This window comes from Micromys minutus (assembly GCF_963924665.1).
Source record: "Micromys minutus genome assembly, chromosome: 9".
Taxonomy (NCBI): domain Eukaryota; kingdom Metazoa; phylum Chordata; class Mammalia; order Rodentia; family Muridae; genus Micromys; species Micromys minutus.
Window position 1 is genome coordinate 5524570 of NC_137978.1, and position 527084 is coordinate 6051653.

Here is a 527084-nt window from a genome sequence, read left to right on the forward strand (position 1 = left end):
TGAGCACTTCCTTAGATGCTTCTCAGCCATTCGATATTCCTCAATTGAGAACATTTTGTTTAGCTCTGTACCCCATTTTTTAATAGGGTTGTTTGATTCTCTGGTTTCTAGCTTTTTGAGTTCTTTGTATACCTTGGATATTAGGCCTCTATCTGATGTGGAGTTGGTAAAGATCTTTTCCCATTCTGTTGGCTGCTGTTTTGTTTTCTTGACAATGTCCTTAGCCTTACAAAAACTTTGCAATCTCATTAAGTCCCACTTGTTGATCTTTGACCTTAGAGCTTGAGCATTGGTGTTTTGTTCAGAAAATTTTCTCCTGTGCCTATGTGTTCTAAGGTTTTCCCTAATTTCTCATCTATTAGTTTCAGTGTACCTGGTTTAATGTGGAGATCTTTGATTCATTTACACCTGAGCTTAGTACAAGGAGATAAAAATGGGTCTACTTTCATTCTTCTTTCTGCATGCTGAGTGCCAGTTGAGCCAACACCATTTGTTGAAGAGGCTGTCCTTTTTCCAATGAATGTTTTCAGCTCCTTTGTCAAAGATCAAGTGACCATATGTGTGAGAGTTCATTTCTGGATCTTCTGTTCTGTTCCATTGATCTACCTGCCAGTATCTTTAATAGTACCATGCAGTTTTAAACAAATTTGCCTTGTAATATAGCTTGAGGTCAGAGATGGTGATTCCCACAGATTCTTTTTTTGCTGTTGAGAATAGATTTTTATATTCTAGGTTTTTTGTTATTCCAGATAAATTTGCAAATTGCTCTTTCTACCTCTATAAAGAATTGAGTTGGAATTTTGATGGGGATTGCATTGAATCTGTAGAATGTTTTTGGTAAGATGGCCATTTTCACAATGTTGATCCTTCCAATCCATGAGCATGGGAGAGTTTTCCATCTTTGAGATATTCTTCAATTTCCTTATTTAGAGATTTGAAGTTCTTGTCATACAGGTCCTTTACTTGCTTAGAGTCACACCAAGATATTTCATATCGTTTGTGACTATTGTGAAGGGTATCTTTTCCCTAATTAATTTCTCAGCATTTTTTTCTTTTGAGTAGAGGAAGGCTACTGATTTGTTTGAGTTAATTTTATATCCAGCCACTTTGCTGAAGATGTATATCAGCTATAAAAGTTCACTGGTGGAATTTTTGGGGTTACAAGTATACTATCATGTCATCTGCAAATAGTGATATTTTTTACTTCTTCCTTAATGATTTGTATCCCTTTGATTTCCTTTTGCTGTCTAATTGCTCTCGCCAGGACTTCCAGTACTATGTTGAATATGTAGGGGGAGAGGGGGCAGCCTTGTATAGTCCCTGATATTAGTGGGATTGCTTCAAGTTTCTCACCATTTAGTTTGATGTTGGCTGTTGGTTTGCTATATATTGCTTTTATTATGTTTAGGTATGGGCCTTGGATTCCTGCTCTTTCCATGACTTTTAACATGGAAGGGTTTTGAATTTTGTCAAATGCTTTCTCAGCATCTAGTGAGATGATCATGTTTTTTTTTCCTTGAGTTTGTTTATATGTTAGATTATGTTGATGGATTTCTGTATATTAAACCATCCCTGCATCTCAGAGATGAAACCTACTTGATCTTGGTGAATGATCGTTTTGATATGTTCTTAAATTCGGTTTGCAAGAATTTTGTTGAATATTTTTGCATCAATGTTCATAAGTGAGATTGGTCTGAAGTTCTCTTTCCTTGTAGGGTATTTGTGTGGGTTAGGAATGAGAGTTATTGTGGCTTCAAAGAATGAGTTGGGTAGTGTTACCTCTGACTCTATTTTGTGGAATAGTTTGGAGAGTATTGGTATTAGGTCGTCAATAAATGTCTGATAGAATTCTGCTCTGAACCTATCTGGTCCTGGCCTTTTTTTTTTTTTTTTTTTTTTTTTTTTTTTTTTTTTTTTGGTTGGGAGGCTTTTGATGACTGCTTCTATTTCTTTAGGTGTTCTGTAGATGGTTTATCTGGTCCTTGTTTAACTTTGGTGTGGTTTCTGTCTAGGAATTCATCCATTTCTTCCAGATTTTCCAGTTTTGTTGAGTATAGGCTTTTGTAGTAGGATTTGATGATTTCTTGAGTTTCCTCAGTTTCAGTTGTTATGTCTTCACTTTCATTTCTGATTTTGTTAATTTGGATACTTTCTCTTTGCCCTCTAGTTAGTCTGGCTAAGGGTTTATTAATCTTGTTAATTTTCTCAAAGAGCCAGGTCTTGATTTTGTTGATTCCTTGAATGGTTTTTTGTTTCTTTTTTGTTAATTTCTGCTCTGAGTTTGATTATTTCTTGCTGTCTACTCCTCTTGGGTGTATCTGCTTCTTTTTGTGTTAGAGCTTTCAACTGTGCTGTCAAGTTGCTAATGTATGCTCTCTCCAGTTTCTTTTTGGAGCCACTCAGAGCTATGAGTTTTCCTCTTAGTACTGCTTTCATTGCATCCCATAGGTTTGGGTATGTTGTGCTTTCATTTTCACTAAATTCTAGAAAATCCTTAATTTCTTTTTTTTTCTTCGACCATGCTATCATTGAGTAGAGCATTGCTTAGCTTCCATGTGTATATGGTTTTTTGTTTTCTTTGTTGTTATTAAAGATCAGCCTTGGCCCATGGTTATCTGATAGGATGCATGGAAGTATATCAATCTTCTTATATCTTTTGAGGCTTGTTTTGTGACTGACTATATGGTCAATTTTTGAGAAGGTGCTGAGAAGAAGGTGTATTCTTTCCTTTTAGGATGAAATGTTGTGTAGATGTCTGTTAATTCCAATTGGTTCATAACCTCTGCTAGTTTCATTGCATCTTTGTTCAGTTTCTACTTCTGTGGTCTGTCCATTGATGAGAGTGGGGTGTTGCGGTCTCCCACTATTATTGTGTGTGGTGCAATGTATATTTGACCTTTAGTAGGGTTTCTTTTATGAATATGGTTGCTCTTGTATTTACAGCATATATGTTAAGAATTGAGAATTCATCCTAATAAATTTTCCCTGAAATGAGTAAAAAGTGTTCTTCTTTATTTTTTTTTTTTGATAACTTTTGGTTGAAAGTATACTTTATTCGATATTAGAATGGCTACTCCAGCTTGTTTCTTGGGGTGATTTGCTTGGAAGGTTTTTGTTTTTATCAGCCTTTTACTCTAACTTAGTGTCTGTCTTTGTCTCTGAGATGAGTTTCCTGTATGCAGCAAAATGCTGGATTCTGTTTATGTATCCAGTCTGATAGCCTATGTCTCTTTATTGGGGAATTGAGTCCATTTATGTTAACAGATATTAAGGAATAGTATTTGCTGTTTCCTGCTATTTTTGCTTTTAGAGGTAGAATTATGTCTGTGTGTCTTTTTCTTTTGGTTATCTTAGTTATTTATTTTCTTTTTCTAGGATGTAGTTTTGCTCCTTTTATTGGGTTTTCCTTCATTTATTCTTTGTAGGGCTGGATCTGTGTTCAGATATTGTATAAATTTAGTTTTGTCCTGGAATATCTTGGTCTCTCCATCTATTGTGATTGAGAGTTTTTCTGGATATAGGAACCTGGGCTGGGATTTGTGTTCTATCAGAGTCTGTATGATGTCTGTCCAGGATCTTCTATTCTAGCTCATATAGTCTCTGTTGAGAAGTTGGGTCCAATTCTGATTGATCTGCCTTTATATGTTACATGTCCTTTTTTTCTTACTGCTTTTAGTATTCTTTCTTTGTTTTGAACACTTGTTTTGATTATTATGTGTCGGGAAGAGTTTCTTTTCTGCTTCAATCTGTTTAGGATTCTGTAGGCTTCTTTTATGCTCGTGGTCATCTCCTTAAGGGTAGGGAAGTTTTCTTTCACAATTTTCTTGAAGATATTTATTGTGCCTTTTAGTTGATATTCCTTGCTCTCTTCTATTCCTATTATTCTCAGGTTTGGTCTTCTCATTGTGTTCTGGATCTCCTGTACATTTTGGGTTAGGAGCTTTTTGGTTTTTGTATCTTCTCTGACTGTTTTGTCTATGTTTTCTATATTGTCTTCGGCCCCTGAGACTCTTCTCTCCTCCATCTCTTGTAGTCTGTTGGTGATGCTTGCATCTGTGACTCCTGATTTATTTTTTAGGATTTCCATCTCCAGGGTTGTCTCTTCTTGTGTTTTCTTTATTGTTTCTATTTCCATTTTCAATTCCTTCATCTGTTTGGTTGTGCTTTCCTGTATTTTTTTTGAGTGATTTTTGTGTTTCCTCTTTAAAAGCTTCTATTTGTTCATGTGTGTCTTTCTGTTATTGTTTAAAGGAGTTATTCATGTGCTTCTGGAAGATCTCTATCATCATTGTGAGGTATGATTTCAAGTCTGAGTCTTGTTTTTCTGGAGTGTTTGGCTTGGTGTGGTGGGAGAGCTAGGTTCTTATGTTGCCAGATTGTCTTGGTTTTCTTTGCTTAAGTTCTTTTGTTTTCCTCTTGCCATCTTGTTATCTGTGATTATACGAGGTCTTATTGTCAGTGACTGGCACTTGTCTCTCTTGTGGATCTGAGGGCCCGTGGGCTAAGGAAGTAAATTGCTTCTGAGTGTTCGGCTTTTAGTGGGCAAGCAGTGAGTTCTGGTAGCAGTGACTCAGCTCTGTCTTTGTGGGCTTGGGTGTGTGAGGTTTTGTGAGGCTGTTCTTGAAACTCAGCCCTCTGCCCAAAGATCCTGAGTACTACTGGCAGGCACCTGACTCTTTCTCTAGGCCAAACGGACCCTTTCCCAGATAGCACAGTACTTTCTGCTCTCTAAGAACTCCCAGTGTGCTCTCCCTGGGCCTATGTGCCAGGCTCTACTCTGGTCCAGGTGTAAGAAGGCCTGTAGAGCTGAACTTCAAGCACTGCCTTTCCCGGGTAGACCCCGGTTCTCACTGGTAAAGTCTGTGCTTTACTGTGGGCCTGTGCATTTAGTCTGCAAGCAAGGGCTTTCTGGGCGGATCTCGAGTCCCTCTACCAGAGGCCCGGCACTTACTCTGGGTCGCAGGGGCACATTTTCCAAAAGCCCTGCTTAGGCCTCTCTGTGCTTTGGTTCCTTACAGTGCAATCTCACCAGGCCTGTGTCCCCGGGTGACACAGACACTCTTAAAGCTGAAAAGAAAGCCTTTATTGCCACGAATTCCTGCACAGGTAATTTTCACAAATCATGCAGCCCTTAGTCTCATAGTTCTTTATATTTTATTCATAAAAACCACATCCTGATTGACACACTTCAGTTAAGAAGAACAGTTTGCAAAAAGAAAAAATATAGAAGCTCCAAAAGCAAAGTTACATTTAGGGACTTTTCTGTATCCTGGAACTACGGACCAAGTCTCTAATGGATTTGGTCTCTGCTTCACTTTGGCAGGTACTGGGTTTTAAGTTGAGACTGGTGTCTCCAATATGGTGTCAGTTGTACTAAGGTCTGCCCACTGGCTACAACATCAAAGAAGATCAAATTTTTTAAAAAAGGAGAACAGCTAAAATTTTGGCCCCAGGAGAAAAATAAGATCTATTTGGAAGTCACCTGTCCTCTTAGTCAGAGAGTCTGTACAATGTCTAGAGTTTGGACTCTCTAACTGGTACACATACTGTATAGCAGTGGATCTTAACCTTTCTACTGTTGGGACTTTTTGTATTTGTTACAGTTCCTCATGCTGTGGTGATGCACGATAAAATAATTTTTCACTGCTGCTTCATAATTGCAATGTCTCTACTGTTATGAATCATAATATAAATATCGGATATGCAGGGTATCTGATACGTGTCCTCTGAAAGGGTTGTAGACCTACAGGTTGAGACCTGCTGCTATAGAGGAAACAGAGGGATTCCATCTCATAATAATAAGCATGGGGGACTCTAAACAGCTAAAGTGAGGCATTTTCTTTTATGGTCTTGTAAGGTCTGGTGCCAGCCCAGAGAAATGGCAGGTGGGTCAGTTCCACGAGAGAATGGGATTAATGAATGACTCTAAACACAAACTCCCTCTTCCTTTTTTTTTCTTGGCTAAGTACTCAGAGAGTCCAGTCTTCTGTCATAGGCTTTTCTCTTCAACAGAGAGATTAAAAACTGTTTCCCACCAAGAAGACTAGAATGGGTGTTGTTAATAGTCTGGAGATTTTTGCTATTCTTCAGAGCTAGGCTTCATGCCAATTCTGCAGACTCCTGAGCATTAATTATTAGTCAGTAGAATTCATTCTTATGAGAGAGGTCCCATGTACTTTTCAAAAATAGTTTACAATCATGGTCTCTTGAATATGCTTGGGTCATGGGGATTGGCAATATTAGAAAGTGAAGCCTTGTATCACTGTGGAGATAGGACTTTGAGGTCTCATAAACACACACACACACAAACATTTAAGTCTGGCCAATGTGATCCAGACCTGTCTTCTCCTGCTGACTTTGAATGAAGATGTAGAGCTCTCAGCTCCTCCTGCACCGTGCTCCTGCCTTGTTAATGGACCGAACTTCTGAACTTGTAAGCCAGTCCCAATTAAATGTTCTTCTTTCTAAGAGTTACAGTTGGTCATGGTGTCTTTTCACAGCAACAGAAATCCAAAATAAAACAATTATGCTTATTATAAACCCTTCCTCCCCAGATCCATATCTTGAACATTGTTTCTCAAACATTAGAACTCATCCTTATGAAAGAGCTCACAGGTGCTCTGCAAAAGAGATGTACTTTGCAAAAAGTTTCCGTGCTTTATTGTGATAACTGTTAGGAGAAAACCTTTTCCCAAAGTTGTGTTTTTAGTTAAATAGAAAGTAATCTACTCTGGATCAGACTCTAGAAGTTTGAATCAGCTCAGCTAACCAAGTTATGTTGAACCCGATTTCCTACTTGCATCTTGTGGATCATTTCTCTAGGGGTAGTAGAGTTTGCAGGGACTCTCACAGCTTCTACCTTGATGTTCTCTGTCTAGTCACATCTTTCATCTTAAAGGACAAGTGTCCCCCCTTGAACTCTAAATCCAATGCCTTTCAATTTAAGCGAGACCGAAAGAAGTTCAGAGTAGAATTTAAGAGGTTGATTGGATTATCAATATGGATCACATTAATGTAAAATGAGCTAGAGAGAAAAGAGAATAATTCTAAAACAAGAACTTTACAAATAAAATTATGATAGAAGTTGGGAAAATAATTATTGAATTTTCATTTGAAATATTGCTTTAAAACATACTTTTAAAAGAGCTCTATATACATATGAGCAAGGAAAACTGTAAACTAAAAACAAAACTAAAAAATTGCACTGTTTACAATAAAATAAAAATATTCAGAAGAAATATCTGGGACACAGGCCTGGTGAGATTGCACTGTGTGTAACCAAAGCACAGAGAGGGCTAGGCAGAGCTCGTGGAAAACATGCCCCTGCTGCCCACAGTAAAGGTCAGGCCTCTGGCAGAGGGACTTGGAAACCGCTCGGAAAGCCCATTCACACAGACCAAACCCACAGGCTCTTTGCCGCCTGGAACAGCAAAGATCTGGGGACACAGACCTGGTGACATTGTGCTGTGAGTAACCAAAGTATAATTAAATGACTCCAAAAATTCCACCAGAGAACTTTTACAGCTGATAAACAATTTCAGCAAAGTGGCTGGATATAAAATTAACTCAAACAAATCAGTAGCCTTCCTCTACTCAAAAGACAAACATGCTGAGAAAGAAATTAGGGAAAAGATACCCTTCATAATAGTCACAAATGATATGAAATACCTTGAAGTGACTCTAACTAAGCAAGTGAAGGACCTGTATGACAAGAACTTCAAATCTCTAAATAAGGAAATTGAAGAATATCTCAAAGATTGAAAGATCTCCCATGCTCATGGATTAGAAAGATCAACATTGTAAAAATGGCCATCTTACCAAAAGCAATCTACAGATTCAATGCAATCCCCATCAAAAATTCCAACTCAATTCTTTATAGAGTTGGAAAGAGCAATTTTCAAATTTATCTGGAATAACAAATACCTAGAATATCAAAATCTATTCTCAACAACAAGAAAACATCTGCGGGAATCACCATCTCTGACTTCAAGCTATATTACAGAGCAATTGAATTAAAAACTGCATGGTACTGGTACAGATACTGGCAGGTAGATCAATGAAACATAATAGGAGATCCAGAAATGAACTCTCACACAAATGGTCACTTGATCTTTGACAAAGGAGCTGAAAACATTCATTGGAAAAATGACAGCCTCTTCAACAAATGGTGTTGTCTCAACTGGCACTCAGCATGCAGAAAGAATGAAAATAGACCCATTTTTATCTCCTTGTACTAAGCTCAGGTGCAAATGAATCAAAGATCTCCACATTAAACCAGGTACACTGAAATTATTAGATAAGAAAGTAGGGAAAACCTTAGAACTTATAGGCACAGGGGAAATTTTTCTGAACAGAACACCAATGGCTCATGGTCTAAGGTCAAATATTGACTAATGGGACTTAATGAGATTGCAAAATTTCTGTAAGGCTAAGGATACTGTCAAGAAAACAAAATGGCAGCCAACAGATTGGGAAAAGATCTTTACCAATCCCACATCTGATAGAGGTCTAATATCCAGTATATACAAAGAACTCAAAAGTTAGATGCCAGAGAATCACACAATCCTATTAAAAAAAAAAGGGTACAGAGCTAAACAAAGAATTTTCAATTGAGGAAGATCGAATGGCTGAGAAGCATCTAAGGAAGTGCTCAACATCCCTAGTCATCAGGGAAATGCAAATCAAAACAACCCTGAGATTCCACCTCATACCAGTCAGAATGGCTAAGATCAAAAACTCAGATGACAGCAGATGCTGGCAAGGATAAGAAGAAAGAGGAACACTTCTCCACTGTTGGTGGAGTTGTAAGCTGGTACAACCACTCTGAAAATCACTCTGGAAATCAGTTTAGTTGTTCCTCAGAAAACTGGACATAGTCCTACCTGAAGACCCAGTTATTCCACTTCTGGGCATATACCCCAGAGATGCTCCAGCATACAATAAGGACACATGCTCTACCATATTCATAGCAGCCCTATTTATAATAGCCAGAAGCTGGAAAGAACCCAGATGTCTTTCAGTAGATGAATGGATACAAAAATTGTGGTACATTTACACAATGGTTTACTACTCAGGTATTAGAAATAATGACTTTATGAAGTTCCTAGGAAAATGGGTTTATCTAGAGAATATCATCCTGAGTGAGGTAACCCAGTCACAAAAGAACAGACATAATATGCAGTCACTGATAATTGGATACTAGCCCCAGAAAGCCCTGAATAACACAGAAACAACTCACAGGCCATATAAAGCTCAAAAAAAAAAAAAAAAAAAAAAAAAAAAAAAAAAAAAAACCCAACAAAGGCCAAAATGTGAAAGCCTCAGTCCTTCTTAGAGAAAGAAATAATTGTATAGCACCCTCTCAGAGTGTGGTATACCTACATTTTAAATCATTAATAATTCAAGAGCTAACAATATAACCTTATGTCAATTTTTGGTATTCAAAAATCATTATGTTTAATCTATACACACAAAGAAAACTTTGTTTCCATGTTACGTTCTGTTCTACATGTACTTTATGCTTATGGTAACTAGTAAGATTTCAATATATACTATCAAACCTTTAAAAGAATCAAGTACTGACAAAAATATATTCATATAGTTTTATGCCAAAATGCTTTTAAAAATCTGTACATGTATCTCACTTTTTAAAAATAAAGTTGTAAAAAATTTTTAAAAAAAATCTGGCAAAAGATATACAAGCAAACAATAGAAAAATTACAAAGCATTGGTAAGAGATATTAGGTCTTAGGGAAAAAAATGAAAGTTCAGTTGAAAGTTCAATTTTGTCAACCTTCCACCAATTAACCTATGCAGTCAATATATTCCAAACCAAAGCCCTGAGATAATTTTTATTTAGGCAATGATGTGCTTATATTAATTCATTTGGAAATGCAAAGGACCTAGAAGAGCCATAATACGTTTGAAAAAGATAGAAGTGAAGGCTCTCTTCATTCTAGGGTCCATAGAAGAGGGATAATGGAAACAACATTGTGCTGGTCTAAAGTGGGATAGCCCAGGGAGCCCAGGATCAAACCACACCCACAACTGCCAACAAAGGGATAAGGAAACTCATTAGAGGTAGAAGTGTCGTTGGTACAGGGAGATATGCATCCTTAAGAGGGAAGGAGAGAGGGAGAAAGAAAGAAAGGAGGGTCTACAGATTTTGATCCATTTCTTTGTGATCATACACTAAAATTAGCTTTTAATACCTACCGATATAGTACAAATCATACAATTGTAAAATTTGTACAAGAAACAAAAAAAAAATCTTGTTTACTGGGTTAAATAAGCAGTTACAATAAATGACACCGAGATCAAAATTTATAAGAGAAAAAAAATTAGATTTTATCAAATTTTTAAATGAGGTGGTAGGACTGAGGTCTCTTATTTTGTTGACTGTCAGCCACGACCTACCCTCAGCTCCTAGAAGCAGCTGTCAGTCCCTTGCCTCGTGCTTTCCCAACATCATAGCTCTCTTCAAAGCCTTCAGGAGACCCTCTCAAAGATGGAATCTTCCATAAGCCAACATAGTGACAGGAGTGGCAATTCCAGCATCCTCAATACACAGCAAGGCACAGGCTCCGTCTACCGGAAGGGATCAAAGGGTGAGTGACTGCTCACAGGAGGGTTTTGCCACCGTGGCTTTTACAGTCAAACTGGAAAAGACTCAAAAGTCCATCTGTAGTCTTAACTGCAGATTTCATAGATTCTAACAAACATTCAAAGGCAGCATAACGATTCAACATTTACTGTTAAGGCCTCGGTAAAATGACCTGGCTAGCCTGCTGTTTTGTGCTGTTACTGATACCATAAAGAAACTTTCTCATAAGCTGTTTCTCTTGTTATTAGGAAATGTTGTTGTGCCAAATTTGGTTACATATTGTTATGTTCTGGGTTCTTGGAAACCAATCATGATAGCACTCGGTTGAACTGCTTTGTGTAGTTACCCACAGTAAGCTTGGACCCAAACCAACCGCCCAGCGGCACTTCCTGTACTTGAACGTAAGCCTTTATGGTATTTGCTTTCATAAGTTGCCCCTGGGATGGAACCCAACATGAGAGACCCCTGCACCAATATAAAAAACTATTTGGAATAAGACTTCCATTTTGAGTAGTAGTCAGTAAAGTTTAAGTTCCCAAGACCTCTCTGGGAACTGGCATCCTACTTGGCAGAAAGAGACATGTATGCGGGTGACTGACATCCTGGTTGGCAAGTTAAGATATGAATGTTAGACAAGTCTCATCCTGGTTAATAAGTTAAGACATGAATCTTAGACAAGGCAAGTCCCCTGCCACAGTTGAATATGGAAACTAGTGGGAGCAGGATAACTGTACAACAGAGACACATTTCTAAGGAAATTACCTATCCCTATTACTAAATCCTGACTGATAGAAACACATGGCATAAATGTTTGTGGATTTTGGGCTTAAAAGCCCTGTAGGATTTTAACTTAATGTCATGGTTCAGCTCCCAAGCCTGTATCATGGCCCTGTTTGATAAATTATCCCTGTCTGACTGAGATCAATGTTTAAGGTTCCGAGGAAACTCCTGGACCTCAACACTTACCTGCCTCTAAAGCTGAGATGAATGAATTTCCACTGTTTCTAACTCACTTAAGTTTGTGGCATTTGCAAAGCAGTCCAAACGGACCAAGACACAAAGGGGGAGGGGAGCCTTAGTGTAGATGATACATGACTCATGAAGGGCATTCAGAAAGGAGACAGATGCCATAAAAGGAGTTTCGTCAGCCAGATAGGACCCACAAAGCCTTCTTTCTGAGGAGTATTTTTCATAGCCCTGGAAGGCGCTAGGCAGGCTGCAAAGGGAGGGAAGCGATCTACCCAGACGTGATGCCTAAGAACTACACCAAGGTGCAGGAATGGCCCTGTTGGAGCAGGTGTGGCAACGCACAGCAAGACGTCCTTAAGGTACAATAGTGACACCAATTTCTTCACAGTAACCAACAACCAGACACAGGCCTAGTTTAGAAACATAGCCAGCTACCTTTTGACTCATGGGGCTTGGAGAAGAACATATTACCACTGTGATGCCCTAACTGCATATAAACACTTACCTTTATTCTCAAAGAGAAGTGCAGCTTTCATCTCTCATTAAAATAGCTCTTTGCAGTTGACAGAGGCCATTACAGAAAGCCATAAATAGCCCAAATGAAAAGAACTGATGGTACAGTACCCAGCCCAAACGGATGTATTTACAGTGTTGCAGGATATTTGCTTATGCTGTGAACCCCAAGACTGTGTTATTTACTGACAAACAAATTTCTAGTTGTGGTGTGGCTCAGCCTTAGAACATACTGTTAATCCCTCTGGCTGGAATGCAGCCATACCATTAGTACACATCCTTAATCCCAAACAATGAGGGTAAAGTTTTTGTAGAAATAAAGGAGACTGCCTTGTAGTTAGACTCAGAGTTGGACTTACACGCATGTGTTGGTAGATAGGCACCAGATAAGTCTCCGTGAAGATGTGGTAATAGTGTTTTGAAGTTATAGCCCAGGGACTGGAGAGATGCTTGGTGGTTAAGAGCATGCACTGTTCTTCCAAAGCACATGGAAACAGTTCCTAGAACCCATAACAGCCAGCGTCTCACTCCTGATCCGGGAGACCAGCTCTCTCCTCTGGCCTCCCTGGGAGCTGCACAACTTGTATATAACATATACAAACATTTACACAGATGAGTCATGGCCTGTGTACAAGCCGAGGCAGTAAACAGAGAACAAAGGAGGCTGTTAGATCTGTGGTGTCTCTTTCCTTGATTGCAGAAGACACAAGAACCTAGGGCAGGTACAGGCAAAGTCACAGATCCCTCTGTTTGGATTCTATCCAGTCTCTGAAATATTTGTCTTTTCTTTCTTCTTTTAGCATTTTTCCTGTTCCATTTGTTGCTGGTAAGAACTCAGTTCCAGGGCTGGAGAGATGACTCACTGCTTAAGAGGTCCTGAGTTCAATTCCCAGCAACCACATGGTGGCTCACAACTATCTGTAATGTAATCTGATGCCCTCTTCTGGTGTGTCTGAAGACAGCTACAGTGTACTCATAGACATTAAAAAGAAGAAAAAGGAGAGAAAGAAGAAAGAGAAGAAAAAAGAGAAAAAGAAGAAAAGGGAGAGAAAGAAAACTTAGTTCCAGTGCCCAGTGGATTGTGGGCAATGGATTGTGTGTCAAAAGTATTGTCAGAACATTACAGTAGCACTCACTTTTGACTAACCCAGTTCCAAACGGGAATAGAGTTTGAAAAACCCAGAGCAAAAACACATTTATTGACTGATACTTATATTTTGTGATTCCAGAACAATGAGATCAGCTTGGATAGAGAGCAGAAGCCAGGTTCTGAGCACCTCCCAACATTGTTCCGTGAGGCTGCACTGTACTTGGCAGTGCATGAAACCCTTGTGTATCAGCTGCTATAGTTCTCATAGTTCTCATAGTTCAAAGATTCTTCATCAAGACCACCGGTCCAGGCGACCAGGTTGTCCACTTCTTCTTCCCAGGATTCTTTTGAGTCATGTTCTTCTGGAAAGCTGTCCTCTGGCCACTGCTGAGGTAGTTTATAAAACCCTGACTCATCTTCTATATCAGGTTCAAAAGAAAGTTCAGCTATGGTGGGAAACATAAAAAAAAAAAAAAAAAAAAAAAAAAAAAAAAAAAAAAAAAACAAAACAAAACAAAACAAAACAGAAATTTATGGGACTTAGTGGGCAAAACGAATGCTCTAATGCTAGCAGTCATCTCAATGATGGCATGCAACCTTTTAAACATTCCTTAATTTGTGCATGTGCATGCATGTGTTGTGAGCCACTCCACATGTGTGCTGGTAACAACTTCTGTAGTAAGAATGGTGATATCTCTTCACTGCAGAGCCCTCTCTCCAGCCCTCCTCCCATAAAAAACCTTTGTAAATGACACATTTAACAGTGGTCTTTGTCACACTCGCTTTCCCTCTCTCTCAACCTTTTTGTTACTCGTTAGTCAGATATCAGGAAAGGGATTCTGCCAGCAACCTTGCTGAGACTGAAGGCGCGTTCTTTCCCATTTCCAGTCAACTTTATCACACACCCCGTGACACTGTGAGCAGGGGATTAGCTAAGATATTCTAAGGTTCCCGGCACACAGAAACTGTGAAGGGTAAGTGTGTGTTTGGGAATTTGTTATACAGCAACAGAAACCCTAGGACCAAGAGAGAAGTGCTGTGAGAGCTCTTGGGAACTTCCAGGGAGGCTGGTGTGGGCTGAGTAGCCTTATGAGAAATATAGAAAACCAGAGGTATTTGAATTTTTGGAATATCTTGTGATGTCCAAGCTTAAACACAAAACTTACTTGTAACTGGAGAGGATGAATACCTGAGGGTAATTTCATACAATACTTTATACATGGAACAGGCATGGTGATATATTGACACTCAAAGGTTCTGGAACATTTCCGGAATTATGGACGCTCATCCTATATCTGAATTGTATGGAAAAGGATGCCTTGGTGCTGGAATGTTAAGAGGAGGAAATTGTGTTTGGAGTGGAATGTGAAGAAACGGTGTGCTTTTCTAAACATTAAAATAATGCAGAGAACAAAGAGATGTGACCCACTAGATGGAGGGAGAAGGGTAAGAGGAGTCACTAAAAAATTGACAGGTGTGAGGAAACCAAAGAGCTTCAGTTTCACTGCAAAGAAAATGGAAAGGTGATAAAAGGATTTGAAATCTGCTCACAATAGCAGATGGAGCTGTGGGGGCCAGTCTGACAAGGCATGGACAGACGTTATGTGGACAGGCAGACACCATAGGACAGACACTGTACCTACTGACTTAGTAAGTGAACTCATCTCCATCTGAAAATGGTGGCACTGCTGGAAGGCAGAGACTGAGAGAAAGATATAGACTTCATGAAAAAAGCAGAGAAGGCTGGAGGAAATGCGTCTTACCAGCCCTTATGAGTCCTTTAGTATGTAGGCAGTCATAAGAGGAGGTGACAAGACAGATGGTCACTCAAAGGAGGAACTCTAAGTGTACCAAGAGGGGAACGAAGAGAAGGTACTGCTGAGGCAAGAAAAAGGAAGTCAGGGCAGACACTGAGAGACAGTGGGGGTGGTGTGGGGTCCTTGGAGAGCTGTGGAGTGACGCCTACTGCTGTGTCTGGGCATTCACATACTAAGTCTATTGAACAAACACTTGGCAGCAGCAACTTTGGTAGAGCTTTCTCGTACCTTCCAGTCCACATGCAATCTCGACATACATTGTCGTCAAGATGCTCCTGTAAGATGGAGCAGCTAATAGAAGGGACACTTACAGCCCTGGCTGACAGTGAAGGAGCTGACTCCCGAGCACACAACGTGGACACTAGTTCTAAGTCCTGTGACCCACATGTCCAGCTGTCCCCTGCTTCCTAGGTGACTTCTGTCTTAGTTGTCAGCTCTCTGACCTCTCATGACCTACATATCACTATCCTAACCACACACACTATCACTGAAAGACATTGATTTGTGAACACCTAAACCTATATCTAGCACTATCTTTTCCTTTCAACAATGTTGCCTGTATCTCTGCATCTGTAATGAATACCAGGAGTCAGTATCCAAGCAATTTTGGTTCTGGCTACTTTTCTCACAGTTTGAAACTTTAGCCTTAACTTTCCAAGTTGTGTTATTAACATATCAAGAAACATAGTAAGCTTGAAAATATAAAATGTCCATTTTTAAAACCTTCAGTTCCTATGTAATTTGGTTTATTGAACTGTTTGGGTAGAGTTGAAGCATTCTTTTTAAGCCTCATGTACTCAAACTTAACTGAGCTGAGCACTAATTTATTATCATAAATAACTGTTTAGATATAAAAGGAGAAAAAGATGGATCCAGCTTACTGGGAGATGGGTAGACACCTGGACCTTTGCTGTAGAGACTGCTTCTGTCCTGAGCCAATACTTTCTTTCTTGCAGTCTGGCACTTTGAGAGCACAAACCTGCAAAATAGGAAAAGAGAGGCATCTCTGAGCTATGGGAAGTGCATTACATGTGAGGGTGATGAACCCAATAGATAGAACATGGGCTGGGAATGACAGGCTTGGGACGTGGTACCACTCTGAGCGTTGACCAGCAATGACATTATTTCAATGTGTGCTTTCTAGAGGAGTGGTAGTGAATAAATGTAACATGGCAAATGCTGTCTTATTATAAAGGTAAAAACAGCATGCTGCTCAGCATAGCAAGGGCCACTATGAGAAATTAACACAAACTTGATGTCTTGAGATGTCTCCTTTACCCTGGTCCTACACCTGTCCTGGACCCGTGGTGGAAGCCTGGGACCAAGGCAAGTGCCAAACTCTACATGTACAGCTTCTTCATTTGATACATTTATGTCTTGACTTGTCACCCTGACTTGTGCAATGACACTAAGACACATTTCTTTTTCTCTCTTCACAAATAGAAGATTCATCCCTTGTAACCTCCACACAGTTTTCCTTTGCTAATTATGTCAGAAATTGTCCTTACAGGAAGTAGTCTATTGCTTTTTTGGCATGTCCAAATTACCATATCATTACCTGTGTGCTTTGGAGGCTACTAGTAAGGAAAGCAAGGGCTTCCTGAGATACTCGAACAGTGACATGGTAGATTGTGTGTGAGGTTGGTGGACTGAGGGCCAGGTCCCACTCTGAATGGGAAGGCAGGCTATCAGACTCTATCATGTTACTCAGGATAGCTGAACCATGGGTAAAGGACTACTACAGCAGACTTGCTCATACAGCTTGAAAGGATGAAGGTTCCAGGCAAGAATCCAAAAGAATCCTCTCACTTCCGGTCAGCTTCTACTGGCTCCCAGCAACCCTCCGTATTCTTTGGCTCATCCATCCGTCCAACCTCTATGTCCACTCTATTACACAACCACTTTCCCTGCCATGTCTCTGTACCACCCCCCAGCCTCTCTCTTCTCTTCTCGCCTTCTCTTCCTCCCCCCCCCCCCCCCAGCAAGGTTCAGGCATGCCTCAAATTCCATCCATTCCTACCTCGGTCTCCTGAATTTGGGGATTTCAGATGTATGCCACTGTGTCCAACTCCCTTCTCATGAGACCAGAGTATTGGACCACACCCCTCAGTTTGGTTGTACTAAGAGACGCCCTAAGGGATCTCCTGCACTCCAGATATAATCCTTCTTACCTCCATTGTGGCGAGGCAATCTAATTTCTCCATGGTAATCTGGATCTATTATCCCTCCTAACACTGTTATGCCTTTCTTAGCCTGTTGCTTTAAGGACATTAGATGCCCAAAATGATTTGGGGGAAGCCTTTTCTCCAGCCCCAGACAACACTTTTTAATTCTTGTCTCGCTTTCATTGTCAGAGGAAATGCCTTTTGTTTTCTCCCACTTAGTGTAAGGGTGACTTTAGGTAGGATGAGTTTGGTAGATTTCACTAACATTTGATACTATGAAAATTTTAAAAGTTTCCTTGCTGATTATTTTAAATGACTCACCTGTCAGGCAATAGTGCATTGTCTCACCTCCAGCTATTTGTGTGGTTTTCTTTCTTGGAACTGAGATCTATTTTTATGGCCCTGTGACCTGATTAGGTATAAGACATTGTTTTGATCTCTTTTATGTTTGATAAAACTTGCTTTATGGCCCAGAATATGGTCTATTTTCATGAAGTGTCTATGGAATTCTAGGATGAATGTTTATTCTGTTATCTGTAGGGTGGAATGTTCTGTGATTATCTGTTAAACCATTTGATGTATAGTAGAGTTTAACTCTCACACTATTTTGTCTTTATTTTGCATGTCCCTTCTAAATTTTGGGCTATTGAGGTTTAATCATGATTACTGTGTTAGGGCCCATGTCACTTTTTTTTTTGTTGTTGTTCTGCTTTTTTAGCATTTAAAAATGTAGACTTTAATAAATGTCTGGGTCAGCTTGTGGGGAAACTGTAGGAGATACATGTGACCACCTGGAGTTTCTATACTTTATTCTGCTTACAGAATATTTATTAAGGTTGCTTAATATATGACTTTTCATTTGACATTGTAGAAGTCTTTTACTGTGAAGCTAATCTTCCTGTCTGGTGACAAGCAGCAGCAACAGCGGTCACTCTGGACCCCCACACTGGATACATTCCATTTCCTCTTGAGACATAGGTTTCCTCCTGTACTTCTGAGGTAATTATTATTTCTGCAGTGTTTGGTGGCCTCTGATGCATCAGTAAATCTGGAGACATATTTCCTTTAGAATGCTGTGAAATAGGAGTTGGGGGGGGGGGTTGCAGAAGGTCCCAAAGCTTCTGAGGCACTGAGTTTAGGTTTGTCTCTTCTGTTAGGGAACTTTATTAACGAGGCAAGTTGTTTCACTACCTGCATGACCCTGGTGGCAGAAGCCATCTTGCTGCCCATCTTGACCCCCGAGCAGGGGCTTTTTTTTTTTTTTTTTTAAGATTTATTTATTGTACATAAGTACACTGTAGCTGTCTTCAGACACACCAGAAGAGAGCATCAGATCTCATTACAGATGGTTGTGAGCCACCATGTGGTTGCTGGGATTTGAACTCAGGACCTCTGGAAGAGCAGTCAGTGCCCTTAACCTCTGAGCCATCTCTCCAGCCCCCTGCCATGTGACTCAATAATGTTTGGTTTATGAAACTGAGCATCTTAATACTGGCTGTGCATGGATTTGTAATTGCTATAGCTTAATATTTGTTCATTTTTTAAAACCAACATTTAGTGGCCCCTATCTCCTCTGTTTCTTAGAAGTGGATTTCACAGGTATCAGCATAGTTACACAGCTTGAGAATCCTTCTTTCTCAGTTTGTATTGTCTTTGCCAGTGAGGTGCTTCATTTCAGAAAATGGATGGATTGGTGGATTTTATTTTTTTAAGACATTTATTTGATCTGTGTCTGTTGCTGAGCTGAGGCTGTTTACCTTTAAGATTATTATTACACATGCCTCTTAATACCCATATTTTTGATAATGTCAGCTGTTTTTACTGTTTTCTGGGATCATGGGGTGTGTGAGCTATGCATGCTGGATATAATGAGGCCCTACACTGCTTTCCTTCATCCATCCACTTCTGTCATTCCACTTGTTCTCTCCTGGGCGGTCCTGCTTCTATCCCTCTGTTCTCAGTTCCTTCAAGTCCCTTTTGCAGTGCGTGGGGGGAGGTCGCAGACTGCCTTATTTTGTGCTTATCTGGAAATGTCCTTCCTTCCTCCTCGGTTTTAAGAGATGGCCTTAATGGATAGCAGTTATTTCCAGAGCTTGAGATAAAGTTGCTCCATGCTGTACTGGCTTTGTGGGTTGCGGATGAGGCTTCGACAGGCTTCTGGTGGGTGGATCATCTGGTACCTCCCATTTCACCTCTCTCCACTGTGCGTATGCGCGTAGGCCAGTGTACAATCTTGGGGGCCGTTCTCAGGAATGCAGTCTACATCTTTTGAGACAGGGACTTTTCTTGACCTATAGCTCATCAATTAGGCCGTGTAATTGATACAATACTCGCAGGCCAGTGCACACCTTGGGGGCCGTTCACAGGAATGCAGTCTACGTCTTTTGAGACAGGGACTTTTATATTGATACAATACTCGCAGGCTAGCGAGTATTAAGCATTCTCCTGTCTCTACCCCTAGCTCTCGGTTACAATGTGCTACCATGCCTAGCATTTTTTACGTGGGTTCTGAGGATCAAACTCAAGTTGTCTTGCTTGGAAAGTAAACATTTTACCAACTTAGCCATGCCCACTACTTCCTCCCTGTCAGCCTTTAATGTTGTTCCTTCTCTGCTATTTATTTTTGACATCTTGACTAAGTCACGGAGAGGTGTTCTCCCACCCTGCCTCTGGTCATGTCTCTGCGGTTTAAGTGCCCCTCAGTCTTAAATGTCCACTTCTTTTTCCAGATTTAGAAGCTTTTCTACTCTAATTTCATTTAACAGATGAAAAGCTTCTTGGTTAGGCTTTTGACCATATCCCAGAGTTCCTGGGTACCATGGATGTGTCCTTTTTTCCTTTATGAATATTTGAGGACAGAGTTGTCATCTCTGATAGTCCTTCTCTTCTTGGCTGAGTGTATCAGTGATAACTTCCATTCTGTTTTTACCTGGCTCTTTATGTTTTTTATTTCCAATGTCGTCTGTCTTTTTATTTAGTGCACTTTGAAGTCCACTAAAGATTTTCTCTGCAGTGATTTTCTAGTCTTCCCTTAGAAGAGTATGTGTATAAAATATAAATTTAATGAAATTTCAAGTCATAAATACACAACTATATATAAACTTTAATGTATCAATAAAGTTTAATATATACATGTAAATTCTGGAGACAAGATCTATTTAATCCATCTCAATTTTAAACTCCTAATCCCCTGCCTCGGCCTCCCAATTGCTGGGATTCAAATATATGCAGCACACAGTATGCATTTTTACCATATTGACTTATGTTTATCTATAGGTAATCTCTGTTCTTTTTTCCATCTTCTATTTATTTCTTCTTCATTTTCATGGTTTTATTTTAATTGAAAATAAAATTTCCTCCATACAACTTACTTTTTATGGTTTTCCCTTCCTCATATCTTCTTAGATCCTCCCCACTTTCCCACCTATTCAGTTTCAGTTCTCTCTCTCTCCCTCTCCTTCCCTCCCTCCCTCCTTCCCCTCCCTCTCTCCTTTTCTCCCTCCCCCTCCCTTCCTTCCTCTCCCTCCGTCCTTCCTTCCCTCTCTTCGTCCCTCTAGAAAACAAACAGGCAAATAAGAAAACAAACTAGAATAAAACAAAACAGAGGGGAAGAAAACAAAACAAAGAAAACTCATGAGATGTTACACATACACACACACACACACACACACACACACACACACACACACAGAAAACTGGTAAAACTTCAATACCAGAAACCATGATATGTAAGCGACAGCTCAGTAAAGTTAAAAAGAAAAATGCCCAGGCAAAGCATTATGAGATAAATTATAGCCTCTAAAAGGACTATTGAGTCTGTTTTGAGCTGGCCATCTGTGACTAGGAGTGGACTTTGCCGCTCACCCCTGTTAACTCCATCAGCGATGTCAGTGGCAGCTGCTCTGGGTTCAAGTCTCCTGCCCATGACCAGAACAAGTCCTTTTGTATGGGAGGAGTTTTCTGACCTTTCTTTTCTTCCTTTAGATGTGCTGTGCTTTGCTACGACACACAATCTGGTACCTTTGACTCAGCCGAAACCTTCCATGGCTTGTTTTAGGTTCTCATGGTTCCAAAATAGCTGTTTCTCGGGGATTAGACATGACCTTCCTTAAATGTAGCCAATGTTCATTCTCTCTCTCTTTTTGACGGGGTCTGATTTGAACTTTCTGTAGCTGTGAATGACCTTGAACTCCTGATCTCTGTGCCTTCTCAAATTCGGGGATTATAGGCATGCGGTAATGGACCCAGCCATCTAGAGCTTCTTGTATCATGAGGCCTCTCCACTCAAGGGCGGGTGAACTAAGACCACAGGCAGCTCTGTGCTGACCAAGAGTTACAGAAAACCATTAGGGTTTCACTTTCTTTAGGGTAAATATGACTTCAGAAAACCCTAAAAATAGATGTATACCTTTTCTTCCTGCTGATAAGCTTCTGTCTTATAGAAAGTCTGATTTAAAACAATTGATCACGCATGCACGTATGTGTGCATGAGGTATATAGAGCACACAGAGCATGGCTGCAGGTCAGAGGACTTCTGAGCAGTGGTTCTACCTTGTTGATTCAGGGCTCATCTTGTTTCTGCTGCACTAGATTAGCTGTTCTAAAGCCTGGGCAGGGCACTGAAGGAGTGCTAGCATTACAGATGTGCACCCCTGTGGAGTGCTGGCATTACAGATGTGCACCAGGCTGTTCTCATGGAATCCTGGGATGGAACTGAGGTTGACAGGCTTATGCAGTGAGTGCTTTTTTCCATTGGCTGTCATTGCTCTTTGATTTGACCATCTGCAGCTGTATCGTGGGGCAGCACATGGGAAGCAGAGGCAGTAGAGGCAAAGGGGCAAGGTCAGACCCCGATAGATCAAGGGCAGTCTACACCAGTGACAGTGTTTCCAAGCCAAATTATAGAAATGAAATGTTTGCTATTACGAAATAAATGCAAATTAGATCACAATGACACAAAATAGCATAAAAGAAAAAACCCTTTGTACTTGCTTACTTAAGAATTCTTACATAATTTCAGGATCACATAAATCACAATAAGCTCCTGAGAAGTAGGTTTATGTACATAGTGAGAATCGTGGAATTGCTTTGTCCTTCCATGAAAACCCCAACTTTTGGTAACATGCTTTAATAAGATTTCTTGTCTTCTTTGTCATTCTCCTAATAAAATATAGTTTAATACGCCTAAGGGAACAGAATCCTTCTTCCTTGACTCTCAAGAAGTAGGATGGAGAAAAGGAAGATGCAAGGGAGGGGGAGAGAAAAGAAGAGAGAGCAGAGCAGGTCAGAGCCCTTCAGACTGGGAGCTGAATCAATCAGAAACAGAAGAGCCGCGTATGTGGCTCTAAGAGGAGCTGTGCTGTTTAGGTCAGGGTCACCAAATCCTCTGCCACAGCCACAGAGCCACGGGAAATTATTGAAACCAGTTACCTCCACAAGAAGACCAGAAGGAAATTAACCTATTAAAAGATCTTTATGTTTATCATCAAAGGAAACACGGGGCACAGAGGAGAGAGCAGTAGCCGTCTTCTGAGATGGAGCACTTTCATGTCCCAGAAAAAGTCTGCTCTAAGAAGTTAGAGAACAAGCAACCCTCCACTTCTGCCTCCACCTTTTTGGAGTCACACCTCCCAGCTCCAGTGCTGCCCGGGGCCCTCAGAGTCTGCTCCCGTGCCTGGCTGTGGCCCTGCAGGCCAAGATTCAAATCGGCCATTATGAAACGTGTAACCTTAGAGAGCTTAAGTTTTATTACTTTTTAATCCTTTTCCACAGTTTTATAACACGCCGATACTTCCCAGTTTCCTGGACAGGGATGGCTGAGCACCATCAGGTAACAGAAGTAAACGGGGGAGAGAGGATTACAGTTGAGCGGGTACGTTCTGGCCTGGAGGAGAGGTTTTTCTCCTCGCCCCTCTTCTTGGTTCTCTTTGCCTCTGTTTTGTGGACTACAGGTCACACCCAGAGCCTTGGGGATGCTAGACAAGTGTCCTGATACTTAGATTTTGCAGCACACAACTCCAGCTCATGAAGAAGCTGACATTGGCCTTGAATCCTTGACTCCCCTGTCCCCATATCTCAAGGGGCAGGAACTGTGTGTGTGACACTATGCCTAGAAGAACTCATTTTTAAAAAGTTTTTCTTTTTCCTTTCTTGGTTCTATTTTTTTCTGTATCTACATTTTAGAACATGGGCAGTTGTCTACACTGATGCCAATTCTCTCTTTAAACACTAGATGGCACTCGAGGTCTAATCTTTGGGGAATAAAAAGGCTGGATTTCCTTAAAAATACATCGCCCTGTAATTATGGAAAACCGTAACAATGATATGTAAACCAAATCACTCAGAAAGGACAGCACAAACATACACGAAGTGTTAGATAAATGTGTTTCTATGTAACTGGAGGAAAAGGGATCAGCTATTCCTAGGGAAAGATGATTTGTGGTTTATATGTTTAAATACACACAACCAAATAAATAAACAAACAAATAAATAATTTAAGTCTTCAGGAAGTACAAACCGGTAGGCAAGTAGGAGCTACATGTTTTAATTTTCAAATAAGGTTTGTGCTTATCAACGCAATTTGGTTGATCTGTGTCTTTTTTTTTTTTTTTTTTTTAAACTGGTAAATTAGAAAAGAAAACCTCTTGTATAGAATTTTCTAGATGGAAGTGTCAGAGGTGGTAACGCAGGTGAAAGTGGAGGCAGGGAGCGTAGGCGGGGTGCTGTGACCTGGGCAGCATGGCTGATGACGTGGAGGAGTTAGCTGTGTACGATGCCTGCCTACTCCGACTCCGGCACATCGGGGATGTGAGTGATACTAATCCTCCACGCTACTTCCTGCTCCTTCTATACCTTGTCCTTAGCTTCTGCCAGCAACAAAATACCTCAGATAAGCAACTTAAAAAGAAAAAAAGGCTTCTTTGTGGGTCGCAGTTTCAGTCTATGGCTGTTTGGTTCTATCACTTTGAGTCTTTGATGAGGCAGGACATTATAGTCGTAAAACAAAGCTCTGTACTTCATGGTGGTTACGGAACAAAAAGGAGAACGGACTGGGGTCTCAGGGTTCCCTCCAAAATGCCCCAGTGATGTAACTTCCTTTTCTGAGGCCCCACCTCCTGAAGACTCCACCAACTCCTGGTCACACCACGGACCAAGCCCTTAGCAAGCCCTACCGTTCTGCCTTCCTGCGGCTGTAATAAACACCATGACCAAAGGCAGCATGCAGAGGAGAGGGTTTATCTGGCTAACAAGTTATGGTCCAGAGGAATTGAGAGCAGGGGCGCAGGGCAGGAAACTGCAGACAGGAACTGAACTGGAAGCCAGGAGGAACACTGCTTGCTGGCTCGCTCCTCATGGTTTGCTAAGCTGCTTTCTTTTTTCACCCAGGGCCACCTGCTCAGAGTTGGTACCACCCCTGCAGGCCCTCCTCTAACAATTAGCTATCAAGAAGATGTCCCACAGACATACCAACAGACAATCTGATGGGGACATTTTTCCCAGTGAAGGTTCTCTTCCCAGATAACTCATGTTTACTGAAAACCAGGTGGGACACATGATCTTTGGAGAACAGGTAAGATTCAGACAGTAGAAATCTGCTGTGTGTGCACAGAGCAACATAGTTTTAAGGGACTATTTACTGAAGGTAAAACTCTACCAGAATTAATAACTTAGATAACTTGCTGGCTGTCGGAGCTTAGACTCTGGATAGAGATTGTTTCTGTTGCTAAGTATGTAAGCATTCATTGTAGTGTATAGTAGTTTTTTGTGTGCATAATTAGAGCACTCTAAAGAATAGTCTTTGTTACTTTTGATTTTGGGTGTTCACTATTTCTCTTAAGAAAGTAAGTACAAACCACAGATTGGATGTTAGATTTGTTTTCTTTCCCATGTCTTAGAAATAAGGCATTTATAAATATTCAGGTGAACAGTCAAGGTAGTATTAAAAAAGGCTTTAGAAATGAATAGCAAATCACATGATTAATTAGTGAATATTTATGAGCTGATTATGAGTATATATTAACGGTAACCACATACATGTAAATGTTTAGGATTTGCATAAAATATTTATGACAGTCATATTTTTAGTTTTAAATCCCTAGTTTTAAATCTAGACTATATCCTAGAACTCCCAAACAGAGTCATGGTCTCTATTTACACAATAGACCTTTAATTTTTTTTCTAAAATTAATTTTATTTAATTCTAATATTAAACAGCAAGACAAGATATATAAGCATTTTTCAACAAAATTAACTGAGTACCTACTATGTGCTGTGCACTACACTAAGCATGAGGGATGCCTGTCCCAGTGCCCCTAGCCTGGGTTCTTCTCCATGACCAGATAAATCTGAACAGCAGAATCAACCCACTGTAAGACACATGACAAGGAGCGGGGACGTCTGAACACAGAAGGGACAGTTTCATATGGAAAGATGGCCACCCTTGTGGGATGCTGTGCCAGGCTGAAGAGAGGCAGAGAGGGCAAATTGCAGATATGATGGTGCTAGGTACACACACACCCACACCCACACCCACACACACACACACACACACACACATCAGCTATGTGTTATTTTCCAACCTGAGATAAATTTACATTTTGTACATATTCCTGCCAGATATTATTTTCATTCTGTGGAAAGCTGGGTGGGGCATATTTCCCACTCTTCAGAAACTAATGATTTTTGAATATTCGTATGCTAAACTTTTAAATCTGTGGTATCGTTCAAGAAACTCAGTGGAAAGCAGCAGCTTTTCGAGGAAGGTCGTGTTCTGAGAGGGTGAGGCTGCACCGAGGTCGTCCTGACCCCTTCCCCTGCTGCTGGAAGGAAAGTTTCCATCTGTGAAAGGAACACAGCCAGTGGAGAAGCAGAAAGAGCAATGCCAAGTCTTAGGGCAGCCTGTGTGCCAGGTGGCAGTAGAAGCATTTACATTGGTTGAAGTCATGTCTTTGGGAGGCAGCTGCTACTGAACGCATACAACTGAGGCACAAGGGAGTCAAAGGTGCTGCTGAAGGCTCCAGAGGTGCTCTGCAGACAGGTCGGGACTCTGCTCCAGGGACAGGAGCTTAAGTAGCTACCAAGCAGGCATCCTTTTGACTTAGGCCAAGTACTGGTAAAGACTGGGGGAGAGATACTCCAGGAAGAAGGCATCAATGGAGAAGAAATCTTAGGTCTCCATGTAATGAGAAACATAATTGAATATGGATTGAATTGGATTGGGCTGGATGCGGGCTGTGAGCCAGGGAACAACAGGAGAAGGCAGAGGTCGGAGGAAGACAGTCTTTAACATTATGCAAATAAGCATCTCAATTTGCATTTTTCTTTCTAATGAACTAATAAATGGACAATTATTAAGGATAAAGCCATTGTCCTGACATGTGGTAAAGGCTCTACAACTGAGTCACATCTCCAACTGTTTTTTTTTTTTTTTTTTAAACCAGGAAATATCAGTGTAAGGAAGACATTTTCAAATATTGATTTAAAACAGAAAGGCACAGTGACACACATTTGTAATCCCTGCACTCAAGAGGTTGAGGCAGGGGGATAGTGAGTTTAAGGTCAGACTGAGTTACAAAGTTAGTTCAAAGCCAGCCTTTTCTCAAGAAATCAGGGGCTGGGTATTCAGCTCAGTGAAGGAGGGCTTGTCTAACATGCTCTTTATTGAGTATTCTGCGTTTTGGTGAGTATTAAGGATGGTTGATTATGTGGATAGGAGCTGAATTTCACTGTTCCTTAGGCTTCTACCTTACGCACGTACAAATATTTATGGCCCTATGTAATGCATATAAATGTGATATCTTTTCAAAACTTTTATTCAAAGAGCTGCCCCCCTCTCCAATCTCACAATTAATAAGATGCAAATAGCTGATCTGTATATGTTCTCATCAGCCACCAGATGGCGGAAGGTGTGTGGGCATTTTATTCTGACAGGGTCATAGCACATTAACTTGGCCCTATAAACTCAAAATAATGTATTTTGAAGTATTCTAGCATTCAAAGAGCTCAGCTGTTTTAGCCACCTGTAGACATGGGAAACTATGTTGAAATTGACCTGGTCCTCATTTGTCTAAATCTTGGTTCTGTGAGAAGCCAGTACTCTGGAAGAATGCAATGCCAAAAGGGAGAGGGAAAAAAAAAAAAAAAAACGGCTCTGTTACAGGAAATCAGAGAGGAAGTCATGTCAAAGCAATGATCATCTTAGATTCTGTGTAAGTTTCTCAGCTGCAAGAGAACCTGAAACAGGCCTTCAAGAAAAAAACACCTTTGTCCTCCTTCAAACTCAGCAAAACACATCTTTTTCTCCTGCCCATAATTTTGTTGAAGAGTCAAAAAGTAATACAGAAACTTTTCTTCACTTTGGCCCAAAGAGAAGTTGTTGCTGATGTTTGGGGAACAATGGGCTAGAAGAACCTATTTGACTTTTACTCAAATTAATAATATAGAACATTGTTTAATGATTGTGTATCCCCATCAGAAAACTACACACACACACACACACACACACACACACACACAGACACACAGACACACGCACACACGGGAAAAGTAGAAAGGAGACTGGGAGGAGGAAGGGACTTAGCAGAGAGATGGGCAGGGAGAAAATATAAGTATTTGTTTAATATGGTCTGAGTGTATATTATATTTGAGTAAAAAATCGTCATAAAACCATCACTTTGTACAGTACATGCACATTTACTTTGATGTGTGTCGGGGGGGTTTACACATGTGGGGGTACACAGGTGTATGAAGATTGATTTTTGTTATCTTTCTTGATTGCTCTATTAAGGTAAGGTGCCTTGCTTAACCTGGACCTCTCCAATTGGGTTAATAGAGAAAGTAATCCAGCTTGACAGTGCCTCTATCTCTCTGTCTCCTGAGTCCAGGATACAGGAGGGCCACTGGCTCTCCCTGGTATCCACATGGTGCTGGGGATCTGGACTCTAGTCTTTGTATTGAAAGACAAGCACTTCATTCCCAGATCCTCCTCCAATAAAACATTGAAATCACACAAGAGTATGTATACACACACGCATGCGCACACACAATTCCTGAATGAGAATTCTTTGGGAAAACAAAGCCAGAGCTATGAGAAAGATGCAGAGGTAGCTGGTGATAACTCACTTGGAAGAGGATAGGCTGGACTCTTCACTGTGGCACATGCCCTATCTCCATGTTTGCCAACCTTCCTACCTGAGTTCCTCTGGAAGGAAATGCTTTTCTTATCATTGTTCTCATGCTTAGAAAAGGCTGCTCTTCCCAGGATACCTGCTAATGGCTCCCAAGCAGTTGGAATGTCTTACTTCTTCTCCCATTGCGCTCGGTGCTGCCGATCCTGCTGCTTCCATTTGTAATACTTTCCCATGAAATGTGGATCTCCAACAACTGAAACAGAATGATTAAAGAAAGAAGTATTCATACACACCCTTCACATCGTTTGGACTTGAGAGTAGCTCACTTCTCATTAAGTTGATATGTGGCAATCACACATTGTATGGTTCAAATTACAATGCTCAGGGACTTTGCGAATGTTTTCTTTTTATTGGAACTGTGTAATACTCAGTATTGTTTGAAATAAGTAGATTGTGACTTGGAAATTGTTTTTATTATAATGACATTCGTTTATATATCACTTATGCAGTTAAATCTATGAGAGACCATTGCTTTAGACAGAAGTCATGCACTAGGCCCCAATGTAAGATGAAGTCCCTCAGCCAGGCAGTGGTGGAGGCAGAGAAGGCACATCTTGGAGTCTGAGGCTAGCCTGATCTACAGAGCCAGTTCTGGAACAGCCAGGGCTGCAGAGACACCCTGGATGTATAAGAAGTAAAAGTGGAGCTTTATGTTCACGATGCATCCTTGGAGCAAGCGAAAGACTCCCCAAACAAACCCAACCTATGGTAGGCCGCTGCAATAGCCAATAAGTTCCTCCTCCTAAGAGAACTGTTCTGGTTGTTTCCTGGTTCCCACTCCTTAGTTAAAATGCTACTAACTCATGGTTCACTAATAAAAGCCAATTCTGTCTTTAAACTTGAGGAAACTGTGTATCACAGTAATGGTAATAAGTATTAAGATAGCTCATTGGGAAGCACACCTTTAATAATTTAACAAATTCTCTAATTTAGCTATTCAGGTGAAAAATCTTGGGGTTGGAAGTATCAGTCTTTCTGTGTTACCTTACTGGCTCACAAGTTTGTGGTCAGTTACAAGTTCACACTGTCAACTCACATGAAATGTACTGAAAAGTACACACTGAACCTTCATCACATATTCTCTCCTCCCCCACTTCCCTTTCCTTCTTTTCTCCTTCTTAAGTCTGAATTTATAGATGGGCCACTTAACTAGCTACATGCTTTCTGTTGGTCTCATTATTTGGAGTCTTTTACTCTTTCTTACTCTTTCTTTGTAATGCAGTGCCATTTGCTTTTGATAGATAAATTGCATAATTCTCACCCACAGTATTCCTATACTCTAGCTTTTCCTCTTTCTCAGATCCACATGAGTACTCACGACTACACTGTCATTATTAGACCCTTTGTGCTGGCATTTGGGGAAAACATCTTTTCCATTAAAGAAGCGAATCTCAGCTCTAAGAATTCTTGGTGAAGAATTATCTTTCTTTTAGGTGATTGTAACATTACTGGATTTTTCCCCCCAAGACAGTTTATCTTTCTCTGTATAGCTCTGGCTATCCTGGAACTCACTTCATAGTTAAGAATGGCCTCGAACTCGCAGAGATCTACCTGCCTCTGCCTCTGGAGTGCTGGGATTAAAGGCATTCACCACCACCACTTGGCTTGGAATTCTTACTACAGGCACATGTATGTAAAGTGTGTGTGGAAGGAGCCCTTATACTGTCCAGACAAACAGACTATAAGCATTCAAGAGTGTCTTCTTATCAACCATCTTCAACTTAACAAGGACAAAATTTAAAAGTTTGCTAAGGTTCCATTTAAAGATAACTCATATTGTTCCATACATTTTTTGAAATGGATTTTTTCCTGCATTGTGTATGTGAGTCTGTTGTGGCAGGCAGTCTCTGCCTTACATCTTACAAACCCAGAGTGACCATGTTACCTCTCCAGGAAGTCCACTCATGTTGTATTGACTGTGACTTCTCTGTTTTACCTCAGAGGTGAGGATTCCACAGTTCTTTTCTACAGACCTTTATGATTCTCACCTCTATTTTGTTGTTTCTTTTGCTCAGCTGTCTTGCACTACCTGCCTTCAATCTCCTTAGAAAGCTTACCCACAATGCCTATCTTCCTGTCTCCAGGACACCGGACAGATGAGGAAGGTTGGCCTTGAGATTTGCCCCTTAAGTTCTAGAGGGTGAAATTGCTGCTTCACGGTACTTGTGGGACAGTTTTGTAAGCAATGGCAGAAAAGCATCGTGGCTTTCATTACATAAGACTTTCTCTTCCATAATGTACCTGATTCTCTTGAAAATTACAGTGTTGCTTCCATTCTGGGGCTTGTTTGTTTTTGCAGTAGTGGGGATAAAACCCAGGACCTGGTGCCTCCCTACACTTCTTCTCTTTCACAATGAGGTGGGATAGAGAAGCAGAGAAAGTGCGTGTGCGCGCGTGCATGTGCGAATGTGTGTGTATGCGTGAGTGCGCGTACTCGTGTAGAGATATAGTAGGGGGTGAGAAGAGAGAAATACTCTTCTTAGAAGCCAGCTGAAGCCCCTTGCCAGCAGGAAGCCAAGAATGCCCAATTAACAACAGCTTAAATCCTTTCTCCCTCCCCCGCTGGAAACCTGTAATTTTCTAGGACTCTCACCAGGCTTTTCCCACTTACAGGGAAAGAACGTATGTGCACTAAACTCCTTGTACAACCCCAGAGACTCTGGTTTCCCTTTATCAGATTATAATTCCATCCAGTCTTCCTCCTGAACCACTTGACAATCTCACTTACCGAACAAGAACAAAAGGGGGCCAGGACTCTCAGAGCAATCTTTTGAGGTGTTACTTGACAGTCACCCAAATGGAACACATGGATAACACTGAGACGATGGCCATGCTCCTTGGAGAAGCCCATGCCTCCTCCTTATTTTTTCTGCTTTCTCTAGAGAAACATGTAGCCCACTCACAGGCATCTACCTCTCATGCTTTAATCTGTTAAAATGTCTTTAACAAACTTTCCACTGTTGCCTTGCCCTGGGCATTGAAGCCAGGCATCCTGCTTTGGCCTGATTTAGGTCTCTAAAGATCCAGGAAAGTTCAGGTTGTCATGTGTCAATTTGTCCCTTACCACTGACAATGTACCCCCCACTTGTCCTACTGTACCTCTGCAGAAGTTGTCCATCTTCTCTGCGTGACTGCCAGACACGGGAGGCACGGCTCCCACTAGCGTGTTTTGTTTACATACAATACTATCTCATTCGACCACAGAGCGCCTAAAAGTCGGGTAAATGTGCTTTGCTCATTGAAGGAATGAAGCTGACCTTCCATTAGTAAGCCTCTCACTTCAATTGACTTACCTGTGCGTGGTGAAACTAGCATGGGGCTAAGGAGTTGCTAACTTCTGACGTCATAATGATCCCACCTGTGGCTGCGAGTTACGGTCACCCGGGGAGCTTTCAGAAACGACTACTACCCAGTTCTACTGCCAACCCTGGTGGAATTGGTTTAGGTGTGCCCTTCGGAATTTTTACAAGTTCTTCAGGTGGCTCTAATGAGCAGTTATAGCCGAGGAGGCTCAGCCTCTTGCCTGGAAGGAAGGGCCTTTGGAAGACTCAAAGAATGAAAGTCTCCTGGGGTGAAAGCAAGCACCCCCCTGATGCCAGAGGCTGTTTGGTTTGCCTGCTGACAGCAACAAGTACCAGGAAGCCTCCACTCAGCGCTGCGCAGCACGCAGCTCACAGGAATTCCTTTCCTGGAACGTAAGCATTTCCGTATGGGGATCATATTCTGTCGTTAAAGAGCTGTTCCTACAACCATATGCATGGATTTTCTCTCTGCCAAACCCTTTATTGGACATTTTATAGTGATGGGCAGAGAACAGTGGGTCACTGGTATGTTTCTCTATGTGATTTCCTGTGACTGTGAATGAAAGTCACATGCATTTCAGAAATTCTGCTTATCCTTCGATGTTCGGATGTGAATCTCACACTGCTGTGATAGTATGTTGTCCTATTATAAAGGCAGAATAGTATCATAGGAAGGAAATGTAGAGCCAGCGGCCTAGTCCAAGTCTCTGGAGCAGAGTGCTAGTAATTGAGAGTAGGCATATGAGGCACACTCAACATGCTTCAGCCCTATGATGTACGTGACTTTCTCATGAACGAGGCAGAGACTTACCAGTGCCTCACAGTTAATGATACAAAGAGAAGCCATGAGAATTTGCCTCCAGAATTTACCTTCTTTATCAGTTTGTGGTCTTATCTCCTATGGAGATGACCTTAGCTAAATTACCTGGTTTCTCCTAGTCTTATTTTCTTATCTGAATAAAAAAGGGAGTTAGAAGAATGTCTAACCCCTCAGGGCCATTTTGTACGGCTATTTGGGACATATATTAAGGTGTTCAGTAAATATTATTTGAATAAGTCAAACAATGATGAACTGGGGTGGTTAAATGCATACTATACACAGACACACTCTAAGACTGTGTTGTGAAAGAATACTCCCATGACTGCCATGAAATTGGTATCTAGACATAGCTTTTGTGGCTTAAAAATATGAAAAAGCATTAACACCTAAATTAAAAGTCAGCAACCTCTTGCCCATAAAATACAAAGCTCTTTAAAAAGCCACATGATATTTTAATAATCTCAGCATAGATAATAATATAAATCTATAAATGAAGTTTAAAAGAGGTTTCTTTTGTATTTCTGAGTCATTGAAGAAGCATCCTACAATCTAAAAGCTTTATCTTCATTACTGCCAGGAAATTAGGCCATTAAAAAAAGAGTGTGTTGGCTCTCATCCAGCTGAACTATCAAAAGACAACAGGACCAGCAGAGTCTGTCAGGCTTACATTTACGTTTTTAAATTAGGTGCTGGTTCTTTTTGAAGGAAGACTCTTGGAGCATTTTTATGATTCCATGAGAAGAGGCAGTGGGCTTGTGAAATCTGCCATCCAGGGTTAGATTCAATGTCTCAGGAATTCTTCTGGGCTACAGATAACTGTTCCCAGGCTCCTGCTTTCCCAGAGGATGGCTTACAGGCCGGGTTAGTGACAGGCAGATGAAGAAACAACATAATTCAGCAAGTTGAAGTCAAAAGCTTTGGAGGAGCCATTATCAGGGGATCACCATAATTTCCTTCCATTAAAATTTTTTTTTTTAAATTAAGAAGCAATCATTCCCAAACCTTTTCACATTTTGGCACATGATTGTATCTTTTGCCTAGAGGTTAAGTTTCTAAGGTCCCCTGTGTATTTACATGCTACCATCCTTAAAGAACTCTTTGTTTGTTTGTTCTGTTTGGGGGAGTTTGTCCCCTAGTCCTAGAGTTTATATCTCTCAACACCAGGCTTTTACAACAAATACTGACTGCCCCCAGATCCATCTGTGTCCCCCCATACTTTGCACACAGTAAGTGCTTGAAATGAACTGATTGGCCAAAGGTATGTCAGCCACCAAACTTTTAAAAATAAAACTCCATGGATTCTAAAATCAGAAATAAAATTTCTCTGAACTGACAGTGTTGCTGAAATCTGTGTATCATAATGCACGTAATCACTAGTGTGTGAGTGTGATCAAAAAATACTCAATAACCAATGTCCCAAAAGAGCGTGTGATTTCCTCAACATTATCTTATTTGGTCTTGCAAGTGTTAAGCTTAGCAGTGCTTTTGCCTTAACTTATGCCTAAAAGAATAAGTACAAGCTTCTGCTAACGGGAAATCTTTACAATGAGACAATGAACAATGAGATCCCAAATAAAGCAGTGACCACGAGGGAGGGGAGGAACAGAAAGTGTGTAATGTTGCAGGAGATAAACCAAGAATACAAAACCAGAAAGATTAAGAAGCATTGTTTTAAGAATTCCTAGGGTGAAAAATTTGCAAAACTAGTGAGCTACCAGTACCCACGACAGGAAAGGAAGAAGGGACGGGTTTTGGTGTGGAAAGGTGAACTGGGTTCGGGATATCTTAACCGGCAAAGCTGCTCCATGGCCGCTGAAGAGGCTTTGCCTAGAGATGCGGATTTGGCAGTCACTGACTAAGGAAGAACAGAGGGTGGGAGGAGGATGGAACAGGCCATCACTGAGGAAAGAGGCAGAAGAATACTTTGGAAGAAAGAAGAAACCTCAGGGGTTCAGGGTATCGTACAGATCAGTGCAGATTCTGGGATCTGCAGCCCCTTCTAATCTCACAATGGCCACTGCGGCTTTGGCAAGGGGGCTGGGGCAAAGCCACATTCTAACTTGTGTGTGGAGACTGGATAACCTTTGAGGCAAACAATGGCATACACTCTAAAGTCCAGTTAAATGGCACCAGTTGTCTACATCAGGGAGTCTGTCTTTGTGGTCCCCAGAAAATGTTTTCTTACATCGATGTACAGGAATAACCCTCAGCTCTCATGTTTTCCAGCTGTTGGCTGGCTAGCTCCGGCTTAGAGGATAACAGTTTGAAATGGAGAGGTCCACCCTGCTGCAAACTCTTTCTTCTGTGGCAAAGGCCTTAAGTAAACCTCATAAGGTTAAGAACTCTGTTAATTGTCTACCCCTACCCTTCCTTCTGGCGTTTAAAAAGACTTCAGGTCAGGGCTCTGCACAAAAGAACTAAATGTCTAGTTGTTGAGTGAGGGGTACTGTACAAACAGCCAACAGAACAGTTTACCACTCTTGCAGAACAGATGTGTGTCAGTCAGTCTTGAGATGAGAGCAAGACCAACTGAAAAAAACCAGCAGATTAACAGATTAGAAGGCCACAGAGTAAGTGAGGCAGCACGACTCACGTGGGTTTTTGGAGTGCTCTGCGACTTTTGTCGTAGCTATCTCAGACCATGTCTTGTAGTAATCATTAAATGAGATTGTTTTAATTACCCTGAAAATATAAACAAAAGCCCTTATTTAATTTGTAAATTTGTCCTTAAAATGATCTGATCAGAGCATATGATTCACCAAGCTAGACTGATAAAAACTTAGGATGCTCTCTTCTTTTTTCTTATTTCTTTTCAATCCTTTGAGACCAGAAATTCTGTCTCTGGCAGGTCTTGATCTGTGTGTATCCCAGACTGGCCTGAAACTCACAATTCTCCTGCCTCAGCCTCTTGTGCTGGGATTACAGGCATAAGCCACAGAGCCGAGTGTTAGCCATGCATCTCTAAGACACACACGCATTGATTTCACCCCTGACACGTAAGTATAACAAAAGTAGATGTCCACCTATGTGCTCATTTGTCTACACAGTAAGAGGAAGCTATGGCTTTAAGACATCTGCCTTTCATGCCAATATATAAAAGGAACTTTAAGGGAAGCATCATATTTGTATTTTTATTCTATAATAACATTTTCTAAAATGTCATATCACATGTATGATTGTTTTTATTTCCCCTTCATAGGGAGAATAAAAGCATCAGACTATAGATTAGTGTTTACATGGTGTCTGGCCACTGTTGACATGGAGTGATGCCCCTTCGCATCCTCTGCATGCTTCCCCTCAGTGTCATTAGGGCCCTAACAGGGCAGTGAAGGCTGTGCATATATGTCACATACATACACTCTAAATACCCGCATCACTACAGATTTTTACTATGAGCCTGTTAAACACAGTGAACTACAGCTCTGTAAATAAAGTAGTACTCAGACATAACGTTCAGCCGTGTGAAATCTCCAGCTAACTGGTGCGGGCAGATGTCTAAGTGTCAGGTGAAACAGCCCCTGTGTCTTCTTTCTAATTTAACTTCTCGGTTCTTTGGACAAAGAAACACATTTTCAGTTAAAACAAATATATTGGTACCATTTTTTATGGGTCCACTGTAAGTTCCTTAAGGTAAATATTTGACTCAATTCTGAAATTAACAGGACGATCTTTAAATGGAGCGGTGCCTTTGCCTGCCGCAGCTTGTAACCCCTCATTTTAAGACTAACGGTTTTTAAATGTGTGACTACTTTTCCAATCACACATAAGTAGAACTCTGAAATTTGTTTAAAATCAATTAACCATCACCATTACTGCTTCCAGTACTGCTGGCCAAGCTTCACACTACCAAAGGAAATGCTCAGGCAATGCAAATTTGCATGAATTTGTCCCTCCCCCCCCATGTTTCAGCAACTTGCAGCAGGGGTAATGAAATGAAAGGCTGCCCTATGTCTGCTGCATGAAAATCCTGGGATCAATTTGCAATCACAGTTCACAGACAACAATGACCCAAGAGGAAGGAAACTGTCAACACACTGGCTGGAATGGGGGTGGGGGATCGAGGGCCTTAGGCACAATGGTCCCCATTGTCTTTTGTCTGTCTGAGGATGACCCATGACCTTCTCCCTTCCCAGGGGTGTCCTGCTCAGTTTCAAACTGTTAGCCCTCCGGGGATTTCTTTTTTTTCTTGCAGAATAATTAAAAATATTACCCTAAAAGGTGTAACTAGAATTAGCTTGAATACACAGAGTAGAATATCTTAAATATTGCATTTCCAATTCTATAAGGCAAATGGTCCTTTAAAATAAAAGGGCAGTGACTGTGTTTACTATCATTCAGATAGTCTACGAATCTGATAAGGAGACAAATGGCACAAAAATATGTTTGTAGTTCCCACTAATACCAAGAACATACTGAATACTGTCTCAGACTGAAAAAAAGAAGAAATATAAATTTGTAAGTTTAAACTGGACACCAGAGCTGATTTTTCTGTTGAAATAAGACATATCCCTGGGTGAGTGAAGGGAACAGCTTTCTCTGGTCCACAATAGGGTGTTACACGTTCAACATTTAGATAATTTGATACATTGACTATACTTCTTTAGAAGTGGCAATAAACAAAGGAATTTGGAGGATAGTAATAAAACTTTTGTTTGAAAGTCATTGGGGAGTCATTTGGGGTGCAGTGTCTGCAGAAAGGAGGGAGGTATCCTAGACTCAGCCATATTTGGTGGGGGGTGGGGCATAGTGTGCATTCATGTGCACACAGAGGATCTCAGAGTAAGGGAAGATAGGGATGGGGCAGTTGAGTTCAGTGCAGAGTTCTGATGGAGAGCTTGGTTGTATATGATCGTTACATGTAAGCAGAGAGTGGTTGAAATGGGTGGATAGCCTTGGTTTATCAGAGCGAAGAGCCGTTAGTGGTTCCCAAATTGGTAAGTAAAGAAGCAGCTGGGGCTTGAGCAAGGGTTTCCTCAGGGGGCTCTATCAGACTAAATGTAGGATCAGTTAAGAAATAGTAATGATCGAGCTGGAGAGATGGCTCAGTGGTTAGAGCACTGACTGCTCTTCCAGAGGTCCTGAGTTCAATCCCCAGCAACCACATGGTGGCTCACAACAATCTGTAGCAGGATCTGATGGCCTCTTTTGGTGTGTTTGAAGATAGTAACACTGTACTCATACACAAACTAAATTAATCTTAAAAAAAAAAAGGAATAGTAATGAAGGTGTGGGCTACCTTGGAGTTAAAGGGGTAGGAGCATTTGAATTGTTTGGAGGAAGGTAATAAAACTTTTGTTTGAAAGTCATCAGGGAGAAATTTGGGGTGATATCTGCAGAAAGGAAAGAGGCATCCTAGGCTCAGAAACAGCCTCCGCCATATTCCGGGCTGGGGTTAAAAGCAGGTACAGACAAAATCAGGGTAATGCTGAAGAAAGCTGATTGGTTGCCTGGTGTGTGAGCCATGAAGGAATGTTGTGGTCAAATCTTTCTGGAACCCAGAAGACTAGTTTTGTTTGTTTTGTTTTTTTCTTTTTGTCCCCCTCCCATTGTTTCTAGTTTTCTATTAATAAAAAACATTGTGTGGGACTGAAATAAAATATTAAAGTAATTTTAGATGTGGCTGTAGGTGACATTATGACACAGGAACCAAAATGACATTTAAGTATCTGATGGTGAAATTCGGAACGGAAAAGAGAGATTGACAGATGAAGCCATTAAGGAAACCAATCTCCAAAGCAGTGTTTAGAAGAGGAAGAACAGACACTGGCTAAAAGGGATGGGAAAAGGTGGGCTCCCTGCCTGCAAGGAGAAATTACCAGTGAGGCTGTTAGTAACGCCGAGCTCGGACTTTGTCTGGTTGAAAACTTTTCCTGCGCCACCAGCTAGTTCTTAGCATCGTGGTTAATACTGCAGGGTCTGGTATTAGCAGAGTGAACCCTCTGGCACGGTTAGTTATTAGCTGTGGGACTGGGTTATGTCACATTCCCATACTTGTTTCCTCATCGCTAAAAGAGGGGGACTTTTCTCAAGAGGTCGTCATAGGTATTCAGTGAGATCGTGCTTGAAAAGAGCAAGTTTAGCATGTCACCATCACGCAGAATCACTGGTCTTCTCAGTTGGCTTCTCATGGTGTCTGTCACTTCCCACAGGCTGTGTGAGCTGTTTTCCTACCTTCCATTCTTAAGGCCAAGGAGGATGATGCCTCTTGAAGTGACATTTGTCATTTATTCTAGAGGATGAAGTCTCAACACTTTGGAACAAAACTCTTCGTCAGCTGGCCATGCTCACCTCTTCCTTCTTGCCCCGTCTTGTTGCTCTCCTCAGAGCCCCCTTCTCGTGGGAGTTCCTGTAAATCTTTAATATCCTTTAACGTTGCACTTCTGTTCCCATGGAAATTTTCTAGTTAGAGATCACCACCATTTTTCTTTTCAATTCCGCATCATTCATCAAATTACTCATCAAAGCGTGGATCGAATCAAACACTGGTGTATGATGGCTGCTGTGGGGGATGCCAGGAGGTTTGCTTCCTCAGCTCCTCTCATGGCTTTCCCCAATAAGTAGACACCCAGCTCTAAATGAGAGCTGTGTTTGTACTCAGAATGTCTGACCATGGCATTTATTTCGGGTATAGAAACAGGAAATACAAAGACTAAACCAGGACTGGAGTGACGGTTCTGTGTGTAAGGACGTTTGCCACACGAGTGCGAGGACCCGAGTTCAGTTCCTAGCATCGATGGGAAAACTTGGCATGGCTGTTTGCATGTGTCCCAACATGATTTCTGGTCGAAGACAGTAGGGATCTGGGCTAGCCAGCCTAGTCAAAAAGCCGCAAGGTTCAGGTTCAGTGAGAGACAGAGTATATAGTAATAGAGCAGTCAGTCCAGGGTCTTCTTTTGGTCTCACGTGAATGTGCACACATACACATGTGCACACGCACAGGCACATGCATATTGGCATGAGCACGCACGAATTCTCATACAATCAGAGCGAGGTTCATTGCAACACTGTATCCATCACATGTTGGTATCAGTCAGCCCAGGTTGTTGTCTTGCCTGTGAGATTGGGGTGGGGAGGGGAGGAGGGGAGGAGGGGACGGGACAAACAACCCTTCATATATAACATGGAGTCTTTCAAGCAACAAGTACTGGCCATTTCTCCTCTTTGTGTCTTTCAAATTTTATCTCAGAGATATTTTGAAGATCTCGGTATAGGTGTCAAATCTTTTGTTACAGTGTGATACTCTTACAGTGACAGCCTTTATTTTATTTTATTTTTTGCTGGTGGCATGCCCCGTAAACTCAGCACTGGGGATGCTGGGAAAAGAGGATGGTGAGCTGTCTCAAAGACTTTTTTTTTCTTCCCCAATTTGTTAGTTGTATGTTTATAGAAATGTAGTTTATTTTAAAATATTCTTCCTGTCCCCAGAGTCTTTGCTACCTACATTCACTGACTAGTTCTCAACTCTCTGTACGTACTTGGTTTTATGGGCACACTCAGGTCGTCGGCGAGAGTATAATCTGCAGTATTCCTCCCTCCTTAGCCACAGTTTTGTTCTCTAGTTAACTATGGCACAAAAATGTTAAATGGAAAATTCCAGAAAAAACATTTCATAAGTTTGAAATTGCTCAGTTTTAACATCGGGATCTTAAGTTTAAGATCAGAATCTTGTGCCATTTCGAGCTGTCAGCTGGAAGGAGACTTAGCTTCTCATCAGTACCCCTCTCAGTGCGCCTGGTGCCCATCCATCCCCCAGTAACCAGTCAGACCATCAGAAGAACTGCTGTAATGTTTATCTATGTCACGATGCCTGTAAAACTCACCCCACTTCACCTTTTCTCCTCGACATATGTCAACTCCCATAATGACAGGGAGGGTGATAGTTAATCTATGTTTTATTGAGAAGGGCAATAAAATAGTTTACGACACAGAGATACTATGTTCACAGTACTTAATTACAGCATGCTGTCATAATTGTTCTGTTTCAGATTACTGATTTCTTAGTTTATTTAGCTTTACGGATATGAGTGTTTTGCCTGCATTTGAGTATTGTATCCCGTGTGTGTGCCTGGTGTCTCCAGAAGTCAGCCAGGGGCATTGTATCCCCTGGAACTGGAGTTAGAGATGGTTGAGAGCCACCGTGTAAGTGCCTGGAATGGTACCAAGGTCCTCTGGCAAGAACAACACATACTCTAAACTGTTAAGCTAACTCTCCAGTCCTGTGTCCCAAAGCATCTTTTAAAAGGAGGGTTAGGCAGCAACACCCATTGCTCTCTCTTCTTGTCTGCAGTGTGACCAGCAGCCACCATGACAGTATGTTTCTGCTCTCAGACTGTGAGCTTGATAAACCTTCCTTCCTTTCGTTGTTCTTGTGAGGTGTGTTGTTACAGCAACAAGAAAAGTGACTAAAACAGATGTATAGGGGGAAATAGACACGTATATTCAGTTTGGTGTACTACGTATAGGGTCCTGGAATTCACGCACTGCCGGTGGCTGAGTAGAGACCACTGTGGCAAACTGTTGGTGGGGCATAGTGTTTGTATCGCTCCCCAGGCCACAGGGAAGTTCCTGTCCTGCTTTGATGGGAGGCAGAGGCAGGTGGATCTCTGTGAGTTTGAAGATAGCCTGGTCTACAAAGTGAGTTCCAGTGTAGCCAGGGCTATACACAGAAACCCTGCCTCAAAAAGCAAAAACAGAAACAAACCAAAGAGACCCTGGGCCTTGGTTCTACCCGTTCTTTTCCATGTCCTATCAAGGATGCCATTTCTCTTCAAAATTGCCTTGGCATCTTGGGCCTAAATCTGCCACTGTACTTATTATACTGTGCCAATGCGACTCAACGATAAACAGTCACCAAACTGCGTGTACACAATGTGGGTACAGAGACGGGTGACTTAGTCCAACAGAACAAAGCAAAAACAAAAATCAAAAAACAAACGACAAAAAAACAGAATTCTAAAGGAAGACTAGAAAAAAAGAAAAGAAAAAAGAAAAGGCTGTGGGGGAAGAAGCTTCGGCTCAGAGTGACTCATTTAATTAGAACTCATTCTGACCTTAGCATTCTTCAAATTTCTTCCTAGCTACATGGCTCGTATTTGCCCTGTGGCCTTGGGCATCTGGTGGAAGATGCTTTCTGCACTGTCCTTGTCCCTGTTGTCTCTCTTGCAAAAGAGCTCTGCATTCTAGAATAAAAGACTCATGAGTTTAGGGATCACATATTGCAAGGGTGTGTTCCCAACACTGGGGTATAGTGCCTGCTATGGGATAGTATGTTCAGAGAATAAATAAAAGGATACAGATAAAGTGCCTGTCCTTCCATGGGTAGAAAAGCCTGCCATGCAACTGGTGATTGGTATTCTAGACCATATGCAAAAATTCCAGCTGACTGTACAAGTTCAATGTCTTGTTAAACCCTGTTAAACCTGAAATTCTCGAAAGAAACTCAATTCCACAGTTTTTGAGCTAAATTTGAAACAAACTTTAATTAAATACTGGCCAAGATAATGGATGCTGGCTGGGTCCATTCTCGGGTTCCAGAAAATGGTGATGAGTCACAGCTTGCAGAGGCTTAAAAAGGCGAATCTTTTTTCCCTGCCCACATGTGAGTAAGCACATCGGGTACTGTGGGTCAAACAACTTGTTTAGGGGAGCAAAAACATGTGCTTGCTATCTTCCATAGACAACAGCCTCCAGCATTTTAGGAAGTATTTGCCTTTGGGCAAGTAGGGCTTACAGGTAAACTTTGGCCTTTATATGCCTTGGTTCAACAACAGAAAGCCCCTGCCACATTCATGCAGTTGATTATACTCTGCCTGAATTTTGTCTTGCCTTTTGTATTCAGAGGCCAAACCTCTGGTATACATTTCTATACATGCTTTTCTTCCTGGCAAGTCTCCGAGCCAGTGGATTGAATGTCATAATGCTAAGAGCGGTATATCTCTTTGAATAACCTCTAGAAGACCTTGTTGTGATGCCTTATTTCAACCTAAAAAGTAGGTCCCAGCAGAGTGGCTCAGTGGACCTGAGTTCAATGCCTGGGGATCCTGGGGGGGAAAAGCTGATGTAGGACTGTGGCCCCCAGTCCTCTTAAAGACAACTGAGAAGCAGACAGAAGAATCACCCTGAAGGTCATGGGTCAGCTTTCCCGACTACACCATTCAGCAGCAGGAATAAGACATCCTAAACCCTGCCAAACCAAGGCAGAAGAGAAGTGACTCCCAAAAGATGAATGAATGGCATGTCTGCTCCCCACACACACAAACACACACACAAACACACACACAAACACACACACAAACACACACCCATATTCTGAACAGATAGACACTAATAAAAAATGAGTGATCCATAAAGAGAAGAGACAATTAAATTCAGCATATCAAGAGCAAACACTTGAACTCACACAACCAATCTAATTTTGATATGTACCATAAACATGGGTTGTTACTGAGTCCTGACTCTGACCCCAGTGGTGTCCTATGTGAAGGTTTCTCTAGAGAATTCACAGTTGCACAAAGCAAGCACAAACCAGACATGACTCTGGGTCATTTCTTCTCGTCTAGGTTCAGAACTGCTGGAACCAAACCAGAGACAACCTTCTGGTCAGGTCTCTGGACTTGCTGGTCAGCGCTGTCACTCTGTGCTGGGTACTGCAAACAGTTAAACCACAAGTAGAAAGAACTTTTGCTGTTCTGGGGATACTCATGTTTCATAGGTGATAAAACTTGACACTTGACAGTGCTGAACAGAGTATGTTCTATGCAGACTGAGGAAGGTGTTCTAGACTCATGACATGCTGAGTGGACAACCACACCTTCACAGAGCCCCAGCCGAGCAGACCACTCTCTAGGTTGTACACCATCTTTCTGCATGTTTTCAGGACCACACCATAAACAGAAGCTACTTAAGTGGCTGAAGTTTGCTTACCATTTCTATAATTGCCAGTCAAGGAAACCTGGGCTAAATCAAGCTCGACAACTTCTACACAAGCTGATTGCCTTTTAAGTTTAGAGCTTAAGAAAGTAAGGGCTGGAACACTTTTACCAAGTATTTACAATTTAGGAGACTCTCAAGGCCAACCTAATACTACATTGCTAGGCTATCCCTTAAGGTACGCTGGGGACTAGAGAAATGGCTCTAAGCTCAAGAGGGTTTGCTGCTGTTCCAGAGGACCAGTTTTGTTTCCACAAGAAATCACTGCAAAGCTCATAATCTCTCAGAATCCCCGTTCGGGACAGGGACCTGACACCCTCTTCTGGTCTTTCTGGGCATCGTGTTCACGTGCTTCTCATTTCCCATGCACACAAATTAAGAATCAAAATATAAAATCTATAAAAGACAGACAGACAGACTGACTGACAGGAAAGGTAGATTGGCTCTGGCTCTGGCTCTGGCTTGGTTTTCTTAGATACTGTTAACCTTATGTTCTCCTAAAATGCTTGGAGTTCTGTGATGTATAATGACTTTTGCTTATTTTATCAACAGTACATTTCCATTCAAACTACAAATAAAACTAGACTAGTTCATTATAGATACATTGAAGTTAGATTTAATAAAAAGAGCTCAACGATTTACCACATACTTCCTAAAAACATTTATTATAAGAGCACCAAATAATGACTTTTCTAAATTAAAAGACATAAAATGTAGGGCTGGGGAGAAGGCTCAGCACTCAAGAGCACTTGCTGGTCTGGCAAAGACTAAGAATTCACTTCCCAGCAGCCAAACGAGGTGACTCAGTTGCCTGAAACCACAGCTTCAGAGCATCTGGTGCCCTCTACAGACCCCCACATACACATAAATAAAATAAACATAGATTGTTTTAAAAGCCTTCATTATAAACCGTAAGAACAGTATCATTTTTTGGCTTGGGATGAGCATACCTGATGTGCTCTGGTGACTTTTCAGCTGATACCAGTCTGTCCTTCCTTTCTGCAAGGAGAAGAGAGGGGAGAATTGTGGTGACTTAGAGTCTGGTAGGTGTTTCTCTGCGCATTCTTCCAGAATAATCCCAGCAAAGGGATGACATTATAGCTTAAAATATCAAGGAAGTCAAAGAAAAAATGGCAAAAAAAAAAAAAAATCAAAAATCAAGATGGGAAGCAGAAGTCAAAGGGTGGCCGTCCTGCTAGGTCCTGGAAGTCTGAAACCTAATGCACAGAGAGGAAAGGTTAATAGTCAGCAAGTGGAGCCATACTCCAGAACTTTGGAAGCAACTCAGAAACCAAGGTGTCAGGTAACTCTCCGAGGAGAGACCAGAGGCAGAGCACGGGCCTACACTTACCCATCCTCACCCAGAGAACCACGTGCATGCCCAGAGAGGATGCCCAAGTCAGAGAGACTCAGGGCTGAAGAATTCAGAGTGTGGAGGACTAAAATCAGGGAATAAGTAAAATGTCACCTTGAACAGCATTCTCTTGACCTCCCCTTGCCAGGCTTTCAGAATCCATCCCCTGTGCCATGACCTTGGACACTTCCTCATGGCCAGGTAGGCTCTCATTACAGCAAAGCCACCAACAAGGTCCAGCTTGATGCAGAATTTCCACTCCTTTAGTAAGATTAGTCATTGTATTTCCATCACATAAATGAACAATGAAAGATCACCAGACATTTGATCTCAGAGAAACCAACAATGTAAGCAAATAAGTAGTAAGAAAAACATAAATGCATTTTCCTAAGAAGCCTCTCAGAATATACAATCATTACTATACTAATAAACACATGAGTAATACAGAAAAATGTTTTTAAAATCAGAAGATTAGACAGTAGGACTTGTAGGCTTAGATTTTTCAAAACCTACTTTAACAGAGGTTTTAGAACACCACCCAACAGAAGTAGTGAAAAGAAATGTTAATGGGACAAAAGGGAGATGTGGACTTGTTTAGAAACATTTTTTTCTGTAGTTCAGTCCTTGTTATCAGGATATCAGCAGTTTGGTTCACGTGAATCAGCAGCTGTAGTAGTTCATCTGCTCACAAACACCATTCCTTAATCAGCAACAGCAGAAAAAGAAACAGTTACAGAAGAAACCAGGAAACTAGTAAGCATTGTCAATCAGCCTGAGTCCCAGAAGCAGCAAGAAGCCACCAGAATATCAGAAGTTCTTTGGTACATTTCTCTCTATGAAGTCACAAGTGATCAGGGAAGAAGGCAAGGTGAAACAATGCCACAGTCAGTGAAAACCAGAGTTGGCCAAACCAAGTGAAGACCAGAAAGAGTGGCAAGGCGAACCGACGCCACAGCATCCATTGTTCACTGTTGTGTTAAACTTCCACCCTTTCCAAACACCACACGTCCCCTTGAGTGTCTGCTCTAGCAAAACACCACAAGCAAACACTTTTCCAGGCGGCTTCCAGAAAACACCATGTGTCTGTTCTCAGCAAAATATCCTCTCATAAGATAGTCTGAGATCCAAAGAAACCAGGAATTCCCACTTCAAGGGCCGACATCCAAACATAGCAGATGTCGAGGAGACCACAGAGAAAGGAGAAGGAGAGACAGCATAAAAGAAGCCACATAAAGAGAATTCCCTAGAACCAGAATGGTTCCAGTTTGATATTTCAATGGCTTATTAAATATACGGTGAGAGAGAAAACAATATACCAAAGGATGTTGGTAAGAAATCAATGAGCACAGTAAACAAGGAGATATATTTTAAACTACTGGAAAGGATAGCTCACATGTGAAGAACTGTAAATCCAAGAGCGTTTGCACACTCAAGCAAAAGCAGCAGTGGGAAGAAGTGCAGGGAATAGTGGGTTTATTTCCTAAATAGAACTGTTTACAAACTGAAGTTTGTTGTGCTCCCAGGAGCATAGGACAGCTAAACTCTTAGGCATGTGGTCATGTGCTAGGAGGCTCCTGGGGGGTTTAGAGCTCAAACCAGGAGGCAGGTGGAAGAGCCATTGCATACATCTGGGACAGAAGCAAAGGAGGAGGACAGGGGACTCACTAGAGTGTTGGGGTGAGGTAGGAACAGATAATGATGCCCTCCTCCAGGTTGGATGGTAAAGGCTCCCTCCTCTGAAGAACAGAGAAAAAACTTGGGATAAAAAGGAAAAACCTGTCTTTATCCCAATGAGAGAAACAGAGAAAGCTTCAGAAATTCCTGAAGGAAGTGAAGGGGACTAGGGAAGATCGGGGGATGGGAGGGGGATTGGGGGACATGGCATGGCACCGAGACAAGTAGATCACTGCATTGGCAGTGATCCCTGGTTGGGGAGGGGACTCAGAAGTCCTAGAGAAGACAGGCAGGCCTACCTTCAAAACAAGCCCTACGTTCCCACAAGTCTCAAATCTAGTTGCAGATGTTGGCAAGACAGTGATCCCTCCAATTAGAGTCAGTGGAGGAAAAATTACATTTTTGTCACACAACAGCTGGCTGGGTCCTTGTAACAGCTGAGGTACCTTGATGGCCTGAGATTAGGGACCAACCACGGGTTAAAAAGACTCTTAGTGACCTGTCACAATCCCTGGGTGAGAGAAGACACAGAGGGGAAGTTGTGGAGAGCAGGAGAGCCAAACTGTGAAGGGTTGGAAGGTGAAGGCACCATGAGGCTTACTCAGGTTGGGGACTGTAGGAGGAAGAGATAGCCCTACCCTTGTTACCCAGGAATACAGATCATCAGCTAAGAATGCCAGAGTTTGATGGCTTTGAGACTGAGTCAGAAGCTCATCAGTTTCTGGAGTGACACCGTTTTCATCCACTGCGGCAGAGCTTGAGGAAGCTGAAGCTCACAGCAGCTTTTCCCCTTGAGTGTGCAAAGGCAGGTCCTCTGCACATATCTGAGTGTGGTCATTGTCACTGCTTCCTACACTTCCGACATACGTGGGACAGAGACACTCCTCGGCTGCAGTATCACCCGGAGCATAAGATCTGGGGAGTCTTGGGAAGCTCAAAGACTGACTAGCCCAAAGAATGCAAACTAGGCTGAGGTGCCTGATACTCAAGGGAGGAAAACAGCTTCCATGGAGACAACTCTGACGGATATCGTGAGTTTGTCCAGTACAGAATCAGTGGCAAAAGCAAACGCTAAAGGGACACACAGTTCACAAGGTCAGCTGACCAGCCCCTGCACAGAACTATCAGGCTCCAGTTGTTTAGAACTCAGTAATCAATTGGCTGCCCCTCCCCTCAGCCTTGCTCGGTTCTTTTTAGTGTTATTCCCTGTTTTATGGAACTAATTTTGAAGAGTTTAATTTGTTATATTATTTATATTTTTAATGTTTTCATTTTCCCCTTCATATATTTATCTAATTCTGTTTGTTTTTTCACTACTGAGTATTTTTCCCCATATTCTTTTCCTTTTTCTTTTTGCCCATTGTATTTCCTCTGTCTCCATCACCTACATTTAGTAGTACTTTGACTTGATGACATTTTTCCTTAAACACTGATGGTTTATTATTATTATTACATTTATCTAATTTTGTTTTTGATGATCATGGCAGCAGATAGGCAGGCATGGCACTGGAACAGTAGCTGAAATTTACATGGCAATACTGCAACCATGGTGCAGAGAGAGAGAGAGAAAGGGAGAGAGAGAGAGAGAGAGAGAGAGAGAGAGAGGGAGAGAGAGGGGGGGGGGAGAGAGAGAGAGACAGACAGACAGAGAGACAGAGAGACAGAGAGAGACAGAGAGACAGAGAGAGACAGAGAGACAGAGAGAAAAAGACAGAGACAGACAGAGAGACAGACAGACAGGTCCAGAGAGAGAGGGAGGAGGAGGAGGCAGAGGAGGAGGAGTGGAGTGGAGTGGAGGAGAGGAAAGAAGAGAAAGACTGATATGAGCTTTTAAAACCTCAAAGCCCAGTCCCAGTAACATACCTCCTCCAACAAGGCCACGCATGCCTCTTCCAACAATGACACAGCTGCTAATCCTTCCCAAACAGTTCTACCAACCAGGGAGGAAGCATTGAAACATATGAGCCTCTGGGGGCCATTTTCGCTCAAGCCACTGCATCCTACGTAATTTTCTTTTCGCTCCCTGTTTTTAACACTTTCCCATTCTCCATACTCTCCTTTCTGTGTACTGCTTCTTACCAGTGTTCCTTTCTCCTCAGATTTCATTCATTCATTATGTCCACACTGAACTGAACTGTAACTTCATAGCACAAGCTATAGGAATTTTGTTATTAGGGCTTCTGCGGTCACTGGTGCATATGAGTGAATGGCAATTGACTTTGCGTGTTCTGTTAGTTGCTTATCTCCTTGATGAACAAATCCATGGTAAACTTAAGAAAGGAAGGGTTTGGTTTGGCTCAGGGTTGGAGAATATAGTTCACAGTGGCAAGGAAGCATGATGGAAGAAGCCAGAGAAAGCAGGTCACGTGGCACACATACACAATCAGTGAGTAAACTTAGCCCACTTTCTCTCTTCTTCAGTCCAGAAGTCAGGGTAGTCAATTAACCTAATCTAGAAAATTCCTCTTAGATATGCCTAGAGATTTATCTCTGAGATAACTCTAGATCCTGTCAAGCTGACCACACATACATACACACACACCTCACACACACACACACACACACACACACACACACACCTCACATACACACATAGACACAAATGTGTATACATCCACAGGCACAGATACACTGTGATCAAGCCTATTGATAGATTAGGGACATAGAACAGACTTGGAGGCTGAACTATGGCCCAGAGACAGAATGTTACAGAGATTTTAAGCTTGAAAACCACAAACCTGTACTAAGTTATAGTTATTTTTTCCACCGATCAGGACTTTGGGACAGGGACTTTTTTAGGAACATTTCCCTATGTGGTACATTTACCCTGTTTTCATTGGTTGGTGAGGTGACTTGCGGTGGGATGACTTGCCTAGCATTCATGTCTTAACTTGCCAACCTGGATATCAGTTATCCATATACAGGTATCTCTCTGCCAAGCAGGATGTAAGTTACCTAGGGAAGTCTTGGGAACTTAAACTTTTTTTTACCCCTATTCAAAATGGAAGTTTTACTCAAAATGGCTTCAATTTGGTTCCTTTTTACAGGTGTTCGGGTGAAACTGATCCTGGACAAACAGATGGACTCAGTCCAAACCCAGGAAAGCAAGTCATCACCATGGAAAGAAATTGAGAATTTTAAAAAGAGAAGTTTCAAAAGTGAAACACTTAACACATTGAAAGACACACACCCACCCACCCCACCCCCCCCACACACAGTAGAAAACATAAATAAACCCAACCGAGCAGAAGAAAGGATATCAGGACAGGCTGATCAAACACTGTGCTAGTAAGGAAATATGAAATGGGGATGAGATAGCAATCACATGGCATTTAGTGATACAGAGACAGGCCAGAGAGATGCTCAGTAGGCAAAGGCACTTCTTCACAAGCTTGGTGACCTGGGTTTGATTCGAGAGCCCACATAAAGGTGTGCAGAGATCCAACTCTATGAAGTTGTCCACTGACTTCCACATACATTTAGAGCCATGGGTATGATGACACTGCACATCCCACAATAATAATAAATGAAGCTGAAATTGAGAACAATAAATCTAAGAATAAAAGAAAACATAGAGAACCATAAAAAACTGAAAACAGGAAATTTCCCAAAACCAGAGGAAGAAAAACACATTTTAACATAAGAAGCATTTACAATCTTAAGTAGAAGAATTAAGTAGAGAAGAATTTTGTAACATATATTCAAGATGTCAAAAATAAAAAGCAAAGGCACATCATCAACAATTTTAAGAGAATGACACCCCAGAAGCTAAGAATCAGATCTGTCAGATCTGTCGATGACATACTTAAATCCTAGACAATAATTGCCAACCAAGACTCTAGATCCATCACTGCTAGTTCTTAAAGTGATAGAGAAACCAATCCACTTGGAGATAAATACAATAAAAGCAGTTTCTGGACACTAAGCCAGTACTGGCAGGAATTTTACCCACGGAGAAATGAAAAAACCCTTTATCACGAGAGGATGGGAAAGAACATATTTCAGGAAGCGATGGATGGAATGAAGGAGGGCGAGAAGGGAATTCATCACGTTCCACAGGAAGGAAGCAAATCCTTGATACTAATATAAGGGAATATAAAAAACATCTAATGATCTAGCCAATCAGCAAATTACAGAAATTAGGAGATCTTTATAAATGAAAGTAAATGGCTTCAGATTTCTAATAGAGACACATAGACTGACTAGATTTAAAGAATTAGGTGCAAACTTCTGTTGTCTCTGAGAAATACACCCTGGTAGAAGATTCTCACAGGCTGATAATCATAGAGTAAAACGTAATCTATTAGGTCAGTGAAAACTAAAGTTATTTTGCATAGACATTCTGATGGCAGATAAACTGACTTACACTGCATTGAGTCAGGAGAGATACAGAGCGACATTACTAAAGGAAATTACATATTACTAAAGGAAACTAAGATTATCAACAATATTCACCAAGAATATAAAACAATCATAAATATATATGCACCAAGCCACGTGGCTTAATTTTATAAAATAAACACTAATGGGTATAATGGATAGAACAGTCCTATAGCAATAATAACTTCTTACTTCACTATTCACTCATCTCTAGATTCATCCAAACTTAAAATTTGGTGATTTTAAGAAATCCCAGAGTTATATATATGATTGAACAAATGGACTTAACAGATAGCATCAGAATATTTTATTCAATGAAAAGAGAATATCCTCTCTCTCTCTCTCTCTTTCTCTTTCTCTCTCTCTCTCTCTCATCAGAAACCTACTGATATGATATATATATATATATATATATATATATATATATATATATAATATCGCATTCTACTCTGCAAATCATACTTTACCAAATACAAAGCAGTCAAAATAATATCATTTATTATTAGATTATACTTTAATAAAAGTAGAAATCAATAGCAAGAAAAACTAGCACACTCCCAAAAGGACCAGTGAGGCACTGAAGAATAAGTCCTAATCCAGAAACATCAGACGGCGAGAATAGAGGTCAGGGCAGAAATGAATGAAATGGGGACTAAGAGGATAATGCACAGAATTCGGCAAAGGGTTAGTTCTTTGAAAAATAAACACAAGACAGACAGATCCCTAGCTAAATAACCAAAATAAAGAGAACATCCAAATTAATAAATTTAGAGGTATAAAGGGGGTTAATACAAATTCCAATGGGAAAACAGAATTATTAAGTACTTTGGAAATTTATACTTCCAAAAAAATCTGGGAAATCTAGAAGAAATAGAAATTCTTACATATATATGACTTACCAAACTTGAGTTAAGAAGATTTAAGCCCGTAAGCAGATCTACAGCAATCAAGGATCTGGGCAGCAGTTAATATAAGAGTAATGCGAAATAAGGAAAAGTCCAGGTCCAGACAAAATCCCCGCCTGATTTTACCAGGCTTTCAATGAAAGTTAATACCTATGCTCTTCAAACTGTTTCATGATGTATAGAAAGGGAAGGAACACTACCAAAGTCATTCAGCGAGGCTAGTATGATCATTATACCTAAGCTGCATAAGGATACATTAAAGAAAGAACAGTATAGATCAATTTTCTAGATGAGCATACATATCAAAATTCTCAAATATTTCTTGCAAAGAACATTGGAGAGCACAGTGTGAGGTGTGAGGCCATCTCACATGGTGGTTCACCTAGTTAACTTTAACTGTCAGGTTGACTCAGCTCAGAGTCACCTAAAAGGAGAAACCTCAATGGAGACATTGCAAGTATTGCATGGTCATGGTGTTTCTGTGGAGGGCTGTCTTATTACCACGGTGCCACTCCCTGGGCATGGGGTCCCAGGCTGTCTAAGAAAGCCAGATGAGCAGGAGCTTGGGTAAGTCAGCAGGCAGCATGGTTTCTGTTTCAAGCTCCTGGCTGACTCCCCACTTGGCTTTCCCTCGAGGATGATGGGCTGAGAGCTGCAAGTGTCAGCCACATAAACTCCTTCCTACTCCATGTGTGCTTCTTCTGGTCAGAGCATCTAATCCCAGCAACAGAGACCAAGCAAAAACAATGATCAGGCTGATTTCTCCCACAGATGCAAAGTTGGCTGACCGTACACAAGCCTGGCATAACTCAGACATCAATAGACTTAAGAACAGAAGCTGTGTCATCTCAATAGAAAAAAAAATCCCACAACTGAGTTGAGTTCAACAATTCTTCATGATGAAAGCCTTAAAGAAACCAGAAATAAGGACTGGAGAGATGGCTCTGTAAGTAAGATCAAGTGCTACTCTGTAGGAAACCTGGTTCTAGTGTTGGCACTGCTGTGGTGGTTTACAACTGTGTGCAGCTAGTTTCAAGGGGTCCAGTGATCTCTCTTCTGGCCTCTGCAACCACCAGGCATGCACACAGACTTATATGCAGACAAATGCTCATACATTTAAAATAATAACAAATCCTTTTTTAAAAAATGTTAAAAACCCTAGGACTATTTTGTGTGTGGTGGTACCTCCTTTTGATGCTAGCCTTTGGGAAGCAGAGGTAGGAGGTCTACAGAGTGAATCCCATATTAGCTCAGTGAGACGTGACAGGGAAGAGAGAGACATGGGGGGGGGGGGAGAGAGAGAGAGAGAGAGAGAGAGAGAGAGAGAGAGAGAGAGAGAGACATACATATCTTGACATAATGAAGAAAAATCTAAAGACAATATTAAACTAAACAGGAAAACAAAGAAAATTTTCTTTCAAACTTGAAATGAGACAAAGATTCCTACCCTATATATTTTTATATTTCTCTCTCTCTCTCTCTCTCTCTCTCTCTCTCTCTCTCTGTGTGTGTGTGTGTGTGAGTTTGTGTGTGTGTGTGTGTGTATATGTGTGTGTGTGTGTGTGTGTGTGTGTGTGTGTATCTATGAATATTTTATTCAATATAGTTAGTTCTCAAAGTCATAGGTTGGAGATAAGACAACAAAAGTAAAAGGAGGCTGAAGAACACTTGCTGTTCTAGCAGAGGACTCGGGTTCAATTTCCAGCACCCACATGGTGGATGACAACCACCTTTAACTCCAGTCTAGGAGCTCTAAAACCTTCTTCTGGATTCCTTGGGCACACTGCATGCACAATGTGCACAGACATACATGTAGGTAAAACACCAGTACACATAAAATGAAAACATAAAGAGGAGAAATACAAATGCAATGGGAAAGAGTCACATCATCCCTATTCTCAGACAACTTGAATCTTTGCTGAAGACCCTAAATATGCCACCAGAAAAACGTTAAACAAGGCAACAGTATGCAAAATCACCTAGAAAATTAATAACTGGTTTAGTATGTTAGTATCCTTCATGTTGCTGGGACTAAATATCCTGGTGGGCAGCAGTAGTTTAAAGGTCCAAGGGCTTGTTTAGGCTTACTGTTCCAGAATAACAAAGTCTCAGTATGGTGGAGAAGACATGGCAACAGGCAGGGAATGCCAGGCAAGTTTTAGGATTATTTTGTATCCCTGCTCAGAGAGCAGAGGACAGAGAGTGGGGCCAGGCCATATAACCTCAAAGCTCACCCACAGTGGGGTACTTCCTCCTGGGAGGCTCTACCTTCCAAATAGTCTTATAACCTTCTTTGTAAGTGCCATCAGCTGGGGACCAAGCATCCAAACACATGATCTGTGTATGAGGGGAAAAGTTCATGTGCAAATACAATTGAAACTTTTGTATATGTTAATAGTGAATTTGGTAAGAAATAAATCTAAAAAGAGAATCCCATTTATGATTGGTTAAAGAAATAACTAGGAAAAATCTTAACCAAGGAGATAAAGCTTTCCACAATAAAAAATTTAAGACATTGAAGGAAAAGAAACTGAAGGAAAATAGCAAGATTTCCTGTGATCATGGGTAGGCTAAAATAATGTGAAAAGTATCTATGTTATTGAAAATAATCTATATATTTATGGTGATTCTTGCCAAAATTCCAGTGACATTCTTCATAGAACTAGAAAACTCTATTCTAAAATTCACATGGAAACACAAAGCAATCTTTTGTAGAAAGAGAAATGTTGGACACATCATAACATCTGATCTTCAAGAACCAACAAAAAATCGACCCCAATTGCAAAGCTTCTGTAGGGCTAAGGACACTGTCAAGAAGGCAAAATGGCAGCCAACAGATTGGGAAAGGATCTTTACCAATCCTACATCTGATAGAGGGCTAGTATCCAATATATACAAAGAACTCAGGAAGCCAGACTCTAGAGAATCAAATAATCCTATTAAAAATGGGGTGCAGAGCTAAACAAAGAATTCTCAGCTGAGAAATACAATATGGCTTAGAAGCACCTAAAGAAATTCTCAACATCCCTAATCATCAGGGAAATGCTAATCAAAACAACCCTGAGATTCTACCTCACACCAGTCAGAATGGCTAAGATCAAAAACTCAGGTGACAGCGATGCTGGTGAGGATGTGGAAAAAGAGGAACATACCTCCACTGTTGGTGGGGTTGTAAGCTGGTACAATCACTCTGGAAATCAGTCTGTCGGTTTCTCAGAAAATTTGACATATTACTACCTGAAGACCCAGCTATCCCACTCCTGGGCATATACCTGAAAGATGCTCCAACATATAACATATACTTCAAACATGCTCCACCATGTTCATGAGGCCTTATTTATAATAGCCAGAAGCTGGAAAGAACCCAGATGTCCTTCAACAGAGGAATGGATACACAAAGTGTGGTACATTTACACAGTGGAGTACTACTCAGCTATTAGAAACGATGACTTCATGAAATTTGTAGGCGAATGGATGGAACTAGAGACTATCATCCCGAATGAGGTAACCCAGTCACAAAAGAACACACATGGTATGCACTCACTTGCCCCAGAAACCTCTGAATACCCAAGAAATAATTCACAGACCTTATGAAACCCAAAAAAAGGAAGACCAAAATGGGGATGCCTCAGTTCTTAGAAGGGAGAACAAAACACTCAAGGGAGGAAATGCAAGGTCAAATAGAGGAACAGGGATTGAAGAAAAGATCACTCAGAAGCCACCTCACCTGGTGAACCACCACATATGCGGCCACCAAATCCAAACACTGTAGCTGATACCAGGAAGTACTTACAGACAGAGATGCCTCCTCAGGAATTATGTTAGAGTCATATAGATACAGCTGAGCATGCTTGCAGCTAGCCATCAGACTGAACTCGGTGACCCCAATGAGGTTGCTAAAGAAAGGACCTAAGGAGCAGGAAGGGGTTGCAACCTTATGGGAAGAACAACATTATCAACCAACCAAACCCTCTACAACTCCTCTGGACTAAAACATCAACCATTGACCATACATTGAGAGATCTATTGATTCAGTTGCATATGTAGCTGAAGATAGCAGTTTCTGGCATTAATGTGAGAAGAGGCTTTTGGTCCAGGGAGGGCACATTTTCCCAATGTAGAGGAATGCCAAGGCAGCGGGGTGGAGAGGGTGATTAGGAGTGAGTGCACCTTTGTGAAGGCCAGTGGAAGGGGAGGAGGGATGAGAATGTGGTGGGGGAAGGGGAAATGTAAATACAGAGTATCTAATTAAAAAAAAATTAAGGTCTAAGAGCTTCTCCACATGACAACCATGTTCACACACAATGGTATTTTACAATGGTGTATTAAAGTCTTCGGTTTGGTTAAATGCTTGCATCATTTTCTAAAAAAATTAAGCATGCTTCTTTCGGCCAAACCAAGCCAAACCAAACCAAACCTAACAAAACAAAACAAACAAAAACCAAAAAACCAGCTGAGTGGTTTTCTTGAATCTCAGACAAAGTGAGAACTTTGGACTTTTAAGTCAGTCGAAGCGTTAGTGACCATGGGGACTTTTGAGGTTGGATTGTATTTTGCTTTGTGAGATGAACATGAGAGGTGGAAGGTACTGGTTTAAAGCATTGTAGTTGGTGTTATATCAACAAGGAGCAGAGCTGCAATGGTTAATCTCTCTTGTCAAATTGAGATCAATAATTACCTAGATGATAGACCTCTATGCACGCCTATGTGATACTCTCTTGATTAAGGTAATTGACAGGGACAGATCCATCTATGTGGGTGGTCCCATTCTCTGGGGCTGAGTTCTAGACTGGGGAAGCTGGCTGAGCACCACTGTTCACTGCTCTCTGCTTCTTGACTGTACAATGTGACAAGCTGCCTCATGCTCTGTCCCTATGACTTCCTCAGCACAATGGACTGTAACTTCCAGGTATAATCCAGAATAAACCCTTCCTTCCTCATGCTGTACTTGTGGGATTATTTAAATGAAGAAAGTAAGTAAGATAGCCAGGGTTCTTGGATTCTGTTTGTTTTTATTTGAGTCAAGATCTTGCTGCATAGCTGAGACTAGCCTTGAACTCAGTACCTTTGGTCTTTGTGGTCTTTGCTTCCCAAGAACGGGCATGGTAAGTATGTGCCACCATATGTAGCTTTGATTTCAAGTTTATCCCACAACAGGAAAATCTATTGTATAGAGTCATTTATTATAGGGGATTCTTTAAACCTGCTCATTAGTGTATAGAAATAACTTCACCGTAGAGCATTTCTTTGTAATGAGGTTGTACTAGGTTTCAGTAAAAGTTAAGTGCTTTATGCTTATTCATTTTACAGATATTTACTGAGAGCCGGTGCTATTCTAGAGAATGTGTCAGGATGGTAAGCATACCGCTGGGTCTGGAGTGAACACAGCTAAGACTGAAGCTATGCTATACCTCTGTGCATGAATCAACTTCAAAAGTGCAAGACAACACTGGAAAAAAACTGAAAATAAAAGAACACAGACATTGGAGGAGACTTATAATTAATACCTAATTTGAACTTGGCCATGATGGTGGAAGCCTCTGAATACAATGGAAGTGTGGAGTCTTAGAAGAAATGTGAAGGTGGAGCAGATAAAAATAGGAAAGAAAAAGTATTCCAAGTGATCAAAATCTGCTGGCTGGAGAGGCAGTTGTACTAGTTTGCAAGGTTGCTGCATGATTCCGGAAGGTGCAGAAGAGGTAAGAATAAAACATGTCTCATTGCTCGCTTGTGGGAAAGCCCTCTGGGCTGTGCTGGCTGGAGACACGACGCGGGCCAACGAAGGTGGAAGGAGCTGGCACCAAGAGTGGAGGATGCTGGCAGGGACCCAAGGATATCAGTAACTAAGTAGAAGACTGGATGGCTTCCAGTGGCCTTCCCACAGGACCATTAGAAACTATCTGAGAAAGGAATGCCCAGGAAGAAAACGCTGAATATTTTGTTAAACAAGAGGAAAGGAGGCCAGGGTCACCAACATCTGGAGCAAAACTAGTAGAGTCTGGGAAACGCTCATTACAGATGTGAGAATGAAAGTTAGATTCTGTGGGATCATGGGTAGATGAAATTTAATTGACAGCATCTGTCTCTACCACTTACATGACCATAGCATGTATAAACACTGAGTTTAAGATCTTTGGTAATCTTGTAAAAAGGAACACATTGTGTAGGTAAGATGGCTCCACAGGTAAAGTCTTTTGATGCGAAAGGTGGAGAGTAACTGAGGACCACACATGGGGGTCAACATTTGGTATCTACATTCACATGCTTACACTGTTACACACACAAGCACACACACACACATACACACACACGATGGCCTGATGATCTGAGCTGAATTACAGTGGAAAGAGAGTTGGATCCTTCAGATATTTCTCTCATCTCCACACATACACTGTGCCTGCCCACTCATGCAAACCACACACTAAAATAAATAAATAAATAAATAAACAAATTAAAAAGATCACACTGGTTGGCTTAGGAATCTGTAGGAGAGACAACTTAATGTCATTTCATTACTGAAAATGGGTACAGAAAATATTAAAATATTTGTTACATGTCACCTATTCGCTCAATCATTTGCTTGCTTTAAATGTCTCATGTGTAGATGCCAACTGCCGAGGAAAAGTATGGAAGCACTTCTTACTTGGTGATGCTGACAGTAAAAGTTCCTGAATCACTATTTTATACATAGACTCATCTTTAATCAACAGTTGGGCTGCTTCCAAGTTCACTGGATCTTTTAGGACAGGGTAAGAAAGCAACATCTAAAAGAAAACACAGCAAACAAGTTTAAAATGAATTTTTCTTGGAATAACAAGACAAACCAATGCATATAAACTCAACAGACATAGTAAACACCTACTATACACAGCCCTGGAGGTTGGTACAGCTATGATGTAAAACACAGGACAGCTGCTGGAGGTGGCTCACACCTTTATTCCTAGCACCTGGGAGGCAGAGGCAGGTGGATATCCAAGTTCAAGGCCAGTCTACAGAGTGACTTTCAGGACAGGCAGCGTTACACAGAGAAACTGTCTTGAGCAAAGAAACACAAACAAAACCACAAGTATCCTCAGGAAAATCACTGTATCTTGGTTTTATGCTGTGTATTCATGAAACACTGGGACCAAAGCAAAAGAGTTTATTCCCCTCACATAAATTTAACGTGGATTTTTATGTAAGCACTGGAGAACAGTAAAAATCTCCTATTACATACTAACAGGAGACCACATTAGATCATGGCTAAACACACATGTACTGGTGCTTGCACACATATTTATACCCCTTTTAGGCCATTAATTAATCAATTTACTATCAGTAGTAATTTTCTATGATTATTGTCACTACTACAAAAAAATCACCTTAGAAGAAACAATCTTATAATCTCTGTATACTTAGGTGAAAAATCCAGGATGAAGGACTAGTTTCCAGACTTCAAAGGTCAGAAGCTGAGTGTCACAGGTTCGGATCCTGTGAGAAGATTCTGGATGAAGCACCCTCCATGTTCTTCCAAGCATGAAGTTGGCATGTTGGTTCCTTGTGGCTGTAGGATTCAGGATCTCATTATTGTTCAGACTGTCAGCTGTGTGCCACCCTCTGCCCCTACAGAAGGACCTTCAGTCCTTGCCTGTGATATTTAGTGCCTCGGTGCTAGCCATGGTGTGAAAGGACCTCCTTGAGTTGAAAATTTGACTTTTTTGGTCACTTCCTTTCATCTGTTTTTACTTTTCTACCTACTAAGAGACCAGAAACACTTTACACAGTATAAACTAACCTTCTTCTCTTAGGTTGTCTGAATGATAACCAAAATATTCCATTCACAGCAGTACATAGGTTAGTGTCTTAGGGGACCCTCTTTAAAATTCTACATACCACAAAATTCATAAAGCTGGGCCAGACATGGCCCACAAAATTCATAAAGCTGAGCCAGTGGTGACCAAAATTTCTTGGCTAGACCATGGTCTGATTATTGATAACCTTAATTTTGTTTTGCCTTACCCTAAACTGCAAATATATATTTAATAATTTAATATTTTGGACATTGCATGTTATAATATGTAGGCTGATAAAACACAGTTAAAAGAATGTCTTCACACATTACTACTTGTACCAATCTGATTTTGTTAGTCAAGTTGGCTGGAAGTGGAGCCATCTGGGAAGAGGGAACCTTCATTGAGTAACTGTCTCCATCAGTTTCTTCTGTGGACAAGCCTATGGTGCATTTTCTCGATTAATGATTCACGTGGGAGGCCCAGCCCACCATAGTTTCATCTCCCTGCAGGTGCTCTGGGCTGTATCAAGATGAGCAAACCACAGTGAACAGGTACGCTTCCATGGTCTCTGCTTCAGCCCCTGAGTCCAGGTTTCTGCTTTGAGTTCCTGCCATGACTTTTCTCAGTGATGGATTGTGATCAGAAAATGTAAGTCAACCCCTTTTGTCTCTGCGTTAATTTTGGTTAATGTTTATCGCAGCAACAGAGAAGCAGACGAGGGTGATGCTATTATACTGAAAGGTAGATACAAAATGAACAACCAAGGCTTAGAAGTTATGAAAACAGCCAGGCAGCAGCAAAGATGGTTCAGTGGGTGAGGGTGCTTACCACCAAGCCCGGATACCTAAGTTCGATCCCCAGAACCCACAATGTGGAAGGAGCACTGACTCCCACAAGTTGTCCTCTGACCTCTACATGTGTTTCATTGCCTGCTACCCCTAAATAGACAAAATTCAGAAAGTCAAAAGTGAAAAGTACAAAAATGTCATGTGCCACTCTTTAGGAGATGGAAGCAGGTGGTGGTGAATTGAAGACCACAGTGAGACCCTACCTCAAAACAAACAAAAATAGGGTAGCAGAGATGGCTCATGGGCTAAGGTGTTTGCTGTCCAGCTTTACTCCTTGAGTTTGATCCCCAGGTCCAGGTGGTAAAAGGAAAGGAACTTTTCCAGCAAGTTATTTGTTGACCTCCACATACTATAGCACATACACACAATAAACAAACACACACAGAAAAACGTAAGCAAAAACAAAACAAGAATTATGGAAATTACAGCAGACTTTTACTAGTGAGCGTAATCATTTGACATCTCATATTTCAAAACCAGTAAGAATTCTGTTATCACTGGAGTTTTTCCTTGGGAAACACATTCAAGCTACATGATCATAATAATTGCTTCAGCAAGGCTGCAGTGCGGGTCCCACCGTCCCGTTCAAAGTGGGTGGGAAGCGGACGAAGCCTCTTTTCCTGAGCAAGCTCGTGGTCTCTGGCTGCAGGGAGAATCTTACTCAACGAGGCATGCCTGACAAATGTTATTTCCTATTTCCTCATTAACTGACGTGTGAGAGGCTAACATGGAGGAATTTGCTTCTAAGGATGTGAGCCCCAGAGTGATTATGACATTTGGGAACCAGACACTGACCCGACAGAGAAAGTACACTTGGCTTCTTCATTCATCAGGTTTAATATGAACTTTGAAGAGAGAGCAGCTAGCACTGTCTGGAACACAGAAGACTGGTTACTATGTTAAGGTGTAGCCAGTAGCTTACTTATGAGGTCAGACAATTATGAAATACTCATGAGGAGCCCAGTTCAGTGTTAGAAGCCGAAATAAAGCCTGTTTCTCACCAATTGAAAACATCTCGATGCTTCCCACCCCCATATTATAAAAGGTGCATTCTTTGATTGTGAAGGGCTTGAACTATCAGTTTCAAAATAAAGATTCACTTTCTAGCTCCTGATGAAGAAATTTTGATTGACACAGCTTGCTCCGATCCTTTGAGCATTTACATCTGCTTTGTACATGTTAACCCTTACGTAATGAGTGGGGATGAAATATGTGGAAGTGTTAAGTTAGGCATGGTGGTGCCCACAGGGGGGAAGCAGTAGAATCATGAGTTCAAGGCCAGCCTGGGACTACACAGTGAAGCCCCGTATTAAAGAGACCCATTCACATTTACAGTAATTGTATTCTTACCTGTAGATCAAGTAAGAGGCTGCGGACTGAGTAACTTGTGTCCCACTTCTCAGGCTTGTCCAGAATGTCTGTACTGGGCTGGCCGGTATATGGGTGTACTGTAAAATAATGTCACACTACTGTCATCCAAAACTTGCAAAGCATCATAATGACACACAAGAAAATTTCTGCTTCTGCTCGTCTTCCTATTTTCCTGTTTCTCACATGTTAAACACTGGATGGATACTCAGGACCTACCAGCTTTGTGCTTAACTTGTAGACGTCCGTGCAGTAATTTCACACTATAAATTTAGGGTTCTTTGGAGGCTTAGGTGTATGTGTGTGTGGTTCAAATGTACATGTGTGTGGGTTTATGGGTGTGCATGCCTGTGAATGCCCAGAAACCAGAGGAGGAGGCCAGGCATCCTATCCAAGAGTTTTTCATTTTACTTCTCTGAGGAAAGGTCTCTCATCGAACCTGGTGGTGGGCTGGAGGTCAGCAGCCTCAGCAGTCCTGTTACTGGGAGCCCCACAGTGCCCACGTAACATGCAGGTGTAACTGGGGCTGGAACTTTACGTGGGTGCTCAAGAGCTAAAGGTCCTGCTGCTTGCACAAGCCACGTATCTAGCGTCAAAACTACATTTTCATTACATAGATAATACTTGGGAGACAAAAGGTATACAAGAAGCGTTCCCTGCCTAATAATTCTACTCCAACCACATTGATCTACAGATCTCTATCAGAATAGTCACAAGAGCTTGTGTGCTTATCACACAGAACGCTATTTTTACACTTCGTTTTCAAGGCGTTTTTCTCATTTAAAATAAATTTACAACATATTTCTAGATGTATTTATCTATTAAAGTTTACTTACATTCATTTATTGGCATGTATATGTGTGTGTAACGCATGATCAGAGGTCAGAGGACAACCTGTGGGAGTTGGATTTCTCCCCCCACCATGTGCGTTTGGAGGCTTGTCAGGCTGATCAGCAATACTGGTCCTCCAGACATGCTTATTAAAAAGAGATGTAAGTACCTACTGTGTGCCAAGCAATGATTCTAGGGACAATACAGTGACCAAAAGATCCAGCTTTCATGGGTCTTCCTTTTTCTATGTAGGGGAAAGATGAAGTATGAAGGAAGCGGCACTTGATGTTTTTTTATGTAAAATGATTCCTATGTTAACAGACAGTGTGATTATAGAATGTTCCCTGTATGCATAGGTTCAGAATCCATGGATTCAAATGAGGATCAGAATATTTTTTAAAAATCCATACTAACTTGTACAGGCTTTTTTGTCATTATTTTTTGAAACAATATTGCATGCTAACTATACACATAGCATCTTCATTGTTAAGTAATTAAGAGATGATTTGAAGTATATAGGAGAGGTTACACTAAGTCTGTGGGTTAAGTGTGCTGGAAACAAGCATCCTTCATATAACAGACTCTTGTGCTATTATGTATAGAACATGAATAATTTACAAATCTGAAATTTTAGCCCATAGGGATATATGTATATTATATCTGATTAAAAATTGTCAAATCACTTCCCTTGACATGACACCATTATGTCAAGGAATAATGTCTGCTCAAGCTGACTAAAATTTAGTTTTAATGTCTTTTAACATTTTGTAAACAAAAGTGATAAATCACAATATTTCATGTTTTAATTTTCAGCTATTTTCTTCATAAGGAGATTTTTTTGTAGATTTCATGCCATTCTCTGCTAGTTCACGAGAGGTTTTTACATGTGGTATACACAGTATGTTCTGTGTACATAAATGTTCCCCAGGTTTGCAGAATGCAGAGTTTTATTTTTTAGTTTGTTTATCATGTGTGCAGCTACAGAGGGTTTTTTAAAGTTTGTATAGTTTAAATGTCATGGTTTTCAGTAGTTTCATGGAAAGACTCCCATACAAACTACAGTCAGCTACATTACATTGTCACCTTCCTTAGAATTCAATTAAAAACACTACAATGCTTAGGGAAATTGTCTCATATATAAATAATTCAGCACAAGCTAACACATTTTTACTCTCAAAGGTTAAGTTGGCTGGTGATCATTTTTATAAAGTAAAAGATTACATTCAACTAAAATAATAAATGATGTGTGGTTATATGTATTATTCAGCAATCAAAATGATCTTTTACATTTTCTGTATACAAATGGAGGAAAGAGGCTGGGGAGATGCTCCTCAGTTCAGAGCATCGCTGAGTTTGGTTCCCAGCAATCACAGGAGCGGCTCATAACTGCTCCTGGGGATCTAAAACCTTCTGGTCTCCACAGACAGCATACTCACATGCACAGTCTCCCCTTCACATATGTGCACAGCCTCCCCTTCACATATGTGCACAGCCTCCCCTTCACATACGTGCACAGCCTCCCCTTCACATATGTGCACAGCCTCCCCTTCACATATGCACATAATTGAAAACAAAAACATTTAAATTCAGACAAAAGATCAGGCCATTTAAAGTAAGCTAGATTCAGTACTACAGCTGAACTATGTAGGAAAATGTGTACAGAAAAATGAGGATGGATTAAGTAAAATATTGAAAATGGTTTTAGTAACTATTAGGATTCAAGGTGATTGACAGTTTTTCTGCCTTTCAAAGTTTTCTCCAATGAGTATTCTTTAATTATAAGTTGCTAACAGGGGAAGAACATGGTTATTAAACACACACACACACACACACACACACACACACACACACACACACACACACACGCACGCACACACAAGAATCGCATAGACAAAGCCAGAAAAGCCAACACAGAGGGGTCTCACTTATTCCTTACCGTTTGGATGAAAAGGAATTGTTATAAATGTCACAACTGGAGGAACAAGGTTGTACTCTTGTGAAAACTCTATTGTCAGGTGGAAAACGAGTCCTGTAATATAGAAATGAATGATGCTGTGGAACACTGGAGGCCTTTCTATGATTAAGCCTATTTATAATTTTATCTTTTCCTAAAATATTTTATTATTCAAAATTATCTTTACATATTTATGTTTATCTCTCTATGGCACATGTGCATGTGTGTGAGTGAGTGTGTGTGTGTGTGTGTGTGTGTGTGTGTATGTGTGTGACAGAGTTAGTTCCCACTTCCTACCACATGCGGTCCAGGGATAGACCTCATATCACCAGGCTTGGCAGCAGGTGATTTTGCTGAGCCATCTCACCAAATGCTTCCCCATGATTAAATTTCTATACGGTGCATAGACCAGTCTTTGTTGCTGACTAGACCCTTTACCATCCAACTGGACTGTTTCAGTTTCCCCATAGCTCTGTCCTTCACTGCCTCTGTCTTCTTCACACTGCCTTCTCCCATATTGGCTGACCTCACCCTTCCCCGACTGCCCGTAGCATAGATGTTGTCCTCTTTTGAACTTGGCAAGTGTTCACACATCATCAGCTCAAAGGTTGCTTCCTTAGAAAGCCTTGCCGACTTCTGCAGTGTAATTGCTGATCCTTCTCTTGTCTTTGGCATTCTCGCCACAATCCATAGCAACATCTATGATGTCATTGTTGCTTTTTATGCTCGTCTTACCCACACCACTCAAAGTCTTTTAAATAAATAGAATAACTCATGACTATTAAAGTTTACAGTGGGCCATTTCCTTGAGGCTTGACTTCTGGGAGGTTAGGGGAAAATCAAAATGGGAAAACCAAGAAATAACTGAAAAGCTGAAGTATCAGGAATTTTGATTGGTGTTCTCTCATCTCATAAAGATTATTGACAGACATTCTTGATAAATGTATTTATTGTGTTTGCTTCTTAAAAATACAGTAACATTAGGGATGGGAGTGAGGCCCTTGATTTGAGCCCTATTCTCTGTCTCTTTCCTTTTTCCCTTTTCCTCCTCCCTCTCTCTTGCTGTCTCTGTAAGACAGATTGATTTTAATAACACAAACCTTCACAAACTGAATTCTGAAGTCCTTCAATCTCAGCTTTCCAACTCATCATATCCTCAGTTATAGGAAAAGCAGTAATACCCTGTCATATAGATAAATAAACAAACAAATACATAAACACACATGCAAGCAGAAGTATTTATCACATTTTTGAAAATCAGATATTGTGTGATACTAAATTTCAAAATTTGACTTTTTTCTCAATATTTCATTTCTTGGTATAGGGAAGTGTTGTATGTCTTTAGTTAAGATAGGTGTCAGGAAACATATGAAATACATAGAAAATTAAAATCAAATTTCTAAGAGCAGAAATCAGTGGTGGGACAGGAAGGTAGGCTGGGCTATGTGTTTATGCAATATGTGTGTAAGGCATGGCCATTTATAATCCCAACTGGGAAATAAGGGATAGTTAGAAATTAAAAATGCATGTTTCCTGAAGGTTTCTGAGGACAATTCGAATGCCACACGGAAGGCATGATGTAGAAGCATTTTCATTAAGATTTCCAAACTCAACTTCATTACCTATGTTTCTGAGTTGGATTTTTTCTTGTGTTATGAAAGGGAATATAAAACCAATTGTTTTTTTGTTTTTTTCTAGTTCTAACTCTGACATGACTTTTGTTTGGTTTTGACAATGAGTACGTGCATAAAAATACATCAAGTAGTGAAAGTGTAAAATCCAGTGTGGAACTCTCAAAGGTCTGTCCCAAAAGCCCTTCTAATTGTGTGGAAGTTCATTGGAATGCACTTACTTTTGGTCTGGTTATTTTTGGTGTGGGATTTAAAAAAATAGTTTCCTATTAAACTTTATAAAACTTATTTAAGAAAATAAAGTTAAAATTTCAAGATTATTCTCTGTGTATGAAAACAAACTCGCCCTATGATCAAATATTTTCTCTATGAAGAGAGAAGAATGAGCTTCATAGAAAACCTTCACAGCTGTGCTGGGTGTACTTAAGTTCAGCAAATTCTTTCTGAGCCAGTATAGTGAATATGTATGCTAGGTGACTGTCAAGGTGAGCACTGCCTCTGTCTGTGTGATATAGCCCACCACTGAATCCTATTATACCAGGGAACGATAATGTCTAGACTGAACAGAAGTGTTATTGGATGTGAGGTCATGTATCTGCAATGTTTATAATAGTTGATCCTAAGCATCTCCGAGGAGGGCTTTTTTCTTTTTAATGTGTTTATTATAGTAGGAGCAAAATAGAGCATGTATTATGAGCTACCACCAGCAAGGCGATTGATTGTTAGCCCCCTGCACACACTCTTCTGTGGATGGCTTTGTTCCTAAGTTTTTGTTTGTTTGGTTTGGTTCTTCCCCTGTCTCTTCATTCTCTATTTTTTATTTTCCATATATAAGTTCATTGGTACGAATGAATGCCAATAACTTCACCAGTGACATTGGAACGGAGAGCAGTTTTTTGTTCTGCATTAAAATTTGAAGGCAAAGGTATAAGAAAAATGTAGTGGAAAGTATGCAGTAGACTTAGAGCACAAAGATTAAAACAAAGGGTCAGAAAATGATATAGTGTGGTGTGGTGGTGTTGGGAGGCAGAAGGATCTCTGAGTTTAAAACCAGTCTGACCTACAAAGAGTTTCAAGACAGCCAGGGCAGTTATATGGAGAACCCTGTTTTGAAAAAACAAAACAGACGAGGAATCAGGGAGGTGGATGAAGAAGAAAAGGAGGACCTGGGGACAAATCTATACTGAATCTTTCTAAGCATTAAGTTTACTGGTCACAAAACAAAATACGACTTAGTTAACAATATTAATTATTGCAACCTGAACCTGCCAGTTGATGCTTGACTCTCTGCTACTCAGGGCTTCAGCTCACTAGAAATCGCCCTGCACAATGTATTTTAAATTGTTATTCATCATTATTTTGAAACAGTAACTGTTAAGCTACAGTAGTTATTAGACTACTGTAGACGGAAGGCTGGTGTGAAGAAGCCATGGTTTACAGAATAAACACGGACTAGCCTGCTTCGTCAGCAGCATCACCGGATGAAGTGTCTCTCCGTGCCGCTGAACTTACCTTGCTTACGTTGTTCTCTAACTCCTTCAGGTCTCTTTCTAGCAAAATATAAGCTTTGGAGTACATAGCGAGGTTGCTCCCTGTCTTGGAACTCGGGTTCACTCAGGGCAGAGCTCTTGACAGGTCTCTGGTTACCCTCTGACCCCTGCTTAACGGTTACTCACTCCCTGCCGAATGGCGACTACGTTTAGGGTTTAACAGTGAAGGAAGACTGGGGTCCTTCCTATCTGTGTTGTCTCAGCTTCCACCCCAAGACAAACTTGGGACCACTTGAGAGAAGCCAGAGTTGTTGGCAGGCCAAAAGGAAAGGGCAAGCCCCGAAGCAGCACTGCCAAGTTCTCTTTCTACTGGACAAGTGAAGGCTGTGTCTGTTCCGCTGGACAAAGCAAACCAGTTGCCAAGCAACAGTCCTCTGGAGGCCTGTGAGGTTGCCTCACATCTAAGCAGCAATGGGACTGTAGGTCCTCTTAGCCAATCGATGAGCATCTTCGTGGGGAAGGCCAGTGATGTCAGCATTCAGGATGACAGCCTCCGCCCCTCAGTGCACCCAGACACCTCTGATGTACAGGGTCTTCCCTGCAATCCAGGGAAGATTCTATACTAGTGTTTCTCCCATCCTGCTTCACACTTGAGGCGCCCCGAATACAAAGCCACCATGCCGTTTTCCCATGTGTACCTCGGTGTCTGTCTGACTCCAGCCATCCCCTACCTAGATTTCCTTCCTATTATCTGATGATCAGTTCCTACATTTTCGCTGGAGGTACTGCTAAATCTCAGCAATGCTCTACTAACTGGTGGCCCGGCACATCCTGAAACTTTATAACTCAGCTGCTGGCTTCTGGGAGATGTTCTTTAGTTGTGAAGACTTCTGATTAGAGAGAGGACTAGGGCTTTGGTGATGAGAACAAGCAAGAGGAAGTATATGTATGTGCATACATGCCTATGTGTGTGTGCGCGCCTATGTGTTTAGCATCTGATAAAGATGCAGTTACTGCCTAAGTTTGCCACAATAATTAGCATTGGCTCTTCATACAAACAAATCAGTTGAAATTGGAAACTTACAAGAAGAGGCCAATCTGAAACTAGTCTTGTCTGTTATTATTATTATTATTATTATTATTATTTTATGTGTGTGTATGTATATATGCCTGTGTGTATGTATGTGCACTGTATTTGTGCAGTGCCCACAGCCAGAAGGCATTATCCACTAGCGCTTGAGTTACATGTGAGCTGCAATATGTGTGTTGGGAATTGAACCCCGGTCTTAGGGAAGAGCAGCCCGTGCTTTTAACCACTGAAATATCTGTTAGTGTTATGACGGTACTGCATCTCACAAGCTATATTTTCCTCTGCTGTCTTCATCAGACTTATTCTGGTGGTTTTGTCTTGGAACTGTCCTGAGTTAGGTGGTTTGATTTTGCTTCTGTCAACCTGATACAAGCTAGGATCATCTGAGTAAAGGGAACTTTATCTGAAAAAAAAAAAGCCTCCATCAGATTGCCTGTAGGTAAGACTATAGGGTGTTTTCTTCATTAATGGTTGATATGGACTGGGAGCCCAGCCCATGCTGATGCTACTACCTCTGGGCAGGTTATCTTCGGTTGTATAAGAGAGCAGGCTGAGCAAGTCATAGGGAGCAAGCCAGTAAGCAGCATTCTTCCATGGCTTCTGCATCCATTCCTGCCTCTAGATTCCTGTCTTGAGTTCCTGTTCTGAATTTTCTTAGTGGGAGACTGTAAGTTGTAAGATGAAATAACCCCTTCTATTCCAAGTTGTTTTTAGGCACAGTGTTTATCATCCTCTCCTCCCTTCAAACTTCCCATATACCCCTCCCTATTCCTTTCCAAATCCATGGACTGTTTTAGTCTCCAATTTTCTATTCTCTGACCAGATCACTTGTCCCTCCCTCTATTACTCCCTAACCTCCCACCCCCAAATCTTGGCTACAGTCTCACTTACCTGGTTTTTGTAGTTATTGCATGGTATGTACTCACATCTGAAGATTTGAATCTGGGTGTTTTAAACAAACAAACAAAAAAGGAAGCCAGGGATATGTTTGGGTAGAGATGCAATATGGTGCAGGGGAAGGGGAAGGGGAAGGGGACGCCTCTGGGGGCCCATGCTGAAGCATCTCTTCCCCATGAGGTACCAGCCACATGGCAGTATAGTACAGAGTTTATTTGGGTGTGGGGAAGGGAGTTGAGGGGGCGGGAGGGAGGGAGGGAGGGAGGGAGGGAGTTGAGGGGGGCGAGAGGGAGGGAGGGAGGGAGGGAGGGAGAGGAGAGGAGAGGAGTAGGGCTGGAAATGAGGTGAGGAGACACAGAGCAGGAAGAGAAAATCTAGTGAGGAGGGGGCAAGAGACCCCTTTATAGTGAGTCAGATGTACTTGGCTGTTGCCAGGCAACCAATGCTAACACTAGAAACCTCCTCATGAGAGAAAACACGTGGCATTTGTCTTTCTGGGTTGATTTACCTTACTCCATATTGTCTTTCCACATCCGTTCACATACCTGGAATGTTCCTGAGTTCATTTTTCTTTACATCTGACTAGCATCCCATAGTGAATACGTAGGACATTTCCTTATCTGTTTACTAGTTGTAGGGCTTGTAGGTTGTTTCTCTTTCTTAGACATTGTGAATAGAGCAACAAGGAGCATGTCTGAGCAAGTGTCTGTGAAGGGTGTCTCCAGGCCTTGAGACACAGGATTTATTTTAGAGAATCCACTACTCTGACTTCAGTACTGGCTGCATCCGTTTGTAAGCCCAGCAGTAAATGGGCTTTTTTTTTTTTTTTTTTTTTTTTTTTTTTTTTTTTTTTTTTGGATATTTCTTAGCCCATTTTATTAAAAAAAAAAATCTTTCTTTTTTTGAGTTCTTTGTGTATTCTAGACATCAAATGTGTTTTGTTGGATTATTTACTAAATTGATTGTTTCTTTAGCTGTGCAGAAGCCTTTTAGTTTCATGAAGTTCTATTTGTCAGTTGTTGGCATTAATTACTGAGGTTAAGTGGAGTCTTATTCAAGAAATCCTTTTCTAAACCATCACCATGCAGGGCACTGCTCAAGTTTTCTTCTAGTAGTTTCAGTATTTCAGGCTTAGGCCTTTGATCTGATTTGGAATTAATTTTTATATGAGATGGTAGATACAGGTCTAATTTCATTCTTTTGCATGTGGACATTCAGATTTCCTGACTCCATTTGCTGAATAACTTTATTTTCTCTGGTGTATGTTTTTTATGTCCTTGTCAAATATTAAGTGGCTGAAGCTATATGTGCTTATGTTTGTCTCTTCAGTTTTGTTCCATTAGTCTACTTGTCAATTTTTGTGTCAATACCACATTGTTCTGTTTATTGTAACTTAGTAATCATCTTAAGATCTGGAATGGGAATCCCTATATAATTGGTTTGTTTTGTTTTTGTTTCTGTTTTCCCCATCAGGATTATTTTAGCTAGTGTGTGTGTGTGTGTGTGTGTGTGTGTGTGTGTGTGTGTGTGTTCATGTCAATTTTAGGGTGGATTTTTTTCCTATTTCTGCAGAGTGAGTTGGGGGATGTTGTTTGAGATTGTATTGAATCTGTAAATAGATTTTTAGTAGAACAGTCATTTTTGCAATGTTATTTCTATCAACTCATGAACTTTGGGTGTCTTTCTGTTTGTTAGTGTCTATCTCTTTCTTTAGAGGTTTGAAGCTTCACTGTAGAGTCTTTCCCTTTCTTGGTTGGGTTTATTCCTAAATATTGTATTTCTTTTGAGGCTGTTATGAATGGGAATATGTCTATGATCCCTTCTCTGTATGTTTGTTGTTGGGGTCTAGATTGATATTGATTCCTACAACTTGATTCTGAATCCCACCACGTCCCTTAACTTGACAGTTTTTGAAGGTTTCTGGTAGAATTTTAGGGATCACTAATGTATAATGTCATGAAACCTACAAATAGGAATAGTTAGACTTCTTTGTTTCCTGTGTGTATCCTTTTAATTTTCTCCACTTGCTTTTTTGCTCCAGCTACTACTTTGAGCACAATATTGAAAAAGGAGTACAGGATAATGGACAAGTCTGTCTTGTTTCTGATATCAGTGGGATTACTTCAAGGTTTGCTTCATTTAGGAAAATAGTAGCTATGCCTTTCTTGTATATAGATTTTATTGTGCTGATCTATGCTCCCTTTAGCCCTATATCCTTGAGAACTTTTATCATAATGCCATGTTGGATTTTGTCAAAGGCCTTTTCTACATCCATTGAAATGATCACATGTTTTTGATATTTACCCCCATTCATGTGGTTTATTGTATTTCCGTATGTTGAACCACCTCTGCACTTCTGTGATAAAGCTAGCTTCCTCAAGATTCATAGTCTTTTTGATGTATATTTTTATTCTGTTTAAAATTTTTATTGAGCATTTTTGAGTTTATGCTCATCTGATATTGGTCTGTGGTCTTTTTTGTTGTGTCTTTACCTGGTTTTTGTATTAGAGGGTACTGACTTCATAGAAGGAGTTGGAGTGCTCTTTCTTTTTCCTTTCCTTTCTTGCTGCTATTCTCTTGTATTGTCTTCTCTTGTCTTTTGTAAAATTTATTTGAGAAAGACTGAATATAAATCTTTGAAAGTCTGGTAGAATTTTGCTGTCAATCAATCTAGGAATTTTTTTAAAAGCTAGAATGCGTTTTATGACTATTCCAATCTCACGTTATGAATCTGTTGACATCTTAGTTTATTTGGGCTGATTCTAGTAAATCATTAATTTCCTTTAGGTTTTCCAGCTTAATGTTTTTTTAAAATATTGCCTTATAATATTCATATTTTCTTTTGTGTTTGCTGTAATGTTTTCCTGTTATTTTCTGATTCTGTTTTTGTTGTTGTTGTTGATTTTGTTTGTTTTGTTTTGTTTCGGTTAGTTGGGGGGGTCATAGGCCTCTCAAACTTGTTTATCTTCTCAAATAACCAGCTCTTAGATTTGTTGATTCTTTGTATTCTTTTCTTTGTATCTTATTGATTTCTCCTTTGATTATTACTTTATTTTTCCCATTGATTGGGTGTGGATTTTGTTTGTTCTTGTTTTCCTAGCTTTTTTAGTTGAAAAATTAAGCCATTTATTTCGGACTTTTAAAATTTTTAGGTGTAGACATTTAGAGCTATAAATTCCTCTTATAGGACTGCTTTCAATGTGTCCCAGAGGTTTTGATATAATGTGTTATGTTTTCATTTCATTTAGTTCCAGGAAAATTTTTATTTTCTTGATTTCTCCTTTGACAAATTTATTGTTTAGTAATGGGTTGTTTAATCTCTGTGAGTTTGTGTATTTACTAGATTTTTTATTTTGTTTCCAATGGGTGTCAATTAATTTTGGTGTTTTGGGTTTTGTTGTTGTTGTTGTTTTTGTCCAGATGATCTGTCTATTGGAGAAAGAGGGGTATTGAAACCACTTACTATTAATAGATTGAAGTTAATCTGGCTATAATTCCAATAGTAGATTTTTTTAAAAATAAAATTGGGCTCTCTGGGGTTTGGTGCATATATGTTTAGGAAAGTAATGCTGTCTGGGTTAATTGGTCCCTTGGTTAAAGTGTCTCTCTTTATCTATTCTGATTTGTTTTGTATTTTAGGACAGGGTTACTCTGTGTAACCCTGCAACACTGGAACTCACTCTGTAGACCAGGCTGGCCTCGAACTCAGAGTCCCACGTGGCTGGCTCCCAAGCACGAAGATTGAAGGCACACACCGCCGTTGTCTGGCGGCATTTGGCTTCTTGATCTGTCCAGTCAGTCTATGACTTTGACTAAAGAATTGAGGCCACTGATATTTAAAATTATTATTAGAATACATGGGGTGTTGTTTGTGTGTGGGGTGGTAATTTGCATTTTAATAATTATGGCTTTGTATTGTCTCCACATTCTCTCTGCTGTGCTCACCACCCCACTTCATTACTTTCCTTAGGTTTGGTTTGTTGAATGTAATTTCCTTTAGACTGTTTATGTCACTGAAGAAAACATCCTGTCTCCTTTAATCATTGCAGACAGTTTTGCTGGGTACAGTATTTTGGGGTGATTGCCACAGTTTTTAGGACTTAAAATGAATTGTTCTAGGCTCCTCTGGCTTTCAGATTTTCTTTGAGAAATCAGTTGTTATTCTGATGGGACTTGTGTTTTATTTGTTCTTTTGTTTTGCCTTTTTGCTCTCTCTTGTAGCTTTTAATACACTGTCATTGTTATATTAATGCCATAGGGAATTTCTTTTTTGGTATCGATTGTTTGGTGTTCTATCTGCTTATATTTGTATGAGTACATCTTTTCTTAGTTTGGGGAGATTTTCTTCTATGATCTTTTTAAAGATCTGGTCTATGCCATTGATTTGGAATTCTTCTCCCTTATCTATGTCTACAATTTGGGGGGGTTCCCCCATGATGTCCCATATTTCCTGTGTGTTTTTTCCTGTATTATTTTTCATGTTCTTAGCTTATTTGTCTAGTGCAATGGCTCTCAATCTTCTTATACTTCAACACCTCAAGGTGTGAACCCCAACCATATAATTATTTTTGTTGTAACTTTCTAATTTTGCTATTGTCATGAATCATAAATGTAAAGATCTAATGTACAGGATGTATTTTCATTGACACAAATTGAAAATAATTAAAGCATAGTAATTGATTCCAAAAAACATTACATAATTGTGTATTGTAATATTTACAAATAATTACGAATAAATACAATTTTGTCTTGCAGCAAGGTGTCGCATGGGTAACAGTGTCAATATGACAAATGTAAATTTCATTGCTACATTTTGCAACATTATGTGTAAAAGCCAACATTGTGTGTAAAAAGCCAACATTACTGAGAAGAATGACTTTGCTTCTTTCTCACTAGAGCAGAAATTCTCTGGGCAGCCTTTTTCCACAGCACAGCAAAGATTATCTTCTACGTGTTTACTACTGTATTTAGATTTGATAACTAACATGCTGGAAAAACCTGTTTCACAGAGATGTGCTGTTAGAAATGGAAGAAGGAGGAGGCCCAGCACAGACTTGGACAAACAGGGTCTAAATGTAAACTCTTTTTTTTTTCTTTTTAAATTGGATATATTTTATTTACATTTCAAATGTTATCCCCTTTCCCTCCATAAACCCCTTACCCCTCTCCCTCCCCCTGCTTCTGTGACAGTGCTCCTCCACCCACCCATTCCCTCCAGTCTCCCCGCCCTGACATTCCCCTACACTGGGACATCGAGCCTTGGCAAGACCAAGGCTTTCCTCTCCCATGATGCCCAACAAGGCCATCCTCTGCTATGAATGTAAATTCTTGATTCAGAATTGTGTAGCTGGCATCACTGTTGGTAAGCCCAGTTACCCTTGCACTGTCTTGGGGACATCTTCGCCTTCGACTATGAATGGGTTTCTGGAAAGTGCAAACTGGACATCAGGTAGACTTGGAAATTTTGATGAAATTTTATCTGTAAGATAGTTTCTGTGAAAGAACACAGAAATTATCAGTGTAATCCTTTTGTCTGGCCCAACATCTTGTTCCTCAAAGATTATACAAGATAAGGTAGGTAACATGTAAATCCCCCCCCCCTCAGCAAAGCTGAAGCTTTATTTGGAATGATCAGATTTTTTTCAGACAAAATGAACATGCTGCAGTTGGTCCTTGTAGTGATAAATTTAACTCATTCAAATGGCAGGGGCATTAACCCAAGTAAGCTAATTTCTGCAATTCACTTTCATTATTTGTCTTCATTTGGGTTTTACTGCTGTGAACAGACACCATGACCAAGGCAAGTCTTATTAGGACAACATTTAACTGGGGCTGGCTTACAGGTTCAGAGGTTCAGTACATTATCATTAAGGCAGAAACATGGCAGCATCCAGGCCAGCATGGTGCAGGAGGAGCCTCATAAGGGTTCTACATCTTCATCTGAAGGCTGCTTTTAGAATACTGACTTCCAGGCAGCCAGGAAGTCAGTATTGTGACTTCCCATACCCACATCCACAGTGACACACATATTCCACCAGGGCCATGCCTTCTAATAGTGCCACTCCCTGAGATGAGCACAAACAAACCATCACATCACTGAAAAGTACTTCTAACCTATGGTTTTACTTTCTGATTAAAAAGTGTTTTGAGTTCATTATAAACCTCAAGAATGTTTTAAAACTTTTCCTCTTGACAACCAACTTACTTCACTGTGAAATACTAGATGCTTGTTCACCAAATCCAACTAATTACACAATTTCCGGAGCCTGGATGGTTTAAAGTCTCGCCTTTCCAAAATCACAGAACTTATGACACTTTTCAGAACTTCTTGTGTCTGTGTCTTCATTGTTGATGACTCATATGGTGAGTTCTGTGACTTTCAATGACTCAACCAGATGTTGAAGTGCAGATGGCCATCCCAGCATAGCTGGAGAATTGTCTGTATAAACACCACAAACCTTCCTAAGGTCTCCTGCTCTTTCTGAAATGAACCAGCTGCATCAACTATATTCTGGGCAGTAGTTGTTGTTTCAAGAGGCTTGCAAAAAAGAACCTCATCTTTAAGGTTGCCATCATTGATGACCTCACAGTAGGCCAGCAAGTGTGAAAACCTCACAGTAGGCCAGCAAGTGGGAACAGTTTGCAACATCTGCAGATTCATTGAGCTGGATACTGAATATTGGAAGTGGAGTACGTTAAATTTCCTGCATTATCCGATCAAGGGTATCAGCAGACATGTCAAGTATTCTTCTGTGGACAATGTCAGCAGTTAGATAAGGTTAGATAAGAAAACCGTACCCAATTACATAACAAATTCATCTCTGATCATAACTCAATATTTTTGGCTACTGGCAATAATAAATCATCAGCAAGGATATGAGCTTTCATAGCTCTAGTGATCCTGGGTGCTCCTAAAAATGGCTGCTACATTTTGTTTGTAGCACTGGCCACCAGTGTCAAATCTGGCTTTCCCGAGTCTTTCAGCTTTGCTTCTAGATGTTTGGATGCTTGTCATCAAAACAGTTTTAGTTTGTTTGGTCTCATATATTTTGGCTAACAGAATTCCACAACAAAAAACACACTGCTTTCTCAATTCCCCTGTAAGTATTGGGATAAAACATAGTATAAAAAAGCCTTACTATATTTTTTTCTTAACGCTCTTCTCCACTTGATCTATTGTCATGGGATGTTTTTCTAATGAAAATACTATATAACAATAGCCTTAATAAAATGGCAGATGATAGGTAGCAGAATTCAGTCAATATTATTCATTAAAGTTTCCAGTGGAAATGTTTTTTTAAACATATCTGTTACTATCACATGAAGGCAGTGTTCACACCAACCACAGATAACTATAAAAAGACCAAAAAAAAAAAAAAAAAAAAAAAAATCCAGATTAAGTTAGGATGGTTGGCTGTTTTTTCTTTCCATCAGTTCGGCAGATCATATAAAACTCAGGTCTTACAGCTTGGTGGCAGGGTCTCTTCTCAACGACCCATTTCACTGACCTAAGTTTTATTTTTTTAATGATTTTTCTGCTTTTAATTCTCTGTAATTCTGTATGTTAGTAATTGAGACTATTCTTTTGTAGAGAGAACGTTTTTTTTTTTTTTTTTTTTTTTTTTTTTTTTTTTTTTTTTTTTTTATATTTTGAGACAGTAAGACATTTCCCACTGTAAATCTGAGTATGTTATGCTGAAATTTGGTTTATAAGCCTGGAGATTTGAGATAAGGAAGTGAGTGTTAATATCAAGAGTCTCTGTAGAAATGTTGCATGAAATAAAGATGTGTCTGTCAATTCTGTAGGTTTGGAGGAAGCAATTCCTATGTCCACATAGCTTTAAACTTATCTCCTCTTTTCTCAATAGTAGTAACTGATATATTTATAGTCTTGGGTGTGCCATAGTTTATGTACATAATGTCTTTGGACTCAAAGAGCTGCTAAGCAGGATGAATCAGAGGATCTCACAGTGCATGGTTCTTACATTTGCCCAGCAATTATAACTTTGGTGGTGCTCTCACACAGTAGCTGTGCTCTACAATCAGAGGATTTCACAGTGCATGGTTTTACACTTACCCAGCAATTATAACTTATGTGGTGGTGCTCTCACACAGTGGCTGTGCCCTACACATGGTGTGACAGGTCTGCGTAAGAGCATCATGGCTCCAACACTGTCTCACGCGCCTGCATTTGTTTCCGCCGTGTGACATGGTTCCTGGGATGATGCTCTCATGCCGTCTACTCATTTGTGGGAGTGTCTGCCTGCCGGTTAAACCTGCTGCAGATGGATAGAGGACTGGTGTCTCACTTCCTAACACTATAAAATGTGTTTTCCGAAAGTCTTGGGTGACTCCTGTGAAAGGGTCATTCAGCCCCCAAAGAGGTTGAGAAATACTGGTCCAGACCCTCTGTTTTATCCCCGAGACCTGCTACTCTGTCTTCCACATGATCCATTCTACGCATAAGGCTTTCCTTGGAATTTTCTAGATGGGATATTGGGTTTTTTAATTCCATGTTCAGTTCCGTTTGAATCCTCTTCAGTGTTTTTGTCTCCTAAGTGAATTCCACTCTCACGTCGTCTTAGGTTGGTTTTGTCATTTGCGTCAGACTTATGCTTACATTTTCTTGGGCATCACTCAAGCTCCTTCCTGATTCCATTGAGCCGCTGCTTTCTGTTTTCTTTAAACTCCTTGAATTCTTTGATGAGGGTTATGATCCTTTTAAATTCTACATCCTGGAATTCATCTAGGTAGTTGTCGTTGGCAAGCATTTCTACAGGGCTAGTAGAATTTGGAGAGATTCTGCCTCAATATTTCATGTTGTTTGGTATTCTTACAATGAGACCCGGGCATGTGGGCTTCTTTTATTAGTTCTGAGTTTATTATGGATGAAACATGCTGTGGGAAAAACAGAAAATGTGAGTGGAAAGGGTTGGGCAGAAGGCAGTCGGATGGACAGAGGACCGACTGGCCTGGTGTACTGGATGTACTTCCTGTTGTGTCTTAGGTGGGAGTGTGAGGGTCGATAGGATGAGAGTCCTGTAGTTTGGCAGATAGTCAGGGAAGATCCTGACCAAGTCTAGAGTTCCCCCGAAATGAAGGCAGGGAAGGCCAGATTAAACTATTGCACAGGTTACAGGACCTGGAATAAATCCTAATGGATTGTGGAAAAATTAGATTTGAGTGGTATGGGGTACTCACTAGGCTAGACCCTGGAGGAGAATGTAGAAAATCTGGGTATTGAATGGGACTTCTGTGTAGATTTAGGCATGGCGCTAGTCCTTGGCAGAAGCTAGAGGTTGGCTAGGGGGCAGGAAAAGCTGTTGGAATCAGCCTGTTAGCTTTCGTAGTTCTTTCTCATTGTTAAATTGCCTATCCAGGAAAGGCAAACCATGAAGCAGTGTCCGTCCTTAACTTATACTAAAGGTGTGTCCTGATTACACATTGTCCATTCATTAAGAATCATCTCTGACTTTCGAAACTTACTAATACATATGTGTGTGTTATCTTATATATTGTTCAGTATGCTTAGCCACTGGGAAATAATTCATTTTCCCACTTGCCTTTCAGAATAATTTTTGTTGTGTGAACATAATTGACTCATATCAGCCCTAATAGGACTAGGGTCTTCCAGACATCAGTGGTCCAGAAGGTGCAGGGGAATCTGTGCATGGAAGCTTCTCCGTTCCTAGCACTGGAAATGGAAGAGGCCAGGTGATGGTGTAGGCAGCAACCAAGAACACCAAGGAACATCTGGGAACAGCAACAAGAGAATCAGAGTAGCTGTCCACCAGCTATAAGACATGGAGTTCTGCCACACTTCCATGAGTTTGGAAGGGGGCTTGAATTTCAGATCATAATAGTCCACCCTATAAGACCCAAAGCACATAATGACATTAGGTCATGCTTCTGTCAGGTTGATGGAACTGCTGTGATCAATGGATACTATATTAAGATGGCAAGTTATATGCAGGTTTTAGTTTGCTTCATCTGAAATTCTTAGGACTACAACTGTTTTCCAAGGTTTTTTTTTTTTTTTTTTTTTTTTTTTGTTTTGTTTTGTTTTTTTGTTTTTTTACTTTAGAACATTCACATGTCCTCCGCTGGGCAAGTACTTTCTAGCTCCCAAGTCTGAAGTCCAAAATCTGAAGCTGATCTGCTAGTAAATTAGAAAGTTTCAGATTTTGAAGCCCTTTATATTCTGTATCTTTGTGTGAAGAATGCTCAACTTTATCTCATATTCATATTTTTGTATCAATATCAAACAAATACCATAGAACATCTAACCAAGACACATCATATCATGGAAAACCGGCCAGTTACTGGCCTGTGTTTACCCTGCTTCACTGCAAGAAGAACTTGAAACCAGTGAGGAGCTATTCCCAGTTGGCCTTAGACAAGGAAGGAGATAAATATGGATGAGCAATCTTTAAAATTCAAGATCAGCTGCAGCTCACATACAAATCCTCATCATCCTTGGTGAGCCAGGCAACAGTGGAATTTTTTGACGTATGCAATGTTACTGAAGCTGTCTCTAGCTTTGAAACCAAGCATCCCATCCCCCACCCCTTCTTTTTAAAAATAATTCTTTCCCTCGGGACCTGAACAGATGTTTTCATTTTACTTCAGCGAAAAGACTGTTTTCCTCATCCACCAGGAATATGTCCCAGTACAAAGTGCTAACCTTGTTTGGATTTGAACCCCCATCCTCAAGAGCAAAAGGAGGTGGAAACTCGCCAAGTGTCAGCTCAGCTGCGAGAAATGTTTTAAATCATGTTTTGACGTATGTTACGCTGTTAACCAGAAAACTCAGGGCAGCACACAGCACACATGCTTCTAGTCATGGGCCTCAAATCACATGATCTCTTCTTTGTCTTGAAGACCCTTTTGATGTGCCTTCCCAATATTGAGTTTCTCTGCTTTCAATAATCTTATATTCCTTCCTCAATATAAATGTCACGAAAAGTACCAAACGCTAATCTTCAAAGATCAAACAGGAAGAAAGAGGTGGGCAGACGAGCTCAGTGGCTTGAATTCCTGAAATTTCTCATGTAAAAAATTTATTTTCACTAATAAAAGCCTCAGTTGAAGATACGCTTGGTTCCTCTTTTCAAAGTTGGAGCCCCCGGATCAGAATTATTTAACAAAATAATTTGATCTCTCCCTGTGAGGCACCTGAGATGCAGCCCCACTAATCTTTATTTAGAGCCACTCAGAACCAATATACACTGGATTTTATTTTACATCTTTGTTTCAGTCAGTGTGGCCAACAGCCCTGGCGCGCCCATGACAAAGGACTTGTCGGTGCTAACCTGGAAGAGTCCCTTGCAAACTGACTCAGTTTGTCATGGCAGCTTCTTCAGCACCTAAGTACTTGTCTTTTTGTTTCTTGGTGGGAATTGTGTAATAACTTGATAAAAGCCATTCACTTGTTTTGGAACTTGACTATTAAAAAGCACCCAATTTGTTTCCTATGACAGGCTGGCACTCAAACCCCCACAATGAAAGTTATAAAAGTCATGCTCAGAGTCATGTTCAGGAAAGATGTTGGAAGTGTCTGTGATGGAGGTATTCAAGGTCCGCCGGGAACACTACATGTGCTGAAGTGTTTTAGGAGACCGGGGTCTCCTTTCATTTCCCCACCGGAAAACACCATCTGTTGAGAGACACGGCATTTATAATGTCTGAGTGCAATTGTGGATGGGCATTTAAAAGGCACAATTATTCCCGGCTTCCTTCATGTGTGTCACGTTAATATACCTTTGCCTGGTGTTTTTGGTTGCCCTCCAGGTGAGGTAGCAGCCAGCTTGCAAGGGTAGGGAGAGCATATGCTTTACGAGGACTTGGGGATGCTTCTCTGCTGATTTTACTTATTGTGTGCTTGTGAGGACTAGTTAGAAGGGAGATGATGGACAGTATTGGTGGGTAAAGCCTCCCCCACCTGTCCAGTGTCAGTGCGGGGTGATCTACATTATAACATGAGCACGAATAACACTGAACATTTGAGCTCCACTCACTTTACTTGAGGATAGTGTATCCCTTTATAAAAATTGTGTAAAACATGAGGAATTGTGATATTACTATGGTTGAGCAACTACCATATGCCAGATACTTCTTTGTTCTCACACACACACACACACACACACACACACACACACACACACACAATTACATCTATATCTACATGTACATGTGCAGATACAGTCTCACTACATGTTTCAAAAGATTGCTATTACCAATAAAATGCTCTACAATTGTATAGACTGACTTTTATGACAGGTGTTTTCTCTACAGTTGCTATGATTTAGCTCATTTTAAAGACCCTATGGAGCAATTAGAGGTTCAGGCAAAGAAACAATGGTTCAGTTATGAACTGAAGTTCATATGTCTGTGAACGAGTGAAAGGAGATAACACGACCTTGTTTTTCGTTGGTGGCATTGGTGACTAAGCCAGGCCCCCAAGTTCACTAGGTATGCACCTTACCACTCAGCCACACTCTCCTTCTAACCACAACGCTGTACTTACAGCATTTCTTAGGTAAGGAACTAGGGTGTCTTTATTACTCAGGGCCAGCTCCTGTGCTGGGGTACTTGAAAATATAGGTCTCTACTCTTTCATTAAGAAAAGGGAAGCCTGGACACGGTGCTCCGTGTCACACCTAAGAACGTGTTCTCAGACATTTGATGATACATTCTGCAGTGGTCTTGATGGGTTGGAATTTTTAGGTGATTGTGACAATGACCAAATTGAACAAAGCTGCTAGAGCACCGGAGGGTTCAGTATGTGCCCCTGAACGTTAAGCCTTCCAGACCGACTTACAGGCTGTCTAGTGTGCTGAGTTCTTTATTTCTAAATTACTTATTTAAAAGTATTTTTATTAACATTTTTGGCATAAAATATACTTTGATTGTGGTTTTCCCTCTTCAACCCCTCCTAGATCTTTACAACCTCCCTACCTCCCCAGTTCCAAGTTCTTTACTTGTCTCTCCATTTAGGAAACAAACAGAAAAGGAAGCAAATCAGAAGTTAAAAAGAAATAACACAAGAAATATACAAAAACCCAAAACCCTTAAAAACACAAGATCAGAAACAATATTATACAAATAAAAGACCAATGAGACAAAAAAAAAAAAAAAAATTGCCTAAACAGAGCACCATGAGACCAAAGTCTACATCCTTCTACTGCTGGGCTTGGAGCTTCTTCTTAAGTGTGATTAATAAACTCAGAGAGACTCCGCTGGGGAAAACTATTTTTTCTTTGCAAGTGCGCGGCAGTTGGAGACAGCTTCTTGGTTAGGGACGGGAGCTCGTGCCCTCCTGTCCTGCAGTGCTGGGACCTCCTCTGACTTGAACCTATGCAGGCTCTGTACACATCACAGTCTCTGTGAGTTCATATGTACATCTGCCCCATTGGGTCCGAAAGACACAGTTTTCATTGTTTCATCCTTCCCATCTGTCTCACTTAATCACCTCCTCTTCTGCATAGCTCCCTGAGGGGAGCAGCTTGATGAAGGCATCCATTTAGGATTGAGTGTCCACCTCCTCTCACTGTGCATCCAATGTTCAGTTGTGGGTCTCCATGTTGTTTCCTGTCTACTGGAAGGAGAAGCTTCTCTGATGGTGGTGGAGTGAGAAAGTCATCTAAATATGTCACCTAGAGATAGTTTCTTGTTATGGCCCCTTAACAGAACAATAGGTATTTGCTTTTCCTTGGGCCCATGGCCTATCCAGTCTCAGGCTTTTGGACATCTGAGCAGTATAAGGCATGGGTTCCATCTCGTGGAGTTGGCCTTAAATCCAATCAGAGAATAGTTTGTTACTCTCACATTAGTGCTACTATTACCCCAATATGTCACAAAGGCAAGTCACCATCATCGGTCACAGGTTTTGTACATGGGTTGGTGTTTGCCTTTCTCCTCTGGTAGCATTCAGAGTACCTTTCAGTACCATGAGCATAGTCAGTAGGGATGAAGGCTCTAAATAGACACCAGCTTGACTTCTTCGTATTCAAAGAGATATCTATGTCATATCTTCAGCAATAGGGCTTCACCATCAGTTTGTGGAGAGCAACCGAGAGCTTTGATGATAGCCTTTGTTGTATTGGGGAGGAGGGGTAGTATGGAGCCCCTTCAGCCAACAACTCAATAAGATAGAATCTATTTCTGGCACTAGAGGCTGCACTTGGCAGCAAAAGAACCCTAGTTTGGCATGATCTCTCCCATTATTTGGTGATTCCATTTATATTTCTTGCTTATATGTATGTATTTCAAGAAGCTTCTACTAAAGTAGGTTTCCATATGAACCCTCAAATGGTCCTTAGTGTTAGTTGCCTCTGTTTACCTTTTCTTCCTCTCTTTCACCACCCTCCCATTTTTATGCTCCAGCTTCTCCTCTGTCTTCATAACTACTTATTCTATCTTCACTTTCTTGGGAGATCCTCTCCTCCACACTAGTTACCTAATCTATACCTACTATATACCTATATACCCATATCTTCTATGCTAACATGCATTATAGCATGCCTATTGAAGGCTTAAAAGCCAACATCCATATGTAAGAGAACACATTACAATATTTGTCCCTTGGGGATGGGTTACCCTAGGTGATTATTTCTAGTTCTATACATTTACCTGCAATTTTTATTTTTTAATATTCAAACAATACTTTATTATATAAATGTAGCACTTTTATTATCTGTTCATCTATTAATAGACATACAGGCTGTGTCCAATTTGTAGCTATTATGAATAGAGCAGCAATGAACATGGATGAGCATGTGTCTCTGTAGTAGAATGTAGAATCCTGTGGGTCTATGCTCAAGAGTAGAATGGCTGCATTTTGAGGTAAATCTATGCCCATATTCCTAAGAGATCAACCACACCACTTTCCACAGTTGGCATACAAGTCTGCACTCTCACCAGCAATGGCTGCATGTTCTCCTTATCCACATCCTTGCCAGCAGAGCTGTCATGTGTGTTATTGATCTTGGCCATCATGACTGGTATGGGATTTGCATTTCTCTGATAACTAAGGATGTTGAATATTTCTTTAAGAGCTTTTTATGTTTCCTCTTTCGAAAATACTGTGCTTTTATCTGCACCCCATTTTAAAGTCAGGTTCTTTGTCTTGATTTCTAGTTTATAAGGGGTCTTTATATATTTTATATATGAGCCCTCTGTGAGATATGTAGCTGGTAAAAAAATGTTTCCATTCTGTAGCCTGCTGCTTTCTCTGAATAACCAAATTCTTGGCCATAAAATGGTTTTCTGTTTCATAAGATTCATTTATTATTTGTATTCTTAATGCCTGTGTCCAGTGTTCTGATCCAAAGGTATTTTCCTGTGTTAAAGTTCAAGACTATTTCCGAATTTCTCCGTTAGATTCAGTGTATCCAGCTTCATGTTGAGGTCCTTGATTCATTTGGAGTTGAGTTTGTGCAGGGTGGTAGAGGTATTTGGATTCTTCTCAATGCAGCCAACTAGTTTGACCAATACCATTTGTTGAAGATGCCTGCTATATTTTTGACTTTTTAAAAACCAGTGTGTATTTTTGGCTTTTCTTGTCAAAAAAGCAGGCATTCACTTATGTATAGATCTTCAGTTTGATTCTGCTGATAAATGTGTCTGTTTTAATGAAAATTCCACGCTGTTTTTTTTTTTTTTTTTACTATAGCTCTATAGTATAATTTGAAATCAGAGATGATGATTCTTTTATTATTCAGGATTGTTTTAGTTATCCTTGTGTTTTTGTCTTCCCATTTGACACTGAAAACCATCGTTTCAAGTCTGGGAAAGAAAATTATGTTGGAATTTTGATGGATATTGCATTGACTCTGTAGATTGCTTTTGATAAGATGGCCATTTTCACTGTGTTAATCCTACCAATCCATGACCTTTGGAGAGATTTTCATCTTCTGATGATGTCTTCTTCAATTTCTTCTTTTGGAGTCTTAAACTTTTTATTATATAAGGCTTTTACTTGCTTGTCCAGAGTTATTCCAAGATATTTTGTTCTTTGGATGCTATTTTGAAAAGTATTTCATTTCCCTGATTTATTTCTCAGTCTGTCATTTGTATATAGAAAAATTACTGACTTTTGTGTGTCTTAATTTTGTATCCTGCTACTTTGCTGAAAGTGTTCATCAGCTACAGAAGTTTCCTGGTTTTTTTGTATGTGTGTGTGTATAAAATAATATATATAGAAAAATTAATATCATCATCAAATAAGATTTGTTAGCTTCTTCCTTTTCTATTTGATTCCCTTTGTTCTACTTCTGTTGTCTTATTGCTCTTGCTAAAACTCAAGTATTATATTTGAATAGGTGCGGAGAGAGTGAAAAACCTTGTCTGATCCTGCTTTTACTGGAGATGCTTTGAGTTTCTATTCATTTCAGTTGATGCTAGATATAGTCTTGCTGTAAATCACCTTTGTTATACTAAGATATGTCCCTTGTTCTCCATATCTCTCATTTCATTATGAAAGGTGTTGGATTTTGTCAAAGGTCATTTCTTTATTTAATGTGGCTATCATATGATTTTTGTCTTGTCAGTCCCTTTGCATGGTAGATTACATTTACTGACTTATGTTTATTAAACTACCTCTGCTTCTTCTGGATGAAGCCTACTTAATCATCTTCAATGATCTTTTTGATGTATTCTTGGATTTTGTTTGCAAGTATTTTATTGAGAATTTTCATCCATAAATAGTCCAGTTAAAAGTTTTCTGTAATGACATAATATGTAGTCACTGATAATTGGATTCTAGCCCCAGAAAGCTCTGAACACCCCAGACACAACTCACAGGCCACATGAAACATGAAGCTCAAGAAAAACAAAGGCCAAAAAGTGAAAGCCTCAGTCCTTCCTAGGAAAATAAATAAGTGTATAGCACCCTCTCAGAGTGTGGTACACCTAGACCTTAAATAATTAATAATCCAAGAGCTAAGAATATAGCCTTGTGGCAATTTTTGGTATTCAAAGACCATTATGCTTTATCTATACACACCAAGAAAACTGACTGTTTCCATGTTACATCCTGTCCTACATGTACTTTATGCCTATGGTAACTAGTGGGATTTCAACGCATGCTATCAAACCTCTAAAAGAATTAAGTACTGATAAAAATCTATTCATATAGTGTTATGCCAAAATGCCTTTTAAAATCTGTACATGTATGCCTCTTTTTAAGAAAATAAAGTTGTAAGAGAAAAAATGTTCTGTAATTTTCTTTCTTTGTTGGACCTTTGTGTAGTTCTGTTCTCAGGTTAATTATTGCTATGTAATAATCTTCTCTCGGGACTGTGTAATGGTCAGTCAGACAATTACTGTGATATATATTGAACAGGTTGTATTCATGTACTTTAGAAGATGTGTGTATGTGTACGTGTGTGTAAAACACCATCAGTGGAAAAAGAGTTCATTAATTAGAAGCAGAACAAGGTGGGTCTGTGGGTTTGGAGGAGGAAATTATGTAATCATAATCTCAAAAGTTAAAAGAATATAACCTAGGCAAAAACTTTCTGGAAGGATTCAGACAGCTTGTTAGAAATCACAAGAACTGATATGGGGATTCAGGAAATTACAAAGCTTTTTCACAACACAGGAAATATTCACCATAGGGAGAGAGAACCTACATAATGGGAGAAAATGTTTATTAACTGGATACATCTGAGAGTGGATTGTTAGTATCTGAGCTGTATTAAACTCCAAAAATTAAATACAGAAGACTAATAACTCAATAAGTGAAAAGAAATTGTGTGATTCAATGAAGAAATAGAAGAAAAGTATGAGAAATAGAAATGGCCAATGAACATATGAAAAAATGTTTAGCTTCCTTGGTCATCAGGGAAACAGAGATGAACACTACTCTGAGGTTTCACCTCACCTTAGTGAGAATGGCTATTGTTAAGATAACAAAGGCTGGTGAGAATGTGGAAAAGAGGAATACCCAGAATTTGCTGAATGCAGACTAGTGCCTCTACTGTGGAATTTGAAGTAGAGGTTCCTCACAGAACTACAAATGGACGGACTCTATGTTCCAGCTATATGCACTTTTTATCTCCAAAGGAATATACATCAGCACACCACAGAGATGACTGCACAACCATGCTGATTACCGCATGCTTCATAATTCCTAAAACATGCAACTAACCCCAATGCCCATCCACAGGGCATGCATATAGAAAATGAGGGATATGTATACCATTGGGTTTTATTTACCTATTAAAAAGTGAGATTATGTCCTTAGCAAGAAATGGATTTATCATCACATTAAGTGTCTTAGGCTTTCTATTTCTGCACAAAACATCATTACCAAGAAGCAAGTTGTAGAGGAAAGGATTTTTTCAGCTTACATTTCCACATTGCAGTTCATCACCAGAGGAAGTCAGGACTGGAACTCAAGCAGGTCAGGAAGCAGGAGCTGATGTGGAGGCCTTGGAGGAATGTTGCTTACTGGCTTGTCTCCCCTGGCTTGCTCAGCCTGCTTTCTTATAACCCAAGTCTACCCACCAGGTCTACCCACCAAGGGATGGCACCACCCACAGTGGGTTAGGTTCTCCCCCCTTGATCACTAGTTGAGAAAATGCCTTACAGCTGGATCTCATGGAGGCATTTCCTCAAGGGAGGCTCCTTTCTCTGTGATAACTCCAGCTTGTGTCAAGTTGACAACACAAAGCCAGCCAGTACATTAAGATAGAAGGCATATATAGAGAACATGAAAGGGAAATGTGAAGGATTGCAAATGCTACACACTTCTCATAAGTTTGCATATGTGTGGATATCTACCATCTATCTATCTATCTATCTATCTATCTATCTATCTATCTATCTATCTATCTATCCATCTATCTATCTATCTATCTATCTAACTATATATCTAATCTATGCATCCATCCATCAATCTATCCATACATCTATTCATCCATCCATCCATCCATCCATCTATCAATCATCTGTCTGTCTGTCTGTCTATCTATCTATCTATCTATCTATCTATCTATCTATCTATCTATCATTTATCTACTCATTCATCATCTATTGTCTATCAACTATCATATGACTAAAATCAGAAGGGGAGCCATTTGGGGGTTGGGGGGGGGACTGCTGGAAAGGGTGGGAGAACCACTAAAGAAATTTTATAGGGGATGGTTATGAGAAAAGTACAATGACGTATGATTGGAAATGTCATAATGATACCCACTATTTAGGACACTGTTTTAAGAGTGATTAATATTATATTCTGGAGCCCTTCTCATGACCATGTGAATTTCATTGCCTCCAAACAGGTGAAAATTGATCTAGACTCTACAGTCGAGTTTGACCTCAAAGCATGTATTGACAACAGGTGTGAACTAATTAGCAACATATCTGAGCTAAGGCTGGATGAGTGATCATGTCTTAGGACTCTTGTTTTCTCTGTACCATGAAGCAGGTGTCCTTCAGCTACCCCATACAGGGAAGCCACAGCACACTCACCTCTGCTGACAGACATGGGTGATTCCTGTTGCTGGTATGAGGCCCATTTTGCCTCCAAGACCTGGGAAATTGGAGCACTGATCTATGACTTTGTATAGATAGTTCTTTTAATGTCTAAGTTTACAGTCAGGAGTGCGGGTCCATGAAAACTGACACACAGGTCCATTCTCTTCCCTGAGTTTTTCATTTCTGCACATCATGTTACTGTCTTTTCAAAAGGTCTAGGCAATGTCCTAATTTTAAGGCAGTGTTTTTCCCTGTAGAAGATGAGAACAGTGATTCATGTAGTCCCTTAGGGAAGGATCTGGATCTTGCCTGGCCTGATCAGCCCAAGTTCTGCTACCTGTTTATTAACAAGCAGCTCTTAGGTGATTAGAACTCAACTAGTCATAAATACTCCAGCAGTCTGTCTTCCTTGATGTCTATGTTTGTAAGCCTTCCCATACTAACTTCCCAGAGGATTGCCCTGACCTTGAATGCTTTGATAGTTTGTGAGGCTCACTCTCCCAAGGTTTCAGTGACCCAGCCCTCTTGGTGTTTCTGGGAACAAACTTCGGGTGCAGCTCTGAATTGGGCTGCAGAACCCCTTGTGTGTGCTCCCTCCTTTTTCTTCTCCAATCTGGAATTTCCTCTTTAGCACTTGACTATGGACTGAAAAAAAAAAAAAAAACTATCTCTATAAGAGTATGAACTTCAAATATTTATTGGCCATTTTTATATCTTCATTTGAAAAGATGTTCAATGTCCTTAGCCATGAGGGAAACCAAAACTGCCTTGAATTTTTATCTCACCCTAGCTAAAATGGCTGCATTAAGAAAAGGAATGTCAGGGGGAGGGGGAGATGGGAAAGGGGGGAACTGAGAAAGGAGATAACATTTGAAATGGAAATACATAAATTATCCAATAGAAAAAAACCATGGGGGGGAACATGTCCCCTATTTTACTTTATGTCTCTAATAATGGGAAATCTTTATTTTTAGGTTAATTAACTTTGGCCTTTAGCTTTCTTTTCTAAATAATCATTGTTTTGGGTTTCATAGATATGCTGACTTTATAGAAGTATTTAAAGATAGTCTTTACTATTAAGAGAGCTTATGAAATGACAATTATATTTAAACAATTGTTTTGAAATAATAAATATAACTATGTAGGCTTATAGGTATATGAACTTTATCCCAACACCATTCCGGATCCCTCTTGCTGGCCTCCTAAGCTTTATGTCCTGTAGCTCCCTGGAGAACCAGCCCTGCACAGACCAATGGGCTGCAGCTGATGTGAGAAACAAAAGTGACTTTCTTTTTCAACCATCAGTTTAGAAGTCCAAAAAGCTGTATTAAGAAAATAGCTTCTCTGAGCTTGATCATATGAAGGGAAATACATTTATCCAGGATCCAAGAAGGTGGGTGCTTGCTCTCTCCCTCCCTCCCTCCTTCCCTCCCTCCCTCCCTCCCCCCCTCTATCCTTCCTCCCCTCCCTCCCTCCTTCCTTTCATTCCTCCCTTCTTTCTACCCTCCCTTCCTCCTTCCTTCTTGCTTAAGTGCAAGACGTGCAGAAGATGCAGAGCCTCTTAGGATTTCCAGTCTGCCCTCGGTCACAGGCCTGTAGCCTGTTCTGTATTTATTTCTTTTTAAACATGTGTTTATTACTGTGTGGGGGCATGCATACCACAGCACACATTAAGTGGTAAAAGCAACTTTGTCCATCCCTTCCTTCCATCTTTACATCGATTCTGGGGGACAGACTCAGACTGCCGTGTTTTCAGGAAAAGAGCCATGACCTCTGAGGCATCTCACTGGTTTGCTATTCGTTTTCTGTCTGTGTGAATAACTACAGAAACGTGATTTGGGGGAGGGTTATTGGTGATCTTACCCCTCACTTGGCAAATTCTAGGCACGTGCTTTACCAACTGAGCTATATAACTCTAGCTTCAGGAAAATGCAACTGATTCTCAGATGGTTCAACTTTGGTCCTATGGTTTTGAGTGACTCAGTTTTCTTAAAGAGGAGTAAATGTTTGTGTACCATTAAATTACTGAAGATAAAAGACCCTGAATTCCCATTCCATTTTTTCCAATTCTATAGTTTTTGATCTTCAGTGCCTGTCAGAATCACATGAAAGATTACTTTTTGTTTGTTTTATTTTTTTTAAGATAGGATTTCTCTGTGTAGTCCTGGCTGTCCTGAAACTCACCCTGTAGCCTAGGCTGGCCTCGAACTAATAGAGATCCACCTTCTTCTGCCTCCTGAGTGCTGGGATTGAGATGTGTGCCGCCACCACCACCCTGCACATGGAAGACTCTTAAAACACAATTTACTGGGTTCAACCCTTAGAAATGTAGATTCATTACTGAGTCAAGAAAGGACTTGACACTTTACATTGATGACAAGCTCCTGAGGATTCTTGGTGGCTGGCTTTGGGAGGAACACTAGAGTAGCTAAGCATCCTTGAAGGCATATAGAGCCAGAGCACTTGTCCAGTAAATGTCTAGTGCTTAATAACTGGCTATGTGGTATGCTTGTGCTAGAAACCTCATATGCTGGTGATTAGGAACAAGGGGATCGAGGGTTAAGGGGAACCTGGAGAGACAGAGTAAAGAGGAGGAAAGAGCAGAGTCAGTCCTTCAAGTGTGAGGTAGAAACCCACAGGGACCGCACTGTGTTCGGATGGATTGCTTTATGGAGTCTGATGGCTGTGGTAATAACAAGAGCTGGAATTAGATAAAGAGGGCGCTGAAGGTCTTCTTGTGTTTCCTTCTGTGTTAAACAGCAAAGATGAACACTCCCTTCCACCTTTCATAACAATACTCACTTTCTTTGACAGTGTGTATTCATTGCTGGATGGGGATCTTTTGGGAGTGCAGTTTGGGGCAGAGTGATAAACTATGTCAAGATTATGAAAAGGCTGCATCTTTATTTTACCAACATGGTTAGAGTCTGACTTGGGCATGATAGGATGTGTTCTTTAGAGACCCAATGCATGAGTTTTGTCAAGTTCACGTGGAAACATGAAGGCAGAAAATAATACAACTCCAGTCCTATTTCCAACTGTTTACATTTCATTATAAATATATCATTTTTATTTTAAAAGACCCAGACTTGCCATCTAGAGGCAGATTATACTGCCAGGTTATGAACTCATCAGGACTCTTCTTTCTCCTTTGGTCACTAACAAGACAATGTCCAAATCTGGTTTCTTTAGTAGTCCTGGGGCTTAGACCGAGGGCATCATGCATGCTAGCCTGGTGCTGGGTCACTGAGCTGTATCCCCAGCCCTGTGAGTCTATTTTTAAAATTTTACTTAAAATATCATTTAATTGGAGTAAGACCCAAATAAGAATTGTGATTCCTCTTTCTAAGAAATGTCAACCTTTAAAAATAATATGAAGATTTCCAAATGCTCCTGTGACACCAATATTCAGGACATTTTTTAGAGTAAACATTTTAATAAACAGCAGCATAAAGTGATCAGTGTTTAATATCATCTCTGGTGGTGAAATACAAGTGTATAATCCTCATTATAAAATAGTGTGTTGGTCACGACAAGTCCATACTTGTCTATTCGGAATGCCCGCAAGAACAAATCAAACACTAAGCGATACAGTGATTAAAGGCATGCAGTGAGGCTAAAGAAAGATCTGGGAATGTGAGCCACCTGAACATCGTCATTATATAGTTGAAGAAAAACCTACATCGAGTTAAAAACAAGCAGAGGAAACAAGGAAACAGACCGGATATAAAAATGCAGATATATTTTCACCATTAACAGTTTGGTGCAGAGAAAAAAAAAAAACTGACAATAAAGTCTTTACAAAAAAACATTGTCAACATAGTGAAGGAGATTTTTGTTCAGCTTGTAAAAACGTTACCTTTTAATACAAAACAGGCTGCATGTGGTAACACCACAGCAAGGTTTCAACACATTATAACAAGTGGTTCTGAGATAGAGGTTGCTCACCCTAATAGCTTCAGTTATTATAAAAAGGCTTAAAAATAAATGTTATAGTTCTTTATAAAAAACTAAGTTGAATTTATTTATTTTTAACCATAATAATGATTTTCCAGAGAAGGTATCTTACTGGCTCATGGAATGCTAGTCCCCCTTTAAGGGACACCTCGAAAACCTCAGACTCACTGAGACTGCGTTTACTCAAAATAAATATTCTTGGAAAATAATTGATTGTCATATGACAGGGGGAATTGTGGTTTGAAGTGTCATCATTAAACAGTTGCATAGCAACAAAAGGCTACAAATCTTCTTCTCTACTCCCTTTCAAGAAATGTTACATAGAATCAGCTTATTCATGCCACAAAGTAGGTCTAAATTTATTGCTCAGTAAATCTGAATATAGCCAACTCTCTTGAGTTCACAGTACCTATAAGTTCATGCTTGTTTGGGAAAACCTAGGCACATTTGGTAGACAGATTTCCTTTATCCCTTATGCAAATTCTACCTTTAAAAGCAGAAACATCAGGATCTTCCTAGCTCTTATGTTCACCTCATGAAATATTCCTAGCATTTATGGTGCATCTTATACATCTCTATAGCTTTAAAGAAAAAGCAAGGCTTGCTGACATTTTTTCTTAGAATAAAGGAGATATTTTTTAACAAAAGAAAAATCAAATTAAAAAACCCTTTCTATATGTAGAACTTGAATCTCACGAGGATTCTGAACATGGTAAAAGCTGGTTTGCAAATAAAAGCCAGGATGGGTACACTTGATGTCACCCCCTAAGGAAGGCAAGAAGGACCAAATTCTTAGTTGGCCAAATTAAGGAATTTGGAGTTTTGTAATCTTTGAGCAAACTCAGCATTTTTTGTTTTTTAAACATTTGCTTTGTGAAATGGGGTGTTTTGTCTTTGGGTTTCAGCTAGCTCCAGGAATAAAATGTTACAATTCTTGGTGCTGGAATATAATTGGTGAACAGCCCAGGAAAAGCACAATGTGAGAGTTTAAATTTACTAGCCTCTGGTATCATCACAGGGTTCCCTCCTGTTCCTTGTCTGCCAAGAGTAAACACTTCTGAGAACCTGGCCCGGCCTGTAAACAAGCTACAGGCGTGTGTCCCCTCTAGCATCACATGTTTGCAGCATGGATGGTCTCCGGAAGCCATCATTGAGGCTGGCGAAAGGAGCAGTGAAGCAACCCTTGTTCCTCCCCATGGATACTGATCCAGAATGAGGGACCATTTTCCTGACCGTGCCTCCTTGGGTGCCCCATTCCTAAAGCAATAACCTAAATGGTAATGTATGACAAATTCCAGCATCCAAATCTACCTTCTCTAAGGCCTGTGTAAACATAGTGTGGACAAAGGGACTGTGGCAAAGGCCTTTGTGATGAGGAGGGTCACACAGAGACACTCTACACCATCTCGGCAAGAAACCTGGCTGCCGAGAGGACTTCTGTGGACATGACTCATCTGTATGGCTCATTTCTATCTGAGATTTAAAATGTAGCCCAAAGTTCCCTCTGTGGTGCTAAACACCACCTCCGTTCAAACATGCCCAGAGTCTAAGTTGAATCTACATAGTTCCTGAACATCTGTCCTGAAGCCGAGACAGCAGGTAGACAAATGCTACAGTATATACATCTTGGGGGTAGATCAGTCATGGTGACCACAGGCAAACACCATTTGACTTCCTTTTTTGGTTTGCTATTTAATGACTATATTCTGTTCCTCTTCATTGGTTTTTGCAGTTTTCAGTCCTTGAAATAAATGGTCTGCTCCCAACAACATATCTATCATACACTTTGATGGAGTATAAATCCCACAATGCATCATTTTTCCTGGCTGGTGTCTTTCCGGTAAGACAGAGTTAAACTTCACAGAAGATACTGGTTGCAATGTCTGCTATATGAGAACCTCCAATAAAAACATTTGAATATAAATCTTTTCTACCATCTTCTAGTTTTTTTCCGGAATAGTGCATTTACAGAAGTCACACATTTTACACTTCGGCGGAAATCATAGATTCGGTGTGCCCATGGATATTGGAGTCCCCAAGCAAAGATGGTTGTTTTGAGTCTATTTTGTAGGGTTTTTGAGATTTGTTGCCAAAAACAGTGATACCCATTCCGCCAGGGTGATTTGCAATTGACATGTGTGGTAGCAAAGGAACGTTTGCTTCCTGGTTGGATCCCGATGAGGGCAAGCTGGCCACATGGCCAGTGCTGGTTGAGCCACTGGCGCTGCTTGGGGACCGACTCTTTGGAGGAGGGCAGTGCTGAATCACCCTGGGAGGCCCTGCAGGCTGGTAGTGGGCAGCTGGAAAGGCTGCATATCCAGGAGGTATTGGATATCCATTAATGGGGATGAAGCGCTGGTTCTGAGGTATCGCTGGGCCAATGAAACCAGCGATTTGACCCTGTGGTGTAATCCCCTGGCTCGGGAACATGTAATTGGGAAATCTAGGATTGCTGAGGTTACTCACAGGGCTGGCACTGAGGGAGGTGGTCTGTGTGGTGGCATTTCCACCTGAGGGAGTGGTAGAGCTGGTGTGACTTGAGAGGCCCTCCCAAGATCGAAGCCGGACGTGGATGTCTTTAAAGCGTGGTCTCCGGGAGGGAATCTCATTCCAGCATTCGGTCATGAGGCTGTACATTCGCGGCGGGCAGTCTTCAGAACACGGTAAGAGCTGTCGCTTCCGCACCATTTCAATCACTTCCTGATTACTAAACCCATAATATGGCTGGAGTCCAAAGCTGAAGATCTCCCACAACACAACCCCAAAAGACCAGATGTCGGAATCTGAGGAGAATTTGCCGTACATGATGGCCTCAGGGGGCATCCAGCGGATGGGCAGTGAGGACTTGCTTTGCACCCTATAGTAATCGGCAGAGTAAATTTCTCTGGAAAGCCCAAGGTCTGAAATCTTGACATGCAGTTGTTCTCCAATTAAAATGTTGCGAGCTGCAAGGTCCTTGTGCACAAAGAAGTGACTGGAGAGGTACTCCATGCCAGCAGCGATCTGAATTGCGATGTGTAAGAAATCTCCATGGTCCAGGCTGGATTTGACTGTCCCGTCTTCATCACTGCTACAGCCGACATCCGAATGTGGGGATCGCATGATGAGGAACTCATGGAGATCTCCCTGGTTCATATACTCAAAGAGCATACACACAGGTTGTTCCTGGGTGACAGCTCCAAGGAGGCATACAATATTGGGGTGATGTAGTTCAGCCATGAGAGAGGCTTCCTGTTGAAATTCTGTCCACTGCTGGGGGTTGTTATAGTCTTTCAAGGTTTTGATAGCCACCAGCTGCGCATGGTCCATACCTGGGAGGTAGAGATGGCCCTTATAGATTTTTCCAAAGGTACATTCACCCAGTTCTTCCATGAAACGCACAGCAGAAAGAGGTAGCTCCTTAGCCTTGCTCTGTAAGAAAGGGAAAGTGAGGGTTAAAACCCTTCTTAAAGCAAGACGTATTGATACTGAAAGGGGAGGGGCACACATCAGAGATGAACAGATGGGGTACTTGGTACAGTGCTCGCCGTTTTCTGCAGAACAAGGCTTGTTTACCTAGTCCTGTCCATCATAGGGCTGAAGCCACTCAAGTCTCTCCCTGGAGGAGACTGAGCTGAAGAACTGTTGAAGAAGCTGGGTATGGAGAAAAAAACCAAAAAATCCCCAAACAAACAAGTAAACAGAAAAGGGAGGGGAGGGGACGTAAGCCAGGCATGGCGGCATTTACCTGCAGTGCTAGCATTTAGAAAGCAGAGGTAGAACTTTCAAGAGCTGATGGGAGCCTGGGCCAAATCCCAGTCTCAACAAAAGGTGGGAATGTCATTCAAGGGTTAAGAGTGTCTTCATTTGCAAGCCCCTAAGTTTAATTCCTGGGGTTGGGGGAGCATGTGGGGATGTGGGTGAACTGCTAAAGACAATATTCTAACGTTGTGGAAAGGAACAGAGTTTTCTATGTGCAGATGTGAGGTGGCTGCTTGTGTCATGCATGACCTTTGTATAAAAGAGAGGAAACAGAAAGAACCTGTCTGTATTTCTTTGCATATGCAGAAGAAAATTTAGGAAGGTGTTCAAAGGAGACTCAGAAGAAGGCTGCCAGCGAGGATCTAAACAGGAATTTCAAAGACAGGGATGCAGGTAGAGGGTTTTCATCTCATACTCTTTTATGCTTTAAAATTTTAGGACTAGATTAACTAACCATTAATTACCAGGGTAATTCAATTTAAGATCTTGGGTCAATCTTCCCCTCAGACTCATCAGGAATTTCTTTTCTGCCGTCATAGGTCCACCTACTATTCTGTTTCCATAATCTAGGTCAGTATTCTCAACGATCTAGATGCTACCACCCTTTAATGACAGTTCCTCATGTAATGGTGACCCTCAACCATAAGATTGTTTTTGCTACTTCATAACTACAATTATGTTACTGTTAATGAATCTTAATTAAATATTTGTGTTTTCTGATGGTCTTAGATGACCCCTATGAATGAGTCTTTTTACAGCCTAAGGGGTGGCAGCCCACAGATTGAGAACCATCGATAGAACAGGTAGACAGTCATTCATTTTGTGACTGAGTGGTGTCTCAGGTCCTAAGACCATCAGAAATACATGTTTCCCATGGTCTCCACACAGGTTGAGAAACACTGGTCTACATTGTTTCTTTCTGCCTTTTTCGTTCAGTTGATCAAATCTAGGGTCTCACCCATGTTAAACACTAACACTGAACTCCATCTGCCTCTGGGGTGGGATTTGGTGGGAACCAATGGACTTCCTATGGAAAGAAGGTGAGGCCATGGAGAAATGTAAGCATTTAAACTGACTCTCTTTGTCATAGCATGGGATGAAATGACTTTTTTCTGGTGAGAGTAACCCAAGTGGAATCCTTCCCGCATGACACCGAAGGAGGATTCTGATGACAGCTGGTGGTAATAAAACACCCCAAGGGATCCAACCAATGTCCCTTCAACAGCATCATGTGTGTTAATAGTTTCAGACCTCAACTGGGATTTCCAGGTTTTGATGAGAGAGAAGTAAGGGACTGAGGACTCAGCACTAACATTTTTCTTGAGAAAATGAGATTTAGGACATAAATTAATGGACTATCAGACCCAGAATGCCCTCTTCTACACAACTTTCAAGCTAACCCATGGCGTAAAACGTATAATTCAGTGAGTTTTGAACTCAAGCAGAAGCCCAGACTTTTGGAGTTTGCATATTGGGTCTGCTGTTTTCTACTAATACTAGTTACTTCCTAGACAGCACTTAACCAGTATTAACTGACTTAACACAGGCATGCATGGTTAGGTTGTTTGTGGTAGCTGATAACATTGAGTTTTTTTTCTTTTAACTTCTCTCCAGCCACCCAGAAGAAGATTACAATTTGTGAATGATTTAGATCCACACATAGCCTTAATTAGTTCTACAAAGACCTTATAATCCCCTTTATTTTTTGAAATGTGTTTTAGGTATTTCTTGTTAGACTTTCTCAGTTCTGGTATAGTCATTGAGCTTCTTTATAAAAGTGTTTTTCAAAAGTGATATAGAATTAATTTGCATCTCGAAGGCATCAGAGATGCTGAGTAGCCTGAAGACTGCTCCTCTTTCTGGGATGTGTGGGTGGAGGCAGAGATCAGGTCGGGTAGACAGAAGAGCAAGTCAAATGTCTGGGAAACGGATGAAAAGGGGTGACTAGGAGGACTATGGCAATGGCCTGGCCTATCACCCTCCCTACCCTTGACTACCCAGTCTTTGGAGCTGCCCTCCCCCTCTCCTGAGTTAAGCAAATTCCTTCTCTCCCATTCACCTTTGCAAGAACTTGGTCTATTTACAGGCAAAGGGCAGAAGAAGAAATAGATAATGCTCCGGACAGCCATTCTGACTGAAGCTTTGGCCAGCAAGGCCAGCAGAGCAGTGGCCCAAGAGGCTGAGCAGGTTTTTGAGACTTGTTGGCCATGTACTCTAGGGTGCTGTGAACAGCTCTTTCTATTCAGACATACACACAGATACATTTTGACCCAGTTGTATCTTGTCATATCTCATCAGCACAGGTAAAATAGGCAGGCATGCATTTAAGTATATCTTCTCTAATTTACCTAAGGAAGGGTTTAGTAGCATCACCCTAAACCAGCGTCTGGGGGTTTGCTCTCGGAGGGAGAAGGGGAACAACTAAACTGGCCGAGTTCAGAGACACTACTTTTGAACACCTGTGCGGCAGCTAACCTAGAAAAGGGCCAGAAACACCAACCTGAAGCTTGGTTTCAGGGGAGCCATGTACACAGTGATTTGCATTTTAAAAAAATGCTCAAATTACTTGGTACAAATGAATCTTAACTACGGCCCCATTTTCAAATTTTACATAAATCCTAAACTAGTTAAAAAATCATAAAACCCCTTAAAAGAAGCCGTCAGTAGACTACTTGGAGATGGCAGGAAATTAGCTGTATTGTTAAGGAACAGATGGTTTACATTATATAAACCCTTTAGGCTAAACTTGTTTAGGTCTGGCATATTGTAAATTATATTTTAGTAATGAAAGTGAAATGACCTCGGCTTGACCCCAAGTGGGGCTTGTCTGTTTGAACCAATGCAGTGGAAAACTATGAAAGAAAATGAAGTCATAAAGTTTTGGCAGTTCAATTTTGGCTCATTTCAAGTTAAGGGGTTATAAATCTGTTTAGTTTTTGTTTGACAAGTATTTGTCATACAGGGATGTACAAAATGTAAAGAAGTGTAAAATACACACGAGGCACGGTGCCAAAGTAAACGAAGTACAAAGGCACCCTGGAAAGAACAGGGTCCTGGGCTCCTATCTCTCCATCACTCCCTCCATTAGTTAAATGACAGGATGGGCTGCGTTTATTATATGCTGTAAGGCAATTAAGTACCTCAAAACCGAAACAGGCTTTCAGTTTAAATGTTAACATTTTTACTTTTCAAAGTAAACACACATCTGCCTCAGTTCAGCTTTAAAAATTATATAATTTTTGATGGAGGGGGAGGGGAAAAGTTGATGCAGAAGTTGATACACTGGCCAGGGTCTGATAGGGCTTCTCTCCTAGTCATTTATCAAGGGCCACCGGACTGGTGTGGAAATGGGCTCTCTGCAGACAAGAATGAGATGAGCACTGAAGTCTCATATAAATCTGGTCTAGGTCTGGCTAAGACACAGGTCCTGAAGCCAGGATGATAATGGTTGACTGAGGGGTGAGCAGTAAGCCGGGGTGCCCCTTTCCCTGTCTCTTAATGTGTGATATGGAACTGGTTAGCCACGGGCAGAGTTTTAAAACCATTTTTCATATAGAGATGGGCACAAATGGGTCTCAAGAGTCATCTCAGTGACTATACCTTTCTATCTTAGTCCCCTCAGGCGAGAATCTGTCTGAAATGGTGCTTCAGGCAGGGCAGGTGACGCTAGCTTGCATTTTCTTCCTCCTTTTGCACAGGAGACTAGATTACCCTAGAAAGTGAGGTAAGATTCTCTGTGGTCCCCCCCATCTACAGGATGAAGCACTGTAAGACTTTCCCCTTCTCTGCGCTGGACAGAGCTACAGTGTAGCACGGGAGTAGAAGGCAGCGTGGAGCAGGAAGGGGACTCAAAGAGTGGGCACCAGTGAAGTTCATATCCACACGTTTCCCCGAAGCCTCTCTGCAGCTTTGGCCTTCCCTGTCACTCAAGGCAAAGCCCCTTCTCATGCTTTGATGACCAGGCCAACTGCAACTCCACGGTCTTCTGTTTTGTTTTAGAAACAGACTGTACCTAAACACATGCACTTGCAAAGGCAGAGAAGGTTTCCCCTGTTTCCCCACCATGGCTTGCCCATCTTAGAAGTGGTGAGACGGTCTCTGGCTTTACCAAAAGGAGAGCTGTAGTTTTGGTAGTGGGTATGTGGGATGTAGAAAGAGGGCATTGCCCTATTTGGAAGCACAGTTTTCTCTGAGATCTCCCTGCCTTGGGGACAGAATCCTTTCCGACCTTCAGGTACCAACCAGCACTTCTCCACTGAGCAGGCGTCAGATCTGCCTAGACAATGCATGTGTTAGAGCAATTCTGACCCAAGGAAGGTGTATAAAAAGATGCTTTGGAAAGCAAATCCTATGTTAACATATATACTAATACTCTTGACTAGCTACAGTTTACATACTGACTTGTGTGTGAGAGGAAGCATAGCCCTACATTGATGTCATGATTTCAGGCTATAGAAGCCAAATAATGGCTGATTATATATATATATATATATATATATATATATATATATATATATATATATATATATATATATATATATATTATATAAACTTTATATAAAACTATATATATTATAGACTTCAGAAGTCCTTTGCCAATTACTCCACTGTGCTTCCTTGTTTCTCTGTCATAAGTGCTTTTTCCAAAACTGGATTCAGTTCTTATCACAGTCCTTTAAGGTTCATCCTGTGATTTTTTCATTTCATGAAGGAAGACAGTAAGACTTTCAGCAGTTAGCACAACCATGATGGAGCCAAAATTCAAGTCCAGGAAAGTCTGATCCCAAAGTTTGAGCACTTTTCTGGAAAGGGGCTGTGGAGATTTTTCCTTGATCCCTGAAAGGGTCTCCATCTTTAAACCATGGTAGGCAAATGGAATGTCCAAAGCAGAGAATGCTCTGGTCTCTGAGCTTGACCTTATACACTGGTGTTCTGTTGGTTACTAGGTAAGTGAACAGAACCTAGGGATAGCACTTTTGACTGACTGAGCACAAGATCCTGGGAGAACATTTAAGTGGGAGGAACTTACCTTCAGAGCCTCCCTTCTTTTTCCGCATGTTTTCTTGGGTCTTGGGTAGACAATGTTAGGTTTGTGAACAATTGGCTACACTCATAAATCAGATATGACTACATTCTAAATTCGCAGATGCCGGCCTCTGGGAAAACTATGGATAGTTTCAAAGACTACAGATGAAAGAGAAGGCTTCTGGCTTATGCAATTAGAGTCTAGTGGGAGGTTGCACCCAGACTTTGCTACATTTGATCTGTATCTCTCTGAAAGGGGCTTGACTTCCGCATAGTTTTTTTTCTCAGTAGTATAACTGTCCAATCATGTAAGTATTTGGTAATGACCAGTATTGGTTCTGGGAGAGTTTCTTTATAATGCCCATGGTAAAATTTCTTTTCTACTCAGAAATACAACAAACAGATATCTATATTTTCTTTTTTAAAAAATAGGGATGTGTGTATGTGTGTGCATGTGTATGTATGTGTGTGCATGTGTATGTATGTGTATGCATATGTATGTATGTGTATGCATGTGTGCATATGAATGCAGGTACTTGTGTTCAGAAGAGAATGTCTAATCCTTAGAACTGAAGTCACAGGAAGCTATGAACTACATGTCAAGAACAGTACATGGTCCTAACTACCACACTATCTCTGTAGCCCCTGCTTTTGATCTCCAGTCACTAATTTAATTAGTGATCTCCAGTTTCTACTTTTGATACCAGATTGATCACTCCATGATCCTATGGGCTCATGTGTTTCAACAAACAAGAAAATTAAGGCAGTGAATTAAAAGAGGTTGTGTGGACCCTGGACACACATAAACCTGGGTTAGAGGTTTGGCTTTTCCTGCTGGCTGTGGGACTGTGGGAAAATACTAATCTCAGGCTTCATCAGTTTTTCACCTAAACTAAGATTCAAATAAGAGTTTCTTCCTGAGGAAGTTATGCAAAGTCTGTGGAGATACCACAGCCACCCTTCAGTGAGGAAATACACCAGTCAGTTTTTTCATGATCCCTGTTGATGGGGCTTGTTTCTCTGAAGCAGTTTCTGACAGGCATCTCCAGCTGAAATGAAGGGGTGAGTGCCCTAATGCATTCTGGGATCGAGGCAGGAATTTATACCACCTGGATGGACAGCAGCAAAACCACAGCTATCCAGAGAGTAAGGTCTATGTCTTAACTCTGATTCTCTTGCCTCTGTTTTTTCCCCGTTGTGCTGGGGGCCCACTGGGTATTTTTGTTTTCCTCTAAATCCACACTGCCCTAGTCAAAGCAGTTGGCTTCAGAAAAGTTTGTAGTTATCACCAGAACCAAAAATAATAGGAATTTCTAACTATTTTTACCTTCGAGGTACCAGACACACTACCTCAAAGTGTCAGAAACATTAAGTACTATTTTTATCTTTCCTTCACAGGTGAGAAAATAAAGGCCCAAAGAAGTGTTGAGAAGTGATTTGTTTAAGATCTCATGCCAGCAGATAATGGAGCCAAGATCTGTAATCAATCTCTTTACCTCTTAAATCCTAGCTCTTTGAAGGCTATCACTCTACCTCCTAGCAGATCACTGGGGTCATGTGTGCGTGTGTGTGCGCGCACATGCGCAAACACTCAGCTAGAATAGGCACAAATGATGGGGATTCTGGGGTGCCAGTTGAGATTGGTTCTCCCGAGTTGGTGTGTTGTATTACCCAGGGGCAGCTACAGACCCACCAGAGATCAGAATGAGACAGAGAAAATAGAAAAGAGATGTTTCCCCCAGAGAAGTGAAAAAGCAACAGAAAGGGAAATGAGAGGAAGGAAACAAGAAAAAGGCAAGGGGAAAGAATCTTAAGGCACGATTAAGAGTGTCAGATGCGTCTGTGACAGAAGAGGACATGGATGGACCTATGCATTAAGTGACACCATCAGTGGGACCCAGAAGCCATCTCAAGAGGATGGTGAGATAGAAAGATTTGGGAGACTGAGTGGAGAAGGCTCTTTTCTTAAAAAACAAAATTGTATGTAGATGTTTAGCCAGCAAGTATGTCTGTACACAATGTGCATACCTGGTGACCATGGAAACCAGAAAAAGGCATCAGATGCCTTGGAAATGGAGTTATCAGTGGTTATGAGATGCCATGTGGTTGCTGGGAATTGAAGCTAGTTCCTCTGGAAGAGCAGCCAATGCTCTTAAGTGCTGAACCATCTCTCTGGTAAACTGGGGGCTATCAAGAGCCCCCCTTCAGCATCCCACCCTACCTCTCTGGAGCCCAGGCAGGCCCACCTCACAGCTAGTCTGTGTACTGAGGCTGCTTACTGTCTTCTGGGACAGGGGATTGGTTCTAATCTCCAGGAGAAGTCTTTCCTTAATCCAAACACTGAGGGGAATGTCAGCATTCTTTCTACTAGTGAGAAAAGATGGAAGCAGATACTTTCCACCCTAAACGGCACATTCAGGTGGATAAATAAGGATCTTGGGGGAGGGGTCTCTGGCTTTTTAATAGGACAAGGAAAATTTTGAAGAAGGCCAAGCATCAACTGACTCCTCAATTCCTGGCTCCAAACGTTCTCTCTGGCTCTGCTAGTGTGCTTGGCCTCATGGCTTTCCCCATCTTATGTGTGCTCCTTTCTCTTAGATTTCAAATGCACATGCAATATTTATGTGGCAGTGACTTTCAAAGAAGTCTTAGAGATTGACTGTTTACATTTAGGAATTTTCTCGAAAGGTTAGAAAACCCTTTGTGTGTCTTTTACGAAAGGCACTTGGCAAGAACCAAAACAAACAACTTCAAAACCCAGAACCAAATCTCTTAGGGCAGTATGGGGGAGAAAGATGGCGTTAGTTCTGTTGCTTCTTTTCCCTCCCCCAACACGGTCAAGTCCTTGCCCCAGCCTTACTTCCTGGCCTGGTCCAGAGGAGCTTGTGAGCCATTTTGGGGGCTAAGTTCCAAATCCTGCATTGAAGACATCCCCACACTGGGGAAACTTTGCAAGGAACACATCAAAAATTAGTCAGATGAAATGAAAACGATGTCTGCCCCATGGAGTCTCCAGCGATATGCCTTACATCTGTCTCTTCGATCAAGGAGGGCGGGAAGAATTGTTACTCTGGCCATACTCTACATGTTCCTCCTTCCGCTGGGCTACATCACTTTTAACTCTGGTCTCTTCAAGCTTTCTGAGAAGCCAGGGGTGCCTCTGGCTACCCAGCATAGACCGGCCAAGTATATCTATGCCTTCCCACTTTTGTGTATGAATTGCTTTGCAAAAACTTTGAGTTGGCAAGACCAAGTGGTTAGAGTTGGAAAACCTTCTATTCACATTTCATACTCACAGATTATTGAGCCCTTGATATTGATTGTGATGTTTGATCATTTTTTTTGTGTGTGGGAGGGTTTAGGTTTCAATATTTATACAGCAGCATAATAGTATCTACGTTATACAATACCTATAAAGATCAAATGTCATGGAAATAAAAGCTCCTAGTGATAACTATCAGTCACCTCCCTCCACAGACAGCTGAAAGGAACCCCCCACAACAATGTCAACAATCATGCATCTTCCTAGCCAGCTCCTGAAGGACCCAGTGAAAATATGACACATCATCACGAGCTGCCCAGAGGTTACACATTGTCACATGTCCTCTTGCTCATGTGCCACAACCCAATTAAAAAGCCCCATTTCCCTTCCCCCACTCATTCTCCCCTGACTGCTCCCAACCCCCAGGCAGCCTCTTCCTCTTCCCCTTTAATAAATCTCCTACATGAGACCTGTTGCATGGTGTGATTTTGTTGAGATTCACCACCTACTTCCATCAGTCAGTGTATATGTTTTGGTAATTTGTATCAATCAGTATCCACGAACATTCTCTGTTTATGCCACAGAGGACCCTGAATTCTTTATTTGAAAAACTGTTAATTCAGAGATTCCTGCTTTTAGAGACTTTGTGTGATAAGCAAGCTTCCGGCAAGAATGGAATTAAGGTAATGAGCAAGGCTAATCTACAAAATGGATATGTTTATTTTCAGAATAGAAGTCACTTTCCCATGGATTCCAGCACAGTAGTCAGGGCTGTGTCCCCAGAACAGTGACTACTGCACACTGTGCCCATTGCAGCCAACTGAGTGACCCAGAAGTGACAGGAAAGAAACTCTCAGGACAATGGCTGTTGCACAGGTACCTTCATATATATAAAAGTACTTGCGAAGCCCACAGTTCCCCTGAGAATGTGCACAAATACCAGCCCCTTCTCTTTCCTTCACTCTTATATTAGTATTAAGTAAAATGGGGGATGGCATAACATTAAATAAATAAATAATGCATGCAAACTAGCTGGTCAGAATCCAGGATTTCAAAAGCATCAAACCTTGATTCCCACTACCTTGGGTCTATATAACATGAGCTGACCTCTAAGATATTAAATTTATTTTTTCTTTTTAAAGTCAGTGGTAGTCTAGCTGAGACTCCTACCTTCGAAGGATACAAAGACTGAAGTGGCCACAACCTCCTGTAGCCAAGTAGGGCTTCCAGAGAAGGGAGGGGACATCAACCCACTCATAAAATCTTTAACTTGAAATTTGTCCTGCCTTCAAGATGGGCAGAAATAAAGATAGAGCAGAGAAAGAAGGAATGGCCAACCAATCACTGCCCCAACCTGAGACCCATCCCATGTGGGAGAGCCAATCCCTGACACTATTAATGGTGCTCTGCTATGCTTGCAGACAGGAACCTAGCATGACCGTCTCCTGAGAGGCCTCATCCAGCAGTGGGTGGAAAAACAGATGTAGAGACCCAACAGCCAAATGTCAGGCAGAGCTCAGGGACTCCTGTGGAAAAGTTGGGGATAGAATTGAACAAACTGGAGGGGTCAAGGGGACCACAAGAAAACCTACAGAATCTACTAGCCTGGGTCCATGAGGAATCACAGAGACTGAACCACCAACCAAAGAACATGCAGGGGCCACCTACACATTCATAGCTTGGTCTTCATGTGTGTCACCTAACAATTGAAACAAAGGCTGTCTCTGACTCTGTTACCTGCCATTGGACCCCCTCCCCCTAATAGGACTGCCTGTTTGAGCATCAGTGGGAGAGGGTGTGCCTGGTCCCGCTGCCAATGGATGTCCCAGAGCAGGGTGGTACCTAAAGGGAGGCTTCCTCTTCTCCTTAGAGAGATTAACCTGGGGAGAGATTTGTAAGGGAGGAACTGGGAGGAAAAGAGGGAGGGGGCTGCCACCAGGATGGAGAAGTAAATAACTAAATAAATTAATGAAAACAGTAACAAAATATTTTAAATAACGGGAGAAAAGAACTAAGAAAATGAGTGGTAGAAATTTACATGTAACTAGTGAGTAGTGGTTTGGCTTAAGCAACAATGTTCAAAAGTAAAATTTTCACATTTAAAGAACCTGAAAACCAACAAATATGACTTTGTAACTACAAATGTATTTTGGAGACTTAAAAATAAATAATATGAAATGTGATTGCCTCCATAATTCTATTATATTTAATAAGCAAGAAAACAAGTTAGTTTGAGTATGAAGACATTGGTTTTCCTAAAAGTTTATCATCAAGGTCAAAAGAATAATGTCCCTAACACAGAGAGGACCCAGATAGTTGCTGCATGCATAGTCCTCTGAAGTTGGAACAAGATGAAAAGCTAAGTACTTGGAAGCAAGAACTCTAAACTGTTGAAATGAGTCTCTGCAGAAAGGCCTGGGACCGAGGCGCTGGCCTTCCAGAGTGGGAGAGCTTTTGGACCTCAGTGCAGGGTCTGGAATACCAGCTGCATTCAGAGCAAAGCCTGGGATGCTCACCAGGACCTCAAGCAACCCACATGTTGGAAAAGCTACAAGAAGTGAGGGAGTAATCTAGCAGAGATGGGGAAGGCTCAGGTGGACTATTACAGAACAACTTCCAAGAGGACCAGGAGGAAAACATTTCTCTTAAAAGATGCCTTAAGCAAAGGGAAATGGATTTTAATTAGGCATTAAAAAGATTTCTTTAAAAAAATCATAGTAAAAGTACATGACATATAATTTGCCATCTTAATCATTCAAAATAATATAGTATAGTATAACAGATTTCTGTGTTTATTCCAAGTGCCATAACACAGGCAAGTTTGTAAACAATCTCTCCTTTCACTTTGGTTAAAGGAGCATGGAATTCCCTTCTTTGAATTTGAAAACTAGCTCACACTCTGAGCCCCCGGGGCCTGGCAGAGCCCTTCTGGCCAGTTGGCTCTACTGTGGGGCTGTGGTCTGGCCTCACTCCTGAGATGCTCCTGGCAGAGGCAGAGTTACAGGGCTATTTGCTGAGGTTGCTGAGCTCTGCCTGCTCCTCTCCCCGACGCATGCCACCCATCTTACCTTGGGCTTGTATGCGTTCAGCATGGACATCTCTACATTTTGTCCTCTGACGGGTTTTGGCTGCCTCTGGACTGGTGGTGATGAAGACTTCTGGTTGTTTCGGCACACACAGATGAAAAAGAAGAGGAAGGCAATGGCCAGGGGAATGGCCACACTTGGCACCAGAATGTACAAGATTTCCATTTTATTCTTCTCTTTGGAATCTTTGGAATCTGGGTGCAGGGGAAAAGTCAAGTGTTATACTGGTTAAAACAAAAAAGTATAATATTACATCGCAAAGTTTAAATGATTTATTTTATACACACAAATTTACAGTGAGAGAAAAAGAATCTAATACTTATTATGATTTGTTTCTATCAAACCCTCAACATAGTTTACTGAAGTTTAAAAGTTTAAAGTTCAAAAAGTTTGAAAACCGCAGAGGGACGTTGTGAAGGCTCTGGATGTGTGAGAGGACCTCTGATATTGTTCCTCTCTAACAGCCGACCTGCATTTCTCTCACACCTTAAAGTTAAATGACACGCGAACTTACTGTGTGTATACTACGTATATGAAGCCTTATTGCAGACCACAGGACTCTTCTCCATTGGCTGACAGCCCAGATCAAACACCAGAGCGATGCTCCGGAGTTTCGAGGTGCCCCTGCCTTGGGTATTAGGGATATGCAGGCCCACGCTGAAGTTTCCAGGATCAATGGGACTGGAGAATCTTGGAAGAATGTGAGGCCTGTATGGAGTGGTTCAGTGTCTGGCAAGCTATGCAACTGAAGCTAATCACTGAGCAATCTGGGTCTCACTTTCTCTCATCTAGAAAGGAAGTGAGTGTTCTGAAGGGTGTCTGCCAGTCTCTCCAACACAGAAGTGCTGTATAACTTGACACTTTTTGAAACCCCAGAAATTGTCTTGAATGGTTTCATATGAATCCAGTAACTGCAAGTGCTAACACTCTGAAGTATAGTTTTGAAATCTTATACATCCATTTTATTATTGCTTGGCAAAGAATTTAACATATATAGAAGGATATGAGGTATGCCTTTCCTTTTATTAATTTGAGCCTGACCCGTGAAGCCAAAAGCTTTGGACATATGTCATCATTAATGAATTATTTGTCTGGTAAAATAAACACATGAATTATGGGATGGTAATTAGAGGGGTGATGATGACATACCCTAACCACCAAGATCAGCTGTCTTTCTTTAGCCAAACCCAAAGTGTGAACATTCTGACTGACACAAAATTCAGAGAAGCTTATTTACTCTACGGAAGAATCAACATGCTTCCACTGAGCTTTCCTTCCACCACTTCAACAAATGTTAGCCACTGCGCACCAAGAGCTCGTCTTGAAACTGGGAGTGTAGAATGAGTTACTACTGCCTTCCTTCTGTGTTTAAGAATCTCACAGTCTTATAAGGAAATGCGATGATGTTATCAGAATACGTTGTTGTAAATGCAGATGCAGAAGCATAAATAAAGTGACAAAGGGACCTCAATAGGGTCCCTTTAAACCAAGAGGTCTCTAGTCACACGTAAGTGGAAATTGTCTTTACTTTTCCACTTTTTTTGAGACCCGTTTGGTGAGATACCATAATACTGAGCCTTCCTCTCAAAAACACTTAGCACGAAACCGCAGGAAGGAGCGCCTTAAAGTAGATTTTGAGAACATTCACTTTGTAGCAACACTCCTGAAGGCTTGGGAAGGATATATATTTGGTTATCACACACAATAAAAATAGCATTTTTACTATTTTTTTTTCTACTGGCACAAGGCATTCTCCCTATCATTATTACTATGAACTGGGAACTTTTCAAAATGAACTCATTTTATGGTGACAACCAACTCCATAAGAAAAGCAACATGCATACCCCTATTTTTATAATGAAGAATCCAAAGGTCAGAATCGCTAAGCTACTTGCTAGCCTGAGGACACGCAGCTAGCAGGTCAGAGGCTGGGTGCTTCCCAGTAACTTTTGCTTAGTGCCCTCAGATCTAGCATGAGCTTGTGCTACCAATGGTTGGGTGCTTGATTGTAGGCACCTATGTTCTCATGGTGGGAGTCATGAGGGAAGCCTGCAGGGTAGGGAGTGTGGCATCAAAGCTCTAAGCTCCCCCACTCTCCACTATGATGTATAAATAGCAAACCTGGGAACTGCTGGGGCTCATGCTAACACTATAATTTTCTCTAATGGTGATTGTGTTTGTATGTCTGGGGAGAGGTGAATGGAGAAACACACACCACAGGGTCTAATGTGAGTGTGTGTATACACACACCTTGCACACACAGGTTAGAGGTAATTTGACAGAGTAAAGGAAGCATATATTTTAAAGTCAGATACTTCTGAATACTGTCCTTGTCATCGAGGTCAAGTTGAGTCATCTTAGCCATATATGTACAGGTCGTGATACACAAAAACAAAAACAGAACTACAGACTTTATAGGTTGCTGTAAACACAGTCATATGGAAAGTACCTGTTCCCTTAGAGACCAGGGGATTGTGGGATAAACATTTGGAGCTGGAAAGTCCAAGTAACCTTAAGCATGAATCACCCTCTCTGATCTCCTCCTCTTCCTGTATTAAACAGGTATAATAATAGCCAGTCTTCCAATCTTATTTGGTTCATGTGAGACTCAAATGGGATCAGGTTCAGGAAAGAACCCTAGATAATTGAAAATTGCTATTAGTCTCCTGGATGCTATATTATTAACATTATAGAATTTCCCTGCATAAGCGGGTGATCCCTGCTCTTATTCTTGGATCTTCTGTGAAATCGTTTTGAGCGGAATGATTACAAAAGAAACGAGACCAATTTACTACTAATGTAATGCTAGTTATGTCTCCAGCCCAGAGTTTTAGCAACAAGAGAAAGCAGAGTCTCACCTGTCTGCCAACAAAGGAATCTATTCTACATTCATTCTCTATCAGATTAGGCACGGAAGGAAGGCCTTTTATTGTAAATGGGCGGTCTGGGAAAATGCTCTTGTGGGTCTGCTGGAGAATAAACTTCAAGAGGCTAAATCCTTTTAACACAGCCAGACTTAGCTCCTCTGCTTACACAGAGGATTCATGGAGCACAGCATGCAGTCTTCTTGCCAAGTGCAACAGCCCCAAGGGACAATAGGTGGTCGGGCTGGGAGAGATGGAAGCCAGGCTCAGAGCACCCTAAGACTTCAAAGCCATCCCTCCCTATCACCACTGTGTGCTCTTGGCTAGAAGAGGATCCAAACAACAACAAGCCACAGAACAGCCATCAGTCTTTGTGAAAAAATTATAAAACTAACTACTACTTGGCATTACATTTTTTTAAAAAAGTCTTATAGTGTGTGTGTGTGTGTGTGTGTGTGTGTGTGTGTGTGTGTAATGTATTTGTGCCACAGTCAGAGAATGGAGGAAATTGGTCCTTCCTTATACCATGTGGGTCCTGGGACTCAAACCCAGGCCTTCAGGATTGCTGGCAAGTGCCCAAACCCATTCTTATCTCTCCGGGCCCCAGTGGCCATTGCAGGTTAAGTACTTCCACTCCTCATCTGAATCTGGCATTGAGACCTCAAAGCCAAGAAAGGATAAATGATACAGAAAAGCTAGACAGGATCAGAGTCCTCTGCCACCAACACTGCCATGCTTCCTAAATTAAGGCACACACAGTTACCCACAGTACAGATGGGGATGATGTCATCATTTGGATCCCAAGATTCCCTATCAGTGAGAATTCCCGTCTAGGAATTCACACTAGGCACAGACACACGGCACACTGGAACAAAAGCCATGTTCTTACTATTCACGTGAAAAGGTATCAGGCACCTCAGAAGCACTGAAGAGAAACTGGCTAGAAATTAGAATGGTGAAGATTTTTAAAACTTTAGGATAACTTTAAAAATTACACACACTTTTTACGTCATGTTGAGTACTTGAGATTTTTGGAACCAGCAATGTAGTCAACATCTCATGCTTAATTTTCTTTAAAAAAATCTTAGTATCATACACCTGACATTCCCATTTTACTTTTACAATGCTATTCAATACTTTGATCAGTAACTAAATATAGTGGAGAAAATACCCCTCCTCCCTTTCAACCCAAGTGCTTAAAGCGAGGTAAACATGATTTCTTATTTAAGAGGGACTTTTGTAAAGTGAAATTATCATCTGAAATGTAACCCTTGAATTAAAACAAAATGTGCTGATTTTAAACAGCAAAGGTAGGAAGAAATTATAAAGAATCTTAGAATTCAAAGGAAATGAAATAAGTCTTAATGAGTCATCTGCAAAAGTGGTGAAAACCATAGGAAAGAGGTGTCACTGTCATGTATTTGAAAACTGGGTCTGCGGCATGCAGACAGCTGCGCTGCAGATACTTTAACGTAGGTCTAGGAGCCAAGTTAGAAGGAACCACATTTGGGTCTTCAGTTGGCAGGCAGGCATGCCCAGCACTGATGCCCTGACTGGAGGCTAGAAACACCCAGAACATATTGTCAGAAGGGCCCTGTGCTCACACATGGAATTGTTCCTGGGAGTGAGAAAACTGTTCCTTCTTCTGCAGTCAGTGTCTTAGCAGCCCATTTGTGAGCAGTTGGGAAAAATCTCAGCTGGCATCTGTATAGGTTTCCTAAAGCTAAACTCAGGGCTCCATTCTCTTCTTCTATAAAAAGAAAAACAAACAAACACACACAAAAGAAAGAAAACCAAAGGGCAATCTTTCTTAATAAGAAAAGGATTTCCAAATGTAAAAACACATAGATTGAAACTGACCATGTTTAAGCATCTATCTTAAGGAAGATAAGTGTATTATCAGGCAAATGGCATCAAAAACATTTTCATTTTGCAAAACTGTGAGCATCATGTTGGCAATCACCTTTCTACTTTCCATTGTGATGAATTTGACTGTTTTCCATTCTCACATAGATGGGATCATATAGCACGTGCTCTGTGGCTCTTTTGTCTTTGCATAACACCCTCATAGTTCCTCATGCTGTACCATACAATAGAATTCTTTTTAAAATGGAACAATATTCTATGGTGCACATGTACCCTGGTCCCTTAGTCTGTCTTAGGGTTTCAGTTGCTGAGATAAAACAGAAGAACCACAAGCAACTTGGGGAGGAAAGGGCTTAATTCAACTTACAGCCTGTAGATCATCATTCAGTGAAGTCAGGGCAGGAGCTGATACAGACTCTTGCTCACGATTTGCTCAGCCTGCTTTCTTGTAGCACCTAGGGCCACTAGCCTATATATGGCATCACCCACAATGGGCTGTGCCCGCTCACACCAGTCATCCACTGTCAACCAAGAAAACACACTATAGGCCAATCTGGTGGTGATATTTTCTCAGCTGAGGTTTCCCTCTTTCAAATGACTCTAACTTGTGTCAAGTTGAGAGAAGACTAGCTAAACACCATTCATTCATGAATATTTAGCTTGTTGTAATGAACATGGGGTTTAAATACCTCTTTGAGATTCTGTCTTCAGTTCTTTTAAATAAATACCTAAAACTCAGACTGGTGGATTATATGTGATTATATATATCTGGTTTTACTTTTCAAAGCAACCTCTGTATTTTTTTCTACACGGCAGCTCTGCATTTTGCATTTCTGCCAGTACTGTCTGGCAATTCTAATTTTCCCATTTTCCACTCACACTTGTGGATTTGAGGAGAAGTGAGAAAGAGTGATCATTTTAATAGGCATGAGGTTGTGACCCCATGGCATTTTGATCTGCATTCTCTAATGAGAAGGGACCCTGAGCATCTTGTCATATTTGTGTTAGCCATTTGTAGATCTTCGGAGAAATATATGTTTGAGTCCTTTGCTCACTGTCTTCCTGGGTTTTGGGTGGAAACACTGACTATAGTTTAAAGGTTAAATCTCGTTCACTTTTGATATACTTATTAGAGAGTAGTAAATGTAGTGCAATCAAACTCTGGCAACATATTTTACCTAGAATGGCTGAGGAGGGAAGAGCAGCCCTGGGTGGATTTGTAATTTGCCATATGCCTTACCTAATACTCTTAAACAGCAAATTAAGGTGAACTTACAGAGGGCTACACTTTAGGGGAACTGCCTATTCACTTTATCAGTGATGATTTCCTTATCCCTCTTGAAGGGGGCTGAGTCTAGGGACGAAAATCATGCCCTCACATCATCAGTTGAAATTTATGAATAAATACTAGAATTTGCATTTTGGCTGAAGAAAAACCTTGCTCATACAGTTTATGATTCACAAACCCCAAACAGTGATATAACTCATTCCCTTCCCCTTACAGAACGTTAATACCATCCGTTGGTAAGGACGGTAACTCTACCTTCAGGGAATGATTCCCGCTCCTAGACTCCACAGGCACAAGGACTCACACACTACATATACATGCACAGGTTTCCCCATAACTTAAAAAGAAAGCTAGCACTCAGTTTTGCAGCACACATAATAAAACTGGAATGATACAGGGAAGAACAGCATGACCTCTGTGTAAAGATGCCATGCAAATGTGCAAAGCATTAAATATTTAAAACCACCACCACTTAACAACAACAACCTAACCTTAGACTAAGCCACCACTATCACTACCAACAGAAAACCCCACATTATCTTATGGCTGATGTATAACATAGCTGAGCAGTTGTTTTTGGGCCACTGATGTTTGTTTCTTTGTTGAAAATATAGAGATTAGAAACGAAAGTCCACTTCAGAAATCTACAGCACTAAAATCGCTCTTAGAGTACGCCACAGACTACAAAGGTTTGTCTCCACCCCTTGCCACCATCCAGACTGCTGTAATGTTCAATTTTGGTTTAAAGAAATAGCTGAGTGACAAATTGCCTCGCAACAGGTCTTCTATGAAATACAGGAGAAGGCCGCTGACAGAGTGAGTTAGAAACTGCACTGTTCGCAATCTGGAAAACATCTGCCCTGCCTAGAGTGGGAAACTACCCCACTGTCAAAAATGGCCTGTGACAAAGTAGAACCCAAGGGGGGAGTTTGTGAAGTTGATGGGACAGATCAAGGCTATTCAAGTACAGAACACAATATCTTGCCCTTTAGCAGATTGTTGCAAGCCAAGCGACTAAAAGGAAAGACAAACGCAATGGGCCAGGTACAGCCACTTCAAATGCAGCCACTTGGCACGGACGAAAGCTGAACTGCTTGGTGGAAACAAGACCTTTATATAAGGAGAAACAGATAACTCATAGAAGGTTTGATGCAGTCAAAGAGAGGGTAGGGTGTGAACATGTAACAAACGCTAAAACAGACAGAGCTCTGCCTCCCCATACAAGGTTCCCCCAAAAGGCAAGCTTCTACCCACAGCCATTAGAGGGCTCAACCAGTGGATAATGGAGAAAGAAGCAAGGGAATACACAGAGCCTTCTGAAGGGCACTCTAGGAGTAACCCTCACTACTCCAGAGTGGAGCAGAAAAGCTGCTCAGCAACTCAGTGAAGTGTGAAGCTGTGCCCAGGTGCGAGTTCTAAAGAATATGGACACAATGTTTCCCTTTTCAGTTTAGTTTCTGATTAATATCTACCTCATGGGAGGCTCATGGGAAGGTGGCCAGGGGATAGAGGCGAGGCACAAGCAGTAAAACTCTGCAGAAAGGATCTGAAAACTGGACGAATCAGGAGACTAGAAATGGGACACAGTGGGGAAAGAGCAAATGTCAAGTCATTACACTTTACAACTATAGGCTCCTTCTCACACCCCTGGAGTTGTGAATAAAGAAATCAATGGACAGTATCCCAAAGGCACAGGGATCAGGAAGGTGAAAGAGCAAAGGAAAATGGTAAGAGAATGACCATTATTCCAAAAGAAACCTGGGTTTGCTCTTGGAACAGGTGTGGTATGGTGGGCAGAGGGCCGGAGGAGTCCAGTGCTCTGTCTAACCTTAGGAAAACAAATATTTCCTTAGCCTTTCCATCATTAAAATGTTCCCTTACCTTGCTGTTACTGAGAGAATGAAATTAACCAACACAGCATACCTTACTGAATACCAATCAAGTCTGAGACCAGATTCTGGTGTAAGAATCTGGCAAGGTATTCACAGGTAGCAAACATCATGATACCAAGCACAGAGCATTAGTTCACAAAGCCTGAAGACAGCAGACGCAGCGACAGGACCCAGCTACTGGGGGCTAATGTGAGTCTACCCTTCTGATTTGATTTTCTAGATTGTATGTTTCCTTGGGGTGTGATCTATCTAACTCGTTCACAGCCGGAAGTGCCGAAACTCAGCACAGACTGACGTCAGTGAGTGACAGGAGCATGGATGACAAGTAGGAAGAACAAGAGTGGGTCTTGCTCAAACTATCATTCATCCTCCCCACAGAAAAGGCTTCCTATAAATATTCTCTGTGTATTCTAATGCTGGGAAAATGCATCCACTCCTGCACAGGCAAATCCCTGCATTCTAATAGCTGTGTCAGGCTGAGCTTATTTTATATTCTATTCTAGAGTGAAAATGTCCAAGTAAATCAACCCTCAACAAAGTTTGAGTGTTTATATTTCAGAAAGTGCAACAAATGCCTGTGTTTTCTGCTTAAACTTGTGCTATTTCTTTTAGACTCAGTTGAAATTAAAACAAAAATTTTCAGTTGGAAATTGAGAAGTCCCATGATAATTTTGAAATCTCCTTACCGTTGACCAAACTAGAGGATGCAAGAACATTCCCTTGAAATTCTATCCTACTTGAGACATAGAAGGAAAACATCTCATTTCCAATCTGGCCCCCACACCGTAGAGCTCATTGAAAGATAAAGAACTATTGCAGTTTTCTTACACTTATATGTGTGTGTGCATGTGTGGGCACATGTGTATGTAAATGTACATACCATGGCATGTATGTGGAGGTCAGAGCATAACTTGCAGGAGTCCTTCCACTATGTGGGTCCCAGGAATGGAACCTGGAAGCAAAATCCTTTACCTCTGAGATACCTTGTCTGTCCATCAGCCATTATCTGTCTCCACATATGCTCACATACATGAGCACATACATACATACAGTCATAGAACTTAGAAGACTGACTGTAAGTGAGACATGGTTCTACTTTTTAGCTATGTGACCTTGGACAAAGTGTTTAACATCTTGGAATATCTCTGTGTGTGTGTGTGTGTGTGTGTGTGTGTGTGTATTTTTAAAAAAATGTCCTTACTCACAGGCTATAGAATTACTTATTCTTGAGGTAATGCATATAAACTCTTCTTTTAACTTTTGGCTAATTCTAAGGACAATAAATGGCTAATGTATTACTACTTAATATTGTCATTCTATAGTCTATAATTATATAGTATAGAGAAAAAGGTTCTTTCTCTGGCACTAGTATTTTTGACACCATTCTTTATGTGGCTGATCTGGGTATCTTAGGGCATTTAATATCATACCTAATATATGCCAGTACCATCCTCTACTCCCATGACCATAGTGACAACCAAAATTTCTGCAGACATTGCCAAGTATTCTCTAGGTGGCAAAATTGCCCCTGGTTGCGAAAAGCTGACATAGAACAGAGCAATATTTGTAGATGAGGGAGACTTGGCTTCTGCTCTGAGCCTTGGTTTTTCTCAAACAGTCAATTAGTACTGGAGGGTTGTTGGTAACCCATCCCACCAGCATTGCTTGACAAACATGTCTGAGGCCCTGATGTGATGCTGAGCACAAGGAAAGGCAGGGAGACAGAGTGGGAGGGAATAGTGTTGCAGAATTCTCATTTATCTTTTATGGGCTTTTTTATTGTTGTTGTTGTTGCAAGGATGCAAAAAAAAAAGTTTGCAGTTCTCTCTGGCTATTACAAAAGTAGGGTTCTCTTGTAATCACTTTGTTAGGGAGGGCCTGCTCAAGGCCTTATGAGAAACCTCAAAGTTTGCTGGCTTTCTTTTGACTTCCACGCTAGGGAGCTACTGCATCTTAGCATTTTACTGGTCACATGACAAAGATTTTCTGTTCCTTTAATGGGTGCCTATGTGACTTAGAAGAGTTCAAGAAGTATCATATTCTTTCAAAATAGAAAAAAAAAAAACTTTAAAAAAATCCTAAGTGGCAGAAATTGTCTCATCTCTACATTTAATGTTCACCCAAATTTATAGTTCTTAGACATGAATTAACCAGTCCCATGAATTATGACTAGGCTGTCTGCAAATTGACATTAAGAAAGGAATACACTATGCCCTTCCAGCATCACTGACTAATACCACATAATGGTGAGTTTTCACCACGGTGTTCTTCCTCAGCAAAGTCGAGAACCTACACTATAGAGTCCAGAGATTGGGCCTACTGTGGTTCTTGCTTGTTTTTAAATTTGATTTGTCATAAGACACTGCCAGAGGAGTGTCTATCAGAGGAACCCAACCTTGAGTTTGGTCAGAGCTGCAAGCCAGCGATGAGGGTTTCAGGTCCACCCCATCAGTGTCTGGCTGCATGTCATAGGCAAGTCCTTTGACCTTTCTGAACCTCAGCAGCACATACCAAAACCATGTTCTCCAGTGAAGATGAAGTCCTTAAACACCAAGCATCCTAAAGGCACATAGTAGGTGCTCTACAGATATAAGCAACCTAACATATACTAACAGCACTTGAGTCCTTAGATAAGATTATAAACAAATCTTCCAATCTGGGGGAAACTGACCTTCTGATCAGCCTCAGTTGGAAACTAGAAACCAGACATCAGTTAGAAAAAGTCACGGTTGGTTGCGCAGGTTTGGAAAGCGCCAGCACTTAGCAGATGAGGTAGGGGAGTTTTTGAGTTCAAAGGCAGCCTGAACTACATGACAAGACCTTGTCTCAGAAACAGAGGATAATTCACCTAAAGGGTGAGGCACTATTTATACAGAGGGAACAAATAATGTATTTTCTATTGGTAGCATTTGGTTCAGGTCCCACCAAAGTTCCTTTTCTGTGATTTTCGTCCTCTATGCAAAAAGCTAACTTAGCTCTGGTGTCCCCTTGAGTTTCCTCTTGTCCTCCACATCTGACCAACCAGTGACCCTGTTATCACCAGTTTCCAAGATACACCTTCAACCCGTCCACAGGCCACCTCCTCCACCTCTCTCCTGTGAGGGCTGTCAGCCTTCTGCTCAGAGCAGGTCCAGTCTTGCCCGTGCAGCACATCATGCTATCAACGCACGGGGCCTCTATTTCACCAGCGCTCTGGGACCTCATCTATTCCTCCTCGCTCTGGACTCCTCTCCTCATTCCTTCAGGACGGGCTCGGCGTCTCCCAGGGCCCTGCCTGTCCTCGATCCCTGACAAGCATGTAGTGGGTTTACAACGGATGCCTCTGAGGAATGGCTCACAGTATCACCCATTCAGACACCCGGCTCCTTGGGACTGTTATCTGTTTTCTGTGACTACCCATTTAGTTCAGTCCTGCTCTGAAGCTGTGGCTCTGGCTTTCTCAGCAGTGACATCCCAGCTCCCTAACTGTGCTGGGAAGCCTAATCCACCTGTGCATGGACCACAAAGTTGAATTAGCTCCAAAACAGCTCCGAGCTCTAGGGTTTTCTCATCAACATTTCTACCCTCTCTTAAGCTTTATAATCACCCAGGAGATGTGAACAAACTGGCAGCAGCTCCGTTATTTCAGGGAGGCAGGGCACTGTTCTCACTGCTTTCAATAGGCTTGTGTGCCAAGACAGCTTCTGTCTAGGGACTTCCTAGTGAAAAGGCTCTTTCTACAGGAATGACTGGTTCTCTGACCCCGTGCCTCTGCACGCCACAGAGCACCACCGTGCAATGACTGCAGGTGCTCCTTGACAGTGGCACTAGTGCCCGTGAGAAACGGTGTGTAGAGACAGCCAGGCTGATGTCCGATGGAGATGTTATCTGCTTGAGAGACGAAGATCAATAGAATGTACCCTCCTAGGCCTTATACATGGGGACCTGGATATTTGAAAGGTGACTGAATGCATTAGAGCCGATAACTTCTATTTACCACAAGCTGGGATGTCGCACAGGTCAGACTTAAAGTTTTCATCCAAGGTAAAGCACCAGGGAGCTTCCTTCTGGTTGCCAGGGTTGCGGCAGTAGGAGTGGCCTCCGTTGAGCTCTGGAAAGCGCAGGGCGGTGAAGCTGTGTGTGTGTGGGTACTGGGAATTCCAAGGCTGGCACTGGCGCCCCGACTTGGTCACACTGACGGTTCCCCGGTAGTCTACACCTGTGCTATTGTAGCATTTGTGATCTGAAAAACATGAAAGAAAGTCCAGACCGCTAGTAAGAAACAGAAGGGGAATTGTCCTTCCTAGCATCAGTTGGGTGTGGGGAGAGGCAGGCTAAGGACCTTGCTGGTCTTCCTGCCTGTAGGTCAGTGGGGGGAGTATGCTGGGCTTGGACTCAGGGTCTGCCTAGTGCTCACATTCCTGGGAGGATTTAAAGCTTATGCTTTAGGAATAAAATGACCTCTGCAGAGTTTTGAACTGGGGAATACAGGAAGAAATGGGATTGGGGAGGCAGCTGAGGCTCAGGAGGGATTTCACATGGTTTAGGAGTTACTGGTTCAAGGAAGATTCAAGGCAAACTTTTTCTTCCATTCTGACTGGGAGGGTCTTAGAAAGTCTAGAGCTAACTCATGGGAGTCTACGAGGGGCAGCCTGTGCTTCAAGCAGGAGTTGGGCTGTTTGTGCTGATGGCACGGGCTGTCTGTGAGAAAGCAGGCTGTCTGTCATAATCCTTCAGGGTAAAAAATAAACACTATGCAATAACCCCAAAAGTAGCATTAATGACCAAAGAAAACTAATTCTAGATAAAAGGCAAGCAGGCAGAGGGACAGCCTCTGGAGTGGGGCATAAGGAGACCGGGACACATCTTCATGTGTATTTATCAAGTGTGGTCCAGCACAGACCACATAAAACATGAGCACACCCGGTACCTCCCCATGGCTGTACGGCTCTGCTCCTTTCTGCCACACTCCTGTTATCCCCACGGCGAACCCCACACCCATCAATAGTCTCTCCCATCACCGCAGCCGCAGAGCCTCACACCTGCTTCATGTCACATTCTGGACACTATTCCTGTAGCTGGAATCATGTAGTAGTTTCCTGTGTTAGCATTATATTTTCAAGTCTCACCCAGCTGTGGCACACATCTGCATTCTATCCCTTTTGTGATGGTATTTCAATATGTGGACATACTGGTCTTTGTTTTATTAAAAACCAAACAGCTATTTTGGAACAAGTTCTCTGCTATATCAGGTTGGTCCTGAACTCACAAACTCATCATGTACGGAAGGATGGCTTTGAACTGGTGATCCTCATGGCTGCATCCTGAGTGCTGGGATTACAGACATACATCACTCAGTCTATGTCATTCCGGGAATCAACTCAGGGCTCTGTGCATGCTCTCCAAACTCAAGGAGCTACATCCCCAGCTTCTTTTGTGGGCAGTTCTATCAAAAACATTCTTAAAACAAATTTATTTTTATTTTTATGCATTTGTGTGTTTTGCCTGTCTGTGTATGTGTGCATTGAATTCATGCATTGGGTCACCCAGAACTGGACTTAAAGACAGTTGTGAACTGCCAGGTGGGTGCTGGGAACTAAACCTGTGTCCTCTGCAAGAGCAGCAAGTGCTACCAACGGCTGATCACCTCTCCAACCTGCGCTGTGAACATTTTTATATGAGTTTCCATTTGAAGAATTTCTCATTCTTCCAATTATGTGCTCAGGAGTAAAATTGCTGGGCCATTTGGTAATTCTGTATTTAAGTTACTAAAAAACACCACCAGATCCTGTATTTTTTTGTCTTCATGAAGCTTCTTCAAGGCAATTTTCTCTAATCTGCCACGGAGTGCTCAGGTATGCTATTCAGCTTGCTAGAAGGTCAGCAGGTACTGTTGTGCCCCAGGATGAACAGCCATAACCACCACTTACTTTTATTTATAGGGTCTGCCATGGGGATGCCAATCCGTATGCAGTTTGCAGCTTCTGGGCTCTCTGGCTGGGGGAGATCCTCACAGTTCGGCAGCTTCAGCCTCATCAAAATCATAGGATTTGATCTGGCAAAAATGTACTCTGTCTGACACAGGACGTTCTCCAGAACCTCACATTCATCTCGACACAAGTCACGGGGCTTTGGGACAGATGAGGTCTCGTCACAGTATGGGAAGGCGTAGTGGCACAGGGAAGGGATGGCGAACTGAGAACACTTATCAGATAAATGGCTGGAGGTGCCAATCATGGTGAAGGCAGCTGAAAAACAAACAGAGCTATTAACTCCCAGGGGCCAGGGTTTATCTCTGCCTTGATCCTGCCAACAGATACCAGGGAGAAACACACTGCAGGGAGTCTGCTAGGCTGCAGCCCACAAGGCCAAGGGAAGGAGATTCATTTCAGATGCCTAAGCAGCTCACTTTCACCGGTTTGGAAAAAAGTCACTTAGACTACAAAGTTAGAAAAACAGGATTGAATTACATATGTACCATTCCCTAATAAAAATAGTTAATTGGGTTAACGAACAATATATATATATATATATATATATATGTATATATATATATATATATATATATATATATATATCTTCTCTCTTTCTACAGAGTGTTTCACCCAGTACTTAAAAAAAAAAAAAATAATGAATTTTCTGAGGCTCTAAGACATCTGACAGCCCAAGGTCAGGGCTGAGCGGAGCACTATGTCCTATGCTGCCACACGGCAGGAGTGGCCGAGTGGCTTTGGACTATTTGCTTCAGTTCATCGTGGCTTGAATACTTTCTATTCCATCTTCGGAAAATGAGGCAATATACCAGAAGACCACAATCCAATTGTCCCAGTATGCATCTCAAGACCTTGGGGTCTGTTAGCCTAACCTCACATTGCAGGGCATCTCTACCAAAAGTGCACCAGCCCTGTAGGTCCCCCAAAAGGCTGGTCACATTGTCCCACAGTGCATTCCTTGGGACTTTAAGCTCACAGCATATTAAGGACTTCTGAGAAGGACCACAGAGGCTAACAAGTCTGGGAAACATTGGGTCAAACAAAATAAAATGAGTTTTTTTTTCCCAAAAACAAAATGGAATTATAATACTTTCCAGCAAGCTGATAGCCACTGAGCGTATCCAAGAGAAGGTTATTATACATTGTTTACCAAATATTTATATCAGAACACCATTTACTTCACGTGTATATTATTTTAAAGTGTGTCCAAATGCTCTTGCACTGGGTGGAAACCCTGGGCTCAGTGGCTCCTCTCTGTCCAGCCCTGTGTCTCCTCTTGTTCTTAACCCTGAGGACTTCCTGTCCTTTTGGTCCAACAGTTCCTCTCAGCTGCTGCTTGGGTTCTGTCAAGTCGCATGGAGAACAGTTTCTGGCCCTTCCATTCTTCCGTGTTTCTGTCATAGATTTGTCCATATCTCTCTTAAAATCCTCAAGTAAGAAAATATGCAAGATGGTGTGTGGTGGCCCGCACCTCCCCCAATCTTGGGAAGCGTTTCACTGTAGCACTCATGGAGAGTGAGCTATTCCCAAAGTCTCTGGAAGAATGGCTCTGGGATGAGTGTTCTAGTCCAAACTTGTCCTCCCTAGTCTACGCCATACTGCTTCCAAACGCGAGCTCTGTTAGGGTAGAGACACACCTGGCTCCTTCACGCTCTTGTATCCCCAAGTGTCCAGTCTGGTCCCAGCATACTGAAAGCACTCAGTAATATTTATTGAGTGTTTGCATGAATGTGAGACTTCTTGAAGCTTACTTTTCCTCCAAGACTAACCTCTAATAAATTATTTTAATGTAAATTCCAGAGCACAGAGATCACATCTTATGCCTCTTTATGGTCCCACTCCCAACCTTAAGCTTAGCCTAATTCTCTGTCAGGAAAGAAGCCCAGAAAAACTTCTGGCAAGAAAAATAGTTAAGGAAGGCTGAGCATCATTTCTAGGATGTTACCTACCTGTGATCTGATTTTCTATTTCCCCCTGCATATGCAAAGACTCCATATATACAGTGCGGTTGCCAATAAATCGTGCACACGCAATGCCTCGGTATGGCTGACAGAATCCATCTTCTTCATATTCGTCTCTAAAAACAAAAGCACAGTGATTCTTAGCACAGAAAGACATTCGCTCTGACTGCCCAATGCTCTAAAAGATCACAAGGGGGCGCAGTTGGGCACCATAGAATGACAACACTTAACAAAGATTTTCTTCTTTCTTTCTTTTTTTTTTTTAAATTCAGTTCTCAGACATTCCTTAAAACATCTATTGGTCATGTTGGTCAAGTTTCCTACACCCCCAGAAAATCATCCTGAAGCGCAAAATCATCTTTAAATATGGGAAAGAGCTTTTATTTTTGCAGCTGGTGATGGAAGATGATGTAGCCCCGAGAGGGAAGAGGAAGCTGGGATTCTGGGCACATGCTCTGCAGTGTTTGTTTGTTTTCTAAGTGCAGATTATTTCTGCTCCGTTTGCTACAATGGCATGCGCACATTAGCCACAAGATCCATGCCAACTGACATGTCGATTAGGAGATCCACGGGGTAGGAAGCGGGCACTGCTGGGAGGGAGGACAGTTGAGGTTGACGGCTCCTCACTGGGAAAAGACTTGTCCTGCCTATCTACAAGAGGCCAGAGAAACCCACAGACCAAAATATTTGAGATCAGCCACTAAATCCAAAGAACTCCGGAGCATGATGACCTTTATGACCCTTAAAACTTAAAAAAAAAAAAAAAAAAAAAAGCCATGAAAAATTTGCTGCTTTTAAATTATAATAATAAATAAACAAAGGAAGTAGATTTTATCTTGAAGTCAGGGGACACCAGGCAATGAAAAGAAAGCTGCATTAGTCATAGGATAGGAGACCAGGATTCAAGATGGACATTCCACTCCCACCACAGTCCTTAGTGGGATTGTGAAAGACAGAGTGGGGCCAGAGGGTACACAGCAGATGCAGGCCTCCCCGAAGACTGCCTGCTACATTTGAGTTCACCTGTGGCTGATGTGAACACCCGTCCCCAGGTAACACCCATTGCCTCTTTCGGCTTCTTCTAAGTTGGAAGACAGAATACCAAACCTGTGCACCATGGTCCTTGCCTTTAAACAGGCATTGTAACCCCATCAAATAACATAAAGGTTTATTACTTGTTTGTGTATTGATTTAGCAGGGCTAGAGATGGAAGAAGGCCTCATACAAGCTAGGTAAGAACTTACCACTAAGCTACGGCCCCAGACAAGTTGATTTTGTTTATACTAGTCTTAATATGTTGTCTAGCCTCACTTTGAAGGTGTAATAGCTCTTCCGCAGCCTCTCAAGTGACTGGGAGCTACCATGACTGGCTGCTAAAGAAGTCCCTTGAGACTGCAGAGATGGAACATACCTGTCCCCAACATTTATGATCAACTTAGAGGACATTCAAAAGGGAAACATTTTCTACTTGCTTTTTCTCTCTCTTTTTTTTTTTTTTTTTTTTGATTTTCTCTCTTTGTTTCTTTCTTTTGTCTACTATGGCTGTGAGCAGAGCTATGGAGATGAACTTCCCTACCCACAGGTTTCCTATTCCTACAAGACTAGCAGGCTCAGGGTAGCTGCCAAAGGAGTGAAAAACCATGACACAGAATCCTCATTTTCTGAAGCTTCCTACACGAAGTCTCTAGATGAATCCGTTTGAAGGTGAGGATGATTTGAACGTCTTAGGTCCGTCCTGAGATGGTGTGTACAGTCAAACCTTGAAAACGTAAACAGGTGACCAATGAGCCCACGATCACCCGACAGAAGGACCTGAGACTCCAGGGCTGCACAGGCCCTCACAAACCCCGAGTGTTTACTTTTATAAATCCTACAGTAATGGTGAAGCCCCCTCTTTGGCTTAAATCTTACCTGGGTTGTAAAATTAACCCAACTTTTATTAGGTAACTAATACCATAAACCTATAGGGAAAAAGAAGGCTTTGGATGACCTCAAGTTGTTTTCTGGAAACCTAAGTGCAGAGACCAGAGTCTGCCCCGACCCACACCACCCCTGCTACCCCAGGCCCTGCTCTCCTGTTCCCCCACATTAGTGGAGCTGGGACGTTTAAAAGCATCATTGTGAGAACAGTTTTCCCTCCCCATGTTAAACTCTTAAGGCTTTCATTTATATCTCTTGGGAGGACAAAATCTTGGAACTACCCCCAGATATAAATCTCTAATCGACTGGGAGTTCCTATAGTTTATGAGTGAGGCTTAGGCTCAACTTCTTACCACTATTCAAGTTCAAGACTCCTAAAAAGACTGAATATTTCTTCTTTTTCAAACTAAAGTGAGGTGCAACTCGTTAGCTGCCCATTTCCTATCGCCCGTTCACAGCCGCAGGTAGACTGGATTTTTTTAATGCCCAGAATTTCTACAATTTTGATCAGTCTCTCTAGGACAGAGATATTTTTTTTTTTTTATTCCCAAACTAAGACCAAGCAAGTGAGCGCACGATGCACCTGAGCAACTGTCAGCCTCGGCTGTACGTGAGGCTTTCTGCAGGAGCACTCGAGACGGCCCAGCTGCTATAGCTGCTACCTACAGGCTGGATGTCTGAGCCCTGGCGACCCTTGTAAATGCCCAGTTACGCCCTGTCCCCATCATGCAGGAATGTGGTAGCATGCACACCTATGTACACCACACATGTAGCAGCATCAGCAGCAGCAGCAACAACAGCAGCATCTCTTCTGGAAACTTTGAAAAGATCAGTGCATAGAGCTGGAGAGATGGTTCAGTGATTAGGAGCACTAAGTGCTCTTCCAGAGGAGCCTGGTTCAGTTCCCAGCAACCACATGGTGGCTCACAACTGTTTGTAACTCCAGTTCCAACACCCTCACACAGGCAAAACATCAGTGCACATAAAATAAAAATAAGTTGAGAGGAGAGAGAGGGAGGGAGGGAGGGAGGGAGAGAGAGAGAGAGAGAGAGAGAGAGAGAGAGAGAGAGAGAGAGAGAGAGAGAGAGAAGTCTGTGAGGTCAGACTGTCTGGGGCTGAGCCTCTAGAATCTACTTTGCTCCACCCCCCTCCCAGCTCCTCTCCTCCTTTGTGGAGGGTCATTGCAGCTCCCCTGGGATATGAGGCCTGAAACTGCCCTTCCAAGCCCAAGTCACACTGCGCTGTCAGGTCTGGAACAGGTCTGTGCCTCAGGACTACAGTGAACTAAATTTATTCACAAGACTTTATAGCAGGTTTTTATTCTGTGTGAAGCATTGTAGATTTCATATGCTTATAAAATACACGTCAAGCCATTTAATAGACAACAGGATTATGAAGAATGTAGAGGTGTGACTGCTCCCATTTTGGAAAGATGGCAGAACATGAGGAACAGCTATGTGCAGCCAGGTCTGCCGGTCTGCCTTCCCTTTTAGTGTGAGCAGCAGCCGTGCAGCTGCTGGGCTCCTAACAATCAAGACCCAGCCACCCCTTTCCTTTGCAGGGCTATGTCCTAGCATGCACTTCTCCTGATCATGTCTCTTGCTCCCCACGTAAAAACAGAATGCACTGAGGTAGCACAATCAGGGCACTGCCATGGAACCGTGCCATGATGTATCAGGAAGCAAAGGGCATTGGAAAAGGGCACCAGGAACCACTGCTGCCACCTGGATGCTGACTGGATGCTGTGCGAAGGGTGATCCGTCTCTCAAAGCTCCTTCAGACCAGACGCTGGTCCTCAGCACTGATCACCAGCCCTACTCTTTCATGATCCAGCAGATAAAGTCCCTACCCTCTCCCAGTGGGGAGGACATGGGGCCACAGAAATGGAGAGGGCAGTGGGTACAGCTGTCTTCCGGGATGCTCTGTGAGGTAGGCATGGGAGCAGCCAGTGATGGCCAGTTTGCCTGCTCCTTCCTGCTCTGCCAGCTTCTCTTGCAGCACAGGAATAAAATTTCAAGCTATGTTTGGGTAGTTTAGACTTTCTACTTTTTTATCTTTCTCATCATTTCCACTCACAGACATCCTTGGAACTCCCCTGGAAAAGTCAAGCAGCTCCTACCTTTCCCTAATACCCTGATTAAACCATCCTCTAAATTCCAACTTCATATTATAGTCATCCGCACAGGACTCACCCTACCCTGACCCAGCGTCACGACTGGAGTGGATGGAGCTAGACTAACCATCCTGGAACTTCTCTTCATGCTCGGCTGTAATGCAGGGGCAGGGACAGGGAGTATCTATAATAGGAGCTACTGAATGAATTCTGGACAATAAATTTCACTCTAAACGTTGCTTTGGGCGGGGGGGAGGAGCGGGGGGGTGGACATGACCAGTTAAAATGCATAGCTCTCCTGAATGCATAAAGCCTTGTCTACAGCATTCACAGCAGCTAAGGGTAGAATCATTTCAGTGTTAATGAGCAGATGAATGAATAGAGAATACATGGCAGATGCCTAGGGAGGGACAGTATTTGACAGGTCCTGAAACCTGCTTTTTGTAGAAGCATCTACATTATATGCTTTAAGGGAAACATTGGGAATAGGCAGTTCTCGGGGACAGAAAATAGATCGGTGCTTGGCAGGAGCTGGGAGACTGGGGAATCCCTCAACTTGAGATATTGAAGTCATGAAACATTATATGAAATTGCTCACTTCAAAATGGTTAATTTTATGTTATAAAAAGTTCGCTAAGCTTAAAAAAATAAAAACCCTCATGTTTAACTGGGGAACAAGGTAGAGGTAGAACCTTGCCTGGGAGAGGGAGGCGCCTTGCTTTCAAAGGTCAAGTCAGAGGAAACTCAACTATAAATCCTCACAGAGATACTAGCAACTTGCAGAAGATGAGCAGGTGCCTTTGCTCTGATGACAAGGGTGTGTGGCTCCCCACTTGTCACCTCATGGGACAGACTGTAAGAGCCAAACACAGCACTTCTGTTTCCTCTTCCCTTAGCCTACAACAGGCCACCTCAAATCACTGAGAAGAAACTCATGAGGATGACGAAGCCAGTCCTCCTAGTTGGAGTCCGTGTCCTCAGTGGCACTCTAAGCTTTTGACCCAGCAAGAGGTGAATGTTTCTATTCATGTGAAGAAGGGATTTTTTTTTGTCCCATTAAAAGTAACTCAAAAATACTTCCCAGAGGACTGTCATGGCCCTGAACAGGTGCAGAGGACCCTCGTGGCAGGCTCTTCGTTGGGTTCTCTGATAGCCTCATAAACACTGCAGAGACCCAGGGCTGGTATAAGAACCAGGATCTTCCTGGGATATATGTACACACACACACACACACACACACACACACATGTACTCAAAGAAAAAGAAATGTGTTATGTTAAAATATATCTCACTCCAAATCAACCGAGGTTGACTGATGAAAGGATGCATCTGCCTGCCTGTCTGTCTGTGTATGAATAGTATTTGGAGATGAAAATAATGAAATCCTGGCATTTGTGGTAGCATGGGTTGATCATAAGTCAGGCACTGGCACACTCTTGCTTGGCAGGGAAGCTAACTGAGAGAGTAGAACGGTGGTCACTGTAGAGAGGTGATTGGTTTTGGGTGCAGTAGAGAGAAGTTTATGACCAGGAACAGAACACAGCTAGATGAGAGGAATAAGATTTAATGTTCTCTTGCCAAGTGCCCTGGCTCCAGCCAAGTGATGCACTTTTATAATTCAGCATAGCTAGAAGAAAGGACTTTGAATGTTTCCAATACAAAACGGAAAAATGATAAATGAGACCCAGGGGTCTGGTCTGATGTATAGAGTATACACTGTACACATGCCTTAAGACAACATGGAACACTCCATAAATATGCATAATTATGTGTCAATTAAAGTCTTTTTAGGAAGGGTGAAACATGATCTCACTAAGAATCCAAGTGAGGGGCACCAACCCATTTCAGGGTAAGCAAAAGCTCACCAGAGATAGAAGTGAAGAATCAGTTATAATCAAATGTGGTCCCAGAATGTCTTCATTTCCCCAAGAGGACTTGCAGGGTAACAGGTGCTCAGCATGCTATCAGCCAGGAGGAGGTGACATAATGTGCCTTATCAGCTTTAACTATATATACCAGGACACACAACTTTTGGTGAAGCGGCATCTGGACAGGTGTAGACAGAGAGCGAGCAGGTGGGGATAAGGTGAGGGTCAGCAGTCTCAAGCAGGCTTTAGCTTGGGATGGTCACAAGAAGGTGATGGGTGAGACATGAGAACCTCTAGGGTCTCTCACAAACTCTGCTTTTTAAAAACCAGTCTGCAGGTGAGCATCAAGAGAAGGATGTGTTAGCATTCCTGACCCCTAGGGTCAACATTCAAAGTGATCCAATCACAGCCAGTCTGTTCAGGCGCCTGATGACTCAACCAGGAGACCAGTACTGGGACTCTGTGGGCCCTAATACCCTTCCTGGGTCACTGGAATGCCATCGTGAGCACAAGAAGTTATGAGGTGACTGTGTCAAGTGCTGTGAATGGCTCCCACCACTGGACACAGACAGTGGATGTTTGTCCCCTCTGCAAAGCTGGCCTGAGCTCTATCCTACATCATGGATTTTGCTTAAAAAAAGGTTAATCAAATTTCAAGGTTTTTCCTCCTCTTGGCTAGGAACCATTAAAACAAACAGAAGAATACTGTTCTTCCATAGTTTCCAGAAACTCACAGTACAGTGACTGTGTCTGACTCAGTGGTGGGAAGGTTCAGGCTGTGCTTCAAGGAGGGGCTGGGAATTCACGGCTGCAATATGCTTGGAAACAGAACAGAATTCCCTGGGCTTGGAGCTCACAAATGTAATCCAAAGGAAAATGAGGCATGTAATGTATTTAGTTCCTATTTAAGGACATACTTAAAACCATAGGGCTGCACGGGTGCAGTATTAAAAGATAGGGAAAGCTAATGGGAACAAGGGAGCTCTGCTTCTTCAGTTGACTAAGGTTTCCATGGTCAGGTACATTTCACCTCCTCAGAGGGTCTTAGATGTTTTCAGTTTTCCTGCTATGAGGGGCTCCTAAACCTCTGATGTCAGGCTGATGCCAGGAAGCCAGAGATGACAGCTGGAGCCCTGCCAAGCCCAGGGTCCCCGAGTTCTATCAGAAATCCTTCACTTAAGCTTTGGTGTGTCTCCAATAACAAACAACCAAATTACCCCCTGAAATCTCCCAGTGAGGATAACGGAACTTTGGAATATTATGCAACTCACACAACCCTGTCTGGGCAGATTTCCTACCACAAACATTACTAGGATTTGATTTGATTTCCCCTGCTTTTTCTTTTATGTCTTTGGCTATGGGCTGAAATACTTGGTTTATGGAAAGAGTGGCAAATGGAACTCAAGAACTTCTTAGAGTTTTAAGGGCATCTTACTGCTCAAAAGAAGGACAAAGCCCACTCTAGGGTTTTATTTTCAGTGTCGTCTCAGCTTTGTTTCACATTCTTGCTGATGGTAACTACAAGAGGCTTCAGATAAAGCAATGGGAAGACAAAGGCATATCTAGTCCCTGGGTCCTCAGAAAGCAACAGAGATCACATTAAAACTTCGAATGTCAAGAGCTTTAAGGATGGAAAAGGCAGGCTCTTCCTGAAGCCTTTGATGACCCAGGGAAATGGTTTGATACCTTTTTGAATCAGGACACCCCAGAAAAACCATGCAGTGAAGACCATTGTGTTTACTTTAAGACCATCTGTGAACCTTGCCAAAGCCCTCGAGGGTATGTGTTTTCAAAGTGGTGCAAGCATCTGAAAGATGTCATTTGAAATAAGCAATGTGTGTCATGCCAACAGTACAATAGTAGAGCTGGAAAGTGTATTTAGGCCAAGCCATGGGCTTGAGCAGAGTTGATGGTCTCAAGGCAGTGCTGGAATTTTGCTACATATGCTTAAGGATTGAGTCTGTGAGGTTTCAGGTCACTGAGGAAGCCCCTAAACTCTATTTCCTGTTTGTACTTGATGCCTCTGCCACACTTGAGATGGTCCTCATTAGAAAAGGACTCAGAGAGCAAGTAACACAGAAGAGAAGACATTCCATCTGGCACTGGAGAAGAGCACTTGAATCCTACCACTCTTAACTTCTCGTGGACTTGTCCCTTTCCTATTGTCCTTATCATACCTGTGAGTTAGTGACGCCCATCAGTGAGCACACTCACCAGCTCATGACCCTGCTCAGCTGTCTGCATTTTCATCAGCTTTCAGTAATAAAATTTCTCTTTGAAAAGCTCACCTCTAGTCTCTGGTTCCCCCAGTTGGCTTAGACAATCCCGACTTCTAAATGAACTTGCCCTTGAGCCCAGTGGCCAGCCTTGGACTCAGCCGAGCTTTCTCTTAGGAGGCGCTCTCCTCCCAGTGACTTCCATAATTCTATTCTCTTCCTTTAAGGGTTAAAGATCCCAGATGTGAGAGTGAGGCTCAAGGCTCAGCCTTCTTTCTGCCCTTGTCTCTGCTCTGGTCCTGTGATTTAAATGACCATCTCTCCACTGATAATTTTGCTGAGGATTCAACCTCCCATCTTCAGCAAACTTGGCTTTTTGAACCTCAGACTTTATTTGAATATCTGACTAGACTCAAAGATTAACATGTCCAAACATGAATCTCTAGCTCACACTGTTATTTAGTGCTTACTCATCCAGTAAATAACTTATTTCTTCTAATGTTTCCAGTCAGAACTTTCTGCGTCCCCTTCACACAACTGTCTCTTACACTTGTGTCCACATGGCCAGCTTATGCTTCTACAATTTCTCTAGAATGATCTCCCTGATCTGCCTTGAATGTTCTTTTCTGGTTGAGAACACCATTCTTTGTGTGTGTGTGTGTGGGGGGGGGTGGCAGTGGGGCAGAGGACTGTATTAGGAAACTTGGTATGGTTGAGTAAGTTTGGAAATCTTAGCACGCACCTGAGGATGGTAGGAGTTTCTCTACTCCCAACCAGATTCCTGGCCTGAAACAGAGTTCGCCATGATAATGAGGTATCTAGATGGGCCCTGAGGGTTTAGCCAATGAGATTCCCATCACAAACATTTTTTCCTGCAAAAAGTATTTAATCCCTGGTCCACCCTGAGGAAGTGGTATGTACCCATTTCCCGTGTAACACTGAATCAACAGTTCTCTCATCAAGGACTTCTATAGGGAACATGGAGGAAGCCTTCATTTATAGAGCCTCACAGCCTGAGTCTATCAAGGAAGACATTCACCTCCTACCCCAGATAAGCTGGAGTTCTCCCACCACCACCCACCCAGCCCTAGCCTCATTGCGAGCCCTTGGGCCCCTCCATTCTTGACTCCCACCCACCCAGCCCTAGCCTCATTGCGAGCCCTTGGGCCCCTCCATTCTTGACTCCCACCCACCCAGCCCTAGCCTTATTGCGAGCCCTTGGGCCCCTCCATTCTTGACTCCCACCCACCCAGCCCTAGCCTCATTGTGAGCCCTTAGGCCCCCTCCATTCTTGACTCCCTGAGATTTCCAGCAGCATCTGGGTGTTCAGGAGTTTGGGAGCTTTGGCCTCAGACTTCGTTGTTTCTCACCCACACTGAGGACCCCACCCTAAACTGTGTTTTCACACCCCTACGTCTATATATGAGTGCATGCATATGAATGTGTGTGGGGGGGTGTAGGACAAACTGTACTCTTGATCAAAAGGGTGTGCTAAGAAGGCAGGAAGTCCATTTGGCTTTTATTCTAACTCAGATGGTGACTGTCTTTTCCCCACTGGGGTCTGACCTCGGAGTCTTAATTTAATTGGCTAGTCTGAAAAGAATTGGCACACAGGAAATGAAGGAATGAGGAAGAGGTCACCACTCCAGGCTATCAAATTCTTGGAATACAGCAGTGGTCCTTTGTGTAAATAAAGATTTTGCTAATGGGGGATGGAGGAGCTTAAAATTTGTAGCAGAGTTCCCCAATGTTTTGGGGGAAATAAAAAAGATTGAGTTTCTTGTCTTAAACACAGTTTTGTAGAATTTGATAGAAAAGACTGATCTTTGTTTTATTACACAGCGCCTTTAATATTTCTTCCAAACCACCTCTTTTACAATATCTTTTCCTCAAACTCATTAAGACATTACTTTCCCTTTTTAAAAATCCTACCTTGGGGTAAGAATCATTGATCAATAATCCCAAGTTAGGTCCCTAGTACAAAATGAATTATTCCATCCATTTCCTCTTCATGGCTTAAAGTGAGTCCACCTTCCTAGGAGTAGCTCCTTGGCCAGAAAGTTGACCTTAATCCACAGCAATGTTGGGAAGAACACCATTCTCCCTGAAAAGATCTCTCCTGAAGCCTCAGAGCTGATCTCTTTCTGCATTCCTGGAACAAACTTCAAGGCCTCTGTCTCACCTTGGTCTGTTCTTACAGACATTGACCTGTTCATGTGTTCGTTCAAAGGCTTCCCTTTCCAGGCTGAGTCCTCTGCCGCTTTGCTGCTGCCTTCAGCCCTCACCTGGCTACTTTTCTTCAGCCATGAAAGAAGCTATGAGCTAGTGCTCAGCACAATCAAGCTCACTCTGGAATGGTACATGGCTTACAATTCATATAATCCGTACAGATAGAAAGATTGGTCCTTGCTATTTTTCTACAGATTGCTGATAGGAAATAATTATTTGATAAATAAACCGAATCTCCCCTTTTATTTTCGATTCAGTAGAAGCAAAGAGTATAAGCCCATTTAGAATTTTGTGATTCATAGTCAATTCCTCTATGACCGTCTCTCTCCCCAGCTAATTTCTCATACCTCTACTTTTACCCAACAGAGGATGAAAGCTTTTAAACACAGCAGAGTTTTACCTAATTATTAACTTAGCATCCAAAGTACTTTTTGGATTTGTCTGACCCTGGATCAAGTCCCACCTCCTCCAGTCTCTGCATTGATGTTCAACAGGAGAACTGCTCTCCTACTCTACTCTCCCAAGGCTACCAAAGGGTCCTCTGCAGCAGAAATTTGTGTTATCCCTGAGGCCAAAGCCTCTACAAATCATACCTTTTGTTCTTAGGTGAGTCAGTGACTGTCTCAGCTCATTTAGCTTTCAAGTTAAAACATGTTCTTCTCTTCCTCCTGCGTTTCTTCTACCTTACAAGTTACCAGCATGTCCTTTGGTGCTCAGTAATACACTACATCTTTACATACGTTAAAAACCCCTTTCACTTTTGTTTTGAATGTCTTTTGTAATTAAACCTAGGCATTATGAAATGATTTTTCTAAGTCTACACTTAAACAAGAATGTGACAGTAGGATGACTCATGCAGTACCCTCCAAAGGCACATGATTCTTATCTCATATCGAAAGGAACTGAAGCTCAGAAGTCATTGTCCTGCTCCAAGTTTTTTTTAATGTTTCTGCTTTAAATAATATTAAAAGCTGATAACAATATATGTGTGTGGTAATTTGAATAGGAATGGTTCTTACAGGCTCATGAGTTTGAGTGCGTGGCTCATACGAAGCAGTACTATTCGGAAGTATGGCTGGGTTGGAGTAGGTGTTGCCTTGTTGGAGAAAGTGTATCACTGTGATGGTAGGCTTTTAGGTATCCTATGTTCAAGCTACGTCTAGTGTAGCACACAGTCTCTTTCTGCTGTTGTTGAACCCTTTACTTCTCCAGCACCGTGTCTGTCTGCACACTACCCTGCTACGTGCTATGATGATAAGGGACAGAACCTCTGGGACTGTGAGCCAGCCCCAGCAAAAGAGTTTTTTGTAAGAGTTTCTGTCTATCTGGGCAAACAGAGAACCTGGGGCACAGGCCTGGTGAGGTTGCACCGTGAGTACCCAGAGCACAGAGAGTGCTTGGTGGTGCTTGTGGAAGAGGTTCCTTTCTGGCTCACAGTAAGAGCCAGGCCACTGTCACAGGGAATTAGGATCTGCCTGGGGAAGGCAGTGCTGGAAGATAAGCTCCACAGGCGCTTTTATACCTGTACCAGAGGTGAGCCTGACACACAGGCCCAGGGAGGGAACACCAGGAGTTCACAGAGAGCAGAGAGTGCTGTGCTATCTAGAAATGGGTCCTTTTTGGCCTAGATAAAGAGCCAGGTCCCTGTCAGTAGTACTGAGGACCTGAGGGCAGAGGGCTGAGCTCCCAGAACAGCCTCACAGAGCTCCCACACCTGAGCCCACAAAGACAGAGCTGAGTCACTGTCACCAGAACTCACAGGTTGCCCACAAAAAGCCGAACACTCAGAAGTAATTTTCTTCCTGACCCCACAGGCCCTCAGATCCACAGGAGAGTCAGGCGCCAGTCACTGACAACAAGACCACATATAATCACAGATAACATGATGGCAAGAGGAAAGCCAAAGAACTTAAGCAATGGAAACCAAGACAACCTGGCAACACCAGAACCCAGCTCTCCCACCACAGCAAGTAGTGGATTGCCAAATACTCCAGAAAAACAAGACTCAGACTTAAAATCATACTTCACAATGATGATGGAGATCTTGGAGAAGTGAGTGATTACAGGAGAACGATTACAGGAGAACACACATAAACAAATAGAAGCTCTTAGAGAGGAAACACAAAAATCACTCAAAGAACTACAGGAAAACACAACCAAACAGGTGAAGGAATTGAAAATGGAAATAGAAACAATAAAGAAAACACAAAAAGAGACAACCCTGGAGATAGAAAACCTAAAAAAGAAATGAGGAGTCACATATGCAAGCATCACCAACAGACTACAAGAGATGGAAGACAGAATCTCAGGGGCCAAAGACAACATAGAAAACATAGACAAAACAGTCAGAGGATGCAAAATCCAAAAATCTCCTAAGCCAAAAAGTTCAGGAGATCCAGGAAACAATGAGATCAAACCTAAGGATAATAGGAATAGATGAGAGAAAAGAATATCAACTAAAAGGCACAGGAAATATCTTCAACAAAATTGTAGAAGAAAACTTCCCTACCTTTAAGAATGAGATCACCATAAGCATAAAAAAAGCTTACAGAACTTCAAATAGATTGGACCAGAAAAGAAATTCTTCCTGACATATAATAGTCAAAACACCAAGTGTTCAAAACAAAGAAAGAATACTAGAAGCAGTAAGGGAAAAAGGTCATGTAACATATAAAGGCAGACCAATCAGAATCACACCTGACTTCTCAACACAGACTATGTAAGCTAGAAGATCCTGCACAGATGTCATGCAGACCCTAGGAGAACACAAGTGTCAGTCCAAGCTGCTATACCCAGCAAAACTCTCAATCACCATAGATGGAGAGACCAAGATATTCCAGGACAAAACTAAATTTACACAATATCTGAACACAAACCCAGCACTACAACAAATTATAGGTGGAAAACCCAATACAAGGAGAGAAACTACATCCTAGTAAAAACAAGAAAATACCTAAGCAAGAAAACCAAAAGAAAAAAGACACACAGGTACAATTCTACCTCTAAAAGCAAATATAGCAGGAAACAGCAACCACTATTCCTTAATATCTGTTAACATAAATGGACTCAATTCCCCAATAAAAAGACACAGGCTATCAGGCTGGATACATAAACAAAACCCAGCCTTTTGCTGCATACAGGAAACTCATCTCAGACACAAAGACAGACACTATCTTAGAGTAAAAAGCTTGGAAAAAACCTTCCAAGCAAACGGCCCCAAGAAACAAGCTGGAGTAGCCATTCTAATATCAAATAAAGTAGATTTTCAACCAAAACTTATCAAAAACGATAAGGAAGAAGACGTTTTACTCATTAAAGGGAAAATTTATCAGGAAGAACTCTCAATTCTTAACATATATGCTCCAAATACAAGAGCAGCCATATTCATAAAAGAAACCCTACTAAAGCTCAAAAAATACATTGCACCCCACACAATAATAGTGGGAGACCTCAACACCCCACTCTCAGAAATGGACAGATCATGGAAATAGAAACTGAACAAGCAAACAGTGAAACTAGCAGAGGTTATGAACCAATTGGAATTAACAGACATCTACAGAACATTTCATTCTAAAACAAAAGAATACACCTTCTTCTCAGCACCTCACAGCATCTTTTCCAAAACTAACCATATAGTCAGTCACAAAACAAGCCTCAATAGATATGAGAAGTTTGAAATACTCCCATGCATCCTATCAAATCACCATGGACTAAGGCTGGCCTTTACTAACAACAAAGACAACAAAAAGCCCACATACACATGGAAGCTGGACAATGCTCTACTTAAAAATAGCATGATCAAAGAAGAAATAAAAAAAAAAAATTAAGGCTTTTCTAAAATTTAATGAAAATGAAAGCACAACATACCTAAACCTATGGGATGCAATGAAAGCAGTACTAAGAGAAAAACTTATAGCTCTGAATGCCTCCAAAAAGAAACTGGAAAGAGCATACATTAGCAACTTGACAGCACAGCTGAAAGCTCTAGAACAAAAAGAAGCAGATGTACACAAGAGGAGTAGACAGCAAGAAACAATCAAACTCAGAGCAGAAATTTTCCAAGTAGAAACAAAAAGAACCATACAAAGAATCAACAAAACCAGGAGCTGGTTCTTTGAGAAAATTAATAAGATCGATAAACCCTTAGCCAGACTAATTAGAGGACAAAGAGATAGTATCCAAATTAACAAAATCAGAAATAAAAGTGAAGACATAATAACTGAAACTGAGGAAACTCAAGAAATCATCAGATCCTACTACAAAAGCCTATATTCAACAAAACTGGAAAATCTGGAGGAAATGGATGAATTCCTAGACAGATATCAGAGACCAAAGTTAAACCAGGACCAGATAAACCACCTAAAAAAATCCCATAACACCTAAAGAAATAGAAGTAGTTATCAAAAGCCTCCCAACCAAAAAAAAAAAAAAAAAAAAAAAAAAAAAAAAAAAAAAAAGGCCAGGACCAGATGGGTTCAGTGCAGATATTTATTGACGACCTTATACCAATACTCTCCAAACTATCCCACAAAATAGAGTCAGATAGAACACTATCCAACTCATTCTTTGAAGCCACAATAACTCTCATTCTTAAACTACACAAAAACCCTACAAGGAAAGAGAACTTCAGACCAATCTCCCTTATGAACATTAATGCAAAAATATTCAATAAAATTTTTGCAAATCGAATCCAAAAACACATCAAAATGATCATTCACCATGATCAAGTAGGCATCATCCCTGGGATGTGGGGATGGTTTAACATATGGAAGTCCATCAACGTAATCCACCATATAAACAATCTCAAAGAAAAAAAAAGCCATGATCATTTCACTTGATGCTGAGAAAGCATTTGACAAAATTTCACACCCCTTCATGTTAAAAGTCTTGGGAAGAGCAGAAATTCAAGGCTCATACCTAAATGTTTAAATTTACACACCAAGAAAACTTTGTCTATTTCCATGTTATGTTTTGTTTTACATGTACTTTGTGCTCATTGTAATTAGTAAGATTTCAATGCATATTATCAAACCTTTAAAAATATATTCATATATTTTCAAGCCAAAACGCTTTTAAAAATCTGTACATGTATCTCTGTGTATGTTTTTTTTTTTTTTTTAATAAAGTTGTAAGAAAAAAAATTCTGGTTGCTATACTCATGGTGTCTCTTCTCAGTAATGAAACCCACACTAAGACAATATGAAAATGTGATCATATATGATTTAGTGAGAAAGATAACACAAAACTTACAAATTACATGGTCTCATCTGGCTCTGTGTTCAGATGAAAAAGCTCTATTTTAGTAGATTCCTCAACCTCAAAATCATCCAGGGGCACAACAGTGATATAGCATATAGGCCAGGGAGCTGAGAAAACACGCTTGCCAAGGGGTTTGCCTTTGCTAACCACACAGTGTGCACTCTTTCCTGCTATAGGCAGTTCAGACTCAGGCGAGGGAGAGAGTAGATGCTGAAGAAAGCTTTTCTGAGGAAAAGTGAGAGAGAGCTGTAAAAGAAGAGAAAGAGTGAGAGTGATAATGAGAGGAGAGCAAGAAAGTATGGAAAGAAAGATCCAGCCCCACACAGACTGGCTTGCTCCACATTCCCTCTATCCAGGGAGGACTGTTCTCACTCCCAGATAATGACAGGAAAAATGCTGGCCAAGTAAGTTCCAAGCTTTTCCAGGGCATTACCTAACTGAAGCATGATGCTTGCTCTGAACTTGGCACTGCTGGGCGGAAAAGTCACTGGGCTGGAAATGAGAAGAGGGCAGTCCTGCACTCACTTTGGCTGCCATCAACCTTGCTGAGGTCACTCAGCTCCTTTTGTCCTCAGCCACTTCATGTGTGTGCCCTATAATCTGAACCACACATGTCCTTTCTTATTCCAATGTTCTTTCCAAGTTGAACGTTTCATGGTTACTCTAGTTGAAAAGCTCAGCATGTCCCAGCAAGATGGCCACAGCTGCTTCTGAGCTGGCCTTTCTAGCTCCACTCCCAACCCTGGAGATCCACCCATATTCTTTGCTGAGGTAGAAGGGAACACCTAGTGTGATATTAGATCACTGTTCTCACAACTGTTCCCTGGCTGTCCCCTGCAAAGTCCCTTGGTGACAGCCCCACCACATAGTAATCACAGGGCCTAAGGCATATCTTCAGCACTCTTTAGGCCCCAGAATGTAAGAGCAGCTTGTAGTTGCTAAATACACCATCTAGCATCTAGACTTTTGTATTGGCTGATTCTTGCCAGGCTTACTGTCCTCATTATTTCATTCCCATGTAGTACAGTCTTTCCTCATTGAGGATGCTCTGCTGAAGCACCAGTGGTCCATGAGAAGGGATGCAGTCTTTCCTCATTGAGGATGCTCTGTTGAAGCCACCAGTGGTCCATGAGAAGGGATGCAGTCTTTCCTCATTGAAGATGCTCTGCTGAAGCACCAGTGGTCCATGAGAAAGGATGCAGTCTCCAGCATTCAGCACAAACTTTGTGCTACTACAGTGACCTATTGAGAGCTCTGTTCCCAAACTGGGCAAAACATTGCTAAAAAGTAGCAGATGTTCTTACCTTCGGCAACCCCAGCCTAGCCTCACTCTCCACAGAGCCTAGCACACAGCCTGGCCTATAGAAGACACTGGTACATGTTTATGAAGTTGTAGTCTGTCCCTTTCCAGTCACAGTTGCAAGAATTTCTGCCAAACTCCAATGCCTTCAGCCTTCAGCAAGTCCTCCTCTGAATACTGCCCCAAATTGCCGACAAAACAGACCCCATCTCCAATCCTTGAGATCCTTTAGCTAGCCCCTCCATGTGCCCCACATCCCCAAGGTGGTTCTTTGCAGAGTTGGCAGGTTAAATGCAGTCTCCCTGCTTTTCATCCCCTCCCACTGATTTTCTAACTATGAGTGAAAGGGCTCCCCAGTTCCTGGGGTCCTGGCTGGTGTTGGACAGGGCTTGTAGCACAGTCATATCTGACTCCATGTGGATATTATGCTAAGCATTACTAAACAGCCCTAACCTATCAACTCCTGCCGTTGTAGGCATTTGCAGTTGGAATGTTTGTAGGCTGAAAAAGACAGGTTTGTGAAAATACATAAACATCTATGGTGAGAGTTGACATATGTTTTCTCCGAGCGAAAGCAAGGGACTCATGTAGATTCTGCAGGCTTTGGACAGTGCATAACATCCATCTCGTAGGCAATTAATCTCTTGGCAGGCTTTGAGTGAAGCAATTACTCCATGTTTTTCTTTGTCATCGTTCGGAAGTTTAACTCTGCATCTATCTGCCTGATTCCTGTCTGGAGAGCCAAAGGGTGCCTTAAAACCTCTGCAGCACACATATGTAAAAACACTCAGTGTTCACACATTTGATTTAAATATTGACACATTTTTTCATTAGAACATTAAACCCTTAGCTTTAGTCATTGTAAATGCTTTCCAGGAGAGTGACTTCCCTACTAGAATGGCTCCTAGTAACTCAATACAAACTTTGCAAGAGAACCTCACTGTGGCTGGCTATTGTACTCTTTTTCTGTGGTGAGGCAGCTGTGACTGGTTAGGAACCAACACTGGAAACAGTACTCAGAGTGTTCTTGGCAGATTTCTTACATCGTTATTCAATATGAACTGCAAATCATATGCTCATAGTTATAAGAATGTCAGGAAACCCCTAGCGTTCATGCTTTGTTTGACAAAGCAATCTGAGTAGTGCTGGAAGGCAGAGGCATCCTGGGCTTGCAGTGGAGAAGAGAGGAACCCTCCCGTGGCCAGCAGGTTTGGAGAAGTTGGGAATTCAGTCGTCTGTGACAAGAGGCCGGCTCCGCACTGATAGGAACAGAGCTCGGGGTCCTGATTAGTCCACGATGTATGTCAAGGTGACCTGAGCTCTGGGAAGCTGTGCAGGAAGGCTCTTTGTTTCTTGCTCACTTCAGCTCAACTGAGCTTCAGAGCAGGTTTAGCAAACTGTTTAGGTGTGTGTGTGTGTGTGTGTGTGTGTGTGTAAGTAAAAAAAAACAACCCTCAGAGAGTCAGTTTTCTTCTTTCACCAAATGGATCAAATGCAGGTCATCAAGTTTAGTAACAAGTTCATCTGCCTGCCGGCTGCTCTCTGTCTCTTTCTGCTGTCTTTCCCCCCTTCTCTCTCCCTTCTTCCTCCCTCTCTTCGTCCTTCCCTCCCTCCCTTCTTCCCTTCCAATGTCCTTTGCTTCACCCTTTTTTCCCTCTGACCCCTCCATCCTTCTTCCTTCTGTCTTCTCCCTCCCTTTCTCCCTCCTTCCCTCCTTCCTTCCTTCCTTCCTTCCTTCCTTCTCTCCTCTCCTCTCCTCTCCTCTCTTCTCTTCTCCTCTCTTTTCTTTCTACTGTTGAGTTATGCCTGCCCCTGTTATAAGACACTGTATGAGACTCTCATTCTGCCCTTCCTTCTCCTAAACCTTGATTTTTGTTTTGTTTTTAGTGGTTGCATTTAATACTTAGGTTGGATCCAACTTTTCAGTGGATATAAAAACATTGAGATGAATGTTCTTGCATATCTTTACATATAGCTATAACTATTCTCTAGGCTTAAAACAGTAAGTGGAATTATTTCCTTAGGTAAAACCTGTGCAATATATATATATTCAGGTAGCTACTTAATACCTTGGGGTTTCAGTTGCTGTGATAAACACCATTACCAGAAGTGACTTGGGGAGAAAAGAGTTTATTCAGCTTGTACTTCCACACCACAGTCCATTACTGAAGGAAGTCAGGGTAGAAACACCAGGCAGGAGCCTCTAGGCAGAAACGGAAGTAAAAGCCATGGAAACTGCTGCTAACTGGCTTGTTCCTCATGACCTTCTCAGTTTGCTTTCCTACTATCTAGGACTGAGGGGTGACACTGCCACCCACAGTGAGCTGGCCCCTGACATAGGTAATTAGTAATCAGGAAAATGCCATATATACTTGCTGACAGGCCAATCTTGTTGGGGACATTTTCTCAATTAGTGTTCACTCTTCCCAGATATCTAGGTATGTGTCAAGTTGACAAAATCCACCCAGCACATCTAGAAAATTTATCTTACTATATCTACATTTATCACTGCCATAGGATACTATAAATTTACCTGTATTCACTGCTGGCAAGTACCTGCTCAATGTTATCACCTTTAAAGTTTTTCTATCACTGTGACTCTCAGTAGTTAAACATTCTCCTCACATGTTCATTAAAACTTATGCTTTATCTATATGTGCAGTCTATAGGTCTGTGTATTTTCCAAGTCTATTCTACTGTTAGCAGTATTTTTTAGTAGACATTGTAAGAACCTAATGGATCTTTCCAAAGGTACACAATCAGCTAGGTAACAAAACAAGGTTCAAATTTGGGTTTTTCAAGTCAGTTTCCTGTCACAATAGGCACATGGCACAAAGGTGCCAAATTGTACTAATAATAATATCTTTAAATGCAATCTATTGGAAAAGGCTTCACTGAATAGAACAAGACTGAGAGCATGTGCAATGGAAGAAGAAGGCAGGTGCCCTCCACGAGGAGCAGCAATGCTTGATTTGGTTTGTCATTGTGTTTACCACCCTGTGGTTAATGAGTTCAGCGATACAGGAGTAATCTAATTACCACTTTTATATTGTGCCTTATCTGCATGATCTCCACTGGTCCCCTAAGACTTACAGACTTAGAATAAACCTGTAGGCAGTGTGCTGGGTGTATGAGGAAGGGGTCTTCTTCCTGTACATGGGGATGGTGCCATAGTTCATATTACTCTCTGCCTCAGTGGATCTCAACCTTCTTAACGCTGCAGCCCTTTAATAAGTTTCTCATGCTGCAGCCCTTTAATAAGTTTCTCATGTTTACGTGATCCTCTACCATAAAATTCTTTTCACTGCTACTTCAAAACTCTAATCTTGTTACTGTTATGAATCATGATGTATTTGTTTTTGGAGAGATATGTCAAAGGGGTCACGGCCCACAGGTTGAAACTGTTGCTCTACTGGGTTAGTGAGGAAGAGTGGTATGTATAAAAGGAAATCTCAGTGACATAACAGCCATTCATGCCTTCAAGTCTTTTCGCTGAAGAGGGAGGAGCTGCCTACCTTCATTTCTATTTTACCAAATTCACCAGAGCATCCAGAAATAAGCCAAGAGCTAGATAAGTAGATATTACGAGGTTTTACATGAACCACCATTCACTGACATCAGAGACCTGGCCACTGGGAACTTCAGAGCAGAGTGACTGACGGAACTGAAGGTGTCACCCTGGTCAGGAGATGACTCCAGGCGACAGAAAAGCATTCTTCTCAGAGGCTCAAAGGGCAGCCACTTCTACAGATATGCACGCGTCTTCTGGATGCTGGCACGTGGTATTTACAGGGAGACTGTGATTGCTATTTATATTCTTAGGAACATGCAAGAAACCCTGTCTTAAGACTTCAACATTTAAGGCGGCCATTGGACATCTGAGTTAGTGAAGGAATAAACATCAGTACAGGGAATAGGGGAATACAGAGCTGTAGGAGTCCATTTATGGCTCCTTGGGAAATGGGAAGATTAGGCAACGGCAGCCAAAGGCTGAATGGTTGAGGAGAATAGCAGCCAGTTCTTTCCTCTCACTCTTCCCTGCATGCCTGAGTCATGTGGTTAGTTAAAGCTCTACCAGGTTAAATAATGTGGATGGCCCCTGTTGCTTTTTAAAACAGTAAGAATTCCATAATATAATCCGACCTCTTAGGAATCTCATTCATGAAAACCGGTTTTTCCAGCCTCATTTCCAGTTCTGACAAAGAGCATCAGATGGAAAATTTCTGCCTGGTGCACACAGAGACAGTTGTGTAAGGTAGCCTTGGTGACCTTTACTTTTTCCTCTGTTCAAGCATCTTTAATTGGGTACCTGGCATGTGACAGGTGGTGACAGATGGTAGAGGTTTGACCTCAAAGGACCCCAGGCTTAAGGAAAGAGGAATGGTATATGGTAGGAGGGCTGGTTTCTCATACGGTTTTCTTCCTCAGAATTATAAGGAAGTAGCAGGAAGGGTGGCAGTTAAAGACCATCCTGCTCATATTGAGTGGCTAATTTAATTTAACTAGCGACCATTCTAGGTGCTAGGGCTCAGGGTTGGAGTAAGGCCGAGGGATGGGGTTGGGGCAGAGCACAAATATTTTGGGCGAGGCAATAACAAAGACAGTCTGGAAGAATTTAGACATGAGCAAAATCAATTAGAGCAAATCTCCTGTCCAGGATCATTTATCTGTAGAACTTGATAAAATATAAGAACTTCAAGTCTCTGAAGAAAGAATTCAAAGACCTCAGAAGATAGAAAGATCTCCCACACTCATGGATTGGCAGGATTAACATAGTAAAAATGGCCATCTTACCAAAAGCAATCTACAGAAAGGCCATCCAGAGACTGCCTCACACTGGGATCATCACATATACAGACACCAAACCCTGACACTATTGCTGATGCCAAGAAGTGCTTGCTGACAGGAGCCTAACATAGCTGTCGTCTGAGAGACTCTGCCAGCACCTGACTAATACAGATGCAGATAGTCATTGCCAACCATTAGACTGAGCCAGGCGACCACAATAGAGGAGTTAGGGGAAGGACTGAAAGAGCTAAAGGGGATTGCAATCCCATAGAAAGAATGACAATATCAACTAACGACCCCACAGAGCTCCCAGGGACTACACCACCAACCTAAGAGTGTATGCCTCTATCTATCTATCTATCTATCTATCTATCTATCTATCTATCTATCTATCTATCTATCTATCTATCTATCTATCCATGGGTCCATGGCTCCAGCTGCATATGTGGCAGAGGATCTCCTTATCTGGCATCAATGGGAGGGGAAGTGATTGGTCCTGTAGAGGCTTGTTGCCCCAGTAAAAGAGAATGTTAGAGCAGTGAAGCAGGAGTGGGTGGGTGGAGAAGCACCCTCTTAGAGGCAAAGGGGAAGGGGTACGGGATGGGGGTTTTGCAGAGGAGGAGAGACATGGGAAGAGGGACAATATTTGAAATGTAAATAAATAAAATAACAAAAAGAAGAAGGACAAGGACAAGGAGGAGGAGGAGGAAGCTTGAACCTACAGTGCCCAGAATCAAGAACCTTAGGCTCAGATAAAGGAGGAAGTAACCGAGCCTTCACTCTGGCATCCATCCTGTTCCCATGGCATTAAGTAACTGCTTGGCTGTTCCAGGCACTCCTTTCTCCCTTTCCAAAGTCAGAATGCTATTATGCACCTTCCAGGTTTCTCTGATGATCCATGTACTAGGTATTTCTGGGACTATGCACTTTCATTGCTCCTTAGCACAGTTCTCAAAGGCTCTCAGATTCAGTAAGAATAAAAAGATGACTACTGGGTGGGACTCACCTTCCTTCCACTGCCTCATAGGAAAATTCTGCCAAAGGGGAATGGGCTGGGGGAAACAGTAGAGGAAGCAACATTCCCTCAGTGAACAAGCAATAAATGCCAACATTCTTATTCTGCCTGAGCAGTGTTCCCCATGGAGGAGGGAAGAGACCCAAATTGAAATTTCTCTGCAAGGGAGAAAACAAGCATCCATGCCGACCTCAGGAAACTGGCCTTCTTTTCCTGTCTTGGGTTACAGTGGACCATCCAGGTAAGAATGCGAGTTGGGGCCAGAAGAAAGCTTTTGGAACTGGGACACACTAGCCTGTAGCTGTCACTCAGGCACAAATCTTCCCTTAATTTACACACCCACAGCTCCCAGTGAACTGGGATCAAAAGGCCTCTCTGGGAACAGTGCTCCTGAGCTATGAGCTGGCTGCCTCCGGCTTGAAAGGATGGTGAAGTAGCTTTGTGTCACAGCTCTAAGTACTGTGTGTGCCTGGTAGATCTGCACATGGTAGACATAAAGGAGGCTTCCAGACAGGCAGTTTTACTGCCTGAGCTCTTTACATTGCCAGGTTACACTTGCAAGGGAAGCCACATGAAAGGGCACCATTTTGAAAATGAGAATTATCTCAAAAAGAAGACAAAGGCAGCATGGTTATTACAACTTCTACTCGGTAAGAAATGTGGAATCCTGACAAGTCCACACCCGGTCCTCACAAGGGCAATGGCTGTGCTGCCAACCCAAATGTGGATCAACAGGAGCAGATCTAGAGAAAGCAGACCGTGGCAGGATGGCTGGGTGTTAATTAGATTTCCACAACAAACCTAAGAGGTAGTTCTTTTTGCCCCCTTTGCATAAGATTTTAAGTAGTAGAACAAGGTAGAAGATATAAACATAGGCATGCTATTTATAATTACTTGAAGAAATCCTAACCATTTTATTTGACCTAATGTATGTTTACTATAATAATAGAAGAGACAAAGAATTCTAGTTAACTGAATGCTGTAGCAGATGAGAATCTTGTCACATGTCCTGCAATGTCGGGAGCCTTGACTTTTTTAAAGGATAGAGAAGGCAAGACAAGGGGAAGATGTTTCATGATCTCTGTCAGGAGTTCGCCTGGATGGTTCTACAATGCCGTCATTCTGTTCTTCTCAGTCCACTTTAATCATGCCAGTCAGAAGAGGCCATATGCCAATTTTGTTAATGCCATTCCAAACAATGACACTATAACAGAAAAGCAAAGAGCACTTAAGTGGGGTTCCTGTGTCCTTTGTTTAGAGGTGCTACAGGACACTCAGTCAGGAAGAACCATCTAAGGAAGCAGCAGTCTGTTCACGCCTGCCCTAGCACCTTTGTACCCTCTCCAGCAAATGCCTTTCCATTAGCCACTCCTTTGGAAGTTAAGCCTTTAAGCTGCTGTGTCTCAACATTTCACACAAATAGTATCGAATGGGTGTTAACTGTCTAACAGCTGTCATTACGCTGCAGGATGCTGATGGTCTAATGCTCTGACCCAGCTGACTGTCAATCACACTGTGCACGGGAATGGGAATGGCCTGGGGCTGCCCAAGGGGCGGTGTGCAAAAAGCAGTGGCTTTTCACAGCTTCAGCCTTTGCTTAGTCTCTCTTCTCATCTGGGCCCTGGGTACACTGTCATGGTAGCACATACGGAAATAAGTAAAAACAGAGGCACAATGTAGGGACACAAAGAAAAAAAATGGGTTAATCTATCTGCATCAGGAGTCATGCCGAGTCCTGTTAAATTTCTCCTTTTAACCTACATGTCCCTTGAGTGAGAAAGTTATCTTTATTTTATGGATGGAGGGAGGCTGGCTATTAGATGTCGAAGCTGCCTTTGTCTAAAGTTATTCTGTCAGAATCTAAGGGAAAGATCCTTGGTTGGTTTTATAAGCTCTGTAGGTTTTCTTTTTTTCCTTTTGGAAGTAGCAGCCGAGGCATCCATGGAAGTGAAGTGTCTCACTCTCCTGACACAGGCAAGCCATTCCCAGAAGCTGCAGATAGGGCCCCTGAGGCAACATGGACATTATAGGTGATTGTGTCACCTAAGGTACCAGATCAGAAACGTTTCTAAATGACCAAGTGCAAGCACCCTCTAAGTCCCTTCCTCACCCACGTCCACCCGGTTGCACAGGTGGGCAGGTCACAATGGTGGGTTAATTGGTCGTCACGTTTAGACTCTTAGGAATAATTTTCTGACTTAAAAGGAGTGAGCATTAGTATATGAGACATCCTGCCTCCTAAGCACACTGTGGTCAAACAGTGACGTGTATGTGAGAGCCTTTTGCAGACCACAGATCTCCAACCAATTCTCTCCTGCTCCCTCTCAGTCTCCTCCCCTCCCCCGCCTATGTGTGAAAATCATAGCGTTGGGCTATTTGTTAGATACAGGTGAAGAAATGATTCCTGCTTCTAAAGTGCATACATTTTTGAGACAATGCTAATATAAGTACCATTTTAAAAGGAAAAGAAAACAGAGAGTACAGAATGAAGACAAATTAAAGAGTCTGTGGGACCGGAAGGAAAATCAAGAGTAGGAACTTGAGGGAGATAGAAAGCCAATGGCTCAGCAAAGACTTATCTGGAAGATGAGATCCAATCAATGTGGCAGACGCTTCATGGAGTTTTGCAATTTTTTTATGCATTAGCCATCTACCACAGGCCTATTATGTACTGGTTGCTGTGCATGTTACTAGGACAACCTGGTCAAGTGGGCTGGGTGAGGCTGGCATGCTGGCCACAGTACAATTCCAAAAGGCAGGTCTGAAGTTCAGGAACAATCTGAGATGGGAAGGTGAGCTTTGCCCAAACACAAGTCAGATGAAGTCAGAGTCAAAACTTCAGAATTGCTCACCAAGGTCTCTCTGAGATATTTACAAGGTCTATTCACTGTTGGGAAGACGTCACCACGCATAGCCACAGGGGGACTATTCAGTGCCCTGGTATGACTTTTCCTGATGCATTACAAGTTCCTGTAGCCATCAGCTCCTGGGCTCTGTTAACCATGACAGAAGGCAGAGGTAAGGAGCCAAGTGATGCCATTTGCTAGCCCTATGACTTGGATAATTGACCCTTTCTTTCTGGATGTAGTTGGGGATGACACTTGTCTTACCTCACAAGTTATTTTGAGGATTCGATAAACTCATCACATAACACTCACAATGACCCTTAGAAAGGGCACTTAATCAGAGCCAGCTACCCCATATAAGCTAGTCCATGAGGAAATGGTGTGTGTGTGTGTGTGTGTGTGTGTGTGTGTGTGTGTGTGTGTGTGTGTATGTGTGTGTGTGTGTAGTCCAGCCCTTCTGTTCCATTGTCAGGCTCTATTCACACAGGGACAGGTAGAAGCCATGCTCTGAGGGCCAGGACTAGGAGAGCCCACCATGACAGTCAACCCCTTCTACTTCTGTCACTGTGAATCTGAGCTGGTTTGGGAACTGTACAGCTATTTCATTGATGAGCTTTGGGTAAGCCACTGCAGACAAGTTTTAAATCCCAGCACATGTGACTGGTTTGTAAGTTGTCCAAAGTGATCCCAGACCCTAACTCATGACAACAAGGCAGAAAAACGTAGGGTGATTGTGTGATTTTTAATCATAGGTTTTTATTCCATGGGGTTTCTGTAAATGGATTCAAAGAACTCAGTTTCATGTTCTCGTCTATGTGGCACCTTGTTTGTTCCAGGTTCCACAAATAAAAATGAGGAAATGTGAACTGACTTGCCCTGGGCTACCTTCTCAACATCTACTCCAGACCTTATCACAGCATCTTTGAGGCCAAAGGACTGTGTGCCAAGCCCACGAACTATATTGAAGGCTTTGTGATAGACCAAAACCTCTGGCTTACTGTTTGAGCACCCAGACCCTGAGGTGTTCTTGGGAGTTATAGGTAGATCACCAAATTTGCCTCTGAATCAGTTTAGATGCAAGAATAGGAACCTAAAAACACTGAGGTTGGCTGTGCGTTGATGGCAAGTCAATTTGCTTGTGTTAAACCCAGGTTTAGGCAGTGCTATCTTCAGAATGGTGACTAGGACACAAATATTGCTAAGGAGCTCAGATGACCTTGGTATATAACAGCTATCACCCCTGCAGAGATAGAAGCTTCCTCAAATCCAGCCAGACAGCAACACTAACAAGAATCATACTCGAAAGTACTTTTCCACTTCTGAAGTACCTGAGTCTGATTCCCCAAAACAACCCTTTCTCTTGAAGGAGATGCTTTAACAAAAACACAAGAGGACGACGGCAGAGGGGATCTCCAGAGACTGCCAGGGGAGGCTCACAGAGGAAGGCTCACAGGAGACAAGGATTAGGATCAAGTGTGTGAATGGCAGTATTGTCCCCTCAAGCCTTTCTCCAAGTATTTTACTAGACATTTTAGAAGAAGAAGCTTAGTAAAATAAATGACCTAGATTCATAAAAATATGCTGTAAAAGTGTTTTTAATATGTTCTAAGTTGGAATTCTTTATAGATTTCTAACATATTCCTTAATTCCTATGTACTAATGACTATGACAAGAGCTCCCCCTCCCTTCCCCAGCCTGTGAGAACTCAGAAACTCCCAATCGGTTTCTTATCTCATAACATGAGAACAACCAAAGCCTCACTCTGGACTGTAGACTCTTCTCAGCTCCCATAAGGAGACTTTAGATAGAAAATAGAAACAGCCTTTCTTGAGGCAGAAAGGAAGAAGGATGAGTGTGGGCTCGGAGGAACCGTACTCGAATTCCAGCTCACCTCTTAGCAGCCTGCCAAGAGGGTTCGAACTTAGACAGGCCTATAGCCCAGCTCTATACTCAACAGGGCATGTGACCTCCAGAAAGGCGCTGGCTACCTTTGACATTCCAGTTCCTCCTCATCACAGGGACGAGGGGGTTTACTTGCCTCTGATGGCATCCTTTCTGCTGTTACACTGTTTTTTGGATTTTTGGTACATAAAATCTAGTTAAAATAGACAATGTGGGGGAGAGATGGCTTACAAGCATAGCCTAGCTTGGGGATAAGTCAACCACCTTCACTTCTTTGGATGTTTAGCTTCTGGTTCTGTGCTTGCTCATTCACACATCTGTTACACTAATACTTGCGTTTTAAGTTCCTCTTCCCCTGTGAACAGTGCTTGGCCTTGTGGGATAGGCAGTCCCAGGTACTATGAACAAAGCCAGAGAGCCACATCATGTAGAGGAGGTTTTGTGACCTTGAAGGAACAAAACCCTTTAAAGGAAGGGTTATTCAAATAGACAGGTTCAGCTCTGCTCTCGGTTACACTGACCCATGGGGGCCCTCCTGAAGGCTGAGATTGCACACACAGACCACTCCCCCAGATCTAAATACTTGACTCAAGAGCCATGCTACACTTGCTGTAGTTCTAGAAGGCCTGTCAGGTCCCAGCACCCAAGGGCCAGCCCTGGCACTGAGTGCTATATGGTTTGATAGACGTCATCGCTTGGTAAGTTTAGCTTTCTTGTCTATGGAACATAAACAATGATGCTTTCCCATGTGGGTTTGTGGAAGAGATGTGTGGGCTTTTTTGACAAGCAGGCCAGTGAGGATTAGTGTCACCTGTGTGTCTACAGCGGGGGATGTTCAGAAAAGTTGTGCTGAGGCATCCTAAGTTCTTGCTAACTTGGAAAGTGGGAAACTCTTCCAGTGAGGACATAACATCTTCCTGATGTTCTTTGAGTCTGTTTTGACATTGTTCAAGCTTCAGTGGAAAATGAGACCAGCTGTTCATGAAGAGAACTTCATTCTTGGAGACCTGGTGCTTGTAAGGAGAACCAGTCCTGGCTGGGACTTCTTTTTCTGGACCAATGATTCTCAGCAGGGGTGATTCTATACCACATGGGACACCTGGGAAGGTTCGAAGATATTTTTGGCTGTTGAAACTTAGGAGAGAATTCATGTAGTAGAGCAGAGCCACGTTGAGAGATCCCATAATGCACAGGGCAGTTCCCTACAGCAAACAAGCATGCAGAGTTCATTGTTCTAAGCTAAATTTAGCAGACTAATGAGCACACCATTTTGTTCATTAGTAAGAACCCCTTTTCTAACCCAGACCCTGCACACTTCTATGGATGTCCCCATCATTCTACAAGCAAGTAGTGGACACATAATAAAACATGGGTAGATAAAAGCAGAGCTATGAGGCCTAGTGACAATGTTCTAGGCTTCTTCACCTCCCTGGCCAGATATGTCCAGCCAAAGAAGGCCCGAGAGATACCAGGGACATCTCTGGAAAGAAGAAGAATCAGTATAAAGGGGCTTGATTTCGACTCTTCCACCGTCCACACTGATGTTGGAGTTTATTTTTCTTCATTGCTTCACATTGACAGGAATATAGATTTGGGTTCACTTAATCGCTTGAAATGTAAAGATAGAACAAACCCAATTCCAGGCCTTCTATACCATGAAGCGGAGTTATTAAAGCAAACAGGAGAAACAGAGGTCAGGGCTCTGGTACCTACTAGTTGACATGTTACCTCCTCAAGTCTATCTCCTATGTTCCACAAACTGATCCCAGCCTTACTCTGGTTTCCCATTACTGCTGGAGAAAGTAAAACAGCTGCCAGCAGGTTCCAGCTCTTCATGGCTGACTAGAAACTACATAGCCAACACCTACATGCAAGATGGATGGCAGACATGGCTGCTGACCTTGAAGTTTCACCTCTTCTATTTTTCCCTGCATCCTCAGTTCCTAAGACAGCAGCAGGCTCATGATAGGTTCCAAGCATGATTCTGCTAGCACGCCTTCGTGCTGGCTGACTCCTACTTGGGAGGATGCTTTCTCTCTTGGATAGTCCTATTGCTCACTCTCTCACCTCCTTAAAGCTTTGCCCGTGCCATCTTCTCTATCAACTCCTGCTCAGTGGCGGCAATCTGTGACATCAGTCCAGCTCCTCTCAGATTCTTTTTCTTCCAAGCAGTGAGTAAGTAGGTCTCTTTCCAGAACTATTAGCCTCTAAGAAACAGACTAAGACCTTGGCCTGTTTCTTGTACTCTTACTTCCTCAGTTCCTGAGTACTGGGTGCTCAGTAAATATGTGTCAGTTTCCTGGGCTTTCTTGGTGAGAAACTTGGTCATTTCCTCTGCAACGGATCATTACCTAAACCCTCCTGTCAATCCAACCCACATTCTCATATCTAGCCAGTCCCCAGTATTCGTCAAGGGAGCTTAACTATGGACTCCATAGGAAGGTGACAGAGTCACGGTAGACAGTGGCTCATGCCATTACTCTCAGTCTGTGTGCACAGGCAGGGACAGGCCCCAGGTCCTAGCTTACAGGCTTTACTGTGCTCTGGATAGAAACTTCCGCTTCACTCTTTACACAGAGAAGCTGAACTATCACCCCTGCCCCCCCACAAACCAGTGTACAAGGTAAAAAATAAAAAACTTTCTACCCACAAAATACCCCTATGGCTTCTTCTGTGACCCAGAACCTTCCTCACCATACCCCAAACTCCTTTTATTTCAGGAAAAGTATGTGCTAGATGCATTGTCATCTGGCTTGCAAAAATAAACATGGTGACTGCTTGGCCTAACCGTGGACTGCTCCTGAGGAGCTGGTCTCTGGAGAGGTGCAATCTGATAGGAGAGAGATGCTGTGGCCTAGACTCCAGAGAGGCCTGCTGAGGTTACACACCACGAAGGGTCTGGATTGGGAATGAGGAATGCGCCTTAATTCTGTACAGTCAGATGCATCCTTGTGGCCAGTGAACTGTCTGTATATGCTGGCTCATGGGAGAGCATGCATCTGCAGGAATTTTTCTGTAATAATCTTACAAGTTCATTGAGAAACCAGAAAGAGATGGAGTGCTTAAGTCTGTCGAAATTAAATGATAGTAAATCTGAAAATAATTGGATATCAACTATAAAATTAAGCCATCAATTAATAATATCTGGAGATATTGACATTTATTTTTTCTTTAAATGACCAAATCCAGAGTCAACAGAATGAAGTCCAGTCAGTGTATTAGTAGCAATTTTTATCTATTGTGATAAAATTTGGACTTTTAATGGTGTTTGCTCATTTTCTTTGTTGTGCTGGGGATTGAATCCAAGGCCTTGGATATGCTAGCGAAGTGCCTCTCCGCTGACTGAGCCCAAGTTCAGCCCTCTCGACACTTCAAACTGACAATAGACTACACAATAAAATTAAATTATTTGGCCTTTATTTTTAGCAACAAACTTGCTTCAGCGGCATCAGCATGTATTCCCGGAGATTTTGTTGTTTTGTAAATAACCATTAACTAGATTTACTACCAGAAAAATAGCACTCAACATGCAAACTTCAGAACACCGAGACAACTAATTTATTTTAATTATTATTTTACCACTTACAACCAATTAGAAAGTATAAACACATGGCATTTGCTGCCTTGTTTTCAGCTAGAAGGTGGCTGGAGTAGAATGTCCCTCTGTGGTTTCAGATGGACCCACATGCCCCAGTGATGTTCCTCATTTTCTTCAGGCTGGGGTGGTGAGAGCATCCTGTATTCACCACACACATAGTCGCTCTCTCTTCGAGGACACCCCATGGTCACATGCTGTACTTTCCAACAAAGCCGGGCCATGAAATCCAAGAAGGCATCCAACCCTCTAATCCATGCGGTAAGACTCAGTGTTCACTCTGCCTTCTCCAGGTGGTGATCTTGTCCCGCCTTGTGGGGCTGTGTGTGACTGCAAGTACTGTGGGGCAGAGTCTAGCTCAGGGACAGTCAGTAGGAGGTCCTTCCACAGGGAGGAGCTTCCTCTGTTGTCTCCCAAGTGTGGCAGCTCAGTGGAAGCAAAAGCCCTGGTTCGCTTTACCTGGCTGTGTGGCCCTGGGATCACAACGATGATTTCTGCATCAAGTGCCTGACACACATAAACGTGCTTTATGGACTATAAACCAGGCATCCATATCATTTCTGAGAATGTTTCCTCAACAACTTATTTTGCCACAGAATTATTATTTCTTACCCTTTGCTGAGGAAGCAATTACTTTGAGGAAGCTATTTCAGGCTCACAGTCTTGAGATAAAATAAAGGTGGCCTCAGCTCGAACATGATCATTTTCCTGCCCCACAGGCAGCTGAGACTAAGATCACAGTAGATTCAGAGCAGAGAGGTTCTCTGCTTACATTGTGGGTTGATCTAGAGCAGAATTTTCCAACATGTAGGCTGCAACCCCTTTGGAAAACCTCTGTCTCCAAAAACATCTACATTGTAGTTCATAATAACAGCAAAATTATAGTTATGAAGTAGCAACAAAAATAATTATTTCATGGTTGGCGGTCATGATAAAACGAGGAGCTGTATACGAGAGCCATGGTGTTGGGAAGATGAGAAACACTGCTCTAGAGGAAACCCAAACTCTAGATCTGTTCTCATGACCATGGAGGTATGACCACTGTGTGGAAACCTAGACAAAATTATCAGGGCGTTATAAATGGAAGCAGGTCTGCACCTAGCAAAATGCCTTTACTTCCTAGTCATACTTAAAAAAAAAAATACCCTGGAATTTCTTCCTTTATACTTGAGATCCTTACTCTTGAGAATCAAAACAGGTATGTGGGTGGTGGTGGTAGAAATGGACCCAACTAAAAGTGACTCAGACAGTGACCAGATTCTGGCTATGGGAAGGTCAGGAACATCTCTTTCTACTTAGCTCAGACAAAGCAGAAATTTAGACTCCTTGAGTTGTATAAATAGAATCTCAAATCCCCTCTCCAATTTCAAGAAGATTAAGGAATGAGCAGGCAGAGAGCCCGCCTCATGGCAGAGACATTGGATGCTGGTGGTAAGGGCCTTTTGCCTAGGCCACAGCCCGGAGGACTGTTCCCCCAGAGCATGATCACACAGCCCATGACTCAAGGGCTTAAACTTTATTTTATCTTTGCTCTGAAGTGCCCTGTTTCACTTCACCCCCACACCACCCCAGAACAAATCTTAAAGGTCTGAAGCATCTTAGAGTAGAGGAAACACTTCTTGTGAGGAGACCATGTTATGGGCCAGGCTGAGGTATGAGTGTGGGAGAGTATAAGGCGGAGCAATGGTGACAACTGACCAAGAACCGGAGAGGTTTGCAAACACTGGCTCACAGAGAAGAAATTAGTGTCCGCCACCTGCCAATTTCCCTGTCTTGAATGCTTTAACCTTTGAAACAAAAAAACACTTGAATTCTCACATTGCCCATATAGCTTAGCCACAAGAGGGTCTGAGTTTAGAATAGAGTTTTCCACTGAGTGGGAACACAGGCAACGGACTGAGAACCTGACCACTATTCCTGGCTGTTCCTTCACCAGCTATGGGAATGTAGGTCATTGGCTTCATCTCACAACTCATTCCCAACCCCTCTTAAAAGGGTTATCTCTACACTTAGAAAAAAACAAAACAAAGAACCAAAAACCCCAAACAAAAAACAAAACAAAAGCAAATAAACTTCATGCTAAGTAAAGCAGCATCTTGAGGCTTAACAAGGAAAGTTTAGGCAAACATACTTTAAGAACACCCAAACGCAACACTGTGGCAAATAGAGGAATTACTCTTAAACACGCCCATAGTCTATTGCTTGGAGCCTCTGAGTAGATCGCATTAGATGGCAAGGGGAGTGCTTGGCTGCCAGTTGGATACTTGGCAGTCTGTGATCGTGGAGCAGTGTCGAGAGAGGTAAAAGTCAATACATGGACCGAAGGTCAGAGAGAATGTCAGCCAGGAAATGCAGTTGAAAGGCACAGAAGTGTCTTTGTTCTGGAGCTGCTTAAAGGATTCTTACATTTACCCTAGTGAGGCTCATCTTCACGTCTAACTTCGAATGTTGAGGTGGTAAATCTGTTTTAGACGTTCAGTTTGTGGTAATTTAGCAGTTAGGAAGCTAATTTAGAAAATGAGGCAACCAGCATTGTAGTCAAAGGATGGTGTCATGGCCAGCAGTGGTCACATCACCGTCACACGTGTCCGTTATCATCAAGGCTCTTTTCAAGTACAGCCTGGGAAGATCCCTAGCCATATGTAATTTTGCCAAAATTCTCAGGAAGCAAACCAGATGGCCACCTCTTGGATGGTCTGGAGGGAGTTTTATCTTTAAGAGTGCTATCATCACATGGTCTTCCGCAGACACTGACTGAGCTGTTCGCTTTGTTTATTTATCTTACAAACCCTTTGTTCCTTGTACAAAACTGTACTTCAGAGTTAACTGGTATCCAGTATAAGGAGCTTATTTAAAATATCTTTGTTAACACAGCTAACATATGGAGCCTAACCTTGGTTTATCCAGTTGTAACTTGTGTGAGTTAGATAGCCTACCATTTTACTTGGTCTTGGTAAAATATTTTGTACTGAATTAGATGTTGCCTGTTAGATTTGTTCAAGTCTTAAGAATATTAAATGTAATTTCCTATTTGATATATATCCTATGAATCAGAAATAAGTTTTGTGCCTTATTTACTAATAAGTTAGATATTTGGACATAAGCTTTTACACTTAAGAGTAATATAGATACATAAATTATAATTATGCAAATGGTGGCACCTAATGAACTTTCACAAAATGATTATATTCATATGATCTTAATAAAGAATAACAGAGCCTCCGAATATCCTCAACAGTTTTACTGGTTTCATTCAAAAGGTAACAAGTGTTCAGAGTTCTGTGGTTTTATGTTAGTCGTTTGCAGTATTAAGAATTTCTTTTTTAACATCTTAATTATTCAGCTATGTAATTTATAGTCCTTGTATTTGGCTTCTCTTAACATAATACTCAATGGCTTTTGGTAGCTAGAATTCAGAATTTTTTATTGCATACAATACGAATGTTTAGTATCTTAGTTTATATATTATAGTATTGTACACTAGAGATTATAACATAGATTTTGCTTCAAAATTACTTCTGTAAATATAATGTATTTTATACTGTCTCATTGAATTTGGTATTCCTAGCTAATTTGTGTGAATATGTATAGTTTATATTTTCTGTTCAGGAGAAAGAAAGTCAACAGGCCCACCTTAGATCTCTTCAGTGCATGCAAGGGAATTTTAGTCATTTGTTTCTCTGTAAGCAAAGAGGCTGAAAGGGCTGTTTGCAAAGGCCTGTCATAATACCAGGACTTTCTAGTGCATACGTCAAAGAGGTAAGTAATTACAGAAAGGTGCCCAGATTCCACCTGTGTGACCTTCAGAAACTGGATTTGGAAATACAGTCAGTAGGACAGAACCCCAAAACCCCAGGAAAAAGGTCACAGCATACTACAAAGCTGTAGAATTTGCTAGAATTTGTCATAGCTTGTCTCTTCTTTGATCTGTTCTAGAAACAGAAACATCAGATTTGTTTGTCAGGGGGATAGGTTTGATGCTTGAGAAATTACAGAGCATCTTAAAAACAATGCCTATTGAGAAATGCTGTCTCTGGGATGAATGTCTCTTGCTGTAAATCAGAAGGCCCTGCACATAGCCCTGGTGGGAGCTGAGCTAAATCCAGAGACAGTAGCGGCCTGGACACTCTTAGCCCATCAAGTTATCTGTCTTAGGGCAGCAGGAAAAAACAAAATCAAACAAGCAAATGAGCCAACAGTTGGATGAAGAGCCACAGTTGACACACAGGCTCATTCAACTTGTCCAGGAGACAGCCAAGTAAGTGTTCTCACAAGGATGCTTATCGCGGCCTAGGAAATGGCCTGGTATCACACAGGGTGTGGCAGGGCAGTTCTGAGTTCAGGGATTCTTACCAAGATAGCTTGCCCAGTGGAGAAGCTATGAATATATGTGCATCTTTCTTGAGCTCCAGCAGAGATGGAAGAGGCTTGAGACAGTGTGTTCACAGGGGAAATAGGCCTGGTCTATGTGCTTTGTATGTTATTGGACATGAAGGAAGAAGGTGGAAGGATTAATTTTTTGGTAAGGAATTCACACTTAGGCCAATATGACAAAATAAAGTCCTCATTTCTCCTGTAGATGAAGACCATGAATAGATATTTTCTATACCAAAATCAGATATGCTGGAAAGCATGTGTGAGGTAGTTAAGTGACTTTGGACATTTTCTGGGTATGTTTTCTAGCAGAGGCTTACAAATGTAACGCAGCTAAAAACGAGTTTGTTAGGTCCCAAATCCAGGACAAATGGCTGAGATGACGAACTTACCAAAGCAGCCATGGCAGGAAGAACTGTCATCTCCCTGCAGCCTCGGTCCCTACCTATTACGAGGTGTGGCTAGCATACCCAGCCCTATTCTAAACTTCTTCCAGCCCCACAGCTGCCCTTCCCTATATACAACCAGCCATGTTGGTTACCTGCCTCTTAAGGCTACTACTGACTATTGACCAGGCCATTGACCCAGGCTAGCCCTCTTGGGAGGCAGCTGCTCTCCCCTCTCCCGACCTCAGCTCTCTTCGCATGGCTCAGGCTCATGTCATCACTGTACACCCCCGCTGTCCCCGCTTCTGGCTGCATACTCTCCTTTTTATCCACAGCAAACTTTCTCCTCCCCCATATCTAGGAATAATCATGTCCTTTGTCCTTTCCTTTGTATTTCTCTCTTTTTTATTCACCTGGTGCTGAAACTTAGGACCAGTCATCTTTTCCTCTTTACTTCTTTTTTTTTTCCATTAAGAGTTCAACCAGAGTATCTATTCTGGTTGCAGTAAAGATGCTGGAATAGCCCTACATAGTTTATACAAATTTGTCTTCTTCTACCATGCCATCCCCTTAGGACAGACCTCAAGGTAAGTACCATGAATCTCTCAGGGCTTCCAGAAAAGCATTTAGCACAGTGGCTCCTCCTCCAGCCTTCCCACTGCAGATGTCAGTATAGGTGTGGCAAGACAAAGTGACTTCCCAGACATATGGAAAAGGAAGGTCAGGGCCAAAGAAATGTTGCCACTGTGGTTTAATCAATAAGTTCAATGAATCTTGAAAGATCCCCCAGGCATTCAGGTAGACACTACCTATAGCTAGCCTCTGCTGTAGTGACTTGGAGGTCAGTGTCCTAGGCTTTGGGGATCTCAGTTCCGAGAAGCAAAGCCAATTACCAATCACATGGGAACAGAGAGGGGTAATGCACATTTTACCCTGACAGTTGTTCAGTTTTGTTAGTACGGAATGTAAGAGAAGCACCCTGCTGTCTCATTGTCGTACTAGGATTTATATTCCAGCAGGACTTCCCAGACTGACTCTGGTGTGCTGCAGTATGGTTGGATGGGGGTGGAAGAAGCAACTCTAGTTCTGCCTCTAACCAGGCATAAAAGCACAGCAGCCCAGTGAGGAGCGGATAGCCCATCACAGCTGACCTAGGCTTCAGTCCCAGGCCATCTGGGTCTGGGACTCCTAGCTGCCTCTGGCCACCCTTGAAATAGGTCTAACTTTTCCAGCTCTCTAACTTTTCCAGGAGTGATAATAAAAGCATCAATTTACTAGGGTGGCCCTGAGTTATCTGCACTAGGCATAATGCCTGTTATTGCCGTAAGTGGGGTGAGAGCTCTACTGTTGAATCAGATAAGAGTCTGCACCAGGAGAAAGCAGGGAAGACTGCATGGTACCAGCAGCCAGATAGCATCTCTGTAGGCCTGGAAATAAGGCTTCACCCACATCAGTGGTTCTCAACCTGTGGGTCATGATCCCTTTGGAGGTTTGGCTATCAGATATCCTGCATATCAGATATTTACACTATGATTCATAACAGTAGCAAAATTATAGTTACAAAACAACAATGAAATAATTTTAGGGTTGGAGTCCCCACATTGTGAGGAACTGGATTAAAGGGGTGAAGCATTAGGATGGTGGAGAACCGAGGATTTGGGTTCTCAGGGAGGCAGTTCACCTTAAACATTTGTGTCTCACCGGGACATCCCCCCCCCCCCTTCTTCCTCTTCCTGATCAAGTGTAAACGAAATCCAGAGAGTGGTCTGTCTCAATGACCATGTCATCTGGGAACTGATTTCCTTTTGCAAAACAGTTCCAGCACCAGCAACCACAGGTGCTTAAGGATCGACTGAGCAGAGCATCGGAGTGTTTTCACCAAGGCAGGCAGCATCCCTGGCACATTAGATGCAATTAGAGTTTCAGTGAATCAATTAAAGCAGATCGAAACCTAAGTTTTGAGACTCTATTTTGATGTGTATTTATGAATATGGTTATGTTTTTCCCTCAAGGTTCCTCTGCTCCCTCCCTGGGTGATCCTTTAATGGGCTAAGAGAGATCTCTGGACTTGGGATAAATGTGGTTGACTTGAATAATGGGAGCACAACAGGCTTCCTTTCTTTGCTGTGCAGAAGATTGGATGGCAGTCCTGTAAATTTGGGCCAAATGGTTACACATTCTTCTTTTACTTATAAGAAGTGTCCATAGAAATACAGAGACACATCCCAGTTGCTACTAACATCCTCAGAGATCAGAAGTGAGTCTCATGACTACGTTCCATCCACTTCATCCTCCAGCTAATGAGCATCAGGAAAGTTTGCCCATGCTAACACTTCATAAATTGCTGGGTTGAAAAGTTTTCCCTTTACATTTTTATTTTTATGTGTATGGATGTTTTGCTTCTAGTATGTCTGTGTACCACATGCATGCCTGGTACCCACAGAGCCCAGAACGTAACAGGGTGTTGGAGCTCCTGGATCTGGAGTGCAGAAAGCTATGAGCGGGTATGAGAGGTAGGAATCAAACCCAGATCCTCTCGAAGAGCAGTGGCTGAACTGTTGAACCATTTCTCTGGCTCCTGAGGTTTTTTTTTTTTTTTTTTTTTTTTTTTTTTTTTTTTTGTTTTTGTTAATGACCACTATCAAATATAGCTAAGCGTTACTCAGAAAAGTGTGTTCTGAAGGTGAAAGGGTAACATGTTTTAGTAAATCACTTCTCTTCTTTCCCTCTTTCCTTTTGTAATTTTTTTGAAACAGGGTTTCTCTGTGTGTAGCCTTGGCTATCCTGGAACTCACTCTGTAGACCAGGCTAGCCTTGAACTCACAATGATCCACTTCCCTCTGCTTCCTGAGAACATTTTTTTTGGTAAGTGTAAGCTACCACTGACCAGTGTACAATCATTTCTTAATGCCATATAGAAATGCTTTTGAAAATACCAATATAATCTTTATCTTGATGAGTAATTGCATTAGAAATGCATTAGAAGGTACATCCCATTGCTCTGAAGCCAGGCATGGTGGCTCTTGCCTGTAACCCCAATATCAGGTAGCTGAGGAGGTGGCTTGCTATGAGTTGCAGGCATTTTAAAACTGTCATTTAATTTATGACTTATCCAGATGATTTTCCTAAGTTTCAGAGCACCAAGGGGCATGTTTCTCTGGACCTATTTTAATCCTTTGTATAACTGAATGCTGCAAATGAGAGAAGTCTAACATAATCTAAAAGAGAGAGAGAGAGAGAATAAAAGTCACTGATTTCCTTGCCAATACATGAGCAAAAGTGGGTGAGGACCTGGCACAGGGAACTTACATCCAAAGAACCTGGTAATTCCATCTCTCTCTGATCTCAGCATCTTGGTTTTATAGCCATGGATATTTCTAGACTTATAATTACACATTTAAGAAACAGGCAAGGTTTTTTGACAGGTTCCAACTTGAAGAAATTTTATGGAAGAGTTAGAATTGGACTGGAGTAGGTCATCTTCCAACCCAGCCTGCTCTCGTAGGCAAGAATCCCTGTAGGATTCCATCTAAAAAGTGATGAAGCCTCTAAATGGAGGGAAGAATGACTGTTCTCCATGCCCATGGTCCCTGTGCTGTGAGGTGACATCCCAGACATCATCGCCACATCCAGAACCCATTTGTTACCAAGTCTTCATGCCACCTCTAGAGGTGCTTGTTAACAGATGAACTTGTAAGAATTCTAAACTGCTTAGAATTCATTCTTTGACTTTGTTTCCATTTGACTAAACTGCACTGCAGGTCTCTCCTAACTACATTTTTATGTCTTTCCATCCAAGCCTGGAATCATAAGCCTATGACTGCTGGATGCACCATGATCTCTCTGTGTCACTGGTTATCACAGGCAATAATAATGCATTTCTATGTAGACTGAAGACTATAAATGAGGATTAAGTCTATATTACCTATAGTAGAAATTATTTCACCAGAACTAATCTAAAGGGCTGGATTTGTGTTTCCAAGACCCCTGGTGATTCCAGATGGCCTGGGATTTTCAGCAGTTGATCCTTGCCCTGGGTGTGGCCCCAGTCTGTCTCAGAAATGCTGACTGCTCACATACTATGTTGACCACATGATTCTTAAGAAGCAACGATCACAAACAGATGTGAATCTATCTTCCAATGCCTGATTCTGGTCAATCCATGACTTATCACCTCTAGGAACACAGGTATTCCTTTGAAGATTTCTGGGCAGTATGTGTATATGTATGAGTTTTTTTTGGGTGGGGACTTTTGAAATAGTCACAAAATGAAGGATGGAGTATATCAAAATAACCTCTGCCATGAAGGTCAGAGTGGCTGGCTGCACCTTCAGCTGGTGGACTACCAGCACATTCATCTTATCTATCATGTTCATCACAGAGCAGAACAGTCGCTGTGGTCTCTGTGTGTTTCAGGTGCCAAAGATTCCCTCATTGCTCAACTTCAAGTACATGGTTAAAAGAAACAAGATTTCTGAGCTACTGGCTGCTGTCAGGTTCCCGGCTCTGCCTCACAGTGAGGGTAGGAACTTGATCAAGGTTCAGTAGGCACCAGCTTCATAACTGTTGAGTGAGGCTCATGGCCGGGCTTATTTTAACAAGGAGACAACAGAAGCATATCACCTACCACAATGTTTCATAATGAAAGCAGGAATAATTTTAAATAAAACCTGGAGTCCTGTAGGTTAGGGTGGCATGTCATCCCATGCCACAGGTATTAAAAGCGTGGTCCCTGTCTTGTGGTGTCCTTGAAAAGTGACAGGGGTCTTTACAAAGTGAGGCCTAGGAAAAGGAAGTTAGATCCTTGGGGGTTGGCCATCCTTGAGTAGATTTTGGGACTTCTCCCCCTGTACATTTTCTTCTCTCTGTGTTGGCTGCTCTGAGGCAAACAGGCTTTTCCTACCACATGATCTGATGAGTTGTTCTGTGCTGCCACAGGCCCAGAGGCCCTGAAACCATGAGCTGAAATAGATCGTTCCTCCTCTAAAATATTTATGTTCGGCACAGTGTCATAGCTGTGGAGAGCTGATTGAAACTGAGAATAATGAAATTTTCCATACCAGAGAAGTTCTTTACTTCACGAGCTGTACTGGGTGGAGAGAAGAGAAGCATCAGGCGGTGCACCTTCACAAGGCCTGAGATCTTGCAAGGAGAGCTGAGAAAATACGTGCACACAGTACTAACCACAAAGGAAAATGGTGGAATTATAGATGCTGACTATGTGTGTGAAAAGTAGGTCATTACTAAAAACTAGGCTGATGTGCTCCAAACTACAGACTCCTCAGGGGCAGGAATATTGTCAGTACATTGTTCTAACCCCAACATTTATACCAGTGTTTGGCTCTTAGTGGACGGTCAGTAAATGCCTATTGAGTAAATAGACTAATTATTTCAATAACTAGACATGTGCTTAGAACTCTGCTTAACAGCTCTAGAACCCTGGAAGATTTCTCTTTTTTAAAGATTTGTTTGTTTGTTTGTTTATCTATTGTGAGTACACTGTAGCTGTCTTCAGGCACACCAAAAGAGGGTTATAGATGGTTGTGAGCCACCATGTGGTTGCTGGGAATTGAACTCAGGACCTTTGGAAGAGCAGTCTTAATCATTGAGCCATCCCTTCAGCCGGGAAGGTTTTTTTTTTAACCCCTCTGAATGCTTTATATGTCCAACAGCTCTCATCCTTGTCCATGGCATTTGGTTATTATGCGCATAAACAATACAGTTTATCTGAAAGGATCTGACCTGCAGCAGGTATGTGAGTAAACAGGGAATCATAAAGAACTGGAACTTGACGATGGGCACAGACTACCGCAGGTGGATGACCTGTTTGGCATTCATCTGTATGTCTTGGGAAAGTAGGATGAATGGATACTTTTCTTCCCTGCCATAGTAACCCAGGGCACATGCTCCATTGCTGTTAACAAGATCAATAAACTTGTCACGTTCAGGAATAGACAATTAACCCCTTTTACAACACGTCAAGTCATGGGCTTCTCTATTTTATATGGCCAAGAAGGCTGCTGAACACATGGTTTTATTATTACTCACTCTATCTCCTGGAAAAAAACCCCAATAACCCAGAACTAATAATTTATCACCTTTTAGATGCTGTCTGTTCTTACTGGTTCTGCAGGGAAGCACTGCATGGCAGCCATCTATGCAAAGGGCCACCTCCTGGCCGGCTCTCCAGACTGCTGGTGGAGCACTGCTGTCTTTAGTTCTGTCCCCCTTTCTGCATGTTTTATGGTTTACAGCTGTGGTGAAAAGCATTTTGGGGCTGGCCCAGATTTATTCCCATTTTTAATATTTTTACTAGGCTGGATAAACACATCCGCAAAGAATGAAGGCACCAGCCATGTTGGGAATAGGAAGAGTGGAGCCCTGCTCTGGAGTGGGTACGTTCTCCCAAGGGATGCTTAGTTGTAAAAAGCACAATTGTTAAACCCAGCTATGACTATGGGTTCCAGAGCCCCTCAGAGGCTCTATTGCACTTAGTCCAGGAGCTGTCACAATGCTGCTGTACATGGGCTCCCTCCTTGCAGAATTCATTAACACCTGTTGTTAAGCATCACCTTTGCAGCTTCAGACAGGCTGGGAAGTTGGGAGTACACAGCCAATGCTATCTACAGTGATTTGACATCCTGCACGTGCTCATTTAAATGATTTTTGGCAAATGAGTTCAGATAAAGCAAGTCTTTCTCCCAAATTCAAGCCAATGTGTAATTTTTTACGAGGTTTGTAAAGCTTCAGCAAAATGATTTCTTTAAAAGGGAAAACCTTCCTTCCTCAGGCTTACTCACTTGGTTGATTTTGGCCAAGCCTGCCCAGAGAGTGACTCGTGTGCTATGAGAACCATTATTCATACAGTGGTTTGGAGCAGGGAGGGATCAGAAAGTAGTATAAATCTCACGACATTCCTGCAAAGTTTGCCATCACTGGAGTAACACAGGTTTGGAAGCCAACACCTGCCCAGCCAGCTGCAGGGGGAGGGGTGTCAGATGGCCTGTCTCCAAGTTCTACTTCAAAGTCAGTGGCATACAGAGCTTTTAGTTGGCTGAAGGGTATTGAGGTGATTGAAGAGTATAAACAATGTCTGTAGACCTACTAATTGGCAGCCTTTGGAAGCGGACATGCTTGGTTCAGCCTTGCCCATGCCTCCCTGAGAACTGCCTCCCAGAGCCACGGGCTCATGCTAGTGGGCACTTGATCTCTGTCACTGTGTCCTTACAGTCACTGGTCTCTCTTCTCTGCTTGTTCTAACTCTGTGACCCTATTCCTAAGATGCTTGAAGGTTGTATATACTATATTTGGGCAACAATTATTTTAATGGAAAAAATACTTGGTAGATACTTTTTTTTCTTGTAGAAATGCCAGTAATAATGGTTTCCTTCATAGCTGTAAGTGTTGAGGAATGAGCACAGGGGTACACTGTCTGTCTGGCTCTGGACCACTAGCCTCTGTGTACATCAAGCCCTGACTCTGAGGAGTCACATGACCGGCATGTCAATGTGTGAGCATCTTAGTCGTCTTTATCTTTCGCTATTACAGAAGAGGATGATGCCACTCGAACAAGGCAGATGGTGCTCACACACTACATCTTTTCCTATGAGTGCTTTCCTATGGTGTAAAGTAGACAGCATGATGTTACCCTTTTTCTTTAAGAAAGAAAATTTTAAGCTGTAAGAGATATGCCTTTCTCATTCTTGATCACTAGGGACTCAGTTCTTTGGGCCACTAACCTCACTGTGGTGAGGTTTGACTTTACACCTTACATTGATTGAGGGGTAGCTTAGTACAACCCCAGCTATGCTCTGCAGCTACTCTGTATCTTCTCCATCATGTGAACACTTTCCTGTGACATGTTCTTGTTCCCAGAAGGAGCCTGTGTGACTTCTTGTTGGAAGAAATATTAAATGAATTATTATTTTAACCATTTATCTGTCACCCTGACTGTCCTTTCCCCTCCAATTATCCCAAAAGAGGGTTCTCTCTTCCTCTTGGAATTTAACCCCTCTGCTTGGATCCAGTAGTTTTTCCCCATTGCCTCTATAACTTCAGTTCTATATAGATGTTCTTTTTGCTCTCTGTCTGACTCCCTTTAATGTCCACTTCCAGAGGTATTCAGGTCTTATAGACAGACAGAAAGATGGACAGGTAGACAGACAGGAAGACACACATAGACATGTATGCTCAAAGTACCTTGAACATGGCTATTTTTGCTTTGCTTAACATCTTTCCTCCCACTCACAGCATATTAACTACAGGCCTACTTGTGATGGTTTGCATATGCTTGGCCCAGGGAGTGGCACTATTAGAAGGTGTGGCCTTGCTGAAGGAAGTGTGTCACTCTGGGGATGGGCTTGGAGACACTCCTAGCTATCTGAGGATGCTCAGTCTGTTCCTGGCTTCCTTTGGATGAAGATGTGGAACTCTCAGCTCCTCCTGCACCATGACTGCCTGGATGCTGCCACGTTCCCACTTTGATGGTACTGGACTGAACCTCTGAACCTGTAAGCCAGCCTCAATTAAATGTTGTTGTTTATAAGACTTGCGTTGGTCATGGTGTCTGCTCACAATAATAAAACCCTAACTAATACACTACTTTTTTCTCAGTGCCTCCTAGGTGACTGGCCATGTCAAGATGAAGCTGCATATCCCCTCAACTACCCGCTGCCAGAAACTCATTGAAGTGGACAGGGAATGCAAGCGTCATACTTTCTATGAGATGCATGTGGTCACAGAAGTAGTACTGACGCTCTTGATGAAGAGTGGAAGGGCCATGAGGTCCAAATCTGTGGTGGAAATGACAAATAAGGTTTTCCTATGAAGCAAGTGACTTGAGCAATGGCAGAATGTGCCTGTTGTTGATTATGGGAACATTCTTGTTATAGACCAAGGAGAACTGGGGAGAAGAAGCCCAGGTCTGTAGGGGGCGTGGGAAGGGTGCTACATTAAATTTATATGGGCATTATATGGCTGTGGCATGTTTAGTAAACACTGTTTCCCAAGATTCTTCTCCAATCTCTGGCTCACAACTTCATTTTCTCTTCTTCCATGATGATCCCTGAGCCTTATGGGGTAGTAATACAGAGTCCTGTTTAGGGACAGGGCTCAAGTATTGTTTCTTCCAAGCTCAGTCTTTGACTTAGAGCTAGCTGCCTGGGCAGAGTGTGCCCTTGGCTTGCAAGCGTTGGTATACCTTAAAGAGCTGCACCTGGAGGCTGCCAGAGAGCCATACGTCTTAAAGCCCATTGGCTCCTGAAGGGAGATCTCAGACTAGACATGAAACCGTCCAGCGTACCTCGCCACACATGCCTCCTTGGCATTGATCTCTTCTGTCCTATGGGAATCAGAATTTCTACATTTTCCAGAAATACCAAGTAGCCTTTGTTTGTTCCAGGTCCCCCACACCTATCAACAACCTCTACTCCTAATTTTTATTATAATGCTTCTTTATTGGCTACATCTTCTTGCTTCCAACTGTTGCTGTCTAAATCCATGAAATTATTGTCTCACATGGATTGCTGCCACAAGCACACCCTCTTCTCTGGCTTCTTTTCCTCACCATTCTCTAAATGCTAGAATTTCTCAGAGTTTAATCTTTGGTTAAATTTTTCTCATATTCAAGTTTCATTGCATGTGAACCTCCCCATTAATTAATCACTACTAAAAATAAGCAACTCAAAAGTGTTATTTCCAGCTCTTTCCTCAGGTTTTTCATCACAGAGGTAGACATATGACTAATATAATATTGGGTATTGACTAGTTAAGCCAGAGTTAAAGAGATGGCTCAGTGGTTAAGAATACTTGCTGCTCTTTTAGAGGTCCTGAGTTCAGTTACCAGCACCCATGTCAAATGGCTCATAACTGCCTGTAACTCCAGTTCTAGGGAAACTGGATCCTTTGGTTTCTGCAGGCACCTGCATTCATGCACACACACACACACACACACACACACACACACACACATGCACCCCAACACATAATTAAAAATAATTTAGCAATAAAATGATGTTGTATATATGCTTTTCCCCTGTATTTTTGTTTTGTTTGTTTTTTTAAATAGATTTCCAGAAAAGAAAAGTTAGCTGTCTTCATTTCAGATATTAGAAAATCTAAGGTCTGTCACTTAGCTATTTCACTGAGATCAAGACAAAATCCTATGGTCTAAAACTTTGAAAGAACTTACTAAGACTGCCCAGCCTTAGATATAAGGCATATGAAGGAGAGCTTCCCCCAGGCTGTCTGTACTAGGCCACCTCCCGATACTAAGCCATGTCCTCCAATGAGAGAGTTCCACCAGGCTGCTTCATGGGGAGAGGATTTAGAGTAAGCACTAAAGAGTAACTAATGACCTAACTTAATGGAAACCTCAACCTAGCTTGGGATACAGGAAGGCAGTATAAGTAGTGTGTGCTTTGTGTGAGTTCTCAGAAGGTCAGGTGAGTAGGAGAAACCTAGCCAAAGTGTGGGCTGAAGTTGCTTGTGAATGAGAGTTATAGTCTTGGTCTCGCTGTGGCTTGGAAAGGAAGTAGAAACCCTTCATGGTTGAGTCCCATTGTTCAATTCTTGAGAGACCTTACTCAAAAGCAAGTAAAGGGTGCACACAGTTGCATCTGGAGCTTGTCCTTTACCAGTTCCTTGGCCCAGGGCTGCTGCCATTAGGAAATGCCCTGTGATGTTTCTCAGCAAGCTGTGACATCTCTGCCTTCACCCAAGGAGAGATCTGGTTCTTGTTTGGACCCAAACCAAGAAGCAATTTTTCTGGCCAATGAGAGTTAAACATGTCCCTTATTGCTTCAGCATGAAAAAGGGGGTGGGAGTGTGTGTAGTTCAAAGAGGCAAAACAGCCAGGCAACAATCCTTAACTGAGGAAATAAAAGGGGTGTCTGAGGCTTTACAGAATGTATTGATGGCAGCTGATCTAGGAGACAAAAATAGAACAGAGATTCTCAGCCTGAGGAATACTGACATTTTGGGCTTGATAATTCTTTGCTGTGAAGGGCTGTCCTAAGAGTCAGACTTTGTGCAGCATCCCGGCCCTCCACCAGATGCCAGCAACACCCCTATTCCAGTCACAACAATCAAGATGCCTCTGGACACTGTCAAATATGCTCTGAGAGGCAAAACCATCCCCAAGTGAGAACTACCGAGATAGAATAATAGGTTCCTTGACAGAAAGATCCAACCCCTAAGCAGGAAGATATAGGATACAAGTGGTGCTCATGTGGGGGCACAGAAGAGGTCCCCACGCCCTGTGAGAACAGGGGGTCCTCTACTCATCCAGCTAGAGCCTGATCAGAATCCACACAGAAGAAAAACGGTATAAACACAGAAAGAAACTCTCGTTAGAGTGAGCACAACCACATCCTATCTGCTACATAGATCATGAGCCTTGCTCTTGAACTAGTGTACGGTTTCTGACAATCCTAAGTGAGTCCTCCAGAAAATAAAGGCAGTGTCGTCTCAATTCCTGACCTGCATAGATCTAATTGAAAACTATTAGCGGTATCCTGGTGTCAGAATGTAGGAAGACCTGTTGGAAAATTGAGACTGGCTTCCCTCTGGTTTGGCACCTCAGACGTTGCATGCTTATCTAGCCTTAATAATGGGAAGTACTGAAGAAGCCACCTCACACCATTCCAAGTCTCCTGAACACCGTCTTCGCAGGCGGTGGAGAGCGGCACGAGTTAGATGCTGTTGCAGGACAGGACTAGTTATGGGAAGGTTCCAAGGTGAAGGATATCTCCCAGGGGAACTGGGACAGTTCTGTCCCCTGAAATTGGGGCAGGTCTACTCCCTCCTTGAAATGTCTGCAGTCTCTTTTAGCCCCTGGTTATCCATCTTCTCACCCAGCCAGGCATTTCCAGTGTCCCCAGTCTTTGCTCACATGAACACTCCTTCCCCAGGATGAGACAGGATCAGGTAATAACTGTGTTACTGTCCTCAGCAGTGATCCTGAGCCTTCCCCCATTTATTCAGGCCCCTTTCTCCTTGACTTGTCCATGACCTCGGACAATAGCCCATTTTCCCTCTCTTTTTCTCTGCTCTGAATATCTCTTCCAAAATCACTCCTCAGGTGATTTTCCCCCAATAGGATGGGAGTGAGAGGCTGTCTTTACAAGTCACTCTCTGTCTGTGTCTTTGCTCCTGGCCACTGTCCCCATTATACAGCTCATTCACAGGGGAAGATGGTGAGTTTTAAAACCAATTGGCAAACACAGTTACCTTGCCCTCAAGCCACTGCTATTGGCATAGTCCCTCTCCCACATTAGCTCTGCTGAGGATGTGATGACACATTTGAAACTGGAATCATTATTGTCATGTGTTCCTTTCGCTCTTTGGGGTCTACCTAGCTCATCCAATTGGAAATTTTGTATTCTTTTTATAATACCAGATGCTATTTTCTTAGCATGGCTTCCCTTGGAGAGGGAGGATGATAATCAGGCTAATTTCATATACATTGTTCAAGAATAAAAGGAGCTTAGGCTAGGGAATGGCTTCCATGTAAGTGTGAGACTCTGAGTTCAACCCTCCTAATACCGTATAAACAAGGATCATAGTGGCGTTTGTCTATAATCCCAACACAGGGAAGTAGAGACAAGAGGACATATAGGGCTTTTGGCTGCTTGGCCAGACCCAGCTTGTCATCCCAGTCAGGGCGCTTCAGCTTCAGTGAGAGACCCTGTCTCAAAGAAAGTAGAGGGAGACAGAGGAAGATGCCCATTGTGGACTTCTGTTTCCTCATACGCATGCATATGTATGCACATTTGTGTGCACATTAAAACACTCACACATGAACATATACATATATATACCACACACACACACACACACACACACACACATACATACACACACACACACACACACACACACACACACACACACAGCACCAAGTACAGAACTCATTGCTTGGTCCTTCCATATCACAGCTATTAGCACTATTAGTTTCTTAGGCAACATATCTTTCCCTGTCTGGAAATGTGGTGTTTGTCACAGCAGACATCAGTTTTTTTTCACAAGCCCACAAAAGTTAAGGACATGGGACACCCTCTTTTCATCTATATGTCTCCAGACCTAGTGAGAACTCAGAGTCCTATGAATGATCCCACGACTCCAAAAGCACGTGAACATATGTGTCTTGTAATTTAAAAAGGAACTTATAATTCTACACCAGCAGCTCTGGCCTTTTTGGCAATGATACTGCATTTCAAGCCATTTCTCTTCATGAGACTGGAAATGACTTAGAATGCCCAAGGGGGAGCCATGGGTTTTCCCCAAGACATTTCCCCAGTGGAGAGAGCCATTGTGCCGAATCCAGGTGAGGGCAGGGGTAGGTAGCTCAGCTTGGCACTGGCTGCCTTCTTGGGTCAAGGTTACCTCACTGAGCCAGCCTCATGGGTTCAGTTGTAGGCCAGACACTGCAGATGGAACAAAGGCAGCATTGATGTTGCTACTCACAGAGCAGGTCCCTGGACGAGCATCAGAGGGTTTGTAGGCAGCTTTTATTCCATGGCAGGCTCATCTCTACCACTGCCCTCAGGGCCCAGGGTTGCAACAGTCATACAAGAACACAGGGAAGGGATCTGTTAGGCCAGGTGGAGGTTCACTCAGGAATGCTGCTCTGGTGTTATGAAGCAGAAATGGATTGTAACTGTAGTGTGTGCTTCATTCTCATAATAGACTTGCCATTGCTTACATAGCAATGATAAAACAAAGAGGCTGTGTACCTGACTTTTAACTAATTTTACATCTTATGCCAGTAATAAACCTGTTCCCCTCCCCCATACTAAAATTTACAGTTTTATTGGCAGAAAATACTTATCTTGAGGTCTTACTGTGTTGTATGCCATGTGCCATGTTGCCGTGCTATGGGCTCTTTTGTGTCTTACAACAATCCTCTAGGGTAGATATATTATTCCTGTTTTATAAACAAAGGACAGAAGCTCAGGTAACTTAACTTGCTTTTTACTACATTCCTTGTAAATAACCAACTCAAGCTTTTGAAATGATCCACTGAAGCTCAAAAGGTAACCATTTCCCTGCTGTTTCAAAATACAAGGTAACCAATGTTCCCTCAAAAATTTAATACACAGGGCCAATAAGATGGCTTAGGAGGTAAAGTACTTACTACTCAAGCCTGAGGGCTTGAGTTTGAGCCCCAGGTCTCAAATATAGGGGAAAAGAGGAAACAGAAGTCACAAAGTTGTCTTTCTGGCACAGTGACACATTTGCACACCCACATCCTGTACACAAATGATAATAAATAAGAAATTGAAAATATGAACACATATCAAATCATAACTACTAGTAATGCTTTCTAAGTGGCATGAGGGTGAAAAAAGTTGAAGTTTTATGTTGTAATTTGAAGCAAGAACAAAGAAACATGATGCTCATAAAACACGCTGTGCTTCTAGAGAATCAAATAATACTATTTTTAAAATGAGGTACAGAGCTAAACAAGGAATTCTCAACAGAGGAATATCAAACGGCTGAGAAGCACCTAAGGAAGTGCTTGACATCCCTAGTCATCAGGGAAATGCAAATTAAAACAACCCTAAGATTCCACCTCACACCAGTCAGAATGGCTAAGATCAAAAACTCAGATGACAGCAGATGCTGAGGAGGAAGTGGAGAAAGAGGAACACTCCTCCATTGATTGTGAGATTGTAAGCTGGTACAACCACTCTGGAAATCAGTCTGGCAGTTCCTCAGAAAACTGGACATAGTACTACCTGAGGACTCAGCTATACCATTCCTGGGGATATACCCAAAAGAAGCTCCAAAATCTAACAAGTCACATGTTCTGCCATGTTCATAGCAGACGTATTTATAACAGCCAGAAGCTGGAAAGATCCCAGATGTCCTTCAACAGAGGAATGGATACACAAAGTGTGGTACATATACCCAATGGAGTACTACTCAACTATTAGAAACCATGGCTTTATGAAATTCACAGGCAAATGGATAGAACTTAAAGCTATCATACTGAGTGAGGTAACCCAGTCACAAAAGAACACTCACGGTATGCACTCTTTGATAAGCGAATACTAGCCCAAAAGCTTGGAATACTCACAGAACTTATGAAGCTCAGAGAAGGAAGGCCAGAAGGTAGATGCCTCAGTCCATCTTAGAAGGGAGAACAAACTGCTCATGGGAGGAAATAAAGGGACAAGTAGAAGAGCAGGGACTGAAGAAAAGATCATCCAGAGACTGCCTCACCTGGGGATCCATCCCATATGCAGCCACTAAACCCAAGCACTATTGCTGATGCCAAGTAGTGCTTACTGGCAGGAATCTGGTATGGATGCCTCCTCAGAGGCTCTGCCAGAGTCATACTGATACAGAGGAGGATGGTTGTAGCTAACCATCAGGCTAAATATTAGAACCCCAATGAAGGAGCTAGAGAAAAGATTGAAGGAGCGGAAAGGGTTTGCAACCCCATGGGAAAAACAAAATGATCAACTAACCAAACCCATCATAGTTCCCAGGGACTAAAACACCAACCACTGAGCACACATGGAGAGACCCATGGCTCCAGCTGCATATGCAGCAGAGGACAGCAGTGTCTGGCATCGATGGGAGGAGAGGCCTTTGGTCCAGGGAAGGCTCATTTTCTCAGTGCAGGGGAATGCCAAGGTGCTGAGATGGGAGAGGGTGGTTAGGAGAGGGAGCACCTTCAAGGAGGCAATGGGGGGGGGGTGAGGTTGGAGGTAGGGGATAACATCTGAAATATAAATACAGAGAATATCTAAAAAAAATAATTCTGTGGCAGGGATTGAGCCTGAGCGTCTCAGCAAGCACTCAACCTGTGAACCGTGTCCCTCCTTTAGAGAAGGTAACTATATAGGATTTCTGAGATGGGACAAATGGGCGTTTCTCACTGCCTCTGAGTGCTCACGATGCCTGAACCTTCGGGAGGGCATTTGTTGGGGCCACTGCTCAAACTAGCACACATATGGCGGAGTGGCACCTTTGTCTTCCTCTAAACCTAAGCAGCCTTCGTCCTCAAGAAGGCATGTTGAGGTCTTCCCTTTGAGCTGGATGCTTATCTGGAGAAAGCCCAGCTTGAGAATTTCCTTCAGCTTTTGGAACAATCCGTGAAGGGGCCAATCATAGAGATTTCAAAGGAATTATAGGACCCAGAGAAGAAACAAAAACCTCACCTTTGCCCTTAGCTTTTTGTGTCTGTCAACCAGGAAACCTGTGGGCCAGCTCGCTGCTGTCTCCAGGTGTGTTCAAGAGTGTCCAATTTCAAAGAACTCTGGGAACTCTTACTTTAAGTCCCAAACAAAAGGGTGGGGCTTTGATTTGAAACAGATAGACCATTCAAATGGTTCTTCAGGTCCTCCCTACACCATGAGGTAAGATCCAGTGACACAAGGGACATAATTACCAGCAGCAATGAGCAGGGCTTCTACATGGCAAAGGGCAGGGAGACCCAGATGACAGCATGACCCAAAATGAAGTCACCTGAAGGATGAGGCCTGAACTAATGTACGTACGGAGGGCACACACAGAGGGAGAAGAAAGTGCTAATTTCTCTTGGCCATTTCCCAGACTACCGTATCCATGGGTTGTTACAGGCCTTTGCTAATGTTGCTGTCATGCATTCGCCCACTTTCTGGAAAGGTGCAGTAATAGGAACCCCGACAGACAGATGCATGGGAACCAACTCTCAGACCCACAAGCCAGAGATGATGAAGGCAGGACCAGCTACCAACCTTTCTTTAAAAAATAACCCAACAAAAATGATTTGGGAAAGTGATTTTAGGAGGACATAAATATTAGTAAATGAGAGATAGTGAATTTAGGGAAAAAAATCTAATACTCAATGAGAAAGAGGCAAGAAAGAGGTTATACCTGGTCAGTTACTATAGCCATGTGGGAATTCGTGAGGTTAGTCCTGGAATACATTGACCTGAACCAGCACCCGCTGAATGCACGTTGTATCTGTGTGCTTCACACAGGGTACTTCACTGAGTAACCCCACCTCAGTGTTTAATGGAAGTCAGTGAGGATGCTTCTGCCACATCCCACAGAAGTGGCTGAAAAAAACTAAGGCTGTGAGAGAAGTTAAAGGAACTTTACTTCATGGTCAGCTGGTGAGTGTGGTGGCAGGCACTGCCATAGGAAAACATGCTGGTGTTAGCAGTAGAAGATATAGACACACTTTTAAAAAATCTTGTAATTTATTCTCTGTTTTCAAGTATAAATGACTAGACCTTCCATGGATTGATAGAATTAATATTGTGAAAATAACCATCCTGTCGAAATCAGTTATAGATTCCTTGCAATCCCAATAAAAATTCCCATGACAAAAAAAGGTAAAACCATCCATAAATTCATATGGAAGGGCTCTCATACACACACATATCCAAAACAATCCTGAGCAGAAAGAAATTGCCCCAGATATTCCCACATCAGATTCCAAGCTATTATACAGAGTTATACCAATAAAGATAATGCAAGACTGGCACAAGACAGCCCTGGAGACCAATGGGATGAACTACAAGATGAAAATAAGAGCATACTGGGTTAGAGCCATCAGACATTAGCCAGGATGCCAAAATACACACAAGGGAAAAGACAGCATCTTTAACAAACAGTGGCAGGAAAGTTGGGTGTTCACATGAAGAGGAATAAAATCAGTGCCCTATCAGTCGCCACAAAAGTCAGCAACGATCTCACCATAAAATGGGAAAGCTGAAAATTCCAGACAAAAGCATAGACAGTCAGGACCTCCCACACTTATGTGCAGGAAAGAACTTCCGGAATGGAACTGCATTTGCTCAGGCATAATGGTCAACTGACCAATGGGACTGCATAAAACTAAAAGGCTTCTGTATAGCAAAGAAAATGGTCCATCCAGTGACCATGAAGCCCACAGAGTGGGAAAGTATCTTTGCCAGCTATATGGTTGATAGAGGATTAATTTCCAGAATATGTAAAGTACTCAAAGGACAAAGAATCAAGAAAACTATCAACCCATTTTAAAACCAGGCTACAACATTGGGGTTATGGAGCTTAAAGAAGCCACCTCCTGTAGCCAGGCAAGAACCCCAATGGGGAGATAAGGACACCAATCACCCACAAAACTTACCACCCAAAGTTTATCCTGTTTACAAGAAATGCATGAACAGGGGACAGAGCAGAGACTAATGGAATGGCTAACCTGCCCTACCTGAGAGCCATCCCATGAGCAACACCAATCCCCGACACTATTAATGATGCTCTGCTATGCTTGCAGACAGGAGTCTAACATGGCTGTCCTCTGAGGGGCTCCACTCAGCAGCTGACTCAGATAGTCACCCAGTCAGACAGTGAATGGAGCTTGGAAACTCTTACATTAGGATAGAAGAAAGGATTTTGGGTCCTGAAGGTGATAGGAACTCCACAGGAAGATCAACAGAGTCAACTAACCTGTACCCTTTGGGCTCTCAGAGACTGAACCACCAACCAAAAAACATGTGTAGCTTGGTCTTTATGTAGGTCCCGAACTGGAATGGGGATTATCCCAAAAGCTGTTGCCTGTATGTGGGATATATTCTTCTAGCTGGGCTGCATTGTCTGGCATCAGTGGGAGAGGATATGCCTAGCCTCACAGAGACTTGATGTGCCAGGGTGGGGGCATACCCAGGTGGCCCACACCCAATCAGAAGACAAGAGGAGAGGTATGGAGGGAAGGACTGTGGGAGACAGTGGCAGGGAGAAGCAGTAAGTGGGATGCAAAGTAAATATGTAAAATAGATAGATAGATAGATAGATAGATAGATAGATAGATAGATAGATAGATAGATAGGGCTATAGATCTAAACAGAGTTTTTAAAAGAAGAAATAAAATGGCTAAGAAAGACCCCAAAAATGTTCCCTGCTGGTGGGATTACAAACTGATGCCGCCACTGTGGAAATCAAGATGGCTACTCCTCAGAAAGCTAAAAACTACCATATGACTCCACTACAGCCAAACAGTCTGATATTCTACTACAGAAATACTTTTTCATAATGTTCATTGCTGTTCCATTCACAAGAACCAAGAAATGGAAGCAACCTAGATGCCCACCAACTGATGAACAGATAATAAAAACATACTACATATAAACATATGTTACACATGGAGTTCTACTCTAAAGAACAATGGAATCATGGCAATTCCAGGTATGGATGGAACTAGAAAACAGGCTAAAAAATATACAGAGTGAGGGAGTCCGATTCAGAAAGACAAATGACACATGTTCTTTCTAATTTGTGGATTCTATCTCTGAGACTTTGAATGTGAGTTTATAAGTGACCACAGACGTTTTTAAGTGATCACAGAATCCAGAAAAGTAGAAAGGGATCATGGGAGGTGATGGGATAAAGAGCTCCAAAGAGGGGGCTCACAAGATATAGGTTCTAGGAAGGGCAGAAGGGGAACTGGGGAGAAGGGTGGGTGACAGAAAAGGAAGGAGAGACAGGCTTCCCAGACTAGAACTTAGACATTCAGAGATCCATGTACTTGGATCTAATTGGACTACAAGGAGTATTGTTTGGTCAGGAACAGGAAATATGTTCAGTGTCTACACAGAAAGCTCTGGCTGCTGGGAGCATGAGAGGAAATTAGCCATGCTGGGTGCTTGGCACAGTGCCCCGGGACACTCACAAACCTTGGCAGATATTGCCTGTTATTACCACATGCCAGGGGCTGTCCTTCCAACCCACCAAGACAAGCACGGAGCTTAGCCACAACCACCCACTGTCTGGAGGAGGACAGGAAAAAAAAACAATCAGTCCTAAGAGGCCAGATTGTTGTCACTTGTTGTGACCCAAAGGGCACGGCTGCTTTCAGGGGTTCTCTCCTACCTCTACCCAATCCAGTCTTCTTAGCAGAAGCAGAGAATGGCAGTGTGTACCAGCTCTGCACAGGTAGTATGCTCTGGTGTGGACTTCCCTAACTAACTCTGTGTGTAACTAGCCAGGGAAATCTAACTGCCTTCATCGGGGACTTTAAAATCTCTGAGATGTGCCATATCCCATCTCCCAAAGCATTCCCCACTTCTAGTCTACACAGGAGACAAGCAGCTCTTCCAAGGCTTTTGCTATAATTTTTTATTATTATTACTTTTCTTGGAGACATGATCTATATAGCCTAGACTGGCTTCAAACACATGCTGCACTCCTGCCTCATCTCGTGAGTATGGGGTTAGAACTGTGAATCACCACTGCGAGGGGCACTGCATGCTTCACCCAATTCCTTCTCTCATTACAGCCCAGTTCAAGTCCAGCCTGTATCAGGAAGCCCACAATCCACTTCTGCCCCTATAACCTGCATCTCATGGGATTATGTTTAGTTAATACCTATTTTATCTGTAGTACCTTAAAAAATGGAATGTGGATGTGCAGAGTACAGGGATTTATGGGTTTCCATACATGAGCAGTCCAGTATTAGGAGCAAAGTAGCTTAAGTGGACCACAGGGGCCAGCTTGGTCATGTAGTCATTCTTATTTGGCTAAGTGGCCATGTAGCAGTTTCTTTTAGAAGGAAAGGCAAGTTATTCTTATTCAAAGACGAATGAAGACTGGAGATGTGCTCAGTGGAAGTACGCTTGTCTAACATGTGCAGAGGTCTGGTCTCTCAAACTACAAACCAACTCAACCATACCAATAACCAAAGACCAGAACTAGAGGCAGGGCAGCCACTGAACAAGCACGCATAGTTGGTTTCCTTTCCCTTCCTAAGTCAAGTTCCTTGCACTGGACTATGGCTGCCCTGTGCTGGGCAGGTCGCAGGCTGTAACCCTGTTAAGAGCTGTGGAACAGCAAGAGAACTCCTTTTATGCTGACCTCTAGTGAAGGGCACCCAGCCTGGGGGTGTGGCTATAGGGAGGGCTCACCACCAGGACACAGCATTTTCATCACAAAGAATGTCTACCATTCCTACATGCTCTGTTAACCCACTGGGGATGGGGGAGCCCACCCGAGCGCTCATCAGAGGCTTCCCTTCAGGTCTCTTCAAAGAAGTCCTGTCATTTACCAATGTGATCTTTCTTAATGTTGTGCAGATGGCAGTCTAATCCATCTTCAGATGATCTAATTGCATTGAACTTGCATGAAACATTTTGTGGAGTTGTGATGTCTTAATTATGGGGTGAGTGCTAAATGTCTTCAAGAGTACTGAGCCAAGCACTCCCATTAAACCAAGCATCCCCACCAAGCCAAGCATCCCCCGCCCCAGCCAAGTGTTCTTTTCATTTAAGCCAAGCACTCCCACTGAAGTGGAGAATTTCCAGTGGACACATCAGGAGGAGAACTGGGAGGTGGGAGTGAAAAGACTCAGCAAGTCCAGTTCTTAGGGCCCAGTGTTGATAAATATCCAGTTCTGTTTTAACTTACTGGCTGACAAGCATCACAGGTCCATGTCCCATACAGGGTAGGGGAGAGGAAAGGATCATCAGAGGAGGGCTTTGGGAATCTGGCTGCCAGAGACTCCACACAACTAGTATTTTATTGGTGTTCCCTTGTTCTGTTGCTCTCTTAGCCCAGAAAGATTTACAGACCTTGAATACCCAGTTACCTATTGAGTCACATGGGTACAAGGCTGAGGAGGCATCTGATGTGCAGCTTCTGGAGTTGGGAAGAAAGCACATATGAGCTGGCGAGGTTAGTCACGAGCACACATAGCTGGTGGGGTCAGTGCAAAGACAGGCTCTTTAATTCCACGGTTCCCTGAGATGCTGCCAGTGCCGTCTCCTCAGCAGGAATGCTTTGTGAAGTCATCTTCTGAGTTTGCATTTGGGACAGCCTGAACTTTCAGCGGAAGCCATCCGTTTGAGATCTTGGCTTGGCTCATTTCTGATTCCCAGGTGGACATCACACACCATTAAAGGCTAGGTCACAAACACGGTGCCACAATCTCCAAGATTCATGGTATGAGAGGTACAGCTCATCCTGGCCCCATTCCTTGGCAGGCCCAGGGGACCTAACAATGCTGTTTGTTTGTTTGAACAGACTTCCAGGCCCTCATACTGCCCTTTCTATAAACATTTACATTGGCCCCTGTTAACAATGTTCCCCCTTGTTTCACCTCCACAGCCTTCATGCCACATTGGGTATGGCAGAGCAGGAACACAGGCTGTAAAATTGCTACTTGATTTCACCTTGAGGTCCCTGGATGATCCAGGCTCTTTATCAGAAACCCATTTCCTGGAGAATGGTCATATTTCCTTGGCAAACCAGGATACTAGTGAAGCTCTGTAAACCATTTCCAGCAATGCAAAGAGAAGCCACAGAAAGCAGAGCCCTACCAGAAGGGGAAACAGAAACCTCCTTGAAAGGCCTGGTGTGGACCAGAGTCCTGGCTCAGTGGATGATGCTGTGGACCAGGGTCCTGGATCAGTGGATGATGCTGTGGACCAGGGTCCTGGCTCAGTGGATGATGCTGTGGACCAGGGTCCTGGCTCAGTGGATAATACTGTGAACCAGGGTCCTGGATCAGTGGATGATGCTGTGGACCAAGGGTCCTGGCTCAGTGGATAATACTGTGGACCAGGGTCTTGGATCAGTGGATGATGCTGTGGACCAGGATCCTGGATCAGTGGATAATACTGTGGACCAGGGTCTTGGATCAGTGGATGATGCTGTGGACCAGGGTCCTGGCTCAGTGGATGATGCTGTGGACCAGGGTCCTGGATCAGTGGATGATGCTGTGGACCAGGGTCCTGGCTCAGTGGATAATACTGTGGACCAGGATCCTGGATCAGTGGATGATGCTGTGGACCAGGGTCCTGGCTCAGTGGATGATAAGCTGTTATCATTCAGCCTGAACAATCGTTTGAGTCAATGCTACCACTGTAAAAGAAAGACACCCGACTCCAAAGGCTCTCCACTCTTAGCTGCAGTCTGCTTTTGTCCTTGTCACTAACTCAGAGCTTGGTTATTAACCTGTTGCCTTTCTTCTTTAGGGGGAGGAAGGGAGCAAAAAGATTACAAATGAGGGACCCTGTGCCAAGAACTGAGTGGTGAACAGTGTGGCAGGCAACAGGGAGAAGGGCAGTCCATCTGTCCATCCACCACAGGGAGAAGGGCAGTCCATCCATCCATCCACACTAGGCCTTAGTGCGGTGGAAGAGAACACCTCCCGACTGACCCACCGTGGGCATTGGTACTGTGTTGAGAACAGACAAACCCAGAGATAGAAAGCCTCTTAGTGTTGTGAGGAGAGGAGAGAGCCTACTAAGTGGAATCAAGGTTTCTTGCTAGAGTAAAAACATGGTTCAGCAACCAGGCAGTTAAAACCTGCTTGACAACAAGCTGTGTACTGAAAAATAGTCAAAATGACACATTTTATGTGTATTATCTATAATAATGAGAATAATAATAAAATAAGGAGGATTTCTCTAAACAGCCAGATAACACAAGTACTTAGAGCAACAGTCTGTCTCCTTTGCAGTGTGGCTGCAGGTGTATGTACTGCACTATACGCCCCCACTGTCAGAAGCCCTGCAGGATTTGCTGCCTGGGCCAGTAGGCTATTTTGAAATGAACCTTGATCTAAAAAAAATGACATTTTATTTTGCAACTCCATGTGTTTCTCTTTGCAATTTACCCCTTCTCTTCAATATGGATGGTCATCCAAACAATCCTATATGTTCATGTGTTCCTATGCACTCACGCGCACGCGTGCACACACACACACACACATACACACACACACAGGCAATCACACAATCACAAGCATATGTAGACATACATGTATCTATGTTTAGTTCAAGTGGAAATGGAGGTTGGTGGATTCTGCTTTGAAATCCTCTTGGGCCACCACTTCTGTTTCCTGAATGTCTGTCTTTTTTCAACCGGGACAGAAAGCTGATTGAAACATGCTCTCTCTGGAGAAGTCATGAGTTCTGTAATGTTTTAGCTAAGGGAATCTCTGAGGGACAAAGCTGCATTGGAAAAAAAAGTCTGGAATAAAATATGCCACAAAATTCCTGATGAAGGTCAGCTGAGTAGGGCCACACACATAAATCTTGTATGCTGTGTTGAAGGAAAGTAAAAGCTAAACTTAAAAATAATGAAGTAGATAATATTAGAGAAATGTTTCCAGCAACAACATAAGTAGTTGTATCCCCTAGTAATAGTTAAAAAAGAATAAAATTGATCATCTGAAACCAGAATTAAATGCCCTTGAGGAAAAGCATTTGTATACAATTAGAATGCAATCTGGGCATGTAAGCTTAAACAGTTTTAAGAACACTTTGGGAAATAGAATCTCATGAGGCCTGGGTTGGCTTTGGACTTGCTATGCACTGACAATGACCTCACAGCCCCTGTCCCATGCTTGCTCAGCTTGCAAGGACTTTTGAGACAGAGCCCAGACCTTCATGCCTACAACCTGAGCCCCCACAAAGTCATTTACAATAGACAAGTGACAAGAAAGACTGAGATTATACTCATAGATAGAATATTAAGTCTTTCTTACAAAATCAAAGGTCAGCTGATACAAAAATCTGAAAGTTGGTGTATACTTTTCTTTAGATGAGCTATTAGAGAAATTGGCATGTTAGCATTTGGGGTTATGTTTTTACCAGGAAGTAATTCCTAATTCATAAGAAATGTCAATTTGAGCTTATAGAGTAGGTTTTGTTTCATCTTTTACATCTGTTAAAGAATTCCAGTTTGGTATGACAAAAAAAAAATAATTGAACTCTGATTCATAATACTCTAGCCACTAAGTCAAAATCCAGAGTTACTGGAATTTAATAACATCATACAGAATCAATAATGGCTCTCGTATTGTTTTGATCTACTTTAGGATTGGTATTGAAAATATCTAGTTTCCAGAACTTGTGAGAGTAGTTGAGCAATGTCTGGTTTGACTTAAGGCTGAGCCCACGAGAGGTAACACCATTTGGGAGACTAAGAACCAGAGACTCGAATGCCCAGAGACCTAGGAAAAAACCAAACATTACTGGCCTTGCAGCTTTAATGAAAGGAGAAGGATACTAGAATCTAGCAAGGCATGTGCAGAATATGTGTATAACTGTGGCTTTTTCTAATATACATCTACAATTGCTGTATTTATACATTTAATGAGAATTATTCTGCAGATATTAATTGTGACTGACAGTATTTTGTGAACTGGCTATAAAACTATAATAAATGATTGGAGAATGCTTTATTGACATCAATAAATTGGGTGTGGCTTTTTAATTTTAGTATTACATATAGATATATTAGTGTATTGTGTAACTTATACAGGGATAATTGATAAGTCAAACTCACATTTGTTCAGTTTTAGAAACACAAATGGAGAGTAGGACCATTGGAGGTTGGATTTAGATATTAGGTCTGTGGTTGAGGTGACTGATGACTGATTCATGATAACTGCTCAGTTATTCTAGTGCACATCTATTCCCAGTGGCAAGAAGTTGCATTTGGGTTACTGTGCTTTGTCCAAGTTCTAGAAGGAGGTTCCCAACTTATATAAAAGTGAGGCCAACAGTGTTGGGTACTCTCAGCTGGCCTGACTTATTACACATTAAAGATTGGGCGCAGTGACCATTGGCAATCACCACAGAGTAAATATAGTAAGGATAAAATAGTATCTTTACCATGTTTATATATATTTATCATACTAATGATACTCTGTAAAAGTGAATGGTTTGGGGTAAAAAATATTAGGTGTTTGGCATTAGTTAATAACAAGGAATAGATTTATGATTTTCATGTGGTTTCAGAGAAATCTTGGGGTTTCAATGATTGAGGTGTACTATAAAACTGGAAATGAACCTCTGTGAACTGCTCTGAAAGAGACCTTGGCTATGATATATCACTGGCCTTCTTAGAAGTCATTCACATCCATGCCAATAGAACTTGAGACCTGAAGAGAAAAGGCGTACTGTGTGACCCGTTTTTGGTAGGACAAACGTTCTCATTCAGGATCTTTGAGCATCTTCTATTATCCATTTATCTCCTGCAACTTCTAGCATGTACCTCCTTGCCACTATTAAAATTGTTTCATGAATATATAAAAAAATCACTGGGGTGTGTTGAGTTCTTTTTATAGAATTCTGAAGATGCTCATATATCTAGTTCCTACAAGTATTCTTTTTTTGCAGCTTTATTTTAAAAAAACAATTATAAATGTACAGATTTTAAGCATTTATGAATAAAAGTATGCAAATACATTTTTGTCAGAACTTAATTTTTTAAGGTATAATAGCATGCATTAAAATCTTACTAGTTACAATGAGCATAAGGTACCTGTAAAACAAAATGTAACCTGGAAATAGTCAAAGTTTTATTGGTGTGTAAAGATTAAGCATAATAGTTTTTCATTTTCTTTTTTTCTTGAACTTCATATAGTCTGTGAGATGTTTCCAGGGTGTTCAGAGCTTTCTGGGGTTAGTATCCAATTATCAGTGACTACATATAATGTCTGTTCTTTTGTGACTGGGTTACCTCACTCAGGATGATATTCTCTAGATGCAGCCATTTTCTTAAGAATTTCATAAAGTCATTGTTTCTGATAGCTGAGTAGTACTCCATTGTGTAAATATACCACAATTTTTTTATCCATTCATCTACTGAAGTACATCTGGGTTCTTTCCAGCTTCTGGCTATTATAAATAGGGCTGCTATGAACATTGTGGTGCATGTGTCTTTGTTGTATGTTGGAGCTTCTCTGGGGTACAGGCCCAGAAGTTGAATAACTGGGTCTTCAGGTAGTACTATGTCCAATTTTCTGAGGTATCACCAGACTGATTTCCAGAGTGGTTGTACCAGTTTACAACCCCACCAACAGTGGAGAAGTGTTCCTCTTTCTCCACATCCTTGCCAGCATCTGCTGTCATCTGAATTATTGATCTCAGACATTCTGGTTGGTGTGAGGTGGAATCTCAGGGTTGTTTTGATTTGCATTTCCCTGATGGCTAATGATGTCAAGCACTTCCTTAGGTGCTTCTCAGCCATTTGATATTCCTCAATCGAGAATTTTTGTTTAGCTCTGTACCCCATTTTTAATAGGGTTGTTTGATTCTCTGATGTCTAACTTCTTGAGTTCTTTGCATACCTTGGATATTAGGCTTCTATCAGATGTGGAATTGGTAAAGAACTTTTCCCAATCTGTTGGCTGCCGTTTTGTTTTCTGGGCAGTGTCCTTAGCCTTACAGAAACTTTGCAATCTCATTAAGTCCCATTTCTCAATCCTTGATCTTAGAGCATAAGCCATTGGTGTTCTGTTCAGGAAATTTTCTCCTGTGCCTATGTGTTCTAAGGTTTTCCCTACTTTCTCTTCTAAAAATTTCAGTGTACCTGGTTTAATGTGGAGATCTTTGATCCACTTGCACTTGAGCTTTGTACAAGGAGATAAGAAAGGGTCGATTTTCATTCTTCTGCATGCTGAGTGCCAGTTGGACCAACACCATTTGTTGAATAGGCTGTCCTTTTTCCATTGAATGTTTACAGCTCCTTTGTCAAAAATTAAGTGACCATATATGTGAATGCTCATTTCTGGATCTTCTATTCTATTTCATTGATCCACGAGCCTATTTCCATTCCAGTACCATGCAGTTTTCAGCACAATTGCCTTGTAATATAGTTGAGGTCAGGGATAGTAATTCCCCCAGATGTTTTCTTGTTGTTGAGGATGGATTTTCCTATTCTAGGTCTTTTGTTATTCCAGATGAAATTGCACATTGCTCTTTTCAACTCTATGAAGAATTGAGTTGGAATTTTGATGGGGATTTTATTGAATCTGTAGATTGTTTTTGGTAAGAAGGCCATTTTTACAATGTTGATTCTTCCAATCTATGAGCATGGGAGATCTTTCCATTTTCTGAGATCATCCTACATTTCCTTCTTTAGAGATTTGAAGTTCTTGTCATACAGGTCCTTCACTTGCTTAGTTAGAGTCACACCAAGGTATTTCATAGTTTTTGTGACTATTGTGAAGGGTATCTTTTCCCTAATTTCTTTCTCCACATGTTTGTCCTTTGAGTAGAGGAAGGCTACTGATTTGTTTGAGTTAATTTTATATCCAGCCACTTTGCTGAACTTGTTTATCAGCTGTAGAAGTTCTCTGGTGGAATTTTTGGGGTCGCTTATGTACACTATCATGTCATCTGCAAACAGTGATGTTTTTACTTCTTCCTTTCCAATTTGTATCCCTTTGATTTCCTTTTGCTGTCTAATTGCTCTGGCCAGAACTTCCAGTACTGTGCTGGATAGATAGGTAGGGGGAGAGTAGGCAGCCTTGTCTAGTCCCTGATTTTAGTGGGATTGCTTCAAGTTTCTCAGTGTTAAGTTTGATGTTGGCTATTTGTTTGCTGTATATTGCTTTTATTATGTTTAGGTATGGGCCTTGGATTCCAGTTCTTTCCAAGACCTTTTAAAATGAAGGAGTGTTGAATTTTATGGAATGCTTTCTCAGCATCTAGTGATATGACCATGTGGTTATTTTCTTTGAGTTTGTTTATATGGTGGATTATGTTGATGGATTTCCATATATTAAATCATCCCTGCATCCCAAGGATGAAGCCTACTTGATCATGGTGAATGATCATTTTGATGTGTTTTTGGATTTGGTTTGCAAGGATTTTGTTGAGTATTTTTGCATCAATGTTCATAGGTGAGATTGGTCTGAAGTTCTCTTTCCTTGCAGGGTCTTTGTGTGGTTTAGGAACGAGGGTTATTGTGGCCTTGAAAAATGAGTTAGGTAGTGTTCCATCTGACTCAATTTTGTGGAATAGTTTGGGGAGTATTGGTATTAGGTCGTCAATAAATGTCTGATAGAATTCTGCACTGAACCAATCTGGACTTGGGCTTGTATTTGTTTAGGAGGCTTTTGATGACTGCTTCTATTTCTTTAGGTGTTATGGGATTATTTAGATGGTTTACCTGGTCCTGGTTTAACTTTAGTATCTGGTATCTGTCTAGGAATTCATCCATTTCCTCCAGATTTTCCAGCTTTGTTGAGTATAGGCTTTTGTAGTAGGATCTGGTGATGTCTTGAATTTCCTCAGTTTCAGTTATTATATCTCCCCTTTCATTTCTGATTTTGTTCATTTGGATACTCCCTTTTTGCCTTCCAGTTAGTCTGGCTAAGGTTTTATCAATCTTGTTAATTTTCTCAAAGAACCAGCTCTTGGTTTTGTTGATTCTTTGGATGGTTCTTTTTGTTTCTATTTGTCCAATTTCTGCTCTGAGTTTGATTATTTCTTGCCATCTAGTCCTCTTGGGTGTATCTGCTTCCTTTTGTTCTAGAGTTTTCAACCATGCTGTCAAGTTGGTAGTGTATGCTCTCTTCAGAACTATGAATTTTCCTCTCAGTACTGCTTTCATTGCATCCCATAGGTTTGGGTATGTTGTATTTTCCTTTTCATTAACGTCTAGAAAATCCTTAATTTCTTTCTTTATTTTTTCTTTGACCATGCTATCTTTTAATAGAGCATCGTTTAGTTTCCACCTGTATATGGGCTTTTTGTTTTCTTTTTTGTTATTAAAGACTAGCCTTAGACAATGGTGTTCTGATAGGAGGCATGGGAGTATTTCAATATTCTTATAACTATTGAGGCTTGTTTTGTGACTGAGTATATGGTCAATTTTGGAGAAGGTGCTGTGAGGTGCTGAGAAGAGGGTGTATTCTTTTGTTTTAGGATGATATGTTCCATAGATGTCTATTAATTCCAATTGGTTCATAACCTTTGCTAGTTTCACTGTTTGATTGTTCAGTTTCTATTTCCATGATCTGTCCATTTATGAGAGTGGGGTGTTGAGGTCTCCCACTATTATTGTGTGGGGTGCAATGTATTTTTTGAGCTTTAGTAGGGTTTCTTTTATGAATATGGGTGCTCTTGTATTTGGAGCATATATGTTAAGGACTGAGAGTTCCTCCTGACAAATTTTCCCTGTAATGAGTAAGAAGTGTCCTTTCTTATCTTTTTTGATAACTTTTGGTTGAAAATCTACTTTGTTCAATATTAGAATGGCCACTCCAGCTTGCTTCTTGGGGCCATTTGCTTGGAAGTTTTTTCCCAACCTTTTACTGTGAGATAGTTTCTGTCTTTGTCTCTGAGATGAGTTTCCTGTATGCAGCAAAATGCTGGATTCTGTTTATGTATCCAGTGATAGCCTATATCTTTTTATTGGGAAATTGAGTCCATTTATGTTAACAGATATTAAGGAATAGTGGTTGCTGTTTTCTGCTAATTTTGCTTTTAGAGGTAGAATTGTGCCTGTATGTCTTTCTTCTTTTGGTTTTCTTGCTTAGGTATTTTCTTGTTTTTACTAGGATGTAGTTTCCCTCCTTTTATTGGGTTTTCCACCTATAATTTGTTGTAGTGCTGGATTTGTGGTCAGATATTGTGTAAATTTAGTTTTGTCCTGAAATATCTTGGTCTCTCCATCATCTATGGTGATTTAGAGTTTTGCTGGGTATAGCAGCTTGGGCTGACACTTGTGTTCTCTTAGGGTCTGCATGATTTCTGTCCAGGATCTTCTAGCTTTCATAGTCTCTGTTGAGAAGTAAGGTGTGATTCTGATTGGTCTGGCTTTATATGTTACATGACCTTTTCCCCTTACTGCTTTTAGTATTCTTTCTTTGCTTTGGGCACTTGGCGTTTTGATTAATATGTGTTGGGACAATTTCTTTTTTAGTCCTCTCTATTTGGAGTTCTGTAGCCTTCTTTTATGCTCATGGTCATCTCATTCTTAAGGGTAGGGAAGTTTTCTTCTACAATTTTGTTGAGGATATTTACTGTGCCTCTTAGTTGATATTCTTTGCCCTCTTCTATTCCTATTATCCTTAGGTTTGGTCTTCTCATTGTGTCCTGGATCTCCTGGACATTTTGGGTTAGGAGCTTTTTGGCTTTTGCATCTTCTCTGGCTGTTTTGTCTATGTTTTCAATGTTGTCTTCGGCCCCCGAGATTCTCTCTTCCATCTCTTGTAGTCTGTTGGTAGTGCTTGCATCTGTGACTCCTCATTTCTTTTTTATGTTTTCTACCTGTAGGGTTGTCTCTTTTAGTGTTTTCTTTATTGTTTCCATTTCCATTTTAAATTCTTTCTTCAATTTCTTCATCTCTTTGGTTCTGTTTTCCTTTAGTTCTTTGATTTCTTTGAGTGTTTTTTCTTGTTTCCTCTTTAAAAGCTTCTATTTCCTTATGTTTTCCCTCCCGTTCTTGTTTAAGGATCTCTATCATCATCTTGAGGTATGATTTCAGGTCTGAGTCTTCTTTTTCTGGAGTGTTTGGCATTCCACTGTTTGCTGTGATAGGAGAGCTGGGTTCTGGTGTTGCCAGGTTGTCTTGGTTTCCCTGGGGTAAGTTCTTTTGTTTTCCTCTTACCCTCTTGTTGTCTGTGATTATATGTGGTCTTGTTGTCAGTGACTGGTTCCCATCTCTCCCATGTACCTGGCCTGTGTCCCTGGATCTCTGTTGTTCCTGGTGGCAGATGGCCTGAGTGCTTGTTCTGTAAGCACGGGCCCGCCAGGTGGAAACTGAGACCCTATGGCAGAGTTCCTGCTCCCCTGAACCAATGTGGGGGTGTGTGCTTTCCAGGTGCTTGACCCTGACCTCTCATCCCCCTGGATACTCTCAGCGCAGTCTCACCAGGCCTGTGTCCCCGGATCTCCAGTGTTCCTGTTAGCAGATGACCTGAGTGCCAGTTCTACACGCATGGGCCCTCCAGCTGGAAACTGAGACCCTATGGCAGGGTTCTTGCTTCCCTGAACCAATGGGGGGTGTGCACTTTCAGAGGGCTCAACACAGACCTCTCTGCTCCCCGGCTACTCGCAGCGCAGTCTCAGCAGGCCTGTGTCTCTCCCTATACGTATTCTTGACTACTTCCTTTATGAACGATTGTGAGGCCTAATCTATGTTTAGTTAGGATGACTAATGGCTGTCCCTACATTTCAACAAGGCCGTGTATGATAGTTAATCTTGTCACCTTAACTATACTGAGAATCAGCATGGAAACACGTCTCTGAGTTTGTCCATGAAGCTGTTTTCTAGAATGAACTGAGGAGAGAAGAGTCAGCCTGAAAGAAGGAGCTGTTATCCCAGGGGCTGGCATTTTTAACTAAACCGAAAGAAATCACTGGGCTGCTGATGCAATGACATCATCTACCTCCAGATCCTGAGATCAGACCATCAGTGCCATAGTGGGTTATAACCCTTCAAACTGTAATCTAAGATAAATCCTTTCTCCTTTAAGTTGCCTTTTGTCAGGTATTTTTGTCACAGCAACATGACCTAATGCCTTATGCTTTTGCAATTTCATACAGATGCTTCATGGAGGTACTTGGTAAAAAGTGGTGATCTGTGTGTCACTGACATGGACCAGAGCTTGGTGTCGACCCCAGCTGCCAAGGACTGGCATGGGAGACCCAGGAAGAAGACGTCTATGACTTTCCAGGTTTTAGCCACTTTTAAAAAACGATTTATTTATACACTGTCACTGTCTTCAGATACACCAGAAGAGGGCATTGGATTCCATTACAGATAGTTGTGAACCACCATGTGGTTTTTGGGAATTGAACTCAGGACCTCTGCAAGAACAGTCAGTGATCTTAACCTCTGAGCCATCTCTCCAACCTGTCTTTAGCCTCTTCTTCTAGTAGTCTCTTCAGAATCTTAGGATATGGCTTAAGTGTAATTTCTCTATAGATATTTCTTACTGACTCAGTTTAATTGAATAGGGTCTTGTTTGGATTGGTCAGAATGGATGTTCATGAGAGAATAGATCACTACAGACACTTCAGATTAGAGAAAAATGGCCAAGGGCTGATAATTCAGAATCTTAATGAGATTTTATAATAATAGAGGAAATAATACATTTTCAATTAGTTATCAAATTCAGCTAGATGAAAACTTAGAAGACACTGAGCCCCAGTTCTTCAGTTGACAAAAAATTAACAAAAAATGCTTAGGGGCCAGAGTAGGTTCCTGGCTAGTGAATGACCTGAAAAGAACCAGGCATTGTCTCTTTATGTGCTTGTTTCTCGAAGTATGTGAGCCCGGAGCAACACAACCCCTAGGAGCCTTGGAGAAATGCAGGGACTTCTACTATTCAACTCAACACACACTTGCTGATCAATCACTGCACACTAAGTACTATGTGAAATGTGGAGACAGTCACATGTAATGCAAGGAACAAGAGGCTCAGCTTAGTGGACAAACTTCCAGAAAACGTCTGCCTAGAAAGCGAGGACCCATCTTCTCTCTTTGGATATGTCCTGTACACAGAGATGCCTCATCGTTCTTCACACATGTCATTTGAATGGGAACTTTCCACACCCTGTTCATAACACAGAGGTTGCTGAGTGACAAGGGTTAGTTGACACATAAGAGCTTGGCTTATTAACCTTCTGTATACTCAGGCCTGACCTCTGGGATTAGAAATCCTTCCTGTCCTGTCTCCTCGTATTCCCTCCATCTGCCCTTGCTCTGAGGGTTGCAAGGCCTAAGATGATTTTGATGCAGACACCGTGTTTATCTGGCTTCACTGGTATACCATTCCTCTGTGTTTGGCCCAGCTGCTGAGTGATGCCCTAGTCTCCTCTCTACGGGACATCACATCTTCCAGCTGCCTGAGTAGCTGTGTTGAAAGATCTCTTTGAGTTTATCTTGGGTAGAGAGTTAAATTATCACTTCTTGGGCCGGGCCAGCACCCAGCTTTACTCTTGCACTATGCCTGAGACTTGGAAACGGACAAAAGAGGAGGAAAAATCAGGAAAAGCTACTTGATTTGTTGTTGTTATCACTGAAGGGATTTTAGCCAAGAGCTGATGAGAGCAAGGAAAGTGCAGGTCCCAAGGTCTCTGGTGTGGGCTGAAGGGAAGAGTGTCTCCAGGAGGACTCTGGCTGCAAAGAAGGAGTAACTTCTTTGTGCAAACCTTAGTGATGACAATGATAATGTCAGCCAGCAGTATTCGGCTCCTCATGTGTGCCAGGTACACTGTGACCTCTGACATGGGAAACATTTCATCAGTTAATCTAATGTCTAACACCCTTGTGACATAGGTACTGTGTTGGTTATGCTTTATGCCAACTTGACATAAGATCAAGGCTTTGGGGGAGAGGAAATGCTTCTGTAAGATTTGCCTATAAGCACTCTCTTGATTACTGTAGGAGACCTATTCCACTGTGAGTAGTGCCAACCCTGAGCAGGTAGTCCTGAGTTATATAAGAAAGAAGACTGAATGAGCTATGAGAAATGAGTCAGTGAACAACATTCCTCCACAATCTCTGCTTCAATCCCTGGCTCCAGGTTTTTGCCTGGAGTTCCAGCCCTAATTTCCATCGTGATGAAGTATGTCCTGAGAGATGGATGCTGAGTGACCACTTTCCTTCCTAAGTTGCCTTTGCTCATGGTGTTTTATCATAGCAACAGAAACCCTTGCATAATGAATAATTTTCAATTAACACAGCCTTTAAACAGACAGAATGGAAGAAGACCCCAGAGGATGAAAGAAAAGGAAGACATATACCTTCAACTCAGAAAATGCCAATGTATAGTTAGACACCATGTTAGGGTTGCTCATGTGTTAGGTGAGAAGGTAAATAGAAAGCATGAACTTGACTCTGAGTCCTGTGCTGCTTTTAATTTGCTCTGGTCTCTTCTCCAACATTCTATATAGTAGTGGTTCTAAACTTTTCTAATACTGAGACCCTTTAATACAATTCCCCATGTTGTGGTGACTCCCAACCACAAAATTATTTTGCTGATACCCCTTAACTGTAATTTCGCCATTGTTATAAATCATAGTATAAAAATCTGATATGCAGGATATCCGATATAGGAACCTCAAATGAGTTATGACCCACAGGTCGACAACCACTGTTTTATAGCCCTATCAAATGCAGTCCTGAAGAAGGCAGAGTGGGTCTGGAGTATCTCCAAAGCCCATTTCCAAATAATTGTCATGACTTGACCCATTGGAAACTCTCTGGAAATGTCCTATTCACAAGCATGTCTTCATTTGACCAGACATAATTTTAGAGTAGCAAATTCCCATGACACTGGTTTAAAAAAAAATAAAGAGATTATATTTGTCAATGCTAGCAATTCCAGCTGTGTGAAACACCAGCAAGGCCACAAAGCTCAAAGGGGCATCTAAGTAAAAAAAAAAAAAAAAAAAAAGTCCATTGTCTTCTGAACCCCTGACACAAGGAGAGGGGGACTTTGCATGTGTGTATAATCAGGAAAGTGAGCCTCTATTTCTTGTTTCTGGAATACTGTGAAGCCCCACTACAGCAGAAGGTGAAGCAAAAAGATAAGCATCAATGGCTGGAATGCTGGGGGCAATGAATACACTCATGGAGGCCCTTGGCAAACAGTAGCAGTATCCCTGATTGTAGAACCCTCTGGCTAGTCACCTAGGGAACGTGCTCAGAGTGCACTGACTTCTGTGGCTGTGTCGTTAGAGAATGAAGCCTGAATACATTTAATCCAGGAAATTGTCATAACAAATGACAGTGACACCATGCAGTAATGTCACAAGGGAAGCAAGCTGATATCCAGAACTGCCACATTACATCATTTAAACAATTTAAGCTTAAAAGAAAAAAGAGAAAGCAAAGCTAGGCTAGCTACTCTGAGAAAATGGCACAAGTTACTAAAATCAAGAATGAAACCAAGGATGCCATTACTAATGTCACAGGAATGAAAGGAACATGGGTATAAGAATATGAACATCTACATGCCAAAAACCTGAGAAGCCTAAACAGAAGGACAGACTTCAAGGAACACATCGACTATCCAAAGTGACTAGGAATAAAAAAAATTAACAGACCCATAAGAAGTAAGGAAGTTGAACTAGTGATTTAAAACCTTTTCATGTGGATTTTATGGTGAATTATGTCAACATCTGCAGGAACGAACAGAATTCCCTCATAGGTTCCCAAACAGGGAAAAACTTCCAAATTCACCCGATGAATTTGGTATTGAGCTTATTTTATAACTATGTGAAGATATAACAAGGAAGCTAAAGCTTAATGCCCTTTATAAATACAGAAAGCAAAACCACCAATAAAATGCTAGCAAAAAAAACAGAAAGGGTGGATGAGGTGGGCCAACAGATAGAGGTGTGTGGTCCCCAGGACCCACATGGTAGAAGTTGGAGACTGATTCCTGCACATTGTCCTCTGACTCCCATATGTACACCTCTCCAAAAATATATTAAAAATCTTAAATATTTAAAAATTATGTAGGCAAATGTATCTAATAACATACACAAGGGACTTACTATATATTGCAACCATGGAGAAAAGTATTCTGTGAGTGACAGTTTGATCAGCGAACGAAATAGCATACACTAGTAACAGAAGAACTAACAAAATCCCACAATTGTTTCAATGGACACAAGAAGTTATCTGGAAAAGCCCAGTATCTTCCCATAGTGAAAACCACACATGAAAAGAGGAATAAAGAGGCAACATTTTCTCATCCAGATACCAGGGCACCTATTAAAAACAAAACCAAACCAAAGCACGTCTGGCATCAAACTCAGTGGTGAACATCTGAAAGGAGAGGCTCTGCCAACTCATCACTTCTACTCGACAGTGGGTGAGTGAGTTCAGGCAAGGCCAGTGGGCGAGAGATGGAAATAAAAGGCATCCACGAGGAGGAAGAAACAGCCCAGAATTGCAGATATCATTTTATAGATGCAATCCCAAGGGAATACACACACACACACACACACACACACACACACACACACATTCAGACATACATGCACATATACGCAGACACACACACACAGAGGGAGAGAGAAAGATATGCATACACAGAGACAGATACATACACAAACACACTTACTAGAGCTCTGATACAAAGTCAAGTCTGTATCTCAGAAGGTCTACAGAAACACAGACTCAGTTTACAGAAATGAATGGTTATCTTTACATAGCAAAATGGATAATGTGAAATTAATATAATGCCATAGTATTAATATAAAAATAACAAAATACTTAGAAATACTTCCCCCCCCAAAGGGGAAGGAGGACTTGTGCAATGAAGTCTAAAAAGCTATGTAGAGACATTAAATAAATGGAATGATACCATCATGCTCACAGAACAGAAGATTTAATATTGTTTACATGGGAACACTACCCAAATCAATTAAAAGATTGATTGAGCTACTGTATTTATCAAAGTCCCACATGTTTTTTGTCACTATGCATAAGATTAATTTCAAGATACTCCTGGAAGTAGAAATACACACAATACAGGGAAAGCATTCATTGAAAAACAGTCATTCCTGAAGATGTGATGGCCAAGTGTTATGTACCAAGTTGGCAAAGTGTGGTTCCTAATGACTCGGTCGAGCACTAGAGCAGCTGGTGCTGCTCTGACAGCACCCACTGGTCGGCTGTAGGGTTGTCTGTGGCATTTGGATGAACCGGGCCCAGTCAGTTTTACAGCAGAACGTGAGGATGGCAGCGTGAACAGGAGCTTGAGTTTGTCTTGCATTTCACTTCATAGACTGGACTTCTATTCCATAGTCATATAAGCCAGTTTTCTGCAATATCTATCATCTATCATCTATCATCCATCAATCTGTCAGTCTATCAATCTATCAATCTATCAATCTATTCACCCTATCATCCTATCTATCTATCTATCTATCATCCTATCTATCTATCTATCTATCTATCTATCTATCTATCTATCTATCTATCTATCTATGATCTACATACTGTTTCTGTTATCTGATGAAACAGTTCTGAACTGAAACCAGTACTGACTGGTTCAGAGAACTCACTTCCTGACTCCAACACTTACTACAAACTTGTAGTAAGGCAGATTCAATGAAACTGTCATAGGCACAAAGCACATATCAATGGGGGCAGAGTTCCGGAAATAAGCATATACATTTATTTCAGTTGGCTTTAAGGAAGGTCCAGCACAATATAAAGGGTGAAGAATTGCTTTTTCAACAAGAAAACAGTATTGGAATTATTGGGACAGTTATGCAGAATGACTCTGTACTCTTAACTGCATAACACATGCAAGAATCAACTCAAAATGGACCAAAACCTAAATGTAAGCTCTAAACCTAGGGGCTGGAGAGATGAGTCAGCTCTACCACAGGATCACAGTTCAATTCCCAGCACCCACATGGCAGCTTGCAGCTGTCTGTAAATCTAGTACCAGAAGCCTTCCCACTTCACAAACACCAATCAATGTTCATAAAGTAAAAATAAATAAATATTTTAAAAATCTAAAATCATATGTTAACACTACGAGAAGAAAAAATACAAGGAAAATTTTTTTGTGAGCTTATGTTTCTCAAAAATATAAACAAGCAAGCCCGTGTATTATACTTTGTAAAACAACTTTTAAAATGTACTTTAAAAAACACTACTGAGAAAATCTGAGAATAACATACAGAAGGCCAGAAACATTTGAAGTCACATATCTGAGAATGGTACATACACAGACTATATATATTAAAAAAAACTTGTAAGCAAAGAATAAAAACTAAAATTCTCAAACAGTGTACAAAGAATTTGAACAGGTATTTCCCAAAGACAGGAAAATATCCAATAAGTACATGAAAAAGAAGCGATGCCATTAGTCCTTAGGAAATGGAAATCAAAGCCCAGTAAGGGACCAGAGCCATGAGGATGGCTGACTTGGATAGTGGGCAGTTGGACAAATGATTGATAGATGGATACACAGATGATACATATATAAAAAGATAAACATTTTAGAATGGAAAACGGTGTTAGAAAACATCCAAATCCGTTTGCTTTGTTTTCTTGTTAGTATAAAATGATTACAATGCCTCTGGGAAACAGCTTTGCCACTCTGCCAAATTTATACACATAATCTCCATATGTCCCAAGAAGTACACTTCCAGGTATGCACCCAAGAAGCTGAAAACACATCCCCCAAAACCCGTACACAGCATTATGCTGAATGGGCAAAAGTCAGAAGCAACCCAAATGTCCAACAAAGATAAATAAATAGAAAGTGATGTAACCACATCATGGAATGTTATTCAGGAGAACTGGATGCTGTCATGTGGTCAAACCCCAAGCTATTCCACTAAAGTCAAATAACCCTAGCACAAAAGCAGAGCTACTGTGCAGTGGTACTGAGGGCTACGCAGCTCTGACTACGCTAACACGGAGTTGTACACTTTAAGGCACACACATTTTTTAAGGGGGTATGAAGGTGTATTTGTCAGTGTGGGTAGAGGGAGCATCGTTATCACTTGGCAGGCTGAATGGCTTGATTTATGCCTTTTAAATCCTTAGACAGTAAAAAGCCTTCATTATGCTCCTGCTCCAGACCCTTTGCTGCCAGGGTGGGCTAGGGTATAGCAGAAATAGCAGAGCTGAGGCCTGAGGTTATAAACAGTCATGTAAAAAGCTCAAACTTGTTCCGAGTCTCAGCCAAACAACAATCCTGAAGCCTTTCTGTTTAAACCTGAATGGTTGGTCCTCCAGGAGGAAGGACTGGAGCCCCTCTTGGGCTGCAGGCTCCTGGCTCTCTCTGGGTCCTACCTCCTGCCTGTCACTCTTCTGATGTTCTGTATGTTGCTACATTGGTACCTTGGATGCTTGATTTACTTTATTTTTAGTGATTTCTGACTGTGCTACTTACAAGTAAACTGCATTCCACTTATATTTTGGGAAAAAGCACATTTTTGAAAAAGGCCATCCGTATTATCCTTAATGATGTGACATCCCTGTGGCTCTTATTTGCTTTATTCCTGACAGCTCCTGGGTTTGCCCGCTCACTGGGGACTCTGACGCACTGATGGAAAGTACTACCATGCCTTGGAGTTAGTATTATGAACTCTTAGAGATAGAGTAAGTTCTGGTAGTTGAGAAAGGAGGCAATAGGAGGCAATGTCTTGGGTTTTTAAGGGGCAGGGGTCGGGGGAGAGTACTGGGGTTGGATCTATGGCTTAGCAGGCAAAAGGGTTTGCTGTCCAAGCATGAGGACCTTAGTTCAACTCTTCAGAAGCCACAGAAAATGTCAGCTTTTGTTGGGGGTGTCTGTAACACCAGTACTCGGGTCAGGGGTAAAGGAGAACTGTTGGGACTTGCTGGTCACCAGCCTAACTCTAGGTTCAGTGAAAGACCCTGTCTCAAGGGAATAAAGCAGAGGCTGTTAGAACAGGACATTCTTCTGGCCTCTGCACATGTGCTTGTACACACTAAGTAAAAATATAAAACCGAAACGCCAACGAGGAATTCCAAAATGATAGAGATTGAGCTAGAAAAGGCCCTGTTAAGTTTTGAACTTGAGTTGAAGAGGTTTTGTTAAGTCAACATGACTGACCTAAGCTAATATGGCAGCTATACATGGTATGCTATACTGCTGCCAAAACACAGTAGGTGCTCAGACAGCAAACATGAAACACAAGTATCTGATGACAACAGACCCTTTTAGCTGTGGCTCGCTGTCTTTAGTGAGCCTCAGAGCCCTCCTTCAGGTACATCAACTCACAAAGCTGCTAAATTCTCTCTGTATAAGAGTAAATCATGAGATACTGGGTTCACCAGAGACCCCCCCCAAAAAAAGGGCCATCCAGAAAAAGCTGACAAACAGAAAGGAGGGTGCTTCAGCACTTAAGAGCCATAGGGATTACAAGGATGTAACTTTCTCATGCAAAAGCAGCAGGCAGAAAGTCAATAGCCCTGGGCGGAACAGTAAAAGGGAAGCCAGTGAACCACAAAAACCAGCCTGTGACCGGATTATCGGCCACATTAGAAACACAGATTAATATGAACAAATAACGGGCCGGGGTGGGAAGCAGTTTTATGGCATGTAACAAAAGTTTTAATCTTTGTTTAAATAAGACTTCAAAAGAATTCCATATACAAAGGAGTTGGTGAGACAACTTTTTGGGGGAAAAAAAGAAAAGAAGAGAAAAAAAGAAAAATCAGCTTCAAGAGATGCAAGGGTGAGTAGCCAAACTCCTGTCTCTTTCTGAGGTCAAGCTGTATTTCAGATCTCAGCAAGTAGGAGGCAATTAGCACTCGGTGATTTTAAACTCTTTCACAGTTGCTCTTCACAGGCTGATGAGACAGCAGAGCGCTGTGGCTGAAGGCCAATGTTTATTTTTACCCAGTTCCTATTTTATTAATGGGATTGTGGGCCACAGGGCCTCCAGGTACGCAGCGCAGCACTAAAATGCCCCACTCTGTAATTAAGTGGCGCAGAGAGGATTAGAGCAAGCTAAGTGGCTGTTACTTTTCAGCCTGGTGTGGTCCAGGCCAGGCATGCTGAGGCTGTCATGGCAGACCTAGTGAATTCTACCTCATAAGTCTACAGAATATGGGGTCGGAGGTTTCCCTGCAAAGCAAGAGTTTGAATAAATGGGTCTTTCTCTCCAAATAAAAATATACATAAAGAGGTGGGGGAAGCCCTCCTCAAGTACATGTTCCAAGAGTGAAAGATGAGAATCCCTCAGACAGAATAATAAACACATCAACAATAGTATCATTTAAAGAAATGGAATCCTCTCCATTATCAAGGGACTTGGAAGGAGTCTAACTTCCATGGGACTCTCAATCCAAGATGGGGCTCTCCTTCCTCTTTGTGAGTTAGAACTTCAGCTGCTGAGTTCTTTGAAAGGAATAAAAAAATAAAGCGATCAGCTAATGTTGCCCTGCGCAATAATTCAAAGCATCAGAAATGCTTGTAGAATGCAAAACAGACCCTGTTAGCAGGAGGAAAAAGTCCCTAAGCCAGCGTTCTATCATTTTTGTTTGATTTGACCAAATCCACTGTTGCCGCTAACTGTTAGACTCATTTAAAAATAGTAAATGTAGGAAGAGCTTTGCTTTGATCAGTCAGAGTCATGACTGCCAGGCTGGAGATTACTGCCAGGGCTAGTCTCCTGTGGGGCTTCACATCAGAGAAAAGGCAGCGGCAACAGCATCTGGAAACACGGTGTTCTGGCCCGAGCACAGGATAGCATTGCCTCTGCCCAGAAACTTACAGAGAAACAACAGGGCATGGTGAAGTAGAGTACTTACGAGGATCCTGGGCTTGCAGTTGGAGGAGGCCCTAGAGAGAACAATAAAAGGAACAGTCTGGGTAACAGGCTGAGAGAGAGTATCTCCACTATAACAATGGATGTTCACACCCTTAGTGGGTTTTCTTGGATTCACTATTCTGTACTTAGCCCCCCACCCACCTCTGTGAATACCAGGATAACATGCCCGGCTCCCACAGCACAGGGTCTAAAGAATACTCAGACGTATGCAGAACACAATTCAGAGAGTAGCCCCTGCTCCTCCAGGAGGCATAGTGACTGCACGCGGCACAAACATTTCCAACCCCTCTGGGGGAGGGGCACCTTGCTGAGCTGAGAACTAGATGCCATAAGGCTCTGGAGGAGAGAAAGTGACCTCACAGAGAAGTGGCCGTTAGTCCTCCTCTGCTGTTTTAGAATTGGCTCACTCTGACTATAGTAATTCCCTTCTGGGTAGGTTACTTATTTGAAACTAAATACAATGTCACCAAATACAATGTGGGTCTCAGTGAGTGTCCTCGGGACTCTGGTTGTCCTGTGGCTACTTACCAAACTTGACAAACAGGACTCCGGTGGTAGAAACCACTTTCTTGCCATTTGTTGCGACACACTGGAAGTAACCGGTGTCTGTGGTATCAAGGTTTCTAATCCGCAGCCGAGAGCCATAGTTGGTTGCCCGGAAGGAGATTCTACGAGGTTCTTGGACCACAGGTGCATCATTCTTGAACCAGCGGATACTGGGAGGTGGATTCCCAGACACTTTGCAGTGCAGTTCAGCAGTCTGCCCCAGGGACGTTGTGATGTTATTCATCGGTTCATCAAGGGTTAAGTAAGAATCTGTGGACCAGAAAAGAAGAGGCAATGAGGGGTCACACAGCTGAAGAACACCCTATTCCAGGGGGTCCCTAGGGCCAAAGTGAGATGACCCAACATGGAGGTTCACCTCGGAGAAAGAATAGACAAGTGGTAGCAATGACCGAGTAGCAATGGCTACTAACACACCCCACAAAGACCGACGCCAGGATGGGAGAAAGTGCGGCTGGTCACAGGGTAAGACCCAAGTGTCACCTGAGGGTATTCTACTCACAGATAACCAGCCGTGTTCTCTCAGACAAGGTAACATTCTGAGTTTCAGGTTGGAAACAGATTGTAAAATTAGTACATGTTCCTTATTGAAAATAATAATATGGTTAAAAAAAAGAGGAGGAAATAGACAAAGGACCAAGAAATATTAGTTTAATTAGAATCTTTCTACCTCTAAATGATACATTCACAGTCTCTGGCAAATCTGTTTATTTATCTTGGTAAGAAGAAAAGAGAAAATCCAACTCTAGAAAAACCAAGAGCAACACAATTATTTCCATATATCACATTATACCACACAAGATCAGGAACTGTACCTCAAACCTTCTTATTGGTCGTACAAAGCTCATGGTGACCAGATCACCACCAGACAAAAGAGTAACGGGCACTTTCCTAATATCCCTCATGTGAGCCAGAAAAGGCCATGTTGTCTAATTTATCCACCTGTCTGTCAGTCCATCATTCATCCATCCGTCCATCCGTCCATCCATCTATCCATCCATCCATCCTTCATTCATTCATTCATTCATTCATTCATTCATTCATCTGCCAACTACTTATCTAATCTGTCCATCACCCATCAGTTCAGGATATAATTCTAACTGAACTGAAACGGACGCTCTGTACAACACACTGAACTGAAACAGTCCCATAAGTACTGACAAATATGCATACCTGTGTAACTAGTGTCCTACCCAGAGAGAACACCAACACCCCAGAAACTGTTCCCGAATCCTTTGTAGTCGGTCCCAGCTCCCAAACCTTGCCTCCCCCTCCCCCAGGCAACCACTGTTCTGATTCCTATCATAGAGGCAATCTTGCTGATGCCAGACTTTCACATGGGTGGGATGATAAGATGATTACATTTGCATCTGGTACATTAAAATTTGCAGTGAAATAAGTTTTCTTTAAGTTCGCTCTTCAGTAGTACTTAGAACACAATAAAGAGTGTTTGGGAAACAATAAATATTGTGAAATTCAGTTATAGAAAACACATGGTTTTAAAATTTCTAAGTTCAATATTTGAACTAAGTTCATTTCCATGACTTTTCTTATGTTTCAGTTTCCATGAGTACCTATGCTGGGGTAGATTATTCCCTGACAAGTATTCTCTCTTCTCTCTGTTCTTCCCTAGCCCTTGTAGAATTCTGTGCTCTGAACATAACAGTGATTGCCACCTTCATTAGAGCAATGTGGTTACCCACAACACATCCTCAAGCTTGGGACCAAAGAAGAAGGGAGCCGAGAGGATCCTCAGACTCTCCTGAGAGTACAGCCACCTCTTGATATACCATGGTTAAGCCTTGATACCAGGCTCTGGATGAATATGTAAATTTAAATTATTGCCTGTGGCCAGTAGCTTACTACTATGTTGGACACCACAAAACACAGTAAATTTGTTGAATCTAATGGAATTTTATTGGGAAATAACGTTTTGTTTCTTGAGATATTTAACTGGATAATTTAATTACCCAAAAAGCCTATAAAATGGACTCATAAAAATAAATGATTATTTTTCTAAAAGCTTGTGCAGGAAGATTGGGCAGGCTTGTGCTGCTAAAGTCTCTGCCGCTTCACAGGGCCATAGTGCCCACTGAGTGACTTTTTATTACATATGTAGTGGGACATGAACTTTCCAGGCTGGAGGTGTTCTCTCCACTGGGGTCAGGAGGCCACCAGTGACTGTGTTAGAGCATTGCTTTTTTACACGCATATTCTGATCTCTATATTGGAGCATGTTTCTCTAAGCTGTCTATAAGTTATGTATCTATTAATTCATCTACCCTTGGCCCAAGGTGTGACTGCGGATGGGTACAGACCCATGTGTTCCTAAGATGTCTGAGAGATGCCCAGAAGGTAGAAAGGACTAATTAACAGCTCCATGGGGTACCACGGCTTAACACCCTCAGTGGATTATGATACACTCTTTATAGACAGAAACTTGGAAAAGCAACAATACGATGCCCATATAAGCCCAGCAGCTGATACTTTACTAGGTTCTGGAATTTGATTGGCTGGCTTTGAATATTTAGGCGTTCACTCTGCTCCTATGCTTATCTGTATAACCTAGGGCAAGACACTTAAGCTCTTTGTACATTAGTATAACTAACTAAAAAAACCATAAATAGGTCCCACCTGGGAAAGCTGCTCAAGGAAGATTAAAATTAGGTAAGTGACACATGTGCAATGCTTACGTCAAGGTTTGCTGAGAGCCAGGGAATTGAAATGTTAACTTATGGCGTTGTCTTGGATTCTACTGACAGTGACTTCAGTGAGAAGATTTGCAGGCTACACAGATCTCCCCCTTTTCTACCTCTCCATGTTCTGTAACATCAGGTAAATAGTAGGAGAGGCATATTAACCACAGCTCACATTTGAAGAGGAGGAAGTGTGAACCAGAGGGTAGCTGACTTGCCTCTTGTTCATGCAGTTGGCTCACCAATGTAATGGCATCATGGTCTTGAAGCTTCAGGCTTTGCCAGCACTACACGAAGTCCCACGGCAGCAGACATAGACCGTAGTAAGGTCTGCATGCCGGGAATTGCTGTAGTGTTTTCTGTACCCCTTCAAGGAAGGAACATGATCACCCCCTTCCTGAGGAGAAATCTAGGGTCACAGGAGGCAATTGACTTGTCCAAGGCTTATTGCTATACTGGACACAAGTCCTGTCCCTTTATCTCCCCCTTAGCCCTTCCACCCATGACCTGCATGGCCAGCAGAAGCTGGACACATATTCTTGGCTTGCTAAGCCCTTCCTCAGTCCCAGGTAGAACTGTCTGGGAAGAGGTCTGCGCTGAGGCTGGTGTTTCAGTTCTCTGTTTTTCTGGGAGGCCAAGCTTACTTCTGACTGTTCTGCATGCTATCTGGTAATAGATCTATCCGCAATAGATCACCTCTCTGTGAAAGCATTAGGGAGCCACAGCATGTGGTTAGTGCTTCTTCAGAGAGACCAAAGGAACCTAAATGCATCTCTGTGTTCACTAATCAGATAAGCTACAGATTTGTTTGTGAATGTGTAGCTGCTCACACAAGGCACACAGCTGGCAAACACTCTGTAACTCAGCTCAGCTCAGCCAAGAACAGAAGTGTCACGATGGGGTCTCAACCAAGCAACACAAAGACACTCAGTCAGGCATGAGATGATAAAGCGTGTTGCACCCTCTATCTTTCTTACCTTTATGTGTGGGGGGGGGGAGTATGTGTGTCTATGTGTGAAGGTGGAGTCTGTCTCAGCACGTGGGTTTCACAAATCAAACTCGGTCCTCTGGTTTGACAGCAGGTGCCTTTAGCCACTGAACCATCTCACCAACCCCCACTCTGACTTTCTTAACAAGCCCTCTCTGTGTTCTGTCTTTTTTTTCCCCCAGAACTTTCTGTAGCTTCATGTGTCATGCTAGGGGACTAATTCCAGGCTGTGCACACCGTGCTTGAGGTGACTGCTGCAGACTGTTTCCAAGTAGCTGAAGAAGAATTTGCTGAGACCATAGGATTAAGGGCTAGTTCAGCCACTAACAGGCACGAGGACTGAGCTGTAATGGGAACAGAATAACCTCCTCAGGGATTTGATTCTCTTAATTATTATCTGGGCCTTTAGAGTTTCCTCTGCGTGGGGCAATGTATGTTTCCATCGGATTGATGCAGAGCCAACTTGGAACTTGAATGCTAGGCGACACCATCTTCTATACCTTTCCCTGGGTTGTAGCACTTTGGTGGCTGGAGCCAGTGCCTCTGACAAGAAATGTTAGGGCAGTGGATCATGCCTCATTCTTCCCTTCTTCCCTGGACTAGCAGTAGCAGGATGGCAGGTGAGTGGATGGCCACGGCTGGCTCTGAGAGAAGAAAGCAACCGGTTCCATTAACTCCACTGTATCTCGGTGTTTCTGGGCAAACCTGGGCAATGAGATGATACACCAGAACAGCTAACACCCACTGGTACTTACTGCTCTGGCGAACACTGTTTTGAGCATTCTACTCATGAGACACTTAAGGCACAGAGAGGTAAGAAAATTGTCCATGACCACAAGGCAGCAATGATTACAGCAAGCAAAAGTTAAGATTTAAAGCAAATGATTGCAGCTCCAAAGCTCTAGGGTGGAAGGTCTCAACCAGGGGAGTTAGGGGTGGTATAAGAATGAGGGATAGGTTTAGTCATAAAATGTATTCATCTATAAAATAAAATAATAAAAACAGGAAATTCAAAGCTCTTGTTCTCAGGATCCTTACGTACTGTTCAGATACTGAGAACTCCAACGAGAAATTTTTTTCTTGTTTTGCAATTTGTGTAATTTGTTGAAAACTAAAATAACCCAGTAATTAATATAAATGACTTAAAGAAAATGAAACTATATTCTAAAGATACAGTGGTGAAGAATGCCATTCTTACGTGCTGCTGGTGTATTCTTTGATCAGCGCTCAGTAGATTGAGAAGTATTGAATTGATTGAGGACAATCTGGCTCAGTGTCCTCTTATCACACTTCCTAGATACCCTTCCCTGCCTGTATATTCTCATCTTCTGGGAGGAGCTCCTGGCAGGCTCCCTAGACTATAGTTTAGCTTCATCATTGAGCTCTATAAGCCAGAGAGCAGGGAGTGGCTACAAGAACACATATGACATATAGAGTCAAGTAACTGAATGCAGGGATCAAAAAATGGCAACAGTAAAAGGTTTCTGAACATGTAATAATCAAAAGTTAATTCAAAATCTATCATGAAATGAATCAGAGGTGTTTCTGGCAGCCCGTGTCATGACACATTTTTGTAACATCTCTGCAGCCTTGTTTCTGAGCACACAGCATGTGCACCGTGCATGCCAGCACGGCTCATAGCTCCAGTATGGGCCCCTGCAAACCATGGCTCGTATACAAGACTAGCAGATACAGGGACTGCAGAGTCCTTACTGCATAGGCAAAGTTTTCTGCTCTTATTGAAATGTGATGGTTTGGTTACGCAAACCAAAGACTTTGAATATTTTCCTAATGTCATTCCTCAGCAAGTATCAATTTAGTCGGCCTTTGGGCTGTTTTATGTTAGAATGCTGTTCTGAAAACTTGCTGTGATATAAGTGGTCCATTTCTGACTGAGCTGTTCACTGGCGCTTGTTCTCCTCTCTGTGAGCAGCTGCCAGAAACACCTCTGATTCATTTCACGTATTGACTGCTGTCCTCTGAGAAGGGCTGAGAGCAGCAGGGGTCTGTAGGTATACACATATCTAGGTCCTTAGGTGCTGTTTATTTAACAAAATAATGATAGTATACTTACTCCTGGTACCCATGAGCTCCCTAGCTACAGTTTCTGAGCCAAAGTAAAAGTACCAGATATGTGGTTTTGTCTGTAGAATGTGTCTTAAATACAAGCAGAAAGAGGTTGGTTATCTCTGTATTGTTTATGGTACGCTGTTGCACCCATGGGCAGATCTTGCCAGGGTAGTTGTCATTGTCCCTTGTGAGGTTCACATTGGAGTAAAAGCATTGAAGATTCTTCTAGGCCAGCATCCTGCACAGTGCCTTCCAGAAACAGGAAATCTAGCCAGTAAGGAAGAAGTTTCCAGGAAAGTACCCAGTTGGATTTTTCCCTGTCCTATCACCAAAGCATGTGATGTCTTCAGTAATTAATAGAATCTTGCCATCAAGTTCTGGTGAGTAACCAGGAACATGGCAAATAGTTGGGATTGTTTTGGGAGGGTGTCTTTGAGGTCTCCCCTGACAACAACTCAAGGAAAAGTATCCCACACCCAACACTGGCCTCTGTGCTTGTCAACTTATGGCTTCTGGGTCAAGCATTATCCCCTGTGCAGAGTAATTCCAATGTAAATTTACCCTATGTATGTGTAAACACATTTTTATATGAAGGTTAGCTCTTCCCAAACCTTCTCTTCTCTACCTTTCTATCTCCCTACATGAAACCTGTTCCCACAAAGTTAAAAAGACCTCAAGAGATAAAGTTCTGAGAAGGCTGGAACTAAACAGCATCTTCCAGAAATGATAGGACAATTGTATTAAACACACACACACACACACACACACACACACACACACACACACACACAATTGCCATGGTTATCTGTTTAAGACCTGCACAGGATCAACCCACTCAACATTCCAGCATGCAGCAGTAAATGGCTTATGACCTCCAATGGCTGAGCAGCTATTGACATCCTCAAAGAATAAAAGTACTATCTTAAATATAGTCTGTCTTAAGTCATGGTTCTATTGCTGTGAAGCAACATCATGACCAGGGCGACTCTTATTTCTAAAGGTGAATTAATTGTGGGCTCGCTTACAGTTTCAGAGGGTTAGTCCATAATCATTATGGCTGGAGCGTGTGGAAACTTGGTGGTAACCATGACAATGAAGGCACAGAGAGGCTAAGCGATTGCCCAAAGTCACACAGCCAGGTGAACCTAAAGCTTTCATTTCCAGCCAGCAGTCCATCTCCCCCAGCCCCCACCCTGTCCACGACTCTTATGGGATTCAAGATGCTCTGTACATCTGAGCCCATCCAGCCCATGGCAGTCTGCAGTGCTAACTTCATCCTCTGCAGTGGGCAGGAGGGCAGGGCTCTGCTGGAGACTTAATCAACCCAACAAGTGAAGTGCGCGGAGAGGTTTTATGGGTTCTCTGGGAGTTGAGGCTCCATTTCCTTCCCCGTTCAGCCCTCCTCCCGGCCCTGCCTGTGTTACTAAGAATTTCACAGGTATTTAATAAACGAGGGTTGATTAAGTAAATGAAAGGCTCCAGGGACTTTCAGCCGAACTAGCTCTGGAGACACTCCATTTATCAGCAACTGCTTGACAAGACGTCACCTCCACAGGTCCACAAATCCCTCCCAGCATTTATGGCTTCGTTTCCAAGTGCCCGCCCACCTCTCCATGGGGAGGCAAGGCCAAGAGTTATGCTCACATTCTGACAGGTGAAGAGACTGAGATAGGAAATGTTTCTCAGCTCTTCGCCATGGCAACGCAGTCAACGGCCTGGAAGCAGGTCACCATCAGGACCAGGCCGCTGCAGCAGAAGAGGCCCCAGCTGAAGCCCAAGCCTCCCCTGTAAAAGAGGGAGGGGTTCCCAACATGAAATAAAATGCTTAGCTAAGCATAAAGGATGGCTGCCAAACACAGTTAGGTCATCGCACTGACTGAGCAAGCATGGGCTTCGTGCTTTCAACCTGCAGCCGTTTTCCGCACACTTCACCATAAATGCTTCTGACTCACTATCTAGGAAAATAGTTTTTATCTTAATAAACTCAATGCAAAGCATAATCTAAAGCAGCTTGCACATTCTTGAGTTGGGGCCACAAGTTGTGTTTTATAAATATCAGACGAAATGGCAAGGGACTTCCGAATACCCATGGAGCAGGGATGGGTCTGGGCAGGTGGGACAGGAAATGCCAAAGTGGTGGGCAGGAGGGATGAGAGCCACACTGTGGCACACTAGTCATAATGAACTGTTGAAACAGCAGCCTTGGAGAGTTTGACTCCTTATCTAAGTACCACCACCTCTTTCTTGCTGTCACTCAATTTCTCTGAACCTCAGTTTGTTCGGCTGTAAAATGGACCAGTGACTATCCACAAGAGAATTGTGAAGGTTTAATGTGAAAAACATTGAAAGCATTCAAATATAATTGGCAGGTGAGTTCTACCACCAGATATTATGATCTAATTTATCCAAGTAGTCTCACCTGGAGCAAAATGGCTTCATACAATTCTCTTGAGTAATTCATAGGAAGGAGTATGTAATGAAATAGTTACCCTTTCTGGACAGATTCCTGCTTAGCTTTCTGCTAAACCTTGAAAATACTTGATTCTACAATAATCTCCACCAGGCTTTCCCATCATGAACTCTATAGTTTACATCAAAAATTCCCACAACAGAGTCAAACCAGATCCCTAGTTGGAATCCCCCTGGATTCTCCATGCGGGAAGTCTCAGCCCAGGGACAAAGTAGGTAAGATGTAGTTAAACATCGCTGTCTGAGCACAAGCTGCTGCTTACCGGAGGAATGGAAGGAGATGCTCAGCCCAGCTACTCACATTTGCCTGCGAGCGTGAGCTAGGATGGATCAAAGGATGCTGGGGCTGAGATCTCTGAGAGACACTTGGAGTGAAAGAGCATCTTCCACAGGACCAACGTTAACAAATTGCCAATAAGACAGGGAAGGGTATGTACACCAGAAAAGAGAAAACACACATTGTTTTAAATCATACCCACAGCTGGACCCTATATATCTCAGCAGGACGGGGTAGAGAATGCCTGTCCCTCCTGCCTGAGCCTAGCAAATTCAGACAGCTCAGAGGGGCTAGAGGATTGCTGTAGGGAATGGTTTTTCCCCACAGGTAGGTTGTGTTAAAATGGACTCAGCACTCTGGAAATTGATTTCCCCCTTACTATTATAGTTAAGATCTGTGCAGAATTACAGTGGCCGGACCCAAGAGTTCAGAATGTTTTGGGTCTGCTTTTGATGGATGGAGGTGGGAGGAGGGCCCGACGGCTCCTGCTAACTTCCTCAGGCTCTGCTTGTGTGTAACCTCAGTTTCTCTTTAGCTCATCCCTGGTATGTGTGGTGGCTCCTACTGCTTTAAACGGAGGTTTTTTCCCTGATGGGAGTGACAGGAACTTCCTACTCTCAGGACCATGTTGCAAACTTTCCCCATCCTGAGCTTCACACTTTCTTCCCATCATGAACTTCGGCCATTGCTAACTGGTCCAGGGGCCTCGGGTGGCATCTTCCCACAGGACAGACTGTAGCATTCTCCCTCAGGACTCACTCCTTCAAAGGAGCAGGCTCCCTCACAGGTCATTGGCAGTCACCAATTCCAATATTTTGTTGTCTAGTTATAAACTTTTGAGAGTGTTATGATCTGAACGCATGTGCCCTCCTGAGAGTCACACACTGAAATCCTGTCCTACAGTGTGATTGCATTAGGTGGTTAAGCCATAAGGGCACAGCCTTCATGAATGACATTTGCATCCTCATGATAAGAGAGACATCCCCTGCCTCACCTATCATAAGAGGACAAGAAGAAGATGGTGACATACAAGCTAGCATGAGGGACCGAACTAGAGCTGAAGATGGCTGTACCCTGATCTTAGCCTTGCAGATCAACGGTGAGAAAAGAACGTCCATTGTTTAAAAGTCTCAATGGTGAACTATACTTACAGCAGCAACCTAACAGACAGGAGGCCTTGGTACTGCAATATCCAATTGAGTTGATCTCTTTTTGGGGGGTCAGCAATATTTCCTTCTTTTTATGTGTATATGTGTGTAGTGTCCATATGTATTCATATGTGTGTGTGTCTATGTCTGTGTGTGTGTCTCTGTATGTGTGTGTATGTGCTTGCATGAATGTACATGCCTGTGTGTTCAAGTGCATGTAGAGGCCGTAGGTTGATATTGAGAATCTTCCTCAGTTGCTCTTCTACCTTATTCATTGAGGCAAAGTCTCTCAATCAAAACCAGAGCTTATCAATATGGGCAGCCTCGCTAGCCAGCTTGCTACAGGATGACCTATCTCTGCTCTCTGAGGCTAGAGTTACAAGCAAGCCAACACGCCTACTGGCAAAATTATCTGGATCCTGAGTATCAAAATCTGGCCCTTCCTCTTCCTTGGCAAGTACTTTAACCACTGAGCCATTTCTCCAGCACCATTGGGTACTTATATAGAGAGGTATTGCTTTGTTACATCATGCTTACTAGGTGCAATATTACATTTAAAATTTAAAATAATAAGAACATTCAGAACTCAGAAGCAGGAACATGGTTAGCCCTCAGGTTGCTATTTTAATACACAATTAAACTTTCCAACTGAAAGTTTGAACACAGGCTGTGGGCTTGACAAACTGCTTTCTGAGTCTTGGAGAAATGGTCACAATCTTGTCTCTGACCTTTCCCACCCATGTAAATTTAAAATGTTCATTAAAATATGCATGTATGCACGTACCCCTGGATCCTCATGACTGCCAATTTTTCTTAGCCTTTCAAAAAAACTACAAACTAAAGCGATCAATGGTTCACTATCATCCTGTAAAGAGTCCAACTTAAAAATGGGAGAAAATAGGGGAGGTGAAGCATTGGGGGCACCTAAAGTTTTAGATTTCTGGGTGTAGGCCCTACATGCCAAGCTGAGCTTGCAAAGTGGCAATCTCCTCCGTTCGGGTTGAATTATAAACCTTTGAGAAGTGCTGACAGACCTTAGCCGGAGCAGGACGGGATGAGCGGCCCTGTTTAACGAACCTCTAAATGACTAGAGATAGTATCTAGAAGACCAGGCCTGAAATACATTTCTGGTTTGGGCTTTAAGCCAATATAAACAGAACACATCATAAGTCAGTCCTGTGACTTGAGTACCTTGAACAGGAGGCCAGCTCCAGCATCAGCCTGGTGTGTAGTCCTCTCTGTGAAAACCTGTGGCTGTGTCTCTGCCACACCAAGGCCACATGTGCTTTTTGCCCAGAAACCCCGAGCAAGGCGCAACCAGCACACATCTAGAGACTTGCTTGAAGGCAGTGTGTTGTTTTGTTCCCCTGGTCAGTCTGAGGCAGCAGCTGACCTCATCATCATAATCCTCAAGCAGCTCAAGGCTCCGTGGGAAGCCTGGGTGGTTTTCAAAACAAAAGTGCATCATTCTGGCCAGTGAATTTCTATTCCTATGGGGACCATGGGATTAGAGCATCTCAGTTTTCCCTAGTCTTATCTTGATTGAACAGGATCCGATTTCCTTTGGGTGTCGGTCGATATTCCAACTGGATTCACTGAGATTGACAGGTTTTCGAAGAATCTGAGCTCTGGCACTGTGAACGAGCCCTCCCGCCTGAGCGTCTCTATCCGCTTCATATTCTGAAAGAATCTGCTGACTTGGCCACATCTCAGGACTCTCTGAAATGTACGCCACCTGAATGGTCTCTCTTATGAGTGAGGTGGTTTGGCCCTCAAATTCTGAAGCAAATTCTTCAACAATTTGACATTTCTGTTCCAGAGCTTTTGCCAAAAAGTCAGACCAAACCAAAAACAAACATTGAGCGATCCGGAGATAAAAACTAGGAGAGCAGTTGGGGAGATAGATAGATCAGCAGCTAACATGTTTGCTGTGTACAGAACCCACAAAAAGGACTCAGCATGCTCACATGTATCTGAAACCCAAGTGCTGGGCTAGAAATACAAGAATCTTGGGATTTGGCCAGCCAGTAGCTGAAATATCAACCCCAGGTTCAGCAAGAACCTCAAATATAGTAAGGTAGGGAAGCAGCTGAGAAAAACAACTTGCTGTGAACCTTTGGCTTCCACATGAGCCTGAAAAGGTACATGTATCCATACACACATGAACATGCTTGCACACACCAAGTGAACAAACTATAGTACTAATTTCATAGCAGCAGAAAGAAAAAAAAACTTAGAGCCCGAGTCAGGCCTTTCTCATTAAGGTAGCTTATTGAGACAAAGATTACTAAGGGCAGCTGGGTAAAATCTTCCATAATCACCTGAACATGTTGCATTAAGAGCCTGTGTGCTGCTCAATAGTTCTTACCCTGGCTAGAACCAATCAAGTATGCATACAATAATAACAGAGTATGGTCAGAACCATGCGAGGTGGTCAAAGCCCTTGAAGAGAGAAGTGACTCCAAGGATTCTTCAAAGGAAGCTGCATTTATCACCTATAGAGTTTCTGATAATGGAGGTGATATGAGCTGTTATCATTCAGACCTTTGAGGAAAAAGGAGGGTAGAAGAGACTCCAGGGAACTAGTAGGAAAGAACAGGCCCCCATGAGCCGATGAACTGCGTGGGATGTCAAGATGGTGAATTGAAAAGGGTGGGAGAAAGGGAGGTTGAAGTAGGCAGGCTTATTGGAGAGGAATAGTGCAGTGGTTCTTAACCTGTAGATCTTGACCTTTTAGGGGTGGAATAACCCTTTTATAGGGTTTGCACGAGCCATCGGAAACCACAGATATGAAGAATACATGCTTAACCACTGAGCCATCTCTGCTGCCTTGAAATACACGTTAACATACATGTTTATGCTTAAAATGTTCTCTTCCTCCTTTACAATATGTCCTCGGGTTATGTTTCTGGAGGCTTCCTCTACTCTTTCTTGGCAGAACCCAAACCTATTTTTGTCTACTTTTGCAGACTATGCAATTCTTAGCATTGAGTTGTGTGACAAATTAAACCACTTTTCCAGACTCCGTCCTCACTACTGATGCCAGTTAGAACTCTGGGAGTGAATGGATAAAAGAAGTGTGTCTTAATTAGGGTTTTCATTGCCGTGAAGAGATACCATGACCATGGCAAATCTTATGAAGGGAAACATTTCATCAGGGCTGGCTTATAGTTTATCATGGTAGGAAACATGGCAGACAGGGTGCTAGAGAGTTAGCTGAGAGTTCTGATCTAGATTAGGAGGCAGTAGGAAGAGAACAAATCAGACACTGAGACCCGATTGTGCATCTGAAACCTCAAAGTTCAGCTCCATGAACACAATTCCTCTACCATGGCCACACCTACTCCAGCAAGGCCACACCTCCTAATGGTGCTACTCCCCGTGAGCCGATAGGAGCCATTTTCATTGAAAGCACCAAAGTGAGTCAGATGCAGTGTTATGTCAGTGTCATTAAAGCCTGAAACTAGCAATTATCTGGAATTAAGGGAGGACTTCCAACTCAAAACAAAAGCTCCTTACAGTGATCATGGGGTTCACTTCCTTCCTATCACATGTAATGGAAAGTGTAGATGTAAAACAAGCCTGCAAATTCACTGACATTCCTTCCACCAAACAAGATTTTTTTCTTATAACCCTGAAGCTAAAATGACTCTGAACAAGTGAATCCAGGGGTCAAGTTAGAAGAGGCTTGGGGTAGACATTTTGGGGAACTTTGACTATCAGATACCCAGAGTCTACCACAGAAAAAGCTTTGGGAGCACCATCTGTTCTGTCTAGACCCTAGCTGACAGTCTTCTTAGTCTGGTCACCAGACATGAATAATGAAACATTCAGGGTGACTGGAGCTGAAGCCACAGGGGAGACAGGGCAAGAAACTTTCACCTGACACTAGCCAATGCCCAAAGGACCAAGGCGGATAGCACACAGTGTATGTTACCTAACAATAGGTCTCCAATGCACAGAGCCCATTTTCAATTCTAAAGAGTGAAGTTAGTTTTCTAGAATTGTAGATATATTCAACATACTTGTCTGTTAGACTGCATGCTAGATAGGGAAGGCAAGGAGACCTTGAAGTCAGAACCTGGCCCAGAGCACTTTCTTTACACCTACTGTCTTCAGGCTCTTCAGCTATAACTGACAATGATAAAACTAAGCTTTCTGAGGTCTGTTCCCAACTTGAACTTTCCAGGGCACAGAAGAGTTGGCATGAATACGGTTTATGTGCTATTTGGAATCTTTATTCGTATATGCCAGACACTGACAAGCTGTCCTTCTGGGGCCTGTAATAGGATGTAATGGGAACCCACAAGGCTGAGGAAGAAGGGGTGGGAGGGCAGATGTGGTGATGGAGGTTTTAACAAAGGCTCAAGCGGTTCTTGCAGAAGGCTGCAAAGGGAGCATCAGGAGAAAGGGAACTCAAAACTAGAAAGACCCTCTGCCAGGATCCTCCCTCTAGCTGACTTCCAATTTGCCTCCTTTCTTTCTATTTTAATTAAAAGATATAAACACAGGTCTCCACTGAACTAGATGCCAACTACCAATGGTCTCCAGTGCCACACTTGAAGTTGTTGTATTTGAGAATGGCCCAGTAGGATCAGTGAGTCAAGAAGCTTTTAGGTCACCTTACAGAAAGATGGATACCTCAGGTTCATGCTATTGGTTCAAGAGAACCAGCTATTGTTGAAAATTTGACCATGTTTTAGTGTCTGGGTTTTAATTAGTCTCATTTGTTGCTCTTTAAAGAGCTTAGTTAGTTAGTTGGTGGTTAGTTAGTTAGTAAAATGTCAGAAAATTTGGAACAGAATTTTATACTAAAACATATTCCCTGACCTTTCACCTGTGATTCTTTCCAATAAAACCCACCAGGGAAGCCCTAAGAGTACATCTCTTCCCTTTTGCTCCACAGTAAGCATTATATTGGTCATTTAGCAACTGCTTTAGGGAAAGGGAGTATAGTGGAAAGCTTGGGAGAGTGTAGAAAATGAGTGTTTGTGGTTGGTGTGTGTGTGTGTGTGTGTGTCTGTCTGTCTGTCTGTCTGTGTCTGTGCGTGTTTGTGCACACACATGCACCCCCATGGGAAAGAAAGAGCAACACTCCATAATTCATTTTCAAGACAGATGCTTTAAGATCTTACAGACGACAAACAGGACACCCACTTTCATATTTTTTTACTACGATCATTCCATCTTGCAAGCTACATTATTCACAAACGAGACATTGAAGAAACACAAATTCTGAATCAGAAGTGTGCATACCGCCAGTGTAAAAGCAAACAAAAGCAGCTAATGTACTGTGGCTAAAAAAATTTTCAAACAAAGTGGCAGTAATTTACTGCCCTTGCTCTTAGCAGGACCCCAGGAACACCATCAGAAGCCCTAGGACTGATGGGAGAGGGTGATTTACAGTAAGTGTCAGGATAATAAAAAAAAAAAAAAAAAAGAAAAGAGAAAGAAAAAGCAAATTGTGCATGAACATGAACATTGTATTTCAGTGCTTTCAGCAACTGAATCAAATTTCCAGCCAGAATTTCTGGGTGAAATTTAGAAGTCCCTCAAGAAGTAAACTATGAGCTGACCAGTGTCCATGCCGGGACACTGCCCAGCCAGGCTGATGACATCATCGGTGCTGAGAGATGACAGTGATTCAAAAGACATACATTTTGTAATTGGAGCAGCAGTGAAGCAGAGGGAAGAACCGGGTTCAAATCCTCATTCTCTCACTTGTCTCCTCAGACAGACACATTGCTTCAGATGCTAATGTTATGCAGTATCTGCTGCCTCGGACTGCCATGTGGGTTACATGAGATGAAATATCTCCAGTACATGGACGGTGGTTAAAAATGCTGAGCAGGTTAGAGGAACGAAGAAGGGGGAATAGCTTTCCACACCAGATAATGACTGAGCCTCTCACCAGCTGAGAAGCAAGAATTCCAGCACAACTTACATTTGCTGTAAGGGCTGCCAACACAGAGTTACTGTCCTTTTGTGCACAAGTATTTAATGTCAAAGTAACAATGAACTTAAGGCCAGAAGGTATAGGACCCTGAGAGGAGAGCCTCATTCCTTGCCCTAGATATAACTAGAGGATCTCAAACAAACTGACACCGTTCTGGATTAGGTGTCCCTCAGAAACTACTGAGTGACTTCAACTAGGTTTCCTAGTAACCCCTTAACTACAATAACATTAACTCCACAAAAATTCTATACAACCACTGTACTCATATTGTCACAGTGCTCACACCATCACAGTGCTCATACCATCACAATATTCACACCATCATGGTGCTCACACCATCACGGTGCTCACATCATTACAGTGCTCACACCATCATAGCATTCACAACATCACGGTGCTCACACCATCACGGTATTCACACCATCACAGTATTCACACCATCATGGTGCTCACACCATCACAGTGCTCACACCATCATGGTGCTCACACCATCACAGCATTCACACCATTACAGTATTCACACCATCACAGTATTCACACCATCATGGTGCTCACACCATCACAGTACTCACACCATCATGGTGCTCACACCATCACAGCATTCACACCATCACAGTATTCACACCATCACAAAATTCACACCATCACAGTGCTCACACCATCACAGTGCTCACACCATCAAAGTGCTCAAACCATCACGGTGCTCACACCATCACAGTGCTCACACCATCACAATATTCACATCATCACGGTGCTCACACCATCCCAGTGCTCACACCATCACGGTGCTCACACCATTACAGTACTCTGCTCCACCACTGTATACCATCCACCTCCAAACATTTTCTTAAACTAAAACCTTTAAAAAAATTCAGCAAACATTATTTCCTCATTTTCCTTTCAGCCCCTGGAAACTACTTTTCTATGATTTTGAATATGCTAGATTTCATTTAAACTATGGAGAAATGGGACCATATTGAGAGCATACTGGTTAGGAAGGGCACTTACTCTTCTTCCAGTGGGCCCAAAGTGTTTCTTCCAGCATCCATTTCCTGTATCTTAGAACTGCCTGGAACTTCTGCCCTAGGTCTACCAAACACTTCTGGCCTCCAAGGGCACACACACTCATGAGCACATAACCCCTCCCCCCCAACTAAAAACAGTAAACCTGCAAACTATGAATAAATGATAACACCGTACAGGATAGGTTTTTAAATAAAACCCCTTTGAATTTTTAACCCTTACTTTTGAAATTGAGAGAGAAGAACAATGTCTGTTAACTGAGAATTTCACCTTGAGGTTTTCATGGGACTGTGGCTGAGCTCATTCTGGTTTGATAACCTCCTCTGAAACCTGATGAGGCTGGTTCTCTGGTCTGCTCCCATGACAGTTCCCAACACCCCTGAAAAGCTGTGCAGTTAGGGCCGATCTGGTCCTATTCTCGCCATGAAAACACTTTTGACTGTGGACTCAGTCTTCTTTCTGGGTCTGTGAAACGCATGTGAAAGCAACCACGATCCCCCAAGACACATCAATGCCATACTCATATTGTGAGGATCTTTCTACTTGGCACAAAAATATCATCCTTCCCTCCCCAGATTATTCTCAGAAACAATGTATGCTGCATACCAAAGATATAAGCGAAGGTGAATTCTGTTTTTCCTGAGAAAAGAAGCCAGGAGGGAAAAGGAGAGAAAAAATGGACTCCTTTTGAATGTTTCCCACAGTTGATTCTACATCCTCATCTCTCATCTAACAAGGGGAGGGCGACCAAGAGCAGAGGAAAACTGGATAGCACAGACCCGAATGCTACCCGTTTCGCTAGCACCATATTCATGTACAAGGGCTTATGCCTAAATTCAAGGTTTCACAATGGATGACAAGAAGGCTGAGCTAAACCATCTGGGCTGTGAGACAGAGATTCATGGCCACTCTAAAATTATCTGTGAAGTAATAGCAGAACACACATTAGCCCACATGTAAGGCCCAGTTCTGTTAAGCACCAAAACTAATGTAGCCAAATATGAGATACTGCAGACCCAAAGGGTTATGCATTCGGATGGGACAACCATCCTTCACATCCTTAGACTTCCCAACTGGGATGCATTTACATGAACAAACACTTCTGGCATGATAGGAGCTGCACTCTGGGAAGATTGTGATGGCCCACATTCTTATGGGGAGACACTTTCACACATGAATCACCCTAGGAAAATGGCAGTTGCTTCAGGATGTTGGCTGCCTGCCCTAGGAGCTGACGTTGAGGGAGCAGTCTATAGGGACCCACCTTCAGTATGGAATGTCATTAGGACAGTGAAGCTAAGTTCCCCATCCCTCCGACTTCTAGAGTCCAGTGACAACTCTGGCATATTTTCTTTCTCTCCCCAGACAGTGTAGACTTTGGTTGAAAAACACTGCTCCTATTGTCCAGGACCAAGTCAACTTTTATTAGAAGAAGCATTTCCAAAGCAGTGTCCTCTGGACTTTTATAAATATGACAGGAGAACAATGCATGAAATGATTTAATGACAATTTGTAATAATCTCAGTGAGAGTTTTATAATAAATCTTTTTTTTAATGATGGAAAAGGGAGGATTTGTGAGTCTATAAGCATTAAACTCATGTCAAAGACATGCCAAGAATTCCCAAGGTATACAATTTTAAAAGTGGAAGAAAACTGCAAAATTAGCCAAAGAATGTCCCCGGCTCTGGTCTAGATTTTAAATGGTTTCTAAAGGTCAAATGTTAATGGCTTTGTCCCCGCCCATGGCATTACTCAGAGACAGTGAAAGCTTTAAGAACCATGGTCTAGTGGGTAGATTTTAGGTCACTGAGGCATGTTCTTGAGTGGATATTGGTACCACAGACCTTTCCACCTGTTAGCTTCCTGGCCAACATGATGTTTGGTTCCACCACGGTCTCCCTATTCTAGAATCTGCCTCACAACAGACCCAAAACTCAACACACTGTTCTACTCTGTAGTCAGCCTGGCACAACCTATCACCTGGGAACAAAAGTCCCAGTGATGCATTATCTCTGTTGGGTTGGTCTCTGAACAGGTCTGTGAAGTATCTTCGTTCAGTCACTGGTGTGCAAAGACCCTGTCCACTTGTGGGCAGCACCATCTCCTAGGCAGGGGACCCTGAATATGAGTGGAGAAATAAAGCTGGGAACGATCACACAACTGAGCACGTACTTATTGTTACTCTCTGCTCCTGACCCTGAGTGTGATGTGACCAGCTGCCTTGAGCTCTTGATATTGTGCCGTGGCCCTAGTAACGAACTGTAACCTCGAACTGAGAGCTAAACTCAAGCCCTCCTCCTTTAAGTCACTTTTAGTCAGGGTATTTTATTACAGCAGCAGAAGCGAAACAGAGATGCTCAGTGTCTCTAAGTCCTAGCTTCCTGGAAGCCAATAGGAACATATCATTTGCATATGGTACTATTTATATTGTCAGGTGTGTGGAAGCTACTCTATAACCATCGGGAGTTATTGCTATATTTTCTTATTATATCGATATGATTAGTGTTGAAAACAAAGCTTGTTCTCTGGTAAAGCATGAGAGCAGCACCTGCCATTTGGTCGCATCAGTGCTTCTTTCAAGCCTTGTCCAACTAAAGCCTTGGGCACATCCTTCCCACCTTCCGGCTTGGTAATTACATCTCCCAGAGTGCCAAGGGTAGAAACTTAATTCTGAAGAAGGAAACAACGAAAATAAACTGGAAAAGATTGTATGAGGAAATGGATATGGCATTCTGGTGTTCATCTGTGCAGAGAAGAAACACAGGGCACAGCCAGGTAGGTTTCTTGTTTCCGATTTCTCCTCCATCCCATAATACCCACTGAGCTGTGCAGTGCCCACTTCCCTTCATTCAGGTTCTGTCTCTCACTAAACTATTAGTATCTTAGGGAGAAATGCTTATTATTAGTTTCCTTGTCTGGTGCTTACTACCACAGGAAAAGAGACCAGAGAGGGTAACAGGCTGAGGCACCCCAGTAGCTCTAAGTTGGGAAAACCATTCTAGCAAACGACCTAAGCACGTGAGATGACGTATAGGAAAAGGAGAGACGCCACCTTCTAAGAAGCTCAGAGAAAAGGGAAGATGGACATTTTGTCAGTATATTCTTTAAAACAAAATCTGGACTGTTTAAACTTGTAAAAGAGGTAGCTTATTACACTTGCAAAAGAAAATGTTACAGGGCTCTGTTTAACATTCTTTTCCTGCTTTAAAGAAAATATAAATTTCATAGGACCAAACTAATGTAAGATACAAAGTTTTAAATATGCTAAATCCCAGAAATCAACTACTGTCATCAATCTAATGAATCAGAACATAGCTGAAATATCTTTCACTGGCTACGGAGGCACAGACTTCTGGCTTTGCATTTTACTAGCTGGGTTACTTCACTCTGACCAGTTTTCCTGTCTCTCTAATGGACAGCAGTGTCTACCTAAGGTTTTGTCAGTCATCAGTAGTACCCGTTCAGAAACCATTAGCTCTGGCACCTGAGATGTGCTAACTGCCTCCAGAGGGCAGGTACTTTTGTTTTCGCCAACTGTTGCACATCTGTGTGGTCGTGGCACAAGCTCAGTGCATGTCACTATGGAGTAAGTGAGCAGGTAAAAGTTGTAGCTACAATGCTGAGGTTAACATCCTAGAAAAGACACTTAGGAAGAACCCCTTTCTCTGAGTCCAGAAGATAAGCCAAGGTCACAGACCAGACACCTTTACAAGTTAGTTTGAACTCCAGAGTCCTGGGGTGGTCAGGAGTAACTGAGGGCCCATAAAAATGGACTCATTTGCAGAAAATGATGAGAAGTCACGGTGTCATGGCCTTCCTGGTGACAACTGGAGGCAGAGCCAAGAGCCTCGGCGACACATCGGGGTGGGAGCTGTCTGTCCTGCTCAGGCAGCAAAGGCTACGTATGGGTAGTTTCCCCAGGCATGAGCACATGAGCTTCGTATGCATACCACCAGGCAAAGTGATATTTAAGCACCAGGGCTTGGCAAGAGCTGCCCAGAACTAAGGGTAATTAGGGAGTTTCTCACAGCTCTCCAGGAAATCTGGCCTGGCGCAGGAATGCCAGATTTTTCAACCTTGTCTGAAGAAATCCTCCCAACAAGCCCTGCCTGTTGATGATGTCTGTAATGGGTTGCAGAACTCACAGCTGGAGAAGCATAGCTGCTTTCTTATTTCATGCGTCCCTATCCTCAGAGATTTGCTTCATGATAGACCAACTTCCACAAGCTCCCGAGGGCTGAAGTACAGCTTTAAGCATCCAGACTCCCAAGAATAGGGTAGAGAGAACACACAGCTGACCCAACTTCTGGAGGCTTTACTTGAGTCTAGCAAGGAGCATGCAAGAATCATAGGTTTTCCAGAAAAGAAAAAGCTTGTGATTTGATACTATTCCTTTGTAACACACACCTCTGTTAGACTGGGATATTTTGGAAGAAATCTATGAAGGTGAAAGTAATCGTTTAAAGACTCTCCAGCTGCACTGAAGAGTCTCTGTATCAGTCACGCCCCTGTGATAGCAGAACGAAGCAACTTAGGAGAGGAAGGATTTATCCGGGCTTATGGTTTGAGTCACTGTGGGAGGAGAAGGCACAGTAGGAGGTAAGACTGTGTGTGTGTGTGTGTGTGTGTGTGTGTGTGTGTGTGTGTGTGTGTGTGTGTGTGGTAAGTGCTTGTTACAGGAAACAGAAAGTGGCTGTCAGTGATACACTTCCTCTAGTCTGGCCCTACCTTTTAAGGGTTCCACAACCTTCCAAAACTGTGCCATCATCTGGGAACACAGGACCTTCTGGGATATCCCACACTCAATCCATTAGCACTATCCAAAGGTAGAGTCGCTTCTGTCTTCTTCACTACTGCCTCTTCAGTCTCTAGCTCAGACCTTTCCTGTAGTATTCACTCAGTAAATCTTAGTGCATTGAAGAAATTAAGGACATTTCATTATAAGACCATAGCTGTCTGTGATCCCTGCTAGTGCGATCCTGGCTATCAGCTTTCTAGAGGCAGCCAGAGTGGATCTACCAGGAGGATCCTTCAATGCATCAGAAAGACATGGGCTTGAATCCACTCCTGAAACTCATGGGCAAAGCCCGAGAAACCCAAGAAGCCTGTGCCCTGTGCTTTGTGATTGCTTATTCTTCAACAATACGCCTGGCCTGGGCAGTAAGTTACTGAAGATGGGACCAAAGGAGCAGGAGCCTGAGATTCACAGCGGGAACAGGGTCAATTGTGGCATACACACTGCCAGCCTATTGGACGGCTCTGTCCGTCTGAGGCCTGGCTCCTTTTAGGAAGTTGGTTACCTCCTGAGCACACCACTGGCTTCCTTTCTCTCAGCTGAATGTCCCCTAACAACTGCAGAGAGAGGGAGTGTGGTGTGAGAGAGCTTCAGTGAGGAGTGAGTCGGTGTGCCTGACAGTAACCCTCTCCTCTGCGTAGCTTTAAAGAACCCAGACAGACCACAAGGCTCGTTTCTCCTTGTTTTTTAAGACAGAATTCTAGAGGCCTCAGTATGGATTCTGTTTGTAGAACTAAATGGGTTTGTTGAGTACAAAGGACCAAAAAAACCCAAAAACAACAACACACAGAAAAAACCCCAAAACTCCAAAAAAATCAAAACCAAAACCAAACAAGCAAATAAACAAAAGCTGTCTCAGAGAGCTGCTATTGGAGGCCGGCTGCTTTCAGGCCTGTAGCATGTTTCTTTAAAAAGGGTTACCATAAAGGAAAAGAAAAGTAACAGGAAAGGTGGAGGGAAAGTCTGATGGCCAGAAAAAGAGCAAGTATAAGCAGACCCTGGGGTGAGAAAAGAGCAGCAAAGAGCATGGCATATGGAGGAGGAGGGGAGCCTCGAAGAGCTAGCGCAGGGCACAGGGAAAAACACAGCTCAGAGTGGAGAGGCAGCGGAGGAATCCCTAAGCACTCAGTGCACACGCCAACCCTTAAGCTGAGAGTCTCTGCTGTGTTCAGTGGTTCCGTTGCTGGCCTCTGTGTATAAATATAAACAGATATGGCTGAAGATTCAAAACTGCTCAACTTGGGAATCTTAAATACTAAGCTGCAATCCCAGGGATTTGGTGAGAAAGTCCTTCCACTAGATGCTAGCTGAAGATGGAACACAAGGCTGAGGAAGCTCTTAAAACACAAGTTCTAGGAGGATATTAACATGTGTCAAGGTTCCCTGTAACCTGTAACCCATGGCATTGTCCCAAATTTATGTAATTAAGAGCACAATACTCTGCCACCGCATTTTTGGTCTGGCTAAGAATGAACCTCTAACATATAGGTCACCCAATGTCATTGCCATGGCCCTACTTGTGCGCCAAGGATGAATCAAACCACAGGAGGGGGCAGCTATGACTATGCCTGTAGTAGGAATTTGGCCCTGGTTCTTGATGGTGAAGCTCTGGGTTAAGATGCCAAGTCCAGGTCTATATATTGTGCTGTATAAGCAGTCATCCTAGATCCACAGACAGGGAATATACTGGTGTTCTTGGCCAGGCAAACAATCTTAAGTTATAGACTCAACTGCAAAAGGAAGCCAGAACTCCTGGTAAGTCATGAAAGCCCATGCTACAGCTGGGGAAAAAGCCAGATCTCCAGTCAATAACACTCCCAAATTTGTTTGTCAGCACAGAAAACTATCCGTAGTTCTTTTGCAACCAAAGTCATTTCAATTTCCAGTCATTTTCTCCCATTGAAACATTTCTGTTCTGTAAAAACCTTCCAAGACCTGTGATGAAGCTGTGAAGGGGATGGTGCTCTCAACACATCCACCTCAGCATCCCATGTTGATCTTGAAGATGTGCGCTTGAATGCCAATTTGATTTAGGTGGTGCTTCCTTCTGAAGCATTCATTTCTGAAACCACGCCCCCACCACCACCAGGGCCATCAGCAGTAGTTTTTAAGGTGAGGCTGTGGAGGTTGTGGAGGTCAGGTGTGATAGTTGGGGAGCTGGTACTCGAGGGTGCCTAAAGGGGGCTTTTCTTTCATTGCTTCTTCGTGGGAACACAGGTTGACAGTGTACTCAGCTGTCATGCTGGGCAGAAAGGTCTGGAGACCACCCTGGAACCCTGTCACTAGCCTAAGAAGCAAACATACCTTGATATTCCCCTGGGACTTGCAGCTTATCTCCCCTTCACTGATCGTCACCAGGAGAGACTTCTTCTTCTTCTTTTTTTTTCTTTTCCTTCCTTCCTTCCTTTTATTTTTAATTTTTATTTTTTGTGCTAGTCTGACAACGGATTTTATTTTTATTTCCAGCAGCTTGCCTGTATGGTTAGGGAATATGTTCCACCCACCATAGCATCTCTCCAAGTAACCTAAAGGTCTTGATTTTGTATTTGTACATCACTATTTGCAATAGAGCCCCAAGTTCATAGAGAAGAAACCCATTAATGACTTGATTATGGGTCCTAATTTTTCAACTACTATCCAGAAAAGGAATCAACAAATATTTCAGCAATAAATAAATAACATATACAGCTTCTCATTCTAAATGGAAATTAAAGACTGACTATTCTCCACTAACCAAAACATGACATCAAGAATTACTAGAAAGCTCCAATATTTTCTGGGAGGCTTGCCTGAACAAATGAAAGAGCTCAGGTGGTATTTCTCCTGCACATTACCAGAGGCTTACCACGTATGGCCTGTATTTCTAGAAAGGGAACTACCATGGCAAGCAGGTGAGAATACTGTAGCGTGAGCTCTTGACCTTGGCCTCGTGACCTTGGCCTCGTGGCTGTTCTCACCCTTGCAAACTTCTTGGTATAGAGAACGGGAGGCGGATCCTTCCCATGCACTAGGTAGCTATGAGGTGACCCCATTGCTGTCATAAGGAACTTGCTCAATAAGTTCACATATTGAAAGTATTTACTGCAGCAGCTACCACAGAACAGGCACTCAGCAAATGTTTAGTACTCTTTATTTAATATTATCCATCAGAAATACCCCATAAACATGCATCAGAAACCTACCACCTCCAGGGCCTTCTGTTAGTATCTGATAGAGAGAGAAATAACAGATAATCTTAGTTTTAAAATCCAGATTCACTTTGATGCTGCTAGAAAAAGTATGAGAACTCTTTCTCCCCCTGCCCCTGTCCCTGTCCTGGTATTCTAAAATCGCTAATAAAGTGCCCGTTAAAATCATGAACATCTACGCTCTGTGAAGCAATCTGTTCTCAGACAGAAATAATTTCCAGTGAGGATGGCAGCAGAAAGAGAGCAGCTGATCACAAAAGAAAACTTGGGTGGTGATTTTTGAGCTGTTAATGATTCAAACAGGCTCATGTGTTTGAATACTTGCTTTCTGGCAAGAAACATTGTATGGGAAGGTTGTGAAACCTTAAGGAGGCAGGATATAGTTAAACATCATGGGTCTCTGAGGCGTGGCCTTGAGGGAAATTGCTGGACCCTAGTACCAACCTGACTCCTGCCAAAGCACCTTACAATCACACTGCCACAGCTCTGAACCACCATGAGCTCTGCCCTGCCTTCTTCATAGTGATGGACTATGCCCACACAAACTGTGAGCTCAGAAAAAGCCCTCCCTCCCCTGCTAAGTCCTTTCAGGTGATAAGAAAGGGCAAAAATGCAAGCTTTTTTTACTGTTCCAGTCCCAGAACTTGGGACTACATCTGAACTAAAGGATAAACTCAGTAAGTTGTCGGACGTAAGTATTTGTACACTTGAAGTATCAAATAGGCTCTTGTATAACACAGAGGGATCCATTGTTTTACTCATCTTTACTAGGAATATAACATGAATAGAGGTATGTGTTCTTACCCCATCAATCCCACCACCAAGTAACAATGTAGATATATAAACATTTATAAATCTCTCCCAACCTTATGGGAAGATGTGTGTTTAAAGTGCCATTAGTGATTCATCTATGGACCCCAATTCAAAGAGTAGAAAAAGAAGGAATTAGTAAAAACTAAGCAGGATTATTTTAGCTAGTCTAGTTTTTTTGCTGTTCTTGTTTTTCCATATGAAGTTGAGTATTGTTCTTTCAAAGTCTGTAAAGAATTGTGCTGAAATTTTGATGGGGATTGCATTGAATCTGGAAATTGCTTTTGAAAGATGTCCATTTTTACTATGTTAATTCTAACAGTTCATAACTTATCATATAGGCTTTTTATTTGCTTGGTTAGAGTGACCCCAAGATATTGTGTATTGTCTGTGGCTGTTGTGAAAAGTTTTGTTTTCCTGATTACTTTCTCAGGATATATATATATATATATATATATATATATATATATATGTGTGTGTGTGTGTGTGTGTGTGTGTGTGTGTGTGTGTGTGTGTTTGTGTGTGTGTGTGTGTGTGTGTGTATCCCTGCTAGAATTATTTTGGGGACCACTTATATATACTATCAAATTACCTGTAAATAAAGTTACTTTGAGATATCCCACAAGAAAACCCAAAGAATGAACTAACCTGGACTCACTGGGGCTCACGAGACTGGACAGACAATTGGGGGCCTGCATGAGTCCAACCTAGACCCTCAGTATATATGTTATAATTGTGTAGCTTGGTGGGTTTTGTGGGACTCCTATCAGAGAGAGTTGGGCAGGTTTCTGACACTTTGCTTGTTGTGAGGATCCTCTTCCTCCTACTGGATTTCTTCATCCAGCCTTAGTATGAGGGGAGGTGCCTAGTCTTACTGCATCTTAACATGTCATGTTTGGTTGACATCCCTGGGAGTCGTGTTCTTTTCTAAAGAAAACTAGAGGAAGGAGTGGATGGGGCGGGAGGAGGTTGAAGGGAGGAACCGAAGAGGAGAAGAGGGAGGGGAAACTGATATGTAACATGAGAGAATAAAAATGATAATTTTCTGAGAAAAACCCTAAACTAAAATTTAAGCAATAGATGAATGAATGAGTGAATGAATGAATGAATGAAGCAGTGAGAATTTCAAGGAAAGAATGCTTATTGCAAGGCACTGAAGTAGCCCCTTCAATAGCCTAGAGCTTGTGTTCAGTCTTGAAATAGAAGTAATTTGCTCCTCAAAGAAGGGGAAGAGTGGGTATTGGCAAAGAACAAACAAAACAAGCAAACAGAATAGGGGCAAGCCAAATAGAATACAAAATCCTAGAAGACACAGAAATCCAGTCAGAAATACAAAGGCAGGACAAGGGGGACTAAAAAGAATTAAGGCTGGAGAGGCAGGCAGAGCCTGGGTTTTATTGTGCTTAAGCCATAGAATCTCACATTAGCCAATGCTTAGCATATGGCAAGCCTTAATGAATGCAGCAGCTCTGTGATAGGAATCTATTCCCCACATGTACATAGGAAGCTGCTGTCTGCACGCACAGGCAATTACAAGCATCCTGGATGCTGGGTCTTGAACCCCACAAGCACATCAAACACTTGTCCAAAAAGGTCACCCAGCCAATGACTCTGATCAGTCCTGGCTTAGGCTGAATCAAATCCCCCCAAATAAGACCCACTAGGATGTAGAGGCAGGAAGGTCAGAAATGGTCCAGCCTCACATCTTGAAGCATTTTAACCATGTGGAACATTTTAAATGAGGAAGGGTAAAAGAAAAGAAAAAAAATCTTCTTCAGAAATTATTCCAAATAATTAAATGCTAAATCATCACAAAGCAAGCTGGGGGATTATTTCAGCCCCTGCCTCACCCTATCGATCTGAACAGCAGTTCATTCTAAGGAAGAACAGGCCAAGCTATGGGTAAGCTTTTTTCTTTCTTCCTCCCCCCCACCCATGTTTTCCACTTGGCATACCTTTGTCAATTTCACTTGAAGAGTTCCAGGATGAGGTAGGCACCAGCTCAGCACTGACTGACAACTCTGTTTCTGGAATGAGAAAGATGAGGAAGGAGAGAGAAACAGGTCATTGTTTGATTAGGCCACTTCCAGGCTGGGAGAAGTATTATATTTTAAGGGGTTTCCTTCAGAGAGAGACTGTCACAGCACTATGGCTTTGTATAAGGGAGGCAGCTTCAGTGGACGGCAGAGGCCCACATCTCAGAAGCTCTCCAAGCTAGCAAGCTGTAGGCAAGACTTACACTTTAAAATCCCACCCCAAAGGTTAGAAAACTATAACAACAGAGATATTTTACAACATTTTAACAAATAGTCTTGCCAAGAAAACCATCCTTGGGCTAATTCATTCAAGAGGATTATCAGAAGAAAAAAATAGACAAAAGTTCTGCTGATTGGTGCTTCTGTTCATTGATTTTATGATTCTGTGAACAGATAAATTCAGTCCTGGACACTGGTTCTGAAGTCAAAGCAAATAAAAACAGTGTCATTTGTGGTGACTACACTTAGACAATAATTTCCACAGCCACTGTAATCTGAAGAAAAATGCAAATCAATCATCTGTAGGACATAATGTGCTATGAAGATTTAAAAACATTTCAGTAATAAACAATGCTACACATAGGATGGTTTTGTTGTTTCTGAAAAATGTAAGTCCGTGGCAATATTATATTAACATATTTTAAATAGGGTTGTTGAAACATCTTGGCCTATAGACAAACTACACACAGACAATATCACAGAACATTTATGAATCTGAGGAGCCCAGGATCATCCAATAAAGCACTTTTGATATCACACCACCTTCAGTACTTTGCAAACATCATGAATCTATTATGATTCTTTTTGCCTATTAAGCTTGGCATCTCTATTGCACTCTTTTCAAGATAGGGTATTTTAAGTAGCCACTAAAACAGGTCTTACTTGGAAGGTGAGGTGAACTTTAATAAGTAGGACATCAGACATTGGAGCTTAGGGCTTGGCTCTACCCACAAACATCCCAGTGGCCTAGGCTGCCCAGTACTAAAGGGTATGAGACCCACCTTATCTCTGGCTTCACCTTTCCAGAATCAAACACTTTCTACATTTCCTTATTTACTGCTGAGCATCCACTCAATGGCTGGAGATGGTATATGTCACTGTCATTTTACTAGGGACTAATGTCTGCCCACAGAAACCGTGCAAAGGTCACATCCAGCCTGTCCATTCATCAAACACCCCAGAAACACACAGGGTATTTGGCAGACTTGCTTCCTTGTCCTAGAACAAGTGAGATGGAAAGCACTTCACCCTGAGATAAAACCCACGAAGATTCTTTAAAGTAGTAGTTCTCAATCTGTGGGTCACAACCCCTTTAGGCGTTAAATGACCCTTTCACAGGGCTCACATATCAGATATTTACATGTTTTATAACAGTAGCAAAATTATAGTTATGAAGTAACAATGAAATCATTTTATGGTTAGGGTCACCACAACATGAGGAACTATATTAAAAGGCCACAGCAGTAGGAAGGTTGAGAACCACGCCTTTAAGGGGAACGAGGTCAAACGGGCATTATCTCCAACAGCATGTCACACACCGATTAGCTTGTTTCTGGCTTCAAGGCAAGCTGGAAAAGACAGTGTGAAAGAAAGAAAAGCATGCTGGGAACTGCTTGCTTGGAAATTGCTCTTATCTCCCTCTTAGGCTCTACTTCCCTTCTTCCTGATCGCTGCAGACACCTGCTGGTCTAAGGATATCAACACACTTCAGTCATGATTTCTGTCTTCGAATGACTTTTCATTCCATGCTCTCTCCCTGGAAGGAGCCTCCTGGCCATTCTTCCTTTCTCCCCTCCCTCTGTGTGTTATCTGTGGTGTTATCCGTCTCCTTTTCTGCCTTGCTCAGCTTTCATACACTCCCATTTTAAATTTTATAGTAAAAGTCTATTAGGCACACGGTCATTTTTTTTTTTTTTTAAGTAAGGGCCTTAAGAAAGTAGCCTTTAGCCCTGTTGTGCCAACACTGCCGAGAATTTATTCTTGAGTTTTTCTAATAAAGGAAGCCTTGGTTAAGTCCTGTACACAAGGGATGGAGGTAAATTGTACTGGGTGTTCCCTAAAGCCCGATTCATAAAGCAGCAGTTTAGAGAATGAATGATCAGAAGGAATGAAAAGACTTTCTTTCTAGAATTTAATGCCTCTTAGTTCACTTGTTTATTGATCCAATGCCTATCCATCATCTACCCACTCAACAAATATTTACTGAGCTTTGTCCCAGACAACCTCAGCAGTAGTGAGCAAACTTAAGGTGGTGCTTGTTTCACAAAGCTCGGGGTCTGGAATGAACACAGGGAAATAAAGATTTAAACAGCATGAAATAATGCTGTGAGGAGCAGAAAGTCCGAGGAGCCAGTCTGGAACGAAAATGCTGCTGTTAAGCTTTCGTGAGTCCTAGCAAGCCCAATGATTAGAAAGATCCATCTTTGATCTTCTGATGACCTCTCAAGAGGCTGTCTATGAGTGAATAATTGCAAAGACCTGGTGAAGTTTATACCCTCCCTCAGAGACTCTTGCTGCTAGAGGAAGGGCAGTTTCCAGTGGCATATCTGTCCCGAGCACAGACCTGTCTTTACCTCCACAACTTGGACACTTCAGAGAGCCTTCTGTTAGAAACAGGGAGTCTCACCCAGGTTATCTAGCCCTGGTAGATTTTCAACCAGCATGGGGTCATTTGTGCTTTTTATCACCCTAGCAACATTAGCACCCGATGAGGTTGGAAGGTTGACCTAACACATTAACACTTGTGCAGAAGGTTCTCATATTTCATTTCCTTTTACCTTCTCATCTATGCTTGGTCATGAATAGACAAAAAAATTATTGTGTATTCAACATGGTTCTATGAAAAGTTTGATGGTTTCTGCTGAGATCATAAGGTAAGAATTTGAGTTGGTGGACTAGCATCCTCCCACTGAGTCACAACCACCAAAACATTTCATTGTAGCACAGGATGATTTTGAAGTCGCCATCTTCTTACCTCAGCCTTCCAAATACTGAGATTACGTGTATTAAAATTATAACCAGAAGTATAGTGTGCATGGATATGTATATGTGGATTTGTATGTATGGAGGTACATGTGTTGGGGGTACATATGTATTAATGTATGCACATGGATGTCAAGAGTTTGACACTGGTGGGCTCTAACAACTGTCCACATTACTTAATGAAGCAGGGTCTCTTGCCTAACACAGAGATGGCTGACTAAGCTCATCCAGAGAATCTCAAGTTTCTTCCATAGAGCTGGAACTACAAGTGGGACCCCATACCTATATAGCATTTTACAAGAGTTCTGTGGATCCAGACTCCAGTCCTTATACTTTTGTGGTAATGAAAAGTATTATCTTGATCCAGTGAGCCACTTCCCTAGCCCCAAGTAATATAACTAAATACACCTCTGTAAACAAATATAATAGTTGTAGTGGTAAATATTAAATAAAGGTTCTGTTCTATTGCCATCAGTCCCACGGAGTGATACTCCATGGGAGCTGCTCCAGTGTGGAGCCAGAGCGCAATCCCCTGAGTGGTTAGTTCCCAAGCCTGGTACCTACATATCTTGTTCCATTGGCCTGGTTAAAACATGACTCCACAATCATTAACTTATCCAACAGGTTTATATGTTAAATTCTCAATCCACAATCCCCCTACACAATAAGTTTACAACCAGTTGAAAAAGATCTAAACTGCCCACCCAGAGAAGATAAATTGACCATAGAAACCCATAGAAATAATCCTAACAGCCTTCTCTATCTAGAGATGCACTGAGAAAAACATCCATGTCTGCTTCCATGTTGCCTCCACTTGAATCTCCCGCTTTTTCCACCTCCTCTTTCTTTACCAGAGCTCTGTCTCCGCCCACTCTCTACTGTCCAATCATGTACCACCTTGACATCAACCTACAAATAGTGATATCAATAAAGTCTTTCTCAGCATGCTCTAAGCAGCTGAACTCACAACAGAATTTCATAACTGAATAGAAATAATAAATAACATGGCAATTCTGTGATGCTCAGTTTACTACTCATAAGAAAAAACCAAAACTGGAAATGCCTAACCTTTCTACATTACATATCAGTCACCTTTACATTTCTCTAGCCTTCAATGAGTGGTGTTTTCCTTTCATTCCAATAAGACTGCACATGTCTTGGGAGCAGGACTCACATCCCCACCTCCTCCCTTGTTAAATGGACCTAATGGTAATGATCACAGACTGTTCTTGAGAGACTATCTGGAGATGAGTCAGATAAGTCAGCTTTTAGCAAAGGGACTCTTGTGGCTGTAGATAGACTTTTACTAACTTCAGACACAGCCAAAGGGCAACTCCAGCTGGAAAGTGTGTCAACCAACAGAGATTTTTGGACTGATGTTTCTCAACCCTTGAATCTCATGGGGTAAGTCTAACATATATCCCAGCCCAACACTTGTCATTTCCAAGCCACTCAGGTGACAAGCTCAAGCACTGATAGATTTCCTAAGTGAATAAATGATAACAAAAGGAACAAATGAATCTAGAACTTCAAAGTGATTTAAAAATCTGAGGAAAATTCCAGACTCTTTGGGCCATACTGAGATAGTTTTACGGTTATTAACCAAGTAACAACCTGGTGTTTCTAGGCAGTCTTTCAAAGCCAAATGTTATTTTCAGTTAGAAGCCTTACCCCCACCCCCTAATTGCTTGGCCATTAGTTTTGACACGTGGATTTTAGGCTGAATGTGGAAGAAATGCAGCAGAACTGTCTTAACCATCTTCCCAGTTACACAGGCTCTCAATGATGTGGATTTTGTGGAGTCTTTTGTTAGATGGGCAAATTGGGCACACCCTAAATAACAAGCCATAATCCTACTTGAGGCACAGATAGAGAGAAACAAACCCCCCTTTCAGCCTTGATCCCTAGCCACTTCTAAAGTACTTCCAAAGAGAAGCCCACTTTGGACGCAATTGAGACAGCTATTAAGATTTCCAAGCACCTTCTAGTAAGACAAGTACCTCATATTTAGGCCACACTTTTCCTTTCAGGAAAGTCAGTACACAGAACAGGCATTATTAACTCATGACTCCATATGGGAAGGTCCAAGGCCCAAGATTATCACAGTCTGATTAGATTTGAGGAAACCCAGACTCAAGCAGAAAGTTTGCCCCAGGTCCCCTGACATGTCATCAGAGCATACCCACTACCTCCTGTTCCCAGCTCTGCCTTAGTCTGGATGCTTAGAAAACTGGTAGTGAGTGCCTGTGTCATTTTTGGAATTGAGGGTGTGTGGGTGTGCATGTGTGTGTATGTGTGTATGTGTGTGTGTGTGTGTGTGTGTGTGTGTGTGTGTGTATGGTGTGTGTGTGTATGTGTGTGTGTGTGTGTATGTGTGTGTGTGTGTGTGTGTGTTTCCCCCTGAACTCCATACTGTCAATTCAATTCTTTAAACTTTCTAATGGGTGAAGAATAAAAGATGGGGGGGCAGCTTTCAGGGGGAAAATATGCTGAATATGTAATTTGTATCTTCTCTGGCTGTCTGTGAAAATCACATTTAAATTAATGGGATTGAGGGTTCCTAGGATTAGTACAAATTATTTTAATCTGAAAGGTAAATTCAGAAGGTTCGCTATCCTCATGTAAGATGTTTTCCTCCAGCCACATCAGGCTGGGAATGCAGCTTCAAGAGAGCTGGTAATTAAAAAATACTTAATTTGACTCAGATTGTTTCAGGTTAAGTGTTTTATCTGTGTGGACTGGGTTTCCTGTACTGTGTCTTTATTGGTAGCCTAGGGAGATCAATAATGAGAATTAAATACTGAGAAACATTAAACAAAGTCTTCCCAACATGTCTTTTGAATGACATAGTATTTTCGCCTCCTGTTCCCTTAAGGTACTTGGCATTTTGCAAGGTGCCAGAAGGGTTCTGAGTATTCTGTTTGTCATCAATTATGTGCACCATGAGGTTGAGGATGAAGTTTTATGTTATTTTCAGGATCTGCCAACTCAGAACTCAGTCAGTAGACAGCAAATGTGTCCTAAAAGCCACACATGCCTGGACAGCTTTTGGGAGACATTACAGACCAGCACAGAATTTGTTTCTCTGAGGTAGTGTGGTTCACTGTGATGTTGACCTTAGGCAAAGCCCGAGTCCAGTCAGGGTACAATTGTGTTGTCTTTACATTTGGTGCTCTCAGAGGGATTTGCTTCCAGCATGGAAGTGAGGAAGTCATGCTGGGGCAGGTCACTTCATTAACAGCTTTGGGAGCTTGAGAAGGACCTTTGTCATGGAGCCACTGAAGTGGAACCTAGGATGGTTATTACCTCCAAAGACCTGTCCCCAGTGACCCATTTCTGTCTGTCACACCCTCTTACTAAAGGCTCCAGAATCCCCAGTCATGGTCTACAAGCCGAGGAAGAATAGTTTAAGATGTGAACCTGCACAAGACATTTCAGATGAGAACTGTAACTAGTATCTTGGGTCTTGTGAAGTGTTGAATTAACACCTATTCTGTGTGCTGGCTCTCTTGAGAGGGAGAGAACTTTTCTAAATACAAGACTCCTCACAGTTTATTCCTCCCTGGACCACCCACATCTTTTTGAGCATCTTCAATGAAGTGATGGAACCTATTTCCGCACCATCAAACCTTGATGTCCGGTGACTTACGTTAATTCACAGGTACAGAGATCAGACTGGCTTGGTGAGGATCAGAGATCACACAACCATGGACTCATGAGCTGAGCAAATGCTTGTTTGATGTCACTAACTTTGGGATGATTCAATGAATAAATTACGAGCAGTGACTACCTACGATAAGAAAAAAAATGGGATTCAATAAGCTTCAAAAGTAGTCTAAAGCTAGAAACCCTGAAAATAGTTGAACACATTGAGAAGGGCAGCATTATTTTTTATGGTTCTAAAAGTCTCTGTCTTAATCTTTCCCCTTAAAGACAAACAAACCAAAGAGACCAGACTTGAGGCGCTTGTGTACATTCTGAGGCCAGTTTGAGGCTTTAAAGTAAAGGATGGAAGGAAGTATCTTGGTCAATGGTGTGAAGTGTTATGGAGATTTGAGGACAGAGAGTCTCCCCAGTCTTGGAGGACCATGTGTGGTCATATTTAAGAGAGGCAAACACAGGAATCTCAAATGGTGATGTGGAAACAAGAAGCATCTCACATGGACCAATACAGAACTCAATCAGCAGCAATGTCTAGTCAAACTTAGTGACATGGCAATTTCCCTATAAACAGGCTTTATATTTGTACCCTCAGGAGATGAAGGATGATTTTCTGCATAATCCACATTTGATCTTTATGTCCACTTGGGCATCAACCTGCCAAGGCTGTTTTTAGAGCTAACAAAGAGCAAGTCAGTACCTGCACTGGAAGTGAAAGGAAGTCGATTGTATACATCGTGGCCTTTCTGAACACTAGCTCTAGAGCTACAGGCATGTGAACTTTTAACAAACACATAAGGCCATGATTTGGATGTGCCAGAGTCTCTCAGTTGTGAAAAGGGACTGCTCTTCCTATCTTAGGGTATCATAAGCAGCATTTCAGGGACCTTGTTAGTCAACAGCAATGAGCAGGAATGGACAAAGCCATTGTGTGTGTGATAAGTAAGGAGCCCTGTTTTCCAAGTGATTGGAAATACAGAAATAGTTTCATGACACACTGCCCTGAGAAGGCTTCTGAGAAAATAGGCATTGCCACATGCTAGGAATACAAATTGCTTGAATTTAGTGATATTTCTGAGGAAATTAAATGGCAGCTGTGCTGTGGGAATGGCAGCATCTCTTCTGGGTTCCTCCCTACAGGTGCACTCTAAAAGACAATGTGACACTAGTACAAGACTTCAGGATGCTGTCTGGAGGAGCAAGAGTGTTTCTCCAATAGCAGGACTGGCTGAATTAGTCAGAGCTATATAAATGTCTCCACAGAACAGAGGGCAGGTCTGTATGTGTGGGTTTGAAATAGTTATACCATTAAGTTAAAAACAAGTGTGCCTAGAAATAAAAACAATTATAAAATCAAATTGTGTATGGTTGTTTTGAGTCCTGTATACACATATATATTTACATTCTTATACATATAAATTAATATCTTTATGAAGTAGCTATAAAGGGAGATATTCAAAAATTAGGAACAATGTCTATATATGAGAAGAGGGAGAGTTAATAGGCCAGAATCAGGAAGGAGGTTTACTTTCCAATGTATGCTCTTTTAAGTTTATAAAATGTTATAGACTTTATATGTGCAAAATGGGGAAGCTATAAAGAAACTTCTCATGTCTCTGTGCCAGTGTGCTGTGAGAACGTAGGGAACACATCATCAAAGTATGTAGGAAGGAAACAGATGTGGCTGACAAAGGTTGGCACAGGATGGTGACTCTTGTCTTGCATTCTGAAGGATAAACAGATTGCAGGGACTGACACAAGGTCTCCACAGCAGAAGGCTGGGTGGATTGGGGGAACTATCGGATGTTCACTTGGTTTCTGAGAGGGTACAGGTCAGAAGTAAAGTCCTCACCCTAATGGCTCACAGATGAAAGTAGCGGGCATGATGTAATTTGCAGGTGGGTGAGGAAGGAGAAGAGAAGGTGATGACATCATCAAATAAATTGGTAGAGAATTCACATGAATGCATTCCCTATACCTACTATAGCTGTATAATAAAGCAAAACTATCATTTCTACACTAGTGATGACAAAACCAGAATACTCTGACAAATGTCACTGTGACCAGAACTCATAAATCTTTTCCTGCCCTGTGAGGTTTCTGGTGACATTCTCCCAACTTAAAGCCTATTAGGATGTGTTTGGTCCCTTTCTTTTAACACAAACGCCCTGACAGAGAGGCTCATGTTATAAGCCAACCACTACACTGATGTTTGCTTCACTATCAATACTTCATATATGTATTATAAATGGGACATGTGCTTTTTCTTTCTTTTGAGTTTGCAAAACAAACAAAAGAACCATTTTATGGAAAGTATTCTGTCTGAAAGTTATGATGTAAAAGTGCAAGCAGGAAACTTGGTCACAGCCAACAGAGTTGCCACTTCTTCTCATTTCTATTGTTGTATTGTGTTTTCCACATTGAGGAGGGGTATGTGAGTGAGAGTGTGCACTTAGTCAAACGAAACAGGCAAAGGAGGAGATGGGTTCGTCAGCTTTCCTAACAATCCTGCGGAGATATCAAAATGGCTTCTCAGATACCTCTGAAACTTAAGAGCAACCTTCTCTGTGGCAAACATTCTCCTACATAATATCATTCACCCAAAAGAAACTCAAATTTTTCAGTCGTGATGTTTTCCAGTTTCCCCAAGAGCCAGATCAAACGCTGTGGGTTCAGGCAGGTATCCCAGCCTCAGACAAGGCAGACCATGGGAGGTACCCTAGTGAAAAACACCAGCCTATTGCTTTGCCTGGGAATTGGCTGGTTCCCGCCACCAGATACAGGAGCTTTGTCTTTTGAGGTTTTCACTTCTTACCATCAGCCACGGTCTGAAAACACTGAATAGAAAATTCTAAAAGTGAAAGAAAACTTGATACATTTTCAACTGCATGTCATACTTCTTAGTGTGACAAGATTTTATACCACCTCACTCCTTCCAGCTTGGTTATTAAGAATACCTGTACTATAGATGGCCAGTTATTTAGTCACAGTAGCCACCTTGAGTATCAGACCAATTGTTGTCATAGTTTAGAGCTTGTGTTCAAGTAACCCCATGGTATTATGTAAATATTATGTCACAAAGCTGACATCATTTAACTCACTTTATCTCATCAGGTAAGTATCTTGTAGTGTAGCCTCCATGATTTAGGGGGACTATTGTAGTGTCTGGGTTGGAGAACTCACCCAAGGGCTTCATTTCATATGCACACATGGAAAATAGATAAGTTACTTAGTACTCTGCCTTGACTTTGCCAAGTGAGGTCTGAGCAGAAATATTTTGCATGTCCAGTATCTCAGTTGGCTGTGAACTCTAGATAAGTATTGTTCTTGGTTGTTATACTAGAAGTTACAAAGGTTTATGCCACAAAGATCATCTGTGTCAGCTATAAGGGAATCTAACAGTCCTCTACAGAAGGGAGGGAGCTTCTGTTTTGTGCATGCTGTCTTTCAAGTCTAACTGCACTGTTATGTAAAAGGATTCTGGGAACTCCATGAAAGTGCCAAGAAAGCAAGCCCATCCTTCATTTCTCTCTTGTTTTTAAAGTCAGGAAGAGAATCTGGCTTTTTCCTTTCCCTCTGTCAACGTGGGGTGTTCTTGGGAGGATACCAGTCAAGGAAGTATATTTTCAAACACTCAGCTGAAGAGAAGGGCAAGGAAGCTGCTGGAACCCTTCATCTTTGACAAAGTTACAACTTCCCTCTGCAGGAAAAAAAAAGGCTGGAGATTTTTGTTTTTAAGGGTAAAAAGGTTCACAGTAAAATTGAAATGTTTCAAGGATGTCAAAGAGCTCATAAAGAAAAGATGTTTAGGTGAGCTACATGTGTAGCTAAAAAGCAAGCCACTTCTTGGGAGCTTTTAGGAGTAACTCTGGTATTTCCAAGGTGCTGGATTTATTCTCCTGAGGGCAAATGTGAAAACTGGCAATTTGACTTGGCCTTGGAGAGTCAATGAATTACAGGACCAAGTGGAGTAGTATCAGACCTTCCCTGGATGTTCATGTCTGAAGACTCAAGTTCAAAGTGCTCCTTAAAGTTATGGCCAAAATGGCCTCCCACCCAGCCTTCTCTCCCTAGGCAAGTCTCCAGGTGTTTATTCAACAGTGGAAAAGGCTCAGCCTACAGACAATGCCTTCTACAGGTCTTGTGACTGTTCTGTGCCAAGACTTCCAACATTTTGTTTCAGAAGAACAGTCCATCTGTCCACTTGGCGCCAGAGCACATGAGGAAGATCCACAGGAGCAGGTAGACTTAGCCCCACTTAAGGAGATGACAAAAGATAGCAAGCAAAATCTGAAATGTTCCAAGTTCAATAAACAAAGGCTAGTGTGAGCACCTTTATCCCTGAGGAAAGAGAGGTTGGAAAAGAACAAGAAGCAGAGGCATGTTGGGCCTTAAGTCTTCTTTAAAAACAAGTCTCACTAGCATTCACACATCTATTCTTTCCATTAGTGTCTCAGATATGGAAGATGTCCACAGAATAGAGAAAATAGGAAATCTGCTTACTTGGTCTCATGGCCAGGGGAGATACAGTAATCACTCAGTTGGCAAGAGGGCTTGCATAGCATACATTAAACCCTATGCTTGATCCCTTGAACAGAATATGCTAGATATGAATGTTCCTAGCACTTGGGGAGAAGTAGGAGGAACATAAAGGCAAGTTGACTTCAGCTACATAGAGTTCCAGGCTACCCTGGGACACACACACACAAAAGATTTTTGTTTTGTTTTGTTTTAAAGTTGAATGAAGCCACACATTGACCAAAACAACAGAAGACTCACAAGTGACTGAGGCCTGACATCATTAGACACATGACATGTGTGAGGAGCTGTTACTTATTTTGTAACACAGAAAAGTCAAAAGTTAACACTAATGAGCTGAAGATGTCCATTATAGAAGTTACACCAAGTAGGCTTGTGAAGTTACTATTACTGTTATGACTTGTGTGATTATGAATGACGCACTGGGTGAGGGTTTTGACATCCTGTGCATGTAGAGCTCAAAGAAGAGCTCTGCAGAGTTGGTTCTCACCTTTCATTTTCATTTGGGTTCTGGAATTGAACTCGGGTCATCAGACTTGCAGCTTTAAGAGGTAAGCACCTTCACCCACTGAACAATTTCATTAGCCCCCTACATTTTAATTGGACCTAAGAAGACAACCCAACAATCAAGAGGGTCCAAAACAAGGGACCAACCAATGATTCCCAGAATCCCCAAAACAGTCACCAAGAGCCTATTGTTTTGAGACACTAAATAAAATATCTTGTGCCAATTTTCATTTCGTTTTTCTAACTAAATAGTCAGTATCATCTCTGCTGCTCAGACTTTACATAACATGGACATAAAAAAGAATCTCTGAGATTATTAAAAATTTAATATTTGGAAAAATAAATATGACTCAAATTCAAATAACTAATATGAAGCTCAGCCAAGTGTACAAACCGAAGTCCATACTTGTATAACTATACTATACCATCTTAAGAAAATAGTTTTAACAAACCCAGAAACACACTTTGGTAGGCCTGTAGGAAGTGTAACCTTGGACAATGCTAGTGGACACTAAAATGGTGGCAGCACTGTCCAAACAGTAGAGCAGTAGAGTCTGTAAAAACTGAAACCTGTAATTTCTATGAGTCAACAATTTGCTTCTCATTAATCTGGGGAAATGTGCCTCTAGAAGAACTAAAACAAAGCCTCCGACAGGCACAAAGAGTGAATGCAGCCTAGCTGTAGGCTGATGCGTGGAAAAGGAGACGGCCATATTCCTATACTGTGTTGTTAAGGGGTCTTACAAAGAAATGGAACTCCAGAATGTAATCCAACAAGAATGAAGGATGAACAGAGTGCATTAACTGGAAAAGGCCAGTCAGTCACAGGAGGTATGACTGAAGTATGGTCTTATCTGAGGTACACTGGCAAATTTATCACATCAACAAGCAGTCTAGGGTCTGGGGGGATGGCTTAGTGGTTAAGGGTGCTTGCTACTCTTCCAGAGGACTGGAGTTGGTTCCTAGTACCCTCTCATAACCATTCCAAATCTACAAGATCTAATGCTCTATTCTAGCCCCTGTAGGAACTCCCCCATCCTGAATAAAGCACACAGACATAAATATATGCATACATAAAACAAATACGTTTTAAGGCAGATTACTGGTCACCAGGGGACATAGTGATGGGGACTGGTCACAGAGGGTGGGGGTATTATAGAATATGGGGATGAGGGACTAGTCTCTGGAAGATGGGGGAATATAGTGGGGGAATGGTCATGTGGGTATGTAGAGGGGACAGATCACCAGGTGATATAGTGGGTGGACTGGGCTTCTGAGGATGAGATGTAGTGGTGGAACAGGAGGAAGGATTGTTCACTAAGGAATGTGGAAGGGTGTTGGTCACTAGGGATACAGAAGTGGGGACTGACAGTTTTTAATGAATATATAACTTAGTTTTAGTCAATAAAAGGTATATAGAGATGTGACAATGGTTGTAAACAATGGAAATGTATATAATGCCACTAAACTATGTACATCAAATGACTAAAATGGTAATTTCATGTTACATATAACCACACAAATCTTAAGGGAGTGTGCTCCTGGCTCAAAGTGTCCATTCATCAGAGACTGGAGGAGGGGCTATTATTCTGGAATGAGGTTCAATTAGATGAACTTTCACCTCTAAGTTTATATGACAGAATAAATACTTCATCAATTGCAGACTAAAAACAAGGTTTTTTTTGTTTTTTTTCCCATACAAATACAGACTACTTTTTATTCTGTACTGTCCTAGCCTGGCAACTGAGAGAGTGGGACCCTGGAGGCAATTTACAGTCAGAGTTCTCATTGTTTGTAAAGCACATTGCCAGAAAAACATCTCCACCTTGCTCCATCGAGGACCAATTTGTTGTTGTTACTATTATTATTATTATTATTATTATTATTATTATTATTATTATTGAAGCTAACTCCCATTGTTACAGAAAAGCTAGAAAAGAAGAAAGTCAAGGTCTCACCATTCAAATATTAATGAAGGCCCTGAAACAATTATGCATTAAATATACAGAGGTCTCCTTAATGTAAATAGAGTGTATTTCTCAGCACATCTTAGAACAAGGATCCATTTCACCATAACAGAGCAAGCAATGGAGCAGGGCTGTAGTCTGTGCTCAATTTGAGGCTTTACTTCTGTTGACGTTGACTAATGCACAAATAGCCTGGCTTAAAGGATCTGACAAACACTGGGTCACAGTGTGAAACGTACGCTAATATAGCACAATTTATATAAAGATGGGAGAATGTAAATAGCAGCCGAGGCCAGCGCTCGTGGCTCCAGCCAAGTGGGACCAGGGAGCACTGAGAAGGCAAAGAGAATGTTGTTCTCCCCAGGACCTCTGCGCACACTACCCCCAGGTTTTGCCCTAGCTCAAACGCAATGAGAAATTCAAACTGGAATTCTGCCATAGGAAAATATGTGTGTCTCAGCCTTGGTGCTCAGAGCAACCTGAAGAAATACTGTTTAAAGCCAGTATGATACCAGCTCTCCAAGATTTAGGGCCTGCAAGCTGAACACCTGGTCTCTATAGAGCAGTATGGCTAGTTTGCAGGTAGAACCAACAGACTTGAATGAGAGTAGTTCGGAACAGAGAGGTTTAGCGCTCACGGATCAGGCATGAGGATAGACCTGACCCACACTGATGGTCGGTCACATTTAACCTTCATGGTGTGGCTAAAGAAGCAATGATGTGGAACATAATTTAATTGTTAATAAGTATCAGTGACTCCGTCCCACAGGGAAACTATAGCTGTGGCAGCTATCAGCCATTCCTGGAGTCTGGCAGCGTCTAGAATTTTCTATATGTGTTGATTGCTTGAAACTTGTAAAATTCAAGGTAAAAGAAGACAGACACCATAGAAATGCCCATTGGTAGATTCTAGGTAACTGAGGTGGGACCTCTGAAAATGGGAGAGGAAGGGGGAGTTGAAATGACATTGCATTGGCTGACTGTTGCAGGTGTCACAATTCTCCCATGGTAGAACTAGACTTCTCTGAGTTGCCCCTCGGGAGATGCTTCCTAGGCATCTCCAGCAAATGAGACATGTTAAGCTGGCAGTAGATCATGGCAGTTCTTTACTGCCAGCCCCGCATTCCAGCCAGGTTGAGTCACAGCTCACCTTCTGGCCTCACTCTGCCTTTTCAGACTCTTCACTGGGACTCCTGGTTCTTTCCCTCAGCTCCTCCACTCCATCCTTCTTTGATATTCAAACAAGGATAAGCATCAGCTTTGTCTCATCCACTGCAAAATCATTGAAAGAATATAGTTGGAGCTGAATAAAAGTTTATTCTGTGTGAAAACAAGAGAATCATAGAAAGACAGGAAGGGATAAAGAAAACACTCTCCTCTCTCTCTCTCTCTCTCTCTCTCTCTCTCTCTCTCTCTCTCTCCATTCCTCTCTCCCCCACCCTCCCTCCCTCTCTCCCCCACCCTCCCTCCCTCTCTCCCCCACCCTCCCTCCCTCTCTCCCCCACCCTCCCTCCCTCCCTCCCCCCCCTCTCCCTGTGTCTGTCTCTGTCTGTCTGTCTGTCTGTCCTTCTATCTCTCTCTGTGTGTCGTTCAAGTTGACATCATCCTCTTTTTCAAGACATGAAGAACACAGTACTGGCCTTCATAATGGTTTCTGCCTTCTTTTGCTTATACATATCCCCATCTAGATGGTCAGCATCCTAAGGGAAGAGGCAATATAGGAGAAACAGTCCATGTTTGGCCTACTGCCAAGCAGAAAACAAGAAATGATTGAATGTATCTTTTTATAAAATCTCTTCTTAAAAAATCTGCCAAGTAGTAATGACCCACATGTTGCCCTCGATGCTGGGATGTGTTTCTGGGGCTCAAATATGGCAGCCGAGTAAACAAGTATTTGACAAAAGGGAGACAAAGTGAGATGCCTTAGGTTTGGAAGCCTATTCAGAAGGATGATCCACAGTTCCTAGTTCTTGAGAAAGCTCTAAGTGTCCTCATTCAGAAGCTGTTTAGATGCACATTTCCTGGGCCAGCTTATCTGATCTCCCAAGCCTGACTGACTAAACAGAACAAATGGAGAGAAGAAAAAGAGATGTCTGCAAGCTAGAAAGTGCTCAGAGGGCACAAAGGCACCAATGACTCATGATAACTTACAGCTTAGGCGTCACTAGACGCTGGTAGGTCCTTCCTTCCAGTAACTCGGTGACGAACATGCAGTATTTTGAGAGGTAGTCTGCCAGAGAAGACTAAGACCTCTGGGCAATCTATCAACAACAGATTGTTTGGCATTAATGAAGACTTTTAATTTGCTGGAAAACTCACTTAAGTAAAGAATTTAAGAGCTGATGCTACCAGATAAATAGTGTGAAAATAGAAACCAGAAACTTCCTATCTTGTATCTATTCATTTTTAGGTATCCATCACATGGAAAAGAACCAAAAGAACCAACACAAGGCAATGAATATGGAGTAGAGAAATTTTAAATAGCATTCCAGTGCATTCCTAAACCCGCTGTTCAAAACTATGTGGCCCACCAAGGGTCTCTGCACAGGAACTCTTATAGAAGCTTGTTTGACAAAAGAGGCCGTTCCCTTCCACACTCTACAACTATTCACAGGATGGAATTAGCTGGACATGATTTTGTCTGAGACCCAAAACAAGCAATATGCATTCAATTTAATCCTCTTCAATGTGACATATTTCTAAGGATGGGCAAGTGGCTGGCCTCTAAGTGTGAAAGGCTAGAGTCTGCCTGGAGTTCAGAGGAAAATACTTAATTTAGGAAAGCCATGCTGCGGGCCCCAGTCTCTGTCTGTGTTTTACCAAACCCAAATCTGACACTCCCAAAGAAATGTGGGGAGCTCTTGAAAGAAATGACTATACTCTCATAATTTGCCATTCTGCTATCTTCAGTCACTCCACCTTATTTAGAGGCCATATTGTCACAAGCTTTAAATAAACTAGGCAATTTGGCATAAATGATCTCATTTCCATGCCAAAACTGGGAATGATATGCTTCAGTGTGGTTTCCATGAACTACAGGCGTGAACACTCAAGCACATGCACACATCCGTGTATACAGGAAGGAGGAAATCTGTTCAAGAAGGATTACATGCATCTTGCTAAGAGAAAGGAAGGGAGGTTCTATAGGCTACAGGTGTCAAGCACTTGTATCTTTCTTATTGTATTTGGTCACTACAGTGACTGGCAAGGAAGCATCACTTAGTAAGTATGAAAACTGGCTCTAAGAAATTCACTTCAATTAGAAATCATTCAGTCACTGAATAATGGATTCAGAGCCAGATCTGTGAGACATCAAAACGCTTCTAACCTAATGATCCCAACGAACTAGCATTTGTTCTGAGTAACAGGAGAAACAAGAAAGCTTTCCTACTACAGAGCAGGTGATGTCATCTAAATCAGCCCAGCTGCAGACAGAACCTCTGATGGATTGCACAATGCCAGCTCCATTCTTCTGCCACACTGATTATTTCTTCAAACTCCAGTGCAAAGCACTCCCATCAGGTGCAGCAGTCACTGATGAGTTCCAGACCACTGAGAGGTGCAGAAAGGCAGCCTCAGCCAGCCCAGTTTGCTTCTTGACGGCCCCCTCCTCCATGCTGCCTGAATGGCAGTGTGTTGGACACTGGATATCCTCCCTGTCTTTAGCATCACATTCATGGATGGAGGACCTGAAACTAGCCACTGAGCTTTAGGAGTTTGGAGGAAAAGTAAAGAAGGAAAAATCTGAGAACAGCTTAGATTATCACACCGTCTCTGGTCTTCAGTGTCTCTACCTATGACAAAGTCTCCTATTTCGAAGATGGGAAGATAATGAGATTGTGCAAACATGGTCTCCAAGTGGAAACTGTCTCCTGAGTCTCCTGAGGCTCAATAGTAAACAGTTGCACAAGTCTTAGAGGGCCTGGAACACCTCAAGTTTTATGGAATTAGAAAACAGCCACTGGGGGTTGGGACTGAGGGAGGAGACACTCCAACATGTTGTTAATGCTTTGGGAAGCAACACCAAGAACCTCACCGATTCAGCAGGCTGCACTTAGGTGGGATTCTTGCTTTGGTCTGACTCCCTATCTGAAGCAAGCCCACATTTGTTCACATGTCCCCTGGAAAAGTCACATAACAAAGCCACCATGAATTTTGAGTCCTTGCTTTGCATATGCAAGACCCTGAGTTAGTCCAGCTGAGTGTGGTATGCCCATTCAACTCTAGTGTCCCTCTGGGTGCTTTGTGGTCTTTGTAAAGCATAGCAACAGCAGGAAGCAGCTTTTCCCAGTCTCCTTGCTCTGTGCCAGGCTCAGACCTGGTGTCTCAGCAGGTCATTATCAAGACCTTACAAGGTGGGTGCTAAGTTTATGCCCATTTACCAATGAGAAAACTGAGGTACACAGAAGGGTTAAAAAAGACACCAGCCGTAAGTCTGATGAGAGCCAGTGCTCCCATGTTTCTCTGCTGATCATTACTGTGGTCACTTGCCATCACTGCTAAACCTCCTGTGAGCGCCATGGGATCCCCATTCACTCCATGAAAGCCGTTCCTAGAAACAGTCTAACTTATCAAATGTTGTATATTTTCAACTCCCAGAGTCTATGAAAGAACATTTAATTCCCTGACACTAAACGCTTCTCTTCATTTTAACTTCCTGGCTGTTTAAAGACTTCTTGAGCTGGCTCCAAGTTTGCTGAGCCTACCCAGAAAACAAAACCGTCCTAATGGCTTGGGTTTTGTGGACTTCATAAACATTCTTTCAATGATAAAAGGCTCACATGTGGTGTTATCTTATTGAATAATGGGCTGGTGTGCCTTCTCTTAAATGCAATGCTTGAGTAGTGTTTTTGTAGGCCAGTGATACATTAGAATAATACCATATATTTATATAGTGCTTTGCAATTTCCAAAGTGCTTTCCCAATTACTGTCTCATTTGATCCTCGCCGCAGGCCTGCAAAGCCAGCCTCGCAACTGCTATTACCATCCTGGTTTTATAGGCAATGTGGTCAAGTAGAAGGAATCTCCAGCTTTGAAGGAAAACAGGATAGGGTTCTGTTCCCTGCTCCTCACTGTTCTCCCTGTGTGACCTTGAGTTATCTTAACCTTTCCAAGCCAATGAAGGGCAATAATTTAGGTTCTGCAGACCATCATCAGCTGAGATGATATATGACAAGCAGTTAAAAGGGTGCTTACCACTACTTACTGGCATTGTTATTTGTGTCACTAATTACTGACCTTATACTTTTAATTTTATACATTTATATATATTTTATATAACTTAATATAGTTTGGTTTTAATTTTATTTGCTACTACGAAGAAATGTCTTTATAAAGAGAAAATCAACAGGGTGGCAGTGGAATCTAAGTGCTTGTGACAAAGCAAAACAAAGTAGGGTTATGTTCATGGCACAGGTGGCAAAGAAAGGGCTTGTGACCTGGATGAACTTGGCAGTTAGGCACACAGAAGCAGAGAAACCAGCATGACGGACAATGAGTTCCCACTTCTATCCCAAGGACCTTTGCTCTCCATGAGCTTAGCTATTGGCTAGAAACAGCCCATGCCTGCCATCCATATCTTCTTTGCGGACCAGAAGAGGACCCCAGTCTAGGTGAAGGGTTCCAGGCACTGGGCTTTTAGGAAATAGCATCAACCCTCTGGTGTAATCTACCTCCTGTGCATCTGAATGTTGTAACTCTTCCCCCACTGAGGGTTTCTTTCAGAATATGACCCAGGATCCCTCTCAGCAAGGAGAGATGACAACTCAAAGAAAGCCTCACCTTCAGGACAGGTACCCATGTCAGCCATAAGGAAATGAACCTCAGCCTTTCCTGGGAAAACTCAACCGTCTCTGAGTTTTCACCCCACTCTACCCAAGGACCCAGAGGGCATCGGGACTGTGGTAGAACATATGTAAGAAGAGCAGATGGAGGAAGGCTGTCAATCAGGATCTTAGATATTCCTGAGGGCCTGTGCTAAATGTTTGGTCACTGGCTGTAACACTGTTGTGAGAACCTTTAGGAGGTGGGACCTAGTGAAACTGATGTCATGGGGGGGGCTTGTAGGGGACCCTCTCTCTGTTTCTTCTTAGCCTTCACAGACATGCTCTGCTCCACATTTCCTGACATGAGGTTCTGCCCCATTGTAAACTCACACATAATGAAGTCAACTGACCATGGACCAAAGTCTCTGAAACAGTGAGCCAAAATAATAGCATCCCTCCTTGAAAGCCGATTACCTCGGGCATCTTGTCACAGTGGCAGACAGATGCCTAACACAGTCAGCATTTGGCTTCACTCTAGGGTGAGCTGTTTTAATTGTTTGCCTCTGGTTTCTATGATTGTAGCATAGATGGAAATCACAAGGATGAAAAGAGAAAACAGCTGTGAACCTTTAGGCTCTGCTTCCATTAGAGCAAGTGAATGGTAGATTTCACTATTGTGGAACGTTTGGGACCAGAAGTATTTTAATATTCCAGATTTCTTCAGACTGTACAATGTACTACTAACATATACAGAATAACTTGGGGGATGGGATACAGATGAAAAGAGGAAATCTGTTTCATGTAAAACCTTACACACTTAGCCTGGAGGCCATTTCATGTAATATCTTCGGAGTGCCTGCATTTACACTGTGACTTGTCACATGAGTTCAAGGGTGAAACATTCCACATGTGAAGTAATGTCAGGGGTCAGAAAGTTTAGAATTTTGGAGTTCTTATTTTCAGAAAGACATGTTTAAAAAGTAGTAGTATTGTGGTAAATTATACCACATTATTTTATGTTTTTCCAGTCTGGATTATTTATGTGATTCAAACAAATACCTACTTTTCATACAGTTGGTTCCCATTATCTGCTGGGCCTGGTGGCACAAGTCTGTAACCCCTGGTGTGACCTTGAGATGATAACAGTGTCACTTTCTGACAATTCCTAGGAACCCAGATGATGTCACCTATGGAGTCTTTGATTAGCTTAGTTAAGTCATTGGTAATTCTCTCAAAGTCCTTGGACCCTAAATGTTGGATATACATGTATAGAGCTTTTCCCTTGTCATCGAGTAAGAAATGAAAAGCAGTACAGGTCATAAGACCACTGCCATCGGTCGAGAACCATGGTAAGCACGTGGTAGGCATGAGTGGGCTCAAAGAGAAGGCTCACACTGATAACTCCCCACCCTGGGTCTTCATGAGATAGTTCATGTTCTCCACAACCCAGAGGAGTATCCGCAAATCCCACAGATCTAATCTGCCGGATTCACATGACAGAAAGCTCATCTCTGACCAGGATTTTCCTTTACATTTCAAAAACTAGGTCTTCATGGCAGAGGATTGAATTAGTCACTTGCCTCTGCTCATGGGCTATTTATCACCCACTTTATGGTTCATAAAATGATCTCTGTCTCTGTGTCTCTCTGTCTGTCTGTCTCTTTATCTGTCTGTCTGCCCCCTCCGTCTCTCTCTCATTCTCTCTCCCTACTAGAGTGTTATACTCTGCTCCAAGCAGTCATTGTATACAGCGCTCCCCATGCAGATTTCTGTCCCTACTTTCTCCTGCACATAGGCACAGCTCCCTGGTGTGTAGGGATGGTTTTCGTTGTAGAGGAAGTTTATGCTTTAGAACCTGTGGTCCTTCCCCCCCCCCCCCGTTAAGGTGTGCAGCATTTCAGGATTCCCATTGTGCTGTGTCCTCCCACTCCACCTACTAACATGCTGTTTACACAGATACCCTTACTGCTTATCGGGTCATCCTGTGTCTACAAGGCAAATCTCCCACAGCACTACAGGCACTGTGAGCTGGTTGTGTTTGCCCAGTGGTGGGTACCAACAAGAGGCTGAAAAAGATACATTCCATTCTAGGTTCTCTTCACCTTTCCTGTTCCTCTGGCCTGGCCTTTCTAAGAATTTGGCAGGAGACTCATTTCTTTATACTTCTGTCTTCTACTAGAATGTTCTTCTGTGACTATAGTTCCACTGGGCTCCACCCACTTCACTCTATCTCTCCATTCTTCAGGCCAGCTTCCAGTCCCATGCATCTTTCTGCCCCTAGAAATTCCTTAACATTGCCCTCCACTGAAAGAAACACCATCACTAGAGTGTCTACAACTAAACTCTTTTGAACACACCATTTTCTTTTCCTCTTAGGACAGTTATTTGATTAACTACCTCAGAATTGTCATACACTATAGTTTACCAATATGTTTTGCAGGTATCAAGTCATGCTAATTCTATATATCAACTAGGCTGGCTGTCATGGTTAATTTTACACATCAAATTAGCTAACCCACAATGCTCAAACGTTTTTGTGAACATGTTTTTGTATTTGATTGAAATGGGTGTAATAGCAGGCACACACACACACACACACACACACACACACACACACACACACACACACGGGGGTGGGGAGATGCCTAGTACACATGGCTGTCCAGATCTTTTGATTCCAGGTACCACCCACATGCTAAAGAAGCATGTATACTCTTATATGACTTCATGTACTTTTTTCCTAGTTTATATATCTATAAGCAAAGTGTCTAGATGATTATATTAAAAACTTAGTTTTAATGTTAAAGTGCAATGTCTCATCAAAATGATAACATTTTATAGTTATCTATCTTCTATTTACCAGCCATTAACTTTAATTATTACAGACACAAAGATCTGTGAAATACATGTCATCTTTGTCATACTGAGCTTGCAGCAGAAAAGTATATAAATGATATGGTATACAGTTGGTGCCCAATAAAAACACAACTATTCTTGAAACTAGAACTACCTTTCCAACACCATTCACTATCTACATTAATGTCACCCTATTATGTCACTGCCTCCATCAACATGACTTGTTACAAAAAATTCTTAGCCAATAAGAAAAAGGTTGTAAATAGCTTTCTGAAATCCCATTTCATAAACATCTAACTGATCAAATTTTGAATGACAGATTGTCTGTTGATTTTTCATATCCTCTATGCAAAATTCAAGGATTAGGTCAAGATATGTTTAGTATACACTAAAAATTTATATAAAGGTATGATCCTAGGATGTTGGTATGGGAAGGTGCTGTGAAATTTTACGAGGTGATGTCTAGTGGGCTCTGCTTGGGTCAGTGGAGTATGCCCTGAAAGGGAATCATGAGACCTCTGCTTCTCAATCTCCTCTGGTTCCTGTTCAAGTTTTTGCCACTTACTCCCATGTACAATGCCACCATTGCCACCCAAGACTCATACCATTGTTGCAAGCAAATGGTATCATGGTGCTGGTCTTGGACTTTCAAATGTGTGAGCTTGTTTTACTTTCTGCATTAAGCTAGTTGCCTCGGCATTTGTTGTAGTGAAGCAAAGCTGACTGATGAGTGAGATGAAGCACTCAGACAGGCAAAGATGCCCCAGGCAGGTAGTGGAATATCCCATGTAGTCAAGACTATTATTTTGTCTATTCTAATGACAAAGAATGTCAGAGAGGAGAGCTTTTTTGGAGCTCTAGGACAAGCAGCTAACTTCCCCCCTTTGTTTCCTTATGCCCTTTTGAACCTATAATGAGCAGTAAACCAAATGGTTGAAAAAAGTATGATAACAAAAGATGACCCTGATGATACCAGATCTACACTCTCCATATTCTAGAATTTTCTCTCCAATAGTGAATGGTGGCCCCTTACAGTACCAAGAGTTTTAACAACAGCAATTTTTTGTCACTATGACCAAAACACTCAAAAAATCCCAATTTAAGTAAAAAATGCTTTATTTTGGCTCACTGCTTCAGAGGAATGTCAACCTACCATGATAAGACAGTATGGTTGGAGTGTCCCATTTCGTGGCTGTTGTGGTGTGTTGAGTGCCTGTTCAAATGGCTCAGACTAGGAAGCAGAGAAAGTATACAGGACCCAGGATAAGCTACTATCACTTCTTCAAATTAGCTCCATAGAATTAGAGCCAAGGGCTCAAAACATGAGGTCATGAAGAATATTTCACATTCAAACCTAACAGTGTATGCATTCAGTTGATCAGGATCTGCCCATTTAATGACAAGAGATGTGCATCTTACTTATGAAGTCAAATGCCATCTCATGGGTCCTATCTGTTTTCTGAAAGAAGACTAAAGGGCTGGAAAGATGGCTCAGTGGTTAAGAGGCTCTGCTCTTCCAGAGGTTCTGAGTTCAGTTCCCAGCAACCACATGGCAGCTCACAACCATCTGAAGACAGTGAAAGTATACTCATATATATGAAGTAAATCTTTAAAGAAAAAATTTAAAAAAAGAAAGAAGACTGAAATAAACTTTCATTTTCTTTCCCTCCCTTTCTCTTTCCTTCTTTCCTTCCTTCCTTCTTTTTTCCTTTCTTCTTTCCTTCCTTCCTTCCTTCTCTTCTTCTCTTTCTCATTCTTCTCCTCCTCCCCCTCCTCCTGCCTCACACACACACACACACACACACACACACACACACACACACACAGTGGGTCACTTCTGCTCCGCTAATATCTAGTTTCCTGAAAACACAAATGTAACAACTAAGTATTTCAGAGACAGTTTGCAAAGGGCTTCGTCCATTCTTCCCACTCCTGGCTGCATTTCCTCCGGTTGGACTTTTTTCCTGTCTTTCAGTTTCTCCCTCAGGAAGTGGGAAGGATGAGTCACCGTCACCTCCACAACACTGCATCTGCTACTGCTGCATTGTGATTCTTCAACTTACAAACATGTCTTCCCACCACTCCAGACTCTGATACCCCAAAAAAACTGTAAACTCCTCAAGAGTAAAAGGTCTACCATGTATATTTTTAAACCATATAAAATACATTAAAAAAAATTCCCCATAGTGCTATTGGCCCAGGGAATGATCACAAATATTTTCCAAATGAACAAATGTGCCTTTGCAAGTTTTGACTTACTCTCCCGCCAACAAACACTATCTGTTTTAGTAATCCCCTGGCATGAATTTGGGTAGATAGCGGGACACTGGACTCGGAGCTGGATAGTCTTTCTCATCAATCACAGTCATGGGTCCCTGATCCCTACAAGATGCCACCCACCAAGGAAGAGCTGGTTGGCACATGGCTAAGGAAGAGTCCACTGCACCACCCTCAGACAGGATCTCGAGACCTCACAGCCAAGGAGAAATTACATAAGGCTCAGAAATTTGCTTTGGCACAGGCTGGGGACAGCATGGCACCACTTCGTGTGTGTTCAGCAATTTCACTATCCCATTTTTTTCAGTCTTATACTTCCAGCAAGAGAAACACATTTCTGGACAGCCTCTTCACTGAGTGAGCTGACCTGAAGGAAAACCTGTTCCTTAGAACTACCCAGGAGCTACCTGTGCCATCTTAGCTGTTAATTCCTTTTGTAAGAGGACTGAAGATTGGCTTGAAGACACCTCTACTCCTTTTATAGGAGAAAACAGATACAACCAGTTATGTCTCAGTCTCCAACCTACTGCTGGTGTGACTCCATTGTGAGATGCATGACAGGGCCACACGCTGCTAAAAAGATAGAAGCAACCTTTATTCACCTGGGAGCTGTTTCTAGCAGAGGAGACTCCGATTATCCTGCTCTATAATCTTTCTCTTTTCTTCTGCCAGCCTTTTATAGTTTCCTCATCCATTTGCATCACCGAGAGAAATGGAGAAAGTGAGCCAGTGAGTGGGGTGACTCTACAGCAGTTACCTACAGGCCCCATGTTACAGATGATAAAGAACTAGCCCTGGTGCAAGAGAAGGCTAGGCTGGGGAAACCTGGGAAGGCCTATTGGTGTGAACTCACATTACAGCTTATAAAATTGGAGCACAGAAAGACAGGACTTTATTTTTTGGAGGTAACAAGGATTCCAACTAGGAGCCAAATATTCACACTCTCTGTTTAGTGTTCTCCCTTCTGTTATCTAGTAGGGAGAGCAGGGAACAAGAAAATAGCAGCTCACATTTCTAACATATTCTGGGGAGTATCACGTACTGTCCACATTAAACATGCATGTTCAATTAAACTTTCAGGAAGATTCCAGTAATGTTCACATTCAACAATATTTCCTGAACACTCAGTATGTGTCTTTTCATTTATATTTTCTCAAAGGACTTTCAGCAGAGCCCAACAAATCTAGCTCTTAATGCTTTCATTTTTCTGAGAGTGAAACTCAGACTATGAGAGAAAGATGTGTGCACAAAGGCACATGGCCAAGAAGGACTGAATTCCACATCAATTCATCTTCGCCTGCTGCTCCGATGTTCTGTGCTCATCTAAAATATCAGCTGCTAAACATTCGACAAGTCTTCTTTCTAGAACAAAGATTTTCTCATTATTTTCTCCTAAGTTGATGCACTGTTTTTATTAAAGTAAATTGGTTATTTAGCAGTGCAGCTCATAGAATTATGAGTTAAAAAAATTAATGGAATGCACAAGTGCTGTGTAAAAGTTAAACATTTTTTATTTAAAAAATATTCACTCGTGTAGTGCCCAAAACATCATTTTGAAAGAGCAATGATCACCCCACATGTTGAGAAATCCATCATTACCTCACAGGCACAATGGAAGGAGGAAGAATAGAGCATCTGGGTTACCCAGGGATCTGCCCCTCAACACATGGTACAGATTAAGCACCATGGCTAGAATCTCCTGACATTCTACCAATGTGTAAATATGGAAGGGAGAGCTCTCACCAGGCCCCACCCATAGACAAAGAACTACAGGTAACCAAGAGATGCTGAAAGCCAAAGCAGTCTTCCCCCAAGGAGGGGGTCTCCTAATTGATTATCCAATACCAAATGGTCAACCCTGAAATCATATACATGCCAGCAACACTAAATTGATGGAGCAGGTTGGATTTATCTATATACAATTAAAGAAGAGACTAGGAACCTGTGATGAAGTAAGGCAGTAGGAAGGGGTAGGAGTGGGTAGAGGAAGGAAATGGAATGGAGGGAAATGATAAAATTGTATTGTAATTAAAACACAACAATCCCAGACAGTACACGTTTATATTCAAGAACCAGAGGTTAAGTTCAGAAATTGAATATATTTATAATGTAGATTTATTAGTAAACATGTTTAATGGTGATGAGAGACCCTTACAAATCTACCATATGCTCAAGGGCTCATGACTAGGGATGTAGCTGATGATCTCATAGCCATTAGTCGAGGACCACATCTTAGCTACCAGCTTTCTAAACTCATCTGTATTAAATTTGGTGAACCCCCAGGTTTTGAGATGTAGATCCTCTTCTGGTAATCAGAGAACTTTAAACTTGTTCCTGCAAGGGCATTGATTGCATGTTTCTCACTCTGCAACTTGATACAGGTGGACATGATGAGCTGGCCAATAGAAACATGGCCACTGGGCCCTGCAGCTTCTCAAAGGCAGCCATGGTGACTGTCTGGAACCTATCGGTCCCAACACTTCACTTCACTGACACAGATGATGTAGAAAAGGTGAAGATGAACCAGAATATGGAAGTCAAGTCAATCATAATGTTTATTATGCACCTGACAGAGGAACTCCTGGGCTTGGAGAGGGATGCTCAGATTCATCTGACCCCAGAGGTCACAGAGTGAGAGTTTATCTACTCCTGCCCTAGGTTAAAGATATAAAATTAGACATCAGGAACGATGTATTAGCCAGACTTTGGGTATGGTTGCTCACGGAATAGCTATATGAGTAACAGGGGATGGGGCAGTGACACAGGATGACAGCAGAATCTTTGCATTCCCTAGTAAAGACAGGCATTGACAATCCAGTGAACCTGGTACTAACACCACATCTCAATATCATGGGCCCAACGCCAGTGATGTGACTCACAGATGCAAGCATATAGTGGTCACTCAATGGCCATTGCAGCTTCCAAGAAGTACTGTTATGTCGTTGCAGTCACTAAACAACAAAGCTAAGAAGAGATTTCCCAATAGGCTATCATGAATTCTGCTTTTGAAGATCTTTCTGATAAAACTCTTCCCAAAAGTCTGACTTCCAGGGTAGAACTTTATCCTCACAGATACCACCTTATCAGAGATGGAGCTTACCAAGGCAGCAAGGACATAAATATACTGGACAGTCTAATGGCTACATAGGCTTTCTACTATCTGTACATCCTAACCCATTGCAATAAAGCTGGCCATCTGAATTAGAGAGCAGCTTCCAGGACAAGGAACTCCATGAAAAAGGACACAGGTCAGTCATCTATGGGACTGCTGGAAGGAAGTGAGGCAAACAGGGCCAGCGGTTGTCACAGGGAAGCCTGCAAAGTTAGGCCAGCCTCCTGGCCAGTGGCACCTGTATCCTGGCTAATTTGGAACAGGAGGAAAAAGGGTGGCTTTACCTCTCCCATAGGCTTTCTACCTGGAAAGTACTGACCAGGTACTTTCCTCAGGCTGTACCTTTCCATAGGCTGTACCTCAGCTTGGTGTGCAGCTTTTCAAGGTAACACATTAGGTAGCCACCCAAAATACATGTTCTTTGGTTCTTTAGGCTTTATAAAAACTAAAATAGTTGCCAACCTTGACTAAGAAGAAATAGTCTAAGTAAATCCAAACTTTTTGCTATTTCTGACAAAACAAACAAACCATAATATAAAGCCTATATTCTAACGCAGCTACAATTAGTTACCTGGTGATCATTTCACTGGACAGAGAAGGCGTATCCATGAGGAGCTCAATAGCCCCTCAGAGGTCATATCCCACATTCCTTACCGGTTTTCTGTTGCTGCCTGAGCTTTCTGGCATCTGGTTGCAGATACTATTATATCCTATAAGTAAGGGGAAAATGTCACTAAAATGCCACCTTCATTCCTTCTTCAGACATCTACATTTTTATGATGCTGGTGTCTGAGACCTACCATTTTGTTGTATTCATCAAGAAGTTAAATGAATATAAAACACATTGAGTCAGATATCTAGAAGCAATATAGACTGACCAGCATTCAACACCTGACTTCGAAGAAGAAGCTTGGATGAAGGACAGAAGGCTTCTAAGCTGGAATCTAGTTTGGCTTTGATTTTTTTTTAATTTGCCTTTGACATGTCGTGTGTGTGTGTGTGTGTGTGTGTGTGTGTGTGTGTGTGTGTGTGTGTGTGTTTGTGTGTGTGTATGTGTGTGTGTATGTGTGTGTGTATGTGTGTAAGTGTATGTGTGTGTATGTGTGTGTGTGTGTGTGTGTGTGTGTGTGTGTGTGTGTGTGTTGTCTAAATATCTATCTCATGCACACTCATACTTCTGAGTGGTTCAGAAAAGGCAATGGATCCCTGGGACTGGAGTTACAGAAGGTTGGGAGCCAACACGTGGGTGCTGGGAAATGAACATGGTTGTCCATAGTAGCTGCCAAGCCTCAACTGCTGAGCTACTCCCCAGCCTGTTGGTGTTTACTTAAGCTCTCAGAGCTTTGTCAGGAAAGTGAAAATGAGAACACTGGCCTCCCAAAGCTCCCTTAAGGGTTAAATGAAAGGATGGATTTGAAAACACATAGTAGTTAAGAGCCCAGAGTGGGCGCAACCCACACCCTGTAAATACACTATCAGCAAGGTACAAAATATACACAGGAGGTCAGCATAGCCCAAAAAGATGGAAAATGCAGCCAGGTGAGGGACTCAGAAAAACCTTCAAGAGGGAAATGTCTTGTAATCTGGGGATTCTGAGACAGAGGGTCAGATTCACTCATATAAGGTTTACAAAATTATGAGCAGGAGACAAGGCAAGACTGAATGAGAACACCACAGATGCTTGGGCAGAGAAGCCATGGTGTGCTTCCTCACAACCTCTGACTGAGTCTGAGAATAAAGGCTTCGTCATCTGCTGACTTGCTCCTATCCCGAATCGGTGCCACTCACATGCATCAGGTGGGTGAAGAGGCTGGTGTCAGTGATCACACACACTGCAGACCCGGTCCTCCCAGAGCCCTCTCTCAGATGCTTATAAGGAGAGCTTTAACCCGATCTGTACAGCAATTTTTAAACTTGGCCCCCCTTTTTTTTATATGATTCATGAGCAGCTTTCAAGTAAAGTTTTGCAGGTGATTTATTTCTATCTTCCTGTGTTGTATTTTATATAGGATACATATTTAAAATTTATAGGAGATGAAAACATGGGTAAGTTTCTACAGCACCGTTATTCTGTACCCCAGAACTTAAAATATCTAAATACTGCATTGAGCAAATGTTAATGGGATTAACTTAAAATGTAGAACTACAGGTGTAAACTGTGTTTGTTTCTTGCCAAATGTTGTTTGAGTGTGTCATATGTCAGTTCTTTCTAACAGCCCGTGGTTATGTAAGGTCATGTCTGCACTGTGTAGTTGGGGAAGGTGTAGGAAACATCACCTGAAGTCAGACATGAAATGAGCAGCCCAGTTGTGAGTTAAGTTCAGGCTCTAAATCCAGAGGCCACTTTCAACCACTGTACTGCCTTTCATGAGGAAGGTAGACATGTGTTTGACATTAAAGGTGAGATCAAACTAGGCTGAGTCCAGAGCAACCAGAAGACAGTGTCTAACAGAGGGAGGAAGAGGAAGATGACGACTCAATGCCCAAGCTGGGTCTCTGTAATAAAGCGCTATGGTTCACTACTTCTGGCTACTCTCTGGCCCCCAAAAATGATCTCACTGCCGTGGCTAGCCCCAGCAGCGACCACCAGCTCCATACAAAGACTGCCTATCTTGTGGTTAGCTGTCACAAATCTACAAAGACCGCCTATCTTGTGGTTAGCTGTCACAAATCCCCATAACCTGGCAAAATCAAAACTCTAGAGACTTGTAATTTATCAATCAGATTTATGTCAGTAAATTGTCACCCCACAAAAGTCTACACAATAAACTGAGAGCCGATTGATAATGGTATAAACTGCCCACCTAAAGAAGACAAATTGTCCTGTAATAATCCATCCCTTATAAGATATTCATATATTCATAGCTACCTGAGACTATTTAAAGCCACACAGCTCTGGGTCATCCTGTTCTTCTTCCATCTTGGTTCTTCTCTCCTGTCTCTTCCGCCTCTCAAACACTCTGTGCCTGCCCTTCTTTTTTATTGTCCAATCACAGGCCTTGCCTTTTCTTGTGCCTTTTCTCACCTGTATGTACACATCAATCTACAGTTCTCCATGCTATGTTGTGCCTAAGAGGTGGCCACTTCACTGAACCTCATATTTCTCACATGGGCAATTAAAATGATTATATTCAACTTATAACATTGTTGGGACAAACTTTCATGTGAAGATGATAAAATGTTTCCACATAAGAACTTCACAGCGAATGCTAGCCAGGATTCTTATTTGGTCAATCCCCCTTTTATTTGCCCACAATGGTGCACAGCATCCCTGGTTGTTTTAATGCCAGTGTTTTAGATTGTTAGATGTGATTGGCCTTAGAATTTTGTCACATCCAGGTAAGTCATGGAGAGTACAGGAGGAACCAGCTGAACTGAATTGGCCAGCAAAGTTAAAGAGCTTCTTCCTAAGAAAGAGTCTTAAACAGTGTTTGGTCCAAGGAAGTATCATCCAAGAAGTACAACTGCTACTACTACTATTACTACTAGTAGTATTAAGTTACTACTACTTTTGTAGACTTATATTTGTGACAGATTAATGTAACCTTTAAAAAAGGGCATTTTTAATCAATATCTACTAAGTACCTATAGCCATCTATTACTATTCTAGACTTTAGAAACACAAACTGTCAAGGACCCTCCCTGTCCTGATAGACTATAGCTCTTATGCTAAGGATAAAGAGCCCAAGAAGTGTTTTAGCAGTGGTGTGAGTGAAAGGAGGTCTGGGAAACAGTGTGAGCATTAGTTTCACTTTCCTTTCTTTCACAGGTAAAACATGCTGAACAAAAGCAAATGAGAAGAAAAGGGTTTATTTGGTTTATAATTCTAGGTTCCAGGTGTCACATCAGGAAAGTCACAGAGGTGGGAGTTTGACACAGCTGGTCAGACTCCATCCACAACCAAGAGCAGAAAAAAACAAACGTACCCATGATGCCTGATGGACTGCTGCTGTGCTCCACTAGCTTTCTGCACTCTTGTGCCTTTTAAGGACTAGCCTAAGAAAGGTACCACTCAGCTCTAGGTGAATCTTCCCACCTCAGTTATCAGCCAAGACAGTACCCAGACTGCCTATGGGCCAGGCTGATCTAGACAATTCCTCCATTGAGACTCGGTGATTTCAGATTATGTGAAGCTGATAGTTAAAACTCAACCTAGACATGGGAACATTTACTTGGGAAGTAACAGATGAATCAAGATCTGGAGAAAGAAATGTCATGGTCCAGAAAAATGAAGAATGAGATAAAGGAAGCTGGAAAAAAAAGGAACATTTTAGATGATGGCCTATCATTACATGATCATAAAGAAGCTGAATATAATATGGAAATAAAGTATTATTTAGCATAGCCGGAGCTTTATGATTTAAGGCAGGAGGCGGTCATTGCGAGTCAGTAGGATGAGCTGAAAGGGACTTCAGTTTCCTGGGGCACATTGGGCATCCAGAGAGGAACTGCTACACATAGGACAAACAGGCCCATGATTTCAGTCGGGGCAGTGATTTGATTGGCACGGGAGAAATATTGGAGGCAATCAAGCCTGGGAAAGATGATTAGGAAGAAAAGAAACAGGGACTATAGAGAATAGATGGTGTCCAAAATAAACTACATCTATGCAAGAGGGTAGCCAATGCAACTATCCATCCCAGTAAAGGGAATGTAGGAGTGGAACGTTCTGGCTCAGACAATGGGCAACAATCAAGCTATCTACAGAGGCAAGAAACTTAGGAGGAACCATTGGTTTGGGTAAAGAATGACACCAAGTTCAATTTTGGACTAGTCAAGTTTTAGATAGCTGTGAAGGATCCCCAGGGAAAGCTATCTAGCTAACAACTGGCTATGAGTCTCTAACTCAGGAAGATCCTGAGCATGAAAGGCCAGATCAGAAATCACAGTTAGAAAAATCCAGGCATTATGAAGACCAAAAGGTCCAGGTGATATTATGAGAGCTGAGAGAAGTTTCAACCATGAGGGATAAGAAAATCTATGGGAAAAGAGAAGAAAACATGAGATGCAAAGAAATTATCTCTTTCTACATGAAATCATGGGGCCACAGGGATGAATCCCAGAATTCAACTCAATGGATACTTAGGTCCATGCAGAATGGGTCCTCCTGCCAGGCTCTGAGCTACTAGATATGTACAAAAAACTTGGGAGAAAGTACATCGATTCCTCTTACTTCAGTCATGACATTTTCTGTGCAACAAAGAAATTAATGCTGATGCTTATCCTGCTCAGAAGTATAATAAGAGATACTTTAAATAAAGTTTTAGGTTTTAAGTATAGTTTTCATGAGAAAATATTCATTGCCAAAAAAAAAAAAAATCCCTAAAGAAATGTCAACAAGAGAACAAGAATATTTTATTATCCCACAATCTAGAAACATACAATCATTTGGAGCTATTTCCTCTACTTATATATGCACTTTTAAATAGATGAGATTGCCTTTATTTCATCTTTTGGCATTATAAATGGTATGTTGCTAATAACTTTATCATTGACAAATTGTTATCTTCATTCTAAAATATTTCTCTAGAACAGAGTCCAAAAAGTGAAGAACAAGGAGCCAGGTATGTGTGGTGATGCATGCCTACAATCTCAGTATCCAGGAAGCTGAGGCAGGAGGTTCACAAGTTCAAGGCCAGCTTGGGCTGCAAATCTTCCTACCCCAAAGTGAATTACTAGGTCAGATAATAATAACTACGTTACCTTCCTTGATCTGATAAAAAAATATCCTTGCCATATACCTGTAAATTATAAACAGATGCTAAACTAGGATTGTACACATGCATGCACATATACACACACAGGAAAAGAAAAGGGAGGGAGAAGGAAGAACAAGGGGGAGGGTAGGATAGAGTGTCTTACCTGGGAGACCCCTATTGATTTCTAAAGCCTTTAGAATACAGCATGAAACAGTATTTCTGGTTCATGCACCATTTCTAAAAGGTGCTTCTTAAACATATTTCTGTCTAATTCCTTTCTGGGTAACTTGTGGGAAAATCTATACTCTGTTTTTATATGGATGCTTGCACATGTGATAGTTATATTTTTAAAATCAAGTTGCCACAAGCTAGGGTCATTGGGGAAGAGGGACTCTCAATTGAGGAAGTGCTTCCATTATTTGGTCTACAGGCAAGTCTGGAATGGGGGCCGTTTTCTAGGTTTGATATGGGAAGGTACAGCCTACTGTGGGTAGTGCTACCTGTGGGCAAGTGCTCTTTGGTTATATCAAAAAGCAAGCTGAATGAGCTATGGGGGAGCAAGTCAGTAAGTAAGTAAGTAGTATCTCTCTGTGGTCTCTGCTTCCGTTCCTGCCTCCAGGTTCCTGCCCTCTTATTCCTGCCTTGGATTCCCTCAATGGTTTTGAGACATGTTAGCCAAATAAACCAGTTCCTTCCCAAGTTGCTTTTGGTCATATCTTTATCTCAGTGATAGAAAATGAAGGGAATACACAAAACATTATAGTACTATGCCAGTCTATGGGCACCCAAATGCCATGTCAGAGCCCGGTAGGCTCCTGAAATCCTACAGGTTCACTCCCCCGTACAATCATGAATGAGGAGCTATCCATTGTAAATAAAGGAATTGTGATAAAGCTGATTTTTATGACTGATTCTGGTGGTAAAGTATCATAAATAATAAATTTCTGATTGAAGCCTGGGAAGGCCACTTTAGGTCTGCTCAGTGCTAACTGAAATCTCCCACACCCTGGGCACTGACCTGAATGCTGGGAATGGAGAGTGAGCTACATTAAGGCTAAGGAAACTCAGGGACTGAATGACTAACAGGAGTTCCAAGGGAGCATCTCCATTTTCCTCTGTAAAATAGTATCTTTCAAATGCCCCCTACCATCTCTTTTCTCAGCCTGAATTTTTGTGAAATTATTTCTCAAGGAGAAATGAAAACTGCTTATACTTATTCCCACAGAGGACAGAGGACCAAATAGCTGGCCTACTACGCTTTACACTAGGTAAGCTTATTCGCCACAGTCGCTGGAATGCTTACACTTGCTGGGTGCTTACTGTGCATCTAGCACCTTCCCAGGACCTTTACGTGGAGCGATTCATTTACTCAGCTTCTCCTGAACAGCAAGTTCACTTAGAATCTAATCTTAGAAAATCTAGAACCTGATACAACTAAGTAATGTCTCACAGAGATCTAGAAAACCTGAGCAGGTGGAGCATCATCCAGTGCAAGGAAACAGTAACGACAAATTAAAGAGACTCAAGCTCATTAGATGTGAAGGCCTCCGGCAGGAGCATCTGATCTCTCTGCGGTGAGTCTTCCTGCCTGGTTCAGTGTTTAGTCACTTTCCAGTTAAGATCAGCCTCACCACATGGAATGCAAGAAATGAAAGAGAAAACTTGACCAACTCAAAACACTAGTATTTAGATTGACATGTTTTCAGAGACTACTAGACAGCAACATGAAAAAAAAAAAAAAACAAAGAAAAACAAACAAACAAAAACCCAGAAAATCCACATCATCACAAAATGCCAAACAACAACAAAAAGAAACCATAGGTTCTAGATTAGCCCTGCTTGGTTGAGATTAGAGACAAGCATTAATTTCTTGCAGGAGGCAAAACAACCTTAAAATGTATTTAGCCTTTATTTTCTTCTAGTCTAGAACTTCATCTCAGGATAGCTGGCTTGGTGAAGACCTGAGGTAGACAGAATTTCCTCTACCAGGAATTGATCAGCAAGAATTATAGAGACCTTATATATCTATTTATCCCCATGCAAAAGACAAAACGCAGCTCCAGCATAGAACAGGCTGTTCTCATTAAAAAGCCATGGTACTGAGTCAACATGCCGAGCTGGATGTGCCCTGCTGTCTGTGAGGGCAGCATGCTCAGATCTGGAGGCACAGGCTTGACACACACAGCTTGGTTGTTCAGTGATGGGAATTCTTGCTGTTGTTCTGAAGTTGTGGGTAAGTGAACCAGTGTGGCAGCATATCGGATCACTGTTCATTTTATGCCTGTCTGCCTGTTTGAAGACTTAGAGAGAAGGTCACTGGTTTTACCATAGTGGAGACACTGCATGCTAAGAGCAAGAACGGGATGATGAGGGACTGTGAATGGCAGGTGCTCAACATTTGGTGGCAAGTACTGCAAACTTCAGCGTATGGTTTGACCCTCATAACAGTCAATGACACTCAATATCCCATATTCAAGAGGCTATGAAAGGTTTAACGGCTTTCATAAAGTTTCACAGTAAGAGATACAAAGTAAGATTCTAAAAGGTCTGAGTCCAACTCAAGATCCTTTTGCTCTGTCTGTCTCTCTGTCTCTCTGTCTCTCTGTCTCTCTGTCTCTCTCTCTCTCTCTCTCTCTCTCTCTCTCTCTCTCTCTCTCTCTCGGCCAACTTATCTGAAACCCAATAGTCCCCTAGAAGTGATGGTCCCTAAAATGTACTTATATCATCAAACTCAAGCCCCCAAACCTCAGGAGGTAAAGTGACTCTCCAGCTTGTCTCATTCTCCGAGGCTCTGAAAACAACTGTGAATGACTCTGCTGAGCAATGCCCTTCTGTTGTTGGCTTTCGAAAATTGAAGGTTTCTGTTTTTCTTTTTTTTTAAATTGCAGTTGGTTTTCTCAAGTTAAGAAAGTGGAGATTTCCTCAAGCAGATACAAAGTCAAGAAAATGTAGAAATGTTACTACCACAGAATCACCATTGCTGATAATAATCTGCCAGTTCTTGCCATCCTTGCTATGAGGGATACTAGGCAGCCAGGAGTCTGACTGCCGGTGAGGCTCAGCAGGGACGACCTTGAACATATACAAGGGGGCAAGAGATCCCAGAGGGAAACTTTAGACACACTTAGAGCTGGAAGGATTTGAGTCCATCTCTCCCACATCCTGATGTGCTAAGTTCTAGAAAAGATCCAGGTAAAAAGAAAACCAACCAAACAAAACTTCAGTCTTTCGTGGTTTCATTTGTGAAATACATGTGCTCTATTTTGTAGAGTTGCAAGAATAAACTCGTTATATGTTACACATTTCAAAGCTTAATAAGTGGTAGCAGTGAGCCCTAGAGGTTTCTGCTGCCTGTGCCTGTTGCATGTGGGGGGTGGGGGCTCATGCTTAAGTGAACCTGTTAATAAGCACTTTCAGCTCCTGACTGAGGAGCCTCTTACAGTTCAAACATTTGCCGAAGCTTTCGGCCATGCTGTTAGCCCTAAGGTGCCCAGACAGAACACTTGAGGTGTGTCAGTCAACAAACAGAATTAAACCTTAAATCATATCCGTGATCATGTAAATCATGTCTGTGACACCACACTACATAAGTATGTGATAAGACGGCACCATAGCTGAGGGTGTAAGGGCTTACACTGAATAGTTCAATACATTCATGCCTGCTTTAACACACCATCATCCCATAATTAGAACATAAATCTTCTGCACTCCCAAAGTCAACATAAGCTCCTTATGGAGCAAGGTAGGATGGCTTTACATCTCCTACACTTGGAACAGCTTGAGCGTGACAGATTCTCAAAGTTACACGATGGAATGACCAGTTAGGACTGTTCTGTCCGGCTGTTTATTTTGTCTAAGACAAGATCTCACTATGTTGGGTGAGTTGACCTTGAACTCCCAGGTAGCCCAGTGTCAAATTTATAAGCTTCCTGCTTTATCCTTCAAATGCTAAGATTAGCACAAAGCCCAGCTCTCTTTCTGTTTATACAACTGGTCCTTGGCATCCTAAAGCACCTTCAAGAATACTTAAGTTAGATGAGCAGGTCCCTTCTGAAAAACGTGACATATATGGCAGCGGCCTAAGAATTCCCTGTGCTTTAAATTATCTCTATGTTATTTATACCTCCTAGGACAATGCAAATGCTACATAAATAATTATTAAAATGCATACTTTAAGGAATGGTGCCACAGGGATAATTTATATATTTTAATCACAGGCACAACAATCATAGGACCTTTTAATATAGGTGTTCAATGGATGTGGAGGACTGTGGGTGTACATCCATATGTGTGGATGTATGTGTGTAAATGTGCATGTGTGTGTGCATGTGCATGTGCGTGTGTGTGTGTGTGTGTGTGTGTGTGTGTGTGTGTGAGTGTGTGAAGCCATGTAAAACTGGTACCATGAAACTCAACCCAAAGCAAGTGTGTTAAAACAGTCTGGTTCAGATGACTCAGTATAGCAGGCATTTGTTGTAGCCTGACAGAGAAGAGAGCTGAACTGTTAGAAGACTTGAGTGGTATTTAGAGTAAGTGATATTTCTGTGTCTTGATTGTTTTCCCTGCCCAATATGGATGACTTAACAGTGCACAGGCATGTTGTTAATGCCAAGGAAGACTGTGTATATAAAAATCACAATTCTAGGTCATCTTTGGGGTTAGGCCTAGCTACATGTCTCCAAAACATTAAACTTTAAATAAGTAGCTTCAATTGAAGTGTGTTTCTTGCTGGAAGGAATCTGGGATTAGTAGGCAGCTTCACAGTCTGCTCCCTGAGCCCCACACAGAAATGCCAGTATGTGCATTCTACACAGCAGAAAGGAGGCAGGGGGCAGTAACATAGTCAGCACATCTCTGTGAAGATGCTGGGAAATAAATTTTTTAAAAGCTGGAAAGCAGTGTCATGTTTCAAATGAAGGTTCTTTTTCTAAAAGAGAAATAATACTGGAAGCCACCTAGTGCATCCATAAATAGGCTACTATAATTAAGTAATTCATTGAGTAAGTACTCATTAAGCAGACATTACTGAAATTAAACTGTTGTAGGTACTAGCTACCTATGTAGGATATAAAGGTAACACATTGTACCCGCTACTAAGAAATCCACCATTCAAGGACGAGGCAGCATCCTCTGTCTGGTCCACTAAGCCATTCAAGTCCACATTCCAGTTCTCTTCAAATCCAGTCTCTACCATAAACACCCACGTTTCCGCCTGTACCCTTCCTCCTTTAGTCACTTCATCTAACCTACTGAAAAGCATGTTCCTTCCCCCTTCAGAGCTACTGTCCACACACCCACCGAAGTCATAGCTATCACAGTCAGCCTTTGTTTAAAATCCATCCAGTATCCTGTCCTTTAGGCAAGATCTATTGCTGACTTCACCCACTGACAGCCTCTCTGGGCACCAGCTGCCACCCATCCTACCCATGGCTTTCCCACGGGCAGAGAAGAGTGTATTTGTGCTCACAGCTTAGACAATGACACTGGCTTTCAAGCTGGTTTCACTCAGGGCACTCTCCCCACCCCTTACCTGACTGATGGTTGATTATTATCTGGGATGCAGGTAAATTATCACTAACTACAGAAGACGTTTCTGACCATTGCCACCCCCAGTAGTAGACATCTCAAGCTTCTGCACATTCATCTCATATAATCTCAGCTTCATAACCAACTGACTGGTCTCCTCTATAGTCTGTCTGTGATCCTTCATCTCCAATATTTTTACTGCTCGGGACAACACAGTATAATGACACCCATCCCCTTGTTCAGTCGGGTTTCTCAACAAATGCGGTCCATCTCCTAGTTACATCGACCTTATGTTCTTAGCCCTAAACAGAAGCTTAAAAAAAAAAAAAAAAAGACTAAAGGAAAGGAGGCAGGAATCACAGGAAGAACAAGAAAGGTAACAAAAAGGAAGAAAAAACAAAAAGAAAACACCACTTCAGTCCTTTGCTAAGTTGAATTTGTAAGGGGTTGGGCTGATTCTGCTTGTATTCAAATGCTAAATTCTGTGACCCAAGATCTGGTTGTTCCAAGAAGAGGGGATCCTCATACATACCAACCTTTGTTGGGCAAACCTTGCTCCTCCAATTAATTGGTCGATAAAAGGCCCATGATTGGACAGTAGATAGAAGTAGGCAGGCTTTTAGTCACCTGGCTGGGGATGGCAGGTTGAGGAAAAGGGAGAAGAGAGGACGCTGAGGGAAGAGGAGACTGCCATGACAGGAGATGGCTCATGAGCACGTGGCCAGCAGGAACAACAAAGAGCAAGGAATACATGGCTGCAATGTAAGCTACAATAGCTCCAAAACCTGGCCAATCTAGGCTTACAGGCTGTAAATAAAAGCCTGGGTTGTACATCTTTTATGCAGGCTAGCTGGATTCATATTTCCTTTTACATGATTTGCTTATCCTCATGTGTGTTCTGCAAATATTTCAAGATTGTCATATTTACACACATTCTTCCTGTCTCTTAACTTAAAATTTTTTAGACATTTTCTTTCTCAATTATTCTTGCATGTCATTCTGTGTTTACTCTTTTTATTTTGAAATCACCTTACTTTTCAAGGTTAGTTTTCATAATAATAAATATCAAGTTCTTGTGTTTTTTAGAAAAATAAAACAAATGAATTGCAATTGGTAATAAGGGAAAGGCAGGGAGTTCAAAGGTTTAAACTGGCCATCCTGTAACACAGGACCCTTTAGAGAACTTTGATAGGAATGTTAATTACTTAAGCAAAGTCATGCATGACGCACACTTACACCAAGTGTCTGGTCAGACTTCAACAACAAATGAAACCTGAGGTCTCCATCTCATCTTTCTGTTCCACAGAGCCTACGACTCAAATAGGATTAACGCCAAAGACCTATTCCTATCCGAAAATAAACCATTAGACAAAGCCCAGCATTTTATTCAAGTGACTGGCAGTGTCTCAAGAGACCCTTCAGCTGCACAAACTAGGACCTTCTCCCTTGATGGTCATGACCACAGAATGGTTGCTATTGAGAAGTTTGATATAATAAGTGATTACAAGCAAGCTTTGTGCTCTGAAGAAGGCAGGAGATATCTTACAGTGTGCCTGGGCTCTATCCCTGAAAAATATCCTCACTCCAGAAATGTTTTCTGAGACCTCTGTCCCTCCTGCATCCAACGAGTGGCGAGGCTTCTTTTAGATGGAAGAACCTAGTGGAAAATTCATTTTGCTGTCTCCAAAGAGCTTACCCAGGTCTAGTAGGTAAAGACGGGCTCAGTGGCAATACCGTCAAGCAGGGTGCTCACCGGACTCTCTAAGCTCAGAAGGAAAGTCTTTCACTGAAAGCTCCTGCTGATTGTATATCTTAAATGCTATCTTCTGTGCCAGGGATATGTCTTTGATGAAAGCAGAGCTGACGATAATCTGGACAGAAAGGGATGCCCGGGGACATGGTGGATTCTAAAAAAGGTGATTAATCCTGGCTAGAGGAGAGACTGGATTTAAAAAGAAGAAGCTGAGGTAGGAGGTCAGCTGGTAATTCCCAGCCCCTGACAAGAGAATCACGCCTAGCAAAGATGGTACTTGGAACAAGGAAGTTTTGCAGGAATGCTGAGTCAAATGAGACCTTGAGCACCTGGCATGTGTGTTTCCAAACTCCAGCTAAATGCTGGGCTCCGTGTTCACTTGGTGTCAAGAGTGTATTACAAGATCCTTAGGAGGGAAGAAGACAGAATTCAGATGACAGGAGGTATGGAGATAAACTCAAACTACTCTATACGCTGTTCTGTTCCAGATGTATGAGCTCTCAGGGAAACGAGAAAGACAAACCATAGGTCAATGCACATGAGATACATACTCATCATTGGCCTGAATTTTATTACTCATTAGCCACACCCAAGCTTTATTCATGGTGATACTGTACCTAGGCACAGCTAATGTGGCTATGTGCCCACGCTCTGGCCACTGAGCTAGAAGGGCAAATACTAAGTGGGATTCCATAGATACCCTGACAAAGGCAGGTGGAGAGTTGGTATCACCTCATGTGCCCTTGACCACTCTCCCTTTCTATGGCTGGAATGCTGGATGGTACTTGGCAGCCATTATGGTAACCCTGGAAATGCAAACTACACTGGATGCAGATGAAGTAAAAAGCCAAGAGCATCCCTAGAATCCTGCAGATGTTCCCATAGAGTCCCACATTGATTCCTGCACCCCAACCTTTCCTATATAAAAGAACAAAATGTTTTATTTTGGGAGCTACTATATTTGGGTTTATAAGAAATACTAACTCTGTCTGAAAATGTGTTTCTTTCCCTTGAGACTCAGGGCATGCACTTAAGGGGAAAAAATGTGCCCTGGGAAATGTGAGCATCTCCTGGTATTATTGCCATTCCTTCTAAAACTATAATCTCTGGCTCTGTTGTCAAAATTGTCAAGGAAGGCATACAGGTATAAGAGGGCTAGACCACAGCAGTGGGAACCATAAGAATGTTGTTAACTGGCATATGACTGCTTGCTAGCATGCTCAGTAATGAGCAAAGGAATTTACATAGACAAGGAAAAAACAGACAGGAATATGGAGTATTCTCTGCTATATGTGCATAACCAAAGTCTATGTCAATCAATGAGAAAATAAGCAAAGAAAACTCAAAATACACTGCAAGTCATTACAGCTAGGAAAAGCTTTGTGATTGAACGTCAGTAAGGACTGGCCATCAGTGACAGCAAGTCACAAAACACTGGAGTCCAACAAGAATGAGTGATCTAATAAATGGTCAGTCTGAGAGGCTTGTGTGGTGTGTATATTGTGAAGACGTGCATCTGTGTGCTGGCAGATTCCTGGCCAGCAGCCTTTGACCTTTAAACCCTCAGGGGACTAGAGCAGAACAGGATGTAAGGATGGGTAGAGATCCTACTGTTCTGTGCCTTCGAGAAAATGTGAGCAGGAGGTAGGAGGAGGACTTGTTGGCACCATGGATCTGCATCCCCATATAAGCTGATATTCTCGAATCTGAAGTACAAATGCTAAGAAGGGAACAACATGTGCTTACAACATGGACAACTTATGAGGGACAGAAGAATTACATGGACAAAAAAAATTCCTGTTTCAACATACAACACACTCACGTGAGTGTGCACAGGCAGCTGCAGAATAGTCCGCACCTTCTCAAAGGAAGCAGCAATGATGGCGGACAGTAGCCACACTTTTCAATGCTTATGACCTGAGGCTTCCTACAGACTCATAGTCCCAGTTCAGAGTTCAGAGGCCAGCACCTAGGCCCATGGCTCCCTCCTACTTCTACTGGCTTACCCCAACAAGTACAATGCTTAATAAAAACGACATTCCATGATCTTTTTAATGAACCAAATAGATTTTTTATTGAATGTTTAATAAAAATATTATTTTTATTAAATATTTTTACTCTGTATTTACATTTCAAATGTTATCCCCTTTCTCCCCACTTCTATCCACCTCCCCTTGCTTCTATGAAGGTGCTCTCTCTCTCTCAAACATCCTGAATTTCCTCCTGTGAGTGTTTTGTTCTCTCTTCTAAGGACTGAGGCATCCACATTCTGGCCTTCCTTCCTTTGGAGCTTTATGAGGTACGGCAATTGTTTCTTGGGTATTCCAAGCTTTTTGGGCTAGTATCTGCTTATCAGTGAGTGCATACCATGTGTGTTCTTTTGTGACTGGGTTACCTCACTCAGGATAGCTTCTTGTTCCGTCCATTTGCCTAGAAGTTAGACTACAGAGAATCAAGTAATCCTATTTAAAAATGGAGTACAGAGCTAAATAAAGAATTCTTAACTGAGGAATACCGAATGGCTGAGAAGCACCTAAGGAAAGGTTCAACATCCTTTAGTCATCAGGGAAATGCAAATCAAAACAACACTGAGATTCCACCTCACACCAGTCAGAATGGCTGAGATCAGAAACTCAGATGACAGCAGATGCTGGCGAGGATGTGGAGAAAGAGAAACACTCCTCCATTGTTGGTGGGGTTGTAAACTGATACAACCACTCTGGAAATCAGTCTGGCGATTCCTCAGAAAATTAGACATAGTACTACCTGAGGACCCAGCTATACCACTCTTGGGCATATACCCAAAAGACACTCCAACATATAACAAGGACATATGTTCTACTATGTTCATAGCAGCCTTACTTATAATAGCCAGAAGCTGGAAATAACCCAGCTGTCCTTCAACAGAAGAATGGACACAGAAAATGTGGTACATATACACAATAGAGTACTACTCAGCTATTAGAAACAATGAATTTATGAAATTCCTAGGCAAATAGATGGATCTAAACCTATTATCCTGAGTGAGGTAAACCAGTCACAAAAGAACATTCCATGTTCTTAGACTATCAATGATGCAATGTTTGCAACTCTACTGCATCTGTGTAGGCATCCTGTTTAACTTTTGGGAGAGTATCCTAACATGATTTTGCCATTTTAAAAATGGAACAGAAAACCACAGGGAAAAGAGATATATTTCTTATTTGATTATTTTTAATCAGCATCAAGATCTTTCACCACAGCCATCCACTACTTTAAGATATTTGAAAATAAGTTTTAAGAGTGTGATTTTCAGCAGAGTTGGTTCCACAAGCTTTTTCCACAAGGTATCAGGGCCGTTACGAACAATTCACAAAATAAATAAAGGAGAACCAGGCAGGCCCCTTAGGTCCACTGAGCAAGACTAAAGATTATTGAGCTTGAATTCAGGCTGCCACCTTGGGCCCTTTGGATAATAAATAATAGATAGCTTTTACTGAAGCTTACCACATGTTGGAAACCATAACAAACCCTTCATGTACATTAACTCATTCGGTCTTGTTGATGAATAAATTAGGTTCTGGGGTTCAAAGAGAGATTGGGTATACTGTTTTGGCAGTCCCTTTTTATGCTTACTTCTCACCAGTCTTCTGAGGGCATGAGGTCTGACTCTCCTTCAGGAAGTCCCCAAGACTAGCAGAAGTAAGCTGAGCATTTTGGGTGCTGGCTCTAATCCCACTGAGAAGTGCTAAACACCCTACAAGGACTCTAAGCCCATACAGGAACTCATCCAAGGCCATCCACCAGCAAGCACAGAATGGCAGCACTTTTCCTCAAGTCGAGTGTGAGACAAGGTTTAAAGAAGTTCTCCTTCCCCACACATTCCAGGCTGCAGTGTCCTTGTGGGTACCAGTGCAGGGCACCATGACCACACCACAGGCCATAGAGGCAGGTGCAGAACAGAAGAAAAGCATGGGGTCGGGGCAGGGCGCTCTCTCTCTCTCTCTCTCTCTCTCTCTCTCTCTCTCACACACACACACACACACACACACACACACACACACACACACACACAGTGTTCTGTGGATAGAGCTTTGCAAAGATAATCCTAGGCTAAGACATTTAACACAGACATAGGCTAGAGAGTAAAATGACCTTCAGAGCTAGGCTTACCCACTGACGAGCTGAAAGTCCCAGGACCCATCCATCTTGGATGAACTCAGGCAACAGCAGATCAAAGGTTGGCCCTAGAAAGCTGATAAACTCTAGCACACGTCATGGTTCCAACAAGCAAGTGTGTTCTTCAATCTTTCTACCCAGGCTTGGGACCCTAGTCCTGAGTGTTGCAATCCTCTGCCTAGCACAGTACCAGGAGTAGTCAGGGTGTAAGCTGATCAGCTCCTACCTAGTGCTCATGGGAAGATAAAATGGGACTTCTAGAATCCCTCCAAAAGTAAAAAGGGGGAGGGGGCGCCCATAAAACAGGAAGCAGCTGGATTTATCCCTCTGGCTTTGATATATGTCCCCTTTCAGTACAATCATTGTTTTTAAATTAATATTTCAACTGTCTCTCCTAAGGAGGAGGGATAACTTATCTGCTTTTAAAAAGAAAGTAGGTCCAAAGGGCAAAGAATCTGCCCCCTCAAAATAATTCTGTCTAGAAAAGCTATAAATAAAATTTCTGATTCTAAATTGAGATAAGATTATCTGAGAGAGGGGAGAATTTAAAAGAAAAGAAAGAAAGAAAACTGCCAAAGAAAAAATTTATGCTCACATTAGCTTACTCCCCAAAAGGATCCACTCCTTTTACTTAAGAGGATTTTGTTTTGTTTTAAAAGCCCTCTTCCAATTTAGAAAAAAAAGTAAATTAACATCTTCAAACTCTTTTAGACATGTGAACTAAATTTCACTTACCCAGGCTGCCCTGGGATTCTGTCTTCTTCCGAAGCCCTCCTGTCTGCTAACCCTTTCCTCTGTGACCCAGGCTCACTGTATCTGCTTGTCTCCCACCCACGGACTCGGCTAGTCTGTACCTACTTCCACACATATGATTGGGCACTGGAGCTCTGTTCACATTTCTGCTGCACAACCTTCATCAGCATCTCCAACTACGTGTATTATTTCTAATGACTTACCTTCCTCAGTTTCTTCTCTACCCTAATGGTCCTACCCAAATCCAACACTGTGCCTGATTTTTCTGTGGGTGCTGGGGTCCAAAGTCGGGTTCTTATGTTTGCTTTATCAACTGAGCCATGGCAGTCTCTTTCTCTGGCTTTTACCTGACCTCAGATCTTGACTTTAACTCTGAATATGGCTAAGACCACTGATGGGTCTGAATACCACTTCTCCTCTTCTTCAAACTAATAGATTTATAACTCAGAATGTAGAGCCCTTGGCCAGTCTCTCTTGTAGCTAAGTGTGATCAGATGACCATGAAAGGGCTGATTGTGGTCTCTCTTTACTCCATTTTTCTCTGGGTGGAATGTAGACACATTGACAAATCATCCTGGTTCCATTTACATTTAGTAAGAAGAAGCAACATGATAGGAGTTCACAGGCCCTTTCTTCAGCTTGTGCTCTCAGCTTATGTAAGTCTCCTCTGTCTGGAACCTTTATGCCATCCAAATCTATACTCTATTGCACCACAGCAGTCACGGTTACAGTAAGCTGTGTGTTTAGCTCAGATCAGTCTTGAAATCCATCATATTCATAAACCTGAAGACTATTTCTCCTTGCTCCCAAGGATAATTCCTTCCACATCCCCTATTTTAGGGAGAGAATCTAGTTTCACCTTCCTTCAATTAAAGCATCCTTATTATTTTGGGGTCAACATACTTCTTTAGATTGCAAGTTCTATGGAAGGGAAGACAGAGGGTTACATGAGACATGAAAATGGGGAGAGGCTAATGGGAGTGGAAGGATGCAAGGAAAGAATGGGAGGGGGCGGGGTGGTAAGAAAACCACAAAGACAAATCTTATTTTAAAAACATAACAAAGTTGAATTCTTTACAAGCTAATACATTTTAAAAGAACATTAGCAGCCTTTAAAAGGAAGAAAGAAAGAAAGAAAGAAACAAACAAACAAACAAACAAACAAACAAAGAAATCTCTTCTCCTGTAGCCCCTCTAGCCTAACCTTAAAGAAGGCCTCATTGGAGCACATATGTACTGCATAGTAACAGCTTTCTGCTTAGAGTACCCCTGCATACAAAAATGAAATAAGAATTTCCATTCATTGAGCATCCGAGTACCAAACACTGGCTAAAACACTAGCACATACTATCTCTAATCATAACCATGACTTAGGCAGGTGTTGTCAATTATTAACAGATTCTAGGAAATCAAATAAACTTTGCTAAGGTCATACAGCTTATAAGTAGCACCTTATAGCCTCAAAGAAGAATTGCATGAAATGATGGCTGCATGGATGGATGGATAGATGGATGGATAAGTGGATGGATGGACAGATGGGTGGGTGAGTGGATGGATGGATGGATGGATGGATGGATGGATGGATGGATGGATGAGTGGGTGGATGGATGATGGATGGATGGATGGATGGATGGATGGATGGATGAGTGGGTGGATGGACGGATGGGTGGATGGATGGATGGATGGATGAGTGGGTGGATGGATGATGGATGGATGGATGGATGGATGGATGGATGGATGGATTGATTGGTGGGTGGGTTGGATGTATGTATGGACGAACAGATGGATGGGTGGGTGGGTGGGTGGATGGATGGATGGATAAATGGGTTGATGAATAGGTGGATAGATGATAGATGGATGGATGGATGGGTGGGTGGATGGATGGGTGGGTGGGTGGATGGATGGATGGATGGATAAATGGGTTGATGAATAGGTGGATAGATGATGGATGGATGGATGGGTGGGTGGGTGGGTGGGTGGATGGATGGGTGGTTAGATGGATGGGTGGGTGGGTGGGTGGATGGATGGATGGATAAATGGGTTGATGAATAGGTGGATAGATGATGGATAGATGGATGGATGGGTGGGTGGATGGATGGGTGGGTGGGTGGGTGGGTGGGTGGATGGGTGGGTGGGTGGGTGGATGGATGGATGGGTGGGTGGGTGGGTGGATGGATGGATGGGTGGTTGGATGGATGGGTGGGTGGATGGATGGATGGGTGGTTGGATGGATGGGTGGGTGGTTAGACGGATGGGTGGGTAGGTGAGATGGTGGATGGATAAATAAATGAGAAATGCTGCTCCCCACATTCTGTCAACCTTTCTAAATTACAGCTTTCCTAAATCACACTTTCTCTCACTTCAGAATTAAAGATTAAAGCCGACAATTTTCACTATCCCCACACTTTATCCAAATAGAATATTGTTCAAGCAAAAACTTTGCGGTTATTTATTATGCAACACAGCTTTGGGCAGGAGTTCGGATCTTTTCCATTACCACTCTATGAAGCACTTCAGAGAAAATACACACTCTGGCTGCATGGCTTCTGACTCTGTCACTCTTTGTCACTGCTTTCTACAACAGAGAGCTATCCCTAAATGGCTCAGACACAGTGTGGACTGCCACTGGGAATTTCAGATTACCACTGAATTTGTGGATTTTTTTTTTTTTTTTTTTGTGTTCTTATTTATCGATAACAAATTTCTCTGGTCCACCTTCCAGGCTCTCCGTGACTTAGGCAAACTGGGCCTTGGGACCTCATCCCCACTCCCTTTCCGAGGAGGGCTCCAGCCCAGCAATGCTCATCACTTCTAGGACTCACAGACAGGTGTGTTTCCACACTCCATCTTCTGCTCCTGTGGTGGCTCTAACTACTCTGCTTTGTTCCTGCCCTGCTGGACCATTCTGTGGCCAATCACAGTCAGCTCTGAGGCCTCAGACATCAAGTGATTTTTTTTTCTTCACTCAGACTCTTAAAGCACTAGTTGCCAAACATACGCATGTTACTCTCAGAACAAAACCCAAGTCATCCAGTAATAAAGTCTGCTTCCCACTGGCTAGAATATTCCTCCTATGCTCAGCCCTCCAGATCTCACAAGAACTAGGGGAACATGTCTGTTTCTTCCTTATACAAGAGCAACCATACAGGCTCTACCGTCAGACTTCCCCCAGATCCATGTTCCCTGGCATTTTGTATGAATTTATTCTCTTTGTTGCCACTAGATCAAAAGAAGCTCATCCTTCTTCAGGGGGGCCTTTGACATCATCCCCAAGGAAGATGGAGGTTTTAGAGGGCCTGAGAATATAGAAACAGGAGCTAGGAGGTGGGTGAAGCTTGACTTTGAGAAAAAATTCTAAACACAAAATAGCTTAGTCTGCTCCTAGGGCCCTGGTGAGACTGTGCCAAACACAGCAAAGAACATCACCACTCTCATGGTTTGTTCCTTTCACTCCTCTGAGAAATTGCTTTCTTCCGTCCTTCCTTCCCTCCCTCCTCTTCAGGTGGTACTTGTCTTGCCAGCTAAGTGTCTGTACAAATTGTTCTCACTTTGGAGGTGAGTTTTCTACAAGTCCCCTCCATTATTTGGTAGGTCCTCCACATCACTTATCACCAACTGACATGTTCTTTATTAGTGTTTCATTTACTTGTTTATTGTCTGTCTTTACCGCAAGAATGTCGGCTCATAAGGACTTGGTCTGGTTCAATGCTGCAGCCTGCCTGGAGCAATGTTTGTCGCATAGTCATGCTCGGAAAAAGATTTGCAGTGGAATCCAAAGGGCTCAACAGCCACCTCCCACAGTCCACGAAAGCCCAAGTGATAAATAAGATTAGGGCAAGGGAACTCGGTAAATTAACTGGCTCTCTCTTGCTTGCTTCTCTTGCAACCTCTGGGAAAGCAAGCCATGCTGGTTCTATGGCTAATGACCAAAGACCATGAATCATATTAGCCTTCGCTGAGTTCCTCTGGTTTCTGAAGGAAACATTCAGTCTCACATACCTAGAGAAAAGTTCTTCTCACCATGGACACAAAGTTTGGGGCTTTGTTTGACCTGGTGTTTTGGAGATGCTAGAACTTTCTAGTAAATGTAGGGAGACCACCCCATGGTGGCTTTTCATTTTCTCTTCATACAAGTGCCCTTGTATACTCTAGTAGACTGAACCTTTAATGCCAAGTTTCGCTTCTTTGCTAGTTTGAGATAGTTCAAACACTTGCTGGCTTCACTTGCATATACCCCTCTCACCTTCAAAAGGGTCTAGACCACTGGTTCTAAAATATGGCTGCTCTCATATTCACATGCAGAGATGGCGTTCAGTGTCTGAGCAAACATTTCAGGGGATTCTATACAGTCAAGTCTGGAAATGGCTGGGATTTCAAGATATCCAAATACTAAGGAAGAGAACTTCAAGACATACACAGGACAACTTGGGAAATAGGTTCAAGTTTACACATGGTATCTAATGAAAAATGAAAGCTTTCTTCCTAGCTCTGTCCAGCCAGCAAAACTAATTTTCTTCCTCTTAATCTTCATATATAGGGTGATGGTAAACCTCGTAGTTTTAAACAGAAAACAACAGACTTACACACATGGAACAAAACCCAAAGGTCCATAAATTCCCAGCTTCTCCATTCTGAGAACCATAAGCATTTCTAGAAACGGTGTACATTCAGGAGCCCCAGGCTGGCCACTAAGAAAGTAGATCTCCACGCCATCAGTACCTTGAACAATTCTAACATCAGCTAAGACTACAGACATCCTAGAATGATGTCCAGCCCATGGCAGGGGCATGGAGAAGTAATAGCAGCATTGGTCAGAACACCCTCTGTGTGAGCCCAGGCAAGCTGTATAAACACTCAGTGCCTTGAATTCTGTATTTTTTAAATGGACAGAAGAATAAAACAAGTTTGGATTTGGGTTACAACACTTTCTACTATGGTAAATATCTTTTCTCCTCTCAGCTTATTTAAGGCCAGGTTCAAACCCAACCTCTAATCGAACTAATCCCAAAGGTGGAGTAGGATAAAGGGAAAGTATCCTTCCATGAGCAGATAATCAGAAAAAATTTCTTTGTGATACCACATTTAGAGCTGATTTCATTTAACATTTCTCTCCCCCTTCCATGTGCCTGAGTCCCAGGGCTTCCTGCTGAGAAATCAGTCTGACAGGGCAGCTAGAGACAGACGCTGCAGTTCAGAGCAAGAGAGCATGCATTCAGCCCTGCCCAGCATTCTGAGCACTGCACTGTTTATGAAGGATAGCCATTAAGCACACTACGCTGTGTCACTGGAACTCCCATAATGAAATGTCTATAACCTACTGTCTGCTGTGACAGACCCCATAGCTGATGGACGACAGAAATACATTTCTCACAATCTGGAGGCTAGGAAGTAAAAGATTTGGGTGTGGTGAGAGTCAGAATCCATGAAGCTACACGTTTTAGTCATTAAAACAATGAAGAGAGGAGAAAGGAACTTCCTGAGATGCCTTTATGAGGACTAATCCTACACTTGAGCACACCACAGTCCTGTCACCTCCAAACTCCTCCATGTCCCCTGGCCATCAGATTAAGACTAGGGTTAGAGTTTCTAATGAAACACATGAATTTAGGGGAATAACATGATAGGATTCTATGTTCAACCATGTTCTAAACTGTATTATCAGGCTCCATATTGAAGCCTGTTTCAGGAAAATGGTGGTAAGAAAGCAGAAAAAATTATCTGCCTTCAAGGGCCTTACACATATTGGAATAATCCAATTTCCTGTGATAGCATCAATATTAGCTATTATCAGAAAAAGAGATTTTCCTTCCAACTCAACTACAAAGTTCAGTTCAGGACTCCCCAAATTTGTACTAAAAATAAAAAAAAATATTTTTTTTACACACAAGCTTCTATTATGTGTGTATTTACTTATTCAGAAATCATATAATACAGTTCTGTACCATTGTAGTATATGTTGTATAAAATTTACATAAATAAAAATGTATAAAAGATGACATTAAAACAAATGTATTTTGTTTTCTGGGTTATCTCAGTGAGTCATCTTGCTCAGGTTGAGAGAAATAATTGTAGCGTGTGAGACCTTGCACGGTTATCTAACATTCTATGTTCCAGATTTCTCGGTCAAACGCAGATAATAGGACCCATCTTGCAGCACCCCTGGGAGTGGCAGAAGAAGATAATTTAGGGAAAGTACTCCTGGCGTATTATAAACACACATAATGACTACAATTGCTACCAATATGGTATTATTATTTCTAAATAGAATCTGTTCACAAGCACTTAGAAGACAGATTCTGTATCTCCTAACGCAAATCACTGAAGGGTGGATGGCATACTGCTTAGCCACTGGGATCACCTATCAGAAGGGCCAAGAGTTCAAGACCCAACTGGGGATCACATTCTCTAGCGTGACAGATGGAGGTAGGGTACTATGGTATATGGCATCTGCTCTCATTGTAAATCTTCCCGCCTCAACCCCTGGAAGGTTCTCTAGCTGATACCAGTTCACACAGGTCTCAGCTGTCACCTCCCATCTGCCATCCTAGCTCTGCCACAGTCTGTGGGGGGTCTGCATTGAGCTGGCTGGTGTGTGCATTATACATTATTGAAGGACATGGAAAAGTGCTCAGGCTCCAAGGCAGATCCAGGAGGAGTTTTCAAACGTCCCTGTTTGTATGGGAATGTTTTAAAGCTAAAGCATGTTTTACTTGGCAGAGGGACCCCCCATTAGATGCAATTTCTTTCTGCCATTTCAAGAATTGCTTTATGTCTGTGTTCTCTATAACAACAGGCCACAGAGGTCAGGACAGAAATTATATTTCTCAGAATGTTCACATTAGCATAGAGGGTAGTACACAAGCCCAAGCAAAATCGTGGTCCAGGCCAGCCTGCCGGGGCAGCGATGATTAACAAGTCAGGCTGCGGCACCAGGGACTGCACTGGGCCCACTCCCTGGCTGCAACGCCTAGCCAACATGGGCTAACGTATGTTTAGTCTATCAGAGTATTTACTCAGGATGCCTATCGTCATGGAACCGAGACAGCCGTCTGGGAGAGGACGCTCTCCATTCCCCAGGGAGAATAAGTCAGGAGAGGTACATCTATTTTTTTCCACAAGATTCTTTTCCCAGCTTGACTCTGTCTCCACCACTAGAAAGGATTTGGTATGTTGGTCAATCATGGCAGCCTTAGGCAAGACTACACTTGGGTAGAGGGTGTCTGGTAGTAGGCCCATGTTAACCTTGCCAGGCTCCTCTTTAAGCAAACTGTCCTGAGTCTTGGGGGAACAAGAATCATCAAGACTGGAACAAATATCATAGCCTGTGCTCACGAGGCAGGCTCAGAATCCAAAGACCGTGGTTCAGTTCCCAGATGTGCAATAGCCATGAAAGTTCCCTTGATAATCCAACCCTCTAAAAAGTAAAAATGATAAGCCTTTTCTTCAAAGATTGCTTTAGAAAATAAATAAAAATAACAAAATCCTGAGTATGTTATCAATTAACATAGAAATTTTGATTTAGCTATTTTGTAATGTATATACATATAAAAACATCATGCTATGTACCACAAATAAATTCAATTTTCATTAGTTAATGAAGGAAAATCTTTTCAGGAACACTGAATCTATATATTTGGTTTCGTGCCAGCATCGAAGTTAGAGAGAGTATAGAACAAATAAAACAGGGTTCCCTAAAACGGTTAAACAGAAACTGGGGAACTTCCTGGTCAAATTTCCTCAAGACTTTGTGCACTGTGTTCTAAGAGAACCAGGACCTTGAGCACTTGCCTAAAGCCATACCCCAGCCAGCAGAAGAAACTGTGAGCCAGTAGGAGACCAAGAAGAGCTGCTGAGATGAGCTGGTGGCTCATCAAACCCTTCTTATCACTGCACAGTGTCCCAGGGATTCCCAGATATCAAAGAAGAGGATCTGGTCAGAGTGAGAGAGGTTGCTTCCCCAGCTCTGCAAAACCAAGTGGGGTGCCACAGATGTGGCACTACTGCCACAGAGCTGTGGTACCTGCAACTTCCTGTGCCTTTGCTAAGAAGTCTCTTTAATAAAGCTTGCTGTAATTAGATTACCAGTGTGCATTACGTTTGCTGCCGAAATCCTGTGAGAAAAAAGCAACTATGTATAAGGTCTATGATTTGGGCAGTTAGGACATAATGGCTCTGAGTCACCCAAGGTAGGATAAAATGGGTTTAGCACCAAGAAAGCCCCTGCCTGCTGTGGAGGAGGGTGGCAAAGTGGGGATATTCTGTCTGTGACAGTGTTTATGCTATGTGACAGCTGACTCCTGGAGACAGGGGAATGGTAAGCCACGTTCTGGTGAAGCTACATCTCTGAACCACACCACCTGTGATTTGATTCTTTTCAAAACTACAGATCTGAACTCATTAGCAAATAAGGCATCGACTCTGTGGCTCTCTAGCAGCAGAGAAAGGAGAGAGGTGAATGGCGCAGAGAAGGAAAAGCGTGTTGGTGTAAACAGAGGCTGAAGAGGGAGGTATTACCCCACAGAAACTCACAGTGTGGAGATTCAAGGGCAGCTGTAGGTTTCCATCTAAAATGTGAAGTTCACTGCCTGGCTGCCCTTCAGTTGAGAAGACCATACAAAGTGAGCAGTTTTTAATCTCTTCTCATGACTGAAAGTTTAAAATGCTCTGTGAAGCTCAAGGGTTTTCAGCCCTCCTTTTACAATATAATCTCATGGGGTTTATGTGCACATGTGTATGAGTGCACATGTAAGTGTGCATGCGTGCATGTGCACACGTGCACACATGTGCACTAAGGCCAGGTTCCATCCCTGTAGATTGTGGTGTCGTGTCAGAGGTGGTTCCATTGGGTACTGTCACTGTGCAGCTGAAATGAGGAGCCACCGATTAGGTCACAGCTGACCCACCAGCTCCTGGAGAGAAGTGAGGGCCAATGATCTCGGCCAGCTTCCAGGTGAGGAAGCAAAGGTCCCACACAGTCGGGAAACTTGGCCACAGCTGACCCTTTATGTCAGTGTCAGAAGCGGGTGTGAAGCCAGGTCTCCTGTGAGGCTTTGTCTTGCTGCTTGGCACTCAGTGCCCGAGGTCTCCCAGCCTCAGAAAGGCTACCAAGGAGAGAAATGGTCAGAGTCCCAGCAATCCTTTGCACAAAACTTCTCAGAAATGCATGAGCAGATATCCATCCCTCCTTACAGGAATAGTAAAACAGGCCACTTAAGTAAATCAAGCCATTTGATGGGGGCCGAGAGAGCTATTGATACTAGTTTGCCTGTCTCCAAGGAACAAAATCCTGAAAGGCACAGGCTTAAAATGAATGAAAATGTATCCAGTACACAATCAAATGAAAATGCTGTGGGCCCGGGGCCAGGGACTATCTGCCAATTGGACCTCTTTCAGCGCCCTAAATTTAACCAGCTGGATTCTGCACCACCACCCCTATTTTTGTAAGTATCATCTTTTGCAACCATCTGAAAGGAAGAGATTTTCCTTTTAATGGGAAATCTGTATTTCATCATAAAGATAGAACACAATGTGCTGGGTTCAGCCAATGTCTTAGGATGTAGGTCTTTTGTGCATTGTACATTTGGCATCAGAGAAAGTCCCACACTACACAGCAAGTTCATTCCAGGAATGACAGGCAAGAAGCTTATACCTACGGAACCCAAGCCATAATCTCGCCCCATCCCTAACATTTGAGTAATGCTTTCTGTTTGCTGATCTCCTGATCATTTCCACAAATTGGCATAATCTTGAAGCTTCCAAGCAATTCCAAAATACAATGAGCAAAGGGAAGTGAGGCTTCTGTGCATGTGCTTACACGCAAGCACACATGCACAGACAAACTGAAAGGCTATACTTAAGTATCTATAATAATTATGACTGAAAAAGATTATGTTCTTTAATATCTCTTCTGTAACAAGTACTTAGCACTTAGCAATCTTAAAAGAAAATTATTTTAACAGGAAAAGGATTATCATAAATTATAAGTAAAAGTAGGAATGAGGCTACCCACAATCAAATGACATGACTGTGGGGCTCTCTCTGGCCAGCTCACTTGAGAGTCACTTGGACATGTGGCTGTAAACCCAATGCCAAAGTGGAGCTGTCACCCCATGTTCGTGCTGGTACCCAAGGATTGTAGCTTACACAGTTGGGGGTGGTGTCAAGAAACTTAGGCACCAAGGCTATTTTCAAAGTAAAGTCTAGAGAGCCCAGGGTTGACTTTAGGTTTTAGCTTGCTAAGCCCACCTACTCCATTCTGGGTTTGGGTTTGAGCCTGACTCACCTTTTGGCTTCAGCTTAAGGACTGTTTCATAGCCCCAAAGGTAGCTTTAGCAAAGTTCTCAGGTTGAGGGCTGGTACGCCGGGGGCCCAAGACAGGATTACAGGAAGTCACTATCAGTCACTATCACCTGTCACTTACCCATACACAAACATCCCCAAGTAGCTGATAGGCTGAGTAGCTTCAGTAGACTACACAGAGTGGACAGTAGCAAGGAATAGTTGGGGTAGGATGTGGCATTGTGTCCTAAGCAATACCTCTAGCACAGGACTGCATCCTCCAAAGAAAGGAACCTTTTCTTTACCTAAAGGTATCTACTTACCAGACACCTTTCCTGCAATCCTACATCTAGCCAGAGTCTCTCTCTCTGTGTGTGTGTCTCTCTGTGTCTCTCTGTGTCTCTGTGTGTGTGTCTCTCTGTCTCTGTCTGTCTCTCTGTCTCTGTCTCTGTCTCTCTCTCCCTCTCTCTCCTCTCTCTCTCCTGCATACCTAAGCTTATTATGAAGGTGAAGATGATCACAATACATCATATCTGTACCACCAGGGTAGCGCTCGAGCACTGCCCTCTCTAGGCCACTCACTGCCACCATCCACAGGAGGCAGGGTCAGCCCTCCTGCTCCCCTGCCCTCAGACTACCTCAGAGTGTCTTTTTCTAAACTTCATCAAAGTGTAATGACTTAGCCATGCTCCTCTCCAAAGGCCACTGATGGCACCAGTAAATTAAAAATGCAAAATCTTAACAGGTGGCCTTTTGCCTTCAAGAAAGCAATCTCAATGGAAGCAGAAAGCTGATGACTTCAAAGATCACAGCACTAAAACGATACATTCAGGGCTGGGAAGATCCTCAACAGTGAGAGTCCTGCTGCCCTTGCAGAGGACCTGAGATTCCCACATGGTAGCCAACAGTCATCTGTAATTCCAGTCCCAATCTGATGCCTCTTCTGCCCTCTATAGAAACCAGGTGTGCACGTGGTACATATATGCATACACTCAAACACTCATGGACAAAAGGGAAAAATAAATAAATGTTTAAAAAATAACAGCACACGAAACTCACAATAAAATCAATATGAACACCATCTACAAAGAAATACTAAGAAGTAAAGAAAAGAATGAATGACAGGGGGAGACTCGTGACCCTCCAGCTCTGTGCTAAGATTATTTATATCAAACATGGAACTCCAGTATCCTAGTCAGGTTTCTATTCCTGCACAAACATCATGACCAAGAAGCAAGCTGTGGAGGAAAGGGTTTATTCAGCTTACACTTCCACATTGCTGTTCATCACCAGAGGAAGTCAGGACTGGAACCCAAGCAGGTCAGGAAGCAGGAGCTGATGCAGAGGCCATGGAGGGATGCTGCTTACTGGCTTGTTTCCCCTGGCTTGCTCAGCCTGCTTTCTTATAGAACCCAGGTCCACCAGCCCAGGGATGGCACCACCCACAATGGGCTGGGCCCTCCCCCCTTGATCACTAGTTGAGAAAATGCCTTACAGCTGGATCTCATGGAGGCATTTTCTCAACTGAGGCTCCTTTTTCTGTGATAACTCCCGCTTGTGTCAAGTTGACACAAAACCAGCCAATATACCCGGGCTCAGAAAAGTGGAAAACACCTACAAAAGGTATGGTGAGCAAAATCTCAACCAGCTCTAGCCAGTTCCAAAGTGCTAGCAGGCTCTGAAATACTCCTTTGTATTATTCACGTATAGACACTTAGCAGGTGTGTTCCAGGCTGTGCCAGGACAGATGCTGGGTGCAGAAGCTGCAGATTTCAGAACTGCCTGGGTTTCAGTTTCAGAGCACAATCAGGGAATACGCCGCCTGTATCGGGATCCTCTCTGGACTCATCTCACCTGACTTTCCATCTCTGTAAAACATATTTGTGTAGCTAGGCCTCCATGTAAAATTATTTCGTTGCTACTTTATAACTGTAGTTTTACTGCAGTTATGAATTGTAACACGCATATCTGATATGTGAAGCTAAGGGGGTCTTGACCCAGAAGTTGAGAGCTGCTGGTGTAGCTGTTTAGTTTCTGCCACCCATGTTGAAGTGAGTAGCTCACACTTGTTCATAACTCTAGCTGAAAAGGGATCCGATGCTCTCTTCTGGTCTCCATAGGCACCTGCACACGTGTGCCACTTTGTTATCATAAGCAACTCAGAGAACGGGCTGAGGCCTCAAGTCCAGCACAAAGTCTGGGAACTGTGGGCACGGTTGAAGGGAGGCGTCACTAACCATATCTACAGCTCTTTTCAGAAAGCCTGTAACACTCGAACGCACACGCACTCGTGCGCGTGCGCACACACACACACACACACACACACACACACACACACACACATCCCTGCAAAGCTGGAAGCTCCAGAGCTATTGGCACGAGAAAGCCAGGAAACCAATAAGGTGAGCTGCTCAGGGACTTGCCCAGTGCTAAGAGAGCTAGGTGAAGGCAGATTGCTGGGCTGTGCTTGGTGTACCTCAATACCTGAAACCAATACAATCAAAGAAACTCACTTCCACTGAAACTATTCCAAATGCATGGGACAGTTGCCAGAATAATCCTGAGGGGTCCTACAAGCGCTTGTTAACCAAATTTGTCAGTTTCACCACAGATGCCTCATTCTGTACAGACATTTATTTCTTAAACTAGTGAAGATTTCAGTTGCATACACCACACGCTTCAATACTTCAGCATTAATATAAATCAAAATTTATAGTATATACATATAATTAATATTGGTATAAATCTACTGTCATGGCTACATTCCAATCTTTCCAATTGTTTCAATAATGGCTTTCACTGTTATTTCCCTTCCAGCACAAAGCCAGCCCAGGCTCCCTGGCTGCATATATTGGCCATGTAGCTTTAGTATATTTTAACTTGGAACAGTTCCCCAGCCTTTGATTTTCATGGCATTGCCTGTGATGAATGTAGGTCAGTAATTACATAGAATGTTCCTTGCTTACACTGGCCTGGTATTTCCTGTGATTAGATGCAGGTTATCCGTTCCCAGCCAGAATGCTATGCAAGCGGTGCTGAACTTTCTTTGGCTGGCCACATTCCTACATCTGGACATCTGGATGCCTCATGACATCCATTTGCCCTGTGGAGATATTGACCTGATCACCTGGTCATGATATTATATGTTTTCTCCACTGCTTAGTTACTATTCTCTCCACCACAACCATAGCAATGTGAGGGGATCATTTAAGTCCATCCAAACAGCCTGTTCTTTAGCAAACCTACTCATGCTAGATGTAATAGCCACTGGTAATTCTTGCAAAAGATCCCTCTCCAACCCCACTACTTCCACAAATATCAGTTTCTATGACAATGTAATGAAGAATCATTTCCCCTTGTCTATCCAACTATTCAACTTAGTTTCTATTGTCAACCAATCATTTATCTGCCCATCTTTGTAACTGTCATCTACGTATTATCCACCCTACCTAACTGTAGTTATCTGTTGGTCATATATCCATCCACCAATCATATATCAATCATCTGTTCATCTTTATATATACATCATCTACCATATATCTATATTATGTATCCATAATCTATCCATCCATCTATCTATCATCTATCTATTCATTCAATCATTCATCCATCTAAGCATATATAATCTAGATATAATATATCTATTATTTAATCCTATTTTATCTATCTATCTATCTTTTATCTATCTATCCATCCAAACATTAATCCATCCAAGCATTTATCATCTATCTTCTGTTCATCTTTGGGTCTATCATCTACCTACTATCTATTCTATATCCATCATTTAATCCTATCTATCTATCTATCTATCTATCTTTCTATCTATCTATCTATCTATCTATCTATCTTTCTATCTATCTATCTATCTATCTATCTATCATTACAGAATATACTTATGGATCTTTATTTTATTCAACATGTTCTTACATATTTTATCACTCAAACTGGCCAGGATTTGCTATTTTTAGGCTGCCTCCTATATCTTCTAGACATTGCTGATTATGTTTGCATACTTTCTGGCACAACAAAATGTTCTGAGCTTAATTTGTACCATCCCTGCCCAAACCATGGAATCATTCTTTTTCCTCTGGTTCTTTATGGAAGAAAATGTTATAACCTGATAATACTATTCTTAGTCTGGCACGTAGTCACTTAACAAATAACTGAATGAAAGAAACCTGCCTTTCCTGTCAGGCCTGTGAATCATCACAGAAACAGAAAATCATCATTTTGGCTTTTAGGAAATGTACGTATAAGAAGTACCTTCAGCCACTTCAGTCTGCTGAGCAACCAGACCCATCTCTGAGTTCTTCTCTTCTCTCTTGAGCTTTCGCTCCACAAGAAATCTACTACAGCACTGATGGGAATCCAGAAAGCACTTGAGGAATTCAAAGTTTTTGAACCTTGGGGACCTAACAGGACTGTGTAGTGACATATTTAGGAAAAGACGCTGTATCCTCAAAACATTCAGGCAGGGGACAAAAGCTAGCACTGTCTAAGTCCACGGTAGTCAAGAATATAACTTCTAAAGTTGGACCCCATCCATCCCTGTTCCCAAATACTCTGAAATGTATAATGTCTGTGACTGAAGGACATGCAGGAGAGGCCACAGAGCCCAGACCCATGGGCACCTAACTGCCCGTGCACGCTAAAAGGCCAGACTCCCATCTTTTTCATTCTCTCTATTTCCTACAAATGTTCTAGCCCATTTCCTGTGGTTATGACCATAATACAGTCTAGGTGATTTGTAAAGAATAAGGTTTTTTATAGCTCACAGTTCTGAATTCTGGGAAACTGAAGAGTAGCTTTTGGTGACAATTTTCCTGAACAGTATAGCAGGGTCCCAAGGCAGCTCAGGGTAGCAGATATGACAAGGAGGATGATGTTAAATTGACCTTGGTAACAAACCAGGTTTTAAGTTAAGTGGCTCAAAAACCTGGTATCAATTCTTAATGCTCACAATGGGGATAAAGTGTCAACATAAATCTTTATGGGGACATTGAAGCCAAGGAGGTAGGCAGAACTGCCTCCGAAATGTTTGGACATTTTTGCTTTAATTAAAATCTAACTCGTTTACTTGATTTTTCTTTCTGTGGATTGGGGCTGGGGGGTTAGTTTAACTTCCCTAGTGACTAGATATCTAAAGCCTCGTCTTCACAGAGAGAGGATCCACATGATAACCAGTCATTCATTATACTGAGTGAGCTAAGAGCCTTTAAAAATGCTGGCAAACTCCCTTCTCCCGGTATCTGATTTAACTGGACTGAAGGCAACCTGGCACCAAGAATTTTAGAAGTTCCTCAGATGGTTCAAATGTAAGACTAATGCAGGAAGCCTCTGACAGGGACAAAGAAAGAGGGACCAGCAATAAGGAGATAGTGCTTTCTGAACTGATCAGACATCCAGGATTCAACTTTACTCTTTTCCCTTCAGCGGCCCAGGGTTATTTGGGACCTAGCTTCTTAAACTGTGGGTCAAAAGTCCATGTGTTCATTGAGTGTGCCATAACGAAGCACTAATTCATGATCTACGGTGCTTCTGGAAATGTTGCCCATGTTGTGCTGAGAAGCTTCCCTGCACACACACACACACACACACACACACACACACACACACACACACACACACACAGCAGAATACTTTCCCCTGTCATATGCCTTGCTTGTAATTCAGAAAGCCTCCATTTTGGAGAGCCCTTTAAGGCACTGATTTACAGCAGTCACTCTGCCTGCTGTCTTTCTATAGGTGCGGCCCCAATCCCTTCTTGGAGCTAGGAAACCCAGTGTGGTTATCTGGAGTAGCTTTCACTGAAAGGTGAGGTGCTTATAGCACTTATGTAAAGAACTTGGCAGTTAGTTTTTAGAGCTTCCTTGTTATCTGCAATGACATCTGCAGAACTGAGTAGAGTCTCCAAGCTCTCCAGAGGGTAGTTAGAGACACTGTTAGAGTTCATCTAATGCGGTGCCAGGGGAAGGGCAAAGAAAAGTCTGTTACAATTCAACACCCAGTTCAGAAGAGCAAGTGAGAAACAGTTCTGGGACAGCACAAGAGGAAAGGCCCAGTCTCACAAAATATTGATATCAATTCATAATAATTCAATAATTATTACTGATAATAAGCCAACACAGAAATAGTCCTTACTCATTGCCAAGTTCACATCCTATTGAGTCTCAGTGACTAAGAGACAGAAAAATGGGCAATCCTGGTACCAGTCCTTGAGAAGCAGAAAATCCATAACCTCTTGACCCATTATTTTTCTTTAGTCAATTATAAGACAGCTTCTAATGAGAGACAACATTATTTCACCCAGTTCTGAAAACTGTCAACCCAAAAGTTCAAGCAAGAAATATCCTGGGCATGTACCAATAACCAGGCCACGGATAAGATAAAGAGGTATGCTGGCTGACTGCCTGCTCATTCAGCAAATGATCCTGTGCTTGGTGGATGGGATAGGGAGAGGTTAGAGTAAGATCTGGTCTCTAGCCTAGGGGGTCTACTTTCACCACTTAGCATCTGAGTGGTACCTCACAAGTGTTCAGAGAACTTGAGGCACTGATTTTTTGTTTGTTTGTTTGTTTGTTTGTTTGTTGTTTCTTGTGATAGCTGAGTAGAGAGCTAAAGCAAATACTCGCCATCTAGGAGTTCAAAAGGGTTATATCATTGTCGTCAGATTTTCAGCTAGAGATGCTATTGTTAGGACCAATTGTCCAGTGGTGTGTGGTTTGAATGCACTGATAGACAAGAGAGGAACAAGAAAAAGGATGTGTAATAGACTGCCAGAGGCAATCTCTTTCTTTCTACTGCAGTTCCACATCTCCATTGTCAATGAGAAGTGTTAAAAAATAAAAGATAGTTTCTGTTGTTTTTTAAAATTGTGTGTATATGTTTTCCTGTGAGAATTAGGAGAGGAATACACATATGAATTCTGGTGCCCTTGGTGGCTTGAAGTAATGGATCTTCTGGAACAATAATTACATGTGATGTGCACCAACTGATATAGGTGCTGGGACTTGAACTCAGTCCCTCTGAAAGAATAGCACATTCCAGAGAGCCATCTTTCCAGCCCTTAAAAAACATTTCCTAAATTATTCATGTACCTGAGAGTATACCAGCCTTCCAGAACTTTAAAGAAAAGGTTGTTGACTATGGCAAAGATTTGTCTGTGTATTACATGCATGGGAAGAACTTAGACTGTCCGGGAATCAAGGATGCCCGCTTCTTTATTCCAGAACACTTTTTCTGTCTCTGATAGATCAACTCAGTTAATGATTAGTTTAGTGATATTTTGTGACAGGAGTTTTGACATTTTGGTTGTGAGCCTAGCCTTTAATGATTAACCCATCTCTCCTCCCTGTGACAAGTTTTAAAAGCAATCAATATACCCATATGTCATGTCCATAGTAATTCATGACAGCAGGGACAACCAATCAGAAAGCTGAAGATAGGAAACTTTGTCATGGGGTCTTTGAGTCAGCAGCCACTGACTGGGACCCATCTTTGCCTTACTTGTTTTCCTAGTTCCATTGTGGCTAATTGTGGCTAGTCTCTCTTGCACCCCACTTCAGGAAAGCCAGTGGTACCCAACTGGGGTTTGTTAGCAGAGTCTTTAAAACATACATAATTTTTTTTTCTTCTTTTAAGTTTGAAATTACAGCTACCTCATAAATAACTCCTTTTATCACAAGTGTGGATGTTCCTGTACGGTTACCTGCAACATGTCAACCATTTTCAACATTATCTAATGTGCTAGACAGAAACTGCTTTGACCTCTGGGTTAACCGAAGTTAACCAGCGAATCTGAGTGTTTTCCAGGCTCCTTCCTGCCCCAGCTGCTGTTGAAGCTATAAATTACTGCCACTGGGCAGGGACAAGAGTGTCAGGATCCTTTTGACACTGAGCAGTCTATGATTAAATACAGTCTTGGTTTCTTTTCTCAGCAATGGAGCCTGTAGACACCACATATAACCCTGAGAAGAGGCCTTCTCAGCCACTTAACCACAGAATGATGAAGAAAAAAACCCACATAGTAACCAAGCCAAGGAAACAGTCCATTGGAGACACTCGAGTTCCTCTACCTCAGCACAGCCAGGCCTCATCTGTGCCTAACCTGACCCCTTCACTGGCTCTCCCAAAAGCCATAATGGCCCATCAGCTGTGCCCCCAGAGGCAAAGCTTTGATTTCTTTTTCTTTCAATGAGAAACTTGTGCCACTTGCCTCAGGATACAGCTTAAGGAGAATGAAGATCCTAGGCAGAAGTGTGCCTCTCTCACATTTCTAGCCAAAGTTCCTGGAATACCTCAGCCCAACAGACACTATACTATATTCTAGAAACATCCTTCCAGCTTTACTTTCCTTCTTGGGCACTTCAGAACAATGCTTTGGAGATCTGAATCAGAATTCAGGATGACTGACTTACTTTCCTGTGAAACTAGGAAAATGCTTAAGTATCTATGAGATGAGGATGAAAACTAACTACTCAGACTGATATTTTCTGTAATGATGAATAGGAAAAGGTACCAAAAATGGCCAGCCAATGCTATACAAATGTCTGCTCTTCCCCACTCCATCTTCATTGATTTTTTTGAGCAGTAGCAGTAGCATTAAGTTCTTAGGGGTCCAACTATCCAACTTGACTGATAGTAAAACTATTTGTTACCTTTACTAATTCATTACTTTTATGAGTATTTGCCCCAGCTGAGAGGAAAGTGACTCCTGGACATGCAGTACTAAGGGTTTTTACAGAAATTCTGCTGTTTTGCTCCCATAGGCAAACGCTGACATTTCTATCCTGCTTTCCAGGGAACAACATGCTAATTTTGTTCCTCAGAGGGAGTCCCATTTTATATTTTATTTCCAGAAAAATCAAGCAGATTGCTTTTTAAAAGGATTTATAAATGTTCTCCACTCTCCACCCCAACCGCTCCCAAGTCAAAGAGCTGTAGATAAGTGCAGATTGGTAAATTCCTGCCTGGTCAAAACATAAGAGAATCATGACAGACTGTTCCCTGGCTCCCTCATTCTTCCTTTGAGAAGATAATTTACAATGTGAGATGGGTTAACTCCCCTTTACATCATCTAAATCCTCAGAAAATCTATGGCAGGCTCTGTCTGAAAGTCCAATTTCAGCAGTAGTCCTCCCTCTTAAAAATCTTCTGAGGCCCAGACATTAGACATGGGCTGGCTGTCCCTCAAGACCTTGATATCTTAAAAGCCAGGGAAAAAATTAAAACAAACTTTTATAAGAAGGAAACCTTGCCAACACCAACCCAAATATTTTCTTTCTGTGAAATATAAATGTGTTGATTTTGATTCTTCCCAGCAGTCCTTATAAATCAAAGCCAGGGGAAGAATTTGGTAAACAGCCTTATCTGTCAAAATCATCCCATAAAATCCATTTGGGAAATGAGGAAAGTTCGAGGTGGAATGTGCTCTCTTGGCCAGTGGTAACACCTAGCAAGCTTAGTGAAGGGGAGTCAGATGTCATATTGAGGTCTGTGCAGGTCAGGTGCTCTTTCGACATCTCATAAAGAGCACATCAGCTTGGTGTCACCAGCGCTGTATTCAACAGAACAAACTTGGCATTAACAAGGTTAAGGCTCAGAGCAGGTGAGGAGTCAGAGCAGGGCTGAGGGGTCGAGCTCAGAGCTGTAGCCTCTCTTGAAGTTCTAAGTCTCCAGGGGCTTCATGGTATGTCCTATTAGGTGTATCTCCCATCCCCATAGATCTCCTGTCAAGTCCAGAGGGTACCTGCTTTCTCCCACAGAATTTCTTGCTACCACCTTGCTCCCCAGAAATCTAGCACCCATAAAGCAGCAACTGTGTGAGGATGAGGCAGAGGCAAGACCTGATCCCCATGCCCTGGGCTCCAGTCGCCCTCTCTCTCTCTCTCTCTCTCTCTCTCTCTCTCTCTCTCTCTCTCTCTCTCTCTCTGACTTCCTTACTCCTGTGCTTCATTGTACACAGGCCATACTGCTGACCCCACACCAAATGCTCAAGTACTAAACTTGTTTGTTTGTTCAGTTCGAGCAGATAGCCTGTGCCACCTGGACTGTGTACACCCAGCACTCTACATGGCATCTGTGAGTGCTGACTCAGACACCAACCCAGTCACTGAGCCTCTCAGAGGCCTCATACCTTCATTTAGCATATAGGCACAATAGTGTTTTTCACAACTATAATTAAATCAAGCATGTAATGCATTTTATAGTAGTTGGTGCTCAATAAAGGTTATATGATCTTTGCCCATAAAAGCTCAGGATGTCTTTAGCAGTGATGAGAACTGAAGCAAGGCCTTATATACACTGGTCATGACTATCACTGAGCTATATGCCCAGCCTGGAAGGCAAGATCTTTATAGCCTCTAAACTTGCATTAGAGGTAAAACCTTTGTTTCAAAGAGAACAGAGCAATGATGTTCACAACGTATTGACTGTTTGTTATGTGTCGGATAGTTGAGCGAGTTTGAAAGCCTTTGGTGGTAAGGCTCCTTTCTGAGGAACATTGATTAAATCCTGCTTCAGACCAAGCATTAAACTGAGAATCTCACTGATGGCCATAAGCACTGTGGCCAGTCATATGAGCCCTGCTTTCTATGTGAAAAGAATGGACTCACTCTCAAATAACATGACAGGCCAAGGTCCCGCAGCACGAGAAACAGCAACCATCACCCGCACACACTGCCTTGTCCCTAAAATTCCATTAGATGCCATACAAGATGGTGAGGTTCTGTCGGGATCAGTGGTCTCTCTCTAGTAGCTCATCCATCCACAGCGTTTAATTTGGGGGAAATTAAATAAAGGTCAGTTCTTGTAACTTTCAGCACGAGTTAATGAAGGCTGGCCTGGTCCCTGGCCTCACACTCCGGTCTCACAATAAGGTGAGGAAAGGGGTCTTTCTGGACTCTTGACAATTACAGCAGGGATAAAGAACTGATGAACAAGAGCGTGAAGGGGTCAAGTCCTGTCACCAGCCTGTCCACCAGCTCTCTGAGGAACCTTATCTGCCTACTCACAATATGGCTCCAGTTTTTTTGACTGCTGGGTAAACTGAGGAACAGATAGATAATCACAAATGGAGTGAGCATCCATAGAGAACTAGGGATACTCACATACAGGCCCTCCATCAGAGCTGTAGGGTCAGCTGGGTACATGCTCTAAACTGGCTGAGGGAGTCATGGGCCCTCTCTAGGACAAAGGTGACAGGAGGTGATGATGACTTAAGAACTCACTGAGACTCAGAGGCAGCCATGCATGACTGCTACAGGCCCTCCCTTGTAGGAAGTGATGCCTGGGAAATCGTTCCTTCCTTGGCATTAGAACAATAGAAATGATGTCTGCCCACCTGGGAACAATATGGATCTGCCCTGGCATGACCTGGTTACATGTGGGCCTTATACTTCATGCACCATGAAATAGCCTCTGTGGAACTTGCAAGACAGGCTGAAAGGAAAGAGACTGGGACAGTCACAAAGACTCATGTGCTCTCTTGGACCCTTTCCCACTGTCAAGCAGAGCCCCGCTTTGGATTCTGGCTATTGGAGAAGTTCAATCTATCAGCCCCTGTCACCATTCCTGCCTAGAACAGCCCCCAAAGACCTGCTAAGAACCTCCTTTCCCACCTTCATTCATTCTGCTGACACCTCATTCATGACAGGAACTAAGGTTGGTTGTGTGAGCACTGCTGTCTGTGGCTTGCTGCCAGGCCCTAAGTGCTTATGATCCTCACTGGTCCTCACTGAAGCCTGTGAGGCCAGCATTATCACCAGGACCTGAGAAGTGGCCACTTGCTCACAGCCACAAGTGAAGGAGAAACGTGAACACATCCTGTCTCAAAGTGTCTGCCATGAATTTCAGGGGCTGTGAACAATTTGCCAATAGGAAAAGTATCTAAATGTGTGATGACTAAAACGAAAACCAAATACTCTGGTCTAAGGTTCTTTTGCCTGTGTTCGCTTGCCTTGCCTCCTAAACTCTGGTGTGGCCTTGGTTCTGAACACTCAGCATATGTAGGTGGCTTAGGATGTGTGAACCATCACTCCACAGGGCACCAGCACACTGCCCCAAACACCTCAGTTCAAAGACCACTGCGTATTCTGAATTGCAGGGTCTGCATGGAACACATGAAGTTTTCTCCTCTTATGGAAACATACTGATTTCATTATGAAAAGCAGACTTCTAGTATTTTCCTAACCATCATTCTTCAGCATGTAAGCAACTGATTAGTATATCTTTGGGTTATAATGTATCTGAATGTTTGATTTTAAAAATTGAGGTTTGAGTTGCTGAATTTAGCTTTCTTTTAAAAAAAAAGTCAGTAAATGAATTTTGGCATGGGATTAGGACACGATTTTCAACAATTATACAAATGGCCATGAACATAGTTCTGCCGTTTCATAGTTTGTACTTATGCAAAGTGCCACCCTCAGCACTGACAGTTATAAAAGCAAAATGCCAGTCAGCTTAGACATGTGGCAGATGCTCTACAAACTGCAGTATCAAGAGCCAAACTTGAATTCTTTGAGTAAAAATTAACAAGTGCATTCATGCCATCTGTATGCAAACTTGCTTTTGACTTCAAAACTGGTAAAATTAAATATACACAGGAATCATTAAAAAAAACATTTCTTTATGGTTTACCATCAGTAAGTGCTTGATTTGTATATGCAGTTTATATACCTACATATCTAGGTGCCCATAAATTTTTCTCAGGAAAAAAAAAGGGTAGTAAAGGTATAAGAAGTCATTCTGCATAGATCATCTGAACATATGTTGCCTGTGATTTATTTCAGAGTTTTCCACTGCTGATAGCTAGATGCCCATACGTATTTCTAAGTTACATTTGGTTATACAATGGATATGCTATTTAACATTTGGTTACCATTAGACAGGGATTCAACATTCCAGGGATCCTTACTAACATCTCAAGTAACCTAATTAAGAGTTCACGTGTGAGGGATGGTTATTTAGAATAAAAAGGATGAGACTTCAAGTGTGTCAAATGCTGCTATCTAAAGTCTGCAGTTAGGGGAGTCATTAATGAGTAGAAATTAATAGTAATAATTAATAAGGAGTGTTAGAAAGAAGTTTTGGAAGATCTGGAGGCAACAAACTGTGGTTCTCAACACCCAGATAAAAGATACCGCAGCCTGGGTCTCTAACCCCACTATCAGGGACAAAAACAAAGGCATGAGGATCCCTGGGGCTTGCTGTACTGCAAGCTAAATTGATAAACTCCAGGTTTGGTGAGAGACCACACCTCTGGCCTCCATATGCATGTACATCCACAGACATATAAACATGCATAAAACGCATACATACATACATATATGCATACATACATATACACACAAAGCAAGATGACATTTCATAGGTAAAATTAGCAATACTCAAAAACTGACTGGCTTATAACACCTTATGGCATCTCCATATTGGTATGAATAGGGATTAGAGTCATACCTTTGTTCAAAATGTTTTAAAGCTCAATGTTCCCTAAACAGGGTATCCATCACCGAATATAGCTAACAGACTGGCCAACCATGACATCAGAATACTATTTTTAGTCTCAGCCTAAATACTGTATACATGTCAGTAGACCCAAGGACAGCAAGAAGGCCTTACCAGAGATACAAGAAAGAGCTTTATAAAGATGTATAGACCTGTAGACTAAGAAGTGTTTACACTTGGAAAATATACCTCTGTAACTTGCTTTCACTGGCCCACTGGTAGTCACTGGGAAAAAAATATTTCTTGAGCCAAGCAAAAAGGACCTGATAACAGGTGAGTGAATAAAGGTTTTTGGTCAACTTACAGAAAGAAAAATTTAAAACTTGGAATCTCTGCCTCTAAAGGATAAGTCCTAGAACCCCATAGCATTGTCCAAAGACTGGCTGTATGGAAGTTAGCATCCTTGCTATGGTTCTGGTCCTGAGCTAGACTTCAAGGTTAAAACTCCAGTGTCATGTTTGGATACTCTAGGAGAACCTGTCTCCTCATCTGCAGAGAAGATAGAATGCCACTTCCTGCAGGACAAGAGGACCAAGTAAGCTCCAGAAAGATAAAGCACACATAAAAAAACAAAACAAAACTAAACTAAACAAAGCAAAAAAAAAGGCACTAGAAAGTTCGCTATTACTTCAGCTTAGGGGAATCAAACTGCTTTCCAAGAGGCACTCAGTGTTTTATATTTCTTCCGTTTGCCATTTTAATCAACAACATATATTAAGTACTCAAGTACTAGAAAAAAATGGAGATAGAATGGACGTACATTAATATGCCCTTTCACAAGATGCACTTCACAAACTCACCATGCAGGAAGTCCAGACAGGCTTCATAGATGCTTTGAAGAGGGTTTTAAGGATGAATGGTGTTGGCTCCAGTCTACTCGCTCACATGTGTGAATCTACTGCTCAGTCTGATGTGTTTCCTGGGGGGAACAACTGTACCTTTGACTCACCAATCTAAATATGATAGAATATTGATGTTCAAGGCTTGGTGCCTATAGACAAAGGAAGCATTTCCCTAAACAAAGAGAAACAGTAAACATGCCAGGCAGCGGGAGGGAGTGGGGCTGACAGAAAGCAAAGGTGTCTGTCTGTCCATGTACTCCCCACCTCCCTGACCAATCTCTCTGAGACAGGAAGTATTGTCTATCTATTGGTGTGTTTGCTGGTATATAAACTTACATCTTTTAAAAGCAAGCCTTTTTATCTGGGACGTCCCAGCTGTGTCAAATTTCCAAACCTCTAACTCTGACTCTTATGAGCCTGACCTCTGACAGGGGTCAATCTGCAAGCATACCACAACCTTTCCTTGTTGGAATGAAGGGAGACCGATCCGCAGCAGGGTGCAGATTTGGAGCTCAAATGAGATTCATCCCGAGGAATTTTTTTAAAGGTCTCTGAGTATGAGGTGAAGTATAGAAGCAGAGACCCAGATGCGGGCCTCAACGGGAGGACCCAGGCACAATTTAACACTAAGTGCCTAGCACTCTTCTAAGGACTTGTCTCTATTAAACTCAGTACTTCTTTAAAAAGCCCCATGAGGTAGAAGCTGGAGGAGTTGAGAAAGGCATGATAGGCCAAGGATCTCGAGCTGAGGGCACGTAGGAGACAACAGATGCAGGCAGCAACTTCTCTGTTACATGACTTCCTACAGAGACTGGGGAGTGTCACCAGGCCCAGACAAACTTTGCAACAAGCTGCCACAAACCTTCCACTTTCCCCTCTCCCTGTGAACAAAGTGTATCAGCTTCTAAGTCCCACTGTGTCAGGGCAACTCAATTTTCTTTTATGTGCTGCTTGTAATAAATGTATGTACCTTCTCTTCCACTGATCTGATGTTAGTTTGTACCATGGACCTTTGGAGGAGAAAATGACAGTCCTCTCCCCTCCAACACCACTGACATTTCTATTTTGCAGGTGAGACCAAGGATGCTAGTGAGCTACCTGATCATAAGGTTATCAAAAGCAATGGACAGACATAGGAGTCAGTCACCACACTATGGGACCACGGGACTGCCAGCAGGTCTCGATGGAAGCAAGTACATAAACTAAGCACCACACCTGGGAAAGGTGTTCTGTTGTCTCCACCACAGGACTTCTGCTGATACAGGTACAGCCAGTCCACCCACCTGAAGAACGACATTAACATCTTGAGACTGCATAGGAGGCACTGTAGTTACATCTGCTACAAAATGACTAAGTTGCTAATAAATGCAATGTCTCTCACTGTGACTGGTGCCAACGCCAGTCGCTAAGTGCCAACGGCCTCCTGGCTTTTCCCATCAACTTTTCTGGATGGCTCTAAGCAGACAAACCACCCAGACTGCTGCAAATGTTACTTGAAGAGCATGTGCCAGGAGCAACAGGAAAGGGGCCCACCCTCATTGCAGTTGGAGCTTTCCTAAGTAAATCCAGCCTCCAAAATCAGTAATTATTTCTACCTAGGGTTTCTAGAAAGCTTGCGATTGCTGGGTGTCCTAAGATCAATTTCATGAGCATTTTCCTCAACCCCTTTAGAAAGCCACACCAACCATTTTATACTAAGTTCGGTGACAATGTGAGGGCAGAGACAGAAATCCTTAGAAATAGCCCCAGGGTTTAAAACCACTCGCCCAGCTCCAGTGTGGCACATCATCAGACTAGCTGCCAGGAGAGTGCCAACCTCATTTCAGTTTTCCATTTTCTGGATTTCAAAAGACATTTTGTTAGGGCTGAAAAAGGCATCTGCCAATTTTTTTTAACCCTTTGACATCTGAGATAGGACATGTGACTGAGGAATAGAAGCCCCAGGATGGAGTATAGAGTGCAGACCCCTGCGTGGTCTACAGTGGGCTGCAAATCCACGGAGACCTGCTCCTCACCTCCCATTTACCAACGGTAGAATGTGAAAAAGAACTTTCCCGCACTGAGCCATGGCTTTCTCATCTATCTGCACACAGGAACTTAAGGAAAGAGGAAAGAAAATGCTGCCTGCCGGGTAGCAGAATACCAAAAGTAATTCCTTTTTTGGTCCAACCTATACAGATGTGTGCCCTCCTCAAGAATTAATTATAAGAAACCCATGAAAATTTTGGGTAGTTAGGTATCCATCAGGTTTTGTTTAAGTGTCAACTTATTATATTGTTACTTCATTTTTTTTTTTTGTTGTTGTTGTTGTTGCAATAGGAAGATATTGAAGGCGAAATACTCTATAAAGAAAGAGAACCCAGTTTGGAAACTGACAGTTGAGTTCAAATTTAGATATCCCCATCAGTTCTGCCTCTGACGCAGGCTTTCATGGCAGAAAGCATCACAGAGCAGAAGTTTGTGAAGTAGAGATCATGTATAGAAACATGAAACCAAAGAAACCAAGGGACTAAACGTACTGTTTGTGTTGTTTACTGTTGTTGCGGTTTTAAATAACAACCAACTGTTGTGGGTTCTAATAAGGGTCCTGAAAGACCACATTAATTCCTTCCAAAGATACACACACACACACACACACACACACACACACACACACACACCATAATTTTACCTTCTAGTAAGCTCCACCTCTCCTAGAAGTTCCCTCAACTTGTCAGTGCTGCCACAGGAAGGACCAGCTCTCAGCACCCAGGCCTGTGGGGCTTACTCCACCTACATCTAAGCCATAAGACTAGGGACTAAACACTGATGCTCCAAATGGCCCTGCTACTAACCACTCCCAGGACCTTTGACAAGGTTCTCCCTAGTAAAGGTAGGTGCTTGTTCTACTTAAAAATTCTTGTGCTCAATGCCAATCTTCTTTGTCAAATAATAGCTCAAAGTAGAGGCCGCACCTCTCGTGGCTAGCTGTGGGTGCTGAGTTCAGCATGTGGAACAGCATAGAGCCTGCCTTCTGCAATGATTGTACAGATAAAGCCTTTGGGAGCAGTGAGTTAAATAAGACAGCCTCTCACCATACCCTATTGCTCTGAACAAAGACACATTCCTCCTCACACTACTTCTTATGAGGCCAACAGGTGAACAGAAATTCTCAAGGCTGAGGTGAAAGAGAAGTATTAAAAGTCATTTCTTGTGGTAGCAGCTTGATGAGAATGGGCCCTCAAAGGCTCATATGTTTGAAGGGTTTGGTCCCAATCTGTAGATTGATCAGGAAGGATTAGGAGGTGTGGCCTTGTTGGAGAGGTGTGTCACTGGGGGTGGGCTTTAAGGTTTCAAAATCCCACTAGAGGTCCAGTCTCAACCTTAGTCTCCATCTGGCAGAGCAGGATGTAATCTCTCTCCTTCATCGCCATGCCTGCCTGCCTACTGCCATGCTTGCTACCACCATCATGGGTTAAACCTCTAAAACCATAAGTAAGTCCCTGATTAAATGCTTCCTTTTATAAGCTGCCTTGGTTGTGGTATTTCTTTAATTAATGAAACAGTAACTGAGACAGTTGCCTATTCTTATTTTTACCTTAAAATAACTCATGGTCAGAGGAGCATTCATTCGGTCATCTAATCTACATTCACTTGGTGCCTTGTGGCTATACTTTGCTATAGGCAACAGAGCCATAGACTTGGTTTCCCAGTGCAGGGGAGATAAGCTATAAACAAACAAACATGAAAATCAGGAACTGATGAATGCAGAAAGAAACCCACAAAAATGAAAATCTGAGCAAGAGAAAGAGCATGAGGTTGAGTGGGTCCAGAACTACCTGAGACAGGTTGGGGGAAAGAAAATATGATCAAAACACATATAGAAGAACTTTAAGTAAAATAATAGGATTAAAATAGGATAAAAATTAAAAGGATATGGGGTGACTTCCCATGAAGAAGATGAAGACTTCTGTAAATGACAAGATATTTCCAGCCATGCAATGAACTGAGGAGAACATTAGAGGCAAAAAGGGAAAAGTCCTCAGGCCTGTGGCTTCAGTGAATCAATGAGTAGAAAGAAGGTTATCATGGCTGGTAATCCTTGACCCAGCACACAAGAGGCATCTGTGAAGGTAGAGAAATGGGCAGAGAGCAGATCAGGCGTGACTTCTATGGTAAGAGCTATGGATAGATTTACATGCAGTGAAAACCATAAGAGAATGTGAGGGAGGGAATGAAGCATCCCATTCCTACAGACACTGCCACGGGAGACCAGCAGCAAGCCAGTCCAGTCACCTAGGCTTGGGGAGAGACTGGCTTGGACAAAGCAAACTGTACGTCTAAGTGAAATTCCAAGCACAGTGACAGAACTTGTTGGTAAACTCTAAATGACAACGGGAAGAAGGGCTGGAGGATGGCTTAGACTCATCTCTTTGGTTGTGGATTTGGCAGCTGTGGGTTGACTACCCCCTCAGCCTGAGGGGGCACTGCTGTGCCAGCCTGTAACTCATCCCAGGCAGCAGGGCTGTGCCATTCACCTTTTCTAGATGTCACAGTGAGACTTTTGGGAATCTCAACACTATGTCTATAAATCAAGTGTGCTCTGGGCAAAATGGAGCTGCTATGGCATGCTGGGACTCCAAAGGGCAGGTGTCATGTGTAATCTGTTAGTCCGTCAGTTTCCCGGGGTTTTCTGAGCCCCATGAGCTCACACACCCGGTGACATGATGAGATATGGCAGGTCTTGGCCAAGAAAGCCTCAGGCACAGCAGAGGAAGTTGGCGATCACTTTGGTTATTATTGTTATTAGTTTGAGTAGTTCCTTTCCTCTGCAGGCCACTGCTAATTTCTAAAGCCAGATGGTCATCACAGTTCATTGGCTGGGGAACTTCATGGGAGCAAATATAAATAGTGTAGCTGGAAGAACAGAACTGAAGTCCATCTGGCCCGTTTGGAGGTGATGGACTGATGCTCTCTATGGATCCAACTTATTCTAACCTGAAATGCAGGCAACAAAACCAGACATAGGGCTGTAAGGATTACACAGATACTCTGTGCATGGGGCTTCAATACTTTCAAGCCTATGAGCACCACTCAACAAAAGTCCCTTTTTAACACTCATATCAACCTGAAGAAGTAACAAACCTCTGTCTTCCGCTGCAGATCTTCTCTGCTCCTAGGGGAAGCGAGCTTTAGAGCCCTTTATGAAAGTCCCCAATGGAGGAGCTAGAAAAAGGACTGAAGGAGCTAAAGGAGTTTGTAGCCCCATGGGAAGAACAACCGTATCAACCAACCAAACCCTCTAGAGCTCCCAGAAACTAAAGCAAGCAAAGAGTACATATGGAGGGACCCATGGCTCCAGCAACATATGTAGCAGAGGATGGCCTTTTGGGGCATCAGTGAGAAGAGAGGTCCTTGTCCCTGTGAAGGCTCAATGTACCAGTGTAGGGTCAGAGCAGAGAGATGGGAGGGAGTGGGTGGGTGAACACTCTCATAGAGGCAGGGGAAAGGAGGGGAAAGATGGGTTAGGGGGATTCCAGAGGGGAAACTAGGAAAGGGGATAACATTTGAAATGTAAGTAAAAATAATCCCAATAAAAAGAAAAAAGAAAGTCTACACATTTAAAACCAAAGACTTCTGAAACAATTTTTTCTCTCACAAAGAGATGAATGAAATCAAGAAACTCTTGGTTTCATCAGAAACTGAAATCTGGCTCTGGAATAACAGGTACACAATGAGTTGTTAACCAGATGCCAGAGGCTGCTGACATCACAGACCTATAAGAGTTCAGCAAGCACAATTTGGGAGATATGCCATTGAAAGGGACCCCCCCTTTTTTAAAGAGAAACAGAATGGGAACATATACAGGTGAGCCTGCCCAAGCTGTAGGTGGGCATTTATCAAAAGTAGAATGTCTTCCTAAGAGTGTTATAAAGAGGGAAAAGACATGACCTTTTCTAGCTATCAAACAGGGTCTAGGGTAATTTAGAGCTGAACTGACTTGTTCTCGAGAGATCTAAAGCTTAGCTTCCCAAGAAAGGCTTCACAATCCATGAATATAGAATAGGCTATAATCCCACAACCCCCTTGAACAGACATATAGTAGGAACTCACAAGTGCTCATCCCCCGTCTCATAGCAGCTTCCTTTGTGGCTTTTCTGTCCCCCACCCCACCCCCAGCCTCTGTTCATCACCCTCATCTGCCACCGCTGGGATAGACAGAGTTTTCCCACTCTGGAGCAGACAGAACAGAAACTACCAGTTCTGTTTTACTGGTGGGGAAACCCAGACACAGAAAGCCTATGACTTTTGTAACCCACAGTCTCTAAATGAGCTCTGGCCTCTGGTCTATCACTTGTCTCTGCTATACCATATAAACCACATTCTCAGCTAGTGCTGTTCATTTAAGGGCTGAGAGTGTTACTGGGCTTCAAGAAGCCAGTCTGTGGATACAAAGGTGGTGAGGATGACTGTGAGGGCCATGCTAAGCTGAGGGCTGCTACCTCTGTGGTGTACAAGCAACCATCTCTTCCTGCTGTTGTCCTTGGGTTGCCTTTGTCATTCATTGGTCCACTTGCACCTTGACATACTCCAAGAGCTCACCTGAGAATACAGCATCACTACCCCCAGTGAAGATGTTAGAAATGCAGACTCTCAAGCTCTACCACAGCACTGCCAACCCAGATAATGCATCCTTACATGATTCTCTGGAGAACCTCGTATACATCCAAGGTAAATATAGTATTGCTCTCATGAACACAAAATGTGTTGAATAGTTTATTCAGAATGTGAGATGCCGATACAATATCCATACTAGCCACTTGGTTATGATTACTGAATTGCTGCTTCAATCTTTTGTCTACTCAGGAATTCTGTCAGGACTGAGTCCTGGTGCCTGGTATATAGTAGTCTTCAATAAATATTTATAGGAAGAACTGAAGATGAATTATCTAATAAATTTGTATGTTCATACGGTCTCCCCTTGTTTCTACTGTTTCTTTCCTCCAGAGAACTAACTGAATTTATAGATGGAAATACTAGAGAACAGTGCCAGACAGACACCAAGCACTCGGCCTGTGCTAAGCACTCTATTGTTGGAGGTGGAGGAGCCGTATTCATGCCGGAGCACTTTGACTATGAGGGGTACTGTGTGGTTGGGCCGCCTTGGAACTCTGTGAGAAAGTCAGATGGTTGAAGGGAAGGAAAAAGGATAGACTCTGAAGAACATACTAACGCATAGAGAAATTATTCCTGTGGATTCCAGGGAAGTGATTAAGTGTCCAGGAGAGGTGGGCTGACAGGTCATCAGCTGTGGTATGTAAACTATGTTTGGCATAGTAGCAAGAAGCAAAGCACTTCTTCCTGTCTGTGTCTGCCTCTCGTCTTACTTTTGATATGATGATAAGAGGACAGGGTAATACATCAGGGTGGTGGCCAAGGGCATGATGGACAAGCTTGATCAGTCCACACAGACAGACACTTTAGGTTCAAAGGAAGCCTTAGATGTTAATGAGCTTCTCTTGCTAAAGACTTCTCTTTCCCTTTGCCTTGTTCGTTCCCATCAAAGTCAGCTTTTTTTGGACTTCACCCTGACAAGCAGGAGGCTTTCCATCGCTGTGATGGGGTATAGATTCCTCCCCACTGCCAGTGCTGCAACCCGGGTTTGCTGGGCTCTCTCTCCATCCCCCACTTCTCTTATTTAGTAGCTAGGTGTTATTTTGATATTTGCTTTTTGTCTATTTAATTTTTCAAATATACTAAAACTCCCATCAGGTCAGAGAATCACGTATTTCTTTGAGACCTCCCATAGTGTCTAAACATATGTAGCATGTACTGACAGCCTGTACAACTAGAAGAAAGAAAGATAAAGAGGTGACAGTTTCCCTGTGGCAGTTAATAAACGAACCTCTCTAACAACCTCAGCATGTAGCCTCTTGAGCTGTAGCTTAGTTTGTCTCTGCTAAACTTAGACTCAAGCGGTTGTTCTAGAAGATTCAACCATCTTGTTTTCTATGCATTCTTGTGGCTCACTAGATCACAACGCAAGCATCATCCGGGGCAAGTTCCAGCTATTCTATCATTTAGGTATCACAAATACTCAGTGACCACTCAATAATTGCCAAGGGCTGCATTAAATGTTTGGCGACATTAGTTGTCATGACAGCATGACACGGCTGGCGCATAAGATGTGCTGAATCAGGAAACAGACTCAGGACTGGACCCTCAAAGTGAGAGTCAGGAAGCATAAGAGGACTTACACGTGACCCTCCAGTCCCTACACATCTTCATCTGTGGGGAACTACTGAAAGGATTACCTAAGAGATTGGTTATCTAATGCAATCAAATCAGCTCCGTGAATATTGTACTTAGGAAAATGCTACCTTTAGGGCAATCCAGCACCGGCTATAAAACATTCTCTCTAGGCTGGTTTTTGGCACAAATGTCAAGGACAAAATAATTTTTTTCTGATTAAAAGAAAATGTTCTCAGTGGCAGCTATTAAATTCTGCAACTAAAGAAAGAAGGCATTCATGAGCAGCAGCTCCCTTTGCTGTGCATTCACAATGCCAAGCACGAATTAGTTGTCGAAAAACAAAAAGCATTCTTTTACTCAATGTGTTAATAAAGTCCTTCCCAAAATAATGTTAAATTAAAAAAACAATAGATATTTTTCTTAGTGCACTTTGACCCCAGGCACTAAACCACCATTTCAAAGATGTTTTAAAGTATTCTTGTCCCATTATTTACTTTACATTATTCCTGTTTTTGGTAAGAAGTGTCAATTAAAAAAGAGAGAAATCCAGATATGCATTAACAATATTAATCTTGACCTTTCAAGACAAATCGGTTGCATTTCCTTATCAACCTTCGCCTTTTCCGAATGATCAGAGACGGTCTTGGATCTTTATCACAGCCCTCTTCACAGACCCCGGGAAGCAGGTGAGGTCCCAGGACATTCCCTGAGCTCGGCTGCCTGCGAGTATTTCACACACACTCAGCCTCATGCCTCACGACCTGTGTGGGCAGCGTTTGGCCGTCTCTCTATTTACACAAACTCCCTAACGGTCTGGCACCACTGACGACTCAGAGGGAGGCACAGTACATAGAGTGTTTCACAAGAAAATCTTTAAACAAAAGGAATTAAAGAAAATCCCTGTTTAATAGTGAGTTTTTACCAAGCTCCTAAATTCTTGAGAGCAGTGAAATATTAACTTTCCCCAAGTGGGAACACAGAGCTCGCCTTGTTTCTCGTCATACTGTTGGGTCACAAGCCCTCTGGAGAGAAGCATGCTCATTTTAAAAACCTTCTGAGATTCCTCATCAATAGCAGTTAAGAAAGCACAGGATTTAGGCTCACACAGACCTGTGTTCAAATTCTGTTTTCCACCCCCTCGTGTCTCAAGGACTTAGTGTATAAATCAGAGATAAAAGCGGTAATGACGTCATTGCTCCAAGAGTCTGCTGCTTAAGGTATGAACTCAGAGTAAGCAGGCAGTGTGGGGCGGCTGAAACACAATCAGGGTCCTTGCCATCATCTGGGTCCTTGAAGGGACCTTTCTTCAGCACACAGCATAAACAGTGACAAAAGTCAGGGATCAGGCCTACTCTGTGTCTCTGGGCTTAGTGCCCCCTTGTGGCTACCCTTCCTAGCCTTCCTTCCTTCCTTGCCTTGGTGTTAAACCAAGCTGTGCCCAAGTCATTCAGGGTCAGTCCAACAGAAGGTGCTATGGAGATCTGCCTTAGTTACTGTTGTGTGCTGTCTGCTAAAGGCTGAATTCATGAAATCAACCCTCTTTCACAGCACTGTGGGTCCCAAGAGAGCTTCTCTCTCACTGTCTCAGCACCAAGCAAGGAAAGAAACGCTGTCAGTAGTACCCTGTTACAAGCCCAAGAGGCTTCTAGAGAGTCCCAGGGCGACCATTTCTCTTACCTATGTCACTGATCCATGGTGGCACTCCACACAAGAGGACTGCTTTTACAAGGAGCAGGTAGCAACTCTAACGGTCCCACCACATTCTCTACTACCAGCCACAGCCATTTCCTGTGGCCAGCGCTCTCCCCACAGTCTAGAGATCCTTTGCCACATGGTTCCATTTACCGGTATGGTCAACCTTAATTTTGTGGCATGTACTCATTTTGGGAAAGGTAAGATGTTGACTCACTAAGTTGACATGATGTCATTTCTGCACTTATTTTCATGAAATAAAATATCATAAAATCAAGTTTAGGGGGTCTAACCAAAAACGGTTGATTTAAAAATGATCGGAAATTAAATAAAATTGGTGGATATTCAATCATGTTTATACTACAATTAAATGAAAAGCCATTTTATTTTTATAGAATGAACAGAAATTAAAAAGTATACACTAAAAAAAGTTTATTCAGCTGTATAATAACTGTGGAAATGTTTTTCCTTCCCATTTGTTTTGGGTGTTTTACCTGAAAATGCTCTTCAGTTCCTCATTCAGCAAACACCGTACCTTCTAAGTATCTGGCTTGTGGCAGTACCAACATCACTACAAAGCCAACTTAGCCTCGGTGACCCCACATCTAACAATGTTTCTCAACCTGTGTGGTCATGATGCCTTTGGCCACCCTCTGTCTCCATCACTATTTCCATCATGATTCATAACAGTAGCAACATTACAGTTATGAAGTAGCAATGAAAGCAATCTTATGTTGGGGGTCAGCACAGCATGGGGAACTGCATTAAAGAGCCCCAGCATTAGGAAAGTTGAGAGCCACTGATCTGGTAGACAACACCAAGATCAATCAGGTAATTATACCAATCCATAGTTAGAATCAGGGACAAGAGCCACAAGAGGAGGACATGGGGCGCGAAGAGCAGTGTGAGAGAGGGCCAGCATTTCCGGTTGGTGGGCTAGGTTCAGAAAAAGCTCCCTAAAGAAATAATGTAGGACCCCGTCTATGGACAGAATGAGGCTGAAGGGAAAGGAGTCTGTGCAGGCAGGGAAGCAGACAGGCTCAGTCGGGGGGGGGGGGGCTGCCAGCGCACAACTGTCCAGGGCCGAGCATCTGAACGACGGATGAGCGAAAGGCACGAAGCAGCGGGGACTTCTGTAAGAGACATTAAGGGTTTCTGCCTCTGTTTATAAGATGGTGGTGAGTGTGGAAGCAGGGGGATGATGTGATCAGAATTGGCCACGAGGGTGACTGTCTGCTGGTTGAAGTCAAGTAATCCAGGCTGAGACAAGGCAGATGCAGAGCTGACCGGGATGAGACGGAGAAGCCAGTCAGGGCTCTCTTCCTTCTGTAGCTTACGCTGGGAACAAAGTGAACAGCAGTGCCCGAGCACAGAAAGGCAAATTCCACTGGCACAATGTTCAAAACGCTATTTTATCTCAAAACCTGGAACCAGTGCTTTGGAGAACAAACGGCAGGTGTGTTTACATTAAACACGAAACCCCTTCCGTCCGGTGTTTGTGAGCACAGTCTTTTCTGCCTGGCTGCACCGGGGTTTACCCTGTACTATCTCCAAATACCCCATTGCTATGCTTCCCCCAGTCCCTACAAGTCCCCTCTCTTACTTCTTTCAGTGCCTTCTGCAATTATATACAGTTGATTCTGCACCCACAGAAGTATGGGGTCCCACAAAGGCTCTTCTTCTCCCCTTTCCACCACAGTGGTGGCCAGGTCTCACGGATCCGGTTAAAGTTATTGTTCCTCTTGAAAGAAAGTTTCTGAGAGCCTCTCACGTGAACATCTCAGCTCACCAAGGCAAGGTAAATTGGGGGTGGGGGTGCTTCTAGTTGTGAGCTGTGGGAGCAGAATAAAGGGCAGGTTGTGGAGGTCAGGAATGAGCCAGGGATGAAAACAACTCCTGCATTCTAGAGTGTTCCCCCAGAGAACCGTGCCCAGAACAGAATCAGATTCCCAGGAGGATGCATGTCCTCATAAAAAGGGATCCCGTACTGTCTCTTACAAGCAGTACCATTACGGTATAATCCCTCCCGGGGTACAACTGACCCACTGACCAGCACATTACAGGGTACTTAGTACACAGGAAGCACTTCATTACCACATCCTCTCTGCACCAGGTTGCCTGTGACTCAGAAATGTGGTGTCAGAATCAAGAGGATTTAAAGTTTGACTTTGCAACCTGTCCGTTTAGTGAGGATGTAGGCATACTTAACCCTCAGACACCCAATTTCCTCAATTTTTTCAAAGAAGACGCTCACATTCGGACTGAATGAGACAGTCACATCCCTTGACCTGGTAAAGGGGAAGCTATTCTGGTCCAGAGCCTTACTGGTTACAGCTCACTATGAAAACACCGCACCCTCACTCCCATGATGCTTAGCAACCTCCTGAGGCTCACTTAGATCCAACTTCTCTCCCAGGCGGGACTCCTTCATTTCAAAAAGCACCTACCAGCCATGTTGTACAAAGGCAGCCCTGGAAAGAGATCACTTCCACCTAGGACAGACCGGGAGAGAGAGGGAAGGAAAGGTCGGGGGATTTTTCTTCTAAGGATACTGTATAGATCACTTCTAAACCAACCTTTGAGAGGAACTGCCCTTTGTCAAGGAGAGAAGAGGGCTTTGAGAGTCCTGTATGAACAAAATATTTGGTACTTGGCCAGAGTAATAGAACAATCTGGAAAAGAATGGGTTGACTTTAAAAAATATACTCTAAAAACCCTAAAAGTCATGCAAAGGTATTTTAACTATCTACAAAGAGATTTTTGAGTTCTCAGCTTTCCTCTTTCACTTTCCTTTTTCCCTCCCTCCCTTTCATCCTCTCTCCCCACCTCCCTTATTTCTTCTCTTCATCCCTCCATCTACCCATCCCTCCATTCCTCCCTCCCTCCTCCCCTTTCTCCCTCCCTCCCTCTTTACTTCCCTCACTTCTTTTCTCCCTACACCCCTCCACCCCTCCACAGCTCTGACTTCAGAGCTGTCAGTTTGAATTCAGCAACCAGGCATGGGCACATTGCTTTCTCTCTCCTCTTGACAGCATCTCTTCCAAGGAGCTCAGGCACAGGACACCCCAGTCAGGCTATCTGAACTCTCAGACTGGGAGTCACCACTCTGTTTGTCTGGACCGCAAAGCCTGTGCTAATGAAACAGTTTCCCTTCTGCGTCTCACCATCCAGTATCCTTAGGTTTATTTCAGGGTTCAACTATACTAAAAATTTCTTTTTTAGTAGCAAGAGCTACTAAAGTCTAATCATTTTTACCATCTATTTCCAAAGTACTTTTTATATATCCTTTTATTTTAAAAGCATATAGTTAGTTAGATACCATTATGACATCTTTTCAAATAAAGAATATTTTAGCTATTCTTCCTGCTCACATCTTTCAGTCACATTGATCCATCCTGGTGGCCTCTCTCAAGTCTCTTTTTCTTTCAAATCCTAGGGGCTTGCCCACCCCCCTTTACCTCTATCACCCTCACTGCCTTTCCATATTCTTAGGCTTTACTCCAGTGGTCTTCAACCTTCCTAATGCTGCAGCCTTTTAATATAGTTCCTCGTGTTGTGGTGACCTCCAACCATAAAATTACTTCCTTGCTAGTTCATAACTGTAATTTTGCTATTGTTATGAATCATAATGTAAATATCTGATATGACCCCTGTGGAGGTTATGAACCACAGGCTGAAAACTACTGCTTACTTATTTATACAAGTGCCCATATTATATAAACTCTTCTAATTGTTTTGCATAGAATCTATCTGGTCTAGGCAGGCCTTGAACTCCTGGTATTCCTTCTTCTGCATCCCACATGCTAGAATTACAGATTTGATGGTGTGCAACCATGCCCAGTTTAACACTTCAGAATGTAGCCAGGGTTTGTCACCTAATCTATAGCTCCCAACACTGTGGTGGTATTTATTCTCGGAAGTGTGCCAAGCCTTCCCCCTGGAATTTTGTTTGCATGGCTAACAGGTTCTGAACAAAACTGGCACTCGTTGGCAGTGGAGGGCTAGGGCAATGCCCTCGGTGGTAGACCACAGAGTACTTTCATACAACAAAACGACATTCAAAAGCATTACCCAGCAGCAGTTATCTTCCTGGGTTTGTTTGAGACCCATCCGTTGCTCCTATCCAAACAGCTGGGACAGACTGTTTATGGCACGCCCCAGACAGGCCTCACAGCAAGGGTGATCATAAGAGAATGCTGGAGTGTTGTGATCATCCTGAGCCTAGCTAAGAAAGGCTGAAGCAGGCTAGGCTGGGGCAGACTTACAGTCCAAACCAAGCCAGCACAAAGGTGGGTATGGCTGGCAGCTAAGTAGTTGTTCAACAAACACACTGAATAAACAAAAATTGTCACTACCATAGGGAAAGGCAGTGACAAGAGACAAGCCTTTCACTACCAAATTCAGGTCTACCCCTAAGTCACTCCTCTCCTTCAGAATGGTCTTTGTTGCTGGGGTTGAAGACAGGACTTATACTTGGGACCTTTATTTAAAGCACTGGAGATTTCCTGCCTCTGTAGAGAAGCCTGTAGCAAGCACAGAAGAGTTTGTAGAGCAGTAAGCAGGCACTTGACAGCATATGCACACAGGCAGCTTCTCCTTGAAGATCAGCTGGGGCTTTGCAGCTACATTTATGTCCTTGGCCCTTTTATCAAGCGATAGAAAACATGAGAAGCTCAATTTACTTCACCTTTTCCCAGAAGTAAAACCATGTTGTATTCCTAAAGACACAAGCTTTGTTTTGGGGGGTTTCCCCTTCTCTTTTATATAAATATAAGTTTTTGGGATGGTGTGGTAGAACAGCTAAGCAAAGCCAGAGAAGACGACTGTCTCTATGGACACAGAGGAATCTGCCCACTTCTTATCCAAACTGCTTCCCCTTACTCGAGGTTAATTTGTTTGGTCAATCCCAATCATGATGAAAGGTGCCCTGCCCCCCAGGACTGACAAGCAGATGACCCTTAGAGCTCTCAGCCTCCCCATGACTGAAAAAAGCCTGTCCGACTGCCCATTTCAGCTAAGATCCAGCAGCAGGCCATTCCACTTGAATCTCTTTGCTTTCTACACATCATCCATTCTTTTTAAATGGCTAATTCTACCCTGCGAGCTCCTTTTCATCGTAGCCCAGGTTAGAGCAGGATGGCCCTTATCCAAGATCCCCAGGTACTCTGTAAATCCCACCTTTTAGATCCATCTTCTCTTTGGAACAAGATGAACTTTATCAATCACCACAGGATTAAGAGCTCCTAGAATAAATGACAGGAGTGTCTCTCGGTCCCTATTACCCCCTTTGCACCAATACACACCACACCCATTAGATTCCCAAGAAATACTTGCTGAAGGGCTGGAGAGATGGCTCAGCAGTTAAGACCGCTTACTACTCTTAAAAAAAAAAAAAACATTTTGTTGTTTTTATTGTTGCTATTTTTTTCTAGAGGTTTGTTTTGTTTTGTTTTGTCTTATAGTAGACCTGAGTTCAGTCCCAAGCACCCACAGAGCAGCTCACAACCATTTGTAACTCCAATTCCAGGGGATCTGACCTCCATGGGCTCTTATACCTATGTGATATATATACACACACACTTGGACAATACACACATAAAATTAAATAATAAATAAATAAATGAATAAAAAAATAAATTTTTAAAGGAAGGAAGGAATATTTGCTGAACAAACAAAAGAAAACCCAGCCTCCTCTTCTTAGCCCCGTTTCTCTCAATGCATCCCTTACATACTTAAGCTTTAGTCCATGCAGCATTCATGATTTCACATCAGGCACAGCATCGCTCTGTGGCTAGTCCACAGCTCAGATATCACGGCATCAGCTGTCTTGTCTGTCTCACAGGTGTAAGAGTGAGTGAGGCCTGGGAGCGCAGGGCTAGGTGCAAGCTCAGGCCTTCTCAAGTCAGAGTCTATGCCATGAGCTTCCTTGACCAAAGTACAGTCTACAAGCTTGCCAGCATCAGGATGAAGTGGGGTCAAAGTGTTCTCATGTGACTTCATTCCTGAAGATCACCTGAAGGCACCAGCTCCCGTACAGAGCAAACCATCCCTTGGGTTCCTCAGAGTCTTCATTTTATCTTACACAAAAATCTAGACACGTGTAGCCCAGAGTTAAGTAAAAAGGATGTGGTGGAACACAGACCACGTTGAATGAAGGCCCCCATCTTCTGAAGGACTAGCCAGCAAGTCGGCTTCTTTCTACACTTGCTCTCGAAGGTCCTCCATAGATTACACTTCCCAGGTACCCTCAGAGTCACAGTCCTCTTTTAGTTACCCAGAAGAAGGTACAAACAAAAAGACAAGCTTCCAGTGAGAAGCAGAGCCAGAAAACAGTTGGGCTAACTGAGTTAGGTGGTCTACAGAGCAGGAAAAGGCTCGGAGGGACCAGATGTCAAGACCACAGTTCAAGAATAAACTTTACCCTGGCACATCCTGAAGGCAGGACAAATTATAGGTCGAAGGTTTTATGGCTGGGTTGATGTCCTAATCCCAGGAATCCCATGTCTGGCACTGCCTGGAGGGCCAAGAACCAGAGACTGGACAGTCCAGAGACCCAGGACAGAACCAAACCCCACTGTCCCCTCTTCCACAAAAAAGCCAAGGAAATGATTCCTAATGATACTCAGCTTGAATCATAGACTGGAGCCTAGCATAATCATCATCATCAGATAGGCTTCATCCAGCAACTGACAGGAGCAGGCACAGAGACCCACAGTGAATATCAGGCAGAGCTTGGGATCCTGCAGAAGAGGGTGTGGAAGAATTGTGGGAGCCAGAGGGGTCAAGGATACCACATGAACACAGCCCACAGAATCAACTAAGCTAGGCTCACAGGCACTCAGAGACTAAAGGGCCTATCAGGGAGCCTGTGCGGCTCTGACCTAGGCCCTCTGTATGTATATATATATATATATATGTATGTGTATATATATATATATATATATATGTATGTATATATATATATATACACATATATATATACACACATATATATACATATATATATACACATATATATATATATACACATATATATACATACATATATATATATATATATATATATATATATATATATATATATATATATACACACACACACACAGTTGTGTAGCCCGGTGTTCTTATGGGTTTCCTAGCAGTGGGAGCAAAGGCTGTCTGACTCTTGCTTGCTTGTGAGACCCCTTTTCTCCCTAATGGGTTTCCTCATCCAACCTTAATATGAAGGGATATGCCTAGGCTTATTGCAACTTGAAATGCCATGTTTGGTTGATATCCCTGGAAGGCCTGCTCTTTTCTAAAGTGAAGCTGAGGAGGAATGAATCTGAGGAGGGGGAAGGGGAAACTGTGGTTGGGATGTAATATATGAGAGAAAATAAAGAAAAAGGAAAAACTCTAGTCCCATCCCTCCTTTCTTTTATCACGTCCAGCCCCCTGCACCATTTCTGCCTTCTTGCCTGTCTCTCAACTGAAGAGCCCTTTCTGTGAAGTTAACAGTAAAGCTCTGCCTGACATGCGCGTGTGACAGCAGCATCTACTTCACCTTCTCAATTCTTTCGCTGCCCGAGCATCTGCTCATTGGGTTTGTGTTTGGTGATAGTACCTGAAACTTCACTCTTGTCAGGGAAATGCCCATCACTGTGTCACACCCTGAGCACCCCAGCTCTGTTCTTCATATGTGGGCATCTGGGGCAGGTTTCCACTGGGGCTTCATCCAGCAGATGAGGTTCCCCACCCACCTGTCATCAGAGCCCAGAGGGATATGACAGGCATAGCACAGAAAAGAACACAGACCCCAAGGGCTGTGCTTCAGCCTCGAGGATCCAAAAGGTGGCCAGGGCACTGAAGACTAGATTCAGCTCACAGCATTGTGCAATAGATCAAGAGTTCTTAAAAGGTGAGTGTCCAGGTGTAGAAAGACACATCTCTACTACCACTAACTTGGGAAGCTGAGGCCGGAAGAACACCTGAGCCCAGGAGCTTGTAAAACAGCCTGAGTCATACAGTCATTGTTCTCAGTGAAAGAGAGAAAGAAAAGGGGTGGGAGGACCTTTGGAAAACTGTTCAGCACTTGGGGTAGGGGCTGCACCCCAACACCAGCCCCTGTCCTCCCTCTCCTACACCCTTAGACAAGGAGCACAGATCAAAGTTCTTCCACATTAGAGAAAAGACTCTTTTTTTTCAGTATGCCAAATAACTCTTAAGGATTGTTCAGACTCTTCGAATGTTTTAAAATCAGGCCAGGAAGTGGAACCAAGGAGCGTCAACAAGTGCCGATCAATTTCAAGCACTTCCAACATATTTATTCCATTTTCTCCTTGGTTTCATGTAGCAGTTACTCACGCTGATTAACTTGAAAAAAGAAAACGGGAACAAAGCCGACCCAGATGTGTACAGCGCCTCGCCCTGGGAAAATGTGTGTAGACTTCAAACCTCCCACACTTGAAAGGCAACAGGGGGGTGAGGCTGGATGGACTGGGCTCTGCCTTCGTCTCTTCCTATATACACTGCAGCCCATAGGCCACATAGAGGGTAAAACAGCTAGTGTGAGTTGCTTGTGGGGGTGGGGAGGGAATAGGGAGAGACGTGGGGTGGATTTCAAGGGGTTCTGTATCAAAGGACCACTGAACATGACACCAACACATCAGTTCAAGTGCAGCCACATGAACATACAATTAATCAAACCCACACTGACTAAAAGTGACTGAATTTTGTCTTTATATGTGGAAGGTCTCCCTCAGCTCATTTTGAAGAAGACAGTAGAAAAGGAAAAATGGAAGTGGTAAAGGGAGAGAGAGAGGGGGAGAGGGAAAGAAAGAAGGAGAGAGTGGAGAAGAGAAAGAGGGAGCTTCAAGGGCAGGCAAGGAAGGATAAGCCTAAGGTAGAAGGCAGGTAGGGAAGGGACATTAGGCAGGACAGAACAATTGATACAAGCCTACCATCTCAGAGAGCTTCCCCTTCCCTACCTTGTAGATTTATGTTAAGGCAATACGTAATTGGACAGGGAGAGGAGGTGAGAAAAAGGAGAGAGAACAGAAGGGGAGGAGTCAGGGAGGAAGCGGAAGAGGAGGAGTCAGGAAGTAAAACGGAAGAGGAGGAGTTCGGGAGGAAAACGGAAGAGGAGGAGTCAGAGGAGGAGACGAGTGAAAAGAACTGGAACAGGAAGACGGTTAACAGCAAGTGATAAGGGGTCTCCTAGGAGGGAAATAGAGAGTGTATTGATAAATCTGCCCAAAATAGACAAGCAGCTTGTTTTTGTAATTACTGAGTTGTGTTTTCATTGAATGGGTTTATTTGGGTTGAAGAGGAAAATGCAACAAATTGGTGATTTGGTTGAAAAGAATATCGCAACACCACCTCACCTTGACCCTTCACTCTGGGGCCTGAATTTTCTGCACATCTGGTTTGAATTAGCCAGCCCCTAAGGAGAAGTCAGTTTCTTGCAGTACAGTCTTTATCTGAGACCTGGCCTACTGGAAAAAAAAAAAAAAACAGGACTTTAAGGGCACAATATGGATCCCCCTGGGAGCCGAACTGCAGGGTTCCACCACATCTAGAGCCATGCGGGCCAATGTACAGCCTTTCCTGAGAATGAAGTACACAAAGTGGCGGGAGCAAGAGCTGGCTTTCCCCAGCAAGCTGCCTGGAGCACAAGAAGAAAGCAGGGTGAGCCTGTCTGGGTAGGAGAACAACTGAGCCCCATGCCTGTGGACAGTCAGGAGCATGCTTTGTTACTAAAAGTCAGGTACTCAACAGTATGGGGAAATTAAGAGCATTTTTGTGGATGCCCATTCATATAGGGTAAATATAAAATGCAAAATGCAGTGTTATCTTCAGCAAAATATTAACAGTACTTATCAACAGACTATGAAACATTTTAGTACATTCGTATTTGTGCACTTGAATTTAACCTATATAATCCATGATAAATGGCTGTTCACCCAAGGAAACTACATCATCCTATAACAAGATGGGACTCACAGATCTGCTCTAGTAGTCACGAACAAAACAGGGTTTCTGTGTCCTGTCACCAGCTGTGACCTCACCATGGCTTTTTCTTTCCTGTTCATAAACAAAGTGTGTCAGCCTTTCCAAGGAAGCTTGTTTCGGTGAGAGATATAACAAAATTTTTTTTAATGACAAAAGATCCAAGAATGGCTTCCATACCCAAGAACTCCTGACTGTACACTCCCAGTGAATCCAGGCCAGGGTTTCCTCCCTGATCTGCTCCACAGAAGTGTTTCAGAGTTAATTTGACAGTGTAAATCAAAACACCCTGGCAGCCAGGGCGCTAACATGCCTTACAGAATGCTACCACAAAGAAGTTAAAGACAAAAGGAGGGTTAGCTACTTGGCAGGAAAAAAAAAATCTGGTTTTGAGGTCTTCAATTCAGAAATGACCCTGGCAGACAACATAACTCTTTTCTTTCTCCAGCCTTGATATGAGAATTATTGGTCTGGCATTCACAGTCTGTAACCTGCTCATGTCCTTGTTAAAATCTGTGAATGAGAAGGGCTTTGAGTCTTCACACATCTTGACAAGAACCTAATATAAACTTTAGCAGTGTTGCACACTGTAAAACACAGCACACTGAGCATTCTCTCTTCTTTGGCCCTTTTGTACAGTTCCTCATGTTGTGGTGACCTCCCAATGATAAAATTCTTTTCTTGATATCTCATAACTGTCATTTTGCTACTGCCTTGAATTGTAATGTAAATTTCTGATATGCAGAAACTCTTATATTTGACCCCTGTGGGAGTCTTGACCCACAGTTGAGAACCACTGTCCAGGAGAAAACCAAGGGTCAGAAACTGACTTGAACGTCCAGATTTATAAAAAGAGTATAGCACCAAGTATGTTTTCCAAAGCCCAACCACCTATGCATCATGGCGTATCTCTGCTCCCACACTCAGGTTGTGCTGCTACGGTGTGCTGCTAGTCAGAGTAACAAGCAATCACTCAAGAGCTGAAGCATCCCCACCCTCGGGACCCGACCTCAAGTTCACACCAGAGAGATCCAGAGTACCGAGAGAAGAACCGTGGAGAGTTGGCCACACTCTAAGCAGGCATATACCTCACTTTTAACCAGCTCTGCTCTCTGGATACTGGCTGACAAGCATCCACAGCACACTGCTTTCTGTCTTCCTCCTAGCCTTCTCTGAACTGAGTTTTCACAACCTTTCTCTCTTGTCTGTGGTTCTCAATAAAGGAGCAATCCCATGGTCATTTTCATTCTGACTCAAGAAAAATGTGTGGCTTTTCTTTTGACCAAAACCAAGAACTTTTCATGTGCAACCAAAGACATTTTCCTGTTTTGTGCACATGTGGCAGAGGTAAGCAAAATGGAGCCTGTTGTTCCAGGGCCCTAAAATAAAACTAAAGCACATATGCTCTGTAAAAGCGTGTTTGACAAGATCAAATGACCTCTGGGGAGGGGCGTGATTTCACTAAGTCTGCACATGACTCCCAAGATTCTGGTGGAGAGGGTGGGGTGTGATGGGTTAAACCCCACCCAGGTGCATCTGGGTAATTACCCTCTGGACACTTACAGAGCTCACTGCAGGGTTAACCTTGAGCAGCACAGGAGGCTTCCAGGAATGAACACAGCTGGATATGCAGTTAGGAAAATTCAGGGGAAAGCCTGAATAGCTACAAGCTGCATGACACTTTCCAAAAGGTCACTCTGAAGCTTATATGTCTTTTACACACACACACAGAGAGAGAGAGAGAGAGAGACAGACAGAGAGAGAGAGAGACAGACAGAGAGACAGAGAGAGAGACAGAGAGAGAGACAGACAGACAGAGACAGAAAGACAGAGAGAGAGAGAGAGAGAGACAGAGAGAGAGAGAGAGAGAGAGAGAGAGAATATGGGGGAGGGAAGGAATCTTGACTCCAGTGTACTTCAGAGGTGGAACCAGATGTTTCCATCAGGATTCCTGCCATCAACGAAAGAGGACATGGGAGGAGTGTTAGCCCCTGTCATCAATCCCTGGCTGGAGCTTTGGGGTGTCAGAATCCTATCTATGCGCATAGACATGTAAGAGCAAGTTCTTGCTGCAGGGCTCACAGTGGTGGGTAGCTTTTCAGCAAGTCCTAGAAAGGGGCTCTGGAGCAAGGCCATTGCCAAGCTCCTTTCTTCTGTTATACAGGAGTTGGGTTTCACTGGTCCTTGCAAGCCATCTCTAGGAAATGCCCACAGGAATCCTGAAAATGGAAGGGCATTGGAAGTGGCAAAGTTTAGGCATGCTCCCTTTAAAGTTGACAGAGATTATGATATCCATTAAGCTATTTAGCACCAGTAACCTCAAGTACATAATTTTATTTTAATTATTAGTGAGTAAAATAACTTGGGATCCTTGTCACAGGAAGAAGGGAGCTGTATATTAGATTGAACCAGCTCCGTTTCTGTGGGACCTATTTGGCTCCATCTCTGCCATTTCTGAATCTTCCCCCTTTTCTCTGGCTCTAGCACACTTGTGTCTTCGAGGACAGACAAGGCAGAGGAAAAGGTTCTAGAACAGTATGAGTCTTGTTATCACATAAGCTCTGCTGAGACCCAGACAACATACCAGAAACAGATACTTGTGATGACATTTGCCATCCTCAATTCTCCCACATGGTGCATTATTTTAAGTCCACGTGTGTACTCTGCGTCAGTTAAGGTAAGTGTGTCTGTCTGATGCACTCCGATTTGCATTGGCTAAATGATTAGCTCCCTCCATGTATAAAACAAGCACAAGGAAGAAGGAAAAACTGGGTCTAATTGCATCAGTTTTAAATCCCAAATATATCATGGTATATTGAGATCTCTAACAAGGCAGAGGTTAAATATATATTCCTATACATACCTTTAACCTCTTGTGTGTGTGTGAAAATCAGAATGTTGCCTCTTTGCAGAGTGTTGAGTTGAGCAGGAGATGGTTGTAGCTAGAGATGTACAGAGGCTGCTAGCTCACCCAATGCATTGCACTCAAAGGTGTAAGAGATTCACCTGGCAGGTAATGGCCACCTTAGAGCCTTGACCTTCCTCGGCTGTAGGATGGGATCCCTTCCATTGCCTCTGAGTCACTGCAGCTGTGATGGGGACATGCAATGGGATCCAGCAAGAACTCTTCGGAACAAGAGTGCTTAAAAGCTACAACATGAGGTTAGGTCAGGGTAGGGCACCAGAGTCCCCGAAGAGGAGGTAACATCACAGGTTGTTGGGGGAAGGACATGATAACAAGGCACCACCAACTTGCAGCTCAGACAACAGAAATTTATTTTCTGACAGTTCTAAGCTCTAAGTTTGAAATCAAAATGGCTCTTGGGAATGGTTTCTCCCAAAGTCGGCCACCTTAGCTGTGGATCTCTGATACATCTTCACAGGCCCCTTCTGTAAGCACAACAGCGTGTTCTCTTCTTTGACGGACATCAGTCATACTGGCCTGGGATCCTATCTAATGGCCTCATCTTAAATAATTTCTTCTGTAAAGGCCACCCCTCCAAAACCAGTTACATCCTTAGGTGAGGCAGACATAGGAACAGGATCTAAAAATTCCTATCAGTCTAGATGGATTTGAGTATTCTGTATTAAGTAAATTGACTAGTCCAGAGAAGCTGGTAAATTGACAACTAGCAGGTTTGAGAGGCATGGGGTGCCCTTCCTTCCTCTCTTGAGCAATTGGGTCCAAGGCATGAAGGAGAGGTCACAAGAGTGTCAGATCGAGCTTCCTGCTATAGGGCACTCTACTACTAGTTGCCTATGAGAAAGTTCTCTCTTTTGTCAGGGCCTGACTTCCTTTAACATGGGCATGTGGTGTTAATTTCAAACAAATCACTAAAAATCCTCAGGATCTTCATTAACCCCATAAACCAGGAAAGGCACACAACACTAAAATCCTAGGGCTCTGTCATCTATTCAATGACCACCTATCCTCATAAGGATCCTCAAAGGATAACATTCTTCAGCTAGATGGTCATGGCCTCTACTGTAGGGATCTGCTGCTGGCCTGGCCCCTCTTTGCTGCCGTAGAACTGCCTACTGGCTCTTCTTCCCTTTTCTATCTATGTCTACAAAAACTTCTCCATGCCTGCTATGTCAGCCACTTGTAGACCTGCTCAAATTTAGCTGACATCATAAAGCCATTTCTGAGCAGACATGACCTCCTCCAAAGTACTATTGGGTTTTCTCTCTTGCTGTATTGGTGGTGGCTCTCCTTGTTCTCACCGTGCCATTTCCCAGAATGATCGAACTAAATGTTTAAGTAGGAAGTTTCTATAGCTAGTATGCAATAAAATGTATGTGTATGTATCCTTTACATGTATGTGTGTTTCCAAATATGTGCGTGTGTCCTTTATGTGTTTGTGTGTTTCCATAAGTGTGTGTGTGTGTGTGTGTGTGTGTGTGTGTGTGTGTGTGTGTGTGTGTGTGAAACATAGGAAAGAGTGGTGGTTTGAATGAGATGCCCTCTATTTGCTTCTATAGTCACCTAGTCTACTACGGATGATCCTGTTTCAGAAGGCTTAGGAAGTGTGGCTTTGCTGGATGGTGTGTGTCACTGGGGCATGGGGTGGCAGGTCACTTTGTCATTCCCCATTTGCTCTCTCTGTTACCTGTTTATGGTGCAAGAAGTCATCTGTCAACTGTTCCTGTCACCATGACTGCCTGCTGCCACACTTCCCTGCCATGATAATGATACGTTCTTAGTCCTCTGGAACTGTAAGCCCAAAATAAACCCTTCCATTTATAAGAGGCTTTGGTCATGGCACTTTACCACAGCAATAGCAAGGTATCCAAGACAGACGTCTAGGCCTTGTGGGCGAGCCTGGTCTAAGTTAACTGAATGGAATTGAGCAAGGTAAGTGGGGGTGAGGTACAACATGAGAACATGCACATGAGGTACAGGGGTGACAATGAGGGACATGTAGCTCTGACTCGGAAATCCATTACAGTCTCACACGCAAGCAAAACCAAATGTTCTCATAGATAAAAGCAGTGGGGCTGGGGTGAAATATAACTTATAGATAGGACTAATGAATCAAATTACTTTTCAGGTGAATGAATGAAGGAATAGGTAGGAAAAGAAAGATAACCTGGAGCCCACCCCAACTTCAACTTAAAAAGACAAATATATATATAATATATATATATATATATATATATATATATATATATATATATATATATATATATATGGTTCTGTGAAACCATAATTTAAAAAAAAAAAGGCAGGGAGCTGTCTAGACACTTCCTGCTTTGTATCATGGATTAAACAACATGTCATGACTATTCAGCCTCAAGGGACTATGGGAAAGTTTTTCATCAGAGTGTATTGTTGACTCCAATAATCAATGTCCTCTTAAGAAAGAAAAAAGGGAAGACTAGATAGTGAGTAGGAAGCTAATAACTTACCATGCCAGTTCCAGTGAACTAAAGCAGGCTTATTTAGAAGAATAGAGGCCCTCAGATAGTGCTACCTTATAGGATTGTTATTAGAATAAATGAGTTAATAGTCAGAGCATTAGGAAAGTGTCCAACAAAGAGAAAGAGCCATGCTCAAGTTTAGCTATCATTCTTTTTTAATTGTAAAAAGAAAAATAACTTAGGTGGAAGCTGATGGATGAATGGTATGTGACCAGCTCCTACATAGCAAGTCTCCACTCTAGTAGGTAGGCAGATAGATAGATAGATAGATAGATAGATAGATAGATAGATAGATAGATAGATAGAGATGATAGATAGATAGAGCATGATCTGAAACCACATAGGTGGAAAATATATACATCAACCATGGTTCCCATTTATATGTGGAATTGCATGTAATTTCTATTTTTTTATTCTATGATATGGAGACAGAACTGACTCTGTATGCATGCCATGCTCAGACACATGGTTACCAGATACCCAGTCAAAGAAAATCAAGGCACCCACTGAAGCCAACATTTTCTTTCCATATGGTAAAAATGGCTAAGTTCTTAGCTTTTCTTCAAACCAAGTCAGCCTTGGTGCTAAGCACAGAAATGCTACAGAGAACAAGCACACCTGCCTGGCCAAGGGTTCACTAGCCAGTGAGCCACTGAGCCCAGCCCTCCACACTTCCCCAGACCCAGAGCTACCTACAGACCATTACTGTTCTATTACTAAAGGAAGAAATAGCCCAGTCCCTTGAAAGAAAATTAAAAGCTCTGCCACAGGGTGTCTGTTCTGGTCCTTGGGTGCGTTTCCCTTCTTTAACAATAAGGTGGTCCTTCCTCCCACCCCTCCAACTAGGTTGGTGTGTAAGCCCATGAGTAAGAGCTTCCATTATCAGCTGCTTCACAGCAGTACTGGAATGTCTCTGTCTGGTAGCTGAGCTACAGAATCACAAGAAAGAATCTTGGCTTTTGGCTTCAAACAAATTAGGATGGATGCCATGTCCCATGAGCATCTCCTTGTTAACGCTACCTTATCTATAGAACCTGCAGAACATTACCTTCGATACATAAAGAGAAGTGTTAAGGGTACAAAAGGTATGCTGGGAGATCCTATCAGATTTGCAGCCAGGCCACACTGCATCAGAGCTGATGCACCCATGGATGCTCAAACAGTTGCAGACAATCAAATCACCCCAAAACTTCTAAATGTGGATTTTGTGGAGAAACTGGGCAGTCAGAGATAAGAGACTGAGCTAGGGGCAGAAGAAACGTCCTAACTGGGGGTGTCCTTGGGCCACCTTCCCAAATCTAAAACCCTGTCTAGGCAAAACAGCCTGATCTTAAAACTCAGGGCTGCTTCCCCTTGGATGGCAACAGTACTTTGTGGACTGTTACAAACTCTCCAGAGATTAACTTCGTTTGCCCATTCAGAGATGTGGAGAAACGCATGTCCTCTCTTAGGGTGGGCAGATCATAAAGTCAGACTTGGGTAAAGGTTCCTGAAAGGGAGAAAAGTCAAACAAGATCTCTAGGACCTCCCTGGACCCCTCAGTTACCTCTGGCCTTGTCCTTTCCTTGTCTTCATCCTCTCTCCTCTCTCTCACTCCTGTCTGTCTCTGGCCCCATCTCCCACCAGTCCAACCATCTTGCTTGCTCTTTTCCTCCAGTAATGCCCCCTTTCTCCTCTTCTTCCCTGCCTTGCTTCTTACTTCCTAGCTTCCTTCCTGGTGGAACAGTCTCCCAAGCCACTATAAACAAGGTTTTCCCTGAACAAGCAAAGTACTTTTATTACACACCGGCCCCTGCTCTGTGGTTTCCAAGGATTCTGAGTTATGACTAGCTATTTTTATCTGACAGTGTGACAGTTCATTTGACAAATATTAGAACCCTGTATGTATCAGATACTGTTTTAGGGATATGTTGGTGAGCAAGAGACACTAAAACCTCTGACCTTCTGGAGCCGAGATTCCACTGGAAACCTGGCAACAGAATAGGTATTAAAATAAACAGTTACTCAAGGTACTGCTTGAAGGCTCATAGAGATTATATTTGAGGAGGAAGAGAAAGGAGAAGCAAAAATACCCAAGTCAATTCAGTAAGTGTGTAAGTATAGACATATTGAAGGACCAGAACCCTTTCAGAATATAGCCCCAATAGGACAAAAGCCCCCACTTTTGTCTGCTTATTTAGTTCTGCCCTTTACCAGTAAACTTGACCAGTGGTTATCCCAGCTAATGTTTGTCTGAGCATCTCCAGGACCCTCATGATGCCAAGAATGTTACAGCCACGGAGTTGAGTGATAAGGGAAACGTGGTCTTATGATTTAAAATTTGCATGTGTCATGCATATATTTTCAAAGATCAGTTTTGCAAACAGTGAAATTTTTCAAATATTGAAGCTACAAAACTGAATAGATCTAACACAGGAGAATTAACCACATCAATAATGAGAATGTGCAAGGACCAGAGGGTAGTGGCAACTGGGATGTTGAGAAAAGAGAAATTCTAATGTCTGAAGTAGCAGTAGAAAAATGCTGTGAGTACTAACAGCTCAGGTTTTATGACCTTGTAGGGTTTATAAAGCATTCCTACCTTTTACTTCAGCTGACAAACTTAGTAGCTCTAAGGGCTCATTATTACTGAACTAAAAGAGACTAAGAAAGCTACCTAAACTAAACAGTGAGTAATTAACAGACTCAGAATTTGAACTCTGTTCCTTTTCTTGTGCATCTGGAATAAGGTGAGACATGAGACACACTTGGGGAGCTTTGCTGGAAGCAAGAGCCACCCTGGAGCGGAGCACAACCTTTCGCATTCCCAGTGGCCAGCTCTGCACCCCTTATTAGAAATTTCAGGGCGGCTCATACAGAACCCAGAGACTAGTCAGTTTCTTCCCCAGCATCCTCTCTGTCATTCACTGGCATCACATGATTTGGAAACAGGATCCAGTTCCTGGCTCGGATGAGGAAGGAAGAATCTTTACGTTTGACAAGTCAATTCAAAGTAGAAGCGGAGCTGGAGCGGCAGCTGGCGGAAGCAGTCTTTAGTGCCTACCAATTAAAGTCGTCATTCGGAAGAGGAAAGGGTACTCAACAAATTACTCCAACGCACAGCTACAAACAAGTTACCCAAATTTTTGCCCACTGTCTCTGTCAAAATAGCTAGTAGAACTTTGTGTGTAGGGTGGCTACATTTCAGATGTGAAACACACACTTAAGAAAATGCACTCAGTATCTTGGTCTCATTAAAATAATGGTTAAGCCTTAAAAAGAAAACACACCTGTTGACCAGGATGGAATTTAGAGTTGAGGAAGGATAAAGCTAGGGTGAGATTTGGACATGTTGAATGAGAAAAAAATAGACAAAGACCAGGAATGGATAGCCATACATCTTTGTCTGTACCCAGAACCTCCCTTGAAATCACAGGATCAGGGACTGTTTAAGCTGATGCAATTCTGAGATGCCCATGAGTCAGTGCTGAATATTTATGTCATTACACAGAATTCTTTGTGTTTGAAAAACATGTGTGTGTGTGTGTGTGTGTGTGTGTGTGTGTGTGTGTGTCCCTGAGAGGCATAGTTTGTGATTGATGGTCATTCAGTGACTCTGTTTGAGCTTTGTTAGTAGTCATGATCCAAGAAGAAACAAAAGGAAAGATATTAGGTTCTTCATTTCCCACCCTTTAATCTTCCCCACCCTGGTTTTACCTCCTAACACTAGATAGAAGAGAAAGAAGGATCGAAGAGGGAGAGGGAGGTGGGACACTGGAGGGATTAGTATATGGTGGGTTTGCCTTGAAAACTTAGTTTGATAGGAGACCCTTCAGCACTTGTCCTTTTGAGAGCCATGTGGCACCTCACAGACATGCTCCCAGAAGTCATAGTAATCATCAAGCAGAAAATTTTCTTTTAAAGTGTTATTAGCCATTGCATGGAAATCAGTGATATTATTATCTTTGCCATGGGGTTCAATCATGATGAATTCAGCCAATCAATTAGTGATACAAACTTTGAAAATGTGACAGCCCTAGAAAAATACAACATTCCAGTTGCTGAAATTATGGAAGGCAGAGAGAGAAACACCACCCAGGTCACTGACACACTGCTCCCAAATAACCCAGACTGTCTCTCAATCATGGGACTTATAAATGACTCCTTCTGCTTAAAATGTCCCCTTCCCAGCACTTCTCCACGCCTCCATCCCCTGGCTGCTGCTGCTTTCCCCCTACACTTCTAGTCTTAATTCAGCCTTCACCACACCTGGAAACATCAACACACCAGCAAAGTACTCCTTCCTTTATGACTTCTTTCTTATGAAGTGAAATTTGTCATGGCTGAAGCCATATTTATGTTGAGTCTTCTATGAAAGGATGAGCAACTTGAAATCAAGGTTTGTCTTTTTCACTTTTTTATTTCTGTCCATTGTGGGATTTTATACCTATTACTTCTAGCACAGGAATTTCATAAAACAATGTTAACAAAAAAGAATGTGTGGGATGGATAATGAATGCCCTTAAACTAGGTGGGACAACCCTGAAAATTAAGAAAAAATACGAGAACAATAATAAGACGGCCACATCTTCAAGTTTCTGTTAAGATTTTCCAAGGTCTCTTGTACTGGCTGGTTTGGTGTCAACTTGACACAAGCTGGAGTTATCACATAGAAAGGGGCCTCAGTTGAGGAAATGCCTCCATGAGATTCAGCTGTAAGGCATTTTCTCAACTAGTGATCAAAGGGGGGAGGGCCTAGTCCATTGTGGGTGGTGCCATCCCTGGGCTGGTACACCTGGGTTCTATAAGAAAGCAAGTTGAGCAAGCTAGGGGAAGCAAGCCAGTAAGTAACATCCCTCCATGGCCTCTGCATCAGCTCCTGATTCCTGACTTGCTTGAGTTCCAGTCCTGACTTCCTTTGGTGATGAACAGCAATGTGGTAGTGTAAGCTGAGTAAAGCCTTTCCTCCCCATCTTGCTTCTTGGTCACAATGTTTTGTGCAGGAATAAAAACCCTGACTAAGACAGTCTCCAAAGAGGAGGCATTTCATCAATATGTGTAACTTACTTGGTTGGTATACACATTAAAAAATAGATAAATGTTTCAATTTTTAACCACCCAGGCCATGCGACAACTCCCATCTCCCCAAATTCTTTTCCTTAAATATGTCATAACAGGAAGATTATCTCAATGGTCAGGTCCTCTTGTAGCACAGTCAGCTATATAAATGTCCTCTACTGGATGTAGTAGGCTAGGCTGGCTGATATGGTCAGGGAAACACCATCAACTCACCAACTACTTCAAGACTAAAACACACTGGCTACACTCTCGGTTTACTAGTATCCTCAAAATACTTGTGAATGAGATTTCATTTGACACGTATCCCAGAAGAGAAAAGCGGAGTCTTCCCTACAAGGTAGCTTCATTCATATTCAATCAGAATACATATGGATTAGTATAGTGGTTCTCAACCTCCCAAATGCCATGAACTTTAATATAGCTCCTTATGTTGTGGTGAACCCCAACCATAAAATTATTTCATTGCTACTTCATAACTATAATTTTCTACTGTTATGAATCAAAGTGTAAATATCTATATGCAAGGTATCCGGTAGGTGACCTCTATGAAAGGGTCTTTCAACTACCAAAGGGGTCGTGAGTAATGTATTCAAGATCTAGGCAATATCAACTTCAAATCACCAACAGGATGGGACACAAAAAAGTAAGTAAAATCTTGAATAATGAATTCATGTGGGTTTTAATTAAGCTGAATGTACCTATTTTCCTTTATACTCACACCTTTAATAACACGTGAATTATAAAAGATTGAGTATGAATAATCAAATGGTAATTTGGGCACTCTTAGGAATTTGCATTGTTCTTCCTTGAGGCTTTCCAGTCTTGGGTATTCATTTAGAAAGGATAGCCCGTGTGGGTCGTTAGATCAATGTACTTGGATATATGATTTAGGGAATTTCAAATCTCTCTGAACATTGTTGATAATGACTGGGGTAACCATCTGCCAAGGCAGCCCTGGTGTGTATGCATCTCCTTCTGTGGTCCCTTTCGACCTTTATGATTCTGCCAGGCAGAGTAACTGACTCTTCTGAAATTAAGTTACAAAGAACTTTGGCATCATTCTGGGCTCTCTCATCACTCACTCTGCTCCTGGTTCTGGAGAAGGCATATCATGTATGGTGCTCTGGAGATGCTCATGAGCTGAAGAACTCACACATGACATGACAGCAGTCGCCAACTGAGCCCAGAAGCAGAACTTCTAGCCCAAGGTCAACTTTCAAACATGATACAAGTAGCAAGTCAACTTGACTTTAACCTCATGAGTCCCAAGACGATGTATCTCACCAATTTCTGATCCTTAAAAATTGTGGAAGATACAAATTATTTCTACCTGCTAGTTTTGAAATTTATTTGTTACAAAGCAACAAATAACTAATCCAATGCATATTGTACAGAACATTAAGTATCAAAAATACAGCGATATACCAAATGCTGAACAGAAATGTGACTCCTGTGAGGCACTCAAATAGAAGCTATTAAAGTGAAAGTCATAGTATCAGGAGTATTGAATCTCAAAAATTATTTTATTAGCTTATTAGTAATTATTAATTACCAGGGTAACAATAATTATTGCAGACTTTAAATAACAGCAAACATTCTATTTTAGGTTAATTTTAATGCTTCTCTTTGAGAGGAAAAACTACTAGGAAAAAATTGTCAGTATTAATGACACATATTCTTCAGGCTTCCTTCTTTCTGAAGGAATTGTGGGAGGGTCAAAAATCCTTCCAGCCATCTTTAAATGGTTCAAGAAAACATTACCTTTCCAAATTAATTATGACCATCTGCCTAATCACAGGCTCAGAGACCTAAGGGTTCTCCATCAGGGCTAGATCTGACTGGGGGTGAGTTACTTCTTAACATTTAAAAAGGAGTCTCTTTTAGATAGGAAAGAAATGTCAGCCCTAAGAGAACAGTCTTTTCCCTTCCTAGGTCCAGGTGTAAGGGGAATGGTGTAGTAGTTAGCCCTCATCAATGTCAAGGGAAAGACCCAGAAACCTGCAGCATCCTAGCCTGGAAACATCTACTGCCCAGTCAGCCTTGCTGCAGAAGGATTATCAATAACTTCATCCCAGCTTTCATGCAAACAGTGAGCAAGGGGTATGGGCAAAGCCATACAACAACGTCCTAAGAACAGAAATGGAAGAGCAAAAAGGGTCCTGCTAAATGAACCAGCACTGACACCACATTTCTCAAGAGGAAACGTACCCCCAAAGGAGAGTCTGTAGCACATGGGAGTGTCTGACACGATTTTTATATGTGTAGGACAGGGAGTGGCTCTATTAGGAGATGTGGCCTTGGAGTAGGTGTGTCACCATGGGTTGGGCTTTCATACCCAATTCCTAGCTGCCTGGAAGTCAATCTTCTCTTAGAGGCCTGCAGATGTAGAACCCTCAGCTCCTCCTGCACCATGCCTGCCTGGATGCTTCCATGCTCCTGCCCTTAAGCTACTGGACTGGATCTCTGAACAATTAAATGTTGTCCTTATAGGAGTTGCTTTGGTCATGATGTCTCCTCACAGCAGTAAAACCCTAACTAAGACAGTATCACACCCAGAAGTATCAACCTGCCCACATACAGTAAGGCTGCATCCAAGACCAATACTGGACTTTAACTCCCATACAGCAAACAAACAAACAAACAAAGAGGTGAAGGCATTAAGAAACCAAAACGGGCCCAGTACTAGACATTGTTGCTTGGATATGTCGCTCTCTCCTGATTTCCCTCTCCAAGACACAAGCATCTGTGGCTCCCTTGTCCATATTCCCACCCCCTAGATGCACACAGAAAGTATGCCACCCACCCAAAGTGGCTCAGCAAGCCAACACAGGAAACTTGAACTCAGTCACCCTGCCACTAAACTGCTCCATCCATACACATTACCACAATGCCTTCTACCCGTTTCCTTAATAAATCAGTACACAAGTTCTCTGTCTGTCTCTATCTCTGTCTCTGTCTCTCTCTCTCCCTTCCCTCCCTCCCTCCCTCCCTCCCTCCTTCCCTCCTTCCCTCACCGGCCCCCTCAGAGCATTTTGTTCTTACCTCTATTTGCTGTAATTTCCGCACTGAGTCAAAATGTTCTACATAAGCGCTATCTCCTCCCTTGGCCTATGAGCTGTCTAAGGAACATGTTTTCTTCTTCTTTGTCCTGGCAATGCTTCGATATGAGAGACAATACGTCCCCTCCAATGTGACTTAAGAGGCTGGATGTTAGGTCTTGTCACCAACTACCTGCATAATCTTGAGAAAGTAAACTTGTATCTCTAGTTTCCAGAGTCTTTATTGCTAAAATGAAGGAGTGAGGCCCAGTGGCTGTCAGCTAGAGCATTTTAGGTCAGTAGCACTGGGGCCAGCCTATGAGAGAAGATACTGGAAGCAAAATGATCTGCATCTCTCAAGTGATGTCCAGAGGTGCACACTCCGGCAGTCTGATCTTACAGAGTCCCCAGGGACAGCAGGCCAAATGGAAAGAATAAAGCACAAGGCTGTGGAAAGGCCTGGGGAGAGGCCACTGAAGTGGTGCCGAGTGCCAGCCCTCAGTGTGAGGAGAAAAAGACCAGCCACTCTGTCTGCATGGCAGGAAGGGATTACTGTCCGGGGCAGAACCCAGGATGCTCGCCCTCCCCTGTTTTTGTCTTGTTATCCTACAGTCAAGCATTCTTGGCAATGGAAACAGGTGATTAGCAGGCAAGTTTTGGAAGAAACTATGAACAAGTACCGGATCCCTGCTTGGCATGTGTGTGTTCTGCCCTCCTCCCTCTGAGAGCCAGTCAATCAACAGAGTAGAATCACCCCTGGCTTCTAAGTTACCCCACCTCTGTGGATTGCCATATCAGCTACTCTCCGTCCCCAAAGCCTTCTGGGTGGATTCCTTCTGGACTGAAGTTTGTGGGAGAGGGGTGGAGGGAGAGTGTCAGATCATGATGCTGGGAACCCCATTTACACAATTCACACAGCAACAAAACAACCTGGCATGAGAAATCGGAGTCAGCACTGAAGCTGCCAAAACATCTGACAGGGGCTGGTGGCCAGAGACAACACAGGCTACGCAGTGGAGAGTTGCAAAGACGCCATTCAGCAGCACAGCATAACCCGAGTTCTCAGGACTTCTCTTCCTATGCCAGCTCATTTCACCCAGTCATAACAGGGTAGCAAAAGCTTAGAGATAGGGACAGACGCTTTAGTGCCACCTCCTGCAAGCTATGGCTACTTTTACTGGGAGGGGCCTTCGTTCCTGCAGCTCTGTTAGGCAGTATCTGGCCCAGCACGGGAAGGAGAAGGTCTTGTTTGAGAGAGGGTGGAGACTCCAGGAATATAACAGGAAAGTCCAGATGAGAGACAGAAAGGTCTCATTGTCATTGCAGCAAGGCAAGAAACCTGCCCTAACAGAAAGGCTTCCCAGCCAAGAGACACCTTGAAGACAGAACCCAAATGTATAAATGTTCATTTTCTGGCTTTAACAAAGAGTACAGTGTCAAGATGATGTAGGATTTTGTTGTTGTTTTGGATTTTCTTTCTTTTTTTTTTTTTCCTTTCCAAAATGGACGAAAAATTCTCAGAATTGGAAGGTCATATTTGGGCCCAACCCCTCTGCAATCTATAAATCCTTTCGCTAACATCAAAAACGTGCTTTATACAATTGTCTACCTCCCACCAGGGTGGGAGGGTGTCCATTCAACACGCACCTGACTGTTAGATGACCTTCAGAATATCAGAAGATAAGATGTGTTGTTTTTCTTTCCAGCCTCAGGACCCCAGCATACCTCAGGGTTCTAATTCTCCTCTGGGTACATGCCGATTAATATTCTGCTCCCTCTGTGATCCAACCACAATGGAAGTAGACAAGACAACTGTGCCTCTGACCATTACACTCTTGGTGCATCTTTGTGATTTCTGAATGGCCACCTCATGCTCTTCACTGATGGGTTTGCAAGAAAATTCTGTTTCTTCTCCTGAACACTCATGACAGACCAAACGTTCCACGATACTATAGCTCACTTGAGGCAAAGCAAAATATCTTTCTTCCCTGCTTAGGCTGAAGTCTTTCAAGCTGTTTGGCCGGCTGCCTTCAGAGGCAGCCATCAGTGGGTTCACACTCCTTTCAGACTTGTATGTTCAGCTAATGAAATCATCGGATATACCATCTTGGTCTAATCAACTCGCTGAGCCCAGTGGTCAAAGCTGGAAGTTACCACTGGGAACATCCTTCTAGAAACATATCTTCAAAATGTCAAAAGTCTTTCTGGGCTTTATCACCCAAGTCTGCTCTGAAGTCTGGCTTGAGTGACACCCAAGCCCACCGTGTGCAGCTGTCTATTCTCCTAGGTTACAGAACAACTGTTGGTTTTCCTACAGTTCTTGGCCCATTTCTCTCTGTGTTTCCTTTGCCTGCCTCTGCAGCTAATTCCCCAGACACACTCCTGTAAATGTCCCACGCCTGAACTTAAAAGCTCCCTACTTCATACTCTACACACAAGATTAGCTATTCCCACGGTACTTTGCATGTTTTTTTCCTATGCCACCAGACATCCTGAGCCACAATAGCTCATCTGCCTCCTAGAATACCATTTCTCCCTTTCCTCTCCTCCTGAAAGACAGTGATGGTCACTCACTCCCTCTAAACAGTTCCCACACAACCCTCCAGGTGGCTTTCACTCACCAATTCATTAGATTTGACTGAAATCTTATGCTAGGTCATCATTCTTTAAGGTTACAAACCAGAGTCACCTTCTTACTGCTAGGCCTAGAAAATGGTTACATGTGAAATTAACTCAGTGAAGGGCTGCCAAACAAATGGCTTTGTTTAACAGAGGTCTGGCTTATCGAAATGAATTTCCTCATGTACACACAGATCACCACGGAAAATTAATTCTGATCATGACAAGAGAAGGTGATTTTGCTCTCAGTTTAGTTCACATTAGAGAGTACCAGCTGCCCCAGTGCATACAAAGCTTCTCCACCTGGTTGTGAGCGAAGATGCGTGGGACAACGAGCTTGTTCCACTGTCCACAGCTCTCATTTCATCCACACGCATGCCACAAGGCCTGTCCAGGTCTCCATCTCCTTCCTTACACATGCCTACAACCAGCTTGAGCGCCTTCTCAACTGAATGTATCCTACTAGTTTATGGTAATTTTAGGAAGTCTAAATGACAGGGTTAGAGATGGCTCTGCTGACATTTGTGCCTAAGAAACCCGTTTACATGAGATCGTTTCCCCATGGAACACTCTACAGACAGCTGCTTAAACCAGAAAGCAAAAGTCGTAAGGGGTTCATTTATCATCCCACCGTGGGGCTACTAAGGGACAGTCCTGAGATGGAAACAAGAGCTGCTATGCACACAGAAAGGCAGAGAAGCAGCACAGGCGGCCATCAGCTATTCACTAAGTAGCATCCCTATCTGTGGGAAGAGTGTCTGAGGTCTTCCGCTCCACACTAGTCCTACATTCCCAATATGCACAAACCAGAATTTTCCAGTTTGAGGTTAGGCAAGAACTGAGGCAGAAAGATGTCCTTCATTTCCATAGTATCGTTCTGAAATTCTGGGACCCTGTGCAGATGCTTGGTAAGCTGAAGTTGATTGTAGAACTGAAGGAAGAAGGGAAGGAGAAAGGGCACCATGGTTTCATCGGAAATGTCTCCAACAGGTGGTGGGGCTTGCAGCTTGTGGTGCTGGGAAGCCGGAGCCCTGAACCATGTCATGTCACAACCACAGGCACAGCCTTCCCACCACAATAAACTACAAGTTCTTAAACTGTGAGCCAAAATAACCGTTTTGTCACTGAAGTCCTTCTGCCAGGCATTTTTGTCACTGTGGTAAGAGAAGCATTAACAGATGCATATGCCACATTGCTCATGAGGTGACAATCCCAGGCATGCTATTGCTTCGTCCAATTGCCTAGTAATCAAAAGGAACTTAGCATGATTAGTATCTCAAATAAAGAGAGCCAGTATCTCAAGTAAAACATACATTAATTCATTAGTAAACTCACTTGAACTCCTTTATACGCCAAGTAATCTGAGTTTTTGAGACCGTCACACTTAGCCTAGGCTAGCTTCAAAACAGCTAAGGATGACCTTGAACTCTGCATCCCATTGTCTTAAGCTCCAAGTGCTGAAGTAGCAGGCATGTACCACCAGGTTAGACAAAGTATCTCTTAAAGGAACAATTTAAAGATGTTAGGTTCAGTCATTAAGACTGATTACAATCATTGATGACCATGTCCTTGCACATGATTTCCACAGCAAGACTGAGGGAGTACCTGGTGCGGGCATCTATTCATGGGAAACACACACATTTTCCCTAGCTTGGAACCTCTTACCCCTTCAGCTTCTAAGCATATTCCAGCCTCAGGCTGGACAGGCTCCATGAGAAGAATACTTTGGCCATTATACATTTCTGGATTTTGTTCTAAGTAAAGGCTCTGATCTTTCCATGCTTATTAATTCTTTGGCATCACTTAATCAGCAATACTAATAATCATAGCCAACATGCATTATGCTGTTTCTTTGAAGCAGGACTGGTTCTCAGTGTTGCATGGAATCATCACATTTAACCCCGAGGAGACCCCTCATCATTGCCACTACCATTAGCGATATCTCATAGCTGGGCAAGTGGATGCAAAGATGTTAGGATGCTTTTACTGTCCTATGGATGAGACATAGCAGACCTGGCAACATAGCCCCACCATGTCCAAAACCATCCATATCTAACAAGTGAGGCCCTCACCAGCTTCCTCTAGGGAAATTCACCCCCCATCACACACACACACACACACACACACACACACACACACACACACACACACACACGTCTTTTAGTGAGTACTCCTCCCATTACTATTGAGTTTCCACTTCCTTTTTACAAAGATAGATATTAATTTCACTACTTTGATCTCAAACTAATTTGTTCTTTAAGAAAACATTAAAATTTGCTTGGATTTATGTTGAGAGAAGTTTCGTGATGAGATTTTCTAGGCAGGATAAAGAACAGTTGCTTAACATTCATAAGACCCCCAGTTTAACATCCAGCAGAGAAAACCAAAATCAAAGTTCTGCCATTGTATGGGTTTGAGGAATAAGGAGTTTTTAAAGATGAACAATTGTCCCTCACAATGACACTTCTCTGGGTCTGTGGATGTGTATCTACCACCTCGGAGGTCAAGCTCAAATGGAATATTGGAGGATACCTGCCCAGAGAATCCTTCCACCGCAGGATATCTCCAAGTCCTGCAGAAAACAGAGATGAAACATTGCCAAAACTTGAGAGCACCCCAACATTTGTGACCTTAAACTCCCATCTCACCTCATAGATTGTCTCTAGGCATCTACGTTCTCCATAAATTATTCCCAGACTTTTACTTCTGCCTTATCCCACTGACTTTCTCTCATAAACTCACTTCTTTTGACTAAACCACACTAGAAGATATTGGAGGTCATCCACATAATAGTAGAATAAAGTTTTGTGGCCATGGGATGGGTGTGTATATTTGTGAGTACCTGGTACATCTGTGTGAGGAGTGAGCTCACATTTGCAGGTACATGTGGAGACTGGGAGTTCACAACAAGGGTTTCTTCCTTGCACTCTACTTTATTAGACAAGGCCTCTCATGGAGCACAGAGCTCATCATTCTGTCAGACCTTCATGTCTCTGGGTCTCCATGGGCAGATACTGGTATAATCTCTATGCTGACAGAGAAAGGAGAGGGTGGCATTATGGAGTCTCTAATGCCACAGTACCTGCCCAGATGGTGGCTTGAGGTTATGTCTAAGCAAGGTCAAGAATCAGATATACAGGAGAAAAAGGTGGAACGGCCAACAAGCTCCCTGGAGACATGCCCAGAAGCCCTGGATGTCCTGTGATGACAGCCAGGCTCTCAATAGGGAGAGGGTAACTATACCAGAGGAGCAGCCCCATCTCACCCTGAGCATCACATCAAATGTCTTAGTCAGGGTTTCTATTCCTGCACTAAACATCATGACCAAGAAGCAAGTTGGGGAGGAAAGGGTTTATCCAGCTTACACTTCCACACTGCATTTATCACCAAAGGAAGTCAGGACTGGAACCCAAGCAGGTCAGGAAGCAGGAGCTGATGCAGAGGCCATGGAGGGATGTTACTTACTGGCTTGTTTCCCCTGGCTTGCTCAGCTTTCTTTCTTATAGAACCCAGGTCTACCACCCCAGGGATGGTACCACCCACAATGGGCTGAGCCATCCCCCCTTGATCACTAGTTGAGAAAATGCCTTACAGCTGGATTTCATGGAGGCATTTCCCCAGCAGAGGCTCCTTTCTCTGTGATGACTCCAGCTTGTGTCAGGTTGACACAGAACCAGCCAGCACACCAAAGATGCCTTGCTCTGTCTTCCTACAAAACTTGTCAGGTCATTGAGGAACTTTGATGGTACACAGGAAGTAACCTGGGCATCCTTCATTTATCCGTTTTCTTCCAAAATGTCTTCACAAGTCATTTCTTCTGAACAAAGAGCCAATTAGTTTTCTGGTTTATATAAGAAGCCTAAATCTCCCCTGAAAACTGGTTTCAGTAGAAATCACAAAAAAAAAAAAAAAAAAAAAACAGGGATTGCCTGTGGTCTGAGGGATGCAGCAATATAATTTCCAAGTCCTCTACCTCGCTCGGAACTGCTCTTGTCCAAAGTATTATCCAGCTTTGCAGTGTCTTCCTTTCTGGGGCCAGTCCTTTCAGCATGGTTTCACACAAAGAGAAATGGGTATTATCAGTTAGAATATACTGTCCTCTTAGCTTGTGCCACATTCTACACACATGCTTTCACATCAATGCATCACCCCATCATACAGATGGGAGAAGTGAGTAAGTCGTCTGCCTCATCAAGTATCTCAAACTATGTGGGGCTCATGCCAAAGAGCATTTTTAATCACTATAGTTTTCCACCCAGAATGCTCTCACTGTGCACCCTGGGTAATTTTTTTTCATGCCAGGGCAAAGCTGCCACGTCTTTGAGACTAGATGGCTAAATGAAGACAAAACTACATGTTGCTTCTCTTTCCAGGACATCTGAAGGGAAATTACCTGCCTCACGGCTGCTTTGAAAGAAACCCAGGCATCTGGGACAGAGAAGTGAGCACTAATCCCTTCCCAGCCCAGATTTTCTAAGAAGAGCCTTCAGAGGTGAAAAACAAACAGGTTTTTGTTGCAGGAAAGCCATCGCTCACTAAGCCGGCCCTGGCTGCTCACTTTCTTCTGGCAGCCTTACTGACAATGACAAGCGGCCAAGATTCTTACTGGATGAGCGTTTCAATCTTCACTCAGAGTCTTGGCTGTCAGCATGACCTCATTTTGGTCCAGCCAACCTAAGTCACCGCCTCAACACTTGAGAAACTGTAATGAAAAAGGTTGGAGGAGACAAGCGCATGTGTGCATGTACATACACGTGCACACGCGTGCATGTCCACATGTATACACTCAACCCTATGGGCAGACATACTCTTTCATGGAAACAGTTCCAATTTGTTTCCCAGTAGCCCTGCATCATCTACATACAGACCAAGACTGGTTTTCACATTCACTCCGTCCCTTAAATACAGAAAATGGGACATTGAGGAAACTCCCCAAATTGAGTGGTGGTGGGACTCCTTTAGTGCCAGCACTTGGGAGGCGCTGGCAAGAGAATCTCTGAATTTAAAGTTTATAGAGTGGGTTCTAGGTTAACCTGGGCTACATAGTGAGACACTATCTAGGGAGAAGGAGAGAGAGAGAGAGAGAGAGAGAGAGAGAGAGAGAGAGAGAGAGAGAGAGAGGAAGAAAGTAGAGGAGGAGAAGGGAGGGTAGGAGAGGAGAGGAGAGGAGAGGGGAGGGGAGGGGAGGGGAGAGGAGGGGAGGGGAGGGGAGGGGAGGGGAGGGGAGAGGAGAGGAGAGGAGAGGAGAGGAGAGGAGAGGAGAGGAGAGGAGAGGAGAGGAGAGAAGGGAAGAGAAGAGTCCTTCCTCTTCTATGTGCTCTTTTTCTCCATAGGTAGTTGGAAGGAGATAGGGAGAGAGAAGAAGGAGCAGAAATCAGAGTTGATGAATTGCAAACGTATGTAAGTAATACACAGGGAGGAAGGAATGAAAAATGAAATTTTTCTGTGAAAATAATGCACGTGTCCCAGGAAAATCAGCCACACATTTTTTATGAATCAACGCACTAGTGTTCTCTTTATGTGGGTGCCAAGAGGCATTCCACCGTAACAGTTGTATGTCTCATGAGGTGTAAGCCACTTCACTCCCTCTTATTAGAAACATTCAAAACAAGGCAAGGGGTTTGAAACCCATAAAATTTATGGAATTCTAGGCACACAAAAGACAGAATGGGGTAGGAACTCCTCTGTTTAACTGCTTTTAATTTATATTCACTTTAGCAATTTAACCTACCTTTAAAATCCAACCAGGATTTAAAAACATTAATAACTATAAACCATTCTTTAGAAATAGTCTAAAGTCTCTTACTCAATTCTTTATGGACACAAGAAAAATGAACCCCAGAGTCCCAGGAATATTGGCTGTAACCTTTGCCACTCACCTGATTACATACTAAACTCACAAGTCATTTGAAACTCTAGTGGACACCAGCCTAAATATTCCCTTGGAATTCTCAGCAGCAATTACTAAGAAGAGAAGGGATTGTGCAGGCTAATTTATCCTAAGCTCAAGTAAACTTCACAGTATAAAGGCTATATCCTTCCAAACTAGGCAAAACACCATGAATTACTTGCAAGTGCACAGTTTGAAGTAACCTTGAAGAACATCTTTCTTCCACTAAATGCTAACACCCAAGGGGAACACTCAATTTAAATATTTACTCTCAGGTTTAGCAGCACATAGCCACAGGGCATATCCAAGTAGAGTTTTCTTTGTTTTGTTTTGTTTTTTTTTTTAAGATAAATGGAAGAGCAACTATAGGTAATATTCATTACAGACCCAAGGAACGGCCATCACATCTACTGTCCTCAAGAATCTTACCTAGGGAGGAACCAACATTGCCAAGATGTTTGCTTTTATACACATTCTGTAGATGAGGTAGCAGATGCTTTGGATGGGGGCAGAGCGTGACAGACACTGTTAGAGAATGGATTTAAATGGAGTCCTATTGAGCTGCAAAGACTCAACAGAAAAATCAGCTGTGCTCTAGACAATAAAACATGAGTGATTTTCTTAATGATGTCAGGGAAAGTTAATGTGACAAGCTTATTTTCTGCTCACAAAAACCTATTCCTAGATATTATCCTTGCCCTCAGTTTTTCAGAAGATACAGAGGAATGAAGAGGTTGTAAGCCGCTCTAGGATCAAGCATTTACTAAGTGGCCACTGCATTCAAGCAGAGGTGACTGGCTTCGGGCTATCCTTACCACTCTCACTCTATTATCCATCCGTTGGAGCATGGTGGCCTCCGAAGCCAAGAAGTGCCCCCTTCCCAGCAGTGAGGTAGTAACTGTGCCTTCCATAAGAACAAAATGTCTTGTGCTCACAGGGCTCATGACCCGTGTCTGAAGCCAGTTGTCCGAATGCTTGTACGGCTCTTTATGAAAGGCAGTGACTGATTCAGCAGAGAACAAGGAAAGTGTCTGAGCAGTCCATACTCTTACCAGGGCCACTGATGGAAGTATGTTTGTCATGTTTCCGAAACTGTTGAGAGGAGAGAACTCCCTGGGATCCCCTCCTCCTCGGCCTCCTGCTCATCTTGCACTGAGAGGCCGCCCTGCCCCACATGCAGGGAGCATTCCTGGACTTATAGTCTCACATGCCACAAGTGGGAGACTTATCCTCACTCACTCAGCAGAGGCAGGAAGGGGGGGTTGGCAGAGGCCACTCCTACCCCCACTGGAATGGTGGAGAGTGACCTGGGGAACCTGAGATCCCTCTTCCTGCACTGCTACCGTGGATACCACCAGTCCTTTTGTCCACAGCTCTGGATTATCACTGGGAGGCTGAAGGAATCGGCCACTAAAAAGGAGGAAAAGGAAAGTTTTTCAAGTGGAGTTTATATCAGGAATTTAACAAGGTTGAGCAATAGTGAAGCCATGCTGTAAATGAGACAAACAAGAGAGGTCTTCAAGGAGAGGTAATTATATGTGGAGAATGCACCTTCTCACCTCCACTTCCTCCTCCTTCCTTACTGACCTTGAAGGTATCTACCTAACAACCCTAACCCTTGCTCCTGAAGAGGGCTCTGTCCATTGTTTATATTTCACTATAAACAAGGAACATGCCTTCTACACAGGGCTTCTCAAAGGATGGTGGCATTCCTCGAATGTCAGTGCTGGTCCAAACCGTGGTAACCATGATAACAGCCCGCACTGAGTTCTTGCTCCTCTAGCAAAATGCTTTCCAACTTCTGAATCAGAAGTATCCAAGGTCAAGATTTATAAATATCTTCCAGAATAGGAGCACTTCCTAGTAGAAAGGCCCATAAAAACCATCACAATGTTTTAAAATTTGCTTCCCAGGAATACAGCATTTTAAATATACATATTTATTATTTATTCACATGTGTGTGCATGTGTGTTGGACGTAGGTCTAAAGAGGATGTTGAATCTCCTCCGGCACTGTGAGCCACCTGATATGAGTGCTAGAACCTGAACACAGACCCCTCATAACAGTGAGCACGCTAACACCCAGCTGTCTCTCTAGCCCCAGATAGCATCTGTATTAAAATCAAAATATATGCAAACCTTCTGTGTTTCTTTAAGCATGTGTGTGGCATTTTTGTTATTAAGACTTTTTATTTATTTTTTTTGGACTATATGTGACTTAGACAAAGATGTAATAAAAAATCTTCTATAATTTCAAGCATCCTTATGTATAAGGTAATAGATTTTCCAGTGAGAGTTCTTTTCTTGAACCAGTTCTAGAGCTTTTAGCAGGACTTTTTCTTTGGCTCTACCAATAGGACTAGAATATTCGCATAGGTCACTCTTAGATTGGAATTTGTCCCCCAAAGGGAAGTTGCCTTGTCAGAGCTCCAGACAATGCTTATTAACCCTTTCTGGGTGTGACCACTGCAATATAGTCATTGGTCTTTCCATTTCATTTTGTTTTTAAAAATAAAATATGGTGGAAGGCTGGAAAGATGGCTAAGCTAGCCAAGTTTTTATATACTCGCATGAGGACCTGAGATTGGTCCCAGAACCATCATAAAGATTCAGACATGATGGTATATACTTGAAATCCAGCTCTAGAGGCAAAGTTAACTAACTCTCAACCTAGCCTTGTTTAATCAGCGAGCCCAAGTCCCAATGAGAGACTTGTCTAAGAAACAAGAAGGAAGGCTCCTAAGATAACCACCAAGGTTGACTTCTAACATGCACATACATGCATACATCCTCATGCGTGCTCTCTCCCTCTCCCCCCCCCACACACACAGAGGAGGAGAGGGGGAGGGGAAGGGGGAGAGGGATATGAATAAGAATATGCATATTAAATTGGGGAAACAAAAGAGGCTACACTAAGAAGGAAAAATATTATCCCAATAAAATATCTTCTTATACAATTGATAATTGTACTCTCTGAAAAGAGACACTTCTCAGCCCTATAATCAATTTCCCCCCCCCACTCTCATACACACACACACACACACACACACACACACACACACACTTCCTCTTTCTAAGTTTGTGGAAATAAGGAAACTAATAAAAGTACAACATATTCTTGCTATTGTATAATTTTAAAAGAAAACTGAACAAGAAATCACAACTAACAAAGAACATTTAGTACCAGGAAGACACACAGTAGATGACTCAGTATCATTTGCACCTTGCTATATCCACAGGAAAACAGAAGCATCCTTTGGCAGTAGGCTTGCCTTCCTTCTAACCCCATGATAAAATCAAATTGCCTTCCAGAACACACAGAGAACTGATAATGGATGAGAAGGCCAAGAAAGGCTGGGTGGCCTTGAATAAATCTGGGAGGAATTAAATTGGGTGGTATGCACATCTTTAAGCCTTCATTTAATGAACACCAACTATATGTCAGGCATGCCATTAGCTACTTATACCATCTTTACTAACCCTCTAGGTACCAACTGCCCATAAACACAAACATCTTATATCATAGAGAACCAAAGAAAAAGGAAATTAATGAGCTCCTTCCTGGCCAAAGATTTGGACCTATATCTGTGTGGCCCCAACACCTATCTTTTTCCACTATTCCTTGCTTGCTTTCCAGGTTTAAGAAACAATTCTCACACTAGATTATCCACCAGATGACTATCAAAATATGATGTATGCTGATTGCATACCAGATATAGAAGTCTGCAAGTTTACCAGAAAGGGTGACAACTAACTGTTTCCTGATAGGACCTACTATAGGCAGCCATTCTATAGAACATGAAACAGCTTTGCAAGAATCTCTTTCTAGATGTGCATGTTAACAGTTTCTGTTGAAACCAGACACTTTGTTTTTATTTCCCTAGCAGGCTTATATGCAGCACTGGTGGAGCCACAGTTCAAGTTGGATCTTAAATGTTGGCTGGCCCAGAATACAAGTACTGTTGAATCTTGACAGCATCTCATTAGTGTGAATTAGTGGCTCAATATTAAAACTAGAAAACAAATGGTTAAGAGACCCCAGCTAAAACAAGTTTTATTAAAATAATAATGACTTCATCCACCCTGCACCCAGTTTCAGAAAGCTGCAAGCTCCCTAATCTTTTTCTGGACGATTTCCATTCCAACTATCTTCCACAGTGGTGTAAAACCATCAGTCTCGAGTGAGGATGACAATGGGAAAAAATGGACAGAAAGTTAAAACTACAGAGACCTTGATAGAATGTCAAAAATCAAGTCTTAACAGTCTACATTATGGTCAAGAGCAGGGAGGAGAGTAGAGTAAAGAACAGGACTGGGACCTGCCTCGTGGCCGAGAGCAAATACTCTACCGCAGTCAGGCAGAGAAACCGGTTCCCATTCTTGCTGTTTCCAGGTTCCCAGTTTTTCTCATGGCTTCCAAGGCACTTGGCAGGGAGCTCATGCTGCACAACCCAGTAAACACAACTGTGTGACTGGGGCTCCGGCGCGCTCTCTGCTGGGGAATCATCATTTGTAGGCAGCCATCAAGTCCTCTTCTCAGAACACACCCCGACTCGCTGTCATTGCTACCAAAGAAAGGGCTAACTTCCTCAGTTCAAGTCCTCCTGTTTTTAAAACCAAAGACCCCTTTATAGTCTTCCTTTCTGGCTACCATGTTTCAAGGTCATTATCTACTACATACTTATTGAGACATTCCCTTAGGTTTTGAACTGCTAAAAAAAAAAAAAAATCAAAATCTCTGCTCCTCCCTGTTTCAGAGACAGCCACATCTTCTCATGTCATGCCAGCCTTCAGCCTTGTCCCTTAGACAAGATGGTGAAGGTCAGTATGAACAGATTTTGGCCATATTTGGTTCCTAATTACCAGGGCTGCTGTCAGCTTTGCATCTGGCAAAGTGGAGATTGTTGCCATCAACGACCCCTTCATTGACCTCAACTACATGGTCTACATGTTCCAGTATGACTCTACCTATGGCAAATTCAATGGCACAGTAAAGGCTGAGAGTGGGAAGCTTGTCATCAATGGGAAGCCCATCACCATCTTCCAGGAGCGAGATCCCGCTAACATAAATGGGGTGATGCTGGTGCTGACTATGTCGTGGAGTCTTTACCACCATGGAGAAGGCCAGAGCTCACTTGAAGGGTGGGGCCGAAAGGGTCATCATCTCTGCCCCTTCGGCCGATGACCCTATGTTTGTGATGGGTGTGAACCATGAGAAATATGATAATTCACTCAAGATTGTCAGCAGTGTGTCCTACACCACCAACTGCTTAGCTCCTCTTGTCATCCATGACAACTTTGGCATCGTGGAAGGGTCATGGCCGTGGGGCAGCCCAGATCATCATCCCTGCATCCATGGTGCTGTCAAGGCTGTGGACCAGTGGACCCAGAGCTAAATGGGAAGCTCACTGGCATGACCTTCTGTGTTCCTACCCCCAATGTATCTGTTATGGATCCAACATGCTGCCTAGAGAAGCCTGTCAAGTATGATGACATCAAGAAGTTGGTGAAGCAGGCAGCTGAGGGCCCACTAAAGGGCACCCAGGGCTTCACTGAGGACCAGGCTGTCTCCTGTGACTTCAACAGCAACTCTCACACCTTTCATGCTGGGGCTGGCATTGCTTTCAATGACAACTTCGTGAAATTCATTTGCTGGTATGACAACGAATATGGCTACAACAACAGGGTGGTGGACCTTATGGCCTACATGGCCTCCAAGGAGTAAGAAACCCTGGACCACCCACCCCTCAGCAAGGACACTGAGAGCAAGAGAGAGGTGTTTAGTTGTTGAGGAGTCCTGTCCCAAATCGGCCCCCAACACTGAATATCTCCTTCACAATTTCCATCCCAGACCCTCATAATAATAGGAAGGGCCTTGAGAGCCCTCCCTACTCTCTTGAATACTATCAATAAAGTTCTGCTGCAACCCCCCCCCCCAAAAAAATCCCCACAGACCCAATAGCACCTTAGTCTAAGGATACATAGAATCTGGAAAGGTATAAAATGCTAATGAGGAAATCACAATACAGAACATTTAATACCATCCAGTTTCATTCTCACTACAACCATATGAGGTAGGCAGTATAATTAATTGTCTTCCTCATAGGTGCAGAAACATTAAGTAATTTGCCCCAAGGCTACCAAACTAGTGCCAGAGCAAAGACTTGAACCCCCATTGTTTAACTTCAAAGACTGCTTCTTACTCCCAGCTGCATTTTCAGCTTCTTTGGGTTTCATAAAATGTCAGGTACACTGTGTCCACTTTGGAACATTTTGGAAATGATTAAGTTATCATCTTTCTGCCCCAGAACCCCACCCCCCACCAACCTGAGATGGGTTACTACTCATCTCCACAGATAAAACGGACATGGACTAAGACAAGATCTACAGCCTCCAATGTGATCCACTCAACTAAAAACATTCCAGAGTAAGCTAAGGGGCTAATATGTGTATGTGATATGTGATATTTGCACACACACCCACACACACACACACACACCCCCACACACACACAGCTTTTTTCTGCTAAAGTTAATAATGTAGAGACCTTACTCCCGGACATCCAAATACTGCTACCTGGTTCTTCGTCTTTGAATGTAGATGACAAAGAAGCCTGTTCACTCCCGTAGGCAATGCTGCCGACTTTCTAATCAAAGCATCCAGATGCCTATGATGATGAACTGTGGGTCTCTTGCTACCATCTTTAATTCCCTCTCTCACTCCAGAGACCAAAGGATCATCCTGAGTGGTGGTGGTGGGCAGGAGCCTCTTGGTGGTAAAAGTCTGAATTGTGGAGTCTCTAATATCTAGGTAATGAATGTTAGCAGCCCCTGTGACTAATATGCCATGGGAATCTGTGAAGAACAGGAAGCCAAGTGTATGCAAAGGAACTTCTGTGTATAAGGTGAACAGGGCCCACTAATGAGCTCAAAAGGCATTTGTGCAAATGGTGACACATTCGTTGCTCACTATTTTTGCTAGACATTTGCCAAGGGTGCTAACCCACACACATTCTTTATGACTGCAGTTCAGTTTCTATGGCAATATTTATGCACTAAATAATGATTTCAAAGCATACTATATACAGACTATGTAGTTATGTACTCAACTATAAACAAATTAGCTTTAGAGCATGCCAGTCAAGCATTAGCCGCTCCAAGTCTGAGTGAGGATGTGAAGCTGGAATCAGTGCCCTCTCCATCTGAAAAGGAAACTCTGCCCACTGCAATATACTGTTTAGCCACACTCTGTGCTCCTAGTGTGAGCCGCGTAGCATGTAGCATGTACTCCTCTCCCAGGCACCTAACTAGAGCTCTAGAACTATGAATCTCATAGGCAATCCCAAACTCAAAAAAAAAAAAAAAAAAAAAAAAAAAAAAAAAAAAAAAAGTCCAGGAAAGTTACTACCATGAACACAAGGTGAGATGCTTAAAACCCCAACACCACAATGTTAAGTTTTATGGGGAAGTAAGCAGATTCTAGTTCAGAGAGTGTAAGGAGTGAGCAGTATTAATCAGACCTGTAGGAATGTCCTCTTATAGGCACCTTCCTTCTTTGCAAGCCTCACAAGAGATAGTGCATATCACCTCAAGAGCATGGCAGGGTGGCTCCTGAGTCAGGCACACAGAAAGGCCAAGCACAGAGGACAAATTTAGCCAAGTTCACAGAAGCCGAAGGCCAGGGCATAACACCATGGGCTGATGGTAGTGTATTTGGGCTCACCGAGTAATAGGGTGCTTTCTACAATTTAAAAATTCTGCATCACAAGAAGTTACAGACAATTAATGGTCACTACAGCTGTCAGCACTGTTAAGGCTCCTCGTGCACGTGGATGGCAAGAAAAGCCTCGGTGACACACAGACCCCACTAGCACCACACGCACTCTAGTCGAGAGAGCTATAGAAGACAGCAGAAGAAAGCAACAGAAATGGAGAAACAATAGTGCTCAACTTTAGGCTAAGGCTTCCCTCACCTGACTATTTGATCTGAAAAATGTTAATTCTAGACATGCAGACTGAGAACTTGTGTACTGAAATCACAAAAGATATGAAACACATGCTTCAGATGTGATGTGGGGTTGTTTTCCCTCATCACTTTCCAGAGGCCACTATCTCCCTGTACTCAGTACAGATAAAATCTCCCAAGAAACTCCTAATTGCTTGCTCCTGTCCTCACGGCCCCAGGGAGTGGCGCTTGACCTCTTTAGAACCTGCAGCTACTTCACCTATTAAGTAAAACTATAGGAGTTGCCACTTCTTGGCATCAACTTTTTTTAATTGGAAATGATTTTCAGTAATTTCAAATAATTCTGTCATCCCCTCCCAGATCTGACCCATCCCCAACCCCCAACTCCACCCCTTTTTTTCTCTAGTTAGAGAATAAGCAATGTGTTTAACAACAAATAAACCAGAAAGGAAAAATAAAACATAGAGCCTGAGAAACACAAACACGCAAAACCATAAAAACTCAAAATTGGAAGCCACAATAGACTAGCAAAAGATAAAAACAATAAAACCAAAAATACCCAAACATCTCCAAAAATACCATCGAGTTTGCTTTATGCCAGTTTTCTATGGCTGGGCATGGGTTGTCCGACCTTTGCCCTTAAGTGTGGTCTATATATTCAATGAGACTCCATTCCAGAAAACCAACTAGGCCATTGCCAACAGTGTCAGTTGAACATTTCGGTTACAAATAGGAACGTGTGTCCATTCCCCACGGCCCTCAAGTCCCAGGGAAATATTGGGATCCCATCTGACTTAGACCTGCGCAGGCCCTATGCATGCTTTGGCATCGACTCTTGTTTGGGCTCTTCCTATGGCTTACTTCAAATCTTCAAGTGGCCTTCCAAGGAAGCATATATTACTTACTCTTCAAAGACTTCAATACACTATGGAACTTGCCCAGAGATAAAAAAGCTAAGACATTGCAAAGGAATTTGAATTCAAGACTATCAAACGTAAAGCCCCTTGGTCCATCCATCTTACTATATCCTAGGGACTGGCCACATTCCTCTCTCTTATTAAGATGCAAGATCCTTGAGGACCAGACTGAAGCCTGTACTACACACTCTATTAGGAGCTATTTTAAGTCATTGTTGAAGCACGTTGTGAACCGAACACAGTCAGTATCGAATACACCTTTGTTACACAGAGGATTTGACAGCAGAAAACCTAGGGGAGTTGGTAGAAGCCGCAAAACAAGAGTTTTCTGAGCTTTAAATACAGAGTCCTCCCTACGATCACCATGATTTGTCAAGAAGCCTCAGCCTCACCTGGGTGCCAGAGTGAAGCCCTGCAGGCAGAAGGTGACCCTTTCGCCACTGAGGGCAGGCCACAAGTCTCAATATCCCCCACCAGCTGGAACTAGGAAAGGAGCTAAACTGAGAGAGGGCTGGAACATTTGGCCCTGCCCCCATCTATGTGGTCCAAGGGTAATCATGAATCTTCTTCTAGATTTATTTTTCTGTTAAAGCATAAAGGGCAAGTGGCCAGGACCAAGTCCATAAATCTGCTCTGACTTTTATTACATGGGGAATATGTTCTCTTGAGAGGTCAGCACAACTTGGGGGGAGGGGGTAAGCTGACTGAGACCCACCATGCTACTCCTGATATAAGCCAGACCTGCCATTTACTGACACGTGTGGTGCAGCTATTCTATGCAGCTATGACTCTTTAAATGTCACCAAAACGCATTGGCTTTCCCGTTTGATACTATCTTTTTGTGTATGAGATGGATCCTTCACATCTCCTACAGCTAATATTCGGGAAAGAACAGGCTGAACCTATTTAATTCTGTAGCTGAATTCCTTCAGGCAGAAAGAGGAGAGGAATTCCTGCGTCCGCCACCTTTGAGGAAGAAATGAGGTTGAGATGAGGCCAAGGCTGGACACTCCAGAGGAGGCCCAGGAAGAGTCTGCCTAGCCCTTCCCTGCGAGACCACCTGGCCTATCGCTCAAGTGTTGTAAAAATGCCCCTTTTCATTCCTTCACTTTGAACAGCACTGACTGTGTGTCCGATGAGGTACTACTCAGCATACAATGAATAGGGCTTTGTCTCTTTCTCCAGAAGTGTAGTCTGGGGAGTGAGACTGTCCTAAGGAAAAAAAAAAAAAAAAAAAAAAAAAAAAAAAAGAACTCCCCAGGCAGGGAAGTGCAGGAAGCAAACAGCTTCCCTTCCCAGCACAGCGGAGCTAAAATTAATTAAAGTAACAGCACAGTGGCTAGGCACCCAGTGGTCTTGCCTAGATTATCTGATTTCAACCTCAATTAATCCACCAGGGGGAAAAAATTCTTCCTAGTGGGGTGGAATCCAGCCTAACTATCAAATGTGGCCTTTCGAGTCCATGTAAAAGAACACCTGGATTTCACAGAAAATAAATTTCTGCACACAAAAAAAGGAAGCAGCTTATGACAAATTGATATTTCCCGAGATAAGCCAAGGTTCCTCCACAAAGCCTTCTTAATTAAGCTTTTCCCAGCCCCTGAGCTGCCCAGTCTAAGGCAGTAGACCCTGCACCGTAACTAATGAAAGCAAAACCCCAAACTAAGGCCACTGGAACTTCAAGGGAAAGCTGAGGACTCCTAAACTTGAGTGACAAGATCCAGGCAACGCCCCCTCCCCTCCTGCCCTGCCTTTCGCGGAGGGAAAGCACAACTCTCATTTTCAAACGAAACCACTTATTCAAGATGATCAAGTAGAAGTAACGTTCGAAGTTGTGTGGGACAGCTTAGCAGACACCTTGGTGGGTTCTGCACTGGGCACATTCCCCTCGCCCATGTTGCTTGATGTTTGATACTTGGATTACCCCAGCCGGAAACGAGCAGTCTTTTGAATGGAGGGTTTTGTTCAGGTTTCTAATAGCTTCCAGCGCTTGCCCCAGACCACAAGGAGTATACCAAATTTACTTAGACATCCAGGCCAGACGTGAAGAATTTCTCTGTCAGATCATGTAAGCTGCACCAATTTAACATTTTGGCTTCTCCTGGCCAAAAGCGAAGAAGGCCAAACAGCACCGTTGGAGGGCAGGCAGCTAGTATCTGGTGACATGTGGCCACTCTTGACAGTAACCTCTCTGCTACTCTGCTCTCTTCATTTTCCTTCAAGGGAGAAAATGAAGATTTCAGTGGGGGAAGGGGGGCTGCTCTTAGCACAGATCCAGGTTGGTTGTCTTGCTCTACTCCCTGTGATGTTAGCTTGTGAGCCGCCTCACTATAAAGACAGAGGACCTGTAGGCAAAGCCTCCATTTGAATCGCTCAGAGCTTCCATCCATGTTCCCGGCATAAATAAAAAGCTCCTGTTGGCGACCTGCTTCCCTCACAGAAGAGCATGTGCCATGGAGTCCAATAAAGTATCCGTGAGGAACCTACTATGTGGCGAATGCTGTCTCCCACATTACAGATGCTAATTTAATGATGATAAAAATCAGTAACAACAGCACCGCTTATCTCGCGCTTATTCTATAAAAGGCCAGTGTTAAATATATAAACATGCCTGGTTTCACTCCCTGCGGCTCTCTGAGTAATATATAATTATTGCTTTCTCCTCTGAGAGGGGAAAAGGGACTCTTAAGAGATGAAATAAACTTGCCCAAGTCACACAGCTTGTCAGTAACACAGCTGCAATTTGAACCAAAGCCTGACCTCAGAGGCAATGGGTAGTATAAAAGTATAAAAGCTCACACGAAATGGCATTATAAGCTTATTAGGAGGGTTAGGCTGTAGATCAGCAGCAGAATGCTGACTCAGCATAGACAAGGACCTGGTTTCAAACCCCCACACTGAAAACACACACACACACACACACACACCCTTACATGCACGTACACCACTGCATTGTAACATATAAGCCTTAGATGGTAAAATTCTCCAGATCAGAACAAAAGACATGCTGGTTACTCATTTCCACCAAGAGCATAATAAAACTATTTTATAGGGAAATTTTGTCATCTTTTTAATAATTTAGAACTTCAAAATTTCTCCTTGTCTGTGCACTTAGTTTCTCAGTTCTGTAACTAAGTATGTGTGTATGTGCATGTGTATGTGTGTGTATGTGTGTTTTCTAATTTTCACACACTATTCTATTTGGTAAACTATTTTACAAGATATTCCAACAAGACTATCAACATTAAGCAGGGAAATGCACTTGCAGGGAGGCTGAGAAAAGTGTTTCTTAGTCGGTAATAATGAATTAAAACACAAGAAAAATCTAGAGGCTCCACAGTTTCAAAGGAAAGGACTGATTGGGAAAGTCAGAGGCAGCAAGGGATGAAGAAGCCACTGTCCAGTCAAGCTGACTGAGGTAGGAGACACTCCTGGTGTCTCCTGTCTATGGGCTCATCTGACCTCCTATCATCTTAGCCAGCAGCCTAGAATACCCTCCCAGTGTAGGGCTGGCCATATAGGCCTGGAGCAGAGCTGACAATGATGGAAGTTATCAAGTACCCACTCTTCCCCACACCAGTACCACAGTACACAGCTGGGCACATGAGTTCATTATGCATTCACTTCTCTGGGTCTGAGTCCTCTGAACATGGACTTCAGATGCCAAACTTGCTGCCCTTCAGGATGGGGCTAAGGTTAGAGGCATGAAGTAAAAGGTTCATCCAGTTTTCTTAGGCTATGGTGTCACAACAATAAGTCACTGGTCTTTCAAACATGAGCCAAGTATGAGATGTCTCATTTAGGAGATGGTTGGCCACTAAGAATGTAGCTGCCTGAGTTCTAATTTCCCTCACCTCTGAATGCCTATACAATCTTGAACAAGTCTTATTTTAATTTCTTATATCTCCATGCCTTATCTCAAAATACAAGTGATAACATCTACTTTAAAGTATAGTATAGATTATATTAATTACATATTTGTGTGAGAGGCGGGGGAGAGGAAGAGGGAGAGAGAGAAATAGAGAGATGATGAATGCACCAAATATATTTATGGTTTTATATATATATATATATATGTATGTATGTATATATGTACACACACACACACACACACACACACACACACACACACACACACAAATATCTCTATTAAAGTCCTGCTTCAATGGAGACAACAGTAGTAACCACACACATGTATTATGCCCTGAATTAAATTAAGAGATACATTCATGCCTTGGGGGAGAAGGGGTAAGGTCGGCTAAAGTTAACTGTTTACATATCACCATCTACGGTTCAGTATTTCAATACAAGGCAATGCTAATTCGGAATGCTAGATAATGCAATCAACCTGTAAGGCTTATCACAAATAACGATCATTAAAAATATACTGTCCGGAGCTGACTGCATGCCTCCGTGGCTAAGAATACTTGCTGTTCTTACCGAAGATTGGAGTTTGGTTCTCAGCACCCACATCAGGGAGCTCACGAGCTCCCTTATACAACTTCACTTTAGGGACACTGACAACCTCCTCTGGCCTCCATGGGTACCTGTACACATATGCACCAGTGTGCCACCACACACACACACACACACACACACACACACACACACACACACACACACATTTCCTTCATTCGGTTTGCAAGGGCTGTCAGGCACACAGATTTGGGTCATCACAGACAATCAGATAGGCCCTTTACAATAGACCTCAGTGTTGGAGGTATTCTGAGCATCCTTCTTAGACTTTTCACTTTTTCACCTGGGAAACCTAAGCACTACTTGCTCAGACACCTTGTTTGTTAACTAGTAGCAGCCAGGATATCTGCTTTCTCTTCCTCCTCCTTATCCTATTCTATTAACACAACAGAACCTTGTCCCAAGGTCTCTACTCACCTCCTGCTAGTGCAGCCCAGAGGGGGTAGGGAGGAGAGAGGAGAGAGGAGAAAGGAGAGAGAGGGAAAGGGAGAGAAAGAGAGAACACGCTCTAGTGTTTGACTTCTACTGGGCTCCCATTTTAACCTAAGAAAGAAGAAAGTTGCCTTGATTCCCAGGGTTGACATAAACAGCAAACCTGGGCAGCTATCACCTGAGAGTCTTGCTGGGGGAATGGGGAGTTTTCATCTCCTTGCTTCCTTAAGTCCTGCAGGCCACTGGCAAGCATTCTGCTCTTCTAAATGAAGACAACTAGGCAGGACCCTGTCCTTGCCAGAGCTGGAAGGAATCAGATTTTACGGGGTCACAAAAATAAAATTCACTAATAAAGGCCCTGATGATTTTTATGTCGCTTTATGTTTGTTCTATACTTAATCATTCTTAAAAGGCTTCTCTGTATAGGGTCACTTACCCCTCACTATAACCCAAAGTAGTACAGGAAATTCCTGATAGCCCCGAGATATGAATGAATGACACCAAGGCATAGGGAGGCCTCAAGCTCATAGGAGTTACATAACAAAAGCCGCCCACACAGAGAGGAAAAGTACATCCTAACAAAGGGAAAAATGTACTCCTTGGTCACCAAGGGCCTTTAAAAGCCGGCATGTGGCTGTACACTGAAACTGACCACCCCTCCGTAACCTCCAGACTTCTTAACTCAAAATTCTAGTTTCAAAGATAAGCCTCCCCCACAGCCACAGGAAGATCAGCTAGGTTAAAGACAAGAGACTTGGCAGACATATCAGACAAAGAAGAGGGCCCTCTTTGTGCATCCTGTCTGCTGTAAAGCAAACTTTATTTCTAAGCATTTTGTTGAAACGGCACAGGAAGAAAAAGCCTAAATAATGGAAAAGAGGAAGGACAGTGAGTACATGTTATTCATTGTATCAGATCGACATCTAATATTTCTCATAGATCATGCTAAATATTTCAATTTCTTCATTTTAGTAAACCTTAGAAAATATAGGAGATCAATCCTGAACTTTTTACATCACAGAAAGAATGTGCATACAGATGGGCTGGTTAACTGGGGCAAATATTTACCTTTCAAGATTGCCGAAAATGTTTTTGAAGGCTTCCGCTACATCCTCCACTTCATCGATAAGTGCCGTAATCTCAAAGAATTCCTCCAAACTCTTACTTTTCAGGTCTGACAGTATGCAGTCACAGGTGCAGTGGAACAGATCTCCCTGCTGCTGGGGGAGAGAGACAGGAAGCAGGGCAGGGGGTCTGGTTTCTCCCTGAGCAGAGGTATTTCAACATGGTCTCTGAATGTGCTTTGCAGAGTGGGACTTAAGAATATTCTTGGCTATACAGTATCCAAAAGTGACTTGTCCCTTACTGAGACACGGTATTGTGTCAGGCATGTTGTGCAGTATACACAAGAGGGGGCAGAAATAAATCAAATCATAGGCAAGAAAAATCAAAGTATCTATTAGCAAAATGGAAACTGTTACCTTTAGATCTGCATTTCCTATAATTATCCCCCGCCATAAATTCAAGAGAAACACAAAGATAAAAAAGATTCTGTCGGCCATGTCTCAGGAAACAGCTTTGTTGTATCGTGTACTCTCGGTAACAGGCTGCAGCGGCTGCTGCTCCTGCTGCAGCTGCTGCTCCATTGGGGGAAGTGTGGGCAAGGATGGAGGTTACCATGTTCTCCATGTTGCTCCAGCCTCCTTCTGCCTACCTCTTTTTCTGGAGTGAAGTTCCTTTCTAAACAGGGAAATTCTAGTTTATTGGTCTAGCCATGATCAAGACACGGAAATTTAACTCAATCAAATCCAACAGCTTCCCTTTAAGGTGAAAGCAGAGATTTTACAAGGACAAACAGGCCTATGGTGAAGAATGAATGCTTTCCTGTGCATCCACCATAACGCCAAGAGATGTCTGTGGGACTCCACTGCTTCTATGCCCCCGAATATTCCAATACAGAATCATGTTTAGTAATTTGCTTTTCTGGGTTCCATTTGATATTTTCATTGTTTCTTTCATTTTCAAATAGCCTCCTCTATGGATATAAAATTGGTCACAATCTTTGCCCAATCTGTTTTGTCCTATTTCAGTGCCCTTTGCCTTACAGAAGCTTTTCAGTTTTATGAGGTCTCATTTGTTGATTCTTGATCTTAGAGCATAAACCACTGATGTTCTGTTCAGGAAATTTTTCCCCAGTGCCATGTGTTCAAGGCTCTTCCCAATATTTTCTTCTATTAGTTTGAGTGTGTCTGGTTATATGTGAAGGTCCTTGATCCACTTGGACTTGAGCTTTGTAGAAGAAGATAAGAATGGATCAATTTGTATTCTTCTGCACACAGACCGACAGTTGGACCAGCACCACTTGTTGAAAATGCTATCTTTTTTCCACTGGATGGTTTTAGCTCCTTCGTCAAAGATCAAGTGCCCATAGGTATGGGGGTTCATTTCTGGTTCTTCAATTCTACCTGCCTGTCTCTGTACCAATACCATGCAGTTTTTATCATGATTGGGGTTAATACAGCTTGAGATTAGAGAATCCTGATTCCCCTAGAACTTCTTTTATTGTTGAGAATACTTTTTGCTATCCTGGTTTTTGTCATCATTCCAGATGAATTTGCAAATTGTTCTTTCTAACTATAAAGAATTAAGTTGGAATTGTGATGGGGATTGCAATGAATCTGTAGATTGCTTTTGGTAAGATGTCCATTTTTACTATGTTGATCCTTTCAATCGGTGAGCATGGGAGATCTTTCCATCTTCTGAGACCTTCCTCAATTTCTTTCTTCAGAGACTTGAAGCTCTTGTCATACAGATCTTTCATTTGCTTGATTAAAGTCACACCAAGGTATTTTGTATTATTTGTGACTACTGTGAAAGGTATCTTTTCCCTAATTTCTTTGTCTGCCATTTATCCTTTGAATAGATGAAGGCTACTGATTTGTTTGAGTTAATTTTATATCTAGCCACTTTGCTGAAGTTGGTTACCAGGTTTAGGAATTCTCTGGTGGAACTTTTGAGGTCATTTAAGTATATTATCATATCATCTACAAATAGTGATATTTTGAATTCTTCATTTCCAATGTGTATTCCTTTGACCTCCTTTTGCTGTCTAATTGCTCTGGCTGGGATTTTCAATACTATATTAAATAGGTAGGGAGGAAGTGGGTAGCCTTGTCTAGTTCCTGATTTTTAGTGAGACTGCTTCAAGTTTCTCTCCATTTAGTTTGATGTTAGCTATTGGTTTGCTATGTTTAGGTATGGGCCTTGAATTTCTCATCTTTCCATGACTTTTATCATGAAGGGGTGTTGAATTTTGTCAAGTGTTTTCCCAGCATCTAATGAAATGATCGTGTGGGCTTTTTTCTTTGAGTTTGTTTATATAGTGGATTATTTTAATCTTTACAAATGCTACATCCAATAGAGGGCTAATATCCAATATATATATAAAAAAAAAAAACTCAAGAAGTTAGACTCCAGAGAACCAAATAACCCTATTAAAAATGGGATATAGAGCTAAACAAAGAATTGCCAACTAAGGAATGCAAAATGGCTAGGAAGCACCTAAAGAAATGTTCAACATCCTTAGTCATAAAGGAAATACAAATCAAAACAACCCTGAGATTGTTGCCTCTTACCAGTGTGAATGGCTAAGATAAAAAATTCAGGTGACAGCAGATGCTGGTGAGGATGTGGAGAAAAAGACAACCTCTATTGTTGGTGGTATTGCAAGCTGGTACAACTACTCTGGAAATCATTCTTCTGGTTCCTAAGAAAATTGAACATAGTACTAACTGAGGGTCCAGCTATACCACCACTCCTAGGCATATACCCAAAGATGCTCCAACATACAATAAAGACACATGTTCCTCCATGTTCACAGCAGCCTTATTTGTAATAGCCAGAAGCTAGAAAGAACCTAGATGCCCTTCAGCAGAGGAATGGATACAGAAAATGGGGTACTACTCAGCTATTAAAAACAATGACTTCATGAAATTCTTAGGCAAATTAATGGCAAATTAGAAAATATCATCCTAAGTGAGGTAACCCAGTCACAAAAAAAAAAAAGAAAGAAAAACAAAAAACAAACACACACACACACACACACACACACACACACACACACACACACACACGCATGCATGGTATGCACTCACTGATAAGTGGATATTAGCCTAAAAGCTAGGAATACCCAAGATACAATTCACAGACCACATGAAGTTCAAGAAGGAAGACCAAAGTGTAGATGTTTCAGTTAGTTCCTCTTAGAATGAGAAACAAAATACTCAAGGGAAGAAATACGGAGATAAGGTATGAAACAGAGACTGAAAGAAAAGCTATTCAGAGACTGCCCTACCTGGAGATTCATCTCATATACGGACACTATTGCCGATGCCAAGAAGTGCTTGCTGGCAGGAGCCTGATATGGATGTCTCCTGAGAGACTCTGCTAGAGTCTGACAAAAACAGAGGGGAATGCTTTCAGCCAACCATTGGACTCAGGATGGGGTTCCCAATGGAGGAGCTAGAGAAAGGACTGAAGGAGCTAAAGGGGTTTGCAACCCATAGGAAGAACAATATCAACCAACCAAACCTCCCAGAGGTCCCAGGGACTAAACCATCAGTCAAATAGTGCACATGGACAAAGCCACGGCTCCAGCCACACATGCTGCAGACGACGGCCTTATCGGGCAACAATGGGAGGAGAGGCCCTTGGTCCTGTGAAGACTCAATGCTTTAGTGTAGGGGAATGCCAAGGCAGAAAGGCAAGAGTGGGTAGGTGGGTGGGTAACCACTCTCACAGAAGTAGGTGGAGGGGGAGTAACGTTAATGTAAATAAATAAAATAGCAAATAAAAATATTTTTAAAAAGATAGCTTCCAAGCATTCCCCCTTAGAAACAATAGATCCGCCCAGCTTTTTACACCCATAAACTTTAATGAAGTTTTATCAAACAATATACTCAAGACTTCCCGTGCTTGAAAAAGGTCCAAATCTAGAATAATAGCAGCAGCTACTATTCACTCTGGGCCTGTATGGCAGGAATCTTAGCATCTTTATAACCATGACAGAGCCTGGCCTGGCACAATCATATGTGATTCCTCCACAAATTCCTAGGATTCTTTCTGTTTTTTGAAGCTCACCTGAGCCAGCTTCCTAGCCTTTCTTTGCCCAGTTTTTTCACTTGAAAAACTATGGATTATACATACAATATGTCTGTGGGGCTTTGTTTCCCAGCTTCTACAAGATGTCACATGTAACTCCCAGGGTCAGGTTTATAGTTGGCTGCTTCCTGGTCACTTCCCTGAAGAGGAAGAGACTGAATCTATGGATTGTTGATAAAGGACCAAGTTAGGATTTAAGGCTACATCTGTCCACTGGGAGACCTCTGCTTCTGACCCTGCCTCACTCTGACCAGGAAGATGAGGGGAGAATATATGGGAAGGGAGGTACCGGAGGGTCAGATCAGCCTCCTGCCAGGACCACTATCCAGAGAAGAGGCAGATGGTCAACCTCACCTGTCTCCAAGCTCTATATCGTCCTCATTTCTGCACCCCTGGGTCTGGAACAGGAGCAGCTCACCAGAGAGGAAACAGAGGGGTCAAATGGATAGCTAACGTGATTTAAATAAGATTATGGTTCTAACACTATGCAGTACTTGACCACATATCATGTTGGGCATGGTTCTAAGAAAATAACATGTATACCAATTTATTATTCAACCTAAGAATCAAATCTTTTGTAGAATCCTGGGGAAGTCTGTTTCCTTGCCACTCTTCCTTTAAAGGTGAGCTTCAAAGAACAGGAAAATTCTGAGGAATTTGTGGAGGAACTAGGGTGGGGGTGTTCTGAAAAGAAGGAGGTGTGCAATGGCCAAGATCTATGGAGGGAAGGAAGGCATGGGGGGGCAGTAAGTCTAGATCTTAAGTCGCCTGCAGGCAAGCGGAGGAAAATACAGTTGAGTGGTGGAGGAAGGCTGGTACAAGCTCAGCCTACAGCACCGGAGTGGGTACATGAATGGGAAGATGAAAACTTCTGTACTAGGCAAGACTGAAGGTGTCACATAATAGTGCAAAGAGGACTGAGCGTCCTGGTTAGCCTTCTGGACAGCACTGAGACAGGGTGCCAGGGGTGCTGAGGTACCCGGGATGAAGGAAACCATACCTGACCAGCAAGGAAAAGATTTGCATCCAAAGAAGACAGGGGGAGAAGCAACACTGTCATCAGATTTAAATACAAAGTGTGCTTCAAAGTTAAACTCAACTAGTAGTTTAGAAGGCAATGTAGTTTACTCTTGAAGTGGAAAGTCAGGTTCTTTAAAGTGGCAGGGTCTAATCTTGGTTTAGCCACAGAATCACTGTCATTCTAGGAAAATATGCAAACTACACCCAGTCTTCATTTGTACAACCCAGAGAGGTTTCATCCATATCTAAGAAACAGAATTATCTGGCTCGTATGCACTATTTCTGCTCATGGAAGCTACCCAGGAGCTGGCCATAGATTCCAAGAAGAAAATATGAGGAAGGACAAACTTTACTTTAATAACTTCATCACCAAGTGGTGGGAAGGGGTTCTTTTAGAAGAAGGAAACTATTGCTGGAAAAACTGAGCATTTTATCTAAAGGCAATGAACACCCAAACTGTTAAGATAAGAAAATAGTAGGAAACACGGGTACCATTAGCTCATGTGCCTAATGCTGATAAGTCAACTTTAGAGGCAGATGTCCGCCTTCAGAATAAGCTGTCAAAGAGAGGAAGGGGTTCTGTGTGCAGCTAGGGCTACAACAGGAAACTACTATGTAGCACTGTATTTGTTCCTAGAAGCATGGAGGATTAGATGGTACAATTTCTACTTCCCACATAACAATGAGTCTACATGTCTCCCCACCCCCCACCCCTGTCATGCCCATTGCCAGAATCACCTATGGTACCAACAGCTGCTGAGCAGACAGAACAAGATAACCTTGAAAGGCTCACCAAATACAGCCCAGGCCCTTTAAGATCCAAATATATGAACTTGCCCATGGCTATGGCTCCAGCGGTGCATATCCGCTGTCAAATTATCTCCAGTTGATAAGAACGCACCAGCTCGAAGCTATTTGCAGACCAGGTACCCAAGTCTATCCAACATGGAAAAGGCACTCGAGATAAGAACAGTTGCCTCTGAAATTTTCAAGCTTAAATATCCCACAGCTAAGAGTCTATCACAAAGTAAGTCACCCAAAAATCAGACAAGACAACTGTGCACACACTGTGCTATTCGGTTCTTAGTTCTTTTTTCCCTTCCACAAGTCATTTCGAACACCATCTAAGTGATTTTAAAAAATAAATAAATAAATAAATAAAAAGAACAAACATAAATAAAAAACAAAAAACTTCCAGTGAGAAACTACAAAAATAAATAAATTCAATTGTGTACATTAAATATAACATCATTTCTGTTTTTTTTTTAAAACTACAACTGAAACTCATTCATACATAAATTGCCACTTTAAAATGAAATTCTATGTGTTCATTCATTCATTAATCCAACAAATACTTATTGAGAAACTACTAGGTGTTAGAACTCGAGATGAAATCCATTCCCTGTTCTCGAGGACACAAACTTTAAGAGAAAAAAGAAAAATTAAAACTGGGTTTCAATAAGCAGACATAATAGAAAGCACAGAAAAAAGGTCCCTTGCCCAGTCTTATGGAAGTCATAATGGCAGAGTTGTAGACATCAGATATGCAGGCAAATTCCAAATCGCTAGAATTAAAAAAAAAAAAAAAAAGCCACCTCTGAAATTTTCAGTTAAGATCAAAGTAACTGTCAATGAGGGGTCATGACCTCTAGGAGAGAGAAATATGAACTGAGTCCTCTAAGAGAGTGTCTGAAGCTAGGAGAGGACAGGAATTAGGGAGAGCTCAGCAAACCTCCTGAGTTAAGTACACAGAGCTGACCATCCAGGAAAATCAAGGCGACAAAAGTTTACAACACAAAACTCATAAGGCTCAAACCACTGTCAATGGAGCTAACTGTATCCCAGAATTCGACTCATCACTGAAAACTAACAACAATACAAACTGGCCAGCATCCAGGGAGACAAAACTCAAAATGCCTGGCAGACCAGCTAGCAGGCATAGACTATCTGGGAAACAGGACCTGCTGATGAGCAGGGAAAAGCCGACCAAATGAACCTGGAGGTGGCATGCCGGGGTACTATAGTCCACAATTTCGAGCTTGAGTTAAAGACATTGAAGACTTCTTAACATCAAAGAAGAGAAACATACAGCCTGTGCAAAGACAATGCAGCGGCAGGACTAACATGCAGACTTGCCAGGACCTTGCCAAAGGATGAGTGAGATTAAAAAAACAAAGGGAATCAAGCAGCACTTCACTGAGCTAAAGAACTATTTTAACTTGTAGTCTGAGTACCCCAAAGAAGAGAGAACCAAACAATAAATACTCATATTTGTAGTTGTAGAATTTACAACCTCAATGGAGAAACAATTTGTAATAAATGAAGAAAAATGAAAACAAATATTTATCAGAACTGGGAAAAAATGCCACAAGGCTGTACATTATTAACTGCCAAACAGAGAGGTGTGACTGCTTAGGAAAGATTACTTCCGGATGATGAGGTCAGGTTAGGCAGTCACACACAGGAAACTGAGTTTTCTGTTTCAGAAGTGGGTAGTCTCAGCATTGAAGTGCAGCAAACATTTAGAAACACAAGCCTTTCCCTTTTGCCATGTGTTGGGCACTATTTGTACATGAGACACTAGTATTTGTACAGGAGATACTATCCACTACAGTGCACAGTGGGAACACAGTGGCCATCACCTTCATCAAAACAGCTCTGACAACTTGCAAGAAGTCTTCAAGATCCAGCCGATCGGCTGTGGATGCTTCTCCCAGAGATGTGGAAGGTCACTGGACCTCACTGGAGATTCCAGACACTCCCTCCTACACGTCCCAAACAGCTGTATATGATTCTGCCCTAACTGCATATAGCCCCATGGTCTCAGGAGATGGGCAGTAGACCCTATGTGGAAGTTGACTGGAACTACTGGAAAGACATTATCCACAGTGGGGAGAGACTTTTCTTTGGTGCAGTTACTTTGTGATCACTCACGTTCCCACAAGAAACCCCTCAACCATGCTTTGTGACTAAGCCAACACTTATTATCCCTTCTCCAAGTTGGACTTTGGAGGAATTATCCCTTGGTTTTTCTGCATTTATTTATATCTCTCAGGGACAAAGGTCACATAACATTATCCAAGTCCAACGCGTTCTGTCTCTACATATGATGGGTGAATAACTAAGAGGCAAAGGAGAAAACTGGCCATCAGTCTTCTTGCCAAATACACTCTAAAGGAAATAAGTTTGTACTATTGGAGGAGGCAGGTAGTTAACTGCTGAGAAAAAGAAACATGCTGAGCAGAAATCATGAGATGAGCAACTGTTATCTATGTCTACAATCTTCATCCTATCCTGCCTCCAGACCTGGCTGTTGATGGAGTTTGCAGAACCACATTGGAAAGTCTACCATAGAAGGCGGCAGGAAGCCAAGCCATTTTATCTCAATTTCAACTCACTGAGGCACACATAAGGCAGAAATCAGGAACCTTACCACTGGGACAATCAGCCATTCCTAAATGGGGCTGGGATTTGGATAATTCCAGACAAGTTTGTGGCCAAATTCCATAAATAGATGGGCAGCATGACAGCTAAGTCATAGGTTCTTAGGAGAAAGGCTACAAGGAATAAGAAATCCAAATCAAGAGGCTGGCATCAGACTTTCATTAAAGAACAAAGACATCTTGTTCTTCCCAAAGCTAAGAGTCATGAATTATGGATTATGCAAAGCCAGAAGGAATCCTCTTGCTCAGAGTCTATAACTCACATTTTATAGATGGGAATACTGAGATCTGGAAAGAGTAAGGCAGTGGGCCACTTGGTGGCAGTTGCTAGTTAAAATTTGTGTTACCTTGACTCTGGCAATCTCTACATTTAAGCGAACTCCTTCATCCATCTCTTATAGTGAGCAATATAGGAAATAGAAGGTGCTTTTAGCTATGGAAGTAGATCCTTAATAAGGCCTTGTGTTAACAGTTTGTTTTTTAAAAAGGTTCTAAGGATATCTTCATGGACATTAATTTACAAAGATCCTTTATTATGACCTCAGCATACAGTTTAATGTCGAATATGCAGTCGATTTGGGTCAGAATAAAAACATGGAGCAGGGCATGAGCTAGCCTCTGCTCTGTTACTAGGTACAGTTTGGGATAGGTCTAATGATGTCACCTACTTCCCAAGGAAAAGAATTTGATGGTGTACAACCCATTCGAGGCACACCACCAGAGTGTCAAAGCTTAGAAGCACCGATGGCCACGCTCTGTAGCTAGAAGGTTGGAAAGTTCTATCTTCTGTTCCTATCTCATAATTCAACCATTCTGACCATCATTTTAACTCTCTGGTTCTCAAAAGGAACACACACACACACACACACACACACACACACACACAAACACACAGGGATGGGAATGCACGGACAGCAGTAGGATATTCTACTTTCAAAAGTTCTTCACCCAAAGAGTCTACACCTTTATATAGATGCAAACCTTATTTATAATGGCGATATCCTCTACATCTGAATAATGCATGCTAAGTCATTCAACACCTTATGTTGCAAACCCTTGATGGATCTCAAGGTGATAAATGCAAAGACTTACTTAGTATATGTTCTTCTGCCTCCGCAAAGTCCCTAAGCATCAGTTGGGTTCCTCTACAAGTGTCACCTGAGTTTCCTGTGGTTAAAGGCATGTGGCAGTGCTGACCTGTCATGTTGAGGATCTTGTCCTGACAAATGTCCTAACATAGCCTTCACATCAGTGACCACCTTGGCCTGGTGAAAATGAAAATGGTGGATGTTTTCACCTGCTTTCTCCTATATCAAAGTAATGGTTTGCATGACCTGCTGCTCACCTACGGGTTTGTTTTTGTTTCTCTCTCTCTCTCTTCTAAAGAATTAATTTAATATCACCTACAAAAAAATTGACACATTGAGACAAACTCAGTGTGAGTCTAAAAACAACCAAGATCCTCAAAGGCTTCTATGAATAAAAAACACCTCTGCAGGCTCTCCAGAAGGAACAAAATGGAAGAAAGAAGAGGCATAGCCAAGAGACTTTCCTTCAGAGATCTGAAGGGAAACCCTATGACAAAAAACACTTTGGAAGGGAGCCCTCCAGGAAGGAATGCCTGTTGTTCAAGGGCACATGCACACGTTACTCTCATGAGAAAACAGACTTCACGGAGAGCCATGTAGCTTAGCTATCTGTACCCAATTATTCCCTCCTTTTATAGCCGGCCCAGAAGGAAAGGAAAAGCTCCATCATAGGTGTTGGGGTGTATGACCCCTATGACCCTCACTACCTGACACACAGTAAGAATTCATCAGACACCTATGGAATGGGATGTATGATCTAATGAGAAAATCTCTCCGTTTCTTTCTCTTTCCACCAAGTCTGGTCATTAAATCAAGAAAAAGAAATTGGGTTGTTCTACTCTGTGTCTCAGCCACTGCTTTTGTATAAGAAGCAAGTTTGGCCATTTTCTATCCTATCTGAGTCTTTCAACAGCAACCCAAAGACACAAATCACATGCCAACCTTCACTGAGGGAAGGATTCTGGGGCTCATCTGAGAAATCACAATGAACCATTTTTATATACAGGTGTTCTCCCTTTCCCTGGCATATGTTTTGTGTAAATTTTATTCCTTTTTTCCTACCAGATGAACTTATAATTGCTTGCACATGGTTATTATTTTATTTAAAGAATATTACTACATGGCTATTAACGAAAATTTGGAAAACAGAAATATGGGATAATCACCTACAGTCTGTGCACTATTATTCTCCCATCATCTTTATGCATGAGTGATACTAATCTTTCTACACACATTCAACTTAGATTGCAATTTCAAAGTGGGTTTTCTTAGCATGTTTAACTGTTCTTTGCTAAGGAGGTTACTTTTGCATAAACCTCCTCTGTCCTCAAGATAAATTGAGTATTCATAGTTCAAAACATTTGAAGCACCAAGGGATGGTGCCAGTTAGAAACAAAGAATGTCGAAATGGGAAAAAGGAGACCAGAGCATGAAGGGGTTTTCTGATGCTCATTTTATAGACATGAATGCTGAAGCCCAGAGGGAAGCAGGCAGCATCTCGGCTTGATTGCAGACCTGGAGCCCTCTGTTCTTTGGCCAACACAATGAATTCACTGTAAATTTGGGATACTGTCTCTGGCCACCCATCCCCCTGCCATCTGCCTCTTCAGTCCTGTGAATGTGGATTGTTTCCTTTAGAATAGCATATCATACGTCTCGTGCCACAGATGCATAACAGACTAGTCAGACCATTACTAAGATTTGATGAGGATGGCCAATATTCAAACATGTCCTATAATACAGCTAATCCTGAAAAGAAAGGGAGAAGTCTCCATTTTCCTTTATCTTCTGGCCTATTTTTATACATACATATTTAATTGATCATTTTATACCCATCAATAAGCAAAAAAACTTCTAAACACACCCAACACCATAAGCTATAGAGGGGACAGGGCAATCAGAGCTCATCTGTTGCAGAAAGGCATTCAAAGTAGCTCAAGACCCTCAAAAGACAGTTCAGGAATAATATTATTAGCTGAAGGTAGGCATTCTCTATTCTAATTCTAGCTAGAGATGTCACTCCATGCCTACAAAACTTTTTGTGCTGCACTGTTTCATAACACAGGAAGAGACAGGATGGTGCATAATTGTTATGTGGTCATACAATAACAAAGCTATTCCACAGCATGTAAAATGATTTCCAGGATTAAGACACAGATCCTAAATTAATCAGGTTAAATATCAAAAATATAATACTGAATGAAAAAGAACAAGATAAGAAGTGATGAATTCAGTAAGACATCCCTTATTTCAAGCTTTGACATGGCAGAAAAAAATGTGTGATGTTAGTGGGTTTATAAGCTCATAGGAACAAACACACATGTGGGAATGTGAAGACAGAAGATTTAGTTGACAGATTATCTCTGAAGAAGAAAGCAGGGCAGAAATCTTGGATCTGAAAAGGCACTGTGTCATTTTTTCATTTGTTTCTATATGGTTACAATAATTCAATTTTTTAAAAAATAGAACAGGTACCATGATGGCAAAGCCATAATGTGCCTAGAAAACAAAGATCCAGCGAGCTGGGGCTAGAATGCCGTGTAGGATTAACCACAAGCTGCCATTGGGATCTAAATGATGCCTCCTGGAAAGGCTTTGGCAAAATTAAGCCTTTGCCATTATGGGCTCTTCACAAACATTCAGGTGGGTGAATTTAGAAAAGGAAATTTTCTAGAGGTGAGCCATCAAACAGAATGAGCCTCAAAGGCCTCAACTATCCTAAAGGTGTTTGTTGATTTTTTTGTTATTAAATTTTTACTTTTATATAACCTGGGGCTGGGCAGCAGAATGGTTCCGCAGGTTAAGATGGACAATCTGACTTCAATCAGACTCCACAGCGGAAGGACAGAATCATTCCTGGCTACCATGTGCTCACTGTGGCATTACATCACACATGCAGACAAGTAAACAGATTTTCTTAAGCCTGACGTTTCCTTCAAAATATCTTCTCCATTAAAAGAAGCATGCACGTATAGTCCCTGTATATTTACAAAAGGAAGAGTTCAAATGGAGCTTCCTCTGCGCAGCGGGCAGAGGCCTCTCACAGGCATAGCTGGTCTGAATCTCACAGAAGCAAGCTGGGGGAATACCTGTGCTGCGCTGGAGTTAACAATGAAGACGCCCTTTCCTGCCCGTCAGGGTCTCATTTTAATGAGGTGGCCGCATCAAGTCAGAAATCATAACCATCTGCTGAAGCCACTAAGTGCAGACCCAAAGGCCCCGTGATAAAGTGACCTCTTTATTAGTCGCAGAAGGCAATGAGCAGCCCAGATTGCTCTGCAACTTAAGTCAGTCCTAAAGTCCATGCTGATGCCTACTTCAGTAGGTAGCCCTCAAATCTTTCCTCCCTAGGATTGTTTTCAGCCATGAGGGACACAAAATGGAACTCCAACGCTGTCCTTTCCACCAGTCCTTTCCCCCTGTAGGACGTGAAGACACCATATTTTACAGAACCGGTGCAGCTTCGTAGTAGTGTCTTAGTGAACGTGGTTCCCTCGACTGCTTCATATAGTAGAACTTGAATTATCAAGCTATTAAAGGATGGTGTTGTCTTTCAATGATACAGGATTAACTAAGTCTAGGCAAAGGTTTGTTACTGCACTGTCAGGTACCGGAAGTCTCACACAGGCTGCCATCCAGGTCCGGAAGTCTCACACAGGCTGCCATCCAGGTCCGGAAGTCTCACACAGGCTGCCATCCAGGTACCGGAAATCTCACACAGGCTGCTGTCCTTTGCTCTGTCCTAGGACAGGACGGGCACCTAGAACATGGGAATCTCTTCATGTGCCTGATACTCGTCGCTTACTACACAGGCTTGTGCCTGAAGACTAGGGGATGAGTTAAACTGAAATTACCGGATGAAGGATGTATAAAAGCTTCTGGGTAAAAGGTGTTATAAGAGAGTGGAAAGGAGAGTATGACTTCCCCTCCACAGTTCCCGAGTCCTGTCCCCACTGCAGTGCTAAAACCTCTCAAAAGGCATCTGCGGAACTCCACATCATCCATCCCAGCCCCTCCCTCTGTTCCTTTCCTTTTCCTCCCTTCTCCAGTCTCACTGCGGCCACTCCAGAGGAGGTGGTCACCACTGGTTAGGCAGAAGTCATGCAGGCCAGTGAGGACAAAGACGGTGTTGGTAGAGGGTTTGACCAGAGGCAGTAGAAAGCTAGCTTGCACAGGATAGTGGGAATTCCCCATAGTGGTCAGGAGACTGTGCAGATTCACCTGGGTACTGATGTCATCCTCCTGAGGCTATAGACAGGACATCAGTGAAGACTCGCTCATGAGACCCTGTGCTGCTGGAGTGTATGTATAGACATCAGTTCTCGCCTCAGTGAATGGGAGAGCAAGGCTGTGTGGTTGTCTCAAGTCGCTGGTCTTACCATCCTAAAACCTTAAATTATTTCCTTTATCTGTTTCCAGGTTTTCCTCAAGTTTCAAAGCAGAACAGCTGATTTTAAGGTCCCTTTCAAGAGTGAAGCGAGGATTACTCCCATAATCTCAGGGGCTCTTTCTCTGCCAAGTAATGGTAGGAATGTGCTCCAGTTGAGTGCCCCCACCCCAGCCACCCTGCATCTGGCTGGGGAGCACACTGCTACTTCTATCTGCCTGCCTGCCAACACAGACATCTCAGACAAAGGCAGGCTGATAAACAGCATCTTTAATGACATCAAATCCTGTACAGGGTTATCAGAAACAGTATACAAAGAACAGGCTCTTGGCCGTGAGAGCAAGCCAGAGAGAAAGAGAGCTAGAAGCTATGCAGGTGGCTGGGGGGAAATCCCCCCATATAAATTACAGAGAGAAGCTGCGCTAGATTAGTAGAAATAAGCCTGATGCTGGGGGGGGGGCACTGAACACAGAAGTGAGGGGTTGGTCACCTTATCACCAAGAGAAAGCAAAGCCCAGGACAACTTCTCAGTGCAGCCCCCCCCCACCCCCAGCTTTCTTGCTCTTTTGTTCTTATTCTCCCTCCCTCTCTCTACCCAAATCCTCCACCCCCAAAAGCATAGGATGATACAGGAATGACATGGGACAGAAATCTAATGCAGTACAGCCCGTAAACCAGTATTCCAGAAAGGTTTAGGAGGCTAGGGAAGCCATGTAAAGTGAGATAGCAATTTCTCTCACTGAAGAGGGGATTGGACCTAGTGACTAAGTTTAAGCTCCAGAACTTTGTGACCTTTTATAAATCATATGTCTAGACCTAATCCCTTCCCTGTGGGATGGTGATAAAATAAGCACACATTTTGAGCAGACCTCAATTTTGTGTGAAGCAAAATTAGAACTCAGTATTAATGTCATCCTAGGGGATTGGAACACAGGTGACAATCTAGAAAGAAGAATAAATTAAGAAGGGCAGAGAGCCAATAAACCCAAGCACTATTGCTGACGCCAAGAAGTGCTTACTGGCAAGAACCTGATATGGATGCCTCCTCAGAGGCTCCGCCAGAGCCATACTGATACAGAGGAGGATGCTTGCAGCTAACCATCAGACTCAGCATGGGGACCCCAATGAAGGACTGAAGGAGCTGAAAGGGTCTGCAACCCCATGGGAAGAACAACATTATCAACTAACCAAACCCACCACAGCTCCCAGGGACTAAAACACCAACCAATGAGTTCACACAGAGAGACCCATGGCTCCAGGTGCTCATGTAGCAAAGGATGGTATTGTCTGGCATCAATGGGAAAAGAGGCCTTTTGTCCAGTGAAGGCTCATTTTCCCAGTGTAGGAGAAATCCAAGGTGCTGAGGTGGGAGAGGGAGGTTGGGAGAGGGAGCACCTTCATGGAGGCAATGGGAGGAGGGATGGGATTGTAGGAAAGGGATACCATCTGAAATGTAAATGCAGAGAATTTCCAATAAAATTTTTTTGGGGGGAAAAGAGAAGAGCAGAGAGGGGTTGGAGTGTCCGATGGTAGAGTACTTGTCTGGGTTGAGGGCAGAAGACCCTGGCTTTGATCCCATACATAAATACCAAAGGGGGGCAAAAAGAGACCCCAAGTAAACATGTGGCTAAAGGCGAAAGAGGCACACAGCAGCAAACTCTTTTGCATCATTTCTAACAAGCAGTGGCATTACGAAGAAAGCAGCAGATTGAACTACAGAAGATGCATGACAGAGTCCAGAAACCCACCCACCTCCTCAGTCACTAGCAATAGGTCACAGCTGACATGGAGCTGTCTTAGTCTCAGTGTGTACAGGGCTTAGAGGAATGGCATGAGCAGCTTTGGCAGGAAAAGAGGCGGAGCCCATGGAGGTCACCCTGCCCCTGACACCAAGACTCATTCAGAAAGTGTAGCTGTTAATATGGAGACAGCCAGACAACCAGTATGTATATGTGGACAGTCTTCTCAGCTCAAAAGCATAACAATCAACAGTTTGGGAGAAATACAAATTCCCAAAGAGCTTCTCTCATAAAAAAAATTAGACATGCTCCCATAAAATTATAACTTCCAAGAAAAAATGCCCTGGTGAGGCTGGAAAGTTGGGGCAGTGATTTGAGCTAACCCTTGGAGAACCACAAGACTGGGGAAGAGGGATAAAGTCGCTTTTTGTGATAGAGACAAGTTAATTAAATGGAAGCTCCATTACCCCTTCCCACCGGTAGGTAACAGAGGCTTCATTGTATTATGAAGTTCTTACAAGGAGGCAGATTGCAATGGGTTCTTTCAGGAGAGGGAGTGATTATGGTCACACAGAATGAGCCACTGTCTGTCAATGAGAAGGTAACTTTGAACAGACCTCCTGAGATACACTCTACATCATCACCACAATAGGCTGCCAGGGTGCTTAATTCCCATCCCCACACCCAACATGAACGCCAATTCTGTTACCTGTTACAGACCGATACAGATGCCTCTATGACCAAACACCCCAGCAGACTAGAAAGTCCCCTTATTCGTACAGCCATTTATTTATTATCCTTAGCAAAGCCTATTACAGCCCAGTGAAACAAAGAGAAAACAGAGCAACCACTAATCAATCCTCAGGACTTGACAGTCCAACAGCAGAGACTGAGTTATGAATAGACACAGCAGCCACATGCTACCTTACTCACGCCGTCCGGTCTGTGTAGCCCGTCCAGGTGGAGAGGGAGAGGACTCATCTGAGCAGCCTAACCTGGCAATGGGGACATCTCAGAAAGAGTGGGTGGCAGGGGCAAAGGCATCCATTTGTATAGTGAAAAGGGGATTGGAAACCCACGTGGCCCAATGTTTTGATATGTGTCCAAAAACAGAGAATAGCCAACATTCACAGAAGCCCAACTATATGGGAGCTAAACAGATCCTCACAAACACCCCATGAGGCAGCTTCTGTTTCTTCAAAACTATAGATGATGAAACTGACCCCAACAGCTTAAAGGACGGGCAGTAACTTAACCATCCAAAGTCTAGAAAGGCCAGAGAACTGGTCTAAAATCTCCTTTGCAGCTATTCTAAAGAGTCTTGGAATCTGTCCATAAACATTGAGGGAGGCAGTTAATTTCTTTAATAAGTTTTTGTTTGTGTATTTATTTGTTTATTTTTTTAAACAGGATTTTGCTTTGTAGTCCTGGCTATCCTGAACCTTACTACATGGACTGTATTGGGAGCAGACTGTCCTGCTCCCCTCCCAACCCCCACACCTGCTCCTACTCCCGTGTCACCCACCCCCTAAGTGCTGAGATTAGTAATATATACCACCATAGCCAGAGGCACTTTCTCCATTATTTGGGAGAGCATTTAAACAATGGGGTTCGTTATATTTTCATGTACGTGTACCTACATACTGACTTCGTACCCTCGACCCATTGGCTTTCTTGCCCTTTTCCTTTCCCAGATAGTTCTCAATTTGCTTTTACATCATATATGTATCCAAAATCCCCAGGGGACACAGCCAGTGTTCATCTATTTGTCTCACCACTGCCTTCCTCTCCCTCCCATCAGCACCCTTATCCACCTCAAACAGTCCCCTTCCACCTTCATGTCACACACACATACACACACACAATGTGCACACACACACACATGCACACCACATCACCATTCCTTTTATCCATGAGCTGTTCTGTATTTTGGTTGTTGTGAATGTACCTAAATAACAGGTATCTCTGGATATGTAATAAAGGTAATGCTTCATAAACCAGCGTAAATCTTCATGCTTGGGCCATGCTATCTCAGTCTCATCCCAATTTGATTATATGTTTATATTTAATATAAATAAATATATAAATAAGTAATATTTATTATATTACTTTATAAGAAATGACATCAAGTAAGAAGGAAACAAACTCAAATTTATATCCTTAAAGCCCACTCCCACATAATATGGGGGTAGAAATAAAGGGAAATCCAATTAGAGTTAAGCAGACCAGTTAGAAAATTGCCAAAGTCCTGGTCCAGCAGGCTAGGGAAGCAGCAGAGGGAAAAGATCCAAGACTTCTACAGTGCTTTGAGGCTGCACATCTCATCAGCATGGTAGCTTCTGCCTTGGTTTTTTGGTGTGAGTGAAGGAGGGATCTAGTCTGCACCATTGAGATAGAACCTATGATGCAAAGTAGAAGAACAAAGACTGCTGGGAAATGGCAGTCTATGAAGAGTGAAACTTGATGAAATCTGAAGGAGACTGCATTAAAGATGCAGCCTCAGGAGTTGCTAACATCAGATGTGCTTAAAACCATGAGATTGGATAATACACTATGAGCCCAACATCTAACACTTGTTGGACCCTCACTAAACCCAGAACAGAGCATTCAAAATGTCTCTTCAGGGACTATGTCAGAGTCATATAGATATAGCTGAGCATGCCTATAGCTAACCATTGGACAGAACACAGAGACCCCAAGGAAGGAGTTAAAGAAAGGACTGAAGGAGCTGAAAGGGTTGCAACCTCATGGGAAGAACAACATTATTAACCAACCAAACCCCCCATAACTCCCATGGACTAAAACACCAACCTTTGAGCACACACTGAGAGACCTATTGATCCAGTTGCATATGTAGCTGAAGATACCAGTGTCTGGCATTAATGTGAGAAGAGGCTTTTGTTCCAGAGAGGGCATGTTTTCCCAACGTAGGGGAATGCCAAGGCAATGGGGTGGAGAGGGTGACCAGGAGGGTGTGCACCTTTGTGAAGGCAAATGGGAGGGAGGGGGGATGGGAGCAGGGTGGGTGGAAAGGGACAACATCTCAAATGTAAATACAGAATATCTAATAAAAAATGAGAAATAAAAAAAATAAAGAAGGGTGGCTATGCCCAGAAGAATAAGCACACTTAGCACAAGAGATACACTAAACATACAGCTATCAATCAAAAGGCCAGAAGGCCTCGACTCTTCGCTGGAGTGGTTGTTTAAAACTAAAGCTGCACACAATGGAATACTACTCAGCCACCAGAAACAATGACTTAACCAAATTCTTAAGAAAATGGCTGCATCTAGAGAAGATCATCCTGAGTGAGATAACCCAGTCACAAAAGAACAGACATAATATGCAGTCACTGATAGTGGGATGCTAACCCCAGAGGCTTGCACTCCCCCAGAAACAACTCACAGACTGTATGAAGTCCAAGAAATAAAGAAAACAAAAAATATACATATATTCACAAAACAAGATGACTTTGAGTATTTCCATGTTGCGTTTTGTTTTGCATGTACTTTACGCTTATTGCAACTAGTACGTTTTCAATGCATACTGTCAAGCCCTTGAAAAAAATCAAGTACTGACTAAAAAACATATTCACATGGTTTTATGTAAAATTTATTTTAATGTCTGAAAAAACAGTACTGACAAAAATGTATAATTTTAAGCAAAAAATGTTTAAAATCTTTACATTTATCTTTGTTTTGCAAAATAAAGTCGTTTAAAAAAAATGAATTCTCGACAAGGGAAGAATTCAGAAATAAAATCACATGACTATTTGTTTGAAAAATTGTGCTAACAATGAAAATATTCATTGCACAAAGAAGTAATATTGATTTCCAACTCAATAAATTGTTATATGCAATGCAAAAAAAAAAAAAAAAAAAAAAAAAAAAAAAAAAAAAAAAAAAAAAAAAACTAAAGCTGCAAACATTACCTGTCGGATGCTAATCCTGACTTCCCAGAGGCATCCAGCCAGTTCCACTCACAGATGATTCCAAGTCCATCGTTCTCCCATGAGCAATACAGAAGCAGACTGCAGTCCAAGGATTACAACTTCAAGTTAAAAATACATAGTACCATGGGATACTTTGTAGTAGAAAAGTTCTGCTACCCACAAATTCATTCATTTGTCCTTTTGAAAACAACAAACTATCTTCCTCAGTGAAGGCATACTAAATTAACTCAAATCTAAAAACTATAAAGGACCTAAGTGGTTAAACATCTCCTTAAAGTAATTGCCAAGTCAGTGATAGCCAATGTATCAGCCTAGAGCTTAGTTCCTTCATCTATAATTAGTAATTTCTGTATCTTCAGCAAATTACTCAACCTTTATAACTTTCTACTTCCTTATTATAAACAAAATAATTTAAAACACATGCTTGTAAGTGAAGCCATGCTTTGTAATGGAGCGTCCAGAACCTCCTGCAAATGTGGTGGTTCTTATCACCACTGCCAACATGAGCCAGCCAAGGAAGAATTAATCACCCACAAAAGGCTGCTCTGGAGCCAGTTATTGTAGCACAGACCTTTAGACCTGGCATTTAGAATGAGGAAGCAGGTGGAGCTCTATGAGTTCAAGGCCAGCCTGGTCTACACACTTCCAGGCTAGCCAGGGCTACAGAGTAAGACCTGGTCCCAGAAAGTCATGTCACATGTGGTCTCTTATCTCTGTCTCTTAACTGCTTGTCATCAATTATGAGTGTATGCACCCTGGAGTAGCATGAAGGGGAGAGCGTGGTAAAAAAAAGTTTGAAGAGGAAATTAGACAAGTTTGGGGGTTGGTAATTAGAGTGGGGAAGGCAGATCAAAACAGGAGAGGAAAGGTGGAGGTAACGTAACAGTAAGGATTGCTGAAAATGTCATAAGGAGCCATGTTGTCTATCTACCTAAAATTGTATATAATACATATAAATACATATGCATTCATATCATATATATATATATAGTGACATTTTTCTAAGTGACAGTGCTTCCCTGAAAACCCACTAGATATTAAAATCTCCTACAACACAAAATCTCCTGCAACATACTTGTTAAGTCCTCTTAGGAGCTGCTGATCAGGGAGACCTCTACAATATTATAGGCTATTGTTGCTGCCCTCAGTTTCTATAGGAGTTACAGGTAAGTCCCTGTTTCTTTTATTTTTTCCATATATGTTTTCTGTTTTTTATTGGATATTTTCTTTATCTATATTTCAAATGTTATCCCCTTTCCCAGTTCTCCCTCTCCCATCCTGATCCCTCTGCTTCTATGAGGATGCGTCCCCCTCCCACCCACCCCCTCCCACCTCACAATCCTGGCATTCCCCTACCCTGGGAAAACGAGCCTTCACAGGACTCTCCCCTATTAATACCAGACAATGCTATCTATCCTCTGCTGCATATACGGTTGGAGCCATGGGTCCCACCACATGTACTTTTTGGTTAGTGGTTTTGAAAGACCAGGATAAATCCTGACTCCCTAACAGGTAAAGTAGAAGAGCTCTAGCAGGTAGAGCCAAAAATGTAGGTTAGCCAGTTCAGCAACAGTTCAGCCATTCTATTCTTCTATTCCAGAAACTGGCTGACCATAAAAGTTACAGCCGGTTCAGCAACTCAGTTCTAGGAACTGGCTGACCATAAACAGTTAGATTAAAATCTTGTGAACAATCTTGAGAAACCAGGTGTTTCCCTGGTGATTCTTCCTTGCTATTTTTGGCATTTTCCAATGACGCCCTCCCTACCCACTTTGGGTTGTGGTTTTCTCCTTTAAATACCCCTTCTCCCAGCTATTTGGGGTCGAACTCCTCTACCCCTGTGTGGGATACAAGTCTCGACCCCAGTGCACTGGTTTCTGTTAATAAATCTCCTGTAATTGGAGCAAGGATGGTCTCTTGTGAATTCTTGGGGGGTTGTGTTATCCTGAGACTTGAATGAGGGTCTCCCCACTCTGAGGGTCTTTCAGTTTAGCCCCTAGGAGCTCTGGGGCTGGTTGATATTGTTGTTCTTCCTATGAAGTTGCAAACCTCTTTAGCTCCTTCAGTCCTTTCTCTAACTCCTCCATTGGGGTTCCCATGCTCAGTCTGATGGTTAGCTGCAAGCACTGTAATCTGTATCAGTAAAGTTCTGGCAAAGCCTCTCAGGAGACATCCATATCAGGCTGGAAATCAGGCTGGTGATTCCTCAGAAAATTGGATATAGTGCTACCTGAGGACCCAGCTATTCCACTTCTGAGCATATACCCAAAAGATGCTCCAAAATATAACAAGAACACATGCTCCACTATATTCATAGCAGCCTTATTTATAATAGCCAGAAGCTAGAGAAAAAAAAAAGACCCAGATGCCCTTCTACAGAGGAATGGACACAGAAAATGTGATACATTTACACAACAGAGTACTACTCAGCTATTAGAAACAATGACTTCATAAAATTCTTAGGCAAATGGATAGAACTAGAAAACATCATCCTGAATTAGGTAACTCAGACATAAAAGAACATACTTGGTATGCACTCGCTGATAAGTGAATATTAGCCCAAAAGGTCGGAACACCCAAGATATAATTCACAGACCATATGAAGCTCAAGAAGAAGGAAGACCAAAATGTGGATGCTTTAGTCCTTCTTAGAAGGGGGAACAAAATATTCACAGGAGGAAATACAGGGACAAAGAGAGGAGAAGTGACTGAAGGAAAGGTCATCCAGAGACTTCCCTACCTCAGGATCTATTCCATATGCAGTCACCAAACCCAGTCACTATTGCTGATGCCAACAAATGCTTGCTGACAGGATCCTGTTTCTGAAGACACTATGCACTTCAGACATGGGACACAGAAGATCTGAGTTGGATCTGACCTGAAAGTCTCTTCTTGCTGAGGACTAGCTTTTACAACACTAGGAGATACCAAGCAAGCTTCCAAGGGAAGGAAATCACCAATAGTCCTCCACAGCTTAACACCTAGGAACCACAGTGGCCAGCATGGCACAGCATCTTTATGAGTACCATAGTGATGATCATTTCTTGCCAGTAACCAATAGCTCTTTAATTGGACCCACTTGACAAGAGGAAAATTACGCCTGGTACAGGAAAGCTAGGGGACTACTCCGGGCTGATGAGATCATAGGTCTTGGAGTAGAACCTAATCACCACCCCTAAACCAGCATAACTCCAAACTGCATTCTAAATATTTATCCTTTCTACCCACAGATAAGTGTAGCTCTCACTCCTCAACAAAGAAACTTCTCTTTTCAACAGATGGAGACTATTATAGAAAGCCACAACTAATCAAACTGCAGAGAGCTGGTGACTGTGCTGCCCAGAACAAATGATACATCTGTACCACAAGTCCTGTATCCAAGGCTCAGGAGCATCGTGGAAGAGGGAACAGAAAACTGATAAGGGCCAGATAAATGGATGCCTCATGCCTCACGTCAGGGAATCTACACTTGTGACACCTCAATAATATGAGCACCTAATGCAATATGCTAGCATGGAAGGGGGAATTCTCACAGGGCCTAACTCTAGATAAAGAATTACAGGCAACTAAGGAACAATGAGAGTAGGGAATAGTCTTCTGTAGGGAAGAACCCTCACATTGGTTATCCAGTACCAAGTATCATTTCCTGAAACACAGACTGAGCAGGTTATATTCATATATTTAGAAAAGCACACTCACACACACACACACACACACACACACACACACACACACACACACATATGTAGGCCATGTATTCCAGAGGTGATGAATTTAAGAGAGGAACGGTGGTACGTGGGAGGGGTTGGAGGAAGAAAAGGAAAAATAATGGAATTATATTTCAATGTAAAAGAAGATTTGAAGGACACTTACTGAGGAGTAAAGAGCACGTCAATGTCACTGAAGATTTAAAGAACTTGACGCGCAGAAGCACTGAGTCCCACTGGGTTCATCTATTTCACGTGCCTCTAACTCACAAAAATGTATGGTCATTATTCCCATTTTTCAAATGAAAAACCAAAACCAGCCACCAGAAATTGGAAGAGCAGGAAATAAGCCCAAGATGTTTGTTTTCAGAGTCCCTAGCCACACAATGGCCTCTTCCAGATGACCAACAGTGTGTCCCGTGCCATATGTTTGCAGGGAGGGTACAGAAGCTCTGGGAGCACTCCCTTCCCCAGCCTCCATTGCAGACACTGCTCCCCATCTCCCCTGAGGGATAATTCATAAAAACCTAAACACCAGGTATACAGGCTCTTCTGCATTGACTAGGGGCAATATTCACAGATTCTAAGCACTGAGCAAGCAAGAAGACAAAGTCTGATGCCAAACACAAGCCAGACAAAAATCATACCGCATCACGCAAGACGACAGGGCTGGAAATTGAAGCTTGAGGGTAACTGTGGGGAACTTACTCTATTCGCCAGCTTTAGGTCCCATTGGGCGAACTGCCTGACTTAGTGTAATGCACATTCCTCTCAGACACAAAGTTTCCTTGGTTTGTTTTTTTTATTTTTTCCTTTTGTGTGAATTAAATAACAGACAGGAAGTAGCCGCTCTGATAAACCACCAACATTTATTTGAGTGTTGAGGAGGTAAGTCAGTGGTAGACTATTTACCTAATGTGCTCAAAGCCTTGGTGCTTGACACACAACAAAAAAACAGTAAGTAAATAAAAAACTTCATTTTCTCTAGCACTACACCCAAAAATGGTTTGATTTCATTCATTTAATTTTTAAAGAAATGGAGGAAAAATACCCCAGATAACCAACTAAATAAACTGACAGTTATGATTGCTCAGAATAATATCGAAAAAAAAAACATACAGTCTTGAAAAAATAATATTGAAACAAAACAGTTGTATTTAAGTTGGTCACAAGTAGTTGGGTATGGTGGTTCACATCTGTAATTATGGTACTCAGGAAATAAAGTCAGGATGATTGAAAGTCCAGACTCGTCCTTAGCTACATAGCAAGTTTAAGACCAGCCTGGGCAACAACATGAGACCCAGTGTCAAAAAATCCTCCATAAATATCAAAGACAACAACAACAACAACAACAACAACAACAACAACAACAATAATAATAATAATAATAATAATAATAATAATAGTCTTTTTAAAGCCATAGCAAACTATTAAGTAACTGTCATTGGAGACTAGTAGAGAGCTAAGGATTTTTGTTTAATTTTTCATTGCCTTTATTTTAATTAAAAAGACATTTTTATACAATAGATTTTTTTTCTTACATCTTTATTTTAAAAAGAGAGATACATGTACAGACTTTTTAAAGCATTTTGGCATAATACTATATGAATACATTTTTGTCAGTACTTGATTCTTTTAAAGTTTTGATAGTATGATTTGAAATCTTACTAGTTACCATGAGCATAAAGTACACGTAGAACAGAACGTAACATGGAAACAGTCAAAGTTTTCTTGGTGTGTAAAGATTAAACATGATGATTTCTAAGTACCGAAAATTGCCACAAGGCTATTTTCTTAGCTCTTAAGTGACTAATGATTTAAGGTCTAGGTGTGCCCCACTCTGAGAGGGTGCTATACACTTGTTGTTGTTCTTTCTCTATGAAGGACTGAAGCTTCCACTTTTTGGACTTTCTTTTATTGAGCTTCATATAATCTGTGAGTTGTTTCTGAGGTATTCAGAGCTTTCTGGGGTTAGTATCCAATTATCAGTGACTGCATATTATGTCTGTTCTTTTGTGACTAGGTTATCTCACTCAGGGTGTTATTCTCTAGATAAACCCATTTTCCTAGGAATTTCATAAAGTCATTGTTTCTAATACCTGAGTAGTACTCCATTGTGTAAATATACCACAATTTTCGTATCCATTCATCTACTGAAAGACATCTGGGTTCCTTCCAGCTTCTGGCTATTATAAATAGGGTTGCTATGAACAAGGTAGAGCATGTGTCCTTATTGTATGTTGGAGCATCTCTGGGGTACATAAACAGAAGTGGAATAACTGGGTTTTCAGGTAGTACTATGTCCAATTTTCTGTGGAACTGCCAGACTGATTTCCAGAGTGGTTGTACCAGTTTACAACCCCACCATCAGTGGAGGAATGTTCCACTGGTGTGAGGTAGAATCTTGGGGTTGTTTTGATCTGCATTTCCCTGATGACTAGGGATGTCTAGCACTTCCTTAGATGTTTCTCAGCCATTCCATGTTCCTCAATTGAGAATTCTTTGTTTAGCTCTGTACCCCATTTTGAATAGGATTGTTTGATTCTCTGGAGTCTGTCTTCTTGAGTTCTTTGTATATACTGGATTTTAGACTTAGATCAGATATGGGACTGGTAAAGATCTTTTCCTAATCTGTTGGTTACCGTTTTGTTTTCTTGACAGTGTCCTTAGCCTTACAGAAACTTTGCAATCTCATTAAGTCTCATTTCTTGATCCTTGGTCTTAGAGCACTAGCCATTGGTGTTCTGTTCAGGAAATTTTCCCCTGTGCCTATGTGTTCTAAGGTTTTCTCTATTTTCTCTTCTAATAATTTCAGTGTAGCTGGTTTAATGTGAAGATCTTTGATCTACTTGCACTTGAGTTTTGTATAAGGAGATAAGCATGCTGAGTGCCAGTTGAGCCAACACCATTTGTTAAACAAGCAGTCCTTTTTCCATTGAATGTTTTCAGCTCCTTTGTCAAAATTCAAGTGACCATATATGTAAGAGTTCATTTCTAGATCTTCTATTCTATTCCATTGATCCACAGGCCTATCTCTGTATCAGTACCATGTGGTTTTTAACACAATTGCCTTGTAATATAGCTTGAGGTCAGGGATGGTGATTCCCGCAGATGTTTTCTTGTTGTTGAGAATAGATTTTGATATTCAGGTTTTTTGTTATTCCAGATGAATTTGCAAATTGCTCTTTCCACCTCTATAAAGAATTGTGTTGGAATTTTGATGGGAATTGCATTGAATCAGTAGATTGTTTTTGGTAAGATGGCCATTTTTACAATGTTGATCCTTTCAATTCATGAGCATGCGAGATCTTTCATCTTCTGAGATCTTCTTCAATTTTCACTTTCAGAGATTTGAAGTTCTTGTCATACAGGTCCTTCACTTGCTTAGTTAAAGTCACACCAAGGTATTTCATATTGTTGGTGACTATTGTGAAGGGTATCTTTTTCCGAATTTCTTTCTCAGCATGTTTGTCTTTTGTGTAGAGGAAGGCTACTGATTTGTTTGAGTTAATTTTATATCCAGCCACTTGCTGAAGTTGTTCATCAGCTGTAAAAGTTCTCTGGTGGAATTTTTGGGGTTACAAGTATATTATCATATCATCTACAAATAGTGATGTTTTTACTTCTTTCTGATTTGTATCCCTTTGATTTCCTTTTGCTGTCTAATTGCTCTGGCCAGGACTTCCAGTACTATGTTGAATAGGTAGGGGGAGAGTGGGCAGCCTTGTCTAGTCCCTGATTTTAGTGGGATTGCTTCAAGTTTCTCACCATTTAGTTTGATGTTGACTATTAGTTTGCTGTATATTGCTTTTTTTATGTTTAGGTATGGGCCTTGGATTCCTGCTCTTTCCCAGACTTTTAACATGAAGGGGTGTTAAATTTTGTCAAATATTTTCTTAGCATCTAGTAAGATGACCATGTGGTTTTTTGTTTCTTTCTTTTTTTTTTTTTTTTTTTTGAGTTTGCTTATACGTATACTTTGGTTACTCACAGCACAATCTCACCAGGCCTGTGTCCCCAGATCTCTGCTGTTCCAGTTGGCAAAGGGCCTGTGCATTGGGTCCGTGGCCCCGTGCTTTTCCAGGCAGATCCCAAGTCCCTCTGCCAGAGGCCAGGCCCTTATTGTCCATACAATAGATTCTAACTATACTTTCCGTCCTAAATACTACCAATCTCTCCAACCTCACTCAATTCCATATCCCTTCTCTAAAACAAAAACAAAATAATTAAAATTAAAAAACAAAAAACACACATACATAATTACCCCCACAAGAACAGAATCCAAAATATACAAGCAAAAGATTAGTAAGAAGAAAATGCCTAGATAAACAAACAAAAAACAACAACAAAAAGAGGCAAAGTCTAAAAAACCAAAATTTATTTAATTTTGTGTTTGCCAACTACTCCTTGAAACAGGGCCTACCCTGAAGTATGAGCAATACTCCTAGGAGATCCCACTGAAGAAAACAAATTTTTCCTTTGCTAGCACATAGCAATTACAGACAGCCTGGTGTTTAAGGACAGGAGCCTATGTCCAATTCCCCTTCTCGGTGCTGGGAACCCACCTGGCATGAAGCTTTCTTTGACTTTTTTTTTTTTTTTTTTTTTGTTTTGATGCACAAATATCACTTATAAAATTTTTTAATTACAACAAACTAATTTCTAAACAATTTAGAAAGAGAAAGTAATGGGGGGAAAAAAGAGCAGAACCCAAAACATGGTTTTTAATGTCTGACTGACCTACATGTGTGTCCAGGCACCGTGCATGTGCTAGTGGCTGAAATGGCAGAAGGCATCAGTTCTCCTGAAACTAAATCAGAGCTGTGCGCTGCCTTGTGGGAGCTCCTTCATTTTCTCTCCACTGAACCTTAAGATACTGGGCTCTGAAACACTGTCTTTTTCTTGTTGCTTAGCAGTTGATTACTGGGAGACACCCGCGATGGCTCAGCAGTTAAGAGCACTGGTTGCTTTTCCAGAGGTCCTCAGCTCAATTCTCAGCACCCACATGGCAGCTCACAATTGTAACTGTCTATACGTTCTACACAGTTGATAACTGTCTACAACTCTATGCAGTCTATAATGGTAGCCCTATGGGATTCTGTGATTTCTTCTGGTGTGCATACATACCGACAAAACACCCATATAGGTAAAATACACGAATTAATCTTAAAAGAAGCTTATTGTACAAAAGCACAGTATTACAGTTTGTAACCATTCTGAATAGTTGTTTTGCAGATAGATTAATGAAGAGAGAGGGAAAGGGCGAGGGAGGGGGCTTAGGAAGGAGAAAAGAGAGAAGGAGAGGGAAGGGGAAGAGGATGGCCTTCCCTTACATAAAACATTCCAGAACAGCCCCACTTGCAAATTTTTGACTTAGCTTTTCTCTCCAGCTCAGCTCTCTTTAAAGACATCAACTGTTCATTATTTTAAAGGCATACATACCTAACTTTGAAACCCTGAACGGAAACTACAGGTCACCAGTTACTAAACTAACTAGCTATCCTGCAACTGAGACAGAAGAGTACTTTAACTCATACTTCCTGTCAATCACAAACATCAAAATGGCAAGCTAAAGCTATAAGCTACCTTATAGAGATCATCTAGAACTGATTTGCTAAAGGAAGAAAAGAAAAGCCTGGCTTGGCCGGGCAGAAGTGTCGAATCTCGTCCGGCAGAAGGGCTGGCGTAGCTACACAAACTATATAATGAAGCTTCAGCAGCTGTTTACATCTGGAATGTGTATCACACACACATGACTCCATATGCAACCAGAAATCATTTAACCACTTTCAAAACACCAGTCATGGCACAGCCCGGGGAAGAATAATAGTATGTATATTTTTTAAAGAACACAAAGATTGGAAGAGCTTTGGGAAATTAGCAGAGCCCTACTGTGGAGCTCAAATTCATATGTAATGCAGAATGGAAACAAATCCAGCACACTCAACATCTGTCATGCTGCTGTCATGGACATGCAACAGTGAGAGAAGAAACCAAGTGGGAACTAGGTGGGGACGGGGCGTGCCTCTCTGAAGGTGAGGACGGGGGCGTGCCTATCTGAAGGTGAGGACGGGGGCGTGCCTCTCTGAAGGTGAGGACGGGGGCGTGCCTCTCTGAAGGTGAGGACGGGGGCGTGCCTCTCTGAAGGTGGGGACGGGGGCGTGCCTCTCTGAAGGTGAGGACGGGGGCGTGCCTATCTGAGTGGGCACAGAAATGCTCTGCTTGCCCCACTGCTTAATGAAGCCCAGTTTCCACTCCACCTACCGGAGACCGGTCTCTAAGCGCACACTTTCTTCCACAGAAGGTGCTTTTATGAGGGTGTGAGCCATTAGCAATACCAATGCTGAGTAAATCCTCAAATCTAGCATGGCTCCAGGGGTGGACCAGATTGGGGAGGCAAAGAAATGAAAAAATGACAGACCAACACATACAGATACACAAAAAGCTAGGTGCAGATGGACTGGGCCCTCAGATGGAGAAATATCAGCACCCCAGTCTCAGCATGTCCATTATACAGAATCGAAGAGAGAGGTAGGGCTATCACAAACAGCTTGGTAAGAAGGTAGGGTTTATGGTGTACAGCTGAATCAAGCACAAACTTCTCTCAGTAGCAGGCATCTCTGTAGGGGGCCAGTCTTCAGGACATAGTATGGGGGTTTAGAGGAGAGAGCAATGTAAGCCAGAAAGAAAGGCTTTGCCACCCCCTGACTGAGACTAGGGTCCTTGATGTGGCCAGCTCATATCAATGACACACCTTCTGTCAGCACTTAACATATCCAGGGCTTCCTCTGCTCCCCACATTCACAGCATTATAAACTGGGAGGCAAGAAAGACAATGAGGCATACTCAAGAGCTAGAAAGTCAAGTGCAACTCAAGTCCTAGAGATGTTCTATGTGACCATGTGGCATCCCTTCAGAATTCCAAGGTATTTAAATTAAGCATCGTTGATTTTAAGAAATCGGTTTCTGGTTAGATTTATGACAATATAGGAAATCTACACAAAGACATTGTGAAATAGATGGAAATCTACAAGTTTGTCTCAATTTCCTTTGGTGACCTCAATTAGGTTCTTATCCCCAAGGCCGTCCACAGAGCTGTCCTTACATATCATGACATTTTCGGAAGCTAGTACAGGGGGAAAGGACTGTTCTGAGCTCCACCTTTTCCTATGAATTTTCTAAATCACCTGACATTCCAGCTCATGGATAAAGGCCTATTTTCATGATTCATTTCATGACTTATATTGTACTGATTCATGTAAACAGTACTCCTGCCATACAACATGCTACCCACACATAAATAAGTGTGTAACTAACCCTTCTTCGTATCCTTCTGAGGGACACGCACCTTATACACACAGCCAGTTTCAAAATGTTTATTGAGAGTGCAGATTCGAGTAAAACTGAGAACACAGAAGAAGAGTTCCTCTAGCTCATCTCTGCAGCCCTGAGCCACACTGCCTGCCAGTAAGGAAGCCGGGTCAGCTCATCTTTTTAGCTTGGAGGTATGTCAATGAAACAGAACCATAGCCTGGTCTAAGAAAAGGAGGATAGTAAAACCATGATGGTTTGTGTTCCTGCCTATGTGCCTAGCAACACTGCCCAGGAAGAACAGAGCTGAAAATTGAGCCTTCTGGATAACAGGGAAGGAAGATGCTAAGCAGACAGCATTGCTGCTCTAAGGGAAGGTGGTCACATGGCCGCTGCTGAGGGTGAAGGCTGCAAAGCCTGGGCTGAGGGCCCCAGTCAAGTGTCCAGCACACAGCATGTTCTCTGCAGCCTTTTGAGCAGGAGAAGGAAAGAATGCTTGTTAATGCACTTCCCAGCAGAACTGACCAGGCTAGTGGCTTGTGTAAAAGCAGTGCCAGCCTGCTTACTACTGACAGAACCCACACATTTGTGCTGGCTCATCAAAAGCACTGCAGCATCACAAATAGAAAGCTAGACAGAGAGGATCCTGAACAACTCATCTTAGAGGAAGAAACACAGTGAGTCTTGATTTCTGTGTTGTTTTTATTTTTGTTTTTGAAATCAACCTCCAAGTAAGCCTAGTCCCACATGTTTTTTTTTTTTTCACAAAAACAAAAAGAAAAACTTTTTTAAGAAGCAAGACAGCTGCTGGTTTTTGAGTGGCATTTTGCTAAGTGTTTTTAATAGATTTTTTTAAAACTTAGCATGTAAACAACACGGTGCCTTCTATGATTAGAGAAGAGGCTAATCTAACAAAATCAACCCTGTTTAAATGTCCTCTATTCTTAATAGTGACATCAAACAGAAATCTAGAATCTTAAGTATCCATAAACAAACAAAATGAAACACTCAGTATAATTCATTTTGAACGCATCTAGGAATCTAGGAATGGTTTTTCCTACAGAGATCTCTGGTGTGCAAGCTCAGAGCATGTCATCCTAAAGACCTGAGGGTTAGTCAGAAACCCTCTCAAATATCCTCGGCCTCCTGCTGCTCACCTAACTTAGCCCCAGTAAGAAAATGCTGGACTAAAGGGGCATCTTCCATATGTGGGGGCTTAACCTCCTAGGTGTACTGGGAAGGTAAACACGATTCAGGATGCTGAGAGAAATTAAAACCAGACCAAGAACTAATTTCCCTGAGCTGGAAGAAGGAAGAAAAAGAAAGCAGAAGAGGACAGAATGGTTGCACTAATGTGCTTTCACTGTCCTGGGCTCACTGGAGGCAGGACTGCGTGTGAGGCACCGGCAGTCACCACCACTGTCCAAAGGTATAACTAGATGAACCAGTGTTAAATACACACATGGGCTACCTTTCCCAGCCTACTGAAAGTGGCCAAGTATTTCTGGGAAAGACAGAGTTGTTCCTCTCTGAAATCATCTCCAGTCCGCCCTCTAACATCTGCATTTGCACACTACCTGTAAGTAATTAAACAAGTCAGGTCAAATTTTGAAACCCAAGCTTGACTCCTCTACAGCTGCTCACTGTTCAGAGCCATCACAGACATCCTGGAGGACACTGTGTGGCTGTCCCAGTACTGAGCAGCTCCCTGGGTCCAGCAACCCTGCCCCCTCTCATCACAGAGCCAGCCTTCTCCACCATCTCCAGCACTCTTTTCCTGGCTTGCTTTCTAAAGCACGGACCTGATTTGTCATTGTTTCCACCTGGAAAGCTTCCTAGCATGCAGCAGACACAGGAAATAGAAAAGCATCTCGGCCCTCCATTCCGGAGCCCACCTGACTTACTCAGTCGAAGCTTAGATGAAGCATTTTACCTGCTGATCTCTGTCCTATCCTGAGTCACACTGAAGTGTACTCCGACTGACGGTAGAAAAGCCACTGTTGTCTGCCAGAAATCCTGTGAGGTGGTTTAGATGTCGTCAGTTCAACTGTAACATACAAGTTACCTCCAAAAAACAGCATGCTAGGCAAAATTGTACACTGAAAAACCACAGGGATCATGAGGAAACAAGAGAGGGGCAGGTCACTCAAAGCCAAATTTATAGAACAGAAATCCAAGAAAAATTGTGACAGTTCCACAGGTGCTTAGTAGCTGATACATAATTGCAAAGATAAAGGTGGTACTTTGCCTTCTGATAAATTTGAAACATTCTTGCAAAGTGCATATCAGAAGGGGAGGGGCACCCTTTGCCACCTGGAACAGCAGAGATCACAGGACACAGGCCTGGTGATATTGCACTTTGAGTAACCAATGCAAGGAGAGGCCTAGACGAAGCTTGCAGAAAATGTGCCCCTACAACCCACAGTAAGGCCCAGGCCTCTGGCAGATGGACTCAGGATCCGCAAAGGAAGCCTGTGGTTGTAAACTAAACCCACAGGTCCACAGTAAGGCACAGGCCTTGGTCAGTGGGAACCTGAGTCTGCCCAGGAAAGGCAGTACTTGAAGTTCAGCTTTACAGGCCCTCATACACCTGGGTCAGAGGAGAGCCTGACACATAGGCCCAGGGAGAGCACACCTGGAGTCCTCAGAGAGCAGAAAGTACTGTACCATCTGGAAAAGAGTTTGTTTTGGCCTAGAGGTAGAGCCAGGTCCCTGCCAGTAGTACTCAGGACCTGTGAGCAGAGGGCTGAGCTCCCAGAACAGCCTCACAGAGCTCCCACACGGAGAGCAGATAAAGATAGAGCTGAGTCACAGCAACCAGAATTCACTGCCCAATAAAAGCCAAACACTCAGAAGCAATTTTTTTTCCTGAGCCCACAGACCCTCAGATCCACAGGAAAAACAGGTACCAGTCACTGACAAGTCCACGAATAATCACAGATAACAAGATGGCAAGAGGAAAACGAAAGAACTTAAGCAATGGAAACCAAGACAGCCTGGCAACATCAGAACCCAGCTCTCCCATTACAGCAAGCAGTGGATTGGCAAACAATCCAGAAAAAGAAGACTTGGACTTCAAATCATACCTCATGATGATGATGGAGATCTTGGAGAAGCACATAAATAACTCACTCCCTTAAACAATCACAGCAGGAAGCAGAATAACAAATAGAAGCTCTTAAAGATGAAACACAAAAAACACTCAAAGAAATTCAGAAAAACACAACCAAACAGATGAAGGAATTAAAGATGGAATTATAAACAATAAAGAAAACAAAAAAGAGTCAATTCTGGAAATGGAAAACCTAAAAAAGAAATCAGGAGTCACAGATGCAAGAATCTCCAACACACTACAAGAGAAGGAAGAGAGAATCTCAGGGGCCAAAGACAACATAGAAAACATAGACAAAACAGTCAGAGAAGATACAAAAACCAAAAGCTCCTAACCCAAAATGTCCAGGAAATCCATAACACAATGAGAAGACCAAACCTGAGGATAATAGGAATAGAAGAGAGCAAAGAATATCAACTAAGAGGCACAGTAAATATCTTCAACAAAATTCTAAAAGAAAACTTCCCTGCCCTTAAGAAGATGACTACTGTGAGAACAAAGGAAGCCTACAGAACTCCAAATAGAGTGGACCAGAAAAGAAACTCTTCTCGAAACATAATAATCAAAACAACAAGAATACTAAAAGCAGTAAGGGAAAAAGGGCATGTAACATATAAAGGCAGACAAATCAGAATTACACACGACTTCTCAACAGAGACTGTGAAAGCTAGAAGATCCTGGACAGACATCATACAGACTCTAAGGGAACACAAATGTCAACCCAGGATCTATATCCAGCAAAACTCTCAATTATCATAGATGGAGAGGCCAAGACATTCCAGGATAAAACTAAAATTATACAATATCTGACAACAAATTCAGCCCTACAAAGAATAGATGGAACACCCAATACAAGGAGGGAAACTACATCCTAGAAAAAGCAAGAAAATAACTAAGAAAAAAACCAAAAGAAGAAAAACGCACATACATAATTCTACCTCTCAAAGCAAAAATAGCAGGAAACAACAATCTCTATTCCTTAATATTTTTTAACATAAATGGACTCAATTCCCCAGTAAAGAGACATAGGCTATCAGACTGGATACATAAACAGAATACAGCATTTTGCTGCATACAGGAAACTCATCTCAGAGACAAAGACAGACACTACCTCAGAGTAAAATGCTGGGAAAAAAACCTTCCAAGAAAATGGCCCCAAGAAACAAGCTGGAGAAGCCATTCTACTACCAAATAACGAAAATTTTCAACCAAAACATAGCAAAAAAAGATAAGGAAGGACACTTTTTAATCATTACAGGGGAAATTTATCAGGATGAATTCCAATCCTTAACATACATGCCCTAAATACAAGAGCACCCACATTCATAAAAGACACCCTACTAAAGCTCAAAACATACATTCCACCACACACAATCATAGTGGGCGACTTCAATACCCCACTATCATCAATGGACAGATCATGGAAGCAGAAACTGAACAAGGACAAAGTGAAACCAGCAGAGGTTATGAACCAATTGGAATTAACAGACATCTACAGAACATTTCACCCTAAAACAAAAGAATACACCTTCTTCTCAGTAGCTCAGGGCACCTTCTCCAAAATTCACCATATAGTCGGTCACAAAACAAGCCTCAATAGATATAAGAAGATTGAAATACTCCCATGCACTCAATCAGATCAAATGGACTAAGGCTGGTCTTTAATAACAACAAAGACAATAAAAGCCCATATACACATGGAAGCTGAACGATGCTCTGCTAAAAATAGCATGGTCAAGGAAGAAATAAAGAAATTAAGGCTTTTCTAGAACTTAATGAAAATGAAAGCACAACATAGCCAAACCTATGGGATGCAATGAAAGCAGTACTAAGAGGAAAACTCATAACTCTGAGTGCTTCCAAAAAGAAACTGGAGAGAGCATACACTAGCAACTTGACAGCACAGTTGAAAGTTCTAGAACAAAAGAAAGCAGATACACCCAAGTGAAGTCGATGGCAAGAAATAAATTTAGAGCAGAAATAGACCAAATAGAAACAAAAGAACCATTCAAAGAATCAACAAAACCAAGAGCTGGTTCTTTGAGAAAATTGACAAGATTGATAAAACCTTAGCCAGACTAACTAGAGGGCAAAGAGAGAGTATACAAATTAACAAAATCAGAAAGGAAAGTGGAGACATAACAACTGAAACTGAGGAAACTGAAGACATCACCAGATCCTACTACAAAAGCCTATACTCAACAAAACTGGAAAATCTGGAGAAAATAGATGAATTCCCAGACAGATACCAGACACCAAAGTTAAACCAGGACCAGATAAACCATCTAAATAATCCCATAACACCTAAAGAAATGGAAGCAGTCATCAAAAGCCTCCCAACCAAAAAAGCCCAGGACCAGATGGGTCCAGGGCAGAATTCTATCAGATATTTATTGTCAACCTAATACCAATACTCTCCAAACTATTCCACAAAATAGAACCAGATGGAATACTACCTAACTCATTTTTGGAGGCTACAATAACCCTCGTACCTAAACCACACAAAGACCCTATAAGGAAAGAGAACTTCAGACCAATCTCCTTTATGAACACTGATGCAAAAATATTCAATAAAATTCTTGCAAACCAAATCCAAGAACACATCAAAACAGTCATTCACCATGATCAAGTAGGCTTCATCCCTGGGATGCAGGGATGATTTAATATACAGAAATCCATCAACCTACTCCAACATATAAACAAACTCAAGGGAAAAAAAAAAAAAACACATAGTCATCTAATTAGATGCTGAGAAAGTATTTGACAAAATTCAAAACCCCTTCACATTAAAAGTATTGGAAAAAGCAGGAATCTAAGGCCCATACCTAAACATAAAAAAAGCAATATACAGCAAACCAACAGCCAACATCAAACTAAATAGTGAGAACTTTGAAGCAATCCCACTAAAATCAGGAACTAGACAAGGCTGCCCACTCTCCCCCTACCTATTCAACATAGTACTGGAAGTCATGGCCAGAGCAATTAGACAGCAAAAGGAAATCAAAGGGATACAAATCAGAAAGGAAGAAGTAAAAATATCACTATTTGCAGATGACATGATAATATACTTGTAACCCCAAAAATTCCACCAGAGAACTTTTACAGCTGATAAACAACTTCAGCAAGTAGCGGGATATAAAATTAACTCAAACAAATCAATAGCCTTCCTCTACACAAAAGACAAACATGCTGAGAAAGAAATTAGGGAAATAGTCACAATAGTCACAAAAGATATGAAATACCTTGGTATGACTTTAACTAAGCAAGTGAAGGACCTGTATGACAAGAACTTTAAATCTCTGAAGAAGGAAATTGAAGATCTCAGAAGATGAAAGATCTCGCATGCTCATGGATTGAAAGGATCAACATTGTAAAAATGGCCATCTTACCAAAAACAATCTACTGATTCAATGCAATTCCCATCAAAATTCCAACACAATTCTTTATAGAGGTGGAAGGAGCAATTTGCAAATTCATCTGGAATAACAAAAAACCTGGAATATCAAAATCTATTCTCAACAACAAGAAAACATCTGCAGGAATCCCTAATCTCAAACTATATTATAAGGCAATTGTGTTAAAAACTGCATGGTACTGGTACAGAGATAGGCACATGGATCAATGGAATAGAATAGAAGATCCAGAAATGAGCCCTCATGTATATGGTCACCTGATTTTTGACAAAGGAGCAGTAAACATTCAATGGAAAAAGGACAGCCTATTCAACAAATGGTGCTGATCCAACTGGCACTCAGCATGCAGATGAATGAAAATAGACCCATTCTTATCTCCTTGTACAAAGCTCAAGTGCAAGTGGATCAAAGATTCACATTAAACCAGGTACACTGAAACTATTAGAAGAGAATGTAGGGAAAACTTTAGAACACATAGGAACAGGGGAAATTTTCCTGAACAAAACACCAATGGCTAGTGCTCTAAGACCAAGGATCAATAAATGGGACTTAATGAGCTTGTAAAGTTTTTGTAAGACTTAGGACACTGTCAAGAAAACAAAAGCAGCCAACAGATTGGAAAAAGATCTTTACCAATCCCACATCTGATAGAAGTCTAATATCCAATATATACAAAGAACTCAAGAAGTTAGACTCTTGAAAATCCAACAATTCTATTCAAAATGGGTACAGAGCTAAACAAAAAATTTTCAATTGAGGAATATCGAATGGCTGAAAAGCAGCTAAGTAAGTGCTCAACATTCCTAGTCATCAGGGAAATGCAAATCAAAACAACCCTGAGATTCCACCTCACACCAGTCAGAATGGCTAAGATCAAAAACTCAGATGACAACAGATGATGGCGAGGATTGTGGAGAAAGAGGAACACTCCTTCACTGTTGGTGGGGTTGTAAGTTGGTACAACCACTCTGGAAATCAGTCTGGAAGTTCCTCAGAAAACTGGACATAGTCCTACCTGAAGACTCAGTTATTCCACTTCTGGCCATATATCCCAGAGACACTCCAACATACAATAAGGACACAGCATGTTCATAGCAGCCTTATTTGTAATAGCCAGAAGCTGGAAAGAACCCAGATGTCCTTCAGTAAATGAATGGATATAAAAATTGTGGTATATTTACACAATGGAGTACTACTCAGCTATTAGAAACAATGTCTTTATTAAATTCCTAGGAAAACAGATGTATCTAGAGAATATCATCCTGAGTGAGGTAACCTAGTCACAAAAGAACAGACATAATATGCATTCACTCATAATTGGATACTACCCCCAGAAAACTCTAAATACCCCAGAAACAACTCACAGATCATATGAAGCTAAGAAAAAAAAAAAAAAAAAAAAAAAAAAAAAAACACAAGGGCCAAAAAGTGAAAGCGTCAGTCTTTCTTAGAAAAAATAAATAATAAGTGCATAGCACCCTTTCAGAGTAGGGTACACCTAGACATTAAATCATTAATAATTCAAGAGCTAAGAATATAGCCTTGTGGCAATTTTTGGTATTTAATCTATACACACCACGAAAACTTTTACTGTTTCCATTTTACATTCTGTTTTACATGTACTTTATGTTTATGGTAAGATTTCAATGCATGCTATCAAACCTCTAAAAGATTCAGGTACTGACAAAAATATATTCATATAGTTCATGCCAAAATGCTTTTAAAGATCTGTACATGTATCTGTCTTTTTAAAATAAAGTTGTAAATAAATAAAAAGAAGGGGAGGGGCAATGTGTAGTAAGAGCCAGCAGAAGCCTGCTGATGACACCAAATGTGGGCAGGTGTGGTACCCCACACTCTTGTGGAGTGGAGGTGGTTGGCAGATAATGGGGTGGAGGGGTCTGCGTTTCTAGGTGACTCATGTTGGCTGACTTCACTTAATGTTCTTCAGATCCTAAATAACTGTGAAATTTATATCAGGAAACTCCCGTGGCAAATCGGGTTTATAATGTTTCTGCATGTTTGAAACATGTCATGGTAAAAAAATAAAATAAAATAAAATAAAATAAAATAAATGTGTTTTTAGCTCATTGAGCCTTAGCAGCACTAGAGGTACTAAACATCTTCTAGGAAGAGAAACTGATACGGAGCAAAGACCAAGATTCCCCATGCCTACTAATAGGGCAGCTGCGGGGCCGCTCCAACCTGAAGCAGCAGGGTCAATGGCCTTCCTCTCCCATCTGAAAGACTATTGTTGGCTGAGGAAGAAAAGATCAACTCATCTGGGCGGGAAGCAGAGTAGTTCTTGTCCTGACCCTTCTACTCAGTCTGGCCACATAGGCTGCTGAGACACACTGTGCAGTGCTCTGTGGTCCCTTACACCAAGAGCTGTGTGTGGAAGGAAACTCAGCCGCCTGCCAAGCTTTTGCTGTCTGTCTCTTAACTTGTGGCGTTGACACTCAGACTCTGAGATCCCCCACCACCCCGAACACTGGATGATTCACTATTAGAGGCCCCTTTGAACTGATTTTACAAGCTGTTCCCAATCCTTTACAAGGGAGAAGAAAACTTTTACTCCATGAAACTGCACAGGGAAGGTGTCACCAAGTTCTCCGCAGCTCTGCACTGCCCTCAGGAGCAAACACAAGCCTGCACCAGTCTCCCCAAAGAACATGGCAAGCCCTGTCTCTCTTTTCTCTTCCAGGCACACTGGCTGTGGCAGAGCCCCTCCCACCAGTGTTCCATGGCTTGTCACTCCCAGACTCTGACCTTGTGATTCCTCACTTCCTCACTCCATCCCCCTCCTGCTCACACATGTTACACATGTGTTACATCACACCAGTTCCTTCTCCAGATCTCAGTCTTCACATCTTTCTCCTCAGAAGCCCTCTGGGGTTCTGTACCCAGATCTAGATCTGATGGCCTTCCCTAGTTCCTGGGTTCGATGCCCCTGTCAGGCACTTCCCAACTCTGTCTGTTCCTTCTGTGCTCACTGACTCTTTACTGAAATCACTCTTCCATTTGCCCAGTTGCTGGGCATGTGGAGGTGGAAACTGTGTCTGATAACGAGTAAGGGAATAAATGCATACTTCACAAGAGAACTTGGATGTGCAACAGCTCCTCTTGTCTGATCCAAGGATGCAGAACAGTGAATGCACTGCCCATGGCCCCACAGGCCAGAAGATGATAGAAGATACACCCTCTCATCAAGACAACTTGTAAAAACTGTGGTGTTCTAACCACTCAACCCATGGTAATTTACCAAATCAGAAATCCCAAGCCATGTGGAACTTACATTCTAGAAAGATGGGAGACAAGCAATACATCAAATAAATGGAAAGATGTACACGATACGTTTTGTTAGTTTATCAGGGGAAAACGAAAGAGAAGAAAGGTTTGTCACTGAGATCATATAATAGTTAAGAAACAATCTATGCAGGTATCTGGGCTTTAATGAGAAAACATAGTAAGTGCCAAGGTACTTCAGCAGGAGGGGGCCCGGAAAGTTCCAGAAGAAACAGCAAAGAGTTGTGTGCACCACTGTGGAGAAGGAAGCCAGCTGTACCTCCTCTCTGCAGGTGAGAAGCAAACAGCATCTCCGCCCTGCCTCTGTGTGTCAGAAGAAAGAAGTGACAAGCCAGCAACACACACACCCTGGTCCTAAAGGCCTCACAGGGTGCCCTGGTCTCACTAAAGGCCTCACTGGGTGTCCTGGTCTCACTAAAGGCCTCACAGGGTGCCCTGGTCTCACTAAAGGCCTCACAGGGTGCCCTGGTCTCACTAAAGGCCTCACTGGGTGCCCTGGTCTCACTAAAGGCCTCACTGGGTGTCCTGGTCTCACTCTGCAGGGTGAGGTCATAAGCTCTGAAACTCTGTGTGCTCTTTGGGAAGTGAGTTCACCCCTTAACCCAGGAGAGAACAGTCTCTTGAAACTGCTTGTCAGACCTTCCACTGAATGAAGAAACAGGTGGAGAAAGCTGGTCCCATTGGGGCTTCCGAGGGACTAACTAAGAGTCATCTTCCACATGTAAACAGTGCCAGCAGCCACATCACAAAGCGGGGGTGAGCTGTGGCTTCGCATCAAACATACGAAATTAACAAAATGGTTTTATAATGTATTAGTGCTGGGGAAATGACGTCATAAAGACAAAGGGTTCCCTATTACTTAAAGTAATGAGAACAAAAACAAGAATTTATAAGCTTCCCAGCTCTGACCGAAATTTGCTGCACAGTATTTTTCTACATTTCTTTCTGCTTTAGAAAAACCACGACTAATTGCATTCACATTACACCATATCAACCAAACGTGGATTTCAGTTTCCCCCCAAGACCACCAACAGTCTCAGGTTACAGCGACTTTATTAAATAGTCCCTCCCCCATCTGTTTTATGCAAAAAACTAGAATGTTATTACCTTTTGAGATAATTAACCAGATCAATGCTTGATAAGTAACATTTTAAGAAAATTTCTGACAGAAATAAGAGGAGTGTGCACATTTAAAACTCACAAAATAACGAAGGGTTTTTAAAGAGTATATAGTTTATTGGTGGCTGGGAGCCTGGAGCTAATGAAAAAAACATTTATGAGTTTGGTTTCCATAGCTCTCCTTTGGGTTTTCTGGGCACTGATGCTCCTGGCTTACTCTAGGAAAGCAGGGAATCAGAGACCAGGGAGCCTCAGAGAGCTGTTCTGCTCCATCCTGCTTACACCCTGGCAAAAAGACGAGCGAGGTAAGCTTGGTCATTTTTACGGCCATGTTGCTTTTGATTCTGGATGTGTTCGAAGCCTTAGTCTTCCAACCACAAGCTCTGCTCCTGGCACTTCAGAACATGGAAAGCCAGTGCCCTGCCCTTTGCATTGCCCAAGTCGAGCTCTGCTAATATCATACAACTACCAACATTAAGCTGCATGCCTCTGCTCACAGAGTGTGCCTCGGCCAAGCTCTCCTCATGACTGACATCTCCTCTTGGCCTCTAGAAAGTCTTTTTGTAATGACCACTTGAGAGCCCCACATGGTTCTTACTGACTTTACACCAAGGCGGGAAAGGGCGTGGTGAGGACAGGGAAGGCAGAGAGGTGTTCTGATCTCATGGTCTGGGAGGCTGCCATTGTCATCTGTTGGATTTCACTCCCCTGTGGGGTCTGGACTTGTGTTCTCAGGAGGAAGCGGTGCCCACCATGCCAGAAGCAGAGTGAAGGCCGTTCAAAGGCGCATTTGCCCCACAGAAGCCTTCTTTAACCCAGTGCTTCAGACCTAACCTCCTGAACAGGAATTCTGACTGAAAAACTGAGTATTTCTTCAAGTTAAAGGGTAAACATGGAACAGTCTCATGATAGAACAACACAAAAATTCAGTTTTGGTTTGGTGTGGTGGTACATATCCTTAATCCCAGCATTGAAAGCGCTGAGGTGGGAGGGAAGACTGTAGTCAATTCAAGACTAGCCTCAGCTACAAAGTTAGGCCCCCATCTTCAATATAAAATCTAAAAAGAATGTTTTGCAAAGAATATACTTACTTGTGCTGTAAATTTCCCTGGGCAGTTTGTCAGCAAAGTGCACCTCGGTTTCTTATGTTAGTGTACAGTTCGGTCACCACAGCCCCTCCTAGAACATGTTCCTCCACTAGTAACATCCCAAAAGGTTCTCTGATCCTTCTCCTTGCTCCTTCTACTGGGTGTTTCAATGGCTAGCACTGTAAAGGGAAGGGACACAGGCGTCTACTGTCTGTCGTAGCACACAGGCTCATCCTACCACATGAAGGCAAGTCTCTGCCTTCATGGGGCATCTAGAGTATTTATGCGTCCCATATTTCTATCTCCTATATCAACACACACAGTACTGGACAATAAATAAAGCCCCCTACATTAGAAATTGATGGTTGACTTCTGAACCAAAGGATTCTGCCCAGCAAGGAACCAAGTGTGCACTATGTGTGTAAGTGTCTCTCTCTCTGCCTCTACCTCTTCCTCTCCTCCTCTCCGTCTCATCTCTCTCTCCATCTCCCTGTCTTTCTCCCCATCTCTCACTCTCTATTTCCATCTCTTTTCTTCCCTGTCTCCCTCTTAGTGTGTATGTTTCTGTGCATGTGACTCTGTGTGTGTCTAGGTGTAACATGAAGGCAGGTACAAGATAAAACAAGGCCTGTCATTGGACAAGTAGGAAGGGTTGGGTGGGAACAAAGTTTTAGAAAGAGGAAGAAGCAAGAGCAAAGGAGCAGGAAGAACATGGAGGCAGATGTGGATATTTCTCTGTATATTTCTACGTAGATACAGGTTGCTATGAATACTTTATAAGGGATGGATGCGTACAGAATGATTTGTTCTGTCTAGATGGGAAAATTATATCATCTCAGTTGGATCAGAGTCTATTGTGTACTGTTTTCCTTGCACCAAGCCCACCATGGAATTGGGATGTGTGGGCCTAGTGTGGTAACGGCCCACCAAGGGAGATACAAGCAGGAGCAGTGAGGCAAGGTGCCACACTGAAATAGCTCGCAGACCGTCTGGGTCAGAGAGTACTTGGGGGCCAGCGTAGAGCCACTGAGGTAAATTATTGTTATTTCCATATGGCCGTGAGATGCTAGAAATAAAGTGGGAGCAACCGCCCGGGTCAGAGAGAGCCAGGGGCAGAGCAGAGCGGTAACGTGCAGGAACTGGTTATGGCATTTATCTATCTGTCTGTCTGTCTGTCTGTCTGTCTGTCTGTCTGTCATCTATCTATCATCTATCTATCTATCTATCATCTATCTATCTATCTATCATCTATCTATCTATCTATCATCTATCTATCTATCTATCATCTACCTATCTATCTATCTATCTATCTATCATCTATCTATCTATCATCTATCTATCTATCTAGCATCTATCTATCATCTATCATCTACCTATCTATCTATCTATCATCTATCTATCATCTACCTATTTATCATCTATCTAGCATCTATCTATTTCACTGAAACATCCAGGTATGTGTAACCATCCGGATATGTGTATCCATGTGTATTTCCCTGTGTGTGTCCCTGTGTGTGTTGTGTTTGTGTGTCTTTGTATGTATGTTTCTCTGTGTGTGCCTGTGTATCTGTGTGTGTCTATGTATGTGTATCCATGTGTGTATCCCTGTGTGTGCTTCTGTGTGTATCTTTGTGTCTGTGTGCCATGTGCTCACATTCATGTATATGTGTTTGAGCACGTATGTGGTACATGTGCTCCTGACACACATCATGTGAGAGCCAATCATGAGCTATCTTCTCTATCATTTTCATCTTATTCTTGAGACAGGGTCTTCCAGTAAAGGCTGGAGCTGACCAGTGAGTCCCAGGAAGCCTGTGTCTGCCTCCACTCTATCCCAGTGCTGGGGTTACAGACATGCCACTGTGCCCAGTTTTTTCACATGGGTGCCAGAGACTTGAACTCAGCCCTCAGGTCTAAGTAGTGGGCCCTTCCTGGCTTAGCCATGTCTCCTGGCCCCACCAAATGATTTTATATTCACATACACAAAAAAACATTGGTGCTAAACATGGTTTTCCTCTCAACTCCCTACAATACAAAGTGGCTACACCTGGGATACGAAGGCCCAGCCTAACAACACAAGGTCCTAGGGCAGCTCCGAGTCAGCCTCTGGCCACTCCGGAGACGGGAAGCCGTCAGACAGTATTTCACAAATAGCTCAGCTTACGTTACTTGGACCAGCTGGGGACTTTCCTTAAGCTACATTTTCCTCTGGCCAAAATCATCCTGGCTAAAGCTGCCTGTCAAGTGTCGTACTGCAGAGAAGTGGGCCTTTCTGTTTTCCTCATAACTCCAGGTACTGCCTCTTTGGGCAAAGGAAGCCCACAGACCTAGGGTTCAGCTTATGTAATAAGTGGCTCCCCACTGAGTTAAGCCACTGAGAGAGATGCTCGGTTTCAGAAGACAGATTTCTCCTTTGGAGCCAGAGTTGTTCCCTACAGTTCAGAACTCAAAATAAGCACACACAAGTATTTCAGTCCCCGCTGACCCGAGTCATGAGCACATACACTCACTAGGCTATTTTTCAAATGCAACAGTGAGAACCCAACTATTCCCAGTGGATACCAGCTATTCGAACTGTGCAATGATGTGAAGGGTCTTTGTAACCCTTTTTGGTAACAAGGAGTCGCCTACATAGGAGTCACTGAGAACTGAAAAAAATGGACACAAGGTCCTGAACTCATCTGCAGCAGGTCTTACCGCCAGAATTCTTTCCTGGGGTAAACTTGGGAGGAAAGGAACCTGGATTCTTAGTGTGCATGAATCAAAAATGGAATAGTCTCACACTTACCAAGGTTAAACATAAGAATTATGCAAAGCACCTTGTTCCGACCCAGGCATAATGGAAGTACTTATTCCATGGTAGAGCTAGTGTGTCTTCCCCTGGCATTTTCTCAAAGAGGTGGACAATGAGCACAAAAAAATCCTTCCTCTTGCTGCTCCTTGGGTGTGCTCACAGAGCATCAGCCACAGAAGCCAGTGAGCGAAAGAGTCCAGGGTGGAGGTAGGCCTGGTACCAGAGAGCTGCATGCCACTCCCATCTCCTCTAAGTCCTAGCTGTACCACCTCAGGTGAGTTACCACCTCCCTTTCCTATCCTTTTTTATCTATACAAAGACCACAAAAACAATACCATGTTATAACAAAGGTGGGCTGTGCAGATCCCATAAGGAAATCGTTATAAAGTCACAACACTTTAGTCTGAGTAGGGTTTCTAGACATTCATCTGACCTATGGAACAATACACTGTCAACTCCTGAAATGTGTTAGCTTCTAAATCCACATGCTCCCCAAGTGCAAGAGAACCACTTCCCAGTGATGTAAAAATTCACATAAAACATAATCCATACATACAGAAAGAGAGAAGGTAAAACTCAGCCTCTAGGTATTCGCCTAAGATTTCAGTTCTTTGAAACAATTTCCTCTTCCTAATCTCCCTAAGGTCCTCCATATGCTAAAAGCGAAGCAAACAACAACCACAGTCAGTTGGCATAATCCAGCTTTACTGAAGAGGCCAATGGGATAATAGTGGCAGACTTCAGGGAGGGAGGAGGCAGAGAGAGCCATCGACTGCACAACAGCCTTATAGACACCACCAGACACAATGAGAGAACCATCTACTGCACAACAGCCTTGTAGACACCACCAGACACAATGAGAGAACCATCTACTGCACAACAGCCTTGTAGACACCACCAGACACAATGAGAGAACCATCTACTGCACAACAGCCTTGTAGACACCACCAGACACAATGAGAGAACCATCTACTGCACAACAGCCTTGTAGACACCACCAGACACAATGAGAGAACCATCTACTGCACAACAGCCTTGTACATACCACCAGACACAATGAGAGAACCATCGACTGCACAACAGCCTTGTAGACACCACCAGACACAATGAGAGAACCATCTACTGCACAACAGCCTTGTAGACACCACCAGACACAATGAGAGAACCATCTACTGCACAACAGCCCTGTAGACACCACCAGACACAATGAGAGAACCATCTACTGCACAACAGCTTTGTAGATACCACCAGACACAATGGCTTCAGACATTGGGCCACCAGTTCCGTCCTGTGTCCTCACCAATTTGGGCTTCCACCAAAATGACACCTGCCACTCTTGAAGCCTTACCAAACCTATACACACAGATATGAACATATGTATGCATTAACAATAATGAATATTACACAAATAATGAAGTAGATTCCAGAACCACCAGCATTTTTTTTAATTTGGCCCCTTACAAAAGGTACTTAGATATTTGAACTCATGAGTGTTCCAGTAACTCAGTATTAACAAATGCCATCTTCTGTCCCATAAAGGAAAAATTATGTGTTTGTTGGTCTAAGGTAACACAGGTAACCACATGATTAAAAAATTAATGATTTGATGGTATTTGAATTATTTTAAGAATTTTTATCACTCTTTGTGTGTGTGTGTGTGTGTGTGCACATGAGCACAGGTGCTGAGGACAGAGGTGTCTAATTCACTGGAGCTAGAGCCCCAAGGCAGCTATGAGCTACCCAGTGTAGGTGCTGGGAATTGAACTTAGGTCTTGTAGAAGAGAAACAAAAGCTTATAACTACTAGGCAGTCTTAACAGCCCCTGAATTATTTCTTAAGGTGCAAATAGATGTCAAGTTGTCACAAAGTGTGCTAAAGTCACAGAAACTTAGGGGACACTCAGGAGGGCAGAACATCTTCCTTGCAGACCACCTGACAAGAATCCTGAACCACACCTAATCCTAGAACAGCTTGAGAAGCCTCTAGTAGCTTCAGCTGGGACATTGGCAATCCTGTGTGTTAGTGACTCTCCGAGTGTCTCACCTGGACCCTGGGACAGAAGTGTGGGGGAGCATAATCTGAAGATCAGAGCTGTCACTCACAGAGTCTACACACCCGTTCAAAGCCCCAGATCAGAGATGAATGGCTGACTGGCTCTGTTTGCTCTCTGCAAACTGGAATTCTCAAAGGATGCATGAGGTAAATTAATACAGAAGTTAGCACTGAGTGTCTCAGAGAAGAGGAAGATGGTTTAGACATTGTGTATCCATGGCCAGCACCAGCACCACTTGCACAACAGAAGTAGGAAGGTAGAAAGGTTTGGAGCTCTGCCCTAACCTCAGGGCATCGTTTCCTGTTTTGAAGAAGATGACTATGAGACACGGTCCCACCTTTTTATGAATAAATTCTATTTTGTCTGTTGCCCTAGATAAAAGAGACAGAGGAACTGAGGGATGGTCCTGATGAGACTGGGTACAGCTGGGGAGTAAAGGGAAGCGTAGGTAGATAAGGATCAGTAAAGGTAATCAGAGTAAACAGATGTTCGCCACTGAGTGAACAATCTCAGCCTTTCATCTTGGACACTTTTCACAACACATTCATAGTAGAGAGACTCATAATATTCTAATTCCAAAAAGCAGGGAAAGGCCCCTATTAAAAAAGATAGGACTGCTGTAGAAAGAAATATCTAGAAATAATCCTCCAGACTTGGATTATACAGATTTTCAACCTTTCTACCATTTCCTCAAGAAACTTAAACCTCCAAACTCTACTCCAGAACCCTAAGTACATATATGACGTCTGGAAAGAGTTAGGACTTCCTAAGTAGCAGAACTGAGTTCCTACTCGAGGTCAGGTGATGGATGGTGGGGCTACTCCTTTTGCACTTCAGCAAAGTCACCCCCAAAATGTCAAGAGCATGTGTCTCCCAGGGATGTTCTGAAGGCTCATCACACCACACGCAGCCTTAGTCCCTGTCGGTCAGCACAGAAACTTCAATCTCCACAGGTGGCTCTGGAAGCCACTATACTTCTCACCTGGGCTCTATAGCAGGAAGGTGGATTCTCTTGAGCCAAACTGCCAAGAGGCAGGAAGTCCCAAGAGAAAAGAGGCACAGGGCCACACATTAGGACATTTGATAAATCAGCCAGTGTCAGCTCCCAAAGCTCTCCCAGAGTCAAGAGAAAAATAACCCAAACAAATGAAATTGAGACAAGAAAGCTGAGTTCTGCCCTCCTTCTAACCCTCCTCTCCCACAGTTCCTGCTCTTTGGTTTTGATTAGAAAGCTCTTCTGTAGCTCCATGCCCTTGCAGCCCCTCAAGCCCCATCCCAAACAGGGATGGCCTCTTATTAAAGACAATCGTGCTTTAATCTATGTACCAGAGCTGGCTAATGATACTGTACTGGGGTTTGGTCCCTTGCCAAGAAGCAAACAGTGCCAATATTTGCAGACTTCCAACAGGAAATTAAATAACTGCCCTGCTGGAAATATGAACCAATTTACGGTGGTCAAACCTGAATCTTCCAAAACACTGGCGTGGTTTGTGTGCATTCGGCACTTAGGACATTTGAAGGAGACAGAGGGATTAGAGAAAAGCACCACACATATCTTCAAGACAGACCTAGAAAGTGTCCTTTCTTTTTCTCCGCCCTGGGTTCATCCTTCTTGTGAACAGAAACAGAGGGGTGTTTACATCAAGTGGTTTGAAGAAAGCAACACTGAAACCTCGGGCAGACCAGAAGAGTATCACAGCCACAAATCCAACAGCAGCGGCAGGCCGGAAATGCGAAACTCCACTTCCTCCCAGAAGACCCAACCCCAGTTCTTCCCACTCCATTATGAGATGCATTTAGAAGCTGCCCCCGTATGCCAAAGCTTTCCTTCTGGTTTACAATGTTTTGAAAATGTTCTTGTTGCCTTACTCCACTGGTGACACCCAGACCCAGCACGGAGTGAAGTACCCAGCACACAGTAAGCAGTCAATAAAGATTGCTCCTTCTCTTTAGTTATAATCACCATCTGCTGGGTAGCAACAGGTGTGCAGGGCATCCGGCCAACCCTTTCAGAATGCCAGCTGGACATGCCACAACCCTGCCAACCTCACAGATCTGTCACACACAACAACAAAGAATATCCTGTGGATGGAGCATCTGAGATATACGGGGCAGTGTGCAAGGGGTGACTCCTTCCGCAAATGCAAAGTTCCATGAACTGCCACCTGACATCATCGTGGACAAAAAAAAAAAAAGGAAGTTACAGACACCCATGTTGGTGAAACCACAGCTCCTGAAGCCAGCTCTCCTTCAGAGCCAGTTGGGAAGGCGCTGGTTTAAATGACTGTGTGAGCGAGTGTGTGGGGTGGGTCTCTAGCTGCAGCCAAGTGTCGCTACACAGACCCTGAGCTGTTGACAAAATTCATTCCATGGCCAGATTCCAAGAAAGGTTGTCAAACCCCCAGATAAAGACTCTACTTTAGTTCCAACCACAGATGTCATGGCCTCTCTCACCCAGCCAGGTGACAGTACCATGTTCCCTAAGTCCTTAGGACTCCAGTAGGGAGAGTTCCAGAAAAACTTTTCCAACTGGGCAATCCTCATTTCACATGGGCCTGTCAGGGACTAGACCTGGGAAACCGTCATTCACAGCCCCTCCCCCACCTTCCCCCGAGTAGCTCAGGCTCACATGGAAGAGGAAGAATCCTTGAGATGAAATGTCACCTGCACAGACAGACAAGCTCACAGGGATCCACCAACCACCACTAGGAAGTCACCCAAAACACCTTTTCCCTGCAGCATGCACATCCTGGGGCTGTGCTTTGGAAGGTAATGTGTTGCAATTGAAGTGGTGTTAGTATTAATATTCATTTTGTCTATACATAAAGTGGTATATTATAGACCAGCACGTCCAGCCTTCCTTTGATGTATATTTAGGGAGAAAAACGCAAACCTGAGTCCCATAGTAGAGTCAGTATACAACAGTTATGCATTCTCCCTTAATATAAAATTATAGCTCACCACTTAGCAGGCAAACACCCTCAAAAAACCTGTAAGGTTACTCATCCCCAAAATGCATAATATTTGAAGATATAATGCCCACTGATTAGCAAAATTACTGCAACCTCTGCCACGGCCTTTCTCCACATCCAGGAAGCCTCCACCACTAGGAGACTCACCAACACGATTAAAACTCGGGCAAAGAATGTTTCTCCCACAGAGCAACCTGGAGAACTCTGGCTCCCAAGGACCAGGTGGTCTCAAATTAGCCAAAAAACCAACTGTGAATCAGAGCGCATTTGGAACGCAAAGAGCCCAGTAATGATATCCCGGAGCTCATGTGCTTTTTTTCCCAAAAAGATCAAAGCTATAGGAAAGAACGAATTAAGTTCTGAGAGGGGAAGGGCATGCAGAGACAGGAACTGGGCAAAGGGGTCCACACTCCTGGCCCAGGGGGCACATTCCAGCAAAAGGCAGAAGTCACGAGAGGCCAGGAAAGGTCAAACCCAACCCCTCGGGTAGCCCAAAGGGCTGACATCACAGGCAATAAATTAATAAAGTAAGAGAAAAAAGCTGAGAACCTGTTTGAAGCTGTCACATTGGTCTGAAGTAGGTGCGGGACTTGGCTCTCTTGTCCTGTCGCCAAGAGGTACACAGGGTGCCTATGTCTATCAGGGGCTCCAGACAAACTCTTCTAGGTGAGTGTTTCTACCCCAGGCTTGCTTCAGGCAGTTTCTCAGATGCTTCCCAGAGCCCCAGAGCTAAAATGTTCACTAAACAATTTAGTCACCGCTGAATCAGCCTTCTAAAGCTTCACAGGGAGCACCAGGTAGGGAAGTATATGTTCCCTCCCACTCACACCTCCTGCCATTACCAGCTGGGATTGAAGGGCAGGCCTTCCAGCCAGGATGGGGGTGGGGGTGGGAATCAGCCTTCACATGCATTTTCCTATCGCAAATGATATTCCTAAGCAAATGAGTGTTCCCCACCTCCGTAAAACTCCCCTGGCCTTAGGGTTATTATTGCTATGATAAAACACTACAAATAACTTGTGGAGGAAAAGGTTTATTTCCCTTACAGTTCCAGGAAACAGTCCACCACTGAGGGAAGTCAGGGCAGGAATCCATACGGGGCAGGAACCTGAAGGAAGGAGCTGATGTGGAGGTCGTAGAGGGATGCTGCTTATTGGCTTGCTCTTCGCAGATTGCTCAGTAGGCTTTCTTTTTGAAGCTGGGACCACCAGCCCAGGGACGGCAACCCCTCCAATGAGCCAGGGCCTTCCCCGTTAAACACTAAGAAAACACTCCTCAGCTAGATCTTATGAAAGCACTTTCTCAGCTGAGGTTTCCTTCTTTCAGATAAGTTTAGCTTGTCTCAAAGTGACATAAAACTAACCAGCACATCACCAGGGAAGTGACATATTCCTTCATTTAGTCATCCTACAGGAGACTGAGCCGAATCTTTCTTATGGAGGAGATTCAAGCAACTTCAAAAAGATTTAAAATTCAATCCTGGGCCTTCTAAATGGCTCAGTGCAAGCCTGACAATCTGAGTTCAATCCTTATAACCCCGATAGGCGGGGAGAGCCAACTAATGGAAGTTCTCCTCTGGCCTCCTTATACACCCATCACACACACACACACACACACACACACACACACAGAGAGAGAGAGAGAGAGAGAGAGAGAGAGAGAGAGAGGGAGAGAGGGAGAGAGAGAGGGAGGGAGAGAGAGAGGGAGAGAGAAAGAGGGAGAGAGAGAGAGAAAGAGGGAGAGAGAGAGAGAGAGAGAGAGAGACAAAGGCAGAAACACAGATTGAGAGGAAGAAAGAATCAGAGACTACATAGGTGTATGTTAAGTTTTACAGTAATTCTTATTTGACATATCTTTATTTTGAGACACAAAATAATTAAAAGGGAGTAACAGGTCACACCTACCAGCAGTCAGAGGCTAGACCTCAGAGGAAGCTTCTCAGTTCAACCTCTCACCGGCTGTATGACCTAAGCAAGTAAGTAACTTAGTAACTGAGCTCAACACCTTCTCCTATAAAATAGGATCATTTCTACCTCATGGGGGCGTGGGGGGAGGCAATGAGAACTAAGTGGGGCAATAAAAATAAAGGACTTGATAGAGTGCTTGACACATAAAACTCTAAAACTTAACAGTTAGTAGTAATATTTTAATAGCATTTTAAAAACTCAGAGTTGTTCTATAGGAAGTAACCCTCATAAACACTGCCCAGCTCCCAAGGGCCACTGTTCTTGTTTCACTTAAGGAGAGACTGAGCTGGGGGCGGAGCTCAGAGCTGGGGTGGGGCTCAGAGCTGGGATGGGGCTCAGAGCTGGGGTGGGGCTCAGAGCTAGGGGTGGAGCTCAGAGCTGGGGTGGGGCTCAGAGCTGGGGTGGAGCTCAGAGCTGGGGTGGGGCTCAGAGCTGGGGGTGGAGCTCAGAGCTGGGGTGAGGCTCAGAGCTGGGGGTGGAGCTCAGAGCTGGGGGTGGAGCTCAGAGCTGGGGGTGGAGCTCAGAGCTGGGGGTGGGGCTCAGAGCTGGGGGTGGAGCTCAGAGCTGGGGGTGGGGCTCAGAGCTGGGGGGTGGAGCTCAGAGCTGGGGGTGGGGCTCAGAGCTGAGGTGGGGCTCAGAGCTGGGGGGTGGAGCTCAGAGCTGGGGGTGGGGCTCAGTCAGTAGAGAACTTGCCTGGCATATTCGAAGCTCTGGATTCCATTCCCAGAAATAGATAAACTGGTCCTACCATTTCAGCACCCAGGAAGTGGAGACAGAAGGATCAGAAGTTCAGGGTCTTCCTCAGCTAAATAGTGAGTTCAAGGTCTGTCCAGACGTTCTTTTATCCACTCTGTCACTAATTCATTTACCCACACATCTACCCAAAGCTTACTGAGCATCTCTAATTCTGTCCCTCTTAGAATGGGCAGAATGCTTCCATAAAGACCCAGAAGCAAGCATTTTAGCCATCACAAGCTGACAATCTCTATTCTAAGCACTGAACTCTGGCATTTAGCACAGAACTGCTATAGATAGGGTTTAATGAATACACATGGACATGCCCAATAAAGAGCTGCTGGGGGCAGATGGCTAGCTCAGTAGTTAAAGTAAGCCGCTTGCTCTCCCAAAGGAGCCACACTAGGCAGCTCACAACCACCTGTAACTCCAGTTCCAGGGGAAGCCAACCCCTCTCCCCTCCAAAGGTGCCTCATTCAAGTAGACAAACCCTGACACCCAACCCCACAGACAGACATGCACGCACACATTTAGATTATAACCTAAAAAAAATTAACAAGTACCCCACCAGATCTGATGCACAAGTCTTAGTTTAAAATAGGATTTTACTTTCCCAAAACTTTTTTTAGCTGTCCAGATTAATCCCAATCTGGACCTGAAGAGGCAGACACAATGAAAGGATGCTGCAGCCTCCCCACAAGCGCTGCCAGATTCACCTGAACTTCTCTAGACTGTCTCTCTCAGTGAGTGCTGAGAGAACCCACACAGAGCAAGGAGAGCTCAGCTTCTGTCAGCACAGAAACCCTTGGTCTTAGAGCCTTCCCTAGAAGAAAAGGCCCAGGGAAAAGTAATACCATCTAGGTCCCTTTATCTGTGATTCAAAGAACTAGAGTCAAAGCCAAGCCTCCAGGGCAGGTCTTCCCCCTCCCTTCCCCCCCCTCTCCCTTCCCCCTTCCATTCTCCCTTTCCAGAAGGGACAATGACTGATTCAGGGAGGAGGCCCTGCAAGACCTATCTATCTAAAACAGCCTCTGTCCTCAGAAGCATGTGAGATTTGGGTAGTCTCTTCTTGACAAAGTTACTCTTCCAAAGGGACACAAACTATTGATTTCAAAAGTAGTCTATACAGCCGGGCAGCTTCCTATAATTAACCATCTGTTTGCCAGTCCTAGGAACACTGATCATTAATTACTTTCTCTCCTGTCACAGGCAGCGGGTGCTCTCCTTCCCTCTTAGGGCTTTTCAGACACCCCCCCCCACACACTCCAGAACCATAAAGGGCAATTGTTTGCCTCTTCCCACAAGCTGCCAACCACTTAAGGAAAGGGAGGCCAGAAATCTCACATATAAATTCTATATACACTTTATATATACAATTTTCTTTTTCCCATTCTTTCTTCCCCACACTCACCTAAGTTAAAACAAATTACCTATTGACTCCAATCTCAGACAGTCTACAACTGTCTCTCAGCCCTACTGTCCCTTCCAAGGTCAACTGTTGGCTCCCTTCAGGTCTCTGACACTCCCTTCAGCTGAAGCAAGGTGAGGGGGCTGGATGCCGTGGAAGCCCTTGTGCTAACACACAGGAGTTCTAGACTTTTCTTTTTCTGAACATTAGTAATTATTGTCCACAAAGGCATCATTTAATTCATAAAAGATGAGGGTTAGATTCTCTAGACTGACATATTTATGGTCTGGGGCAGTGGCTCTTCACCTTCCTAATGCTGTGACCCTCTAATACAGTTCCTCATGTTGTGGAGACCCCCAACCATAAAATTAATTCATTGCTACTGTATTATGGTAATTTTGCTACTGTTATAAATCATAATGCAAATATCTGACATCTATGCCCCCTGTGAAAGGGTCTTTTGACCCCTTAAAGGGTAGTGGCCCACAAAATCTAGAGATTTCCAGAATACCCTACATGAGTCCTTAACATCCTGCGTGAACTCTGAGCCGTCCCGTGCCCTAAGTCAGGTGGATCTCTTTACCTGGTCAGCACCTCCTCCTCTTCCTCCTGGTAACTATCAGGACTCCTTAATATTCAGCCAAGCGGCCATTTTCTTTTTCTTTTCTTTTCTTTTGTCTTTTTCTCATGTCATCTCAGTGTCTTCTCCAAAACAGAAATACTGTACTCCACTGTTATAGGAACCTTCCTGACCTGAGGTGTGTCCTCAGATCCCCTCAAAGACCAGAGCTGAGTCCTCTCCGCTCCAGAACTCAGCACTGGACTGGCTCCTCCCTAAAAGCATGAAATGAAACACTTCTGCTTCTGTGGGACCCCCATACTGGGCAGAAGAGGTTCAGGGTTACGTGACAACAAAGCCTTCCCAAAGGACAGGAGAGAGCACTATAGACATGTTCCTCCTCTGGCCACTCTCCAAGAACCAAATTCTTCCCCCAAATCAGGCCAAAGGTTTTGTGACCAAACCCATTCACCTATAAAATGAGCATACACGTTTAAATTCTCAAAATGGGCCTCTTGTTTCTTAATTGAACACATTTGTCATGAACTATGTAGTGGCTTAGCCTTCCCCTACAGAAAAACGCGGTCTCTAAACTGCATGAAACTACTTTGTTGTGCTGACACTTTGGAGTTGGGGATTTCAAACACTGATGAGGTAGGCTTTTGCTTGCTTGCTTGTTTTGTTCTTACAAAGATTTTTCTCCTATAATAAGCTAAATAACCCTGAGTTCAGGCTATTTTCTTTGTCAGCATCTTAGATCACTATCTATGACCTTCTCATATGCCTTGTTTTAAAGAGAACAAAATAGCTGAACTGCTACAAGAGCAAAGTAGTCATGACTTGAGAAAAGTGCAGAAAATAAAAATTTCCATACAAAGATACTTATAAGATCCCATACGCCCGCCATCTGACATGTCATATGTGTGCTAAAGGGCAATGGCCTTTCTTTAGTTATCTTTCTTATAAAACTTGCCCTTCCCATAATGCTATGCTGAACTGGCCTCAAGTTCTCCAAAGATACAGATAGGAACAGTTCTCCAACTCTATACTTTCTGGCAAGCCTTCATCCCCACAGAGTAATGAAAGCGATACTCACAAAATACAGTTGTCAAGCAAGCCTCAGAGCCACTGTTGTGGGTTCTCGGTAGCAATGGTCCTCTTGTCAATCTTCTAGAAAGCCTTCTATTTTGATGTCCAACCATATTTGGTGTCTTTTGCCATGAACCCTATTTGGCACTCAACATGCTCCTCGTCTCCCTGGCAACGGCAGAAAGTTCACTATGTGTGGATCCCCAGTACCATATAATAGTAGCACCGGAGTTGACTTCCATACAATAGTATTAATAAGCATCTACTGAGGGTATCTCCATCACAGGAAAAGGTCAGGTCATCTACTGGCTTCAGAGTGGACCCCATCTTGAATTGGCTATGGCCCTGGGCAAGAACTTAAGACACTGAAGTAGCAGGTGGCCTTAGCATCAACGACCTTTATCAAGAGAAGACTTCTAACCTCAGATCCCTTCCGATAATAATTTTCATTTTTTTTTAAATCATGTCTTGACTGGAGAGATGGCTTAGCAGTTCAAAGCAGTTCCTGCTCTTCCAGAACGCCTAAGACCCATTCAATTCCCAGCACATATGTTGGACAGTTCACATCCTTCCATAACCTCAGCTCCGAAGGATCCAATGCCCTGTTCTCTCACCCTTGTATATCCACACAGGTCTGACACACACGTGCACACGCACACACACTCCCATTTGCACAAATAAAATTAAATATTGTTTTTAAAGAAAGAAAACATTTTGACTTCCCAGAATCTGGTCTAAATGGGCTAAAACTGCTATGTCTTCTTGGCACTACTCAAATGAGAAGGTTTATGTTTTAAAAGGCCCCTCCCCCCATAAGTCAAAGGTAACTTTCTACAGTGAACTTTTGACAGGCTGTACTTGATACACTCATTCTTTTCCTCTCCAGCCTTCTTCAAGTATAGAGACTAAAACTGAAAACCAAACTCACGGCCTCTTTTGCAGTGGTCACAGACATCTATAGGGTACAGGTCAATATCATACAGATAAAAGTCTCTTGGGAGACTCCCCTTCCTGGTCTAAGCACATGACCATGCACTGACTACTTCTAAAGCTATAAGATAATATGGTCTGGCAGAAATTCATTCATCCACTTACCAGATATTTGCCAAATATCTCCTGAATTAATTAGAACACAGACTAAGCCTTTATAAAAAGCTTCAAAGCTGCAAGAGCTTAGGCCAGATAGAAATATATTTGTTTCTTTTATAAATAAACTCATTTCAGGGATTTAGCCCAGTATTAGGATGAGAACTCAGTGATGAGGACTCAAGATCCTTCTATCCCAAAGTGTTTTCTGTATTCATAGAGTTAGCACTGTTGAAAAAAAGGGGGCGGGGGTAGAGATGGAAATGTCTTACTCCTACTTGACAACACTGTGGAAGTTCAAAATTACATCTGCTCATGCCTCTCTGATGAGACGGTCACATGACCATACTGATTGTGAGATCAGCTTGGAAACACGCCCACCTAAAGTCCTTGTCACTAGATGAGGATGAGAAGGAGAGTGGGGAACTTTTGAGAATACCAGTGAGAAGACTGGGGAGCTGCCTTTGCCACAGTTGTGTAGGCGCCGTGCTGGGCCCTGGGGCTAGAGATAACTCTATCTCTGTTGCTCCGCTCATGAAGCTCACAGAGAGTACAGGAGGCCGGAAGGTGTCTCTGTACTCTTTCCAGTTAGCAAATATCTATCCACGCCAATCAACTGCGACTAGAACTATTCCCTAAACACCTCAATCAGCAGCAATGGCTGGTACTTGACAGAGACTAACCGATACAGCACCACCCTTGCCATCAAGAGTGTGCCATCCAGAAACAGGCAAGACGGACCATCTATATGGAGAAACAGAGCTCAGGAAGTATGTAGTCCACTACCAGGGAGGGAAGCTTGGCAGAGCCTGGGACATCAAAAGTGGCTGTGCCCGGGGATGAAGAATACCAGTTTGTGCTCTATCAGCAGGACAGACGTAAGAGGTTGGAAAAGCTGAGGAAATGCAACCTAGAATATTGGTTGACTGCAAGTCTGGCCTGGCTCATACACTGGACCTGATACAGTATTCCTAAGACAAACAGCACCTCACATTACTACCAGTCTTGAGGTAGGTTGCAGCAGTCTCCCCGGGAGGCCGAAGGATGGAACTTTGCAGCAGGTTGCCATGGAGAACTGCCATCTGGCTTGGCTGGGTCAGACTTCCATTCCCCTCAGGGTTATTTCTTGAGATCAGATGCTCTCAGAAGGCTCTCTGGCATCAAGATTTGGAGAGTCTAAATTGAACAGGAAGTCAGAACCCACCATGTGAAGAGCACCTTGGTCAAATGAAAGAAGAAATCTGTCACTCGATAAAGCACCTGTATTCTCCTAGTGCATCTTAAGGCATAGAAACATTGAAGGGGTTTATCACAGTGATCAAAATTTACCTGAATTACAAATTCTCCAAGTTTCCTTGAAAATCCAAAGGGAAGGGGAGGAATGAAAGAGGAGAAAGGAAGAGAAAGAGGAGAGAGGAGGAGGGAGGGAGAACATTGTTTATATTAACTGAAAATGGACATATCAGAAAATAATACCTTCTAGTCCAAAGGCCTGGGCACATAGCAATGGAAGGGCATCTGCACTGTTTCATTCCCAGAACTAAAACAAGTCTGGCCAAGCATTATATCCTGGGAGCTCAACCAAGCTATGTGAAAGAAAACAGAAAGTCAAGTCACAAGGGCAGTGATAATAAATGAAGAGTTACCAGACCAACCATGTTCCAAACCTTAGTATCCCTCTAAGCCTCCAAGAGGGTGGTGAGACTTACTTATATCACCTAGAGAAGTAGTTTAATGAAAGAGGTTACACTTTGCAGTGTTGCTATTACCTGAACAAAATAAGTCAATCCATTTTTTAACACAACAACAAAAAATCATTCTTTCCTTTACAAATAAAAAAGGTAAATAAAAGGACAAAGTTCCGTATCTTTCCATTGCACTGTTGTCTTAGGGTTTAACTGCTGTGAACAGACACCATGGCCTAGGCAACTCTTATAAGGACAACATTTAATTGGTGATGGCTTACAGGTTCAGAGGTTCAGTTCATATCATCAAGATGGGAACATGGCAGCCTCCAGGCAGGCGTAGCTCAGGAGCTGAGAGTTCTACATCTTCTTCTGAAGGCTACAAGGATATTGGTTTTCAGGCAGCTCAGACGAGGGTCTTAAGCCCACGCCCACAGTGACATGCATTCTGGAACAAGGCCACACTTCCTAATAGTGCCACTCCCTGAAGCAAGCATATATTAACAATCACAACTGTTAAATGCAATTTAGGTGACACATTATAAGAAATCATTAAAAACTACTCTACAGTCAGTCAGATGTGGTAGTCCAAGAATGTTGTCCCAGCATTTGCAAGGCTGAGGCAGGAGGATCAGGATTTGAGGCTAGTTTAGAGTATAGAGTTAGATCTTGTTGGAAGGAAGGAAGGAAGGAAGGAAGGAAGGAAGGAAGGAAGGAAGGAAGGAAGGCAGGCCAAACAGCTGCATTGGAAGGCACTATATACCCTTTCTGTGGGCTTTCTTGTTCTTCCTGCTATCAACATGTTTCCAGAGAAAGGAGAGGCCAGTACTATCATCTCTGCCTTCAAAGGGTGAGAAAATGAATCCCAAAGGCTGAGCTTCAAAGTTACCCTGAGTCAGTGGCCAATTGGAAGGAAGAACTCTGACCTCTGACCTCTGGGCCACAACCAGGGCAAGGGCTGGCACTGGAGCTCCTGCGGGCTGCTGGTCAGGTGATGCTTTCATTTTGCCCTGTGCCTGCAGGTGGCTGGCAGCAAGGCTGACTCCTTTCAGCTCCATGGGACCCTTTGCTTTCATCTATTAATTAACTTGTGAACTTTTCAGATGGAGAGCCGAATCTTCAAAAGAGGAAGAGAGCCCTCCCCCATCAGGGCTTCCCAGGATTAAAGTTGGTCTGGCTGTGGAATGCTCACGGGGACTGACTGCATCACAGAGGCAACTGCTGGAAGCCAGTGACTGTTAATGTGAGAACAATGGTGACAATGTGCTTAGCCAGGAGTAGACCTGCAAGATCTCAGGCTCTAGCAACCCCATAGTGGGTGTGAGTCAGAGAGCTTCCAGGTGAGCACCTCAGAGCACCACAGTAACAGCAGGGAGGAGGCAGGTGTTCGCTGTGCTCCTCACCTTGCAAACGTCTTACACTGATACATCTTACATGAAATACAACCCTCCAGAAATCCAAACCAGTATGGCTTATACAAACGTTGCCCATCAGACATGGTTTATTTCCATGTGTCTACAATTCTGTACAATTTTGTTACATATAGATTTGTGTAACTGCCATTCCAGGACCAAGATGCAGAATGTTCCATCCTCAGAGGGATCACAGAGATACCTCATGCTGGTCCTTCCTCACCTGTCCCCTAGTCCTAGGACCTGGAAAATGTCAACCTTACCTAAGTCTTGTTATTTTGAAATGTTTTATAAATGTAACCTAATGAGATTCCTTTTTTGTTCACCCCATATAATTCCTTTATACCCATCAAGTTGTTGTGTTTCAACAGTTGGTTGATGTTTTACCGCTGGGCAGTTTCCCACAGTCTGAGGTGGTAATGTGTTAGTTGTCAGTCATCCACGGCAGAACTGTGATGTACAATGTTTCACTACTGTGAACACTCATGCGTGGTCATGTTTTCAATTCTGGGGACACGTGTAGGAGTATCACTGCCGAGTTACATGTCAAATCTTCTTCTGCCTTTTTTATTTACATTTATTTCTTTGGGAGAAAAGGCACATGTGGAGGTGAGAGTCATTTCTGTCCTTCCGTCCTGTGTGAGCTCAGGACATCGGGCAGCGAGCACTTTCACTCTCCGAGCCAGATTGTCCATATTTGCAGGTTTGTTTTTTTTTTTTTTTTTTTTTTTTTGAGTTTATTTTTAATTACATATCCCACACCCTACTCTGCATTCTTAAATACAGCCAAATGGAGATAAGTTGATCTAGTGTTAATTCTTTGAAGTCGTTTTTTTGAGCCACTGGGATCTGCAGTGGCCACAGGCTCACTCCCACGCCTACCATAGTCATCCCCGCGAAGTCTGCAGGCTGCCCAGTAGACCTAACTCAAGTACCTCACACATGGCTAGGGTGAGCTGAACTATAATGGAAAGTAGTCTCTGGCCTGGACTTAACTCAAAGAGAGAATACAAAGTATTTCAGCCAAGCAGTTACATTAAATGCATATTAACATAACACTATAAAGTTAATTTTATTTCTGTGTACTTCAAATTTTTGGTTACTAGAGAATTTCCACCTGTAGCGTCCATTATCCAATGTCAACCAAGATTTGAAAATATTCAGAGAAGATTTCAGAAATAATTCATAAGTTTTAAATGTGTGCCATTTAAGCGTCATCAGAAAAGGTCATCATTACCCATTCTGGCCCAGGTAGTTGAGAAGTGTCTCTTTGACCAGTGTGTTCACACTGCATCACCTACGCTGCTGTGAGTTACACCATCTTGATTAACGCAGTGTTGCTATCATAGTAGCTGTGTTCGAGAAGCTCTTAAGTGACATGTGACACTTCAAAGCCTCACCATCTCCTTTCAGGATTTACTTCCTCTCATCAAAGACTGAATCATCGCACATTGTTACACTACTGGAAAGTAAAGTAAAAAAAGTATTTTGAGATGATTCATGGGGGTAAAGGTGCTTGCTGTCACCTTGACAACCTCAGTTCAATCCTTGGATCTACATGGAAGAGATAACTGACCCCTCTTACACACACACACACACACACACACACACACCACAGGCGCACAGCAATTATGTTAAAGTTGGGGTAAAGTGAAGGCTCAGTGGTTAGGAGAACTTACTGATATTAAAGGAGACCCTGGTTCAATTCTCAGAACCCACTTGGTGACTCACAATCATTCACAACTTCAGTTCCAGGGGATCTGATGCCCTCTTCTGACCCCCGTGGGTACTGGACAAACATGCAGGCTAAACACTTATACACATGAAAAAAATAAACAAATGTTTTAAAAATACTAAAAAAGACAAGAGTGAAAATTTCAAAAGGGTAAAACATTGATTCTACAGGGCCACTCATCAAATCAAATGAAATACATACACAGACACAAAATTACAAGTGTTTGTTTTTAAAGGTGCAGTCATTCTCCTATGGTAAGTAATCACCTACAGCAAGGCCCAGAGGAAACAGTGATTAATGAAGCAGTGTGAAGATAGGGATTAGGGGCTGTAGATATAAAGCAGCAGGAAGAACATGGACTGCTCTGGCCGAGCATCAGTAGGCTGGAGCTGTCTGTAATTCCAGCTGCAGGACAGCTACAGTTGCCTCTGGCCTCTGTGGGGACTCACACAGACACACACACACACACACACACACACACACACAGACACAGACACACACACACAGAGAGAGAGAGAGCGAGAATGAAATAGGGTATTTATTTTAAAAGATTCTATTATATGCTAAGGATATTATCCTCTCTTTGTTCATTCCTCATCCTAAAATAAAAGGAAAAAAAACAGCAAAATACACATTTTATAAATGAAGGAGGAAAACGTACATCTAAGAACAGAAAAGCTTTCAGTCACACTTTCATCTGGGAGGTCCTGGGAGTCAAGGATGGAGCAGCTACATCTACATGCTAACACGGCAAAAATCCAGAGTATTCGGCTTCAAGGTCCGGGCTGCTCACTCGGGAGCAGGTGAGTAAGCCGTGCCTCCCTCTGACTCAGAGTCTAGATAGGTCGGCCTGTGTCTCTAGGGCACTCCAGGTGGGTGACACGGATGAAAATGACCTGCTGGCACTGAAGAAGCACAGCCCTGCACTGGTGTGGCAAAGGTCACCATCACAACCATTACTGCATCCCAACTCCTGGTCCTCAGCCATTTCAGATTTGGAGTAGGTCAATGCCGCTATTGCCGAGAAAGACATCAAGGCGTCGCATTGAGCAGAAGACTCCTCCATGCCAGGCAACAGAGCACCACGGAGCTCTTAACCGCCCATGCAAAACTCAGCATGCCACAATTGTAACAAGGTCACATAGTAGTGGTCTTCTAAGCCACAGGGCAGACATCTGAAAGGAGGTGGCACTGTCACAGACTATCTCTCCCATGTTCAACACTGAGCAACTCATGCTTGTAAGTCAACCCCTCTTATCTGTCTCTACAGTGTCCCCTGATTTTTGGCCTGGCTGCCTGCCCATCTCCTGAGCCAAGGAAAGAAAAATATTCACAATCCTGTCTTCATTACAAGGGGAAATGTTGGCCTCTGCTTTTAATTAAGCATTTGATACTGATTTTCTTCTTTGACCATAAAAGATATCCAACTGCATACTTTCTAAATGAGCCATACAGATCTAATAAACAATGTCTTTCCAGTCAAAGGCAGCTCCCACTGCCTCCCTTGTCTGCCATAAAAAGTTGATCCTTTCAATATCCATTGATTGGACAAATATTTAGTGAATGCCTCTTTTTCTTCAGGGGCTCAACATGTTGAGCACCGAGATTATAAAGGCAAATTAAACCCCAATCCTTCCCTAACCAATATGAAAAAAGGAAAGAAAAAAAAAAAAAAAACAGTCAAGAGACTGGCTATTCAAAAACACAAACACAAAAACAAAGAACAGATGAAAGAACCAGCAATTGGTTGGTTTGGGGGTTTTTTTATTTTGTTTTGTTTTGTTTTCTGTTTCTTTTGTTTTGTTTTGTTTTTGTCTCTGATTCAATGCAAAACCATAATCCATTTCTAACTTGAAGAAGAGAAAAGGTATGAACGTAAGGAAAACAGCAAACTGTCTCCTATTCCTGAAACCTCTTGTGGTAGTAGCTAAAGCCCTGTACTGTCCATCAGGCACTGTGCTGTGAACATCAGTGATGACACAGAGAACCCTCCGATGCCTTTAGGATCAAGGCAATGAAGCATTCAAAGCAAGGAGCACAGGCCAGGAGGATGGCTCCGTTGGAGCTAACCTCTAACCAGTAAGCCTGGCAACCTGAGCTCACTTTTGGAACCTACACAGTGGGAGGGGATACCCTTAGACTTCTCTACACTCTACACATGCACACACAACAACAGAAAATAAATGTGGAAAAGCAAATAAAATAAATGAGCCTGGTGTGGTAGTACACAACTTTAACTTTGAGGCCAGCCCGGTCTACATTACAAGTTCTACAGCAATCGGGGCTGCATAGTAACACTGCCTCCATAAACTTTAAACCACAACCAGTATCATAGAAAGGTTTTAAACCCTAGTGAGAGAAGCCCATATAGACCATGGCTACATCATAGAGAGCTTCTTCTTCCATAGCTGTGAATGTGGAGCCCTGCCAGAGTTTGGCTCTTGAATGTCCCCTAAAATAGTATGTGCTTAGTGGCCCTGGCGTGAGTGGCACCGCTGGGCAGATGGGGACCTTTAGAATCCATGGGAAGGGCTTGGTTCACTGAGGGTGTGCCCTCAAAGAGGACTGTGGGGTGCTGGCCCTTTTCCTGCTCGCGCTCTTACGCTTCTGGGTCATGAAATGAGCTTTCCTTCCACATACTCCATGCTATGCTACTGTCCACAAAGCATCATGGCTGACCTGGCAGACTGGAATCTCTTCAGCTATGATCCAAACTAAATATTCTCTCTTTCGAAGTTCATTGTCTCAAGTACATTCCTTGTGGTGACAGAGAGCTGACAAATACACCATCAAAGGATTTTACGAGAAAAGGAAAAGATGTGTCGGAAGCTGTATGCATGACAACTCTAAACTAAGAAAGGCCACTGGCAATGTCTGTAGGCGGGAAGGCAGGTACAAGATAAAATGAGGCCTGTCATTGGACGAGAAGGAAGGATGGGTGGACACAAAGTTTTAGAAAGAGAGGAGAGAGAGCAAGAGAAAAAAAGGCTGGAAGCGGCTCGAAGGCAGATGTGAGCATTCCTCTCTGCATGTCTGCATAGATACAGGTTCTTAGAGATACTTTATAAGGGATGGATGCATACAGAATGATTTGTTCTGTCTAGATGGGAAAATTATATCATCTCAATTGGAGCAGAGTCTATTGTGTGGTGTTTTCCTTCAAGTGGCAACTTATTGAGTTCAAGAGCAGGTGCAGTCATGGGATGCACCAAGCCCACCATGGAATTGGGGTGTGTGGGCTAGTGTGGTAACAACCTGCCAAGGAACTTGTAAGTGGGAGCATCGTGGCAAGGTGCCATGTTGGAATGGCTCACAGACCACCTGGGTCAGAGAGCCGAGGCCAGCGTGTAGCTGCTGAAATAAATGATTGATAGTTCCATATAGCCCCATGCTATATAGCATGGAGTGACCAATCAACATTACTCCTGGGGCTTTCCTGTCTTTATCTCTATTTTTCCTATCAGTATTTGCTGGAAGAGTAAAATCTGTGTCTCTGCGTACTGGGAGAATGGCTCTGAAAAGCTGTTCTTTCATTAGAGTAAACTGCCTGCCTTAGTCAAGAAGAGTGGTAAACCCAGAGGCTTGCCCAAATGCTACTCAGCTCAATAAGAACACAAGAAGGGCTCACTCAGATCCCAGGAAGACAAACTTGGTATCTGACCCCAAATCCACGCCGAGGTTGTTCTGAGTACAACAGGCTCTTCTGAATCATGACCTCAAAGTTCATCTGCATCAACAACACCCTCCACTCCCGCCACCTGGCCCTTCACGCCTCTCATTCGTCACCCTTACCTCGAGGAGGCCCTGACATGCCTGGCTATTGCTCTCATGCATAGAAACAGTAAACATGCGTTTTCTCCTATGCACCATCTATTGTCGGTTTATCCCAGAGATTCAGCCAGAAAGCCTAAAGATGGCAAATCTCAAACCTCTCCTACTTTCCAGGGGCTCTGCTCATCTCTTTTTAGAGATGAGATTAAGAAACATGAAGTCCATGAGTCTAAGTAACATGTTCTCGATGGTGGAGCTGAGAGAGGCAGAGAAGTCACTGTGAGGCCCCCGGAGAGTCTGCAACTAGGAGGGGTCTTCTGTATTCACACCTTTCATGAAAACCTGTGCCTGCTTTCTCACAGTTATTTACAGGTAGCTTGTTATGGGGCAGTAAGAAAGCAAAACACAGTGTGCTGAGGACCTACTCTGTGCTGGATGGAAAGACGACACTGAGAGAGATCCATGAACTGTCTGTAAGCTCATGACCACCTGATAGATCAGAAAACCATCCCGTTCTCCTACAGCACACAGTGGTCAGTCACAACCAGTCTGACATAAGCCTGTGAGCAGACACCCTACAGGGTCACCAGGCTAAGTCTCCTCTTCCCTGCCAGGGACTCCTGCTTCTGTTTATGGGTAATTCTGACTCCATTAGCTTTACTCTTATAAAGTAAAAATGGAAGGTTCTTTATTCAAAATAGTAGTGGAATCCCCAAACAGCAATGTAGATTGTCCTGAAGCTGTTTGTATTTTAATGTTAATTCCACTTCCCCAAGAAGGGCTGCCTAGTTATATGACTCCAACTGAACCTTCCCATTTTAATTAGTAAAATAAAGGAAAGCCAGTGACTGGGCGGGGCGAGGGAGGTGGAGAGGTCTGAGAGGTCTGAGGAGGTCAGAGGACAGAGGGTGAAGGTCATGGCAACATGGAGTTTCCCAAGGACCAGCTAGACCCAGGTGATATTGATTGACATTAAACAGCTATGAACATTAAGGATTTTATAGGTCTAGTATCTCATATAGAAGGGCAGTTTGTATCTTTGTCTATTTGATTCAGTCTTGTTGTGTAGAGGGTTTGTGGATTGAGAGTTGAACATATAAACCTGTATGAAAAGCTATTGGGCTGTAGAGTTGTATTTCTGTGGGATTTGGGGGTAGAGTGTTGGCTGGGACTGAGTGCCAGAGGTCCGTATCAGGGTCGGGCCTGAGGAGTGAGACCTCAAGGCAGATAGAGAGATAAACCGATTTTTTATTTTTTAATACTTACTGCAACACAGCAACAGCGGACCATTGAACCAATAGCCGACCTAAGACTGGGGGGATCAGTGCCCATTCTTAAAGGCAACCCTGGTTTTAGCCCAAGTTCCCACTTGTCTGGTGGGAAATGCCTCCCTCTTTCTTGTTTAAGAGACCCGGTGGCAAGAAGACAACTTTCAGGCTCAAGAGTATGAACATGTGGAATATGAAAGTTGAAGCTGTCTCAAGGGACCCCAGTTTCCACTGCACAGTTTCCAGACATCAGGGGAGTGTGGCTCAGTGGGTGGAACCTGATGATCTCTGCTCTGAAAAGACACCCTTTCCATAGAAAGGAGAGAGGAAGAGAAGGCAACAGCCACCCCTCTTCAAAACAAAACTGCCACCTAAGCCTGATGTGCAAACCTTAGTATAAAAGATAAACAGTGACAGACAAGTGAATCTCAGGGCCGGATAATTGCCACTGACTATGCAGTCAAACTCTTCTCACAGATGGGGCTCCTCACAGTAACTGGGGGTACAATGCTAGCAAGCCTTCTACAGAAGGGCTTCTTGCACTCAGCAAGAAACGGAGCCAAACTTCAGGTGGAAGGAGCCAAGACAAAATCAAATCCAACACTGACCTTGGCCTAGTACTGTCCCCTCAGTCAGCCGGATGTGCTGACCCGTCCACACAAAGCTCCTGGGGACCTTTCTAAACCAGACTCTGCCCCAGTAGACCTACAGAGGAGTCAGCAACTGCTCTCCTCCAGGTTGCAAGGTAGCACCTCCTTCCTTGGCCTCCTGAGCTTGCCCGCCCACTGCTCTGTTGACAAGAACTTGAGGATCAGAGAAGGCATGCATTTTGCCTGCCCAGAGTCTCACAACTAGCTAGAGGTAAGAATAGGTGATAATCGAGAGCCTGCTGATCTCCTGCCCAATTTGCTCCCTGCTATGTTCTTCTCCCTCCAAAGGGAGACATAAACAAAAATTAATTCCATATTTAAAATTTTTCTTCCCAATTAAAAATAATACCATATACATACACAACCACAGACATGCACATAAAAATCACACAAGGAGAAGACAGGCTAAATGTTAGGCTCTCCTGCACTTTCCAGCACAGATTTTTTACAAAAATAATAATACTCAAAAATAAAACAGGGTAATCTGATCACAAATAACATTTTTTAAATCTAAATAAAGACAGTTTTCTGGTCAGTCACTTCACATCTTCAAAACTTTGAGTACTTCTGTTTGCCCTAAAGGCACTTCCTAAATTAAGAATTAATTTGGGCAGACAAAATGAGCTGTCATTCGAAACCAATATTGAGAGGAGATCAGGGTCAGCAGGGTATGTCACACTCCTGAATACCCTTTGTGCTTGCCCACTGGGCCTGTGAAGTGTCTGAAGGGTGGTACTCTGGACTCTCAGTTTGGAACAGGATTCAAAGCCTCCTCATTCTTGCCATTTGGAAACCACAAAGGGCTTTGGCGGCTTGGAACTATATTTTCAGTCTTGAGAGTTCAAGAGAGCTCACTCCATAAAATGCCTCTCCTCAGGCCCACAGCTGCTCTGGCCCCACCATCTATCCACCGCTGAGCTACAAGCCTTCCAGGTTGTCGACAGGACCTTCCTTTTAAAGGATCACAAACCACACAGTATGAGGAAGAGGCAGCTGCTCAGCCTCCTGTCCCGGTCTACTATTAGATCCAGCAGGTTAAACATAATGCTTCTAATGTGTACCTCACATCCAGGACTCTAAAGAATGGACAGTTAACAAGAGGCCAAAGCGCATTTGTCCCCTTCCTGAGGAAGCCAGCACAACTCAGAGGCCAGAGAGCCCTCTCAGCTAGTTGGCATCTTAACAAGATACTAGCTGCTAGACAGATAGATGATAGATAATAGATAGCTAGATAGATAGCTAGATAGATAGATAGATTGATTGATAGATGATAGATAGATTGATAGATATATATATTGATAGCTGATAGATAGATAGATAGATAGATAGATAGATAGACAAATAGATGATAGATGGATAGACAGACAGACAGACAGACAGACACTCTGGGTCAGTTATAGACAAGGATATGCAGGCCTAGGTGTGGGTCTATTACTAATGGCACAGAGATAGGTTGAAAGTCCTTCAGGCCTTGACAAGCACCCCTTAGCATTCCGGCTTCCCTATAGTATCTAGCTGACAGGACACAGCCAGCCACACCCCTGAGAAAAGGAAGTTGGTTTCTCTGTGGCTAGAGTGTTAGAGGCCAGAAAGCCAGTTCCTGAGAAACTGACTATTTAGTCTAGGCTGACCTTGAGCCCATGGTCTCTCTCCATCATACTGGGGTGACAGATTGGAGCTACTGTTCCCTCGACAGCAGGTTGGCAGTCTCCAGTGTTCTCTAGGAATTATCTCCTTCCATCCAGAGGTAGTAATGCACAGATGGCCAATTTGTGTGGGTGGGGAAAGTTCAAGGCTCTGCTTTGCTCATTTGTTTGTTTGTTTACAAGGCCTGAGGCAGTTGAATGGGCTCAGCGGGTACCAGCATCAGTACCATGACGTCAGCCAGATAACTTTGGCCCCCAAGATGATGAGAGGGATGAAGCCTTTCTTGAGAGTGAATAGGGTACTGTTTCAGAGTACCCAGTTACTACCCCTGCCTGCCTACAGCAGGGCGGCTCTGCCCAACCCTAGGTGCAGGAAACTGAACCCAGATTCGGTACAGAGAGCAGCTTCCAAGGACATGGAGCACAGGCCCTGGCAGGATGCTATCCAGTCCCAGCAGGAAAATTGCAGCCTAGTAAAGATGCATCTTACCTTGAGAGGCTCTGAGACGTGAGGCAAAGTACACACAGGATGGCGCCACCCTCAGATACAGTGTCAACTGGACAGCCATGCGTGCCACTCATTAGCAACTGAGGCATCTGCTGCCTCTGTGGACTCTTTGAAGGCTCTAGGAGGCATCAGCAAACATTCAGACGTAAACCTGAATCCTGCACCTCCCAATGGCAGTCCTGGGGCAGAGGAAGCACCAGACTGACATCCTTAGAACCTGGATCCTTGGGTTCCCAGAACCTAGCTTTGTATGTGGCATCTAGTTATGGAATGGGCCGTTTGGTACCCTGCAACAAATGCAGAGGTTTTAAAGGGAGCAGGGGGTGGGGAAACATTTGACTTTCCTTGACACCCGAGGTGAGCACAACAGGAAACTGGAGAAAGATTCCTGAGAGCATGGGCTTGAAAGAGGTTGGAGTTCTAGAACATCCAAGGATTTCCTTGGAATTGCAAGAGTCCTGGGGAAGAGCTTTCCCTCACAGGTCTACCTTTCACAAGGATGCTTCCAGTTCAGCCGGACACTGTGCTGAACTCAGCCACAGAGACATCAGTAGGAAATGAAGCTCTGGGCTGATAAGTGATGTGAACGTGCCAGTAGTAGTCAGCTGACACTCTCACGGTGCCATGAAGTCTGCAATGCCTTTACCGGGGATTTTTGTGTACTAGACAAGGTTTTAAAACTCAGTAAACAGAGGTATTGCATATCTGCCCAGGGTTACACAGCACATGAGTGCCAGGCGAGGCCTATGCAGAGTTCTTTTTCTTTTCCTCTGTGCAGGGCTGCCTCATTTAGCATTCACAGACTGCTCCCTCTGCCCATCTGCTTGACTTTTTGCTGAGGCACTCTCCACTTCTTCATCTGTAAAATGGGTATAATGATAGGCCCTACTCAACTACATTCTTTCATTTTACTTTATGAGTTATGTGTATTTTGCCTACATATATGTTTATGTGCTATGTGCATGTCTGCTGCCCACAGAGCCCAGGAAAGGGCCATCAGCCCCTGGAATTGAAGTTATAGACAGGCATAAGGTGCCACATAGATACTGGGAATTGAACCCAGGTCCTTTGGAAGAACAGCCAGTGCTCTTAACCACTGAGCCATCTCCCCAACCTAACAGTGTTGTGAAGACAGACACATGAATAACAATGGGCTCATAACAGGCAGTTATTTAAATGTAACTATTGCCCTCAGGAGCAGGTGCTGCTGGACCATGAACTGAGAACACACTCCACTTCAAGGCCTGACACAGACCATCCCATGCTTCAGCCAGTCCTCTGCTTCCGACCCTTTAGCTAGAAGCCTTCCTGACCACACAATGTGATAATGCCCTGTGACGTGCACAGACCCATTTGCTCTACTCTCCTCTCCTTGGCACTTGATATTTTGTGAAGAATGTGTATTTATTTTCACACACACAGACTCACACACACTCACACACACATACACACTCACTCACACAGACTCACACAGACTCACACACACATATTCACATATACACATTCACATACACACTCACACATACTCACATGCACTCTCTCTCACACACACACACTCACATACACACACATACTCATGCACACACACTCACACACACACACATTCACATACACACTCACACACACTCACATGCACTCTCTCACACATACACTCACATCCACACATACTCACGCACACACACACTCACACACTCACACATTCACATACACACTCACACATACACACACACTCACACACACATTCACACACTCACACACATAGACACACACACACATTCACACACACACACAGACTCACACACACACACACTCACACACTCATACACATCCACTCACATACACACCCACACACATTCACACACTCACACACACACTCATACACACTCACACACACTCACACTCACACACACTCACATACACTCACATACACTCACACACATGAGGCACCATTGCTCCGTCACAACTCTTCTCTCAGTAGCTAGAGCAATGCCTGTCTTATCAGTGTGTATTGAGAGACTGAAGAACAGGTGAATCCTCTTACCAAGGGACAAAGATAAAACGTTACCTGCTCCCTAAACTTTCATCTCCAGTAAGCCTCTTACTCTCCCATAATAATCTTTGTGTTATAATTCCCTCTGAAGAAACAGAGAAACGGAGTCGGCTCACCCTCCAAGACCACCAGAAAGAACAGAGTGGCTCAGTGGGGAATCAGCTGCTAGAGTTAGGCCCAGAACCCCTTCCGTGTGCGCCCAACAGTAACACTGCTGCCGTGGCTCTGACTTGTTTGGGAACTGGTGGCTTATAGAGCTTGACCTGGAAAATCACTATGTCTTAGGCAAACCTCAGGCAGAGCAGGCAGCAGATGATCTCATGTGCTTTTACCAACATTATGCTTGGTGCCTAGGGAGCTGTGCTGGGAGCTTCTCTGAGGCACACTTTCTCCAGCACAGCCTCCCCTAAGGAGGTCCTTCCTCCTACTGCGCCCCCTCCATACTGCCAAGTACCTACACCCTGCTCTGTTGCACCCAGCACCTCTCTCATACTCCTGACAAGGTCAGACTCAGAGATGTTGGCTAAAGGTCTGTGGCCCTAGCCGTCTTGGTGCAGCTGCTGGGCAAATGTCACCCTAACCACAGCAAAAATCTCCAACAGTCTAAGCCCATCAAGGACCCAACAGAAGCTTGCAGGATCTTAGAGCAACGGTCCCATTGTAGTCACATGCAGAGTGATGTGCATGTGTCACTGCCTTTTCCTCCACTGACTGTCCAGGATCCCGCCCGGGATGGCAAGATGTCCCTCCATAATTAGAGTAATTAATGTAATCCCTACAGACATTCTCAGAGCTGATCTCGCAGGTGATTGGGCTGTTTGTCATGTTAACAATTAACGCCCACCATCACAATGGACTTCTTTCAAAATTCCTGAAGGGAAGGAGAACAGCAATGGATCCCTGGGCTCCATGACTTCTCTGTGGAGAGTGCGCCACAGCACAAGTGGAAAAAGTCGAGGAAATGAGAGATTTAGGGAGATTTGTCAACGGTTGTCAACCCAACAGATTCCCAAGTCCCCCTTCCCTTCTGCATTTGCACCAACTAGCCAGTCATGCCAGACTGCAGAGTCAAGCTCCAACAAACAAGATGACATGTGCAAGCATTTGTGTCAGTGATAATGACAGAGGCCATTTTGATCAGCTGTGCTCACTACTAAGTATGGTTAATGTAGCCTTTTTGCAAGAAGTCTTGATGGATTACCTTCACTTTATTCATGTATTCCCCTTATGACACCAAGACTGTTCTTTTCCTGACAAAAAAGTCTGAGACAGAAAATATGAATTGTTGCCAATCAAAAACAAAACGGGGCTAACTTACAAAGTAAAACCCAGAGTTGGAAAATGTTTCCCATCATGAGAGAGCAGTTACCCATGGCTCCCCTGCAGAGGCCGCCGTAGACTTAACTTGGTCTAAGTTGGAGTTCTCTACGTTTGAAAAAGGTGTACTTGAGGCCTTCAATTAGGGAAGCTGGGATCTCCCCATCTCTATGGTACAAAGAGGCCAGTGAAAGCCAGTAGAGCCCATGCAATCAGCTACCCAGCATGCACCGGTTGGGGAGACCCAGAAGCAGACTCCATCCCAATGAGCATACAGTGGTGACAGAGGGACTCGTGGGACCACTGCAAGTGAACACTTACTGACAGCTTACGTCATGCAATCGTGTAATTACATCACGATGAGTGGAAGCAAGGACCCAGCCTAGCTGTGTGTAGAGTCAAGAAGGTGGAACCTGAGCACTGAGTGAAGAGTGTGACTGATTCTCTTGGGAGAGCACAGCTCAGGGAGACACCATGTGTAAGAGGCCCCAGTGGGATCTGGAAAGGGAAGGCAGGCAGCCAGAGATGGGCCCTCCAGGTCACATGACAAAATCGTTGATATCTGTGGTGGTGCCCATCCTCTTACCCCACTGTATTTTAAGCAGACTGTCTGGTCTTTGCTCCCTGGTGCACCTTCCTTCCAGGCACCAGCAGCCCTTTCCTCGGCTCCCTTTTGCAAGGTTTGCACAGACATGGCATTTTGACTTGTATCTTCATAAAGGCTCAGAATTAGTCCTTGTCTCCAGAAGTGCTCAAGCCCAAGAGCAGAATTTGCTGGCCCTGCCTGCTCAGGAAGCAAAGGAAACCTGTCCATACCACAGTACACCCTGCAATGGTCTAAAGATGGCTTCCTCCCCACCCTCAACACTGAAACCTGCCACTATGTGAGGCTTTTGGAACTCGCTAGAGGGTCACTAAGGATTGATAGTCTTCTCCAGGACTGCCTCCTGCTTTGTCCCTCCCACCTGTCCTTCTGCTGTTCTAACATAGTGTTCAAGCACTTACTTGGTCTTGGGTTCCAGCTTCCAGAACCGGATGCTAAATAAACTGCTCCATAACTTATTCCACCTCGGGTTTTCTGTCAGTCACAGAAGAAGCTACTCTAAGCTCCACCTCCACGAGAATTCTTTCTCCTTTGCCCAGAAAATGCACTGCCTTTTTATGGTACATAATTACAACCGATGCAGTATACTCTCAACATGGAACTAGCAATCTCGCCTTGAGTAAAACAGACCAGTGGTTAAATGTAATGGAGTAAGACAGTCCTTGACACAAAGAAGTGGGTAGAGCATAAAGCACTGGATAGGATCCTGGGAAAGCTCTTCACATGCCTGAGCTTCACGTCCTTTCAGGAATACAGGCACAACCTCCTTCCATACATGCATAAGACCAGCAGAAGTAGTCTCTACATGGTGGGGTTCTTTTGATTACACAGTTCTACACTGGTTTTTAATTGCTCTATATAAATTTCCACTGGAAACAACAACAACAACAACAAACTCTCCAAGTTAAAGAGTAACAATAACACTTTATTTGGGGTGAGGACCGGCAAGGTAAATGTCTGCCTAGCAGGACACAGTGACGATGAGTATCACTCTGTCAGAGACCTTCTGGGAAGGAAAGAAAATGGAGCACAGGGCAGCCTTTCCTGCCCCTCCCTGAGCAAGGCCCATTACTTGGTTAATTTGTTCCTACATATTGCCTGCTTTCTCTGGGCACAGATGTACCCAAGAGCAACCCTCAGCTTCCCTACCCAAGAAAGCCTGTCCCTAAATCCTAAGTGAATCTGTGACTCTCCCTTGTAGTTGGGCTTAGGTGGTTGAGGGCTAGATTGCGAACACATCACAATAAACGAGAGGAGTTTCCCTGGTGAGTAGATGAAGAACAATTTCCAGGACAGAGTGGGGGCAGGAATGGGGTTAGGGCAATCATTCTAGAAAAACAAAAAGAAACACTATGAAATGCAAAATTCAGACCTAACAACATGGGTTTGTCAGTAAAGGTGTCTGCCATTAAATTCAACAAGACTTGGATCCCCAGGACCCATAGTGGAGAGAGAGAAAGTACTCCCCATTCCTAGAGGTTCACACCACCACATAAAAATAAATAAAATGTAACATTTTCTTGAAAATGAACCACAAATGATTTTCAGAGCATGAAGCTCATAGCAGTTGCTCAATAAACAACTATGACTCATACTGGGAAGAGTTGAGCCTCTTCCTAGGGTGTTGAGCCACTTCTGAGCGAAAGGGACCCGTGTGGTGAGTGTGGCAGAGGTAAGAGCTTGGGGCAGATGCTTACTGTGGACACACTGAAAGCTGGCGTGTAAGCAGGAGCTCGGTGAGAAGGGACAGGAGCCACGGGCGCTGATAGGTGGCATGCTCTGGGGTGGACATTCTGAAAGGCTGCAAAGACCAGGAAGAACCCCCGAACAAAGGCCAGCCTTTGTCTTCTGAGACCATTTTGGCTGAATCAATTTTGCTTCCTTAACAAAACAAAACAAACAAACAAACAAACAAAAAAAACCAGCAAACTTCCCATCTGGGAAGATACTGCCATACATTTCATAGCATTCACTTTGGTTGTTAAACAAATATTTAACCAAGCGGAAGCTGAGGCGACCTGGCAGTTTACACAGGAGGTATCACTCGGCAGGTGAAGGAACATACTCCCTCCTCCCTCACCTCTGCACACCAATGTCCCGGCTTGCACAGCCAGACCGATGGCTGTACTAGTTCTGAGACCACTACAACACGCATCCCACGTTAGCCAAAGAACTCTCTAAACGTAAGTCATTAGGCAAAGGTGCAGGCGTGCTCGTAAACATTTCGACTGACCTACCTAGAGCTTTAACACCAACCTAGCCCTGGGCTGGGATATCATCTAGTGGACTGGTCCTTAGGAAATCAATCTACAGCTTGTGGAAGGAGGGATGCTTTCTAACCTGTGCCTGGAACTTTCTTCCAGGAAGGGAGACCAGTGTGTTTTCCCTGGACCTCTCTACCCACGCTCTCCTTCTTGCAGGAACATGTACAACTATCCTGGACCTAGGTGTAAGTGTGGGTAGAGTGAACTACTGAGCATGCTCAGTTCCTCTCTCACGTCCCTGATGGGATACTACTTATCAAGTATACACGGAAAGACCCCATCATCAGCCCTGCCTAGTGAAGCTTACCCAGCCACGGGAAATTCTTCATCCCTTGGCTTAGAGCCACCAGATGGGGTGTGCAGAGCAGAATGGTCACAATAAAGAAAAGAGACAATCACCACCACGAATTCCACAAAGCCTGCTGCTGCCGGGTCACAGCCACACACAAGCTGATGTTGAACAGGTAAGTTCCCAGACGGCAGCCCCTCTGAACAGTCACCAGGGTAAGCACTGACTCCCTGGGGTCTGCACTTGGAGCCAGGTCTTTCCTTCATCATAACGAAGGTGCACATGGGAAGAAGGAAAAGCACCACTCCACTCCCCTCCAGGGGATGGAAACATCACATAAGCAAAGCAGCCCAGGGCTGGAGTGAAATCCAAGCGGTGGGGATAGCATCGCTCGCTCATGTGGAGAAAGCGTACAACAGGCTGTTTTCATTCCTCTGGTCTAATCCCATCCGGAAACAGTGTCGATTTCCCGTGAAGAACAGATAAGAGCCTTTCAAGAATGTCTTGGATTTGACGCAACAAGGTCTATTTTTGCCTCCATCCGTGTCCTTGAGAAATGCAAATATAATTATAATCTAAGACTTGCAGACCTAAGAGTGTCCCTCCAAGAACTGTATCACACACGCAAGCCTAACTAGGTCTGCGCCTAGACATTTGTCCATCTGTCCTGTGAAAACCTCAGAGACCGTGGCTGAACTACCAGCTGCATTGAGAACCCCTAGGAAAGTCCTTGCTTTGAAGTGAGTTCTCCCAGTCTCTGTGTTCAGGAACGTTCTTAGGTTACAGGAATGCCAGCTCCAACCCACACCTACAAATCCTTCCAGACTGTTTCTTACAATGACGGCTGATTTGAGGGGTCGTGTTGATGGGACAAGTGAGAATCGGGCAAATTTGCTTGCTGGATCAACAACTGTGAAACCTGTCATGTAGGAGAGGCATGCATTATAAACACAAGCAATCCTTCAGAGCCAAACGTCCCATGGGATTTAAGGAGAAGGTCTATATTTCAGACCCTGCCACCTACAGCGTGACCTTGGGTAAGCTGCCTACCTTACTTGCCTGGCTTAAAAACAGAGGACCAGAGAGAGACAGGGGAGGGGGGACTATTTTCTTAGATTAGTTGGAAAATTAAAGTTAATATTACATATGAAATAATTCCTTAAGCTCCAATGCTTTATTCAAATCAAGAGATTTAATTATAATTATTTGCACTCAGCTATTTGGCTAGGATCTTACGTAGAATTTTAATCACTAAGTAGAGTCTGAGGGGAGGGGAAAGCAGAGCTATACTGGCATCATGGTTAAGAACAAAGCCTCAGCTTCCAGATATCCAAGTTCAGGTCCCAACTCTTGCTTGATTTGCTATAGACACACAAGACAGTCTTTGTGCCTCAGTCTCCTTATGTAGAAAATAACAATTCTATGGAAAATAACACTCTAATTCAACGAGAGCAACAAATCACTGCTTTTAGAAGAGGGTTCCCTGAAAACCATACAAGTTAAAACACTAGCAGAACCGAGAGGTCTGAGGTGCAGCTCACTAGGAGAGTACGTGGTAAGAGGCTCAAGGCTCCGAGTTCTATCCATAACAGCAAAAAAAGGCCCCACAGATACTTGCATTCTGGATGTGCAGACTATTACAGCTCGTCCCTGCTGGGATTTCATCAAGCAGGCAAATGGGACTAATGCTTAGCGCCTGCACTGCAAAACTATCCACTGCAGGAGAGGCACAGAGAAGGCACCCTCGGCAGAAGGAAGGAAATGGTTACACGAGTAAAACCCTGTTTCTCTCTTCCGTCTCTGCTTCCAGGTACCTGGTGCCACTCAAAGCTTTCTCTTCCCTCACTGGTGCCCAGAGGACATCTTCACTCCATGGCTAATCCCCATCTATGAACCCAGAACAGCTCTGAATGAGTCCAGCAGAGCAGAGCAGCCAGCCGCAGGACCATGTCCGACACTGCTCCTCCTCTTACATCTCTTCCCCTTCCATCCTCTAGACCACACACAAACACACGCACATAAGCACATACACACGCACACACGCACGCACACACTTGCGCTCTCACAGCATGGCCCACATCCTCCCCAAGGGCCTCTCCCTTCTTGGGGTGCTGTATTTCCTCACTGCTAATCCTATACTTAGTGGCTGTGTAATTATGCCACAGTGGTCTGTTTTATTGCCCCTAAAAGTGAACTACCCCAAAGCCAATCACAATTCTTCTAGATCTTCCATAGTGGTGAGCACCCCAGGAACTGCCATGAGTAAGTCAGGAAGAAGTTTAATTTATAGAAAGATTCTCCAAGTTCCATAGGAGATAATCAAACCAAAACTAGGTTGCGTCTTATATTCTATCTAAAATGCTGGTCCTCAAGTTAATCTTGAGACATGCTGTGGTTTATACCAGTTGGTTACATACAATCATCTTAGTAGCTATAGCTGGAAAATCCTAATCTGAGCCTTAACAATAAATGCTTGTTTCTGGTTTACATAAATCCAAGAAGGTGTGGACCAGCAGGTGGCTTCAGCCACAGAGCAGTAATGAAGGGAAGCTCCCAGGTTCCTTCCATCAGGTAGCATCTCCAACACATAACTTCTCAAGTAACCATAGCAACCTGCCTAGGAAGGTCTTAATGAATCTTGCAAGTGGCTCTGTGTCCTCCCAATCTCATCCCATTGGCTTGTATTTAGTGACGTGGCTTTGCTTAACTAGGAGAGAGCTGTAAGTGACATGTTTCAAGAAGAGATGACAACAGACTTTCTGGTCGGCTAGCAAGCATTGTGACAGATCTCCAGTGGAACTACCAATATTCAGCTCACAGTAACAGCAACCAGTATAGTTAGTGAAGGAAGGAAGGAAGCAGAATGTGCTGACCAGAGACCTTAGAATACTACAGCTCATGGTCGCTGACTCACTGGAGCACCATACCTGAGTGGTTGGTCTCCTCCTTCAATCCAAAGCCCAGATTTGGGGGTGGAGGGAAAGATGCCAGAGAAATTATCTTGAATTATCTTGACGTCTGCCTGCCCTTCAATGTGGGGGAGCACAACCACTTTCTACATCCAGATAACATCAAAAACGGATGCCATGGAAGAAGAACACAGGGCTTTAAGAGCAGACAAAATCCTGCCCAGCTCTCTTGCTGGCTAAACAAACACTTAATATCTATGTAGAACTGCAGTACACATTTTCCACAGTCCGTTCAGAGGGTTCCCAATCTGCCTGAGAAGGAGCCAGTGTCCTCTCTGCCCTTCACCCTCCAACTTCCTGGGAATTCATGCCTCCTAGCCCTGCGTGCTTCTGTGGCATTTTCCCACAGCCCTTAGAATTCTCCCGTTAGACCGATGTTTGGTGTTTGGAGATAACAGGTCTGCCCTCTACCACAATTACCCACACCTCAAAGATTGTCACATGGAAACAGGATACATGTGGCAATCAAATCCAAAATCCCTATTTAATAATCATATGAGGGTGGCTATGTCACCAGCCTCTGAGTCCGAGTGTCCTTTGTCTGTAAACAGACTTGAAAAGTTCAACCATCGAAGTCTTGCTGCGAAGAATAATCCAGGGCACACAGTGAATGTTCAAGATGCTTAGGACTTCCCTCCTCCCTCTCTCCCTAAAGCAGGGACAATGCTTTACTTCGCTGAGACTGCACCTCACATATAATAATTATATAACAAACAAGAGTTGAATGCACTGGACAAAAGTCTTTCCTGTTGAAAAACAAACTTTACCTCGTCTTTAGAACTTCCTTTACCACCCCTCCCCCACCCCCAGTACATCATTACTCTTCTTTCTTGGCAGGAACATTCTTTCAGTACTCAGAATCTTTAAATGGCCACCAGAGCCAAATATCAGGGGGTAGTTGTTCTTCTCCAAAGGTTCTGGGGGGTGGGAGGAAGCCTTTGTTTTAAAAGCACTGTGGAATCTTCTCCTATGGGGATCTCAGCACTGGCCTAAGCCCAGCTCAGATCCGGCCTCCACATGGTCTCTGTAAAACCAAGCACTTCAGACCCTCAGAAGAGCCCATGAGTGCTGCTCCAAGATTCTCCGTTGCTTCTTCCCAATAGCAGCCCCTGACCGGGTGCCCAGCTTTCTGCTTTCTCTAGAAAGCCCACGTCCGGATGGCAGCCAACAGATTCCCTCTTCCGTGGCACCTTCAAGTGCTTTCCACTCACGTGTCCTTTAATTCTCACAAACAACCCACAGACTGGATCTTGTTTAATCCCTGCATCACAGACAAGGAAATTATCAGATGGTAATAAATTGGTTAGCGATTTGCCCAGAAATGTTCCCAAAGGCTCATGAACAGCCAGTCCCCAGCTTACGATGCTACTTTGAAAGCTGTGCTCCAGAGGAGCCTGGCTGATGTATGGTCCTGGGATAAGCCTTTGATTCCTGGTTGGTCACAGTATGAACAGCCTCTCCTCCTCAAGATCCTACCACCATGGACAGAGCTGTCCAACCCACCACCTTCTCCATAACAGAATGAAATCTTTCTGATTTCCTTCTTTAAACTGTCTCTTTAAGGCATTTGGTCACAACAGCACAAGTGAGGTTAACATATAGCCAAGTAGCAGAAGTGAACCGCACTCTGCTGGGTTCAAATCTCATTCTACCTCCGCTATGCCTTGCTGCCTCTAAAATCGCTATCAAAGGCCATTCTGTATGTACACACTTGACAAAATAAACAGTCTACACCGATTGATCTTCTAGGCTACTCTTTTTTGGGGGGTGGGGTTCTATGGAAAAGTGAGGGAGAATGTACAGAGGCCAAACATTATAAGGTCTGACTTATCAGTGTTTAATAACATTTCTGGATCAAAACTCTGCAGAACCTTATTTATGGACAGACAGTTACTATGAAGCAGGGCGTTTTTATACAACCTTTTCATCTGAGGATGTTGTAGCCTTCTGCTGCCTTTCTGTTAGTGAGAGATGGGGTGTGAAATTTACTAGGTCTGCCAAGATTATCCCATTAAATTATCTGCCCTCTTCGAGTAACTCACTCAAGGGCAACAGTCTGAGCCATGGGACCCGTGGATGTCCTTGCCTGGGTGTCCTGTGGGCTGTGGGGGGGCAGGGAAAGGAGTGCGGGGTGGGACATCCCCATGACATCACATCCATCGAGATTCATTGCCTTACCAAAATAAAGTGGGATGCCACAATTATCCCATTCCTAAACAAACTGAAAACCCCAACCAAGCTCACTGCAACAAAGAGCGAGCCTTTTTCCTGCTGTTTATTTTTATTTTGTATTCGTTAGCTTTTGAGATATTCCTGGCATGCAAGCCAGGCTCCATGGAACAAGCAGCTGCGTTTAGTTAAAGATTTTCGAAGCACTCCGCTCTCCCTTCCCCCTTCAATGCCATAGAACTTTCTCAAGTCCTAGAAGACTGTTCCCTTCTCCCCCTCATGCATGTCCAGGGGCCCATCTCTCCTGTCACAGCTCAGGGAATCAGTGAAGGCATCTCTGCTTGAGAAAGAGCCTAGAAGAGTCAAATTTTTCCCAGCTATAGCTGGACCTGCCTGGATCTGCTCCTCACTGAGATCCTGAGCTGGCAACCAGTTCTCCTAGAGAGCAGTCTAATAAATCAGCCCTCCTCCACCTCTATCGGTAATGCACCAAAACGCAAACGCACATACACTCCAGCAAAAGACATCTCAGAGCTAGCTGGAAGGAACTACCGGACACACTCCTCAAACCACATCAAAGTGGCATTACTAAACTGCAAAAATGCAATTCTTTTAGACCAAGAGGCCTGGACCATTCCGAGCATTTTCAGTCTGTGTCTAAGGGAACAGCAAGTGGAGGCAGTACAGCACTGTAGGAATGACCGAATTGAGTATTTCCTATCACCTCTTATATCCTCTGCCCTTAAAAACCTAAAGATGCACCACCTCGGAATCGCAGTGGATGTGATGTCATGGGGATGTCCCGCCCCGCACTCCTTTCCCTGCCCCCCACATCCCACAGGACACCCAGGCAAGGACATCCACGGGTCCCATGGCTCAGACTGTTGCCCTTGAGTGAGTTACTGGAAGAGGGCAGATAACTTAATGGGATAATCTTGGAAGATCTAGTAAGATATGAAAAGAAAGCGGGAACCAGGAGGGAGCATACAGTCCTACTGAGACCAACTCTCAGGGCTCACAAACCCAGCAAAGCCACTCCCTGGCCATGTGACCTTGAGGAAGCAGCTTAGCGCCCCCTGGCCTAACCAGACCCATGCACACGATGAGCTGGTTATACTGTCATCTTCACACGGTAGTTGTGAGAGTCCTGGGAGCTAATACTGAGGAAGGCTTTAAACAGCAACTAACCCATTAAACAGATTGTACTAAGTATCTGTTAAATAAATCACAGCACCTTAGAATGCTTAGCTTCAAGAGGTGCATACTTAGCTGAGGTCACAAGACCTTACTCATCTGCTTCTCCCAGGCCCGAAAACCAGCCCATCTACCAGGAGGGAACATGGGGCACGAGAGAAACTCCACAGAGTAGCGGATCTGGGCTGTGGTCAAGAACCTACCATCAACAAACACTCTATGCCTTTTAATCTTTTAATGAAGACATCTCAGTGCCCAGGCATCTCCCTTACTACAAGTCAGTGGTGTAGCTGGTCTTTGATACCGCGTGGATTCTCTTTTCCTACTGTTTATGTCCTTGGTTTCACCCCTCACAAGAATAGGAGAGAGGAATTAGGAAAATCCCTGAATCTATTTTTCCGTTTTGCTTCTTCTTTGACCACAGCTCCTACCAAACTGTAACCACCTCCCGAAATGACTAACCATCTACAAACTCTCAGGACCCTTGTATTTATACACCCTCTGAAATGTTCTCAGAATTCCAGACATCACAGAAATCACAGAAATTATCTGCAGCTGGCAAAATCACATTTCTGCTAGAGCACGAGGCAAATCACGGTCAGCTGCTACAGTCCGAAGAGGCCCCGAAGCCCTACTCCGGGAACACATTCTTATAATATTTCTGTGTGTGTGTGTGTTTTTTTTTTTTAAGAAACTAAAATTCCAAAATTGTCACTACACAGTGTCCCCTATCTTTTCAGTGTTGCCATTTCCTGGAAAAATCTGATTATAGTACAAGCCTATGTCTATTAACCTACATGTGGACTTTTGTTTATTATTTCTGGAATGTTGAACATCCTGAATTTCCTGCATCCTTAGTTAATTCCTCAGTTGATTTCTAGGATGGGGGCTCTCCTTTAGTACTTGACACTCATAGATTTATTTGAGTCTTATAAAACTCGGGCTTAGGAAACATAATCGCCATGCCTACGATATGGAAGGGAGGATTCAAATCCAGGCCGGCCAAATGCCAAAGCCTGAGTTACAGCCATTAAGCTTGGCTCTCGGGTTCCTCTGATACTACCCTTTTTACTAGGAGATGGGAAATGAATAATCTCTGATCACTGGGCTGTGCTTTTAACTAAGTGAAGGAAATATCCATACTCTTTTACATATAACCAAAAAGGTTCTCTCTCCTCCCCTCACTCAGCAAAACTGTGGCCACCTTAATATGTTTGCACAAATTCATAGCCTATTTCTCTTCAAATAGACATTTACATCAGCATGCATAGGATTTAAAAGTATCGGTTCTCCATACTATGCTCTATACCTTCTTAAAAAAATATTTAAAGTGATGTAGGTGCTTGTCATCAAACTACAGACAAAATGTTCCTATGGAAGCAAGTGACATGCATTTAGAAACATTTTAAAAGTCTAATTTACAGCCTATTTTCACATGCAGGAGACAGAGAATAAAACAGATCAAAGCTGAGTTGTTGAAAGAACTCTTGGTCTTAGGAGGTGTCTCAGCCAAGAGCTGTGCCTGCCCTGTGACCGGGAGAAGCTCTGACAGAAGGGGGGCTGCTCACATAAGCCCAGGCCTAGACAAGCACAGCCAGCCGACCGGGACAGACGGTCTCCAGTGGAGTGAGAGAACATGTCTCCCAAAGCAAGGCAGAGACTGATTAAAGAAGACACTCAGCACTGACCTCAGGCTCCATAGGAACGCCCACACGTGCTCACGCATGTGCACATAGTCACAGAAACACAAACATACATTCCCTGCACCACACACTCACACCAAGGTAAAATAAAATAACCCCCAATATCCCAGCCATCTGAGGAGCAAAGCAGCCTAGTTTGTTTTCCACTAAAGTAAATCACAAGTAGACCCTGCCAGAGACAATCAGACCATACACCCTCCACCTATCCTGCCTCAGGGTGCTGCCTCTAGCCATCAAGGATTTTTCAAGCACCCTTAATAAAAGCTGAAGCTGGCTGATGAGGCCCCTCAGTGAATTCACCAGCAAATCTGGCAGACTCATGGTCCTCAGAAGGCTCCTATACTAAATGAAGTAGGGAGGGACACCTACTGAAACAGCAATTGGAGACTTAGAAAATGACAGCTGAGTCTTGGGACACCTCCCTCTGGCTTTTAGCAGCCAAACCACAGAATGAGCACAATTCTGAGAAAGGCTCAGGTAGGTTCCAACAGTCTGGAGCTCTTGGGAGCAGTAATGAGTGTTTATACCTTTTACAGAAGTTCCCCTTTGGGCAGGTAGGAGGTACTGGGAGGGTCAACAACTAGTGGGCTGGAAACTATGTACATAAAGGCTTTCTCCTCCCTGCCAATCAAACAGAAAGGTGATGGGAGACATACTGATCCATTTTTAATTTTTTGACAACTTAATAAATAAAATATATCTCTTCTTAAGCTGATGCCCTGAGCCACTGACAGGTTACCTTAGGAACCTCAGGCCAGAACAGAAATCAAGAATTACACAAATGGAAAAGGATTTAAGAGATGGTAAAATACCAATGGGTTTGAATTCATTATTAGAATATAGAACAGGAAAGAGAGAGAACTTTGGGTAGCTACTGACAACAGTATTGTTTTACATTCACAAGTTCATTGTGTGGTGGCTTTTTTAAGACAGATGATCAAAAAAGGTGAACATCCCTATGTCCCACCTCATCCCATCCCAATCAGCAAAATCTGTGACCTCAGAGTCAAGGGCTGATGAAAAGTTAAGACAAAGCGAAGGGAAAAAAAATAGAATTCATCAAGGCCCCAGGCCATCATCACCCAGACCTCTCTGACACAGGACAGCCATGCGGCCCATTTTCTACTCTCCACCAGGTGTAGTGACCGAGAGCCAGATGTTTGGCATCCCCAAGCAAAACATCCACAGAGCAAATTGTTTACATTTCATCAGGGTTTCCCCCTTAAGATAGGGCACCCCTGCTGCTGTGCATCTTAATGTCAATTAGAAATTGTATTCACCCCCCACGGAGCTTCTAGATTAGCACCACCACACTTCAGAACTCAGTTGGGTGAGCGCTGCCCCCCTCCCCCAGAGTCACCTCCAGGAGATCAAAATCTGCACCCAGCTTCCTTGCTGAGAGCTTTGTGCCAAGAAAGTTGCCCCTAACTTTTAGTAGAAACGAATTCAGCAGTCAATCCGGGGATGGCTCTTCTCCCCAGCTGTTCAGACTCTTCCCTAACTGGTTCTCAGATGAATAAAACAGGAGGGACCTATTTATCTAGAGAGGCTAGGGGCTGGAAGTGGGGGCGGGAAGGGTCCAGGAGCTCCAACACCCCCTTAAGGGATGCATGTTAAAAGTGAGGCCCAAGACCCCAGAGGCTTTAATCAACTTTCCCCCTCCAGCTTCCAGAGAATGAATTGGTTGTCTCCACAGGCGCAGCGGGCTCTTCCCCCTCATTGTGTGCAGGCTAAGACCCAGCGAGGATCCAAGCTTCCCGCAGGGAACTAAGGCGCACTGGCAGTCGGAGGAGGCTTTTTCTAACTGTTGCGATTGTCTCTGGAGATGACTAAAATCAATTATGCGTTAGATGACCCTCCCTTCTCCCACCTTGAAACACACACACACACACACACACACACACACACACACACACGTGCACACCCGGAGTCCAGAGTACTCTGGAGCAGCAGGCCGCCTGTGACTGAATACTTTGCACGTACTGGCAGCAGCAGAGCAAAGGATTTGGTCTGCAGGATGACCCTCTAGAGGGCAGGAGGCTCCGAACACCAAGCACTGAAGACGCAAGGCCAAGGGAGTACTGGGAGTACCGGGCTTTTGTTTGTACGGGTTCGGGAGCCGCCTGGGCTCTGTCCGAGGCACCACTGAAAATGCCATTCCCTTCGGGACAGAGAAGTAGATAAACTGGACCCTAGTTGGGGTGCGCTAGGAATCCTGAGAGAGATGAGCGAAGAAGCGGCATCACCCCCAAGACACACACACACACACACACACACACACACACACACACCACCTCCAAAGTCCTTCAGCACTTCCTGTCAGCACTGACAACCGCAGCTGGATGTCTGGGACTAGTCCCCCTGAGCACCCCAGCCCGCAGCCGAGCTTCAGGGCGAGTCCTGGATGGCCTTCCACCGGCGGCCCATGCAGGCGGCGGCCGAATGCCCAGCTTCAGGACGCGCTCGCCCGGCACCCGGCTCCGCGGGGGGGACGACGGGACCCGGGAGCGGGCGCCGCTTACCTTGGGCGGCAGCCCCGCGTGCGGCCAGCAGCAGCGCGGCCAGCAGCGCCAGCGGTGGCGGGCGGGTCCCGCGGCGGCGCGGCCGGTGCATTCCTCCTCTCGTGGCGGTGCTGGCGGCTCCCCGGCGGCGCGCAGAACATCCACGGGTTCTCCCAGTGCTCCTGGCCACCTCGTCCTGCCCACTGGCGCTCGCAGGACACCGGGGGGGCCTTTGCAAAACTCTTTGTCCCTCTGACCTGCTCCCTCGCCTCCGCTCGGCCGCCCCGGACCGGGAGCGTGGCTCCTCCCGGTCCTCCGCAGCAGCGGTGCCTCGGCCCGCGGTTCAGTTCCAGGCTCTCGGCGTCGCTCTAGCGCACCGTTCGTCTCCGCCTCCGACTCCAGAAGAGCGTGCCCAGTGCCTGGGGCTGAGGTCTCCGGGCTCACTCTGCCGCGGCTCCTCCAGCTTGAGATTTCTCTTCTCACCCAACTTGTCACTTTCCACCAACTCCACAAACCAGCGCCCCAGACCGGACCAATGGCAGAAGCGGGCCCAGGCCGGGGTCCCAGCGCCCTCTGCTGCCACCTCCTGGACCCGCATCTTCCAAGGCATCCCAGAAAGCAGCTACAGCACCTCCTGTAAACCCATCATCCCACTCCCCACCCCCCAACTTACACTCCCCACTCGCTGGGGACTAGTCACTAATGTTGATGGGACCCTTGAGACATTTTGATGGAGAAGGACTCGGAGGCGGGGTGGGAGGCTTCCAGTGCAATGTGTGACTGGATGAGTTAGAAAGCCCAGATTTTAACTGTCTTTCTCTGCCACTGCCTTCGGTGAGGAAACATGTACAGATATTATACACTGCCCTGTTTAATTTCTTCTTTCCCAAGAGTTGCTTAAGGGTAAGTCCAGATACAAGTGACTCATGTGTCTTCTTGTTTTTAATCTCTGGGTTCACTACATTTACATCATGATCTGCTTATTTTAGGACATTAATGAAAGATTCCTCTGGGTCATTTATTGTCACTGTCCCCTGGTCTCCTGAAAGTTGTTTCTCTGCCTTCCAAATATGAACATAGAATAATACTTAAGTTTGGTTTTTTTATAGAAAAATTTGGTTTTTATATTTTTATGGGTAGCTACTCTGTCTCTTTACATAATGTGTATTTTTCTTGTTAAGCAAGTCTGTAACCTCCAACTCACATTGTTTTTATTCTTTTCTCCTGGTTTGCCTTTATTAATTTTGTAATTCATAAATGCTCTTAGAGGTTCCCGGCCAAGAGCATCCTGGGTCATATAAAGTGAGCGCCCAATACATGCCAGGGTGCCTTGGGTTCCAAGGAGTAAGGACTCACATCAGTACTGTCCTCCAGAACCCAAAGATGCTCAGAACTTTTCCATGGTCACCTGGCTCCCCTCTAAGTGTCTTCTGCTTGCCTGGTGCATTACATACACTGAGACATGAGGCAGTTTTAAGTTGGTGTACAGAGACAGAGTCTAGCATGGCTGTCCTCTGAGAGGCTCCACCCAGCAGCTGACTCAGACAGATGCAGACACCCACAGCCAAACAGTGGATGGAGCTTGGGGACACTTATGGAGGAATCAGAGGAAGGATGGCAGCCCTTAAGGGGACAGGAGCTCCACAGGAAGGCCAACAGAACCAACCCTGGAGCTCTCAGATTGAACCACCAAGCAAAGCGCATACACGGGCTGGACCTAGGCTTCCCCACACCTATAGCACGTGTGTGGCTTTGTGTGGGTCGAGAACAACTAGAAAGGACTATCCCAAAGGCTGTTGCCTGTACATGGGACATGTTCTAGCTGGGCTGCCTTGTCTGCCTCAGTGAGAGAGGATGCATGGAGCCTCACAGACACTTGATGTACCAGGGTGGGGGAATACCCAGGGGACCCCACCAGCCCAGAGGAGAAGGGGGGTGGGGGGAGGGTTGTGGAGGGGTAACTGGGATGGTAGCAGTGAGCAGGAAGTAAATAAGTAAATGATAATAATTGTTTTTAAAACTTGGTGTGCAGAAAGAAAATGATTTGTCCTCACTTCCTATGACGCCTGCAGCCACGCAAAGCCGACACCCAGACCTGTTCCCATGAGGAGGCTGAAAGACCTTAACCGAAGCCCAGCATGTCTTGGGTCTCTGTAAATGAGGTTAAATCGGATCATTCTTACAGCTCCCTCTCAGACTCCGCTTTAAGATTTTAGAATGAGCAGTCACTTTACTGAGGGTAAGAGTTCTGTTCCGACGGTCTCGGGTGCCTCAAACAACCGGAAGACAATTAGAACTTGATCTGTGAACAAGAATTAGACCACCATTTGAAGATTTTTTTGTTTTGTTTTGTTTATCTAATTAGTTCCTTGTCTTCTTTGTCCCGCGGGGTTCCTGTGCTCCACAGAGAGCAGAAACAGGAGCAATAGGCAGCGTACATCCCACAGACTAAGCTTCCAGCCTGGCGCCCTCGCCCTCGGGCAGGTGAACAAGTAACCCCTGCGAGAGAAATAATCACCTAGTCTTCGCTAAGACTAGAGCCCAGCTGCCTTAATGGTTTTCCCTCTTACTGTGAGAGTGACCGGAGGGCAGGGAATGGTAGACAGAAGGCCTTTGGGTCAACCCCACAAATTGGTAGTCTTCCAAGTCTCACTGCCTGTGGCCCACTCTCCTGTCTTGGTTATTTCCAGCACTTGCCTGGGGAACTTACTGCAGGTTCTCTTGGTGGGAAAGCGTCTGATGGTTGGCTCTAGTAGGCTGGAACCCAAAAATCAAAAGAAACTCAATTATCATGCACAGGGCAGGTGGCTCTCCCTCCGTCAGAGTGTAAAAGCTGTCCAGCAGGAAGCTCTCCTGTTTTCCCAGCCCGCCCCTGACCCCCAACCCCCACCAGACCAGGTATCTTAGGTAACAGACAGCTGCCACGGCCGAGTCTACAGAACTTAATGGCACTTTTATCAGTGCCTTAAAGCCTTCCAGGGACTTAATCACAGACCCGTAGATGTGAGGAATGTGAGAGCTGCAACGGGCTGTGGAAATTAGCTAGTGCACCCTCCTGGACAGTTTTATAAGAGAACTGTGGCACTCAGGAGGAAAGAGCTCCACGCCCAGAGTCACCAAGCTGCCCCAAAACAAAACTGGAGCCACGACCAACCAGTACAAGATTGGACGGAAGCCTTTATCAGCCTCTCTCCAAACACTCCTGCCTCGTGTCCTGTGGCAGATTAGGAGAAAGGCTTCGAGAAATGGAAATGTCTCTCTTGCAGTCTTCCTCTGACCGTGTCCTTCGCCAGGCCGGCTTTGCCACAGACAAATCAGAGAAGCTTCCCTGCTCCGGCTCTGAGATCTCTTGAGGCCTCTGACACACAGGCAGGCATTCCTCTGTTCTGAACGCCCCATCTAGCTTACATAGCTCAGATCATCTCACTGCCGAAACCCACAAACATAGCTGTGAGCAGTGTCAGGCAGGACAGGAAGCGTGTAAAACAACAACAAAAACCTCTCTTTCAGTCCATGACACTGTTGGGTAAGAGACCTTTGTGGGGCATTTTCTGGTCTAGTTCAGGACTATAAGATGGATTCTTCCTCTCGGAGAAAGCGTGAAGCAGAAAGTGTCGTGCACTCTGGCAGCCGTCATTCTTGCTCAGCAGTGTGGATTTTTATCCCGCCTCTGCTTTTAATTGGCTGTGGGAATCTGGCATCAGCAAAGAAACAGTCCTGTCTACCACATTGCTGTTCTGAACACTGAATTAATTAATACTTCTCAAAAGCCCGACACAGTGTCTGTCACAGACTGTCAGCCACCGTGTACTGGCTGGTTTATTAGTGGTTAAGAATGTAGGTTTAACATGGGACACACCTAGCTAGACAGCTTGCACAAATCAACTTTTGTATGATATAATAGTCTCTTCCAGATAATAGAGCCAATTGTATAAAGCAATTTTAGTATAAATAATATTTATTATAAAATATTTTATTTGAGACAGGATCTCACTCTGTAGCTATGGCTGGCCTAGAACTCATTGACTAGACAAGGTTGACCTTAAACTTGTAGAGATTCCCACTGCCCATGACTCCTGAGGTGCTGGAATTAACAGTTTGTATCACCATATTAGGCATTTTTTATACCATCTTGAGGTGTGCATACTCAACAAACTATTATTCCTTTTCTGCTAAAACTCCTACACTATAAAATACAACAAGTAGGAGAATTTGATCACCATACAACCTGAATTTTCAACACAATCTTGATTTCACATATTTTGATTCACCAACCTTTTAAATCTATTTGTACATGAATAGAAAATAATTGTCATCAGAATCACACAAAGAAGGTGCTAGTGAGATGGCTCATAAGATAAGAGTGCTTGCTGTGCAAACACAAAGCCCTGAGTTTGAATCTCAGTACTCATATTGAAGCTGGAATTCCTGCACAGCCTGTGATCCCAGCATTGGTTAGGACTGTGCATGTGTGCAGGGTTGGGGTGCGAGATCCCAGGAGCTCACTGAGCAGCTAGCCTAGTGAAGACCAAGTCTCCTGTTCCGAGAGGAACCATTTGTCAAGGCAAGAAGATGGACAACAATAAAGGAAGCCCTCTGATGTAACCTCAGACCTCCACGTGCACACATGGAGACTTGCACCACACAAATGCAGAGCCACACATGTGCTGCCAATACACAACACTGAACACATGCTAAAAACATACAAACAGACAAACATGAAAGAAATGACGGCCAGTAAGGAGCTGATGAAGCTAACCCTGAGCCAGGAGAATGTAGCTCTACCAAGTACAGTGTAGGAGGACATCCTGGTAATTCAGCAGAAATTTGAGAAAAGATAAAAACTTCAACTTAAATAATTGACAAATGTTGTTTTTTAAAAGCTAGTGTTGGGTTTGAGATGGTTCAGTGGTCAGGGACACTTGCCTCGCTTCCAGAGGAACAGAGCTGGGTTCCGGGCACCTGTGCCCACTCACAACTGTCACTCCAGCTCCAGGGGACCACACGTGTGTACATACCCCACATAGACACACAGACACACACCACCCACACATGTGTACATATGTGCATACCCCACACAGACACACGGACACACGCCATCCACACATGTGTAATACCCCACACAGACACACGGACACACGCCATCCACACGTGTGTACATACCCCACATAGACACACAGACACACAGACACACGCCATCCACACATGTGTAATACCCCACACAGACACACGGACACACGCCATCCACACGTGTGTACATACCCCACACAGACACACAGACACACGGACACACGCCATCCACACATGTGTACATACCCCACACAGACACACGGACACACGCCATCCACACATGTGTACATACCCCACACAGACACACAGACACAAGTAATAGAACTGGTCTTTTTAATGACATTGTTATAAAAAATAAAAAGTTAAGCCACAGACCGGAAGAAAATAAGTGCAGAGCATTTTGTCAGAGACAATACACAAGGAACTCCCAGAGCTACGAGAAGACAGCCGAGCCTTTAAAATGGGAGGAAAACATCTGACAAATGTTTTACCATAAAATATATGTGAACAAGGAAAAACCATGAGAAGATGAACAACCATCACAATCAGGGAAATACAGACTGACACCATCATCACACACGACAGCTCACAAACAGGAGAGACAAGGTTAAACGGTGCCCCGTCCAGGTGAGGGTTCAGCAGCTTGGACTCTTCACTTATGGCTATGGGAACATAACATGGTGCAGTCACTTTAGAGAACAGCTATTCCATTAAAAGCAAAACCTATACCTACCATATGATCCAGCCATCTCTATCCTAAATATTTATCCAAAGGAGATGAAAGGATATGCCCACAAAAGGGGCATACATGAAAATTGATAGCAGCTTTATTTGTAATGACCAAAAGTTGGCATGCACCCAAATGTCCATCATTAGGTAAATGGATAAACTCTGGAATATCCGTATAATCCAATACAGCTCAACAATAAAAAGTAATTATTAACACACAATTAAATGTGGACAATAAGTATGCTGAGTGATAACTACATTATATATATATACATATATATACATACATACATATATATATATGTATATATATATATATATATATATATATTGAGTCTACTTACATAAAGTTCTAGAAAATGTAAACCAGTGTATAAGGATGGGAAAAGAGACCCAGACCATCAGCCTGGGGTCAGGGAAAGGGGAAGACGAATGACACATAGACATTTAGACATTCATTATAGCCATTGTGGTGATGGTTTCCTAAGTGTATACATGTATCAAAGCTCATGGTAGAAATTTGACTAATCAGATTAACAGGAGTTTAATGAAAAGAATTATTAACTATGATTTAAGGGGGAAAAAAAGAATTATGTGTTATCACAGAGCAGAGGGAGCTCACTCCGTGAATGACAGATTGGGAAAGGGGTCAGACCTCACTAGAGAAGGCCACATTCAGGTAAGCAGTGGAAAATGGCTGGTCTCAACAGTCTGAGCAGGCTATAAGCAGCTGTTAGAGTACAAGCGAAAGTATGACCGTGTACAGGTCTGAGCACGGGGGTGGGCAGGTGGCCTTCAGGACAGAGTAATGCTAATGACCCAGCTGGTCTGCTCTTCCTCCTACCACCTGTAGGAACACAAAGGGAGCAGCTAAAGAGTGTATGACTCTCCAAGCCAGAGGTGACAGCCTGCAAGTCACACGGCAATGTTGGAATACCACGATCAAAAGAAAGTCGGGGAGGAAAGGGTTTGTTGGCCTTACATGTCCTGAATCATAGTTGTGGTGGTTTGAATGCTTGACCTATAGAAAGTGGCACTATTAGGAGGTGTGACCATGTTAGAGGAAGTGTGTCACTGTCAAGACAGGGCTTTGAGGCCTCATACATATGCTTAAGTCTGGCTAATGTGAACCTGAGTCTTCTGGCAGCCTTCAAATGAAGATGTAGTACCTTCAGCTCCTGCACCATGCCTGCCTGGATGCTGCCGTGTTCCTGCCTTGATGATAATGGGCTAAACCTTTGAACCTGTAAGCCAGCCCCAATTAAAGAGGCTGTCTTATAAGAGTTGCCTTGGCCATGGTGTCTTTTCATAACAATAAAAACCCAAACCAAGACAGAATTCTACTTATGGAGGCCAAAGCAAGAACTAAAACTGGGCAGGACCTGGAGGCAGAAGCTAGTGGTATTGCTAACTGCTATGCCACACAGGATGCTCAGCTTGCTTTCTTATAGCACCCAAAACTACCAGTCCAGGGATGGCCCCACCCACAGTAGGCTGGGCTCTTCCCCTTCAATCTGTAACTAAGGACATGCCCTACAGACTTGTCTCCAATTCAGTCTTATAGAAGCATTTTGTCACCTGAGGTTCCCTTCTCTCAGATGAATCGAGTCTGTGTCAAGGTGACATAAAGCTAGCCTGTGCAGTCTCCATGTTGAAAGCTTTGGGCTGGAAGACTATATTGAAAATAGGTTCTAGGCTTGTGAATGGACAGACTCCATCGGTCATTACCAAGCAACACCAAGCCCATAATGAAAATTGTAAGAAGCCTCTCCTCCCTGCAACTGTCTTCCAAATCCCTCCCCTAAAAAACAGTCACTTTAAGTGATAGATACTTAAAGAAATCCCAGTGTTTCTTATATGATATACATTTGAGGGCAAATTCAGATCTAAGATCAGCAAGTAGAAAACTGGCACTCTGATCAAAAGTGTAAACTGTTTCATTGATGTATATTGTTTATAAATATAAGGTAAAAAGCACTTTACTAATAGCACATCCAGCTCTGGCAAATCTCCAAAGAAGAACCAGCAGTAAACAGAACATTTTGCTAACTTACACATATCTTAGGTTTATACAGTCCACACATGTTGTCATCCTTAAGTTTCTTGGTCCTAGGTTCCACTTGAAGAGGATAGCAAGTCTGGCTACGTAGGCAGATGGGAGGTATATGTCGCAAAGACGTGGCCAGAAGTCATAAGTACACCAGTGCTAGTCTTTCCAGACAGTGCTTACTCAGCGTCACCTTGCCCACCTGACAGAACTATGCTCTTTCCTTCCTTCTCTTTTTCGCTTATTGACTAGTTTTCTTTCTGAGATTCTAATTACATTGCTTCTTCCTTCCTTTTCCTCCCTCCAGATCCTCCTGTATGCCTTTGCTTACTCTCTAGCAAACCTGTGGCCGCTTGCTTTGTCCTTAATTGTTCTTATATATGTATATATATTCCAAAACATATTCACAGACCAAGGGGACTGGAACATGGATAATGCAGCCTAGAAAAAACTAATATGGGGAGGGAGAGGGAAATCTAGGATACAGAATAAAAAGAGGTGAAGGGATCTCAGAATGATCATGAGGAGAGGTTCTAAAGGAGACAATGAACCCCTAATTAGGGACCAAGATTTTGACAAGTCTAAGGCTCAGGAGAGAGAGATGCTCTGGATAGGATCTCAGGTGGGTTTAGGTCCAAGAGAGATTTTCACTTAAAAGAAAGTGTTTTAGGGTGAATTGGTGATGACCATACGGAAAATTAGACAGCCAACTATAAGCTAATCATTGACTCTATAAAATACAAGAAACTGAACAAAAAGAGGTATGTATGTATCCCATATGATCCAGAGTGCGCGTGTGCGTATATGTGTGTTATCTATGGCTAGTTAACTAGAGATAGAAACCATGCAGGCAAACTATTGAAAACACTAAAAATGGTCCAAATTATGTATTGTTCTGGGAGAACAGGATGGGAAGTGTATTGTCATGTGCTTATGGCAATGGGGAGTAAATGCTTATCTCATAATGGAAAACCCACAGATAATGCCACTCCCAAAATATGAAGATGTAGTTGCATGTTATCTGGGGCTGTGAAGATAAATACTGGCATATGCAACTGGAGGGATGGAAACCCAAGAACGACGTTTGGGGAGGAGGATGCAGGATGAAGGTCCGAGCATCACAGAGAAGCCCAGGGCTGCCACCCTTTTGTACGCCAGAGCTGAAAATGGGAAATGTTGCTTTAATACAGGAATTGTTGATAATGATGAGGATGGTGATTTCACCAAATGAAGACCATGTAGAAGTGCCTAACTGCAGAAGCAACGTAGACTGTGATGAGCAGAGGGCTCAGAAGGATAGACGGGGTACCTGGCTCACAGGGTTATGAAGCTGGGCAAGTGTTCCTTGGAGCAAGACACAATCTACAAATACAAAGCCACTGTGTAAGCAAGGACATTTAAAACCAAGATAAACAAAGGATGACAATTTCAGCTTCACACACACACACACACACACACACACACACACACACACGGGTGGTGAGGAAGTCAGGGAGAGAGGGAGAGAGAGAGAACTGAGAACTGGTTCTAGGCCAGGTCCAATTTTCAAATGCAGAACACACTGAGAGGACAGATCTTTACTGAGAAAGTTTCTATAATGGTGCAGTAAGTAGATAAAAAGAACCAGATCTATGGGACAAGGCTGTCCCATATGATCCGGAATACTCTGTTATCAGGTGATGGTTGCTATGGGACAGCTGTTGTATAAAGCAAGAGACAACCTTGAATAGTAAGATCAGAGAATAGATTGCTCCATATGACTATCTACTAGACACTGAAAAAAAATAAATTCATAAAAAGAAAATCCAGGTATGGTGACACATGCCTTTAATCACAGCAGATGTAGGCAGATCTTGGCATCTGAGGCTGGCCTGGTTCTGACTAGTAAAATCAGAATGGATTGCTATAGGTATGTATGACCATCCACTAAACACTAAAAATTAAAATAAAATCCAGGTGTGGTAGCACATGCCTTTAGTTACAGAGGAGACAGGCAAATCTCTGATTTTGAGGCCAGCCTGATCTACAGAGTGAGTTCCAGGACAGCCAGATATACACAGAGAAATCCTGTTTTAGAAGCAAGACAAAACAACAAAAACAAAAATAGCATCCCCTCCTGGGAGTTATGGCCGGTTTCTCTTCCAGAAGGTCAGCTTCTCGCTTGACTATTACTCTCTTGGCATGATGAATTAGGCTTAACTAATTCAGTCAGCCAAAGCCTTAAATCCTAATGTGTGTTTTGTTGTGAGGCTAGAACAGTTCCATCGATGACAACAGAATCCAAGGTTATAAGGAGGGAGAACACAAATGTCTATGTACATTACTCATGGGATATAGTTGAAACCTAAAGATAGACCGGAAGGAAGTGCATCTAAAATATTACATGAATAATTATTTTAAGACAGGATGGGCATGGAAGTGCACAGAACTGAAGTCTGAAGCAAGAGAATTAAAAGTTTGAGGCCAACCTAAGCTTCAGACAATCTCTTTAAAACAAAGGACATCCTAAGAATTCAACTCATCAGAAGCACATAAAAACTAAATTTGGTTTGTTTGTATGTATGCTTTCAGTAAAGGGGAAGCAAATGGCAAATCTAAAGACAGAATAGACAATGAACAATCACAGTTAGAGGATAGAGCCCTTCTCTCTTAGTAATTGAGAAAAATTATGAAAAATCTGCAAAGATGTGTAGGGCATGAGCATTACCAACCAACTCAGTTTGGCAGGTGCTTGTGGATGTTATTCCTAAGAACTAAAGTGTATACATTGTATGAAGAAGCTTCAAAATGCTGAAACTAGAACTACCACATGACCCAACTTGACCATCCTGGGTTCAAATTCCCAAAGGACTCCAAGTCAAGTATCATAGAAGATACTTGTACATCCATGTCTCTAGGTACAGTGTTTATAACAGCCAGGAGAGAAAATCAGCAGAAATGTCCACTAACAGATGAATGGAGAAAGCAAATGTATGTATTCATATATATGCATATACATATATGTATGTATACATGTACATGTGTATATGCATATATATGAATTTTATGCAGCTACAAAGAAAATTTAAATCATGACAATAGTGGTGAAATGGGTGCAATTGGAAAAATAAATTAACATTATTAAACAAAACTAAGCCCGACTCAAAAGATAAATACTGCTTGCTTTCTCTTACATATGGAACCTACATTTAAGATTATAGGCATGTGTATATGTATGGCATTAGTGTATGTAGGTGTGTGGACAAATTGTAACAGAGAGGAGCTGATGAGGAAGGAGGAAGTGGCACTAAGGAAGTCAGTGGGACACATGTAATAGTGAAGCAGAAGGAGATGTAACTGTGGGAAGCAAGGAAACCGCTGGACCAGGAAGCATGGGAGACTGCAGTAAAAAGACGAAGTGGGCGAGATCAACATGGACTAACACATATGTGTAAGAATGCCATGGTGAAACACATTACTTTAGATGGTAGCCTAAAAGAAGTAATAAATATGTGTTCTTTGAGACAAGGTTTCTCTGCATAGCCTTAGCTGTCCTGGAACTCACTCTGTAGACCAGGCTGGCCTTGAACTCAGAGATCATTCTTCCTCTGCCTTCCAAGTGCTGGGATCAAAGACACATGCCACCACTGCTCAGAAGTTAATAAATTCTTATTGCATGAGAAAAAAAAGAGAAAAGGAATAGTACAAGAAATCCTTTGAGGCATTTATAGAACATTTATCGAGATAGGCCAGGGGGAACATGGTGCCACACAGCTATAATCCCAGAACTTGGAAGGTAGAGACAGAGAACCACAATTTCCAGGCCAGATGTACCCACATAGCAATTTCCCAGCCTGCCCCTGCTATAGAATAAGACTTCACCTCAAAAGCTGAGAAAGTTAAATAAGTATATGCCGAGGGACACAATAAAAAAAAAAGGAAGGATGGAAGGAAGGAAAAAAGGAAGGGATGAAAGAAGGAATGAAGGAAAGAAAGAAGGAAGGAAGGAAGGAAGGAAAGAAGGAAGGAAAGAAGGAAGGGATGCAAGAAGAAAGGAAGGAAAGAAGGAAGGAAGGGAAGAAAGGAAAGAAGAAAGGAAGGGAAGAAGGAAGGAAGAACCTCTGATTTTAAAGTAAGAAAATTAGTCTACACTAAAATACAAAAAATATTGAAGAATAATAAAGAAGACTTTATAAACAGAAAGCTTTTATGTTCATGGATTGAAAGATGCTGTGTACTATAAATATTGCAGAAAATTATCATTAGGACAGAATAAACAGTCCAGAAATAGACTGTCAGCACACACACAGTTGATTTTTCCAGGCATCAGTGTAATTCAAAGGAGAAAATAAAGACTACTAAACGGTGCCAGAGAGAAGCAAACCTTGATCCTACCTCACAGTGAGAAACTAAGTCAGAAGAAGTAAGGTTTAAACATAAATGCTAATGCTGTAAAGCTCGGAGGATAAAATATAAATGAGCTGCTTTGTAATTAGGGCTATATAAATGTTTCTTGGGACACAGAAAGCAATAATTATAAAAGCAAAATTGGTAAATTGGAACTCAGCAAAACTAAAAACATATGTTAAGTCAAAGCACCTCTAAGAAGGAAAAAATACTGAGCTCAGGCTGGAGGATATGCCATGTGAACACATATGTACATATGTTTATGGTGTAGCATGTGTTTAAATTGTATCAGCAACTCCTAAAGTCAAGAGAAGAAAGACAAGGGACTCGGTTTTTGAATAGGTAAAGACTTGGAAAGTGTTTCTAAAACAAGGGTATTTGAATATAAATGGCCAATAAAGTCACAATCACTTCAGGAAAACACAGATATAAACTACTATGAGCCAGCATTTCCAACCAAGTAAGATTAATAAATCAGAGATTAAAGAACAAAATTTTAGAAAGGAGGAGAACTTTGGGTTTTCAAACATTGCTGATAAGTGGGAAATGTTATAACTGTGGCAAACTTTCTAGCTGTTCCCTAAAAGGCATGTCTGCATTATGATCCATCAATTTCACTCCTATGACTATCCAAAAGAAGCAAAAAGACATGAATAACCTAAAGATTTATAAACCAGTGTATGCACACTTGTAATGACAACCTTTGGAAGCCAAAGTGTTTAAGTCCAGCCGGGGCTACCTGGTGAGCCCTTGTTGGCAAAAGTAAGTAAATACCTAGAGGACCAGCTTTTATGGAACCAGAATGTACCATACAAGCTCCCAAAGAAGAATATCAACCAGTAATCCTACTCAGCTATGACATCTGTGAGCCATGAAAATGACCAGCTTGACACAATAACTCTAAGGTACAACAGTGGCTCACATACACTGTCAGTAACCAGCGGCCCTCTAACTGGATTGAAGACCTGCACAATATGAAAATTATGCCAGGCACTGTAAACTGAGCCAGATACCCAAGGCTAGTGAAGTCATAGATCTTAAAGAACCTGTAATGCACCAAACCAGCATCACCCCAAGTACATTCTAAATACTTGTCCTCACACCCACAGAGAAGTGTGGTCCTCACCCCTCATCAAGAAAACTTCTCTTTGAAACAGAGACCAGAAAACAAAAATCAGTTAAAATGCAGTGTTGTGTGTTGCAATCCCAAATGAGACATCTACAACATGATTCCTACTTTTAAGGCTCAGGGAAAATTGCAAACGAGGCAGTGGAAAGATTAAGAGCCAGAATAACAGGGTATTGATGGTGAGCCTGTGTCTCCTAGGAATGTCAGGGGTTAAACTCATGAAGTCTAACAACATGGCTTCCTAAACATGAGCTGAACAAGGACAGCAATACACACGCTCATGCGGATGGGGGTCCCCACGAGGCTTTGGCCCTACACAAAGAGGTGCAGGCAGCTAACGAGTGCTGGGAATGGGGTAGTCTTCCCCAGGAGAGAGCACATCTATTATTCAGTAACAAATGGCCAGCCCTGAAAACATGTATGCAAGTAGCATGCAGAATGAACACGAACAGGTTATATTTAGATATTTAGGAGGAGTGTGTGTGTTGCGGTAAAAAATTTAAATGTAGTAGCCTTTATCCCACCTTAGTGCTGGTACTGTTAGGGCCACATGGCACGTGCAGACTTGGCTGCTGCTCTGCCATGTGGTCCCCAAGCCACCCTCTCCATGAGGTCCCCTCGGTGAGGAGTTACCGTGCCTGGCACACACACATCTCGTGCCACTGGCCCAGCGGGCAACAAAGAGGCCCTACACTCCAGCGGCCTCTCAGCCATGGCTTTCACACACTGTCCTCCACGGCCCGGTAAAAATATGACTCAGCAATCAATAACTTATCAAACAGATTTATATGTTAAATTCTCAGTCCACGATACAGCCAAACAATAAATTCACTGCCAATTAGTAAAGATATAAACCACCCACCTAGACAAGATAAAATCGATCTAGTTCACCTTGATCTGAACCATCCTCTTTCACTGTCTCCATCTCAATTCTCCCGCTTCTCTTCCTCTGCTCCCTCTCTTAGCCGTTTCCCTTCCTTTTCATTCAGTAAATAGGCTGGACCCACCTAGCTGCATAATGACATCATCCTGTGTGTGTGTGTGTGTGTGTGTGTGTGTGTGTGTGTGTATGTGTGTAAAACAAAAACTGATAAAAAGTCCAAGAACTTAAAAGAGAATAAAAATGGTACACAAGATAATAAAGAGGGAGGAAATGATGTAATTATACTATAATCTCAAAAAATAAATAATTTTTAAAAAGAAAGAAATAGATATGCCTAGAGAAAGGACTGATTCACAAAAGAGGATTTTTATGGATTTTAAGAACTTAAAAAAAAAAACTTCTTCTGTTACTAGAATTACACTAACAATTGAGTCCAAATGAGGAAACAGATAGGGAAGGAAGAAGGAAGAAGATGCTTCTGGGGTATTAGGAACTCTGATGATCATAACGGGTGGTAGTTCCATTTTCTGACACTCATTAAAAGCCACATAATCAGCATGCATTTTATGGTGTGTATTTATACTTCAAAAGTTTTTAAACTTGTAACAGAAAGCAAATGAAAAAGAGTTGGGGTGCAGCCACAGCTAAGTCAAATCACCGCTCTCCAGAATTAACTACTTCCAAACCTTCTCCAGATTACTCACCTCTACCCTCCTGATAAAAGTGAAAACAGTACCAACAGCCATCCTTCCAGAACCTCCTGGTTCCTTACAGCCCCGCCACAGGGGGCCACCTCTCTCTCTTGACCTCCTGAGAGAGGTTTGAAAGGATAATAAATGAATCCTTTAAAGAGTTGCCAAAGCAGAGCCCCAAAGGGCCCAAGCACAGCCAGCTCTGTGACACAGGCTCTGTAAAAGGGCCCAGAGCACAGCCAGCTCTGTGACACAGGCTCTGTAAAAGGGCCCAGAGCACAGCCAGCTCTGTGACACAGGCTCTGTAAAAGGGCCCAGAGCACAGCCAGCTCTGTGACACAGGCTCTGTAAAAGGGCCCAGAGCACAGCCAGCTCTGTGACACAGGCTCTGTAAAAGGGCCCAGAGCACAGCCAGCTCTGTGACACAGGCTCTGTACTCAGCCAGGCAAGATGGAGCACGCACAGCTAAGTCTAACCACTGCTCTCCAGAGTTCACTACTTCCAATCCTTCTCCAGATTACTCACCTCTACCCTCATGGCAAAACACAGTAACCCCATCCATCCTTCCAACTGAGCCGCCCAGTGAGGCTGGCATGTGTCAGCAGGCCTCGGTGCGGGGCAGCGCATCCTGCAGGATGTGGGGCAGTATTGCCAGGTATACCCGTTTTTAAGAAAAGTTGGAAGTTCTGATGTCTTACCTTTAATCTTCCAACTTTTAAATTCTGGCAACTATAGGCTAAGTACCTCAGACTGAGAACCCCAAAATCTGAACTTGAAGATGCTGAGCTTAGGAGTCAGTCAATAAGTCTGTACAAATACCCACAAATATCAATTACATTCTTAGCTTTTTAGATCTGTGGTAATAGATAGATACCCTCAACTTCTAATTTAATGTGTCTGGGAAACAGCTACGTAGACTTTGTTTGTTTTGTTTTTACTACTCTGATTCTGTAACACTTCTGAGTTCTGGTCTAATTTTACAGAAAATGAACAAGGCCACCCTGATAAAGCAGAAGACCACGGGTTTGTGGCTGAATCTTAGGGCCACCTGACCTTTCCTGGCCAACAGACCTACATGGCCAAATTAATTTACAAGAGTAATAATTTCTTCAGAAGCCAATGTTGTTCTGTATTTCTGTACAAAACTGCCAATACCGTGGACAGAAGGGGAGAACCGTGAAGGAGAAAGAACATGTCTGGTGGATTCTCATTGGCCTAAAGCCGCGGTGTATCGACGTCCACCAGGGCTCCAGGGACCTGGTGTTGCTTGAGAGGATCCATACAGCATTTTGCGTTCTTCATGTTTAATCATATTGCCAAAGACAAACGACTTCATCGTGAATTGAAAATAACACTTTCCCTGGCCTACCATAAAGTTTCTGTGATGTATTGTCTTCCAGTGGCAATAAAAATTACAGAGTTGCATCAAAAAAAAAACCTTCTAGTTTAAAAAATTACGTAGCATTATAGTTAAAAGTCATACAGAAAACATATAAGACTTGTGTTTTCCCTTTCTGAATAAGCAAATGCTTATTTATTTGCTGATTGATTGATTGATTGAAACGGGTTTCAAATATCACAGGTTCACTATGTAGCCAAGGCTGACTTTGAGTTTTTGGTCCTCTTACCTCTACATCCCAAGACCAGAGATTACATGTACAAACGCTGCAACCACTTAGAGACATGGGCACCCCAGACAAGCACTCTGTCGACTGAACTATATCTCAAGCCCCAAATATCCCCCAGCAACACTAAAAGCCCAGTTCTTACAAAGGTATATGGTTTAATTTGACATTATCATAATCTTAAAAACCTTCCAGCCAGAAGACAACTCAATGGATACAAGACCCTTCCCATGAAAACAGCCTGAGTTCAGTCCCCAGGAACCACATTGCAGAAGGAACACACAGGTTTCCTCTAGTTGTCCTCTGTCTGACTTCCACACGTATGCTGTGGCATGGTCACATGTGCAAGCACACAAGCATTCACACAGAAATATATGATCCATCTATATAAATATCGAGGGATGCAAATGTGCATGTGTGCAGTGGAAGAGAACAGCTGCACTGTTACCCAGGGACAAAGGCTAGACAAAGATGGACACAGCCTCCAGGAGGAAACCTTGGGGTAGAGGATGTGCTCATGGTTTCCATCGGTGTGGTCATGTGTCAAAATTTATCAAATTGTACATATAAGACTTGTGCTCCCTATTTTATGTGGTCTATTAATCAATAAACTGATTTTAAACGGGAAAGAATGTGGGCTGGCAAGATGGCCCAGCAGGTAAAGAGGGCACTTTCGAGCAAGAGTGAATGTTTGCATCTGAATCCCAGGACCAAACAACGGAAAGAAAGAACAAACCATCACAAGTTGTCTTCTATCCTCTATCTCCATACATAGATATGATTCACACACACATACACACACCTACACACACACACACACACACACACACATACACATATGCATACATACATATACCTACACATACACATACACACACCTACACATACACACATACATACACACACATACACACATATGCATACATACACACACCTATACATACATACACCTACACACACATACACACACCTACATATACACACACACATACACACACATACACATAAACACACACATACACACACCTACACATATACACACACATACGTACACCTACACGTACACACACCTACACATACACACACATACACATACACACACCTACACATACACACACATACACATATGCATACATACACACATATACACAAACACACATACACACATATCCACAAACATAAATAAATAATGATAACATTTTTAATCCTTTTAAAACGAAAAATACATGGGTCCAAACAAACATAACTGAACTAAATACAACCCTCAAAATGCCAGTTGGGGCTTTTGCTTGCCTTGCCCCTCCTTCCAAGAATAAATTAAGAAGCTCTAGAGGGACACAGCCTTAGTTCCCCCAGTAAGCGCTGTGTGGAGAAGATTGATAAGGGATCTTAGCTGTCTGAAGAACTGCTTCACAAAGAAAAGCAACTAAAGAGCAGAAGGCCTGCTCTGTTTCCCAAGCATCTTAGCTCATGACCTTGAGCTAAAATCTCGGTTTCTTCATCTCTGTATGTGTCAAGAGTGTCTATGTACGAGTCTGCTGGAAGATGAAATAAAATACACTGCGCTCAAGTAAGTCTTTTAGCAAATACTGTGGGGTGTTCTGTACTCTGTGAACCGACTAATCTGACTGACAGCAGTGTAGAGCTCTCTCTAGGGAGGGTAGCATTGGCCAGGCTGGCCTTGCAATACCAGCACAGTGTTGTTTAGTAAGTTGATGATGCTGCTGATGACGATGATGACGACGATGATGATGATAGAAATTACTAGAAAGACAGCTACAGAAGGAGTGTGAGTTTTTCTCTTTCCAGAAAAGATTCGGAGGTCTCAAAAATGGCCTGGCAGCCATATTTGGTCTTCTGACTTATTTAGTCTCCAAGTACAAACTGTTTCAAGAAATTTTAGCCAGGCCAGGTGTGGCGGATCATGCCTTTAATCTTAGCACTTAGGAGGCAGAGGCAAGCAGATCTCTGAGTTCTAGGTCTACAGAGTGAGCACTAGAACAAGGTCAGCCAGGGCCACAGCCACACAGAGAAACCACATATTTAAAAGCAAAGGTGGGGGAAGGGGAGAGAAATGAAAGTCCAGCTTACACATAAAGTTTGTGATATTTCATATAATATGGATTTCTTGTTTATTTGCTCTAGAGAAGTAAAACTATCAATAGTTCAGAAAGCCTGGGGGCGACCAGAGGGCAGGAGAGCAGGTCTCTTCAGATACCCACGGTTCCCAGAATCCCCTCACACTCTGAAAATAGCCTTTCTTCACTCAAAGTCTGACCCTGGCCAGTGGAGGAATCTATGCCTGTAAACCAAGTCTTCTGCTCTAACACAGTTAGAAAACCAAACATACCTAAGATTTGTCATCTGGGAACACTGACTGACATTTGCTGGTTGACATTTGGACAACCATTCAACAGCATTGAATCCTCCGAGCCCCACATACCAATGAAAGCAGTGATCTGGCAACCTTCTAACAGATTTGAACAATGGAGAAATTCAGCCTGGATGTTAGTTACTTACTAGTGTGTGTGTGTGTGTGTGTGTGTGTGTGTGTGTGTGTGTGTGTATACCATCCAAGTCTAGGGAGTGAATTCAGGCTTTTGAACTTCCAGGCAAGTGTCTTTGTCCACTGAGTCATCTTGTGAGCCTTCAATCTAGATTACTGTGGACACCAAGGTTTATATTTTGGAGTTCTTCTAACTCTCAAATGTCCAACTTGATATTGTACTTGGCACAAGGAAGATGTACCCATGAAACTGTATGGCCAGCATAATGACAACACCAGCTGACATGACATTCACAGGGACACTTCACATGGTCCTGCCCTGAGTAAAGAGCTATGTATGGTCAATGGCTCCTGGGAGAGATTCCTCTAGAAAGGCGTTCCCTCGTGGGATGTTAACTCCAATAGTCAACCGTGAACAATGAACACACAAGCAATATTAAATGGACTTGGTAGGTTTATATACATATGTGTGTCTATACATGCAACAACAGTAATTAAATAAGAGATAATGAAACTGGGAGGAAGGACATGGAGAATTTCCAGGGGGAGAAGGCAGTGGGAAGGATGGAGATGCAGTGCTTATGTCAAAAGTTCTCAAAAGATAACTAGAGATGTTTTAGAGCTGTACACACCTATCACCATAGACCGTTGCTCCAACAAGTGTCTCCACATTCAGTTTCCTGGGGAAATTGTCAGCACTACCCAGATCCCTAGTCAACGTTCAGTGGGGGAGCCATGCGTGGGTCCGATGAGAGATAAGGAAACCAATAGTAAACCCCATTTCCTCTGCAGGAAGCCCTCACTGCCTACAATTAATGACCACAGATCACACTCTCCACAGCCGTTCCTCATGGCACACAGAGCTAAGTTAAAACGTGTGCTCTCAGACCTTGCCGGACTCCTGCACTTGATCTCCTGTCAATACTAAGTGTCTCCCCTCTGTCAACCTAAGCTCTAAATCAGGAAGCCCGCAAGGAAACCACCCCATCTCCAAACACTTTTCAAGCTTGTCCAGCCTCAAACTCTACAGATTCAGCTTGTAAAGAAGAACGTGGAGTTTTAGGTATTCTCTGGATTTTGCCACCATGAGACAGAGGTCATTCTGAGAATAATCACCCTAGACAGTTATGTGCAGCTACGAGAGAGCCACTGTGGAGCAAAGCAAACCACACACTGTGCCTACAATTTGTTTTATCTTCTTTTCTTTTTATAAACAGTGAGATTCCTGCAGTTAATATTTTTAAGGATTTCATTTCTCCCACTTTCTATAGTTATTTGCTAAATGGCACCATTGATGATCTATTTATTGTCTGGCATAATTTATAAATACTATCAAACCAAGAAAGGAGAAGAAAAAAAAAACCAAACAACAACCAAAAAACCAACAAGAAAACTCACAATCATTTTAAGAGAATGTTTTATAAATTTTTAAAATAAACACAGGCACAACTAGACCCAAGATGTCAAGGTGCACAAACATTTCTGGTTTTCTCTTCTATCTTACTCAGAAGCATTATCTACCCCAGACTTTCTTATCTCTCCAACAAATGCCAAATTCTTATGGACACATTTAATCTATTCCTTGACATAGACACCCACAACTCTGGAATGTGTGTGCTCCTTCCAGCCAGCACCATCTCCACACGCTCACAGCACAATCACTATCCAACAGACCCCATTACACACAAGCACGTGCCCTCCTCTCAGCAGAGACGCATCCTGATTCCTCTGCCTCCTGCTCTGAGGAACCGTACTTGGCACAGATGGTACCCTCTTTGATCAGCAGACTTCCAAGAAGATACGGATTCCTTTGCCATCAGCAAGCAAGCTGCAGCCAATTTTTTTTTCCTTTACTACAGTTTTTAAAGTGTAGGTAATTGGACTGGGGGAAGAGATCCTTTAAAAACCATGAGGGTGAGGGGTTTCTTTAGGGGGATGAGCACACAAACATTTGCAGGATCATCCCCCAGGGAACTACATAGAAGCCGTCAGTAAGATGCAGATTACAGTTAATACTGTAACTCAATATTGTATCTGATTTTATGTTACTGCTCCCTGAACTCTGAGCTCTAGATTCATAACAGTATTAAGCACATGTTGATTTTTTTTTTCTCATCTTTCTCTAACTTTTTACATGTGCTCAAAGAACCCTGGGCTAAAGGGAGTTAGCGGCATGCCTGTTCCTCGCTGAGGAAACTGAAGGGGAGAGTCAGTGTTTCCCACTGAGTGACAGCAGTCTGTGAGGGGCTCAGGGCTCAGGGTCCAAACACCCACTCAGAGCATCCACTAGGGATTCTAGCGTGAAATGTTAGAGCTTGTTGGTTATTATCTTTAAGACATAATAGGGCAGGTTGGCAGGGCAGGCACAGTGAGAACGGGGCGAGGGGAATGATGGGATGGTAACTGTATCCAAAATTGTCCTTATTATACATAATTGAATGTGATAGAAGAAATATAATTGTTCTCTCTTGACACAGACACTAGTCAACTCCTCAGTGCCAAACAGGAAACTCTCTGGTTCCGCAGTATAGGAAGAAGCAATCATCTGGGAGCAGCCGATCCAGGGGTTGAATTCCTCGTAGAAGTTGTGACTTTTAGCATAGACCACAAAAGCTTTTCTTTCACCACCGCTGAAGAAACACTGGTGACTTAGACCTGATGCAAGCAGCAAAGAAACAGAGAGAGTTAGACGGACAAACCCGCTTGCTTCGAGTCCCAGCAAAAACATAATCATATTCACAGTAGGTATAACTGAGTGACTGCCTCACACCGTCTCCTGCTTTTCTCTCAGCACTTCCTTGAGTTCAATATGTCTGCTTCCATTTTAAAGATGAAAAACCTGCAGCTTGGAAGGGCCAAAAGGATGGCCTTGGAAGCCATTTGGTGCCAGCGCCGTTAATAGCAGCCTTGTGACATCAGGGAAAGATGGGAGATGTGAAAGGAACGTCCCAGCTTGGGCAAACAACGATCGTGGTCTGAAGCTTCTCTGGTCTCCAGTGAGAGCTGAAATCCAGACAAAGCCATCTCACTGATCACTCATGGGCTCTGCAGTGTCATCTCTGCTCTAGTTAGGAAGGAGTTCTCTAGTTCAATCACAGAATCAATGGTGACATCAACGGTGACATCGGTACTCTAGGGGCAACTGCTTCCTCCAGAAAGGAGTGACTCCCCTTTGCTGTCCATTCATTATTTCAGAGTTCTTCAGGTTGGAACCTTAAATGGGTCACCTGAGCTGTGCTGGCGTCTGAGCAGTTATGGTGGCAGCAGTGTCTAGTTCCTAGAGTCACTTGCTCCCCTGAATTCACATCCATATGTTACTCTGATCTCCCTTTTCTTCTGCCAAGTCTTCCGCTGATTAGCACGCCCACTGCTCTTGAAGGAGGACATTTGCGGTAACATTGGCTTTCCCAGTTTATTCAGTCTTGTCTTCCCACCCCAGGATTCTTAACTGAATCACATTGTCAAAATAAAATTGTCAATATAAATTTATATTCTCAAACATTTCTCTGATGTAGAATCCTAGGCTTGTCCAACTTCTACCTTTGGGTTCCATGCATTCCAGGATAACTACAAATGCTTCAACATAGAATTAGAAACTTATAATTAATTTAAATAAAATTATTATTTAAAATATTCTCTGTGTGTGTGTAATTTTTTGTGACAATTGTAAGACAGTTGAGTATGCTCATTGTAAAGGACAATGTTTATACATTATATTTATGGGCATTAATGGTAATCATACATATATATTCCATCTAATCCCATGTTTTTACTTTTAAAGTAAACAAATAAACAATGAGAAAGTTAATGACTTGCCCAAGAGCACACAGCCTAGAACAGTGGATCTCAATATTCCTGATGCTACGACCCTTTAATACAGTTTAATTCATGCTGTGGTGACCCCAACCATAAAATTATTTTCATTGCTACTTCATAACTGCAATTTTGCTGCAGTTATGAATCATAATGTAAGTATCCATGTCTTCTGATGGTCTTAGGTGACCTCTGTGAAAGGTCATTCAACCCCCAAGGGGTTGCAACCCACAAGTTGAGAACTGTTGGACTAAAAGAAAGATGTAAATCCTTTGATACCCAGTTCAAAGCTGATGAATCATGAAGCTTTTCTTGCTTTAGAGCCCATGGGTACTGAGGTTTAATTTAGGATCACTGTGGGATGGTGGACTAGCCAGAGGGGGAGACAACTCAAGCCGATTTCCAGCAACTGGAAATCTCTGCAGAGCAGCACAGATCCTGTACCTTGTAGATGGCCACATGTGCTCTTTGAGGTTCCCGTGTTGAAATTTGACTCCTATTGTGATATATGAAGGAGGCAGAATTAGATAATTCATTACAATTATTATGTCTAGAAGTGGGACTTCAGAGAAATGAGTAGAATTGCCTACGTTCAGAAGGGGAACACGTGTTGCTGCCTTATGAGGAAAGACGAGAAGGTTCATGTGTGTGCCCCATCTCATGCCTGTGATGCCCTACACTGCCTCGGACTTCTTTCATACTCCACCTTCACCCTTGGACCAAACTGTGAGCCAAAATCAGCCTCTTTTTTTTTTTTTTTTATAAGCCTCAGGTATTTTTATATGGTACCTCAAATCTAAGAAAGACATGTAACCCAGAGTTACCTTACCTGCGGGAAAATGGCCACGGTATTTACCACTGAGTGTTACTCGGCCCCTCATGGATTGGAAAGTCCCCATCTGTCCAGCAAGCATACAAGAAAGGCTCCGGTAACCGAATGCCCTTGGGTAACGGCTCACAGGGTGAGCCAATTACATCTTGCGCTGGTCTGCACAGCAGCGCACAAGTCGAGGAACATCAGCTGACATCTATCCTATGAGACCGGAGTCAGGTGTGGCAGGTTGACCTTAACTGAGTCCCATCATGAGCTTCTGCACATCGGTTCTCTCCATTTCCTTATAATGCTCTCTCTGAAGCCGGTTTCTCCAGAGCAGAAGGAAAGAATAAAAGCTCTTCGGCAATACTTGGGACACCTGTGTTTGAGCGCAGGTTCTTTGCTGTCCCAAAAGTAGGAGGGACATGCATGTGCTTAAAAGCAACCAGCTCTGTCATCTTTTCAAAGAGTCGTCTCGGTAAAGTTTCCTCTCTTACAAAAGAGAAAGAAAGCATTCAGGAAGAATAACTGAGCTACGAAAGTAAAACACTAGCCCAGTATACAGCACATGGAACTTCAAGACAAAGGCACTTCTTCAGGTGCCGTCATCAGATGCCAGTCATGAGCTATGCAGAAATGGTCCTTCCGTGCATGTGAGCAGGTCTTGACATTTCAGGTTCCCATATGCAAGCTGGGGTACCAAGAAAGCCAGAGATAGGATTCAATGAGTGGTAATGAAATCCCTGAAAGGGGGAGGGGAGGTTAGAGAGAGAGAGAGAGAGAGGGTGTCAGAGACTGCAGTGTCAAGACACTGGTGAGTGGGAAATTCTTTACTTGGCTTACTTATTTAAATGCCCACATCCTCCAGAAGCAGCACCATTACAAAATGTCCAGAAATAGCTTTATCACTTGCCCTGGTATCCTTAGGCCTGTGAAAATGAATAGAGTAGCATTCTTACTGAGCTCATACAATAGGGTCACCAAGGTCACTTATGAGGACCTGATATAACTCTCCTGATTCTGAAACAGGCTCACTGATTTGTTTTGTTTTTAGCTTAAACGTGGGATGCCTGCATAGATTCCCTTTGGACTGCGAGTGTATACTTATTTCTATTTGTGTGTTTACTAAACATCAAACCCAGAGCTTTACTCATACTAACCCCCCTTGTGGCTAATAACGATGGCCTTCCTCTCCTACAACACTGAGGAGCTTCCCACATCCTCCTCTCTGTTCCTCTCATCAGCTGCTGTGACATTCTCCAAAGACAGCACTTTACCTGCCAGTTCTGCTACTTTCGAGCCAGCCTTTTAAAACCCTTCCATGAGAAGGACATGGAGCTGGTAAACCCACCAAGTAGCCAGAAGGGAGGGCATTTTTCTTATCCAAAACTTCCTAGCCTCTGATTTCACACAGATAAACAATTTAGCTAATGAATTTAAATTGAGAGGAAAAGCCAACAATACAGACTCTGAGGAGGGTGAGCTGCCAGCCCAGAAAGGCACACTGGACTGGAAGCTGGAAGACTTGCTTGATCTCTTCCCCCTTGCAGAGAGTCTCTGCCATCCTGTATCCCACACTCTGATGCTGGGATTACAAGTGTGTGCCACTGTGACCAGCAAGACTTGTTTTAAAGTCCTAACTAACCCTGTCACCAACCAGACAGAGACGTGGGTATGAACAAAGTGTCTGTTTATCTAAGATTTATCTTTCTTGAGTACAAAACAAATGGAGCATGGGCTAAAAGGAGAGAAAAGAAAGAAAAACCTTTCTGTGCTCAAGATAACAACAGTATCATGTGAGCCTCTGCTGTTTCTATCAGTTGAAAGGTGAAGAAGCTGGGACGTCGAGGCTGGGTGAGAACCTGTCACGGCGCTGGAGCTCAGCTGCAGGTCCCCTTATTTTCTACATGCTATCTACCTTCCAAATGGCAAATCAAATAAGTTTGCCAACAGGTGGGATCTGGCTTGTTTGGTGTCTGGGGTGCACAGGATGCTCTCTACAAAACTGCTTCTCCAATTCTGGGTTCTTCATAGTTGACACAGTCTACACGGCAGCAGCAAGCCAGAATGTCTACGAGCCTGGCTTCAGGGTCGCTAGCTACAGAACCTTGGGCAAGTGCACACGCCCAAGCTTCTATTTTCTCATTCGAAGGGGAAGTCATCTGGAAAATGGAAATCGTGACAGCACTTTATCTCTGGGAATGTTCTAAGGATTTGGGAGCATTCACCATGCTGCCTAGAAGCCCAAGAAGGTTCAGGGACACTAGACAAAGACTAGGTACTGGTGGTAGTCGGAATTCTGGGGCTAGTGCTGTAACTCAGCTTGTAGAATGATTGCCTATGATTTGTGAAATCTTGATCCAATTCCTAGCAACATCCCCTGCTGCCCTACTATGAGCACATGCATAGATAGATTTATTGCTAGATAATAAATAGATAAATAGATAACTGATAGATGATTAATTGGATGAAAGACAGACAGATAGTAAACTAACTGAGTTTTTTAAAGATGCTTAGATCAGCACCTGACATGGACAAAGCCCTCGAACGTAGCTATGGAAACCATCTGTCTTCCACTTCCATCTCCACACTCTTTCTCATGTCTGTGTCTGCCAACAACTGTAAGATTGCCTGGAACATATTCCCATGACTTTTAAACTCACAGAAAAGAGGCATTCCTGTGGTGGTCTCCTTACTTCTGACTAGTGAGAGTCTGCCTATTTGAGCATGTCGAAACTGTCTCTACTAACCTCAAAGACTGCTACAGTTCATCCCTTTGGCAGTGTCCTAGTGAGGCCTGCTTTACACAACGAAGACTGGTATAGTAAGCAGAGCCTGAAAAAGCTTGAGCTTTGGGGCCTTGAAAAATTATTTATGATGGCAAAATCCATGCCCTCCTGGGGGAAGAGCAAGGAGGGTATTCCCTGAGTCGATAGGGCTCCCTTCAAGGGTTCTAGTGACACAGCTCAGCAGACAATGTTAGGTAACTCAAAGCACTACAGTAAGTCTAGTCTCATCTTTCCACCTTATAGGTGTGACACACACAAATACCGTATTTACATACAATTAGTCCTCTGCCTCTGCTTGCACCCCCACTTCTTCCTCCATGTGCAAAGCATGCTTTCTGCTCTACAAAGGGCCGCAGTGTACCTGCAATGCAAAAGCATGTTCTCTTACACCCTGAGCTGCTGAACAAACCTGGCAGGCATGTTTTCCGTTGTTACAAGCACAAAGGAGAATATTTGGGACATGAGTTGAAGAGGCCTCTGTCAACAATCCCAAGTGAAAGGGCACACCTGGTAGACACGGTGGCATACAACTCTAATCCCAGCATTCAAGAAGCTGAGGCAGGAGAATCTCTAGTTCTAACCACAGCAGTCTTGAAAGTGAAGAAAAGGGCTGGAGAGATGGCTCAGCAGCCAAGGGCCCTTCCTGCTCTTGTAGAAGACCTGGATTTGGTTCCTAGCACTCGGGTCAGATGGTTCACACATTCTTAGAAGTTCATCTGCGGGGACTCTGACACTGTCTTCAGCCTCCACAGGACACCTGCACACATATGGACATGCACATAGATACACACACCTAAACATAAAATTAATTAAAAATAAAACCGATCTATTTTGTAAGACAAACAACAGATCTTTACTGAGGCTCATGCATGAAGCCTTCAGGAGCACTTGCCTTCCTGCTGCCTGAAAGCTTCTAGTGGAGCTGGTGTCCCAGGCCCCTGAGGTTGCCAGGTTGAAGAACAAACAGCTTCCAAAAAACATAGGCTTTAGGAGAACCTAAACCAAAGCCTCACTTTCACACTAAGAATACAAAACATGTTTAATGTAAATATAATATAAATAATGAAAGCAAATTCACAGTGTGAATGAATTGTTTACATAAAACATGGGTCCTGACAGCCGTTTGTACGGAGGGATGTTCATTCTGCCTCTTGGCAGGGAGGCCTCTGTGGGAAATTTTCAAAAGCATCAGGCCTAAATCGCGGTCAGAAGTGTACCAGCTATGACAGCTTAATACCAGGGTACTGAGGATAGGGTCCAGAGAGCTGTACACATGTCACTCACTGTGTGACCTCAGCCCTTGCCTAGATGTTGACCAGGAATACTGAGGTTGTGCTATAAGATCCCCTGTGAAAAGCCAGCCCTGGGGTAGAGAGGGCTCCCCAAGTGTGAGTAGTTATGATCTAGCGTGTTGTTTTTGGAAATCTCCCTTCATTTTCCATATCACATGTGCTCTCCTCCCCACCTCCCTGTGTAATTGCCTTTCCCTTTAGAGCAAGGAACCTCTGATCTCACAAAAGGCAGTGAAGTCACCAGGTTTGCTCACACCCAGCTTTGTGTCTAAGCTTTGGACAAGCACGCTCCTCACAAGTCAGCTGGTAGTCAAGGCCTCACTAAGCCATTCCTGGGGGATACTAGTCACTGCTGTCTGTGTTTCTTATGCAGATCTCCAGACAGGCAGGGGGAACGTGCAAGGGAGAGAGTAGGTGTAGAAATGTGAGAGGGGCACAGTCTCTGCAAAGCACATGGGACCACGCAAAAGCTTTCCAAGGCTCTGGAAGGGGGCTGAGGGTCCAGTGCTTGTTCTGAAAGTCATCACAAGGCAACAGAAAACTTAGACGACATGGACTTAGGGAGGCATACTCACCCATCCACCCACTTGAGACATGACTTTGACACTGCTCTATTTTGGAGGTAGCATGCACCAAGAGGTACCTGGTATGTCAGAGTACACAAAAGACTAGAAACTGGATCCAGGACCAAAGAGACAAGATTTCAAGCAACTAGTCGGTAAAGTAGGTTATGACATGAATCCCAAACTAGGGTTCTGAGAGAGCCCGGTTTCAGAACTGGAAAGAAGGGGGCTGGGTAATCCACCAGTTAGCCCCCAGTGCATTCTAAGCATACACTCGACTTAATCCTCACATGATGCAGTGACGCACTTCACACACCGGAACAGAGACTCAGTTAAGCAACTTTTCCAAGGCTCATAGCTAGCATGTGACTAAGGCAGAGGTTGAATTTGGACCTGTGTAACTATATTTCTTGACTCTAACCCCTTAGCCAGTAGCCAAGTTTAAGAACTAATGGAAATCTGATCAAAGACATTTAGAAGTTAAAAAAAAGTCAAATATTTATTGTTATTCAAGAATCCAGGGAGTGGCTGAGCAGCCACACTGATCTAACATGGATTCAGAGCATTTGTCCCCAGAGCTTGTCGAGTGACTGCTGGACATATTTGGATTTGAAGGTCCTTTCTGGGAGTATATCACCCAACCCTCTATTGTATCTCAGTGCCTGGCAGGAGAGCTGGTCATTATTCTATTCCCTAGGCACAGGGCACAGGAGAGAGTGCAGTGCTTGAGAAGGCCATCTTAGAACTGACCTTTAGGTCTTGATTCAAGTCCTTAAGCTGTGGCTGAGAGCCTATCCTTTCTGCTGCAATGTACAAGATCATAAGAAAGCCCAGATTCAAGAGGTGGGGGATTTGCTGGCAAAGCCAAGTTGCAAAATGCTTCAAAAAAATCCACCCATATTATGAAACTCTTCTGTCATGGTGCTTGACCCAAGGCCAAAATAAGTGAAGGGCAATGGTCCCTCCCAGGGTCCTGAACTGTGCTGTCTTCTCTGCCAAAATTCTTTTGTCCACCAAATTCCCTCTCCTTGACCAGTCAGTCTTCGGGTCTGACTAGATTGTGAAGGGAAAGATGTGATGGCTTAGAGTTGCACAGATAGAGAATGTATCTGCCTTCCTTCTTTTGGAGGTAGTAAAATCCAGACTGTTTACCCATTTACTTCATCTCTACAGTTTTTACAACTAACAGAGCTTCATGAGAAAGTACTCTTAACTTTCTCAGTGAGCTGTCCAGCTTCGCCATTCTTCTCTGAGAATGTTGTCAAATTCCAGGAAACAGATGTTCGTTTAATTAGATGAAGTTTTACTAGGATTTCCACCTCACTGCTAGTACTGTTTGCCATCTGAATTTAAGACACAAAATTCCTGAAATGTGTTTCCTTTGATAGCACTGAGATCACAGACTTCCCAGAGATGTACCTTTAAAAGCCCTGACATACGAAGTTGCTAGAAGGATCCTTGACAGGCCCGTGCAGAGAGCTGAGTGCTCCGATGTCTTGGTGTGAGTGGTGAGCTTGAAGTCGGAATTGATGCAGAATTCAGAGAGTACCATGGTCAAGCCTGTGCTCTGAGTCTAGATGGCTTGAGTTCTGGCTCGGTCATGTGTGCTATATGACTGGGCAGGTAATCTAGCTTCTCTGTGTCTTCGTTTCTCCACTGCAAAAGTAGAGTAACAAATGCCTTCTTCACTGACATGCCATATTTCAAATAAAATGCTGAGAACCATGCCTGACCCAAGTGTACTCCATCTCTCATGCCAAATACGGGCCTCTGTAAAATGGGACCACTATTATTCCTGGTTCTTATTGTGTTCACCTCACCGCATCCTCCAACTTCAGTTCTCAGAACGACTTTCCTGGTCTACTCTCTTGCATGTTGATAGGAGGCCCTTGTTCAGCTAACGAGCAGAGACAGTCACGGGACTGAGGCCACCTAGCCGTTTCTCGGTGGCCTACAGCCCTGTTGTCAAACCTTGCAGTCTTAAAACTCAGCAGGGCCTCTCTTCTCTCCCAAGCCTCGCCATGTCTCCACAGCCAAGTCTCGCTCCAATCTGAATCTTTCTCCATCTCCCAGTCTACTCTGTCTTTCCAATGAGTTCTTTTCTCCCTACATCCTTTCTCTGGAAGTCCAGTCTTATATGGTATACTAATAAGCCCTGGCACCCCCAGGAAGTCTCCCTAGATCTCCCAAGGAAGGTTGTTGCCCCTTCGCTACACCTATACTTACTGCCATGATGGTTGTAGTGTGTTTGTACAGCTGTGTTTACAACCCCACACAGCTCACTCGGTAAGACCTACTGTCTCCCTTCCACAGCCCACGAAAGTCCCAATCCTCCCCACAGGTACAGTAAAAGCACCTCTTGCTTCTGTACCCAGCAGCTTGAGCGTGCACAGTGCCAACCTGGGTGTGGTTGAGTCTGTTCTGCAAGAGCTTCACAGACGGTACAGTGCTCAAGGGAACCAAGCCAAGAGGACCAAAGGGTGCAAACAGCTCCACCTGTTGAGTGTTCACTCCGCATCCAAGTCACAAATCGGCTTTGCCAGTTTGTACAATATACAGCATGAGCTAGCCCTGTCCCTGGGTACTTCCTATGGTTCTAGTATAAGAGTGTCCTATAGCAAGCTTCTGTGATAAAGGAGATGTCACTAAATTCCCAGGTGACATGTCTGTTCTTAAAACATCTTTGCTCCCTCCCACCCGTGGGAACAGTGCCTTGGTCCTCCATACCTGCCACTCCACACCTAAGCTTACGGCTGCCATTTCTTCCTCTCCATCTCTGCATGTCCTCCTCTCTCCATCTCCCCTGTTTTCTCCCCCTCCTGTTCTTCCTCTTCAGTCTTTCTCATCCCCTCAGGAGCAGCTTAGACACTTTATTAGCTCTTCCTTCATCTACTCCATCCAGAGTTTCACCTTTCTCACTGGTTGCTTATCAAGAATTCCCTTCCCTAAGACTAAGGCATGGCACCTATCACCATGAGGACATAGGCCTGTCTGTGCCCTACTCCATGTCTGTCAGCTCTGTAAAAGCAGAGAAGGCACTTACCTGCCCGTGGTGGCCAACCTCTCTCATTAACCATGTAGCATGAGTGTCTCAAATTCTTACTCTGTCACTTCTTGTTGGGGGCTTAGGAAGCTATAGAACTTTGCAGGACCTTAGTCTCTTCATCTTCAAAAGCAACAGAATTAAAGCACCCCAAGTAACCCACTCGGGAGAGGGTTTCCACAGCTTTGCAAGACAGGCTTAATAAAGGCAAGGCCTCATGGGAATGTGCAAGGATTACTGAAAATAGTGCATGCTCTGTACTAAGCATGTCACCCTCTTGATCATCACTGGGTGTTTTGCCTTAATAAGTGTTGCTGCTACAATGTCAAACTATCAGGACTCAAGGAAACAGTAAGTTCAACAGAAACTTAAAAAAAACAAATTTCACATTGCAATAATCTAATCCAACCCCCAATGATAATCTTAAAGTTTGTTTTTATATAGTTCTTGTATGCACAATTTTTGGCTTGCTGGTTGGAGCACAAGTACATCTTCAAGTCCCCATCTGGGGATGAAAAAAATGGTCCTGTCTGCCATAAGACATTTCTTTTGCACGTATCTTCTCTGGGCCTCAAGCATCTTCCCTATTCTTACTGACATTTTTAATTTTTTCTTTTGAAAGAACTCTTTCTGGCCTTGGATTAATGCCTTTAAGGGGCATCCCATCCTATGTAACCTATGCATGCTCATTAAAGAGGAAAATGACAGATATTTTGAAATAGAATGAACCCAAGGAGTTTCCTCATTCACAGAATTATAGCAAACTTTTAGACTTCCTTTTTAACCCCAACCTTGCCATGATGCTATACAATGTCATGTAGCACTTACTTGACATGAGGCCATGCTGGAAATTCATCCAGCTGTTTTCACATGATGTGGTGCCAAAGAAACAGTAATGGATTGATTCGTGTTTGTGGTAGGGAAATGAGCCTGGGGACTTAGAGAATGTCAGGCTGACTTAAAGGAACCAGGCAGGGGCAGACAGTGCCTGGCATCCAGCAAGGCCGTAAACGTTCGTATGGTTTGTGAAAACTCAGGCTGCGAAGTGTACCCACCCATGTCTCTTTGTCTGAGGCCCGGGGACAGAGCAGATGCACAGAACAAAGGCGGAGCGTGCCAAGGCCTTGTTACCCACGTGCGTCACCTTGTTGGGACTGAGGGGTGCCCTCTCTCCTCTCCTGCATCATGCAAACAGGATAAGGTGTGAGTAACTGTGGGAAGGTTTTTTGTTTCTTCCTAGAAACCCCTTTTCTCACTATTTACTAATCAGTATGTTCCATCTCTAAACCATTCTGAGCATGAGGAAGGTTTTAGAAAAACTAATAGAGAACCATCTTCTAGTAAGACAAGCCACCTTCTTTTCCTCTGTTTATTGTTTTTCCTTCTCTCTCTCCCCTCAAGAGGGTCTCAGTCAATGGTACGCAGCTGTTGCATGCATGCTGCCATGTTTATTTCTTTAATTATTTTTTCTCCCACAAGAAGAAAAAAAAAAACCCACCTTGCATTGTCGAGGCTGCCTGTGCGAAATGAAAGCATAAACATTTAGACACTTGTTATTATTTCTAAAGCAAAACAAAAATGAATTTATCCTGAACATAACCAGATCGTGTGGGTCAATGTTTTTTAAATTCCTTTATACACCAGCAGATTTAGTAGCTAGAAACTGCTTGGTTTCCCTTTACAGACTCCAGGGCGTTGACCTTGGTTAAACTCCTGACCACCCCAGCTAGTGAGCAAAGTAAACAAAAGTTCCACAACTAAAGCCTGATTTTATGCCCCAGCTGTGGAGCAGGAGGCTGATGTCTTACAAACAAACAGCCAAACAACAGAACGCAACCACCAGCACCAACTGGGAAGTGACAGGGCTTGGCCAAAGCTGCTGGGACGGCACAGTGTCCTGAAGGAACCCCTGAGGAACAGGACATAGACATCCAGAACCGGTGGGTCCAGCTAGAGCTCGCTGCCTGAGCTGCGCCGTGTGCCAGGGCTGGTGACTCGGCTATGTCAGAGAAGGTCACTGTGAGACAGTAACAATCGTGATGTTTTGTGGTAGAAGGACAGGGACTCCCCCGACACACAGGTCCCTCCATTTTGCACAAGAGCCCCATGGATAGAAGGTTACAGTTGTCCTTTTCTACACACTGAGGTTGCAAGAGGCAAAGGAACTGAAACAGGAGTCATCATAAGTCAGCGTCAGAGCCAGAAAGAAAATCCAGTTCCCCGTCACAGCTGCTCAGCAAGGAATCCGCTGCTGTGGATGACTTCCAGAAGCTTCCTGCAGCAAGAATTCGCAGGCCGGATGCTCAGGCAGAAATTCACGAGCTTCACCCAGGCCCTGTGATGAAGGGTTCCGAGTGAATGAGAAAGGCCAGCATTCTTTTAAAATGATGCTTCTGCTGCCTGCACAGCATCTGCATCTTCCCTATGGTGGGCCCCTGGGTGATGGAGATTATATCTGCTCTCTGAATCCTGTCACCTGATAGTGTGGGGACCAGTTCTGGCCTAATCCTCAGATGGCCACAGTCTGGCAGGCAGGCGTTGTTTTAGCCCTGAGGGTTATGCAGTTAGAGGATAATGAGTAAATATTTTAGTATCCTCATGAAAGAACAGCACTGGGGGGGAGGGACACGACTCCCCAGTCTAAGCTGTTTCCTAACAAAGGTCAGTCTCAAAGATGGTGCCAGCCTACTGTAAAAGAACTGTTACAGCCAACTTATCTGGCTTTCAATGTGGTGTTTAAAAGTCAGAAGGAAATACTTTTTCAGAAAATACACATCACATAAAATAATTCTGAATTAACAGTTAACATTGAGACATTTGAATGACTAAAACTCCTGTCTTAACTACAAAACCTGGCCGCTTTGGGGTTTTGGCAGAAGTTATATGGGGCACTAATTAATTCATGGAGTAGGGAGTCTATGTATCACAAGGCTACAGAGAGATTTAAACTTTTGACAAGAGAGAGTAAAGAGATGTTAAAATGGCTCCCTCAACTGGACCAGAATACTGATCCTGTAGTTGGGCCTCTGTCCTATATGAAAATGACTTCCAAATCTTGAGCCTAATTTATTTTAGGTTATAATTACCTGTTACTATAGTTACATTATTACTACATTGCAAACGTCTAGAAAGTAGAGGAAAGTATATAATCACTACTAATTATCTTACTAACAATAACTCAGTAGAGGGTTCTCCTACCTTCGAGACTTTGTATGAGTTTGTGTGTCCACGCACAGACCTTTACCGAGCAAATGGCTGTGTGCTGAACATTGTTCTCTTCTGTGGCAGTAACTATGGTGAACATGACCTTTCCCCTTATTCTTACTGAATAGCATAAGCATCTTACATCTGTAGCACTAGAAAACACAAAGACAGCAGAAAAGACCCTGTTAAAATCTGAGTGACATCCTAGAAGCTTCTTGGCACAACCTTGACATAGAAAGTGACAAGGGACCCACAATGAGCTGGTCCTTGTCATTTGTGTTCCGGGGGTGTGGGCTGAGTCAACTGGTTAGGAAGCAGTGACATGCATGTCTCTCGACAGTCTCTCTGAATATAAATGGACATTTTTTCTCAATCATAAGACATTGACTATCAGATTGGGTCATAAAATGGGATTCCTATTTTTGATGCCTCTAAGAAACACACCAGCAATCAAAGATAGGCAGCACCTGGGAGGGAAAGGATGAGCAAAAGCGTTTCAAGCTAATGGGACCAGAAAACAAGCAGGCATTGCCATTCTAATATCTGAGAAAATGATCTTCAAACTAAAGCTAATCAGAATGGATACAGAAGGTTACGTCACACTAATTAAGGGACTAATTCATTAAGGGGATATTACAAGTCTAAATGTATACACCGTGAAAAAGAGTGTACCCAATTTTATGAAGCAAATATGGTGACCTATAAAGTCACAGATTAACCCCACATAGTAGTAGTAGATTTTTCAGTAACCATATCATTTATAGATGTCATTTAAACAAACAATAAAAAGGAAAAAACTGGGGTTAAAGACATAACAGACCAAATGGACTTAAACAGACATTTGCAGAATATTCAATCCAAACAGTACCAAACACGTGTTTTTCTCAGTGGTACAGGAGATCTTCCCCAGAATAGATCATGTGTTAGGACACAAATCAACTCTCAACAAACTCAAATAGTTTCTTGGAGTATATATAAGGGAATGAAGTTAGAAATCAATAGCAAGAGAAGCTACAGAAAATATACAAGCACTTGAAAATTAAATAATGTGCTATGAATGAATGTGTCACTGAAGAAATTAATGGAAGTCAGAACACATCCTACCAAATCTAATGAGATATACTGAAAGCAGTCCTAAGAAAAAAGCTTATAGCTTTAAGTGCCTACATTGAAAGATCTGAGACGGCCCTGGACAGATGCATCAGCAGTCAAGAGCACATCTTGCTCTTCCAGAGGTTCCATGTTCAGTTCCCAGCATCCACCTTGGGTGGCTCAGAACCATCTATAACTCTAGCCCCAGGGACATCTGATACCTCTGACCTCTCAGAGCACCTGCATTCAAATGTGCATACTCACACAGAGAGTCACACACATGCACATCATTAGATAATAAAATTATATATTTAAAAAATCATAGTGATTTCAAATAAATAAAGTATTGATACATCTTAAGGCCTTGAAAAAGCAAAATGAACAGAAGTCAAAACTAGTAGATGTGTTTGCCACTAAACCAGATGACCAGAGTTCAAACCCCTTAACCCACACAGTGAAGGAAGAGATCTGACTCCCACAAGATCTGATCTCCAGACACAGGCCAACATTAATGTGTTTGCACACATTAAGTTAATATAAGAAAAAAATTAACTGACAGGTGTAAAGAAATAAGATCAGAGCTGAAATCAATTAAGTAGAAACATAAAAATAATTGGTAAGACAACCAGCTCTTCAAAAAAATTAATAAAAATTGGCAAACTCTTAGCCATACTAGCCAAAAGAAAGAAAAAGAAAACCAAAATTAATAAGATCAGAGACAAAACGGGTCAGATCACCACAAAGGGAGGCTTGGAGCCTGACACTCACTAACCTCTTCTGGAGCTCAGCCTTTCATTGGCTAGCTCCTTCTGAATAAATCAACCGATCTCTCTAACTATCCCGTCCCTATATGTATGGGGGGGGGGTTAAACCCAATTGCTAGTGCAGTTGTAAGAATCAAATAAAATACTGGGCCTTTTGACAACCCGAGATTGCTACAGACACACAAGATACTGTGGACACCGGCGATGAGAAGCTGAGCTGTGCGTGCTGTGCATTTGTGTGTATGGGTGTCTTGACTGTGCAGAACCATGCATGCATGTGCATCTGCATGTGAAGGCCTCTGGTCGATGTTAGGAATCAGCCTCAATCATTTACGGAGGCAGAGTCAGTCCCAAAGTTTGCAGATATGGCTAGTCTCCCTAGCCAGTTTGTCCTGTCTCTGTCTTCCACTTGGCATGGATGTGGGTTCTAGGGATTCCAACTCCAGTCTACACACTGCACTGCGAGTCCTTTAAACCCCTCCACCCATGAAGGACAGTGTAAGCACGTGGCCCGAAGTGCTCTGTGAGCCTGATCAGTTTACTAAAGAAAGCAGGAGCCTCAAACACTGTGGGGAGAAAGGCTGGGGCACAGACCCCGATGAGGACCCTGCGCCTGAGTTTGTGTCCACAGGAACCAGAACATCAAGGCCAGGAAGCGCTCACCTTGTGTCTGAGAATTATGCCGTGACTACAGAGACCAGGAACTATAGCTAGATCAATTTCACCAGCCGGGGACAAGGGAACGTCTGATGCTCTTGCTATCAAGTCTAAAATTTGCAGCGTTAGCACTTGTGAGCCAACACCACACGGTCATCTCAGTAGTAGTGGTAATTGTAACCATGACGATTAGTACTTACTGCTCACAGCTGCTTCTTTGTGTTAGGCAAAGTTCTATGCCTGTCACATAAATAGTTCAGTCAACACCCCAATAAACACAGGTTGTTAGAAGTCTCTATTTTACACATGAGGGATCATTGAGAATTGTAAGTCACCTACAGTGTCAATCGACCTTCAGAATCTGAGCAAAGAAGGGGATGGAAGGTGACACAATTATGGCTTCCCATTTTGCAGATGAGTAAACTGAGTCTTGGGTTGGTGAAATGTATTGCTTAAAACTTCTTTCCAATCCCATCATTGAAGGCAGAGCTATTGAGCCACACGGCCCATGTTCTTTCTGCTCTTCCCCTCAGTTCCATTAGGCTAGTGGCACATTCGAGCTTAGAAATCAAATATTTTAACTTCCAACTTGAGCCCAACCACATTTGCCAGTGTTTTGCTACAAAGACCTGTTGCTTTGAATACTCAAGTGGGCAATTTGATGACAACTGCCTGTTGAACAGAAGAGTTCTGTGAGACTTGCAATCATGGGGTACAGGGGGGCAGCACTGACCTTCCCACCTCACAACTAGGAAAACAAATACGCGTGATTCTGGGAGGTTAGGGCCCAACATGTAGCCACCCTCAGTTCAGCTCGTGGAGGCAGCGGCATAATGACCCACTGCCGTCCAACGAGGCTCATTTGCCTGGAGTTAGCTTATCAGGGTTTTCTCCTGTGCCCACAATTGTCCTGCCTCCAGTTATTTTACTGGGGACCTGGGAAGACTTCAGTCCCTCCTGTCACCCCTGTCCACACTCATATCCAAATAGCACCAAGAAATGCAGCCATGGCAGCCGGTAGAAGCTGGTTGAGAACGAGTGAAGCATGGGATGAGTTTCTCTCCTATGTTAGATGCTGTGTGTAGCACTGGGATGAGGCCGAGTTTCTAACGCCCTTTCTATGGCAAACATTATTACCTTTATCCTATACACTCTGTCTTCACAGTCGAGAGACGGTCAAAGAAAGTGCCCTCCACTTGCCTCTGGGTGTGGCCAAGCAACTTGTCACTAACTGAGTGTGCATGAGTGTGGGCACTACTTCTGGGCTAGAGCTGGTGTGTTTCTTTCCCATTACACTTTCCCAGCAGCCGGCACAAGGCTCAGGGTCTTTTGAGGGTGGGGCCTGTGTGTCCGTGTTTAGAGAAGAGCAGCTTGGCAAACACAAAGGGACAAGACAGGAGCTACTCTGCTTGATCCTTCAGACCCTGGAGAACCTGTGACGCTATCCAGCATTGCCACTGTGGTCCATGAGTGCCGAGCTCAGGCTGCCCCGCAGAAAACCAAGAAGCCAGGCATAGGCACAGAGGTGACTTAGCATGCCTAAGGACAGGTAAGGCCCACAGTCTGAGGTGCAGCATTCCCGGGACATACATGCCTCCAGGAGGGGGCTGAGTCCCGTCTCTTGCTTTCTATGGTGCTGCTGTGCCTGGCTCGCAAGAGCCACTCCCTTCGTACTTGAAACCCCATCCATCTCCCAGGCTTTCCCTGCCGCTGGTGAGTGACCAGCTGTAAGGTTGGCATTCGCTGCAAATGTCCTGTCATTAGAAACACAGGGGCCATTTCTAAAATGTTTTCACCGAGAATCTGAAGGAAGTTTGAGCTTCCTTTAACTAGAAACTAGTCAAACACCATAAGTGGAGATAGAGAACTGTTTCAGGCTTTAAGCAGCATTGTACTTAATAACTAAAATAAAATTTGAATCTCCCAGTGAAATACCCGCTGGAGTCCCATCAGGGAAGGCTTTCCCTGTGATGAAGTGAATCATCTAGAATCCAGCCCTTTGGATTCCCAAGGGCTTGTTTTGGTTAGGAAGCTTTATGGGACGCGTTTGAGATACAGTCAACAGGCTCCATTAGCCAAAATATGACCCAAGAGGTGAGGGGCCGAGACAGTGGCTGAGATGACAGATAATGCAATTTTCTGTCACCTTCCCCTGAGTTTTAAAATGTACGAAGCGTATGTGCAGTGGTCCAGCCCTGCGGTGCTCCAATCTGAGGCTGCAGCTCCTGAAAACCTCTCTATCAATATTAGGGACAGGAATCTGGACCAACTTAAGAAGCCACAGAGAAACTGGGCTGGGTTGTATCCGGATTCGAATCCTGTAGCCATAAAAGAGACTCATTCATATAAAGGCCCACACTGGTAAACATCTATGATATGTTACAAGCTCACTGTAGGTCCCAGGCATTCTGCAGACACGCCTTTACCGCGGTACTTGGAAAATATTTATCTTTACAGCTCTGAGAAGCAGGTGGCATTGTGCCATTTTACAGATTTGAAGCCTGCAAAGTCACCCAAACTAGAAATGGCAGGATTTGGGTTCAGGCTGAAGTCCAGATGCTACCGAAAGCCACTGTGCACCATGGGCACTAACCAGGCCTCAGCCCTCCGGATGCAAGATTCGCTTTGCCACTGCTGCCCTGGGGAAAGAGGAAGATAATTACACTAGTGCATTTATATCAGGACTGTGCTCTGCCGAAGAGATGAGAGAAAAGCATTAATGTTTTAATGGACAAGAAGCCAGCGTATGAACACAAGCTCAGGGAAAACTTCCAGGCCCCTAGCTTTGGAGCCTGGCTAGGTCAGCTGTCCCATATCACCAAAAACAGTAACGCACATTCCTTCATTTTAACGTGGTTCTTTCGAGCAAAGTCCTAGCCATTTTGCAACACTCATTTATAACCGGGTATCTCAAATCCTGTGAGCTCAGCAGTTTCAAGCACAAAACTGATTTGCCCACTTTATGACACATTTGGGAACTGAAAGGCCATGAAAGCAGGTGAGCTGCCAGTACTGGGCTTTGCTGGGGAATTCAGCTCACAGAGCCCAATGTATAACCTCATCTGTGCATTCCAACCTGCTGAGCATCTAAGCCCAGTTAGACTATTTCCCCAGGCTCCAGAGCTCGGGTGTGCCAAGTTCATTCTGGCTGAAAACCAAGTATGATTTCCTGAGTGCAGACCGAAGTTGTTTGCTTCAGAACTGCTTGACAGGCCTGTCACCTGCTTCTCCCTCCGGGTCCCTCAGGATCCAGGATCTTTCTAGGAGAGCCATGCTTACCTTTTCCCCAGTATCCCTCTCAAAAACTTAAAAATGTAATATGATATTCTATTTCACTGAAAAATTTATTAGTGTTTCTCTGCATATGTCTGCTTGTCTATATGCGAACTGCATGCATGTAGGTCCCTGCAGAAGCCAGAAGAGGGCATCAGGTCTCCAGGGACCCTGGGACAGGAGCTTGTTAGCCATCTTATGTAGGTGCTAGGAATTAAATTCAGGTCTTCGGTAAGAGTAGCAGGGGTTCTTAACTGGGAGACCATCTCTCCAACCCCAGTTTTCATTTCATTTTTGTCTTGTTTGTTTTTGCATGCCTTCGGCATTAGAACCTGACAGCTTATCACAAACATGCTGTGGACAGCACCATTGCAGCCTATCTTCCTGTTTGTTCATATGCAGAAAGGGCTATGGAGTCCGCACGATCAGCTGCAGACAGTCACTGCTCATTGTGCCAGGACAGGAAGTGTGTCTCAACTCTTGCCCCAGTGCTGACGATATTCCCTGGGCTCCAGAAGAGTCTAGGCAGGTGTGCTGTAAGCAGTCAGCGATCTGCTTGCACTGTGAGGAGGAAGGAATCCGGGAACACACAGATGTACCTGCTGTACTCTGAAGCTTCTACTTGCCATAGATTATCTGAAAACATGGTCTCCCTGGGGTACTCCCTCCTTGGACAGGTATTCAGGTCTCTCTCCCCTGAATTCTGGCTGCTTTTCAGTTGGCTTTGAGTTGTGGGATACATGGAATGGGAATGATGTAGTTGGGACATCCCTTTGTGGCTTTGAAGCTTTGTTCACTCCCTGGACATCCCACACCACATGAGAAAATTTGCATTAAACTAATCGAGGTCTCCTGGGGAGAGGGGCAGTTCCAAACCACCCCAGAAGTCCCAGCCACACCAGTAGGAACAAGGCATTGGAGGTGGCTAGCCTGGATATTGTCTCCAAACCTGATTACATAGTAAATTCATTTCATGATGGATCTGGCCAACATAAATGTTTCAGAACTTTTGGCAGAGCCTGGCTACCCCTTGGAATCAAAGGAATCCCTTCCTCCCTCCCTCCCTCCCTCTCTCTCTCTCTCTCCCTCTCCTCCTCCTTCCCCTCCCCCAGTCTCTCTCCCTCCCTCCCTCCCTCTTTCCCCCTCCTTCTCTCTCTCTCTCCCTCTCTCTCTCCCCCCTCCCTCTCTCTCTCCTCTCCCTCTCCTCCTCCTTCCCTCCCCTAGTCTCTCTCCCTCCTTCCCTCCCTCTCTCTTTCCCCCCTCCTTCTCTCTCTCTTTCTCTCTCTCCCTCCCTCCCTCCCTCCCTCTCTCTCTCCCTCCCTCCCTCCCCCCTCTCTCTCTGACTCCCTACTTTTCTTTGAACATATCTGTTTGTCCATCCTCCTCTGAAGCAGCTGAGATCAATCAGATTCTGTGCAAGCTGACACCGCAAATAAGAGAGTGTTTAATGAGCCAATCAACCCAGGCATTGCCAAGTTCTCTCCACGTTTGCAAGTCTTCGTCCCTCTGCCTCGATATAGCAGCACATCTTCTAACTTTAAGTTTCTCAACAACAAGGGCTTTCATCCCTCCATATACAAAATGGCGACTCCCTCGCATGCCCTCTTTCTGTTTTTTCCTCTTGGTTTTCTTTCATAGAACATTTGACACTTTGCATATCTGTTTATGGCCTGTTGTGTCTCCGGAGAGCAGGGGTTTATGATGTCAGTGACTTTTAAATTTCCTACTGGGAACCAGATGGTGACGGCACAGACCTTTAGTCCCAGCCCTTGGGAGACAGAAGCAGATGGATCTCTGTAAGTTCGAGGCCAGCTTGTACTATAGAGTGAGTTCCATGACAGCCAGGACCGCATGGAGAAACCCTGTTGTGGGGGGGGGGGGGGGAATTACCACTTGTTCTAGTCCCTAGAACTATGATTGACACCTGGTACATGTGTCACGAGTGCTCAGTGTCTTGTACTTAGTGAGAGACCAATAAATGCAGGAATTAGATTTTACTCAGTTCTTTGGATTTCTGGTTCAGTCCTGATAAGAATGGTTGGTTCACAGATAAATGCAGTCTTCCTCCTCCTTCCTAGGAACACTAAAAAGAATCTTCCTCGTAATCTTGAGGTTGCCATGATTATATGCCCAGATCTGGCTGGATCCAGTGAGGAAGTGATGGGGATGCATTTCTGGGCTGAGCAGAGGGTCTGAGCCTCCTGCTGGCTCCTTCCCGGCCCTGTGTTGCTATGACAATGACGGAGCCACCAAATCAAAGGAGTCTTGGATTGCTAGGCCACCGTATGTGGAACAGCTGTCCTGGAGAGCTGCCCATAACCACAGGGGACATAGCAGGAGTTAGAAATAAACTTTTGTTAAGTTAAGCCACCGAGATTTTAGAGCGGGGCTGTTATGAAACAACCAAACGCGTCCTGATCCAGGAAAGCCTATTTGGTTGAAACAGAAAAGGGAGCACGAAGTCCTCTCTCATCCCCCAAATCCTGGCTTACCGTTTCAAAGCACAAACTGCCTGGCCTGAGCCAGGCCCAGTACCAGGTGAGGCCCCGGGGGAACAGGGATGAGTATGGCTCAGTTCCCGCACCACTACAGAGCATGCAGTGTCACGTGACTACAACCACTCCTCATACTGAGAGAAAGTGGGCGTATGGAAAGGGGATGCTGTTCTTCCTTGCTGGTCATGTGCTTACTGGTTCCACTTTTCCAGGACGACAGTCCTCACCTGACTCTGCAGGTCCTCACTTGGGCCAGAGCCTTGACATTACCTTACCCAGTTTTCCGCTGACTCATGGACAGCTCACACCTTTGCAAGCAGAAAGGAGAGAGAAAGACACACAATATCCACGTGCGGAACTGTGACAAGACATGGCAGACACAGTCCCTCTACTTTGTGGGAAGAACTGACCCTATTCTTCAGATGAGTCACTTCCAGACCAGAGAGGTTAAGGATCTGGCCCAAAGGCTTGCTAAAAGCTATTGTGTGGACAGGTCCGGCCTATACACATGGGGTCCCTTCTAATTTCTCCTCGGTGCTCAGGCTGGGGCGTTAGTGTCTAAATGACTGTGTTTGCTCCTGTCCTTCATACTGTTGCTCCATTGTAATGATTTCACAATAGCCAGCTGTCGTATAATAAGGATGCAAAGTTATGGTGGTGAAAATCACCCCGGGCAGAGAGATCTGCTGACTGCGGGAGTCTCAGAAACTCCCATGATTTCTGGTCCTCATCCTGCTACTTTTAAAGATAATGAGGGATGATTCTCACTCTGGAGAGCAGCCATAAAGAACTGCTGTGGTGATAAAGAAATGCCTCTGGTCTACTGCACCCAGGCCTGGAGAAAAGCGTGGCTGCACAGTTTGTTTAAAATAAAAATACTTCAAAGTGGCGCTACAGTGTCTCCTCATGGGTCAGTTCACAAGGGCAATCCTAATCCTCCCATAGGAACAGGTGAGGAGGACTTTTAACCATCTAGACCGCAGAGCACGTAGCGCTGGGGAAGGGCAAGAGTTGCTGGTACCACAGCTACGACTGCTGAGTGAGCTAGGAAGCCCAAGGATTCCATCACAAGTGATGACCCTCACCGCTATTGAAACATTTACCAGGACAAAAAGCTGTGCGTTTTCTTGGCCTCAAATTTAGTTTTACTAGTTACAGACAAAAGTCTGTAGGAAGTTTGAAGACCTTCAAAGAATAGTCATGTGTGTGTGTGTGTGTGTGTGTGTGTGTGTGTGTGTGTGTGTGTTTGTTTGTTTCTTTAAAAATAGGACTTACCTACAATCACAAAGATCCAAGACCAACTCAACCTTATTCCAAAACCCATGTACTTGGGTCTGAGTGAGTGACATGGTGAAAGAATATTCTTTCTTCAGCTGTAGCATGAGCCCTACACTTTCACCAGGAATTCCTGAGAAGTGCTTTAGGCAGTTGCTCTAGTCTATTCTTGTGTTGTTGTAACAAAATAGCTGGTGCAGGACAACATAACAATGAAAGATGTGGACTTGATCTTTTACATGTTTTTATTATTTACTTTGTATATTTTTACAGTCCATGCATTGCCCCTCTACCAGTCCCCCTCCCACAGTTCCTCATCCCATTCCTTCTCCCCCTATCTCCAAAAGGACAATCCGCCCTGCCAAGCCCCCCCATTCTCTGGGGTCCCAAGTCTCTAAAGGGTTAGGCATGTCTTCTCCCGCTGAGGCCAGACCAGGCAGTCTTCCTCTGTTTTATATGTGTTGGGGACCTCAGACCAGCTCATGTATTCTACCTGGTTGGTGGCTCAGTATCTGAGAGATCTCAGGGGGCCGGGTCATTTGAGACTACTGGTCTTCCTTTGGGATGGCCCTCCTCCTCGGCTGTACTTGATTTCTGATGAGATGGTTGGAATATTCAAAGATAATGGCTTCTAGTCTGACCAGAATGTCCAACTAGATCATCCCATGGTGGATGACAACACACTGCAGAGTAGACGTGGGGAAAATGTGCAGTAAGAAGCAAAGTAGAAGTCTGACAGTCAGCAAGCAGAAGAGTGCAAATTGATCCTCTCTCATCTCCTGTACAAAGCTCAAGGGCAAGTGGATCAAATTCTCCACATAAAACCAGGCACACTGAAACTACTAGAGGAAAAAGTGGGAAAGAGCTTAGAACACATAGGCACAGGGAAACATTTTTTAAACAGAACACCAATGGCTTATGCTCTAAGATCAAGAATCGACAAATGGGATCTCATGAAATTGCAAAGATTCTGTAAGGCTAAAGACGCTGTCAAGAGGACAAAATGACAGCCAACAGACTGGGACAGGATCTTTACCAATCCTACAACTGATAGAGGGCTAATATCCAATATATACAAAGAACTCAAGAAAAACTCCAGAGAATCAAACAATCCTATTAAAAATGGGGAACAGAGCTAAATAAAAAATTCTCAACTGAGGAATATCAAATGGCTGAGAAGCACCTAAAGAAATGCTCAACATTCCTATTTATCAGGGAAATGCAAATCAAAACAACCCTGAGATTCCACCTCATACCAGTCAGAATAGCTAAGATCAAAAACTCAGATGACAGCAGATGCTGGCGAGGATGTGGAGAAAAAGGAACACTCCTCCATTGTTGGTGGGATTACAAGCTGGTACAACCACTCTGGAAATCTGTCTGGAAGTTCTTCAGAAAATTGGACATAGTACTACCTGAAGAAGCTATTGTACCCCTGGGCATATATCCAAAAGACTCTCCAACATATAACAAGGACACATGCTCCACTGTGTTCATATTTATTTATTTATTTATTTATTTATTTATTTATTTATTTATCTATTTATCTATTTATCTATTTATAAATTATTTATAATAATTTATAATAGTCAGAAGCTGGAAAAAAACCAAATGTCCTTCAACAGAGGAATGGATACAGAAAGTGTGGTACATTTACATAATAGAGTACTACTTAGCTATTAGAAACAATGACTTCATGAAACTTCTAGGCAAATGGATGGAACTAGAGACTGTCATTCTGAGTGAGGTCAGTCACAAAAGAATACACATGGTATGCACTCACTGATAAGCAGATAGTAGCCCCAGAAATCATGGAATACCCAGGAAATAATTCACAAACATTATTAAGCTCAAAAAGAAGGAAGGCCAAAATGTGGGTGCCTCAGTCCTTCTTAGAAGGGAGGAAATACAAGGTCAAATAGAGAAACAGGGATTGAAGAAAAGATCATCCAGAGACTGCCTCACCTGGGGATCCACCCCATATGCAGCCACCAAACCCAAGCACTATTGCTGATGTCAAGAAGTGCTTATTGGCAGAAACCAGATAAAGATGCCTCCTCAGGGGCTCTGCCAGAGACATACAGATACAGCTGAGCATGCTTGCAGCTAACCATCGGACTGAACACAGGGAACCCAGTGAAGATGTTAGAGAAAGAACTGAAGAAGCTGAAAGGGTCTGCAACCCCATGGGAAGAACATTATCAACTAACCAAACCCTCCACAACTCCCATGGAGTAAAACACCAACCACTGAGCACACATGGAGAGAACCACGGCTCCAGTTACATATGTAGCAGAGGATGGCAGTGTCTGGCATCAATATGGCCTTTGGTCCAGTGAGGGGGTGTTTTCCCTGTATAGGTTATTGCCAAGGAACCCAGGTAGAGAGAGTGATTGGGAGAGGGTGCACGTTCGTGGAGACATGTGGAGGTGGGGTTGAGTGTGGGGGGGAATATTTGAAATGTAAATACAGAGAGTATCTAATGAAAAGAAGAAATTAAGCCACCAAAAAGACCTAACACACTCTTCAATATCATCTCCTCACAGGGGCTATCCTGTGTCCCCCAGTGGGTCTCACCTTTCACTTAGCCTTCCAGTGCATAAGCCTTTAGGAGACATATTTGTCAACTAAATCCAAACCACAGAAGCACTGATCCTCGGTCTTTGTTTTTGTCTGCAAACAAACCAAAAATAAATATTCATGTTTCTGGCAGGAGCAGGAGCCTACTGTGTCTCAGGGCAGACGGGGAGGGAAGGGGGCAAATACAGGCTAAGTAACGACGGGGAGGAAATTAGTATGTTCATCTGTTCTGCAGAGATCCTGGTACCAGTGAGCGATCGGGGCTTACGTTCCAGAAAGAGAACTTTTCTCCTTCCCTGTGTATTTAAAAAGTTTTATTTTTAAGTGTGTGTGTGTGTGTGTGTGTGTGTGTGTGTACGTGCGTGTGCATTGCATGGGTGTATGAAAGGAAGCTAGAAGAGAGCATCATGGTTGGGTTTGCATGCAGTTATGAGCTGCCCGCTGCCCCGTTGAGACCCCAAGTTGCTCCCCACAAGGGCAGGCAGTATGCACTCTTAAGTGGCCGAGGCATCTGTCCTTCTCTCTGTTTTACATTTTTAAAAATCAAATTTAAACTGTTTATCAGTAGTGAAACAATTAGAAATAAACTCTAGTCTCTTTGCTCCACTCTCTGATCCTTTTCTATTAGGCACAGCTGTGAGCTACACGTGCGGGGGGGGGGGGGGGGGGGACGACCCGAGCGCACGGGGTTCCCCGGGGTTCCCCGCAGGGCAGGAAACCCTTTAAGCCTCAGTTTCCTCACTTCACCTTAGAACCGTATACTTCTGTTGCCTTCCACAACTTAGAGAGTCTGCCACAAGATCGATGATCGTGAGTGGGGAGTTTTCGGGAACCCTGCCTCTCTTAACGAGAGTCATGTCACAAGAGCATTTCCAAGAGTTGAACTCAGTGGTCAAGGAGACAGAACAGCTTTGCAGCCCTTGTTCTTACTGCCAGATGAAGTCTCATTTACTAAGAAAGCTGGGTTCCGGGAGAGCTGCACCCAGAGTGGAAGTCACAGACATCTGCTCTCACCACCATGAGCCCCACTGCAAAACCCATCCTCAGCCCTCACCCAGCAGATGGCTCTAAATGGCAGGAAAAGTGGACTAAATAGAGAAGGACAACCCGTGTGCAGGGGTACAACCCGTGTGCAGGTGTACAAGGCTGGGAGCGAGGGCACTGGAACTCTGTGCTCTGGGCTCAGGTCTTTTGTGACTTAGCACTTTGGTAAATAATCTCAGGGAGAAAAAACTTTAGTAGATTAATGCTCATTGCATTTATTCTTTATGGCTACCTTTGATTTTTTTCTTTCTTTATTGTTTTGATATTTATTTTAATTAACATACAGGTTTTTTCTCTTGTTTTCATTTAGTTTAGTTTTGGTTCACTATCAGTTGATTTCCCATAGCTCACTTCTCTTCTTTATCTCCCACCCTCCGCATAGCAGTCCTCCAGGGTCCCCTTCCACTTTATATGTCCTCCCCTCCGCCCATACTCACACACACACACACACACACACACACACACACACACACACATATATATATATGTTAGACGCCAGAATCCATGAAAAATTAAAATGTATCTTTTGGAGCCTGGCTTACCTCATTTAATATCATACTTTCCTGTTTGATTTATTTTTCTGCAAATTTCATATCTCCATTTTTCTTGATAGTTGGACAAAATCCACTGTGAGGACCAGAAAATGACGCAGTGGGTAGTGTCTGCATGTGCACACCACACAAGCATGGGACTAAATAGACATGGAAACATGCTTCTGTGACCCTAGGACAAGGTGCTCGGACACATGGAGACCTCTGAAGCTTGCTCGCTAAGCACTCTAGCCAGTACTAAACACTGGGTTTAAAGGAAAACCATGTCTCAAAAGATAAGCTAAAGAAAAATCGAGAAAGACATCCAAAGCTGATTCTGGCTTCCATTTGCATGCATTAACACACACACACACACACACACACACACACACACACACACACACACACACATTTTGTTGTGTATATGTACCACATTTTCAATCTACATTCGTTTGTTGAAGGGCATCCATTTTGACACCATTTCCTTGCTGTTATGAATAGAGCAGTGTTCTTGTGACAGGATATGTGACACTTTGAGTATATGCCTAAGAGCAGTATAACGAGATCATATGGTTCTATTCATGCCTCAAGCCTGAAGAAGTCAGAAGAGGCCATCAGATGTCATGGACCTGGAGTTAGACACTTTGAGTTGCCATGTGCTGAGAATCAAAACCAAGTCCTGAGCAGCCACTGAGCCATCTCTCCAGCCCCTTAACCTAACTATTTCTGCCAACAATGCTTTCTGCTTGGTATCTACCAATAACCAAGAAAATTATTTTAAAATATTAAAGGTTCTTAATGACTTTTATAGATTACTTTTCATGAGTATATTGAAACTAGGAGAATATGAGTTTTCAGATGTTATCTTTCTAATAAGTTGAACCTCTTGTAGCCTATATAATGTTGTTCTTTATCATTTTGACTGACTTGTCTTTGATGTTGAGTTTGTTTTGTGCTGGTTTAATGAAACCTGGGGAGTCTCAGTATTTGAATAGCTCTGAAACACTATTCTGAACTGGAACAATGGGCTGAGCCTTTAGAACCTCTCAAGCAAGGACTCGGGAGAGTGATGTCTGCCCGCAGAAAGGTGTGTGGTTCAGGACAGGGCACCTCTGCCAGGGTAGCAGAGCAATCTCTGAGGGCAGACTCAGCAACAGTGTCTGTTCACAATGTTCTTGGTAGTTAGGGGAAGAGAAGCTTTAGTCCCTAAGCAGATAAGGGAAAGAATTGATGAGTGGGTCACAGTGGTGGGTACCACATACTACCTGCATCTCAGATCCACCTCTTAGGGAAATGTCCTGAAAGCAGGAATTTCGGGATTCCAGTGGGATGTATCTTCTGGAAGAATTTAAAATATGAAAGATAGCAGGTTAAGATACCCATTGCCCATTGTTCCTTGTTTCTGGTTGAAAAAATACCTAGCATTCCCTTCCTGTACGGCCCAGCCCCTCACCGTCACCTGTGCAGCTGCAGGCTGGAGGGATGGCCTGACTGCTTGGTTCCGACACTAATCTCAGGAAACGGAACCCTGGGCCATTCTGTCCTTGTGGAATGACTGCTCCGTTTAGCTATTTCCCTCTAAAATTGAACCTAAAAAGTGAATACCCAATGGGGTCATTTGGGTGCCTAATCTGTCCCTTTCTATCACAGTGTGTGACACAAATCACTTCTTTCTGGTAGGGACTGGGCACAAGCCATGAGCAGACCAAAAGATGGAGTGTCCCCCTGTGTGAGGGGCTCCTGTACGTGTAGACTCCAGAGATGTGGTGGAACCCATGTTCTTCAGGCAAATACTTGAGATCAATCGTAAGGAGGCTTCCTGTGCTAACTCCAAGATTCTTCTTCCCACAAGCCCAACGTGCTAGATACGCCGCGCCATCTGCAGGTTCCGAGCTTGTCACTTACTGCCATATCTGTACTTCTCACAGGCTGATATCTGGCCTGTGACTTTGATAGCCCGTCATCCCTGGTGGCATTAGTTACCCCGGTCTCTGAGGCTGCTCTCACCTACAGATGACAACCAGCACCAAACCTCCAAGTGACTGCTGGCCTTCCTTTGGGCAATTACCTACTGCTTCAGCAAATGAAATGCTGTCTGAGATGGTTGTGAAGATGTGCCATCTTCAACCTCCCATACCTGTTCATTCTAGGAGTCACACTGACAGGAGCCGTTTGCTAACTCCTTCCTATATGCTCCATGCCACCCCAACTCTGCTACTTAAACTTTAGTCGCTGTGGATTACGGCCCTTTCCAACCATCTGAGAGTCACCCTGAGAGTATGTTAGTACTATTTCTCAGAGGCTTGGCCAGGGTCTGATCCCTTCCCACACAGACACTTAATAGAGTAATCTCAGGATCCCTTTCCGCATTGTTTCTCGGTTTCTGTTGACATATGTTGTTCAGGTTCTACAGTTTCTCTGGGGTATAGTTCTTTCTTCCCTCTAACATCCTCATGGCTACGGAGTCTTGTAATTCCAGCCCATTGTTTTCCTGTCTGGTGGAGAAGGAAATAGAGATCATGTGTTGTTCTATGAGGCAAAGGTTTTTGCATCGCCTAAAACTGAGTAGGAAACATTAGCTGTAGTGAACTACATGTGCAGCCCAAAGATTGCCAAGAACATTCACCAGAATGCTCTCTTGTCGCAGCCGACAGTTTTGTCCCTTCGTAATCACGGTCAGCATTAGTGGAATACCTCTGCGTGGTTTCAGGAGCCCTCTGCTACTGACAGGATCTATTCTGAACATTCCTCTGAGCACTTCCTACTTCCGCCTTCAGAAGACGAGAGTTTGGAGGTGTTTGTCAATATGGCTCCTGTGCTTGCCAACTTCTTTTTCTAAAGCCACGCCCACCCAATTATGTTCTCTTATAACTCCGGAGTCCCTCACCACTGCCTTGCTCACACGTGCATGCCTTTTCAGACACTGGTGAAACTGCACTACACTTGTACCTCGTGCCAAAAGCCATTGTGCCACCACCTGCCATCAGTTATGGCACTCTTGTGGCCAGCTCAAAATTCAGCTGTAATTTGTTAGTGGTGGTTTTAGCATCCATGTCCTTAGATACTTGAAGAACCCCTGCCTCAGGAGCCAGATTTCCTGGGAGGGAGACTCAGCGTAATCAGTGGGGTGTGTGAGACACTGAGAACAGTAAAACAGGATTGAGTGAGGAGAGGGGCCAGCATGCTGAAGCGAAGGTCTAAGCAAATCCCAGGCAGAACTCAGGTGTTTGGGTGACCTACAGATCGATCCAGAGATGGGGGAGGATGCTGGCAGGATTCCAGTGTATTTATGACTCATCAGCTTCAGACCCCTTCAGAAGAAGAGATGCTCAATCCCTCAAAACCCTTTGAAGTTGAAGGGAAGAAGGGGAACGAAGCCTCGGTCTGAGAATGTGGTGTAGACAGGGATCTTTTTTAATGAAGGGGCTTTAGCACTGTCCAAGTAAAAGATGGCAGCAGAGAAAGGAGACTCCGCCTCCAGGAGCTTAGGGCTCAGCACTGGCTGGGAGGCTAAAACAGGAGAACAGTCACTCCCTTGCTTCTGCTGAGAGCAGCAACACAGAGAGAGGTGCGGCGCGTGTGTGCATGCGTACAAGTTCCTCATTAAACAATTGAGGATGGTGTGGTATGCCTGAAACTCATGGAGATAGGGAGATCATGAAGAAAACCAGGAAATCTATGCTTTGAAGACATTTGCAACTAAAATATGTTTTTGTTGAACTTACTAAATCTATATTTCCCAAACTTTACATGGCCACAAAACTTGTGACTTTCTCAGGAAAGCCCATTGATGTGCTTCCGAACATTCTGCAAAACACAGTTTGGGAAACCATGAGCTAAATTAAACCAGGAGCTTAATGATCTCAAGGCTTTCCCCAGTCTCTGAACAGCCAGGTTTTAACCAGGACATTGATGGTTGATTCCTTATTACAATCAGGAAATTAAATGAAATGGAAAAATTATGTTTACAAAGAACTTTCCTACTCCACAGCATTTCCATTGGGAAACAGGAACAGAGTAATGGTAACTAAGTAGTCAATTTGTTCCCGGATCTAAGAACAGAGATGACTGACAGAGGCTCTGTCCCTGAAGGAGGTGACAGGCTGTGGTGGGGTTTAGAGTGCCTGTGAGTTACTGCTCTACGAAGTGGCTGGCGTGATCCGGAGAGGGGGGACTGTGATAAGGAACAGCCTTGAGCCTGCATTCATCCACACACAGCCTGAGAAGGACGGAGAAAGAAGCAGACCCTGGGCCGGGACAGCAGTCACTGGGGAAGAAAGGGGCTTCAGGATCAGCTCAAGCGTTATAAGTGGCAGCCCCACTCATGTAGTTTTAGAAGTGCTGGTCTATTCCTTTCTCTCCTTAGCAAGATGAAGACAGTAGTCATTCACACCCCATAGGGACTCCATGATCATCAAACAGAAGAAAAAAGCCATAAGAGTTAAGCAAGCACTGACGTACTGTGCAAAGACGGATCTTAGGGTTTACTTATTCCTTCACAAAGTACATTTCAAAGAAAGCTAAACAAACTCCCCCAAACTTTCCACTCTCAGGGCTATTTTTATTTTGTGATTTTCCAAGCCTCAAAATGAAATTGAAGGGGGGGGGGTAGAAGAGAAGAAAGAAAGAGCCCTTGGCGGCTGCTTTTTATATGGTAGTTTATAAGAGTGGGGATGAAATAGAAATCATGATAGCACGAGGCCCCGAGTTTACATTCTCTGAGGGAGGCCGAGCCCCTGGGAGCACCGCCGGCTTTAGGGAGGGCAGCTGAGCGCACCAGGCCAGTCTGGCTCTAACTAGCCTGTGTAGTTTTTAAGTGGTCTAATCAGGCCTGCTTTTCACAAACACAAATAAATAAAAATCGACATTACATCGGGCAACAATATGGCATGCCCCGTGCAATTAGAACCAGCTGAGTTTGTGTACCCCACGGTTTACAGCGAAGGCAGCCACGCACTGCACTCTGGGGACAGATGTCTCTGTGGCTTCTCAACACACGTTCCAGGGCCGCAGTTCTCAGGCTCTTGAGGGGGATGCAGAGTTACTTCTTTCGGATGGTTCTGGGGCTCATACGTTAGAACAGTCTTGTCACAGACTGGCAAAGCTCTGTGACGAGAGGTTGTTCCTTAATGATCACAAGGGATGACTCTAATTGTTGTAAGGTGACAAAACCCTAGAGTTTCCTGGAATACAGTCTGATAATGCTTTGACTCGTGAAAAAAAGAACAAAAAAAAAAAAAAAAAAAAAAAAAAAAGGAACACTGGAAGTCTAAGGACAAGGAAAGGCAAAACAAACTGCAGAACTTTCAATAATTCTTCTAAGACACAGAGATAAATGGGACCATCTCAGTCCAGGTGAACCCCACTGCCCTGGGAACAGAGCCCAGACTCTTACAAGTGCCTCACATGGTCCTCATGCCCTGTCTCCCCTCCCTCCACTGTCAGACAGCCCCCCAAAGCTGGAACCCTCCCCCTACCCCCTTCCTGCTGGAATCCTTTTCCCCTTCTCACTTTTACTTGAGTAACTTTTTTTCTGTCATTTTCTTGGAAAGGTTTGCCAGAATGTTTCTCCTCACAACAGAGGTTAGAAGCCTGGGTCATTGGGAGTGCTTGCAGCTCTGACTACAGGTTTCTCCTCGCAACAGAGGTTAGAAGCCTGGGTCATTGGGAGTGCTTGCAGCTCTGACTGCAGATACTGCAGTTTGGTCCGACGCCAGCATGGCAGCTCACAATCTAACTGCTGATGGATCCAACATACTCTCTGGCCTCCACAGGCACTGCACATGTGTTGTGAACAGACAGACAGACAGACAAACACCCATGTGCATAAAAAATAACTATCAGAAGATAACCAAGGTTGGCATTCGCCTCAGGACTGAGTGGCCACTCCTGTTGCTTTGTCTGCCTATAATTGTGTCATGAAAGCGTAAAAAATGGGTGACACTGTGGCCATCTCTCTATACCAGCCCCTAAGTTTCAGGAGGGTCAGGCTGAGTGCTGGGTACTGCTGTGTCCCTCTGGAAGCTTAGCAAGTCACTCAATGAACGTGTTCAGTGAATGTGTTTCCTGTCTTGTAGTTTGGTAAGTCATGTTCTCAGGGAAGCCCCTGAGACCTAACCCCCACACAGCCAACCATTTTGACAGCCCAGGTTTCTTTCATAAAGAACAAAACTAACGTTTTCAGGTGCTAGTCTTATGAGAGAGCTGTTTAAGGGAGTGAGCTCAGTAGACCAGACAGAAAGGAGAGATGGTTGAAATGCAGGAATCCTCCTCAACCCAACCCATCTCACATCCAAGCCATTTGCTCACAACAAAATAATCGGCACACTCTGTGGCTTATCTTAGGCTCTAAGATGCTAAGTTTTTCTGAGGATGCTCAGAGAAAGGAGAGTGGGGGTGATGGAGGGGGGAAAGGAGAGAGGAAGAGAGGAGAGAGAGAGAGAGAGAGAGAGAGAGAGAGAGAGAGAGAGAGAGAGAGAGAGGGAGGGAGGGAGAAAGAGCGCATTAAGTTGTCAACTTTGCCCAACGGCTAAAGAGCAGGACTCAACCAAAGGCCTAGCTGTCTAGTCCCAAGTTCCCTCCTCTGTTGAAAGTAGCTGGGGTGCTCAGGTCTGTGTATACACTTCCTGGAGACTACACAGACCCCAGAAGTAGCAGAAGTGCCCTTCAGCCAGAGACGGCCGAAGTAAATACGATTGCTCCTTGGCTTGCAAAGCAAATATTTACTCAAAAGCCACATAGCATGGTACATAAGTTCCTGAGAGCCCCCAGGCGATTTCTAACTCATTTATCGTTCATTTTTTAATTTGTTTTTTAGTGCATATATTTTCTGCATTAGGCCCAGAGTAAACAAAGTTGAGAATAGGGCCGGTTGATCTGAAAAGTGGTCTGTACTTAAAACCCCTAGTCTCTGCCCATTACCCCTAAATTCCTATTTCTGACAAGTCCAGGAGCAAAATCAATCAAGTTAAATGGAGTCAGAGTTCCATTTAAGGGCTGTCTCTCAGGCAATGCGGCACGCTGTCCTCTGGGAAATGACTGGAGAAATCAGGAGACGTAAGCAGTTCCCTGCTCATACTTTGTACTGCTAACAAAGTGGTTTTGCTTATGACCTTGTCTCTAGCCAGTTGGTGACCAGGTCAAGTCACTTAAACCTCTCTGAACTTCAGCTTCCTCCTGTGTAGAGCATGATTAATGATCACCTTCCTAAGTGATTCTCGATATATTAACAAGAGACCAGACGAAAGGCCAAGCCTGATATCTGTCCACCGTGTATTTGCTAAAGCCTTCTAGCAGCCTGGCTGTTCTCTGGAGTGGATAGAAGCAATGGGCACGATGGAATTCCCTCTCCTTGGAGCCTGCCTTCCAGTGGGGCCAGACAGATGGCAAACAAAGAATATGCAATAGGTCTCATTACAAGTTGTAAAAGAAAAAAGTCGCCGAAGAAAGGAACCAGAGAGAAATGGGTTACGTTGTTGTATTATAACAAGAGCCTACCTGGCAAGGTGGGCCTTGAAGGCACTGGGGGAAGGAAGCAGGAAAGAGTGGTGGAACGAAGGTTCTGGGTGGGGCTACTAGAAGCACAGTCGCTAACAAGCCAGGGTATCTGAGTGAGCAGAGTGCATGATGGGAAATGGAGTCAAGAAGGATTGTGTTTCCAGACTAGCCCTCGTTGGCTGAGAGTAAGCTAAAGCTTCCTCCTTTCAATCAACAGGAGTCTGAACCCTTTCATGTGTTAAGACTTCCCAAAATAAATGGCACCCCACCTTGATTCAAGAGTAAGGGCTGTTGCCTGTTTGACCACAAGCATGCACCCATTCACATTACCTCAGCCCGTGTAGATTCTGTAGAATAATGTGGTTCTGAGCTGTATCCCATCTTCAGGTCAGATTACTGTATCTACAGAACTGGACCCTAACTTGCACATTGTTCTTTGTGGCCATGAGAAATAGGGTAATTTGGCCAGGCTGCAGTATTCACCAGCAGCTTAGACTGGGAGTGAAAAGAACTTCCACCAGGCAGGCTAGAGCCGGTGGAGGGAGGCCCACGTGGGTCAGGGCAGTGGGCAGTCTAGTAGCATAGCATGACGGATGGGACAGTAGGTTTGAGGGGAAGGAGAAGACTCTTCCCAGAGATCACTGAGTAGGGGTGGGTTGCAAAGGTATGCATGGTTTTGGGGTTGACTTGACATGACAGAATGGTACAAATACACAGAAAAGCTGGGGTCAGATTGGCTATGGGATCTCACAGAGGTGCAGCAGCCAAGGAACTAGGCACCAATATGACATACAACAGGAATAAAGCAGCCATTGTGTAATATTCTTGGTAGGAGGTCTCTGTAGGGGAGCAATCTCAGGTTGTAGCTACCCAGGACAGAGCTGTGGTTGATAGTTTCTGCATATGATGTCAATACCCAGAAGGAGGAGGACGTAAGCTAGTACTTCCTGCCCACACTTGGCATCCAGACTGGATGAAGGGAAGACTTGTCATCCCTATAGGTCTGCACTGGAGTCTTTGACATATGTAAATCACATACCGTCACTCAGGCCTTCCTCTGATCCCCACATGGGGGATGGAAGATGGTATTTTCATCAAGAACCTGATGCTGGCTGTGCAGCCTCTCAGGCAGCCCTCACCAGTCCACACAACAGAACTGTGCCGTTTAGAAGAGGTGGCTGCAGCCCAGAGAGGCTAAGGGAACTGCCCAAGCCACCATAACTATTAAGGAACAATGGGGGAACTAGAAGATATTGGCTCCATGGCTTCTCTCTGGATACTAGGAAACTGCTTTGAAATTGGTTATTTTCTCATGAGACAGGATACTGTTTGCTACTTGTGAGTCAAGGCAAATTATCCTCTGTAGGGACAGGCAAATTCACTGGGTAGATTTTTTTTTTTTTTTTTTTTTTTTTGGTTCAGGTAGGGCAGGGTTCATTCCCGAGAATACCAGTGCCCTGGTTCTTTGAAATGAGGCACATCTCCTCTCCATCCAGTCGCTCATCTTTATTGGCCCAACTGCTTCCTAATGCTCTCAGTGCCAATACAGATCTCTCTCTTCATGTCTACCCAGCACCCTGTCACCCTGTCTGCCTCTGCTTCCCCAAGTCAGCCTGAATGAGTTGGGGACATTAGCCTCAGTGCTGACTTATTTTACAACTGCCTGCCTCTGCTTCCCACTTCCTTCTTCGGCTCGTTGGCACCCACTCCCTTTCCCAAGTACAGTACTTCAAGAAATATCATCTGCATATATGGGAATCTCAGCCCTGGCCCCGCATTGTTGATAGCTCTGGAGTTGTTTATAAAAATATCCCTGGCGTCCCCTGCCAACATGGTTACCGTCATGCTCCGCATCCTGGCCGGCTCGGTCAGTTAGATAAGGAACACTTTATTAGCCCTTCAGGGAATTTCTGACCTACTTCACCAGCTTTCCTTCCCAGGCTCTCATTATCCACTAAAAGAACCTTTATAAGAATCACACAGATGAGTCCTACCCTGAGCTTGAAGTGTTGTCTGCAACTACTTGAATTGGTAGTACTTTGTAGCCAATTAGTTTGACCGAGAACTGCTTAAATTATCTGAAGGCCGGTTAGCTCAGTCAGAACTTGTCCATTCATCTTGGGCTAGTTCAGCAGGCTGCTAAAGAGCCCAGGTGGAGGTCTGGCTCACAGGATGCAGGGCAGGGTATCTCATATGTGCTTGTTGGCTGATAAGCTCAACTTCCTATAACCCTGTTGGAAGAAAGACCCCGATCTTCATCTCACTGAAAGCAAGTCAGCCTCACTCTGCCAGGTTCCAGCCTAACCCAGGGAGCAAATGCAGAGGTACAGAAGAAAGATCCATGAGGCACATCGGCATTTGTAAGAACAGCTCTAAACAAAAGCTCAACCTGCGGCTCACCTCTAGGAGCTCGGGCTAAGTCCTCTTTGAGCCTCAGGCAGGGCCCAGTAGAAATAATAGTGTTGGTAGCAAGCGACAAATGAGATCATTTTCGTGTAGGTATTTCCGCAGCAGTTGGCCAGGCATCTACTGTGCCCTAGACACATGCTAAACAACAAGAATGTAGACCTACTGTGTGCACTCCTTGCTGGCACTCTCCGGTGCTTCTGTGTAGCATGAGCAATACATTGACTACCACCAACCCTCACTGCATGCTTAGCAGACCTGTCTCTTTTTCTTCTAAGACAGGCAGCCATCCAGAGGCCCTTCGGCTTCCTTCTGCTATGTTGCAGTAAATATTAAAAAATAAAAGAAACGGCTTATCTCTTTACCGGCCCTGAGGTCTCACTCCTCAGGCCCAGTTTTAGTTCAGAGCCATGTGCACCTCTGGCGCCTGGTCTGAGCTGCTCTATGGCCCAACTTGTCCGCACAACTCCCTTCCCTGGCGGTTTTCTACTGCCTGTTCTCTGCCTCTGTCCCGGGGTGTTTCTCTACCCCAAAATCTCACATAAATAAAACTCTACAGCCCCAATTGCTTTTCACTCAGGTTTATATATTCAATTCTCAATCCACAAACCATCCACAGAAGACTGCATCAAATAGACAAAGATACAAACTGCCCTTCTATATGAGATATGAGACCTATAAAATACTCAATGTTTATAGCTCTTTAACACCAATAAATCCCACATAGGTCCAGCTGGTCCGTGGGAAGCTCCATGTTGCCATGACCTCTAACCTCCGTCCTCTGACCTCCTCAGCCCTCTCTACTTCCCTCGCCCCGCCCAGCCACTGGCTTTCCTTTATTTTACTAATTAAAATGGGAAAGTTCAGTTGGAGTCACGTGACTAGCCAACCCTTCTTGGGGAAGTGGAATTAACATTGAAATACAAACTTCGTCAAGACAATCTACACTGCTGTCCCTTTGCCTGGTCTATACTATCTTCACTCTTACCTCCTCCATCACAGCACCGGGTATAAGCCCTCCACCTGGGACCTTCACACAAGCCCCTAATATTTTGCATCTGCTTTCTATTGAATTTCTTGTGCCTAAAATCATGCACTTAACTCTCTTCTTAAATAAGGGTCTCCTCCGTGAGTTGAACAGTTGTGACAAACAATCTTCTCTGTTAATCCCAAGAGTTTCTAGATATATACGGGGGGGGGGGCTGTCTGTGTCCCCCAGAGCTCCACTGATGAGCCCTTCGGAATGGAAAGCTATTCACCTGAAGTTTATTGATCTTGAATCTCTCCAAGGCAGCTGATGCTTGAACTCTCTGTATCTTAGTAGATTCAGGTTGCTATAAGATAATTACATAAACTGGGTAGATTATAGATAACAGAAATTTGTTTCTCATGGATGTAAAAACTGGGAAATCTATATTTGGTAACAGTAAGGGCCCACAAACAATGTCTTTTACCGTGTTCTCACATACAGTACAGGGCCTAAGAAGTATCTCTCTGGCTTCTTGTTTTGTTTTCTTTTGTTTTTCTTTATTAGATACTCTCTGTATTTACATTTGAAATGTTATCCCCTCCCCACCCCACTCCAATCCCTCCTCGCCCTCGACTGGTCTTCACAAAGGTGCACTAGCTCTTAATCACTCTCTCCACCCCATTGCCTTGGCATTCCTCTACATTGGGAAAACGTGCTCTCCCTGGACCAAAGGCCTCTTCTCACATTGATGCCAGACACTGCTGTCTTTAGCTACATGTGCACCTGGAGCCATGGGTCTCTCCATGTGTGCCCATTGGTTGGTGTTTTAGTCCATGGGAGCTGTGGAGGGTTTGGTTGGTTGGTAATGTTGTTCTTCCCATGGGGTTGCAACCCCTTTCAGCTCCTTCAGTCCTTTCTTTAGCACCTTCATTGGGGTCCCCAAGTTCAGTCTGATGGTTAGCTGCAAGCCTGCTCAGCTGTATCTGTATGACTCTGGCAGAGCCCCTGAGGAGGCATCTTTATCTGGTTCCTGCCAGTAAGTACTTCTGGGCATCAACATCAGTGCTTGGATTTGGTGACTGCATATGTGGTGGATCCCAAGGTGAGGCAGTCTCTGAGTGATCGTTTCTTCAATCCCTGTTTCTCTATTTGACCTTGTGTTTCCTGCCATGAGTGTTTTGTTCTCCCTTCTAAGAAGGACTGAGGCACCCACATTTTGGCCTTCCTTCTTTTTGAGTGTCATAAGTTCTGTGAATTGTTTCTTGGGTATTCAGAGTTTGGCTTCTTGTACATGACACTAATCCCACGGCCCAGTTACTTCTTAAAAACTCCACTTTAAAATACCATCATCACTTTAATGATTGGGACTCTGGTGTATTAACTTGATTGGACTAAACATTCAGACCGCAGCACTTCACCACCTAATTTATCCAAAGATATCAGAGCACTATCCTCCCGAACCTGCATCATCAATTTCCTTCCCTGATACTTGTCCTAGTTTCCTTTCAAAAGCCACCAGCGATCTCTGTCAAATCTAAAAGTCATCTTCCAGCTTGATGTCCAGAAACAGCCAGCATGTGACCAACCTCTTCTCTCACTCATCTTTGCTGAGGGTTTTCAGGTCCTTCTGACTCCTGGATCTCTCTCTTACTTTATGCCTTTATAGTCTCTTCGCAGTCAATTCTGTCGCCTTACTTGCTTGCTTAGAATGGAGTCTCACTAGACAGCCCAGGCTGGTACTGAAATCTTTCTGCTTCAGCCAACTCATCCCTCTCTAAATCCTCTTCCCTAGTATGTAGAAACATTACTTTCCAGTACACATATGTGACAAGTCCCACCACACATCTGGCACCATTCCGCCTTCCTTCTGAAGAGCCCAGTGAAGCTGAGCACCCTAACCCCACACGGCATATAGGAAGTCAAAGCAAAGAGTAGGACAGGGCAACTTGTACGAGGAGCCCAGAGGCTAGGGAGACAGCTAGACAAGGATGGTGTTTGTCCCTAGGGTTCCCTTTTCACAGAGGAAAAGGTACAGTCCCAATTTCAGAGTGTTTGGCTTGGCAAAAAGAAGAAACATTTACTATCACATATACCATTAGTGATATCCCCTCTTGCAGGATCCAAAAGTGGGACTCAAGTAGCTAAAATTCCAACCCTGGCCTCTGACTCCAGGGACGTTCTCTCAACAACCTCAATTCCTTGACCTCACAGACTTCTATGAGGATTTAACTAAACAGATCACAGATGGACAGTGCTTGGCTCAGACTTGGACCTGTAAGAAGTACATGATAGAAGGTGACAGTCACCACTACCGTCATTATTACCCAGGTCACCACTCTGACCCACTTCTGAAGCTTCAACCAATTCGCTTATCAGTGAGTTCTTCATTGGCTCATCTGCCAAGCAGTACGCTATGTACTGAGGTTACAAAGATGATTAAAGTTCAGTACCTGCAAATCCAACAGCCACAGAAACAATAAACTAAAATACAGGGACAATTACTGCAACAGCTCTGTGAGCTCAGAGGAAGGGATGGTGTGCCGGCATCAGAAGGCGCGGGATCCATGTAGGGTAGGTAGCGGACTTAGAGAAAGGAATGTTAAAATACAAAAAACCATTTGAGTCATTAGATGTCGGCCACCCTGGATCACTAGGAAAGACAGGCCAGAGACTCGGAACAACATAAATAAAAGCAGGGAGGTAGGCAAGAGCATGCAGTCTGTGGCCTGGAGGTAACACCTGCCAATGAAAAGCCACACACATAAGGTAATCAGACTTACTTTGCACATAATAGGTACTTAGTAAGTACGTTGCAGATTAATAGATGGGTGGAAGATGGGAGGGCGCCCTGAGGAAACTGTCTCCTGGTATCAGCACTAGAGAGTCAGGGGTAAATTTAAAAAGCCTGGGGAGTTGTGTGAACACAGGTGTGGCGTGTCTATTTTAAGCCACTGTGGAAGAATCCGGGAATAAGATGGAGCGTGTTAGCAACAACAGAGCTCTGGTGAGGAACTACTCCCTGGTACCCCGTGACTGACACACAAGTTAACAGCCCAGAGAAACAAGAGGCTTGGGGGAACCGTTGCTCTCACAACCTCTGGGGTGAGGTTGCACTGGTGTGACCATCCCAAAATCTAGTGGCCTTTATAAGTGATCAGTTAGAACTGTGTCTCCATACCTTGCTTGTGCTCCAAGGATGTCTCCCCTGTTGATCCTAGCAAGAAGCAATTCAATCTTCCCTTCTACCAGCGAGGCTGTCCTCAGTAATCTACACTATTTGTCTCTTACACTGAGTCCTCACAGAAACTACATGAAATCCGGATCTTTACTAGCAGACAGAAGAGGAAGCTTACAGGCCCCTGGGGCTTGAATCTAAAACCACTACAAGATAAAGAGTTTGCCACTGGCCGGTGATACACAGAGAAACTTTGTTTCCCAGAAGCACGATCACAGTGGACTAAGTACTTTTCAAAGGCTGCACAAATGACCTCCCTGCAGCCCACCAACAACAAAGCTGAGGGAAGCAGTGAACGTGTCCAGTTTCCATGGGGATTGGAAGCTGACCCTGGGACCAAACTCAGCATTCTGTTGCTAGCACCTTCTGGCTTCCTGGCAAGGAGAATTTGACTATGAAAATGTTCTTGTACTTTCTTGTACATAGATGTTTGTATAAATCAGCAGCCCCAAATCACAGTGTAGAGTTCATTTTCTTTTCACGTCTTATAAAGCATATCCCAGAACCAAAGCACTGAATTCATTACCAGGTGCTCAAAGCAGGCGCTGCCGTCTACAGCGCCAGTCTACGGGTCGCTGCTCTGAAGGCTCCTGACTTCCTAGAATACCACCAGGCAGTTGCCTTACAGATCCTACAGATAAATTGTTCTACAAAAACATACACTATCTTAACATTGATGAACATTTTCGGTATTTTTTTAAATTTCCAAACATTTGTTAGTTCTGCCGAAATCCCACGGGTTTTACATCAGACCTGATTTCTTTTTAGTACACAGTATAAGAACCTGCGAACAGGCCATAAAGCCTTGAAGAGAGAAAGGGGGAAAGATTTTTACTGCCGTCTTTATTTTTCCAGCTCCTGCATAAATAAGGGAAGTTAAGTGTATTTCCTGTAGGCGGTCCTGCCACGGACTAGCTCTGAGCCGTCACGTTGCTGCCCTCTACTGGTAGCAATGACAGGTGGCTTGCTCTCCAAAGTATTTTGTTTGTAAGAGTGGATTTGGCCAGCAGCGGCGGGTACAATGAACTCCCTGAAGTGAAAAGCTCTCGCTGGTTTCAGAGCCTTTGCATGACACCACTGTACTTCTCACAGTCACTAAGTCATAATCACACTCGTTTGCCATTGTAGGTCACAGGTCTTGGATCATAGCAGGTGCTCAATATAATGGCCATCAAATACGGGAATGTGTGAACTACCAGTGGAGAGAAAGTCTCCAATGTTTTACCTATAGAATTTGTTTAAAAGGGAAGGAGGTGCAGGACATAATTCCGTGTTCTTGCTAACAGATTTTAAAATCAAAGTAATGCCTTTCTCCTATAACCGAGCAGAATAAAACGCCCAGCACTGTTTAGATTGGGGTCATTAGATTTCCAAACTAATGGCTATACTTTTCATTTCTTTCTTTGAGGTTCTGAGTAATTGCAGGGTGGCTGAATTCTTTTCTTTTTTTTTTTTTCTAGAAAGCTGAGGAAAGGAAACTAAGCCGTGCATAGCTGTGGCAATCCAGCCGCCGTCCAGGTTCTCTTGCGGATGCTTGCTCTGGGTTCGAAGTCACCTGAAACCCTTGCCGTAGACGGCCTCCTGTGGAAATGGAGAGGTCATTAAATGTTTATATAGCAGCAGTTATGGGGTTGGGCAGGGAGAAGGCTTGTCTGGAGTAGTCAAGGCTCCATCCAAAGGGAAGCATCCTGAGCTAGGAGTATAGCTTTGGTAGGGTGCTGGCTTAGCTTGTGGAAAGTCCCTGGTTCAATCCCCAGCACCAAGGGCAGGAGGCTGGGAGACAACAAGAAGATTCCATCCTCAGAGCCTTGTGCAAACATCTTTATTCTCACCTCTTTTCTAAGCACTATCTGCTAGACTTTCTGGAATCTGTGACTTTTAGTTAATTCTCCCTTTATCTTAATGAAACCACAGTCTATTTCTGTGCCTTATTTAATAATAATAATAGCAAATGTAATATCAACCAACAGAAAGAATTGAGAAGAGTGAAAGAGAGAAAGAAAGTGAGGGAGGAAAGCGAGGGGGGCAGGAGGAAGAGGAAAGGGGACCGAAGAAGAAGAAACTGGAGGTGTCTTCTGGTTGACATGGGATCTTGCACATGTTCGGTGCATGACGGTAGACATCCAACAATGCCAGACAAGAGGAAAATCACTTTTCAATATTCATTGTCTGGGTTGTTTTGTCTTGGTTTCACCTTTTTGCTTGTTTGGTTTTTGTTTTGTGTTGTTCTTCTCAGATAGGGTTCTTACTCTGTCACCCTGACTCAAACAGCTTCTGGGAGGGATTATAAATGTGAGCCACTATGTCGAACCAAAAGTCCCCCCTTTTTAATAAAGCACAGAATGCTTGTTTGGTGGTCTCCTTACCTGGCTTCTATGGCAAGCAGCCCTTTCAGGGCCAACCAAGGCTAAAGCAACCACTCAGAGTGTATAGTCCATTGTTCCTCGGGAGCTTCCTGAGAGCTACAGAGAAAGCAATTATCGGCTCCTCAGATCCACTGAATTCAAATCCACCTTTTAACAAAGTCCCGAGAGGTCGCTGAGTACACCCCACTGTGAAAAGTCTCTGAGACACAGACTTTAGCATCTCAAACCTCACAGTTTCATCCATACAATGAAGAAAATAAAGCCAACAAGCCTGTTGTGGGCACCTAGAAAATTACTGATATGTCACCATTTCAACCTCCAGAAACAGCAGCATATCCATATGATACAAACATTAAATAAAGCTGTCCAAAGCTTGAATGTAGGTAAGATGAGTAAAGTTGTGCCTGGCCTATCTCTTAGTTAGTCAGCTGTTAGTTTTTAAGAAATACTTAAAACTCTGGAAGTAAATTTCTTGGGTAGAAGTGGAGAAGTCAATGAGTGAACTTTTCTATTTAATTCTGCATTTTTCCTTTGAGTCTTGTCTGTGCCATTTATTATACAAGATACTGAGGATTCTGAGTCGTCAGCTTGGAGCCCTTGGTGGAGAGTGAACATTCAGCCTCCCTGTGAGCCAACAACATGAGAGGTCTTCACATCCGTTCTTTCATCTCACTGTCTCTCACACAAAGCCTTCAGGAGGGACTCAGTTCCCTGTGGAAATACAGGAACTAAGGCTGAGAGTTTAGCAAATGTCCAAGACCAGTCAGTGAAAACAATGGAACCACTGTAGCTCATAAAACATCGTATCAACATGTGGAGCCCACGGACAGTATTTGTTTCTTTCTTTTTCAACTACCCCGTTCTTTTCTCATCCCGTCAGTCCTTACTCCTTCTGACATCCAACTTTAACTCAGTAAACAGTTGAATCACAGAACAAATGGCTTAGTTTGGAAAGGAAGGGACTGCGTTTTATTTGCATCAACTTGGTAGTATCTCCTGTATGACTGACTATAAAAGAAAATATTATGGTCCTTGATGAGTATTTTATTACCTATCCAGTTTCAACTTGTTCTGGAAGTCCTGAGTGCTCTCTTCAGCTTCTTGACAGGCTGCTCCCAAGCCTGGGGTCCAAATTGTGTCACAGTCATTGTGGCCAACACCACAGAGGCTACATGTGGGAGCCCCATGCTGCCCAGCACAGACAGAAAGCCTATCCAGCTGTCCTGTGGCCGTTCCCAAAAGGACACAGTCGTAGACTCATTCACTTAATGGAGAAACACAAACCTGCTGTAGTTGCTATAGTTGAGGACTTTGCTAGGTCTGGCAACACTGCAGTGGTAGCAGAGGCTGCTGTATCCACCCCTACCCCCAAACTCAGCCCAGGTCTTCCTCCCTTGCAGGGTGACATGGACCCAATGACTCTCAGCCTTGGCATCTCTTTACCAGAACTCCTTCCTTCTCTATTTCCCTTTTCATTTTCCTTCCCAGTCTCTCTGCCCCCAATTCTGTGGGAGGCAAATTGAACCCAGGGTCTGGTATATCTCAGGGTTTAACTTTACCGCTGAGTTACAGCCCCAGCATTTCTTGTTTGTTTTAATTTGATTCAGGGTCTTACTAAGTTAACAGGCTAGCCTCAAACACACCGAGGTCCACGCAGGCCTTGGGAGTTACTGCTTTTCCAGCCTCAATCTCCTGAATGACTGGGATTACAGGCATGTACAGAGACAACACTTCTCACCTCTTCTTCAATGGAAGGAAGCAGCCCTGCACGTAGATTAGGTACGATAGAACTTTCTATAATTTATAGGCGGCCCTCACAGGTGATCCTTTTACTTCTTGGGCAGGTTTACTCTAAGGTATTAGCTCCCCAAGTTTCCCTAGTAGGGTCAAGCTGTACATGGCCTCTCCCAGAGTAGAAGCAGGACTATTACCTATTTTGTTACTTCTGAGCACAATGGTGTCTCTGCCCCATGCCTGGCTCAGCTTTTTGGTTGGCTGCTTCCTGCATGCCCTCACCTGTTGCTTGGTGCTCACTCTGGTGGCCCATCTTTTCATATCCTTAGTTCTGGCTTCTAGAGACCCTGGCGGTGCCAAGATGGTAGCTCAATGTTATCACGTCTATTTTCCTAACATACTTGGAGCCCTGGGTATGGTCTTCAACCCCCATGTCCTTCCAAGAGACTAATAGAAATCTGGGCTCAGATGAATATATTATCAGACACGATTTCTACAACTGCCTTCCTCCTTGCCTTCCCCAAACGTTGGAAGAGCTTTGCTGCCAAAATGACCTGGCAAGAGCCCCAAAGATGCAAAGAATCCCAGGACCCAGAAGGAAAGTCTTACTGGAGCCTCAGAATAAGCCAGCACATCAAGACTCAGACTCCATGGAGCCCTCAAAGATTTTATAAAAAGCTTCCTGACTCCTTTGTTTCTTGACAACTGAGAGAAGTAAGTAAGCCACTGAAGATGTCTGATCCAACAGCTATTAAACGGGTATCCTGTAGGGCTCTGAGATCATGCATATTCCCATGCACACAGAAAAGAGTATAAGATACGGCGGTCCATTTAGGACTTTTACACAGCTTTTAAAACCACTAAACAACTAATAATTCTCCCCTATTATATGCGTATTTATTTCAGGAAGTTTCTAGAGCAGTAGGTTTCTAATTTTTCTCCTTTACTTTTAAGATAGTGTCTCCCACAAAGCCTGGAGCTCATGAGTTCAATTAGAGTTGCTGGCAGTAAGCCCCAGGGATGCTCTTGGTCTCTCTTCCTGAAGCACTACACTGAGATTACAAGTGTGCAGAGCCACAAATTCCATATGAGCTCTAGAAATCTAAACACAGGTCCTCGTGCCTGAGTGGGAATTTTTGGAGATCCAAACATAGGCTCTCATGCCTGAGAGGCAAACACATTACCAACTGAGTCATTCCCTCAGCCTCTACATATTGCCTTCTTGATATAGCACCCAGTTTATTGTTAGGGTGTTTTTATTTAGGAAGATATGATAGAAAAAGCTTCAAAGACAATGAGGAAAAAAGTAGAATTCATATGAAGAGAGAGGATGAGGGAAGTTGTTCTGAGCATGAGAAATAATAAGAAAAGCCATATATCACGGGAATGGATGGTAAAATCCAAATACTAGACTAGGACCTATCCATGGAGGACTGAGAGTAGGATGGATGGATGGATGGGTGGTTGGATTGATGGATCAGTGGATTCATAGATGGATCAATTGATCAATAAATGAGTGAATGAATGGGTAGATGATGGATGGATGGATGGTTGGATATATTGATTGATTGATAAATGGGTGGATGAATGGATGGATGGATGGATGGATGGATGGATGGATGGATGGATGAATGGATGGATGGGTAGGTGGATTAATGGAGAAACTGATGGATGGAAAAATGGATAACTGAATAGAGGACTGGACAGATGGATAGACAAATGAATGGAAGGATAAAAAAGATGAATGAATAGATGGGTAAGTGAATGGATGAGTGAGCTGAGAACTTGATGAATAATGTTAATTATGATAGTCACAAAACATTAACAAAAAGTGGCAAAAACTTTTAATTAGTATGCCAATTTCATTTTACTTCATGCCAACACATTTTGCTTCAAATGTATCTGCTACTATAATCTGAAGACATTCTGCAAGGAGGGTTTTCTTTGTCTTTAAAGGTAAAAGTGTACAGTATTTTTAAGATCTGGCTCAGACTTAACCCTGAACTTTTCTACTTCCTAGTGGCACAATTTGGAACATTTTTCTTCATGTCTCTTGGCCCTGGTTTCTTCATCTGTATACTGTAGATAACATCTTGCAGCCTTCTCTACAGGGGTGGGTGAGCAGGTGAATCTCCTACCTCAGTACCTGGCACACAATAAGTAGTAACTTTAAGAAGGAGTAGACACTAGAGTTGATTCATCCAAGGTCTTTTTGTGGCCAAGAGTCTATTTAGTAGGCATTTGGGAAGACAGAATTAATCTTACTAAAATGTGTTAATGAAAGCTAAATAAGTGAAAAATGGTCTAGGAAGAGGAGTTCTAAGATCTAGGGGAAGGCTCAGCAATGTGACAACTTCATCTCTAGGGCTTAAAAAAATAGAATCATATTTTTAAAACGAATGCACTCATTGTTGCTCTCTATGTGGGCTACTGGGCCTGTGGTCACTGCACTAGACCATGGCCAGGGTAAAGTGACACCAGATCTAATTCAGGGCAGATTCAGGCATGTGTAATCTGGCTCATTAAAACTGAGGAATATTTATCCAGAAGAACAGTCCAGTGGTTTCACCTTGAGGGTTACCTCAAGTAAGCCATAGGCCAAAAAATAGTAAATGGGGAATTTCTGAAATCAGCACCTCCAACATTTGTGCTTGCACACTGCTCTGCACTATGGAGAAATGCACTGTTCTTTTGGTAGCTGTGCTGTATAGGTTACCCACCTGTTAGCTGCTTAGTACTCTGTGCTTGTGTTGAATCTGGCACTGTCTACAGTTTCCAGCATGCACTGGGGATGTTTGAACCTTTCCTATATTATCATTTCTTGTTTTGTACTAGCATAGAGCAGCAGAAGTACTTTTCTAGAAGCTTTTCCAGGGGCTTGGAGGGCCAGTGTGGTGAGGGACGCCAGAACACAGACTGCACTAGCAGGCAATAGTGCTTCTTCCTTTGGTCATAGGAAATTTATCCCACTTCTAATTAGAACCGTGCTTGTAAAATATAATCTAGCATTGCATATAGAACAACAGAACCTTAGTACTGAAATATACCTCAGATAATGTCTATACAGCACACTGTGTTTATACTGGAGACGGGGAATAGTAAAGTGTTTTAGTCAAGATCAAACTGGGAGCCTGCCAGAAAAGGCATCCCATGGTAGAGAAAGCACATTGGAAATTTTAGCTATGAAAAAAATCTAAGGCTTTCCTGTGATTAGATATTGTCAGTATTAATGAGAACCTGCTTTTCTATTTCAAAAAGTGGTATACTATGACAAAAACATAATCTATTTAAGCAGTTGAAAAGAACTTTTAATGTCTTCAAAGCTACAGCAGAGAATATTAAGTTGCTCTGAAATCTTCTACTATGACAGAATCATTCATGAAACCAAAAGCAACTCTGAATTTGGATCCACAGTAAAGTTCTGGATGCACATATTTTATGAGAGGTAAGCCCCAAAGCGGGCAAGGTGGGGCAGAAAGAGTAACACAAAAAGGGAGGAATGGCCTCAGAGTCTCGGTAAGCATGTTTCTGTTCTGAGTCAGTGTACAGAGGTGGAGAATGGGTCACCCTCCCTCCCCTGCAGAGTTGGTGACAGGTGACTGAACTATGAGTGGCAGAAGCTCAAAGAGGAAAAACAGCCGTGGTCTGTGTTTCTGAGGTTGCTAAGCATGCTCAGGGGTCTTAGATCGAAAGCACTGCAAGACAACTCCAAAAATTATGCCTGAGAAATGTTTACTGAGATGGAGAAAAAACTATGTGTGTGAATCCGGGTTTTCTAGAGAAACAGAGTACATAAATATGCCCTGGGGGGGGAGGAGATTGGCTTATTCTAAGGAATTGGATCACACAGTAATATGGCTAAGGTTGCAGCCAACAAGCTGGAGACAGAAGGTAGTCAGTGACATGGTACTTGTACATGACTACAGCAAGAGGAGACTGAACTGTAGCTCTGGCCCAAGGCCTGGTGCAGAGTCAGGCACAGACAGAAAATACTTTGTAACTAAGCTCTCCCCACCCCTTCTACTGGGACATCCAACAATATGGTATGACATCACCGGTGTTTGGAAAACTTTCCTCAGTCCACAGATTCATGCGTTCATGTCGTACATAGACACCTTCACAAACACACACAAAGTCACGCTTCACTGAACATTTGGGTATTCCATGATTCAGTCAGGTGGAGACATAAAATTAACCATCACTCCAGTAAAAAAAGTTAAGATAATCATGTAGGTCAGAGGCTCAGGACTCTAGTTTAAGGCGCGTGGATTTGAAATGCCTAGTAGATCAATGCTTATTAGAATTCGTCAGCAATAAAAGATAGAACAGCAGAATTTGAAAGGTAGAAGTTGGGGAAAGCCTGTGGCTGGAGACCTAAACTTGAAATGGCTTTGAAGTCAAGAAAGTGGATGCCAAATGTAGTTAGAAACAATACTCCATTTGAGAATTCTGAGGAACTTCGATATTTTCACCTGTTACTGGTTTTCATGCTCCTGAACGACGTCTAAATAGGCCCCGATGTGCAAGGGCACCAGTCACCTGGATCCAGATGGACTTTTGAAAACCTAATTATGCGTAGAAAGGATTCCATTTTCAGAGTGTGAGGTACTGGGGGTTTGAATTCAACTCAGCCTGCATCCTTATCTCTGGTTTGGGTGATGCCAATCCAATCCTGTTTCTGCCATGATCTTGAGCCTGCTCCTTCCTGTTCTGGGTGCCCGTAAGATAGTTTTTGCGGATTGATTCATGGAAAACTAATGCTGACTCCTAGGACCCTAAACTTGATGCTCACTTGCCTGGGCTTCCCAAGTTCCTGTCAACAGTGGTACACAGCATTGACACACCAACACACTGCCATCATCCTCAGCATCACCAACCCACTCAGGATGAAAAAACGGTATCACTGCTAGTGAATGCTGGGTTGTTAGCTGGTGTCTCTTTGGAGATGGTGAAGATTTACTAAAGAGATATACACAGCAAAGGAAGATCTGGGAAAGGTGGTGGGGCAGTGCAGCTTAAGGGACCGTGGATAAAGTCCCACTGCAGTTCTCCAGCTCATTCTGCCAACAGCTCTCTGTTTTCTTTGAACATACGAAAGCCCATTCCAGTTCTAGTCATCTGTAATAATAGAATGACTGACCCCAGGGGGTCACGAAGATGGCTTGCTCCTCAAGCACAAAAACCTAAACTGAAAATCCCACATCCATGTAAAGAGCAGACACAGCTGTACATACTGGTAACCCCAAGGTTGGGGGGCCAGAGACAGACGGCTCCCAGGAGTTCTCTGGCCGACTAGTGCACCAGAAGCAACGAGACTGTAGCTTCACGCTCTGAGCCAAATCTTCTCTCGTCCCTGCTTTCTCCCTTGTGATGTGCCACCCTGTGGTGCCCTCTGTTTGTCCTCATGCATAAGGAGGGCTTTCACAGACACCGAAGTATGAGCAATGGCTTTCTAATCTTTATGAAAGAATAGCACTCTGTCTGCGATATTCTGACACACTTTCTAAACTGAGGTCCTTACGGGCAGAGAGCGGCCTGACTCTAGTCACCGTGGCATTTCCAGCCGGTACATGAAGCAAACAAGCATCTCAGTGGCCCTTGAGGAAGGATTGCCTCAAAAAAGGAGGGACAAGTTGCTGTCCGGTGACCCATCAAACCAGCACACAGCAGCTATTCAGTAACGGTCCATTAGCTCATCCTACTCGTTAGGATAATTAGAATGCCTACATTTCTACCTGAGACCAATACTTAAAATCTCCCCCAAAAGAGTTGTGCAGATCTTCCCTGGGACTTTGATCCTCCTTTTGGCAGCACTCTGCTCCAGCCTTCAGGGAAATAAGTAATGAAAGATTTTGCAACCAGGAGAGGGCCTGGGCCAAAACCAAGAGGTGGGTCAAGTCCCCGTAAGGAGAGGATTCTGAAGCAGTTGAATGAACTAAAGCGATACTCAGCTCTCTCTCGGGTCTGTGTAAATCCTTTACTTTTTAGTCTCAAATAAACGAAGATCTACAGAGCCATTAGGGAAATCCAGGATAAGAACAACTAATGAGGAGATGGTACCTAAGTATGTGGGGGTAGGTCTTGAGAGGCACTGGGGTCTGCCCACAACCAGACCTATGTGCTTCTGGGACACATTAGCTCCACATGCTAGAATCATGTGAAGGCAGTTTGGGAAACAGACCCGAGGCCTAGCGCCCCACTCCACCTCCGTCTCCTGTGAGGAGCACTGTCTATATCCTAACTTACAACGTGTCAGTCTTTGGGTGCTTATCTACCTACATACTCTGAGGCCCAATTTCTCCCAATTCTGATTGGCTCTGCGTCCTATGGCCTCTTCACAGACATTACTTGGGCTCTTCTGTCTACTGGATTCGGTCTGGACTCAGTCAGTGGGAGGAACTAGTGTGAAACAGAAAACAGGGCCAGGGAGGGAGGCTGGGGTGTGGTGAGTGTGTGGTCAGGAGTGTGGCTGCTAGGTGTGGTTCAGTGCAAATGCCTGGAAAGCATAAGACTGCGGGGTAGAGCTCAGTGCTACCCAGCATGGACAAACTGAACGTGAAAGCAATGGCTCCCAGAAGTAAACCTTTTATGAAGAATGACTGGGAGCCATTTAGGCAGACTCATATACGGCTTCGACGTGGCAGTCTGGTCTCTGCAGTGCTTGTACTAAGGCAGGGATCAGGGCTGTCTGAGCAGAGGAAAAGCATGCCCAGCCCTTCCACTTTGGCCCACCAGGTACACAATACCTACAATGATGCCATTCAGAATCCAGGCTTCTGAAAGATACTTGCCTACCTGGTCTCCTGACTTTAGTTTATTTATCCTCTAGATGAGAGCCAGGCTTCTCCTAGTCACTTAGGACTACAGTGGCCTCACACACACACACGGGTGCATTTTGCAGATTCCCAAGCACTGCTTCTGTGTTAATCCAAACACAGGACTGTGTGTGGCACGTCTCTGAAACATGCTCTGACGGCTCCTTCGGTGGACGCTCCTGTATACCTAAAGGAGCGTAGCAGAACCACAGGTTTGGGGGACTAATAAGTATGATGGGGTTCACTGAATTTCTTTACTTGAGTGACCTGGCATTTGCATTTGTTCTGAAGTATCTCATGGTGCTGCCCAGGCTAAACTCACACTCATACACAAACTTCCCACTGCAGCCTTCTCTGTGCTGAGGTCATAGCCATTTTCACATTTTCACATGGCTCTACTTTGAGAAGCTAGCTCTCTGCTGCTCACACGACTTGTGGGTCAGTGAGGGAATCAATGGATCTATTCTTCCTAAATAGCTTAATGACCAGAGTTGGTTCTAGAATGTTCATCAACGTACGTATTTCTGGGAATGTAAACCTCACCGTGGTCCATGATTTCAAGAGACTTTTTAACGATGAGGATAACAATGAGGAAAAGAAAGGGCTACATCCTTGGTGTCAGAATGAGGTTTTACCCTGGAGGTCAAGATTTCAAAGAAACTGACTGCAGAGACATGGGAATGTGTTTCTGCCATAGCCGTGAGTTTTGCTCACTTTCCTAATCTGTAAAATGGTGCTATTACATCCGCTGTATCTTAGAGACCTAATGAGAATAGAAGTGGAGTGTATGTGAGGCCTCAGTGTTGAATGCTCACAGGAAGCCTTAATCATAACCATGGAAAAATATCACAGTGTTTGTTTCAAGAGAAAAGGAGATGAGGAGAGAGAGAGAGAGAGAGAGAGAGAGAGAGAGAGAGAGAGAGAGAGAGAGAGAAGTCTGGCTTGGAAGGGAGCTTATTCTTTGAAGCTGACAAGTGTAATTTGTCTTGAGTCTGCCAAGCACTTGGGTTGAGCCTTCGTGTGGGAAAGAAGAGACAAGCAAGATTAATCTGGGGCCTTCATTACTTACTCCATCTGGCCTGGCTTGGCACAGACCCTTCTCTCTATAGGCAGATTATCCCTTCAAAAGCCTCAGCAGAGGGCTCTCTAATGGGTTCTGACATGGCAGGAATGGGGCTCACACAGCTTTGAGATAAGGGCCTATGACGAGGCCAAAATGTTTCCAGCACCGCAGCTCAGATGCTGTGCCCCAGAAGGCAGAGATGAGCTGAAAAGGAGCCAAGGCCTCTGGGATGGGTGAAGCCAGGATCCCAGAAGCACCGGGTTTCCACCCTGGGGAACAGCCGGAGACGCCTTCGGCTGGGCTGGTGACACAGCTTACCTGACTGGGATGTGGTCCAATGACCACAGGCACTTAGTAATCTGGTTTTATAGTCGCACTGGGGATGAAAGAAGTGGCTAGGAAGAAGGTTGGTCTTAAATATTTTCTAGCAAAAACCTTGCGGGAGTTTTCCTCACATGTTCATCCTTACACATGTGGTAGTGGTGTGAGGAGCGTGAGGAAAAGGTAGGGGGTACTTACTTAATCACACTGTGTTACTGTTGGGGAGTTGGAACAAAGGGCTTGTCCAAGGTCACATCTTAAGTGACTGATCTAAGACCACATGTGGGTCTATGGGGGTAACTGGTTCAGTCTACATTCACTGTAGCAACTTCAGCATCTCAGACAGAAATTACAGGTAGGGACAATCTTCCACCGCTCCCAGAGGTAGTAACTCCATAACCTGACTCTTGTCTTCTGGTCAGGCTGGGGACAGGGTGGGAGGTAAGGGGGAGGCACTTTTGAGCTACCATCAGATAGATGGAGTCCTCAAACCACTCAAAAAAGCAGATGGATCAATCAGGGCTTTGTTTGTGTTGGATTTGTACATATCTGTTTCTGGAACAAAGGCTCTGCTCCTTTAAACACACATGGTTCTGTTCGAGAGCTCTCACTTGTGTTCCACGGCTGCAGAGGGCAAAGTCCAGCCTGATCACCCCTAGCGCTGGAGACTTGTTCAAGAGCCTGGGCAAACCAGCGGCTATACAACACTGCCATCTCCTGGGAACAAGGGCCACTCTGGTATGCAGACAGAAATCAGTGTAAAGCCCTTGACTGGATGAGACAGACACAAGGCTGTTCTCTTTAGGGAGATTTCTGTGGTGACACTGTGACTCAGGACCCCTGTATTCATCCACTGGTTAACAAATCTTACAGAAATTAAAAAACTTCCAAGTCAGATATTCCTTCTTTTTGTTTTCAGCTGACAAATATTAACAGGACCCCTCTTTTACGTGAAGCACTGTTACGTGCTAAACACATTGCAGGATGGGAGTGGTGGAGCTAAGACAGCCTTCATTGAGAACATGGCCTATACGCAGACACATATGGAGGGTCGCAGGCTGGCTGGAAGAGAGCTTAGGGTGAAGGCTCTGACATGGGGATCCTGGGCTCAGTGAAAGATCTAAAGGAGGAAGTGTATGAATGATCATTTAAAAACAGGAAAAGAGGTAGACAATATGGAGCCCACAGAGGGCCTCACCCTATCTTGAGTCAGTCTTTTGTTTGTATGTTTAACATGTGACAAAACTGATCATAAAATTGTTGTAGCTAGAAAAATAATTTTCTGATTTTTATGACTCTATATTCTGGTGTTCAAACTTCAAGCAAGGCTGGACCCGGGAGCTTAGATAGCATGAGTAAGACTTTCTTTTTTCTACTGATTAATTGTCTCAGTTTGTTTCTGTATTTCTCGTTTTAATGTGTAAATGAACATGCATGTATGCATAGATGCCATCAGAGGTAAGAAGGGACCTGACTCCTGGCATCTCCTGGATCTGGAGTTGCAGGTGGTTTTGAGCTGCCCCACATGGGAGCTGGGAACAGAACCAGGTCCTTTGCAAGAGGAGCCAGCATTCTACCTCCTCTCCAAACCTGTCTTCCCATTTCTTAGTTGGACTTATTCTTGCAGTAACAGATTTTGAGAGTCTTCTTACCAGACTTTTCTTAAACAGTCATGGACAATTGCCAGGTCCCCATCTTTATAATCTAAATACGATCCAGAAGGAAAAGAGATTTATCCTGATGTCTCAAAATAGGAGGACAAAAATGAAGGACAAGGCCTGGCACTGTTTGGTTCACTGTAGATACCCGATGAGCCAATCTGTGTGGTGGTTCATCAAAAGAGATGAGGTCTAACCTGGGCCATGTTCCATCCCTAAACCCGGAGTCTGACTGAGAATAAGGACAAGTGAGCACTATGGCTGACGGCCGTGGGCTCGGAAGAGTCAGGGAGGAGTTTCCACCGAGACACAGCAGGCTGATTGCAGAAGAGAAATTGGGAACTATGAGCTATACTTGTCCCCTGACAAAACAGCAATGACAGAGTGCTGTGACACTGCGTGAAGGATTATACAAGGGGAAAACAAAGATTAAAAATTTAAAGACCACATGCGTGTGGCCTTGTCCACCCTTAATCCCAGCTTTTGTGAGGCAGAGGCAGGCAGATTGCATAGAAGTCAGGCCAACATGATGTTATGTGGTAAATTCCAGGCCACCCAACACTATGAATTCATAGTCTATGAGTCCCTGTCTCAAAACAAACAAAAGACCACATGGCTATTATAAGGCTGGAATGGAAGCACGCATGGAAGCAGAGAGAACTCGGATTCTAGGGCAAATCAACCATCTCCTAACGACCCAGGGATTACACAGAAACACTCAATAAGCTATAGTAGCAGCACTTGCTGAGTGTACAGAGGCCTTGGGTTTAGTCCCCAGCACCACATACATACAGGAGGCCATATTAAAGCCATTTTGAGCAAATAGAACTTGCAGGAAAATATGAGATGTCTTCATGGACCAAAGACAAGGAGGAAACAGAAAAGAGAGAGAGAGAGAGAGAGAGAGAGAGAGAGAGAGAGAGAGAGAGAGAAAGAGTTAAGTATGTGGCTGATGCTGCAGTTAGCGCCCTTGGCAAATTCTTCCAGTCTTAGATGGCTAAGATGCTCAAACAGTTCACAGTCATGTGGGAGAGGGACACAAGGTTTTGTCCCAAAATGTATCTGAGAATTTTCCTCCTGCTACTTGACATCCACACACCACCGGGCACCTGAGCAATACTGAAATAAGGGATGAAACGCTGGATGGCTGAGTTCAGAAACTGAAATATCCAAATGAAACAATACTTCCTTTGCCAAATAAATGTCGTAAGGACACGTGTCTACCCTGGCCTAGACTCTAGGTGGAAAATGTCTTTATAAACATGACTACATCCATACATTTGGGTTTAAATTTGATTCACTTGCAATTAACTCTAGAAACAGGTCCACGGCACCTGTGCCTCAGAAATCCCTGGAGAGACAAGCACAAATTCCCCCCAGACAGATCTTAAAAATTCCTACAAAAACACATCCCCTGAGCACCTTTCACCATCCTGTAAGCCCATCAATATCACTTGGGCCTTTTACTGGCCTCCAACTCAAGGCCTTTGTGGTCCTTTTCTAGCCTATGTCAGTCTTTGAGATGCATGTTCCTCTTGTCCTTGATTGAGCCCTCTGTCTCCATGGTTTGGGGGACTCAGACCTTCTGCTCAGACCTCCCACTTAATGCAGTTCAAGTTCCTTTCCACCATGAGGCTTCTGGCTGCCCACTCACAACCATCTCCTCCTCTTGAATCAATCCTAACCCTAGACCTGCATCTGTCATGAGCCTATGTACACAGTATGCCTCTTAACCAGTCCAGACAGAGGGGACAGAGATTAGGAGCAGGCCGACTTGGTCCCTATTCCAATTCGTGACGGGTTATATAGCCCAGCTTTGTAGAACTCCTGCTCCTTCCAACACTAGCCTGTTGCTGACCAGGCTCAGTGTGACAAATGTTGACCATGGAACCACTTGGACTTGTAGAAGCCTGTCCTGGCTCTTGCCTACCAGAATGAGGGGTGTGCTCCATGATTACTTTGCTCTCTGGAGCCCCAATTCCACGTCACAGCATGGCCTGTGGTGGCAAGACTGTTAACAGAACGTTGGTGTGAAGTTCTGAGGGGGAAAAATTCTAACAAGTATCGAACTTAGTAAAACAGATCCAACAGTTGTGTTTGTGAGAAAAGCCCTGAGCAGGCCTGAAATTCCAAAGTAGACAGGTTGGCAGCTGTGCCCTACGGCATGGAGGAAGGCGCTGGGTATCCTTCCCTGACGGACAAAGGTGGGGCCATGTCCTTCGAAGCCATTGCCAACCCTGAAGCCAAGGAACATATGAACCAAGGCCAGGTGTTTGTCCCATCTGGTCCTCAGGGGTGTGGGGGGGACTCAATGAGTCCAAGAGCTTGCTCACCAGTATGCCCTGTGGGAAGGTGCCTTGCACAGGGAATTCCAACTGTGGGTCAAGTTACTTTGTGTCTAGGGGCACATTGAGATTGTCAGTGGATTAAATGGTCCCTTTGCTCACTGCAGACAGAGCAGCCTCTACCTCTCCACTGCACACAATTTTAAAATGCAGGCTCAGCCACCGTAGGCAGGAATTCCGTGCAGACTCCAACAAACCTGCTTCATGTTGGGGGACTTCGAAGTCTAGGGCCCTTGATTTATTAAAATAAGAGCTATACTGCTACAGAAGTTATATGAAATGTCTATCATAGATAAGCCCATAGGGATGGAAGTAGATCTGTAGACACTAGGAGCCCTGACCTGCTAAGAGCAGAGAGTGGCTGCAAAGAGACACCATGTTTGTTATGACAGTGAAGAAAGTGATCTTGGGCTAATGAGAGTGAATGCACACCCACTGGTGGTGCATAGAGCACACTTCAATGAACTCCATATGTTTAAAGGGTGAATTTTATGATACATGCCTGTATCTCTGTTTTTGAAAAGGAGTTCTAGAGTCTCCTGCCTGCCTGCCAGTCAGAGCCACCTCACAAGTCGCAAAGCCTCTCTGAGCCTCAGTTTCCTTTTTGGTAAAATAAGGAAAGAAGGCTGAAGAGTTATCTATGGAGCACAAGCAAACACACAGCCCGATGCTTTCCCCGTGTGGTTTTAACATGCAGAGCCACAAGGTTGTTCCGACCCAGGCAGGCCCTGACAAGAATAAGACCCACTTTGCACTGGGGAGATGGCTCAGCAGTTCAGAGTACTTGCTGCTCTTGCAGAGGACCTAGATTCTGTTCCCAATGTCCCTATGTCAGCCACAACCTTCAGCAAGCCCAGTGCGAGGGGATCTAAAGTTCTAAGGGATCCAGTGCCCTCTCTGGCCTCCGCACACACCAGGCACACCTGTAGCCCACGTAGACACTCATGCCTGTAAAATAAAAACAAGTCTTTAATAATAAGACCCACTTGGAACCCATGGGACGTATGCCCATATTCTTAGGATTGGTCACGTCATACATATTATGTAACAGACAAAAAAAAAATCCACATTAATCAGGACTTGTCCTATTCTGTGACTCAAGCTCTACGTTCCAGAGGAAAGCAAGCCAGGACTTAGCTAAACTATCTGGAACATTTTGTTCACAAGTTAAATTCTACAAGAGAAAAATACCTCAGCATCAAGGGGGAAAACAGCTTTGTGACCTAATGACAACCTGAAGATATCATTTCCAGCCATATTTAATTGGGTTTCCTCTACATCCCTAGAATGAATCCTGGCATTGGAAATAATTATTACAGCACAATGATTTGGGTAAATTAAATATGACTGGAAAAGGTGCTGGTGAAACCTGGAAAAGGAAATAGGTTAGAGGGTCAGAGAAGGAGCTCAGCCACCTATTCATCTGTGTTTCAAACGATGACTGAGAAATATGAAAATTAGCTCAGAGTAGGGACAGGATGGGCTGGAGAGGCAGCTCAGCCGGTAGAGAACTTATTACTCAGAAAGTCCTGGGTTCAGCCCCAGCACCGTGTTAAACCAGGTGGGTTGGTACACACTAGGTGGGTTGGTACACACCAGGTGGGTTGGTACACACCTGCAATGCCAGCAACCTGCACCCAAAGTCAACATCAGCTACATGGTGAATCCCAGGCCAGTCTGGGCTACATAAGACCCAGATTCAAAAAAGGAGTAGGGCTTAGTCACCTATGCTCAGTATAACTGTGAGCAGGTTGCCTAAACTTTTGTGCCTCTGCCTTTTCATTTAAAGCGAGAACCAGAATATCAGTGGCTTCATTGCCACGAGCTTCCGATGAGAGCCAGCCAGTGTTCAATTAAGAAAAAGCTTAATGTGTTTGTGCCTAGTTTTATCTTATCCTGTTATACCGTGTTCAGCTGATATTCCTGGGAGGCCTGCTCTTTTCTGAAGGTAAATGAGGGGAGAGTGGGTCTGGGGGAGAGGGGAGGAGTGAAGGGAGGGGAAACTGAGAAAGACAAATCAAGTAAAAAGAAACCACTCCTGATATCTAATGGAATGGGAGCCGTTGCCAGGTTCTAAGTCCCTTAAGATAAAGAAATGTCAATAAGTCTTGCCTATCTGACTCTGCGGAGTACATATTCTCAGGGATGTAATTCAGGACACATTTCTTCTTTACAGATGACTCTTCTGAGGCAGGGTGAGAACTGTGGCCATTCTGAGGACCTGCTTCCTTCTCAGACAGCGAAACAAATGGACCACATTTGTTCTTGTCTAACCCACAACACTTGGGACGCTGATCTTCTGAGGAGAGCAGAGGTCATGGGTCACAGGCTACAGGCCAGCTCCCCTTCATTCCAGTTCTCTGTGACCAGGAAGTGAGACGACAGTTTGTGGCACCAGTTTGGACTCTGACCCATCGGAAGCCCTGCCTATGTCCACCTAAAGGCATTTTGGAAACAGGCCCTCATTACTCAGGAATTTTATTATTTTCTCTGTGTCTATGTATGTTCATGTGTGTTCATGTGTGTTCATGTGTATGTGCACATACACATGGAGATTATGTGTCTTCTGTGACAGTGTTTACCTTCCACTTGGCTTGAGATGGGATTTATTTTGTTTGCCACTGGGTGCATCACTAGCTGACCCATGAGCTTTTGGGGATCCTCCTGTCTGCCTCATTTCTGTCCTAGTTAGGGTTGTGATTGTTGTGATAAAACTCCACGATCAAGAGCAAGTTGGTGAGGAAAAGGTTTATGTGGCTCACAGTTCCTTATCATAGTCCTTCTGTGAAGAAGTCAGGACAGGAGCCCCAATAGGGCAGGGACCCTGAGGCAGGAGCTCATGCAGGGCCATGGAGGGTGCTGCTTACTGGCTTGTTCGGGGTGCTTTCTTATAAAGTCTAAGACCTCCAGCCCAGAGTAGCACTGACAATGGGGCTGGGACCTCTCCCATTAGTCACTCATTTTAAATGTTCCATACAGCTGGGTCTCATGGAAGAATTTTCTCATCTGAGGTTCCCTCTTTTCAAATGACTCCAGCTTGTCACATTGACTAGCTAGCACAACTGCACCCTTGTCAACCTGACACACATAAGCATGTCACCATGACCCCACTACCTTTTCTTTTTTGTTCATCCCTAAGATCACATTTGAATATCAACATTATAATATAAACATTCTAAAATTTAAACATCTTACAATCTTTAAAAATTCAAACACTTGAAATTCTAGACCCTTTAAAATACTCAGTCTCTTTTAAAACCCAAAGTCTTTGTAATATTTTAAAACCTCTTTGAAAGTTCAAAGTCTCTCAACTGTGGGCTCTGATAAAATCAAACAAAGTCAAATGCCTGCTCACTTCCCAGTGATGGAATCAAGGTATAGTCACAGTCAAAGCAAAGCAAAACCAAACTCCCACTGTGTGGGTAACTCAATGCGTAATATCTGGGATCCACTCACTATCTCGTGGGCTCCTCCAAAGGGCTTGGGTCACTTCTCTGAGTCCAGCCTTTGCAGCACACAGCTTGTCTTCTAGGTTCTAGCCAGCTCCACTCAGCCATTGCTGCCATTGGTGGTCATCCCCTTGTACCAGTCTTCTGATGCACCGACAGCTCCTCCTGGACTCTCATTGTCAGGTTCAACTGCCAGCACACGGTGCAGTCCTGCCCACCTCTGGAACACAGATTCTGGGTCCACTCTGAGAAAACACTTCCCGAATTATCTCACCTCAGGGGTCTGATCTCTTCTTAATCACCACTAATTGTCTCAGTAAAACAGAGGTTTTACTTCAGTGTTCATGGTCTCAGTTAATCCAAGCCAATTCTTCAGACCCAGCTAACCAGAACCAGAGCCATAAATTCTTAACTCAGAATATGCAACAGCCACCATATAGTCTTTAAGTGGCTCTCAAACCTCCCCCTGGCACTTGACAAGCAGGCCTCTTTTTTTTTTTCCCCAAAAACTTTATCTTATAAGCTTCCATAGGACAGTTCACCAAGCTTTGAACATTCAATGGCTTCTTTGACCTAAAATTCCAAAGTTCTTCCACAACCCCCTCCAAAACTACATGATCAGGGTCTGTCACAGCAATACCCCACAATCCTGTTATCAATTTCTGTCCTAGTTGGGGTTAAGGTTACTATTGCTATGATGAAACATCACCCACAAAAGAAACTTGGGTAAGAAAGGATTTATTTCAGTTTATACTTCAGGGTGATAATCCATCACCGAGGGAAGTCTGAGCAGGAACTCAAACGGGACAAGTACCTAGAAACAGGAGCTGATGTGTTCATGGAGGGGTGCTGCTTACTGGCTTGCTCATCATGGCTTGCTCAGCTTGCTTTATTATGGAACCGAGGACCAGCTCAGGGATGTCCCCACATATAGTGAGCTGAGCCCTTCCACATCAGTCACTAG

At 43.0% G+C, this 527084-nt stretch overlaps 2 protein-coding genes and 1 pseudogene across 3 annotated transcripts; all 3 read right to left on the minus strand.

The window, feature by feature from the left end:
• Window positions 1–13421: 13421 nt before the first annotated feature.
• Window positions 13422–67692, minus strand: UBE2U (ubiquitin conjugating enzyme E2 U; the record flags this gene model as incomplete). The annotated part of the gene is made up of 10 exons (XM_080922107.1): window positions 13422–13594; window positions 15874–15971; window positions 28458–28539; window positions 35062–35150; window positions 44348–44396; window positions 58354–58474; window positions 61681–61778; window positions 64466–64558; window positions 65584–65665; window positions 67627–67692. The coding sequence occupies 10 exons, from the start codon at window positions 67690–67692 to the stop codon at window positions 13422–13424; spliced, it is 951 nt and encodes a 316-aa protein (XP_080778233.1).
• On the minus strand, window positions 18086–18387 carry LOC308423899 (alpha-ketoglutarate dehydrogenase component 4-like; annotated as a pseudogene). The gene has a single exon. The product of its transcript is annotated as an alpha-ketoglutarate dehydrogenase component 4-like (transcript).
• Window positions 67693–95013: 27321 nt separating the features above from the next.
• Window positions 95014–444078, minus strand: ROR1 (receptor tyrosine kinase like orphan receptor 1; the record flags this gene model as incomplete). The annotated part of the gene is made up of 9 exons (XM_080921318.1): window positions 95014–96441; window positions 108127–108338; window positions 120031–120276; window positions 121964–122281; window positions 123976–124103; window positions 201778–201808; window positions 202326–202613; window positions 229738–229809; window positions 443988–444078. 9 exons carry the CDS (start codon window positions 444076–444078, stop codon window positions 95014–95016), a joined length of 2814 nt encoding a protein of 937 aa, XP_080777444.1.
• Between the last annotated feature and the right edge of the window lie 83006 nt (window positions 444079–527084).